A 571,353-nucleotide genomic window follows, 5' to 3' on the forward strand; every position below is an offset into this window, starting at 1 on the left:
GTGCGAGCGTGAGCGCGAGTCGGAGCCACAGCGCCAGGAGCTGCGGGCGGAGCAGGGGCCGCCCCTCGACACCCCGTCCCCGCCCCCGGCCCTCGGCCCGGCCGCCCGCCCCGCTGGCCCGCGGGGCTGCGCGTCCGTCCCGCCGTCTGTCTGGCGCGAGGGGAGCGGGGCAGAGGCGGCGGGTAAGTGGCTCCGCGGCGGCGCGGGGGCGGGGGGCTCGCCGGGAAGAGCAGGAAGCAGGTCCCCGGGACGCTCTGAGGCTCCCCAGAGGTGGGTTCGACTGCGACTGGGCGCCAGAACCCCTCCGGGGCGAGCGCGGTGCCGGGAGCTGCAGAGGGCCGGGGCTGGGGGACCCTGCTGGAAGCAAGGCCGGGGTCTCTCGGAGGCTTCTCCAGGTGCGCCCGTGGGAAGGGGTGGGTATCCGGGATGTCGGGGGCGGGAGAGTGCCCGCCCACATCCCCTACGGAGCCAGGGGCAGCCGTCGGGGGTGGGACCCGGTACTCCAACCCTCCCACCGGCGGCTCTGTGGGGCGCCGGGCGCTGAAGCCCAAAAGAACCCTTTTCCCGCCGTCTCCCCGCCCTCTTTCTCCCTCTACCCCTTTGCCCCCGCGATGCCAGCCCACTCTGGCCCCTGGAGTCTTCCTTCTACGACCTTGAGCCCCGACGGAAAACACCCCGGCCCTCCCCGGCACCCCTCCCCCACTCCGGGACTACCCCCCGCTGCTGCACAGCCTCCTACCCCGGGTCTTCCAGCTTCAGTCCCCCCAACCCCGGCCCCGCAACGGAAGTGTTGGGCACAATGTCGGTGCCAAATCTTCGCCTCTCCCTCCCTTGAACTCCGGAGTCTCCTCTCCCGCTCCAGAGGCCACAGCCTTCCCAGAGCCATGGAGTGAATGCCCAAGAACCGAAGACCTACGCCCCAAACCACCCCACGGACGCCCGGAGCACCCACTCCGGTCTCTCCCGGGGAAGAGGGGGTCGAGGACTCAGGAAAGCACAGTGCCCACGCCCAGAGGCTGCAGGAACTGCGTGCTAGGGGGTTGTAGGGAGGGCGGGGCACCGAAGAGCCAGGGCTCCTTCGACCATGGCAGAGACGTGGAGGAGCCTCCAGATGGCCCAGGAAAACCCGGCCCTCGAGGCCCGCCCGACCCTAGCGTGAGAAACTAGCTGCCCACTTTGGTCGCGGGGGCTAGACAGTGCCTCTGGGGTAGGGTGCAGGGTGAGGAGCGGGGGGTAAGAGTCTTGCACTCGCCTGACCCGAGCTCTGTCTGGGCCTCTGCCTTGTGGGTGGGTGCACTGCCGGTGCTCTCTCACCGCGAGACTGGGCGTCTTTTGGCGATAACGCCTCTTAGGAGCTCGCAGAGCTGAGCCTGCCTGATGTCCCTCAAGGCCGGGTTGGGCGACTGTCTCAGCGGCCCCTCGACAGATGTCAGTCTGAGGCTGGGACTCTCTGCCACATCTTTGAGGACTTGGATACCTCTGGGCACCGGGCTAAGTCGGCCTCCCCAAAGTTAGGTGGCCCATCGCAGCCCTTAGTGTAGTCTGGCCTCCTTGTCCTGTCCCCACGACACTTATCCATCCACAGGACAGGCGCAATCCGGATGCAGGCTCCTGGCCCGACCCTCTCCGCGCTCGGGCGGACAGCTAAGGTCTCGGGCGGAGTCTCCCGGCAGGGGCATTTGGAATGTGACCGGTCACCCACTGTCGGTCCTGCATTTGCGTGTGCATGCAAGCCCATAGGTGTAGAGGCACCCGAACCGTGTGCATCCTCCCGGCCACAGCACCCTAGGCACGCACACGCGTGCACATGCACGTGTCCACACGGCGAGGCATGCTCACGCGCTCTCACGGGCGCACTGGTATCCAGGCGTGGCCGTGCGCACACACACGCACATGCAGACAGCTACTAGCGTCTACTCGCGCTCCCCCGTAGGCACACACAAACATAACTCGCACTCGCGCTCCCGCCCACACGTTCCTCGCCGGGTGCCGGGTGGAATCCGGGCGCCCTCAACTTTCCCACCCGAGAACCCCGCGCGGAGCGGAGGGCAGCTCCAGGGCGGCGTCCCGAAGGGCCTGGAGAGGGGACCCCACGTCCCTTCCCCGGGAGGCTCTGCCTGGGGGCTCCTCTGGGTTCGCAATCGAATTGGAGTTGGGGGCAGTGGCGAACGGCGGCCGCACGGTCTAGGTCCTGAGCGGGCACCAGCGACCGACACTGCCATCTAGCGGTGCGCACAGCCCCTGCGGCGGCGGCGGCGGCTCGCTCCCTAGATCCCAGGCGCATCTGGATTCCAGGGAATCGCGCCAGAGGGGCCTGCGGTGGGAATGTCTGCGGGTGACCCCGAGGTGTCCAAAAAGACGACGGCTGGGGCGGGGCTGAGTCGGGGAGACCCTGAGCCTCGCCCCGTCAGCACCTGGCAGCTCCCTCACGCAGGCCAAGAGCAGGACTTAACCACCGCCATCCTGTGGTCCCGGCTCAACCCGGCCTCCAGGATCTGGGAAAAGACATCGCTTGTCTTCTGGGAAAGCTAAGTCGAGAAGCCAGCAGGAATGAGAGGGGACCCTACCCAAGCCTCTCATGAACAGTTCCTCAGTTGTGTGGTTTTCCAGTGGGGAGGGGAGCGGAGGCAGGAGGTCAACTCTGAGCAGTAGCATCTTGGACTTAAGAAGGAGGTTCCCGGGTTCTTCTCCTGCTCCCACCCCTACTTCCAAACCCGGTGAGTTGGGGCCAGTTGATTAACATTATCCTCATCTATAAGAGGATATTTACATCTGTAAGATGAGGAGACTAATGATACCTGCCTTTTCAGGCTGTTGAAAGGATTAAACCAGATAATCTATATTAAACACTCAGAGGGGTTCCTGACGCATAGTTAACACTCAATAAACAAGAGCTATTATGTTTTCACATTCTGCACCTCCAGCCCATTTGTTATCATCCTGCTGGCCTGTATCCTGCCCTGGGAGGCTAAAGTGAGTTTCCTTGGGGCTGGCTGACTGACTGCCCCTGCCTGCCCTCTCCCTTCCAGCTTGTGAATGCTAGGGGGAGGGCAGCCTCCTGGAGCTGGAGGGGACAGCTCAGAGAGTGACACCTGAGCTGCTATTTCAGAGGCTCTCAGAGCTGAATGGGGTTGTCAGGAACCCCAAGAGAGGGCAGTATCTGGTCTTTGCCCTTGACTCGTTGTGCGACCTTGGGGGTGACAATACCTGCACTCAGCCTCTCCTCCTACAAGGATTTAGAACAGAACTTGAACTGCCAGGCTAGGAGGCTGGGTCTGTATCTGCCATGGTGGAGTAGGAGGGCTGGGGCCAGACTTGGGGTGGTTACCCTGGCCCTTGGCCCCAGTCTGCAGTGCATTTTCGTGTTTATGTATGAAGATCAAGTTTAGGTGCTGATCCCTATAGCTGCTGGGCAGGATCTCCCAGGACAGGATCCTGTCTTCTGCAAATGAGAAAGAGGCACAGGAAGGCGAGGTGGCTTGTCTCAGGCCACACAGCCGGAGCGCAGGCTATGGGTTAGTGCTCCTTCCTCCACAGCCGGCTGCCGCGCCCTCTCTTCCTCTCACACACAGACGCACAGAACTGCGTATCCGACCATGCCTGCTGGGCTGGCGTGGCTGTGATGGGCCCGCGTGCGTCTGTGGAGCGGTGTGTGTGTTGGCGGGTGTGAAGGAGGCTGGGCTGAGCGGCTGCCCTGGCACTCGGAGCTGGCGTGGGCCTCCCTCACATGGAGGGAAGAGGAAGAGGGGGAGGAGAGCTAAGAGGAGCCTAGTGGGAGGGAGGGCAGGCTCAGGGAAGGGCCTGTGGGGGGGACTCCAGCTAGGGCGCTGCTGGTGTAGGGAGTGGACTTCAGAGGGAAGGGGAGGCCGTGGCAGCCCTGCTCTTCCCTCTGGGACAATCCGTTTGCCTCACTGGTCCCCAGTTGGGCTTCAGGGGTCTCTGATAGCCCCTAGTGACCCCTGCACTGCCCCCCTCCCAGCTGCCTGCCCTGTGGCTGGAGCTGAGGGCTCCAGGAAGGGGATGCGACAGTGACAGGTATCTCCCGAAGCCCCTTCTGCAGGGACTCTCCTCCTCTCGGGTTGCCCAGCTCCTGCACCACCTCTGGTCCCTGCAAAGCCTTCTGCCTTCTGAGCTCTTTGGCCTCCCTTAGCCAGAGCTCTCAGTTACCAGGCTGCCTTCCTCTCATCACCCCTCCCCGCACGCATCCCTACCAGCAACATGATGCGACATGACGAAAGAAGCTGTGAAACCTCAGTCAGGCTTTTAACATCTCCATGCCTCAGTTTCCCCATCTGTAAGTAGTCAAGAAAAAAATATAATGGTATCTACCTCATAGGTTTGTTGTGAGGATGAAATGAGTTAACACTATAAAAATTGTTGCCAGACATGGTGACGCCTGGAATTCCAGCTACTCAGGAGGTAGAAGGATGGCTTGATCGGGAGTTCTAGACCAGCCTGGACAACATAGCAAGACCCTGTCTCTACAAATAAATAAATAAATAGACACTTGTTTTTTTCCTTTTTTTTCCTGTTACCTCCAGTAATAAGTACAAGCAATTTTTTTTTCCTTTTTTGAGATGGAGTCTTGCTCTGTTGCCAGGCTGGAGTGCAGTGGCGGGATCTCGGCTCACTGCAACCTCCGCCTCTTGGGTTCAAGCAATTCTCCTGCCTCAGCCTCCCAAGTGGCCGGGACCACAGACACGCGCACGTGCCACCACGCCCAGCTAATTTTTTGTATTTTTTTAGTAGAGACAGGGTTTCACCGTGTCAGCCAGGACGGTCTTTATCTCCTGACCTTGCGATCTGCCTGCCTCAGCCTCCCAAAGTGCTATGATTACAGGTGTGAGCCACCATGCCGACCCCCCTTTTTTTAAGTGTCAAAGGTGCCTGACACTTAGTAGGCCGTCAGTGTTAGGTGCTCACAGACACCCCTATTATTGCCTTTGTCTCAGTGCTTTCTGCAGGGGTTAGAAAGCAGGCGTTAAGAAATGACCAAGGGGGTAAATGGATGAAGGAACACCTCTCTCCAGCACCCACATGCTGGGGGCCTCTGGGACCACTCTCCTCCTCCTCTTGCTTCCCTGGGCTCCCCTGACACCGGCCTTGGTCTAGGTCTCGCGCTGCCTCCGGGCCTCTGCTGTGGCCACTGCCCTTGGTGGGGACACTCTCCGCAGCTCCCCCTGTGGCTGCCTCCTCATCACCCAGATGACCCGGTGGGTGAGGCCTTCCCCGATCACCCAGCACGGAGTCGTGCCCGTCCTGCCTTCTGACTCACTCTCCCATCACCTGCCTTATTTTCTTTCTAGAGCTTTTTTTGTAGTTCACGTGTTTGCATGTCTCTCCCCATGAGGCAGGGGCCATGTGTGTCTTATTCACTTCTGTAGCCACAGCACCCTGAACAGTGCTTGGCACATAGTAGGTGATCAATTAATGTTGAATGAAAGGACAAATGAGGGATGGCGGAACAGAGTTCTCTTAACGTCTGCCAGATAATGTCCCTCTGTCCCCTTGATGCCAGTGTACCTCTGCACGACCCCCCCACCCCACCATCCGTTTCTGCAATTCACGCTTGTCTCTCCCCTCCCTCCCCAGACACGGGCTACCCACTCCTGCTAACCAGCATGGCCAACTTCACACCCGTCAATGCCAGCTCGGGCAATCAGTCCGTGCGCCTGGTCACGTCGTCAACCCACAACCGCTACGAGACGGTGGAAATGGTCTTCATCGCCACGGTGACAGGCTCCCTGAGCCTGGTGACTGTCGTGGGCAATATCCTGGTGATGCTGTCCATCAAGGTCAACAGGCAGCTGCAGACAGTCAACAACTACTTCCTCTTCAGCCTGGCGTGTGCCGACCTCATCATTGGCGCCTTCTCCATGAACCTCTACACCGTGTACATCATCAAGGGCTACTGGCCCCTGGGCGCCGTGGTCTGTGACCTGTGGCTGGCCCTGGACTACGTGGTGAGCAATGCCTCCGTCATGAACCTTCTCATCATCAGCTTCGACCGCTACTTCTGCGTCACCAAGCCCCTCACCTACCCCGCCCGGCGCACCACCAAGATGGCAGGCCTCATGATTGCCGCCGCCTGGGTCCTGTCCTTTGTGCTCTGGGCACCTGCCATCTTGTTCTGGCAGTTTGTGGTGGGCAAGCGGACGGTGCCCGACAACCAGTGCTTCATCCAGTTCCTGTCTAACCCGGCGGTGACCTTCGGCACAGCCATCGCTGCCTTCTACCTGCCTGTGGTCATCATGACGGTGCTGTACATCCACATCTCCCTAGCCAGTCGCAGCCGGGTCCACAAGCACCGGCCCGAAGGCCCGAAGGAGAAGAAAGCCAAGACACTGGCCTTCCTCAAGAGCCCACTGATGAAGCAGAGCGTCAAGAAGCCCCCGCCCGGGGAGGCCACGCGGGAGGAGCTGCGCAACGGCAAGCTGGAAGAGGCCCCCCCACCGGCACTGCCACCACCGCCACGCCCCGTGGCTGACAAGGACACTTCCAATGAGTCCAGCTCAGGCAGTGCCACACAGAACACCAAGGAACGCCCAGCCACAGAGCTGTCCACCACAGAGGCCACCACGCCCGCCATGCCTGCCCCTCCCCTGCAGCCTCGGGCCCTCAACCCAGCCTCCAAATGGTCCAAGATCCAGATTGTGACGAAGCAGACGGGCAATGAGTGTGTGACAGCCATCGAGATCGTGCCTGCCACGCCGGCCGGCATGCGCCCCGCGGCCAACGTGGCCCGCAAGTTCGCCAGCATTGCTCGCAACCAGGTGCGCAAGAAGCGGCAGATGGCGGCCCGGGAGCGCAAGGTGACACGGACCATCTTTGCCATTCTGCTAGCCTTCATCCTCACCTGGACGCCCTACAACGTCATGGTCCTGGTGAACACCTTCTGCCAGAGCTGCATCCCTGACACGGTGTGGTCCATCGGCTACTGGCTCTGCTACGTCAACAGCACCATCAACCCCGCCTGCTACGCTCTCTGCAATGCCACCTTTAAAAAGACCTTCCGGCACCTGCTGTTGTGCCAGTATCGGAACATTGGCACTGCCAGGTAGGCAGGCAGGAGTGCCCTAGGAGGTGCTGAGGTTGCGTGTGTGCTGGGGGCCCACACGGCTCACCTGCTGTGGGGAAGAGTTGCAGGCACCATGCCACGTTCGCGTTTGCTGAGGAGGAAGTTCAGAAGAGGCTCTGACTGCATTCAGAGATCAGATCTCTGCTCAGGCTGAGGAGGCTCACCCCAGGGAGTGTCTGTCTGAACTGGGGCTGCCTGGCCCACCTCTGTGGCCTTGGCACTGGCCTGGGTGGGCGCCTGCCCCACTGTGACCAACCATCAGCAGAGCTGGAAGAACGGACATCTGGACGGGGCCGAGGCCCAGGGCCCCCTTGGGAGGAACAAAGGAGCCAGTGCTTGGCAGGAGGCTTGGGAAGGGCGTGGAGGGGTGGGGTCCCCCATTCTGCTGTAATCGGTGCTTTCTGCCCCCCTGCACCCCGCATGTAGGCTCAGTTCCCTCTCCCCTAATCCCACTCCAGGGGCAGAAATCTCCTCTGGCTGCAGCTGCTTAGCCAGGTTCTGGGTGGGCATGATGGAGGCCAGGTCTCCCCAACCCCAGCAGCACTGCCCTTGTCACAGTAAGATGAGGCAGTGGGGAGGTCAGGGGTTCTCTCTCAGGAACTGAGGTCTGGCCTCCTGCAATCCCAGGCTGAGCCGAGAGTGGTCCACTTATTCGGAAGACAGCCCCCTGCTGCCCCAGCCTTAGAAGGCTGTACCAGGTCACACATCAAGACAGGGTGAGGCTGTGGTGGGCAGCGTTCCTGTCTGCTCTCTTCAAACCTCTCACCCTCTGGCCTCTGGAGGGTGAAGCAGGCCTGGGTCACACAGGCAAGAGGAAAGGGGTCGACCTACTCGGGTTTCCGTGACAGTGGGGGTGGGCAGTGAGGTAGGCACTCAACCCCCCATCTGCTGCCCCCCATGGGTAGAACCTTCCTGATTGGCCGTGGGTTGGATCAAAAGACCTTTGACTGGGTGAGGTTGAGATGGGCGTGGTGGTTCCAGTGAGTCAGCCAGGTTCCCTTCCCCAGCCCTGGTCCCTGGGAGAGAGGAGGACTGAAAGGCTTAGGGGACTTGATGGGGGGGCACCCTTTCAGGGGCCCTGGAAGAAATTTTCGAAATGGTTCTTTTTCCAAGAGCTCTGGGGAGCACCCACCACCAGGCGGCCCCCAATCCCCTGAAATCCACCAGTCCCTGCAGCCTGGTCTTTCTCCCCAGCTTCCCAGCCCCAGACACATTTCCACGGCAAACTCCTTGGGAAGGGGCTTTTATATATTAAAAAAGAAAAGCTTTTACTGGGGAAAAAATTCAGTTTATTTAATGTGTTTCTTAGTAATGGAATCGTGGGGAAGAACAAAGTGGGCTCTGGGACTCACACTGCTTTGGGGAAGGCTCAGGCTTCCCAGAATCCTTTGTCCCTCCTCACTTAGGGCACTTAGGGGTGGGGCTGGGGAGTGAAAGGGACAAGGCAGGGCATGATTGATTAAAGCTAACAAGCAGACAGAAGGCACTGGTGGGTCATATCTCAGGCCAGGGAGAGGGAGGGTGTGAGCCAGGCCCCAGGTAACACCGGGGCTCCTCGGCATCCAGACTTGGCCTCTAGTCCTTACCCTTCCCTTTCTTGGCTGTAAAACAAGAAAGAAATATTAATACCATATCAGCAGTTAGGGCAACCCACTGCAGACCGCCCGCTCCACAAACACGCGGCATCAGGGAAGGGGGAGATTCTGCCCTCTAGTGGTTTCCGATCAGCTGACCCGGAAGTAGGGGATGGGGCAGCCATTGTGATGTGGACATCAGACACCCTCAGCTTCCTATTTCCACTTGGGATCAGAAAAGCTTCAAGTTCCCAGTCCCAGTCCTGGTCCTGGTCACAGCAGCCCTGGAGAGCCTCAGCCTCCTCACCTGAGAAGCGGGCAGATTCACCCCTGCCCTGCCGGCCTCGCTGGGCTGAGTCAGGAGTAAGCTAAGAGAGGCCCAGGGTCCCCCCAACCTCCTCCCTACACTAGAAAGGGCAGAACTGACCGAATGCTGCCCGTGGCTGGAGAGCTGACAAAGGCCAGCCGTTCCAGGGCACTTTCTCTGGGTCCTAATCCAGATGCTCCAATGGAGTAGTTGGAGTTGGTCCCTATTTGGGCCAGGGAGGATTTACGTCCCCAGCACCACTTGCGGGCCCTCTTGTACTGCCCATCTCTAGACTTTTCCAGGCAGGATAGTCGAGTGAGGTGATGTCAGGAAGCCACTGGCCAGGAATCAAAACTTGAGGTTTAACCTGGAAGCCTCCTCACAGGTGCGGGGAAGGGGGGCAGCCCCCTGCGACAGCCCCACCCCCTTCTCCTCTCACTGACCTTTGGCCTTGGCTTTGGTCTTGGGGGTGCAGGGCTTGGTCACGCGGATGGTCTCCTGGCACTGGGCATTGTAGCGCGCCTTCTTCAGGGTGCCCTGGCGGACTTTGGTGCCAGTGCCCCCATCACACGCACCCCAGTTCTCAAATTTGTACTTGCAGTCGGCTGGCAGGAGAGCGGCCTGGGTCAGCGCTGCGCGGCCCGCGGCCTCCCTCCACGAGTCTGCCCAGCCTTCGGCGAGGCTGTGCCCCGCTCTCCTGCCCTCCGCCTGCGCCCCGCCTCACCTCCAAACTCCTTCTTCCAGTTGCAGGGGATCCTGCACCGGATGCGCTGGGTCTGGGCCCCGCAGCTGCCCTCGCGGAAACCCACGCCGCAGTCCTTGCTGCTGGGGGTGCAGGGCCCCCAGGCCCACTCCTCCGCGCACTCTATCCCCGGGCTGTCCTTCTTCACCTTGTCTACAACGCGCGGGGAACAGAGTTCAGGACCGGTGCACGGGGAGACTCCCTCGGGGGCCGCCCTCCTGGGGTTCCAGACTGGGAACCCGGGCGGCCCAGCCCGGAGGTGGCGGAGCCTCGCCTGCCCGTCCCCAGCCCTCCTTCGATCATCCCTCATCACCTTTCTTTTTGGCCACCGCGGAGGTGAGCGCCAACAGAGCAAGGAGAGAGAGGAGGAGGAAGCCTCGGTGCTGCATCCTGGGGGGGAGAGCGCGAGTCAGAGTCCCTGTCCCGTCCCTTTCCCCACCGGGGGCCGCGTGCACGGCCCTCCCACCCCCGCGTGACCCACTTTCCAGGCCTCCAGTCGGGCTACTAAGGTGGCGGCTGTGGGAGGACTTGGCGCCGGCCCCTCGCCGTTAGCCGGGACGCACCGCCGGGAGGCGACTCCCGGGGGACTCATCGAGCCCAGGACGGAGCTCGGACCCCCCCGCCTCCAGCCCCCAGCCCCCAGATCGGCCGCAGCCGGGCGGACCTGGGGCGGCTGTGCGCTCGCTCGCTCGCTGCTTGCGCTGCTTCGTTCCCTCCCGCGCCAGGCCTGTCCCGCTCCGGCCTCTGCGGCCCCTTTTGTCTCCAGAACCGGTCTGAGCCGGTCACATGGGCTCCCGCCCCCTCTCCCCACCCCCCAGGGAAGGACCCGCCCCGCCCCCCTCCCCTCAAACCCGCACCGCCCCCGACCACGGCGTCCCCGCCCCCGCTCCCGCCTGCGACCCCCGCTTCAGCTCCCGCGTCCGTGCGCCCAGCCCCGAGCCCTCGCCTCGTCTCGCCCCGCCGGTCTCCTCAGCGCTGCGACGGCGGCCCTTCCCGGACCCATCTTCCGAGCAGGGGTCTCCTAGCCCCGGACCTCGTCCCGCCCGCGCACACCCGTCCCCGGCCCACTCGGACTTCCTGCACCGCCGCCCGCTGCCCTCATCCCGCGTCGTCCCCTGCCAGACGTCAGGTCCCGGGCCGTTCTCAGGCCGCGACTTCCCTTGCCTGCGGCGGATCCTCCGCTGGGGACGAGCAGGGCAAGGAGACCCCGCGCCCATATAACCCGCCGGGCCCGCTCCTCTCCCACGGCGGGCTCAGCCCTGGCGCCCCGCTGGCGGCTGGGGAGGGGGCGCGGCCCCACCTGGGCCCGTTTCCGTGGGTGGGCAGGGAGGCGCTCTGCTGTGCTGCTGGGGGAGTCTGGGACCCGGGTCCCCAGAGAAAGCCACGAGGGCGGGCGCCCACCGCCTTTCCGGGAGCACAGGCTTGAGGGGCGGCGAGTGGGGGTCTTGGGGGAGGAGCCCGCAGGCCTGGATTTGGTGAAACTTCGCGCTGACAGGAGCCGTCTGAGAAGTTCCAGACCCAGCCACAGCGGCGGCTGCAAAAGCCCACCCCCTCTGACCCCGGGCCTGCGACATCGCCTCGCTTGGTCCCTCCAAACCAGGAGAGCCCCCGAGGCCTGGGGGAGGGGCTTGCTCAAGGTCACAGGGCACATGGGCCACAGAGCCTGGGCTCGCCCCCGCCCCACCCCTCTTTCACTTTCATTGTTGTTCCCCGCGGGAAGCGGGAAGCTGGAGGGCTCGGCCCCGCCCCCGGCCCCTGCCCCGACGAGCTCGGCCGCTGGGCAGAGGTCAGGAACCGGGGCCCCGGGAAGGTGCTGTCTACGGCGTCCAGTCCCCACCCCGAGGACAACCCGGCAGTCCCCGCTGCTTGTTAGACCTCCCCCGCAAAATAAGAAAAGCAGAAAAGAAAAAAATCCACTTTACTGAGTCACACCCAGCTGTAAACATGTCACCGAGAGAGTCCCGCCCCCCACCCCCAGGCCGCACAGTCCGCATTGAAAAGACGGGGGAGCGGGGAGGGTCGCCGGAGCGGGTGCCAAGCAGGGCAGGGCGGGCAAATGCAGCAGGCGCTGAGTTTCCGGGAGGAAGCCCAGGGGAGGGGGTGTGTGGCGGGAGTGGGGGCTGGGGGCCCAGCCAAAGACCAGGTGGCCCAGGAAGCCTCTTCCCGAAGGCCTCCCTCCCTCTCCAGACCCTCCAATCCTCGGAGGGCATCTGCTGCGGCCGGGGAGCGCCCTGCCTCAGAACCCCCAAAGGGCATGTCCAACCCAGCCGTGTCCTGTTCCCTTGTGAGCCTCCGTGTCCGGCGGGGGCCTCAAGAGGTCAGATGAGGTCCCCAGCTCCTGAGTCCAGCCCTAGGTCTGAGCAGCTCTTTAGGGAGCGGCACGGGGCTCCTTCCCTGGGGCCTGGGTCCCCCCCCCCCCCCACCGTGACCGTCCCACTGGAATGTGGCAGTGAGGTGGGCAGGGAGGGCACTCATCCCCTGGCCGCACAGTCCCTCCTGCTGCCCATGGGCAACCCGCTACACAGCCGTCTCCTGGTCCTCCCTCTGGATCATCTGATAGTGCTGCCGGTTCTCCAGGTAGGCGGCCAGCTCGGTGTCCTGAGCCTTCTCAGCCCGCTGCCGGGGAGTGTCACCCTGGAGGAGGGCAGAGCTTCAATCAGCAGGGGCCAGGGGCCAGGGGCCAGTGGCCCACCCTGAGATGGCTGAGGCCAGGCAGGAGCTCGTCCGTCCTCCGAGGGGCCTAGTCAGGGAGGGAGGCCTCTCCACCCACCAGCTCCTCCCCTGCTGGCTCAGGTTTCCCAGGGTCTGGACTATGTCTTCCCAGTGACAGCCCCCTGCCCCAGGTCCCTTCTTGGAGCTCTGGAAAGGTTTGGTTGGTGCCCAGGCATGGGCTCCCTTCTGGCCGTCTGCTCACCTGCTGGTCCGTCTTCATGAGAGAGGCCCCGGCCTCCACAATGTAGTGGCAGATGGTGCGCTGGCCCAGAGCCGCTGCCTGGTGCAGACAGGTCTCCCCGCTGGGGGAGTAGGGGCTGACTGTGGACCCCATCCCATCCTCTGACCTCTCTCCCCCAAGGGCCATCACAAAGGGTAGGAAGTTTGGGGCCCTGGGGCAATAGGGGTGGCCCAGGGGATGACAGATGTGGCCAGGAGGAGTTTATGGGCTCTGGCCTGACAACATAGGAGGGGTGGGAGGAAGATGGTGGTTTCCGGGGTCACCAGGGTCCAGCACTGCCCAGATACTCACTTTTCCTCCACAGCATCGAGGATCTCTGGGGGTGCTGGAGGAGGGGAGGGGTGGTCAGGGAGGCCTGGCAGCCCCTCCTCCTCCCGCCTTCGCCCCAGACCCTGGGCCCCACAGCCTGGCTCACCGTGGTCTAGCAGGTAGCGGACCACCTCCTTGCTGCCGGTGCTGACCGCGTGGTGCAGGAGCGTGCGGCTCCGCTCGTCTCGGTGCATGAGGTCGCCCCCAGCTCGGTGCAGCTCCTGGAGCTGAGGGCAGGAGGCATGGCAGGGCTGGGGGTCCTGGGGCCACCCCTCCTACCCCTCCCATGCTGGCCCACAGCCACGGACACCAGCACAGGCCTGACACAGGAGCACTCACACATCTTACTCCTGAGGCGCCTCTGCGGGTCTCTGGAGCACCAGAGGGGCCTCTCACAGTTCTGCTGTGGGCTCCCTCAGTGGTTCCTCTGACCTGCTCCTTTCTAAGCACTGGGCATGGGTGTACTGAGCTAGGAAGCCCCTACTAGGAGCCACCAATTGTGGCCTGGACAGAGATGGGACAAGGTGGAATGGGACGATCACTGTGGAGATCCCATAGCGGGTCAGACGATGGCAGAACAGGTCAGCTCTTGGCCCAACCCAGAGGCCTCGCCCCCCAGGGCCCGAGGGGGCTGCCAGGGGGAAGGAGCTGGAGCCCTGGAGCTAATACCTTACAGAAGTCATTCCTCTTGGCGGCCTCAATCAGCTCTTCACCTGCACGGAACACCTGCCCGTTACTCTGCAGTCGGAGGCCTGGGCTGAGGTCGGTGCCTCACTGTACAAAACTGTGCCTGCCTGGGCGGGTGTGCCCAGGGCCAGGCTGGCACATGAATGTGACCACGTGGAGTTCGACAGTTGTGTTTGTGTAAGGCTGAGTCTGGGCCCTCTCCCCACCCCACTAAGCCTCCTGTCCCCAACCAGGCAGATAGGAGGGGCCCCAGAGGGAGAGGCCTCACCTTGAGGAGGGGCAGCATCCCCTTGCAGTGACCTGCAACAGAGTGCAATGTGCTGTGGCCGGCTATGCACGGGCCAGCTGGTCGCCCTCCCCAGCCCCAACAGGGGTGTCTTCCTTCTTTCCACAGTTTATTGAGTGCCTGCTACACACCAAGCACTATTCCAGGTACTGGGGATACAGTAGGGAATGAGACAGAGGGAGGCCTTGCCCTCATGGAGCTTACATTCTAGTTCAGGGATGCAAACAAGTCAAATAAATAAGGAGTTCTGAGAGCAGGGGTGCCCTGGGGAATTGGGAACAGGTGGTGTGGCACCCCTGCAGAAGGTACTGGGAGTGGCCCCTCCAAGGAGGAAGCAGCTAAGCTAGATTCGAATGGGTGGGGGTGGGGGAGCTCTGGAAAGATGGGGGAAGAGTTCGAGGCTGAGACAACGGAAGCCCAGTGGTGGCAAACCTGGCGCCTCAGAGAACTGAGAGAAGAGAGCGGGGCTGGACCTCGGTGGGGACTTGGGGAGGGAATGGGAGCCCGATGCGATGACTGGGGCCTGGGAAGAATCTGCGTCCAAAACGCTGCTGAGAGAGAAGCTTCTAGGTGGAGGAGTGGCCTGGTATGCTCTGCGTATTTAGTTGGCCGTGGTGTGGAGTCAGGGCTTCGAGGGCACGAGTGGCCACAGGGATACAAGAGCTGGGGGCCAAGGTGTGGTGGCCGGGACAGGCTGGTGGCAGCGGGGGCGGGGAGGAGTGCTCAGGTGGTGGGGCCCATCAGAACTGGCTGGAGGATGAGGTCAAGGGGAGGGAGAAGAGAAGTCAGGGAGGGGCCGCTTTCTCAGGGAATTGCAGGGCTGAAGGCCATTAGGTGGGCTTTGGCCAGGTTCAGGTTGACGCCATTTAGTCAACTGGTGGAGGGGCTGGAGGAAGAATTGAGGAGCCATCAGCTCACAGGTGGGACTGAAAGCCAGGGGCTGGAGGGACATCAGGACTCACCGGGGCGTGGGTGAGCAGGGTGAGGTGGGGAGAGGGGAGGTGGGGGTTGGGAGGTCAGGCCGGGCCGATGCCCCCAGCAGCTCAGGGTCCAGGATATAAATCTCATCCTGTGCGATCTCAGTCACATAGTTGAGGTGCTCCTGTGGGGGAGGTCAGGGCGGGAGGTCAGGGCACCTGACAGTGGGGGCCAAGGGGCGGCAAGGCTGGCAGACCTGGAGAAGCCTCTGCTGTGAGCACCAGCACTGCAAGGGGGTGGCCAGGCCAAGGGCCCGCCTGACCTCTCTTTCCTGCCCCTCTCCCGTCTGCCCTCTCTCTCCTGCCCCCTCCCGCCTGCCCTCTCTCGCCTGCCCCTCCCGCCTGCCCCTCTCCCGCCTGCCCTCTCTCGCCTGCCCCTCTCCCGCCTGCCCTCTCTCGCCTGCCCCTCTCCTGCCTTCTCTTGCCTGCCCCTCTCCCGCCTGCCCTCTCTCTCCTGCCCTCTCCCGTCTGCCCCTCTTCTGCCTTCCCCTCTCCCGCCTGCCCTCTCCCGCCTGCCCTCTCCTGCCTGCCCTCTCTCTCCTGCCCTCTCCTGTCTGCCCCTCTCCTGCCTGCCCCTCTCCTGCCTGCCCTCTCTCTCCTGCCCTCTCCCGCCTGCCCTCTCCCATCTGCCCCTCTCCTGCCTGCCCTCTCTCTCCTGCCCTCTCCTGTCTGCCCCTCTCCCGTCTGCCCCTCTCCCGCCTGCCCCTCTCCCACCTGCCCTCTCTCTCCTGCCTGCCCTCTCCCTCCTGCCCCTCTCCTGCCTCCTTCCCATGCCTGACACTGCCTCCAGATGCTGGTGCCTGCCAGAGTGCCTTTGCTTCTATGTCTCCCTGGATGGCTCTGGGCTTCTGGACCCTCCTGCCCACCCAGCAAGCCTTTGCTAGGTACTCGGCTACCTTTCCGGCTGGCACCACCCTGTACTCTCCAGTGTGGAGGGCCGGGCTGCACAGACAAGTGTGAACGCACTCCAGGGCAAGAGGACAGAGGTAAGCCCATCAGGGAAGCCACCAGGGAAGATGTCCCAGGAGAGGCAACCCTGGGGCCCGGAACCAGCTGTGGCTGGAGCAGGCCTGCAATGGCTCACCTGGGCCCGGTCGATCCTGTAGAAGCGGCTGGCAGTGGTGGCTGTGGGAGAGGGGGCAGTTGAGGATCAGGGAGCGCTGTGTCCAGGCCTAGGTCCTCTGCTGCCCCAACCTGGGCTCCCCTAGGGAGGGGACAGGACATACAGCCTGGCACCCTGGGAGTAGACTCACCATCCAGGAAACACCACTTGGGGGACAGTTTCTGGCACGTCGGGGACCTGGCTGCAGCACCATCGGGCTCCTGTGGAAAGAAGCAAAGTCCAGGCTGGGATAGAGCGAGGGGCCAGGGATGGAAGGGAACCTGGAGCAGTGGGGACCAGCACAGAGGAGGCTCCAGAGGGCGAGCTCGCTGTGGGAGGAAGAGGCCTAGCCTTGCTTCCTGCTACCCTCTCAGTGGGTGCCTGGGGAAGCCCCTGCCCCCACCCCTTACCTGCTGGAGTCTCTCGATGTGGGCGCGGCAGAGCTCTAGGTCACTGTCTCCTGGGACCACCACAGTGCCCAGCGGCACGGCTGGAGGACAGAGCACCCATCAGCAGCTGGCTGCACCCCACGGCTCTGCCCACGGGGGACCCGGCTGCCTGGGCCCTGCCCGGCCGCCCGCCACACTCACAGGCCTCCTTGAGCTGCTCCTTGTCGTAGTGCAGGGCCTCGTAGTCGTGCATGCTGACTCGGCTCACCTGGATGCGCAGCTGCTCGGGCACCGGCTGCTGGCTGTCGGGCAGGGTGGGCACTCGGGGCTTAGCAAAGACCCGGCCTGGGTGCCACCCTCAGCCTGGCATCAAGCCACGTGCTGAGAGCAGGTCCCGCCCCATTCCCAACATCCCTGGGGGCAGAGGGACAGTCAGCCCCTTTTACAGATGGGGAAACCAAGGCCCAGAGAGGGCAGGGTCTGGCCCCGGCACACAGAGTGTGGCGGGGGAGGGACCTACTCATTGTGGAGGGGGGCGGCGCTCCGCCGCTTGGCCTTCTGCACCATGGTGGCCTGGTTGCGCAGGGCGATGCGGATGCGAGAGGCTGCGAGCTTGCAGGGTTCGCCGTCCACCTGCACGGGGATGGCCTTGGACGTGGTGAGCACCACCTCCCGGCACTGCGTCAGCCGCTCGCCGTGCCCGCCCACCTGCAGTGCCGCCTGTGGGCACGGGAAGCTCGGGTCAGATGGCACCCGGGCTGGGGGCCCCAAGCTCTGCTCCTTCCGGAGCAGACATTCTAGCCAGAGAACAAAGGTGAGTGACCCCCGGGCAGATGGCAGAGGGGAGGGTAAGACCTCAGGTGGGGAGAGGAGGGGACAGAGGCAATGAGGGTGACTTCCCAGTCAGAAAGGGCAGTGAAAGTGTCCCAAGACTTAACTAGCAGAGAGGGTGAGTGCCACTCTCAAGCCAGAGGAATGAGACATAGAAGGGAGGTGAGGGTGAGCCAGCCCACCCTGGCCCATGGAGATGGGTGTAGGGGACCCCCTTCTACCTCTGGGCTGTGCTCCCAGCACTGTGGGCCCAGGGCTCACTCACCAAGGACGTCATGGTGAAGCCGATGACCTCAAGGTAGCCGTCGTCATGCCGCTGGGGCTCAAAGTCGTGGTGTTCCCCAGGGTGGCCCCAGGGCATGGTGCCCGCACAGTACCTGCGCGGGTGGGCGGGCAAAGACGCGGACCTCAAAACACAGTCCCTGCGGGACGAGGACGGCGGAGCCCCCGGACCCCTCCTCACCTGGGGATGTTCAGGAAAACCACACACTGGGGTTTCAGGTCCTGGATCTTGGGAGTCAAGTCCGTTCCATCACACTGGCAGCAGGGGCGGGAGGGTGTTGGGTGCACGGGCGCAGTTGCACCCTCCCTCCCGGCCCACCCACCCTGTGGCAGATTGGCCCCACTCACCACCACCCGGATGTGCTTGGCCAAGTCCTTGGAGCTGCCCATGAGGAAGTCAGAGAAGGCTGTCTGTGGGAGACAGAGGGAGTCATATCTGCTGACAGATTGCTTTCCTCACCCCCACCCGGCAGGGCTCTGGGGCCCGGTGGGCACAGGTGGGCAGGGGCACGGGTGGTAGAAGGAGCGGGCACAGGAGGGGGCGCAGACCCCACTCACCCCGGCATAGAACATCTTATTCCGAAAGCGGCTGTTGAATTTCTCTGGGTTGGCCTCTGGGTAGAGACAAGCAGTGGGCGCCAGTGAGTCACCCCAGCCTGCCCAGGCGGGGTCGGGGGAGGGCTGGGATGGACACCTTCACTGGCGGGAGCAGGGTCTGACCCTCCCGGGGACGCTCCTGTGCCCACCCTGCCCTGGCCTCAGCGGGAGGCTGCCAACCTCGAGACTCATGGAACTCCAGGGTGACGTGGGCGTCAAAGCCCAGGCTGAAGTAGTTGTTGAAGACGTCCAGGGGCAACTGGAAAAAGGTCAAGGGACCAAAATGAGGGCTGGTTCTCACACATGTCCCCACTCCAGGGGCCTTTTGTGGCTGCGCCAGCTCAGCCCATCTGTTCACAGGCCTTCCCCAGTCAGCAGCGTCCACCGGGACTCAGCCCAGCTCACCCACCGTCAGGCGCAGCCCTGCTCTGCCCGGTGGCTCCTGGGGGACTTCCCTGTGTGCCTAGCGGCATCTCTTCCCTGTCGGCTCCCCTAACACTTCTTCCCAACATGTCATATGGAGTGCGAGAGCGGGAGCTTGGTTTTGCTCACTGCTTAGAGCAGTGCCTGGCAGGTAGCAGGTGCTCCGTGAATGTTTGCCAAATAGAGCAGCATCTTGTGGCTAGGTGTGATGGCTCACACCTGTAATCCCAGCGCTTTGGAAGGCTGAGGTGGGTGGATCACCTGAGGTCAGTTCAAAACCAGCCTGACCAACAAGGTGAGACTACATCTCTACTAAAAATACAAAAATTGGGTGGGTGTGGTGGCTCACGCCTGTAATCCCGGCACTTTGGGAAGCTGAGGTGGGTGGATCACTGGAAGCCAGGAGTTCGAGACCAGCCTGGCCAACATGGTGAAACCCTGACTCTACGGAAAATACAAAAATTAGCCAGGTGTGGTGGCAGCCGCCTGTAGTCCCAGCTACTTAGGAGGCTGAGGCAGGAGAATCACCTGAGCCCAGGAGGTGGAGGTTGCCATAAGCCAAGACCACACCATTGCATTCCAGCCTGGGTGACAGTGAGACTCCGTCTGAAACAAACAAAAAATCAAAAAGCAAACAACAAAAAAACCAAAAATCAGCCAGGTGTGGTGGCGTGTGCCTGTAGTTCCAGCTACTCAGCAGGCTGAAGCAGGAGAATCACTTGAACCTGGGAGGTAGAGGTTGCAGTGAGCTGAGATTGTGCCACTGCACTCCAGACTGGGAGACAGAGCGAGACTCCATCTCAAAACAAGACAAGACACAGCATCTTGTGAGGCAAGTACTATTATTCCCATCATACGAGGAATAAATTGAAGTTGAAGAAATGAAGAGACTCGCCCAAGGTCCCAGAACCAGAGAGTGGGAAAGTGGAGCTAGTCCCCTGCCTCGGCCCGGCCAACACACCCGGTCAGTGGCGCCTTCATCTCGGTCCTCAGGCCCTGCCTCCAGATTGGGCTCAACGTGGAGGTCCCAGCGGTCCAGCTGCACCACGTTCCCCTCCTCCACATGGGAGAGGATCTTGGACACAGGCTCGTCTGTGTAGCCCTGGGGGAGGAGGCAGGGACTGAGACCTCTGTGGCTGGAGAGGCCCCGGCTGTGCCCCCCTCCTATGGGTGCTTACCCCACCCCAGTTGAGGGTTCGGGCCAAGTCATTGCCAGTACCCAGAGGCAGGATGGCAACAGGGGGCGGCGGCTTCAGGCGTAGCTGGTCCAGGGTGGAGAGGATCCAGCCCACCTGGGGGAGGGACAGCAGAGGCAGGTCAGGCCCACAGGGACGCTGGCTCCAGGCCCAGCCCTCTCGCTTGGCCAGCCCGTCGGGGGAGCTCACCGTGCCGTCGCCCCCGCATGCTAGGATCCGCAGGTTGTGCACTTTGCGGTACATCTCCAGCCTGGGCTCATGGGAAGACGGCAGTGGGGTCAGGGGATGTGCGCTGCACCCCAGGAGCGAGGCAAGTGCCCCCACGTCCCCCACAAAACCTTGGCAAGTACTTACGCCTCCCTGGGCCCTCCCTGGCTCAGGTCGAAGACTTGTCGGGGATTGAGATACCAGAGGAAAGACTGGATGATCTTCGCGCCCTGGATGGGATGGGGAGCCCAGAGGTGGTGGGGAGGGGCCAGAGGCGGTCAGGCGGTGGGAGAAGCGGGAGCAGCACAGGGAGAGGGACGTGACTATGGGAACTACGGCCAATAAGGGGTGAGGGGTGGAGAAAGGACAGGATTTTCTCAGGATCCCTGGGAAAGAGGGATTGTGGCAGTAGCCAGAAATGGGCTCTGCGCAGCTGCTGGCAGATGGGCTGGACCCCAACGCCCACCCAGACCCTCAGCTGACCGGCAAGGCCGTGTTTACCTGGTTGCCCCCACTCTTGGGGTTCACAAACACCAGCAGGGGCTTCATGAGGGGGGAGGGGGTGGGCCTGATGATGAAGGGTCTCCAGCGGCCCTCCTGGGAGACAAGGCAAGCCTGTAAGCTCCTTCCTGTCTGGGACACCCTACTGCTATCCTCAGCAGGCCCCCTGGGCGACACTTCATCCCCCTTGTGTACCCTCATGTACCATCTCTGGGCCAGATCTTACCAGGCCACAGAACAGAAACTGCATCTGTTACCGCCCTCCTCAGAGCCTCCAGAGCCCACACGGACCCCGCCAGCTGGCAGCATTAGCCGGGGGTGGGGGGTCCATACCCTCAGCAACAGATCCCTCCCTCCTGCCCCCCTGCAGCCTCTGCCCAGCCAGGGGCTGACCTCAGGCCCTTTCTTGCTGGACTTCCTCTTGAATGATGCCCTTTTCTTCTTCTTGCTTGCTTTCAGGGTATTCTGCAAGGGAAGCAGGGGGTTTGGTGACAAGGTGGGCAGGCTGGGGTAGCTGGCAGACCCCAAGTGGGGGTGCATGCAGGGCGCAGGCAGCACTCACCTGGGGCCTCCGGGCACGGAGGATCCAGGTGGGCGGGATGACCACGGCCGCATGGACTCCCAGGGAGCAGGGTTCCTCGATCTGCTGCAGCATGAAGCAGGACACCTTGCTGTGGTACTGCGGAGAGCGCAGGGCCGGGGTGAGTGGGACCTGGTCGGGACTCGGGGACCCAAACCCAGCAGTGCAGGGCATGGCCCTGGGGGCAGGGGCACCACTCACTGCCTGCTTGCACCACGAGCAGCTGATGGCCACAATCTCCTTGCTGTGGAAGGTGAACTTCTGCTGGAAGCCCTGAGGGTGGACAGGATGGATGGGCACCAGGGCCAGGCCTAGAGCAGCAGACCCAGCCCCTCTCCTGTCACCAGCCTCTCTCCACCCAGAGACAGAGCCTGGCTATGTTGCCAGGGCTAGTCTCAAACTCCTGGGCTTACACAATCTGTCTCAGCCTCCCAATTAACTGGAACAACAGGCACATGCCACCATGCCGAGCTTTGAACACATTTTTTTAAATTAAAAAAATAGATAAAATAAGCCTGAAGAACAGGGCTGGGTAGCCAGGGGCCTTGACTCCCTGAAGTCACCTGCACAGCACCGCGTGCACACCCGTCTGCCGCAATGCAGGCCAACTCCTGCCTCACTCTTATTTTCCCTCCTTCCTGCCCCCAGGCCTGATTCCCAGGTCCCCATGTGCTCTTAAAGAAATTGACGCTGCTTCTGGGTACCTCTCACATTCCCTGTTTGTCCCACAGGCTGTTACGAAAGGCCTGCAGTGGGCCAGGCGGACAATCGGTGCATAAGTAAGGCTTCCATCTCTGAGCGCCTGCACTTACTGAGGGAGGCGGGCAAGCAGGAAACAAGCATGCGAAGCAAACCACTGTGGGCTGTGCTAGGTGCCTGCCTGGAGAGGCTGGCTTCAAGCCACACTGTCCTCAGGAGGGTGGGAAACCGCTGCCCAGCTTGGCGCTTGGCACACAGGTATCCTTGGAGTCACCGAATGAATAAGTCTACATGGTTCTCCAGAGGGCCACTTGCAACTTCAAAGCAGGCCAGGCATGTGGCATTGGAAGAAAACTTTCCTCCCTGCTCGCCTGCTCAGCCCAGAGACCAAGGGCAGGGGGACACGCAGCCTGGCCTCGGGCCACAGGTACAGGTGCCGATGTCCTCAGGCAGGGCCTCTCACCTTCCCACAGTGCCGACACTTGCCATCCTGGCGTCGTCTGTGTACCCAGTGGTGCCGTACAAAGGTTGGCTGGGGAAGAAGGTGATAAATTTCACCAGGGTGAGGGGTAGGCAGGGACACAGCCCTGAGAACAGCCCACACCACTCAGTACATCAACGGGTGGGGGCTGCAGGAAGCTGGAAGCTCTCTGCAGTCCAGCACAGGAGTAGAGGAGGGGCTGAAGACTCTCTCCATGGCCGTGGGGAGGCTCAGACTCAGAGGAGGGACAGAGAAGGCTGGGAGGCACCATGAAGCACAAGTTGTCCCACCCCCTCTGCAGGCAGCGCCAGCCAGGCATCCACAGGGAAGACCCCAGAGCCTCAGCGAGGAGTAGCAAGCAGGAGCTGAGCCCCCTGGTGGCACTCCAGAGGCACTGCGCAGAGGCCCAGACAGCACATACCTCACGGACGTTCCTGGAGCCTGATTCACGGAAGGATGGCTTACAGCGGAAATTTATCTGAAACATTGCAGTGACCACCAAAATGTCAGAACCTCCCTTCGGGGTCAGGTTTGTGGTCACCCCCTCCAGGAGGACACCCAGGGTCAGCCACACAAGGTAAGGAGACCCCCAAATCATCCTAAGAGTCCTTGGAACACGAGATACCTCCTCTGAGAAGACCTCCTGCCTCTCTGCCTCCTCCCCACTAGCAAGAGGGACCTTCCCTTCTGCCACCCAGTATCTCATTCTCCTTTTTTTTTTTTTTTGAGACAGAGTCTTGTTCTGTCGCCCATGCTGGAGTGCAGTGGTGTGATCTCAGTTCACTGCAACCTCCACCTCCCAAGTTGAAGCGATTCTCCTGTCCCAGCCTCCCCAGTAGCTGGGATTACAGGTGCATGCTACCATACCCAGCTAATTTTTGTAATTTTTAGTACAGATGGGGTTTCACCATGTTGGCCAGGCCAGAATGGTCTCGAACTCCTGACCCGAGGGTGATCCACCCACCCTGGCCTCCTAAAGTGTTGGGATTACAGGCGTGAGCCACCGTGCCTGGCCTCATCTTTTTCCTCCTCACCCTCTGGCACTCCCAGCCTGGCACATGCAGCCAGCCTGGTCCTCGCACGCAGACTTGTGCTGCCTGGTCCCTGGAGACCTTTAGCTAATTTGTTGAACCCTAGCTGGATTTCCACCTGAGATGATGAGTGTACAATGCTTCGGGCTGCGTTTCTACTTCCCTTCTCCTAAGTGTCCCTACTTCAGTCTTATTACAGGTATAAGGACACCTCACTTTACGATTCAGGGGCTGGGAAAAGCAGCCCGTGTGAGCCTTGCTTGAGCCACTCCTGGTCTTACAGTCTTTCCTGTATGCTGGTCTGGGTTGCTGCAGGCTGGGGAGCCCTGCCCTTCCACACAAACTCTTCTACCCCTGGCCTTGACCTGCCTGCCCAGTGCTGCCCCCACCTCCCTGTAGAAGCACAGTGCCCAGACGTGCCCCCAGCTGCAGATGCACAGTGGACAATGGCCCTTGGGAAAAGGTCTCCACAGAGGCAGGGTGCAGGGGACCCCCCCTCCGCCGCCAGCCACAGCTGAGTTATGAAGCTTCAGCAAACCAATGGCCTCTTCTAAGGTCTAGTTTGGACATGGTGAAATGGTACAAGGGCCATGCATGATTTGACAATTCATCTCATCGAGTGATATTCAATGAACCCACTCTGTGCCACGTTTCTTCTAGGCCGTGGGGATGCAGCAGCTAGTAAGTGAGGAGCCAGGATTCGATCACAGGCATTTGGCTCCAGGGGCCTTGACTCTTCACCCCTGAGTGCTGGGTTGCTCCTGGCAGGCCATGTTTATATAACGTGTGGGTGTGTGTTCACTGCAAAGGCCTCAGCACCCAAAGGGCAGGGGCAGGCAAAAGCTGAGCTACCCACCCACCTTCTCCAGCTGCTCGATGCAGGGTGTGTGCACCACGATCTTGCAGGCTGCGCACTTTCTCCGAGACACAGACTTCTGCTGCAGGACAAGAGGAGAGGGCCCCTGAGGCACCAGTAAGTCTATCTCGGAGGCTGCCTGCCCCAGCACAGCTGCCCTCTGTGTGCACTGGGAAGCCCATTCCTGGCCTCTGGAAAAAACCCCTGCACCCCTCACCATCCTGGGGCGATCCACAGCAGGGGTGCTAGGGAGAGGGCTCCATCCCACCTTCCCAGAAGGGCTGCGGGTGCTGGCTCCACCAGCAGGGGGCAGCGTGTCCCAGCGAGCACTCACCAGCATCCTGGCTACACAGTACTGCTCCCCCACGTAGCAGAAGTCCCCCGACACGTTGGTCTCAAACCAGATGTGCTCCCCATACGTTGCTGACTCCTAGCCACGGGATGGGCTTGCTCAGTGCATGCCAGCCACCCAGCCCTCCCTTCCATCAGCCCCTGCCCACCCACCTTCTCCCAAGACAAATTCGCTCTAGAGCCTGGATCAACCCTGCTCTGTCCCATCCGCCCGACTGTCCACCCTTCCAGGCTTGGCTCTCCCAGCTGCCTGCTGTGCCTCTGCCCTCCAACTGCGCCATGGCCCAGAGTCCAGCAGGGCTGGGACCCATGGTTATGTAGGCACTCACGCTCCAGTCCACCGTGCTCCGGATCTGCCGCTCTGACTCGCTGCACGGGGCCCCAGGGGCGGGTGGAGGGGGAGCCAGGTGCTGGAGGCCGGACTTGGTGATGGCTTTCCTACAGGGGAGAAGACAGCTGAGGAGGGCGCTGAGCACTTGCTGACCCAACTTCCTCCCACTCCTGGGGCCTCTGTCTTCTCCACGACCTTGGTGACAGGGAGGGTGGAGGACCTCCCAGAAGACCCAGACACTGAGAAGCTCCCTCCAGGAGACATGGCCTTTCGGGGTGCGCTGGCTTCGTGGCACTGCCCAGAGTGTTCCCAAGTGGGGAGGAACCCTCGGCCAGGCAGAGCTTCAAGGCCCTTGCCCAGGCCAGACCTGCAGGAGGTCACACCACTTGCCCTGCTAGCTGCAGCTATACCTACGCGAGCAGGGCGCTCCAGGACTGGGGTGCGGCCGCCTTGCGCCGTAGGGCTACCTGGCGCCTGCGGGAGAGTGGGCGCACACGGGTGGGTGGCATGGTGCCAGCGGTGGTGCCTGAGGCTCTTCGGCCCCCAGGGGCAGGGTGCTGGCCTGAGGGCCGCCGCTGGCTGAGGCGCCGATAGTAGCCGTGCAGGCCCCAGAGAGCGTGGTCATATACGGCATCCGCGGGGAGTAGGTGGGAGGAGGCTCGGCGCAGGCATCGGGGCAGGGGCAACAGTGGCCGGGTGCCCTGGAATAGGGGTGGCCCTCGTGTCTTGGTGCCTGGCTGGATGGCGCTCGATGCCCCAGCTGCCACATCCTCCTGGACACCCTTCTCCTCCTCCTCCTCATTCATGCCCACAAGCCCAGCCAACAGCAGGGGTGCGCCCAGAAGCTGGGCCCCCACAGTGGTAGGCTGTGGAGTGGGCGCCTTATCCACGATGAGGCGGGGGTTGCAGGAAGGGGGCACGGTGCTGGAGTGCCGGCGGCTGGAAACCCGGGCCCTCACCCCGCAGCTCAGGAGGCAGCCCTGGAGCTGGGCGCTGGAGCGGCGCCGCTGTGCCAGTGAGGAGGAGGCCTGCCCGGCGGGGGAGCGACGCCGAGCCTTGCCCGTGGGCAGCCCCACGCTGCTGGGCCGCCGCTGCCCCTCTCTAGGGCCTGGTGCCTTCCACTGGAAATGTCTCCTAAAGAAGGTCTCCATGGCAGGTGGATGGCTGTTGGGCACAGAGACCAGGGGCATCAGGAGCTGGACCAGGCCATGGTCTGTCCTGTGTCCGGGAGCTCAGTCAAAGCCTCTGCCCCAGAGGAGGGACGCAACCCCTGAGGGAGGGAGGGGTCACTGCAGCCTCTGACCTCCAGGTGTGGGGTGCTCAAGGGTCCCGGGGTGCTCGAGGGTTGCAGGGGTGCTCAGGGGAGCCCATGTTTGCAGCTGTTGGGGTGCTGATGCTCTCCCCCACTGCACCCTGGGGAGCCTTGGAGTCCTAGGTAGCTGGGTGCTTCAGGCTACCCCTTCTTCCCCTGTCCAGGCACCATTAACGACAGAGCCCCAGGCCTAAAGGCCTCCACCTGCCCCGCCTGAAGCTGATGGAAAAGAAAAAAAGAGAAGTGGGAGTCGGTCTGCCTGGATGGATGGCAGGGCCCCGGGCAGGACTGCCCACTTGCCGGGCCTTTGTTTTGCCACCAGTACGGGACAGGTTAGGTGTCCCCTCCTGGGACGTGGCGCAAACCAAGCTATGACAACAAAATGAGGCTCTGCAAAGGAACTCAGTCCTGACAGGACCCCCAGAGTCGCTCGGCCCCCAGCCTTGGGGTCAGGCTGAGGGTGACTCCTGGAAGTAGAGAGGGTCTAATGTGTGGCTCAGGGAAGACTAGGTCTCAGGGAACTGGAGAGCTGCTGTCTGGCTCACCCGGGAGAGGGACTGCTCAGACTTCTTCACCCATGGGGCCGAAACAATAGGCTTGGGCCAAAAGCAAAGGCTTCTGGATTCTGGGCGTGTGTGTGCCTGTATCTCTGAGGCGCTGATGGTAAGAACTTTCTGGTGCTTAACTTCTCTGTCTCACCTTTCTGAAGGGGCAAAGTACGGACACCCCAGGGCAAAGTGCTGGGTGATGCCGGGAAACCCTTCTGGCTCTGCTGCTGAGGGAGCCTGTGACTGCACATTCTTCTGCAGCCCTGATGCTAGAAGCCCCGATATTCTCAATTCCAAACGCTGCCCAGCCCAGAGCTCCCTCCTGCAGGGAGGCAGGAACCGTGGGCCTCGTCCTAGCTCTCACCTGGACCAGACCTCCCTGGACCCATCCTGAACTCATGCTCTGCTCCCTCTGCCAGCTCACTTCCACCCTCCCTTCCCTTCTTCACAGTAGGCATCTGGCTCCTATGCCCTCACCTCTCCTAACAGTGGTGGAAGGGCAGCCTGCCCAGCATGGTTCAGGGTGGCAATGCCTCCAGGTACCAGGGGCCACCTGTGCCCCACAGCAGGTGTTCTCCTGGGCAGAGACTGGTGAGGAATGCATCCTAGCCCCTGACAGCCACGGAGTAAAAGGTCACAGCCCTGGGACAGTGCTGCCCAGGGCTGGCCCGCTGAAGGCGGCATTAGTTAGGCATGGTGGGTGATGCCCTGGACACACGGTGGACAGGAGGGAGGATGAAGGCAGAGACGATGGGCTGGAGGAATCAGGCCCAGGCCGCACATCTAGCACCTTCTCCCATCCACCGCACTCTTGATTTGCTACTGCCCCGTGGGTCTTGCGCAGCCTCAGGCAGGTGCAGGGTGTTGAGGGAGAGATGGACAGGGCGGAGGTGCCTGGGGAAGCAGACTTCTGCATGGCTCAACTCTTGGTCTCTGCCTATTGGAGTCCCCAGCTGCCTCAGATGACAGGGAGGTCAGGGCAGTGCTCTTAGACCCCAAACAGTGCCCCACTCAAAGCAGATGACCTGGGCCGGAGGGAGCTACAGAGGCAGGACAGCAGGCATGGGCGGAGAGCGCTGGGCCTCCCCTAAATCACTAGCGTCACGGCTGACATTTACTGAGCCCCTATGTGTCAGGCACTGTGCTAAGCCCCTGGCAAACACTTAGATCATTTCAGAAACCGTAACCCCAAGAAACAGGTACTGTGTCACACTGCGTTCCTGATGAGGAAACTGATGCAGAGGTGACCTGCCTTAAGTCCACGGCAAGCCAGCGTGAGCCAGTACTGGAGCCCAAGCCTACCTAATGGCAAAGCCTGTGCCCCAGAAATGGGGTAGGCTGCAGGGTCCTTCCTCCTGGACCATGAGGCTGGGACGGGGTAGGGAAGGGAACCAGGCAGGGAATTATAATGAACACCTGCTATGTGACAGGCCCTGTGCTAAGTACTTTATCATCTCATGTGATCCTCACCACAGCCCTGTGAGTAGGCAGAACCTGAAGCTCCATTCTAGAGATGCGGAAACCGAGGCTTCGAGAGGGACAATAACATGCCACGGTCCCACGGCCAGTCAGCGGCAGAGTGGGGACCTGAACCTGGGTCTTCCCGACCTGGGGCCTGCCCTGTGTCAGGGAAAAGGAGTCTGAAGGTCCAGTTGCCCCTGCTGTCAGGGCACTAGCCTGCTAGCCCTCCCCAGGGTGTCGGCTTTCCCCGCCCGCCTGGTCAGGCCGCCCTGTGACAGCTGCCCAGCCTGGAGGAGATTAGTCACCCGGACACACCGCCTGATGCTAGTGTCACCCAGAAAACAAAAGGCCACAGTCAGTAGGGGGAGGTGCTGCTGCACCCGTGGGCAGTGGTGAGGGCTGGGCCCAACCTACGGCCCCAGACCTGTCCTGACAACAGGGGCCAGGACCCCCTCGAGAGACAAGGGTGGCAGCCAGGTGCTCCTGTGGTGCCTGGCCCCACACACCGCCAGGCAGCCCAGGTCCACATCTGTCCAGGAGTGTCCTTAGTGATCGATGGGGCCGCCCCTCCCAGCAGAGTGGGGCAGGCAGGGCTGGCAGTGCTGTGTGACTGTGTGCAGGTTGTCCCGCACAGGCCTCAGTTTCCTCGTTTGTCTGGGGAGGCTGTCAGACTGGCTGAGTTGACATTTTATAACAGGCTCTCCTGCTGGGCACCCACACCTCCTGCTCCCGTGCCCCTCCCCAAAGGCCTGTGCTTCCTGTTCCTCTGGTCTCCATAGAAACCTCTGTCCCCTGGTCAGCCAGAGCCTGACTCCTCACTTCCTATCTCTGCTGGGGCTTCTCCTGGGCCTGGGCCTCTCCTGTGGCACAGCTCTGTGTGACAGCAGCTTCTCAACTCGTACTCTTGGTCACCTCCAACTGACCACAGCACGTGTAAAGGTCACCCAGAGGGCTTCAACACCAAGAGCACAGCAAAATGGCTGTCCCTCAGTCTCCAGATGGGGGGCCTTTCACACCAACAGGGACAGGATGGGAAAGGACATAGGGGACCCCGTTAACCTCTGGCCGGCTCTGGGGCCCAACAAGGACAGGGCCTGGGAAAGGACAGAGGATGTCAGGCGACAAGACCAGCGGTGTCTGGCCACGCACCCTTGCTGAACAGCGGCTATGGGCGGCCAAGCTGCAGTAGCTGACATGGGGGTGGGCAGGCTGGAGAGCTTCATCGGCTACTGCTAGAGCGGACAGGCCACCTGCAGCCCAGGCCATCTCATGCCCTATGCTAGTTTCAAGGGCTTTGGAATCCTGAATCTGCCTTTGCCGCCCTAGGCTGATCCACTAATCTTTCTGAGGCTCAATTTTCTCATCTGCAAAATGGGGCTCACACTACCCAGTTCAGAAGGTTGGCATAAAGGAGGTCTGGATGTGATGACAGAAGGAGATTACCTGGCGATACCTGGCAGACAGCAGGGGCCTGGCAGGGCCTGTGCCCACAACAGACACCAGAGCATGTGACTGCTGCCTCCTGGGGCTTGTTTGCCCACAGGGAGGCCGGGAGCCCGGAAAGGGAAGCAGGAGTGCCCAGGGTGGCCACCAGCCCCGCATGAGGAACACAGCTGGCTGCAGGTGCCACCTGGGTATCCGCTTGTGCCATGAGGAATGTCCTCTGTACCTGGCACCAGTCCTGGCCCCCAGAGTTGCTCTCACAGGACACCCCATGGGATTCAGCCAGAGTGCCTGCTCTAAGCCGTGGGCAAGGCCTGGTCCGCCTTCTGCTCTGTGAAGACTGGGCATGGTGCATGCTGACCCCACCTCCAGCAGCCCTAGAGCAAGGACCCGCAGCTGCCTCCCCAGAACCCCCGCAGCTCTGCTCCCACAGACCCTGGGAGGGAGAGGAGGAGATGGGGAAGCTGGAAGGGAGGCCAGCCCCTCCCAGGTCAGCCTGGGGGCTGGAGAGGCAGGGTCCTGCCTTCCCAGGCTGAGACTCACCACAGGAATCTTGTCAAAAACAACAAACAAAATGACCCCAGGGAGCAGGTGGGCCAGGCTGGGTGGTAAGAAGGCCACCAGGCCAGTGAGTGTTTACCCGGCAGGGTCTGCCCTGGCTTGCAGGAGCTTGGCAGGACCCTTTTCCATCAGCTTCAGGAACCTGGCACGGCAGGCCCCTTGCCTAGGGATGGATGGTGGGGCTTGGGTCCACCCGATCCAACCCTCCCCACACCCACCCAGCCAGATATAGAGGGAGGAAGCAGAAGGCAAGGAGGGGCTGGGGGCCCCTTTTGACCTGATCTGGAAGGCAGGGCGCAGGCAGGAGTGGGGCAAGCAGGCGGGAGCTCGGGTCCCCGAGGCCGAGGCCGGGCTCTGGCTCCAGCTCCGGGCTGCCGGCCTCTGCTGAGCAAGTCCTAGTTTGGAGAGCGAGCGGCCGTGGCTGCTCCTCTGCCCCCTCCCCCTTGTCACCCTCCTCCCCACAGCCTGAGACAGCCGTTATGAAAATAACCCGATTGGTAACCGAACGCACTTCCTCTCCCAGCGGCGGCTCCGGGCCTTGCAGCAGGCGGCGGGTGGGCGGGCAGGCACACAGCGCACACGAGCAGAGCCTCCCAGCTCCTCTTCCCAGGGTCCCCAGAGCTAGACTGGGTGAAAGCCTGGTGGCCTCCCTTCCACCTGGTGCCTGGTACAGCCCAGCCCATGCCTCAGCTGGGAACGGGGTCTAAGGAGGGAGAAGTGGGAGCCAGGCCCTTATAAGGAGGGGGTCCCCCACTAATGCCCCCTATTTAGCCACCTAATGCCCCCTCACACCCCCTGGACAGGTTTTCTGAGGTCTGGGGAAGCTAATCACACCGGCTCCAGAGAAAACAACCACGAAAATAAGTATCCGTGGAGTGTCTGACACCTTAGAAAGTGCTTTTTCACCAGCATTACAGACGGGAGGCTGCTATTTCCCCTGTGCTGTGGCACTACTGCCCCACTGAACAGATGGGGCACTCGAGGCTTGTGGAAGCCTGTGACTGCCCACGACTCAGAATTGGCTGAGCTGGGACTCCAGCTTCTTGGTCTTCTGGCTTTGCCAAGGTAAAGAATGCCCAGAAGAGACCAGTCCGTGTTATACATATCCTGCCTGGAATGCCACCCCCCAGCTCGCAGTCCTGCCATTTGCCCTAGGGTATGGAGTGACAGCTGTCCAACTGCCTGATCCCAAGATCTTTTTAAACTCCTTTTTTTTTTTTTAAATGAGGGAAGAGGCAAGGAGCTTCCATGCCCTCCCCGGGCACACCATCCTCCAGGAGCTTCCATGCCCTCCCTGGGCACACCATCCTCCAGGAGCTTCCATGCCCTCCCTGGGCCCACCATCCTCCAGGAGCTTCCATGCCCTCCCTGGGCACACCATCCTCCAGGAGCTTCCATGCCCTCCCTGGGCACACCATCCTCCAGGAGCTTCCATGCCCTCCCCGGGCACACCATCCTCCAGGAGCTTGCATGTGTTCAGCTACTTGAAAGCTTGCAGAACCCTTTACACTCTCAAAATTGTTGAAGATCCCAAAAGGGTTTTGTTTTGGGGGGGTGATAGCTATTAATATATATCAGATATTAAAACTGAGAAATGTTTAAGATATTTATTGGCCTAAAAACAATAAACAATAAACAATAGCCGGGCACAGTGGCTCACTCCTGTAGTCCCAGCACTTTGGGAGGCCAAGGCAGGTGGATCACCTGAGGTTGGGAGTTCAAGACCAGTCTGACCAACATGGAGAAACCCCATCTTTACCAAAAATACAAAATTTGCCAGGCGTGGTGGCACATGCCTGCAATCCCAGCTACTCGGGAGGCTGAGGCAGGAGAATCGCTTGAACCAGGGAGGCGGAGGTTGAGGTGAGCTGGGATCATGCCATTGCACTCCAGCCTGGGCAACAACAGCAAACTCCGTCTCAAAATAAACAAATAAGTAAAAATAAAAATAAACCCATTACATGTTAATATAAACACTTTTATTAAAAAATTTTTCTTAAAAAAAGTTAGCAGGCCGGGCGTGGTGGCTCAAGCCTGTAATTCCAGCACTTTGGGAGGCCGAGGCAGGTGGATCATAAGGTCAAGAGATCGAGACCATCCTGGCCAACATGGTGAAACCCCATCTCTACTAAAAATACAAAAATTAGCTGGGTGTGGTGGTCGCACGCCTGTAGTCCCAGCTACTAGGAAAGGCTGAGACAGGAGAATTGCTTGAACCCGGGAGGCGGAGGTTGCAGTGAGCCGAGATTGTGCCACTGCACTCCAGCCTGGAGCCTGGCGACAGAGTGAGACTCTGTCTCAAAAAAAAAAAAAAAAAAAAGTTAGCAAAAAGAGTGACATCATTTTACATTTTTTGCAAATCTCTTTAACATCTTTAACGTCTGGCCTAATAGGAGGCAGCTGGATTCTCCTTCTATCCCTGTATTCGATCTGTTGTGATATGCTGTTTTGGTTGAAGTATATGAAGAAAATTCTGCCTCACTGACATGTAGTTAGAAAAGGAAGGAATATCTTTAACAGCCTTTCCAGGTAATTATAGATCTTTGCTACTACACCAAAATATGACAAATGATAGTTTCTTGGAAACTAAAACTGTATCAGGCCAGGAGCAGTGGTTCATGCCTGTAATCCCAGCACTTTGGGAGGCCAAGGTGAACGGATCACCTGAGGTCAGGAGTTCGAGATCAGCCTGGCCAATATGGCGAAACCCTGTCTTTACTAAAAATACAAAAATGATTAGTCTGGCATGGTGGCAGGTGCCTGTAATCCCAGCTACTCCAGAAGCTGAGGCTGCAGTGAGCCAAGATCACGCCACTGCACTCCAGCCTGGGCCACAGAGCAAGATTCCATCTCTAAACAAATGAATAAATACAAATAAAATCCTGTCAATAAACTTTTCACTGGACTATCTTGCATTTTGAATTTTGTAACATCAAGCACCGGTCATTGGAAAATACTGGTTTATTGAGTTATGAGGATCTTCCAAAAGGTGACACATTTTATTTATTACTTTTTTGAGACAGAGTCTCACTCTGTCACCCAGGCTGGAGTGCAATGGTGCAATCTCAGCTCACTGCAACCTCCTCCCAGGTTCAAGCAATTCTCCTGCCTCAGTCTCCTGAGTAGCTGGGATTAAAGGCATGTGCTACCGCACCCGGCTAATTTGTGTATTTTTAGTAGAGACGGGGTTTCACCATGTTGGCCAGGCTGGTCTCCAACTCCTGACCTGAAGTTGGCTTCCTAGAGTGCTGGGATTACAGGCATAAGCTTCCGCGCATGGCCCACATTTTATTATACAATACCAAGAATCATACTAACTTCACTACTGACCTCATCAGAAAAATTTAAGTCCCAGGAAGCAGTCAGGCTCTAGGAAGTGAATAAAAGGTTTCCCAAAATTCTCATTTTCGCTCAAAAGCTCAAATTTTATCATTGACAACAAATATTTTATTAATTAATTTATTTTTAAAAAATAAATGTAGAGATGAGGTCTCACTATATTGCCCGAGATGAGGTCTCACTATATTGCCCAAGCTGATCTTGAACTCCTGGGCTCAAGTGACCCTCCTGCCTTGGCCTCCCACCGTGGTAGGATTACAGGTATGAGCCATGGTGGCCTGTGCCTGGCAACAAATGGTGATACTGTTTTTGAGGTGACAAGCTCAAGTCATTCATTTTTGAGAAAATGTCTGCCAAATACCTACATCTAACTAGTTTGTCTATCAGGTGTCCAAGTACAAACGGTGTTCTTAAAAAAAGCAACTAGCACAGCTTACGACTCCACCAAGTAAGAGCTTTTCCTCATCACAGTTAGGTGTGTAGCAAAGGTGCTTCATGTATATTTCATATCCCTTCACGCAAAATATCAGAAGGGATAGGTATGCAAGGGTCTAGACTTTCTAAAATTAATGATCTTCATTACGTTTAAAGAAATGTGTGCATGGAGTAAGGACTCTGATGCTGGAGCCGCTGTTCTGATTCGTGTTGAGGGGCCAGCAGTTTCACCCACCACAGCTTTTGCACCATGGGCACGAGTGTTAGCACAGCAAAAAAAAAAAAAAAAAAAGGCAGGAAGCAGGGTAGCTCTGAAAATATGATGAAAATAGTTTAGACTTCATGAAATCCCTGAAATGGGTCAGGGCACCCCTAGGACCATGCTTTGAGACCACTGATTCGGAGTGAATCTACCTCCTCCACCCAGCAGATGTGGTTCCCGCGCTGTGGCACCAACAGCCTCCTGTGCTGTGACACAAAGCCTTGGTTCTAACCAAGCCAACCTATTCTCCATCCCCCAATCTGGCTGTGTCCGGCTCACTGCTGTGCCGCTGCACCTGGCACACCGTCTGCCCGGAATACTGGCCTCCCTCTCCACCTGATAGCAGCTGCCTGCTCACAGCCAACGACATGCCCCTCCCACTGACAGCTCCACACTGCCCATTTGGCTCCCTGCCACAGAGCCCTGGGAGGCCTGCTTCTTTCAGTTCACATGCCTTGCTCCTCCACCAGACCACAAGCTCCTGCAGGGCTGGAGCCTGGTCTAGCGCATCTGGGCACGCCCAGTATGGTGCCTGGCAGTGAGTCCAGCATTTACTGCTGATCAGCGCAGGAGGAAAGAACAGGGAATCCCCTGGGGGAGGGGCCGGCACCTTTAGGGAAGAGAAGGGCTTCTTCTACTTTGGGTAACTGCATCCAAGGGCTGACCACAGGCTCCAGCTGGCTCAGACCACTTCTCTTTGTTGGGTACAAGGGGATGTCAACCGCCTTGGTTTGGGTGGCCACCTTCCTCTCCTCTCTAGAAGACCCCAAGAGTGACACCTGGAGGCCCCTTTCTGGGCTGGATGCCACCACCCGCTCCATGTCCTCCATGGATTTCCTCATGAAACCTAGACGGTAGGTTTGATGACATGAAGTCACAAAGAGAGGGTGGTGGGCAAGGGAAGGGGAGGAGGGGCTGTCTCAGAGGCCTGGGGGCTGGGCTGGGACCCTGAGCAGGCCTGAACTCCTTGGTGAAACACCCCTGGTCTCTTCCTTCACATCCTGAGTCCCTGACTCAGCCCCTGCTAGGCCTCAGAGAGATGTCTGTGCAATGAATGACCAACTCATTCCTTCAGAGCCTCCCTCCAAGCCATACTCCTGCTACCACCAGAATGCATCCCAAAGCACCCAACCACCCTTTACTGACTGTCAGCTGAGCAAAACGCAAAGACCGGGGGCTGCCAGTCAACAGGCCTCCCAGCCTCCTCTCTGCTCTCTTTCATATTTTTGATGCTGTATCCGACATTTACATAACTCACCCCACCAGATACTGTTCTAAGTGTTTTACACATATTAAGCTATAAATCCTCCTAAGAATTGTAGGTATTGTCCCCATGACCCACATCCTCATATGACAGACGAGGAAACTGAGACATAAAGCGGTGAAGTCACTTGCTGAGGTCGCACCGCTGACGTGCGGCAGTGCTGGGCTTTGAACTCAGCAGTCCACGGCACATACCCTCAACCCCTCACACTCCACCCTGGATGCTTCTGGCAAACAAAACAACGCAGGTCCCTTTTCCACGTGGCACCAAGTGGCATCCGGTGATCTCCCTACCTGGAATGCCACTCCCCTCTCTGCTCTGTGAATTCGCCCTCATCATTTTCCTCTCAAACCCTCTGAAACCCTGGGCCATCAGCACTAATAAGCTCTGCATCCCTGGCCTGGCTGTGCGCCTCAGGGCCTCACAGTGCTTCTAATGGCATCCCCAGAGCATAGAAGTGCCTGGTGTGGTTTGAAGAGTGAGTGGAAGGAACAGTGCACGGTCCAGGCTCAGCCTCATGGATCCTGCTGGCAGCACAGGCTTAGGCGAGCCAGCTCCCAAGGCCTTCGGGCTGCGCTGGGTGGACAGGTTGCTGGTCTGGGCTGAGCTTTGGTGTCTCAAGAGGCAACACTGAAACTGATCCCTGATGGGAATGTTGATTTGTTTCCCTTCCTATCTCCCACAGGGGCCCCTTTGTTATAAACCCCTCAAGTGCCTGCTCTTCTCTGGTGACTGCTCCCTGTCCTTGCCTTCTCCTGTGTCTGCAGAGGACTCCCGTTCCCCATCTGCTGGAAGAAGCATTTCTCCTCGTCCCCTCATTCAAAATTAACACCCCCCTCAACTTCCTGACCATGATGCTCCCTCCCCCATCAACCCCCAGGGCCCCTCCCCACTCTCCAGGTTTCCACTCTACTCACACAGGGGACAGAGGTCTTTACAGTGGGTTTGGCTTCAAAGGCCCAGAGGATCTGCCTCTGATCAGCTACATGACCTCAAGATAAGCCTTTTAACCTGTCTGAGCCTCAATTTCCTGATCTACTTAATAGGGCTAACACCCACCCTTGTCTCTCTCATGGGACTGCTGCAGGCTTGAAGGAGAAAGTGTTTGTCCTGGGGACCAATTCCCCAATTTATCAAAAGTTGAAAGAAAGAAAATAACCCCAGAGGCCTAAAAATTAGAACAACTACTTTGGAGCACAATTTGGCAACATCTATCTGAGCTGAAAATACACGCACCCTGTGACCATGCATGCACTGGTGGATAGAACACAGAAGGATGGCTTGCAACAGCCAAAACCTGCAAACCACCCCAGGGTCCAGCCACAGGAGCCTGGGCAAAGAAACGCTGTTACACACAATGGAATCGGATGTGGAGGTTAAAAGGGATCCATGAGAACTCATATTTAGGATGGTTAAATCTCCAAAACAATGCCAAGAGAAAAACCCAAATGCAGAATCTGCCCGGTATACCATTTATACCAGGGTAAAACCACCCCAAGCAGCACTGGATGTTGTGAGGGATGCATACCGAGGTAGGACAATTTTTAGAACAGGCACGAGAACACCACACACCAAAATCAGAATTGTGGTTTCCTCCGGGGAGGATGACACGGGGACTTCCATCTCTATCAAAGCAAACATGGCGTCAAAGATCTAACCAAGCTAAGCAATAGGTGTCACTGTATGCTGTACACTTTTCTTTCTTTCTTTTTTTTTTTTTTTTGAGACGGAGTTTCGCTCTTGTTACCCAGGCTGGAGTGCAATGGCGCGATCTCGGCTCACCGCAACCTCCGCCTCCTGGGTTCAGGCAATTCTGCTGCCTCAGCCTCCCAAGTAGCTGGGATTACAGGCACGCGCCACCGTGCCCAGCTAATTTTTTGTATTTTTAGTAGAGACGGGGTTTCACCATGTTGACCAGGATGGTCTCGATCTCTTGACCTCGTGATCCACCCGCCTCGGCCTCCCAAAGTGCTGGGATTACAGGTGTGAGCCACCGCGCCCGGCCCTGCTGTACACTTTTCTAACGGCAAGATATTTAATGTGTTTAGAAAGATTTCAAAGTAATTTCTTAAAAAGACTCCAGAGGCTGGGCACAGTGGCTCAGGCCTGTAATCTCAACAACTCAGGAGGCCAAGGTGGGAGGATCACTTAAGGCCAGGAGTTCGAGACCAACCTGGGCAACACAGCAAGACCTCATCTCTACAAAAGAGACATAAAACATGAGCTCGGTATGGTGGCCTGCACCTATAGTCCTAGCTACTCAGGAGGCTGAGGTGAAGGACTGCTTGAGCCTAGGGGTTCGAGATTACAATGAGCTATGATTGTGCCACTGCACTCCAGCCTGGGTGACAGAGGGAGGTCCTGGGTCCTACAAAAGACCCCTTGAGGGAGACCAGCGTCCTAGAGCTCTCTGGGTCTACCAGGGATGGTTTTGGCAGCTTGTCCCTCCTGCTGCCTCCCCAGAGTCAGGCCACCTCTTCAGGGTCCTCAGGGTGGATGAAGGTCTCCCCCCAGGGGATGCCTTCCAGAGGTGGGTGGGTGGGTGGCGGCAGGCTGTGTCAGTGGAGTGTGTGTGTGGGTTGGGGAGCAAGAACCAGCCTGCCCCCTTTCACAACCGCCCCCGCCTCTCTCTCTAAAATGTCAGCAAGCTGGGGAAGGGGGGCGGAGAGACAGGCAAGCTGTTAACCCGCGAGATGCTGGGATGTGGGCGGCGCAGGCCCAGGCTCCCAGACAGCTATTCTGGCATGTGCTGAGATGGGCTCATCCCTGGCAGAGGAGAGGCCTCTACGTGGGAGCTCTGAACTGGTGCTCTTCCAGGAACAAGGGGACGAGGTCTCAGTGTGGAGGGGGAGGGTGCTGGGGCCCTCCCTCTCCCCTCTCAGATCTCTCACCATGAGGCAATGGTGAAGTGACCCCCCTCCCCCAGGCAGACCCCTGGGTGGTATGGGGGCTCCTCTGAGCATGTCCATTGGGCTTTAGGCTCCCTGCACCCTTGAAGCAAGGCAAAAGGTCAGGCTTGTCCTCTACTCCAGACCCAGCCAGGAAGCCACATGACGACAGGCTCACAGCCCCAGTCTCCTTACCAAGGGCCTCTCCCGGTCCAGCCTGCTCCCCTGACTTAAGGAATCTTGGTGGCCATTCTCCCTTGGGGTCCAGGTCAGATTACCTCATGGGTCTCACACCACGTGCACAGGGGGAAAAGACCTTTCACTAAACCTCAAGGAGCACTCAAACCTCTTCTTAGTTCTCCCAGTTTAGGGATGGAAAATAAGAGAAGAAAAGAGTACTCCTAAGTAGGGCAGCCCAGCGTGATGAGATCTTTGGGCTGGGCTCCAGCGTGAGCTGGGGGATCCTGGCCAGGCCCTGACGTTTCTGAGCCTTGGTTTTCTTATCTGCAAAATGGGCATCAAACCAACTACAAAGTTGTTGTGAAGATCACATGAAACTGACGAATTTACAACCTTCTGGCAGCTGTTAATCACCAAAGACAGAGGAGCTAGAACACCACTCCTGTCTCTGTAGCCTCTCCCTCCCCTCCCCAGCCACAGAGCCCTTCGTCTCACTGGAACCTGCTCTCCCAACCTAGCCACGTCTCTGGTGTTCAGCGAGGAAGGGGGTGAAGAGGAAAAATGGCAGGATGATAGCTCTTCAAGGGCATCTGGCTACTGCTCTGGCCTATCCTCCACACCTGTGACCCGAGTGCCAACCAAGTCCTGTGCTGAGACCCAAAGTGCAGGCCGGATGTGCGGCTGACCCCGACATGGAACAGAGGAGAGCCAAGGAGAGCAAGGAATGATTGCCTGGCACTGCCCAGGGGTGGCCCAGGAACTCGGGGAGCAGGTCCCATTTTCTGCACACGCTGCTCCCACTGCTGACTTAGAGGGCTGCTCAAGGAGGAGGCAGAGGGGGCAGGGAGGAGATGGGGGCAGGCTTCTCCTGGGTCCTGTGATGAGGCATGAATGAACATGGCCCTGGATGTCCAGCGCAGGAGTCCCAGATGACCCCCAGCTAGCTGCAAGACCCTGGCTGAGTCAAGGCCACTTGGCTGGGGCTGGGCCTCAGGGAACAGGAGAGGTGGGGCCAGGTGGCTGGAGGCACCCTCCCAGCCAGCCCTGGGCCCCACTGATTGGCTCCCCGGCAGCTGGAGCGGCAGGTAACTCCCAGCGAATGCCTGTGGGTCCCTGCCGGCCTGCAGACTGGCGGAAGGAGAAGCTCCTCGCCCACCGGACTCCCACAATGGCAGCTGTCGCCCCCTGGTGTCGCTCCAGCGGCACTGCCGGACAGTCTTCAGGGTCTGCTTCCACACCTTCCAACTCTCTCCTTAGTGTGGGTGGAAGGGCTCCGGACCCCTGCTTCTCTAAGTGGCCTGCGCGGCCCGAGACTCAGGGCTAACCTATGCTCCCACTTCCTCCTTTGCCTGGGGGGCCACTGGCAAATCTGGAGAGGCCTCCGGGGAGCCGAGGAGGGCAGGCCTGTTTCTCTCACTCTCCCCAGCCCAGCTGCCTGGAGCCTCAGCTTTCTCTCACCAGGGATCACTTAGTCCTTCCTCTGTCCTTGCCTGAGGGGACACCAAGTCTGCTCCTGTGCCAATCGAGAATTCTGGGCAGCTCCACGTCCCGGGATCTGACCTTTTTGGAGTATGGCATGGAGACAAAATAACAAGAATTGCCATTCCCTCCCCTGACAGCGTTTGGCACAGAGGGAGACAGTGAGAATTCTACCCTGGGTCCCCAGCAGGGCCAGCTCTATACTCTGGCACCTGATCTTGTGTGGGGAGCAAACATGGTGAGATGAACACAGCTCGGCCACTGAGGCCATTTTTCTTTCCCAATGGAACCCAAGGACTCGGGGTTGTCCCTGCCTCCCACAGCCACCTGGGCTGCTCCCAGCATTAACCCCGGGTGAGACAAACCACTCAAAGAGGCTTCCTTTCGCTCCCAGACACGCTGGCGCCATAGACAGGGTTCTCATCCCTGCGCAAGAGGCATCCCTCAACACATCCCTCCCCATTCATTGCAAAACCAACCCGAACAGGGGCTGCTTCTGCCCAGGCTGCCCGCTGGGCACCCTCTGCAGCACTGACTTCAGGGCCATGCTGGCTGCGGCCGTGTGGCGGTGCCTCTAAATGGGACCCATTGTCTCACCCTGGTTCTGCAGGTGTGCCTCCTGCCCTCGGGAAGCTTGTGACTTTCAGCCCCGTGAAGGGCAGGGGATGGCGGCACAGACGCTTGGCTCCCAGGGGCTCTGAGGACCAAGGCTCCTTATGTCTACATGTGTGAGGTGCCAGGTAATTTCTGATGCCCCTGGGGTGCAAAACCAGCTAATCCACAAGCCCTGTGACCTGCCAGGATGGGGCTGCTGGGACCAGGCCAGAGGATAAGCGAGTCCTCCCTCCCGGTGGGTCCTGGAGGAGGAGACAGAGTCCACTTCTCTCCCACTCCTGGCTGCCCCATCTGCCCTATCCTTAGGTCAACAGAAGCTGAAATGGAAAGGTCCTGCCTGTCCTCCCTCAAGGTAGAGGAAAAGCAACTACCCTGGGATCAGAGCAGGGCCTGTACCTCCTCCTCCTCCTCAGGGAGGAGACTGATGGTTCTGGCAAGGAGAAGCAAGGTGGGATGGAGTCGGGGTGGGAGGAATTCACAAGCTGGGGAGGATCATGGCTCACAGAGCTAAAAAAAAAAAAAAAAAAAAAGAGGGAGATGGCAAGCTGCTCCCCCGATTCTGAGAGGATGACGCCAGTCATGTGGGGCAGACGAACTTTAAGGAAAAGCCTCTTTCAGCCCCATAGGGGCTGCCATTCAGAGACTGTCCTACCCAGAGAGGCCAGGATGGCAACCATGTGGCCCAAGTGCCACCTAGACCCCCTGCCAAGCCCACAGCAGACACTGCTAATTGTTCATGGAACTCTCCCCAGGAACCAGGATCTGCATGCAGAATTCTCCGCCTGGCTTCAGCAGCCACTGCCGACCTACTTGTTATCCTTGATCTCCCCTTCTAGCCTCGGCCTGTTCATCCATCAGGCCCCTCAGCCCCAAGGCTGGATGTGTGTATGTGGGTGGGGTGGGGAGGAGGAGGGGGCGGGGTGGGAGAAATGCAGAGGGTGGAAGTCCGTCCGTCCGTCCGTCCGTCTGTCTGGGGAGAAGCAAGAGCTAGGTTAAGAGCCAGCGTGGAGCCTGGGATAAGATGAAGGCTGGTTTCAGCTGGGACATCGAGGACTTTTACCTGAGGCTGCAACAAACAAACAAAGGTAGCAGGACCAGCTAAGCAGCATTGAAGGGGGCAGAGCCCAGAGCAGGTGTACGATTTCACATTTCCACACATCTGCCCCCAACCCCCACCCCTTGGCCCCATCAAGTCAAGAGGAAGGAGGCCAGCCCCAATAAGCACCGGTTCTCCGAGCTCCCAGGCCTGGCAGGAGGAAGCATTTTCCCTTGCTGCTCTCTGCCTGATTCCTCTGGGCTCTCTAGCATTCATTTCTGAAGGCTCTACTATCTATCCAGCACAGGGCTCCCAAACAAGTGACCCATGCTTTCAGGGGTGCTGCTGAATTTTCTTTCCTCTCATCAGGCATCTGGTAAGAGCGCTTACACTCCCCAGGGTGACTGACTTCTGTGCTTCTGAAACTTAGTGGCATTATCAGAATCACCTGGGAAGCTTTAAACAATGCCTGGGCCCCACCTCCAGACCTGAAGAGTCAGACACACCAAGGCTAAGATCTAGGAATCTGTATTTCTTAAAGCTCCCTTGGCCACTGTGATGTTCCGTTTGGGATCCTGAATAGAGAAAGGGATGTGGATTTTGGAATTACACCAACTTGACTTCAAACCTGATCTCTACCTCTTCCTTGCTATGTGACTCTGGGCAAATCCCTTCTGACCGTGTTCTTTTCACCTACAAAAATGGAGAAACACACCAGGTGCGGTGGCTCACACCTGTAATCCCAGCACTTTGGGAGTCTGAGGCGGGAGGACTGCTTGAGGCCAGGCATTTGAGACCAGCTTGGGCAATGCAGTGAGATCCCATATCTACAAAAAATTGTTTTTTACAAAAGGAAGAATACCACCTACCCTGCTTATTTTAGAGAATTACATAAAGGTATCTGTGGGTTCTCTTGCTTCTTGTTCTTCCTCCCAAATGTGCTCCTTGCTACACACACAAACCCGCACGCTACAGAAGGGGCACAGCCACAGGTCAGAAGAACTCAACACTTGATGCCCTGAGGGCAGCGACAGGAAGCCTCTGATGGCGCCCCTCCCTCCCCCTGCGGAGCCTGTGAACACTGGAGGCTACATCCTGCAGAGCTGGGTGTAAACTGCTCCATCTTGCAGGCCTGTGGGTGACAAAACAGAGCTACTGGAAGTTTCACTCCCTGCTCTGTTTTATGTGACATTGAAGCCTGCGTGGTAACACAGGAGCCCACGGAGCTCCATCTGCCAATGTAAGAATCTAGATCTGTGCGTTTGCTCACAGACAAGAGTGCAGGTGCAAACAGTGGGCCCTGGCCAGGGGAAGGCAGGCGGAGGGCACAGGTCAGCATCACAGGTACGCCAGCCTGTACCGCAGGAAAAAACCGCCCATGTTATCGGTGGGTAAAGTCTACCCAGGGAAGGGGCAGGGCAAAGCTGGGGGCGGGGGGTGGTGGTGGTGAATGCCGCCAAGTCTGGGCAGCTGCAGAAAGTGAGAGGGAGGCCTTGGGCAGACTCCAAGTGTTCAGAGTTCAGTCTGAGATGGCTCTGGGGTCCTTGGCTGATTGGCTGCAAGCTCCTTGGCCACCAGGGAAGGGCAGGAACTCAGGGAGCCAGGTCAGGTACTCCTGGGGCCTCACGTCCCTTACCTTACACCAGGGCTGCGAGGGCGGGCGGCGGCTCAAGGCCAAGACCAGCACACTTGCCGTGAACTGCATGCACTCAGTCTTTCCATACCCTCCCCCCAGTTCCTCGCTGGAGTCCTGGTCAAAGCTCTGTCACAGGCAAAAGATGGTGACATTTGGAGTGCTGGGGGAGGGGGCAACATGAAGCCTGAACAGTCTGCACAGACTCCAGACTCCAGCCCACCCCATCTCTTTCCCAGCATGGGCTGGAAGAGTCATAGAGGGAAACATGCTGCTCGCCTAGCAGAGGGAGGGGCTGGGGTCTCCCTGCTACTTGAGAGCAAGGTAGGGCAGATGATCAGGCACCCTCAACCCCAAGGCGAGGCTTCACATGTTCAACAATTAAACCAGCGACCAGAGCTTGGGGACAAGCCATGTGTCGTGACGGTATCAACGGGGCTGCGTTCTACAGATGCCACGCAGTGGTGGTAGGCAACCGGGTCCCACGAAAGTCCAAAGGGCTGTATGATCCCCACCTCAGTGGTGCCAGGAGGCTCAGAGAGGCCCTGTTCTATCAGTGCCAAGAAGGCGTGGGTGACCAGTTTGGGGGCCCTACCTGCTGATGCCGGGGGCTGGGGTGATTCCATCTCCCTGCTGGAGGGTCGGGAGCCGACCCTGTCAAGGTGCTACACGAGGCGCACTAGACTGCCTGTGCCAGGGAATGACCCCCATCCGGTGACAGTGCCAAGGCGATCGATCCCGCCCGTGTCCCGGCCCTGGGGGATGACCCCCAATGGGTGCCCATGCCAAGACGGCTCGTGCCGCCAGTGCCAGCATCTCCCCGACTCGGTGTCAGTGCCGAAGTGGTCCGGACCGCCGGCGGCGGAAGACTGTCCCCCGGGCGGGCGCGGTAACCTGCCGGTGCCTCGGTGCCCGCCCCGCCGCCGCCGCCCTGCTCACCTGTGCCCGAAGAGCCGAAGCCCCGGGAAGCGCCGCTTGTTGAGTCGCCGCGGCGCCTTGTCCGGCTCAGGACCAGCGTCGCGCTCGGAGCCGCTGGACGAGGCGGAAGCCGACTCGGAGTCGCTGCTCCGGGCCTCGGGGCTGCCGTCCCGCGGCTCCATCCGGCCCTAGCCCCGGCCGGCGGCGGGCCCACGGGAGACGCCCATGCCGGGCCGGCGGCCGGGGCTCAGCACGCCCGCTCCGCGCCGCCCGCCACCACCATGGCGCGCGCTCGCTCCGCCCGCCCCGCGCCGCGCGCCCCCGCTCCCCACGCCCAGGTGCCTGGGAAGCGGCTGCCGCCGCCGCTCCAGGAAGTACAGCCAGCCGCGGCCGCAGGACCCCGCATAGCTGGCCGGGCCGCTGCCTGCCCGTCGCCGAGCACGCCCCCTCGGCCGCACGGCGGCACCGGGACCGCAGCGCCCTCTGCCGGACGCCCGCTGCGCCGCAGTCAGCCGGGGCGGCCCGAGGGGCGGGGCGGAAAATGGGCGGGGCAGCAGAAAAGCCCCGCCCCCAACCCGGCCCGGCCAGCCTGGATGGAACTGAATCTCCCCGCCTGGCACACTCGCGCTGCGCGCACCCGGACGCACGCAGTCTTTCCCCCACCATCCCTCCGCCACCAAACAACTGCAGGCTCATAAGTGTACACTCGCGAGGGCTGCTGTCACCACCTCCCCTGCGCTCTCACACACCCTGTGCCTACTCAGCCGCTCACAATCTCAACCTGTACCCCCTTGGCTCTTTCAAATCGCACCCAGGGGAACAAAAGTCACACAGTGCTCCCCAGGCAGGCAGAACAAACACAGCCCTTACACAATTATGCCCACTCATTCCTCAAACGAACACTTCCCACCCCAGCCTCACACTCAGTGACCAAAGTCACTTAATAACTCGCACGCACACCAACAAAGAACTCACGCGTTTCTCCTACAAAGTTATCCTTCCACAGCTATCCACAGTGGTTCCCAACCTCACCCATGCCCAACACATCTCATTTTCCTGACATCATATTCAACAGAACCCATAGCTCTCATATGCTACGGGAATCACCTGCGCAGCCCTTCCACACTCACAAATATTCACACAGAAGGACAATAGGTACCACACTCCCATTCACAAGCACACATGCCCACACAGAACCCACACATCTTTCTCTACATGCATATTACCCCCAGGACAATGGTTACCGGTTGCCACATCCCTCACATGTATGTATGTGTGTCATACACACATACTCGTATCCAGAAATATATCTCACATGCACGCACAAAGACACCCCCGAATGCAGCCAAGGTCATCCGCCTCCAGAAATGAGAGCAATTGGAACCCAAGCAGTCACCTGTGGGGGCGCAGCCATTACACACACCTGGGCAACCTCTGATGGCCCCCGTTGGGCTGACGAAGGGAGGCCAGGAGCGGGGGAGTATGGTCTTCCACCTCCCCAAACCCTACCACCCAGCTGCCAACACCAGCTGCCCACTATTTCTACATGCATGCCTCTCTGCCAAGCCACATCCTGTGTCACCTTCACTCTCATCCTCCCCTCTTGGGTTCTGACAGTCTGTTTTCCAACCTTCCTCAGCCACAAGCAGCCAATGCTCGGGGCTGTGACCTGAGGGCAAGCCTGTGATTTTGAGGAAGAACCAGCACCCAGAGGCCGAGAACCCTCTCCCAGTTTCCTTCAAGTTTCCTGCAAGTTGGGAGAAGGGCTGATCAGGGAGGTGGGGCTCCAGCCCTCCAGCCAGCAGCTGGTGCCAGGGTGGTCAGGAGGAGGGCAGATCAATCCCCAAGTAGGCCTGACACTGACCTCTGGGCTGCATGGGTCCTTTTGGGGAAGTTTCTCAGTGGCTTTTATTCCAAGCTCTGAGAGAAGAGATCAGAGGCAACTGAAGACCCACTGAGTCTCCACAAGGCCTCACAGGTGGGTCAGAAATCTCCAGCATCTAGTGCCACACTCCTGGCGGGGGTCCTCTTCCCAGATCCCCGGACTGCTGGCTTGCTCAACTCCTGGCCTCTCTTGAGATCGGTCCCCATATGCAGTCCAGACACCAGAGCTCCCTGCACCCTGCCAATAACTCAATAACTCCTTTGCCCTGCTCTGCTCCTCTGCAGAGTGCTGGATGACGGATGGGTGACCCTACTTTTGCCACCCCTGCATCTCAGATAAAAGGCTCATAGAGGGACAGAGTTCCCCATGCCCGCTCCTAGGCCACCCCGTGTACCTACTGTGTCTGGGTTGCCTCGGCTGGGATCTGTGGCACGTCCCAGGAGCGGTAGCGCCACATCTGCCTCAGTGCCCCTGGCCGCTCCCCTTCTTCCGTCCCCAGCGCCGCCACTGGGCCCAGAGCTGAGGCCTCATTGCAACTTTCCCCGGCACTCTGGCCAGCCCCCTCTGCGCTCATCCTGCCCAGCGACTCTCTTCCTCTTTCGGCACTTCCTGACGGGGGTGGGGTGGGGGGGCCCTGCTAGAGGCCGCTGGCCGCCCAAGCTGAGGACCACAGGCTCGAGGCTCATAGGCGCCTTCCGCTGGCTGGGGCCAGCTGCCGCGAAGAGCTGCATGGGAAGGCAAGGGGCAGGTGGGGACAAGCCCAGCCCAGCAGCCAGGAGGCAGCCATGGGGCTTGCTTGGGCTGGAATCTGCACCTGGGCTCCTGTCTGGTTTTTCTCTCCATTTAACCTCTCCGATTTCACCTCTTGGTCCTGCTGAGGTCTCCCACTTTATGACAACCACTGGGTACAGTGGCTGGGCGTACTCTCTCCCTAGCAATTCTGTGTGCAGCATACCATCTTACACAGCGCTGGGCACACAGGATGGTGCAGTGAAATGAACAACAAGGATGGAGCCTGGAGACACGGGCTTGTGTCCTGTTTCTGCCTCTTATCAGCTCTCTGTGGCCTGGATCTGGTCATAAACATATCTGAGTCCTCTAAATCACCTTTGGGACAAGGTAGGCTGTAAACAAACTTATGAATACATGTGTCAGGGAGCTTTTCTGAGCCTCAGTTTTCTCATCTGTAAAATGGAGTAATAGGCTGGGCACAGTGGCTCACACCTATAATCCCAGCACTTTGGGAGGCTGAGGTGGGAGAATCATCTGAGGTCAGGAGTTTGAGACTAGCCTGGTCAACATGGTGAAACCCTGTCTCTACAAAAAATACAAAAATTAGCTGGGCATAGTGGCGGCCGCCTGTAATCCCAGCTACTAGGGAGGCTGAGACAGGAGAATCACTTGAACCCAGGAGGTGGAGGTTGCAGTGAGCTGAGATCATGCCATTGCACTCTAGCCTAGGTGACAACAGTGAGACTCTGTCTAAAAAATAAAAAGGAGTAATAATTGAGCTAATGGTGTTATCTGAGGAATAAAGAAGAGATAGGAGGGTTTACAAATTAATTCATTCACTAAATACTTATGGAATGCCTTCTGTGCATCAGGCACCATATTGGAGAGCATAGCTCTAAGCAAGGAAGCAGGGCTGTATCCTCACAGGCCTTAGATTCTAGTGGGGAAGACATTCAGGAAACAATCTACATATGATATAATGTCAGTTAACAAGATGTGCCATAAAGATTGGGAGGCCGAGGTAGGAGGATCACTTGAGATCAGGAGTTTGAGACTAGCCTGGCCAACATGGTGAAACCCTGTGTCTACTAAAAGTACAAAAATTAGCTGGGTGTGGTGGTGGGCACCTGTAATCATAGCTACTTGGGAGGCTGAGGCAGGAGAATCGTTTGAATTCGGGAGGCGGAGGTTACAGTGAGCTGAAATCACACCACTGCATTCCAGCCTGGGCGACAAAGTGAGACTCCGTCTCAAAATAAAAAAGGCTGGGTGCGGTGGCTCACGCCTGTAATCCTAGCACTTTGGGAGGCTGAGGTGGGTGGATCACCAGGTCAGGAGTTCGAGATCAGCCTGGACGAGATGGTGAAACACCCTCTCTACTAAAAATACAAAAAATGAGCCAGATGTGGTAGCGGGTGCCTGTAATCCCAGCTACTTGGGAGGCTGAGGCAGGAGAATCGCTTGAACACAGGAGGTGGTTGCAGTGAGCTGAGATCTCGCCACTGCACTCCAGCCTGGCAACAGACCAAGATTCCGTCTCCCCAAAAAAAAAAAAAAAGTGCTAGAAAGGAAAATGAAGCCAAAAGCAACGGAGAAGAGTGATGAGAGTGATGATGGGAAGTGCTACTTAGTCAGGGAGATCATGGAGGGCCTCTCTGGGGAGACGATATTTGAGAGCGTCTGTGACTTACCTGGGAGAACGGCATTCTAGGTGGAAGTAGAGACAGAGCAAAGGCATGGAACAAGGAATGTACTTGTTTCTGGAGAATAGCAAAAAGGCCAGTGTGGCCAGAGATCAGGGAGCCAGGGGGAATAAGTTAGGAGCTGGAAAGATCTCCAGAGGCCGAACTGTGCTGGAGTTCGAGGCCATCGTGAGGATTTGGGAAATAAATGGTAGGGCATATATTCACTCTTTATTCTTAAGACTGGTTCTAGGAAGGAAATTGTACCTTCCTTAAGCATTCTTTAATCACCCTGCTCTATAACTAATTCTTTTTTTTTTTTTTTGAAACAGAGTATCGCTCTGTCGCCAGGCGCCAGACTGGAGTGCAGTGGCGTGATCTCGGCTCACTGCAACCTCTTCCTCCCAGGTTCAAGCAGTTCTCTTGCCTCAGCCTCCCTAGTAGCTGGGACCACAGGTGTGTACCACCACTCCCAGCTAATTTTTGAATTTTTAGTAGAGACTGGGTTTCACCATGTTGAACTAATTCTTTAGTTGTATGTTTATTACTGTGAATTTCTCGAGGACAGAAACAGCATCAGTTCAGTTCAATAAACATTTATGCTACAGAACCCTTCACGTTGTCATCCCGACTTTTACAAACCTCCATCTGGTGCTGTAATCACCTTTGTGTCCTTCATAACGGGAACATAATATTTTTCAATAAATATTTGTTTAATAAATGCCTGCTGCCGGGCGCAGTGGCTCACGCCTGTAATCCCAACACTTTGGGAGGCCAAGGCAGGTGGATCACCTGAGGTCAGGTGTTTAAGACCAGCTTGGTCAACATGGTGAAACCCTGTCTGTACTAAATATACAAAAATTAGCTGGGCATGGTGGCGGGTGTCTGTAATCTCAGCTACTCCGGAGGCTGAGACAGCAGAATCACTTGAACTCAGGAGGGGGAGGTTGCAGTGAGCTGAGATCGTGCCATTGCACTCCAACCTGGGTGACAGAGAGAAACCCGGTCTCAAAATAAAAATAAAAATAAATGCATGCCATGTAATGAATAATTAATACTCAGTAATCATAAGATAATGGCTAATATTTCCTGAACATTTCTGTGCCAGGAATCTTACTGAATATGTAATATAGCTCTTTGAATCCTCTTAATAACTCTAAGAGGTAGACTTTGTTATTTTCCTCCTTTTTTTTTTTTTGAGACTGAGCCTCGCTCTGTCATCGCCCAGGCTACAGTGCAGTGGTGCAATCGAGGTTTACTGCATCCTCTGCTTCCCAGGTTCAAGGGATTCTCATGCCTTAGCCTCTCCAGTAGCTGGGATTACAGGTGTACGCCACCACGCCTGGCTAATTTTTGTATTTTTAGTAGAGATGGGGTTTTACCATGTTGACCAGGCTGGTCTTGAACTCCTGACCTCATGTGATCTGCCTGACTCGGCCTCCCCAAGTGCTGGGATTACAGGCGTGAGCCACCATGCCTGGCTTTATTTTCCTCCTTTTACAGACGGGGAAATCAAAGCACAGAGCTGCTAAGCTTACCTGCTTAAGGTCACCCAGCTGGTAAGAGGTGGAAGAAAGACTCTAGCCCCAGAATCTGTGCCCTTAAATAAAACATCCTATTGCTCCTCTGAGGTAGGGGATATGGCCAAGTAATGCTCCCGAGGCTCAGTCCCCACTTTCCCACAGTTTTTCTTCCAACCCATTATCTCTGAATGCCTCAAGATGGGTCCTATATGCTGTGGCCTTAGAGGAGACTCTGCCCACCAGGCCAAGGTCTGTTCTGGAAGGAGCCTGTGCAGGGCCCTTTCTTCCTCTTGCAGGCATTTTGCAAGTAGCTTAAGCAGTTAAACAGAGGAAATGGGGCTGGGCTTGTTTTCCATCTGAGGCGTCTGGCAGCCCTGGAGCAGCAGAGAGCAGGAAATGGGGCTCCTGGAGGGGAAGCAGGCAGGCTGGAGGCTTTGAGGAGCAGGGCAGTCCTGACTGTGGGACTCGGGCTACCTCGATCTTGCACTCCTGGGCGCTGTCAGCATCATCTCTGCTTTCCAGGTGCGGTGGGGAGGACAAGGCTGGAAGGGACAGGTGCACGGGAGTAGGGAGGATGCCCTTGGCAGTTCCTAGGACAACATGTGCCAGCAGCCCTGGGAAGCTGGGGACCCCTCAGAATCCACCCAGGTACACACAGGAAGAAGAATCTGGGTAAGAAAATTATTCTGGGCTTTGTGGAGGCCCCAGAGGATGGTGTTCTACTTTCTGTGGCCTGGATGAGCAAGTGGGAGCTGGGGAAAAGAAATGTACCAGGGCACTGAACACTCAACCCACGACCTGGGCATCCTCTGCTCTCAAAACCCGCCCAGCCAACCTCCTTGGCCTGACCTTCGTGGCTCTTTATGCTCTCTGGTCCTCTTGCTTTTCTGCCTCTTTGTCCAGGCTTTCCCTGCAGAGATTTTCTCTCAGCTCATACCAAGCTGGTGCCTGCCTCATAGTAGGTGCTAAATAAACCCCCCACCTCCCCCTCTTCACATTCCCTTCACTTGTGGCCTTGACCCCTGCCGTTCCCCTTGCCTATGCTGCTCCCCTAGCCCGTCTTCCCTGAGTATCTGGCCAATCACATTCTCCATCCTTCAGACCCAGCTTAAGCAGCAAGAGTGGGAAGGCAGAAAGAGCCCCAGACACGGAGTTCATTGGTTCACACTGCTGCCCTTGCTGTGTGACTGTGGGCCACTCACTACCCTCTCTGGGTTGGATCAGAGGATTTCTAAGATCTCCTTTAGATCTGACAGTTTCATCTGAATTTTCTTTCCTGATTTCCAAGTTTTTGCTCATTCATTCCTTCATTCATTTGTACGACAAATATTTCAGAAATATCTACCAGGCGTCAAACCCTACTCCCGACTGAGCTGGCGTCTCATCCCACCTGCTCGTCCCTCACCTATGATGCTCATTTTTGTTCCCAGTGGTAATGCTGTATCATTTGTTTTTTTGTGCACATTAGTCTTGTTTCCTTATAAGATTCTTGAACCCTGGCCAGGCCCAGTGGCTCATGCCTGTAACCCCAGCACTTTGGGAGGCTAAGGCAGGCGGATCACCTGAAGTCAGGAGTTTGAGACCAGCCTAGCCAAAATGGAGAAACCCTGTCTCTACTAAAAATACAAAATTAGCTGGGTGTGGTGATGCGCACCTGTAATCCCAGCTACTCTGGAGGCTGAGGCAGGAGAATCGCTTGAACCCGGGAGGCGGAGGTTGTGCTGAGCCGAGATCACCCCATTGCACTCCAGACTGGGCGACAAAAGCGAAACTTCATCTCAAAAAAAAAAAAAAAAAAAAGAGTCCTGAACCCTGTACTGTTCCTAGCTCAGTGTTGGGTACACGAGTCTGTGCCCAGTGACTTCCTATGGAAGTTGCCATGGGTTGAATATAGGTGTTCAGAAGAGGGAGGAAGAGAGACTGGCTTCTTGTTTGCATAAGTGGCCATAGGGGTTTTTTTGTTTTTTGTTTTTTTGAGACACAGCCTTGCTGTATTGCCCTGGCTGTAGTGCAGTGGCATGATCTCAGCTCACTGCAACCTCCGCCTCTTGGGTTCAAGCGATTCTCCTGCCTCAGCCTCCTAAGTAGCTGGGATTACAAGCATGTGCCACCACGCCCAGCTAAGTTTTGTATTTTTAGTAGAGACAGGGTTTCACCATGTTGCCCAGGCTGGTCTTGATCTCTCCTGGCCTCAAGTGATCCTCCCGCCTTGGCCTTCCAACATGCTGGGATTACAGGCATGAGCCACCACGCCTGTCCTACAAGGTTTTTGAAGTCTAAGTGCCTGCCTCCCAAGCAACTATGCCTGTGATCCGGGTACCTGCTGAAGCCCTTGGGAGCAACCCAGAGCCTGGGATCACCTGCTGATCACTGGCCCCTGCCCAGGAGCTGAGCCTCTGCCCCCATAGAAGAGACTGATGTGTCTGAGCTGGGCTGCAGGTGCTGCTGGCTAGCGACAGATGGAAATTTGATTAGGTTCCTTCTGGGCAGCTTCATGAAAGTCAAGAGCAGGAGGAAACCTGGAGGAGGGGCTGGAGACCCTCTCCAGCTGAGGCAAGAGAGCTGCAGGGACAGCACTGGCAGCCCAGCAGCCAAAGGTGGTTCTTCAAACCACCATCTCTCTCTCTTTTTTTTTTTCTCCCTCTGTTGCCAAGGCTGGAATGCAATAGCATGATCTAGGCTCACTGCAACCTCTGCCTCCCAGGTTCAAGCAATTCTCCTGCCTCAGCCTCCTGAGTGGCTGGGACTACAAGTGCCTGCCACCACGCCCAGCTAACTTTTGTATTTTTAGGAGAGATGGGGTTTCACCATATTGGCAAGGCTGGTCTCAAACTCCTGACCTCCTGATCACCTGCCTCGGCCTCCCAAAGTGCTGGGATTACAGGCGTGAGTCACTGCACCTGGCCCAAACCCCCAAGTCTCTTGGAAGCTGTCCTTTGGCACCTGCAAAGTTCCTGGGTTGGAGGTGAGCAAGGAACCTGCACAGCTCTCCCTTTACTCTGGGTCAGTGGCATCTGCTCTAAAGAGTTTCCATCTGTCCCAAGCCCCCACAACAGGGTCAGTGTATCTCCTACCCTCCAAGCCTCCCACCCCCATCTGTAGGGTCATGAGCCCTGACTGCATAGCTACCTTTCAGCCCCCTTACTGCCCATCCTATGATCCCACCCAGGGATATGTGCACTTTGTACAGGGCCGAAAGCAAAGATCCTTAAGGATGAAAGTCTAGACCCTTGCAAGCCTGACAGAGTGAAAGGGCTTTGGAGAGAAACAGATGTCAGTCTGGATCCTGGCTCCACCAGCTCCTGAATGCGATCTTAACACATGCCTTAACTTCTGCAAATCTTAGCTCTTCATTTGTAAGCTGCAGCCCAGTGGCCCCCAAGGCCCTGCCTACTCTGCGATCTCTGATTAGCCTTCCTTTCTAGGCATCTGTAGGCTGAGAGCCCTGGTCAATCATGCGGGAGCCCTGCAGAAGCCTGGAGTCCAGTACCAGTTCCTTCCCCACCCTCTTTGTATGTCATTGAAGAGAGGTCTTCCCAGTTCGTACTAACCCTTGTCCCTGGCACCCTGGACCCCGGAGGGGCCTTTCTGAATACTCTGAAAGGCACAAACTGAGGTACAAATGAGACTTCACTCCAGGCTTCCCCATGCTTGGCCCACAGGCCACTAAATAACTTCTTCAAATGCCATTGATCAAACTGGCCTTGCCAGGTTCCCTCCAAAATGCCCAAGTGGCCGTGCCCCTTAGTCTGGGGACTGGGGGACATGGGCTGCTGGGGGCACATGCCAAGCTCCTTGTGCCAAAATGGGGTCGGATAAGACCCCGATCCCTGCACGTTGGCTTTCGGGACAGTGTGGCACTTTCCTTCTCTGGCCTTTGACTCACTGGTCAGCAAGAACGGCAGGTCCCGGAGGGGAGGGAAGGAGTTCCGGGCTGGGCCTGGGCCCCGCCCTTCCCAAAGGAAAGAAAAGGGATGGACCCCAGGCTTCCTCTGGCCTTGGTCCCCTCCCCCTGCTCAGCTGAGCTCTCTGCCCCTGGTTTTGCATTGTTAATTCAGGACAGAAAGTGATCTCTGGCAGCTTCTTGCTTTCTCCCGTTGCTATTTAAATTACAAATCGGCCCCATCTCCCTGTCACTCTTGGGTTATTTTTAGCTTCTGGTAAATAGCTGCAGGGAGAGTTGGATCAGGTGCCCCTCCCTCGAGGAGCTGCGGACCCGCAGCAGCGTGCCCACGGCAGGGGGCACTCTCCTCTGCCAGTTGGTGCCCAGTCCCTGCCCCCAGCCCCTCTGCAGGGGTGGAGGAGAGGGAGGACTGTCGGCCGGGACATGCGCGCATGCTCAGCCCTTTCTTTCAGTCTCCGTTAAACTTTGCCACCCCTGGGTCCCACCACCCTCTGTGGCTCAGGGCCAGCCTCCATCTCCACGCCTCACTGGGCCTCCGGAACCCACGAAGAGGTCCAGCTACACCGGACAAGCGCTCTAACTTGTTTTACCCCTACTCTGAGTCAGGAACTTGACATCTCATATCTCTTGAACCTTCCTCGCCACATTCTTGACGTGGTATTATTGTTCCCTTTCCATGTGAGGAAACAGGGTCAGAAGTGAAAGCCTCTTACCCAACTAGGAAGGGGCGGGGCTGGAATTCGAACCCAGGTCTCTCTGACCCGGAAGCCTGCGTGGGCGGGTGTTGCATGGCCTCTCTCTGAGGGATGCGGGCGCTACAGTCTCCCCCACCCCCCACCCCGGCCCTACCATGCTCAGGTCCATCCAGATGCCTCAGTTCAGGTTTCCCATGAGCTTGTTCTGTCTCATCTACTGGATCGGGACCACATCCAGCCTGCTACCTGTTTTTGTAGGGCCCAGGAACTAAGAATGCCCAGGCTGGAGTGCAGTGGCACGATCTCAGCTCACTGCAACCTCCACCTCCAGGGTTCAAGCGATTCTCCTGCCTCAGCCTCCAGAGTAGTTGGGATTACAGATGCACACCACCAAGCCCAGCTAATCTTTGTATTTTTAGTAGAGACCGGGTTTCACCATGTTGGCCAGGCTGGTCTTGAACTTCTGAGCTCAGGTGATCCACCCACCTTGGCCTCCCAAAGTACTGAGATGACAGGCCTGAGCCACCACACTCTGTAAAAATGCTTTTTACGCTTTTTCGAGGTAGGAGGCTGCTGTTGTCAGGTATGGAGCTAGGTGCGGATGCAATGTGGCTCTCGATAGCACCTTATGGTTAGTTGTGTCCCAAAGGGAAGATGAGAATAGCTGCTGAAGTCCTAAAGAGCAAGCCTAACTCAAGCTGTTGGCACACAGGCATTACACAGAAAGCTGGAAGTTGAAATGGTGGAGTCCAGCTTGGCTGGACCAGCTTTATGGGTTCTGCTGGTAACGTTTTTATCCATGGATGCTTGTTTGGGTGCAGATGTTGGAGACCTTTTAAAGGTATGGAGAGTCGGTTTGACTACACCGTGTGGAGCAATTTGTGAAGCAAGTTTTAAAGAAGCAAAGGACTCGGAATTCATACTTGAAGAAATGCAGGCAGATCTGTTTTAAATGGAATTATTTCATCTTGTAACAGGCAGACCTGCTAACCTAAAAACTAGAGTTTTTAATGACCACAGCAAGCATGCATGCAGTTTGGCCCTTAAAAGGGTCTTTCCTCACCCAGGCTGTGTAGTGCGGTGGCCCTTTGAGGCTCACCACAGCCTCAAACTCCTGGGTTCAAATGATCTCGGCCTCCCAGTGGATCTTTGTAGACAGCCTGATATAGAGTCTCAAGAAGATTAAAAAATGTCTCCAATTTCAATAAATGGCTGCAATCCAAAAAAAAAAAAAAAAAAAAAAAATGCTTTTTACATTTTTAAATGAGTGGGAAAAAGCAAAAGAATGATATTGTGTTGCTGGAAATTCTGTGAAATGTGAAGTTCAGTGTCTATGAATAAAGTTTTACCAGAACCCTGGCCACTCATTCATTTACACGTCGTCTGTGACTGCTTTTGCGCCACAATGGCAGAGTCAAGTGTCCTGCGAAGCCTTAAGTATTTACTGTCTCACCCTGCATGGGGGCGTTGTACTTTTGTTAAGGGAAGGGACTATTTCCCATATTTCCATCTCAGGCAGTGCTTGGCCCCGGCCCAGAACACCAAGTAGAGGCACTGACTCTTCTTGGAGGCCCTTCTGGGGCTAAAGCAGAACTCAGCACAGAGAAGCCATCCGCCAGCCACATCCCAATGAGTCACCTCACACTGGACACCCCCTCCCTCCATATTTTTTTTTTTTTGAGACGGAGTCTCACTCTGTTGCCAGGCTGGAGTGCAGTGGTGCAAACTCGGCTCAGTGCAACCTCCACCTCCCAGCCTCAAGTGATTCTTCTGCCTCAGCCTCCCAAGTAGCTGGGACTACAGGCATGCGCCACCACGCCCAGCTAAATTTTGTATTTTTAATAGAGAGGGGGTTTCACCATGTTGGCCAGGATGGTCTTGATCTCTTGACCTTGTGATCCGCTGCCTTGGCTTCCCAAAGTGCTGGGATTACAGGTGTGAGCCACTGTGCCCGGCCCATTTTTTTTTTCCTGCCCTGCTTCTTTCCCTTTCTTCTTCTGCTTCTTCACAGGCAACACCAGTGGTTTCCAAATCTGCTCCACTGTCAAAATTACCTGGGAGAGGTTTTTAGCGTTGAGATGTCCAGGCCCAACCTAGACAATCTGTAGCAAGATCTCTAGAGAGAGGGCTTAAGAATCCATTTTAAGGGTGGTCTCAGTGGCTCACACCTGTAATCCCAACACTTCGGAAGGCTGAGGCGGGCCTATCACCTGAGGTCAGGAGTTTGAGAACAGCCTGGCCAACATGGCGAAACCCCGTCTCTACTAAAAATACAAAAATTAGCCAAGTGTGGTGGCAGGTGCCTGCAGTCCCAGCTACTTGGGAGGCTGAGGCAGGAGAATTGCTTGAACCCGGAAGTGGTGGTTGCAAGATCATGCCACTGCACTCCAGCCTGGGTGACAGAGCTAGACTCCATCTCAAAAAAAAAAAAAAAAAAAAAAATCAATTTTAAGAGAGACCCCCAGGTGATCCAGTTTGGAAACCACAGAGTTTATTTCCGGAGTTCCAAATCCTGCATCTTTGAACTGATCCTTTCAGACCAAGCCCAGCATCTCTTGATCTCTTGCCCAACTCTGGCTTTGCCTAGCTGGAGCCCGCTCTCCCATGGTCTTTTGAGCCAACCCCGATCATTTAGAATGAGAGTCACTTTTCCTTCCCTCCAGATGGAGATGTAATATGTCAGGCGCTACTGCCCTGCCCCTTGGTTTTTTTTAGAGACAGGATCTTATTCTGTCTCCCCTCCTCCACTGCAGTGGTGCAATCGTGGCTCCCTGCAGTCTTGAATTCTAGGATTTAAGCAATCCTCCCATCTCAACCTTCTGAGTAGCTGGGACTACAGACACATGCAACCATGCCCGGCTAATTAAAAAAAAAACACCTTCTGTAGAGGCCTGGAGAAGTGGCTCATGCTTGTGACCCCAGCACTTTGGGAGGCCAAGGTGGGCGGATTGCTTGAGCCCAGGAGTTTGAGACCAGCCAGGCAACATGGGAAACCCTGTCTCTACAAAAAATACAAAAAGGTATCCAGGTATGGTAGTGTGTTCCTGTAGTCCCAGCTATTCAGGAGGCTGAGGTGGGAGGATCACCTGAGTCAAGGCTGCAGTGAGCCATGATCATGAGACTGCACTCCGGCCTGGGTGACAAAATGAGACCCTGTCTCTAAAAGAAAAAAAAAAAATTTTTTTTTTTAAAGACGAGGTCTCACTATGTCACTCAGGCTGGTCCCAAATTATATGTGTGTGTGTACATAATCCTCCTGCCTTGGCCTCCAAAAGTGCTGGGATTACAGGCATGAGTCACTGTGCCTGGACCTGCCCTGCCCTTTTATGACTTATTGGAAACCAGGACCCATTTAAACCAAACAAGGACCTACCCCATTCACGTTCTTCCCTTGCCTGCTTTCCTGCCTTCTGGCCCTTCCCCCTCCCCTGCCTTTCCAGGTGTCTCAGTTTCTGCGGGCACACACCTGCCATCTCTCCATCCACCTAATGAAGCTGCCAGGCTTGCTTCCAGCCCATGCTGGCTCTGGGAGGCAAAGGAAACCTATTTCTGAGAAACCCCCACACCCCTGGAAGCTTCTAGTGTCTTGCCAAAGCCCCCGTCCTCACTTACGTCAGAAGCAGCCAGGCCTTCAGCCTGCTTCCGCTTCCACTCCTCGCCCTCAGATTTTTTTGCCCCCGCATTTCTGTCTAAAAGCCTTTTCGCTCTGGGAAGGGCTTTCAGCTGCTTTTCTTAGCAACTCCTCACAGCAGGGTGGGAGGTTTAGCTGCCAGCCGGAGCTGCACGGAACTGTGGCACGTGGAAAAGGGCCACCATGGGCCTGAGCTCCTGCCAGCGCCCTCAGCCCCACCCCGGCCCCCCAACCAAGGCAGCCCCAGGCCACTCAGGACAGCAGCCACAAGGGAGGGCTTAGCCGGAGAGCACAGCTTGTTCCCCTGGGGTCCCCTGGGCCTGAAAGGGCCTCTGGCTCTTTCCCAGGGCTTGTCTGTGTGTCCTCTACCCGGGGGCTCTCCTTGCCTCAATGCCTTGTCCGGCTCTGAGACCGAGACTGGGTTCCTGGATTAACCCCGGGAAGTGGGGAGGTGGCCTATCCCTCTCATCTGTCCAGGGGTGACCATGGAGTCCACCCTGGTGCTATCTTCTGCTGCCTTCACACAGGTAACCTGGAGGCAGGGGTTGGGGGACCTCAGTGGGATTACCTGGTATCCTTGGTGATTACAGATTCCAAGTTGTTTGGGCTGTGGAGGGGCCTCCATTCTGGGGCCACCCTGGGGAATCCCAGTCCTGGCCGCTGTGTGTGTGTGTGTGTGTGTCTATGTGTATGTGTGTATGTGTATGTGTGTGTGCACCTGTGCAACATTTTCCATCTCATCCCTTTCATTATTTATTTATTTATTTATTTATTTTTGAGATGGAGTCTTGCACCGTCGCCCAGGCTGGAGTGCAGTGGTACAATCTCGGCTCACTGCAACCTCCTGGGTTCAAGCAATTCTCCTGCCTCAGCCTCCTGAGTAGCTGGGATTACAGGCCCGCCACCACTCCCAGCTAATTTTTTATATTTTTAGTAGAGACGGGGTTTCACCATGGTGGCTAGGCTGGTCTTGAACTCCTGACCTCGTGATTCCCCTCTCTCCCAAAGTGAGCCCCCTTGCCTGGCAGACCTTTAATTATTCTTTTCTCCCTGCCCTCAAGCCTCTACTCCACTCTGGCTTCCATTTGTGATTTGTCTCTGACCCACAGCCAAGGCAAATCTTGGGGCCATCTCCTTATGTTAAGAACTGAGGCCCAGAGAGAGATATTGTCCAGCTCAAGGACACACAGCCAATCTCTGGCAGAATTGAGAGTAGAAACCAGGTCTTCTGACTCCTAGGCCAACATTTCCCCCAGGAGTCTCCATTCTTTGCTGCACCTCCTGTGAATCCTTCTGCACTTTCTCCTGCCCCAGGGGGACTTTCAGGAGGCTCCTCTGTCTATGCCCGGAGGCATGGGATGGATGACGCACTCCCCTGGGCGTGGTGTTCTGGAAGAACTTGGTAATGGAGCTGTGTACCCACGACTTCTCGTACACCCTGGAAGGTGGAGGTAGGGCCCATGGGAACCTAGCCTGCTTCCCATTTGCTCTGAGCATCTCACTTCTTGGAAAGTCCCCTCCCCTTCTCTCCCTTCCTCCTGCAAGTGATGGAGACCTGATGGCCCCAGAGCCATTAAGAATACTGGGGCCTTTCAAGCTCCTGGGGTTGGGCAAGTTTGTTTGTTATTTGTTTTTTTGAGAGGAAGTCTTGCTCTGTGGCCCAGGCTGGAGTACAGTGGCGAGATCTTGGCTCACTGCAACCTCCACTTCCCAGGGTCAGCCAATTTTCTGCTTCAGCCTCCTGAGTAGCTGGGGTTACAGGTGCCCACCACCATACCCAGCTAATATTTGTACTTTTAGTAGAGACAGGGTTTCACCATCTTGGCCAGGCTGATCTTGAACTCCTCACCTTGTGATCCACCCACCGCGGCTTCCCAAAGTGCTGAGATTACAGGCATGAGCCACCAAGCCCAGCCGGCTGGGCAAGTTTTACGAAATGTCTTCCCAGAAGCCATTGGGAGAACCAGGGCAGCCTCAGACTCCCAAACTCCCCATGGTTGTAAGCGGACAGGGAGCTTGTCCTCTCCAACCAGGCGATGGCTGTAAGGACTGCAGCTGCCCCAGTGGTCCTGCTGGACTCTCCAGAGGAGGTCACTCTGGGCCAGGGGCTTGAGAGGGGCAGCAAGTCCAAGTTGAGGCTGTGGTTTGGGAGAGGAAGAGGAAGGTAAGATGTGTACTGGGCTGTCCGGGCTCCACCCTCTGCGTAACTTTCCCATCCTTGCTTTGAGGGACAGTCTTCCCTCATTAACTTCCTACCCGAGGTCATCAAAATGACCTCTGAGGCCCACTCCAAAATGACCTGTGGGCAGAGGTGGCAGGCTAAGGGACTCTGACACTGGCAGAAGACAGTTGAATTAAGAAGATGTTGGGTGGGGAGGTTCCCTCTGTCCCTGGAGGTTGCCAGCCAGGGCCTGCTGTGGCACGGGGTTCAGGAGGGAATTCCCTTCCCCATCACCGGCCATAGGGGCTCCCCCGTGACAAGCCTGTGCCTAGCACAGACTCAGCCCAAGGGAAAGCTCAGGGTAGACCTGTTGAATGAAGAGGGGGTTCCTCTGTCCCCCAGAAGGGCCAGGGGGCATCTCCTGGCTCTCCCCAGCAGATAGAGGTTTCTAAGAACAATGTTTGGCTATTTCGTCTCCTCAGCGCCTGGTACACAATTCCCTCGGTCACTGCATATTGAATGAATAGGGCTTTCACGGTTCCTGCAGAGAAGGAGTCCCAGAAGCTTCCTCCTTCCCGCTGGACACCAAAGGCAGAGAACCCTCAGTAGTCATCTCTAAACTCCCAGCGCCAGGCAGGCGGCGGGCGCACAATAAACGCTTTTGCAATGACGCCTGAAGAGGGGTGGTCCCAAGCGCCGCGCTCCCCTCTGCCCGTGTCCTCCTTACCTGTAAGACACCTGCTTTCGTAGGTGCAGCTGGCGGAACCGCTCCTCCACTGGGGGCACGGCGGCCGTGCCCCGGGGGCCCTCGGGACGGGACTGAGCGACCTGGGCCTCCTCCCCGCGCCGGCAGCGCCGCCGCACCACCTCCTCCTCGGCCGCCCGGCCGCCGCCAGCCCAGTCCCCGCGCTGCCCTCCGCCGCCCGGCCCCTCAGCCATCGCGCGGCCGCCCTCCGCCCGCGGCTCCCGCGGCCTTTCGGGGCGCCCAGCTCAAGTTCGAGTCTCCGGTTCGCCCGGGCCGGGGGCGCGAGCCAGGGAGGGAGGGAAGCGCCGGGTCCCGCAGGTCCCTAGCGATGCCGGCACTCAGACGACAGGAGCCGCGAGATGCTGGGCGCTCCTCCTGGGAGAGGCCGGCCGGGGTCCTCCTGAGCCCCTGGGGGGCGGGGGTCCTCGGCTGGAGTCGGGGAGCTGCGCTCTGCGCGCCGCGGCGCCCCCAGGACCGCTGGAGCGGAGCCGGAGCCCGGGCGGAGAGCGAGCCCCTGCAGCTGCCGCCGCTGCCGCGCACCGGAGTGTCACCTTAGAGACACTCGGCAGCCGGTGGGGTCCGGGGGAAAGGCGCCGCCCCGCCCAGCCCGCCTGCACTGGGCACGGAGGGAGCCAGCCCGACCCAGCCCACCATGGGCAGGAACCCAGGTCAGGGCGAAAGGCCCGCGGTGTGGGGCGCCTTCTGCGGCCACCTCTGCGCCCCAGCCCCTGTCCCCGTGCCGGCCGCTCGGCAGCTGCCAATCATCAGCCCGCCGCCTGTCACTCAGCTGCTGTGATATGTCCCCCCAACCCCCACCACTGCCTAGTCCCTCGCTTTCGGGCTTAGGCAGTGCCGCTGCAGCTGGCAGGTTTGGAGCGGGGGCGTGCAGAGGCGGTAACAGGAGCCAACTTTAACCCCGTCGGCGCCACTGGAATTTAGAGACCCAATCAGATTGGGGGAAGGGTCACAGGAGAGGGAACATGCCCAGGGATGCCTTGAATTTGGGGATGGACCCGATGGCGGGTAACACTACCTTCAGGCCTAGAGCTCTTCTGGACCTGCCTGGAGAGGGCCCCAGAGGGGGGTGGTGTCTCCTCAAGGAAGGGAGGCTTCCTGGGACCTGAATTCCTGAGGCTTCAGGGCCAGGGTCTCCCAGATTTAATCAGCCTGCTGGGTCAGAAGAGGCTGATGAGACAGGGGAGAAGCCAACTCCAAAATGAAAGACTGGAGTTCTCCCTGGGGTTCATCTTGGACTCCAGCTCTTCTTTCCCTCCAAGTCCCATGGTCCCTCCTTGCATCACCTCCTCTTGTCCTTGGAGTGTTCATCAGGTGAACCCTCCATCTGGACTACAGTGGGACCCTGGTGAACTTCTCTGATGGAACACCTCCTTTTCATAGCCCCAGACTTATCTCTGGCCATAGCATCTACTCTTCTTCCCTATGCCTATACTTTAGCCTGGCACTCAAGGTCTGCCTTGATCTTCCCCCATCTTACAGTCCAATCCCATCCGTTTTCTCCCATTCATTTATGCTCCTTATTATGGGAACTTGCATCAGACCTGTACAGCATCATTTAGGTTGTCCCCACCATCTGAAATCTTCTATTGATCTATTTCAAATTCTGAGGCTCTGCTCAAAAGCCTCCTCTTCCAGGAAGTCTCCCTGGATGGCTCCAGCGAATAGACACTCTCTTTGCTCCCAGACCCCATTGCCCTCTGCCTCAGATGATATCTAGTTTGTGTCTTTTTTTTTTTGTCCCTCACTGAAGCTGTGAATGTGAGTGTGGGAAGGTAGGAGGGACCAGACTCACAGAGGTAGAGAATGGGCTACAAAGGGAGACAGCTGTGCCATAGCTGCTCTGCCCTGTGCCTTTGCTCAGACTGTTCCCATTGCCTGGAGTATGTCCCTTTCCCTACCCTGCCCATGGAAGGCTTGTCCACCTTTCAAGGCCCATGTCATGTGCTACCTCCCCCATGAACCCCTCCCTGATACTCCAGTACAGATACCGTCTCCCTCCTTCAGCCCCATAACGATTTCCTGGGCCTCCCCTTTACCCTTGAACAATAACATCTCATTTGATCCTCGCCACAACCCTGGGCGGTAGATATTATCACTTCCTCTGTCTTATGGAGGAGGACACAGAGATATCATTCAAGTGATTTATTTGCTCAAGATGGCGCAGGCAGTGAGTGGTGGGGCCAGGATTTAAATTCAGGGCTTCTGGCCCCAGAACTCATGCCCTTTTCCACTTCACGGGCACCGCCAGCCACACAGTAGCAGCCTCCCACAGTTCGCCTTCTTCCCTCTAATCTGGAAGCTCTCAAAGGGCAGAGAATAGCTTGCTCCTTCCAATAGGTGCTCAGTTCCACCTCCCATCTCTGTCTTCGTCTAGTACTCCCTTGTTGGATGAATAGAATTGCATTCAACTTCTTGACCCCAGGGGACCTTCCTCCCTAGAGCCAAGTTTTACAGCAATCTTACCGCTGGCTGGAGTGGGTAGGGTGGTGCACTTACCCCCCACCCCCTACAACCTTCAAGTGCCCTTGGGTTTGCCCTTCTGGGAGTCTTGGCTCCTATTCCAAGTGGCCTGGGCCAGGGGAACCTCCTACACTGTGAATTATGGTAGTTCTGGCTGGGTTTGACATTCCTTCACTGGCTGCCTAGCTGCTGGGTTTCCAGGTTGATTTTTTGTTGAGCTCTTTCCTGCTGCGTTCTCCTCACTTGATTCTTTTTCAAGTGAGCTTCTTTCCTCTGTCCTCACAGCTCCCCTCTCCATTAGGACCAGCTGCTGACTACATTATCTTTTAGCTGTGGTCTGTGCTCTTCCCAAGAAGAAGGGGAAAATGAGACTCCCTCCCCAGACTGGCCCGACCTCCTTCTGCAGCCTCTCCCAGCTGCAGCTTGCTCTTCCGAACATCTCCATCCTATTCATTATCTCTGTGCTCAGAAAATAATTGCTAATGTCTGTTGAGAGTTTACTGCATAACTGACCAGCTTGCTAAGAGCTTTATGTGCAAGCTTTCATTTACCCCTCTTAGCATCTTTAAGAGAGTGGGCACCATTTAACAGATGAGGGTACTTTGGCTTTGAGAGATTAAGTGACTTGCCAAGATCACACTTAGTGCAGCATGGATATCAGAGCCCACAAAGCATCTCAGGCTGGTTTGGAGCTGAGTTGTCAGCCTGCCTCCTCCACTCTCTGGAAAGATCCCAGGGGTACCTGTTACTGACATCAGATACGTGCCCAGTTTGGCCAGATGGCTCCTGGGGTCATCCAACCCCTCTGAGATTGGAACTTTGCCTGGGATTGGGACCTTGCTTTGGCCCATACCAGCTCCAGGCATCGCCCACAGCCACTCTCTATTTCCAGAATTTTGGTTTCGGTATAACAAAAGATTTGCTGTGGCAATCAGAGCAGGATGACTGGCACTGCAAAAGCCATCCTATGCGTGTGGCAAAGCAGGCTGCCAGGGCTCACGATAGAGCGTGGGGACTGCAGCTCCATTGCTGGGGACATGCTGAGGACGGGCCCCCTTGGGACAATGACACATGGCACTGATGAGGTGGCATGTTAACAGGTGGCTTATGCATGGGGACTAACCATGCCTTGCCTCTCAACACAGGCCGGGAAGACTACTTTGGATGAATGGGCAGAGGGTGGTGATCACAGATGACCGCACTTAGACCCGATCACCAACCCTGGGCTCTCTGGGTTAGTTGCTTCAGGAAGCTCCAGTGTTCTTGGAGTTTGTACAGTGATATAAAGCTGGCAGAGGCAGGGAGCCCTAGAGGACATGGGAATCGGGGTTGGGGAGAGGTGCTGAGGGGCAACATGAACTCTGAAGCCAAACAAACCTGTGTTCAGATGCCAGCCTTGCCATTTTCCAGCTGCGTGACCTCGGCCAGGTCCGTCACCTGTCTGAACCTCACTTTCTTCCCACCCCTGAAGATCGCTTCAGTTCCTAATTGAGATATTCAGAGTCTCAGTCTAATGTCTGGCACAGGGTAACTAGTCAAAAATGGGAGATGCAGGCCGGGCATGGTGGCTCACCCTTGTAATCCTAGCAATTTGGGAGGCTGAGGTTGGTGGATCACTTGGGGTCAGGAGTTTGAAACCAGGCTAGCCAACATAGTGAAACCCTGTCTCTACTAAAAATACCAAAAAAAAATTAGCTGGATGTGGTGGCGGGTACCTGTAATCCCAGCTATTCAGGAGGCTGAGGCAGGAGAAAGCTTAAACCTGGGAGACAGAGGTTGCAGTAGTGAGCCAAGATCGTCCACTGACTCCAGCCTGGCGACAGAGCAAGATGCTGTCTCAAAAAAAAAAAAAAAAAAAAAAAAGGAGATGTGAGATTTCCAGGCTTTTTTTTTTTTTTTTTTTTTTTTTGAGACAGAGTTTTGCTCTTGTTACCCAGGCTGGAGTGCAATGGCGCCATCTCGGCTCACCGCAACCTCCGCCTCCTGGGTTCAGGCAATTCTCCTGCCTCAGCCTCCTGAGTAGCTGGGATTACAGGCACGCGCCACCATGCCCAGCTAATTTTTTGTATTTTTAGTAGAGACGGGGTTTCACCATGTTGACCAGGATGGTCTCGATCTCTTGACCTCGTTATCCACCCGCCTCGGCCTCCCAAAGTGCTGGGATTACAGGCGTGAGCCACTGCGCCCGGCCTTTTTTTTTTTTTTTGAGACGGCATCTTGCTCTGTCTCCAGGGTGGAGTGCAGTGGGTCAGTCTTGGCTCGTTGCAACCTCTGACTCCTGGGTTCAAGGGATTCTCCTGCCTCAGCCTCCCGAGTAGCTGGGACTACAAGCATGCACCACCACGCCCAGCTAATTTTTGTGTTTTTAATAGAGACAGGGTTTCACCATGTTGGCCAGGATGGTCTTGATCTCTTGACCTTGTGATCTGCCCACCTCGGCCTCCCAAAGTGCTGGGATTACAGGTGTGGGCCACTGCACCCAGCCTTTTTTTTTTTTTTTTTTGAGATGGAGCCTCACTCTGTCTCCCAGGCTGGAGTGCAGTGGCGCAATCTCGGCTCATGGCAACCTCCATCTCCCAGGTTCAAGTGATTCTTCTGCCTCAGCCTCTCCAGTAGTTGGCACGTGCCACCACTCCCGGCCAATTTTTGTACTTTTAGTAGAGACAGGGTTTCACCATGTTGGCCAGGTAGTCTAAAACTCAGGTGATCCTCCTGTCTCGGCCTCCCAAGGCAGGAGGATTACAGGCGTGAACCATCAATCCCGGCCTAGGTTTCCAGCCCTTTGCTTTAGGAGCTGTTTGTTGAGCTCCATTCTCGGCATGGTGCACTGCCCATCAGGGACACCCTGGGAATACTTGCTAAATGAATGGTGAGAGGTCACACTAAATGTCAGTTTTGTCCTTTGTTCTTCTGAGTGACTATTTCAAACTGTCCCTTTTCTTCACCTTCCACTCCCGTGCCAACCCTCCACAACGCCCTCTCCCCCACCTCAGTTATTGGAGTACTCCATCAGATTCCTATCTCCCCACATTCTGCACCCACAGACTGCTCTCCCGTTTTATCTAGTCATCTCTGTCCAAAGGCAGACCTCTCCACCTGCCCCCGGATCCCACCCCCACCCCCCACCTCTGCCACCCTCTCTGTGGCCCTCTCGGTTTTCCCTCTGTTGGCTCTGTGTTCCAGAAATAACCATGGTCAGTGATCTCTCATCTGAAAAACTGCTCCAAATCACATTTTTTTTTTTTGAGGCGAAGTCTCACTCTATCTCCCAGGCTGGAGTGAAGTGGTGTGATCTCCGCTCACTGTAACCTCCGGCCCCCAGGTTCAAGCGATTCTCCTGCCTCAGCCTCCCCAGTACCTAGAATTACAGGTGCGTGCCACCAAGCCCGGCTAATTTTTGTATTTTTAGTAGAGACAGGGTTTCACCATGTTGGTCAGGCTGGTCTCAAACTCCTGACCTCAGGTGATCCACCTGCCTCGGCCTTCTGAAGTGCTGGGATTCCAGGTGTGAGCCACGGTGCCCAGCGCAGACCACATTTGTTTTCCTTTTTCTTTTCTTTTCTTTCTTTTTTTTTTTAACCTTAAAAAACATTAAATTTACGTAAGCATGTTTTCCTTTCTCTTGAGAGGGAGTTTCTCTCTTGTTGCCCAAGCTGGAGTGCAGCGGCGCGATCTCAGCTCACTGCAACCTCTGCCTCCTGGGTTCAAGCGATTCTCCTGCCTCAGCCTCTTGAGTAACTGGGATTACAGGTGCATACCACCATGCCCAGCTAATTTTTTGTATTTTTAGTAAACATGGGGTTTCACCATGTTGCCCAGACTGGTCTTGAACTCCTCATCTCAGGTGATCCCCTCGCCTCAGCCTCCCAAAGTGCCGTGATTACAGGCACGAGCCACTGCCCCTGGCCCAAACCACATTTTTAAAAAATTTCCTTTTAGAGACTGGGTCTCGCTATGTTGCCCTGCCTGAAATGCAGTGGTGCAATCACAGCTTGCCACAGCCTCGGCCTCCTGGGCTCACATAAGCTTCCTGCTTCAGCCTCTATTCCAGTGGCTAGGACACCCCTGATCATCCTTCCTGGAAGTGTTCTCCTGGTCAGTTTCTGAGCACCCATCACTTCCTTCTCTGACCCTCTCTTCTTTGCCTTCCGGTTCACTCCTCTTCCCTCCACTCTTAGTGCCTTCTTCTCTTCTTCCCTGGACTTCTGCCCTTGTCTCAACGTCTCTTTATGCAGACCCAAGGCTTTCACCTGCCACCTGGGTGCTGACGATTTCCTCACCTCTGGCTGAGATCTTTTTCTCCTGAGCCCTACACTTACGTGTTAATGTGAACATTCTACCGGCAACTCAAATGCCAGATGTGCTAAAATGAGTTCTAATCTTTCTCTCCAAACCTGCTCTTCCTCCTGAATTCCCTGTCATGGTGAATAGCCTTATCACCTACTTGGGGCCTGCAAGCCAAACACCTAAATGTCATTGCAGGCCCCGCCCTCTCTCCTGGACCTCACAGCCAATTTGATGTGAGAGCCTGTTGATAATTCCTTCTAATTCTGTCTGGGATCATCTCATCTTCTCCATTCTGCAGAGCCTCAGGGCAGGGACATCGATTCTTTCTCTCTCTGGCTTGAAAAGATGCAGTGACTCCCATCCCCTTCAAGATGAATGAAGTGTTCTTTCTTTAGATCTCTGGAAGGGCCATGCTTTTCCTCAGGGCTAGGGCAAGGGTAAGACAAGCTGGTGCATAGGGTACTACGTTTAAGGAGGTGCCCTTTCTTTTTCTTTGCTTTGCTTTTTATTTTTATTTTTATTTTTTTGAGATGGATTATCTCTCTGTTACCCAGGCTGGAGTGCAGTGGTCTGATCTCAGATCACCGCAACCTCTACCTCCTGGGTTCAAGTGATTCTCCTGCCTCGGCCTCCTGAGTAGCTGGGGTTACAGGTGCGCACCACCATGCCTGGCTAATTTTTTGTATTTTTAGTAGAGATGGGGTTTCACCATGTTGGCCAGGCTGGTCTTGAACTCCTGATCTCAAGTGATCTGCCCACCTTGGCCTCCCAAACCTTGGGGTTACAGGTGTGAGCCACCACCCCTGGCCAGGAGGTGCCCTTTCTCAGGGCTCTCCAGGTGCCTCCTTGTATCCTACACCCTGGTTTCCAGATATAACAAAGGGTTTGTTGTGGTAATCCGAGCACGATGACTGGCACTGCAAAAGCCATCACATGTGTGTGGCAAAGCCCGCTTGCATTGGCTGGGCGCGGTGGTTCATGCCTGTATTCCCAGCACTTTGAGAGGCTGCGGTAGATGGATCACCTGAAGTTCCCTCCCCTTCTCTCACTTCCTCCCCTAAGTGATGGAAACCTGATGGCCCCAGAGCCATTAAGAATACTGGGGCCTTTCAAGCTCCCAGGGCTGGGCAAGTTGATGTTTGTTTGTTTGTTTGAGACCAGCCTGACCAACATGGTGAAACCTCATCTCTACTGAAAACGCAAAATTAGCCGGGCAGGGTGGTGCATGCCTGTAATCCCAGCTACTCGGGAGGCTGAGGCAAGAGAATTGCTTGAACCCAGGAGGCAGAGGTTGTGGTGAGCCGAGATCGTGCCATTGCACTCCAGCCTGAGCAAGAAGAGCGAAAATCTGTCTCAAAAAAAAAATCAATAAATAAAAGCCACTTGCCTCACCCCAGTCTTGCTGTTCATGGCTCCATGGCTTTGCGTTTGCCATTCTCTCCACTCCAAATGCTCTTACCCCTTCTCCATCTTACCAACTCCTCCCATCCTTTGAGCCTCGGTTCAAGGGTCACCTCCTCTCAGCTGCCTTCCTTGATTCCCTCCTCCATCTGAATTACATGATACTCTGTGTCCCTTAATATCCTGTACACACCTCCATTACAACATCCCCATGGCTGGTTTACTCCCCAGCTCCTACCATCGGCCTGGGGCCTTTGAGGTAATGATGGAGGATGCCTGTAGTCCCAGCTACTCCGGGAGCTAAGGCCGGAGATGGCTTCAGCCTGGGAAGTAGAGATTGCAATGAGCCATACGACAGAGTGAGACCCTGTCTCAAAAAAAAAAAAAAAAAAAAGTTACATTAATAATAATAACAGCAAGGTTGGGAGCAGTAGTTCATGTCTGTAATCCCAGCACTTAGGGAGGCTGAGGCAGGTGGATCACTTGAGGCCAGGAGTTTGAGACCAGCCTGGCCAACATGGCAAAACCTCGTCTGTACCAAAAATACACAAATTAGCCAAGTGTGTGGTGCACACCTGTAATCCCAGCTACTTGGGAGGCTGAGACAGCAGGGTCGCTTGAAGCCGGCAGGTGGAAGCGACTGCAGTAAGCTGAGATTGTGCCACTGCACCCCAGCCTGGGCGCCAGAGTGAGACTGTCTCAAAATAATAATAATGATAGTAATAATGGCGTGGGATCCAGAGCCCAGCCTTTAGTGGCCTTGCTATAAAGGCCTGCGTTTTCTAGCAGTTAAAACTGATGCCCAGCAGCAGTCAGCGAGGTCTCCATCACTGTCACTGGAGGTGGCCAAGCTGAAGCTTTGAAGGGGTGTGGAGGCCAGTTCTGAGTTTTCATGATTCGGCCTGGCCTCATCCCACTTTTCTCCTGGTGGCTGCCTGGTGTAGGCACTATCCCACCACCACGCCCTTACTTCTGTGTATGAAAGTATCATGCCTGCGTGATAAAGTCCAAATGCCTTAGCCAGGCATTCGACAGCCCTCTGGACGTGGCCCAGGCCCATCAGCCAAGCTCAATTCTTAGTGTCTCTGCCCTCTACCTTCTGGCTATTGTAAATTATTTGACTTTTCTTTCAATAGGATCAGGGTCTTGCTATGTTGCCCAGGCTGGTCTCCAACTCCTGGGCTCAAGTGATGCTCCCACCTCGGCCTCCCAAAGTGCTGGGGTTATAGGCGCAAGCCACCTCGCCTGGCCTATTTGACTTTTCTTCAATGTTTCCTGTTCTCTCTCACCTTGAAGTCTTTTGCCCAGGCTGCTTCTTTTTCCCGGCATGCCCCCTTTCCTCTTTTCTGCCTTTTATTATTAGTTTTAGAGTGGAGGGATCTCGCTCTGTCACCCAGGATGGAGTGTAGAAGCGTGATCATAGCTCACTGCAGCCTCGAACTCCTGGATTCAAGCCATCCTCCTGCCCCAGCCTCCTAAGTAGCTGGACAGAAGGCATGTGCCATCATTACCATGATTTAAAAAAATATTGTATAGGGACTGGGGTCTCACTATGTTGCTCAGGCTGGCCTTGAACTCCTGGGCTCAAGCAATCCTCTTGCCTTGGCCTCTGAAAGCACTGAGATTACAGGCAAGAGCCACCATGTCCAGCCATTTCCTGCTTATATCTAAGAATCTTTCCTGTCCCCTCCTCCAGAAAGCCTTGCTGCTCAGGTCTGGGTGAGGTACTCTCCTCTGTGCTTTCATAGACCCCCTTGCATGGCCCTCTGGAGCACATGGTATCAATATTGCCTTTTTTTTTTTCAGACGGAGTCTCGCTCTGTTGCCCAGGCTGGAGTACAGTGGTGTGATCTCAGCTCACTGCAACCTCTACCTCCCAGGTTCAAGCAATTCTCCCTGCCTCACGTTGAAGCTGGGATTACAGGCACCCATCACCATGCCTGGCTAATTTTTGTATTTTTAGTACAGATAGGGTTTTGCCATGTTGGCCAGGCTGGTTTTGAACTCCTGACCTCAGGCGATCCACCTGCTTCAGCCTCCCAGGGTGCTGGGATTATAGGCGTGAGCCACAGCACCCGGCCCGGACATTGCCTATTAATGCACAGCTGGTGCTTCTTGGAGCTCACTAGTTCTGGGTCCTGTTCTGAGCACTTTAGATGACTTACCATTTTGAGTCCCCAATGCAGTCTCGTTTTATAAATGGAGAAATGGGGGCTCGGAGAGATTCCAGTTACAGAGTGTCTTACTTATGTCCTACGTTGCCTAGCAAATCACTACCCCCTGGCAGCTTTAGACAACACACATTCCCGGTCTCCCTGTCCATGATTCACAGTCCAGGCAATGGCTTAACAGGGTCCTTCCCTCTGGGTGTCACCAGGCTGCAGCCAGGTGTTATCTAGGCTGTGTTTGCATCTGCAGCTCGGTGTCATCTTCTGAGCATGTTCAGGTTGTTGGCAGAATTTGGGTCCTTGCTGCTATGGCACTGGGGCCCTTGGCTCCTAGAAACCGCCCCTCCCCTCACAACATGGATTTTTGCCCCATGGCCAGCAGGAGGTGCTCTCTAGTTCAGGAAGGCCCAGTCCCCTCATTCCTGGCTTTCACCTGCTTAAGCCAGACCCACCCAGGATCATCTGCCTTTTTTTTTTTTTTTTTTCTTTAGCCCGAGTTTTGCTCTGTCACCCAGGCTGGAGTGCAGTGGCATGCTCTCAGATTACTGCAGCCTCCACCTCCCGGGTTCAAGGCATTCTCCTACCTCAGCCTCCCGAGTAGCTGGGATTACAGGTGTGCACCACCGTGCCCGACTAATTTTTTATTTTTACTAGAGACGGGGTTTCGGGGTTTCACCATGTTGGCCAGGCTGGTCTCCAGCTCCTGACCTCAAGTGATCTACCCACCTTGGCCTCCCAAAATTCCGGGATTACAGGTATGAACCACTGCATACCTAGGCTCATCTCCCTTTTTTTTATTTTTATTTTTATTTTTATTGCATTTTAGGTTTTGGGATACATGTGAAGAACATGCAAGATCGTTGCATAGGTACACACATGGCAGTGTGGTTTGCTGCCTTCCTCCCCATCACCTATATCTGGCATTTCTCCCCATGCTATCTCTCCCCAGCTCCCCACCCCCTGCTGTCCCTCCCCTATTTACCCCCTACAGACCCCAGTGTGTGATGCTCCCCTCCCTGTGTCCATGTGCTCTCACTCATCTCCCTTTTTAACGAACTTAAAATCAACTGATTTTGGATCTGAATTATATCTGCACAATCTGTTAACTTTTTCCATAAAAGGTCATCTAATTATGAGTGTGATGTCCTCTCAGCTTTGCAGGTCCCCTCCACGTTCTAGGGTAAGGATTCAACAGGGCGTTTACACCAGTGGATGGGAATCTTGATGTCCATATTAGAATTCTGCCTACCACACACAGCTAGCAAGTGGCAGCGCCAATACTCAAATGCAGCTCTTTTGACTTTGAAGTCTGTGCCTTCGATCCAGCTGAGGCAAAGGATACAAGAACTAAGAAACTAGCAGGTCTTAGGAGGACCAAACTGGGTATGGTGTGTGAAGTGCCTAGCACTGTGCCTGGCCCACGGTGGGGGCTCCATTCTTGCAGTGGCCATCTCCCAAAAAACCAAGATGGTGGCTTCAATACTCTGTCTTGATACTTGGAGTGAATTGCAGCAGACTCTCTGACTGTTTGGTTTGAATTCTGCACCTGGCTAGAAGAGAAATCCCAATAGAAATGCCTTCTTGGCCAGCTGCAGTGGCTCATGCCTGTAACCCCAGCACTTTGGAAGGATGAGGTGGACAGATTGCTTAAGCCCAAGAGTTTGAAACTGAAGTGAGCTATGATTGCACCACTAGACTCCAATTTGGGCAACAGAGTGAGACCTTGTCATTCATTCATGTACACCTACACATATATGTGGGGTTCTCCTTAAACAGGCAGATAACAAACATTTATCTCAACTATCTTCCTGATCCTCAATTAAAAGCATACACATAGAAAAGCTGTAAATGAACCAAAGACAGAAGAGGAAATGACAAATCAAAGATGTCAACAAAACATTGGAAAATAAACAGTGAACAGGTTGGCGTGGTGGCTCACGCCTGTAATCCTAGCACTTTGGGAGGCCATGGTAGGAGAATTGCTTGAGCCCAGGAGTTTGAGACCAGTCTGGGCATTATAGTGAGACCCTATCTCTACAAAAAAAAAAAAAAGAAAGAAATGCCGGCCGGGTGCGGTGGCTCACGCCTATAATCCCAGCACTTTAGGAGGCCGAGACGGGTGGATCACGAGGTCAAGAGATCGAGACCATCCTGGTCAACATGGTGAAACCCCGTCTCTACTAAAAATACAAAAAATTAGCTGGGCATGGTGGCGCGTGCCTGTAATCCCAGCTACTCGGGAGGCTGAGGCAGGAGAATTGCTTGAACCCAGGAGACGGAGGTTGCGGTGAGCCGAGATTGCGCCATTGCACTCCAGCCTGGGTAACAAGAGAGAAACTCTGTCTCAAAAAAAAAAAAAAAAAAAAAAAAAGAAATGCCTCTCACACTCCTATAACCCCACACTGCCTGCCAGGAATATAAACTCAAGATTCCCTTTCAGTCCCCTGCCCTTTGGCTCTACTTTCCCTTCCCTCCAATTAAGAAAGGCACAAAGTCAGGAGTTGATGCTGCATCTTTTTTTTTTTTTTTTTAGTTTTGCTTTCTTAAAGCGTGTGCTGAGCTGATGAAGAGAGCAGTTTGCAATTAAAAAGGCCCAGCGGCTTGGGCAGCGGCAGGGGGGTGCCAGGCGAGGAGGGGGAGTCCCTCTTTCCTGGGCCAGGAAACAGCAAAGCCCGCACTAACTTCATAAAATATAAAACAAGGGAGGGGCAAAGGGAGGAGGGAGATTTGTAAAATACAATATCTTAGGGGATCGGCAATAATAAAAAATAAGGTTCATTATTTACAAACAATTTCTGTTCTTGGTCTCTGTACAGTGGGGGTGGGGTGGGGGTGTCTGTGAGTGGGGCGAGTTGATGTGTCTGTCTGGGTGCAGGTGTGGGGGCAGGGAGGCAGTGGTCGTGTTGGGCATATGAGAGAGGAGGAGGGGTGGCCAGTGAGTGGTTTGTCTGAGAAGGACGGATGGATGGTGGTGGGAAGGAGAATGAGAACAGAGTGGTAGGCCCAAGGGAAGAGTCCAAATGTCAGGGGAAGGAAGGGCTGGGAAGTGGAGCCTTTTCTCCTGGAGGGGGAAGCTCCAGGAGGTAGGGGCACAAGGCGGATCCGGGGTAGTGAGCGAGAACTCCTCTTCTGGGTGCCGGGGGTGCGTCCTATGTCCTGGGTCTTGCCGTGGCCTAGGAGAGTTTGATGGTGGTGTTGGGGCCCAGATCCCTGGAGAGAGAAGAGAGGCCAGGGATGACTCTGTCCAGCAGGAACCCTCTGACTCTCTGCAAGCTGGATCTGGGCCCAGCAGGGATGGGGCCTTGGGAGGGTGTGGCTGTTGTGGGTACCAAGGGTGGGCAGGAGGCAGGGGGAGCTTGAGACCTCAGGAGGGCAAGGGGCCACCCACCCACCTGTCGTGGAACCACTCCTTGGAGTGGGAGAAGTCGGGGTTGGTGCCGTTTCCAGCGTCTTTGGGCCAGGCCTCACTCAGGTACTTGGTGGTCTCGTGGGTGCTGTCCAGGTGATCATGCTGCAGGTGGTCCTGGGGCCGCTGCTCCGCTGGCCCCCCGGGGTTGATTTCCCAGCCATCTGGGGGTTCCATGGGCAGCAGGGTGCTGCGGCCATCTTCCCACGAGCCCGCCCCGTCATCGTAGAACAGGAGGCTTCGGGAAGGCACTGGAGAGGGAGTGTAGGATGAGCCGTGCGCCCTAGACTCCCTCGTCATCCTGGCTATATTCATGGCCTAGGGTTAAGAATGCAGGCCCTGGATCTGAGTCCCAGCTGTGACACTTCCCGGATGTGTGACCTCAGGTAAGTCACACACTTTGCTTTAAACTTTCTGAGCCTTAGTGCACTCACCTCTAAAATAGAGATGCTAGGACCAACCTCATGCAGATGAGAGGTTGAAATGCAATAGAGAGGAAGTGATTGAAACTGTGTCCAGGAAATACTCAGAAAAGTCACCTCTTCCTAAGCAGAGGGTACTGAGTTTGGGGATCTGGGAGCTGTGTTCTAACCTCCATCACTTACTTGCTCTACCTCTTTCTATTTATTTATTTATTGAGACGAAGTTTCACTCTTGTTGCCCAGTCTGGAGTGCAGTAGCGTGATCTCGGCTCACCACAACCTCCGCCTCCTGCGTTCAAGCAATTCTCCTGCCTCAGCCTCCTGAGTAGCTGGAACTACAGGTGTGTGCCACCATACCTGGCTACTTTTTGTACTTTTTTTTTTTTTTGAGATGGAGTCTTGCTCTGACACCAGGCTGGAGTGCAGTGGCGCAATCTCGGCTCACTGCAACCTCTGCCTCCTGGTTCAAGTGATTCTTCTGCCTCAGCCTCCTGAGTAGCTGGGACTTACAAGCGCACACCACCATGCCTGGTTAATTTTTACTTTTTGTATTTTTCAGTAGAGATGAGGTTTCACCATGTTGGTCAGGATGGTCTCAATCTCTTGACCTCATGATCTGCCCACCTCGGCCTCCCAAAGTGCTGGGATTACAAGGTGAGAGCCACTGCGCGTGGCCCTACTTTTTGTATTTTTAGTAGAGATGGGGTTTCACCATGTTGACCATGTTGGTCAGGAGACCTCAAGTGATCCACCCACCTTGGCCTCCCGAAGTGCTGGGATCACAGGAGTGAGCCACTGCACCCGGCCAGTCCACCACTTACTTTCTGTGAGACTTGAAATAAGTCTCTTCCCCATTCTAAGTCCTAGTTTGCCCTTCGGAGAAGGAAGACAAACATTTGTTGGACACCCAACATTTGCTAGGCATTATGCAAGACCCATAGACCTATGTCGAGTGGTTAAAATCTGACAGAAACTCTAGGGAATGAGGTCTCTTTAGCCCCTCTTCCCCGAGCAGGCAGCTGAATTTCCAGGCACTCAGGGAAGTTGTCCTCCCTGAAGGGTGGATGCGAACCCAGGCCTGCCTGGCGCTAGGATCTGCCACCTCTGTGTCTCTGCAGCCATGTCCTCACAGTCTGTGTGAACGGTGGCCCCTGGAACTGTGCAATGCACCAGTTCTGCAAACCAGCCTGTTCCAAAGCCATCTGCCTGCTGGGATGTGTCCTCCTCTCTGCCCAGCTCAGGTGTTGGGCCTAAAACCCAGTGCCTTCCCTCCAAGGGGCTCATTCATTCCCTCCTCTAGCTGTGGCTTCCTCCATCAACCCCAGCTCTCTTTCCATTCCTTTCTCTCCAGTGGCTTCTGTGACCTTGGAAAAGCAGACACATGGCTCCCAAGACCTTGCTTCCCAGACCTTGCGTCGCTGCTGCCCACCTGCCTTTAGCAACCATCCTGTTCTCTCCTCCTCAGGCTGCACGTGTCCGGGGAGGGGCTTTCACTCTCCCCACCTCTGCTTCCTCTTCCCCTAACCCTCCCCACACCAGCTTCCTCCCCTCAAGGCCCTCGATGTCTAGCTCATTCTCCTTGCTATATCCCTCCTTCTTGAAACTCACTCCTTAATCTTTCCTCCTCTGACCTCTCATCTGTTTCCTCTTCCTCCTCCTGCCCTGCCAGATACATGATTCTTGGTAAGTGACTGGTAATTGATGAGGGACTGCCAGGAAGTTCCTCTGCTGGTCCATCTGAAGGATCCTCTCCCTCTGAAATCCACATTCTTCTTTGCTAGGCCCTACCCCAGTTCTCCCTTTGCCAGCTACTATAATGTAGCTCTTTTCTCCTCCGTGAGCTCTTCCCAAAAAGACTGAATTTGATCATTTCATAAGCACAGACACTGTGCTGTTTCATGCACTGTCTCACAGCCATGGCTCAGTAAGTGCAGAATTGCCACTCCCATTTTCTAGATGAAGAAATGAAAGCTTAGGGAGCTTAAGACATATGCCCCAGGTCACACAGTTAGCAAGTGGCAGTGCCAGTTATGACGGAATTGCTATCTCCATGCTCCTAACCACTATACTTCACTATCCCCTGTAAAAATGGTAGATATCTGAACCCACACCACCAGTACCCTTCCTCTGTCCATGGTAGACATTATCAATGGATCATGACACTCCTTCCTGTTGATTCTGAATAGTGCCTCAGAGTCTTTCTTTTTTTTGAGACAGAGTCTCACTCTATCATCCAGGCTGGAGTACAGTGGTGTGATATTGGCTCACTGCAACCTCTGCCTCCAGGGTTCAAGCGATTCTCCTGTCTCAGCCTCCCAAGTAGCCAGGACTATAGGCATGTACCACCATACCCAGCTAATTTTTGTATTTTTAGTAGAGACAGAGTTTCACCATGTTGGCCAAGCTGGTTTTGAAGTCCTGACCTCAGCTGATCCACCTGCCTTAGCCTCCCAAAGTGCTGGGATTATAGGCATGAGCCACCGTGCCTGGGTCAGGGTTCTTCTTAACACAGTGTTTCAAGCAGCTACCACCACCTTATTGGAAATGACCTTTGAGCTGAAACTCACTTGCTGTACCTATCATGAGATACTGATGGTGCTTAACAGATGCCCCATAAACACTGACCATAATGCATGGGACCTGGGGCTGGAACATTCCTGTTATCCTCTAAGCCCACCTCCTGCAAGCCACTCCTGAAGCTCTCTGGGAGCTAGGCTGGGCATCGGGAGCTCTGTATTTTAGTCCCAATTCTACCACAAACATTGAGCAAAGCATAGACTCTCTTTGGGCCTCAGTTTCCCCATCTGGAAAATGAGGAGGCAGAATGAGATAATGCTGACCCACACTTGGCTTCTCTTTTTTGTCTGGCAGGGCAGCCCCAGCCTAGGGAGCTGGTGGGACAGGAGGGCACTCACTCTGGCTGGCCGTGTAGATGCTGTCAGCGGCCATGGGGTCTTCCTTCACAGTCTGGGAGCCGGAGGAGAACTCGGGAAGGCAGGGCACGAGGGAGCCCAGCACCAGAACAAAGCACAAGGCTGCCACCTGGTAGCAAAGAGAGAGTGGCATCAGATCTGGGGCAAGGAGAGCTGTGGCCCTGACCACCCACCCCTTCTCTCCCAAACCAACAAAAGTCTCAGCATTTTCCCAAGGAAATAGCTCCTACAGCCAACCACTCTCTCCTACATGTGGGGTCTTCTATCCTCTCTGGGGAAGGGAGGGGCCGCTCAGGCCATCCCAGCCATTGTAGGGGGGTTGCCACAGGCAGTGTTAGAAGCAGGAGGGAAGTGGACAGCGTGGAGTCACCCTATGGGGTAGAGGAGTCAGGAAGGAAGGGACAGGTGCAGGTGGGGCTTGGGGCTGGGTTGAGGGAGGGGGACACACCAGCACATCACATTCTCAGCAGAATTCAGGAAAGCCTGGCTAGTGGGAGGTGCTAAGAGCCAGGGAGCCCACATACCTCTTCCCCTAGTCTGGCTCTGCCACCCGACAGCTCCAGGGTCTCGGAGGGCTGGGGCGGGCAGAGCCAGGAGGCAAGAGGCTGGCCATTTCCAGAAGAGGATGGAAGAGGGACTAGAAGAGGTCTGAAGCACACCCTGGGAGCCCTTCCAGGTTTCCAGGGGTTTCCTTGACCTTTTCACAGCCATCAGTTCCAGAAGGAACCAGGTCCATTCTTCCCTGAGTCTCCCCAAGCCCTTCCCTGCACAGTGCCTATAGAAGCCGCCTCCTCAAGGAACCTGCCCAGCTGTCCCCTAGCTGGGGCCACTGGAGTCACCTACACATCTACATTGTGTTGACGAGTCGGGGACAGGTGTGAGACAGAAGGCGCCATGGGCTTGGGGAAGGAGGCTGGGGCCGGCTAGAACCACCCACCAGGCACCAGGACGGTGCACCCTGGTGACGCCGCCCATGATGTTACCAATCCTCAGAGCTCTGCCCACCCCTGGAAAAAGCCAGCTTTGGGAAGAACGCTACTCCTGTGGGCCTGTGGTGGAGGGGGCCACACCTACCATGAGGCAGGTCCCAGTCTGGGTGGCGGCCATCTTGTAAGGTCTGGAGATCTTGTTGGTGACCAGAGTCTGGAGTTTCTGCAGCTGCTGGAGCAGGGTCCTGAGGAGGGCACAGTGGTCAGCTGGCAGGCTCTGACCCCGCAGGCATCTCTGCCTCCTGGAGCTCTCCTAGGGGGCTGGCTCGAGACTTGGCCTCCACACCAGGTGCCCGTCTCAGTCAAGATAGGAAAAGTCACCTCCTGTGTGGCTCCTCCGTGGAGTGGCCTGCCTCATGGTGACTGGCTGGGTTGCCCTGTGGAAGCTCAGGGCTGCCCTGTGATGCTCCCGGCCGAGGGAGTTGGAGGAGGGAAGACCCGTTCCCAGCTGCGCAGAGGCCAGCCTTCTATTGCTTAACTGCTCCCAGCCACAGGTACCTTGACCTTCCCTCCCTGGCACCCCCCAGCACCCTGAACTGATAAGAAGGACCTGTTTGGAACAGTGCCTGGTATGGAGTGAGTGTCTAGTAAATGGTAGCTATTGTTAGTGTTAGGTGCTTTGTTTTGTATTGAGACAGAGTCTTGCTCTGTCACCCAGGCTGGAGTGCAGGGGTGTGATCTCAGCTCACTGCAACCTCTGCCTCCCAGTTTCAAGTGATTCTCCTGCCTCAGCCTCCCAAGTAGCTGAGATTACAGGCATCTGCCACCACGCCCGGTTAACTTTTTGTACTTTTTTTTTTTTTTTTTTTAAGACAGAGTTTCGCTCTTGTCACCCAGGCTGGAGTGCAGTGGTGTGATCTCGGCTCACCGCAACCTCAGCCTCCTGGGTTCAGGCAATTCTCCTGCCTCAGCCTCCTGAGTAGCTGGGATTACAGGCACGCGCCACCATGCCCAGCTAATTTTTTGTATTTTTAGTAGAGACGGGGTTTCACCATGTTGACCAGGATGGTCTCGATCTCTTGACCTTGTGATCCACCCGCCTCAGCCTCCCAAAGTGCTGGGATGGTGGCGTGAGCCACCGCACCTGGCTGTTTTTGTTAGTTTTGTTGCTGTGTTTGCTTTTATCACAGCCCTTTGTTTATTTACAGATTTCCATGTCAGTCTCCTTCACTAACTGTGGGCTCCCTGAGGGTGAGGACTGGGTCCCACTGAGCATGGAATCTTCTGGGTGCACAGAGAACGTGTTCAGCACAGGCTTAGTGAGCAAATTAATCTCTCTCCACCCAACCTGGCACGTGGGAGTTGCAGTTCCCACAATGTACAGCAGGTGGCGAAATAGCTCCAAGGGCCTGGACCTACTCTGGGCCAGAAAGGAACCCCAGCCAGAGACAGAGGGGTGGAAGGGTGAGGCGGGATTCTCCAGGCCAATCAGGGAACAGAGGAGCGGCTGGATCCCGCTGGAGAAGCTGGGGGAGAAGGAAGGAAAGAAGGAAAAAGTCTTGTGTTGAGCACCTGCTGCATACCAGGCTGTTGTCTAGGTTATTGTAATTGATCTCAGAAAATAATTATTAAAGACCTACCAGAGGCTCATGGCTGGGCACTATCAGAAATTTGGAATAAAAAATAATGGCTCATGCCTGTAATCCCAGCACTTTGGGAGGTCGAGGCAGGAGGATTACATGAGGTCAAGAGTTCAAGACCAGCCTGGCCAACATAGCGAAACGCTGTTTCTACTAAAAATAAAAAAATTAGCCAGGCATGGTGGTACAGGTCTGTAATCCCAGCCATTTGGGAGGCTGAGGCACAAGAATCGCTTGAATCCAAGAGGCAGAGGTTGCAGTGAGCCGAGACTGTGCCACTGCAGCCTGGGTAGCAGAGCAAGACTCAAAAATAAATAAATAAATAAATAAAACAAAATAATGCAAGAAGGCCAGGTGCAGTATCTTATGCCTATAATCCCAGCACTTTGGGAGCCAAAGCAGGAGGTATGCTTGAACCTAGGAGTTTGAGACCAGCCTGGGCAATATAGCAAGACCCTGTCTCTACAAAATACTTAAAAAAAATTAGCCAGGGATGGTGGTGTGCACCTGTGGTCCCAGCTACTTAAGAGGCTAAGTGGGGAGAATCAGGAGATCAGGCTGCAGTGAGCTATGATCGCCTCATTACGCTCCAGCGTGGGCAACAGAGCCAGACCCTGTCTCAAGAAAATAAATTAAAAAATGAAGAATAAAAAAAGAAGAATAAAAGCTAACATGAATTGCGCATTCCTAAATACCAAGCATCAGGCTGGGTCCTTTACTTGCATGATCTCTTATCAATCCTATGAGATAATGTTTCTTTCTTACTTTCTTTTTTTTTTTTGAGACAGAGTCTCACTCTGCCAGCCAGGCTGGAGTGCATTGGGGTGATCTCAGCTCACTGTAACCTTCGCCTCCTGGGTTCTAGCAAGTCTCCTGCCTCAACCTCCTGAGTAGCTGATATTACAGGTGTGCACCACCACACCTGGCTAATTTTTGTATTTTTAGTAGAGATAGGGTTTTGCCATGTTGTCCAGGCTGGTCTTGAACTTCCGATCTCAAGCAATCCACCTACCCCGGTCTCCCAAAGTGCTGGGATTACAGGTGTGATCCGCTGTGCCTGTGCCTGGCCCTGTGAGATAATGTTTCTATCATCCCATTTAGACAAAGAAACAGGGGCCCAGAGATGTTTAACAATTTCTCCACAGAGTCGCAAAAATGGCAGAGCAGGGCAAGAACCCAGAGTTGTGACTTTACGTGGCTGCTACCGGCCAGACACTGCGCTGCTGTCTCTACACTCCTGTTTCTCAAACTTCGTAGTGCCCATGAATCACCTAAGGATCTTGTGAACATGCAGTTTCTAGCTCAGTAAGTCTGGAGAGAGTTCTGAAATTCTGCATTTTTTTTTTTTTTGAAACGGAGTCTGGCCCAGCCTGGAGTGCAGTGGCACAATCTCGGCTCACTGCAACCCCCACCTCCTGGTTCAAGTGATTCTCCTGCCTCAGCCTCTCGAGTAGCTGGGAGTACAGGTGCCCACCACCACGCCCAGCTAATTTTTTTTTATTTTTAGTAGAGACGGGGTTTCACCATGTTGGTCAGGCTGGTCTCGAACTCCTGACCTGAAATGATCTGCCTGCCTCATCCTCCCAAAGTGCTGGGATTACAGGCGTGAGTCACTGCGCCTGGCCTGCATTTCTAACAAGCTCCCAGGTGATGCTGATGTTGCCTGTCCCGGGCAACTGGCTTTGAGTAACAAGGATCTCCATGAGTGGTTCTCAGACTTGAGGGTGCATCTGAATTCCCTGGAGGGCTTATTAACACAGTTCTGGGCCCTGGCCCTGGAGCTTCTGACGCAGTAGACCTGGCATGGGGCCGGAGAATAAGCATTTCTAACAATTCCTGGGGATTGTTGCCGGTCTGAGGACCACACTTTGAAAACATCTGCTCACTTAAGCAACTCAGCAGCCCTGCCAGGTGTCTAGTAGGTGAAGAAAAATGGGAACACAGGGAGGGGCAGGATGTAAGTGGCCCAAGGCTATAGGGCGTGTTTCTGAGGTCCCTGTCATCCTAAACTTAGTTCTCTCTCCTCTCTCCAGTCTCCCAGAGCTATGCACAGCCAGGCGTGGGTTGCAGAGGAGCAGGAGGCCAGGTGGGATGCAGAAGGCGCCACCCACCTGTTGGCATTCTCCAGGGTCTCCACCTTCTTCCACAGTTCATTGTTCTCTGATGTAAATGTCTCCACCCTGTAGGGGCCAAGCAGGCAGAGGCTCAGGGGCAGTCCCCAGACTCACAACAGCCCCTCAGCCTAGCCCCCCACCATCATGTGCCCCCATGCCTCCTGCCTCTGCTGCCCCATCAGAGAGGGCCTGAGAGGGCAGGTCAGGCGAGGGAGTGGCACGTGGACCCCCCCACCTCTCCCAAGCCCCTTACTTCTTTTCTAGACACTCCACATACTCCTTCTTCTTACGACGGCTCTCCTGGGCTGAGATCTAGAGTGGGAGCCCCGAAAACAAGGGTTAGCACTGCCACATAGACACTTCCTGGGCCCCCACAATTTCAGAGCTGGTGTGCCAGGGAAGCCCACCCACCAAGGAAGCCCCTCAAAGCCCCGGGGCGGCCGGCTTTACCTTGTTCTTGATTTTCCTCCGGACTCTCTTCAAGGCCTTCTCCTCAGCTTTGGTGAGGGGGAGTTTTGTGGGGATGGGGTAGCCCTCAGCAATCAGGGTCCGCTTCTCCTCCTCAGTCAGGAGCAGTGGCCCTGAGGTCCCCTGTAGTTTCTGTAGGAAGTAGGACGTGGTAGTTAGGAGCCAGGCAGCCCTGGGTTCAAATTCAAGCTCTGCCATGTACTATCTATATGACCCAGGCAAGGCACACAACTCGCTGCGTCTCAGTTTCCTCATCTGAAAAGGGGGTGGATCTGGGTGAAATTCAGTAACACGTGTCAGGTGCCAGGACGGCGCTGAAAGCGCAGGTGTTAGGCACTCAGTGCATTGTTGGGGTGGGGGGGCGGTCCTGGATCCCATCCCTGAGACCACAGCCTCAAAGCTCACTTGTTTGGGGTGCTCCAAAGAGCATCTCCCTCAGACCCCTCCCTACAATCTTGGCTTGGAAGACTCCACACCCATCTCAGGGCTCAGGGCCTAGCTCCATGTTCCCTGGGGATTCTCGACCATCAGGGAACTGCTCCTCATACAGTGTTCCTTGGAGGCAGCCTGGGTCATTCCTTGGAGGTCAGGAATGTCAAGTTCTAGTCCTGGCTCTGCAACAGTCTCCTGTTCACCATGAGGCAGGGTAAAAGGATTCAAACTCCCAGCCGGGCGCGGTGAGTCACACCTGTAATCCCAGTACTTTGGGAGGCCGAGGAGGGCGGATCACAAGGTCACGAGATTGCGACTATCCTGGCCAACATCGTGAAACCTTGCCTCTACTAAAAATACAAAAATTAGCTAGGTGTCGTGGTGCACACCTGTAGTCTCAGCTACTCGGGAGGCTGAGGCAGGAGAATTGTTTGAACCCGGGAGGTGGAGGTTGCAGTAATCTGAGATGGTGCCACTGCACTTCAGCCTGGGCAACAGAGCGAGGCTCTGTCTTTGAAAAAAAAAAAAAAAAAAAGAAAGAAAAGAAAAAAATTAGCCGGGCGTGGTAGCAAGTGCCTGTAATCCCAGCTACTCAGGAGGCTGAGGCAGGAGAATTGCTTGAACCTGGGAGGCAGATGTTGCAGTGAGTCGAGATTGAGCCACTGCACTCCAGCCTGGGCAACAGAGTGAGACTAAAAAAAAAACCCCAAAAAACAACAACAACAAAAAGGGATTTGAATTCCCATCTGCAAGGCAGGCATCCCTCAGAATTGTGAGGAGGGTGGGGATCAGTCTCAGGGCTCCCAACCCTCCCCACTGGCCAGTGCGCTCAGGTGGATGTATTCAATTTCTCACTTCAGGGATCAGCCCACCCGTAGCTCCTTACGTGCGGGGCAGTGAGGAGTGGGGAGGTGGAGATGGCTGTGGAGGAGCGCGCCATAGGCCGGACAGGGCTGGAAGGGGGCAGAGAGTGGGGACTCTGGGAGCCGTCGCTGTCGCTGCCGTGGCTGCTGGGGGGCGTCGGAGGCATCTGCACCAGGTCCTCTGGGGAGAGCAGGGGAAACCGGGTTAGCAACATTGCACCCCAGCTCTGCTCCGACATCATCATGAGTTCAGCTGAGCATGGGCCTACACCAGCTCTGACATTGTGGGAAACGGACCGTCAGACCCTGGGCCTCAGCTGTGACATCAGAAGGCCCTCTGCAGTGGCAGAAAGACAGTTGACATCTGGATAGCCAATTCCTGGGTGCTGCCTCATCTGACACCACAGAGACCCAGCTCCTTTAAGGTTCACCCTTAGCATAGACATCATAGAAGCTGAATTCTTGGGAGGTCCTCCCTGACCCCTGACTTCACAGAGTTCAGAGCTTTAAGCTCAGCAACCCCAGAAGGTGACTGGGGCCTCTCTCTCATAGGGTGAGGCTGGGCAAGCAGGAGCAATGGCAGCAGTAGATTGGGCAAGAAGAGGACTGGATGAAGGCCAGGTGCAGTGGCTCATGCCTGTAGTCCCAGCACTTTGGGAGGCCAAGGTAGGTGGATCATGAGGTCAGGAGTTCGAGACCAGCCTGACCAATATGGCAAAACCCTGTCTCTACTAAAAATACAAAAATCAGCTGGACATGGTGGCAGGCGCCTGTAATCCCAGCTACTCAGGAGGCTGAGACAATTGCTTGAACCTGGGAGGCGGAGGTTGCAGGTTGCAGTGAGCCAAGATTGTGCCACTGCACTCCAGCATGGGCGAAAGAGAGAGACTTGGTCTCAAAAAAAAAAAAAGAAGAGGACTGGATATGAAGAGTGGGCATGGATGGAGGGGTGGAGGGGGAGTGGGTAGGGAAGGGTGGAGAGGATATTCTGGGGGAGGAGTTGTCAAGAGACAGGGGTGGGTTGAACCAAGGGAGTAGGGATGCTGTCTGCCCAAGACTGGAGGGGAAGAGAGCCCTTCCCCTGGACACACCTACCTGGTGTCACTTTGAGGAACTGGTTCACCTCTGGAGGCTCTGCCTTGATCACTGGCAGCTGAGTCATCTCTCCCGGGGCCTGAGGAACAGACAAACCCAGCTCCGTTAGCTGCCCCTGCGTCTGTCCCCACCATGTCATTCTAACCACATCCTCCCTAAGGCTGCTGGTCTACTCTGCACAGTTGGGGAAGTGACTGGGCTTGGAGTTCTGGGCACAGCTTCAAGGGAATAGAGGCGAGTTCTTGAGCTTAGAGAAGCCAAGTCACACCGAAGAGAAAGGATTGATGGCCAAGTAGTGTAGTTCACACCTTAAGCTCAGAGAAGGGGAGCCTCCGAGGGTAGGGCCACCTTCCACACCAGCTGTGAAGGCCACATAGGCTTTGGTATGCAGGTTGCCATGAGGACAAGAACAAGAGGTAATGTCTGGAACAGTGTAGCTGTTCAATGACTCGTAGGAATAGTACAGAAGAAGGAGGCATTGATTGGCTGGGGGCTCCGAGAAAGCTCCCTGAGAAGTCAAAGTCTGAAATGAGTCCTGGGGTATAAATAGAAGTAGAATCCAGACAAAGAAGTATGAAGCAATGAGAGCTCCTAATGGGTTTGAAGCAAGGGCCTGATAGAATCAGATGGACATTTTTTTCTTTTTTGAGATGGAGTCTCATTCTGTCACTCAGGCTGGAGGGCAGTGGTACGGTCTTGGCTCACTGCAATCTCCACCTCCTTGGTTCAAGTGATTCTCCTGCCTCAGATTCCTGAGAAGCTGGGATTACAGGTGCCTGCCACCATGCCTGGCTAATTTTTTGTATTTTTAGTAGAGACGGGGTTTCACCATGTTGGTCAGGCTGGTCTTGAACTTCTGACCTCATGATCTGCCTACCTCAGCCTCCCAAAGTGCTGGGATTACAGGCATGAGCCACCGTGCCCAGCCTCAGATGGACATTTTAAACATGCATTTCTCTTTATTTATATTCTGACTTGTTGTTCCAGAAAGGACTTTAAGAACATGCATGGCTTTGTACACGTGACTACCGACATGTATGTAAGTGGTGTTCTCTTTGAGGAAGGCATGGTGTAGGGGGCTGGATTTCAGGCCCCCCTCTCCCCCTGGGCCCTGGGCTGCAGCCCCAGAGAGAAGATCATGATATTGTGGGTGGGATGCAGAATCCAGCGTGTAGCCTGATGAGTAAGAATCTCAGAAGGTTCAAGTTGACAAGGACCTTGGAGATTCCTTGGTCTACATCCCAGCTCAGCCCTTGAGTGACAGATAGGGGACTGCAGTGCAGAGAGCTCACTGTTGACTATGCCAGCAGCTCCTGTGCCTTCCGCTAGCGATTCTGACCTCACTTGCATGGGCTTCAGGGTCTGGCAGGCCGAATTTGGGAGGCAGGTCAGTTGCTTTTAACTGCATGATTTTGGGTAAATTGCTTAACCCCTTGAACCTCAGTTTCCCTTTCTGAAGCCTCCTCGCCCCTGGCTGCTACTGCTGTGACTCAGTCCTTTCCTGCTTTGGCGAGGCCTGAGGAGTCCCAGAGCCAGTCTTGGGGATGGTCTTGAAAGATCCTTCGTATTTGCCACCAACCCCTGATCCAGTGAGTCTGTGGTGGTGCAGGGAGGGGCTGGACTTTCTTGCCTTCGGCCAGTACAGTTTGAACGAGTGAGCTGTGTGGCCAGCAGGGGGCAGGGCCAGCCATGCTCCCATCTAGGGATTTTAAGACACTGCTCATCCCGTGGAATCCTAGGGCTAGAAGCACCTTACAGGGTTCATGAGCCCATTTTACAGAGAAGGAGGACGTGCAACGGGCCCAGAACACAAATGAGGCACCGAGCTGGGACTCAGGCAGGGCCTCTGCTAGGAGCCAGGGTTCTGGGTCTCACTTTCCCAGAGGGGTGTTGGGTTTATAGCTGAATCCTGTCATCTACACATTCGTGAAGGGGGGACTTCGGCCTGAGAGTGTGGGTTAAAAATACTAATCTTGGCCGGGCGCGGTGGCTCACGCCTGTAATCCCAGCACTTTGGGAGGCCGAGGCAGGCAGATCATGAGGTCAGGAGATCCACACCATCCTGGCCAGCACGGTGAAACCCTCGTCTCTACTAAAATACAAAAAATTAGATGGGCGTGGTGGTGTGTGCTTGTAAGTCCCAGCTACTCTGGAGGGTGAGGCAGGGGAATCGCTTAAACCCAGGAGATGGAGGTTGCAGTGAGCCGAGATCGCGCCATTGCACTCCAGTCTGGGTAACAAGAGCAAAACTCCGTCTCAAAAAAAAAAAAAAAACAACATATATATATACACACACACACATACACACACACATTTATGTATATATACACACTAATCTCATAAATGTAAACGATTGAAATATAGTACACTTTTTTGTACGTCCAATTTAGTCTTTCTTTCTTTTTTTAAAATCCTGAAGCTTTGAGCAAAGTCAGTGGCCTGGGCTGTCTCCACATCTGAGACCCTGGACTGCACAACTGACGCCAGCCCTGCCTGGGGACCTGCAAGCTGTCTTCTTCTGCACAGGCGAGGGCCTCAGTTACTCCAAGGGGGCTGTGGCTTGGGCCCACTGTAGGATGCTGAAAGGGTGGCCAGCGGGGCAGGTGGAGGCCTGGGCTGGGGCTTCCCAGCCTCAGCCCTGAGACTCATGCCTTCCCATTCACAGAGTCCCAGGCTTTGAACACCTCTTCCCACAGACCCACCAGCCCTTGTCCCTCCCTCGGCCCTTACACACCATCCTCAGGCTCACCTGGTGGGGGATGGGCAGCCTGGACAGGGGGCTGAGGCCCAGCAGCGGGGTGGTGGCCATGGTGGCCGCAGCAGCCATGGCAGTGGGGGCAGCCAGAGGGTCCACGGGCAGCTCCGGGCTCTGCTCCTGCTTCACCATGATGGAGCACAGTTTGTGTCCCAGCGCCCATGCTCCATGCTCCGCATCTAGGGGAAGGGGAAAGGCTCAGGGGACTCCAGGGCAGAGGCCTCAGCCCCCTGCCTGCCCCCTGGGAGCTGCTCTAGGCTGAACTGAAGAGAGATGTTAGGGTATACCAGAGTCACAGCCCTCTTGATTGGCTGTATGACCTTAGGCTAGTTGCTTAACCTCCCTGAGCCTGAGCTTCCTCATCTGTAAAACAGGAAAAGGTACAGGAAGGACCTAATAGAGAAGTTCTGAGGCTTAAGTAGTATAATGCATATAAGACACTTAACACTGTGCATGTTAATACTTAAACGCTGGTGAGAAGTAAATGTTCAGGCTGGGCGCAGTGGTTCACTCCTGTAGTCTCAGCACTTTGGGAAGCCAAGACAGGTGGATCGCTTGAGCCCAGGAGTTTGAGACCAGCCTGGGAAATATGGTGAAATCCCATTTCTACAGAAAACACACACACACACACACACACACACACACACAATTAGCTGGATGTGGTGGTGTGTGCCTATAATCCCAGCTACTCAGGAGGCTGAGGTGGGAGAACTGCTTGAACAGCCGGGCGAAGTGGCTCACGTCTGTATTCCAGCACTGTGAGAGGCCAAGGCAGGAGGATCCCTAGAGCCCAGGAGTTCGAGACCAGCCTGGACAACGTTGTGAATGCATGTCTTTACTAAAAATATATAAATTAGCCAGGTGTGGTGGCACTGTAGTCCCAGCTACTTGGGAGGCTGAGGCAGGAGAATCGCTTGAACCCAGGGGGCAGAGGTTGCAGTGAGCCGAGATCACACCACTGCACTCCAGCCTGGGCACAGAGTGAGACTCCATCTCAAAAAAAAAGAGAGAGAGAGAGAATCACTTGGGAGGCGGAGATTGCAGTGAGTCAAGATTGTGCTACTGCACTGCAGCCTAGACAGACAGAGTGAGACCCTGTCTTGGAGAAAAAAAAAAAGGAGTAAGTGTTCAATAAATACAAGCCAGTGTTAATACAACTATTATTATTCAGTAAACGTTTGCTAAGCACCGTGCCAGGTGCTGGGGATCTAGCAAGAGTCACATGTGGTTTATTGTAGTTGGAATGCGAAGGGGAGTGGACGATGGTGTCAGAGAGGCCGGTGGAGGTGGCTTGGCCTTGGAGGCTGGGTTAGTTCAGAGATGTGACTTTATCCTAAAGCTAATGTTTTTTTTGCACGTGCTCAAATTTGTAATTAAAAAAATTTTTTTTTAAAAAATTATCAGATGAGTAAATAGAAGAAAAAGAAACAATAAATAAATAGAGACAGGATCTCTCTCGCTCAGTCACCTAGGACGGAGTGCAGTGGTGACATCATGATTCACTGCAGCCCTGGCTAAATTGATTCTCCTGCCTCAGCCTTCTAAGTAGCTGGCAGTACAGGTGCGTGCCACCATGCCCAGCTAATTTTTGTATTTTTTCTAAAGATGGGGTCTCCTGATGTTGCCCAGGCTGGTCTTGAACTCCTGAGCTCGTGATCCACCCACGTCAGCCTCCTGAAGTGTTGGGATTACAGGCGTGAGCCATTGCACCTGGCCCATGTTTGCAATTTTAAAAGAGATTATGGCTGGGCGTGGTGGCTCGTGCCTGTAATCCCAGTTTTGGGAGGCTGAGGCAGGAGGATCGCTTGAGCCCAGGATTTCAAGGCTGCAGTGAACTATGATCAGACCACTGCACTCCAGCTGGGTGACAGATCGAGACCCTATCTCTAAAATTAAATCAATTAAAAAAATAAAAGATAAAAGATCACTCTGCCCTCGTGTGGGGACTGGACTGGCTGCAGGCAAGATGGAGGCAGGGAGAACTGCAGGAGGTGTTGAAATTGGCCAGGAGGGAGAAAGGGAGCCCTGAGCAAAGGCAGTGGCAGTTGTGATGGAGAGGAGGGAGCAGATTTAGAAGGAAGCATCCACAGGACCTGGTGACTGGGGGTATGCGGGGGGTGGGGGGAGGCGGTGGTGGGGAGGAGTGAGAGGTGAAGCTTAGATTTCCTGAGGCCAGAACCCACCTCCTGCCCACCTAGTGGGCCTCCTGGTTTCGCCTGGGCAATAGGGTTGGCAAGCATCACCCCTTTTCTTGATGGGTGCCCACAGTCCCCCACCCTAAGTCAGCCCTGTTCACGGTGACCCCACTGCCTGGCCACCACTGAAGCAGCCAGTAAGACAGGGGAGAGGGGAGGGGAGTCAACAGCCGAGGGGGGGCTGGAGGGGACTCTGGACTTTGGGACCTGCTGTGGCAAGGGAGGGGGGCAGTGGCTGACTGACTACCTTGGAGGCCAAGCCCCACCCTGCTGGGAGCCTGAGTGCCCCAGCTCTGGACCACAGGCTGCCCTTGGGCTCCAGGAATACCCACAATCTTCCCCAATTACAGGGCCAGGCCACCGGCCTCCAGGAAGCTGCCCCCTGCAAAGGGCCCACAGACAGATTGCTTTAAAAATAGACTTAGGGGCTGGGAGTGGTGGCTCACGCCTGTAAACCCAGCACTTTGGGAGGCTGAGGTGGGTGAATCACCTGAGGTCAGGAGCTTGAGACCAGCCTGGCCAACATGTTGAAACTCCATCTCTACTAAAAATAAAAAAATTAGCCGGGCATGGTGGCGATCGCCTGTAATCCCAACTACTCGGGAGGCTGAGGCAGGAGAACTGCTTGAACCAGGGAGGTGGAGGTTGCAGTGAGCCAAGATCACGCCACTGCACTCCAGCCTGGGTGACAGAAAAGAGACTGTCTCAAAACAAACAAACAACAACCCAGAGGGTGTCCCTGCCCTCACGGGGTTTCAGGGGAGGTACAAAGGTTTGTCTTTGCCCCTAGGGACTCTCAAAGACCATCAGACGCAGCTCACACTTTTTGTGCCGAGCACAGCTCTAAATCCTCCACACACATGAGCTTCTTTACTTTTCCCAACAACTCTCTGGGGCAGGCCCATTGTTCTCCCCATTTACCAGGTGAGAAAGTTAAGAAACTCACTCAAGACCGTGGTTCTTTAGAGGGAAAGAGGAATAAGGTAAGAAAACACTGTTCATTGTTCCAAGCACTCATAGTCTTTTTTTTTTAAGACAGGGTCCAACCTGGAGTGCAGTGGTGCCATCATAGCTCACTGTAGCCTCAATCTCCCGGGTTCAAGGTATCCTTCTGCCTCAGGCTCTCAGGAAGCTGAGACTACAGGCATGTGCCACCATGCTTGGCTAAGTTTTAATTTTTAATTTTGTAGAGAAGGTGTTTTGTTATGTTGCCCAGGCTGGTCTCAAACTCCTCAGCTCAAGCAATCCTCCAGCCTCGGCCTCCCAAAGTGCTGGGATTATAGGTGTGACTCACCAAGGCTGGCCCACCATAGTATTCATGGGACTTTTATATGCACAATGAAAATAGTCATTAATCATTATTATTTTTTGAGACGGAGTCTCACTCTGTCACCCAGGCTGGAGTACAGTGGCGTGATCTTGGCTCACTTCAACCTCTGCTTCCCAGGTTCAAGTGATTCTCCTGTCTCAGCCTTCTGAATCACTGGGATTACAGGTGAATGCCCCAACTCCCAGCTAATTTTTGTGTTTTTAGTAGAGACAGGGTTTCACCTGTTGGCCAGGCTGGTCTTGAACTCCTGGGCTCAAGCAATCCTCCTGCCTTGGCTTCCCAAAGTGCTGGGATTACAGGCGTGAGTCATTGAACCTGACTGCCTCTAATTATCGACATACATTATGTGCTGCGGACTTAGCAGGGTACTTTGTGCACACATTTTTTAAAGCCTGACCAGAACGCTCAAGGAATATATTATTTTCATTTTATCATTGAGGAAACAGAGGCCCAGAGAGGTTAAGTAATTTGCCCAAGCTCACCCAGCAGCTGGTGGAGACACGGGGATTGTGGGAAGTAGAAAAGTTCCTTTTTCAAGTTTCCTTTATTGTTAAAGAATAAATGTGCTAATAACTTTGTTAAGCTCTATCCTATGTAGCTGTTAGACATGCCGTGCCTACAGGCACATAGTACATTCTATGTCCTTGTACTTTAACCAAGGTATCTGTGCTGGATGTGCTCACAGGCATGTCCCAGCTCTACATTGCTTTTACCTGTTTAGAAAAGTTTTAAGTTGTTAGCCAATTGGGTTTTAGTTTAAATTGTAAGATCTAACTCCAGCCAATGGAGATGAGACACAGCAGTAAGAATAACCCCAAATGTGTAAGGGATAAATTTGTGTGTTTTCCTTTATTCATTGTACTCTCGAGGCAAGATGGCTAGTGAGGATACCCTTCGGGCAGTCCAAGAAGTAAAAATTGCGTTGCTGAAAAATCCTTTGTCTCAGTGATAATTTTTTTTTGCAACACCAAGCATCTATTTCCAACATCTATTTCCAGCAGGGATGCACACCGATGCCCTTGTGCGTCCCAGCCCAATAGCCCTGGCTGCCCCTTGTGACTGGCAAATGTGGTGGCGGCAAGGGTGTGTGGTTGAGAATCAGGGCGTGCTGTTTTGTCTCCACAGGTGACCTAGACAACTGAGTTTTTGTGACGTCTCAGTTTTCTTATTGGCTCCATGGGGATTATGATAAAAGTGATTCCAACCTCACCTGTCAGTCATAAGAAATGACTGAGGTAATTAACATGAAGGCAATCTGTACACTGGAGAGTGCTATAGAAACGTTTATTGTTATTTGCATTTGTAGATCTAGATACTGAGGATTATAGAGGTTAAATGACACGTCTGTTATCACCCAGCCAAAAGGGACAGAGCCAGGACCACCTGTATTTGAGAAAAGGCCCAAAGGGACCATTTCTAAGTGGGGCACAATGTGAGTCTTAAGTGCTGATTACCTGAGTGGAAGAGCTCAGGGTGCCCTTTGCTTTAAAGGATGAAGTTAGGTGAGAGTGGAGGATTAGAGAATGCTACCTTCCAGAGTAAAAGAGGGTACCGGAATCTCTCTCAAATAACATCTCAGACGGTATCACAGTATGAGGAGGTGGTGACGTTCTAGAGTCTTGGTAACTTGTCCACAGTTTATTGTTATTATTATTTTTGAGTCAGAGTCTTACCCTGTCACCCAAGCTGGAGTGCAGTGGCGCGATCTCGGCTCACTGTAACCTCCGCCTCCTGGGTTCAAGTGATTCTCCTGCCTCGGCCTCCCGAGTAGCTAGAATTACAGGTGCCCACCATTACCCCCAGCTAATTTTTGTATTTAAGAGCGATGGGGTTTCATCATGTTGACCAGGCTGGTCTTGAACTCCTGACCTCAAATGATCTGCCTGCCTCAGACTCCCAAACTGCTGGGATTACAGGCATGAGCCACCACACCCAGCCTTTTTTTTTTTTTTTTTTTTTTGAGACGGAGTTTTGCTCTGTTGTCCAGGTTGGAATGCAATGGTGTGATCTTGGCTCACTGCAACCTCCGCCTCCAGGGTTCAAGTGATTCTCCCACCTCAGCCTTCCAAGTAGCTGGGACTACAGGCACCATGTAATGGAGGCACCATGTGATGGAGGGCATCATGCCAGGCTAACTTTTGTATTTTTGTAGAGACGTGGTTTCACCATATTGGTCAGGCTGGTCTTGAACTCCTGACCTCAGGTGGTCCGCCTGGCTCAGCCTCCCAAAGTGCTGAGATTACAGGCGTGAGCAACTGCGCCCAGCCAGTTATTATTACTGTTATTTGAGATGAAGTCTCACTCTGTTGCCCAGGCTGGAATGCAGTGATGTGATCTCGGCTCACTACAACCTCCTCCACCCAGGTTCAAGCAGTTCTCGTGCCTCAGTCTCTTAAGTAGCTGGGATTACAGTCGTGCACCACTACTCCTGGCTAATTTTTGTATTTTGTTTTTTTTTTGAGACAGAGTTTCACTCTTGTTGCCCAGGCTGGAGTACAATGGCACAATCTCGGCTCACCACAACCTCTGCCTCCCGGGTTCAAATGATTCTCCTTCCTCAGCCTCCTGAGTAGCTGGGATTACAGGTGCCTGCCACTGTGCCTGGCTAGTTTTTGTATTTTTTTAGTAGAGATGGGGTTTCACCATGTGTTGGCCGGGCTGGTCTCGAACTCCTGACCTCAGGTGATCCACCCAGCTAGGCCTCCCAAAGTGCTGGGATTATAGGCGTGAGCCAGTGTGCCCAACCTTTTGGGTTTTTTTTTTTAGTAGAGATAGGGTTTCTACTAAATGGCCAGGTTGGTCAGGCTGTTCTTGAACTCCTGACCTCAAGTGATCCACCTGCCTCGGCCTCCCAAAGTGTTGGGATTACAGGCATGCACCACCAGGCCCAGCCCCACAGTTATTATTGAATTACCCCCACTGTCTCCTCTAAGTCAGCAGTTCTAAAACCTGAGCATGCATCAGAATCACCTGGAAGGCTGGGCTTTACCCACAGGGTTGTGATTTAGCAGGTTTATGGTGGAAACTGAGAATCTGCATTTCTAACAGTTTCCCAGGTGATGCTGCTGGTCTGGGAACCACACTTTGTCAACCACTGACTTAAATCAGCAAAAAACCCTTTTGAGAAGCATTCCTGCTGGGCGCGGTGGCTCTCGCCTGTAATCTCAGCACTTTGGGAGGCTGAGGAGGTCTGATCACCTGAGGTTGGGAGTTCAAGACCACCCTGACCAACATGGAGAAACCTTGTCTCTACTAAAAATATAAAATTAGCTGGGCACAGTGTCACATGCCTATAATCCCAGCTACTCGAGAGCCTGAGGCAGGAGAATCACTTAAAACCAGGAGGCAGACATTGTGGTGAGCTGAGATCAAGCTATTGCACTCCAGTCTAGGTGACAGAGTGAGACTCCATCTCAAAATAAAAAAGTGCTCCTCTGGCTTTGAATTGAAGGAGAACAGAAAGGCAGGGAGCAGCGCCTCCTGTGGGGTTTGGAGTGGCTCATCTGGGAGCTTCTGGGAGTCTAGGCTGCAGGCACCCTCTCTTGTCACCCCAGAGCTTCCTCCCTCCTGGGCCTTCTGTGCCTGCGCTGTCCCCAGGCTGTTCCACCTCTTACCTTGGGTGGTGTCCTCCATCTTGATGGGCACCAGGGGGCTCTGGGGTGCTGAGTCTCCGCTCAGAGAGTAGCTGTGCTCCGCCTGGATGCCTGGCGTTGGGGAGTCCAGTTCCATGTCTAATAGAGGGCTCTTCTCATCCAGCACAGGGTCATCAAAGAAACTGCTGAACAGGTCGTTGGAGAAGTCCTCCATGTTCTCCGCGAAGTGGTCCAGGTGCTCAGGAAAGTGCTAGGGAAGGAGGAGGGGAAGAAGGAATTCAGCTTTGCTTGGGAAGGGGGTATAGGTGCCACTGTGGTGGTGCAGCACCCCACCACGGCCACCACTGTCACTGTGACCTCCCATTACTGTCCCCATCCCCATTAATACCAGCAACACCATCACCGCTACCAACATCGCAACACCAACTCTCATCACTTCCATCATGACTGTTAACACTCTCATCCCATTCTCTCCACCGCCAGCTCCACCCTCACCATTGCTATCTGCAAGGGTGAGCTGTGGATGGGGTCAAAACCTCCCTGGACCAGGCAACAGCACACTGGGCTCTGTGACCTTGGTCAAATTACTTGAACTGCGTGAGTCAGTTTCTCAGTCCGTCTTAGTTCCCTCACAGGCTGATGCGAAGACAAGGTCAAAGAACAAGTGTGTGTCTACGCCAAGTTTGCTTTCCAAAGACAATATTAGCGAATTTTGTATGATCTTTTGCCGGAATGTGGGAAGAGAGTGATGCAGGGTGGTGGGATTCTTGGGGCCTCCAGTCCCCTCAGTAGCACAGTTCCCACCTGTCCTCAAGCTTCAGGGTCTCTCTCCTTTCCCAAGCCATCCTTTATACGGAGAAGTTAGGCTCTGGAGCACTACTACTTAGGTTCGAATGGTGGCCTCGATCCTTCTAGCTATGACTCAGTGCTGTTTAAAGTGTGGGTGGTGACTCATTAATGGGTTGTGAAATCAACTTAGTGGGTCACGACCAGAATTTAAGTAAAAATAAAACAGAAAAAAAAAAAAGAATAGAAAATATCAGAGTGCACAGCACAAAGTGAAGTTAAATACCTGGCAATTAAAAAAAAAATCACAGTTATATCACCTGAGGCCAGGAGTTCAAGACCAGCCTGACCAACATGGGGAAACCCCATCTCTACTAAAAATACAAAATTAGCCAGGCGTGGTGGCACATGCCTGTAATCTCAGCTACTCGGGAGGCTGAGGCAGGAGAATTGCTTGAACCCGGGAGGCAGAGGTTGCAGTGTGCTGAGATCGTGACATTGCACTCCAGCCTGGGCAACAGGAGCAAAACTCCGGCTCAAAAAAAAAAAAAAAAAGAAAAAAAATCACAGTTATGTGTGTGTGCATGTACAGGTGTGTACTTGGTAATGATGTAACATATATTTCTCAGAAAGAAAAAAGTCTGAAAAATCTTGGTCTCCATTATCTTGGGAAGGTCAATTAACCCCTCGGCTTTATTTTGTCCTCTGTACAGCTGGTTATATTAATAGTTCCTACCTGCTGAGATTGTTGTGAGGATTAAACAAGTTAATCCACGTTCAGCCCTTAGAACAGTCCCTGGCACATAGTAATTACTCAGTAAACATGACCTCTTATTGTTAAGAAAGCACCTCAGTGGCTGACATATATTAGGTGCTTGTAAGTTATCTTTTGCCTCTAAAGAATTTTAAGTGTGTAAAGAAACGTTTCTTTCTTTCTTTCTTTTTTTTTTTTTTTGAGTCTCACTCTGTCGCCCAGGCTGGAGTGCAGTGGTATGATCTCAGCTCACTGCAACCTCCGCCTCCCGGGTTCAAGCGATTCGTATGTCTCAGCCTCCCAAGCAGCTGGGACTATAGGCACACACCACTGCGCCTGGCTAATTTTTTGTATTTTCAGTAAAGATGGGGTTTCACCATGTTGGCTAGGCTGTTCTCAAACTCCTGACCTCAAGTGATCCACCTGCCTCAGCCTTCTGAAGTGCTGGGATTACAGGCGTTAAGCCACTGTGCCTGGCCGAGAAATGTTTCTATTATTTGTTCCTTATTTATTGAAGGAATGAATTTGCTGGTGAGTCAGAGGAGATGGGGATGTGGGGCTGCCTTAGGTCCTGGAGCCCCACCTGCTGAGTGGTTAAGGACTTGTGCCAGGGGATCCCTTCAAGGTCTGGAGTTGTTGGCCCTTTCTGGCCTGGAATATTGGGAGGCTGTCCCAATCTGGAAGGGATGAGCAGAGAAGCCTTCCATCTGAGCATGAGGTTCAGGGCCACGTGAGTCTGTCCGCATGGAACAGGAGGTGAACACGAACTCTGGAGTTATACAGACGTGCTTTTGACTCTTATCTCCATCACTTGCTAAGTTGCTTAACTTCTCTGTGCCTCAGTTACCTCATCCATAAGGGGAAAATAATAGTTCCTACCTCATAGCGTTGCCATGAGGATCTACAATTTTGTTAGATTAGTACTCACCTCATAGGAGTGTGAGGGTAAAATGAGTAAATACTGTACATATAAAACACAGATCAGTGCCTGCTACAGAGTGAGAGCTCGATCATGGTTAGCTATGGTTATCATGAAATCTGCAGCCCCAAAACTCTGGCCCTGAGCTGAGCTTGGAACCAATAGTGGGGGTTGGGGGTTGCTGAGGGATGTTTGGCCTTCTCCAAACGAAGCCTGATGAGAGAATCCAGGACAAAATGAGCTCAGAAGCCCCATTGGCAGGGGTACTCATCCACTTCCCAGTTTGCCATCAATCAGTCATCATCCATTTCTGTTGTGATTTTTTGAGATGCAGTTTCACTCTTGTTACCCAGGCTGGAGTGCAATGGTGCAATCTCAGCTCACCGCAACTTTCACCTCCCAAGTTCAAGCGATTCTCCTGCCTCAGCCACCTGAGTAGTTGGGATTACAGGTGCCTGCCACCACACCCGGCTAATTTTTGTATTTTTAGTAGAGACAGGGTTTCACCATGTTGGTCAGGCTGGTCTTGAACTCCTGACCTTGTGATCTGCCCACCTCAGCCTCTCAAAGTGCTGCGATTACAGGCATGAGCCATCTGTTGTGCTTTTAACCTTCCAAAGTGCTCTCCTATGCATAATTTCACTTAATCTTCACAATTACCCAATGAGACAAGGAAGTTGTATATCAGCATTTGACAGAGAGGGAAACTGAGGCCCAGGGAGCTAATATAACAGGGAGGTGCCCACTATCCGTCACTGCCCCGTCCTTCCACAATGCAGCAGACCCTCCCCGGTCGGGTAATTGCCTGATCACCCGACTGTAAACTCCGAGGCAGGATCTGCGCCCTGTTCACCTGCTGGCTTCCAGCACCTGGCTCATGATACTGGTGGAGGGACAGGGCCTTCTAACCCAGATGGCAATGCCAACAGTATATCTATTGTCCATCAATACCTGGAGTGAGGCAGTACCAGGAGGTCAGAGCTGAATGAGTTTCTAAGAATCACTGTGATCCCAGACAGAGGCCATTTACAGAGTACCACCACCCCCCAACCACCCAGCCAGCCCCAGCTAGGGCTGCGCTAGCCACACCCTCCGCAGAGCCCGGGCCTGCCAGCTGGGGGCGCTTCTACCAGTTCTCTCCCTTAGGGTCTCTCAAAGGCCTGGCGTCGGGCCCAGTGGGAGGGGGCTGCGAGCAGAGGGAGCCGGTGAGTCAGCCGCTAAGGTATTTCTCCAGCAGCTGCTTCTCGGGCGATAAGGGTTTGCCAAGTCCCTTCCTGGGGCCTGGGAGAGGAGAGATGCTTCCTCGGATCTGGGCTGGGTTCCCCGAAGGCCTTGGCTCAGGCAGATGACCCATGTTCTTCCCAGAGACCCTTTTAAGGTGCCCACAGGAAAAACTGCTTAGAGAGCTCAGTTGGCCCCATTGTGTGAGCAGCCCCCACCCCACCTGCTAGAAACGGCAGCCAAAACCCAGCAGGATGGAGCTTCCAGAGCGGCGGGAGCCAAGTGGAAGGGGAGGGCGGCCAAGGGGCAGGAGGGGTGGGGGTAGAGGACACTCCGACGCCCGGGTCCTGTTTGCACAAGGCTTCTTTAGGTGCTGGGTGGACGGTGGGCGCGTCCCATCACTCCCAGGCCCACCTCACCCTCCTGGGAGCATTGCCATCAGGGACACTCCTAGAGAGCTCTGGGGTCCTAGTTCCGTCTGACGCCTGGCCTTTCACGGCGGCTCAGTCAGGGTTGGTTTCTATAGTCAAGTTAGAGGCAGAAGGGACCAGAGAAAGCTCACGATCCACCGCCTCTCCCCGCCCCCGCCTATTTCTCAGTAGAGAAAACTCGGGTCCAGAGAGGGAAACGCAGCTACTCAGAACCGCACAGTGAGAGAGCTGGGGATGTCCCGGGCCGCACAGTGAGCTGGTGCGTCCGGGGCTGCCCTGGGGTGTGCGGGACCTTCGGGTCCTCTCACTCCTTCCACCGCATCCACCTGGCCCCATCCCTGGAAAGCCCATTCTGGAGACCTCAGACCTCCTCCGCTCCAGCACGGCCCCTTGTCCCGGCTACCCCCAACCACACCCAGCCCGCCCTCCACTTCACACACAAAAGTTCGGGTTTCGCTTGTCGGATGGAAAGTGGGGAGCAGGAGGAAGGGGTCGGTGGCCAGGAGTCCACGAACGGCAGGGGAGCCATGTGTCAACGCTCTGAGGCGACAGGGTTCTGCAGGGGGTGAGCGTCCTACGGGGGTGCCTTTCCAGGCAACCGGGGTGGGAAGCCGGAGAAGGAAATATTATGATTTGTTTCCCTCCTCGTTAAAGACTTTTTCCTACAGTCATGCCAATATAAGCTCCTTCTCGGCTGCCACGCGCAGCCGGCGCCGGCTTCCCTCTCTTGGAGAAGGTTCCCGAGCTCTCCGGCTCGCAGACCCGCGTACCCCTCCTTTCGGCTGCACCCACTCCCGGAGCCCGGTCTCAGCCGCCCACCCTTTTTTTTAAGAGAAGGATCCGGGCGCCGCCGTCCTGGAGCGGCCCACAAAGGGTTAACTCGGGAGCGCCCGGAGCCGCCCCTCCCCGGAATCCGGCCCCTTCATTGGTGAGAGCCACAGAGCTCCTGGCCAATGGGGGGAGGCTGCGAGCAGCTGCCCGCGGCGGCGTGGAGGGCACGGGAGGAGTGAAAGGCTCGCGCGGAGGAGGGTCCTGGCCTGCGCCGACGGCCCGCGGCCGGGGGAAGCGCAGGGTGCACTGGCTCGGGCCTGCATGAGGCCCCTTCTGCGTCTGGGGCCGAGGCAGAAATGGCCTGGCGGTCTCACGGTGTCCTAAATCCCTCATCAGTAGCATGGCCCCGCCCCCACCTCCGCAGGGGAAGTGGAGACCGAGGGTCTCCCCTACGACCCCGACTCAAATGGCGGCCGGGCCTTAAATCCCCTTGCAGCTCCATCTCCAGCCATCCTACCGCGGGGCGCTTTGGTGGCTCTCTGATGGCGGCCGAGGGGACTCTCCCGGGGCGGTAATGGAACTGGCTCTGGTCTTGTTTTCCTCCTTCCCTAAATTCCTTCCCTAAGGTCAGTGCAGACCGAGTAAAGCTCTGGGGCGCAGCTGCCTGCTGGGGTCGGTGTAGGAGAAGGGTCTCCCGGACCAGAAGCAGCCTCAGCGCGCCCCCTTCCCTCAGGGGCCTGGCTCCCTGGCGCCTGCACCCCCATCCCTAACTTCTGCCCCTCCCTCAGCATAGGCTGTTGCAGTCTGTGCTTGGAGAAAGGAGGAGGAGACCGGAGTGGGTCCAGGCTGAGCTGTGGGATAAAGCGTGGGGGGGAATCCTGAGCCCGGACATTCCTTCCGAGAGAGTGAGTGCTAGGGAGAGATGGGAGGAGAGTCCGCTCACATTTCCCCCTTTCTTCCCCCTCCTCCCGCAGGCTGGGGCCCACAGACCCCCCACCACACCCCAACACACACTGACCCATACATTCCCGGACGGTTACTTGCCTCGTGGTCACTAGAAAATTGTCCCATTTCAAGCTGAAGGGCCTTCAGTGTGAGTCACTGCTGTGCCTGAGGGTCGCGGCGGGGGGGGCAGGGGGGGGATGGGAGTGGGAATGAGAGGAGATGGGCCCCTTGGGTCGCCAGTTGTCAGCAGACCCACCTTGTCCTTGTCCTTAAGCATTGCCATCCAGTGTCTGGGGGTCCTAGGAGACCCAGACCTGGTCTTCCCAGAGCTAAGGCCACCCTGTGAAGGAGAAAACACACTGAACTGAAACTCAGGAGGCCCTAATTCAAGACCCAGCTCTGCTCTGAGACCTGGGTAGTGGCAGGTGTCTCCTCTCCGGGCCTCAGTTTCCCCATCTGTTACAGTCTGTGTCTCTATTGAAGTGAGTTGGCAGGGGCAGAGTAAAGTGACTTAGTCTTCAGAACGTGGGCCTTTTTCCTCTGCCCTGGCCTCTTGGGGACTGAATGGAGTGAAACCAGTTCTCCTGGTCCCTGGAGCCAGCCCTTCCCAGAGTCTTCCTGGCAGAGCATGGGGGTAAGGGAGCACGCTGTTCCAACCTCCAACCTCACTCTCAGCCCCCAGTCCCCGCAGGCCGAGGGAAGGCGGCTGCCGAAGTTTCATATTTTCCCCTACTGAACTGTTCACCACAGAACCCAAGTCCAAATATGTAGAAATACTTCTGTGTGTGTGTGTGCACGCATGCGTGTGCACATGCCACGCAGATGTGGGCTGAGGGGTTCCTTTGTACACAGGGGAACACCACCTCTCTGACACCACATAATGAAAGGTATACACACCCATCGACACATTCAGACGGTTCCATCTACAGCCTCGTACAGGCGCTATCACACATCCAGACACCCCCACAGAGTCACATAGGCTGACACTGTCAGGTGTGAATGCAAACTCAACAAGACACACTCATCAGATGTGATCAGACACTGATTCACACCCTTAAGCTCACACACATGCGAAGTCACCCCAGACATAGCATCACACAGATATGGTCACGCACACTCGCTGTCACACATACACCATCTCACATGACCACGGAACTAAATGTTAGCAGCACCAAGCCAACATCTTAGTGCCCGAGATGACTGAGTCATGTGAACACCAGTGAGGGAGATTAATGGGGCTGGGACAGTGAGGGTTGGAGGAAGCGTCAACACGGGGACTGAGCTTTTCTTTGCCAATGTGTGCTGGAGAAAGGAAGGAGAGAGGAATCAGCAGGCTGATGCCGGCCGCAGGCTACTTCAAGGCAGAGCAGAGTCCTGGGGAGGGTGTGTATTCTCTGTATCCCCCTGGCCCTGTTAGTCTGGCCCTCTCATTGCCCCTCCTGACACTGGTAACCTTGCCCTGGTCAGGCCACGGCTTCCTCAGTTTCCCAGCCAGCCCCTGGCATCTTCTGACCAGGCAGCCCATGTGCTGTGGCCCAACCCTGGGGCAGGCACCAGGCACTGTCTGGGCAGGAGGAAGCGATGGCAGCGGGTGCCGGCGCCCAGGGCTGGGATTAGCTGTATCTGGCACCTCTGAGGGCACAGCAGCCCACAGTCTGGCTGCTGGAGATGCTGGTCTATAGGCAGTGGCCAGGGGATCTCTGCAGGACAGCTTAGGACACTGGAAACCAAGTGGTGGGGTTGGTGCCAGAGGCCTCTGGAGAATTAGGGCATCTAGTCACATTCATTTATTCATCATTCATGCATTCACTCAATATTTACTCAGCATCTACTGGGTGCTCAGCTCTGTGGACACAGAGATGAACAAGACCCAATTCCTGCTTTCAAAAGGCTTTCTAACCAATGATGTGACTACAAAGGTCGGTCCAGGTCTTGAACTCTGATCCCTCTCCAGAGCATCCTCCACCTTACATCAAGAGAGGTCTTCTAGGCCAGTCAGGGGAGCTCACAGCTGTAATCCTACCACTTTGGAAGGCCAAGGTGGGAAGAATGATTGAGGCCAGGAGTTTGAGACCAGCCCTGGGCAACATAGTGAGACCCCATGTCTAAAAAAAAAAAAATTAAAAACTATTAGCCAGGTGTGGTGGGGCGCACCTGTAATTCCAGTCACTCAGGAGGCTGAAGTAGGAGGATTGCTTGAGCCCAGGAGTTTGAGCCTGCAGTGAGCTATGATTACACCACTACAATCTTGCCAGGGCAACAGAGAGAAACCATGTCTCTAAAAACAGGAATCTTCTAAAACTTAGGAGTCACTATGTCATTTCTCTGCTCCATTGATGAGGAACTTGTACTCTCTCCCAAGGGTACTCTGCCCTAAGGGTCATAGGGAACTATATTCATTGATGGCTGCCTACTGCCTTTAGGATCGAGTACAACCTCCTTGGTGTCGCTTCACATGACCCACCCGTATTGCCTATATGTCTTGCTGTGTACAATTCTTGTCCAAATCTGCAAAGCCTAGCATTGGTCCTGGCACACAGTGGGTGCTCAGATGTTTGCTGAGTGAGTGACTGACTGACTGACTGGATGAGTGTGTGAATGAAGGACTGTGTCAGAGCTCATGGACTCAGGCCCTTTTTTCTGTAGCAGAGAGCCTCCAGGAATGACCATCCTGAATCTTGTTCTGATGCCAGCTTGCTCCTGCTCCAGGCAGAGTTTCCATGTGCTTGGACTCCTTCCCTCGGCTCCTCCCTAGTGGGGCCGCTGTACCCATTCTCCGGGTTGTTCTTCCCCAAGCCTTTCTGTTCTTAAGCCCCAGCCAGATCAGGTAACTGGGAAGCACAGACACCACTTATGCTGGAATTGCTGTCCCCCTAGACCCAGCCAGGCCTAAGGGTATAAACAGAACACAGTGGCCAACCCACCAGGGCTGCTCTCCCGGCCCCTGGCCAGCTGGAAGGCCCTCCTCGCCTGGAGCCTACTGCCTCGCTCTGGCTGGAATTCCCTTGGCCTCTTCCCTCTCCTCATTGCACTCAGCATTTGGCCTCTGACTTCCTCAGCAGTCCCGGCCTGTCTTGAGTTGTCCTCAGGTTTTATTTTTGGAAAGAGTGGTATTCTCTCTCCTTATTTACTCCCTTCTTTCAGGGAAGGTGTGGGACCCCTGGGCTCAGCTGGGGATTAGGCTATTGCCTCCAATCCCTGGGGTCTGGACCTCTCTGGGCCTCCATGGGAGGGGACCGCCAAAGACTCTTGACCCACCCGATGCTTTAAAGCCAGCTGTCTCTGCCTTCCTTCCCCCACCCAGTAGGTGACTAATGCCTGCCCTTGCCCTTCTTGAAGAGCCCCACAATGGCCAAAAGAAATCATTACAATTTAGGAGCTGAAAGGAATTTTGGCATCATTAGGTCCACCCCCTCTTATTTGCAGAGGCAAAGCAGTTCAATGGTTATAAGCAAGGGAGGCAGACAGACCTGGCTCTAATCCTGGTTCTGCTACTCACTGTGCAGGCTTTAGGCAAGTTACTTAACCTTTCTGAGCCTCAGTCCTGAATATAAAATGGGAACATTCATATCCACCCCAGCAGGTTGCTGTGAGGATGAAATGAGCTAACATTTGTAAATTGCTTTATATAATGCAGGACACATAGGAGGAAGGCTCTCATTAAATGTAGCTGTTATTATTACAGATGAGGAAAATCCAGAGCTGGGGATGGGAGTGCACGTGCCCAGGGTCACATAGCCCAAGGTAAGCAGCCATTTCCAGAGTCATTCATTCGTCTCTATCTCCCTTCCAAGGAGAAGAGGACGGGCACCAGCCCAAAGGCACACTTTCCTTGAGTCAGTCGGATGGACAAACCCCTGGGTCTTCAGTGCCTACCTCCTGCCACCATGCCCAGGCCCACCTCTGTGGCAGGCATTTCCTCCATTGCCCCAGGGCCCTCTTTCTTGCTCACTGAGGGTCAGGGGTATGGGGAAGAGACCCTAGCACTCAGCCCCAAGTGGCCCCCAGGCCAGTGGGACTCTGAGGGGAGAGGGGAGTGCTGGGTGCTGACATCACAGAGCAGAGAAGCTAGAGCCACAGGCATGCAGGCCAGCTGGGGCCCTTCCAGTTCGTCCAGATGTCTCAGGAATGTGCTGAGCTGGGAACTACCACCTTCCTTCCCTCCCCACCCCCAGCCCCTCGTCCCTTTGCTTGCTCAAGCTCTGCTTCTGCCCACCCCCTTGGCTCCTCCTCTTTCATCTCTCCCTGGGAGGCCTCCTGTCCATTGTCCCTCTGGCACGGTGCCACTGTCAGGCTCCCTCTCAGTCCTCTGAAGGGATTGCCAGAGGCAGGAGCCCTTCCCCTCCTGCAGACTCCAGGGGCTGAACTTGTGGGGTGGAGGGAGATGGGAGCTAACAGGGAGGAGAGAGTTCTGAGCAGACAGTGCATGCCAGATCCCAAATGTGGAACTGATTTGCAGCCCTGGAGAGAAAGGGGTGAAGGCTTCAGGGCGGCAGAGGGCAGGGCTGGAAGGATGGTGAGTGGGGCTTTGGGCATCTTGTCCCAGCCAATGGGTGGGAGGGTCAAGGAGCTGGGGTGCCAGGCTGGGCTGGGCTCAGGAGGAGGGTTCGGATTCTTCTAAGACCCCTGGGGTTCATAGGGACGTGCTTTGTCTGATAGTGGAGGGTCCTGATCTATTGGAGGGGATGTGGGAGACTGGTTAGGGTCCTGGTATTGGACCAGGAGCCAGCACATGGTTCAGGCTGGAGCTTCCAGCCCCAAAGAGGAACAGCCTGTCCCTCTGCAAGGGCGGAGTTGCCTTGGGCCTCCCCAGGCCAGCCTGGCTCTGAGTGCTGGGGATGAAGGAACCAGAAGGGAACTGGTGCTCCTGGCCCAGTGTGAGAGTCACATCAGGGCATGGGCAGAAGTCAGAGGAGATGAGCGACCTGAAGTCAGCTTCGAGAGTCACATCAGGGCACGGGCAGAAGTCAGAGGAGAGAGGGAACCTGGAATCAGCTGCTGCCCTGAGTGCCCTAGGCTCAGAGAGGGCCCACAATTCTGTCTCCCCGAGGGAGAGTCCCTGATCACCCAGACAGGCGGACAGCTGAGAGCCCCTGATGGACCGCAGACTTCCTAGCACTGAGACCGTTCAGAGGAGCTGATGACCATCACCTGGTGCAACTCGGAACTATCATTGGCTCCCTCCTGCCTGCTGAAAAACTCCCAGCTCCCCAGCATGGTATTCAAGGGCTGTCAGAAACTGATCCTAACTTACCACTAGAGCTGGAGCCCCCTCATTTTCTCTTCTCTCCAGCCCAGCTGGATGGACCACTCCCAGCTCCTTAAACCTGCTGTGATCCCCATGGCTGCAGGACCTTTGCTTATACTTCTCCTGGTACCTGCAGTGTTTTGTCCTTTATCTCCTCATTCTAACTCTTCCTGTCCTTTAAGGATCAACTCAAATGCTGCTTCCTCCAAGAAGCCTTCCCTGATCACCAAGCTTGAAGAGTCATCTCCCTCTCTGTTCTACTGTAGCATTTACAGACTGTTAGGTCATTGGTTAATATCATGCCCTGAACTCTAATTATGCACAATGGGATCCTGCTGTCCTTCTAAACATTAACCTTCTTGAGGGTAGGATCAAGGACAGATTTCATCCTTTTTTTTTTTTTTTTTTTTTTTTGAGACAGGGTCTCACTCTGTTGCCCAGGCTGGAGTTCAGTGACGCGATCTTGGCTCACTACAACCTCTGCCTCCTGGGTTCAAGTGATTCTCCTGCCTCAGCCTCTCAAGTAGCTGGGACTACAGGAATGGATCACCATGCTCAGCTAATTTCTGCACTTTTTGGTAGAGACAGGGTTTCACTGTGTTGGCCAGGCTGGTCTCAAACTCCTGACCTCAAGTGATCTGCCCACCTCAGCCTCCCAAAGTGCTGGGATTACAGGCGTGAGCCACCACACCCAGCCAAATTTCATCCTTGAACCCTCTGCAGAGCTTCAAACAGGGTCCAGCATATACTCTGCCTAATAGTAAGGATCATAATATAATAAGAGTGAATATTTATGTACCAGGCGCTGCTCTAATTCCTTGCACGTAGTATCTCATTTTAGCTTCAAAAGATAAAGTGGGTATTCTTAGTACCCTCACTTTATGGATGAGATGCTGAGGCTCAGAGTAGTTAAGTAGCTTGCCCAGGTTCCTTCAGTTAGCAAGTGGCCAAGCTGGGATTTCAACCCAAGCTCTGACTGCAGAGCCCATGCTCTTCAGCACCCACAACAACACTGGTTGCTGAAGGAATGATCCCGCTGCCCCATTGCAGCACCTAGTACAGGACCAGATACAAAATATGGGCCCCCACTCCACGCACTGGGTTCATGCCCAGGGACCTGGTTTTGCTCCTTCCCTGGCCATCCCTCTCCTGATGCCCAGAAAGAGCCCCAAGAAGGGGACTGGGGCTTTTTGACTTTACCCAGAGGAAAGAGCCTTCCATCTCCAGACAGTTGAGGCAGATAGAAAAATAAAATCCATGCTGGGCGCAGTAGCTCACGCCTGTAATCCCAGCACTTTGGGAGGCCAAGGCGGGCAGATCACCTGAGGTTGGGAGTTCGAGACCAGCCTGACCAACATGGAGAGACTGTCTCTATTAAAAAAAAAAAAAAAATATATATATATATATATATATATAAAATAACCCGGGCATGGTGGCACATGCCTGTAATCCCAGCTACTCGGGAGGCTGAGGCAGGAGAATACCTTGAACCTGGGAGACGGAGGTTGTGGTGAGCCGAGATCAGGCCATTGCACTCCAGCCTGGGCAACAAGAGTGAAACTCTGTCTCAAAAAAAAAAAAAAAGAAAAAGAAAATTCCTGTGATCAGTGCTCTGCAGGGCTGGACAGGTAGGACACTTCTGCAAGGGCTGTCCAATACCGTGAGGCTTCCTTTTAGTCAATGACAATGACAATCACAATTAAAACGGCAAGGGAGATCATATTTAATAATAATTTAATTACATTTAAACATAACTAAGAGGCCTGGGTGCGGTGGCTCATGCCTTTCATCCCAACACTGGGAGGCTGAGGCAGGCAGATCATTTGAGGCCAGGAGTTTGAGACCAGCCTGGCCAACATGACCAAAGCCCATCTCTGCTAAAGATACAAAAAATTAGCCGGGCATCGTGAGGCACACCTGTAATCCCAGCTACTCGGGAGGCTAAGGCAGAGAATCACTTGAACCCGGGAGGCAGAGGCTGCAGTGAGCCACTGCACTCCAGCCTGGGCAACAGAGTGAGACTCCATCTCAAATAAATAAATAAATAAAATAACTAAGAGTATAATTGGATTATTTGTAACACAAAGGACAAATACCTGAGGGGATGGATACCCCATTTTCCACGATGTGAGTTTTTTTGTTTTGTTTTTGAGACAGAGTCTCTCTCTGGAGTGCAGTGGTGCAATCTCGGCTCACTGCAACCTCTGCCTCCCAGATTCAAGTGATTCTCCTGCCTCAGCCTCCTGAGTAGCTGGGATTACAGGCGTGTAACACCGTGGCTGGCTAATTTTTGTATTTTTAGTAGAGATGGGGTTTCACTATGTCGGTCAGGCTGGTCTCAAACTCCTCACCTCATGATCTGCCCGTCTTGTCCTCCCAAAGTACTGGGATTACAGGCCTGACCACCACACCCAGTCCATGAGGTGATTATTGTTACATGCCTGTACCAAAATATCTCATGTACCCCAGAAATATCTAACCTACTATGTACCCACAAAAATTAAAAATTGGCTAGGTGTGGTGACTCACGCCTGTAATCCCAGCACTTTGGGATCCAAGGAGGGAAGATCGCTTGAGCTCAGGAGTTCGAAATCAGCCTGGGCAACATGGCAAAAACCATCTTTACAAAAAATTAGCCCGGCATGGTGGAGTGTGCCTGTAGTCCCAGCTACTTGTGGGGCTGAGGTGGGAGGTTCACTTGAGTCTGGGAGGCTGCGGCTGCAGTGAGCTGTGTTTGTACCACTGCACTCCAGGCTGGGCAACAGAGTGAGACCTTGTCTCAAAAAAAAAAAATAAAATAAAAACCAAAAGAATAAAACAGCAGTGGCAACTATTGTTTATAAAGGGTTTACAGTGTGCCAAGCCCTCTACCATAATTTATAATGGAATCCTCTTAAGAAGCCTATGTTTTACCATGAACCCTACTTTTGGATGAGAAAAGTAAGTTTGGAGAGGTTAAACACCTGCCCAAGCTCACACAGGTGACAAATGAGAGTCCCCAGGTCTTAGCAGCGCTGAAGACGTCCCACCTTAAGCAAGGATCACCTCCCCAGCACTTGCCCCATCGTCTGCCATCTGACCTACGGACCGATGTCTGCTCAGGTTGAGCCTGGGAGTAGCACCTGGTCTTGGAATTTTCCTGTTTAAAATCTCCCCACAATGGGGTGGATTTGGGATCTACAGCTCATCTCTGTTCCAAACTCATGCAGCTTTGAGAGACCAAGATATTCAGAACTGAGTTTATTTCTTTTCTTTTTGTTTTTTTTTGAGACGGAGTCTTGTTCTGTTGCCCAGCCTAGAGTGCAGTGGTGTGATCTTGGCTCACTGCAACCTCCACCTCCCAGGTTCAAGCAATTCTCCTGCCTCAGCCTCCTGAGTAGCTGGGATTACAGGTGCCCACCACCACTCCCAGCTAATTTTTGTATTTTTAGTAGAGACAGGGTTTCGCCATGTTGGCCCGGACAGTCTCAAACTCCTGACCTCAAGTGACCTGCCCACCTCGGGCTCTCGAAGTGCTGGGATTACAGGCATGAGCTACCATGCCTGGCCCTGAGTCTGATTCTTAAGCTAGGTAAGTTTCCACGTATTAATTTTATTATACTTTATAATCGATAGATACACATTATATATATTCTTTCAGTGCACAATATGTTTCATAATAGAAAAGGCCATGATGATAAAGTGAAAGGGAGAGGTGGCATTTAGGCTAAGAGTCACGATTTTAATAATAGAATGAATGAATGAATGAATCTACTTTAAAAAAGAGGCCCCATCAAGGCTGGATGTGTAGAAGTGTCCTTTCTTTTACTATCTATCCATTTACCTATTCATTCCTCTGTCATCCCCACCCTACTCGATCCTGCCTTCCTTTCATCCATCCAATACATAAACATTTCCTGGCTGGGCGTGGTGGCTCACACCTGTAATCCCAGCACTTTGGGAGGCCGAGGTGGGCAGATCACCTGAGGTCGAGAGTTTGAGACCACCCTGACCAGCATGGAGAAACCCTGTCTCTACTAAAAATAAAAAAATTGGCTCATGCCTGTAATCCCAATTACTCCAAAGGCTGAGGCAGGAGAATCACTTGTACCTGGGAGGTGGAGGTTGCGGTGAGCTGAGTTGCATCATTGCACTCCAGCCTGGGCAACAAGAGCGAGTCTCCATCTCAAACAATAACAACAACAACAAAACAAAAAACATTTCCTGAGCACTCAGTCATTATATCATTATAGCTGTACCTAGGGAATAGCCAAAAATAATTGACTGACACTCCCTGCTCTCAAGAAACTCTCAGTTTAGTTCAGAAATGAGGAGGCCAAGGCCCAGAAAGGGTAAGTGATTTGCCTAAGGTCACACAGCAAGCGAGGGAAATGAGGTGAGGAGGGAAATAGGCAAAGGCTCAGACCTGCCTTCCTCCAAAGCGAGCCCCACTCAATCACTGCTTGAAACCCGCCTCCCGGCTCTCCGTGAAGGCCTGAAGAGCCTGCCTCACTGCATTGCTACTTTCATTTTTGTTATTCTTTTGGAAGGGGAGGAGGGGCCGGTGGCTGCTGCTGTCCAGCTGTTATGTCGGACCACACATCCCAGTCCAGATGTGTCAGCCTCTCTGTAATGGGTGAAGTGGCTGCCGGGCCATGAGCCAAGGGCCAAGGAAGCCACAGTGAAGCTCTGTCCCAGGGGAACCGAGGGAGGAGGCATGCTGAACCCGGCGGCCGGGAAGCCCATGGTTGCTCTACTGTCAAACTGGCCCTGTAGACAATATGGTGTGTCTAGGTGGTGGGGATCAAGATCTTTGACACTCCAAGGAAATCAATACCTTTGACATATTTCCTCTGAGGGTCAGAGTTCTGGGCCACTTCCTGTCTCTCCCAGCTTCTCCTGAACCTGACACTCCCACCTCCACATATTCTCCAATCCTGGTCCGGGGTCCTGCCATTTACTCTGGCTTCCTCAGGGCTGCTCAAGAGGGTTACACGGAGTTCCAGCCAGAGCCACGCTCATGGTCTTGACTTAACTCCACCCAAATCTTTCTTCTTCATCCTGTCCCATGGAGTGCTGAGATTTCCAGAGGAACAGCCTGTTCTCCAGCATCTGGAGCTGGTTTCTTGAGGGAGGTTCAAGGGCAAGCCAGGTCCCAGAGAGAGATGCTCCGGGAGGGCCTCAGTACCAGGACTCGCACGAGACACACGGTATGGGGAGAAGACACAAGCAGGGATGTCCTTTATGCTCCCCTCTCCTGATGCAGTAGCCAGGCCAGGCCAGGGCAGACAGAAACAGCCTCCTGAGGAGTCCCAGGAGCTTCAGAGAGCAAAGGTCCAAGTCCCCAGAAGGGCTGGGGAACAGCATCCTGGGGTGAATCTGAGGATAGGGTATGAAACGGGGTGTGGGAGTTTGTCCAGAGCATCTGGCTTTGCCCATAAAGTTCTAGGCATCCAAGATGCCCTAAAGATGGGAGTGGGTGAGGATGAAGGCAGGGACCCTCTGATATCCAAGATCCTGAATTTTCCTTGCTCTAGAGGGCAAAGCTCAAACCAGACCAAGAGAACTTGCTTGTAGTTGCTTTTTATTCTCCTCCTTGACTCTCTCTGTAGGACCCCTGCCTTTAAGCAGAGTTAATATGTTCCCCTCTCTCAGTTTTCTCATCTGCACAATGGATAATAATGCCTATACATGCTCAGTAAAACGAACACGGCCCCAGTCCCTGCAAAAATGCATTTTTTTTTTTTGAGATGGAGTTCTGTTCTTGTTGCCCAGGCTGGAGTGCAATGGCATGATCTAGGCTCACTGCAATCTCCGCCTCTTGAGTTCAAGCGATTCTCCTGCCTCAGCCTCCCAAGTAGCTGGGATTACAGGCATGTGTCAACATGCCTGGCTAATTTGTTTGTATTTTTAGTAGAGATGGCGTTTCACCATGTTGGCCAGGCTGGTCTCAAACTCCTGACCTCAGGTGATCCACTTGCCTTGGCCTCCCAAAGTGTTGGGATTACAGGCATGAGCCACTGCTCCTGGCCAGAAATGCCTTCTAATAATTCATTTGCCACTAAGGATGCAGGAAATTGGGGCACCATGTGCAGAGATCACCTTCTGAGAAACCTTTCATGACCTGTAGCCTGGCTCAGCCACCTGCCACGTTCTGCTCCATCATGGCGCCCACCATGGTGTTGATACTGCCTACTTCCCTCTCTGTCTCTCTCATTCACCTGTGAGTGACTGAAGGGCCAAGTGTGTCTTCTTCATGCAGGTTACCCTGGCACCAGCATAGATGTTCCCTCAGTGCCCAGTTGCTGAAGGAATGGACGTGTGTTTTAATGAATGAGCAAGTGAATTTCCGGCTGGTCCAGGGAAGCCGGAGGGTCCTCACAACATATCCGGGTACAGATAGCACTTCTGTGGGACCCAGCATCCCCACCACCCTAAGGACTGGCCAGGCCAGGACCCTGAAAACCCCAGGACCCCTTCAAGAATTGTAAGTACACCTCTTGAACACTTAAATCTGATTTTTTGGGGTCTTGCTGTGTTCCCAGGCTGGAGTGCAGTGGCATGGTCATAGTTCACTGCAGCCTTGAACTCCTGGGCTCAAGTGATACTCCCACCTCAGCCTCCCAAGCAGCCAGGACTACAGGTACATGCCACCACGCCTGGATAATTTATTTTTTATAGAGATGGAGTCTTTCTGTGTTGCCCAGCTGGTCTCAAACTCTTGGCCTCAAGTGGTTCCCCTGCCTCAGCCTCCCAAAGTGCTGGGATTACAGGTGTGAGCCACCACATCCAGCCTGGGATTTTTTAAAAACATTTTTTCCCTTCCCTTACAAGGATTGCCCAGGCCTAAAGTAATTTTCTCTACAAATACAGTAAATCCTTGAAATACAGCAAAGTCCACTACAATGTAACCCAAACTTGACTTCTGTTCTATGCCCAGGCCCCTTGTCAAATAAAAGTGAGCAAAACTCCATTCTCCGTGGGGTTGGTGAAAAAAAGTGACTGCCTCATGCTCCTGCGGGACTCTCTCTGTCCGGTCTGCTGCGTGCAGTCAGCTGTCACAATTTTTACTTTCTTGCTTTTTGTGATAGTACAGACCATTTGAAAAATAGTTTCTCATTAATTCTACAAAAATATAACTCCATATTTTATACAATTGGAAATCTTATTTTTAAATTTGTATTATTATTATTACTTTTAGAGACAGGATCTGGCTCTGTCACCCAGGCTGGAGTACAGTGGCACCATCATGGCTCACTGCAGCCTCAACCTCCCCAGCCCAAGTGATCCTCCCTCTCCTGCCTCCCACAGGTGTATGCCACCATGCCCGGCTATTTTTTTTTTTTTTTGGTAGAGACTAGGTCTCCCTATGCTGCCCAGACTGGTCATGAACCCCTGGGCTCAAGCAATCCTCCTGCCTTGGCCTCCCAAACATTGAGATTAAAGGTGTGAGCCACCACAAATGAACACAATTGGGAATTTTTGACTCAGTGAATTTACTGCATTATTGTAGCGTTTTACTATATTGAGCATCTATTTTGCCCTATGTTACTGTGCTAGGTTTATGTCAATGCACAAAACTGATATGGACTCTTCTCTTATGGAACTTACTTTCTCATGGAGGAAACAGACAGTAAGCCATTAAAATAATTGCAAACTGGGTTAAGGGCTAGAAGAAATCAAAAGACTAAAACAGAAAAGAAGAGGGGGGTTCCACTTTAGGTGGTCAGGGAACCTTCCCTAAGGAGGCGAGATTTGAGCTGAGATCAGAAGGCTGAGATGGAGAGACTGGGGGAAAAGCAGTTCAGATGTTAGGAACAGCATGTGCAAAGGCCCTGAGGCAGGGCTGGAAAAGGCTTAGTCCTAAGTTGGATGAGTATGGATCCAGGAGTCCTAGAGCAATCTGAAGAAGAACCTGGGGAAGATGGAAGCTCTAGAGCCAGTGCTCAAGGGTGAGATCTGAGCCACAAGTTCAAATCCCCTGTGAGTCAGCCAGCTGTAGACTATTCCAGACCAGGGACTGCAAAAAGGCCTGTGTCACAGTATGGGGATGGCTCCAGGTAATGAGAACTCATTGAAAACCATGGAGAGAGCCCTTCCTGAACCTCGGAAACAGTGTGGGCTCTGCGGGACCTTGATGGCTGCAAATAGATGGGCTTAAGGACACTTTTCTCTCTTCTCTCAGAATACGGGGTCTGGCTTGGGCCCCATTTTCTCCATCCGTCCATCCGTCCATCCATCCATCCATCCATCCATCCATCCATCCATCCACCCACCCATCCATCCAACAGTTGGTTGCTAGGCACTGGGATATAGCAGTGAACAAGACAGACCAAGCTCCTGGCTCAAGGAACTGTTCCCTCAACACTGGCGGAAGCAAAACCCAAACTAAGCCTCACCTACTCCTGAGGAGTAGGTAGCAGAGGTCTCCTTTCTGACTAGGCACCCTGTGATTTGGGCTCTTCCAGTAGGTTTTTCATTAGTTGTTTTCTAGCAGATTCCACTCTGAGACCAGAGCGCCTTGGCCCTCCTGTCCTTTTCCCTGTTGGTGAGAACTTAAACAGAAACACACACATACATCTCCCCTTTTAAGGGCTGGTAAAGGCCCACCCACAGACATAGGAACACCCAAACACACATACTTCTCTAATCTCCCTAAATCTCCCAGAGGCTGGAGGTGGGGGGGGGGCCTCTCTGCTTCCCAGTTAGCTCAGGAGAAGCCAGGGTAGGGGACTGGGGAGTAGCGATCAGCCTTAGCCCCCACCGCCTCCCCCTACGCTGGGCTGGTCCCTGGGTCCCCGTCACTCCCACACCTGGCCTCCCCAGCTGCAGGGAGTGAACGGGTGTGCTGGGCAAACATCCTTGCAGCTTCCTGCTGCTCCCCTCTGAGAAAACAGACCTCTTCTTCCTGCTCCTTCTTCTCCCCACACCCTCCCAGCTGGGGCTTCTCTGGGATCCCAAGCCAGTTCTCTCTAGAGAAGCCAGACATCCTTTCCCCTTAGCCAGAGGAAGGAGGGAACAGCACACAGACCCAGTGTTTCCATCTAGAGAAACGACCTGCTCTCCCTCTGGTCCTTTATCCCAGTTCTTGGAGCCTAGACCTTCTCTATCCTAAGTGCCAAGGGGCTAAAGGACCACAGAGTACAGTGGCTCAAGAGTGGCCCCATCAGAAACTGTGGGAGAGTGGGAGGGGCAGGGAGGAGATGCCCCCACATGGGACAGGAAGGGCAGCCCCCTTCTAAGGAGCCTCTCTGAGAATCATATAAACAGAACTGCGGCATCATCAAGATATCCTCATAGACAGAAAAATAAAGCAGCCCAGCCACCTTAAAACATACTTGTCTAGACTTTGTGCACTCCCTCTCCTGTCTGTCCAAGTACATGCGTATTTCTTGCATAGTTGTTTTCAAGAGTTGAGCATATATTTTGCTTTTTGCACAGAGCAACAGAGCCCACACGTTTTCCACGTGATTTACGGCCCATATCTGGGTTTTTAAGGAGGATAGTGAATATCCTGCTCTCCATTTTCCAGACCGAGAGGCACACAGACACCATCCCTACCCATTCTTAACCCTGGAAACATTTTCCTATCCCCATGCAGAATGAAGAAGTTGGGGGAAGGGTTGGTATGGGATCTCAGCTGGAAGGGACCTCAACTATGGAACTGGAGTCCCCAGAGAAGGAAAGTGACTTGCTTACAGTCACACAGCAACTCCTAGCTGAGCAATTCTCACTATCTCCCCCATCCAGTCTCTATGGATCAAGCCAACAATGAACTTTACACAACAGGCATTGTGCTACGTTAACCTTCACTTTAATTTTCTCTTGAAATGCCTACAGTAATGCTATGGGGACGGTTCTAATATTCCCATTTTTCAGATGAGGAAGACAAGGCCCAGAAGAAGAAAAGTCACTATTCTAAATTGCCCCTCTGACTGATGGCAGAAACACAGAATTAAATCTCCTGTTTCTTAGCCCAAGAGTCCTTTCTTTCCTTAGGCATCCCACCTTCTCCCGCTGCCTCTCCTGGGTCTGCCCAGGTGCAAGATCAGGAGCCTCCCCAGCAGGGCTTTTCCTCCCCAGTGTCCCAGTGCTGGATCCCACTATCTGATCGTGCCTCCTTTCCTGTGCTGGACCAAGGCCCAGATGAGCAGCTGGGGATGCAGGACTGAATGGAGCAGCAGGAAGAGGCTGCCTGCGGCCGAGTTCATTCAGAAGAAAGCCCAACTCAGAGCTGCCAAGGGCCGAGGGAAGCTTACGGCAGGGGTCTACCGTCCCTCTTGACTTCAAGGCTCCGAGTTCTGACAAACCTTCTTCCCTGTGACAAGTGTCTTTTACCAACATCAAGAGGAGGTCTGGATCCCCCGGATCCTGCTGCTTTACTCCTGAGATCTGTGCCAGAGCCATCCTTAGGAAGACCTGCTCCAATCTCTCCCCCATTTTACAGACAAAGAAACTGAGGTCCAGGGAGGAGAGCCGGTGGCATGGACCAAGCTCAGGGGAAGCAGAGCCAGGACTAGAATCCAAGTCTCTGCTGCCAATGCAAGCCCTCTCCCCTCATGCCCTTGTCCTGTCTGCTGATACTCCCTCTGACTGGGACAAGGGGCCTTCCTTAGAGTGTAGGGTGACCGGGATGTGCTTGCTGCCTAATGAGGAACAGGGAGATCTCAGCCCCATGCCCCCTTGACTCCAGCTCCTGTCGGTTGGCTTGGTTCCTCACCATCAATCTAGTGGCCTGGGACAGTTTAGGTGGAAGTCCAAGATGCTGAAGTACTCTAAGGTTTGGCTCTTGCCTGGCCCAGTTTATGTTAGTCCTGGGAGGTAGAGGTCAGGTAAAGATTTTCGTGCTTGATCACAGGGTGAGTGAAAGAGAGAGAGAGAGAGAGAGTGTGTGTGTGTATACAGGCATGCACAAGCAACTGGTGGTTCACTGAAGAGGGGGCTCCCACTAGATTCCCCAAACAATCCACATTTCATCTGGGCAGGCCCTTCTGAACCCAAATATTTTCTCCCATTCTAAGCCCATGCCCCTCCCCCATCAAGGCCTTAGGGCTGAGCCTGAGAGAGGGAGGGAGGGAAGAAGAGAGAGAAGCCACGTTTCCTTAGGGAGGGAGGGGAAGAGTGAGAAGAGAAAGGCAAGCCCACAGTCGGACCTAGTCAAGAAGACAGGGAGAGGGAGACAGAAAGTCAGCCAGACTCCAGGAACAGAGGGACAGAGCAGAGGTCTACAGGCAGATGGAGAGAAAGGGCTCCCTCCTCCTGAGCCATCTCCCTTGCTGCCCTGACCGCCTCCTCCCAACCCCCAGCCTCAGGTCCCTCCCTGGGGGGTCTCTGGGCCTGATTCCCTGGGGCGGCCAGGGCAGCACCCTGAAGTTTCCGGGCTTGGCTGAGAACCCAGGTCTGGCTCTCATCCCCAGGGGCGTCAGGTCTCAGGCACTCTGAACCCTCCCCGGTGCGCCCCCCAGCGGAGATTCAGCTTAAGAGCCACCTAAGCCCCAAGGGGGACGCAGGAAAGGGCGCTGCCACTTTGCGCCTAGTCTGGTCCTGGAACCTGGGGTGGGTTGGGGTCGGCTAGAAGACATGGGAAGGGGGCAGGATTGGTGTCTCTTGAGCTCAGATCCGAGGATCGGACGGCCCCCGATGCCTTGATGACCCCTTTCCCCTAGAAGGTGGAGGCCAATGTATGCAAGGATTGAGCCCCAGGAGGGTCGCGCACTGGCCCAAGCTCCGAGGCTCAGGTCAGGCGGGGGTCCAAGGGAGGTGTCGAGGGACCTACTCGCCAAATCTCGGAGCTTCCAAGCACAGGTCGCTCCGGGAGATCCTGCGCTGAACTCCCTCCCCCGCTCTTGCCCAGTAATGTGTAGTCGGCCCTTCTAGGGGTCCACGCGCGTAGCGAAGAGGGGTGCCGAGGGGTGGAACTGGAACGGAGACCCTTCATCTTACCGCATTGTTGAGGAAGTCCGACTCATTCAGATCCCCCAAGTCCAGGAAGCTGGATCCGGGGAACAGCCTGTCGGCCGGGAAGGGTTCCAAGACAGCGTCCATCGTGGCCGGCTCCCGGGACCCCCTTCGACTGGGCTTCCCTCACTCCAGGGCGGCGGCGCGCCCAGTCCAGAGCTCCTGCCTGAGCGCTGGCAAGCGGGAGAGGGGACGGTCCGGGGCGAAACCCCGGGGGAGGGGCGGGCGGAGGCGGCGCGGCCCCGGGTGGGGGGCGCGGGGGGCGTGGGGGCCTTAGGCGGCGGCTAGGAGCGGGCTGGGCTCAGGGGCCCCGGGCGCACCGTGGGCATTTAGCCGACTCCACCTCCTCCTGCTCCTCCCGGGGCACAGCTGGCTTCCATGGGGAGCCCAGGGGTGGGGCTGAGGGCTTGAGGAGCCCCCCGGACAGGGTGGGAGCCGGGGCGGGGGAGCTAAGCGCTCCCCCGAGAGTGGGTGGCTGCCGGCCGCTCCGCTGTCTCTGCGTCTTCCTCTGCACGGCTTCTGTCACTTTCCTCTCTGTGAAACCGGGAACCCCTGGCTGGCTAGCCCAGCTGGCCAAGGCGCCACGCCCCCACATCAATATTCACAATAATTTAATATTAATGAGAAGAGGGCGTGGCTCGGGGAATCCTCGCTCCCTTTTTAAAGAGACATCTGCAACTTCGTCTTAGCAATCTCTCTCCTCTGAATGCTCAAGGTGGGAGCTTAAAGCAACAATAGTCCTGGAACATTGGCATTTTGTTAAGGCCTCACCAACCACTGTCTCATAAATTGCTGAGGGAGCTATTTCCAACCTTCCAGCCTTATGCTAAAGTCTGCACCAAACCCAGTCAGGGAATTCCGTTTCGCGGTCCCCTCAACAGATCTCCCCTCAACGGGGGAGTTTTTTTTTTTTTTTAAATACAGAATTTCTCTCTTTTTGCCCAGGCTGGAGTGCAATGGTACCATCTCGGCTCACTGCAACCTCCGCCTCCCAGGTTCAAGCGATTCTCGTGCCTCAGCCTCCCAAGTACCTGGGATTACAGGCGCGCTCCACCACGCCCAGCTAATTTTTGTATTTTTAGTAGAGACGGGGTTTCACCATGTTATCCAGGCTGGTCTCGAACTCCTGACCTCAGGTGATCCACCTGCCTCGGCCTCCCAAAGTGAAGGGATTACAGGTGTGAGCCACTGTGCCCAGCCGATTTTCAGCTTTTAACTCTCATTTCTCATCTCACATGTTTCTTACTCCAGGAAGCCTTCCTTGAACCCCCAGGCTGGAGCAGTTACCATCAGTATACACCCACAGGACATCATGTGCTCACCTTCACTGTTTCCAGTCTAATGTGGTATTGCGTTTGTTTGCTCACACTATGTCTGTGACCGCACTGAGCTGTGAGACTCCTCAGGGCAAGGACTGTCCCCAGCTTCCCTGTGTATGAAAGGGCTGAGTGAACAGCCAGAGAGATAGGCGAGGAGAAGCTCCTCGATTGTCAAGTCCCGCCCCCCTCAATGGTTCTGAAGAGCAGGAAGTTGGAGAACAGTGGTTCTGGAATCTGAATGAGCCAAGGTGCTGTCTGGCTGCACACTCCACAGTCACCAGACACTCCCAGGGCCCCTGGATCCTTCACCTAAGTGGCTTGCTCCTGCCTACAAACTTAATCTCTTGAAAGGGCTGATAACAACTGCCAAGCACCTGAACAAATGGAGGAGGTTCAGGAAGGCGCTCCCTCAGAGGGCTGGGCACACTGTTTCCTGCCCAGAAGTCATTATTAGGATTAAGTGTGTCCTCCCTGTCTGGGGTGTTTAATTAGCTCAGGAACCAAAAGGCCTTTAAGAAGTAGAGATGTCATTGCAGCTAAGCCATGGATGTCACCAAAATTACTCTCAGTGCCAGGTGGGAGAAGGGTTTATACCGAGGCTGAAACAGCAGTTGTTTGCTCGCCTGGCAGGCGGGCAGGCACGTGGCTTTTCTCCACCTTATGATCTAGTTGACATAGTTCTGGAGAGTGAAGTTCTGACCTTCCAGGCTGTCATATGACTGTTAGTTGCTAGGCCTCCTGGAGAATTTGCTCCTGAGAAGGTAGGATTATAATCCATGCCCTGGGGAGCAGTTCACCAGCCATGCAACTCCGAGAAGGAAGGCTGGGCCAAAAAGAAATCAATTCACTTTCACAACAGTGGCGGGTAGGATTGGGGTGCTGGGACCATGGGTGTTTTCCCCAAATGTGTCACGTCTGGCCAAATGGGCACCATTCAAACACTGAGATGTGGTGGGTCCTTCTCAGGGCGAGGGGAGGGGTCTCTGGCGGGGTGAACAAGCCATGGTCGTGAGTGAGCTCCAGCAGCAGGTGTCCGGAGTCCTGGCTACTGAGCTAGAGTCTCTGCAGGCCCACAGGAGGAGCAAAAGTGCCCCCCTGCCTGAGGTTGGTTGGAAATTGTGCCTGCGTTCCTCCCAGTCTGCTCTGTAATTAGAGACACAGGTACCACTTAAGTGATTGGGGAAGATTATACAGTTTTAGATAAGTAGGATTAGAGTGTCCTCTCTTTCCTTATTCTTACCCAGGTGAACATCCCAGGAAACCATTGAAAATAATCTTGGGGAGACATTCTGGTTCCGGCAGCTTCTACAGAGTCTGAGAGGCAGGATCTCCCAAGATAAATCCTGGGGAAAGGGGCGGCAGAGGGAGGAGGGAGACCAGGCAGGGTAGAGCCGGGCACACAGAGGAGTGTGATCATTTTCCTTCTGGAATGAAGAGGATGGCAAAGTCCAGCAGAGAGGAGGATGACAGCAGATTTATTCACATGTTCTGCAAGCATTATTGAGTACCTACTGTGAATGGTTCCCAGACCAGGCACTGGAGACATGGCGGTGATTAAGAACTTAGATCCCAGAGTAAATGTGGGTGCACAGGGGTGGGTGGGTGGGTGGAGGAAAGCATGGGTAAAAAAAATGTTAAGAAAATGATTAACAATCAAATAGTGTGATGTGACCCTGTGGGTATGGAAGGCCTGTCTGAACAGGCCATGTGAGAACTGAGAACTGAATCAAGAACTGGGGTCATTTATGGGGCAAAATGCAGGGAAAAGCATTCTAGGCAGAGGGAACAGCAAGTAGAAGAGAAGGAGGAGGAAAGCCTGACTGGGCAGAGCAGGCAGTGGTGCGGGAGTGAGATGATGAACGTGAAACCCTAATGCCCTACACACACCCTGCACTTATGGCCACACTGGAGCCCAGGCTCTATTTTGTGCCAGGACTGGAAAGAACTGTGCCCACCTGATGCCTTCTGTGGGGTGTGTCTATTAAAGATTTTCCAGGAGAGGAAATGAGGTGGCTTACTGGGTCGTAAGTCTGCGTTCTGACCCAGCAGGGAGGGTTTGCTCCCTCCCTCCCCGTTCCTGGGTCTGGTGCCACCCAGGAAGGCATTTGAGAAAGAAACCAGCCCCCCCACCCAGCCCCCTCCTGTACATCTGAAGGAGTCAGGGGATGAAGGCCAAGGCTGGCTCTGCAAACACCACCTCCACAGGCCCAAATGCTGCAGGTCACATGAAGCAGTCACAGCAGCCCCTTCTGAGAGGGGCTCAGGAACACCTGGCTGCTGCTCTCCAGGAGCTGTTCCAACTGCGAAGCAAAAGCTTCACGCATAAAGACATCCCAACGCAGTCAATGACGCACAAAAGAAAGAGGACAGAGGAAAGCTTCTTGCCCGTTCCAGATACTGAAGATCAGGCAGAGAGAGAGACTCCTGCCAGGCTGAGCTGTGAGCAGAATGTGTGCATGTGTGCGTGTGTGTGTGTGTGTGTAGAATCACTGCCCTTCACTATGTCTCAGTTTCCATAGCTATAAAATGGGCGAGGTGTTGATGCCCTCTAGGGTTTCATCCTCTCCAAGGATCTTCCAATGTGCCCTTTCCAGGACAGGGCCTGGGGAACAGGGGTAGGGGTCGGGGGAGAGTGAAGGGCCTCCCTGCTCAGGAGGCCTGGCACTTTGATTTTCCAGGCTTCTGCCCGGAGCCTCCCAGAGGGTACAAGGCGGGTGTTTACACTCGGCAGGCAGGCCCTGGGTGGCGGTAATAAGGTCACCCAAAGTAAACCTGTCTTATTTGCTGGTTGTAAAGGGAAAAATGCTTTGGCACACTCTAACAGGAACTTCTGAGAAATGAAAACACATTCATCCTGGAGATTAGACTGACTTCCGGGGTGCAGACGGGGGCCCTTTGTTCTCTTGCAGCTCCCTAAAATGGGCTGCCTGGCTGCTTTCCCTGTGCCCCCCACTGGGGCTGGACGTGGAGCCTGGGGTGGCACTCTGCCAGGAGGCAGGGTGGGCTTCAGGCCCCCAGCTTTCACTCAGCTTAAGGCTCTCCTTTCCACCCCTTTGGCCTGTGAGCCCTTCCCACCCCACCCTGAACCATAAAAATACCGGACGTTTATTAGTACTTGCTTTATGCCAGGCACTAAATACTTTATATTATCTTGTTTAATTCTTGGAACAAGCTTGTGAGATAAGTATTGTCTTTCACTGATTCTGAGATGCACATTTCTTCCCACGCTTTTAACATCTCGGAAGTCAGAATGTATCTTACGATTGATGTTATGTTGCAGTTTAATGGATGATGCTTTTTTCCTTCCTAATGTACATAACATAATGGTGCATCATGTAATTGATGACACCTTAGAATCGACATGATACTATCATCTCCAATCTGCAGATGAGAAAACCAAGGCTCAGAGAGTTTATATGACTTGCCTGTTCTTTGTTTTACAGAAAACCCAGGCCTGGGGCCATTGGAGGCTTGCCTTAGGTTGCCCAGCCTTACGAGGCAGAGATAGGACTGAAACCAGGGCCTCCCAGCTCCGCACCCAAGGCCCTTTCCACTCACCCCAGATGAACTGAATTTACTCACTGGGGAGAGGCAGGAGCTGAGGGGAGGGCCTTCCTCCAGGGCCTTCCATAGCAGCGAGTGAATCACTAACCACCCTGCCTTGGAGAAAGGCCTTAAGATAGATTTTTTTTCCTCTTTAAATTCTCTGAAGACTGAAGTTCCTTAAGGACTAAGAAAACACTTGCCTCCCTTCCAGCTCCTTTTCCTGGTAATTATTTTTGCTTCTTTTTCCCTGAATTTCTGCTCCGCCGTCCCATCTTTGGACTGGAAGCAGGCCCGCCCCTTGGCCCTCTGTCTGCCTGCCATCTGGGAAACAGCTCCACCCGCTTCCTGCTTTGCTCTCCTCCTGGTCTCATGTCACCCTTCTCCCCTCCAGCCTGAATCACCTGCTCCAGCTTCACTTCTAGACATCTCTAGAACGCAGCCACCTGGCTCCCTAACCGGAAGACATGCTCTCAGGCGTGCCACCACGCCCTCCATCTCCCTCGCTCTCGAAGTCTAGAGTAATGGGACAGAAACCAGCAAAGCTGCTTATCTCCCCTCTTGAGTCCTCATATTGCTGGGGACACTCCCCTGCAAATCCTGCCCCACCTAGGGCTGGCAGAGCTGGAACTATGGGGCTAAGAGAAAGGGCAGGGGCACGGAAAGTTGGAGGCCTGATTCTGCCTACCACCTCGTGCTCTTGCCAAGCCCTTATCCCCCCAGTGCCCCGCCCCCTACCCAAGGCTGAAGTAGCTTGTCCCCAGGAGGCAGGGAGGCAGCATCAGGCGTTTAAATCAAAGGCTTTGCTAAATGCATCCAGTCACCCTGCAGTTCACTGGGGACAGGTAACTGTCAAGGTTAAGCCAGGGCCTCAGATTCTTCCCTGAAAAATGAGGGTCTTAGCTTGGTGTCTGCAATTCCATCCTCCCAGCTCTGAAATGCGAAGATTCTGACTCCCTCTGCCCAGAAAGCAAATATGGCCTTTGTGTGTGAGGAGTCTGAGTGTCCCCTGGGCAGCGATTGGCTGCGAGCTAGGTGTGCATACCACCCCCTCCCTCCCTGAGGGTGTCTGGAGGTGTGAATTGAAGTGTGGGACTTCCACCATTTGCACAAGTGTATGCCGGCGCTCACACCTAGGGGCGGGCCTCTGCCTCTCTGTGCGCGTCCATGCCAGCGCGTGCGGCTGCAAATCTGGTTTCCATCTTCTCCCAGTAGGCAGCAAGGCTGGGGGAGACTGAGTGGAATATTAATTGTGCTCTTGCACGTGGCCCAGCTCCATGAATGTGGTGGTCGAAGGGAGCAGCCTGCAGCTATGCGGGGAATGAGGGAGAAGCCACAGGAGCGGGGCTCCCTGGGGTTTAAAGCCATGCTGGGAGGAGGCAGAGGCTGAGACCCAGAAGAGTGGGTGGCAGTGGGAGGGGGAGAGCTTCTGAGGACAAGGATCTGGGGACAGCAGGGAAGATGCCAGCTAGGTTGAGGGGGATTCCCACGTTTGCCTAACTCAGGTGTTTGATAAATATTTGCTGAATGATTGAAGAGCTGAATCCTCATATGCCTGTAAGATCTACAGATACCCCTTCCGTGAGCACAGACAGAGTAGGAGGAGGGATGGAAATGTGCACATATTAAGCACCTACTGTATGCCAGCCACTCTAGGTGGCACTGTCAAGCATTTCATTTTATTTCAGACTCACAAAGACCCTGGGAGATAGTATTACCCCCACATGGGGAGGGGCCCGCTACACACATATCCTCTACCTCCACCTGCCATCTGGCCCCTTTAGGAAGACCCGGGGAAGCAAACCTGGCTGCTTCTGAGCGGCAGGCCTATTTTTAACTTAACGGACACTCTAGGTTTTGTAAGTCGTTGCTTTACCTTCTTTGCTTGGGCTGTGAGGAAGCTCAGAGATGGATTTGCTGAGGTCCTCTTGCAGTAGAGTCTTGTGGAGGTTTCTTTCACATGCTGCGTGCTGCCTTCATCTTCCGTTTGTCCCCCTTCCTCCGTATCTCTTTCCTCTATTAGCAACATCGAATTCCATGGTCTGTAGCTTTCTCAAATGCCTTTAGAAGGGAGACAGAAATACATACATAGTTTTGCCTTTATAGGTGAAGCGAGGGAGATTCAGAGAGGTTATGTTATTTGTCCAAGGTTACACAGCTATTAAACCAGAGTATTGGAAATTAGATCTGGCCTCTGACTTCATCTTTCTGCTGCGTCAGACTCTGGGATTGGATAAATTGCATAGTAACCAGGGGGTTTTCCAGAGAGTTAGGAGGAGGCCGAGGCCTTTGCAGACTCAGCCTTTACCTCCCACTGGCCCTTCACCCAGGCTCCTCTTTTTGAGGAGCAAGTCCAGGTGGGGGCTTCCATCCTTTATCATGCACAGAGTGGGGGCCATCCTCAGGGACCAGCCCCAGCCTCTGTGGCTGAGCAGAACAAACAGAAACCCAGCAGGCTCGGCCTTGGCAATCACTGGTTAAAGCAAACATATATTGCAGGTGCTCTGAGGAACATTTCGGGAGCCTCCAGAACTGAAGGGTGAACCAACAACTCTCTGGAGAAAAATGAATGGATTCAGGCCCAGAGGAGCCACATTTTTTCCTCGGCTCTATGGCAAGCAAGCACCAAGTATCCACAGATCAGAGTGAGGGGCCCCAAGGGTGTGTATTCTGCAACCCAATCCCTCCAGCTGTCCCTTCAGACCAGCCCGGCAGGATTCTCCCTCTTCTGGAATGAAGACTTAGGGTTTCCTGGGGAGGCTTTACTTGTACTCCTTGGAGAATTTTTTGAGAGACGTAATCTCGCTCTGTCGCCCATGCTGGAGGCAGTAGTGAGATCTCAGCTCACTGCAACCTCCACCTTCCGGGTTCAAGTGATTCTCCTGCCTCAGCCTCCTGAGTAGCTGGGATTACAGGGGTGCACTACCACGTCTGACTAATTTTTATATTTTTAGTAGAGACGAGGTTTTACTATGTTGGCCAGGCTGGTTTTGAACTTCTGGCCTCAAGTGATCTGCGTGCCTTGGCCTCCCAAAGTGCTGGGATTACAGGTGTGAGCCACCATGCTCAGTTGAATTTATCTCTTATAGGAGCTGGTATCACACACATACCCCACAAGCCTGGGGACTTCCAGGGAAGACACAGAGAATGAGTCTCATCTAGAGTAAAAGGGAGGGCTGCAGCTGGAAGCAGCTCCGAGAATGACAATCTCTGATGACCCAGGGGAGACTGCTTGAGAGACATAGAGCCAGTGACAAAAGATTCTGCCCCTTGGGGGCTGTCCAGATGTGCCCGAGAGTCTTCAATGTGGGATGTCTTCAAATACCAGCATGCATGGCTTGGGAAAGAAACAATCATAGAAACATACAGTGATTTTCACAAACTGCCATTTATTGGGTCTTGTTGCTTTTCAATGCTCTGCCAGTTTGCAATGCATATCTCAATCTTCTGAATCATAGATCTCCTCTAAACCAAAACAACAAAGACCAACAATCCAATTAAAGCAGTGGCAAAGAATATGAACAGCAAACCTTGTATATTTATGTAATATGGCATTGATCAAGTCCCAGGATCTATGCTAAACACATCCTATGAGTTTTCTCTCTCTCTCGGTGCCAAGATGAGTTTTCTCATTTACACCTTACCATAGCCCTTGGAGACAGGTACTAGGATTACTCTGTTTTAAAGCCCAGAGAGATGAAGTAAGTTGCCTGAGATCACGCAGTGACTTGGTCTGACTTCATAGTCCATGATCTGGAGGCATGAGTTGAGATGGCAGCACTGCTTACTGGAATCCAGGGTCTCAGGAAAACCTGGTGGGAATGAGGGAGGGAAAATGACAGAGGGATAGCTGGCTGAGGCAGAATCACATTACCCAGCAACTTGCGAAGAATCCAAGAATCCTCAGTCCTAGGTAGAAGTGTGTGTGTGTGTGTTTTTCAATTTCTTGAACAGATACTGTATTCAGATGAGTTAAAACATGAAAAAAGAATGCAAAAAAAAGTAATCCTTTCATCTCTGCACCCTATATGCTAACCACTAAGTTCCCACCCTTTAACCAACATATAATCAATGTTATTACTTTCTTGGGCATCCTTCTATGGGTGTGTGTGTGTGTGTGTGTGTGTGTGTGTGTGTGTGTGTATGCATATAGCTTTTTTTCACTCTCTCTCTCTGTTTTGTTTTTGTTTTTTAAGAGACAAGGTATTTCTCCGTCGTCCAGGCTAGAGTGCAGGATGCAATCACAGTTTACGGCAGCCTCAGGGACTCAAGCAATCCTTCTGCCTCAGCCTCTTGAGCACTACAGGTGTGCCCAGCTAATTTTCAAATTTTTTGTAGAGACAGGGTCTCGATATGCTCTGGCAACAGAGCAAGACTCCATCCCCCCACAAAATAAAAAAAATTAAAAAAATAAACAACCGAAGAGCATTCGGCAAAGGCTGGTTGGATGATGGATTGGCTGGTGTGGAGGAAGTCTGAAACCATGGCTCACCTGTACTGGTGTTTGTGGTGGAGGTGAGAATGGCGCACTTTAGGCACAGAACTGGATGCTATGCCCAGCTGAAACCCTGGCATTCGGGCCCAACCAGGAAAGGGTTAAGTTTGCTGGAGTTTTGTATATGAAACGGCACCAGGACAAAAAAATAAAAAAGTGCAGACTAGCAATTGAGCCCAGGCTGGTCTCGAGCCCCTGGCCCCAACTGATTCTCCTGCCTTGCCTCCCGAAGTGCTGGGATTATCACGCATGCGCCACAATACCAGGACTCTCTCTCTTTTTAAATCGAAAAGTATACACACTGTTCTGCATCTTTTTCCCCCCACTTAATCTATTTTGAAGATCTTCCTGTATTAGCACATAGAGAACTTCCTCATTCTTTTTCTTTTAAATAGCTGCATAGCCACCCATTGTATGAATGTACCATCATTTATTTACCTGTCCCCGAGAATGGACAATTGGATTGTTTCTAGTTTTTTGCTATAACAAACAGTGCTGCAAGGATAGACTTGTTCAAGCGCTGCATGGAGGATAAATTCTCAGAAGTAGGATTGCTGGGTCCAAGAGAACGTGCATTTATAATGTTGGCAGGTATTCTCAAATATCTTGTACCAATGTACACTCCCATCAGGAATATACGACACTGCTGATTGTTCTATAGTCTCTCAAAGAAAGGATATTATCAAACTTATGGAATTTTCTAATCTGATCAATAAGAAATGGTTTCCAGTGTATTTTATTTATTTATTTTTTGGAGACAAGGTCTTGCTCTGTTGCCCAGGCTGGAGTGCAGCAGCACAGTTATGGCTCACTGTAGCCTCGACCTCCTGGGCTCAAGCAATCCTCCCACATCAGCTATATGAGTAGCTGGGACCACAGGCATGTGCCACCATGCCTAGATAATTTGTTATTATTATTTGTAGAGATGGGGTCTCACTATGTTGCTCAGGCTGGTCTCAACTTCTGGCCTCAAGTGATCCTCCCGCCTCAGCCTCCTAAAGTGTTGGGATTACAGGTGTGAGCCACTCAGCTCAGCCTCCAGTAAATTTTAGATTTGCATTTATCTTGAGTAGGATTGAGGATCTTTTTAGATGTGTTAGGACAATTTATGTGTCCTTTTCTGTAGACTATGCACATCCCTTGACCTTTAAAAATTGGTAGTTGGTCTTATTGATTTCTAGAAACTAAACTTTATATGTTAGAAATACTGCTTTATGATTTGCAAGGGAAGTGGGGCCACAGTTTGCATCCTCCCTGGGAAAGTCTGTAGAGGTGGATTCTTCCTCACTTCTCTCACCATCTCATGCAAGCCTTATCGTCTATTTAAAGAGCATTTATTGGCCAGGAGTGGTGGCTCACGCCTGTAATTCCAGCACTTTGGTAGGCCAAGGCATGTGGGTCACCTGAGGTTAGGAGTTCCAGACCAGCCTGACCAATATGGTAAAACCCTATCTCTACTAAAAATACAAAAATTAGCCAGGTGTGGTGGTGTGCACTGTAATTCCAGCTACTCAGGAGGCTGAGACAGGAGAACTGCTTGAACCCAGGAGGTGGAGGGTGCAGTGAGCCAAGATTGCACCACTGCACTCCAGCCTGGGCAACAGAGCAAGACTCCATTCCCCCCAAAAATAAAAAAAAAAAATTAAAAAATAAACAATCAAGAGCATTTATCGAGCACCTCGTGTGCCAGGATCAGTGCTGAGGCCCCCCGAGACCAGAGGTGAATAGACAAAGCCCTCTGGCTGCTTGCAATCTAGTGGAGGAGGCATATCTGTAATCAGGCAGGTGTAGTCCAGTGTGAGATAAACTGGTAGTTCACGGATTCAGAATGGATGTTCCAGGAGCACTGGGGAGGAGGCAATAGCCTCTGCCTGTCGCAATAGCTCTGACATCCATCTCCACCTGGGGGCTGCCTTTGCCCACCTCCCTTGTGTCTGTGGGTTCAGCCCTCAGGCCCTGATTGCAGAAAAGCTCTGTTCCAGGAAGATATCTCCCTTGGAACATATTTACTGAGCGCTTACCACACGCCCATTCTCCCTGCCCCCATCGTGTGTACTCTGCCTCCATCCGGCTTCCTTCCCTGCGCTGTGCTGGTCCTCAGAAGCATCCACTTTCCCTTCCATTGCCTGCCACCTGTTTCGAGTGTGTGTTCCCCCCACTGCTCAGAGGGATCGTCAGCTCCTTGTTAACAGGAAGGGAGACTTTCCCTTGGGTCCCCTCCCCTTGGTGCTTGGCATCTGGTGGCATTTGGCAAAGGCTGGTTGGATGATGGATTGGCTAGTGTTGAGGAAGTCTGAAACCATGGCTCACCTGTACTGGGGTGTTTGTGGTGGAGGTGAGAGTGGCGTACTTTAGGCACAGTAATGGATGCTATGCCCAGCTGAAACCCTGGCATCTGGGCCCAACCAGGAAAGGGTTAAGTTTGCTGGAGTTTTGTATATGAAATGGCACCAGGAAAATAAAAAAGTGCAGACTAGCAATTGAGCCCTGTCTCATCCTGGTTCAAATGACATTGTCTGCGCTTCCCCAGCCTTGCCTCCTGCACTAATTACAGACCTTCCCTGGGGAGGAAGACTGGGGCCAGGAGGTCCTCATTACAGGCTCCCTTGCTGGAGAGAGCAAACCCCAATGACCAAACCAAGTCTCCTGAAGAGAGGCCCAGGGCTTCCTGTCCTGAGCTCCCTGCTGCCTCCTGGTTGGGAAAGGGTTAAGAAGCTGGCATGGAAAGGAGCCCTGCATCCAGATTTAATCACAAGGAGCACCCCCTATGCTAAGGTCTCCTCCTGGCTCCCCTTGCCAAGGACCGGGCCCCCTTCTCTCCTCTTACCCCCCAAGATGGCCACTGCCAGAGCTGTGTCAGGGCCTCCCTGCTGTGGTCGCCTGCTGGCCGCCTCTCCCTGTGGCCTTGTGGAGATCGAGCCTTCTTTAATCTTCCATTTATCCTGAGGCCTCGCCCCTCTGAGATTGTCTTTGATGTGTGGCCTGCTCTGGGGGGAAATCACGGGTTTCTGAGGCCTGGGCTGGGCTCTGCCCACTACCCCTAGCCCAGGCAGGCCCCAGAGAGAGAGGTCTCCCACCATCAGGGCCAGACCCAGAGGGTGACCTTGGCAGTCCAGATAAAAGTTTCAGGCCCTGCTGTTCAGGCAGATGGAGGGGCTGCTGCCCACACCCCAAAGTGGAGCAGAAGGCTCAGGAATAAGATTATTATTATTTTTATTTTTTTTTGAGACAGAGTCTCGCTGTGTTGCCCAGGCTAGAGTGCAGTGGTGTTAGCTCACTGCAATCTCCACTTCCCAGGTTCAAGTGATTCCCTTGCCTCAGCCTCCCAAGTAGCTGGGACTACAGGCATGCACTACCACACCTGGCTAATTTTTTGTATTTAGTAGAGATGGGGTTTCACCATGCTGGCCAGGATGGTCTCGATCTCCTGACCTCGTGATCCACTCGCCTCAGCCTCCCAAAGTGCTGGGATTACAGGTGTGAGCCACTGCGCCCGGCCCAAGAGCTTTATTATTATCACAAATTACACCCGTCTCCCCCATGAGCTGGCGAGCACCAAAACAACAGCAAGAACAATGACAATAACAGCAGCAACCATTACTGTGTGCCAACGAAGCTCCTGCACCAGGCAAGGCATCCTCCATGTATGACATCATTTAATTCTCTTTTTTATAAGTTTTTCTTTTTCTTTTTCTTTTTTTTTTTAGAATGGAGCCTCACTCTGTTGCCCAGGCTGGAGTGCACCACAGTGGTGCTACCTTTTTTTTTTGAGACGGAGTTTCACTCTTGTTACCCAGGCTGGAGTGCAATGGCACGATCTCGGCTCACTGCAACCTCCGCCTCCTGGGTTCAGGCAATTCTCCTGCCTCAGCCTCCTGAGTAGCTGGGATTACAGGCACGCACCACCATGCCCAGCTAATTTTTTTGTATTTTTATTAGAGACGGGGTTTCACCATGTTGACCAGGATGGTCTCGATCTCTTGACCTCGTGATCCACCCACCTCAGCCTCCCAAAGTGCTGGGATTACAGGTGTGAGCCACCGCGCCCGGCCTAGTGGTGCGATCTTGGCTCACTATAACCTCCGCCTCCCAGGTTCAAGTGATTCTCCTGCCTCAGCCTCCCAAGTAGCCGGGATTACAGGGCCTGCCGCCGCGTCTGGTTAATTTTTGTATTTTTAGTAGAGACAGGGTTTTGCCATGTTGGCCAGGCTAGTCTCGAACTCCTGATCTCAAGTGATTCGCCTGCCTCGGCCTCCCAAAGTGCTGTGGTTTCAGGGATGAGCCACTGTTTCGAGCCAACATCATTTAATTCTACATAGCTATATGTATCATTTCAAAGGAGAGGAAAGTGAGGGTCATTGACTTATTTGTGTAACAAAACTTTATTGAGCTCCCACTATGTGCCAGGCACTGTTCTAGGCACAGAGGAGTAAACAAAATGGTGTATCTGTACCCTTAGGTACTAGTGGGAGAGACGGGTCATTAACAAATGTCAAATAGAGGTAGTATCGGGTTGTATAATATAGAGACAGTGCTTTGAAGAAAAGTACAGTTGACAGTGACAGGGCTACTGTTTTGGACACTATGGTCAGGGATGGGCTTTTTTTTATCTTTCCTGAGGCAGGGTCTCACTCTGTTGCCCAGGCTGGAGTATAGTAACACGATCACAGCTCACTGCGGCCTCAACCTCCTGGGCTCAAGCATTTCTCACACCTCAACCTCCTGAATAGCTGGGACTATAGGCATGTGCTACCGTGCCTGGGTTTTTGTTTTTTTGTTTTTTTGAGAGGGAGTTTCTTGCTCTGTTGCCCAGGCTGCAGTGCAGTGGTGCAGTCTTGGCTCACTGCAACCTCTGCCTTCTGGCTTTAAGTGATTCTCATGCCTCAGCCTCCCAAGTAGCTGGGACTACAGGCATGGGCCACCATGCCCAGCTAATTTTTGTATTTTTAGTAGAGACAGGGTTTTGCCATGTTGGCCAGGCTGGTGTCAAACTTCTGACCTCAAGTGATCTGCCTGTCTTGGCTTCTAAAGTGCTGACATTACAGGTGTGAGCCACCATCCCTGGCCCATGCCTGGCTAATTTTTGTATTTTTTGTAGAGACGGGGTTTCACCATATTGCCCAGGCTGGTCTCGAACTCCTGGGCTCAAGCCATCTGCCCACCTCGGTCTCCCAAGTGCTGGGACTACTCCCAAGTGCATGAGCCACTGCATCTGGCCAGGGATGGCCTCTGTGAGAAGCTGGAGACCTGAGCGACAGGAATAAGTTAGCCATGTGTCCATCTGGAGAAAGTACATCCAGGAGAGGGAAAAGAAGGGCAAAGGTCAGAGACTGGAGGTGCCTGTCTTGCTCCAGGTCTAGCTAGGAGCCAGTGCATCCGAGGATGGGAAAAGAGGTGAACAGAAATAGGAAATGAGCTGGATACAGGAGCAGTGACTGGGTCACAGATGGATTTTACTCCAAGCTGATGCCTTTGGAGGGTTTGAGCATGAGGCTGGTTTGATCTAGGTTATATTTTGAATCTGAGACTCAAGACATGAGGTGTGGAGGTTAGGAACCAGCTCAGGCTCCCAAGGCTAGTCAGTGGGAAAGTCGAGATTCAAACACAGATTCTGTCTGACTTGAGAAACTGTACTTTTGCCATTATGCAGTTGGCCACCTAGAGGGGCAGGGACTGTGTTCCGTCTGCCTCAGTATCCCCTGTGCCCAGCAGAGAGCCTGGCAGAGGCTACACGCCCAATGCTTGGGAAGTAATGGATTCAGTTCTGGTTCTTCTACCGACCTGGGGAGTCATTTAAATCTGAGTCTCAGTTTGTTCATCCAAAAGTGGGGAGAACACAACACGTGTCTTGTTTGTAGGGCCCTGCCTGGTGAGGATCACATGAGCCCTAGTGTGTAGCGGGCTTGTGTGGTGTGAAGCGTCAGAAAACGCTCTGCTCTCAGATTTCTTTTTTTTTACATTTCACCCCTTTTTTATTGAATTTATATTAAAGGAGGTAGTGAGACAGAGGAAGCACTTAAGAGTCAGAATCCATATTAGACTATGGGGAGTGAAAAATTAAATTAAATCGGTAAGATGGGAGTGGGGGAGAGTCAGAGGGAGCCTTGCCCACCTTTCAAGATCAAATCAAGAAATCAGAGAAAGCAAAGACTCAGAAGAGGAAAAAGACAGTCTCTCAGTCCATCCTCCTCCCCCAGGGCAGAGAATTACAATATTATTGAGTGAGCCTCTGAGCAGAAGACTCTCACATCCTATGTTAAGACGTCCTACAGAATGGCCAGGGCTGGCCTTAGCCAACAGAAATAGAGGGGTCAAGGGGGTCCAGGAGTAAGGAAGGGTCAGCAGGGACCCCCAATACTGATTCTCCTCTGGCTGGAGGTGGGCAGGAAGGAGTCATAGCTCAAATACTGAGCAGCCAAAAATAGAAGAAGATGGCGAGAAACCGGAAGAAGGAATCCTGCCAGCTGGAGGCCGGGTGACCCTGTCCCAGATCCACACCTGTACCCCGGCGGAAAGGCTCATGGGTATTGAAGACGGTGGTGAAAAAGCCAAAGGGAAAAGCAGCACCAAATGAGAAGTGGAAGCCCCCGGTGTCACCAAATGGCTGGAACCCCCCTCTGCTCTCTGGAGCTGGTCTCTGGCCCTGGGGACGGCGTGGAATTTTTAATCTGGGATCCTAGGGCTTCTGGCTCCCTTGCCCATAAAGCGGGACAACCTTCTCTCTGCTGATCCCAGCTTTACACACTGGACACTCTTGCCGTTCTGGCCGTGTCTCCAGCCACTGATGAAGACATGGCCAACAGTACAGGTGGCCACACACACTGACCACAGCTTCCAGGGCAGTCTCCAAACATATATTACATTCAAAGGTCGCGCCCGCCCCGCCTCGCTCCACTCGCGATTTGGCCCTTCGGGGCGCCTCCCCCTGTACTCCTCCTCCGCTGCTGCCATTGCGGATTTTGCTTCGCCCCAGGTACCCTTCAGTCCCCCTAAATCAGCTCTAAGATTTCATCTGTCCTTACTCCCATGCAGGGCTCTTAACCCGGCTGCTTAGAAGCTCAGTCATTTCTCTCCCTTCCCTCCCTCCCTCCCTCCTTCCTTCCTTCTCTCCCTCCCTCCCTCCCTCCCTTCCTCCCATCCTTCCTTCCTTCTTTCCTGAGTTTCACTCTTCTCACCAAGGCTGGAGTGCAGTGGAGCAATCTTGGCTCACTGCAACCTCCGTCTCCCAAGTTCAAGTCATTCTCCTGCCTCAGCTTCCCAAGTAGCTGGGATTACAGGCATGCGCCACCATGCCTGACCCTCCTATCTGGGCCTCAGTTTCCTCTTCTATAAATGGCTATAAATGGAGTTTTTGTTTTCATTCATTAATTCACTGAGTCACAGTCATCTCTCGTGAATGTGATGGCACACATGTATGTTCTAGGGGTACAGACATTTGAATCAATGCTACCCTCAAGAAGCTGAAAGTGTCACAGGCACGGACGGTAATTTATTTTTATTTTTATTTTTTAGAGACAGGGTCCTGCTCTGTCACCCAGGCCAGGATGCAGTGGTACAGTCATGGCTCACTTGAACTCCTGGGTTCAAGCAATCCTCCTACCTCAGCCTCCTGAGCAACTGGGACTATAGACCTGCACCACCATGCCTGGCTAATTTTTAAATTTTTTTGTATTAAAATTTTTCAATATTTGCTATGTGGTTCAGGCTTATCTTGAACTCCTGGCCTCAGGCAATTCTGCAGACTCCGAAAGTGTTGAGATGACAGGTGTGAGCCACTGCACCCGGCCATAAATCTTTATAGAAAGTACCAAAGTGGCTCTGAGGGGGCAGTGATCTACTCTGCTCTCAAGGAGGGGACAAGAACATTTCACAGTATAGAGGGATCTTGATGTGGTCTTGAAGGATGAGCAGGTGTTTTCTAGCTGGACAAAAAGAAAAAGGCATTCTGGGTAAAGGGAAGAACATGGCAAAAATCCTGGAGGTATGGCAGAGCCTGGCACCTTGGAGATGCTGCTAATGGTTGGATGTGGCTGAAACTTAACAAGGATGGGAGGGCGTAGGGAGATACAGGGCTGGAGAGGGTAGCCAGGGGCTAGATGGTCAGGGCCCTAGGCACTCTAAGAAATCCTACAAGTTATCCTGAAAGCAAATGGGAGCCACTGTTCGATTTTTTTTTTTTTTTGAAACAGAGTCTTACTCTGTTGCCCAGGCTGGAGTGCAGTGGTGCAATCTCAGCTCAATGCAACTTCACCTCCCAGGTTCAATCCATTCTGCTTCAGCCTCCCAAGTAGCTGGGATTACAGGCTCATGCCACCACGCCTAGCTCATTTTTGTATTTTTAGTTTCATTATGTTGGCCACGCTGGTCTCGAACTCCTGGCCTCCAGTGATTCACCTGCCTTGGCCTCCCAAAGTGCTGGGATTACAGGTGTGAGCCACCGTGCCTGGCCCCACTGTTTGAATTTAAGGAGGATAATGACATGATCAGATGCATTTTAGATCAACCACTCTGCTGTGGTGTGGACAGCAGATTAGGGGTGAGCAAGACCAGCCTGTGGAGTTCTGAGGCTGTTGCTGTTCTCCAGGCGGGATATGATGAAGCCTGAACTGAAGTTAACAATGGTAAACAGTTATCCGGCACTGACCACGGGCCGTCAGGCTCTGCACTAAACACTTGCAGATATTATCACATTTCATCCTCAGAACTACTCAGTGAGTGGTGCTGTCATTATTATCACACCTGTATTACAGACAGGGGAATGGAGACTCAGCCACATAGCAGATAAGCGGCAGGAGGACTTAAATCCATCTGCCCTGCCTTCGGCACCCACTGGCCTACGCACTATAATATTCTGCCAAATAATGAAGGCAGTGGGTGGAGACAAGGGCCTGGAGTCCTGTACTGGTTAGGAAGTGGGCCCACCAGGATACTGGAGCCAGGAAGGGGAAGAAATCAGAGGCTTTAGCTCAGTCAGTGGGATCAACAGTGAATCCAGGCAAACCAGTAGTTTTTTTTTTTTTTTTTTTTTTGAGACGGAGCTTCACTCTTGTTACCCAGGCTGGAGTGCAATGGCGCGATCTCGGCTCATCGCAACCTCCGCCTCCTGGGTTCAAGCAATTCCCCTGTCTCAGCCTCCTGAGTAGCTGTGATTACAGGCACGCACCACCATGCCCAGCTAATTTTTTGTATTTTCAGTAGAGACGGGGTTTCACCATGTTGACCAGGATGGTCTCGATCTCTTGACCTCGTGATCCACCCGCCTCGGCCTCCCAAAGTGCTGTTTTATGGCCCCTATACCTAAAGTCTAGGATTCTGGGACAGTGTCCAAGCCCTGAAAGAGGATTCCAGTGTGTCACTGTCACTGTTACTGTGGGCCTCCCCATGGGGGGATGACACAGGCCAGGCTCCATCAGAAGTCTCTACCCACTCCCCGGCACGAGATTTGGAAAAAGGGGCATGACTATAAGTTTAGGCCATGTGAGAACATTTTTGTGGCCTTCCTTGTCTTTCCAGGACCCTCCTGCTCTCAGAGGGCTGACTGATTTCCCCAAGGACATCGGGGAGGGCACTCCTATTGTGTCACATTGCTAGGTGGTCAGCTCAGCATGGGCCATCTCACTGCCAGAGCTTGACCTTCACTTGCTGAGGTTGGGCTGGGGGTACCCCATTTCCTTGGGCTCTGAAGACTCTCATAGAGGCAGAGTCCTCTGAGTCTGTCCTTTGAGCCAAAGCTGAGAAAATGGAACCTGCTCCCTATTAAGTGGCTTCCACCCAGCAGTGTGGATTCTGTTTGTGTGTTCCCGCCTGGGTGACAGTTTGCGATACTGGCTTCCCCGGCTGGCCCTGTGGGTTTTTCCAGGCTCTGTGGTGGGCTGGGCTCGCTGACGTCAGGAGGCCCAGGGGCTGTGCGTCTCACTGCCGACGCACCTGCTGATTCACACCGTGGCCTCCACCTGCAGCTTTGCGTTGCCCTCCGCAGGTTGGGGCATTGGTTTTCTTTCTTAATAAATAAAGCTGAACCTGATTCACAACTCAAGAGAGGCTGCAGCTTGTTCAGAGCCATCAGCATTACCATGGTAACCACACCGTCCATGAGCACTTGAAAATATCATTATCAACAGTGACCCTGCATCCTCCCGCTTGCCTCACAGCAGCCTCAGGCCTCCATAGCTCCCTGGCTCTTGGAGTTCAGCCCAGGCATAGGCTCTCCCAAAAGCAGGGGGTTGGAAGCATAAACCTGAAGTTCTTACTCATCCTCATCTTACCCGCCTGCCACCTGCACATCCTTCTGGAAGTTGCTGAGAAAATCCCTTTCATTTTGGGGCAGGCACTGGGAATAGACATTAAGCTGACATTTTGGAGCTTTTTTTTTTTTTTTGCCTTTTTTTTTTTTTGACATTTGGAGCTCCACCTTTTTTTTTGAGCTGGATCTGACTCTATTTCCCAGGCTGGAGTGCAGTGGCATGATCTTGGCTCACTGCAACCTCTGCCTCCTGGTTCAAGTGATTCTCCTGCCTCAGCCTCTTGAGTAGCTGGGAGTACAGGTGTGTGCCATCATGCCCGGCTAATTTTTATATTTTTAGTAGAGATGGGGGGGGGGGGCCTCACCGTATTGCCCAGGCTGGTCTCAAACTCCTGACCTCAAGTGATCTGCTTGCCTAGGCCTCCCAAAATGCTGGGATTATAGGCGTGAGCCACCGTGCCTGGCCAGAGCCCCCAAATTAACAATTGCATATTTATTTATTTATTTAGAGACTTGGCTCTGTTGCCAAGGCTGGAGTGCAGTGTCACAATCACAACTCACTGTAGCCTTGACCTCCTGGGCTCAAGCAATCCTCCTACCTCAGCCTCCTGAGAAGCTGGAACTACAGTTGCATGCCACCACGCTCAGCTAATTTAAAAAATTTTTTTTTGGTAGAGACAGGGTTTTGTCACATTGCCCAGGCTGTCACAAACCCCTGGGCTCAAGTGATCCTCCTGCCTCAGCCTCCTAGAGTGTTGGGATTACAGGCGTAAACCACCACACCCAGCCATGATTTCTTTCTTTCTTTTCTTTTTTTTTTTTGAGACAGAATCTGGCACTGTTGCTCAGGCTGGAGTGCAGTGGCCCCATCTCAGCTCTCTGCCACCCAGGATCTGTAACCTCTACCACCAGGGTTCAAGCAATTCTTCTGCCTCAGACCCCCGAGTAACTGGGACTACAGGTGTGAGCCACCACAATCGGCTAATTTTTGTATTTTTAGTAGAGATGAGAGTTCACCACGTTGGCCAGGCTGGTCTCGAACTCCTGACCTCAAGTGATCTGCCTGCCTCCACCTTCCAAAGTGCTAGGATTACAGGCATAAGCCACCTCGCCTGGCCATGATTTCTACAGGGAGGATAAAATTGTGTGTTAGATACAGATGCAGAGATAATAAGGCCTAGAGTTAAAATGTATGTGAGGGTGCTCATAATAATAAAATAATAATAAGCATTTATTGAATACCCACCACCATAAGTTAGGCAGTGTACAAGCTGCTTCACATTCCTTGTTTCCAGTCCTCTGCTGTAATTACTCACCTAGAGGCAAACTTAATTAACACATAAATTTTAATTAATTTAATAATAATATCTGGCATATATTGAGTGCCAGAACTCTGCTATGCTTTTTAACATTTAATTTCACATGTGAAGCCCTATGATTATCTTCATTTTACAGATGAGGAGACTGAGGTTTACAGAGGAGAACTAATGTGCCTGAGGTCGTTCAGTTACCGAAGGATGGAGTTATGATTTGGGGTCAGGTCTGTCTGACAGGTGTCCCCATTATTCCATAATAGCCTAAGGGTTTTTGTTTGTTTGTTTGTTTTTCAGACAAAGTCTTACTCTGTTGCCCAGGCTGGAGTGCAGTGGCACGATCTCAGCTCACTGCAATCTCTGCCTCCCGGGTTCAAGCGATTCTCCTGCTTCAGCTTCATGAGTAGATAAGACTACAGGTGTGTGCCACCACACCTAGCTAATTTTTTGTATTTTTAGTAGAGATGGTGTTTTACCATGTTAGCCAGGATAGTCTCGAGCTCCTGACCTCGTGATCCATCCGCCTCGGCCTCCTGAGGCTGAGGGATTACAGGTGTGAGCCACAGTGCCTGGCTCTAGCCTAAGGTTTAATTGAGGTTCAAATTATCTACCGGGCAGATGGAGACTCCAGGTTTGCCTAGTTTAGGAGGTTTCTTCCAAGGGCTTTGAGTGATATTTCTCCCCCAGAATGGTCCGTCCCTGATCACCCTCATCAGGGTCACCTTGGGAGAGTGACAGAGTCTAGGCGCACCATCACCTATTGTATCAGATTTTTGGATGTGGGCCCCGGGATTCTTCATTTCAGGCAACTCACCAGGTTGAACTCTAATGTTTGAGAATTTAGAGTTAGCTGCCCTCCAGAAGAGCAGGGACCACGTAAGAGCAGGGACCACGACTTCTCTGAGACTTCCCCAGGGTCAGGCACATAGGCTACAGGCTCAAAAGTATTTGTTGAACCTGAATAAAGAATCAATGGGGCCAGGTGCGGTGGCTTAGCTTATAATCCCAGCACTTTGGGAGGCCAAGGTGGGCGGATCACGAGGTCAGGTGATGGAGACCATCTTGGCCAACATGATGAAACCCGGTCTCTACTAGAGATACAAAAATTAGCTGGGTGTGGTGGTGCATGCCTGTAATCCCAGCTACTTGGGAGGCTGAGGCAGGAGAATCACTTGATCCCAGGAGGTGGAGGTTGCAGTGAGCCTAGATTGCACCACTGTACTCCAGCCTGGGCAACAGAGCAAGTCTCCATCTCAAAAAAAAAAAAAAAAAAAAAGAGGCAAGAAAAAAAAGAATGAATGGGTCCCATTGAGTCCACCGAGTCTTTCCAGGGACAGGCCCTCCCTTGGTCCTGAGAGTTTGTAATTTCTTCTTACTCCCCCACTCCCCACTACTCCCTGAGGCCCCTCCACCCCCCACCCCCCCGCCACGACCTATGGTGGAACTGCCCACCGGGCCCTGCCACTCCTGTGACTTCCCCTGCGACAGGAGCAGCAGGATGTATCAGTTGCTAAAAAAATTCGTTTGTTAACAGGAACAAAATCAGCCCCTTCAGCCAGCTTTCTAAGCAGATACCACCCTGACTCCCCAGCAAAATATCTGAGGTTGGCACCCACAGAGCGGAGAGGAAAGCTTGGCATCTCTTTCTCTGATGAGTTTTAAAGATAAAAGAGGCTTATTTAGAATAATAATAATAATAATAATAATAATGGTATCTCTTGACACCAGATATCAAGTAATAAGACCCATAAGTGATGCTACGTACATATAACAGAATATTAAGCAGCTATTAAAAATTAAGAATTTACATATTCTTAATTAATAATTAAGTATTATTCTTAGTTAAGAAAAATTAGGAATTTAAATATTCAGCTGTGCATGATGGCTCATGCCTATAATCCTTGCATTTTGGGAGGCCAAGGTGGGTGGATTTCTTGAACCCGGGAGTTTCAGGCCAGTCTGGGCAACATGACAAAACCCTGTTTCTACAAAAAATACAAAAATTAGTGAGGCTCGGTGGTATGTGCCTGTAGTCCCAAGTACACTGGAAGGTGAGGAGGGAGAATTGCTTGGGCCCAGGAGGTCAAAGCTGCAGTGAGCCATGATCATGCCACTGCACGCCAGCCTGGGTGACAGAGCAAGACCCTGTCTCATTAAAAACAAAAGAAAAAATAATAATTTCAAAGAATATTTAATGATATGGGGAAATGTTCACCAAAATGTAAGAAAGCAGGATACAAAACTACGTATGCTGGAAAGATGTTTGTGATGTATGGTAGAGATACCAGTTGCTCCCCATATCCATTCTCCCCTTTTGCCATAGTAACAGAACCCGTTTAGATAAATAGCCTATTTCCCAGTGGCCATGGACTACATGCTGGCAAACAGGATATAAGCAGAAGAGATGCATGTGAATTCCGGGAACCGGGAAGTATCTCTCTTAGTCCGTTCTTGTTGCTATAACAAAATTACCTTCGACTGGGTAATTTACAAACGACGAAAATTTATTGCTCACAGTTCTGGAGACTGGAAAGTCCAAAATCAAGGTCCCAGCAGATTCAGTATCTGGTGAGGGCCTGCTCGCAGTGCTTCCAAGATGGTGCCTTCTTGCTGCGTCCTCACGTGGTGAAAGAGAAAACAGCTCCCTTGAGCCTTTTTGATAAGGGCACTAGTCTCATTCATGAAGGCTCTGCCCTCATGACTTAATCACCTGCTAAAAGTGCCACCTACTCAACATATGAATCCGAGGGGGATGTATTCAGATGATAGCAGTGTCCTTGGAGAGGAAAGCTGCTCTCTTCTTTGTTTCTTCCTTCTTCAGTTTCTGGAGTGAGGATGTGAACAGCAGTCTTCGGTCCTGAGGTGGAAGCCATGCGTGGGGGATGGAGAGCGTCGATTAGAAGGAGTCTGGTCCCTGATGGTCACGGAGCTGCAGAGCCAACCTGGGCTGCTTGCTGCAGGACGTCACTTACTAGAGAGAGAAATTAATAAGCTTCAGCTACTGTTACTTTGGGTTTTCTGTTATTTGTAGCTGAAATAATCCTAATCAATATAAAATATATTAAGTAAACAAAAATGCAAATTAAAAAGAGTATGAATTGTATGATTCCAATTTTATTTATTTGTTTATTTGAGATGGAGTCTCGCTGTTGTTGCCCAGGCTGGGGTGCAATGGTGCTATCTCGGCTCACTGCAACCTCTGCCTCCCGGGTTCAAGCGATTCTCCTGCCTCAGCCTCCTAAGTAGTTGGGATTACAGGCACGTGTCACCACGCCTGGCCAATTTTTGTATTTTCAGTAGAGACGGGGTTTCTCCATGTTGGTCAGGTTGGTCTCCAACTCTTGACCTCAGGTGATCCGCCCGCCTCGGCCTCCCAAGGTGCTGGGATTACAGGCGTGAGCCACCTCACCTAGCCCCAATTTTATTTTATTTTATTTATTTATTTTTTTTGAGACGGTGTTTCGCTGTTGTTACTCAGACTGGAGTGCAATGGCACGATCTTGGCTCACCACAACCTCCACCTCCTGGGTTCAAGCAATTCTCCTGCCTCAACCTCCCGAGTAGCTGGGATTACAGACGCGCACCACCATGCCCAGCTAATTTTTTTGTATTTTTAGTAGAGACGGGGTTTCACCTTGTCCCAATTTTATTTTATCTTATTTTATTTGATTTAAGTCTTTAACTCTTAACCCACACAATTTTATTTTAAAATATGTGTTTATATACATCCATATGTACGTAGAAAAAAAGGAAGGTTAAAAGCTAAAATGTTAGAAGAGATTATTTCAGGGTGCTGGGCTATAAGGATTTTATTTGCTTATTTATTTATCTTTTGTTTGCTTATCTGTATCTGCTAATTTTTCTATTTTTAAATTTTTACTTTTTGAGACAGGATCTCACTCTGTCACCCAGGCTGGAGTACAGTGGCACAATCACAGCTCACCACAGCCTAGACCTTCTGGGCTCAGGTGTTCCTCCTACCTCAGCCTCCTGAGTAGCTAGGACTTGGCGCCTGCCACCGTGCCTGGATAATTTTTGTATTTTTTGCGGAGATGGGGTTTCACCATGTTGCCCAGGCTGGTCTCGCACTCCTGTGAGCAAGCGATCCACCTACCTCAGCCTCGCAAAGTGCTAGGCTTACAAGGCTGAGCCATCATGCCCGGCCTCTAATTTTTCTTCAACTAAAGTGTATTACTTCTAAAATAAGAAAATATAATAAAAGGTATAAAGAATATGATCTTAATGAGATCCATATATACTGTAGTAATAAAAAATACCTGAGGCTGAGGCAGGTGGATCATTTGAGATCAGGAGTTCAAGACCAGCCTGATCAACATAGTGAAACCCTGTCTCTACTAAAAATACAAAAATTAGCCAGGAGTGGTGGTGTGTGACTGTGATCCCAGATACTTGGGAGGCTGAGGCAGGAGAATCACTTGAACCTGGGAGGTGGAGGTTACAGTGCCACTCCACTCCAGCCTGGGCGACAGAGTGAGATTCTGTCTCAAAAACAAAAACCAAAAAACCTTATTCTCAGAGTGAAGGTCTGAAATAAGAAACAAACAAACAAACAAATGTCTAAAAAAGGAAATAGAAAAAAATATGTTATTCATGATTCCATGGAAAAAAAGACTAAAAAGAAGTGTTCTAAAGTAAATAGGGCATGAGAAATTGTTTAAAACATATTGTTAAGGGGAATAAAGGTTATTCGACAATGTGATTCCATGTGTTTGGTAAAAAGAATTTTAAAAAAATACGCTAAAAAAAAGAACCAGAAGGAAATAAGCTGATATATTGGCGGTCTGGTTCCAGAGGAGAGATTTTAGTGATTCTTATCTTCCCCTTTATACTTTTGGTATTTTCTAAATTTTTCTCTAATAAACCTGTACTAATCTTATTTATTTAAAAATGTGTTTACTTAGAGAAGTTTTAATAATACAGAGAAGGATGTTACAAAGAATAATAAAAACACACATAACCCCAGCGCTCAAAATGAAAACGATTAATTTTTGTTATATTCAATTTCTGTCTTTAATAAGCAGTAACAGTAAAGTATGTCATCAAGATCATTAGAAATATTTAAATTAGGCCAGGCGCAGTGGCTCATGCCTGTAATCCCAGCACTTTGGGAGGCTGAGGAGGGAGGATTGCTTGAGCCCAGGAATTTGAGACCAGCCTGGGCAACATAGCAAGACTGCGTCTCTACAAATAATACTTTAAAAATTAAATTAAATTAGATCTTGCCCTGTCTAGGACGGGCCAGGGTGATATTTTCGAGGGTAGGGGGGACATGCTCAGGGATTTTTAACTGCCTTCCGCCTTCAGCCAGAGGTTTGGCTCTGAGTGACTATTTCCAGGACGGGGGTGGCCTGGGTGCCAGGATGCCAGATTTGTCTGGCACTTCCCCTGGAACATACAGAGGCCGGCAGGGCTGGAAGGGGAGGGTCTCAGTGGAACACTTCCCTCCTGAGGTCAGTTGGTGCCCAACTGGTGTTTACGAAGAGGGTGGGGCCTGAGCCTCCCAGCTCTGTGGCCTTTGCTCTTGGGGGTGCTGGCCCACGGCAGGCCACAAGTGAAGGACGGTGAAACCGCTGTCTCCTAAAAGGCTCAGAGGCCGGGCCGCAGCCTGGGAAGATTCTGGGAAGTGGGGGCCCTGCAGCTAAGTGATAAAGTCGTCAGTGGAGGCTCTGGGGTTCCAGAAAAAAGAAGGAAGAAAGGGAAGAGGCAGGAACACTTACATTTACTAGGCACCTACTGATAGGTAGGTATTATGGTCATTTCACAGACGAGGAAATCAAGGCTCAAAGGCCTAATGATGTCACTCGCCTAAGGTCTCACAGCTCCTGTGAGTCCAGCAACCTCCTGGTAATTCCACCCTTTCTAAGACTGCTCCTTGCTTCCAACACCTGGCACACATCCCAAAGGAGGAACAGGTCTGGAGGCCTGGGCTGGGCCACAGACTGGTTTTGAGAGTGATCTATCTATATGTGGGGCCCCCCACCTTCTCGACTCAAACACCAGGACAAGCGCCTGCTCATGCCAGAGCCATGGGCAGAGAAAGACCCATGAACCCCTCCTGGGGAGGCTGGAGGTTTTTTTTTTTGAGATGGAGTCTCACTTCCGTCACATAGGCTGGAATGCAGTGGCACCATCTTGGCTCACTGCAACCTCCACCTCCCAGGTTCAAGCAATTCTCCTTCCTCAGCCTCCCAAGTAGTTGGGATTAAAGATGTGTGTCACCATGCCTGGCTAATTTTTGGGCTTTTAGTAGAGACAGGGTTTCAACAAGTTGGCCAGACTGGTCTCAAGCTCCTGACCTCAGGTGATCCACTCAACTTGGCCTCCCAAAGGGCTAGGATTACAAGCCTGAGCCACCTTGCCTCGCCTGGAGTTTTTAATAAGATAGGGTTGGCTGGCATTCTGGCTCTGCACCATTCTGGCTATGTGACCTTAGGCAGATTCCTGAATCTTTCTGAGGCTCAACAGCTTTATAAAATGGGGATATCGGCCAGGCGCAGTGGCTCACACCTGTAATCCCAGCACTTTGAGAGGCCAAGGTGGGTGGATCACCTGAGGTCAGGAGTTCGAGACCAGCCTGGCCAACATGGAGAAACCTACTAAAAACACAAAAATTAGCTGGGCATGGTGGCAGGTACCTATAATCTCAGCTACTTGGGAGGCTGAGACAGAATTGCTTGAACCTGGGGAGTGGAAGTTGCAGTGAGCCGAGGTCCCACCACGGCACTCCAGCCTGGAGTGAAACTTTGTCTCAAAAAAAGAAAAAAAATGGGAATGTCGTCGTTGATGGTAACAGACACATACCTCTTTCAGCAGTTGGAGGATTAAACGCAACACTGCACAGGACACGATTCCCTGTTTTGCACACAACCAGGCACAGAATGAACACTCAGGAGCAGCGCCTGGTGCTTGTGTAGCCCTGGTGACCTCTACCACCCCAGCCCCGGCCCTGGATCCAGTCTTCACTCTAAAGTGGCAGGAGAGACTGTAAAACCTCCCTCCCCTTCTCAGGTGCCCCTGCTCTCCAAAGGTCCTCTGGCACTGCACTGCCCAGGCATTATTATTGTTAACAATGACCGCTGTTCTGATTTATTGACCACTGACTCTGTGCCAGGCGTTGTGCCAAGTTTTCCTTTCTTTCATCGTCACTGCACTCGAGGTGGCACTATTAGTCTCTGTGTAATCCAGGCAAGGACACTGAGGTACAGCAAGGTTAAGTGACTTGCTGGGGTCACAGAGGTAGGGATTGGCCCAGCTGGGAATCTCTGGAGGCTGGGAGAACATGAGTGACAGAATGAAGTCATTCTACAGACTTAGCTGCACCAATTGCCAGGGCTCCTGGTCTGGGATCCAGTGAGGAGGTTAGGAGGCTGCTAAGTTCTGTTCATGGTCACCTAAAGGGCACCCTGGTGGCCTGGCCACAGGATAGGGCTTCTGCCCACACTTGGTGCCCCTTCCTGCCACTCTGCCCAGTAAGACTGCCTCGATCCGCAGCTGCCATAGGAGATGAGGACCGTGACTGTCTCCTTCCAGCTGGGGTGCCAGGCGGGGCCCAGGCAGAAGACCAGGACCCAGGATCAGCATAGAAGAAATGGTTGGAAATGTTGAAAGGGCACCTGGGGATGGAGAGGCAAACAAGAGATGAGCAGCAGCAGGAAACTGCCACCCACCACCAAGGGGGTTGCTCTCAAGGCTGGGGCAACAAAGGGAAGGGGAGGAGGTTCAGGAGCCCAGGAGCTGGGCTGCCCAAGGGAGCTGGAGCCACGAAGGCATGAACTCACAGCCAGAGTCGCCACCCAGATCTGGGGATCAGGAGGAATACCCAGACTTCTCTTCTTCCCCTGCCCCTCCCCATCTTCCTCCAGAACCTTTCATTGGGTAAAACTAATCAGAAGCCAGCTGGCAAAGCGGGTCTGGGGCATGCGATTTGCTCTCCAAGATACTGAGCAGAACATAGGCAAGGAACAGATGTGACAACAAACCAAACAAATGACCAGGGCACAGACCTCTCCAGGGCTGCCTCCTGCTCCTGTGGCTGCCCCTCGCCTGCTTCAGGGCTCCTGCCGAGTAAGGGACGGTGGACTCTCGATGCTGGTGATCACATTCCCCCCTGAAGTCCACCTGGGGCTGTGTCTCTTCTCATCCCCCTTGTTGGTGTCAGGAGACCCCAACCGACCGAGCTGGCCACTCCCTTTGCATACTTGACCTGGATTGCCTGGTGGTCTTCACTGGCCTGTGCTTCACTTCGGTGACTGTGTTTCAATCTAGTCCTAACTTCCTCCCTGTCACTACTGACCTTATGGGGCTGGGGCCTCACCATATTCTTCCCCATGCCTGCTTAAGTTATAAGACCACAGAAGATGCCACCACATTCCAAAGCTCTCCCACCAAGCACTCTGGTTAAGAGTTCAGGCTGGAGCTCTCAGACCTGAGGTCAAAGCCAGCTCGGTCACCTAACTCTGAACAAGTGATTTTACCTCTCTAAGCCTGAATTTGCTCATATGAAAAAAAGGGGAGGAACAGCAATAATACATACTTGCAGGGCAGAGGAAAGAGAAGGGATTACAGCTTATCTGTGAGGTAGTCGTTGCAGGCACAACAAGAAAAATAGCAATCGAGCGTTCATTCCACAAATACTGATTGATACTTTCTGTGCATTGGGGTCTGTCCAAGAACAGGAGGGATAGGAAGAGGAGTGAAATATTGGAAGGTAAGGTGTGAGGAAAACCAACTTGAGCTGGCCTCAATGGAAGGACATTTGTTGGCTCACTTAGATGGAGGTCCAGAGGTAGGTTGATGTTATGAACTGAATTATGTCTCCTCCACATTCATGTGTTAAAGCCAGCAAATGTCTTTCTGTGAACTGCATTTGGAGATAGGGCCTTTATGGCAGTTATTAATGTTAGATAAGGTCGTAAGGATAAGGTCCTAATCCAATAGGACTGGTGTTCTTATAAGAAGAGACAGAGATTTGTGGTATCTCTTCCTCTTCTTCAAAGGATAGCAGTCCTATCTGGAAGAGATATCAGAGAGCTCTGTCTTTCTCTATGCATACACAGAGAAGAGGCCACGTGAGGTCCCAATGAGAAGGCGGCTATCTGCAAGCCAGAAGACAGGCCTCACCAGAAACCAACTTTGATGGCACCTTGATCTTGGACTTTTAGCTTCCAGAACTGTGGCAAAATAAATTTCTGTTGTTGAAGCCACTCAGTTCATGGTATTTTGTTATAGCAGCCCAAGCAGACTAACACCGTAGGGGCTTCTGATTTGATGAGTCCAGAAAAACCAATTCTAGTTCCCTGCGATGCCCTGGACTCCGCCCTCCTCTGTGTGTGGCACCATCCTTAGGCTGGTAGCAGGAGACTGCCCTGGTTCCAGGCTCTGCAATGTCCAGGGAAAGAGAGAGAGAGAAGATTGTCTTGAACTCCTGGCCTCAGGTGATCCGCCCGCCTTGGCCTCCAAAGTGCTTGGATTACAGGCATGAGCCGCCATGCCTGGCCAAGAGAGAGAAGATTGTCCATGAAGCTGCCTGATAAAAACAAGTGTACTCTTTCCTAGAAACCCAAGTCAAACCTTCCTGGCATCTATTGGCCCTAACTAGGTCACAGGCTCATCTCAGAACCAATTCTCAAGATTTGGGAAAGCCAGTCACGTGTATTTTGTACAGCATGGGAAAAGCTGTAACACAGAGACAACTCATACAAGTGTAAGCAAAATAGAATGTTTGTCTCTTTCATATGAGTTCAGCAAAAAAAAAAAAAAAAGCAGTCAAAGACTGAGAGGAGGGCTTGGCCATCCTCCAAATGTGGTTTCCCTCTCTAGGTCCAAGAAGATGGCTTCAAATTTCTATCATCTCCCAGGGAGGGAGAAGGGCAGAAGGGTCAGGGAAGCACATGCACAATGCTTTTGAGGGCCCAGCTTAGAAGTGGTCTGATTATTTCTGCTCATTGTTCGTTGGGGGAGAACTTAGACTCCTGGCCACATTGAGCAGCAAGGGAGGTTGGGAAATGTAGTCTTTAATGAGGCAGCCATCTGCTCAGACAAAAATCAGTTCTGTTATTTAAAAAGGGGATCGTGTATGTGAGTGAACCAGCAAGGACTCTGCTGCACACTGATTAGTTAGGGCCAGGTTCCGGGTCAGCTTCCACGGAGACCCATGGGCTTGCTTCTTCAGTCTCTGTACTCTGGGTCTGTCACAGCAGCTTAGCTCATATTCTAAATAATGAACTATGCCTTGCATTGCATTAGTTTCTCTTAAGAAGCTGGAAGGGGGAGAATGGATGTTGGGCAGCCAGCCAGCAGTATCCACTACATTATCTGCCCTTGAGGTCCTGAGATGCTGGGGGAAGAGCTGGGTTTAAATAGATAACTATGGTCAACATGACCACTGGTAAACTCATGACAATATATAAAGCCCAGTGAAAAAAGGGGGAAGAATGAAGAGGAGGCTTTTTAGAGGGAATGGCAGAGTATCATGAGTTCATTTTGGCTGGGTTTTAAAATAGGTGTGGGAATTTCCCAATGGTTTTAATTGAGAAAGGGCATTTCAGACAAAGAGACCGGCAAAAGTATGGAGGTCTATGGGGTGTGGCTGGTGATCTGAGAGTGGGGAGGCGGCGGTACTTTGGGATCAGGTACTGAAGAGCATCTGAAGGCCATGGGAGGGAAGCAGGCTGTCCCACAGGCCTCTGGAAGCCATGGAGGGTTTTTAAGCCTGGGAAGACATGATCAAATCTGTGTCTTTCTCGAGGGAGGGACTGGAGGATGACTCGTTAGGAAGCTATTTCACAAATTCAGCTGAGTAATAAAGAGAGCCTGCATCAGATCAGGGCTTTGGTGGCGGGAACAGAGACAAGGAGACAGTTTGCAGAGAGATTTTGGTGGGAGAATGACGGAACTTGGTAACTGGGTGACTAAGGGGGGTTGAGTGAGAATAGAGGGGGTGGTGGTTTAAATACAGTTAAATACGATCCTGAGTGTACATGCTTGTGCTAGAAACCTATACAAGGAGTACAGGAAATGCAAGTTTGGGGGTGAGAGGAGAAAATGCCTTCCCACTGTCCTGAGCCTGGTCCATGACAGACTTCTTTGGGTTTCTGAAATATTTAACAGTCTCTCTTAACTCAAGGCATCTGAACACTCTGCCCCTCCTCTACAGAATACTCCCTTACCCCCAAATCTCCAACTGGCTAATTCCTTATTTCCTCCAAGAGCCTTTCTTGACTCCCTCACCAAGGTCGGAAACCCTCTCCTGTAGCCTTATAGCTTCCCATTTCTTTTATTTCCCCACCTCTCACTGGTGGTTATTGAATGCCTGTCTTTCTCCAATACACCTGTAATTTCCATGAGGCAGAAACCATGTCTGTATTTTCCACTGCTTCATCGTCAGCAATGAAGTATAGTGCCTGGCACATGGTAGGCGCTCGTGCTGAGTTTGAGGCATCTAACAGTGGCCTTTGGAAACAGGTGTTGGCCAATGTTTGGATCTAGGCCCATTTGGATGGAATGCAAGGTAATGGCGCCACCATGGGGACAGGTGATGTGACTCTTGAGTAGGCCTGGATCACTCTAGCCTAGTGGTTTTCAACAAGGGCTGATTTTTGCCTTCCCAGGGACGTTTCTGACTCTCACAACTGGACGTGAATGTAAATGTGTATCCTATTAGCATTGAGAGGGTAGAGGTCAGGGATATTGACAAACATCCTACGACACCCAGGACAGCTCCCCACAACAAAGAATCACCCAGCCCAGACTGCCAATAGTGCCAAAGTGGAGAAACGCTGCAGAGATGGGCGAGCCAACTGGCACGGCTGAGTTCCAGTTTGGCCTACTGGCTCCTATGGTCCAACTGAGTAAGAGCAAGAGAAGCTTAGCGGCTGTCACAAGAATTATGGACTTGTGATGTGCAGCCAGGAACCATCCTGGATCAGGCTTCAGTCAGAGGCCCCAACACCTTGGGCAGTTTCCCCTTAACTGAACTCCCAGCCGTAAGCCCAGCTGGCTCAGCCTGGCGCTCGCCTCTCTGACTCATCCTGTTGGGTTTCTCTCACTCTTTGGTGGAAGGGCACCACACTCTCTTCCCGCCCCATCTGCCTTGCTGATTATTTTCAGCTTGGCTTGCAGAGGCCCAACACTGCAATTACTCCCCAACCTCAATGGCTCCTTCTGAAAATAACATTTGGGTCGAAGAAAACCTCAGTCTGGTGGGCTGGATTTTATACTAAACAGTTAAAGAATGGGTGTGGGCAAGCGGGGGTGGGGTGGGGGCAAGGGAGTGGTACGATGGTACAATTAAGAGAAGAATCTGGAAGAAGGGGAAAGGAAAGGAAATGGAGAGAGGGAAGAGGTGGTGGTGGTGGTAAGGGCTGTTGCAGAAAGAAAATAGACGGGCAGGGGTCATCCATCTTCTAAAAGTCTTATGCCAAGTCTTTATTTCTGCCTCTAATTGAAGGTTTTGTTTGCTGTAATAACCCATCCCAACCCCCAATCTTTGAGGCCTGGGAAATTCATGTCTGCCTGGGGCCAGAAGAATTAGTCTATGGGCATAGCAATCTTTATCCAAGTTAGTGACCAGATTTTCCAACCCTAAAATAGAAGACACATGGTCTGACATAGGCTTTTTGTTCTCTTTCCAGATGAGAATGGCAGTCTGGGAAATGTAGTTTTAATATGGAAGGGGGAATTTCTAGGTGTTTCCATGGTCAATGGAGGAGCGTAGACACGATGTTCAAAATAGGGAGTGTTACGTACATCAGAGATGCATGTATGGGTTATTTTATTTCAAAGAAGAAAATGATATTATTCTGAGTGATGTAACTCGGGAATGGAAAACCAGACATCGTATGTTCTCACTCATAAGTGGGAGCTAAGCTATGAGGATGCAAAGGCAGAAGAATGACACAGTGGACTTTGGGGACTCAAGGGGAAGGGATGGGAAGGGGGTGAGGGATAAAAGATGACAAATTGAGTGCAGTGTATACTGCTTGGGTGATGAGTGCACCAGAATTTCACAAATCACCACTACAGAACTTAGTCATGTAACCAAACACCACGTGTTCCCCAATAACCTATGGAAATAAAAAATTAAAAAAAAGAAGAAAACGAAACATGGGAAATGAGAAATTTTGTCCCATCCAGGTAGAGGGGACGGGGGCGGATCTAGGGAGTATGAAAAGAAATGCCTGGAGGCACCCTTTGGATCCCAAAGGTGCTTTTTAAAAAAGGTGCTTTAAAGGGTGCTTTACAAAATTGTTCCACAAAATTTAAAGGCTGATTGACCTACCTTCTATGACCGCTGTGAGAAAGAGCTGAAGTTTGCAAAACATAGACCCTTGCACTTAGCCTAAGTAACCAGTAGTTTCTCAGTGCTGAGAGATTCCTGAATGCAGTCCCTTAACGCTCGTTGGCATTTCTGTCACTAACTCAACCAGCCCTGTGGGGACCTCTCAGGGTCAGCCCATTGGCTTCCTTGGGTAGTGATGCCAGTGCTGCCCGCTGTTACAGAGTGTGTCCTTGGGAGGCCAGTGGGTCCTTTGGCCCTCTGTGCGGATGGCTCCATCAGTCTGGAGGGGAAAGGGAAGGCCTTCTTCTACTCAGGGCCCACTTTGCTCACTCTCTCAATACTATTTTAACGGGTGGCCACCATGCGCCAGGCACTGGGCTAGGTACTGGATACGCAGCAGTGACCAAGGCAAGGCTTTGTGCTCAAGGAGCTTCCGGTCTAGTGAGGGAAGCAGGTACTTAACAGTATGGTGCTATTAAGTGCCACCATCCAGGTAAGTACCCAATGCCAGGAGAGCACGTGGGAGGAGCCCAAACTGAGCCTTAGAAAGAAAAGAATTCTAAACTGGGAGAGATGTCCTGAGTTGGTCGGATCAAGGGTGTGTGAAGAAATTATGATTCTGCTGATTGTACAGATGAAGAAACTAAAAGCTTCAGATCATACAATTAGTAACAGCAAAACCTATAGCTGAACCCTGGCTGAGAAGATTCTTCTCCCCCTATGCCTGTACCCTGTGCTGCCCAGCTCCCAGGTGGCCTCATCCAGACCCTGACATTTGAACTTGGCCTTGAAAAGGGGGTAAGATTTTGAGAAATTGCGGGTCCTCCGTGGATAGGGCAGCTATGTAGGCTCTGGAGACAGCCAAGTGGAGTTTGCATCCTGGTTAGGCAAGTTACCTAACCTCTCTGTGCCTCATTTTTCTCCTTAAAAATGTAAACACCCACCTTCTATGGTGTCATAAGGAGTAAGAATGTGTAAAGTGCTTAGAACAGTGCCAGATTATTGACAGTCACTCAATATGTTAGGTAGTATTACCTCCAGAGTTTTTGTTTGTTTGTTTGTTTTTGAGACAGGGTCTCACTGTCGCCCAGGCTGGAGTGCAGTGGCGCCATCATAGCTCACTGCAGCCTCAACCTCCCTGGCTCAACCAATCCTCCCACCTCAGCCTCCTAGGTAGTTGGGACTACAGGCGCAGGCCACTATACCGCTAATTTTTGTGTTTTTAGTAGAGATGGGGTTTTACCATGTTGCCCAGGATCGTCTCAAACTCTTGGGTTCAAGTGATTCTCCAGTCTTGACCTCCCAAAGTGCTGGGGTTACAAGCATGAGCCCTGGTGTCCAGCAATTACGAGTTTTTCGCCACATGTGATAGACAAGACAATTTAGCTAACAAACACACTTTTTTTTTTTTTTTTTTTTTTTTTTTTTTTTTTGAGATGGAGTCTCCCTCTGTCGTCCAAGCTGGAGTGCAGTGGAATGATCTTGGTTCACTGCAACCTCTGCCTTCCAGGTTCAAGCGATTCTCCTGCCTTAGCCTCCCAACTAGCTGCGACTATAGGCACCTGCCACCATGCCCGGCTAATTTTTGTATTTTTAGTAGAGATGGGGCCTCATCATATTTGCCAGGTTGGTCTCGAACTCCTCACCTTGTGATCGGCCTGTCTCAGCCTCCCAAAATGCTGGGATTACAGGCGTGAGCCACCACATCCGGCCTTTTTTATTTATTTATTTATTTTTTATTTTTTTGTAAATAAGAGTCAAGTGAAGCAGTGTGAGTGGAGAAGGAAAGAATAAAGAAAAGAAAGAAAGAAATCGGTAACTGGATTAGTGATCGATTAGTTGTAAACACCATTGCACTCGGACCAGCCCACATGTACATTTTTCATTTTAATAGTTTTGAATTTATTTTCAGCCTGTAACTTTGCCAATGTTATTGCTTAGGGCAAAGCTATCTAAAAAAGGGAAACTATTTAATTTAAATAAAAAGTTAATAAAATAAAAGTCGATTAAAATATATAATAGAGGTGGAATGTGGATATAGAAGCAAACCGTGAAGGCTGAATGGCTGAAAATACCCGAATGGCTGAAAATTTTGGAAAATAATCGGTGACGCCTCCTGCTCATAAAACCTAAAGCAGATGAGCAAGGCAGGGGAGCTACTGACCAAGGCGGTATCAAAACCTTGCCTCCTTCCCGCCCCGTAGCCGCTATCCTTCCCTTCTTAAGAAATCGGGTGTGGGGGCCCAGGCCCGCGAGGCTTCACTGAGCTTTCGAGCTGTGGATCCTGGACAGCGCCGCGGATCGGGGGGCGCAGGGGAGGGAGGCTGAATCCAAAGGCCCAAGTCTGGAAACCGAAAGCCAACTTCCCAACTTCGCTCTGCCGGGGCGTTTGGGGAGATCTGGGCCTCTCTGATTTTTTTTGGATCACTGGGTCAATCAGTCAGCCAAGGCCTCGGGAGAAGTTTAATTAAGCTCAGATCGCGAGCGCGAGCTGCCAGAGGTCTCCCCAGCAGGCCGGCCCCGCCCCTCGCACATCTGGTGAAAGCACCCCCTCCGCCCTGTGGGGCGGAGCCGCAGCCCGCGCATGCGCGTCGGCCCGGCGCCCGGCGCGCCGCTGCAGAACTCAACTCCCAGAACAGCGTTGCAAACTGTTGCATCAGACAGTAAGCAGCCGGCCGCGCCGCCAGGGTTTCTAGGAAGATAGGAAGGGTTTGAGATCGTCTGTGGTCGCCTGGGAGCTTTGGCTGTCACTCACGGTGTTTACATACTGGCAACACGGGCCCCTAAAATATCAAGCTTGCATCGGTCAGAGAAGGGCCGTAGCCACAGGTGAAATTCCTTGAACTCTATTGCTCCTGTCCCCACTCCACGCCCTGACCCAGGTGGGACTAACTGAACTGGATTCGATCTGCCTTATTAGCGGCAAGGGCCCTGAAGGAATGAGCTGGGTTCGATTTCTCTTCCCAAGTACAAGAATGCCCCTTGAGGAATTTCTCACTCTGTGAAAGTGCAAAACTAATTTCCCCAGACTAGCGCTATTGCCGGTTCCCAAAAGGGTTTGGAAAGATCCCAGAAGAAATGTTCAGTGGTGTCCAAATCTCTTTACCCCAGCAGCTGGACACGCAGACCCTAAGCTAGGAGCCCCTCTGGCCACCCAGAACTTCTTGGTGGGTGGACACACGTCCTTGACACAGAGGTCTTCTTTTTGTCGTATTTCAGGCCCTTGTGTTCTGAAGACTGGATATTAGCCAGAAAATGCACAACCACAAATTCATGCAGACGCAGCACACATATATAACGAGTTCTCTGAGTCCAAATGGCTTAGCAACTCAGGTCAGTGGAAAAGTTGTCCTGATGTTCCTTCACTCTTCTGGTCTCTGGGCCGTTCTTCCTCAAAGAGAGAAAATAATGCTGTATCTGGAAGGGAGAGGACAAGCTGAGGCAGGTGGGTGGGACATTCAAGGAGAATAAGAGCGCTGATTTGGAATCTAGTTTTTAAAGGGATTTTCAAGGACATAATCTGAATCCTATGGCTCAATCCTCTTTTTTTTTTTTTTTTTTGGAATGAGTCAAGACCAAGATCATTCAGTATTAATGGATTTCCCAGAAAGACAAAAAGTGGCCATTTACCTTGGGCATTCTGCTCTTTTATGGTGGTGATGGTGAAAGTCTGTTCCATGTGAATAATTTTGAGATCTGAAACAGGCCTAGTATCTTCCTTCCCTTTCATTATTATGAATCGCTCAATCCCAAAGTTCAATTAAAAAAAAAGACCCAAAAGACTCATAAGCCTTATTCAATGTGTCCCATGCCAGACAGTTGCTGTTGTTTGTTTTAGCCAGCGTTTTCCTGTGACGTATTATGTCACTATGGGATTTTCATTGTAATAGATGTTTCATAAATATGACCTGAGTGATTTCAGTCGTCAGAAACAGTGTTCTTATGAACTGAAGGAAAGACAACTAGGAAAGGATGGGAAGGCATTGGCAGGTCCTGGAGCTAGAACAGTCCCAAGTTCTGCTCCTGAAGGTCTATTAGGATCCACGCCTGCCAAATGGATATCCCCAAGGTGGGGTTCTAAGGTCAGCAGGTATGGCCTCAGGAAGCTGCCAGAAGCTGATAGAATATCAAATGTGTCTCAGCAGTCGTTCCCACATGGAGAAGCAAGTCAGTTACTCTGGTGGAGCCAAGTCTGAAAGTTGGAACCACAAGGAAAGGAGCCAGGTGGGAGCAGGAGAAGGTGAGTCCATGAGCTCAAGCCAGGTTCTCTGCTGTATCCCCAGCACCTACACATAATGGCTCTATATGTTTGTGGAGTGAATGTGCTGAAAGGAGGAGGGAAGGAGAAGCAGACTGAGGAAAAGGCAAAGAAGCCCAAGAATTTTGCAGGAGGCTGCCTGGTATGGCCAGGGTATTGGGGGAAGAGGGGAATTCTTCCAGTTTAAAGACACAGGGCAATAGAGTCAGAACTATTAAGTGACGAGTCCCATGAGGTTCTTTCTGCCTTGGCTTTCCTCATTTGGAAAAACCTCCAGTTGGTGGTTCCATAGCCAAGCAGTCATTCTACTTAACTAAGCCTAGTGACATCATCACCTATTGCCTCACCTTGACTGAATTTCCAGAGGAAATTTCTGGAAAAGTGAAGGGTCTGAGGAGTGACTGAGATCTAGAGGACAGGAATCACCCCAGAAACCACACTTCAAAACCATAAGCAGACCGGGCCTGTTGGTTCACACCTGTAATCCCAGCACTCCGGAGGCCGACACAGGTTGATCACATGAAGTCAGGAGTTCGATACCAGCCTGGCCAACATGGGGAGACTCCATCTCTACTAAAAATACAAAAATCAGCCAGGCATGGTTGTGGGTGCCTGTAACCCCAGCTACTCGAGAGGCTGAGGCAGGAGAATCACTTGAACCCAAGAGGCGGAGGTTGTAGTGAGTTAAGATCGCGCCATTACACTCCAGCCTGGGCTACAAGAGCAAGACTCCATCTCAAAAAATTAATAATAATAATAATAAATAAAACCATAAGCAACGTGGTAGGCCAGGTAGTCAGATGAAACAAGCGTGTACTGAAAGGGTGATTTGCTTTACACATTCATGGAGCACTCATAGATTCTAGACACTATACCAAGCCCAGACCCAGACAAAGCTGTCCTCAGGGCTTATGATCTAAATTCCGTGTGGAAAGTCTGTTTTTGAAATGTTTAAGGCACCTCATTTAATCCTCATTTCCATTTCACGTCATGTACCTCCTTCCTGAGAAACCCACCACATTTTAAGTTTGTAGCTGGCTTTCCTTCTGTTTTTGCTATTTATGTGCCAATTTAAAGGGTGGGGAGAGCCACATTAATTTTAAAATAAAACACAAATAGCAAAATGAGGCTTGGTTAGAGGAAAAACCACAAAAGGGATTTTTTTTTTTCTTTCTCCCATACTTTTCAGATTTTCCTAGAACCACCTTTATTTTCTCAGAGCCCAGACATAGAAAGTGAGTGGGCCTCTCCGGATGCTCTTCCAAGCTAAAGCCAAAAGCCTCATTCCTATTCTGTCCTTGCACCTTTAGGTTTTGTTTTTCTGCTAGACATCTGAGTCCCACATTGGGGACTCAAGCTGGTCAAGCCTCCCCTTCACATGTGGTATTTCTATGCACTCTCAGCATAGATTTTGATTTGTTTTTCATGATTTGCATCTTACCTCTTCTGTTCAGTTGTTTCAGCGTGTACATTCTGGGGGATGAGGACATAGCTTTAAAGTCAGACACTCCTGGGAAGAATCCCACCTTTGCCACTTACCAGCCTTGTGACCTCATCCATCAAACAGCAATCATCATCCACACCTCTTAGGGCTGTAGTGAGGATTAATGAGTCAATGCACATAAAGGGCTCAGCGCAAAAGAAGCACTCTGTACTCGGTAGCTATTATGAAAATAGATCCTTTCATCTATCTGCGCCTACTTAACCAACTCTGCCCCTACCCACCGTATTTTGGAGAAGAAGAGAAAAATTAGTCATTTATTCCAAGTAGATGATTTATCCCTATTTTAAATCGCCAGAAGGCGAGAAGGGGAGGCAAGGCTAAATTTGACTTGCAAACACCTAAGCCTTTAGTGGGATGGGAATCCGTGTCCGCGCCTCTCAGCAGGAGATGACAAAACCCGCTGCGCAGGAGCTGGGGAAGCCTTGAAAGTCGGTGATGGGATGGCAGGAGCACAGAAGATGGGGAAGAGCGGTTAGGGAAAGCAGGTCCAGGGCTGAAATGGTGGGCCGGAGGGATGGCAGCCACCAGGAAGGGAAGCTTCTTGCTTCGGGGTTCTGAGTCCAGGCGTCTGCAGGCCGACGTCAGCCCGCCCCGAGGTCCTGGTGACAGTGAGATCCAAGGCGTGTGCGGCAGCGCCCTCTGCCGGTCGCGCGGGGCAGGCGCCCAGCCCAGAGCCCGACCCAGCTGCTCTGCAGTCGGGACTCCAGATCCCTCCTGCTGCCTCCGCCCCCGCTCCATCCCTACTGAGGACCGCGGCCCCATCCCCGACTAGATTCCTGGAGACGCCTCCCTATGCAACGCCTGCGGGCTGAGCAGAGACGAGGCTCAGAAACACCGGATTCACCAGGGGATCGGAGGCCGCGGGGGCTGCGCCTCTGCGACTCCGGGCCATACCCTGCTGGGCTGTCGGAAGGGGCATCGCCTATGGCCAAGACCGCGGGTTCTGCGCACAGAGAGGAGCCCTGGGTTCGCTTTCTGCCTCGTCCATTTTCCAGCTAGGTGACCTTGGGCAAGGTATTATACTTAAATTTCCATGTGCCTTAGTTTCCTCATCTTTAAGATGGAGAGAAGGATCCCGTCCTTAGTGGGCTGACATGAAAATGACATGGGATCCGACAGCCGGGTTTGGAATTCTGGCACTGACATAAGCTAGCTGTGTGCCCTGGGGCAAGTTACTTAACCTCTCTGTGCCCAGGTTTCCTGCAAAATAGGGATAATAATGGTACTTACCTCCGAGGGTTGTTGCCGGCAAAGCGCTTAACACCGTGCCTGGCACGGAGTAAGCGCTCAATAAATGGTGGCTATTATGGCTGTGGTCGTTATTATTGTTCCTAAGAGCGCTGAGCACACGAGTGGAGCTCTAGCTGGAGGCTATGATTAGTCTCTTTCTTAGGTCCGGCTATTTCTTTCCGGAAATCTTTTACCCAGCGCTCACGTCCTTATCAGTATTCGAAGGACAGCCGGCCCCACCGAATTTGGAAAGATCGAGGTTCCCCTGGAGGAGGGTCAAGGATGCGGCCGCGGGCTGCCGGGACTGAGACCTCTCGGAGGAAGCCCGCGCCGCGCGGCCTCCGCCCGGGCCTCCATGAGCGCGCGTCAGAGCTGCAGTGACGTCGCCGGGCTCGCGGGCCGGTGGGAGGCGCGGCCTGCACGTGCGGGGAGCCTGGCGGGAGCCGGGAGGGCAGGGGGTCGGGCCGCTCGGGGACCCTGCACTCCAAGGTGGCCGGAAAAACTGCGGGAAGGCCCGGTCGGGGTCCGCTGTTCCGCGCCTGCTCGCGCCGGGTGCGATGCCGCAGCCCGCTCCCGGCCCCAGGGCCCGCCCAGTCCTGCCCAGGGGAGCTGCCCTCCCGGCGGCCGCGCGGCGTCGGCGCGGTCTTGCGCGCCCGGTCCTTCTCGACCCCCCACCCACCACAATCCCGCTCCTTGCCGCCCCCCAGCGATCCCTCTGTTTCTTCCCCTTCTGTCCTCCGTCCGGACCAAGTGGTTTGCTGTCAGCGGTGGAGAGTCACTGGCAAGAGGCACCTCCCACCTCCGGCTCCCCGCCTGCAGCCCGGGCGCGCCCAACCCAACGCTGGCCCGACAGCTCTGCTCAAACGGTTGGCTCCGCGCGCACCTCCGCTCGCCGCGTGTTGACCCGATTACTGTCCATCGCGGAGAAGGCGCGCCCGCCCACCCCCTAGTCCCGACGCCTTGCCTTCCCTCCGGAACACTTCTCCAGGCACTCTGCACTCCATCCTCATTCCCACTCCAGCCAGACCCGCCCGGCGCCCCGCCCCCCTTGGCTGCTGACAAATCCCCCTCAAAGGTCTCGCCTGCACGCCGGTCTCCTTCAAATCCATCCTCCTCGCTCTGCCAGAACAGCCACCTGCAACCCCTGTTTGGCCCTGACTCCTCCCCGTCTAATAGACCCCCTCGCCTGCTATTTTCTACGCCACGCCTCCCGAGCTCGCCTCGGAGGCCGGAGCCCGCTGGGGCCACACTCTTGAAGGTCCTCAGGTCTTTGCGGCGCTTAGGCCCTATCCAGGGAATTTCCCCCTCCCTCCCTTCTCCCCCTCCCCCCACCGGCTTCCTCTTACTCATCCTCCAGAATCAAATGTGAGTCACCTTTTCAAGAACGCCCTCCCCGTTCTGCTATCTGGCCGAGTGCAGTGTCTCTGGGCCGCCTGCTGGTTTTGTCATATTTAGGGGAGAGACTTGACCCTTCAGGATGGCCTGTGGGGTCCTCCATGCTCTGTGCACACCCCCTTCGCCTCCCGCTCCCCTCAACTCCAGCTCCTGTCTTCCTCTGCTCTGGCTACACAGGGGGTCTCAGTCCTTGGTCCCTACCTCACATTCCCAGTCCAGCCTCTCAGCACTGCCTGAAACACCTTCCCGCCCTTCCTCTTCTACTCAATTTTCAGCTGTCATCCTAAGCAAGACTCAATTCATCTGAGAAGCCTTCCCTGACCCACCCCTCCAACTCAGTGGAATTCTCTTTTAGTAGGTCAAAGAGCAATTCAAAAAAAATTTAAAGCATACGGAAAAACTACAGCGAATAATATAATTAATCACTATTCTGTGTGCCTTCCCCTGCCTCCTCCACGTCTTTGTCAAAGCTTAACATTTGCTCTGTTTTCTTCAGATCTTTTTTAAAGGACATAAAACCTCACAGATCTAGTCCTCTGAACTCATTTCTGTCCCTCCGTTATGGTAACCACTTTTCTGCCTTTGAGTTTTATCATTTCTATGCATGCTTTTGTATTTTTGCTACATATATTTGTGCCTGTAAGCACTTTATAGAATTGTTTGGTATGTTTTTAAACTCTGAAGAAACAGCATTATACTGAGTATATAATTGTGCAACTTGCTCTTTTCACCTAGCAGTATGATCTTGAAATGTGCTCACACTGAGACATGTAGTTCTAGATTATGCAATTTTCACTGCCTATTCAGGTTGCATGATATGAGTTCACTATACTTAATTTACCAATGTCCTTCTGAAGGACATTCAACTTATTTTTAATTTTTTTTCTGTTAAAAACAGTATTGTGATTAGCATTTTTTATACCCATCTCCTTGTGTGAATGTAAGTCTTTCAGTAGCCACTTGGGTGCAGAATTGCTGGGTTCAAGGCATGGGAACTGGCAGCTTTACTTGGCATGGCTAACTGGTTTTTCAAAGTGGTTGTACCATTCACAGTTTGATAGCAGTATATTAGAGTTCCCATGGTTGGCATCCTCAACAACTTTTGGTATTGTAAGATGTCAAAATTTTTGCCAAGCTGATGGGTATGAAATGGCCTTTTAGTGTTTTAATTTTGCAATTCCCTGTTAACAAGTGAGACTGGGCACACTTTCATTTGTTTGTTGGCCATTTCCTCATTTTTAAGTCGCTAATTGGTTTATTTGACAGATTATCTCTTACTCTGAGTAGGAGTTCTTTGTATATTCTGCGTACTAATCCTTTGTCAAGCTGTGGCCCATCTGTTGTCTTTTATTGTGCTCAATTGCAATTTTAAGCACGTATAATTATTTGATGAATGTCTGACTTTCCTATTAGATGATAAATACCAAGAGAAGAGGAACTATCCCCTGCAACTAGTGCAGTGTCTAACACATACTGGGAACTCGATAAATACTTCTGGACTGAATTGTATTGACATCATCATCATTATTATTATATGTTTGCCTTCTCGGCTGTCACCCTCAATGTCGCACAAGGTATCAACTTCTTGAGAGAGATATTTTATTCATCTTTGTATCTCCAATACCTATCGTAACACAACACATATGGCACATTATATCTACCCAATAATTTTAAATTAATTTCCTTTGAACTTTCTCTTCCTTCCCTCACCTTTCTCCTCACCCCGTCTTTTATCTCTGAGCCCGCTTATATTACCTATACAATGAATGATAAAGACCTCCTAGGGTGTTGTTGAGAATCACCCCATACAGTGTGCGCATAAATAGAGCAGTGTTTGGTACATAGTTGGTGCTCAATAAGTGGTGACTTTCAGTATTCCTACAACAATCATTTTGGTGACTAAAGATACACTCTGCTTAATTTTAACAGACAAAGTTCTTTCAGAGAGAGAATAAAAGTGAACCTTCTAAAGATCTGGTGACCGTTTTTTCCCCGTTATTGGCATTTGACCCACAATATAAGGCTGAGTCCCAACGTGATCTCTGAAAAGCATCAAATATCATTCTTCTCCTTTTCTTTTATAAATTCCAGAAATATCAAAGGCATATGAACCATACATAGAATTCAAACCTTTAAGTAGAAACACATAAAGGCCAATTCCAAGTCTTTGGCCAGAAGTCGGAGAGCAGAAAGGAGGTCTGTCAGGGATAGCAGAGGTGGGATTTAGTGGCTGCCGCTGAGGACAAAAGCAGAATTCTTACCTCCGTTTCCGACATCTGTCATTGATTGTGTGACTTTTGACCTATTTATAAAATGAAGATAATAATTCTTGCTTTTGCTAGAGGTCGAAATTCATTAATGACTCATTTGAAAATGCTTTGAGACCCTCAACGTGAAAGGCAGTTTGGGTATATTTAAACATAGCTCCTTCAAGGTAAATGGGCCAGCAACATCTGTCCCTGCCACGCAGGAACATGATCTCTATTCTGCCAGACAGGGAGGCCCAGGAAGGTGAATTTTGTTCGCCCAGAGTTGTAAGTTACCGACAGGCAGGGGAAAAGCCCAAGAGGAAGGTCCTAGTTCTGTGCACGAACCCCCTTCATCTGCGGCCTGATTTTTGCAGGAATGATAAATCTCAGGGCAGCCGTATTTGATCAAGATGTAATACCAGGCAGAGGCCTGTCATCTCTAGGGTTTCAGCTCCGAGGGAGGAAAGCAGGTGGCTGCACTTGGTCTGCTGCAACGTGAGCCCACCAGAGAGAACAATTAGCGCAGTGACCGCTGGCAGCCGCCTCTCCCCAGAAGGGCCGAAAGGAGCTTTGCTAGAGATGTAACAGGAGAAGGTGGGCTGAACCCAGAAAGCCCGTCTGGAGGCTGACCTTCTCCTCAACTCGGAGACTTACAAAAAGGTCAGGAAAAGCCATAGAGATGGCTGTTTGACAACTCCATGTCTTAGCGTCCTAAGGTTAAGCTGACCCCTACTGCCGTGGGAACCAGCAACAACCCTGGAGCTAGAAGACCAAGCTTTAAAATCCAGCTGTGAAACTTACTAGCTGTGCAATTTGGTCACTAACCCTCTGTGACTCAGCGCCTCAACTGTGGGTATTATAAGAACACCAACCCATCAAGGTTGTCAAGGAAGATGAAACGAGAAAAGGTAGGTGACAGCGTGCCATACTTGGAAGGGGCTCCGTCATTACTTATTAAACCAATTCAAACACTAAAAACTCATTTAAGACTGAGCACCTCCCTCCCTTAAACATTTTTTTTGGTCTCTTTTTCTTCTTCTTTTTTTTTTTTTGGACAGAGTCTTCCTCTGTCTCCCAGGCTTGAGTGCAACAGCTTGATCTTTGCTCATCACAACCTCCACCTCCTGGGTTCAAGCGATTCTCCTGCCTCAGCCTCCAGAGTAGCTGGGATTACAGGTGCATGCCACCACGCTGAGCTAATTTTTTGTATTTTTAGTAGAGACAGCGTTTCACCATGTTGGTCTTGAACTCCTAACCTCGTGATCCGCCTGCAGCAGCCTCCCAAAGTGCTGGGATTACAGACATGAGCCACCATGCCTTGCCACCTTTTTTTTTTTTATTCTTAAAGCAATGCTTGAATATGATAAAACAAAAACAGAAACAAAAGCTACAACAGCATGAAGTGGGATACAGTGAAAAACAAACATCTCTCCCATGGGAAACCCCTGTCATCCATTTCTCTTCCCCTGGTGGCAATGAATGTTACTAGGTTCTAGTGGATCTTCCTGAAGATATTCCGTGGATATACATAAAGGATCTATGTGGGTTTTAAACTGTGCCTCTTTTTATGCAGGTAACATGGTATGTACATTCTTCTTATACTTCACATTTTTTCTCCCACTTAATGTAGCTTGGAACCAGTTACATGTAAGTTTGTATAGAGCTACCTTATTCTTTTTGAGACCACGTCGTGTTATACTGTGTTTATTTACCAGTCCTCTACCAGTGGACAGTTAGGTTTTTATTAGTTTTCTGTGTCAGCTGTAACAAATTGCCATGAATTTAGTGTCTTAAAACAATACAAATCTATGATCTTACAGTTCTGTAGTTCAAAAGTCTGAAGTAAGGCTTGCTGGGCTAAAATCAAGTTACTGGAAGGACTGTGTTCCCTCCTGGAGACTCTAGGAGAGAATCTGTCGTTGTGTGCTTTGCAGCTTCTGGAACACCTACATTCCTTGGCTTGTGGCCCCTTCCTCTGTCTTCAAAGCCAGCAACAATAGGTTGAGTTATTCCTCCAATCACATCACTCCAACTCTCCTTTTCTGCCTCACTCTTCTACTTTAAAAAAATTTTTTTTTGAGATAGAGTCACACTTTGTTCCCCAGGCTGGAGTGTAGTGGGGCAATCTTGGCTCACTGCAACCTCCATCTCCCGGGTTCAAACAGTTCTGCCTCAGCCTCCCAAGTGGCTGGGATTACAGGTGTGTGCTACCATACCCAGCTAATTTTTGTATTTTTAGTAGAGGTGGGGTTTCACCATGTTGGCCAGGCTGGTCTTGAACTCCTGACCTCAGGTGATCTGCCTGCCTCAGCCTCCAAACTGCTGGGATTATAGGTGTGAGCCATTGCACCTGGTCTCTCACTCTTCCACTTTTAAGGATCTCAATCTTCCACTTTTAATGATTGCATTGGGCTCACCCTGATAACTCACAACAATCTCCCTATTTTAAAGTCGTCCGTTTAGCAACCATAATTCCATCTGCAACTTTAAATCCCTTTCCCATGAAGCATAGCATATTCACAGGTTCTACGGATTAGGATGTGGACATTTTTGGGGGATATTACCATGTCTACCACAAGACATTTGAGACAGAGTCTCATTCTGTTTCCAGACTGGAGTGCAGTGGCGTGATCTTGGCTCACTGCAACCTCCGCCTCCTGGGTTCAAGCGATTCTCCTACCTCAGCCTCCTGAGTAGCTGAAATCGCAGACTCGTGCCACCATGCCCAGCTAATTTTTGTCTATTTTTAGTAGAGATGGGGTTTCACCATCTTGGCCAGGCTGATCTCAAACTCCTGACCTCATGATCCACCCACCTCGGCCCCACAAAGTGCTGGGATTACAGGCGTGCACCACCGTGCCTGGCCCATATTTTTATAATTTTTTTTCCATTTTGCTATTTGTCTTCTGTTTCTTTTCCATGTAGAAATTTGAAACATCTATAAGTCAAATTTATGCATTTTTTTTTCTTTGGGGTTCTTTATGATTTGGCTTTCCCACTTTGAGATTTTATAAAATTCATCTGTTTTATCCTAGCGTTTTTATAGTTTTACTTTGTACATTTAAGTCTTTCATTCATCTGAAAGGACAGGGTAAGGTTCCAAATGCCACTTTCCCCCATGGGTAACTTATCAAGGAATGTTTCGATATAATTTTCAGAATAATCCATCTTGCCTCTTGAAATGCCACCTTTATTATATACAAAATTCTGGTCAGTAATTGCATCTATGCTGGTCTTTTGTGCTGTTTTGCTCACCAAAGTTTTATATTATGTCTTAAAAAATAACAGCTTTATTGAGCTATAACTCACATATTCTAAAATTCACCCCTTTAAGTATAGAATTCAGTGTTTTTTTAGTATATTCACAAAGTTGTGTAATCATTGCCATGCTCTAATTTCACAACATTATCATCATGTCACAGAAAAACCCGGTGCCAGCCAGCAGTCACTTCCCGTTCTGTCCACAGCCCCTGGCACCTACCATTCCACTTTCAGTTTCTATAGATTTGCCTTTTCTGGACGTTTTGTAAAAGGGGAATCGTACCACGTGGCTTTTGTGACTGGCTTCTTTCACTTAGTGTAACATTTTCAGGGCTCAAACATGTGGTAGCACGTGTCAGTTCTTCATTCCTTCTTATCGCTACATTATATTCCCTTGTATAGATTATACGATGTTAGACCACATTTTGCCTCTTCATTCATCAAGTGATGGACATTGGGGTTGTTTCCACCTTTTGGCTAATGTGACTCATGCTGCTGCTGAACATTAAAGTACATTTTTTGTGTCAACTGTATGTTTTCAGTCTCTTGGAGAATATTTATCTGTTTACAAGCACATACATATTTACATATATACATATAATACATGTATACATATATACATACAAAATTACTGGGTTATATAACTCTATGCTTAGCTTTTTTTTTTTTTTGAGACAGAGTCTCACTCTGTCACCCAGGCTGGAGTGCAGTGGTGCAATCTCTGCTCACTGCAACCTCTGCCTCCTGGGTTCAAGCAATTTTCATGCCTCAGCCTCCCGAGTAGCTGGGATTACAACTGTGCACCACCACGCCCAAGTAATCTTTGTATTTTTGGTAGAGATGGGGTTTCACCATGTTGACCAGGCTGCTCTTGAACTCCTGACCTCGTGATCCACCCACCTCGACTTCCCAAAGTGCTGGGATTATAGGTGGGAGCCATGGCACCCATCCTTTACGTTTAACATTTTGAAGAATCAATGACTGCCAGACTGTTTTCCAAAGTAATGCATGCACTGTTTTACATTCTTTTTTTCTTTTGAGACAAGGTCTTGTTCTGTTGCCCAGGCTGGAGTGCAGTGGTGTGATCATGGCTCACTGCTGTGAGCCTCCCACCTCAGCCTCCTAGGTAGCTGGGACTGTAGGCACCTGCCATCACGCCAGGCTAATTACAAAAACTTTTTTGGTAGATATGGTTTTTGGTCATGTGGCCCAAGGTGGTCTCAAACTCCTTGGCTCAAGCAATCTGCCTACTTCAGCCTCCCAAATTGTTGGGATTACAAGAATGAAGCACTGTGCTTGGCTGTTTTTGTTAGTGTGTGTGTGTGTGTGTGTGTGTATGTGTGTGTGTGAGATGGAGTCTCGCCCTGTAGCCCAGGCTGGAGTGCAATGGCACGGTCTTGCTTCACCGAAACCTCCACCTCCCGGGTTCAAGCAATTCTTCTGTCTCAGCCTCCCAAGTAGCTACCACGCCAGGCTAATTTTTGTATTTTTAGTAGAGACAGAGTTTCTCCATGTTGGCCAGGGTGGTCTCAAACACCTGACCTCAGGTGACCCACCTGCCTCGGCATCCCAAAGTGCTGGGATTATAGGTGAGAGCCACTGCACCTGGCCTCTTTTTCCTTTTTTCCTTTTTTTTTTTTGAGACAGTCTCACTTTGTTGCCCAGGCTGAAGTGTAGTAGTGTGATCATGGCTCACTGCAACCTCCACCTCCCAGGTTCAAGTGATTCTCGTTCCTCAGCCTCTCGAGTAGCTGGGATTACAGGCACGTGCCACCATGCCTGGCTAATTTTTGCATTTTTAGTAGAGACAGGGTTTCACCATGTTGCCCAGGCTAGTCTCCAACTCCTGACCTCAGGTGATCCACCCACCTCAGCGTCCCAAAGCGCTGGGATTACATGTGTGAGCCACTATACCCCTGACTGTTCTACATTTTTAACAGCAATGCATGAGGGTTTCAGTTTCTCCATATCCTCCCCAACACTTGTGAAAGTTTGTCCCTTTGATTCTAGCCAACCTCGTAGGTGTGAAGTGATATCTCATTGCAGTTTTGATTGACATTTCCCTAATGACTAATGATGTGGGGCATTTTTTTCGTGTGCTTATTGGCCATTTGTATATCTTACTTGGATAAAAATCTATTCAAACTCTTTGCCCATTTTAAAAGTGGGTTATTTGTCTTTTTATGGCTAATTGCTAAGAGTTCTTTGTATATTCTGAACAGTAGCTCCTTATCAGATATATGACTTGCAAATATTTTCTCCCATTTTATGAGTATGTGTTTTTACTTTCTTGATGGTGTCCTTTGATGCACAAGACTTTTTAAGTTTGATGAAATTCAATTTTATCTATGTTTTTCTTTTGTTGTTTATGGTTTTGGTGTCATATCTAAGAAACTACAGTATGTTTGAATGTTCTGTAGGGAGTCTGACCTCACTGTCTTTTCCCCCACCCCCATATTTTTTTCCTGGCTATTCTTGCATGCTTATTTTTCCATGTGAACTTTAGAATCAGCCTATCTGGTTCCAAAAGCAATTCTTTTAGGATGTTTTAAAAATTGGAATCACTGTTAAATACCATGATTTGTGAAACTGAAATGTTTACAATAGTACATCTTCCTATTCAAAAGCAGGATATGTCTTTCCATTTATTCAGATTATCAAGTCCCTCAGCAGCATTCTAAGGCATTCTTCTTCCTCTTTTTTTTTTTTTAGAGACAGGGTCTTGCTCTGTCACCCAGGCTGGAGTGTGGTGTGGTGATCACAGCTCACTGCAGCCTCCAACTCCTGGGCTCAAGCAATCCTCCTGCTATACGGTTAGCATCCTTTTTTTTTTTTTTTTTTTTTTGAGATGGAGTCTGTCACCCAGGCTGGAGTGCAGTGGCGTGGGCATGATCTTGGCTCACTGCAACCTTTGCCTCCCGGGTTCAAGCAATTGATTCTTCTGCCTCAGCCTCCTACAGATGCTGGCTACCATGCCCAGCTAATTTTTGTATTTTTAGTAGAGATGGGGTTTCACCATGTTGATCAGGCTGATCTTGAACTCCTGACCTCAGGTGATCCATCTGCCTCAGTCTCCCAAAGTGCTGGGATTACAGGTGTGAGCCACTACGCCCGGCCCATTTACCACATTTGTATTGGTTGTGTTTTGTGTCATCACTCACATGAATGGAGATGTCTAAAATGTTTTCTAACTAGTTGACTGCATGTGAGAAAACCACTAACTTTTGTATATCAGTCATATAACCAGCCGTCTTATTTTATTGATAATTGACATCTAATTATTTTATTGTAAATTCCTGGATTACCTTGAGTTAGAGATTTACAGTCATGTCATCTAAAGATGATAATGTCTTTCTCCTTTTCTGTTTTCCTATATCTTGTTTCTTTCTGTTGTCTAACTGTATAGTACAGGCCAGCACTCCCAGAATAATGTGACGTTTAACATTGCTAGTGGTGTTAGTAGAAATCCTCATTTTGCTCTTGACTCTGGGAAATGCTTCCAGTATTTACACATTTTCTGAGCCTTTTTTTTTCCCCATACGGTGCTCTCTTTGTCAGGTTTCATACAGCATTGTGCTGGCTTCATAAAAAGAATTTGGAAATTTTCCTGCTTTCTCTTTGCTCTGGAACAATTTAAATAGCAGGTAGAATTCACCCATGAAACCATCTGGACCTGACACTTTTTTTGCATATTACTCTTTGAAAATATTCTCAATTTATTCTACAGTATTTGGTAGGTTTCTTTTTTCATGTGTGTGTTTGAAAAAAAAAAAACTCTTCTGGAATTAGTTGTAATATTTTCTATTTTCCTAGAAAATCATCTATTCTATCCAGAGTTTTAAACATTTTTGCTAGGTGGATCAAGGTAAATGTTTACAATTGTATTAATTAGTTTGGTATGTATGGTTATTTTCCAACTGCCTTTTCTTATTTTGTGTATTTGATCTTTAAAAAGCTGCTGGTGGTAGGGGTGGGAGTGGAGTCTTCTGCTGCAGGACAGATGTTTCTGTGACCAATCTGAGGCTGAGGGCTCTGGATCACGAAATCCCCCAATGCCCAGACAGTTTGGTTTTGTCTGTGATGGCAGAAGGCAAACATTTCTCCTCTACCTGGCTTTAGCTGTGATTGAGTGCCATGTGCCAAGTTCTTAGCTTTCACTTTCTTGTTTAATTCTCACAGTCCCATGAGATAGGGAGTTCTGCATCATCCACAGTTTACCAGCAGGAAACAGAGACTCAGAGTTATAATACTCCTCTGAAGTCACATAGCTAGTAGCTGGCCAGGCTGGGATTAAATACACGGCCCATTCTGCACTTACCGTTACTTCCCCTGGTGTCAGCAACATGGAAACATCCACAGTTGGTGACTTTTTTTTTTTTAAATGGAAATGGAGTCTCGATCTGTCTCCCAGGCTGGAGTGCAGTGGTGCGATCTCAGCTCACTGCAACCTCCACTTCCCAAGTTCAAGCGATTCTCCTGCTTCAGTCTCGCAAGTAGCTGGGGATACAAGCGTGTGCCACCACTCCCAGCTAATTTTTTTGTATTTTTAGTGGAGACGGGGTTTCGCCATGTTGGCCAGGCTGGTCTTGAACTCCTGACCTCAGGTGATCTGCCCACCTTGGCCTCCCAAAGTGCTGGGATTATGGGCGTGAGCCACCGTGCTGGGCCCACAGTCGGTGACTTCTAACTCAGGCCCATGTTTTTCGGACCTACGAGGTGCCTGGTAGTGTGACCTCCCACTGCTTCTTGTATATCTCTTAGACATTTTTTGAGGCTTGCTCTGTGCCTGTCACTGTGCAAGGTAGTGGGAAAACGGCTGTGAAGTGGAGACCACCAGCCCTGCTCTCAGACATGCTGTTTATCATCCTGTAGGATGATCATTTAAGAAACATAACAGGGACCAGGTATGGTGACTCACGCCTGTAATCCCAGCACTTTGCGAAGTCAAGGCGGGAGGATCACAAGGTCAGGAGTTTGAGACCAGCCTGGCCAGCATGGTGAAACCCCATCTCTACTAAAAATACAAAAGTTAGCCAGGCATGGTGGCAGGTGCCTGTAATCCCAGCTACTCAGGAGGCTGAGGCAGGAGAATCGCTTGCAGTGAGCCGAGACAGTGTCGTTGCACTCAAGCAAGACTCTGTCTCAAAAAAAAAAAAAAAAAAAAAAAAGGCAGCAAAACAGGGCTGGGTGTGGTGGCTCACACCTGTAATTCCAGCACTTTGAGAGGCTGAGGTGGGCAGATCACAAGGTCAGGAGTTGGAGACCAGCTTGGCCAACATAGTGAAACCCTGTCTCTACTAAGAATACAAAAATTAGCTGGGCATGGTGGCACACAGCTGTAATCCCAGCTACTCAGGAGGCTGAGGCAGGAAAATTGCTTGAACCCAGGAGGTGGAGGTTGCAGTGAGCCGAGATCAGGCCACTGCATTCCAGCCTGGGTGACAGAGTGAGAATCTGTCTCAAAAAAAAAAAAAAGAAGTAGAAAAATAATTTTTTTTTTTTTTGAGGCAGGATTTCACTCTGTCACCCAGGCTGGAGTGCCATGGTGCAATCTTCACTCACTGTACCACACCCAGTCAATAATTTTTTAAAAGAGGAAACCATCAAGCCAGGAGCAGTGGTTCATGTCTGTAATCCCAGCACTTTGGGAGGCTGAGGTGGCAGATTGCTTGAGGTCAGGAGTTTGAGACCAGCCTGGGGAACATGGCGAGACCCCATCTATACCAAAAATACAAAAATTAGCCGAGCATGGTGGTGCACGCCTGTAGTCACAGCTACTCAGGAGGCTGAGGTAAGAGGATCGCTTGAGCCTGGGAGGTTGAGGCTGCAGTGAGCCATGATAGCACCCCTGCACTGCAGCCTGGGTGACAGAGCAAGACCCTGTCTCAAACAGCAACAACAAAAAGCCATCAGATTGCAGTGCCTTAAAGTACAGTTTTAGAGAAAGCCCAGGACTAGCTTGAGTCATACACGTCTGACTCTTAATTGTTTTATGTCTGGGACATGCCACTTCATTTCTGTGAGCCTTTGTGGATAACACCACACATTTTTTCCACCTGGTAGGGATGCATCTTACAATTGATGACGTCTCCCAAGGATATCTGGCGGTGTTTTTCTCTTTCCTGTTGTTGAGGAAAACAGTAGTATGTCCCATTGATGGTCTTAGGTTGGATGACGTATGGCAGTGATCATGTGGTTGTTAGGAGAATGAAATTAGATAATGCAAGGTGAAAAGCCTGGTGCAAATTCAGGTGAAACAAGCATTGGCCTGGATTCTAGAGTCTGTCATTGCTACCTTGTTGATGACCTCAAGCAAGTTACCCTCGGTGTGTGATCCCCAAATATCCTTCTCTGGCCTTCCTTCTCAGCAAAATGAGAGATTTATTTAATTCATTAATTCAGCAAACATCTACTGAGCACATTTCTGGGCCAGGCACAGTGGCCCTGGGGGATGTAAGGATGAGACAGGGTGGAAGTGCCTTGTTCAGCAGGATGCAGGCAGGGAATAAAGTTCTTCCTGTGAGCCTGCTACAGTTAAGGTAGAGACTGAGAGCTGATGTCCAAGGTCTCTTCCAGCTTTAAATTCTGTTATTCTAGCCAGGTGTGGTGGCAGGCACCTGTTGTCCCAGCTACTCAGGAGGCTGAGGCATGAGAATTGCTTGAACCCAGGAGGCGGAGGTTGCAGTGAGCTGAGATCGCGCCACTGCACTCCAGCCTGGTGACAGAGGGAGACTCCGTCTCAAAACAAACAAAAATACTATTATTTTGGGACTAGGAGCCGGGACAGACAGAGCAAGCATGTTTGGGGAGGCCGCGTGTTATAGGGGTTAATGCAGCAGCTCTGGGGTTGGACAGCCTTGGACCAGCTCTGTCACTTTCTTCTTCATCTTCTTTTTTTATTTTGAGACAGAGTCTCGCTCCATCACCCAAGCTGGAGTGCAGTGGCGCAATCACACCTCACTGCAACCTCCACCTCCTGGGTTCAAGCAATTCTCCTGCTTCAGCCTCCTGAGTAACTAGGATTACAAGCATGCGCCAACATGCCCAGCTATTTTTTGTATTTTTAGTAGAGACGGGGTTTCACCATGTTGGCCAGGCTGGTCTCAAACTCCTGACCTCGTGATCCGCCTGCCTCGGCCTCCCAAAGTGCTGGGATTACAGGCGTGAGCCACTTTGTCCAACCCAGCTCTGTCACTTTCACCCTAAACCAATGACTTAACCTTTCTGATCCTCTGGAGCCTTATCTGTAAAATAGGAGTGACAATAGTCTCCTCTCATAGGGTTGTAGTGAGTGCTGAATGAGACACAATGTGAAAAGCTCTTAGCTTAGTGCCTAGTATATAATAAGCAACTAATGAATGGTGGCTTCCCTACTTCCTTTCCTTCCTTCCTTCTCTCTCCTTTTCTCCCCTTTCTCCTTTCTGTTTTTCCTTCTCTGCCTCTCCCTCCTTCTCCTCCTCCTTCTCCCCAGTTTTACTTACTGTACTTGAGAAGCAAAAACTATCTGGAGCAGGAATTCCCTGTCCAAACCTTCCCACTTTTTATTTGGAGGTTGGCACAGAAAAACTCTACTGAATAAATTGGCTTTCCTTATGGCTGGCCTTTGAAGTGGCTCCCACCTCTGCTGGAAGTTGCTGGTGTTTTCTGCCATGGCTGCCCTGTAGCCAAAGGGACTCAAGCAGGATGCTCCCTCTAGAAATCAGGGGAGACCCAGAACCCAAGTCCTAGGTACTTTTCAAGGGCCTAGGAAAAAGTTTGAGATCTGAAAAGTCACTGGTTCCAAACTATGAAAACTGTAAAAATCAAAAATATTTAATTAAAAATCTGTACAATGTAACATTGTGTTGATTTCATTAATTGTTAAATTTTGTGTTTCTTTATATTTGAAAACAATTTGTAGGTTGGATTTTTCTCAATTTTCCCGAGTTCCCAATAGGCACAATAATTACTGAGAAATTATAGCCAATTGTAAATTCAGTGAGTTGTTTGCCAGTTGTAAATTAAATGAGTATGTTTAGCCAAATTCAATAGCAAAATTATGAAAAGCCCTTTCAAAAAATTTACCATTAAAATTGCTAATATGGAATATTTTAAAGTGTTTTATACAATAGAAGACCTCTCTAGGGCTAGGAAAGACTTTAAAATACCTTGTGCTGCATTTGGGAGGCCATGAACCCTCTTTTCAATTCTTCTATTTTTTTCTCCCCAGGATGGCTGGTTTTTCTAGTCTTTTATGAGACATCTAATATTTAGAATTTGTCATAGCTTTGGAAAAAATTCACAATGTAATAAAAAATTGCAGGATATTAAGCTATAGACCAGTTTGATCTCAAGTAGTTTAAAAAGTTCATATATGCATTTAAAAAAAATAGACTAGAAAGAATTATACTAAAATGTTAACAGACTCTCTAGGTAGAACAACATGCATAATTATCTTTTATTTTTTATAGTTTTCATAGTTTTCAAATTTTCTACAATGAAAATGCATTACAATCAGAAAAACAATTTTTGGTAGTTGAAAAATTTTTTTCTTACTACAAAAGTAATTTATGCTCATTATAGAAAAATCACAAAATACATAAAAGCATAAGGAAGGAAAAGAAACATGCAAATTCCACCCACCCAGAGACAACCACTGGGTCCTTCCAGACCTTTTTATGCATACATAAACATTTATATTTTTATCACAAAACAGGATCATTCTGTACATAGTACTGCGTTGAAACCTGCTTCTTTCCTTCATGATGTATATTGAGAAATGCCAACAGCACATTTCTACAACATGATTTTCATGGCAGCATACACTACATTATGAGGATAAACCATAATTTACTTAACCCCTAATTATTAGATATTTATGTTGCTTCCAAAGTTTCTCTGTTATAAATGATGTTGTAATAAAAAACATTTTAAAGCACTTAAGAATCCTTTATTTTCACATGAAAATCATAAAACACTACCCAACAGATATTTATTTTTCTTTTTTTAAAAAAATTTTAAATTAAATAATTTTTAATTGTTTTATTTATTTTTTTTTGAGATGGAATCTCTTTCTGTTGCCTAAGCTGGAATGCAGTGGTGTGATCTTGACTCACTGCAACCTCTGCCTCCTGGGTTAAGCAATTCTCCTGCCTCAGCCACCTGAGTAGCTGGGATTACAGGCACATGCCACCACATCCAGCTAATTTTGTATTTTTAGTAGAGACGGGGTTTCGACATGTTGGCCAGTCTGATCTCGAACTCCTGACCTCAAGTGATCTATCTGTCTGGGCCTCCCAGAGTGCTGGGATTACAAGTGTGAGCCACCATACCCGGCCCATGTATTTATTTTAGAGACAGGGTCTCACTATGTTACCCAGGCTGGTCTTGGAACTCCTGGCCTCAAGTGATCCTCCTGCCTCAGCCTCCCAAAGTGTGGTATTATAGGCGTGAGCCACTGTGCCCAGCCCAGATAATTATTTTTGAATGAAGCTAGGCTCTGAGGATGCAAAGGTTGTTTCAGTTGTGATTCCTGCTCTGCAGGAGTTCCCAGTCCAGGGGGAGACAGTGGCAGGAATGACAAACTATGCCTGTGAAAGCAGGAAAGCCTCCTCTGGCATGTGACATTGAACTGGGACTTGAAGATCATGTAAGAGTTCACCAGGCAGACAGGGTAGGGTGAGCTGGGAGACTTCCCCAGCACGGATAACAGTGCATGGGAAAATGGGATGGTGTTGTTTTATCTGGAACCTGTGGTGTGCTGTGTACACTTCACATACATTTTCTCATCCAGTTCTCACATCAACTCGACAAAGTAACTATTCTTAGTCCCATTTTCTAGCCAAAGAAACTGAGGGTACAGTGCTTGTTTAGCTCGAAGTAGAGCCAGGATTTGGACACAGGTCTCACTTACTCAGAAGCCCAAGCTCTTTCTTCGTTTCCTGTCTTCCCCTGGGGCAGTTCTTTGCTCCCAGGCAATATTAAGGTCAGCCAGGTGTGGTGGCTCAAGCCTGTAATCCCAGCACTTTAGGAGGCCTAGATGTGTGGATCACCTGAGGTCGAGTGTTCAAGACCAGCCTGACCAACATGGAGAAACCCCGTTTCTACTAAAAATACAAAATTAGCTGGGCATGGTGGCGCAGTCCTGTAATCCCATCTACTCTGGAGGTTGAGGCAGGGGAATCACTTGAACCTAGGAGGCAGAGGTTGCAGTGAGCCAAGATCACGCCACTGACCTCCAACCTGGGCAACAAGAGTGAAACTCCATCTCAAAAAGAAAAGATAAGAGCAAGGTCTAATTCTATTTCCTGGTTGCAAACATTTCCGCCACTTTATGACCTGTGCTACCCACTGCCATGGAGTAGTGAAGTCCCAGCCTGTTTTGTCTCTTGCAATAGCCACTCCTTACAGAGCCTGAAAGAGACGAGAGCTTGCAGCGCCATCTTGGGTTCTGTCTTATGCCCTGAACAAGTCTATGTTCTCTTTGCTGTGCCTCATTTGCCTTGGCACAAAGACACAGGATTAGGCTCAGAGTGGCATGTTTTAGCAAGGGTGAGACACATTCAGAGGTGTGTCGGGGAAAGGGTGGGGTTAGGGTGGAGGCTGAGGGCCAGAGAGGTGGGTCAGAGACAGATAGGCCATGCTAAGGCATATGTTAGTGACGTTTGTTAAGGAAATAACACAGCCGCTCTGGAAGGGATGGCTTGGCCTACAGAGAGAAAACAGGTTATGGTACAAAAATAGCAATGGCTAACATTTTTTGATTGCCAGACACTATTCTAAGCATTTTAAAATATTTTAACTCTCAATCCTTGTGACAAGAGTACTTTTTTTTTTTGAGATGGAGTCTTGCTCTGTCACCCAGGTTGGAGTGCAGTGGTGCTATCTCGGCTCACTGCAACCTCTGCCTCCTGGGTTCAAGCGATTCTCCTGCCTCAGCCTCCCAAGTAGCTGGGATTACGGGTGGCCGCCAACATGCCCAGCTAATTTTTGTGTTTTAGTAGAGATGGGGGTTTCACCATGTTGGCCAGGCTGGTTTCGAACTCCTGACTTCAGGTGATCTGCCCACCTCGGCCTCCCAAAGCGTTGGGATTACAAGGATGAGCCACCCCACCGCACCCAGCCCCTACAGAGGTACTGTTATTATCCCTGTTTTGCAAGTGAGAAAACTGAAGCACAGAAAGGTTAAGTCACTTGTCCAAGGACACACAGTAAGTGGAAAGGCCAAGACCTAGCCCAAGGCAGCCTACTCATAACTCCCAGTCTAGTTCAGCTGAATTTTGCGAAACTGAATGAGGAACCGTGTTCCTTGAAGACAGGGGGCCTGATCAACGACTGTATTGCCATGAGCTCAACTTCTGAGGCACCACGCACTGTTGATAGATATTTGATTAATGATTAAATTCGAAGGCAATTAGTCTGAACTAAAACAGTGGCAGGGTGGTGGCAGGGAAAGAATGTCCCCAAATTAGAATTGCAGGATTTGATGACAAGAGTAGGGGTAAAGAGTGGAAGGAGAAGGTTCTGGGGGACGGCTTTGTTGTTCCCAGGTTGGTGGAGCAGGAGGAGGGCGGTGTTATGAGGCTCAGGCTTCACGAGTAGGGGCTTATTAGGGGCTTATCAGAGACAATCGTGCTTAACTTGAGGGTCCTGTGGGCCTCAGCCCTGGCTCCTCATGTGAGAATCATATGAAGGTTATTCTTCTGATTTTGATAGCAAACCTAACAGGTTTGCAAACTTCTCACATGCTAATTAAGAAACTAATTAAAACCCATTGGTTCTTAAAGACATATGGTTTATTTAAAGTTGATCCAAGATTGATGTTTGGTTAAACAATATTTTAATAAATCATAGAATGAATTGGCTCTAAGAATACTAGCATGGTGTTCCAAATTACTAGACACTTTCCATGTATTTTTTTCCTTTGAAATATGAAAAGAAATGAGATAATGTAGATAAAAATATCTAATGTCTAATGATCATTTAAAGCTAGTTTCCTTCTTGAACCCCATGGAATTCTGTTAGGTATGGTTATTATCCCCATTTTACAGATGAGAAAACAGGAGTAATTAAGAGAGGTTAAGGTCCTGGGCACGGTGGTTCACACTTGTAATCCCAGCACTTTGGGAGGCTGAGGCTGGCAGATCACCTGAGGTCAGGGGTTCAAGACCAGCCTGACCAACATGGTGAAACCCCATCTCTATTAAAATTACAAAAATTAGCTGGGCGTGGTGGCGGGTGCCTGTAATCCCAGCTACTTGGGAGGCTGAGGCAGGAGAATCTCTTGAACCCAGGAGGCGGAGGTTGCAGTGAGCCAAGATTGTACCATTGTACTCCAGCCTGGGTGGCAGAGCGATCGAGACCCTGTCTCAAATAAACAAACGAACAAATAATTAAGAGCGGTGAAGGGACTCATACAAAGTGATTATGTAGGAAGTAGAAAAGTCAGGACTCATACCCAGATCTCCCCACAATTGCTGTATACTAAATTACCCCCAAACACAGAAGCTTAAAGCAATGTGTATTTATGATTACATCACAGAGTTGATGAAGGTCAGCAGTTCTGGGTGGCCTAGCTGGGACTGCAGTCTCTGGAGGCTTGACTAGGGCAGGAGGTTCTTTTCCAAGTGTACTCATGTGGCTTTGAGCTGGAAACTTCAGTTCCTTTGCATGTGGGCTTCTCTCTAGGGCTGCTCCAGACATAGTTTTACCCAGACTGAATGATCTGAGAGAGAAAAAGAGAGCGAAAGGGGGGCGGTGGGGAGACAGGGGAAAGTGAGAGCGTGAGCAAGAGCAGTTAGTCTGGAAATCTTTTTATGACCAATTTTGGAGGTAACATCCCGTCAATTTTTCTGTATATTACTCATTAATTTTTAAAAACTTTTTATTATTTTATTTTATTTTATTATTTTTTGAGACGTAGTCTTGCTCTGTCACCCACTGGAGTGCAGTGGCGCAATCACAGCTCACTGAAGCCTTGACTTCCCTGGGCTCAGGTGATCCTCCCGCCTCAGCCTCCCAAGTAGCTGGGACTACAGGTATACACCATCACGCCTGGCCAATTTTTTGTATTTTTTGTAGAGATGAGGTTTCACTATGTTGCTCAGGCTGGTCTCAACCTCCTGAGCTCAAGCGATCTGCCAGCCTCAGCCTCCCAAAGTGCTGGGATTACAGGCGTGAGCCACTGTACCCTAGTCTGTATGTTATTTTTTGTAGAGATGGGGTCTCGCCATGTTGTCAAGAACTCCTAGGCCCAAGCAATCCTCCCTCCTTGGCCTCCCAAAGTGCTTGGATACAGGCATGCGCCACCGGGCCCAGTCCTAGCTTGTATTTTACACCTTAAAGGGAGGTCATTAGGTCCAGGCCCCACTTAAGGGGAAGGAGCTTCACCAGGGTGTGAATGTCAGGAGGCGGGGACCACTGGGAACCATCTTAGAGGCTGCCTACCTACCTCAAGCACCCTTTCTACTCTGCCATTCCACAAATTGTCATTTTCATCTTTGTGGCTTCTCCCCATCTCCCATCCTCCAAATAGAAGTATTTTATGAACTTCATAAAGTGGCAATGTGGCCAGTTTGGGGCAATTTATATCTTCTATAGACAACAGCATTGAACTACTTAGCAAACCAGGAAGTGGAAAATGGTTATAAAGGGATCCAATTACTTTCATTGCCAAGGCAGTGTAAAACGCAACATGTAAAAATGGACTTAATTGGTGAAAAATTAATTAGACAATTAAACTTATTTCTGCTTAAATACACTTAGGTGTTAATTGGTAATCAGACTGCAGGTTTATTAAGTTGGATTTGTTATCTTGACTCTGTCCTTTAAGAAATGATCTCTGTTTAATATGCCATGAACACTCTTGATCTTGCCGAGAAACAATGTCTAGTTCATTGTCATGGCTCTTCTCCAGATAGGACTGATTGGGGTCAGACTGGCCCAGAGGGCAAAAAAGCATTTGCTTCGAAAGCCCCATCAAGAGGAAAATCTCTACTGCCAGAGGGGCTCTTCTGGGAAGGCCGAGTGAACATGGGAAACGTACAGGATTCCAAGTGGAACTGCGGACTCGTTAGTCTGCCACTCACTGGCTCTGTGACTCTGGGCAAGTTACTTCTGCAGTCTGGGTTTCAGTTTCTCTATCTGTAAAATGAGCTAGTGGGCGCAGATGATGTCTGAGTTCACTTCACCCATAAAATTCCATGATTATCCAGTACAGGAGGGATAGGTTACAAGGGTTTTCTTTTTCTTAAAAAAAAAAAGTCTTGGCCTCATCTGTTTGCTAGAATTTGTTTTACAGAATATTTCCCGTGCTGGTTAAACATAGTGGGTTGGATACATTTTAACATGCGTGCTGTCTTTAAATCCCATTGAAATCATGAGGACGGAGAGAATGGGCAAGGGGCCATCGACAGACAAGAGATGGGATGGTAGAAACAGAAACTGCAGGTCCACAGAGGGAAGTGCTCATTGGAAGCCAACAAGCTTGCCCTGTGGAATCCCAGAAAGGCCCAGCAACTTTGGGATGTCACTGAAGGCAGAGTGAGGAGAGCTAAGTGTAAGTCCGGATGAATGAGTGATGATGTTCCCACTCTCTCCAGAGTTGCACTCTCCCTCACCTCCCCCAGGTGGGAGATTGGGAGATTCCTCCCTGGGAAAAGGAAGCAATCCCACAGGAACGAGTTCCCCAGTGAAAAAGACAATATGCCAATATGCATGGTGGTCACATGCTGGTGGTCCCAGCTACTGGGGAGGCTGAGGCAGGAGGATTGCCTGAGTCCGGGAGTTTGAGGCTACAATGAACCATGTTAGTGCATCTGCACTGCTGCCTGGGTGGGAGTGAGACTAATGCAGGACAAGCAAGCCCCCAAATTGGGCCTTAGCATGGGAGGGTTCTTGGTTTCATCCAGGAAAGAATTCAAGGGCAAGCTGGTGGTGTTAGACAACAACTTTTTTTTTTTTGAGTTTCGCTCTTGTCGCCCAGCCTGGAGTGCAATGATGCATTCTTGGCTCACTGCAACCTCCGCCTCCCGTGTTTAAGTGATTCTCCTGCCTCAGCCTCCTGAGTAGCTGGGATTACAGGCACATGCCGCCACTCTCGGCTAATTTTTGTAATTTTAGTAGAGATGGGGTTTTGCCATATTGGCCAGGCTGGTCTCGAACTCCTGACCTCGGGCGATCTGCCTGCCTTGGCCTCCCAAAGTACTGGGATTACAGGTGTGAGCCACCGCACCCGGCCTAGACAACAACTTTTATTGACGTGGCCGTGCACAGCAGCGGCAGAGGTACCACTGCTGGCAGAGCCCTGTGCCCAGAGTAGCAGCTCGGAGGCAGTGCTGCACTCATGTTTATACTCACTTTTAATTACATGCAAATTAAGGGGTGGTTTATGCAGAAATTTCAGGGTAAGGGTGGTCATTTCAGGGTCAGGGTTATTGTCCTGGAAAAGGATGGTAACATCTGGATGTTGCCATGGCAACAATAAGCTGACTAGCACCCTGGTGGTTGTGTCTTATGGAAAGCTGCCTCTGCCTTAGACCTGTTTTAGTTAGTCCTCAATTTGGTCCGGTATGTGAGCCCCACCTCCAGAGCCGAGTCCCATCTCCCACCTCAAAACCCTTTTTTTTTCTCTAAAAAAAAGGAAAAAACTCCAGGTGACAAACTGCACCCACACAGAGCTTCCCATCAACTTTCAGTGCCTCTCTTTTTGCTGTTGCTCAAGTTAAAAAAAAAGTTTAGGCCGGGGTCGGTGGCTCATGCCTGTAATCCCAGCACTTTGGGAGGCCGAGGCGGGTGGATCACGAGGTCAGGCATTTGAGACCAGCCTGGCCAACATGGTGAAACCCCGTCTCTATAAAAAAATAAAAAAGAAAAAAAAGTTTAAATTGGCAAATAATAACTGCGTATATGTTTGGCGTACAGTGTGGGGTTTCACCTCCCTCTGAATGTGCACACTCAGCCAAGGATCACTAGACACACAAGGGAAGCCTCTCGACAGGAGAGAGACCACAAAAGATGGATAAAAGAAATGGAAAAGAAAAAGAATCCGAGCAAGGAACAAAAGAAAAAGTCTAACAATTTTTCTCAGAGATGAGAGAATACTCATTCAGGTTTTTGCTCAGATATCACCTCATCAGAGAGACTTCTCCTGGCTACTCTGTCTAAAATAGTATATCGCCTCTTACTCCCTTCCCCCTTACTCTGCCTTATTTCAGAAAGAGAGAACAGAAATGGAGGAGAGAAAACTATTAAAATAAGTAATATGAAAACTTTCCCCAGAAGTGCAGAATCTGAATTTCCAGTATGAAAAGGTCCATTGAGCGCCAGGAACAATGAGGTCCCACTCAGGCCTATGCCTCATTGTGAAATTTCAGAACTCCAGGGATAAAGAAAAGATCCTAAAAGCTTCCCCAGAGATAAAAAAGAAGATTTTTTTTTTTTTTTTTTACAAAGGATCAGCAATCAGAATTGCCTCAGACTGCTAGCTAAAAACATCAGAAGCTAGAAGAAAATAGAATGAGGCATCAAAATCCTGAGGAAAAGTGATTCCCACCTATAATTTCATATTCTGGTCAATTACCAATTAAGTACTGAAGGGAAATAAAGACGTTTAGGTATGCAGTTTCTCCACTTGATCTTAGCCAAAAGGCCAAGAAGCGATGACATGCAGATTCTCGAAAGATATGCTTCCCACTTTGTTGGAATAAACCAAGAAAGAGGGGGCCGGGGAACCAGGGGATCCCAAAACAGGAGAGTGGCAGAGGAAACTCCCAGGATGATGGAAAATGGAGGAAACCAGCCCAGAGCTGTGACTGGGCCTCAGTGATCGTGTGCTCTTCAAGTCTGCTGGCCTTTCAGGCAGCAAGAACAAATTAGTAGAACTGGAGGATGTAAAATTCCACCAGCACCAGCGCATGAGGCTCTCATGCTTTGACAACGACCGCCCCGTCTCCTTCATCCTGCCTGATGGTGACTTTGAGCTCATGTCATCTGGATGGAGTCTGTCATTGAGAAGTTCCCCCACAGCCACATGGGGATCATGGTGAAGGCCAAGGGGCAGTTTAAGAAACAGCTATACTGTTTATTAAATCATGAGAAACATCGTGATTTGGAGTATTAAGTCTTTCCTATGGGGCAAGAAGTACTTGACGCAAGCCCACTTCGGCCTCCCCAGCATGGCGAAGGAGGAGGTGGAGGGCCGGCTCCACATTGGGTTCAGTTTGAGATCCCCTACTTCACTGTCTCAGGGAACCAGGTCCGATACATGAAGATCATTGAGAAAAGTGGTTACTAGGCCCTGCCCTGGGTTTGCTACATCACCTAGAGTGGTGATTATCAACTTCAGAAATAAATAAGTTTTTTATGAAAGCAAGCTAGAAGGGAGAAGAGATGGGGGCTTGAACACGGGGCTACCCTACAGCCCCAGTGCAGATTTTAGAGGGAGGGAAGGTGCAGGCTTTGTGTGTCTGTGTGAGGGCAGGCCCTGGACTTGGTAGTTTCTTGCTCCCAGCACCCACCCCTTCCTCACCTCTTCCTTATTCCCTAGGCTGGGAGGGAAACTCTCTCTGCTTCCCTCATCCTTGGAGCTCTCCTTGTCCCCCTGATTTTATATGAAGAAATAGAAGAGGGGCTTGAAGTCCCCCCTGAGAGTGTCTTCTTGCAATGACCTGCCTTAGTGGGTGTTGCAGGTCCCTCCTCCTTCACAGCTGCTGAGTCCAGAGGCCCCGCTGGCCCTTCCTCTGATTTTTAGAATGTCATTAAAAAGATGAATCTTAAAAAAAATAATACAAATATTAGCCGGGCGTGGTGGCAAGTGCCTATAATCCCAGCTATTCGGGAGGCTAAGACAGGAAAAGGGGCAGAGATTGCAGCAATCTGAGATTTTGCCACTGCACTCCAGCCTGGGTGACAGAGCGAGACTCTGTCTCAAAAATAAATAACTAAGTAAAAATTTAAAAAATAAAATAAAAATAAACTTTGTATCTAATTATAATAATAAGTGATGGTAGAAAATTTGGAAAATATAGAAAATGGCAAAGAAGAAAATTAAAATCATTCATAATCCTACTAGTTAAAACATCTACTGACATTTTAGTGTATTTTTTCTATGAGCAAACGTCATTTTTAATCCTTGTAAGAGGCTATCCAATATCATAAATCAAGGATCCCCAACTGGTCTGTGACCTGTTAGGAACTGGGCTGCACAGCACGAGGCAAGCTGTGGGCAGGCAAGCGAGAAAAGCTTTATCTGGTTTTTTTTTGTTTTCTTGTTGTTGTTTTTGAGATGGAGTCTCTGTCACCCAGGCTGGAGTGCAGTGGCACAATCTCGGCTCACTTCGACCTCCGCCTCCTGGGTTCAAGCAATTCTCTGCCTCAGCCTCACGAGTAGCTGGGATTACAGGCACCCACCACCATACCCGGCTAATTTTTTTGTATTTTTAATAGAGATGGGGTTTCCCATCTTGGCCAGGCTTGTCTTGAACTCCTGACCTCATGATCCAACTCCCGAAGTGTTGGGATTACAGGGGTGAGCCACCACGCCCAGCCACCTTGCCTTCATTCTTGATGCCATCATGCCATGACCCCCGCTGCACTCTACATTAGCTATGGAGTCCCATACAGACCTCATCATAATCACATCACCTCTGAAGCTTCCATTTCAGTTATCGTGTTAGACCGTAGCCACGGATCTTCCTCACTCAGTTGTCTTAGAACTTCCGGCCGGGCGTGGCGGCTCACGCCTGTAATCCCAGCACTTTGGGAGGCCCAGGTGGGTGGATCACGAGGTCAGGAGTTTGAGACCAGCCTGGCTAACATGGTGAAACCCCGTCTCTACTAAAAACACAAAAATTAGTAATCCTAGCACTTTGGGAGGCCGAGGTGGGTGGACCACGAGGTCAGGAGTTTGAGACCAGCCTGATCAACATGGTGAAACGTCGTCTCTACTAAAAATACAAAAAATTAGCTGGGCGTGGTGGCACCCGCCTGTAATCTCAGCTACTCAGGAGGCTGAGGCAGGATAATTGCCTGAACCTGGGAGGCAGAGGTTGTAGTGAGCCAAGATCGTCCCACTGTACTCCAGCCTGGGCAACAGAGTGAGACTTCGTCTCAAAAAAAGAAAAAAAAGAACTTCAATTTCAGCAATTTCCTACCCCTGTTGGGGTCTTCAGTCCACTGACCCTCCACCGCTTTTTCACGGTCCTTCACCACCTATGACCCAGGCCCTCTGTTTCCTCATTATGCCCCGGTGTCCTCATCGCTCTGTAATTGCTCTGCAATACCCTTTTAATATCCTTGCCCTGCTGCATTCATCTGCCACACCCCAACCCTGCTTCAACCCAAGGGAGCACTCAGCTTTTTGTACCTTTGTCTGGGCACTGGAACGTGGCTTGAAGAAAATACCCACAGCTGCCCAGACAGGCCTCATTTTACACTGAAGTCTGCAAATAGGCGGCCGTTTTCGCATTGTCCAACAATCCTGCTTAGTTTCCCAGGCACTCTCTCTCTCCAAGCCGTTTTATACCTTCTCTTTCTTTCTCCAACTCTCCTTCTCCTGCCCGATTCTCTGCTGATGATCTCATCTTCCTATTCACTGAGAAAGTAGAGACCCTCAGAATGCCCATTACCCACTGTTAAACTTACCACTTCCAGCCGCTATATGTGCAGGCCCTGCCCTCCCCTGTTTGCAAATTGCAAACCAACCCTATGCCTGTATAATGCCCCCTCCTCCCCTGGGGTCCTGAATCCCATTTGCTCTCACCTACTCAAGGACTTGGATGCAATGACCCCTCTCATGAATCACTGATGTCTCCCTCTCTGTGGGCGCTTTACCTTTCAGCACACAGATATGCTGTAATACTTCTCATCTTCAAACAAAACACAAAACAAAACAGAAACACCTTCCATAGAGCTCAGTGCTCCCCCAGCTCTTGCACTAACTCCGTGCTCCTTAACGGTAGCAACATTTCTCAAAGGAGTTGTCTACGTGTCCTCCAGCCCCATTTGGTGATTTCCTAATTTGCTCCCTCAGTGCCAGCCATACCAGTTCATTCTTTGGACTTGCCAAGTTCATTCCTGCCCCGGGGCCTTTGCACTTACCAAGTTCATTTCTCTGCCCTTGCTGTTCCTCTGTCTGAAATAGTCTTCCCATGCATCTTTGCATGATTTGCTCCTTCATTTCACTGGGGTTTCTGTTTCAACGTCACCTGCTCAGAAAAACCTTTTCTGCTGCCCCTCCCCCTGCCACCACACTTGTCCTTATCCAGCTTTGTCTCTACAGCGCTTATCAGATGTGTATGTGTCTATTTGCTCATACAAATGTCTAACAGTCTATCAGACGTGTATGTCTCTATTTGCTCATTGCCTCTTCTTCTGTTAAATGGAAGTTCCCTGGGGGCAGGGCTTTCTTTTGTGCATGGTCGTGTTCTCTGGCCCCAGAATTCTGTCTAACATATTCTAGGCACTGAGTAAGCATGAATTTATCAACAGATGGATGGTTTTTCATGATTCGATGAATGCAGCAGGGCAAGGGTATTCGGAGCAATTACAGAGCGATGATGACACTGTGGCATGGTGAGGAAGAAACTAAGGGCCCAGGTCATGATTCTGTGAGGACGTATAAGGGAGAGAAACACAGAGAAAGCTTCCCTGGGGAGGTGTGATCACTCTGACTCCCTTCCTCCCTCCCCCCCAAAAAAGAGGGGGTCTGCCAGGTGAGGCAGAGAGAGACAAGTGTTCCAGACCAAAGGAGCGTGCAGAGGTTCTGAGGCTGGAAGAAGTGTTTTGGATTTGACCAGTGAGAGAAGGCCAACGTCGGGAAGAGGGAATGAGAGGGAGCTGCTGCTTGGCGGGCGGGGAGGAACCAAGCCATGCAGAGCTTGGAGGGCCACGGCAAGGCTCTTGCCTCTGTCCTAAGGGCAGTAGGAAGCCTTGGACACAAGGCTCTGCGTAATTAGATTTACATTCGAAAAGATCCCTGCCAGACATGATGACTCATACCATTAATCCCAGTGCTTTGGGAGGCTGAGGTGGGAGGATCACTTGAGCCCAGGAGTTTGAGACCAGCCTGGGCAACATGGCAAAACCCCGTTTCTACAAGAAAACACCAAAATTAGCCGGAGGAAATGGCATGTGCTTGTAGCCCCAGCTACTTGGGAGGCTGAGGTGGCAGGATTGCTTGAGCCCGGGAGATCAAGGCTGCAGTGAACCAAGATAGCACCACTGCACCCCAGCCTGGGTGACAGAGCCAGACCCTGTATCAAAGAAAAAAATATATAATAAAATAAAGTCAATCAAAGTTACTCTCCCTTCCTCTCTCAATAAAAGAGCAATGCTCCTGTGAGTCCCAGGTTTTTTTTTTCATTTTTTTTGAAACAGAGTCTTATTCTGTTACCCAGGCTGGAGTGCAGTGATGCAATCTCGGCTCACTGCAACCACCACCTCCCAGGTTCAAGCAATTCTTGTGCCTCAGCCTCCCGAGTAGCTGGGATTACAGGTGTGTACTACCACGCTTGGCTAATTTTGTATTTTTAGTAGAGATGAGTTTTCACCGTGTTGGCCAGGCTGGTCTCACACTCCTGATCTCAGATGACCCACCTGCCTTGGCCTCCCAAAGTGCTGGGATTACAGGCGTGAGCCACTGCGCCCGGCCTAGTTCTCATTTTGGAGGGTGGGAAGGAGGGCAGAACGAAGGCTGAGGCCTCGGTCTTCCAGGAACCGAGGGCTCAGGGCCAGTTCTCTCTGAGTAGAATGTTCCTTAGAGAGGCAGCCCAGGGTGGGCTGCGTCTTGCTATTATGTCCTCTGAATCATGAGGAAAGAGCAGGGAAACCTGCCGAGTATATGACTGGGAAATACAACCTGGGGAAGGCAAGAGACCAGGGACAGACAAGGGCAGGCGAAGATTCTCTGTTTAATGGATGATAGGTGGAAACGTGCTTGTGCATGCACGCACACACACACACGCACGCACGAGGGCGTTACCATCAAGTCCTCCTCTGAGTCCGATCGGGATGTGGGCAAAGGGACTTGGCGTGACCTTGCCAATGGACCTACAGGCCTTGGGAAATACTTCTATAACTCTCCTGGATGAAAGCAAGAAGAGAGGGTGACTTTCTAGCGACAATTGTGGAGAACAGTCAGAAAGGAGACAGTGGAGTGAACTCTAGGGACCAGGGAATTGATGACAGTCAGCCGTCAGGACTGGGAACATCAGTGAGTCACGTTCTCTCTCTTTGGTATTAGTAATTGGCATCATTTGGCTGGGAAACAAAAGGCTGAGGCATGATTTTATAACTGCTTTCAAGTAGGGAGGGTTTTCCTGTGGAAGATGGTCATGAGCTGTTTTCAACCCTTGCAGGGGAGAACAGCTCATTCCCATGCTGGCTAGAGATGCCAAGAGCTTTTCAGCTTAAGTATAAGAACGGTCTGACCCTGGGGCTGGCTCTTGTTGATGACCCAGGAAGGCCGCAGAGTGTCTTGAGGCCCGAGTACGAGGCTTTGGAGGTGGGAATCCCACTGGAAGTGTGTGGTCCTGCTCCACAAACCCCCTCCTCCAGGTCTTAGGGCAGCAATGGTGCTACCCTGGCACCTGCCTCCGCTCCTCAGCACTCTGGGAAGATCCTTAGATGGTGACTTGCAACCCCTACACCCCCAAGAGGATGGAAAATTCGCCTTTATGGCAAGTGCTCGTTCTGCTCTTTTCCTCCTAATGAGGTACCTTCTAGAAATCTCTCAGTTGTCTTTGTAGTCCTCCAACAATTTTAGGGGGTGGGGGAGGGAGGAAAGGGAGGCAGTCGGCATTTTAAGCCTCTTGCTGTTTGAGGCTCTGGGTCTCCATCATTCCTTCATTCATCATGTAATTCCCAAACACCTGCTCTGTGCTGGTCACTCGGCTGGAGACTGTGAGAGAGACAAAGCCATCCAGTTAGGACCGCAGTAGCTGCCACCCCATTCCAGGAAGGAGTGGATTCGAGTTTTGTGAGGCCTGAAACTTCTGCCGTTTCAGAGGAGCCTCTTTAAGAAGATTACAACATTATGAAAAGAAAGACTTGTGTCCTCTCTGTGCCATCCTGGCATGCAAAGGAAAGTCAAAGCAGGATGAGACAGTAGTCTTAACTGATTGTTGTTGACATATTTTGCAAGATAGGTCAATTCATTGCTAGGGCCCCTCCAAGGGCCTTGGAAGGGGCTCACTCAAGTGTGTGTGTGCGGGTGGGTGGGGGTGTCCCTGAAGCTTCATTAGCTTCAGTGAATCCACCTTTGGTGCTGAAAACTGTCCATTCATGATTTTATTAAATCTTTACAATATGACCATGAGATCAATGCTGTTCTTTCTCCACTTTCCAGAAGAAGAGATTGAGACTCAGGAAGTTAGGAACTTGTCACACAGCTAGGGTGTGGAGGGGCAGAGATTTCAACCAGGTCATCCGGGTTCCAGAGCTTTTGTCATTAACCACTGCTCTCCACTGCCTCTTCTTACCGTCTGGGAGCTTCCAGTTTCCCCGAGAAGACAAGCACACACAAACCATCCCCATATAGAACAGCCACTCCCTACCCTCCAAACCTGCTCCAGTTTCCTCCCTCGCACTTTTGATCAACTGACCTAGTATATTTATTTTCTGTTTCCTCTCTCCCACTAGAACTTCATGAGGGCGGGATCGCGTCTGTTTTGTTCACTGCCATATATGGCCAGTGCCTAGGATGCTGCCTGGCAGTGTACAAGGCATTCAACAGATAGTTATTGAATTAATGAATTCATTCAATAAATAGTTCCAGTACCGACCTGTTTTTGGTAAATGCCTGAAGCGTGTTACAGCCAACAGGTGTTACAGCGGTTGAGAATCAAAAACATACTAAACCAGGGGAATGATCAGAGAGGGTTTCCAAGAAGAGGTTGGCCCAGGAAGGATGGCTAAGCTGATGTATATATTTAGGAGGCAATGGCGGGGGAAGGTATAGCATGGGGAGCAGTCCAGCAAGCTGCTTGGCATCCCTCCCAGCCTGCGTCAGGCTCCTTGGATGTGGGCCTCTGTGCTATATTCACACATCATCTAAGTGGGTTGTTAAACACACGCAGTAGCTACCAAGGGATGCTATGGTTTCTCCTTCCTTGGAGATCTTTAAAAATAGGCCTAAGCGATCAACTGTCCTAAATTGTTTAGGAAGGGAAGTACTGGGATTGTTGGCTCCTACAGTGTCTCAAGGAGTTTACCTGTCATCTGATACAATCATCTCAAGAACACTGTGAGATGGGCACTATTATTATCCCCATTTTACAGATGAGGAGACCGAGGCTCAGAGAAGGTAAGTAATTGTCCGAAGTCACACAGCTGGGATGAGATGTGTCTTTTTGGCTGCAGAGACTGTGGTCTTCCCTCTACCCTCAAAGGCTGCTGAGGATCTCTCTTACAGTCTTTTTTTAGGACTTAGCACATTCTGTATTAGAATAGCACATGGTGCTCTGTAAGGCTGACATTAGTTAGCAGACTTGTAATCATGATGATAGCAAAAGTGACTCCAGTCACGTGACTGAATCCTATTGATTTTAGGGCAGCATTTATTTGAGGCAGGAAGTTGGACCAGATGACCTGTTCATGCCTCTCTGTCAATGTTGTTCTGTTTACAAAGAGATGGTGAAAGTAGCAGTAAATCGTATCATCCATAGCTTGATATTCCGGGGGAATATGGATTAAAACAATCACTGAATTGAACACTGGGTATCCAAAGTTCTGGTAGTGCAGTGATGCAGTTTTTCATTTTTTTTTTTTTGAAACGGAATCTCCCTCTGTTGCCCAGGCTGGAGTGCAGTGGTGCCATCTTGGCTTACTGCAACCTCTGCCTCCCGGATTCAAGCAATTCTCTGCCTCAACCTTCCGAGTAGCTGGGATTACAGGCGCCCACCACCATGCCTGGATACATTTTTCATATTTTTAGTAGAGATGGGTTTTTGTCATCTTGGCCAGGCTGATCTTGAACTCCTGACCTCATGATCCACCCACCTCAGCCTCCCAAAGTGCTGGGATTACAGGCATGAACCACTGTGCCTGGCACAGTGATGCATTATTACATACCTGTGTGTAGAGAGACGTGGAAGTGTGTAAGAATTCTATAAGGAAGATGCAGAAGGCATGAAAAGTGAAAGTCAAAACTTGGAAGTTACATGAACTTGACCCCTTAGGCATATTGCTTGAGAAGCAGCATGGGGCTTTGACATCAGACAGCCCTACTTTCAAATCCTCACTCTGCCACTTACTAGCTGGGCTGTCTGGCAGCAGTCAGGTAACATTTCTCTCTGGGTCAGTGTGCTTCAGTTACATGTAACAGAAACCAATGTGGCTGCCTCGAGCAGACACCTCAAGCTCTGGACCTCTGGACCTCACAAAGGGCCGACGGATGAGGTTGTCAGAGTTTCCACCATCTCTGCTCTGAATATTAGTCATGTAGATTGTGGATTACATGAGAGGCCCACGTCCTACACCACAGTCTGGGCAGGAGGGCTGGGTACATCAACTGTTATTGATGAGACAGTATCATGACTGTCCCATCGTGATAGTGTCCAGTGGAAGGGAGAGGGGTTCCCTGAAGCAGAATTGGGACAGAAACATTGCATAGTCACTACTGCCTCTGAGGCTCAGCTCACTCACCTGTAAAACGGGGATAGTGACACCTGCCTCAGAGAGGTTTGTTTAGGATTCAAATTAAGTAACTAAACTGGTTTGCACCAAAAAAATGGCAGTAAATGGTACTTATTGCTACAATATAGTCAAATCTTTAGCGACCCTTTTGAAGATGGTCCATGGTAACTTTTTTTTGTTAATTCCAATATGTATTTTTAAAAGAAAAAAGGAGCATATTCCCTACATAGTGAAAATAACATCCATATCACACTTAATGTGACTAATAATAATTTCTTAATACCAGCCAGTACGTTCAAATCCAAATTTCCTTGGTGACTTTTAAATCGGGCTGGTCGACTGCCTCATGCAGTGGGTTTTCTCCGTGAACTCATGGAGGATAAGCTTATTGTGATATTCACCCAAGCCCAGCAGAATTGGAAAGGTACATTTGTAACAAGAAAAAAAAAAAAATCATGGACTGTATTTCAAGACTAAATAGAGTTGATCTGGGATTTCCCTCTGTTTTGGTGTATCCAGGTCACCACTCCGCCTCATTAGTGCCGTCTGTATTTAACACTGCCACAGTTAATGAAAGCTTCAGTAGTTAAACACGTATGCGACATCCTCTGTTCCTCCAGGGTGCGTGTCCAAGGCTTCCAGTGCAATTTAGCATTTATTGAGTGCCTACTATATGCAGGAGATTTCTCCTTATAACCATTCTGGTAGACAAGCCACACTTACGTTTTTCTCCTGTTAATTTTATATATCGAGAGCCAGATTTGGCTGTCTAAAGTAGGAGAGAAGAGACAGTCACATTACAGGATTGCTTGTCTATGAATTTTAAGATCTAGTAAAGAGAATCCTTCCAGTTCTTATGGGGACAAACATTTCATAATATAAATTTTAAAATTAACAAAGATTAAAAAGAAAAGATCAGCCTGTTTGCTTCTTCGCACCCAGTGATGCTTCTCCTACAAGGACAAAGAGATCTGTAAAGAAAAATCTTATGCTAAGTCTAGGAAACCAGTCTTTGGGGCGTCATTGAAGTAGGGAAAGACAGCAATTCCCAATCTGGAGTCTTCCCCAGAGACTGCTGTTTCTAGTTCCTTGAGCCAGAAATCACTGCCTTTAAGACAGCAAAAAGAGAAAGAAAAGTTCTAAGCCAGGATTAAAAGGTACAAAATCAAATATTTAATTAATTTATTTTTTGAGACAGAGTCTTGCTCTGTGCCCAGGCTGTAGTGCAATGGCATAATCTGGGCTCACTGAAACCTCCACCTCCTGGGTTCAAGCGATTCTCCTGCCTCAGCCTCCCGAGTAGCTGGGACTACAGGTACGTGCCACCACGCCCGGCTAATTTTTTGTATTTTTAGTAGAGACGAGTTTTCACCATGTTGGCCAGGCTGGTCTCGAACTCTTGACCTCAGGTGATCTGCCTTCCAAAGTGCTGGGATTACAGGCATGAGCCACCGCCCCCAGCCCCAAATTGAGTATTTTATAAGATCCAATGTGAGAAATGAAGTGGAGAAAAAGGCTCTCTTAGGTGTTGCCAGAGGGAGTGTAATTGGAAACACCCTTTCTGGAGGGCAATTTGGAAATGCTATCAAGTCTTTAAAATGTTCATACTCTTGGAATGAATCCCAAGGAAATAAATAGGCTATACCAAAGATTTATCCATAGGAATAGATTCATCCATAGGAATAGTCATTGCAACATTGTTTACAATAGTGGAAAATTGGACATAATCTTAACATCCAGCCACAGGAGACTTGGCAAATCTACTGATTTAGATTGGTTCAATAATTGACAGGACATCTGTCCATGATGGAATATTATTCAGGCATTACAAAGGATGTCGCAGGAATGAGGTTCTCAGTTAGAGTTCACGGTTCAGGGAATCTCTGAAATTATACGCAGAATTGTGTGTGTGTGTGTGTGTACACACTTCTCAGAGAGAGGATTCTTATGGGTTCTCAAATAGGTACATGACCCAAGAGAGTAAAAAATCACCACTATAGAAAATATTTAAAGCAGAAAGATGTGGACAACATATTATTACGTGAGAGAGAGGGAAGAGTAGGTTAAAGGCAGGTATAATACAATCTCATTTTTATACAAAATGTGCATGTATGTATGTGTGTAGGAAAAAGATTAAAAGGTTACCCACCAAAATGATAATCATGGTTATCTCAGAGTGACAGGATTATAGATAATTATTTTCTTTTTTCTTTGTTGTATTTTCTGATCTTATTACCATGACTATGTATTACTATTATGTTTAAAAAGACACTTTTTTTTTTGAGACGGAGGTTCGCTCTTGTTGCTCAGGCTAGAGTGCAATGGCACAGTCTTGACTCACTGCAGCCTCCGCCTCCTGGGTTCAAGCAATTCTCCTGCCTCAGCCTCCCATGTAGCTGGGATTACAGGTGTGTGACACCATGCCTGGCTAATTTTTTGCATTTTGTAGAGACAGGGTTTTACTATGTTAGTCAGGCTGGTCTCAAACTCCTGACCTCAGGTGATTCACTGCCTTGGCCTCCCAAAGTGCTGGGATTACAAGCATGAACCACCGCCTTGCCTACTTTTTTTTTTTGAGATGGTCTTGCTCTATCTCCCAGGCTCCCAGGCTAGAGTGCAATGGCGCCATCTGGGCTCACTGCAACCTTTGCTTCCCAGGTTCAAGTGATTCTCCTGCTTCAGCCTCCTGAGTAGCTGGGATTACAGATGCGCGCTCATGCCTGGCTAATTTTTGTATTTTTAGTAGAGAGGGGGTTTCACCATGTTGGCCAGGCTGGTCTCGAACTCCTGATCTCATGATCCACCCACCTCAGCCTCCCAAAGTGCTGGGATTACAGGTGTGAGCCACTGGGCCCAGCCAAGAAGTACTTTTTGAAAAAACATAAGATCATGGACCTTGGAACCTGGAACCATGTTACATGGGTCCCAACTTAACAGCAAAGGAATCTACAGTGCATTTCTTAACTTCTCCGGGCCTTAATTTCCCCATCTGTAAAATGGGAATAATAATCATTTGTATTAACAGCTATAATAAGATACCAGGGCCTAATACGAGGTAAGTACTCAGTGAAGTCTGGCTATTGTTAACAATAAGGCGAGGCAGTGTGGTTATGGACATTCATTATGTTTGGTTTTCATCCTGGATTTGTGACTCCTTAGCTAGTGATCACTTTGTTTTGTTTTATTTTGTTTCATTTTGTTTTTTGAGACAGAGTCTTGCTCTGTTGCTCAGGTAGGAGCACAGTGGCGCCATCTCGGCTCACTGCAACCTACGCCACCCAGGTTCAAGTGATTCTTGTGCCTCAGCCTCCCGAGTAGCTGGGATTAAAAGTGTGTGCCACCATGCCCGGCTAATTTTTTTTATTTTTAGTAGAGATGGGGTTTCACCGTATTGGCAAGGCTGGTCTTGAACTCCTGACCTCAAACGATCAGCCAGCCTTGGCCTCCCAAAGTGCTGGGATTACAGGCGTGAGCCATGGCACTCTGCCATCCCTTTGTATAAGCCTTACTTTTCTCATCTGTAAAATGGACACCATAATCTCTAACTTGCTGGGTTTTAGCACTAGAGAAAATAATGTGTCTTGTGCATAGTAGGGGCTTTAAAAATGATAGAAATGGCCCACATGGAGTAAAATTATTTCCTTTGTAAATTGACAATAAATGCTTAGAAAACTAAACCGTTTGCTTTTTTTCTTCACACTGTAACAGAAATCTCATTTACTTCCAGCTAAAAGCGGTGCAGTGAACAGGGTGACCTATGAAAAGACTTTGAAAAATGCCACATTCTATGTCTAGCCAATTTTGTCACTGTAATTGCTAAGTGTTACCTATGGCTTTATTATTATGTACCGGTCCTGGGATTAATCATTCTTACATGTTTCTGTATCAACTTCAATTTTTCTCCCCTTTCCAGAACTGGGCAGCTGACAACAAAAAAATATAGCACATAAAGACTTACCACGCTGGGCGCGGTGGCTCACACCTGTAATCCTAGCACTTTGGGAGGCTGAGGTGGGAGGATCACAAGGTCAGGAGTTCAAGACCAGCCTGGCCAATATAGCGAAACTCCATCTCTACTAAAAATACAAAAATTAGCTGGGCATGGTGGCGTATGCCTGTAGTCCCAGCTACTCTGGAGGCTGAGGCAGGAGAATTGCTTGAACCTAGGAGGCAGAGGTGGCAGTGAGCCGAGATCATGCCACTGCACTCCAGCTTGGGTAACAGAGTGAGACTGTCTCAAAAGAAAAATATATATATATATATATATATATATATATATATATAACTTAACAGAATTGGCCATCCTCTCCCCGTGCGACTCATCTCCAACCCCCATGAATTATCTGATTAGCATATTACCTTGATGAGAATAATCATCTCTTCTGAAATTTTAGGAAGTTTTGGTGTTTACTGGGTATCTGTGATGTGCTTGGTCCTGTGTAAAGTCTTTTTCACATGTTGTCTGATCTAGGCTGTAGGCTGAATCTTCCACTGCCCTCATACTGCATATCTAACCTACTGGCAACTTCTGTTGGCTCTTACTTCAAAATGTATCCTGAATCCAACCACTTCTCCCCACTTCCACAGCTACCACGCTTGCCTAAGGCATTATCATCTCTCACCTAGATTTTTTAAAAAACAATTTTTTTTTTTTGAGATGGAGTCTCACTCTGTCTCCCAGGCTGGAGTGCAGTGACACAATCTCCGTTCACTGCAACCTCTGCCTCCGGGTTCAAGTGATTCTCGTGCCTCAGAGGCTGGGATTAGAGATGTGTGCTACTAACTAGCTGGGATTAGAGGCGAACGCGACCACGCCCAGCTAATGTTTGTAGTTTTAATGGAGACAGGGTTTCACCATGTTGGCCAGACTGGTCTCAAACTCCTGACCTTGTCAAGTGATCAGCCTGCCTCAGCCTTCCAAAGTGCTGGGATGACAGGCATGAGCCACCGCACCCGGCCAAAAACAGATTATTTTTAAGAGCAATTCTAGGTTCACAGCAAAATTTAGTAAAAGGTATAGAGATTTCCCATAAACCCCTTTCCCCAACACGTGCACAGCCTCTCTCATTGTTAACATCCCACACCAGAGTGGTACATTTGTCACAATCATTGAGCCTACATTGACACATCATTATCACCCAAAGCCTGTAGTTTACACTAAGGTCATTCTTGGTATTGTACATTCCATGGGTTGTGACAAATGTGTAATAACATGAATCCACTATTATAGTATCATATAAAATAGTTTCACTGCCTATTTCACTAAACTATTCATAAAATAGTCTAATCCTCTTCTTCTGCCAATTCCTCGCTCCCTCCCCCCAGCTCCTGGCAATAACTGACCTTTTTACTGTCTCTATAGTTTTGCCTTTTCCAGAATGTCATATAGTTGGAATCACACAATACATAGCCTTTCAGGTTGGCTTCATTCTCTTAGTAATAAAGCATTTAAGATTCCTCCATGTCTTCATGGTTTGATAGTTCGTTGCTTTCTTTCTTTCTTTCTTTCTTTTTTCTTTTAAGAGACAGAGTCTCACTCTGTTGCCTAGGCTGGAGTGCAGTGGTGTGATTATAGCTTACTGCAGCCTCAAACTCCTGGGCTCAAGTGATCCTCCCACCTCAGCCTCCCAAGTAGCTGAACTACAGACATGTGCCACCACTTGGGGGTAATATTTTTACTTTTTAAAGGTAAGATCCTCCGGCCTCAGCCTCACAAAGTGCTGGCATTATGGTGTAAGCCACTGTGCCCTGCCAGGTCATTTCTTGTTAGCATTAAATAACATTCCATTGCCTGGATATACCGCAATTTATTTATTCATTTGTATACCGAAGGACATCATGGTGGCTTCCAAGATTTGGCAATTATAAATAAAGCTGCTATAAACATCTCTGTGCAAGTTTTTGTGTGGACATAAGTTTTCAACTCCTTTGGGTAAATACTAAGGAGTGAAATTGCTATACAGTATGGTAAGAATATGTTTAGTTTTGTAAGAAACTGCAAACCGGTCTTTCAAAGTGGCTGTACCATTTTACATTTCCACTTGGAATGAATGAGAGTTTCTGTTGCTCCACACCTTTGTCAGCATTTGATGTTGTCAATGATCTGAATTTTGGGCATTCTCATTAGTGAGCTGTGATATCTCTCTGTTTTAATTTTCTTTTCCCTAATGACATAAGATGGGGACCGTTTTTCATATGAAGTTGGCCAGTGGTATGTCTTCTTTGGTATGATGCTTGTTAAGGACTTCGGGCCATTTTTTAATAGGGCTGTTTGTTTTATTATGGCTACGTTTTTTGTATATTTTGTATATCTTTGTATATTTTAGATAACAGCCCTTTTATCAGATATCTTTTGCAAATAATTTCTCCCAGTGTGTGATTGTCTTCTCATTCTCTTGACACATCTTTTAAATAGCAGATGTTTTCAATTTTCATAAAGTTCAGCTTACCAATTATTTCTTTCACAGATCATGTCTTTGGTGTTATATGTCAAAAGTCCTTGCCAAACCCAAGATTGTCTAAGTTTTCTCCTACATTATCTTCTAGGAGTTTTATAGTTTTGCATTTTACATTTAGGTCTATAATTACATTTTGTCAGAGGTAAAGGTCTGTGTCTAGGTTAATTGTTTTGCCTGTGGATGTCCGTCACCATTTGTTGAAAAGACTGTCATTTCTCTATTGAATTGCCTTTGCTTCATTGTCAAAGATCAGTTGACTGTATTTATGGGGGTCTGTTTCTGGCTCTCTATTCTGTTTCATTTATCTAGTTGTCTATTCTTTCACCAATACTTCATTATCTTGTTTACTCCAGCATTACAGCAAGTGTTGAAGTCTGGTAGTGTCGGCCTCCAACTTTGTTCTTCTTTGATATTGTGTTGACTATTATGAGTCTTTTGCCTCAGAATGAATGTGTTGTTATCCACAAAATAACTTACTTGGATTCTGATAGGGATTCTTTTGAATCTTAAAATAAAGTTGGGAAGAACTGAGTCTTCCTATTCATGAACATGGAATATCGCTACATTTATTTAGTTCCTCTTTGATTTCTTTCCTTAGAGTTTTCTAGTTTTCCTCATATTGGCTTTGGACATATTCTGTTAGATTTATATCTAAGTATTTCATTTTGGGGAGTGCTAATGTAAATAGTATCATATTTTAAATTCCACTCGTTCATTGCTAATATATAGGAAAGTGATTGACTTTTGTATATTAACCTTATGTCCTGAAACTTTGTTATAATTGCTCATTAGTTTCAGGAGTTGTTGCTGTTGTTGTTGAGTCTTTTGGATTCTCTGCATAGACAGTCATGTTTTCTATGAACAAAGATAGTTTTAGTCCTTCCTTCTTAATATATATTTTAATTTTCCTTTTCTTGTCTTATTGCATCAGCTAAGACTTAAGTATAATATTGAAAAGGAGTAGTGAGAGGGAACATTCTTGCCCTGTTCCTGACTTAGCAAGAGGGCTTCTAGTTTCTCACCATTAAGTATAATGCTAGCTGTAGATTTTTCGTAGATATTCTTTATCAAGTTGAGGAAGTTTCTAGTTTGCTGAGAATTTCCCTTTCTTAATTATGAATGAGTGTTGTTTTGTCAAATGCTTTTTCTGCATCTGTATGATCATGTGCTTTTCAAATCAAGGCCTTGCATACCTGGGATAAATTCCACTTGGTTATGGTGTATTGTTGTTTTTATGCATTGTTGGATTCACTTTGATAATATTTTGTTCAGAATTTTTGCATCTATGCTTATAAGACTTATTGGTGTTTAGTTTGGTTTTGGGACAAAGTTTTGCTCTTGTCGCCCAGGCTGGAGTGCAGTGGCATGATCTTGGTTCACTGCGACCTCTGCCTCCCGGGTTCAAGCGATTCTCCTGCCCCAGCCTCCTGAGTAGCTGGGATTACAAGCACATGCTACCATGCCTGGCTAATTTTTTATTTTTAGTAGAGATGAGGTTTCACCCTGTTGGATATGCTGGTCTTGAACTCCTGACCTCAAGTGATCCACCCACCTTGGCCTCCCAAAGTGCTTGGATTACAGGTGTGAACCACCACACCTGGCCATGGTTTGTAGTTTTCTTACAATGTTTTTGTCTGATTAGGGGATTGGCATAATGCTGGCCTCATTAGAGTGAGTTAGGAAGTGCTCCCCCTGCTTCTAGCTTTGAAAGTTTAATTCCATTGAGGTCTGAGAGCAGATGTTGTATGATTTCTCGTGTGTGTGTGTGTGTGTGTGTGTGTGTGTGTATGTAAGTATACATAAATTTAAATTTGTTGGATATGTTTTATGGCCCAGAATATGGACCATCTTGGTGAATGCTCCATGTAAGCTTGAGAAGCATGCATATGCTGCTATTGTTGATGAAGGAGTCAACATATATCAATTACAGTCATACATTGTATGACAACAGATCACATATACAATGGTGGTCCCATAAGACTATAATACCATATTTTCACTGTGCCTTTTCCATATTTATATATGCTTAGATACACAAATACTTACCATGGTGTTATAATTGCCTAAAATAACTTGCTATACAGGTTTGTAACCTAGGAGCAATAGGCTATACCATATAGCCTAGATGTACAGTAGGCTATACCATCTAAGTACATTCTGAGATGTTTACACAATGACAAAATTACCTAACAACACATTTCTCAGAACATATCTCTGTTCTTAAGTGGCACATGACTGTATATACAGGAGGTTGACGGTACTGTTGAGTTCAACTATGTCCTTTCTGATTTTCTGCCTGCTGGATCTGTCCATTTCTGATAGAGGGGTGTTGAAGTCTCCACTTATAATAGCAGATTCATCTATTTGTCCTTGCAGCTTTGTCAGTTTTTGCCTCATGCATTCAGACACTCAGTGTTAGGTGTGTAGACCTTAAGGATTTTTGTGTTGTCTTGGAAAATCTATCTCCTTATCATTATTTAATGATCCTCCTTACCCCTGATAACTTTGTTTTTTTTTGTTTTTTGCTCTGAAGTCTTCTCTGTTTGGAATTATATAGCTACTCCTGCTTTCTTTTGATTAGTGTTAGCATGGTATATGTTTTTTCATCAATTTACTTTTAGTGTATATGTGTCTTTACACTTAAAGCCAGTTTCTTATAGACAACATATAGTTGGGTCTTATTTTTTGATCTGTTCTAAAAATTTCTGTCTTTCAATTGGTATATTTAGACTATTGATGCTTAAAGTGATTATTGATATCACTGATTAATATCTACCATATTTGTTACTGTTTTCTGTTCATTGCCTTTGTTGTTACTATTTCATCTTCCATTGTTTTTCTGCGTTTTGTGGTTTTAATTGAGCATTTTATATTATTTCATTTTTTCTCCTTTATTAGCACATCAGTTATACTTCTTTTTCAGTGCCTCCTGTTTTCTATATACTTCTTTTTTTTCACTTTTAGTGGCTGTACTTGAGATTGCAATGTACATTTATCACTAATCCAAGTCCACTTTTGTATAATGCTACACCACTTAACAGTTAGTGCAAATTTGTTGAAATAACAAAATAGTCCCAATTCCTCCCTCCTATCCCTTACATCATTGCTATCTGTATTAGTCCATTTCCATACTTTTATAAAGAACTGCCTAAGACTGAGTAATTTATAAAGGAAAGAGATTTAATTGACTCACAATTGAGCATGGCTGCAGAGGCCTCAGAAAATTTACGATCCTGGCAGAAGGCGAAGGGGAAGCAAGGCACCTTTTTCACCTTTCTTCTTTGGCAGAAAGAAGTGCCAAGCAAAGGGAAAAGAGCCCCTTATAAAACCATCAGATCTTGTGAGAACTCACTCACTATCATGAGAACAGCATGGGGGAAACCACCCCGTGATTCAATTATCTCCACCTGGTCTCTTCCTTGACATATGGAGATGATTGGGATTATAGGAGTTAAGATGAGATTTGGTTGGGGACGCAAAGGCTAACCACATTGCTATCACAGCTTTCACTTACACAGAAGCATACGTAAGTATATATCAAATACATAGATGCTATAATTATTTTGAACCAACTATTATCTGTTAGGTGAATTATGAATAAGAAAAATAAGTTTTTATTTTGCCCTCACTGATTCCTTCTCTGATATTCTTCCTTTCTTTATGAAGACCCAAGTTTCTGACTTACATAATTTTCTGTTCTCTAAAGAACTTCTTTTAACATTTCTTGCAAGGTCTACCGGTGACAAACTCCTTTGATTTTAGTTTGTCTAAGAAAGTATTTTTCCTTCAGTTTCAAAGGATAATTTCATAGGGTACAGAATTCTTGGTAGTTTTTTTCTCTTAACACTAAATATTTCATTCCACTCTCTTCTTGCTTATGTAGCTTCTGAGGAGAAGTTGGATGTAATTCTTATCTTTAATCCTCTATAGGTAAGAGTTTTTTTTTCTTCTCTGATGTCTTTCAAGATTTTTTATCTTTGATTTTCTGTAGTTTGAATATAATGTGCCTAGGTGCCTTTGTTTGTTTGTGGCTTTAGGGTTTTTTGTTTATTTGTTTGCATTTATCCTGCTTAGTGTTCTGTGTGCTTCCTAGGTCTGTGGTTTGGTGTATGACATTAATTTGGGGAAATCCTTGGTCATTATTGGTTTAAATATTTCTTCTGTTCTATTCTGTCCTTCTTCTCCTTCTGGTACTCCCATTATGCACATGTTGCAGCTTGTGTAATTGTCCCACAGCTCTTGGATATTCCATTCTTCCTTTTTCAGTCTTTTCTCTCTTTGCTTTTCAATTTTGGAAAGTTCTATTGTGATATCCTCAAATTCAGTGATTCTTTCCTCAGTCATGTCCAGTCTGCTAATGAGCCCATCAAAGGCATTCTTCATGTCTGTTACAGTGTTTTTGACCTCTAGCATTTCTTGGACTCTTTCTTAGAATGTTCATCTCTCTACTTACATTGCCATCTGCTCCTGAATGTTGCCTACTTTGTCCACTGAGTCCTTAGCATCTTTATCACAGTTGTTTCCATTCTTGGTCTGATAAGCCAATATCCCTGCCATATTTGAGTTTAGTTTTGATGCTTGCTCTTTCTCTTCAAGCTGTGTTTTCTGCCTTTTAGTATGCCCTGTAACTTTTTCTTCATAGTCAGACGTGATGTACCAGGTAAAAGGAAAAGTGGAAAATAGGTCATTGTTTTGTTTTGTTTTTGAGACAGAGTTTCAGTCTCATTACCTAGGCTGGAGTACAGTACTGCAATTTTGGCTCACTGCAACCTCCGCCTCCTGGGTTCAACTGATTCTCCTGCCTCAGCCTCCTGAGTAGCTAGGATTACAGGCATGCGCCACCATGCCTGGCTAATTTTGTATTTTTAGTAGAGGTGGGGTTTCTCCATGTTTGTCAGGCTGCTCTTGAACTCCTGACCGCAGGTGATCTGCCCGCCTTAGCCTCCCAAAGTGCTGAGATTACAGGCATGAGCCACCATGCCTGGCTGTAAATAGGTCTTTACTAATGTAATGGTAAAGTGTTGTGGGAGGGAAGCACTCTATGGCCCTATGCTTAGGTCTCACTCTTTTCTGGTCTGTGCCTCATGCTTCTCAGTCTCCACCCGTAGCCCCACCTGCCAACATTAGGTGGAAGAGGATGGCTACAGTGGGTTAGAGCTGGGTATTTATTTTTCTTCCTCCAAGTAAGTTAGGCTCTGAAAAACCCCTACTAGTTCAAGCTCTGGTAACATAGTTCCTCTTGAGGGCAGGCTTTGTTAGAAGAACAGGGCACCTTGGAGGATTTCAAAATGGTTACTTCCCCCTCACCTTTCCAGATGCATGAGGGGACTTTTCTGCAGCATTCACTATGGGAAGCTGGTAGAGCTCTTGGAAGTAAGGCTCAAAAAATTGTGGGTACCTTCCTGTGACTGGGTTCCCTGGAGTGTTTAACTCTCAGACTTGTCCACATTGAGCCTGTAGTAATTCATCAATTACACTCTAGGTTTTCCTTTCCTGGCACTGGCTCCTGCTGAGGCTTCAGCTCTAGTAAGTTGTGATTCTCTATATTTGCCTATTTGTCTCTCTGAATTTTAGGACTAGCAGCTTTCCCCGTGACTTTGCTTTTCTAATAGATCTAAGAAGGGTTGTTGATTTTTCAGTTTGTTCAGCTTTTTGCTTGTTAGGACACGGTGGCGACTTCCAAATTCCTTACATGCTGCTTCGGAAACCAGAAGTCCCACCTGTATTTTTACTGTAGCCTCCTAACTGGTTTCTGTCTTCTAACTATGCCCACAGCAAAGCAGTTCAAATATGCCTTTAAAATATAAATTAGATGATGTTACTTTCCTGCTCAAAAGCATCCAGTGGCTCCCCAGGTCACTCAGAGCAAAAGTTGGAGTACTGGGCCTGCCAGCCCCTACAACCTGCCCCATCTCCAACACTCTGCCGGGAATTCCTTCTCCCCAGTGACAGGCTCTCCTCCAGCCACGTGGTCTGCCTTGCCGATCCTTGAAGCAGATACGCTGTCATCGCCGGGCCTTTGCACTTGCTTTTCCTTCTGCCTGGAATGATCTTCCCCCAGGCTCCTGCGTGGTCCGGGTCTTCCCTTCTCTCAGCTCTTGATTCAAATGTCATCGCAGTGAGATTTTCCCCAACTCCCCTACAGATTCTAGTAACTCCTTCCCAATCACCCCATGGGCTTCTTCCCCTGCTTTTTCTCCATAGTATTTATCACTCTCTGATTCACCATATAGTTTACCTTAAAAAGAACTTACCTTTTTCCCCCACCAGAATGTAAGGCTCACGAGGACCAGGGTTTTTAATCTCTATTATTCCCTGTTGTGACCTCAGTGAATATGATAAGTCCCCAATAACTATTTCCTTTATGGATTATTATTGTACTTATCTAGATGAGTCAAGGGATGGTTGTGGCCATGGTTCAAACTCAGGTCTTCCTGACTCAGAGCCCATGTTCTGAATGACTATGCGACATTGCCACTCAATTCCGTGTTGAATATTGAATATCTGATGCGTTCTTCCAAATGGCTATTACCTACACCCTGACAGTTTTCTATTTCTTGGCTCTCACTGGAGTTGATTTTTCTGAGTTAGAAAGAACTCTCTATGAGCTGCATCCTAATATTTCCTGAAGACAATTGCATTGCAAAATAGGCTGAAATAAGACTGCTCACTGCATTACCTGCAAGGCTCTCTCCTCCATCTTGCTTCACTGCAGCCTGTCTGCTAGCTAAGGTCAGAGCTGCACTGCTTCTGGCCAAACATAATCTCAGGTTAAGCTGTCAATATCATGTGAGCTTAAAAAAAAATTATAAAAACCCAAACAGACTGATAAGATTCCTCAAGATTGCATATTTTATAGCCTTCAAAGTGCCTTTAAGTGCATAATCTATTTTGATGCTTATAATGACTGGCTGGGCAGGTCACTGCTTACCTAGTTGCTTGGATGAAGAAAGGGAGGTTGGCCGGGTACTGTGGCTCACACCTGTAATCCCAGCACTTTGGGAGGCCGAGGCGGATGGATCACCTGAGGTGAGGAGTTCGAGACCAGCCTAATCAACAAGGAGAAACCCTGTCTCTACGAAAATACAAAATTAGCCGGGCATGATGGCACATGCCTGTAATCCCAGCTACTTGGGAGGTTGAGGCAGGAGAATTGCTTGAACCTGGGAGGCGGAAATTGCAGTGAGCCGAGATTGCGCCATTGCACTCCAGCCTGGGCAACCAGAGCAAAACTCTGTCTCAAAAAAAAAAAAAAAAAGAAAAGAAAAGAAAGGAAGGTCACAGTTAGTGGCAGTGCTGGAACTGGAAGACCTCAGGTCTTCTGACCCAAGAAGCCCAATTCCTCTTCAAACTGAGTGGCCTCCAGTTGATGTCTGTACTATTTATCACCAGCTTAAGTTCACAGTGCTGATAACTTTTATTCCTACATAGCATCTGGAGTCCTGATGGTTAAAATGCATTGTGTAAGCGGGGACAGACTGGGTGAGTTTGGACTTGTGTAGTTTTTGGCTGCCCGACATCCTTGCTACCTTCTTTTGGTCACAATCCCAGCATCGGTTTTGGACAATTACTTCCGCCCTATTGGTTGCAGTTTTAGTTGGGCTGTCAGTCAACGTGGTGAAGGAGAGGGTGTTTTACCCAAGCCAAACAAATCAGATTCAAGGAGTTGGGATTTGAATTCAAATGGTAGAGGGATACAAGAAGGTTGTGTAAGAAACAGTTTCCTACCAAGATGGTTGATTAGCTCCTATTCCGGGATGTCTCTGGAGTGGGAGCCAAGTGTTCCCAGCTCTTCTAGCCTCATTCTCAGCTGTCTCTGAATTCTGTGAGTTGGCCCTTCTCCCAGTACATCCTCTTGCTTAAGTTAGTGAAGATTTGCTTCTGTTGCTTGCAACCAAAGAGTCCTGCCTGGAGTAGGGAAGCATTATGGGAAGCCTGGCCTCCTTCAGCAAGACTGGACCCTCTTCTGTGAAGGTAGGCTGGGCTCATCAGTGTGCTGTGGTGTTCTCTGTGGTCAGTGGGTCAGTGTGTCACCTTGTTGGCTTCTTGCCTGGGACCTCATGGCCTGTCATGGATGTGGGACCTGGCAAGGCCCCTCAGCAAATCAGAGGAAGGTTCAGGTTGAGGAAGATACTAGTAGAATGGGGCTTTCAAGGTGCTCCTCAAGGACTTGAGGAGGGGAGAACAAGGAGGCTGAGGTGTCTTAATGGAGCTGTAGGGGGTGCCCCGGTGGGAAGAACGAGACCCAAGTTTGGAAAACAGCTTTCTGCTTTGCTCAGAAAGTTTGGTGGTGGTCAAGGCTTCCATGTTGTTTCAGGCCTCCCAATTCTCATATTTTAGATAAACGGTAAGGCCATTTGACAATGATGAGGACACAGGGAATGGCATGGGTAGATGAAAGGGCAAGTCATTGCTGCCCCAACCCCCAACACACAGAGAACACAGACTTTCTCTTGGGTGCCTCTTGCCCACTTTTGCTTTTTTACTCTGTGGCCTTGCCTGCTGGTTCCAGTGCCAACCACACACCTTCTCTGCCATAGACAAAATTTGTTGAGTTTCCCTTTGCTCGCTCTCATGGGCCGGGTTTGCAGCACTGAACTCGCCCCTCTGGGCACTCGATATTTGTCAGGAAATTAGTGTGCTCTGAGAGCCCGTTCTGTGCTAGGCATGGCGGCAAGCCCTTTCCCATTGAATGGATGAACCCATTTAATTTGCACAGTAACTTTGTGAGGTAGTAATAGTATCCCTGTTTGCAGATGAGGAAATCGAGCAACGGAGAGGTTAAATAATGTATCTAAGCTAGATCAGATAGCTGAAAAGTGGCAGAGCCAGGTCTTGAACCAGACTTGACAAATTCCAAAGCTCTTCAGGAGTCCTGAGATTTAATCCTAACTTTATTGCTTGCTAGCTCTGTGACTGTCTCTGCAAATAAACCTCTTAAGTCTGGGTTCATTCATTGGTAAAAATAAGGGCAGAGATTGGAGGTGAAGATTGGTACCACATTCTTTGCCAACCTAGCTAATTGATCAATGTCTGTCAGGAAGGCTGTGCAGATAAGGATTCAAAAGCTACGCTGAGTTCAGTAGGAAAGAGCTCTGTGATCACTTAGTGATGTCTGCATGGGCCCAGAAGAGAGGATAGGCTGCATTTAGGTCATATGTTAGCCATCCTGTGATCATGAAGTATTTCAAGATGTTAAATGTCATGATTCTTTGATTTAAACGTCCTGACCTTTTAATAATAAATAAGCCCATCCTGACTGTATTTTTTTCTGTCCTCTTTTTATTTTTCCTCTGGTTAGGTCCTCTTAGTTTTTTACTCCTATCCAAAATCCATCATCATGGATGAATTAATCAAATTGCTAAAGGATCTCCTTCTCTTAGCCAAGGCAGCATAAGTATATCTGTTATCTATTGCTATGTAACCAACCATGCCAGAACTTAATAGCTTAAAACAAAAATGATTGATTTCTCATGGCTGACTGGGGAGCTCTGCTCCACATGCTGTTGGCTGGGGTCTCTCATGAGCTTACATTCAGTTGAGAACTTGACTGGGGTCCTTGGTTCTCCACTGCATGGCCTCTCTCGCCTGTAGTGTCTATAGTGCGTCTCCATGTGGCCTCTCTCTCTCCATCAGGATAGTCTGTACTTTTTTTTTTTTGAGACAGAATCTCACTCTATTGCCCAGGCTGGAGTGCAGTAGTGTAATTTTGGCTCACTGCAACCTCCAACTCCCGGGTTCAAGCGATTCTCCTGCCTCAGCCTCCTGCGTAGTTGGGATTACGGGTGCCTGCCACCATGCTCAGCTAATTTTTGTACTTTTAGTAGAGAAAGGCTTTCACCATGTTGGTCAAGGCTGGTCTCGAACTCCTCACCTGATCTACCTGCCTCGGCCTCCCAAAGTGCTGGGATTACAGGCATGAACCACTGTGCCCGACCGATAGTCTCGACTTTCTATCCACATGACACTGGGTTCCAGGAAGGAGCATGCAAGAGGATGTACAAACAATAAGCCTTGGTCTCTATCACACTTGCTACTGTCCAGGACTCTGGATAATTCTAGAGTCAGGATAGGAAGGTATTCCACAAGGGCTTGACTACCAGGAGTCATGGTTCACTCAGGGCTGCCAATGTAGCAATCTATCATCATAAGCAATTTCGAATATTCTCAGGGATTCCTACCACACATGGAAGTATCATGAAACACTTATTGATGTGTTAGTTGCTGAGTTATAAGAGGTATAAGACAGGATGCCTGTTTTTGTGGCATTTCCAGTTCAATAGATAATATAGAACGTACTCTAAAAGAATAAAGCAACACAAGTTAGTGGGAGAAGCTTTCAAAATACAAATATACATTTCCGCAAATTTCACTGTGGATCAATTGTTTGGAATATTTTTACATAAACAAAATGGTTGGCCCAAATACCCTGTGGCTGGGCCACAAATTTAACTCATACTCTGGGTACACCGTGGGAGCGTTTCCCAAACATCACACGTTAATGCACTGAGTTCGCGATGGTTTTTGCCATCAACATGTACAATGAAACTTTTACTTACTTAATATTCTCCTTTGATTCAACTTATTTTTAACACTTAAATAATTTTATTTTAAAATAAAGTTTTATATCATTGCTATAAAAACAAAACCAGTATTATTTGCCATAAATGTAAGATAGCCATATGAGTAAATTCAGCTAAAATGGAAAATAGTGATAACATTAAATCCTGGTAAGATGTAGAGAAACTGGATCTCTCATATGCTGCTGGTAGGAATGTAAAGTGATAGTGCCATTTGGGAAAATAGTTTGGCAGTTTCTTTCCAAAACTAAAAATAGACTTATCATACAACACACCAATTACACGCTTGGGCATTTATTCCAGAAAAAAGAGGACATTTTCTTGTAGGAACTTATACGTGAATATGCATAGCAGCATTCAGAATAACCAGAAAACTGGAAATTAACCCAAATGTCCTTCAGTATGTGAATGGTTAACTGTGGTACATCTATACGGTGGAATACTACTCAGCAATAAAAAGGAATGAACTATTAATACATGCAACAATGTGGAAGAACCTGAAGGAAATTAAGCGCAGTGAAAAAAAGCCAGTTTCAAAAGGCTACAGACTATATTATGCCATTGATATATTTCTGAGAGGATAAAACTTTAGAAAAGGAGAGCAGAGTTTAGGGATGAGGGAGAGAGGATGGGTGTGATTATGAAAGGGTAGCACGAAGGAGTGTTGAAGTGACGGCATCGTTGGGTATCTCCGTTTCAGTGGTGGTTGTGAAAGCCTGTATATATTGATAAAAATCACATAGAACTACACATACACACACAAATGAGTGCATGTAAAACTGGTGAAATCCAGCCTGTTTCCCAGGCTGGAGTGCAGTGGCATGATCTCAGCTCACTGCAACCTCTGCCTCCCAGGTTCAAGCAATTCTCCTGCCTCAACCTCCTGAGTAGCTGGGACTAGGCATGCACCACCACGCCCAGCTAATATTTGTATTTTTAGTAGAGATGGGGTTTCACCATGTTGACCAGGCTGGTCTTGAACTCCTGACCTCAGGTGATCCACCTGCCCCTGCCTCCCAAAGTGCTGGGATTACAGGCATGAGCCACCACATGCGGCCAAATCCAAGTAAGGTCTATGGATTGTACCAGTACCAGTCTCTTTGTTTTGATAGACTACAACTCTTGTAAGATGTTAACATTGGAGGAGATTGGAAGTAGGGTGCACAGAACTTCCTTGCACATTTCCTTGCAACTATTGTAAATCTCAAATCATTTTTTAACTTAAAAAAATTAAAACAATTAAAAAATGTCGGGTCAGCATACGTCTTTTTTTTTTTTTTTTTTTTTGAGACAGAGTTTCACTCCTGTTGGCTGGAGTGCAATGGCATGATCTCAGCTCACTGCAACCTCCCTGCCCTGGTTCAAGTGATTCTCCTGCTTCAGCCTCCCAAGTAGCTGTGATGACAGGCATGTGCCACACTCCCAGCTGATTTTGTATTTTTAGTAGAGATGGGATTTCTCCATGTTGGTCAGGCTGGTCTCGAACTCCTGACCTCAGGTGATCTGCCTGCCTTGGATTCCCAAAGTGCTGGGATTACAGGCGTGAGCCACCACACCTGGCCAAAAAATGTCAGCGTACTTCTTAAATTACCTAAAATCTCTCAGTAATCAGCAGTGTGGCATGAACCACGCAGTGGAAGATTGATGTATGGCTGTAAGAGAACTAATCTAGGTTTAAGGAATGAGAGCAGGGCACAGCAGTGTACTGGGGAGGGTAATAACAGTAAACACTTATGCAGTGCTTACTGTGTGCCAGGCACTGTTCCAAATCTTTTCCAGACACTCATTCATTTAATTCTTATAACGACCCTGTGTGGGAAGTGTTGAGTTGTATGGAAAACAGATATTTAGGCAGAGATTTGCATGCAGGCAGTGGGGATATTCTCAGAAACAAAACCTGTGAAGGGCGAAGGACACCAGATTAAGCAGAGGGAGCTGAACTGTCATGCAGTTACACTAGAGATCTCACATGTAAAGATCTTCACACTTTGTGCACAGTTCCATAGATTCATCCACCTACCTCTTTCCCAGATCACCCTGTCCCTAATTTTCCAATGTTTCTCTTTCCAGACACTTGACCAACAAATCAAGTCAATAACTCCTGCTCATAATTCTGGATATATTCTCACCTCAGGCCACTTTTCTTTGCCCACAAAGTAGATGACCCAAGTCTTTTTCCACCATAGATGCCACAGAGCCCCTTGCACCACAGTTTATGCCTGCTGCAGAGCCCTTTCTTGCCCTGGGCCCCATTAAAAGACAACTTTCCCTGTCACTAAGTAAATGGGTTGGAATAATATTCTCAAGTGTGACGCATGCTGTCTCCAGAACCTGAAAAGGTCTATGACATTGTAGAAGGCAGCCTCTAAGATGATCCCCAGTGATCTCTGCTTGTTGACATTCACTCCCTGAGTGTTCTCCCTTCGAGTGACTAGACTTGGTGGCTCCTTTTTTTTTTCTTTTTTTCCTTTTTTTTGAGAAGGAGTCTTGCTCTGTCACCAGGCTGGAGTGCAGTGGAGGGATCTCTGCTTACTGCAACCTCCACGTCCCGGGTTCAAGTGATTCTCCTGCTTCAGCCTCCTGAGTAGCTGCGACTACAGGCGTGCGCCAACATGCGCAGCTAATTTTTGTAGTTTAATGGAGATGGGGTTTCACCACGATGGCCAGGATGGTTTCAATCTCTTGACCTTGTGATCCGCCTGCCTCGGCCTCCCAAAGTGCTGAGATTAAAGGCATGAGCCACCGTGCCCAGTAGTGGCTCCTTTTTAATGAATAGAAAATGGCAGATGTGATGAAATGGCGCTTCCAAGACTAGGGTACAAAAAGACTATGGCTTCCATTTTGGGTCTCTCTCTCTTCCTCTCTCTCTGTCTGTCTGTCTCTCATCACTACCTGCTATGTTGCCAGGACACTCAGAACACATGGTGACTTACCAAGGTCTATCAGCAACTGCAGGAAGGAGCTTGGAAGCTCTAAGATCTAAGGCCTGCAGCAGCCATGAATGAGCTTAGAAGCAGATGCGTTCAACCGATACCTTGACTGCAGCCTCATGAGAGTCTCAGGCTCCCATTCTTTCCGATCAGGTCCCTGACCTTGGCATAGAAGATCTGCTGCACTTGAGAATTCAATCTTCTTTGGAGTCTTGTCCCTTTTATAATTTGAGTTCTGGGCCTGATCCTTAGTTTTCTCTGCCCTTGAGTACGGGAGATGAGTCTCTCTATACACTGCCAAAGATATCCCCAAGCACTTGCACTTTGCCTTCTATTGGTAATTAATCATTCTGGGTCTTTCACTGTCTTTCTCCAATGAATCTAAGCACCCACCACCCCCAGCAATGGCCATCTCATTCTACAGTCTTTACAAATGCTATTTATCCAGAACCTCTCAAGTGCTTGATGTGCTGCAGCCTCTAGAATATTAACAGCTACCTGTGTCCCATGCCAGCTCATCACCAGCGCAAGTGTTAGCAATAGCACCCTAACTGCATGCTGAGGGCCTCCAGGATTTTATCTACTATTCATAATGGGGTCCTCAGAACCAATCAGCCAGCTAGCAACATAGCTCCCAAATTCCATTTTTGAGATGGCTGTCTTAGGCCAACTAACTGCTGTTGTAGGTCAGGTTTCCTGGGAAACAGACTCAGAGGCAGAGATTTGCATGTAAGCAGTTTATTGAGTTTTAGGAACAACACCTGTGAGAAGGAAAGGAGACTGGATTGGGTGGAACGAGAAGTCAGGCTCTGATGCAGTCACAACAGAGACTTCAGGATATTCTATGGGGAGATCAGAAACTGGGCTGGCCCTTTAGAGTTGTCCAATGAAGGTGAGGAGGCCAGGCCTTCATACACTCCACTGAGTCATCTTTGGATGCAGGCTGCCCCAGCGAGGAGACCTCATCTTGGGCAATACAACTTCCTGCAGTTGAGGACAATTCCTATAAGAGACTCAGCTGTGAGCAGTCCGCAGCTAACACTCCTTGCAGCCAGGGAATTAAGTAACCTGGTCCTGAAGGAGAGGCTGGGAGGCATGACAACGCATCTACTCCGGTGGATACTGTTACTCTACCCCTTTAAGACATAAGTAAAACAGACACAGAGTAGGTAAGTAACTTCCCCAGCCAGGAAGTAACACAGCCAAAGCTCGTGCTCTGATGCCTCTCTAGGAGAAGGAGGAGAAGGAAGATCCTTCCTCCATGCCTGGGATCGTGGCCAAGTCAAGAAACAAGTTAGACAGACTAAGTCTGCTTTTTATATTCTAAGGTCTCCATATTGGTGCCCTTTTCTCTCTTCTTAGAGTCTTCTTCCCAGACCTTAACCTCAAAGGCATGGGAGGAGCATTTCAGGCTTGGGAGTGGAGACGATGTTGTCTAGGTGGGAGGAGGTATGACTGGTGTTGAGGTGACGATTAGACTGCAAACAAAAAGTTTTGAAAGACAAGTGGAGGCCAGGTGTGGTGGCTCACATCTATAGTCCCAGTGCTTTGGGAGGCTGAGGCGGGCGGATTACAAGGTCAGGAGTTCAAGACCAGCCTGGGCAACATGGTGAAACCCCCGTCTCTACTAAAAATACAAAAAATTAGCTGGGTGTGGTGGCAGGCCCCTGTAATCCCAGCTACTTAGGAGGCTGAGGCAGGAGGATCACTTGAACCCAAGAGGCGGAGGTTTTGGTGAGCCGAGACTGTGTCACTGCACTCCAGCCTGGGCAACAAAGCAAGACTTGTTTCAAAAAAAAAAAAAAAAGACAAGTCAAGGGAGGTAAAGTGAGATCGGGAGGCTAAGGTTTAACTGTGGGGGTTCTGAATAGTCAAGCTAAGGAATTTGAACACTGCTCTGTACACAGTGATGAGGGAGTGGAGGGTGCTGAGTAGAAGGAGGTGGGTGAGAATGATGTCAACAGCATTGCTGGAGGAAGATTTCATGTGTCCTAGAGCCATGGATGAACTGGTGGCAGAGACTGTTAGGAGGCTGCCGCGACAGTCCGAAAGCAGAGAGGGGAGAGGAAGCAGAGACGGTGAGAACAGCAAAGAGAGAATGCTGGGCTAGGCATGCCGAGGGAAGAATGTCGGGAATCCAAGCACGTTGAAGGCGATCATCTTAGGAGATACCAACAGGACTTCAAGTGTGCCCCACAAAGGATCCTGCAGCAAAGCTCCATAGAGATGAAAGCATTCAGGGCTTACTATGGAAAAGGCAGCAGAAATTGCTTTCCCCCAGTGGAAGTCTAAGCACCCGTGTGACAACTAATACATGAGTACAGTAGGGCACATGGGTACACGGGTGAGTATTTGTCAATCTCGGTAAGGATTTTATTTAAGAACACCGATATGGTAGTGCTGTGTGCCAGGTACTGTTCTCTATGCGAAGATCACCTCTGACAATCATTTACTTTCACTGCAACTCTGTTGGGTAGGTGCTATGGGGAAGCTGAGGTTCAGAGAGGTTAAGTAATTTGCCCAAGCTTACCCAGTATTTTAGTCAGCTTAAACTGTTATAACAAAATACCATGCACACGTATGTTTATTGTGGCACTGTTCACAATAGCAAAGACTTGGAACCAACTCAAATGCCCATCAGTGATAGACTGGATAAAGAAAATGTGGCACATATACACCATGAAATACTATGCAGCCATAAAAAAGGATGAGTTCATGTTCTTTGCAAGGATGTGGATGAAGCTGGAAACAACTATCATTCTCAGCAAACTGACACAGGAACAGAAAACCAAACACCGCATGTTCTCATTCATAAGTGGGAGTTGAACAATGAGAATACATGGACACAGGGAAGGGAACATCACACACCAGGGCCTGTCAGGGGGTGAGGGGCTAGGGTAGGGATAGCAGGGGGTGGGGGATTGAGGAGGGATAACATTAGGAGAAATACCTAATGTAAATGATGGGGTGATAGATGCAGCAAACCACCATGGCAAGTGTATACCTATGTAACAAACCTGCACGTTCTGCACATGTACCCCAGAACTTAAAGTATAATAAATAAATTTTAAAAACACACAAAATACTGTAAGGTGGATGGCATATAAATAGACATTGATTTCTCCAAGTTCTGGGGGCTGGAAATCTGAGATCAGGCTGCTGGCATGGGCAAGGGCTGGTAGGGGCCTCTCCTGGGCTGCAGATTGCCCACTTCTTCTTGTATCCTTTCGTGGTGGAAATCCAGCAAGGGAGCTCTCTGGGTTGCTTTCATAAAGTCACCAATCCAATCACGAGGGCTCCACCCTCCTGACCTAATTATCACCCACAGGCTCCACCTCTTAACACCATCACATTGAGGGCTAGGATTTCAACATAGGAATTTTTTGGGGATGCACACGTTCATTCCATAACATCCAGTAAGTGGAAGAAGTAGGATTCAAACCCAGACGGTGTCTCCATATTTCACACTGCTAACCACTGTGCTGTGCCTCAGGACACTCTGTGATGCACTATGATAAAAACGAAAGTGGGAGCCAGTGTAGTGACTTATGACTATAATCTCAGCAGTTTGGCAGGGCCAGGTGGGAGGATCATTTGGGTTCCAGAAGTTGGAGACCAGCCTAGGCAACATAGTGAGATCCCGTCTCTACAAAAATTTAAAAATAAAAAAAATGAGCTGGGCATGGGGGCCTGTGCCTGTGGTCCCAGCTATTTTGGAAGGCCAAGGTGGGAGGATCACTTGAGCCTTGGAGGTGGAGGCTACAGTGAGCAGTGATCGTGCCGCTGCACTCCAACTTGGGTGACAGAGTGACCCCCCAAAAAAAAGTGGGAAAAAAGATAATAATCGCCAATTTACTGGTAAGTCCAGTTGGACTTTAAAAATTGTCAAGATTTCTGATTTTTTTTTTGAGCCTATTGCTTCCACACTTTAACTTGTGACTTCATCTTACCTTCTCCCTCACATTTTTGATTCATAAACACCTTTTGGGAAGCCACGCCCATCACTCTGTCTCAGGCTTGATCATGAGTCAGAACAGCCTGAAATAATCCCGTACATCCGCAATGAGCAGCGGTGTCCCATCTTTAGCATTAGGGGGTTATCACTTATTCTTTCCTTCAGTGCTTCCTTCTTCATATGGAAAACAACTACAGAACACCTGCCCTGTCCTGGCACTGGGCTGGAGATCAGAAATCAGAGAAGAATAAGGCTGGGCCCCTGCACTTGAAGGGTTTGTAGTCTGGGGGATTCTGGTCACCCCAGGTCCGCAACCCAGAATTCTAAAAGCAATTGGCAATCAGGGAGGCAGAGGAACATTTCTATGGCTGTTGGAAGCAGTTGGGGGTTGGGGGAGAGTTGATGGTACGGGTGTGAGGAGGGGCTGGGTAGTTATGTTGTAAGGGGAAAGGTGAAACCTTGTCTTGACACACTTCTCAACCGGACCCTCAAATGCTTATCAGCTATTTTCTCGAAGTCTTAGAAGAAGCTCGGGGCGGTGGGGGGGTACCTATTTTATTGACATTTTGATATATCCATGAGTTAGATGGCTTGCTCAATGTGTGTAGAATTCTCGGTCCTCCAATTTCATCAACTACATTTCTATCTTTAAAAAATGCTTCATAGAGAAAAGAGTATATACAACATATATCTAAGTACAAAACGTACATAATAAAATGAACATTTGTAAACTGCCCAACTGAATAACATTTCCAATTCTGTTGGCTGCCTGTGAACTCCTGCCTAATTCCACCCCCTGCCTACCTCCCAGAAGTAACTGCTGTCCTGAATTTTGTGTTTATCATTTCCCTGCTTTTTAGGATAGTTTTATTACACATATGTGACCCTAAACAATAGAATATTTAGTTTGGCTTACTTTTTTAGATTTATGAAAATGGTTTCCTTCAGTATAGAGTCGGCTGTGACTTGCTTTTTGCATTTCACATTGTATTTCTAATATTCTTCCAAATTGCTCGGTGTAGCTGTACTTCATTTTCACAGCTGTTTACTAATTCATTCAATATACATTGATTGGGCCCCTGTAATATTCTATTCAGTAAATATATCACAATTTATTTATATAGTCTCCTATCAATGAATGCTTAGGTTGTGTGCACACCTGTGTGTGTATGTGTGTGTGTGTTTGCCTTTATCAGTAATGCTACTGGGAACATTCTTGTACATGGATCCTGAAACATATGTGCAAGATTTTTTCAAGAGTACTGGTTTTCCAATTGGGATTCATGGTCTTTACTGGGTCATAAAATCGATTTGATAGATTCAATCAAGGCTTTAAAAAAAGAAAGAAAGAAACAGAGCAGAAACTGAGTTCCTTGCTAAGTATTGCTCCATGAAACTTTTGTTTCAGTTATGTTTGTGTATCCTGGGTTGTGATGTGAAGGGACTTCCTTTTTTTCTTTTCTTTTTTGTTTTTCTGAGACGGAGTCTTGCTCTGTCACCCAGAGCTGAAGTGCAATGGTGCAGTCTCAGCTCACTGCAACCTCCGCCTCCTGGGTTCAAGCAATTGTCCTGCCTCAGCCTTCCAAGTAGCTGGTATTACAGGCTCATGCCACCATGCCCGGCTAATGAGATTGTCTTACTACAGTTCATAGAAAAGTTTGAAAGCCTTTGCTCTAGGGTGGTACTTCTTAAACTCTCTATGCTGAGTTTTGAAATTTTTTCCAATCTGTCACAGACTGATACTTTTGTCAAATACAATAAAAATTAACTACTTGGAAAATGAAATTTTAAGAATTCAAAGACATACAAAATATAAACCTGAATTTTTAATTATTATATTCAACAGACACAAATTATAATCCAATAAGTACAGGGTGACAGTTTTTCACAACAGACAACATATGGAAGCAACCTGAGCATCCACTGATGGATGAATGGATAAGCAAAGTGTGGTCAAAACATACAATAGAATATTACTCACCCTTGGAAAGGAAGTCAATTCTGACACACGCTACAGTGCGGATGAAACTTGAGGATATGATGCCAAGTGAAATCAACCAGTCACAAAGGAACAAATGCTAAATGATTCCACTTATATGAATACTTAGAGTAGTCAAAATCATAGAGACAGAAAGTAGAATGCTGGCTGATATGAACTGGGGGAAGGGGAAGTTGTTGGTATGTGTATTAGTCTGTTCTCATGCTGCTAATAATGACATACCCTAGACTGGGAGATTTACAAAGGAAAAGAGGATTAACTGACTCACAGTTGAGCATGGCTGGGGAGGCCTCAGGAAACTTACAGTCATGGTGAAGGAGAACCAAACACATCCTTCTTCCCATGGCAGCAGCAAGGAGAAGTTCCCAGCGAAGCAGGGGAAAGCCCCTTATAAAACCATCAGATCTAGTGAGAACTCACTCACTCTTTTGAGAGCAGCATGGAGGTAAACACCCCCATGATTCAATCACCTCCCACAGGGTCCCTCCTACAACATGTGGGGATTACGGGAATTACGGTTCAAGATGAGATTTGGGTGGGGACACAGCCAAACCGTATTAGTATGTAATTTCAGTTTGGGAAGATAAATGAAGTTCTAGCGATGTATGGTGGTGATGGTTGTGTGTCAATGTGAATGTATAATGCCACCAAACTGTATGCTTAAAATGGTTAAAACGGTCAATTTTATGTTATGGATATTTCACTATGATTTTTAAAATGTCTAAACAAATAAATAGAATGTGTCAGTGTCAAGTTGCTATAAACTTTTTTACATGCTTACTCTAAATTTTTGTATTTCTAAGAGATTATTCACATATCAGCACTAGGACCACACAGCATTGCTTCAGGTTTTAAGTCTAACAATACATCAACTGGTGTGTAGGCTAGGCACATGTTTACCTTTACAAGACAATCCCAAATTATTTTCCAAAGAGTCTCTTTAAATTTATACTCCCAATAGCAGGTGTATTAAGAATTTCCTCTGCTCCTCATCCTTGCCAATACTTAGAACTGTCAGAATTCTTAATGTTTGCCAATCTGGTGGGTGTAAAATAGTATCTAGTTTTGGTCTTATTTGCATTTCCCTGATTATTAATAAACTTGCACATCTTTTTATATGTTTATTGACTAGTTGTGTTTTTTATTCTTTGAAAAGCCTGTTTAAATCTTTTGCTCATTTTTCTATTGGGCTGTTGGTATTTTTATTATTGATTTGTAAGAGTTTGTTTAATCAACAAATATTTACTGAGCACCTGCTGTGTGCCAGGCACGCTTGTGTATTACGTATGCAGTGAACAAAATACACCAAAATTCCTGATGTGATTACCTGTCTCCTGCTCTCCCCAGTAGACATCATTTAGTTAAATAGATAGTATGTATGGCAATGATAAATGCTGAAGTTAAAAATAAGGCAGGGGCTAGGCATGGTGTTTATGCCTGTGATCCCAGCACTTTGGGAGGCTGAGGCAGATACCTTCTCCCACTTTGTGGCTTGCCTTCTCATTTTCTTGAAAATGGATTTTGAAAGAAATTCTTATTTTTACTGTAGTATATCAGTCTTTTATTTTATGGTTAGTACATTTTATACCTTGTATAGAAAATCGTTCCCTGTCCCGACATCATAAAGGAATTCTATATTTTCTCTAAAAGTTTTAAAGTTTTGCCTTGTACAATTTGCTTTTAATTTACACAGAATTTACTTTTGGAGATGGTATGATATAGGGATCTATCTTTCCCCCCATATGAATAACAAATTGTGGGCACCACTTATTAGATAATCTATCCTTTTCCTGTGGTCTGTGATACCATCTCTGTCATAAATCAGGTTTCCATATATGTGCAGGTTCGCTTTAGGGGATTCTGTTCAATTCCATTTGTCAATGTGTTTGTCCCTGTACCTATACCACACTCTATTACTTACTGTAACTTTATATTATGTTTTTATACATGAAGACTTGGTTACTCTTAGCATGCCATACTTCCATATACATTTTAGAATTAGCTGCTTGCCAAGTTCCTTGAAACCCCTATTGAGATGTTAACTAGAGTTCAGTTGACTTTGTAGATCAATTTGAAGAGAATTGACATCATTTTCTTTCTTGTCTTCCTTCCTTCCCTCCCTCCCTCCTTTCTTTCCTTCCTTCCTTCTTTCTTTCTTTCTTTTTCTTTCTTTCCTTCTTTCTTTCTCTTTCTTTTTTTCTTTTCCTTCCTTCCTTCTTTCTTTTTCTCTCTTTCTTCTTCTTTCCTTTTGACAGGATCTTGCTCTGACCTCCAGGCTGCAGTGCAGTGGCATAATTACGGCTCACTCCAACCTCTGCCTCCTGGGCTCAAGTGATCCTCCCACCTCAGCCTCCTGAGTAGCTTGGACTACAGGCATGCACCACCATACCCAGCTAATTTTTGTGATTTTTGTAGAGGTGGAGTTTAACAATGTTGCCCAGGCTGGTCTCAAATTCCTGGGCTCAAGAGATCCTCTTTCCTTGGCCTCGCAAAGTGCTGGGATTATGGGCATGAGCCACTGTACCTGTCAACGTTATTTTCATACTATGACATTTTATCCATTGATGTGGCTCATCTGTCCGTTTACTTAAATTTTGTTTCATGTCTTTCAATAAAGTTAATGTTTTTTTCTTTATAAAGTTCTTCCATGTCTTACATCATGTTTATTCCTTAATTTTAGTTGCTTTTATAACTGGCATCTTTTTAAATTATGCATTCTAAGTGTTTATCCCTGGAGTATAGAAATGTAGTTGATTCATATTAGCCATCCTCTTCATTAAACCTTTAAAAATTATCATCACTCCAGCACTTTATAAAGTCTTTTGTGTTTTCTAAGTAAACAATTATATTCTCTGTAATAATATCAGTCTTGTTTCTTCCTTTCCAAAACTTACACATTTTACTTTTCTTCTCATATTGCACTGGATAGGACCTCAAGTACAATGTTGGAAAGAAGTGTTGATGTAGACATTTTTGTCTTGTTTCTGATTTTAAAAGGGATGCTTCTAACATTTCACCTTGAAGAATGATGTTTGATGTAATGTTTTTTGGTAAAAACTATGAGATAGGAAGTTTCATTATGAATTGGTGGTAAATTTTAGCAAATGCTTTTTTCTGCATCTTTTTAATGATATGTTTTTTCTCCTTGATCTGTAAATATGGTGAATTATATTAATAGCTTTTCTATTGTTACAGACCTAAGTAACAGGTCTATTGTTAAGACCTTCTATTGTTACAGACCCTTGGAGACCTAAGATTAACCCAACTTGGTTATGATATATTATCTTTTAAAATATGCTCCTGAATTCAATTTCTAAGATTTTGGGTTTTTTTTTTAAGACAAAGTCTCACTCTGTCACCCAGATGGGGTCCAGTGGCGAGATCATGGCTCACTGCAACCTTTGCCTCCCAAGTTCAAGCAATTCTCCTGCCTCAGCCTCCTGAGTAGCTGGGATTACAAGCACCGGCCACCATGCTCAGCTAATTTTTGTATTTTTAGTAGAGATGGGGTTTCACCATATTGGCCAGGCTGGTCTCGAACTCCTGACCTCAAGTGATCTGCCCTCCTTGGCCTCCCAAAGTGCTAGGATGACAGGCATGAGCCACCACGCCCAGCCCAGGTTTCTAGGATTTTTGTGTTAATGTGAATGAATGAGATTAACCTCTCAATTTCTTGACCAGTTTTATTTCTTTACATGCCTCTAATGGATTTATCACTGTTGCTAAGCACAGGTTAATTATCCATAACTCAGAAGGCCCTTTTCCCTATCCTGGTCACCTAGTAGCCTTTCCATTCTGGTCTTTCCTTCTAACATCACTGCTCTGATGTCTGAGTACCAACCACAGTGGAGGCCAAACACAGCCCCACAGTTCAATGGTAGGCTTGAAGAGGCCAAGCCCGTGGAGGCCTGGCTGATTGTCAATCACCTCCCTCTTCTCTTGCTCAAAACTCACTTTGTCTGGGAAGCTCTTCCTGATTGCCAGCCTATGATCTACCCCAAGGACAGGAGCCACATCTTTTTGTCCCTCTGTTCCTAGGGCCCAGCACAATGTTTGCACAGGGCAGCTGCTCCTAAACATCGGTGGAGCTGAGTTTACCCAACCCTTCTTGGCTTACTTGACACTGATTTAAATTTTTTTTTCAAAATATTCTTCAGCCTTTTTTTTTTTTTTTTTTACATGCATGTCGTGCACATGCAAAAGATAGACAGTGGTGGTTTTGCAGATAAGAATTGTGTGTATGAGGAATTTCTTTCCATCTTTCCAGTGCCAAGCCTTGCCTCACACAAAGCCTAAGTCCCTTCGAAGTCTTGTCCCGTTGGTGTTTTGATCACATTCCTCCTCACACATTGAAAATTCTAGGTGGGCCCGACTCTAGTGTTTCCCGGCCAGCCCTGCCCCTTCCTGCTTTTACCTCTGGGCCGTACCTTTGCTCTCATTGTGATTTTTTTCTGTCTTCAATCCCTCTTCTCATGAACTCCTTTGTCTTTTATGTTTTACTGAAATAAAATCCTTGGTGAGATTGTCCTCTCTTCCTCTCCTTTCCTCCTTCAACCACTTGTAATCAGTCTTTCATCCTCTGTGCTCTACAGATATTGCATACACGCCTTTAAAAAGGAATCGAAATTAAAAAAAAAAACTCTGAACTAGTTCAGTGTATATTTCCTTTTTTTATTTTTTATTTTTTTCCTAAAAATTTAATTAAAACTTTTTTCCTTTTTATTTTTTAAAAATATTTTTTACCTGTTTTTAGCCTTTCACTTCCTCATCTATAATATATTTCCTAAAATCAGAAAATTCTCTTAATAGAAGTATGCTACAGACCGGGTGTGGTGGCTCACACCTGTAATCCCAGCACTTTTGGAGGCTGAGGTGGGTGGATCACCTGAGGTCGGGAGTTCGAGACCAGCCTGGTCAACATGGTGAAACTGTGTCTCTACTAAAAATACAAAAATTAGTTGGGTGTGGTGGTGGGTGTCTGTAATCCCATCTACTCTGGAGGCTGAGGCAGGAGACTTGCTTGAACCTGGGAGGTGGAGATTGTGGTGAGCCAAGATTGTGCCACTGCTCTCTAGCCTAGGCAACAAGAGCAAAACTCCATCACACACACGAAAAAAGTACACTACAGTTGTCAAAATCAGGAAACTTAACATGAACACAAATACACAAATACCACCATCTAATCCACAGTTCATTCTCAAAATCATCTGTGATCCTTCTCGTTACCATTATTGTTAATAACCCCATTGCTATAGATATGTGTTTACAATTTTCTGTGCCCTGTGTGCACATAATGACCCCAGGAGTCTGGGATTATATCTTTTATCCTTGGTTCTAGGAAGGTGCCTTATAAGTTGTGTCTTCTGTGGATGTGCACATGTGTGTGGGGGTGATTAATGAGTGAAATAATGTGGCTTGTCTTGGGTTCCTTAGTCCTTCCTGTATGGCCTTCCCCTTCCTGCCCTGGGGTGTGCTCCCTCATTCTGTGGATTGGTGCCATCTTTCTCTCTCTCTCTCTGAACCCTAACACTTCATTTCTAAGCCTTCATTTAGACTAAGTAAGATAACTTAGGCCAGGTGTGGTGGCTCATGCCTGTAATCCCAGCACTTTGGGAGGCCAAGGCGGGCAGATCACAAGGTCAAGAGTTCCAGATCAGCCTGACCAACATGGTGAAACCCCAGCTCTACTAAAAATACAAAAATCAGTCGGGCGTGGTGGCACGCGCCTGTAATCCCAGCTACTTAGGAGGTTGAGGCAGGAGAATCGCTTGAACCCAGGAGGCAGAGGTTGCAGTGAGCTGCGATCCTGCCACTGCACTCCAGCCTGGGTGACAGAGCAAGCAAGACTCCGTCTAAAAAAAAAAAAAGATGACTTAGTCTAAATGGTAGCTTGTAATCCTTCTCTTCCGGAGTAGTAGGCAAAAATGAACACCGCAGCCCTCCTGTCCTCAAGGGCCTCTGTTTCTAGTGTCCTGTGGCCTCCTTCAAAAGTCAGCACTGTGCCTTGCTCAGAGTCTGTGCTGGATGTCTACAAGTGTGAGAAGGTGGCCCCGAGACAAAGAGCCCAGGGTTCAAGCACTCTCCAGTCAGGCCACTTGGCTGCATCGTCAATGGCTGGACATAATGTTCCAAACTGGCAGTATTATATTACCTCCCTGTAGCTCATTTAAAGCCAACAGGCAGTTCTGAGAAGCATGTCAGACTAAAAACTTGGACTGCCTGTTTTATGAGGGGAAAAAATATCACTAGGAGACCAAGGAGAGAAATTGAAAAAGGGCTGAAACACACCTCATGGGGGTTGTCACAATTTTAAAATGCTTGACTTTTTAGCTGGTGTCACTTATCCCTTAAATGCTTGGAGCTCCAAGGACAGAAAACTCTGCAGAATTTGCAGAGAGGTTCCCTGCCCTCAATAAGCTTATAATTTATGCCGCGCGGTTGATTTAGCTCTTTGCTTTCACTTTGTCTCCCGTTCTTTATCGAGCCTTTCTATTTCCCACGTTATTCTTGTTTATTTCATTGCATGATTGATGATGAACCTTTGTGGAGCGCCAATAATATGCATGACAATGTGAGAAACTTGGAACTAGGTCCCGGTGGGCTTATAATACAAGACGGACTCTAATACGAGCTTGTGGTTTTCCACCTACCTGCGGCATTTCGGTTTTTTCCTTGGGGTTCAGTGCCTTCACAAGAAGCAGCTACCATTCACCTGCTCCATTCAAATCCCCTTCTAAGCACTACGATATTCCTAAATCTACATTTGAAACTTTGTACTCTTGTCTCCCTTTCCTGTGAGGTGTTCAGGACAAGAATCTGTTCTTCACAGATTGGGCAGTGTTTTGATCCCAGTGGAAGGCTGACAGAAACCCCGGTCTTCTCTCCTGGGCAACGGAGCTCAGAGGGCATCTTCAGGGGTTCTCAAAAAAGCACTGTGGGAGCACAGGCAGATGATTCCAGTGGCTGAAGAGGCCAAAACTCTGCCCCCCATCTTGCCTGCAGTGAAGGGGAGCCATGCTCAGCCCAGCAGTTCATCCTCTTACAGCTGGTTATGGAAAAATAAGCTTGGGCCACCCGATCCCTCGCAGGGTTCTTGGGGAGAAGCAGTGAGGGGCTGCTCTGTCCTCAGGATGGTTCTGTCGTGGACTGGTTTCTTGGGGATAATTAGCGCTCCTCTCCTACGGCCCCAAATCAAACCCAGCTGGACTTATGTTATGACACCCTGCAATATTTGTTGACACAGTTTTCCTGCTCAAATTGCCATCCTGTCTTCATGAAGTGAAGGGGAGGAGGGAGAGGGAGGTGAGGAAGCTGTAAGAAGAACGCAGGTCACGTCTCATCCACCCACGGGGTCCAGAGCCGGCCTCCTCCCCACTGCGCCTTTTCTGATGTTTTGTCCAATCTCACTGGCGTCTCCAGCCCCTCGGGGGTTCTGGCCCCTTCCCCTAGGGAGGCGATTTTTCACAGTGAATCCACTCGTCCTACTCCCCGCTTTTAGCATTCTCTTAATTCCAGCCATTGTTTTACCTCTAAACGCACATTAAATAGCTCATCTTCCTCTTTGATTCTTTTCACCTTGCTGGTGTTTGTAGATGGAATGATCGTCCTTGATTTATGAGTTAGCCAAGCTGTGCCTAATTATTTCTTCATCTTCACTCATGGATCCTTCCATCCCTTAATCATTCTTGTTTTCCCCCGGCTGCCACTTTCTGTGTATTTGTCTGGTGACAAGGCAGCTAGTGCGGGGCCCAGTTCCTGTTCCTGGGACTCAGTGTCTAAAGAGGGCAGCTAATGTGCCCAGGACCCGCCTCTCCACATCGTGAATCAGCTTGTCTCTGAGTTTTTCAGCACTTAACACCTTCATCATTTGAGCCATTGTGTCTATTGAAAGTGTGTGGACCGTAAAATACAGTGATTCATCCCTCTGTCTCTCTGTCTGTTTGTCGCTGCCTCTCTCTGTGTGTCTCTGTCTCTAGTGTTTGTGATGGAAGGATTGTTCTTCATCTATAGTAGTATTTATTCCTGGTGACTTGTGAATAAGGCGCTTCACCTACTTCAATGTAGATGTTTTCCTGAATCTCCCGTTGTGTAGGGAATTTAGGAAGAGGCATTGCAGGGTGGTGGAGGGGTAGTGTGTCTAGTTTCAGGCAGCCTAGGTTTAAATCCCAGCCTCTTCACTGCCCCTTCCTTGCTGAGTGACCTTGGGCAAGTCTCTTAACCTCCAGAAACCTCACTGTCCATACCTATCAAACAGAAATCTGATTGCTGGAACAGAAAGTGGCTGTAAGGATGAAATGAAACGGCTTGCACGGGCATGGCATGGGGACAGACACACAGCAGGTCTCAGTGTGTATGCGTTTCCTTCAGTTCTTGCACTCAGCTGCTTTGATGGGTGGTTCTCAGACTTTTGGAATTTGTAGACTACGAAAATCTCAAAATACGTTTCGGGGAGTCTAAGTTTGCCAACTTTTTATTTTGCCAAGTAGGAACAGTAAAAAAAAAATAATAACACAACTAATCTCAGTCTATTTTCACTGAATTTCCCACAAAAGGAACAAAAAATAAAGAGGACATCATTTGAGTTAAAAATGAAATACATTTATTTAGCTGTACAGAAAACTATATTGTTCTGATTTGGCTTATGTCACCAGGGATGGGTGGAAACTTGGTTCACAGGTCAGCATTTGGGGATCCTTGCTCTCACTGACAACTCAGACCGGCTTTCCAGACAAGCGTGTCCTCACTCTATTTGCCTGGCCCGGACGTGGGAGGGGTAGATAGGAGCATCAGGGGGTGGCACATTTTTCAGTGTTAAATGTAAAGTTTAAAGATCTGCCAGGTGTGACTGCTGGGTCTGGGGGTCTTGGGACTGCCAGAAATAAGAGTAGATGTGAGAAGTTGACGTGTACAATGTGGAGTATGTGTAGAGCGCAGTGGCAGAATATTTCGTGTCTAAGTGTCAGGTAAAAGAAAGGCTTTATGCATTTTAGTTTTTAAAAGGTTGCAAGTGAAAAATCAAAACTTGCCACACATCACAGGAGTTCAAGACCAGCCTGGACAACCAAGTGAGATGTGGTCTCTACAAAAAATTAGCCCAGTGGGGAGGCTCATGCCTGTAGATCCAGCTACATGAGAGGCTGCAGTGGGAGGATTGCTTGAGCCCCGGGGATTGAGGCTGCAGTGAGCCACGATCATGCCACTGTACCCCAGCATGGGCAATAGAGTGAGATCCTGTCTCCAAAAAAACCCAAACAAACCCCAGAACTGAAAAGCAAAGCAAAACTTGCCACATCTGTAGCTGAAATGTGTTTAGGCTCATGATGGTTTCACTCTGACTGTGTTCCGAATCCCTTGTGACTTTTCAGACACATACACACAGGTATACTTTGGGGCTGAAATATTCAAGATCTGGTCTAAGTATAGAGTTGAATTGTTTTTGAGAAGTTTGAGCCAACTCTGCTCAGTTGGTTTCACTTAGGGAAGGGCAGAAAAATCCTTGTTCCTTCCTGAGAGAAAATAAATTTACATACATATGTATTTACTGGTCTATATGTGTACTTCCTTTTATTGAGACGGAGTCTTGCTCAGGCTGGAGTGCAGTGGCGCGATCTCAGCTCACTGCAACCTCCACCTCCTGGGTTCGAACGATTCTCCTGCCTCAGCCTCCGGAGTAGCTGGGATGACAGATACCCACCACCATACTGGACTAATTTTTATATTTCTAGTGAAGACAGCGTTTCACCATGTTGGCCAGGCTGGTCTTGAACTCCTGACCTCAAGTGATTTGCCTGCCTCGTCCTTGCAAAGTGCTGGGATTATAGGCATGAACCACCACACCGGCCTTATTTTTATTTATTTATTTATTTTTAAAGGCAGGGTCTCACTCTGTTACCCAGGCTGGAGTACAGTGGTGCAGTTATAGCTCACTGTAGCCTCAACCTCCTGGGCTCAAGCAGTCCTCCCACCTCGGCCTCCCAAGTAGCTGGGACTACAGGTGTGCAGAAAGCCCACATACATTATATATATACACACACACACACATTATATATACATACATATATATAGTATATAATATATATTTATTGTATAAATATTATATGTATACATAAAATAAATATATATGCTTTTTTTTTTTTTTAGACAGAGTCTCGCTATTTCGCCCAGGCTGGTGCAATCTCAGCTCACTGCAACCTCCGCTTCCTGGGTTCAAGCAATTCTCAAGCCTCAGCCCCTGGAGTAGCTGGAAACACCATACCCATCTAGTTTTTATATTTTTAGTAGAGATGGAGTTTCACCATGTTGCCCAGCCTGGTCTCAAACTCCCAGCCTCAAGTGATCTGCTCATCCCAGCCTCTCAAAGTACTGGAATTATAGGCCTGAGCCACCGCACCGGGCCTAAATATGTTTATTATACACGCACATGCACACACACACACACACACATGCACACACACATTTGGGATCCTTTAACTTTGGTGTCTTTAAACGTCTGGTTCACTCCTACTTGGGTAGGGAACCTTGGCCAGGTAGAAGATCTTAGCGGCAACTCTTGAGCTGCAGGGATTGAAGTCTGGAAGCAGGCACGGAGCAAGCCTCTCCCTCTCTGTGTCCACGTGGGAGCACACAGCTCCTGTACTGGGAGCTGCTTCTGAGTCCCAAGTACTGCTGACTTTGCAGAAGAAAAATCATAGCACTTACTGTGTGCTGAGTGCTCTGCGAAGCACCTCACATATATTATCTTGTTTAATCCTCATACAACCTTCTGAGCTAAGCATTATTAGAAGGCCTATTTTAGGCTCATGCCTGTAATCTCAGCACTTTGGGAGGCCGAGGTGGGTGGATCACCTGAGGTTGGGAGTTTGAGACCAGCCTGACCAACATGGAAAAACCCCATCTCTACTAAAAATACAAAATTAGCTGGGCGTGGTGACGCGTATCTGTAATCCCAGCTACTTCAGAGGCTGAGGCAGGATAATTGCTTGAACCTGGGAGGCGGAGCTTGCAGTGAGCTGAGATCGCACCATTGCACTTTAGACTGGATGAAAAGAGCAAAACCCTGTCTCAAAAAAAAAAAGGCCCATTTTGTAGGTGAGAAAACCGAGGCTTGCAGAGCCTTAGGCCAGGTTGTCCAAAATGGCATACAGCTGATGAGCTTCTGACTCGTGTTTCAGCTACTAGAATGTCTAGCTAAAATCTTAGGCCTGAAATGAGTGGGAAGTGGACTTCAGCTATCCCTTCAGACATGGCACTTGGAAAAGGAGATGCCCCTCCCCACATTTACTTTTATTTACTTTTTAAACTCTCTGGAGCACCCCTAAAACATGGCATTTCTCCCTGTTTTTTAAATAGGCAATCTAGGAAACTTTCTGGAGAAAGATTTAGCAATATTTATCAAAAGCCTTAAAATATTTATGCTCTTTGACCCAGAAATTGCACTGCTAGGAATTTATCCCATATGTGCCAGGCTCCCCCAACCCAGGGGTACAAAGGACTGCGCTCAGGTGTTACCTCGCAGAGGAGCCCTGACCACCCCAGCTACAGGGCTGCTACCCTCCCTTTTTTTGTCTTTCTTCAAAGTACTTGCCTCCAGGTGAAACGATAGGCTGTAACTGTCATAGAAGGTGAATCCCCTGTGATCGCAGGGACTTTTCTGTTTTGCCCCTGCTTTATGTCCAGTGACTAAAATAGCACCCGGCACATTGTAAGCCGGCAACAAAGATTCGTCAAAGGACGAATGAGCTTATGTTACATAAATACCTCAACTCCCAAGACTCCGAACCCTCATTGGCTTGACTGGCAGCAGGTCTAGTCTTTTACAAATTTCCCACGCTCTCACACCACTAAGGTTCTTCTAGAAGTTTCCATAAGTTTGTCCCCGTCATTGTTCTGCACTGCTGCCAGCAGGTGGAGGGAGACATTCAGTCATGTCCCTTGAGACCAGATTCCACATCCCCTGGTCTCGCCGGCAGCCTTCGAGGAGCCTCTCCTGCCATGCCACTGCACCTGCTGGCCTCCACAGCCACGAGTGGTGCTGCTGCCTCTTTGAGCTATCATGTTGCTGCTTCTCGTGCCAGGAGCTTAGCTCACCTCTTGCAGAGGCAGTTTCAAGCCAGCAGCGCGCCACAATCAGGCAGAGGTTGGCCTTGGTTTCAACCTCTGCCCGTTTGTACAGGCAGCAAGGATCCCCACCCCCACCTCACCAACTTTTGTCAGGTTCTGCCAGGGAGGGTTCTGTAACAAAGTTTCCTGGATCTCAACATGTTACAGCTTTTTCCATGCACCCCAACAAGCAGACATGTCCACAAGGCACCTCCAGACTCAGGGCTGCCGGGTAGATGGGGGTACGCCAGGTGTGTCTGGAATCTGCCTTCTCTCCCAGCCTCGGGCTCTGCACCTGGGTCTGATTCAGCCTGAGGGAGCTTGTCTCTTCTTCAGCAGTGAGTTGAGGACTGGGGAGTGGCACATATCAGAATCAGATTCTCTGGGTAGAGAAGGGTAGGGAAGGGAGACAGAAGAACCCCGCCCCCACCCTTCCTTGAAAACACCTGCCGAGGGTGAGTGCATTCCTCCCCGCTTACTCCTCTGTCCTCAGGGTTCTTCTTTTGCAATCTGGACTCTGTTTTGTTGTTGTTGCTGCTTTCTTTTAATCAACTTTATTGAGCTGTAATTTACACACAATAAAATTCACCCATTTTATCTGTACAGTTCCAAGAGTTTTAACCAATGTATAAATCCATTTAACCGCTACTGCATTCAAGATACAGAACATTCCCATCTTCCCCCAAAGTTCCCTTAAGCCCTTTGTAGTTAGTCTCCCCCACCAACCTCACCCCATCCCAGGCACTGATTTGTTTTCTGTCTCCATAGATTAGTTTTGCCAGTTCTAGAATTTTCTAGAAATGACATTGTACTGAATGTTCTCTTTCGTGTCTGGCTTTTCTTCACTCAGCATGTTTTTTGAGATTTTTCTGTGTTGTTGCACATATTGATAGTTCATTCCTTTTTCATTGCTGAGTAGTATTCTATTGGCTGGATATAATGAAATTTGTTCACCCATTCTCCTTTTGATGGACAGTTGAGTGGTTCCAGTTTTGGGGCCATCGTTAATAAAACTGCCATGAATATTTGTGTACTCACGTTTTGGTGGACATGTTTTTGTGGGGTTTTTTGCCTTAAATAAATATCTGAGACTTGAATTGCCAATTATATGAAAAATGTATATATTTTACTTTATAGAAATTGACAAACTGTTTTCCAAAGTGGCTTTACCGTTTTGCATTCCTGCCAGCAATATGTGAGCATTTGTTTGCTCTACGTCCTCACCGGTATTTGATATGGTCAGCTAAAACCTGTTTTTATATTCAGACCTTCAAAGTCTCATTTAGATGCAAATAGATTTATGAAGAGGGTGATATCACCCCATTTCACTCACACCATGAATCCCAGTCTTTTTCTTTTTAAAAAAAATTGGGACAGAGTCTTGCTCTGTCACCCAGGCTGGAGTGCAGTGGTGCAATCTCAGTTCACTGCAACCTCCACTTCCTGAGTTCATGTGATTCTTGTGCCTCAGCCTCCAGAGTAGCTGGGACTATAGGCATGTGCCACCTCAGCTAATTTTTGTATTTTTAGTAGAGACGGAGTTTCACCATATTGGACAGGTTGATCTCGAACTCCTGACCTCAAGTGATCCTTCCGCCTCAGTTTCTCAAAGTGCTGGAATTACAGATGTAAACCACCGTGCCCCGCCCACGAATCCCGGTCTTAAATGCAAATGGACCTGCTAGACAGGGGGAGGTTTGGTCTAAATCCTATCATCAGCCTTGTCTAAGTTCCAGTTTCTGCCCATTTATAGCTCAAATGAAATCATCAGATAAATACATTCATCTATATGTTCTCAAGGATGTTCATTGAAGCCTTGTCTAGACACAGTGAAAAAAACCTAGAAATGATCCAAGTGTCAAAAACTAATAGACGCTGATTCTAGGACTAGGGTAGGTAATATACAAGATAAGCCTGTAGCATCTTGTAGTGCCAGAAGGGGACGAAGGCACAAACAAACTAACTTCCAATTCACAGTGATGGGAGTATGTCAAAGGGATACAGGAGCCAAATTAAAGAGCTCCCACTGGCTAAAACTAGACCAGTTTGGATAACCAGATAAAGTAGTATTAGATGGTCCTGATATTAATGATTGAATAGATAAATAAGTCAGGAGAAGAGACAAATCTCCCGTGCAGTAGAAGTTAAAATGATGTATGTAGATACCCTGTCCTCAAGAAGGGAAGCAAAACTCCCCACTGTTTAGATGTGAGCCTAAAAAGTTACCTAGTGACTTTCTTCCAAAGCAGTCAGTGTGGAAAGGGAATAAGAAGAGTCACTTAGAAGAATTGCTTGCACCGAGGAGGCAGAGGTTGGAGTGAGCTGAAATCACGCCACCGCACTCTTGCCTGGGGGACAGAACAGACTCCATCTCAAAAAAAAAAGAGTCATTTTACAGTGGAGAAATATGCAAACACTATTGTAGCCCCTAGCCTGGTGATCAAGGTTAACATCAATCGTGGTAAGTCATGTGTGGGCCCTTTGATATGATGTAATGAAAATGGCAGTTTACCTCTGTTGGTCTTCCTCCTAAAACATACAACTCCAATCTAATCATGAGAAAAACATCAGACAAATCCTAACTGAGAAACATTCTACAAAATACATGATGAATACTCCTCAAAATTGTCAAGGTTATCAAAAACAAGAAAAGTCTGAGAAACCGTCCCAGTCAGGAGGAGTGTAAAGATACATGACAGCTAAATGTAAAATGTTCCTGGAAGGGATCTTGGAACAGAAAAAGGACAGTAGGTAAAAACTTAGGAAATCTGAATACAGTATGGGCTTTAGTTCATAACAATGTATCAATATATGTTCATTGATTATGGATTTCAGGCACCCGCCACCATGCCCAGCTAATTATTGTACTTTTAGTAGAGATGGGGTTTCATAAGAAATGTACCATGCTAACATAAGATGTTAGTAGCAGAGGAAACTGGGTATGAGGTCTATAGGAACTCTGTGTACTATATTCATATTTTTCTGTAAATCCAAAACTCTTCAAAAATAAAAAGTTTATTTAACCCTCCTTCCCCAATAGTGGAATTCCTAAATAAATTACAGTAGCTTCATTAAATGGAGTATACTACAGCCTTGAAAATGGATGCAATAGATATTTACATGTGCATCAAAACATATTCTTGGCTGGGCACGGTGGCTCACACCTGTAATCCCAGCACTTTGGAAGGCTGAGGCGGGTGGATCATCTGAGGTCAAGAGTTTGAGACCAGCCTGGCCAACATGGTGAAACCCCATCTCTACTAAAAATACAATAATTAGCTGGGTATGGTGGTGGGCACCTGTAATCCCAGCTACTCCGGAGACTGAGACAGAATCGGTTGAACTCAGGAGGTGGAGGTTGCAGTGAGCTGAGATGGCGCCATTGCACTCCAGCCTAGGCGACAAGAGTAAACTCAGTCTCAAAAAAAAAAAAAAATTCTTAAAACATTGCTAGGCTGGACACAGTGGCTCACGCCTGTAATCCCAGCACTTTGTGATCCGCTGAGGTGGGCGGATCATCTGAGGTCGGGACCAACATGACAAACATGAAGAAACCGCATCTCTACTGAAAATACAAAAATCAGCTGGGTGTGGTGGCACATGCCTGTAATCCCAGCTACTCGGGAGGCTGAGGCAGGAGAATCACTTGAATCTGGGAGGCAGAGGTTGCTGTGAGCTGAGATTGTGCCATTGCACTCCAGCCTGAGCAACAAGAGCACAAGAGCAAATCTCCATCTCAAAAACAAAAAAACAAAGAAGGAAAACCATTGTTAAAGTCAGTAACAGAATAATACATATGCCACACCTATTCATATGGGAAAAGTGTAGAAGGCCAAATCAACATGGTAAGAGAAATTGTCTATAGGTGAGATAATTTCAAATTGTTGATTTATTTTTCCTTTTACTTACCTCTATCCAACCCCCCCACCCTCACTCTCTTAGATAGGTCTTTTTTTTTTTTTTTTTTTTTTTTGAGACAGAGTTTCGCTCTTGTTACCCAGGCTGGAGTGCAATGGCACGATCTGGGCTCACTGCAACCTCCCCCTCCCAGAGTTTTGCTCTTGTTGCCTGGGCTGGAGTGCAATGGCACAATCTGGGCTCACTGCGACCTCCCCCTCCCAGAGTTTTGCTCTTGTTACCCAGGCTGGAGTGCAATGGCACAATCTGAGCTCACTGCAACCTCCACCTTCCAGGATCAAGCAATTCTCCTGCCTCAGCCTCCCGAGTAGCTACAATTATAGGCATGTGCCACCAATCCCAGCTAATTTTGTATTTTTAGTAGAGATGGGGTTTCTCCATGTTGGTCAGGCTGATCTCGAACTCCCGATCTCAGCTGATTCGCCTGCCTCGGCCTCCCTAAGTGCTGGGATTACAGGCATGAGCCACCACGCCTGGCCTATTTTATCATTTTTAAATAATGGCTCAGCTCTAAAACAAAGCCACAGCCAACATCATACTGAATGGGCAAAAGCTGAAAGCATTCCCTTGAGAACTAGAACAAGACAAGGATGCCTACTCATACCACTCCTATTCAACATAGTACTGGAAGTCCTAGCCAGAGCAATCAGGCAAGAGAAAGACATAAAGAGCATCCAAATAGGAAAAGTCAAACTATCTCTCTTTGCTGATGATATGATTCTATACCTAGAGGAAGACTCTGCCTAAAGGCTCCTGGAAATGATAAGTGACATCAGTAAAGTTTCAGGATATAAATCAATGTACCAAAATCAGTAGCATTTCTATACACCAATAATGTTCAAGCTGAGAACCAAAGCAAGAATACAATCTCATTTTCAATAGCCACACACTCATACACACAAACCTACGAATATATCTAACAAAGGAGGTGAAAGAGTTCTACAAGGAGAACTACAAAATACTGCTGAAAGGCATCATAGATGACACAAACAAATGGACAAACATTCATACTCATAGACCGAAAGAATCAATATTGTTAAAATGGCCAGACTGCCCAAAGCACTCTACAGATTCAGCACTATTCCTGCCAAACTACCAATGTCATTTTTCACAGAATTAGAACAAACTATTCTAAAATTCATATGGAACCAAAAAGGAGCCCAAATAGCCAAAGCAATTCTAAGCAAGAAGAACAAAGCCAAAGGTATCACATTTCCCGACTTCAAACTATACTACAGGGCTACAGTAACCAAAACAGCATGGTACTGATACAAAAACAGACACATAGACCAACGAAACAGAATAGAGAACCCAGAAATAAGGCTGCACACCTACAGCCATCTGACCTTTGACAAAGTTGACAAAAATAAGCAATGAGGAAAGGACTCCCTATTCAATAAATGGTGCTGGGATAGCTGGTTAGCCATATGCAGTATAACTTAGAAGTGGGAGCTAAACACTGGGTACTCATGGACATAAACATGGCAACGATAGACACTGGAGACTCCTAGGGAAGGAGGGAGAGGAACAAGAGTTGAAAAACTGTTGGGTACTACGCTCACTACCTGGGTGATGTGATCAGTCATACCCCAAACCTCAGCATCATGCAATATACACATATAACAGACCTGTGCATGTACCCTCTGAATCTAAAATAAAAGTTGAAATTATAAAATAAATAAATATAAACAAAAATAAATGAAATAAATGATGGCTCGGTGTACCACGTATGATGTGTTAAGCAGCATTTTCAGGTGGCCTCCAATGAGCCTAGTATAATCAATCTCCTTCCCTTGAGTGTGCGGGAAACGTGCATATGAGGGCTGTCACTCCTTCGATGGGCGACATTATATGACAAAGGGGAGAGGATTTTTGCAGATGAAATTCAAGTCCCTTGCCTGGGATTGGAGAAGATGCTGCCATGAGTCTACAGCTACGAAAAATGAATTCTGTCAACAACCGCCTGAGACCCCAGCCCTAGCCAGTATCTGCATTGCAGATTTGTGAAACTCACTGAGGACCCACCTAAGGCACGCCCAGACGCATGACCCAAGGAAACAGCAAGGTAATAAATAGGTGTTGTTTAAGCCAAAAGGTTTGTGACAATGTGTCATGCAGTAGTAGAAAACTAGTACATATAATAAAAAATAATAACAAAGGAAAGAAAAGTCAATTTAGGACAAATAGAATGAGATCGTGGCCAGGCGTAGGCAGCTCACGCCTGTAATCCCAGGACTTTGGGAGGTCGAGGCAGGCAGATTGCCTGAGCTCAGGAGTTCGTGACCAGTAACACAGTGAAACCTGGTATCTACTAAAATACAAAAAAAAAAATTTAGCCAGGCATGGCAGCGTGAGCCTGTAATCCCAGCTACTCAGGAGCTGAAGCAGGAGGATTGTTGAACCCAGGAGGTGGAGGTTGCAGTGAGCTGAGATCATACCACTGCACTCCAGCCTGAACAACAGAGCAAGACTCTGTCTCAAAAAAAAAAAAAAAAAAGTAGAATGAGATCCTTTCATTTCCAAACACAAAAATGCGATTTTTGTCCAGTCCCGTGGGCCTGTTTGCTGGACTTCTGTCATTCAAAGTATTCATGACTTCTGGTTCCAAAGTTCCAAACTACACAGGTAAAGCTGTTTGTATTCTATGCCAATGGATTAATCAAACCAAATGTGGCTGGGCGTGGTGGCTCATGCCTGTAATTCCAGCACTTTGGGAGGCCAAGGTGGGTGAATCACCTGAGGTCACGAGTTTGTGACCAGCCTGGCCAACATGGCAAAACATTTTTAGTCTCTACTAAAAATACAAAAATTAGCTGGGTGTGGTGGCAGGCACCTGTAACCTCAGCTACTCAGGAGGCTGAGGCAGGAGAATTGCTTGAGCCTGGGAGGTGGAGGTTGCAGTGAGCCGAGATTACACCACTGCACTCCAGCCTGGGAGACAGAGTGAGACTCCATCTCAAAAAAAGAAAAAGAAAGATCAAACCAAATGCTGTGAATAAAAGTACAAATACTCTTAAATTATATGTAGCTGTCATGCAGTAAACTCAAGAAAATAAGAAATAACTTAGCTGTAAAAGAAGAAGACAGAGAAAGCTGTTAGAAAGCCCGTTCTTTTTCCCCTCCAAAATGGAAAAATCTCTCCTTTTAAAAAATAATACATGATCGTTATTTTAAAACTCTAGCAATACAGACAGAACGAAGGAACATCCTTCTAGGAAAGTCAATTTCAAGATTAGGAAACCGTTGAGAGGGTGAACTATTTTATGTATGTGAAAGAGAGAGGAAAGGAAACGGTTTGAGATCCTGCGCAGGGACTGGGCCCTGCGTCCCAGGTGGGCCCCATAAAAGCTGCCATTCCCCAAACGCCTTCTTGTTTGTTAAGGCCTGGAGGGAAGAGATGTACTTTGTGAGAAGAATAAACTGAGAACCTGGTTGTCCCCAGAAAAAGGAGCGAGGGCCAGACTTGCTGGGGCTGTCTGACCTCCATCTGGGTTTCCCCCACTCATCCCCCACCCTCCCTGAACTGTCACCTGGGTAGGCAGTGTGGCTACCCTAGGCTGGGAGGGGTGCCCTTCTAGGACTCATCAAACTGCGCCTTTGAAACCTCAGAGTATCATTTTGACTTTAAAAGGAGCAGAAATAGAAGGGCTCTCTGAAGTGTGATTGAAGAATTAAGGATAAAGCTCTCGACCCAAAAATATTTCAATGACTACCTTTCACTGTGCTCTAATTCCACCATTAAAGAGTCATTTTGGGGGGGATTTTGAAGGCTTTTCTGTTTTTAAGAAACCCTTAATAAATGTAAACATCCCTAGGAGACATAATAGGGAGTTTGTCACCTCAGAAAGGATTAGATACAACCCGTTGATAGTAAGAGGACGAGTGGAAGATAGAAAGAAAGCGAGATAAAGGGCCAATTTCCTGGGAGGGGTGGTGGAGGGACAGCCTCTGCCTCTCTCGCTGCCTTGTGTAAATAGGAGGCACGTGCATGGCCAGGCACCTGCCCCTTCTGCCTCCACTTCAGACATCGCCCAGGGTTTGTGATGTGTTTGCCGACTGGCCTCCAGCATCCTTCTCAACACAGCTCCTAGCAGTCAGCTGGGGCAGGCTGTGGGTTCAAAGCTGCCCTGTCTTGCAGACCAGGTCCTGGGCAAGCCTTTGTTACTTGGATTGGGCACTTGAAATAGTCATTTCAAGATGCAGGGCAATAATTGAGGTTTTGTGGTCCAGGATCCAGTGGTATGATAACGTTAGCAATCACCTAAGCATGGTTTATAACATGATATCATCTCATTTAATTCTCATACCTGCCCACCGCACCCCCCCCACCACCATGAATACTTTTGTGAAATAGACAGATAAGAAAAGGCTCAGCTAGCTCATGGTGGTTCCGGGATCTCCATCTGAGTCCTCTAATACCAAACTCGTATTCCTTCCTGGCCATCTCCCCACCCCCCACCATCCCGCAGATCCTGACCCAGGCACAGCTGTTGCAGATCTAATGCAGGTAATAGGAGAATAGCACATATGTAAATAGGCAAACCTTCCCAGTGTGGGTCCCACCCCATCACTCATCACCGAGACAACTTGGTTAACTCACCTCACTGCCAATAATGCCTTTGTTCCAGAATCCCATGGACATCAAAACACAAAAACTTAAAAAATTCATAAATAACTTTTTGTTTTAAAAATGTAAACCATTCTAAAGTACACAGAGTAAAAGTAAGTCTTCCTTCACCCATCCTTACCACTCCAAGCCACCTTCTAGGCTAATCATTGTTAAGAGTTTGCTAGACATCCTTCCAGCAGACATTTTTCTATGCATTTATATGCATATAAATATAAATATTTGGGCCGGGCAGGGTGGCTCACGCCTGTAATCCCAGCACTTTGGGAGGTCAAGGCGGGAGGATCACAAGGTCAAGAGATTGAGACTATCCTGGCCAACATGGTGAAACCCCATCTCTACTAAAAATACAAAAAAATTAGCTGGGCGTGGTGGCACACACCTGTAGTCCTAGCTACTCGGGAGGCTGAGGCAGGAAAATTGCTTGAACCCAGGAGGCGGAGATCACAGTGAGCCAAGATTGCACCACTGCACTATAGCCAGGGCGACAGTGCTAGACTCTGCCTCAAAAAAAAAAAAAAAAATTAACTGGGTGTGGTGATGCACACCTGTAGTTCCCCCTACTTGGGAGACTTAGGCAGGACAATTGCTTGAATCTGGGAGGCGGAGGTTGTAGTGAGCTGAGATCATTTCACTGCACTCCAGCCTGGGTGACAGAGTAAGACACTGTCTCAAAATAAATAAATAAATAAATAAATAAATAAATAAATAAATAAATGTGTGTGCATATATATATTCAAACATACAGGTTTTAAAATGTATACCAACAGGATTTTCCTGTGCACATTGGTCTGCCACTTTTTCACTTCATGGTGTCATGGGGAGCTTTACATTTAAGTGTATATAAATTTGCATCATTCTTTTAAACTACTGCCCAGTCTTCAATAGTATGTACATAGTTTTCTTTCTACCAAAGGACATTTATGTTATTAGCAGTGTTTGAGTTTTACAAACAATGCTGCAGTGAACGGTATTGTAATTGCAATCTCTTGCTCATGAGCCAGTATTTCTCTAGGATAAATAAACTAGAAGAGAAATTGCTGGGTTAAAGAGTATACATATCAGTTCTAGTAGCTGGGAAGTTTAAAAAGAGAAAAAAAGAGTATATGTAGTTTCTATGTTGATATTTGCTGCCAAGACCATCCCCAAAGCTGGTACCATTACATTTCTACCAACAGGGTCTAAGACTACCCCTTCCCCATCTTTGCCTACACTGGATATTATCATTTTATTTTATTTTATTTTTTATTTTATTATTATTATTTGAGACAAAATCTCGCTCTGTCATCAGGCTGGAGTCCAGTGGCACAATCTCGGCTCACTGCAACCTCCACCTCCCGGGTTCAAGCGATTCTCCTGCCTCAGCCTCCCGAGTAGCTGGAAGTACAGGTGCACACAACCATGCCAGGCTAATTTTTGTAATTTTTAGTAGAGATGGGATTTCACCATGTTGGCCAGACTGGTCTCGAACTCCTGACCTCAGGGTGATCTGCTTACCTCGGCCTCCCAAAGGGCTGTGATTATAGGTGTGAGCCACCGTGCCCGGCACCACACTGGATATTATTAATCTTGAAAATCTTTATCATTGAATAGGTGAACGCTAATATCTTATTGTTTTAATTTGCATGTCACTGATTATTAGTGAGACTGAACAATAGGCATTTTTAAAGTTTCTCATCTCACTTAACCTCCCAGCATTTTTATTGACACCCTCCTTAAAATACTCACCTTTTCTTGGCTTCTGTGAGGCCCACACCACACTCTTGGCTTCGTTTCTATACCTCTGGCCTCTCTCAAGCAGTCTCCAGTCCTGACTCCTTCCCTGGCTTTAAATATTGACGCTGCTCAATGCTTGGTCTTAGCTACTTCCTCCCTCTCCCACAACCACCGAGGTCTCTCCATCTACATTCTCTCCTCTGATAACCTCATTCAGGCCTGTTGAGGCTTTAAATATTGTCTGTGCACCAGTGACTTCCAAATTTTATCTCTATCCTTGCCTCCCCTCTTGCTCTACACCTGGCTTTTCCACATCTCTACTTGGGCGATCTCAGCTCACTGCAACCTCTGCCTTCTACGTTCAAGCGATTCTCCTGCCTCAGCCTCCCAAGTAGCTGGGACTACAGGCATGCGCCACCATGCCCAGCTAATTTTTGTATTTTTAGTAGATACAGGGTTTCACCATGTTGGTCAGGCTGGTCTCAAACTCCTGACCTCAGGTGATCCACCCACCTCAGCCTCCCAAAGTGCTGGGATTACAGGCGTGAGCCACTGCGCCCGAAAAAAAGCACTTTTTAAGGGACTTTGGAGTTTTTCCTCAAACAGCTAAACCCTGCAAGCCAGGCTGGTCTCAGCATCCCTGCCAGACAACTACATTCAGTGCTAGGGTCCAAGTGCCCCCGGCAGACTCCCCCCAGCTTTCCCCTGGAAGTGGGGTGGGGCCAGCAAGGAATTCTGGGGGCAACTCTCATGGTCCAGGAACCTTCTGGTGCCCAGAGGATAGAGGAGGAGTGGAGGGTCAGAGGACGCTCAGCCCTGCTGTGTCCTAGACAGGCTGGGCCGACTTGCAGGCTGGTCCCCAGTGTGCAAGAGCAGGTCAGGAAGGGAAATCAAGTCAGGGAAGGACCCCCCCAGGTGGGGCTAGTGGTCCGCTCACTGCCCGACACCCCGCGGGCACTCTCCGCAGCACCCCGCAGCATTCCGCTTCACGTGGCACGGCTTGCAGAAGAGACGGTTGTTTCGGGGGTAGCAGCCTTGGTCGGTGGGCTCCATAGACAGGAGGGTCCTGCAGTCCTCACACCTCTAGCAATTTTCATGGACGTTTCTTCCAATGCAGTCAATTTTGAAGGCATCTTTCCCATCCCAAGGAACGATGGGATTCTCACAGATGCTGCCGACAGGGGCGAATTTCCTGTGGAAGTCGTCCAGGCAGTGCACCTTGTTCTGACTGCCCAGGGCAAAGCTCTCAGCCCCGATGCACCGGGCGCAGCTCACACACGTGAGGGGAGGAAGGCCTGGCCCTAATGATGTGCTCCTGGACCGCCTCGCCACCCTTACCGCACTTCTCCAGCGTGTCCTGGTAGCAGGGTTCGCAGAGGGGTCGCGCATCCATCCAGTGAAGCTCTGCTCAGCCAGCTGGCAGCGGCAGGTAGGGCATGTGAAGCCCTGGGCATGGTACTGCCTCTTCCTGGCCTCCACAGCCAGCTCTCGGGGGGACACATTCTTATGGCAGAAGGGACAGATGTCTGTGGACGCCTCTCTCTCAACAGGCTCTGCTGGGGGGGAACTGCATGCAGCGCTTCCTCCACCGGCCTCAGAGGATCCGGCCTAGGCTAGACTGAAGGTCTCTCCACCCGGGCCAGAGGTGGGGGTGGGGACAGGGACAGGTGCAGCTTCTTTAAGTCCACAATGAGTGAGGCCCGCATTGGAGCAGGAGCCTCCTCTTGAGAAGGCAGGAGCATCCGAGGGGGCTATGAAGCAGGTGAGAGGAGGTCCAGGTCGGGAAGCTCGTCCTAACCTCGGGAGGAGGGGATCGGACACCCTGGGCTGCCCGCGCCCTGGAGGCTCGGATCCGATGCCCAAGCCCAAGTGTATTTTATACTTACAGTATATCTCAATTTAGACATTAAATTTTCATCAGAAATACTTATCTCTGAAGATTTAGATTTTATAAGGTAAATTTACAGTTGAAAAGCAGATTCACATACCTACATTGTTCTAAAATACTTAAAAATTTTCCAGTAACTAAGTCAAACATCAGTTTTTACATTTAAATGCTAGTAAATTAAATTAAATTTACTAGCAGTGTTAAATTAAATTAAATTAAATTGTCCAGGCAGTGTGGCTGATGCCTGTAATCTTAGCACTTTGAGAGGCCAAGGCAGGAGGGTCACTGGAGGCCAGGAGTTTGAGACCAGCCTGAGCAACATAGCAAGACTCCATCCCTACAAAAAGAAAAAATAAAAATTAGCCATGCATGGTCATGTGTGATTTATAATTCCAGCAACTTGAGAGGCTGAGATGGGAGGATCACTTGAGTCCAGGAGTTGGAGGCTGCAGTGAGCAATGAATGCACCACTGCACTCCAGCCTGGGTGACACAGTGAGACCCTGATCTCAAAATAATAATAAAAATAAACAAATTTAGTTATTCAGTTACAGTAGCCATCCTCCTCCCCTCCTCCTCCTCCTCCTCATCTCTCCTCCTCCTTCTTCTTGTTCCTCTTCCTCCTCCTTCTCTTCCTCTTCCTCCCCTTCCTCCCCTTCCTCCTCCTCCTCCTCTTCCTCTTTCTCCTCTTCTTCTTCTTCCTCTTCCTCTTCCTCGTCCTCTTCTTCTTCCAATACAGGGTCTCACTCTATCGCCCAGGTTGAAGTGCAGTGGCACAATCACAGCTGGCTACAGCCTCAATCTCCTGGGCTCTGGTGATTCTGCCACCTCAGCCTCATGGGTAGCCATGACTACAGGCACTCATCACCATGCTCAGTTAATTTTTTGTATTTTTAGTAGAGACAGGGTTTCACCATGTTGCCCAGGCTGGTCTCAGACTCCCAGACTCAAGGGATCCACAGGCCTCGGCCTCCGAAAGTGCTGAGATTACAGGAGTGGGCCGCTGTAGCCACATTTCAGGTACTCATTTGCTACACATGGCTGGTGGCTACTGTATTTGTTGGATGATACATTTCTAGAGTAATGTTAAGACTGAAAGTTCCCTGATTCATTTATAAACTTTGTAAACATTATTATAAAAGCCCTTCAAAGGATAAAAATATTACATCCTTACCTTTCTTGGAAATAAATGACAAATAAATATTAGCAAATAAAATCAAGGAATATTTTCAAATAATCATAGCCAAATAGAATTTTTTCTTTTTTGAGATGGAGTCTTTCTCTGTCACCCAAGCTAGAGTGCAGTGGCACAATCTCAGCTCACTACAACCTCTGCCTCTCAGGTTCAAGCGATTCTTATGCCTCTGCCTCCCAAGTAGCTGGGATTATAGGCGCCTGCCACTACACCTGGCTAATTTTTGTATTTTTGGTCAAGACAGGGTTTTGCCATATTGGCCAGGCTGGTTTCGAACTCCTGACCTCAGGTGATCTGCCTGCCTTAGCCTCTCAAAGTGTTGAAATTACAGGCATCAGCCACTTTGCCTGGCCAAATAGAATGTATTTAAGGAATGGACAAATGATCCTTCCTGGGTTTTCCAATTGGGATAAGATATCCCATTTACAATCAGCATAAAAAATAAAATACATATAATTAAGCTTAACAAAAATGTACAAGATATTTATAAAGAAATGATAAAGATAAAGAAATGCTAAAGGGTATAAAAGAAGATGAAAAATGGAGAGGCATGTTCCAAGATCCTGGGAGGAAAAGACTAAATATTGGTAGAGGTGAAATAGTCTAATGTTAACCCATAAGTTTAAAGTAAGTCAAATCAAAATGCTAAAGAAAATGTTTGTTGGTGGATGGGGGGAACTAGTTAATCTAATCCTAATGTTTATCTAGAAGAATAAATAAATGAAGAATAGCCAAGAAAATAACAAAGAAAAAATAACTTGTGACCGACGTGGTGGCTCATGCCTGTAATCCCAGCACTTTGGGAGGCCCAGGCGTGAGGATCAACAGGTCAAGAGATGGAGACCACTGGGCCAGGTGCATCTGTAATCCCAGCACTTTGGGAGGCCAAAGCCAGCGGATCATGAGGTCAAGAGTTTAAGACCAGCCTGGCCAATGTGGTGAAACCCTGTCTCTACTGAAAATACAAAAATTAGCCAGGTGTGGTGGCACAAGCCTGTAGTCCCAGCTACTTGGGAGGCTGAGGCAGGAGAATCGCTTGAACTCGGGAGGTGGAGGTTGCAGTGAGCTGAGATCACGCCACTGCACTCCAGCCTGGTGACAGAGCAAGACTCTGTCTCAAAAAAAAAAAAAAAAAAAAAAAAAAGATAGAGACCATCCAGGGCAACATGGTGAAATCCCATCTCTACTAAAAATACAAAAATTAGCTGGGCAGGGTAACATGCGCCTGTAGTCCAAGCTCCTTGGGAGGCTGAGGTGGGAGAATCGCTTGAACCTGGGAGGTGGAGGTTTCAGTGAGCCAAGCTTGCCCCACTGCACTCCAGCCTGGTGACAGAGTAAGACAACGTCTCAAAAAAATAAAAATAAAAAGAAAGAATAACTTGTGCTACCTGATACGAAACTGTAGTGATTAAAAACATTGTGGTACTGGGGCAAGAAAAGACAGATCCATGGAGCTAGACCCATGAATATAGGATAATTTGCTAAATAATGAAGATGGCATTCAACTTGATGAGGAAAATATTGATTATTTAATAAAAGTTATCCATACATCAGATATCTTTTGGAAAAAATGTAAAGTTATCTCACACAATACTCCCAAATAAATTCCCGATAGTTTAAGGATTTGGAAATAAAACAAAGAAACAAAATCTCAAAAGTTCTAAGAGATAGTAGTGGAGTACATTTTAAAAGAATTTGTCTGGGCAGGGTGGCTTTCGCCTGTAATCCTAGCACTTTGGTAGGCTGAGGCAGGCGGATCACAAAATCAAGAGATTGAGACCATCCTGGCCAACATGGTGAAACCCTATCTTTACTAAAAATACAAAAATTAGCTGGGTGTGGTGGTGTGCACCTGTAGTGCCAGCTACTCAGGAGGCTGAGGCAAGAGAATTGATTGAACCTGGGAGGCGGAGGTTGCAATGAGCCGAAATCGTGCCACTGCACTCCAGCCTGGGTGACAGAGCGAGACTCTGTCTCGAAAAAAAAAAAAATTATTTGGGGATAGGGAGGTCTTTTGGTAATGTGGCGCAAAGCCACAAGTCATAGAGGAAGTGGTTGGCAGGTTTGATTATTTCAGCACACTACTGGTTACCAGCGAGATGTAAGTAAAAATCTACTGGGAACTTCTGGGAAAGAATTTCCTCCTCAGTGAAAGATAGTAGATCTGTGAGATGGCAAAAAAAATTCTTTGTCCTTATTTTCTTCTTTTTTCACACTGGTTCTTCCTAATCAGAGGACGAGGAGGTCATATTCAAAGGTGTAGCAGGCACTTTGTCTCACTGAGTGGAGACATTGTCAACACACAGTGAATGGCAAATCTGAAGGTCATACAGAGACTGATGACATCTCTAAACCATCGGACCAATCCTGTGACCGCCTACCTCTGAATTTCAGGTTAATTAAACAGTTAATATTGCATGGTTTAAGGCCATTACTTGGCTTTTTGTTGTCTCAGGCTGATACAAATACATAAAAATACACTTTGGGAGGCCAAGGTGGGTGGATCACTTGAAGTCAGGAGTTTGAGACCAGCCTGGCCAACATGATGAAACTCCATCTCAACTAAAAATACAAAAATTAGCTGGGCGTGGTGGTGCACATCTGTAGTCCCAACTACTCAGGGTCAGGCAGGAGAATAGCTTGAACCCAGCAGGTGGATCTTGCAGTTAGCTGAGATTGTGCCACTGCCCTCCAGCCTGGGTGACAGAATGAGACCCCATCTCAAAAGAAAACCCACCAAATATATAAACGTAAAAACTTTCTATGGCAAAAGATACAATGAACTAAGTGAGAAAAAATAATTTCAACATAAATATCAAGGTTAATAGCCTTGCTATATAAAGGACTTTTAATCAACAAGAAAAGCAGAATGCTTTTATACAATTAAATAGGCAAAACACATGAATAGATAATTCATAAACTAAGTTGGACAAATAAAGATATAAAAGTGTGCTTCAACCTCACTGATAATCAGACTTACAGATTGAAACCAAAATGAAATATCATTTTCAGCCATCTTACTGGCAAAGATAAAAAAGAGTGATAATGGCCAATGTTGGAGGTGGTGTGGAGAGTCAGTTTGTCTCATACATATTGGTGAAATGCAAATCGGTGTAACTTTCTAGAGGACTGCTTGTTAATGTGATCAAATTTTAAAAGATGTGTCTTTTTTTCTCAGCAATTTTCCTTCTAGGAATTTTTTTTCTAAAGGAGTAATCAGATATGTGACTAAGATGCATACACAATGATGCTTAGTACCGCATTTCTTATAATAGTGAAAAATTGAAAAAATAATAATTCCTTATAATAGTGAAAAATTAGAATATGTTTCCAACAAGAGGTGATTGGTTAAAGAAATTGTGGCCCATTTATTCAATGGAACAGAATTCAATGTAGCCATCAAGAAGGATGATGCATTCTATGTATCGATGTGGGAAGATTCTCATGATCTTGTGTTAAGAAGGAAAAAGCAGTTTAACAAACAGTATCTAACAATGTGTTAGGATCCTGCCTACATAAATGTATGTTTATACATACATAAAACCTTGAAGGATTTAGAAAACTAATAGTGATGATTTTTAGGAAGTGGGATTATGAGGGACTCTATTTCTATGTATTGGTTAAATATTTTAAATATCAGAAAAACAAAGTCTGACATTCCAACCCGGGTCTGAGAGCTGGCTTCAGTCTGGCTGGCCACTTGGGGTGGCTACACAAAGCCAAGCGCACCTCTTAGTTGGGGCCTTAGAGGCCATTTTCCATGAAGAAATAAAGAAACATGGTTGCAAAAATGATGGTATATTTTTAATGTTTATATTGAACAAATTAATGCTTTTAACATCAAAAACCACAGTGCCACAAAAATGTTCTGTTCACAAGATAATTACAGGATTTATTAAAAATATTAATTCATGATGCACTACAGGCGGTGTGCTGCAGAGCCAAGGGGCCGTGCCAACCTCCTCCCGTCCCGCCACAGGGGCCCCTGAAGCTGGGAGAGCAGGCTAAGGAGGAAACTCGGGTGTAGCTGGCAGCAGCCAAACGGCGGGTAGGGGAGGGGGGTCGCTCTCCCTGAGGATACCTGGGGAGTCCAGTTTCCAGGGTTTGGTACCCAGTCCTTCTGAGCCCACTGCCCCCGCCCCACGACATACCCTGATCTCTTTTCAACAAGGTCCCTCCTTCACTAATTCCACTTGACATGGATTTCTACCATGGCAAGCAAAAGAACTTTGCCTGAAAGAACCTGCAGTCGCCGGGCGCGGTGGCTCATGCCTGTAATCCTAGCACTTTGGGAGGCCGAGGTGGGTGGATCACCTGAGGTCAGGAGTTCAAGACCAGCCTGGCCATCATGGAGAAACCCCATCTTTAAAAAAAAAAAAAAAAAAAAGAACCTGCAGTCATCTCAGATTCTTTTTTTTTTTCTTTTTTGGCGACGAAGTCTTGCTCTGTCACCCAAGCTGGAGTGCAGTGGTGCGATCTTGGCTCACTGCAACCTCCACCTCCTGAGTTCAAGCAATTCTCCTGCCTCAGCCTCCCAAGTTGCTGGGACTACAGGCGTGTGTCACCACACCTGGCTAAGTTTTGTATTTTTGGGAGAGATGGAGTTTCACCATGTTGGCCAGGCTGGTCTTGAACTCCTGACCTCAGGTGATCCACCTGCCTCGGCCTCCCAAAGTGCCAGGATTACAGGCATGAGCCACCACATCTGACCCCCGATTCTTATTTTTCAGGAGAGGTGTGTTTTTCCCCTTGTGACCAATTCCCCTCCCAGGGAGAAAGACAATTTTCATCTTCTCTGGTCCCAGACTGCGGTGAGTTCATGCATATTCTCCCAAGGTGGAGGAAGATTGTTTAAAAGATGCTGAGTGGCAGGGAGAAGAATGTCACCTCAACATCCCTCCACCACAGGAGAGGTTTGGCTGAGCCTCAAGGACCATAGGTTCAGACAAGGGCAGGCCTGGCTGTCTTACTGTGAGGTAGAATCATCTTGTTGGAGCTGGGGAATGTCACGGAGCTTTGGGGTCCTCTTCATCCTTCAGAGTGTCTCCTAGAGTGGGTTTGTCTTAAAACTAGCATCAGAGGTGAGAGAAAAAAGGTGCCATGAGGAATGTGTCCCTAAGCGGTTTCTTGGCTGACTCTGCTCCCTGGAGAACTGGAATGGTAGTAGCTAGTTATGCTTATGATCTTATTTCTCCGTGGTTTCCAAGGTGCCTAGAATGAGCCTTAAATAAAGTGGATGCCCATTAAGCCTTTTGTGGTCCCCCTTGCTGCTGGCAATACAAGGCCTTTGTCTCTTTGTTCAGGCAGCTCCAGAGCATTGTTTTGGGGCCCTCTTACCCTCTCATTCCTGAATTCATTCATTTAGTCAACAAATAATTCCTGAGCACCTATTTTGTGCTAGGCTCAGTGTAGGTGCTGGGACTACAAGGGTGATAAATAAGATAGACATGATCGTTTCTTTCTTGGAACTTAGATCTTTCTATCCACTTTTCACCCCCTCCCCTAAATATATATATATCAAATAAAAACACGGAAACTTAAGACAGAATTTCTCCTGCTACGTGACAGAATATCAAGCATATCATTTCAGAGAGAGAGAAAGAGAGAAAAGGAGAGAGAAACTAGAAAGAAAACCCCCAGCTTTCTGGATGTCTCCCAGAACAAGGGTCCCATTTTTGTCATTCCTTGTTCAAAAATCTCATGTCTCCCATTCATTGCACACACACACACACACACACGTTACTTGCACTGTTTACATTCATAACATGTATAGCTGGAGAGCAGCGAAGTCTGCCTCCCACATTATACAGAACGGATTGGCAGCTGGGACTGAAGGCGATAGAAATAAGCTATTGATCAAGGGTTAGGAAAGTACTGCCACTGGGATCCTGTGATGCTTGCAAGCTGAGGGCAGCAGTAAAGTGCTACACAAATGCAATAACATTTATAACCCGAGGGCAAGTGCTTTGTACATGAAAATAAAAAGCTGATCCTCTGTCTAATTCTTTCCTCCTCCTTGGGCTGGGCTGGCCTTTGACAAGTGCATGACCAGGAGCCTAAGCGGGGTCACCTGGATGGGCTGATCTCTGACTCTCTGGGCCAGGGACTGGGTCTCTTTTTCCCACGTTGGTGCCTTCCGGTGGTCTGGGGAGTTACCTGCACATTTAAAGCTTCTCTGGGAGAAGCAGGGAAGCAGCCACGTTCCACCATCCTGAGAAACCACTTAATGCCTTGGCCCCATGGATCTTGTTTGGTTTGCTTTGTGGACGTAGTCTGCTCCTGTTGAGAGCTGAACTTTTCACTTGTATGGATGCTGGAAATCACTTTTTAGAGCTTCCTTCTGTGACATTTGTAAAGAAGAGAAATCCTATTTTCAGGAGAAATAGATAGAAAAGAGAGACAGTGCTGGAGGTACTGCAAAACAGTAAATGCACCATGATGACAGGACCCGAGCAAGCCAGCGTTTTCCTCCGAAGGTCACCAGACCAGTGCTTCCTGATGCGTGTCCCTAGAAACACCAGTCCTGTAACAGACACCATTAAAATGGGCCAAAATAAATTGAGACTCAAAATAAATTGAGAAAAAGCTTCCTCTTGGAGATTCCTATTGCATCTCTGCAATTTAAAGGCTCTGAGAAGTCCTGCAGTAAAGGAGTTTAACTTTGCTTAACAGCATCTCAAGTAATGACTGCCAAACTGTCCCCTCCCTTAAAACTTCTTTCATCCTTTCTCTTTTTATTAGCTAATGCCTACTAACAACATACTTTAGGAAAGCACTTACAGAAGGATTCAATATTTTGCCTGTCATGTATTGTATGTCTTCATGTGCCTTCAAGACGCTTTGCATGAATTATTTCTAACCACTGAAACAGCTCTGCAAGTATTATTATTCTATTCTCATTTCACCTCCTATCCCATCCTATTTCCTAGATAAGACATACAAGGCTAAGAGTGGATAAGTCACTTGTCCAAGGCCCCTCAACTAAGTACTAACTTAGTGAAGATTCTTTTTTTTTTTTGAGATGGAGTCTTGCTCCATTGCCCAGGCTGGAGTGTAGTGGCGTGATCTTGGCTCACTGCAACCTCTGCTTCCCAGGTTCAAGTAATTCTCCTGCCTCAGCCTCCCAAGTAGCTGGGATTACAGGCATCTGCCACCATACTCGGTTACTTTTTTTGTATTTTTAGTAGAGATGGGGTTTTACCATGTTGGCTGATCTCGAACTCCTGACCTCAAGTGATCTACCCGCCTCGGCGTCCCAAAGTGCCGGGACTATAGGTGTGAGCCACTGATCCTGGCCAAACTTAGTGAAGATTCTAACCCAGGCCTTTCCAACTCCAAAACCCACATTTTCCATCATACCACGCATCTTGTTATGTAGGATGAAGACTGACTTCTCTTTTTGCCAAAGAGAAAATGAGACCTTTGTCTCAGAAGCCATCCATTCTCCTCAAGGTCTTGCCTGGTTCATCTCAACCTAGCACTGCCCCACACTTCCTTCCTTGTGGCTCATGGGAATTCCCATTAGAAAGCAGAAGCTGAATCTAAGTAGCTGTGGGCAGGCATCCCAGTTTTGCCATGTACTATTTATGCGACCTTAGGCAATTTACTTAACCCCTCAGTGCCTCAGTTTTCTTATCTATAAAAATTTAAATATGTACAAAACATCTGGCCCAGAATGCTTAGTAAATGGCAGTTGTTTTTATCGTTAATGATTAACAATAAGACTTCATGAGAAAAAAAATATTCATTAGGAAAATTTTAGGGATCCCTACTTTAAATCCACCAACTAACCTGGTGTGATAAGATACAGATATTTAAAGATGAAAAAACGGAAGCCTGTTAAGTCAATGACTTTTTCAAGTGCATAACTAGCTAATAGTGGAACTGAGACCTGGATTCCCAGAGCACAGAAATTTCAGACACTCTGATGTGTCAAAAAGCTAAATGCACCTGAGAAAACAGAGAAACTTCAATTTAAAGCTTTGGGAGCTATTTCCATGAAATCCAATCAGCAATGAAGATACAATTTCCCTGAAATTATAAGTTTGGTAAAACAAAAAATGAAAACTTTAATGGAAAATATTAGATCTGAACACACCTTCATCTATTTATTTATTTATTTATTTTTGAGATGGAGTCTCACTCTGTCACCAGGTTGGAGTGCAGTGGCATGATCTCGGCTCACTGCAACCTCTGCCTCCCGGGTTCAAGCGATTCATCTGCCTCAGCCTCCCAAGTAGCTGGGACTACAGGTGTGTACCACCACACCCGGCTAAGTTTTTGTATTTTAGTAGAGATGATGTTTCACCATGTTGGCCAGGATGGTCTCGATCTCCTGACCTCGTGATCCACCCTCTTCGGCCTCCCAAGGTGCTGGGATTACAGGCGTGAGCCACCATGCCTGGCCCTGAACACACCTTCATTTCGACAGTTCATTTTAAAAAATTGGAAACAGGGCCCACTTGTGTTGCCTACTGTAATATTTTATGTGTTTGATTTTTCTGGTTATTCACAATTACTCAGGACAAAACGTTTCTTTAAAACAACATTTTCGTAAATTGATTTAGGTTCCAATAATGTGTGAACATAAAATTTCTGTGTTAATGTTGTCATACTCTCTGTTGGTTTTGCTCTGTGATCTTTTTGGTTTTGCCTAAGCTGCTGAGGCGAGGACACTCCAGTATGAAATGAGCTGTCTTTAGGCACAGTTAGTCACAAAGCTTAGGTTTGAGCATTTCCACTTGGAATGAATCCGTCCCCATCAACCCACTGACGTTTATCAAAGGAAATATAATATCCATCCAGATTGGAATTGGAATGAGTTTTTCTTTTCTATTAGATGAACAGTGACAACACAATGTACTTGGAAAAATAATGTTTATGCTTATGCTAATTGAGGAATTAGTATTAAAATAAAGTGTTGTGCCTCTGAAACTCATAATACCTGTACCTTCAGGGAGCCAAAACTCCCCAAATGGCTATTGGAAAATGCTTCTTGTTTTTTTTTGTTGTTGTTTTTTTTCTTGAGATAGAGTCTTGCTCTGTCACCCAGGCTGAAGTACAATGACGTGATCTTGGCTCATCGCAACCTCTGCCTCCCAGGTTCAAGCAATTCTCCTGCCTCAGCCTCCTGTGTAGCTGGGATTACAGGACCACACCACCACACCCAGCTAATTTTTGTATCTTTAGTTTCACCACGTTGGCCAGGCTGGTCTCGAACTCCTGACCTTGTGATCTGCCCACCTCAGCCTCCCAAAGTGCTGGGATTACAGGCATGAGCCATAGCAGCTCGCCTGTTTTTTAATTCTGACTCTCACTAAGTTAGGAGAATATAGTGTTTCAGGTCCCTACTTCTCTGTGTTATCTCCATATCCACCAATACAATTCTTAGCCCCAAGCCCCCAAGCTACTATTACCTCTGGTTTTGTCCACCAACCCAGATGCTGAGATGGCTGAAGTAGTGTTATTTTAAATTAAATTTTAAATTTAAACCATTCCTCTTTCTTTCTCTCACAGCACCTGTTTTCAGTAAACTTAGTCATTTGCAACTTCTATCTCATCAGTTCTCTGTAAGCAAAGAGAGGGAAATGAATGGTATGGCACGTCCATTTTACAGATGGGAACAATGTGGACTGTACCCCTCCCATCTCATCATTATTACAGTGCTGAAGAGATTTGGGTTTTTTTTGCATAATGAAGTGTAAAACACAAATGATCACCCTCTAGCACTAAGGTAATATGGCTTTCATCAGAGAAGAATATGGCTACAGAAATGATGCTTTTTGTCTTAAGTTTTCGAGTTCTGAGAACCTTAAAGACTTTAAAAAAATTTTTTTGAGACAGAGTCACGCTTTGCAGTCCAGGCTGGAGTGGAGTGGCGCAATCTCGGCTCACTGCAACCTCCGACTCCTGGGTTCAAGTGATTCTTCTGTCTCAGTCTCCCAAGTAGCTGGGATTACAGGTGTGTGCCACCATGCCCAGCTAATATTTTGCATTTTTAATAGAGATGGGGTTTTGCCATGTTGGCCAGGATGGTCTCAAAATCCTGGCCTCAATTGATCCACCCGCCTTGGCCTCCCAAAGTGGTGGGATTACAGGGTGACCCACCAAGCCCAGCCTGTTTATTATTTAAATAGTTCTCCTAACATTGCCACCTATGAGGAAATGAAATCCTATTTTAGAGAGAAAAAAAAAATGGGGCAGAAAAGAAAGTAATTGGCTGGACTTAAAACGAGAGAGTAAAATCCACACCTTCTGCTTCACCATCCCCATCGCTTTGGGGTACGGTTCTCCATACGTTCTAGTTTGGATGTGCACGGCTGTTTAGTTTAACACTAATGGGTGTCAGGTTCATTCAAAGAGCATGACCTCAGTATGTAAATTATTCAGCAATGAGGTTGATGTGACTATTTATAGGTCATAAATCAGTTATAAACTCAGAAATATGAGAAGAGTTCCCTAAATAGGTAATGGTTACCTATCCAGGGCTTCATTTAAATATGCAGGACTGAAACTGGGAATGATTTCCTATCTGACACCCTTTCCATTGGGCTTGGGAGAAGTGGATAGGAAAGGTGCATTAATTATAGCAAGACATCAGGGCTGAGTCCAGGTATGCCAAAATAGATTTGTATCTTGGGCAAGCTCCAAACAGTTGCTAATGGTTGCCTGATGCACTGTGTTGAGAAGAATTCTGAGGTCAAGTTCAGGCCCTGGGAAACCCACAGATCTGCCATCCCCGGTTTGCTTATTTCATATCCTTTACCTATCAGCAAGAGAGGTTTCACGAAAGTAAGAACACTGGGTCACACTTATTCACCATGCTTGTCCTGCTGGATTGTGTATGCTGATAGAGCTCCTGCAACCAATCAAGGAACGAGAAACCAAATCGCCTCCTATCAAAGATGATAAGCCATTTACAGCATTGAGACAATGAGAAAGAAATAAGAGAGACCCAAAGGTCCAGCTGTGGCAAATCAGGTTACTGGCTGGATTTGGGGGAATTCCTTGTTGTCATCATGCAAAGGGGGAGACTTCCGTGCTACGTCTCTATTCCGAGACCCAGTCTGCTCCATTCTTTTCCTCTTTGGTACCATAGTATCTCTTTCTCTCATTCAGTATTCAGGTTGACTTACATCTTGTTGCAGTGTGAGGGAATGCGGGGCCTAAAGATACACATTTGAGGTCATTCATAAGCTGTCAGGTGCTCCAGTAACTTGGCCTTGGATAAAGCCCTAAACGAGTCCCCCTCCTTTAGTGCACAGGCCTTTCAAGACTCTGACCTCTGGGATTATGATTCCTGTGGCTGCAGATTCTCTCGTTCCTCTCTCTAGACCCACATCAAACAAGCAATCACTCTTAGACCTTACTCTGGTCTCTAAAAAAAATCAGGTCGTGTCCTGTTTGGATGCCAGGCACACCCCTGTGGCTTTCTGTTCAGAACTGAGCTATCTTCACAGCTTTTTGGTTCATCACCCTGCCTGCTGCCTCCAGATATCCTGCTTTCTCTCATTCTGCAGGCTTTCCCACAAACCTACTCTCCTTGCTGGTGTGAGTCCTGGGGCTCTGTGAAAGCGTCCCTTAGCTATTCTAATCCATCTCCCTTGCTGGGCAAAATTTCCTTTTTTTTTTCCTAAAAGAATTCTTGAGATCTCCATAACTTCTTCTCATCCCTTGGGGAATCATCCCAAACGAAAAATGATTTACTTCTATTGAGACCTTATGTGCCAGACTCACCCAAACCTTTAAAAGTGTTATTTTGTTGAATCCAAACAACAATCCTACTATTCTCCCCATTTAACATATGAGAAGACTGAGGTGCTTGAAGTAAATTGTTCAAGATCATACATCCAGTGGCTTGGCACTGGCAATCCGATTCCAATTCATCATTTTGCAATATCAACATTTGAGAATTCAAAATCACATTTGCATATCAAAGGCACTTGCTATTTTGTCTTCTCCACTGTATTCTTTCAGATTCGTGAAACCCCTTTCTATCCACCCACCCCAATGACAAAAAACATGTTTATTACAGAATTATCTAACCTTCGAAAACACCTACCTATAGGTGTGCTTTGTGAAAGTCTACAAAAATGTACAGCTTGTGATTTGTTCACTTCTCTTTATGAATGTTATACTTCAATTAAAGCGTTTATATAAAAGACACGGTCAGATCCCTGAGTATCTCACCACCTGCACTCAATTTTAGGACTGCAATGCAATTCGCCAGTGCTTTGGGGGAAGGTGAATTTTGGGATAACACCTAGTCATATTTAAATGTTCATGACTGGACAAACTGTGCTAGCTGGGCATGCTATGTCTGACCCCATGTGCTTTATGTGATACAGAGGTTGTAAAAAACTTAGTAGAACATGATTTCAATGCGAGGAGAACCTTATGTTATTGTAAGAAACGTGTGCCCTAACTGATTTCACTTGGAAGACGGAAAGTTTTATACTCCAGTTTAAAGCTGCTTTTACTTAGTTGGAATTGGGATATAATATATTTCAAAGAGGGTTTCACTCATATGGGTGTACTAATTAGTTGTTCCAGTTTCAAGGTTTCAATGCTCACAGGAAAGAAATAATAAAAATAAAATACATAATTGTGCAATGTGATACAAATCACCAAGGAACCAAAATAATAATATTTATCAAGCACGTATGACACACATTATCTCATTTAACCTCCATAACAACTCTATAAAGATGATGATTTCTGCATTTTGCACGTAAGGAAACTGCAGCTTACAATAGTACATCATTTGTCCAAGGTCAACCTGGGACTGTTTGATTCTAGTTTTACTAATTCCTCAAGAATAAGCCCTGCTAATTTCCTGTTAACTGCTTGGACCCTCAAAGCAATCCAGTGAGGCTGGGTGTGGTGGCTCGCGCCTGTAATCTCAGCACTTTGGGAGGCTGAGGAGGGTGGATCACCTAAGGTCAGGAGTTCTAGATCAGCCTGGCCAATATGGTGAAACCCTGTCTCTACTAAAAATACAAAAAATTAACCAAGTGTGGTGGTGGGTGCCTGTAATCCCAGCTACTAGGGAGGCTGAGGCTGGAGGACTGCCTGAACCCGGGAGGCAGAGGTTGCAGTGACCCAAGACCGTGCCATTGCACTCCAGCCTGGGCAACAAGAGCAAAACTCTGTGTCAAAAAAACAAAAACAAAAACAATCCAGTGGATTAAGTATTATTATTTTCCCCATTTTGGGCAAGGAAATAGGTCCAGAAAGATGAAGTGTTTAGTTGGATATTTGCAGAACCCAGACTCACTCGCAGTTTCTCAGAAATCTGGTAACACCTTACACTAGATAACACCATTGCTCAGGCCCACAATGTAATTTATTTATGTTGATAACAGATATCAAAGACTAGACATTCAAGGTGGAAATAACAAGATGATAAAATTCTTTCAAATCCCTAGTCTTGGAAACATCCCCCTGTGATACATTTAGCAGTTCAGCAGCTTTAAGGCAGACATTTCTACAGCTCTAATTGCAGCCATTTTAGTTTCTAACAAACAGGTCCAGCCCAGGCTCCCTAATCTGCATCAATTACTTTTGGAAAAGGAATCAGAATCTGCTTCTTGGAGGGTAGAGTCACACACATACAAATGCACATGTGAATCTCTCCGTGGTGTTTAGTCTAGTTCTGTGGTTCTCAACCATCCCCTCCCAACAAACCTAACCCCAGTGCAGTCTGATGCTCCTCCCCCTTGACTCCACCCTCACCCTATACACATCGGATATTTGGCAATGCCTGGAAATACTTTTGGTTGTCACAACTGTTGGGGAGCTGCTACTGGCCTCTAGAGGCCAAGGATGCTGCTAAAAGTCCTATGATGCCCGCTACAACAAAAAATCATGTGGCCCAAAATGTCAATAGTGCTGAGGTTGAGGAGTCCTGGTCTAGCGAATGCTATTAAACACACACACAACTGAAATGACTTAGGATTGAACTGACCTTGCAGATTATGGCAAAGTAATGAAACTGAAGGCATTCTCTAGAGTGGACTGTTTATCCACCAATATATATTTACAAGCTATATCTAACCCATGTCCAATGATGATTTTGGCCTACCATAAATACACGCACAAGACAGTTACAGTGAAGATTTTTCAAAAAGATCAGAAGCCATCGAGACAGTGGGGAGAAAGAAAGTACATTCAACTTCTGCTAGTCACTGGGGATTTTCTGTCATAATTCTTTAAAAATCACACTGATATGTCTTCTCTACTTATTTAAGCACTTTGTTGGTACAAGCCAGGTTTTCATTTATTCCAGTCCAATAAGAATTAGAAAAAGAAGACTTGATGAATTCCAATATTTACCTTCCTGCCTCAGTGAAGATATAGAACTCTCAGGTTTTCAGACAGAGTTCAAATCTTCTTTGGGCTGACCTTTTAAGAGATAATGGGGTTACTTTTCAGCCTGGAGCAGAAAACAGGAGAGCGGTTGAGTGAAGAGGGAAGGGAGGCCGGGTTAGATGAGAAAGCCATAGATTAGTCCTTTCCAGGGAAGTTTCATTACTTTATGTGAAATACTGTCAAGTTCCAGAACATCAGAGACAATCATATACATGTACAAAAATATGTTAATATCCATGGGTGTGGTTATGTGCTGTGCTAGCATAAAACTGTAAATTAAGAAAATTCAGAAAAAACTTATTTATACATTCTCCATTATAGTACAAAAGGCCTCCATTATAGTATAAAAATAAAATACATAATTGTGCAATGTGATACAAATCACCAAGGAACCAAAATAATAATATTTATCAAGCACGTATGACACACATTATCTCTTTTTTCTGTTATCTTTTTTCTATATTTACAGTGTATCTGCATTAGACTAATAGTGCAAATAGGAAGGAAGCTGTTTTATGATTTTGACATTTTACATTTGTTCCTTAGAATCCCAATATTAATTACTTTCTATTGAACAAAGGTTATTTAGAGTCCTACCTCATATTTCACACCAAAAACATTTTAAAGATAAATATAGTAAAGTAAATGTAAAAAATAGAAACCATAAAAATGCCAGAAGAAAATTGTAAGTAGTTTTCTAATCTTGGAGTTAGGAGAACTTCTTGAAGCACAGAACAGGAGGCAGGAATATGTAAGGAAATACTGATTGGAATACTTTTACAAAAACTTAAAACTGCACATTTGATATTTGATAACATTCAAGATTTGAGTTTTAACCTTTGTTCAACAGTTTTTGTTTTTTTATTTTGAGACAGGGTCTTGTTCTGTTGTCCAGGCTGGAGTGTAGTGGTTCAATTGTGGCTCACTGCAGTAGCCTTGAACACTTCGGCTCAAGTGATCCTTCCCACTTGTAGCTTGGATGGGGTCTTGCTATGTTGTCAAGACTGGTCTTGAACTCCCAGCCTCAGGTGATCTTCCTGCCTTAGTCTCCCAAAGTACTAGGATTATAGGCTTGAGCAACTATGTCTGGCCTGCTCAACAGGGTTTTGATGGCAATTAAATGGTTTGGAGGGGTAACTAGGTGGCAACAGAGCAAATTTAAGTTATTGTGCACCTGTTATGATTGTCATTCATGTCTAAAAGCTGAATGATTTACGTCAAAGCAGCTTTTGATAGTGAACTTTCAATTTCTAGCTTATTTCTGGAATTTCCGCTAGCATACTAATTGTTACCTTTTTTTTTCCCTTTAACCCTTATGCCATTTAGCCCTTACAACAATCTCACAAGGTATTGTCTTTACGTATAAGGAACACCAGGGTTCGGAAAGCCTAGGTATTTTGTCTAAAGCCACACAGCTAGTGTGTGCCCAATGAGTGCCTGTGTCAGGCACACAGAGATTCTGAGAGCTTGAGAAAGACCCACCAAAACTTATGATGCCAACCTCACAATCTTCAATCAACCGGAGAGTCCCTGAACCCCACATGCACATCTGTGCCATCAAAATACGCAGATGCCACCTGTTCACCTTCTTGAGTTATGTTAACTAAGAAAATGAATTTAAGGGCACAGTGAAAATGCATCATACAGTTCTATGTGCCAGGACTGTGCTAAGCACTTTACACAAATTATTTTATTCAGTCTTCTCAAGAGCCCTACAAAGTAGGGTTTTTGTTGTTGTTTTTGAGACAGGGTCTCACTCTGTCACACAGGCTAGAGTGCAGCGGGGCAATCTCAGTTTACTGCAGCCTCAACCTCCTGGGCTCAAGTGATCCTCCGATGTCAGTCTCCAGAGTAGCAGGGACTACAGGCGTGTGCCACCATGCCTGGCTAATTTGTGCATATTTTGTAGAGATGGGATTTCACCATGTTGACCATGCTGGTCTCGAACACCTGAGCTCAAGGGACCTGCCAGCCTCGGTCTCCCAAAGTGCTGGGATTACAGACATGCGCTACCTTGCCTGGGGCCGGAAGTAGGTATTCTAAGCTGCAATTTACAAGATAGGAAAACTGAGGCTGTCAGAGGTTAAGCAGACTGCCCCAAGTGCCTTAGTTGAAGGAGCAATACTGCTAGAGTATTTTTCCATTAAGTTTGGTAGTTATAGGAGTGTTAGACATTCCCATATTCAGTTAAATATTTTAATTAAATATCTAGACAGGCCAGCCTGTAATCCAAGCACTTTGGAGGCCAAGGCGGGCAGATCACCTGAGGTCGGGAGTTCAAGACCAGCCTGACCAACATGGTGAAACCCCGTCTTTAAAAAAATAAAAAGAAAAAAAAAGAAAAAAAAATCTAGACAATGACTTTGCATATTGATTTTTGGTTGCTATACACACATCTTAATAACCAAACACCCTTTGGTACAATTTCAGTGGCTAGTCCACCTTAAGTCATTTTTATAGCAGGGATTGGCAAATGACAGTCAGAGGGCCCAATCCAGCTCACTGCCTGGTTTTCTGAAGTTCACAAACTGGGAATGTGGTGTTTTTGTTTTTTTAAATGATTGAAAAAAATCAAAAGAGTAATAGTTCATGACATGTGAAAAGTACATTAAATCCAAATGTCAAGGCCTAAAAATAAAAATTTTATTAGAACATAACCAGACTCATTCATTTACATGTCATCTTATAGACGCTTTTGTGTTATAACAGCATAGAGTGGAGAAGTTGTGTCAGGGACTGTATGGTATGCAAAATCTACGATATTTACTCTCTGGGCTTTTACAGAAAAAGTTTGCTGACCCCAGTTCTACAGCATGATACAACTGGAGGTTCTGGATTTTTTTTTCTACTAAATTCCAGAAAAAAAATTACCTTCTTTTTCCAGAAAGAACATGAAACCAGTCTTCCTATGAAAAAACGCTGACAGCCTAGGATGATTTGAAATGACACCATTAGGTTCTAGTTCCAGTGACTGGCTAGTGGGTCCAGCTTGAAAGACCCCCTCCCTCCCTCATTTTAAATACACTAGAGTTAGCTCTAGATGGTAAAGCTGGGTCTTAGTACCCAACCTGTCCTCCCGTTATTCATCTTGACCGCGTTATGGGTTTAGTTTCACAACATTATGAGTTCATCCAGGCTTCTTGAATCATTTATAGGAATTTTCATTTTCACTCTCAAACTCTTACACTTTCTCTGCTGTGAAATTTTTTTTTAACATAAAGCTCATTCTACTAAATGGCCTACACAAGTACCATAAAGTTTATACTTTATTTTTTAAGCAATCAGAATTTTTTAAAAATTGCTTTTTCTTGAGAAACTAAACTTAATTTTGCAGATCACAGAAGAAAATACCTTTATATCCAATGATCTCAAAGCACCTCTGGTGAAAATACATAACAAGGTAAAGAACGTCTATTTTTAAATACTACTTCTTGGAGGAAATATTATTTAATGGAAAAGATGTGACTAGTAACAAAGTCCAAGGCTATTTCTGGTTCTGCAAGTGACTCATTTTGACTTTGGGCAAATCATCTCACCACTGTTGCTCTTTATCTGCAAAAACTGGACTTCATGCCTATGGGAGTTGCATGGCTAATCAATGCCTGGAAAATGCGTAGTGGCAGATGCTACAAAAGTGCTGAGCCTTAAAAAAAAAAAACCCACCCCCACCCCCCAATTTGTATTCAGTTGAGGCTGGGGTTTATTGTTATTTAACATTCGAAGGCCAACACTATGTTAAGTCCAGCGTGCTGCACAGAACAGATAATATCACTGTCCAGTAGGGATTTTTTAATCTAGGATTTTTGACTTTTAAAAAAATTTACTGTGGTTGGGGGTTATTTTCGAATCCGGTAATACACCCATGCAAAAACGTTAACCTTTAAGTTGCAAACTATCGATTGGAAAACCTAAATAAACCCCCTCCAAAAAAAAAAAAAAAAAAAAAAAAAAAGCCCTCCCCCGCCCCGCCAAGAAATCTCTTAAAAACAAGAATTCTTCTGATGTTTTTCTCCTCCCTGCAGTTCTCCATGTTACAGTCCTTGGAGGTAGAACAGGCATAAAATACTTTCACTAATAAAATATGACAAACCGCCGGATTATACGTGGCCGATTCCCAGTGATTGCCCTGCTACACAAAGCAGAAAAGTAAATGCCATCATCCCCCTTAGAACAAAAGAACTTAGGAATAAAAAACATGGAGAGGGGGGAGAAAGCAGCAATAAATAAAGGTGAGCCAAGGCCCCCGTCCCCCGCCCCTCCCGGGAGCGAGTGCGGGACTAAGTACTGCTAATAAAGTGGTTCAAGGGTAGTTATTTGGAAAGGGGGCGGGGTGGCGAGGGGAGGGAGCGGGCGAGCGGTTGCCGGGGATTGCATGTTGCATTCGACTTGAGGTTGCATCTCTCCTGTTGCCTGGACCACGCTCTCCCATTGCAGTGCTTCCCCAACGCTTCTCCTCGCTCCTGCCCATCGCGGCTTTTTTCCCCCCCTTCAAACTGCTGTTGCACTGGAGGGAGTTGGGGCCGCTCCGGAGCCCCTTTGCAGCTCCCGCGGGCGGGAGGGGGGAGTTGGGCTCGGGCCGCGGAGTTGGGGGGGCCGCCGCGGGCTCCGGCCTCGCCTCGGCTGCGGCTGCACGGGAGCCGAGCTGCGGCGCTGCACGGACCAGGGATTGCGGCGGCCCCGGAGTTTGGCCGCCTTCGCGGCCGCTAGGTGCTCGGCCCCATCACCGCCGTCGCCGCCGCTGCACTGGAGTTTGGCTGCCGCTGCCCTACTTCACTCTAGTTTAGTTTCACTCACTTTACATCCGGGTTTTTTCCCTAGGCAATGGGTGCCGCAGCACACCCCGTTCCTTAGGCAAAGTGAAATAAATTCGCCGCACCGACACGTCAAGTAGTCCGCCCGCCCGAGCGCCGCCGCGGGCCCTCGCTGTCCCCCCCGCCGCCGCCCCGCCGCCCCCCCCGCCGCCCCCGGTGGGGAGACCCGCACGTCCCGGTAGCTGCGGGCCGAGGCGCGGGGGCCCGGGCCGGCCGCCGTACCACTCCGCCCGGCGGCCCCCTCCCTGCCCGCCGCGGCCCGCTCTCCCCCGGCGCCTCCTCTCCCCTCGCCCTCGTCCCCGCTTTTCCAGCCCCAGTCCCTCTCGCCCGGCTCTCGGGAGCGGCGGGGGCGCGCACGGCGGCGGCGGCGGCGGCGGGCCGGCGGGGCCGCGCGGCGGGCTCCCGCGCGGGCGAGTGTGTCTGGGCCTGGGCGGAGGGATCCCCGGGCTGAGGCGGCGGAGGTGCTGCGGCCCGGGGCCGGGTGGTGAATGGGCTGGTGGTGCTCGCTGCTGCTGCTGAGAGGAGGAGGAGGATGAAGAGTTGGGCTTGTTTGTCTCCCACAGTTTCTCTCCTGCTGCTCTGATTCCCCCCTCCCGATTCCGGCCCGGGGCCTGTGTGTGTCCCTCCTGGAGGAGGAGGAGGATCCAGTTCCTCCCCCCAACCCCCTCCTCCCCACCCCCCCTTGCCTGGGGAAGAGGAGGAAAGAAACAGCCCAGAGAGAGAGAGTGAGTGAGAGAGAGAGAGAGGGAGAGAGAGAGAGGAGAGGAGAGGAGGAGGAGGAGGAGGGAGAAGGGAACAACCTACCATCTTAACACACTAATATCTAAAAAGTGCGAGAGGCCCAGAGCAGCAGCAGAAGCAGCAGCAGCAGCTCCAGCTTCTTCCCTCCCTCCCCATGAAGAAGAGTTCCCTCCTCCTCCTCCTCCTGCTTCTCCTGCTCAGAGTTCCTGCCTCCAGCTGCCAGGGGGGACAGCCAGCCAGCAGCAGGAGGGTGCAGTATCCCAGCTTTTCCATTCTCTCTTCTCCTCACTCTCTCTCTTTTTTTCTGGAGTAGCTCTATTTCCCCTCCCTCCCCCTTCCCCCTCTGCCTCTCTCCTCTCTCCCTCTGTCTTGTCGCTGGTGTTTGTCTCTGGGAGGATCAGGGGCTGCCTGCTTGGAGTTTGTTGTGGGGGGAGGTAGGGGGAGGGGAGGGGTGTGTGGGAGGGAGGAGGGAAAGGGGGGTGTTCTCGTCAGGACCCCTCAGTCAACTTGAGATTTGAGCAATAACTTCCCCTTCGGGGCGCCCCCCTGCGTGCCCTTCCCATACCTCCCCCCGAAAAAAAAGACAATGGGAAAACCTTGGCTCCCCCCCTCCTCCCCTCTGCCCTCCACCCCTCCCCAGGATAAATTGGAAGTAAGTTTAGGAGCAGCTTCGGGATCCTGGGCGCAGAGTGCAGGGCCGGAGCGGGTGACAGAGGCGGCATGCCGGGGGCGGCGGGGAGGGGGCGTCACATTGTCCCGGCGGGGGGCCGGCCGGGGGCCGCGGGCGGGGGCGGGGGGCGCGGAGCCTCGCCCGCCCCCCTCTGCTGTCCCTTGGCCCGGGGAGGGTAGCCGGGGCTCCTCCACCCCGCCACCCCACCCTGGGATGCTGTCGGGGGGAAGTTTTTATTATGGTTATTTAATTTAAAAAAATTTTTTTTTTTTGGAAAACCATCTTGTTTGGTGACTGAGGGATCTGGCTAAAAAAAAAAAAAGCTGCGGCTGCTGACGCTGCCGGGCCCGAGTGTGTGTGTGTGTGTGTATGTGTGTGTGAGTGTGTGTTGGTGCATTTGTCTTGGGTGGCCGGAGCAGCGTTGGGGAAATTCCGCTTATTCTTCTTCTTCTGCAACTTGTTATTCCGGAGAGTCTGCCTGCACCCCTCACCCCGGGGCCGGCCCTCCCGCATTCGCCCCCGCCGGCGGCGGCCGCGGGGCGCCCCCGGGACCCCAAGCGGGCCGGGGCGGACAGGCTGTTCCGAGAGGGGCCGCGGCCGCCCCTCCCCCGCCCGCGCCCCCGCCGGGGGGAGGGGCGCGCGGAGTGGGACTCTTTCCGTTTGGTCCAGCCCCGTCGTGCACGCAGTTCCCAACACTTCTCGTCATCCTCTCTTTGGTCTCTTTATTCTGCTGAGCGGTGCTGTTAGGATTTCTTTTTTTTTTTCTTCCCCTGACCACGTTCGCGATGGTGGGTAGCAGCAAGGTGGCCCTGGTAGGGGAGGGGTTGGTATCGAGATTGGGCACCGGGGGAGAACGTCTCCTTTCAACTTTGTCTGTGGCTTGCACCCCCGGAGAAGGCCACAGGCTGGTTGTGGGGTGCAGATGTGCCGAGAGTGATTTCTAAGTAGTTGAGTTGTTGTGATGAGGGTACAACTGCTAATGGTCGGCAGGTTTTGTTTTCATTGGTGAATCTGGTGTCATCATATTCCGGTCATATGTTGAAATATTCTTTGTTTAGGTCTGGAAGTAGAGGATCTCACTCTGCACGTCCACATTGTGTTGTTTTTAAAATGATGTCTCTGGGAGTATGGATTTCTAGAATTTCAAATCTGAGTGAAGGTCCGGACTTGTGTGGGCCCTGTTACCTGGCCTTGACAGTGAACTTTGTGGCTGTTTCGGATTTCAAAGATTTGCCCCATAGCTGGGGAACGAGTTGTGCATTTTTGTTAATTGTCGGTGTCAGGAATGTAGATGCTTGAGCTGGAGAAGTTAGAGAGGGAAGAACATTTATATATAAATAATGGGTAGTTGAATATTAGAATCAGATTAATTTGGGCTGATGAAAGTTTGTTTGTTTGTTTTAAAGCAGTTGTGCACTCTGGGAAGGAAGCCTTTTCACAGGGTCACTTGATAGGGATTCTTTAAGGCGAGGGGTTGGAATTATCTCCTTTTTGAGAGGATTCTCATCAACATCTATAGCTTTATTGAGGGCCTGATAAGGGTACTGAAATTGGGGTAAACCATGTTAGCATACTTTTCAGTATTTATGATATTTGTTTACATCGGGTGTTCACTCTAATTTGGGCAATAGAAATAAATAGGTCAGTTTTGCTTTTTGTCTTTGAAGTCTGGCCCCCTCCTTCCTTCTTTAAGTTTCACAATTTACTTGGTTTACAGCATTGTTGGAAACTGTTACTACATTTTTACTGGAAATACTATTATTCATTTTAATTTTGGTAAGTTCCTTCTTATTCTCTTCTTCTGTCTTCACTTGTTTATGGAATCTGTGTTGTGGGCTTAAGCTAGTTTATTTTAGAAGGTCATTAAAAATGTCTGAAAAATACATTTTCAAATCTGGGGACCTATCTTTTGATGGCAAAGAGGAAATTTTGTGTGCAGTTATACTAATGTTTATTTTAAAAATTTCTGTACTTAAAACGTTTGTAGATGTACAACTATCCTTAAGTGAAGAGCATAGTAATAGTGCACAGAGTTCTCAAAGCACAAACATCTGGCTAACATGTTAAAAATCTTCCAGGTGCTTTTTTTTTTTTTTTAACATCAGACTTTTACTTTTGGTAACATAATAGTATTTGCAGTTTGACTGGCATTGCTTGGCTGCCCGTAATAAAGTTTCTTGCTTGGGTGCTATTGAAGACTTTTTAACTTAGTTTTTAGATAATTTTGCAGGCTTCATTTAAGCATGTTGTATTTTGAACTCAGGCAAGTTGTTATGGAACTGGAGTAATAATAGATGAAAAAGACACCTACCTGGGCTAATTGTATTTTTAGAAGGTGTAAGTGATGGATGGGGCCTATTTCTTTTAGCCTTGAAGGTTCCATCCTTTTTCCTATTCAGTCGTCTGGAAGGACCTGCCTCTGAAATATTCTTCTTCTGCTTACATGAAGATCTCTAAATGCTATCCAGCAGGAGGTGCTACAGCAAGATAAAGGATATTTTTGAATTTTGAGGGTCTTGCTACTTATTACAGCTCTACTTAGCTTCAGCTAAGCAACAGGATTAACACCTTAAAGTTCCAGAAAGATTTTGAGTAAGTCCATTTAAAACTTTCAATCATAAATTATGTTTGCTATATGAAACTCAAGTCTTTGACTATACAAAGTAGGTGTGTGATTGTGGATAGCTTAAGGATTCTGGGCCTAGGTACCAAGCACTGTTTAGAATTATTTTATTTGGAAGGGGAGTTCGTCTTCTGTTGATGAGTGGGATGTTGAGCATGTATTTTTAAAAAATTATTTATAGTTTTTATAAACAAAAGTCGTTGCTATGATTTAGGACTTTAAGCCTTGTTATCATCCCTATAATATTAATCATATGAATACAAATAGTTTATAGTGTAGTTGAGATTTTGGAAAGGGGGATAGTGTGTGGAAAAAATTTTAGACTTCTTCTGGTTTTATTCCCCCATCAGATTTACAGACAATGATTCTAATGTAGATCAATTTTTACTCACTCAGCATCATAAATACATATGGTAGATATACTTAAGTTAGCCTGCAAAGACTGAGATTCTTGAACTGTAAGTAAAGTTCTATCAGTGACAGGTCATTGCTGATGTAACAATAACTGCATAAAGATGCTATAGCTACTTTCACAGTTTCATAGCATTTACAGCACATGGTCCTCTGAAACTCTGTTAGTGTTAGGTGAATTGATTATCACTGGAAATATCATGCCACGTGGTTGCTTGTAAAGTTTTGTGTCAAAGTTTTAACAACTTGAGGATGCTAGAAAGTTTGACAAATCTGCTTTGAATTTTGTCTATTTTGTAGGCATAATACTATTTTCTCAGTAAGACCAAATGAGGTAATACATGTAAAAGTTCTTCATAAATGGTAAGAAACCATGCAGATATTAAATTGTTGAGATAGGTAACTAATTAATACATGGACAGAAGCTTCTGTCTTAAAATGCTAAGTTTTTCCATATCAGTAGAGAAATGCATTTAAAGTGCACCCTGGACACTATAATTTTTGAGATGGAGTCTCACTCTGTTGCCTAGGCTGAAGTACAATGGTGCTATCTCAGCTTACTGTAACCTCCGCCTCCCGGGTTCAAGTGATTCTCCTGCCTCTCAGCCTCCTTAGTGACTGTGATTTCAGGTACCTGCCACCACGCCCGGCTAATTTTTGTATTTTTAGTGGATACGGGGTTTCACCATGTTGGCCAGACTGGTCTTGAACTCCTGACCTCAGGTGATCCACCTGCCTGGGCCTCCCAAAGTCCTGGGATTATGGGCATGAGCCACTACGCCCAGCCTAAATTTTTGCTTTTTAAATACTGCTGTGGTTACCAAAAATCTCTTTGTTATAGATATGAAGCTTGTAAAAAATGCTGCCTAGTCAGTTTCCCATAATTAAAAAAAAAAGGTCATTTTTCCTTTTGAAGATCTTGTGAATTGTATGTCCCCTATTACAGTTTTTCTTCATTTCTGCATTGATGTGATATGATAGTAGTTGATTTTAGTGAGTGTTTAAGTTCATGGATTCTTCTGTAGACTCTTATTAACACAGAGTAACAGATGTCATGGTTAAAGTTTTGAATGTTTTGACTGACTCTGCTAACTTTCTGAAAGAGTCTCACTGACTAAAGCTTTCAAGTTTGTTTCACAGTGAAAAAGATGTATATCTGTATGTGTTAGTATTAGGTATATGTGGATATATCATTTTTGTTTTTCTATTTTAGAAGGATGCATGAGGAAATGACTACTCAAATGTAGAGGAGTGCACTGAAATATTTTTGTGTAAAAATAACCCAAAAGTTTAAGCCTTAAGTTTCAGCTTTCTTATAAACTCTGCTCACAAATTTGGAATAGAAACATTTTAAAGTAAAATATAGATAATTAGGGACCCTGTGTTTATGAGCCTATCAAAAGGTATAGTATCTTAAATTTTAGAAGTGACTGTTGTTTTGAAATTGCCCCCGTTAGAAAGTAAATATAGAAACTTGCTTCTGTGAAGGGTGAGAAAAACATTTAACTGTTTAGATAAAAATGAAACCTCTTTCAGGGTGTTATTAACTTTTTCATCCTACAGACAGTGAATATTAAAGCTTTCTGTGAAGACATACTGAAGTTAAGATTATATTAATGTACTTTTAAATTTTGTATCCTTAATATTTTATTGCTGAAGGCTTTTGTATTTAGTTACTATTCAAAGAGAGAAAGGAAGGAATTAAAGTTTTAGGTCTCTGACCTTTGACAGAATTCTTTTATGTCTATATCTGGAACTGATTTCTTGAAACATGTTTGAATTTTCATATTATTTTGTGCTGGGAAATATTAATGATTTGTAGTGACTTCTCAGGAGTTTTTGTACATGGGCTTTTTTGTAGGCCTAAGAATTCTTTAGGAGCATAGTAATACATTTTGGTCACGTTAATTTTACCAGGTATATGTTTTTGCTGCTTTGGGATTTTTTAAAAAAGAAATAATATGTTAACACTGCACTGAATTTATTTTAGATAATTATTTCTTAAATAGCATATATTTTGTACTTTGTGTGTATATGTGGCCATACTATTTTGTAGGCTTTTATGTAATTCTTATATGTGTATTAAATTTTTGAATAGTTATCTTTTGTGAAAATGTTGAAATAGACTTTTAGGAATAACTTTTCTATTACTTGTCCATCAATTCAGTCTTAAAATTACAGTGAACTCTTCCCTTTTAGAAATTATACGTGAGGTTCAGTCATCCTTTGGACCTTTCTAAAGCAGCTTTCTTACACTAGACTTGTGTGGCAGTTGGAATACTCCTTCCCTTGTCCCTTCTAGTACCCTGCAAGTCTTCCCCTCTCCCTGCCTTAAAAAAAAAGTTGAATAAAAAAGCATTTGGTCAAAATATCTCAGTTGAAGGCAACTATTATTTTCTATATTTTGGAATCAGTTACAGAAATGTTTTCTGCTTTTTTAAGTTGTCAAGAAAGTGAACCAGTATGGAAGGGATAGGAAGGGGATGAGGCCTAACAGGTTGATGATCTAGGCTTTATTTTGACTCTGTTTGTGGGCCTAGGGGGAAAAAATAACTTAAACACAGAAGCCAAAAAGATGGGTTTTGTTTTATTGTTTTGGCTGCATTGAGAATACAAACTGTCAGTACTTGAGGAGAAGGAGCAGCAGAAAGGAATTGATTTTTTTTCTGCTGCAGATCCAAGTATTGTTAACCATGTGCATCTCCAAAGCTACATACTTGCAAATCAAACTGTAGTTGATTCTTTCATTCAATTAACAGTCAGAACCCTAAATTGTTTTTTTTTTTAATTTTAAATGAGTACCCAAAACTTTGGGGTAATGACAATAATTTCCTGATAAAAGTGGGTGATAGTAACCATGGCAACTGCTATCTCTGGCCTTATGGACAGTATGTTGTATTGATGAAGCTTCAAATCCTTTATAGTAGCCTGTCACTTTTATGGTGAAATGTAGTAGCATGTGTTGCAGATGATTTTTAGCTGGATTGAGTTAAATTTGTGTGCCAGCTTATCTTTCCTTGTTAGGAATTTCTTGGACTTTATTCCAAAACATGTTTGTGAAGGTGCTGTTGCCTGAAAATAACCCACCACCTGTGTTAGGCCTCCTGATGCAGATTGCAGTTAGTTCTTTCCCAGCCTCCTTCCACAGTCTTGCAGAAATAGGAGGGTGTGTAGCAACTGTATATATGTAAATTCTAGCTCAAACTTATCAGCTTGTGTTTGGACATGTTATTGATAGCTTAAAATTTTTTTTTATATTTTCAGAAGAGGTCAGTGGATAAGAGAAGTGGGCCTGTAGTTGGAATACTGTTTTTCTAAGTGTTCTTTCTTTAAGTGTGTGTGTGTGTGTGTGTGTGTGTGTGTGTGTGTAATTAGAGATGAGGAATGAAGGCATAAATGTTGAGTAAGGACTTTACAAAAGCAGAACTTCAGTATTTTTGGTTTGTTTTTGTGATGGTGTGTGTATGTATTACTATAAAAATTATTTACTAGTGGGCAGTGTTAGAATATGGGGAATGTTTGCTTTTGATAATTTTCTTCAAGAAAAATTATTTATAAAATATATCTTGAATAATTGTTAAAAGGCAACCTGTTAAAACAATTAAACTTTTTTTCTTTTTTCTTTTTTTTCCTTTTCTTTTTTTTTTTGATATGGAGTCTTGTTCTGTGGCCAGGCTGGAGTGCAGTGGTGCAATCTTGGCTCACTGCAACATCCACCTCCCAGGTTCAAGCAATTTCTCCTGCCTCAGCCTCCTGAGTATCTGGGACTATAGGCATGTGCTACCACACTCAGCTAATTTTTGTATTTTTAGTAGAGATGTGGTTTCACAGTGTTGGCCAGGATGCTCTCAATCTCTTGACCTTGTCATCTGCCCATGTCAGCCTCCTAAAGTGCTGGATTACAGGTGTAAGCCACCGTGCCCGGCCAAAACAATTAAATTTTTTGAGGGAGAGGATTAGAGGGTGTTGAAATGGATCCATTCAAAGTTCCAAAAATTATATTTTTTATTACATTGTCTTTTTGATTTTTAATCATTTTTTTCTGTGCTTCTCCTATGTAAGATTTTTCTAATGCGAAAATGTTGATCTAAATATTGATACTTTTTCCAGTATGTGCTGGAAAAACTGTGTGCCAGAGCAGAGAACATACAAATTTGATCTAAATTTGATTAGACTCTGATAATAAGATACAGTCAAATTGTGCTAGATAGTTCAGACTTTCTTGAAACTTACTGTGATAAAGTGGTTTACTTACTACAAGTCCCAGTATGCATTGCAGTTTTTGCTTAACTTCAGATTAGAGCACTGCATGCTGGGACCTGTAGTTGATTTAAACAGTACGGAAAACCCTTCCCTCTTGTCTACTCCATTTTATACACAGCTTTCCAGGCTTCTAAGAACTTTCTGCTAAGTAGTTTGATTACTAATATTATTATGATTATACTGCTGAAATTCTAAAGTGAGTCTTCAGAAACAGCCTGATGTTTTAGTTTACATTAGATTAGTTTATTGTATTTTTTTATAAGCTACTATAAGATTTACACAGAAAATGATATATTGAAAACTTGACTTAGCAGACATAAATATTTTTATGCATGTGGTGATGCTCTTTATAATCAGGGCATCATCGATTGCTAGTGTGGATATGAGAAGCCTTTTATTCTCAAGCCTGATATATATGCTGTTCCTTTTTTTTTTTTTTAAATGGGGATAGTTATTCTCTAAGGTTGGATGGAAGATTTTTTTGTGCCAGTATTTAATTTCATAGTTCGTGATTCTTCTGTAATAATTGTCAACATCTTGAATATCAGTACCCTTTAACTGGAATTCCTGAAAATAAAGGTGGTTTTAGTGTAATTTTAATCCTTGAAGATGTAGTCTGAGGCAGAGAAAGAGGTGACACTTGTTTAATAATTTATTTTTTTATTTGTAAAGTTTAAATTTCTTTTTTGTTTTTGAGGATTCTACTTTAATTTTATTAACTAATATCAGAGAGTTGTTGCAGGGATTAATTGTTAAAATCTATGACAGTGCCTAGCACAGTGTTTGCCACATAATAAGGGCTCAGTAAATGTGTAGAATTATCAGCAGCAGCAGTAGTAGTGGTTACTGTTATCTTAAAAAATAGCACGCTTCACATTTTTTTCTCTCTTTTTACAGTATAATTTGATCAGAAGCCCAGGCTGTTCTAAAAAGACCTTGAGATTTTTAGCTTATGGCAATGATGTGGCAAACTCCTTAGAATGTTTCTGCTGTGTGTAAAATGTCCTTGCACCTCAGTTTCTCCCTAAGAAATATATGCCCCCAAAAGGACTATCATGCCAGTAGCTGAATTTTGAATAGTATTCAGCCCTGCTTGTCTAGTACTCCTTGCATCTATACCACAAGCCTTTGGTTGACTTCAGAAAGTTCAAAAGATAATGAAAATTTTTTTGTTTACAATGTTTGCAGTGGTAGAATATCCAAACTAGTTGATTAAAAAAAAGAAGATGCTGCAAAAATGCCCCTTGCGTTACAGTGTATGTACCCTTGGAAAAGTTCTGTTGTATTTAGAAGTATGTACCGATATATCACTGTAGTTCCCAATGTTACAGGATTGATGTATGAGAGCCCAGTAAGCAGCCCCAGAAAGGTGTTGTTTCCAAATATCTTATGTCTTTACATTAATTTTCTCTTTTAGGACACTGACTTCTTTTAGGTTCTTGAATTTGTAGGATATGTTTATTTGTATGGCTTGTCCCTTTTGGCTAAGGAAAGGGATGCCTGGGGATATTGGAAAATGTAAACATAAGTTACAATATGTATGTCTTAGTTTGAATGTATGCAGGAGCAGGGTAGTGCCTTTCTTACTTGCTTAGCCAGAATCTTATTCCAGCTTTTTCTCTTGTGAGGAGTTTTACAATATTGTTGTTGAGGGCTGCCATGATTATTTAAGAAAATTCTGCCTTTAGTTTTATTTGTTTATTTATTTAGAGACAGAGTCTTGCTCTGTTGCCCAGGCTGGAGTGCAGTGGCTCAGCTCACTGCAGCCTCCGTCTCCCAGGTTCAAGCAATTCTCATGCCTCAGCCTCTTGAGCAGCTGGAATTACAGGCATACACCACCATGCCTGGCTAATTTTTGTATTTTTAGTAGACATGGGGTTTCACCATGTTGGCCAGGCTGGTCTCTAACTCCTGGCTTCAAGTAATCTGCCCGCTTTGACCTCCCAAAGTGCTGGGATTACAGATGTGAGCCACCATACCTGGCCCAGGTAATATTTTTTAAAGTACTTTATATAGCAAACCAATCCACTGTAATAGTACTAGCCTGCTCCCCCCACATAGTTGTGATTTAAAATTTGTTAATATGTATATTAGACATTAAATAGATTCTTTAGATGTGTCCAAAATGTATGGAATCTGGTCTGATATGCTTCCACTTTATAAACTGTTTTATTTACATCAGTTTGTCTTTTCAAGACCTAATATATTGAAATAAATTCAGCAGTTACAAAGGAGTTAATACAAAGAGCTAAATATAAGGAGGAAAATAGTCCCTGGTATTAATGGGCCAATGCAGAAAATATCAGGTTTGGAGGAACTCTCATTCCATATTTTTATCATTGTATGTACCCATGTGCTTACTGAAATACTAAAGTTGGAAATTGGGAGAGGAAATAAGGAGAGTAAAACTGGGCAGCCATGTGTATTCAGTGTAGAGACCTCTGACACACCTACATTATTGAACAGTTTTCTTTTGTAATGAAATGTCCCAGGTCAGAATAAAGGAAACAGTTGTGATGATGTTAGAAGACTTGGCCTTAAGTATACTCCTGTCACTTAGCTGTACACTCATGGGAAATTCATCCCTGCTGGGCTTTAGTTTACCCAGTGGTAAAATGGGGATAATAATAAGGGCCTGCTTCACTATGATATTAAAAGGATTAGATAAGAATATTGATGAATGTACTTTATATAACCAAATGGTATATATAAATTGAATTTTTAATCAACAATAAGGGCCCGGGTTTTAAGATATTTGTCTATGTCATGTTAATAATATTAATATAAAATTTTAAATAATGAGTTAGAATCAAAAGGAACCAAAAAATTAGTGATCTACCCTGCTCCCAATACACTAGTTCTTTTTTTTTTCTCTTTTTTGAGATGGAGTCTTGCCCTGTTGCCCTTTCACCATCTCAGCTTACTGCAACCTCCACCTCCTAGGTTCAAGTGAGATTCTCCTTCCTCAGCCTTCCCGTGTAGCTGGGACTATAGACGTGTGCCACCATGCCTGGCTGATTTTTGTATTTTCAGTAGAGACAGGGTTTCACTATGTTGGCCAGACTAGTCTCGAACTCCTGACCTCAAGTGATCCACCTGCCTCAGCCGCCCAAAGTGCTGGGATTACAGGTGTGAAACACCATGCCTGGTCCAACAGACAAGTTCTTGCCATGTGTTTACATGTGTGTTTATGGTATAGTTTTTAACAATATATACCCTGATACATTTGCGTGTATATTATAAATATCATAAATGTACTGATGTGTTATCATGGGAATGAAAAATTTTAATTATGAGCTTTTGTGTTAAAATTTTTTTTAAATTTTATTAACTATACAAATTTTATGTGTTAATATACAAACATATAAATAAATATATTTGTGTTTGGAGAAGTGACATAGTCACATTTTGGTGAAATGACATAGATTTAAATGTTTGACAAGTTGTGAACAGTTTTTGTACCTTAGGTTTATCTGTTGTCATCAATAATACTGTGTTTATTATGTATACTGCTAAGCCTTTTTGTACATAGGATCTCATTTAGTTTTAATCCTCACAGCAATATTCTGAGGATTTACTATTATTTTCCTACCTCCATTTTACAAATGAGGAAGTAGAGGTTTCCCTGGGATCTCATAGGTAACAAAATGATACAACCTGGATTCAAGCCCAGGTTTGATTCCTGAGCCCTTGCTCTTAAATGTCCAAAATGCTGTACTAAATTATGTAATTCCCATAGAAACCTAGAAATGAATTACTAAAGAAGTTTTCAATTTACTGAAATGGCCACAGCTACGATGTATCATTTTGAGGTTGTTTCATGTTGATTTTGGTTAGGTTACGTTGAATAGTTTGAAAATAGTCAACATTGCAATGGGATGGAAATGAAGATATTTGGGACAGTGCCTGCTTTGTTCATCCTTGTATATCCGTTGCTGAGCATAGTGCATAGCATGGGGTGGGGTCTAATAACTATTTATTAAAGTTTGGAAGTTGGGCACTCTAGCATGGTTTAAGTTATTTTAATACATTTTTTTAGTAGGTGCAAATCGTTTACATTCACTATTTCAGTCAGTCCTTATATAACTATCAACGTTTTAGAGTGTTAGATAAGTGTCCTTTCAAGAAATATTACAAAAGCTGTGCATCTAAGTTAGAAAATCATTCTAACAATATAGATATGTATAAAGTAGAAAATTAGTCATTCCGTTCCCATCCTACTTTTAAACTTTTCCTGTGCATTTACATATGTATTTTACACACACACTTTTTAAAAGAATTTTAATTATACCATAATACTCTCTCAAAGTTTACTTTTTTCCAGGTGACTATTTTAAAAACTTGTTTATTTTTTAAAATAGGGCTCATGTGGGAAGTGGGAGTAAGGTTGGAGGAAGAGAGGTAGGTAAGATTTATACATTAAGATTCCAAACCTAGTGCCCTAGATTGATTATACTTCACGCTTTAGGAAATGGTCACTGTTATTTTTAAAACTTAGAAAAAAAATCAATTTAAAATGACAACATTGTTTTCTGTCCTATATAAGTAATTTAGGAGACAACATTTCTGAATTAAATTATTCTAGTTTATTCTGGTAGCTGCTTATAAAGAGGGCAGTTGTGTTTTCAGATAACTTTTTTAAAAACTGGTAGTCTCTCTTCTTTGTTGTTAGGACACATTTCACATTTACAAAGTAAAGTAGGCAAGAATTGGGGCAAAACTATAAAAAAGAAAAATAAAAAAAGTAAAGTAGGATTTTAAAACCAAGATAATATAATATTTTAATTAATAGAAACTCAAACTAGTACTACTTAATCAGCATAAAGAAACTCTGTGTAGGAATGAGTCCTGGTCCTCACAACTTCATGTGAGTAGTGTTGGCTCCACCATTACCTATCCCTACTCACTCAACCACTACCAAATGCTATGCTGATAACCCAGTATTTTTTAAAGCTTCATGTGAGTAGTGTTGGCTCCACCATTACCTATCCCTACTCACTCAACCACTACCAAATGCTATGCTGATAACCCAGTATTTTTTAAAGCTTCATGTGAGTAGTGTTGGCTCCACCATTACCTATCCCTACTCACTCAACCACTACCAAATGCTATGCTGATAACCCAGTATTTTTTAAAGCAGTTTTAAAAAAAGTAAGTTATTTGAGTGTTGTTTATTTTTTCTGGCACTATATTTAGAAAGACATACTAAAGGCCTTATAATCTACATTAAATAGAAATCTTTTGATTCCAGCTTTTAGAGTTTTAACTTGCTGCTAAGATTATTAGTTATAATTCACCTTTGTAATTTTTAAATTAAAATTTTTTATTACACAGGTAATAAAAAGATTTTCATTATAGAAGATTTTTAAAAAAGCCTTTCTAATCCTAGAATATACTCCTTGCATCTAAGGTGCTTTATGCTTCTTTAGATCCACGAAGGTGCTGAAGCCTTGCCTTAAAATTCTAAGAATTGGATCTGATAAAATGTAGCAGTTTATTTAAACTATAGTATAGTCTATTTTTTTTACAAACCAAGTTTAGTTTTTCTCATTGGTAGCATTCATAAATGTGCTTTTCCTTTTGAGTGGCTCAGACCATGCCCTACACAGTATTTTATTCTTGTTCGTTATAGTCTAATAAGTGTACAGAGAGCTCAATTAATGCTATGGATGGTGAAACTGAGAGACAAGAATTTGACTAAGTTAGTGTTAGCGCCTAGTTTCCTTTTAAATTCTAGACTCAGTCATCTTGACCAATAGTCTTTAAAGTTTTAAAAATTATGACTACCAGTTAAATGTATGGTAGTCTGAACTAGTGTTTTATGTTTGTTACCAAACAAACAGGAAAGTTGAAATTTTTAAAAGGATGAGATTTTAAAATATAAGTTGTAGTGGCTCCCTTCCTCAGGGTACCCACACACACATGGAGACAAGTGCTCAAGATAGGCCATTCTTCCTGCAGAAGAGGCAGCCATGGGGACAGCTGGAGGACAGTTGGTAAAAGGTATGGGACTTTTAAGTTGGAGTGATCTTTTGTAGCTTTTTAATTTTAAAGAAACAGCCTTTCTTTCTGTGAAAGGCTGAAAGATTGAAAGTATAGGCCTGGAGAGAGGTGAGCTTTAAAAGACAGAAATATAAACCTTATTTGTTTTCCTCAGAGTTGACCAAAAGGGAAAGGCCTGCCTGCCCTGATAGCTTCTACTCCCATTGAGATGGCAGTGCCTTTTTCTGTTGTTAGGCAGTTTATAGAACGCAGGATAGCTTGGTAAGCGTCTTCTCTGTGCCTGATGTGACGTAACATCGTGGAGTATGCAGCATGCATGTTAAGTACAAGTGATTGTATTTGGCTTGTTGCTGCAGCATTTTTGAAGATGTCTTAAAAAGCAATTATCAGTGGATGGAGTTGGATATGTGCAAATTATTGAAATCATCATTTCTTGAAGACCAAACTTTGTAACTTGAATTATTCTATTTAGTATTTATTTACTTCCCCCAACCCCCAACACCTCAGAGCAGAATTCTTTTCCTGAAAGGAACAGATGCTGTTAACTTATCAGGACTTGATACTAAAAAGCCTACCAAAATCTTCGTGCTGTTTATTTTCTTTATTTAATCTATATGCAAAACATATTGTAATTATTGCTGTGAGAGAGTTTTAAGCTGATGGTTCCCCCCTGCCCCCAACCCTTTTGTGCTCAGGGGAGATAGATTGGGAATGCCAAATTGACAACTTGGTATAAAGAAATAATGACCATTGAAATAAAACAGGAGTTCAAATAAAAAGCAAATCAGATACAAATGTAGAATGAAAATATCTTTTAGTAAAATGTTAGCATGCTGTACTTGGAACAGATGCCACATTAATTCAAAAGAGAGCCCAGAAAATGTGGCAACTTTACGATGTCAATGGAGGGAGCTGCAATAGTTCCTGTTTTCATTGTGTCAGGTTCTCGGTACCTTTAGGTCCAGTCCTGTTCCTTATATTTATTTTCTGTATATTACATGTTAATATACACATATTAAATCCATGCCTAATATTTTTATTCGTGTCATTAAATACATTGTCATGCTATTAGATATTTGGTTAAAAAGCCCAATAACTTATACTGCAACAGTGATGTTTTTTGTTTTAAATATGCCTATCAAGATATTCAGAATCTGAAGCAAAAATTCTCTGCACCCTTCAAGGCACATTTATGATAAGAAGGTAGTCTAAGAATTGAGTCTTTCAAAGAGGCCTAGTGCTTTTTAAATGTAGAACTTGGACAAGTTACAAATTATGAGAATTTCGCTTTTTTCTCATTTAAATTTGTAGTTATCATTGGACATTTGTTACGATTTTTAAGTAGCTTAGACTCATTCATTCCTTTTGTGTTTTTTTTCTTTTATGGTGTTTGGGAAGAAGAAAGGGTGAAGGAAGGGTACTGTACACACAGGGATATTTTCAGAGTGACATTCATTTTATAGAAGATTGCACAGAGACATCTCTGAATTGCCCGTTTCTTGCAGTTCCTGGTTAGTGTGGGTCTGAGTGCAGAGAAAGGTGGGCTGGGGGCTCTTAACCAAATTTACAGTGTGCTACTTCCTGAGCCGTGCAGTGATCTAATCATCAGGGGCATATCCTGTGTGCCTGTAAAGAAGTCTGGCACGCATGCTTAGAAAAGCACTACTAGTTTTCTCTCAGTTAAGCTTACAATTTACTAATTTGGAGAAAAGGTTAAAAGTTTTGTTTCCATGTAATTCAAGTGAAGGGGAGTTTGCAGTGTGTCAGTAGACCAAAGAGGTTAGGAATGTTGGTGCAGGAGCCACTCTGCATGGGCCCAAATCCTAGCTTTGCCACCTAGATGCATGGGACCAAATCCTAGCTTTGCCACTTAGCTCTGACTGTGGCCAAAGCACTTCCCACTCTGTGCCTCTGCCTCAGTTTCTTCACCTGAAAATGTGAATAAAATGAAGTGGTTATGAGGAATAAATGAGTTAACGTATAAACTAGTAGAAATGCCTGACACACAGTAAGTACTAAATAAATGGTACTTAAGCTTAGTTTTCTGCTCCTTTTCTTCTCTTCTCAAGGATTGAGACAAGTGTTGGGATAAAAGCCTGAGCTTTGGTGTCTGACCCCAGTATTGGAATCTCAGTATAACCACTTAAAGTTTAATGTGTGACTTTGGACTAATTATTTAAGCTTGCACCAATAGAGATGTATCACATACATGCTGCATACCACTGTGCTGGTCACTGGCACTTCAGTTTCTTCATCTGTGATGTAGAGATGATAATACCAACTTCCTAGGGTTCGTGTGAAGATAAAATGAGGAAATCTTGAGACACTCAATCGTGACAGCTGCTATTATCGTTATTATTGTTATAATTACAGTCCCACTAGAAGTTTTTGGGAAAAGAGTAAATTTGAAACAATTTCGCTGGAGAAGTTTTTTTCCCCCTTAAAATGCATGGTAAGAAAGAGTATGGATGATAAAAGGGTTATCTAATGAGTTCTTATTTATGATACCTCTGGGAAAAATAAAAAATACATGGGAATATGTCAGTTTTAACAGAGCCTGCTAAATATTTTAGGGCATTTTATGTTTATTAAAACCCATAGTGATATAAGCTTTTCTTTTTTTTCAACAGCTGATGAGACCAGCACCAAGATATTGATGCAGTTTATAATAGGTCACTTAGAATCAAGTCAGTAGTAGACTAGGCATTGTAACTCTAAAGTCTTAAATACTCATCAGCTGGTCAGTCCATTGGGTCTGACAAATTATGTGTATTTAACCCTTGAGAACTCATGCTTGGGTGTAACAACTACTGGAAATAATTGTAGAACCCCAGAGATATAAAAGTGGCATTCAAATGCTTTCTAATGATGATGGGCACAGTTTATTCAGTTTATTTGCTTTGTGATTTTGGGCATTTTGCCTTTGTGAAATTGCCTGATGTTTTCTTATGGTAATAGTTATTATTTTCTTTCTATATTTAATTGTCATAAGCTACCTATATTGAGCCTAGAAACTGAGTCTGAGAACAAGTTGATGATGAGAAAAAGTACAGTGATCTCAGATTTGAGGGGTTTTGGGGTAAAGAAATGAGTTAATATATCCCTTAGAATATATGTATGTATCTTTCTTATGTATATAAGTGAAACCACTAAATGACGTAAGGGGAAAGATCATTAAGTGTAAAATACAATTAACTTTGTTCATTCACTCCTGATCAGGATCTGAACTTTTTGGTCTTTTATCCTTGATATGTTTTTTCTGTGATTCAACAAATGTATTTGTAATAGCTTACCAAAGCATTCTGTATACGGTATATGTTACCCTTAGCAAGAATTTAAGTTTAATGGCTGCTATTAACTTTTTGTTCTCACTAACCCAACTGTACCGTTTGATAAAGGTCTAGTAGGTGAATAGGTGTATTTACTATAGGTGAATCAGTGTATATTTTATTTTGTCCCTGTTCCTAAAACATTGTATCTGCTTTCTGGGCAGAAATTCCAACCAGTTTTTAAAAGAATAAAGTGTTATACTTTGGCTCAACAAATATTTTTAAAATTAAGGAATTTTATAGCAGGTTGTATAGTTTTCTTTTGATTAAATAATAGTAATCTTACTTTGCAATAGAGTGGCCAGTAAGTAAAGCTTTATAGTTTTAAAATTAGCATAGCAAATACATAGTATTAAGTTTACTTTTGCTGTGCGCAGAATCTGTAAAAGTTGCTTCAGTTGGTTGAATGGAATTGTGGAAAGTTTAGAAGTGTATTTCATTTTAATAAATATGTGTTAGAAATAGATTTTACAAGCGTTTCGAGTTGAAAAACTATACAGTTTTGAAATCCAGTTTGTCCCTGCTTAATTTGTGAAAAGTGGTGCCGTATGTGACAGGGTGCACTCCTGTTTCAGCTCTGCAGGACCCTGTCCAGCTGGTGGTGCTCCTGTGTAGAGATGCCGCTGGTGATTGCCCAGACTCCCTCTGTTGCCTCTCCTCTCCCGCTTCTCTGCTTTCTCTGCTTACTCTCTCTTGATGGTCTCTTCTCCATCCCCTGCCTGCTGTTCATCCTTCCCTTCCAGCTACAACTGTTTTATTTCTATTTCTCTTAAAAACAAAGCACCACTGTGATTATTAGTTTTTAAACAGGGAGGTACTGAGCTATTATCAGAACTTTAAGCTTTAGCAGTTTGTGGGGACGCCCCTGACTTTGGGCCCTCAGCTGGAATTTGGAGAATAGATAGCTTGAAATCATTTGCACAGTAACTGAATATTTGTGAAATACTTTATATCTGGACTAAGGGAGATAATAGAAAAGACCTTTTTACCTCAGAAATTGCTGTATTTTCTGGTTGAGAGTGACAGAGAGGCAAAGTTGAGGAAGAGGCAGGCATGTTACTTAACTAAGATAAGCATTAATTTATTAGATTTCCCTCTAGTCTCATGGACCTAATTGGAGAAGAAAATGGAAATTTCGGTGGTGTGAATTGCTGAAATATTTTGATTTATTAATTGAGAAGACTAGGCTTTTTTTCCTTGGTTTGTAAATACAAAATTTGGTTATGATGCCTTATTGATCTTTTACATTTCATTGATTGATAGTTGCAACATAGCAGACCCTTTCCTGTCTAGATTTCTCCTAGTGGTTTTAAATTGTTAACGTAATTGTTTGGTAAGAAAGGTAAAACTTGGAAATTAATTACGGTTACATGTTAAGTTAATGTCTATGCTGTATTTAAAATCAGTAGCTTCTGGCTGGGTGCAGTGGCCCATGCCTGTAATCCCAGCATCTTGGGAGGCTGAGGCTGGTGGATCACTTGAGCTCAGGAGTTTGAGACCAGGCAACATGGTAAAACCCTGTCTCTACAAAAATTACAAAAATTAGCCAGGTGTGGTGGCATGCGCCTGTAGTCCCGTTTATTAGGGAGGCTAAGCTGGGTGGATTGATTGAGCTTGGTAGGTCGAGGCTGCAGTGAGCCGTGATTGTGCCATGCCACTGCTCTCCAGCCTGGGCAACGGAGCCAGACACTGTCTCAGTCAGTCAGTTCAGTAGCTTCTAAGATCTATACCAGGCATTTCACTTATTATTTAATTATACATAGAGAAAAACATTTGAGACAAGAGCCTTAACTTTATAGAGTTTTAAATAACTTCTTATGGAAATTTAAAAACATTTATAAAAATAGAGTGAATAATATAACAAACCCCATGTACCTATTACCTGACTTTAGCAATTACCAGCATTTTGCCAATCTTTATCTATAGTGTGTAAAACATAACAGGAAAGTAACTTTGTATTTTCAAAACATGCACTACAATTAGATACATTGGTATACTCAAAGGAAAAATGTGTATAAGAATGTTCTTTTCATACATTGTTAGTTTAATACTGGTGATCCCTTTTAAGATAATATTTCATTTGTCTTTTAACTTACTGGAGAAGTCTAAGCCACCACTAACTTAATGAAGAACCACATCTGCTGGAAAAATTTTAGCTGTTCTTACCTCTTCTGCTTTTAGAAGTTCTGAGATTATTAGTTTTGAGCTTATGTTCTTAGGAGTTGCATTTTATTTTATGTATACTTGCCTGTCTGTGACGGTTGTATGGGCCACCATTTCTTAGTATAAGCAAGACAATATATAAGTCAGCTTAAAGTTGCAGGTCACTAAGTCTTGTTCCAAACTTCTTTCTTGTGCATATTCTGTTTTTGTTTAATCTGAATGTATGTATTGGTTAAGGAGTACTTGTTTAACTTAAAAAATGGTTTGTTGAGAAGGGAATTTTGACTACTAGCTATCTTTAAGATGTGGTAACAGTGGTTAGAAACTTGCTACGTGCTCCCTTGTTTGCTCTTCTTTGCACTGGTAAGTTGTACATATGCCTGCAGTTGTGGGGCATGTTCATTAGTAGTCACTACAAGGTAATGGTAGCCTTATTTCTGAATTTATTTGGTTGCATTAGTTTAAATTAGACCCATAGGTGTAATTATTCCACCCCACTGCATGGGGAAGCATAGTCAGTGGAAGTTGTGCATCTAAACCCCTGTGCATTGAAAATGTATCTTTAATGTTAGGATGTTATTTGGCATATATCATTTAGTGCGAGGAATGTACTTATTTAACAGGACCTTTAATAAGTTCCCTCTACACCAGAGATATATTTTTAAAAATTATACTTAAGAAGACTTTGTAGTATTCCCCAGAAGAGTTCATCTATAGCAGCAAAACCTTTCTAAAATAAAACTTATTCTTTTAACCGGTATTCATTTAAGTGGGTTTCTCTGTACTTGGTTTCCATGGAAATAGCGAATAGCTAACGTTATTTATAAGGTGGAAGTAAAATAGGGTGCCTAATGGGACCCCATGCTGCTCTGATGAAGAGACTTAGGAAAAAAATCCATGCTCATGGGATTTTTTTTTTTTTTAAACAAGGTTAATGGAAGCCCTGATTTCAGTCTTCTGTAACAGAACATATTTTTGGTTTTAAAGGCTAGCATTAATATCAAGCAAACAACTTATTTTTGAGGTCTGTATTGCTTTCACTTTCAAGTTTTAGGACCACTTACTCATCAGTGTGATTGAGGCTTTATGCTTCAGACCCCTGTTTCTTCGCGGTTTTTGTTTCAAAAGTTAAAATTCCCAGTGTATTGTAGCTGTTTCTGTTTCTCATTGACATTTCAAAGTACTGATAAAAAGATAAATGTTCATTAAGAATAGCATTGGTGAGAAAGGATCAATATGTTGGACTACATAGATTTTTTTTTTTTGATGTAAATTGTATGGAACCATTTTTAGTTTTTAGGCCTGAAGTCAGGGTTCTTTTTTATTTGTGTTGTGGAGCTAAACCTGTATAGTCAGAGAGAAGAGATTCTAATTTTCTTTCAGGCTGGAAACAGGGAAAATCTTAATTTCTCTTTCCTTTTTAAAAAATGGATTGTTGCCAAAACCTTTTAACTGAAATAAATGTTAATTCGTTTAGTGCTTGAAATATGGATTTGGAATAAACCTTGGCTTTTTTTCTCACTTCTTCGGTAAGGCCTACTCTGAGTTTTCTAGGCCTGCAGCAAAGCCTTGCGTTTTTTAAGCCCCTTCAAGTGAAAGAGTATCATTCCCTTTGTGTTTATGTTTGTGTTTGTGTTTGGGGTGTGTGTGTCTAATTTTTCTATAGCCTGAAAGGCACCTGCTCATTTTCCAGCCTAGTGAGTACAGCAGTGCTATATTGAGAAGTAAGGCAGGATGGAACACAATAAGGTGCTATAATTTTTATTTAGTTAGTTTTGCTTATCCTTGGCAGCTTGTGATCACTGTCCATTTGTCTGGAAGTATTCTGATTATTCTTGGCTATCAGTGCAGCAGGAGTTTTTTCTGTGTTTAAAGCAAGGATTATACTATACCAAGGGCTCCATCAGGGGAGGAGTTGAGTTTTTGTGTGTATGTGTTTCTCTGGATAAGCTTCTGGCTATAGTTGGGTTTACTGTGCTTTAATTTGTAAAAATTTGGTTGTTTTAATCTTGTTGAATTTATTTTTGTGTGAGGTATTTTGTCTCTAGCCATTCACTAGTTTCTTCTGTGTATGTTGATGCTATTTTATAAAATTTTCTTAATGTGTTAATTGTTCTTTTAGCTTAGGTTTTTCTTGTCTATTTTTAAAATCTGGTATCTACCACTGACCTTTCTTAGTGACTTTTATTTGAATTATCTTTGTGCTTTAGAAACATAGGAATTTGGGTCTATTATCCTGTTTCTGAGCAAACAACTCCCAGTAGTTACAGTTAGGGCAGTAGAAAGGGCTCTTACAGATGCAGAGCTGGGCGTTGAGCCTCCTCCTTGGTGCTTACAGTTTACACCCAGAACTCCCATTAGTGTTAATAGGAGGCACTTCCTTAAATCCCTGCACACCAAAATAAACCCAGACTCTTTTATAATGCCTTATAGACACCAGAGTTGTTTTTTTGTTGTTAATGACAAGAGTTTTAGTCTTGAGGTTAACTGATTATTAAGATGGAGTTTGAGTTGTCTTGGGATATGGAGTGATTTACTAAGTCTGATCTATAATTAAGTTTTCGTTATGATGATTAGACTCAGAAAACATAGCTTTGTGAGAGCTGTGGAAGGTTGTGAATAAGGATTTTTGTACTTTTATAGAGTGAGGAAGCAATATTTCTTCTTTTCATTTATTTCTGCTATTACTTCTCAACCATAAAAAATGATTCCAACAGTTTTTGTATTTATTGTAAGAGGATTTAGAAGAATTGTTTTGTTTTTTATTTTACTTAAAAAGCCTTCCTATAATTACCTTCTAGCCTCAAAGTCTTTTATTAGCTAGGGTGGCTCACATTTTTCAAGCATATGGAAGTTAATATGCACTATTGTAGAACTTAGACACTACAACCACTGGTCAAGTAATAGATAATCAGTGTTTACTACACCCATCTGTGAATTGTGGATTTTTATCACTTTAATTTATTTATATACAGTCTAATGGAAAGATTCCTAGATTGAGAGCAGTGAATCTGGGTTTTAGGCTGAGCTTTTCCTCTTATTATCTTTGTAGATTTTAGCTAGTCATCTGAACTTCTTGGACCTCTCTTTCCCCGTGAAATGAAGGTATGGATCTGGCCCTCTGAGGTCTCCATTCTAGTTTTAGGCTGTTTGAGGGCCTACTTTCCTAGGTACTGAAGGAAATAGAGTACTGTAAGGCAGGCAGTGGTTTCTAATCCCAGCTCCCTATCAGAATCTTTTGGGGAAACTTAAATACAGATTTATGGGTTCTAAATAAGACATAATATATTCAGTATCTTTAAGGAGTAGGGCCTGTGAATCTGTATTTTGTTAACTTTTATGTGTTATCCTGATCTAGGATTGAGACAATATTCTGTTCGTGTGTGTGTGTGTGTGTGTGTGTGTGTGTGTGTGTGTGTCTTCATTCTAGTTAGGGAGATGTCATATAGGTTAGATTAAAATGTGAAGCAGTATGTGGTTAAATTTGAAAATGAATGAGAAAGATGATAAACACTTCAGGAGTTTAAACAAAGGAAGAATTGGAAATTAGGATGGTTTGGGCAGATCTCTGTTAATCAGTAAGTCTTTATCTAGTGTGTGGGTGAGATTTGGATAGTTAGAGAGAAGGTAAAAAGGTATTATTCTTGGTATAAGGAAGAGCATAAGTAAAAGTTGGGGAGTGGAACAATTCTGATCATAATTTTAGTTTTTATTTTAGTATTCTTCTGCTCCTGAAACTGCTATAGATTTCCTCTATAATTTGAGGGAGTGAGCCATGAAGATATTTGGAGGAAAAGAGTGTCCCAGCCAGAGTGCAAGGAAATAAAGAGCCCCAAGAAGGGAACTTGCCTGGAGGGTCTGCAGTGCAGAAAGGAGGCCAGTGTTGCTGGAGTGATTGAGCAATGGGGAGATGGGGTGGCTGAGAGTGGCAGAGGCCCACATCACTTAGTGCCTTGTGGGCCATTGAAAGGAACTTCATCTTTTTTCAGAGTATGGTGGGAAGCCATTGGAGGGTTTTTAGCAGAGGAGTAACAAGATCTGTCTTGGGTTTTGAAAAGCTCAGTCTGGCTCATGAGAGAATATACCTTAGCGGGTCTAGGGTGGAAGTGGGGAGGCCTGTTAGGAGGCTGTTGCAATTATCTAGGTAAAAGGTGAAGGTGACTTGGACCAGGGAGGTGATAGGAGAGTTGAGACAAGTGGTCATGGTGAATATATTTTGAAGGTAGAGGCACACGGTTAACTGTTGGAGTAGATGTGGGGTGTGGAGAAAGAGGAGTCTTAAGATGACTTTTAGGATTTTTTTTTTTTTTTTTTTTTTTTGAGACGGAGTTTCGCTCGTTACCCAGGCTGGAGTGCAATGGCACGATCTCGGCTCACCGCAACTTCCGCCTCCTGGGTTCAGGCAATTCCCTGCCTCAGCCTCCTGAGTAGCTGGGATTACAGGCACGCGCCACCATGCCCAGCTAATTTTTTTTTTTTTTTTGTATTAGTAGAGACGGGGTTTCACCATGTTGACCAGGATGGTCTCGATCTGTTCACCTCGTGATCCACCCGCCTCGGCCTCCCAAAGTGCTGGGATTACAGGCTTGAGCCACCGCGCCCGGCCCTAGGATTTTTTTCTTCTGAAGGGGTGGAGATTTATTGAGATGAGCATGACTCTGAGGAGGAAGTTAGGGGAGAAGTAGTCAGGAGTTTAGTTTTGGATGTGTTGAGCTTGAGATACCTATTTGACCAGTGTTGAGTGGGCAGTTGGGTATATGAGTTTGGAATTCAAGGGAAGGATCTGTGCTGGAGATAAAAATTAGAAATTGCCAGGGTGTAGATCCTTTTATAGCCATGAGACTGTGTGAGATCACCTAAGGGGAAGAGTTCCAAGAAATGAGTCCTGGGACAATTTCACATTTTGAGGTGTTGGAGGTAAGGAGGAACCAGCAAAAGAAACCAGGGAGAGTAGCCAGAGAGATGAGGAAGAAAATCAAGAGAGGATGGTTTCCTGGAAGTCAAGAGAAAAAAAATTTCAAGGAGGAAGAAATGATCAGTGGGTCAAAAAATACTGGTCAAGGAAGTGAAGACTGTTTTCTATTGGATTAAACAACTGCTAAATCTCTGGTGATCTTGACAAGAATGGAGGGAGGCAAAGGGCCTAATGGGTTGTGTTCGATAGAGAATAGGAGGAGAGGAATTAGAGACAGGGAGTATGATTAACTCTTTCAGGGAGTTTTGCTATAAACATGAATCTAGACAGGGACAATAACTAGAGAAGGATATGGAGTCAAGGGAGGTTTTTAAAAATTTTGTTTTAAATTATTATTATTTAAGATAGAAGGAACAAAATGATCCAGTAATGATAAGGGGAAAATTGATGCTCCATGAGAGTAAAGGGAGAAGCTAGAGGTATGTCCAGGAGAGGGTAAAAGAGGTGGGGACAAGAGGGATGGTTATTAAGATGTTGGGGCCCCAGAGACTAAACACATCAAGTGGGATTCTGCTTTTTCTTCTAACCTCTTATCTGCATTTAAATTTATTTCAAACTTACTTGCTTTCTGTTGGAAGTTAGGAAGGGCAGATAAAAAGCACTAAAACTGTGGTATATAAAGCTCAGTTTTGGGGCCTCTTACAGTAGGGGAAGAGAAGAGATTGAATCTTCTGGGTAAGGTGACATTTTAAAGTGTCTTTGAATGACAATTATCTGTGCTATTCTAGTCCCTTATCAAAATTTATGATTGAGCACAGGCTATAAACTTAATCATTTGAAATTTGTAGTAGGGTGAATTAAATTTTAGCCTAATTTAAAACATTATCTAGTATTAAACTTTTTCTCTGCAAATTTTGTTTGTTTAATACAGATTCTTCATATACAAGGGTTTCAGATATTTTATAAAAGGTACTTAAATATTAATCACATTAGATTTATTTATAATAGTTAAAATATTATAACCATATCGGAAATCTAGATGATTTGTTTCTTTACCAGCTCTAATTAGAGCAGTTACCTGTGAAGTTCTAGAGAGGTGAACAGTCTTCTGTTTATGAAAAATTGTATGACTTTATATTAGCAAGAGAATATAACACCTCTAAAAGCAAAAATAATTTCATTTACTCTAATTTAGGTGTTTTGGATATATTTTCCAAGAACAAATTTATCTTTTAAAAATTTCAGCAAATATGGTTAAAATTTTGAACTACCTTAGTTAGAAGTGTGAAATGTATGTGAGAAACAAACTAAGTGGCTTTTAACCAGCTTAACATGAAGAACTCAAACTTTCTTTCAGACTTAAATATGTTTTACATATGGATAGTGTAAAAGCACAAATGTGTGTATAGATCTTGCTTTTTTGCTGCTCAGTCTTCTTAAATTATAGAAATAAAATATTTGCTTTTCTTTTTTTTTTTTTTCAATTTCCAAATGGTAGTCAATTAATATTCAATCTTCAGAAGAAACACTTTGGGATTTCTGATGTGCACAGTATTTAAGAATCATTAGTCTAAAAATAATTTCGTCTTTTGGGGTATGTGAACCTCATTGTGAAACCAATTAAAGCTGTGGACCCTCTTTCAAGAAAATTGTACCTATGCTGATATGTATAGAATTTAGCATATAGTATGAAGCAGTTGACCCCTCTGAAGCACATTCATGGGATCCCTTAGGTTTAAGAGATTTCATATTTTGTTTTGTTTTTGTTTGTTTGTTTTGTTTTTGAGACAGAGACTCGCTCTGTCACCAAGCTGGAGTGCAGTGGCACAATCTCGGCTCACTGCAGTGTCCCCCTCCTGGGTTCAAGCGATTCTCCTGCCTCAGCCTCCCGAGTAGCTGGGATTGCAGGCGTGTGCACCACACCCAGCTAAATTTTTTTTGTATTTTTAGTAGAGATGGGGTTTCACCATGTTGGCCAGGATGATCTCGATCTCCTGACCTTGTGATCTGCCTGGCTTAGCCTTTCAAAGTGCTGGGATTACAGGCTTGAGCCACCATGCCCGGCCAGGATTTCATGTTTTAAGAATTTTCCTAGATGGCTTACTCATGTGATTTTTCTTTAAAACTTTATATACAAACTTTTCCAAAAATATTTCGCTAGTGTTTGTTGTAGTTTGTTTTTTATAAGAGTAACTGCTGCAGTGGGTTAAGAGAAAGTTAGGTCTGGTGGAAAATGAACTCAGTTAAAGGAATCTTGGGCCAGTAAGCTCTTCTTCAGCTTCACGACCAGCTAGCTGAGTGACCTTTGGGGAAATCACTTAACTTCTCGGGCTTTGATTTCCTATGCGATTTCTGCAGTCCCTACAAGTAGTCTTATGAGTGGTTTCATAACATCAGGATTTCAGGATATCATAGCAAAATTCTTTATCCATTTAGGATTGGCCTTGCTAGTCGTTTTTGGAGAAAATGCTTTTGGAGATAAGGTATATGTACAGTGTGCTGCCTTTTATTAAATATGACTTTTCAGCAGCATTTAGTAATACTTTTTCAAATGCTGCATAAGTTAAAATCCCAGTTCCATCCTCATTATTTTGAATTTCAACATATTTTATATATTCTGGGTATAAGGCTGTATTGATTATACATATTGCAATTATCACCTCCAATTCTGTGGCTTGTTTTTTCACTTTCTTAATGGTGTTTTTTTGATGAACAGAAGTTTTTAATTTTGTCCAATTTATCAGTCTTTTCCTTTTTATTATATTTTAAAATGGTAATATTTTACTTCCTAATCAACAACTTGGAAGAAAACAGTTCCAGAAAGTCATTCGTTTAACAAATAATGCTGCTGGAAATCGATGCATAAGAAATTATCCCCAGCCTGAAAGAGCTAACGTGAAAGCCCTAATAGGGAAGATAAGCCCGCAACAGACAGCTTAAGTGTCTATTTAGTCAATTCATTGATTTAACAAGTATTTATTGAACATTTACTATGTGCCTGGTACTGTCTCAGGCAGCCTTTTGAGTGGTACAGAGTCCTATAGATATCAGTAGTGTTAAGAATCCACTTTTTAATAACTGCATTGTTCTGTGATTGTTGCATGCTTTTTCTTTTGGTTGGGAGTCATCCTAACCTTGGTGATTAAAACTGTTATTTGCATGGGCCTGAGGACTTTATAAAGGACTGCTGCTAAAGAAAGGCAGCATAGAACAACACATTAAATTTCTTTTGGAAATGAATGCTAACTGCATGAACTGGGGCCCTTTTAAATAATTTTATTGTATGTTTGGTATAACTGTACATGATTAAACAAAGATTTACAATCTGGGAGACACGAAGCTCTTCTGAAATATTCCCTGAGGAAATGAGACACTATTGGAGTAATATCAGTCAACAAACACCATATTTAATGGAAAGAAAGACATGTAGTTCTAGAGCATAACATAGTGGAGTTTAAATAATTTAATACTAAAATATTAAGGGAAAAGTTTTAATTTTCTTCTAATATTAGATCGGGATCCCCAAACCTTAATTTTCGTTCTGGCTTTATCACTGATTAGATATGTGGCATAGAAACAAATAGCTTTTGTGTATGTGGTTTATAATCTGATAAGACATGGACAGGCATGGTGGCTCACACCTGTGATTCCAGCACTTTGGGAGGTTGAGGCGGGGAGGATTGCTTGAGCCCAGGGGTTCGATACCAGCTTGGGCAACAGTGAGGCCTGTCTCTACAAAAAAATAAAATAATAGCAAGGCATGATGGCATACTTGTGGTCCTAGCTATTCAGGAGGCTGAGGTGGGAGGATCACTTAAGCCTGGGAGGTTGAGGCTGCAGTGAGCTGTGACTGTGCCACTGCACTGCGGCCTGGGAAACAGAATGAGACTCTGTCTCAAAAAAAAAAAAAAAAAAAAAAAAAAATGGTGAGACACATCTAAGAATGTGAGGAAAGGTTAATTAAAATTCTGACTATACATTATTATAAAATGCTATGATTTTAAAACCTTGCATAAGGCAAATGCATTTCAAGATTAATTGAAGAGAATGCCTTTTACGAGGACCAAACTAAGGACCAGTGATGTTAGCTTAATTTGTTACTATAAAGCAACCGACAGTAGAGGTCACTTGTTGGGTTTGAAGGAGTAGTTATATGTTATTTAAATAAGGTGCATTTTATTTCTATGTGCTCTTAGGAAAGGAAAATTGTCAACTGCTTACTTTCCCTTGTCTTGAAAAACTATGGAAAAGTAGTGATTTAACTGCTCTTGAGTTCCTTCTTTGCTGTAAAAATTACCTATTGTTTCTTTTTTTTCTTTTGGGTTTTAAAACTTTGGAAATTTTTGTGTGTTTTGGTTTTTTCTTCTTAAAATCAGATACAAATCTTTGAGTCTTCAGCTTTTGATGACATGTTATAAATATGTGTGTGTTGTCTAATTCCATTTTCCCGTTCTTCTGTTACAGGGGGCTAGAGAGCTGAAGAAGAGCCAGTTTCCCCAAAATTGGTAAGTACTTTCACTAAGTAGACATAGTATGCCTGATGCTAGCTGGATAATAATTCAAATACTGTGATTTTTTTTTTTTTCCAAAAAAGCTGTCTCTCAGAAATGGGGCTTTGCTGTTTTCCCTGAGTGGAAATGAATTGTCTAATGTCACATAGCTATATTTCAAACCCATTTGTATTTCTGCTAATACAGCTAGGCCTGCATGTTCCTCCATTCCGATAACCTGTTAAGATGTAAAAGTCCCCTTTTCCAAAAATGTCCTTAATGCAGTGGTTCGAGTTGAGAATTCAAAAGTCAAGAAATTCAAAAGTTCAGATTCCCAGCCAGGCCCAGTGGTATGTGCCTGTAGTCCCAGTTACTCAGGAAGCTGAGGCAGCAGGATGGCTTGAGCCAGTTCAAGTCCAGCCTGGGCAACAAAGCAAGACCCACATCTCTTAAAAAAAGAAGATTAAGATTCCTGTAGTGTTTTGTGTTACTTAATATGCTGTTATATTTGATGACTTTAGTATATGTGCAAAATGGCTTAGGTTAATGTAACTGTGGAAACTTGACTTTGAAATTTGGGACTCGTGTTTATTTATATTCTTAAACTTAATATTGGACTAGCCTCATGTCTGATTAGTACATTTTTTAGTGTGTGTTGTTTTATATAATTCTTAAAAAGGAAAAAGAGAGAAAGAGAGAGAGAGAAAAATGTAATCATGTGGGACATATAGGCAAACTTTTTTCCTGATATCTACTTTGATAGATTTTTTTTATATGGCTTATAAATCCTCACTCTTAATCATTTCTTTGAATGCACAGGGCAATCTAATGACTAGCCGTCAAACAAATATTAACTTTATTAGAAGAGTGTGTATTATTTAAAAAATTAAACTCAAATAAGATAACTGGAATAGGGTAGTTGCCTAGTGCAAGACTATTCCTTTTTAAAAATATTTTTAAATCCTCTCTCTCAAATAGTAATTAACTTAGTGGATGGAGTAGATGTAGTAGATATTTGGCCAAAGTTTCCTTTTGATAGCTTATGATGCTTGTGGTGTCTCTCTTCCTTTTAGGGAACGGGGTTTGATCGTGATTCATGGAGGCACTTGAACTAAATTAACCCTTGCATTTTACTACCTTTTGATTCTACTTGCCTTTCTCTCATGAAACCTTTTAAAATAGATAATCAAGATCCTATAACTCTTACTTTGACATGGGACAGAATCTTAGAGAAGGGACCTTAACCCATTTATACCAGAGGTTGCAAATTTTTTGTGTGTGAAAAATCAGACCTTGGCGATGATCTTGAGCAGTAGGATATAAATAATTCCCACAAGCTTAGTGTTCCAATAATGGAACACTAGGTATGGGTTAAGGACCTTCTCCTCCAATATTTTACCCTGTGTGACAGTTTCTTCTAGATCCCTGACAGGTTGTTATTCAGGTACATATTGAATACTACATGTTTAAAAAATGTAGCTTATTTTCTATAATGTATTCTGAGGAATTCTACTTCCACAGAAACTGAATAAGTATTATTGAAGGGGGCGGGGGTGGGAAAGGGTTCTTTGGTCAAATAATTTGGGAAATGCTGCATTAAACAAAGTTAAACAGGTTTCTTTACTGCAGGACTTCTCAGAACCTTTAATATGCTAATGTGCATTGTGAATCTCCAAGAGGGGGATATGATATGCAGCATTCTTGAATACTTCTAATGACAGGGAGCCCACTACCTCATAAGGTAACCCATTCCTTTTTTGTACAACTCTAATCCTTAGTTCTTCCTTTTCCTTATATTGATCTGAAATATATCTCCCATAACTTCCACTTCTATTAAGTATTTATTGGTTATGTTGAAACTACCACACCCACTTGTGTTATCCTTTGTGTGGTATATATTTGTAAGATTCTGGACAGGCATGTCTGGACAGTTTTTTCAAAAAAATGATCATTAAATATTAATAGGATTCTGGTAAATGTGATAACCAGTTCTAAAATCTTGGCCTCATTGTCACTATGCTCTTAAACCCTACTTCTCAACCTCCATTTTCAATTTCTGTGTATTTAAAAATTTACTCAGTTTTCTTTTTGTTGGATACGGTTGGGATAATTTAGTAGACATGCTTGATTTTTGTAAAGAAAAGAAATAGAAGACTGTATGTAGACAGCCTGGACCCCAGAAAGCAGAGGTATAAACTGTACATTGGGCTGAGCACTGATGATGGTGGGGAGGGGTCCAGGACTCTATGCAGACCTGTGAAGGAAGGTGCTATGGGTAACCCTGGCCTGGCCCAAGGCACCATAAAAGCCTGCACGTTGCAGCAGAGGTATGAACTGCATGGAGATTCCTTTTTAAAAAAATGAGAACTTGCCCCCTACCCCTTCCAAAACAAATAGAGATGAGAAAGATATTTTATACTCACATACATTCAGACATTTAGATATCATAAATGTAATGATATGTATGCATATGTATTTTTAATTTAATTTAATAATTAGGAAACAACATTATTAAATGTAATTTACTAACATGGAAACATCCAACTAGCTAAGGAGGTATTTGTCAAGAGCTATCATACCAGGATTTGAATATAGTAACCTTACCAGATTCAGAGGGTTAGCCTCTAAAATCAGGATTGCGAAGCTCTTTGTGCAGTAGTATTTTCTGTTCACCTGTGGAGTGTCATAAAAGAAATACTGTGATGAAAATAAATCAAGACGTGTTGAAAATGTGCTAAATGATAAGAAAATAAACATTACATTATGTTTTTTAATGTTGTCATTTGTGTTGATTCATGTTAATAAATGTTAAAGTTTTTAATAAATAATATTAAAAGAATTTTATTATTTTTGGCATTCATGGTAATTTTAGCACTAACGTTAATGAAGATATTTTATCTCTCTATATGTTAGATACATAGTAAGAAGTAAGTATTTTGTACAAATTGAAACCTGAAATTTGAGTATTAATCATGGGACAAGAAATAAAAATACGTAGATCTGTCAAGACTTACTACTTTTTCCTATTTAAAAAAATGAATTTAACCTACTTTAAACATTGTGTCTGAGAATATGGATCAGAAGCAGAGAAGTTTCACATCAAATAAATGCATGGTACAGAGAACATGGAGTTGTCCTTTTTAGAGACAGTTTGGGGCACACTGTGTCATGGACTTATTGTTAAAGATGTTGGTTGATGAGTCAAGTTTTGATTGGAAAAAGGTTTCTGTCAATTCAGTAACAGCAAAATATTTCTTAGCAGTAAAATCAGAGTTACAGCTTTCCTACGAGTTATTAGAATCATAATAAAAGACCTACAGGTCACATACCTTCAAGCAGACGTATACCCAGAGAAATAGTTAGAAGAATCTCCATAGAGAGTTTGAGAACAGAAAAGCTTACAGTCCTCTAGCTATATACTGTGCAGAGAAGTTTTATTAAAAAGTCTGTATAGAGAAAATAATTAAATGTATTAAAACTATCATAAAACTTTACAGTTTGCAAAGGGCTTTTCATATAATTTTGCCTTATTTAAACTGCAACAGTCTTATGAAGTAGGTGATATTGTTTCCATTTTCCTGATTTACAAGCAAACAAACCCTGAGGATGAGAGTAGTCACACTGTGAGTAAGTAGAAGTAGAATTAGTGTTTTTTGGTTTTTGGGATGATGAATGTGCTTTCCAGATATCATGGCTGACCTTTTTAGTGGGATTTGATAATTGTTTCTGTTTGTTTGATTTGTGTGTTTGGTTTTATGTTTTTTTGTTATTGTTGTTATTGGAAGGTGAGAAGCCATTAGGTATTGGAATGGTTTGATGTGTACAGTTTGGAAGATTGCAAATGCTAGTATTTTGGGCTAGGGAAGTGCCCTCGTTGATGGTGACTTGTAGAGCTATTGGATGGTGAGAGGTATTATGCTGGAATACAGTGTGTTACCATCTTGTGAGTCTGATGATATCCACCTTGCAGTAACTAATTGGTTCTTTATAACTTAGTAGAATTTGTCAAAATATGTTAAATTATCTTTTAAAAGTGTAGCAAATAATTTTTTTGATGCTATAACTGCCTCCCAGTGGTATTCAGATGATGACTGCCTGATTATGTCCAAGATCTCAAAATATTTTTTCAGCTGGGTGCAGTGGCTAATATCCCACATTTTGGGAGGCTGAAGGTGGATGGATCACTTTAGCCCAGGAGCTCAAGACCAGCCCGAACAACATGGCAAAACCCTGTCACTACAAAAAAATACAAAAATTAGCCATTGCTACAGGTAGTGCACACCTGTAGTCACAGCTACTCAAGAGGCTGAGGCAGGAGGATTGCTTGAGCCCAGAAGTCGAGGCTGCAGTAAACCGTGATTGCACCACTGCATTCCAGCCTGGGTGACACAACGAGACCTTGTCTCAGGAAAAAAAAATTTTTTCTTTTTTTTTTTTTAATTTGAGGCAGTTTCTTGCTCTGTTGCCCAGGCTGTAGTGCAGTGGCGTGATCTTGGCTCACCACATCCTCCACCTCCAGGTTCAGGCGATTCTCCTGCCTCAGCTTCTCAAGTAGCCGGGACTACAGGCGTGTGCCACCACGTCCAGCTAATTTTTGTATTTTTCGAAGAAATGGAGTTTCAGCATGTTGGCCAGGATGGTCTCGATCTCTTGACCTTGTGATCCGCCCACCTCAGCCTCCCAAAGAGCTGGGATTACAGGTGTGAGCCACCATACCCTGCCAAAAAAATTTTGTTCAAAAGATTCAGCATGTATTCATGACCAGCCTGGGCAACATAGTGAGACCCCTTCTGTACAAGAAAAGATAAAATTAAAAAAGCATAATTCAATATGTACCTGCCTTGTTTTTGTAAACTATAAATATATGTATATAATTTGTTTCTTTATGCACAGACCAGTCTCTTAAAATTACTATCCAGAAGGAGACCTTTCTGAAGAAAAGAAAAATAATTTCAAGTGAATCTTCTAATCCTTCATATATTTTTCTACAATTAGTCCTACCTTTTTTTTAACCCTTCAGTTTTATTTTGAAATAAATGAGTAGTTGGCATTTAGAGTCCTTGCCAAGTAAAACTTCATGCCTTTGTGTATCTCTAAGAAGCAGACAGCAATCTGATGGAGAAAGTAAAAGCCATCAGCTCCTCATTAGCTTGAGTTGCAGGCTTATTATTGTGCGAGGCACTCTTTGACATTTACAGTCTTCGGGTTAAACCCTGGTTTTAACTTTTTCTTTTCCTGAGCATTTTGTTTGATAGTATAACGTTTTCTGATGCTTTATCCACTAATCCTTGGTTAATGTTTTCTTGTTTAAAAAGAAGTGCATTTTTAAATGGAAAATTTCGAAAATATCAGTACACCCAAAAGAAGAAAGTAAATAACTGTCAGTGCTACCACCTAGAGATAACCATCAGCAAATTATGAAGTGGCACCTGACAGATATTCTACACAGCTCAGAGTGTTATTATTTTTACAGGTCTTCAGTTTGATAGACAGAGCATATCATCTTAATTATATTTCTGTGTCTTAAATGCAGATGGAAGTTTTTTATGTTTGTTGGTCATTCTTATTTCTTCTGTAAATTGTTTTTTCATAGATTTTTGTTATCAATTTTTGAGAGCCCTAAATATATAAACTATATTAGCCCTTTGTCATGTATAATGTAAATTCTTGGTGTTTTAACCTGCCGTTCATTTCCAGAGTTTATCTGAGTTGAGTTGAACTATGGTTTTATATGTTACTATCAGTAGAATAAAGTATGAATATTTGAAAAATACCCCTTCAACTTCAGAGTGATTCTTGACTTGACAAAAATTATAAGGAATCATTTTGGACACATTTTCTGGTAGAGCCTTGTAAAAATTAAAACCAAGTGTTGTTTTCAAGAACTGTAATACATAAGAATTTGAGTAGGGAGCTTATTTTAGTATTTAAAATTAAACTGGCTCTGTAGTTTTAATTTTAGTGTTACAGGTAGAGTAAGCTTACATGATAATAAAAATCCTAGTCTTAGTAACTTTATGATTCTGATATTTATTTATTGATTGGTTGTTGTTCCAAATATTTTAAAAGATAGTAAGTAGGTAAAACTACCGAGATTTGTTTACCACGGTATGTCTCCCTTTCTAAGTTATTAATATCTCCACTAAATATACTGCCTTTTAAAATGTTTTGGTTGACATTATCATTATACAGTAAACCTTTCCTACCCTTTACAAAAGTGAATTTAAAGGAATTTTGCACTTTTGAAATTTATTCTTTTTTACATTTGAGTATTTTGATGATATATATATATATATATAATATAGTATATAAGCCCTAAGAAAGATTGCTGCTACTGTTTTATGCCTAATGAGAATAAGCAAATATAATGAAAACTCACATTCACAAAAATACGTTACCTAGTTAATGATTCCATTATAACTCTATTAAACCAGTTTTCAGAGGACTTTTAGAAAACTTAGGTTAAATATAGACTTTACCCATAGTTAAATAATATTTAGAAATATGAAGATCATGAATCTTACTGTATTGATTTAAGGTGTAGTGGTTCCTCTAACTTTCTGATTTTTCCTTTTCCCAATTTATATGAATGCTAAAAAGCTGCTCTAGCTACAAGTTTTATAGGTGCAAAGAAGAGAAGAAATTTGAAGTAAAATTTAAATTTATTCAGACAAAAACAGACTTTTGCTTTGGCAGAGTACCTAAAATCATGTCTAAGGCCACATTCACGAAATGAAAAAAGTAATAAAGGATAAATTAGCCACTGAATTAATTTAAATTAGAGTAGTGATAATTGGAGGAGGATAGGAAGGTCAAGCTGGGTGTCACATTCACAGATTTAGATTTTTGACATTATTTCCACATGCCATTATATGTATAGTCGAAGAGATGACTGGCAAGCTTGAAAGAAGATGATTTTCATTGTAAAGCTGGAAATGTGTTCCATTACTAGACCACCTCATATGTTACACACAATAGATACCTTTTAAAATATCCACATCATAACTTTGTGGATAGCACAGTTATATTGCATTGTATTTATCTGTGTTCAGTATTTATTTGTTAAATGTAAATGCTTAAGTTATACCAGAATTTTCCCATTTTGAGTTTCTCTATTTTTTATATAGAGTAAGAACTCATGCAAATGAAAGTACCCTGGCATTCGTTAACTTCCAAGAAACCCTGAACTCTCCAGTTCACTCTGTGTGAAGTTTAAAAATGTACGATTCTGTTGTTATATGTCTCTTTCTGAGGACAGCGTGTCCTGGATGGTTATAATCTCATTGAGGGCAGAAGTGGTCTTGTTCACCTCTATATCCTCAGTATGTAGTAATTAACGCAGTGCTGAGCGTGTAGTGGGTGCTTAGATGTTTCCATGACCAGATTAAACCCTTTTTTTGGTTTTTCATTTCTTAGTTATTTGAAATGTTCTTTGGAGGAATACTTGAAGAATTATTTTGGGGAAAAAAATATCTTTGAGAAATTTCTTGCCCTGTGTTAGAGAAACAAATATTTTTTGACAAAATTTATTTGACATAAATATTTTGTTTATTCCAAATGTAATGATCCAAAACATTTTATGATCTTTACAGCTGCAGTGAGAAGAGGAGTTTGTTACTTTAAACAGAGGCTGAAGAGACTATAGAATCAGCAGAGAAAGTGGAGAAGGTAGAGGATGGAGTTGCAGACTCTACAGGAAGCTCTTAAAGTGGAAATTCAGGTTCACCAGGTACGTTGTAGTATTGGCTTCTCCCACACTGTTGTTAAGTGATGGTCAAGATTAGTAAACAAGCCCATCTCTGGTGTTTAGTACAGTCTTTAATCATCTTTAAGACAGTTACCCAAGAGTCATGTCATTTGCCTTTTATCACTACTCAACAAAGTCATAGAAACTACTTTTAAGAAATTAAAGAAAATATTCCTGACTTCGTTTCTAAAGAAGAGAACTGAAAAGATTATTTTTTTTATATATACCAAAGGTGTTAACAAAAAAGAAAGAAATCTCTTTTCTGCTTTTTGGTTCATCTGAAGGGCTTTATTCATGTGATTTAACTTGCATGTTTTAAATAACAACATGTCTAACTCAACTACCATATGTACCAAAATTTTTACAGATCATATGACTCAGCTTTATGTGTTGATTCCAGTCTTTCGTAAAGAAAATGTGATTATCTTCACAGATGTTTAAATTTCAGATATCACAATTCTTGTATTTTACCTCAGATACCTAGACTAAACAAACATTTAAAGTAATTATAAAAATGTATATATAAATAAATTTTAAATATGTTTGTAAAACAATATATTTTATGTATGTAATAATAAAATATTAAAATATTAAATGTAATTTATATGTGAATATATGAAAGTAAATATATACATAACTATAATCAAAACAAAAAGCTATCTTTAAATAATTACATAATTAAAATTTGTTATGTAAACAGAGTACCACTGTTATATCTTTCTAGACTTTAGCTGGACATCAGACTGAAGACATACATATGTATGCATGTATATAGTCCTTGGTACTCAAAAGTGATTAAGGATGATGCATTGACTGCTTCTGAATTTGTAACAATTGGGGATATGGGAGTGGAGAGAAGGAGAAGTAAAACTACTTTTTAAAGTTGTTTGTTCTTAGGGTATAGTTTCCTTTGTTTTTTCTGAGTAGTCTAAGATAACATTAGCTTTTGAAATCACTAGGAGAATATCTTGGGCCTTTGATAACTACTAGATTTGCATGTTGCCCAGAATTAGTGTGGGTGAGAACTTAAAGGAAGCTTCAGAAGCACCTGTTCAGAAATCCCTGCTGCCGCTCCGGATCTCGTTAAACCCTTGTTCCGCTGCAGAGTTGGCCCTGTGCACGTGGGCTTCTTTAAGTAGGTAATAAGCAGCATACTTTTTTTAAAAAAAAAACCTTGCTTCTGGTACTGAGGAGAGTAGAAATTTGTTAACAAGCTCATTTTTTTCTGAGTGAAAGTAGTTTAACATAGAGGTGTGTTGAATACCCAGTTTGGCTGAATGGCAAGTGATAAAAATTAAATTCACATTTTGTTCAAAGCTGACATCATCATAGAATGAATTTTGGGAGTACAGGAATCAATCTGAAATTAGTGTGGATAAAGGATAATTTTATGATGTTGTGTGTGATTTTTGGAGTTTTTTCTCTTCTGAAGTATTGAGATGGTAAAGTTAACATTCTGCTTTAGTTCCTCCTCACAAGATATGAGCAAGTCCCAAATAATCCTTTCTTGAAAGGCTCATGACCTAAATTAATTGAAGTTAATTACTAAATATTTTGTTTCATATTCCAAATTCAAGCATACCAATTTTATAAACATCACAATTATGAAAAAACAATATTTATTATTCTGTTTGAAATCTAATTAAAATTTTAAATTTACTTTTGTTGACTCAAAAGAGATACAGTATTCTTCCTAAAGTTATTCTAAACACTCTCTTAATATTCATATTAACTGTCAGTTTTGAGCATACAATAAGTAGCTTTTATATGTTTTTGTGATAGTAAACATTTATATGTCAATAATATTTTAACAGAGAACACATAAGATAATTTCACTCTAGTTATATCTTTAATACTTTACTGTTTTTGAAAAAATAATTTCTATGGTGTCACCTACACAATCGTTGATTATGAGAAATTGAGGCATGCCAGAAATGACATTGAGGTAGGGGGATTGGTTACTAGTCTGAGACCAAAGCCAGAACATACATTTGACTAAATATTGGGGCCAAAGCCACCCTTTGTTGCATTTCCAGCTAGGGTATGAGATTAGGGATGAAACTGAGCTTACTGGATAGAAAATGTTTTCTGCAACTACTTGGTATTGCTGTAGTGAAAACAATTTTTGTTCTTTATGTTTTCTTTATTAATGGGAAGATAGTTATGAAAATAGCAATGTACACATAGTTGATGCTCAATAAATATTTAAATAATAATGTCCTGTGATGGACGTCTCATCTTTTTGGGAAAATCGCCTTTTTTCCTCTTCCCTTCTTTGATCTTACTTAGATTTGATGGAAGTCACATTTAAATTTTCAGAGTTATTTACTCTATATGTAATGGAGAATAGTATAAAGCAGAGGTTAGCAAATTTTTTTGTAAAGGGATACATAGTAAATTATTTCCACCTTTACAGGTAATTTATGGTCTCTGTCACAACTACTCTGCTCTACTATTGCACAGACAAAACAGCTATGGACAATATTATGAGTATGGCTTTTTTCCATAAAACTTTATTTGCAAAAACAGGTGGCGGGCCAGATTTGGCCTACAGGTTGTTTTGCTTACCTTTGGCATAAAATATATCCTCAAGAAATATTACCACATTCTTGCAATAGAAAGTAACTTAACTTTGTTAACATGATGTCAGCTTAAAGTTACTAGGGATTTGGATGATCCAGTAAGTTGTCCAGCTTGTCCTGTTCTACCCTTGATTGTTTAAAATGCAGTTTAACTGCTTATAGACAGAAAAATTGGCTTGTTTATTTCCTCTAGAGGTGAAGACTTCATGTGGTTATCAGTGTATTTTTAAATTCCAGTATCTGGAAGAAAACCTTTTTCAGCTTCTAAAAGGTAACAGCGTAGTAGCCAGTCCTCTGGTAACCAAATCAAAAAGGAAAATCAAGAGGTTTTTTCATTGAAGAGTGTGGCTAGCGTTAATGTAAAAATGTATATGTATAAAACCTTGTGTTTCAATTCCTTTAAACTTTTGGAATGTGTATTGTTACTATTTTGTAGTTTAAGTCTAGGATATAGAAGAGCTACTGCCATTAAATATGAAGTAGAATATAGTGACACATACCTTATGTATTTGGAGGTTGCATGGTTGGCAACCTCAGTTATCTAAAATGTGTCTTAGCACCAGTGATAAAGACTTTTGACCAATTAGAATAAATGTCTGAAGTGATACACCAAAGATTGTACATTTTACTAAAGGAGGATTTCTTAGATTATTACATCCTATTCACTTGTCTTAAAATGAGTCCAGTGAGTATACCACACAGCAGGTCTGAAGCAGCAAATTTGAGCTGGATTTCAAGGTTTTTAGAATAGTAGCAAGAGCTGGGCATGGTGGCTCACGCCTGTAATCTCAGCTACTCAGGAGGCTAAGGTGGGAGGATCGCTTGAGGTCAGGATTTCGAGATCAGCGTGGATAACATAGTGAGACCTCATCTCTTAAAAATATTAAAAAAATAAGAATCAGTCAGGCCTGGCAGTTCAAGCCTGTAATCCAAGCTATTTGTGAGGCTGAGGCAGGAGGATGGCTTGAAGTCAGGATTTCGAGACCAGCCTGGATGCATAGTGAGACCTCATCCCTTAAAAATATTAAAAAAAAACAACAACAAATCACACTGCCACATATGCACCTATGCAACAATCTTGCATGTTCTTCACATGTGCCCAAAAACCTAAAATGCAATAAAAAATAAAAATAAAATGAAATAAAAAAAAGTTAGGCAGCCTGGTAGTTTAACCCTGTAATCCAAGCTGCTTGTGAGGCTGAGGCAGGAGGATCACTCGAGGTCAGGATTTTGAGATCAGCCTGGCTAATATAGGGAGATGTCATCTTTACCAAAAAAGGGGGGGAAAAAAAGGCCAGATATGGTGGTGTATACCTGTATTCCCAACTACTTAGGAGGCTAAGGTGGGAAGATTTGCTGGAGCCCAGAAATTGGAGGCTGCAGTGAGCTATGATTGTGCCACCGCACTGCAGCCTGGGTGACAGAACAAGACCCTATCTTTAAAAAAACAAAAAAAGAATAGTAGCAAGATATGTTGGGTGACTACTTGATGTTAAGGACTGGACTGAAAAACTACAACATGGATTTAAGAACTGTAAAACATAGTACTTTGAGACCTTTTTTGTAAGGACCCTATTGTTTGTAGTTTAATATGATCATTCTTCTAAGTATCCATAAAGGCTTGATTTTTTTATTTTATTTTTTTCTTCTTTTTAAGAAGTTAGGCTGGGTGGGTGGCTGACACCTTCATCTCAGCACTCTGGGAGTCTAAGGTGGGAGGATTCCTTGAGCCTAGGAGTTTAAGACCAGCCTGGGCAACGTAACAAGACCCTGTCTCTACAAAAAATAAAAAAATTAGCCAGGCATGCGAGTTTGCACCTGGAGTCCTAGCTACTCTGGAGGCTAAGTCGGGAGGATCACTTAAGCCCAGGAGCTCAAGGCTGCAGTGAGCCGTGATCACACCACTGTACTCCAGCCTAGGTGACAGCAAGACCCTATCTCAAAAAAACAAAAAGTGTAGTTAGATAAATATATAGTATATTTTAGAAAGGTTTTACTTCACAACTAAACACTTTAAAAGTGCCTTGTCACCGAAAGAGAGTGACATATTTTTCCATTACATGAAAAATTGACTTGGGTAATAGCTTATTCCCAGATACTTTAGGACTTCTGATGCTCCTTTATCCTTCAAATTTTTCTCTCTATGGTTATTGTTACTTTTGGGCAGTGATGTTTTTAAAAGTTGGCTTAGGTCAAAAGACATTCATTTTTCTCTCTTTGTTATTTGTTTTGGTTTCTGTTTTTCCCTAGTAAATATCTTTTCCATTCAGTATTGGGGTATCACTCTCTTTCCCAGAGGAACCGAGTTAGGTAGAGTTTCGTATTGTTCCTACACTTCCTTGTTCCCAAATACCAAGCATCACTGCTCCATTGAACTTATCCTTCCCTCCACCCACCTCTGTCTTGAGAGAAGACAGTGGCAAAGTCACATGTGACACTAAGCTCCTTCTGTGGTAAGAACCAGACCAATAGAACTGCCAAATCTGTACTTTGCTCTATGTATAAACAGGCTAGTTTTGTGTAGGGCCAGCTTCTTTCCAGGCCTTGTTTGGACTCTAGACATTGATGACATTTGAAAGGGATATTTGGCTTTTGGAACATCCAGCTTGTTTTAATTCCTTTCAAAAGCCACTGTCTCTCATCTCTGTGTCCAGATTTAAAAATCAGGCACTTTTTCATTTCAAATATAAAGTGGTAGTTTGATTTTCTTTTTTTTTTTTAAATTAAAGAAAGTGCCTCCTGAGCCTTTTACATGGATCACAGGTTTTAGTCTGTTCTGATTGTGGTGTTGCTCATTTCTTTTGTGTTAACTTAAAATCCTAGATTTTTTTGGTCCAAACCTGATTAGCCATAGGGAGTTAGTATGTAAGACTGATGGCTCTTTTTCTCTCTTTATTACCAGAAACTGGTTGCTCAAATGAAGCAGGATCCACAGGTAAACTACTATTGTTATTCATTTAATTTTTAAATTAAAAAATAATTTAAAGTCAAGTCATCATAAAATACTGAAATATGGATGATGCTTAACTTTTAAGAATTCTTTCATTTCTAATAGCAGTTATTTTTAATACATTGATCTTCAGGTTTTAAGGGTTTAGAAAAATTCAGTCATTCTAATTTAATATAGCTGTTATTTCATCTTTGTTACTATCATTTTGGTTTTATATGAATTGGTTTGAGTATTTTGGAGGAAAATATTGAGTTAATACTCTTCATATAGCTTAAATTCATTTCCATAAACCCACTTATTCAAAATCAGTTTTTGAGGCTTTCTGCCATCTCAATATTATGAAAAGTGACCCCAAACCATTTCTATTTACTTGGAGTTTATATTACAGAACATTTGAATAGTTCTGAATTACCTACTTTCAGGGTAAGAATTTAAGAGTAATTTTTAAAAGAAGCATTTTAGAAAATTTTATTTTTGAAAGAACCTTTAAAGGAGGTTTAAAAAGTACCTTATGTTACTTTTTAACAGAAAAGTTAACAGAGAATTTTAACTTTTCTTTAAATTCTCATAGGCATTTTTCACTAAGCCATTTTATTCTCTATTCCTGAAGAGACATTTTTCTAAAACGTTATCTTGTCTTCTGATGATTATATTTATTAGTGGGTAGTGTCTCTTTTTTAACCATTAGATACTGCGTCATAAGTATGGAGAGTGTTTATCAGATATATCTCTGTATATATCTGGGTTGATAAACATTCCACACAGGCTTCATTGTAAAGTAAAATTAAGTTTTTGGTTCAAGAATGGTACTGAGGCACACTGATTTTTGGAAGTGAAAAATAATACTTATCTCCACAGATTGAGATCTCAGGTCTGACTATTATGTTTTGACTCTGAGAGCTGGCATACTTATTCCTATTAAATGGTCCCACTTCCATGAGAAACTCCTTTTTTTCCTTCAATTTTTTGGCATATTCACAATTTGAATTGAATTTAGTTACAAAAATTAGCTGGGTGTGGTGGCGGGCACCTGTAATCCCAGCTGCTCAGGAGGCTGAGGCAGGAGAATCGCTTGAACCCTGGAGGATCGTGCCGTTGCATTCCAGTCTGGGCAACAGAGCGAGACTGCATCTCAAAATAAATAAATAATAAATTGGATTTAGAAAACCAAGAAGTGGTAGACTTAGATTAACAGCTCCTTTCCTATTTAATGTGGTAACCTACATTATCAGCAACTGTGAGGTGTTACTAGAAACTATCATTTCTATTATACTTGTGGTCATGTAACGGAATTGTCTTAACCTGAAAAATCTGAGGTGGGCAGGGCAGTAACTTGTTGGACAGCATTGTGGGTGATCTCATTGGTGAAACCTTATGTCAAATACACTAATAAAAAAGTCGACATGGAGTAAACAAAATTCAATAGATGGGGAGGATGTGTTCCCTAAACCTGACAAAAGATCAAGCAGGGTAAATTGAAAAAATTGTATGTGAGACAAATCAAGTAAAAATGGTCTCTCATTAGGGTGGTGTTCAGTCTGCTAGTAGGCTGTCCTGCTACATTAAGCATTTGAAAACTTTAATTTTGGAATTTTTCTGCCTACTTTAGTAAAAGGCAGTCATGCTCAGTGTATCTCATCTAAAATAGTATTCTTTTTTTGATTCCTAGAATTTTAGAACTGAGAAAATGCCCTGGTAGTCACTGTGTTAATTTGAATGATGTAGTGTTAAGGCAGTTGCAGTACTGACAGCTTTTCAGATCTAGGCTAAAATAACAAATGTACTTTGCTAAATAAGGGAGAGGGCAAGTGGAGAAAAACCTATCTTTGTTGATAATGCTGTAAAGTATGTAGTGTATGTATACTTATAACCCCCCATTTACCTACTTCTGTGTGATTAGTGGAACTTTGGGTTTTCTGTCAACAGATACTTTCTATAAAGAATAAGAGTATTTAAAAAAAAAAAGAAAAAAAGAATAAGAGTATTTTAGTGGACAGGTGCTCTTACAGCGCAGGATGCTCAAATATGAAACTTCATGTAATTTAAAACAATTGCAGAGAAGCTGCTCCAGCTTTCGTGCTAGGAGCCTGTATTTAGGATCTATGCATTAGATGATGGTATTATGGCCACAGTGTAATAATACACGACAGATTTGGTTGGCTGTATGCTTCAGGTTGCTTCATCATTTGTGATACAGTATGCAGAGTCTTCCTGCTAGTATTCTGTTAACAAATGAAATATCTTTCTCACAGATATTTTTTCTTTCCAATCAGAATGCTGACTTAAAGAAACAGCTTCATGAACTTCAAGCCAAAATCACAGCTTTGAGTGAGAAACAGGTAGGGGAAAAGGGGAGGGGGGCATATTTTTAACATTGTGTTCTAAAGATATGTCTGCTAGAGGCTTCTAAGAGAACTGCTATTTTTCCTCATGTGTGAAAATAAGTGTGGGCAGCCAGACTCGGTTTTAATTTTGTTTGAGCTCTGTTTATCTATTTTTATTTTTGGTTGAAATCAGTCTCTAGAGTATCCCATGGGTATATGTTACTGGCAAATACCTAAAAGCAATGTGGCAGGCTGCCGTTAACTGTGTTAATTAAACTCTATAGTTTACCCATAGGGGATAGGGTAAAGACAGTGAGAGTAGGTGATAGAGAATCTTGTAGGTGCTGCGTGTACCTTGTTACCTGTCTTAAAACCTTGAGATAACATTTAACTTACTGTGGAGAAAATCTTGTTGTAAGTAGATTGCTCTAAATGTAGGTCTCCCATTCTAAGTATGGTCGTGTCTTTATGTTAATCTCTATTAGATATTGACCTACTATTATGTGAAAAAACTTTGGTGAAATCTTGTTAGACTTATTCCATATAGGGCAGGAGAATAAAATCTTGCTTTTTTCCAAGGACACCTGGAAAGTATTCTTTGGAATTTTTTTGTATGCTGACCTGCACTTTACCAATTCAAGCAGTGCCTGCCACCAGGTGGAGTGTGGCAATTGATAGAGCTTTAAGTAAATGTTTATGGTAATCTCATAAAGCATTTATTTTCTTGTTTCTTCCCCACCACTCTCCCTCTGATTAGAAAGGGTGGTTTTCTGTTTTGGAGTAGGTGAATGTATTAATGAAAAGAATAAGATGATTTGCAGTTGATATTTCATGCCAGTGACATTTTATTGAAGATTTTTGATGAAACAGTTCTCAATAACTGATTTTTATGTTGTTATTTAATGTTGTTATTTAGTGAAATAATAACAATGAGAATAATTTATTCCTGGAGACTTTTTATTGTGTTTCTATTGTGTTTTCATTTAACTGAGGGGAGAAATAAACTTTGAGAACTATGTGGAAGAGATATGAATCATTAATGTTTCAGAATAGAATCATCTTCCAAGCTGAGTGAACAACTGCTTTATATTCTTCCCTCCTATTCTTATGTGTCCCCACCTTGTCTTCTCCACAGACAGGAGGTATTTTAGATTAGGGAATTGCCAAACTAAAATTGGGAGGAGGTGGGATGGTGCAGAACAATTTGTAAGAAAAAATATAAACAGAGTTGGTTAGTATGTATTTGGCTCTGAATGTGATTCAGTTCTCTAAAGTCAGCATGATGTGTGTTAGTGAAAGTGTTCTAGCTTTAGAATTCTGTTAGCGCTGAGTCTCCTTATAGTTTCAGGGTTAGTTTGACAAGATGCCAATGAATGAGTCACATTTGCTGAAAAATTCACGTGTTCCAGCAGGGAAAGAAGGTGAGAACTGATTAGTGGAATAGGGGTTGGGGAATGCTGTTGCAAAGTTAAGATAACTTAAGACTACATTTGGGGAAAGTGGGACAATTTTTAGAATTTCACATTTACTCGAAATTTTTGTTTGTGAGAACTAACATAGATTTGGTTTATTCTGTAACTTTTTATTCTTTAATCTTTTTCTGCTATGGACCTTACAGAATAGAAAATTGCAGCTATCTATCTAAGACATTTCATCAAGTGGCAAGCTCTAATTGTCCTCTGAACTAAGTTTGGATATCAGAAACCAGAATTTTTAAAAATGTCTAACATCAGGAAAACTTTAGGTATGCAAAGTAAATAAAACTAGAGTCAGAAACTAGAATTCAGTCCTACATTTTTTATAATATTTCCTTAACTATTAAAACAACTTTCTTGATGGAACAGAAAAATATCATTTTTAGGTAGGCTAATAGTTGAAGGAAGCACAGCTGTAATGTTCAAAGGTTCATCCCTCCTCAAACTTATTTTCAACATGTGACATTATTTAGTTTAAAATAATTTTATTGGCTAGGCACGGTGGCTCACGCCTGTAATCCCAGCACTTTGGGAGGCCAAGGCTGGCAGATCACCTGAGATCAAGGGTTTGAGACCAGCCTGGCCTACATGGCGAAACCCCGTCTCTACTAAAAATAAAAAATTAGCTGGGCATAATGGCACCTGCCTACTCAGCTACTCAGGAGGCTGAGGCAGAAGAATCACTTGAACCCGGGAGGCAGAGGTTGCAGTGAGCCAAGATGGCACCACTGCACTCTAGCCTGGGTGACAGAGCGAGACTTTGTCTCAAAAAAATAAAATAGTTTTTTTTTAAAACAGCTTCCTGATGCTATGCCCATTTTTTTTTCTCAAAAGAACCACTTATCCTCTGGCAGAACCTAACCAATCGTCTTTCCACTTTAATAACTAAAATCTGGATTACCTTATTCATATGACTAATATTTTAATTTAACATTAATTTTTTGTTAGAAAAATTTAAAATACAGAAAAGTTTGGAGAATAATTGCATATTTCACACTTAAACCTTTGTCATATTTACTTCCACTCTGTGCATTTTTCTGTAATCATTTTTTTCATTATTTATTAGAAAATTTTAATTATACAAATAATGGTTTCATACATTCTCTTTTGTTTTATTAAAAATATTGTATCAGACCTCTACATCAAAAAAAAAAAAAGAGAAAAAACCATTGCAGATAGTCACTATTTCTTGCAGTAGACACTAGTTCTTATTTACTGTTGCCACTTCAATCTTTGATACTTACTCAGTTTCTCCCTTAAAACTATGTAATCGTATACTCCATTTGGGAAAATACAGCCTTTAGTAAGCAACCTTCCTGGCTAAAACTCAGTGAATTTCATCAAATTCTTGATTGAAAAGTTCTAGTGCTTTTAAAGTGTAACTTGAGATTTCTGAAGAGAAACTGGCAGATTTCAGTCAGCTTCTTGATCTGCAGGGCTTCAATTTGGGGCTGACAGTTTTAACTCAGAAAATCCCTGACTTGATTGGCTCAATAAATTATATCCTATATAGCCATTAAGATCATGGTTCTGGGAAGTATTTTAATGATATAGGAATGTGCTCTGAAATAATAAGTGAGAGAGTACACACAACTTTATGTGCATTAAAGTTCCATTTTTATGTTTATTTTGGGTATATATGTATGTGGGTGTGAAAATGTATGTAGAAACAATGTCAGCATAAAATATTGGAAGGTGGTAAGTTTACAGGTGGTTTATTTTTTCCATATACTCTTATGTATATTTTCTAAATGCTCCACAATAAATGTTTCCCTTTTAGAATCAGAAATAAACAAGAAATATTATTTAAAAAAAAATTTTAACATCAAGCTCTTGTCTGTTTCAGGCATAGTTCACATTTAGAAATCTAATGACATTCTTCTCATGGTATTAAATATATGAACCACTCTAATCAGAGAATCCAACTATTTTAAACAGTAGTAATGCTGAAGTGCGGAAGCAACTATTAATTTCTTTAACAGGATTCACTCTCATTCTCACTCCACACCCCCTTATTTTTTGATAAGCATATGTAGTCTTTTATGGAGATATTCTGATGTGGAGCTAAAGCATTTAGTTGCTTTAGTTCTCTGCTTTCTTTCTAATTTCTTGTAGAGGCAATCTTAACATCCCAGAGTTTGTTGCTTCTTACTGTGGTGCTTCAGGGTTAGCCCATCGTGGTTGCGTCTTTGGTTTCCCCAGCCTGAACAGTTTGCTGCCCTATCTCCCCTTACCTAGTGGCCTCCTGCTGAGGTTTTATGTCATAGCTTAAATGTCACTTCCTGAGAGGAGCTATCCCTGACACTCCTTCCTCTAGTCAAAATCAGCTGTTTCTGTTATAATCTGTCATTGAACCCTTCAATTTTCCTTCATAGTTATACAATTTAGGATTATGTTCAGTTGTGGATAACTGAAAATCCAAAATGAAAATGACATAAACAGGGAAAATTTAATTTCTCTCTCATCTAAAAGTTCTGTAGGGGGACTAGGGCTGCTGAGAGTTGTTCCATGGTGTCAGGGAACCCAGGTTCCTCCTATTCTGTTGCTCTGCCATTCTCAGCATGCAGCTTTCACATCATAGTCCAAAATAGCTGCTCCATCTGGTAAGAAGGGGGAGAAGCAACAAAGAACAAGCCCTTTATTTTTTAAGAATGTTTACTAGAAGTTGCATGCAGCACTTCCAGTTAGATCCCATGGGTCTGAACTTACTCATATGTCCCCTGCTAGGAGCAAGGAATTCTGGAAAATGTAGTTAGTTTATTGCTGGTGATCATGGCCAGATAAAATTCAAGGACTATTACTGAGTAAGAATTGAGAAATTTGAGACTTAAGAATTCTCTAATATATATATAAAAAAAAAATTGGAAAATAAATACTAGGAATGATTAGCATTTTCTACTATCATAGCATATCTGTATCTGTAGGATTACTATTTTTAAAATATCTGTCTTTCTCATTAGATTGTTAGTTTCAAGAAGGCAGGGAACATGTTTGTTTTATTTGCTTCTTTATTCATAGTATAATATTTAGTATAATATTTAACATAGAATGATATTAACACAGAAGAAGCACTTACATTTTTTAAATGAATTATTTTATCCACCTCATCTTTCGCTCTGTTTATATCATAAATTTTTTACAGAACAGTATGCTTTTTTATGCTTTTTAAACCTAACTTATGAAAATCTTCTTAGATTTTTGAGTGTTCTTTGATATTATTTTTAACAGCTTTAAATATTAATGTAATTGTCTATATCATGATTTTTAAAAACTCTTCTTCTCTTACTTGATAATGGGGTATTTCCAGGGTTATTTGCTATTATCAATATTGCTGCGATAGATAAACCCTTCTATATGAATGTGTGTTTCTCTCTGATTGCTTTAGGATAAATTCTTAGATGAGTGATGAGTGGGTTTGTTGGTCACGTATTACCCTAACAATTTTGCGTCAGAAACCAGTGTTTTATTGAGTGGCTTTCAACACTGCCAGTAGTTGTACCTAAGTGGTCAAAGATTTGATTATCTCTTTAAGAAAAATAAGCTTGACAAAGTAACTTACACTTCAATAATGTGCCATATTATTATAGGGCATTTTCCCTAAGTGTTTATTTTTACACTGGGCCTGTAGGTCATCTGGGGTTCTCCTGATATAAGCTGTACTTGGCCAAGTGCCTCTACTTCAGTTTGTGGGCTGGTTGAGCTTGCCTTCGGGCTGAAGGTTTGGTTCAATCTACTCTAAATGTGTTCATTCTGAGGCCTTGGATGAAGGGACAGGAGCTACCTGGGGCATATTCATTTCCTAGTTTACTTAAGAGCACAAGAAGCAGGCCAAACTATTGAAATATGTTTGAAGACTCTGCTGGCATCAGGTTTGTTAACATCTCATTAGCCAAAAGAAGTTACATGGCCAAACCTTGCAAAGTTATATGACAAAGAGTATGAATGTATAATTTTAAAACAGAGAGGATATGGAGATTGAAAACAATAATTCTTCTACCGCACTTGGTCTAAAGGTATAAAAAAACTTTTGCTACATGAAAAATATTTTAACCACATATTTCCAAATAATCACCAGAAAAGGCAGTATCACATTAATAGCATATATTGAGAATACATGATTTTCCCCAGGAGATACCCTGTCACAAGGGCAAAAAAGCACTCTGCTAATTTGGAAGATGTATTAATATGTATTTGATGCTTATCAGGAAGTATATTTTTCATAGAATTTGCCATTTGTCCATGGCACAAATCTGTTGTAGTATTCCATAGAATTCTCTTTTGGTTTTAAATTTTGTTATTCTTTAACACCTTATTCTATTTCTTTTTGCTCCTTTTTAGAGAGATAGACCCTTCTGTAGTCTTTGATTTTTTCTACAAGTTTGCTTCTCTGACTCTGTTTAAAAATTATAGTCACCCAGCCAGGTGCAGTGGCTCTTGCCTATAATCCCAGCACTTTGGGAGGCCAAGGCAGGTGGATCACCTGAGGTCAGGAATTGGAGACCAGCCTGGCCAACATGGCGAAACCCTGTCTCTACTGAAAATACAAAAATTAGCCGGGCGTGGTGGTGGGCGCCTGCAGTCCTAGCTACTTGGGAGGCTGAGGCAGGAGAATTGTTTGAACCTGGGAGGCAGAGGCTGCAGGGAGCCAAGATGGTGCCACTGTACTCCATCCTGGGTGACAGAGTGAGACTCTGTCTCAAAAAAAAAAAAAAATTATAGTCACCATTTCTTACAAATCTCTTTAACCTAATACTAGATGAAATACTTTTCTGGGTTTAATAAGTCCATCTTCTCATTTATGGAACTATTTTCAGTTTTAAATTTGGATATTTTAATACAAGATTCTTAAGCTTTTAGGAAGCAAGTTTCTGTCCCTCCTATAACTAGTTATGTTTCTGATGCATAGAACAACATAATTTAAGCTAATTAGGTAACTGGAACAAAGGACTGGGTAGGGATGGGGGCACCAGAAGTTTGATTCTGTTCCCGACTCTGTAATAGACTTGTTGATAGATTTTTGTTACTGAATACTTAATTCTTTTTCCATATTTGTGGAATGTTTGGATTATTCATTGAGGAGTTAATGCATGTGTATCCATTGAGTGCATGGAATTCTTTTGTAGGTGAGTTCTGTTTAAATGGAAATTGTTGGCTGTAGTCATGGTGGTTAACTTCATCTCATATGTAACACTTTCATCTTACATGTAAAGTACTACTCTTCTAAGAAGCTTAGAACATTTCACATTTAACTCAGTCACAAGTGCGTCATTGTGATACATAAACTGAGACGTGGACTTTGTGACTTAGCCATGATTGTATAACTTATTAGTATCAGATTCAGTAGCAGAATCCAGATCTCTGTACTCTTCATTCAGTTTTATTTAGTAACTCTGTAGACCTTTATCTATCGAATATTTTTTGAAATAAGACATTAGGCCAAATAATTACATTGCTTTAGGCCTCATTACCTTGGAGTCAAATAAGTAAGTTAGATCCTATAGTCCTTGTATTGGTAACATGAGTATGACTATCTCCAGCCTCTAATACCAGTTACCATAAAATGTTACCCTCCATGGTTCACAGCCAAGCTAGTATGATTGGCGCATCACATTGGAATTTAAAATTGTTTTCTTAGAAATCTTTTCATTGTGATGGAAACCTGACTTCATCCAGAGCTTAGGAATTTCCTAAGATTTAGTCTAGTTCATCCCTCCTGTGTAATATTTATGTGGAAACCATTGGTCCAACTATTGAGGTTATTGCCACTTTGTGTACATAGGACATCAGCTCCTCTTTTTCATCAAATACAGGAAATGTAATATTTCAAATTTCTCCTGGTGAAATCCTGTTGGCTTGCATTCAGCCGAGATGAGATGAAGGAAAGGGTCAGAAATAACTGGCTACAAGTATGAAAGTTCTGAAGATTGAGAGGTTGTATATATGTAATGTGACTATGGTTCCCAGTGCTGTATTATCTGCTGTCCTTTTTACCTGTCTTCTTCCAGTGTGATTGTCTCTGTTGCTGCTAGTTGTACCTAAGTGGTCAAAGATTTGACTGTCTCTTTAAGAAAGAGATGATTGAGTAACTTATACTTTAATAACGTGCCACATTATTATAGGGCATTTCACCTGAGTATGGCAGAGGAAATCAAGTCAGTTGGTGACTTGTACCAGATCCATCAATCTGTTTGCTGAGTTAAGGCAGAGCAATCTTCTTGTGAGTTTTTCTTAGTACCTTATTTTTGGTGCTGGCAAATGGAATGCATATTAAAATTCAAACTGAAATTCTTAACTCTTGTTATCAGGTGTTATATATCTTGACACTGGGCTACTGGAATCTACTGTATTCTATTTTTTCCACTTTGCTCATCTAGTGCTTAGCTGAGAGCAGTTGCTTCATGCTATGAAAATCAAATCAAAGCCCAAGCTGGTGGAATGTTTTTCCAGCCTGTGGTATCTGTCTTTTTTTTTTTTCTTTTGCATAGAGCATATCTGTATTTCAAAATGTTTGGGGACTCTTCCACTCTTTGGGGAACATTATTTTGAGTGATAGGCAGTGTGAATGACAAATGCTTTTTAGGAGCCAATAATAACTGATACCACCTCTCCATTGTATCAGTAATTTAATTTGTGCTTTCACATAATCCATTCCCCTCATTTATTCCTTTTTCTCTAGGATCTGTGCTTTTCAGACTTCTTTATCATTCTGAGTTTGATTCATCTGTTTTATTCCACATATATTTATTGGAAATTTTCTCTGGCGAAAGGGATGATACTAAGCCCAAGGAGGATGCAGAGGATGAAAATCTTGCACTGTTACTTCCATGTGACTGGTTATGACCTACAAGGCACTCAAGCTTATTAGCATTGTTACCTTTAACAACTCATTCTCATTCATACCCCTTAAAATTCTTGCTGTCACCTTTACTCCCTGGGCTCTCTCAAGACTGTGCCTTTTTCACACATCCTCTTCTCTACACCTAGAATTTTTTTTACCTCTTTACCTAGTTAATTCCTACTTATTTTTTGAAGACTCAGCTTAAGCAAGGTCCTCTAGAAGCTTTTCTTGACTTCTTTCTACCTTCCGGGCAGAGTTAGACACCCCTCTTCTGTGTACTCATGGTACTTGGTACTTACTTGTGCCTACTTTATTTGGCACTCATTGTGGTACTTATTTGCACTCATCGAGGTGTAATTATTTGTAAGACCCTCAAAGGCAAGGACTGTGTCTTACATTTTTACCCCTCAAATCTAGAATGGTAGATGAGCAGCAAGTGTTTTTGAATGCTGTTAATTCATTATACTCTCAGAAAGCTGGTAAGGTGGTCAAGGATGTCCATACCAAGGGTTCATCATCCAAATTCCCATTTAAATTGTTCAGTTCAGTTTTGCGGGGGAAAATACTCTCATTATTATTTCCTACTTCAGTGTTTCAAGAAACTTCAGTGCCATTATTAACTCTCTTCCAATTTAGAGCAGCTTTATCTTAGTTTCAGAAAAGAACAGTTTTCATTAAGTGAAGTTATATCAACTAGTAAATGAGTCTGAGGCCACCAGTTTGAAAACTAGATACATCTAGAAACAAGTCTCTTCTGCAATGTTGCTACATCACTTACCTCAGAAAACCCTTCATTTTCTCCCCCATGCCTGCCTTCCCTAGAGGATACATACCTTATCCTCTAGACTTTTCAGACACTTTTTATGCTTTGTCTTTTCTTCAACCTGGGATGCTTTTCCTGTCTTCTTTGCATAATGCAAACCTAGGGTCACCTTATACCTTTCTTCTGGCAGACCCACTTACAGAACAACATAATACAGAAATCACCATAAAAGAAAATCTGAAAACAAATGTGATTGAATCAAGGTGCATCAGTAAGTAATGTGTAAGCGTTAGCTATATATGCATATTATGGAATAGTATGTAGCTGCTAAAAAAGAATGAGGTGGCTTAGCTGAATGGAAAAATGAATAGAAAGTAAAAGCAAATTGTAAAACAGACATGCAATATGATTCAATATTAGTTTAAAATACAAAATACTAAAAAACTGTGTTTGTATTTATGCATTCATGGTCATTTATACTTGAAAATGCATGGGAAAAAGTCTAGATTGTCTAGAATTATTTGCACAGTACCATTCACAGTGATTGCCTCTAAGAAGTGAGATTCAAGAGAGGTGGCCAGGAAAGCTGGCACTTTTAACTTTATATATACTTTTACTACTTAAATTTATTTAGTTTGTTCTTTTATTATTTTTAGAGGCAAGGTCTTGCTCTGTCACCCAAGCTGAAGTGTGGTGGTACAATCATAGTTCACTGCAGTCTTGAACTCCTGGGCTCAAGTAATCCTACCACTTGAGCCTCCTGAGTGGTTGGTGCTACAGGCATGCACTGTCATGCCTGGCTAGTTTATTTTAATTTTATTTTTTTGGAAACAGGTTCTCATTTTGTTGCCCAGGCTGGTCTTGAACTCCTGGCAAGTGATCCTTCTGACTCAGCCTCCCAAGTAACTGAGATTATAGGTTCAAGCCACAATGGCTGGCTGAATTTATTTTTTATAAGGGACACATATTAATTTTTTAAAACTGTTAAGGTATAACATAAATATAGATAAACATCTAATATATATTTATATGTATGTATGTATGTATGGCTCAAATGTATTTTTACAAACTGAAACCGCTAGGTAACTGATACTTACAATAGTAATCAGAATATCACTATCACCACATAAACCGCTTTTTCCTTCCCCAGTTCACTACCTCCTCTACCAGAGAAACCACCTTTGTTACTTCTAACAGCATACATTAATTTTGCCTATGTATGAAATAAAATAGAGCATACTATTTTCTGTCTGGCTTATTTTGTTCAACATGTTTATGAGACTACATCCCTTTCTTTTGAAGTTAAAAAAAACTATTTTGAAATAATTATAGATTCACAGGAAGTTGTCTTTTGAAATTTTAAATCATTAAAGAAAAAAAATTGTCATCCTTTGGATGTGCCTACCCTAACATCTCATGGATGTGCCTACCCTAACATCTCTTGGCATAGTCAGGTGCTTTCTCTTCTGTGAGCCAGTAGCTCCTTGCTCTGTGACTTTTGTGTAGCTCTTACCACTTACCTTCAACTGTTTGTGTGTCATTTCTTCCTTTCTAGATTGTGAGCCTCTGTGAACTGTATTCCCTTCACCCTTATACACCTGCTTTATACCCTAGTGGTTCACACATAGTGGTACTTAAACATTTGTTAAAGAAAAGGAGTAAGTTCTAGTCCTGGTTGTGCTATTCACTGAAAGGCTTTGTGTCCATTGAATTTCTCTGAGCTGGTTTCCTCAACTGTTATAGGGACATTATAATTGTATCAGTACAGATGCTTTTAACTGTATGTAACAGAAAGCCCAACTAAAAATGGCTAAGATAGTAAGTGTATTTATTAATTCAAATAAGGAGAAGTTGCTAGAGTTGTTCAGTTCAGCAGCTCAGCAATACTATCAGGACCCATATTCTGGTCATCTTTCTGCACTGCCACACTTAGCATGTCAGCAAGCACTGCTCCTTGTTATGGGATGGCTGCAGCGGCTCCAGGCTTTACATCTTCACACATCAACATCCTGGGGCAATAAAAGGACCATTTCTTATTAAATATCTTTTCTTTGAGTACGGAAAACTTTAATTAGAAGCTTTTCAGCAGACTTTGCGTCTCATTGGCCACAGTTCTGTTACATGCCAATGCCTAGTTCCTGGCAGGAAGAAGGAGTCCAAGACTGATTTACCTCCTGGAGCTGGAGATTTTCTTCTCAAGCATTTGTAAGCTAGATACCTGAACAAAATTGTTTTTTGTTATCAGGGAAGAGAAGGGTTGGAGAAGAATGGATATTGAAAAAAGTTAACAATGTCTCTGTAACACTTTCCTCTACTAATGTAATTAAGGATAGTGTATATCTAAAGATGTATGCATGCTGAAATACCATGAAGTTACAATATATCATTAGTGCTTGTTACTGGCTCTGTGGATTATTTTAGAAAAGTCTCCCTTTGCTACCATAGCTAGCAACCTGCTTTAGGGCAAGGAATGCAAAAATAATTTTACTCTTTGCCAAAACAATACGTTATTAGAAGGGTAAATCTATTACAGAAAATAATGTAATTTATTTCAAACATGAATTATAAATGTTTTTAAATTTTTTGATATTTAGAAGTTGTCTATAAACTATGATTATTATCATTGTTGATATTAATATTCCATGCCTTTGAAACAAAGCAGCCATGATGTCCGTTGGTTAACCTTTATGTATGTACCTTAATACCTGCATTATTCTAAAAAGCTAGAGTTAATCAAAACTTAAATGGTGTTTTGGATTTCTCCTTTTTAAAATGTTGAATATGTTAAATGACAAGCCAAATCACAAATTCCTTCACTTGTTTTTTCCCCAACAGAATACGGTGTAAGAATCAGACAGGAAAAATAAGTTTACTCTTTAGTATCTTTTTATGGTAGCTGGTTAGATGAGAGGCTGCCCTGCAAAATTGTGTTTTCAGAAGATATGTTTCCCAAAGTTGATTTACTCCAAGTTTAGTAAGAAAGTGTTGGTGTGAATCAGCAGGGTTTGGCTAACCTCTCTCATCCTAGCTCTATCTGAAAAGGACAGAGGGATTCTTAGTTTCTGTTAGTGAAGCACCAAACATTCCTTTGCTCTGAAAAATGAAGCCGTAGAAATTTTCAACTAATGTGTTCAGTTGTTGCCTTTTCTCCTACTCCCATCTCCATCGCCTTTCAAAAAACCTTTCCCACTTTGCCTAAACAAATTATATCGTTTTGACCAAGAAGAATACTAAAGAAAGAGATCAGTTCTGAACTTAATTTTCCCTGTGAGCAGTGAATGATTATTATTCATCTGGTTTTATCTAGTGCTTCTGTCATCTAATATAGGAATTGGGGAAAAAATTAACAGTTCCTTTCCTGTGGAGTCAAGAAGCACAAATGAACTTATCCTGAAAAGTTCTGTTACCTGAAGGAAAATAATTAAGTAAAATTGGGGTAGTGTGTTAATCGGCAGAACTTGAAACTTGTTTTTCTGATTGTGTGATTTTATTTACTAGAGATTCTAGAAGTTTGTCTTGAATTTCAGATAAATTCACATACGATTTTCAGTTAATCTACTAGTGCCTTTTAATTGTAACATTTATAAACATCTGTCATAAAAACTGATTTTTGCTTATCCTATGATGTGCATTCATCAGATGAAACAGTATTTGCAGGTTATCAAAAGTGCTGCCCCTAAGCCTCATTAGCTCCTGCTAATAGCTGGTAAAATTATATATAACTCTTTAAATTTCTAGTATTCCTTTTTACAGCTTCCTTTCTCCTAGCTCTTACTTGCTTAATTATGTAAATTATATACTTTATGGGTAAAGTGGTTTTAGCCATTACTTCAGGGTATCCTTCTGAAGAGAAATTGATTAGTTCTTCAAAAATGGGAAGTCTAGTATGATTCTCTAGGGCAAGGATTGGTAAAACTATGGCCTGCACCTGGGCCAAATCTGGCCTGCCACCTGTTTTTGTAAAGTGATTAGAACACAAGCACACTCTTCCATTTACATATTCTCTATAACTGACTGCTTTTGTACCACAATGGCAGAGTTAAGTAGTCGTGACAAAGACAGTATGGCCTTACAGTAGTTACTATCTGGTTATTTTTAGAGAGTTTGCTAGTCTTAAGAGAAATTTAACCAGAGAGGCACTCAACTCAGAGATACTAGACACCGTGTAACAGCCTTGGGAAGGAGTGAGTGCCATGTAATACATAGACTGTATGTACACTGAAAACAGAGTATATGGTGTATACAGAATAATAAGAGCCTCTCCTCTTATAAACATGCCAGCCCCTCAGAGAATTCAGTTCATTTTTAACACATTTTTTTAGCCGCTTTTATTTTTAGTTCTCTTTGTCTCTATTCCTCTCCCTACCTCTCTCTTATAGGCTTATTGAGACATAATTAATGTAAAATAAATGATATACCTTGAAAGAGTGTAATTTTTGATGGTGTGAAACCATCATCACGATCAAGATAATGAGCATATGCATCACCTCTGAAGTGTTCTTGGTTCTCTCTCTCATCCTTCCCTCAATCCAGGCCCCAAGCAAACACTGGTCTGCTTTTGTAACCCAGTTTTTAGCTGTTACAAATAACATTACTTTGTTGAACATTCACGTTCAAGTCTTTATGTGGAGATCTGCTTTCATTTCTCTTCGTATATGCCTTAGTATGTCTGGATTGTATAGTAGGTGTATTTTTAACTTTTTAAGAAACTGCCAAAATGTTTTCCACAGTGGTTGTACCATTTTACATTCCTTCCAGCAGTGTATGAGAGTTCTAGTGGCTCCACATTCTTAGCGCTTCAATCTTAAATATGAACTAGCCAAGAATCATCGTATATTTAAAGGAAGCCGTTAATGTGCAAGTCAGAACAGGCCAAGAGAATTGGAAGGGACCATTCAAAATAACTATAAATTTAGATCCCTAGATCAGTAAAAGAAGATATTGCATCAATGAAACAAGGAGAGGATGCTAGGAATAAAGGAACAATTAGAAAACAAAAACAATTCTTGGTTTAAAAAAAAAGGTTGGAAAACGAAATTGGAGCTGTCTCTCAATAAATAGATGGAAGAGACGAAAGTAGGGGAGAGACAGTGGAATAGAGTAAAATTTTAGGAGGGTCACCCAGAAAGTTTCATGCCTGGCTAATAAAAGTTCTGAGACAAGGGAACAGAGAAAATGGAAAAGAGAAAACCATCCAATAACTAATATAATGAAATTTCCCACAACTGAAAGGCATATAATTCCAGATTAATAGAATCCACTGAGTGCCTAAAACTGTGAACCCCACACCCTCATATCAAGGCACAACATGGTGAAACTTAAGCAGAACAAGAACGAAAGATCTTAAAAGCTTCCTCAGAGGAAAAAAAAAAGCAGTTGTAAACAGGGATTGGGGATCAGATAGCATTAGACTTCTCAGCAGCAACAGAGAAAGCTAGAAGTACTGGAATGATGTTTTACAAATTCTGAAAAACAGTGATTTTCAGTGTAGAATTCTATACCCAACTCATCTCTTGATCAAGTCTAGGGATAGAATAGAGACATTAAGACATGCAAGGTCACAAAACTTACCTCCCATACATCTTTTTTGAGGAAGCTATTGGAGGAAGTTCTCCATCAAAACAAGAAAGTAAACCAATAAAGATGAAGGCACTGGTTCAGAAAACAGGAAATTCAATTTTTTAAAAAATCCCATTTAATGAAGGGAAGAACCTAGATAATTGTTGTACAACAGGTTTAGAAGACAGCCAGTTTAGGTTGAACAGGAGGATGGAGGACTTAGGAGAGACGAAGCTAAGAAAGTGGACCAATATATCATACAATGTGTTTTGAGCCATTATTGAGAGAATTTTATAGTTTCTTTGGAAAGTATGGGAAAGAATTACTTATAGGAATGTAGAAAACAAAGCAAATGACAAAGCAAGTCAATATTTAGATCCAGGAATAGCAAAATGTTATACAAGAAAGTAAGTATAGTTGTCTCACCAACAAATTAGTGTTATTTATATAATAATGCAAGCCTTAAATATGGATTTAATCATTAAAATGACCATACTCTCCAAAGCAGTTTACAGATTCAATGCTATTCCTATTAAACTACCATTAAGGTTCTTCACAGAACTAGAGAAAACTATCGTAAAATTAATATGGAATCAAAAAAGAGCCTGAATAGCCAAGGCAGTTCTAAGCAAAAAGAATAAAGCTGGAAGCATCACGCTAAACAACTTCAAACTATACTACAGGGTCACGGTGACCAAAACAGCATGATACTGGTACAGAAACAGACACACAGACTAATGGAATAGAATACAGAACCCGGAAATAAGGCCACACACCTACAGCTACCCCTGACAAAAACAAGCAATGGAGAAAGGATTACCAATTCAGTAAGTGGTGCTGGGATAACTGGCTAGCCATATGCAGAAGATTAAAACTGTAGCCCTTCCTTACACCATATACAAAAATGAACTCAAGGTGGACTAAAGACTTAAATGTAAAACCTAAAACTGATAGAAAACCTAAGCAATACTATTCAGGATATAAGTATGGAAAAAGATTTCACGATGAAGATGCCAAAATCAGTTGAACAAAAATTGACAAATGGGATCCAATTAAATTAAAGAGCTTCTGCTCAGCAAAAGAAATTATCAACAGAGTAAACAGCCACAGTTTGTTTGCAAACTGTGCATCTGACAAGGTCTGATATCCAGCATTTTTAAGGACTTTAAATAAATTTATAAGAAAAAAAAAACAGCCCCATTACAAAGTGAGCAAAGGACATAAACAGATGCTTTTCAAAAGAAGACAATATGACCGGGCGCAGTGGCTCACCCCTGCAATTCCAGCACTTTGGGAGGCCAAGGTGGGCAAATTGCCTGAGCTCAGGAGTTCGTGACCAGCCCGGGCAACACAGTGAAACCCTGTCTCTACTAAAACACACAAAAAATTAGCCAAGTGTGGCAGCATGCGCCTGTAGTCCCAGCTACTCGGGAGGCTGAGGCAGGAAAATTACTTGAACCTGGGAGGTCGAAGTTGCAGTGAGCTGAGAAGCCTGGGCAACAAAGCAGGACTTTGACTCAAAAAAAAAAAAAAAAAAAAAAAAAGGAAGGCATACATTTGGCCAACAATCATATGAAAAAAAGCTCAGCATCACTGATCTTTAGAGAAATGCACATCAGAACCACAATGAGTGGTTCCATCTACTCAAAAATACTCTCTTTTCTTTAATATCAATGAATTCTTAAGTAAAATATATTATTTTATATGAGTATGTGCTAAGATTACAGCTTACTGTTTCTTGCCTTTTTTTTTTTTCTTAGAGCTATAGGAGGAGACTAGTATATTGACAGTAGGAATTGAAGTCCATTATTTCTTTAAACATTTGGTTTTTCAAAAGTTTATAAAAGTAAATCATGGTCCAGGTGTAGTGACTTATGCCTGTAATCTCAGCATTTTGGGAGGCTGAGATGGAGGATTGCTTGAGGCCAGGAGTTTGAGACCAGCCAGGCCATCTCTGTTTTTAAAAAGTCATGCATGTTTATTTGGCAAATTCAGCAAAGAGATAAATCAAATTTAACTGTGATCCTACTTCCGTGTTTTAGATCCTTTGAGCCTTTTTTTCTGTGCCATAAATTTGTATTAAAAAATAAAATGGGCTGGGCATGGTGGCTTATGCCTGTAATCCCAGCACTTTGGGAGGCCAAGGTGGGTAGATCACCTGAGATCAGGAGTTCAAGACCAGGCTGGTCAACGTGGTGAAACCCCATCTCTACTAAAAATAATAATTTAAAAAAATTAGCTGGCGTAGTGGTGGGCACCTGTAATCCCAGCTAACTTGGGAGGCTGAGGTAGGATAATTACTTGAATATGGGAGGCAGAAGTTGCAGTGAGTCAAGATCTCACCACTGTACTCCAGCCTGGTCGACAGACTGAGACTCTGTCTCGAATGAATGAATGAATGAATGAATGAATGAATGAATGAATGGAGGCCAGGTACAATGGCTTATGCCTGTAATCCCTGCACTGTGCTCTAGGCAGCATAGCAACATCCATTTCTACACAAAATTAAAAAAAGTTAGCTGGGTATGGTCGCATGTGTGTAGTTCCAGCTACTTGGGAGGTTGAGGGAGGAGAATTGCTTGAACCCAGGAAGTTTAGGTTACAGTAAGCTATGATTATACCACTGCACTACAGTCTGGGCAACAGTTAAATAAAAATAAATAAATAAATAAAATTGAGATTGATATTGTGCTTATTATTTTAGAAAAACTTATTTTGTCTGTATCTTGAGCATTTCTTTACATTCTTGGTTTTTGTTTTTGATGTTGTTTTTGTTTGAGACGGAGTTTTGCTCTTGTTGCTCAGGCTGGAGTGCAATGGCGTGATCTTGGCTCACCGCAACCTCCACCTCCCAGGTTCAAGTGATTCTCCTGCCTCAGCCTCTGGAGTTGCTGGAATTACAGGCATGCACCACCACTAATTCTGTATTTTTAGTAGAGACGAGGTTTCACTGTGTTGGTCAGACTGGTCTCAAACTCCCAACCTCAGGAGATCCACCTGCCTTGACTTCCCAAAGTGCTGAAATTACAGGTGTGAGCCACCACACCCAACCTCTTCTTTACATTCTTAATTATACTTCAGAAATAATAGTTTTTAGTAGCTTGATAGTATCCTATCATTTGGGTAGGGTATCATATCATACAGGGTTTATTTAATCAGCTCACTATTTTTAGACATTTAAATTATTCCCAGTGTTTTACTGATTTATGCCTCACTCTGCAGTGTGCCTCCGTGGACATAAATATTTGTACATAATTTTAATTATTTCCTAGAAGTAAAAAAAAAATCAGATAAGGAATAAATAAATAGATGGTTTTACATATCTTTTTGAAGACTTGTTTGATATATATAGTAGAATCTTACTCCAACTAGCTTATTCATGAAGGGGAATTATTGGAACTGTATTAGGGCATCTTGGGCAACCCGGGGGCAGTTTTAGGGGCTGAAACTGGAGTCTCTTGTCTTTTGCGTCTCTTTGTCTTTCTCTGCATCTGCTTCATTTCCCCTCTCTAGAGATTGACTTTCTCAGCTTCTTGTGTATTCATAGCGGGCAGAAGGCTGGTCACTGTGAAGTTGCCATGTTTGTATCTTCTTCTTTCTAGATACCATCCCAGACTCACTGGCTTGATTCTAGATTTTTGGAAGGAGACTGTTTTGAGCCTACTTTGAGCCAGGGGACCACATTACTAGTGCAGACATGGCTACATCAGAGAGCCCCTCTCAGAGAAAAGAGTTCTGAGTTAGGACAGATATCCTAAAAAGTTTCTGAAGCCTTTTATGTTACCTAATTGCTCTCTAGAAAGACTGTACATTTTTAGGGTCATTTTATTAAAGGAGAAGTTATTTAATATGTTGGATGGAATTCCTACCTTGAATCTAATGAAAAGTTTTAACCCTCAATTCATTTGGCAAATAATTATTGGGCACTTTCTATGTGCCAGATACCTTTCTAGATGCTGAGAATATATCAGTCCTGCAAGACTAAGTTCCTGCCCTTTTTAGTCATCTGTTACAAGTTGAATTTCCTTTAAACTGCCTTTAAAATATCCTTTCAAAGTCTTAATCAGATTTCATTTTACCAACAATATGACACAGTTAAGCCTAGTGTAAAAAGGAAACACCTATAATGTTTCCTCTGTTGGATGTTTCCATCCATTTTTTCTAAGTAAATGATTGGAAGTTTTGAGGTTATGATGCTTGACATCTAAGAATATTAACAGTTTAACCTTTCTCCTCCTCTCACCTCTATAGTAGGACAGCAGTAGAGTATAGGGAGGTGTTCAGGCTATGACTTTCTAGTTTCTGTTTTCTGCAGGTTTAAGTGAGATCCTTCACATTTAACAAGGCTTTCTTAGAGGTAATTATGTTAGGGGACTGGAGTTCTCCAGGTTGGAAGCTTAACTGACAGAGAAACCTTTGCAAAGTAGGAAAATGGGTATGTTTTGAATATCCAAGAAAAGAGATTGGACTTTTTTCTTGATTTGTGCCTGTCAATCAGGTTAGTAGTTAAGTCACCCAGTGACAAACTTGAAAATATTCTGTGTGGGACTGGAGTTTTAGAGGAAAATTCCCTTAAGCACCATATTTTTACACTTTGCTCCTCTGAGTCGGCTCTCATCTAGAAAATTTATGATGCATTTAAGCCAAGGTTAGTGTGGAGTGCCTTCTAACGAGACCTGATCTCAGTTTGGTAGGTCCTCCTTCAAGTGAGCTAGGGTAAGTTCTTGAACAGCCTAGTGCCTTTTGCACTTGTGAGACCTCTTGCTGCTGGAGTTAGGGTTTTAGATGATTTTACTTATTTCAGCTTGAGTCATATTATAGATGATATTTTAAAAGAGATACCAGTTCTCTCTCTTTTTTCCTCTATTTGAAAAGCGAAACATGGAGAACAGAAAGTACAATTTTTCCTTTTTAAGTCAAGAAATTTCATTCTGTTTTGCAGTTTCTAAACTAGCCTGGGTTCATTGGGAAAATTAAGCCCTAATGCTCTTGGCATCTGTTGTATGTATTGAGTTAACACTCCTATGCATCTAGATTGATAATCGAGAAAATAGTCACTGAAATATTTGTGTTTTTTGGTTTAAATGAGGAATTCTGGTTGAGGAAGCCTCATGGGAAACCTTCTCCCATAAAACTTATAGACATGCAAAGATAGCTGAGTTGAGTGTACATTGATATGTAACTGTTTTTTGTTTTTTTTTTTTTGAGGCGGAGTTTTGCTCGTTACCCAGGCTGGAGTGCAATGGCGTGATCTTGGCTCACCGCAACCTCCGCCTCCTGGGTTCAGGCAATTCTCCTGCCTCAGCCTCCTGAGTAGTTGGGATTACAGGCACGCGCCACCGTGACCAGCTAATTTTTTGTATTTTTAGTAGAGACGGGGTTTCACCGTGTTGACCAGGATGGTCTCGATCTCTTGACCTCGTGATCCACCTGCCTCGGCCTCCCAAAGTGCTGGGATTACAGGCGTGAGCCACCGCGCCCGGCCCGATATGGTAACTGTTTATGTAGTTCAAAGATGGAAAATAAAAAGGTCTTAAGCATTAATAGCCCACTGGACATGACCCAGTAAGAAGAACTGTTCTGCTCTTTGTTTCCTTAGGCACAAAATGAACTTGGGAAAAGACTGTCAGTTGTAGTTTTTATATAAACCAAAAGAGACTAATGCCAATAATATTTTTTTGTGTGCTAACATTTTAATTTTTTCAGCACTTAACTATAACCATCTTTTTCTTTCTTTCTTTCTTTCTTTTTTTACTATATTTAAAGCAAATAAAATCAGTTACCTTTAAGCTGTGGTACTTGATTAGATTTTTAAATAGATAAGCAAAAAGCACCTCAGCCCACTATTAGTGCTTGTAAATGTAATTGTTTTATGGAACTGAGTCTTGGGAAGAAGGACAGCATAAGGATTGTTGACTAAAAGTATTGGGGTTTTCACGAAGCGTAAGGATTCTATAGCTAATCTTAAAGTTTCCCTCTCTAAGTGTCTTTTAAGCACCAGCAAATGTGAAATAAATTTATGTTGTATTTCTGCAACTAAATCCTGATTCATTGATTGGGGAGAGCCATTATTGGTAAATTAAACATGCAGGTGAAACAGTGTTTCATGGACAATAAAAATGACATTGTCTATGTCAAACAAGTTTAGATTCCTTGATATTAACAGAAGCTGTTAATTTCTCCTGTCTCCCTTCTCCCTTTTAGAAAGACATTTACAAGGACCTGTTTTTTAGAAGTTTTAGTTTCTTGTTTTAAAATCTTGACTGTGATATTAGCTCATACTAATTTGAGAACTATCAGGATTTACAGGTTCTTAAAGTAAAAGTTTTCCTTTTGTCATCACCACCATATTTAACCTAGACATAATTTGAGTTATCTTTGTCATAAAAACTGACCCACACAGCCCAACCCAGTGAAAACGCAGTCTGTTTTGCTCTCTGAATCTCCTGCCCGGTGTCCCGTGGAATAAGGTTGGAGTTACCGACTCTCTTGAGAAAGACTTGAATGAAAACAAAATTGCTAAATTGCTACCTAACTTAAAAAAATTTAAATAGTTCTGTTTTCTCCTTATAAGATGAAATTGAAAACTGGAGGCATTAAATTACATAAAGGGTATCTCGTTACTTCAAGATAGGAAATAGAGAAGCAATAACTTTATTTAAAAAAACAATTTACCTTTTGGCTCTCTGAGCAGCACCATGGCGGTTGGCAAGAACAAGCGCCTTACGAAAGGCGGCAAAAAGGGAGCCAAGAAGAAAGTGGTTGATCCATTTTCTAAGAAAGATTGGTATGATGTGAAAGCACCCGCTATGTTCAATATAAGAAACATTGGAAAGACGCTAGTCACCAGGACCCAAGGAACCAAAATTGCATCTGATGGCCTCAAGGGTCGAGTGTTTGAAGTTAGTCTTGCTGATTTGCAGAATGATGAAGTTGCATTTAGGAAATTCAAGCTGATTACTGAAGATGTTCAGGGCAAAAACTGCCTGACTAACTTCCATGGCATGGATCTTACCCGTGACAAAATGTGTTCCATGGTCAAAAAATGGCAGACAATGATTGAAGCTCATGTTGATGTCAAGACTACCGATGGTTACTTGCTTCGTCTGTTCTGTGTTGGTTTTACTAAAAAACGCAACAATCAGATACAGAAGACCTCTTATGCTCAGCACCAACAGGTCCGCCAAATCCAGAAGAAGATGATGGAAATCATGACGCGAGAGGTGCAGACAAATGACTTGAAAGAAGTGGTCAATAAATTGATTCCAGACAGCATTGGAAAAGACATAGAAAAGGCTTGCCAGTCTATTTATCCTCTCCATGATGGCTTCGTTAGAAAAGTAAAAATGCTGAAAAAGCCCAAGTTTGAATTGGGAAAACTCATGGAGCTTCATGGTGAAGGCAGTAGTTCTGGAAAAGCCACTGGGGATGAGACAGGTGCTAAAGTTGAACGAGCTGATGGATATGAACCACCAGTCCAAGAATCTGTTTAAAGTTCAGACTTATAATAGTGGCAAATAAAAAGTCTTTGTGATGGTTAAAAAAAAAAAAAAAAAAAAAAAAAAACAATTTACATGGAAAACTTGTCATTGAGAAGGTATTGCATGAGTTGTAAAGAAGCAAAAATATTTTAAATTTCAAGACTGTCAATAAAAGGTGCATTAAGGAGCCTCCTGGTGGCAGCAGTTCTTTGCCACCAGTGTCCTCATTTGAGACACCTGCCAAATGGGAACTGATTCTGAATTAGCAAAACAAAACTATTAAATTTGCCATATCCTTTTAACTCAAGGTAAAATAATCTGTTGAGCATTTAAAAATTCTGATTTCAGGCTTAGATCATATTATATTTTCAATGAATGCCCTGCTATGTAACTTATAAATGCCTTAAAGGTAAATCAGGGAGTCTGGATGTAAATTGTTGGGGTGTTTGTATTAAGAGATTCCATGACTCCTGCTTCCTCTGTGCCTGACAGTCTTTTGATGATGTAATGTATAGACTTGGTAATTTTGTTGGATTTCAGTTCAGATGACCTACTAGTGAAGGGATGAATTGACTGCCCTAGGGAATTGGAAAGGTCAATGGAAAGAAACCTGTGGCTAGCATTTGTATAATAGTAAAAGCTCTGTGGAGAGCAGAGTCTCAACTGACTCACTGGTTTAATTGTCACTCCTCACTCTGAGTGCCTGTTCCAGTGAGTTACTGTGTAGTCCACACTTTTCCCATCAGTTGTAGAACAGTTATCAAGAGTGAGTTGTGTTTGTTTCCCAACCTGTTTCTGCCATTTGTTCTTGTTATTGTAATTTAACTATTATTAAACCAAAGAGTTTTAAAAAACCAAGTTGTTTTAATGAAATCTATACTTTAATGCTTTCAAAATGATAAAAAATTACCAAGAATTTACTGCTCAGTTATATTTGGGTAAGACAACTGTAACAGAATGGGTTAAAGTATTATTGTCCAGAAGGATTCACTTTCAGATTGTTTCAAAGTATCTTAAGTTCTCACCATAATTTAAAAGTCAAAAATGGAAATGGTAGAAGATGCATTATAGTTATGGTTTATGAAAGAAAGATATTTTGGCACTCTAACCTGTAGATCCAAATAAACAGAAAGCCTGGTCCTATATTACAAGATTAGCAAATGAAGGTTCATTTAAACTAGAATAAAATGCTTAGGTATGCTTATCAAATTTTCATGATTTCCTGCTTTTATATGACTTTTTTTCCCCCTTTTTCCTTATCTGATCAACTGCTGGTCCTAATCACTACTGGTTAAGAGAGCTTCTACTGTATTGCTTCAGGGTACTAGAGCTGAAAGGTAATCTTTCAGCATTTAATTCATTCATTCACAAATATTTATGGAGTGTCTATTATTTGGAGGCATTCTACTTAGCCTCAGTGAATAACAAGGCTGATAAAGTTTCTCTTCTTAAGGAACTTACCTTCTAGTGGCATATTAGTGAAGGTATAATGATTTGAATAGGAATGATTTTTCTCAACAGTTGTAGAGTAATGAGATCTAGTCTTTGATTTGAAGACCATTGCCACATCTACTTGCAAACTGCTGGTTCTCAACCCTAGCTTGTACCCCAATAAAATGAAAAGCTTTTGAAAAATCCTGCTAACAGGGCTGCACCTTAGACCAATTGAATTAGAATCTTTGAGAATGGGGCCCAGGCATACAAAGATGTGTAGAGGTAGGTAAGTGGATTTTAGTTAAAGTTGTTTGATATTGCCCAAACTAAACTGGATAACCCTGAGCCAATTTGGCATAGTATTTTTATTCCTGAATCATATGAGGACAAATCTGTATGTTGGTAGTTTGTCAGAGTTAATGATTTGTTTGACTCTTGTTAGAGAAGAAACTTTATATAATATAATTTTCAAGGGTTACTATCATATTAATGCTCTAACTTTCAGCTTTTCCTTTTAGAAAAAAATTTTTTTAATGAGTTGATTGAAATTCTTCTTTGACTATAGTTAGAGGAGTGCAACTTTTACCAGTGTATTTTAGTTTTCAGAAACATTTTAGTGGATCAGAAGCCTCAAGAAAAGCATCATATATTTTATTTGCTTAAAACATTAATGTTCAACTTCCTTCCTCCACTGCCGTGAGGATGCTTGTGAAACAGCTGTGGCGAAGGGGGGCAAAAGAAGCAAGGTTTGAATGGAATCCTGGATGCTGCCTATTTTTAGCTGGTTCTCCAAGAGAAAGTGAATGGAAAAGCTGGAAATCTCATTGAAAGGGTTGTAACCATTGAATGCAGCAAGAGCAAGATCACTGTAACTTTTGAAGTGCCTTTTTCCAAAAGGTTTTTGAAATATATCACAAAAAAATACTTGAAGAATAATTTATGTGATTGGTTGCACATACTTGCTAACAGCAAAGAGAGTTGCAAATTATGTTACTTCCAAATTAACCAGGAAGAAGAACAGGAGAAGATGAGGATTGAATCTCATTTATCTGGAATATTTTGTATGAGTTCTTGAATAAGATGGGAAACAAAAGAAAAATTAATGTTCAGCTTATGTGAAACATTGATTAAGGTTAGAACCCCATGCTGAGCCATGGGATTCTTTTTACCAGTCATGGCATTATATATATATATAAAATACATATTTAAGATATATATATAATTATATATATATATAATACATATATATATAATTATATATATAATATATATAAGATATATATAATTATATATAATGTAAATACATAATTATAGATGTATTATATACATCTGTAATTATATATATATAATGAAGAAAGGCTAATTATTGACAAAGATATTGATAATATCTTAAAATAGAATCTCCTCTTAAGAACGATTTTATTTATACTTAATCTTTTAGGTCCAGGAACTTTGGAGGTTGAAAGTATAGCACATTTATGATTTTTCTTCCTAGCTCTTGCAAAATATTAGTTGTGCTTTTCTTGCTTTTATTTACACACTTATATCACAAGAAGCCTAGAAGTTAGTACTTTTGCTTTTAGGTATTTGTTTCACTAATAATCCTTTTTGTATTGATATTTTGTAAATCAGATACATATATTATGAAAAGTGTTTTATTTCATTATCCATGAGAGATATAATCTAGTGTTCTGTGAAACCAAACATTTATCAGGACACTAAATCAACTTCCAAAATACACATTACATTTAATTATGAATTTTGAGTTGAAAATGTAATCTTAATAGTTCAGTTCTGCCTTTAGAATAATAATGCTTTGGGAGGGGACACATTACTCGAGGCCCTTAGATTTTCACCTTGTTGTGTAGAGGTAGCTTCTTTTTCTCCCTGATTTGCCTTCATCTGAGAATTATTCTTCTGCCTCATCTTGTAGCACATGTGTACCTGCATGGATACTCTCTCTCTCTCTCTCCCCCCCTCACGCGCGCGTGCGCGCACACACACACACACACACACACACATATGCACGCTCCTTGAAGATGGAACTGTTAATTTTCCTTTTCTGTGACCCCTTTGCATATTCATCATGGTAAGCCTGGTAAGATGGCTTAGTCAGAGATGTCCAAGAAGGTGGAAAAGCCTTGTTAAATGGAAGTAAAAAGGAAAATAGTTAAAGATTTACTAGGCAATTAATTGCTTTGATAAAGATTTCAGAGGCTCCACCAGGGCAGAAGGTGAAAAAATGGTAGAAATAGAATGTTATCTTACCAGCACTAGCAGCTAGGAGCAATTTAGCCCCATGAGTATCTTATTTCTTCTATCCTTACCTTCTGTTTTAGTTAAAATGTTGTTGCCTGTTGTGTAGTTGTTAGCAGTTCTCAACTCTTTAAACATGTTTTTCTTTGTTTTTTGTTTTTTCTTCTCAGAGTTAAGAAACCTGATAGGTAGTGAGGTTGAGTGGCTAGTGCAAAGGTATTCGGTAGGTGTATGAGTGAAGACTGTTCTGGTTTCCAGTGATAGAAACTTAATTCAGCGTTGTTGAAGGAAAAGAGATTTATTAGCATATATTACTAGTAAGTTCAGGGATGTAATTGCTTTCAGGCATGGATGGATTTAGGGGCTTTAGGACACTTTCTCCCTCTTTTGGCTTCATTTGCTTATAGGCCGTCCTGTACTGGCAGATGTTGTCTCTGGCAGCTCTAGGTTTACAACCTGCCATTTTATCAACTCCAATGAAGAGGGAAAGTTTGTTTATTTGTTTGTTTGTTTTTTCCTGGAAGTACCAGCATAGAGCATGGGCAAGATTTTTAGGTTCATTCTCAAATCAGTCATTCTTCTTTTATGGCTGGGGAACTAAAGTCTCCTCATTGTTTAGGCCTGGGTCACATGCTGCTCCTGGATCATCTGAACCTTGACTATTGACTATTCCATTGAGTATTTTCATAGGAGTAAACTTTGGAAGGCCACCTTATATTTGGAATTCTACTAGTACTTTGAAACACATACAGGGGAAAGGTGGCTTGATAGAAAAGCTGTTGTTGGATATTTTAAATGTTAACATCGCAAGACGCTCCTGGTTTCTGTACAGAATTTTTCTCCCAGTTTACCTTCTCTTCCTCTGCATGTTTCCCTACCCTGTATCGCCTTTCTTTCTGCTTCATAGCTTAAGTTCATTCCTTCATTCAATCCTTTCTCTTCTAATACCTTCGTCCATGGGAGCAGAGACCAGACAGTTTCCCCCTTGCGTTGAGGCATGATGACCATTCTCTTCCTTCAAGGAAAGTACTACAGAATGGAATTGCACACTGGCATGCTTAAAAACAGCTGGTTAATGAGAACTCAGTTTTTCTTATGTAGACAAGAAGCTTTGTGTTTCTCAAGACCAAAGTCAGAGTACTCTGTTTCAGATTTCCTTGGGCAGCTAGGCCCCAGAAGGAGTCTAGACACTGCAAATTAAGGCTTAGTAAACTCCTTTGTGCCCAAGATGGCTACGAGAATGGAGGTGGGAGGTAATGCTAAATGCTCTGGTTTTCATTCCGGCTGTCACAAGAATAAAAATGACCTAACTGTATTTTGGGCCCCCAGGCAGCACTGAAATGACATGCCACCTGCTGACCTAATCCATTTCATTTCTGGTACTAGGATAGCCAGAGCAATTTGCTCAATTTGCAATTGACTATTTACTCTTTAAAGCAGCAATGATTAGATCTAGTGTAAGAAATCACATACTTTATTTATCAAGAATTAAAAGTTGAAAGGTAGAAAGTTATCCTTTTTGGAAGAAGCCATTTAAATGTGGTGTATTTTACCTCAGAGAGACTAACTATGCTTTTAGAAAGCTACTTTTTGCTGCTGTTTCCCAGGAAGGAGTACAATCTGCTGATGAAATTTAAGATAACAGAAGTGTTTCTCAGCAGCAGCTGAATGGGACAGAGAACTTGGAGACTGCTATATTTATCTTTAGGTAAATTTTTGCAATTTACTAGAAAAAAATCTGTATAGCATGCAAGTAGATTAACTCATGTTAATCCAGCAGCTGCTTTTCTGGCAAATAGAAGAGAGAGTGTATGCCATAGCTGTAGTCCTGCACACATACTCAGGTGCTGGACATACTTCCTTTGTTTCAAATGATGCCAAGAGCCACATAGGCTGATGAGTTCCTGTTTCCTCAATTTTAATTTTTAAAAATCTTATTAATTCCCATTCTTTCTCTTCTCCATCAAATTGAAGTAATTAAAAATTGTAAATTATAGTTTCAGGAGCTTGGCTCCTGAAACTATAAGAGCAGAGGCTCTTATACATTGTGCTTAATAGTTTTGTATAGTACTGCAATTGATGAATTAAAATTACAGAAGTGCCTACTTCATTCCACTCCTAGAGATGCTTATATCAGTAAGTAACATGCTGGCAGAATTAAGGTGTCTGCTTCCAGTTCAGCCCTCTTTTATTTCTTGTTGCTTTCTGTGATTCGGCAGCTATGGAATTTGCTTCCCTGCATGGGCCTCTCAGAAGCCAGCTCTCCTGCTCTCCCCAACACGCTCACAGTCAGCAGAACAGGGAAATCACACTGATCAGCACACCACTCAGTTGATCAAAGTAAGCCGGCCACTTTTCTTCAACAAGACCCAGCGGTATTAGTTCCTCCGCCTTCTCCTGCCGTGAGCAAGGCCACTGGAACGCTGCTGGCAACATTAGTCTGTGTGTAAAAAAGCTGCTTATGTTCCCTTTACTGTGGCTTTGACCTAGGCCAAGTTAAGGGGGGAGAAAAGGAAGCAAGTGTCCTAACAGCTAGTATCTCTCCTTCCTAAAACTTGGCATCAAGCATTTCCTTTTAGTGGCAATCCCTAGTGGCAATTGCTAACTCTGCTGGGGAAAGACTTGCTAATTTTCTTTTAATTGCATAAGAGCAGAGCCCTACAGCAAATTGAACATGTGGTGACTACATGAAATATATGATAGAATATGGTCTTACTTTGATTGAGTTAATCACAGGTCTGACAAATATACAAAATTAAAATAAGCCACATTTTTTAGTACTTAATCTCTTTATTCTGTTGCTTTTTACTGTTTGCTGGATAGTCTTATGTTGTTTTGTAGGGAACCTATGGTTCTCATTGCTAATTTGTTGGATATAGACAGCAGTTTGCTATTCGTGACTCTAATGGGTGTATAATTCCCTTTCTTGTATGCAGTTGGCATTTCAGTGCAGTTTACAATATGGAACGTGGAGGGGACCCCCTGAGTAGGACAGTGGCTGCTCTTTGTCACTTGCAGTTGTGTTTGCAAGGGAGCATGCTGGCAACCAGCAAGGAGAGTGCAGTGACAGGTGGGAAGAGCAAAACCAGAAATATGCTTCTCCTCTCTCCTATCCTCTTTCTATCCCTCCTTCTCTCTCCCCCCACCCTCTTCTACCTGACCTTCTGTTTTTCTTCTCTTCCCCTTTTAGAAGCCATCTGTTTCCCTCTACCAGTTCTATTTGGCTTGCAGATGCCTCTATACAGGAATACACTGTGTTGAAGCTAGCCTGTGCTTGACCTACTGAACGTATGTATTTGGACTGGGTTCAACCTAATGCATCAGAGGGAATGGTGAGGGCATAAAAAATTTCTTAACTTTTACACAGCAATTATAGAGACTCAAAAGGACAACGTATCTTACTACCAGGATTTGAGAAATGATAGAGGGCTTTTTAAAGCCTGGCTCTGACAGTTCTGTATTACTTTCACTTAGAGATGGGAACAGCATTAGTTTGTACGTAAAAGCTGCTTATATTTCCTTGGCCTGGATCAGGCCTAGGCAAGTGGGGAGAAAAGGAGGAAAATGCCCCAACAACCATTGTCTCTCCTTCTAAAACTTGGTGTAAAGCATTGTCATCCCTGTTGTCAGTAACACAAATCGTCATTCTGCAGAGCTAGTTTAGCTATTCCCTAACAGCTGGTTAGTTAATGGTCTCTCTTCTATGGTCTACCTTCAATTATCTATTCCTTAGACATTACTGGTAGGAATGTAAAACAAGACAGCCACTTGGAAAACAGTCTGGTAGTATCTCAAAATATTAAACTTAGACTTACCATGTGGCTGAGCAGTTATTTCTAAGTGTGAGGTATATATATTTCCAGGTATATAGCCTAAAGAAATGAAAGCATATGTTCAAACAAAAATTCTTTGTTTTTTTTTTTTTTTTTTGAGGTGGAGTCTTGCTCTGTCGCCCAGGCTGGAGTGCAGTGGTGTAATCTCAGCTCACTGCCCCCTCTGCCTCCCGGGTTCAAGTGATTCTCCTGCCTCAGCCTCCCAAGTAACTGGGATTATAGTTGTATGCCACCACACTCGGCTAATTTTTGTATTTTTAGTAGAGACAGGGTTTCACTATGTTGGCCAGGCTGGTGTTGAACTCCTGATCTCAGGTGATCCGCCTGCCTTGGCCTCCCAAAGTGCTGGGATTATAGGCATGAGCCACCATGCCCAGCCCTCAAACAAAAATTTCTACCTGAATGTTCATAGCATTATACATGGTAGCCACAAAGTGGAAACAACCCAACAACCAATGGATAGTTAAATAAAATGTGATATGTCCATGCAGTGGAATATTATTTGACAATAAAAAGGAATGAAGTACTACATGTAGAATGATACATGCTACAACATGGATGAATCTTGAAAACATTATGCTAAGTAAAAGAAGCCATCACAAAAGACCTCATGTTGTATGATTCTGTTTATAAGAAATGTTTAGAATATGTATCTCATAGAGACAGAAAGTCAATTAATGGTTGCCTAGGGCTGGGGGAATTGTGGATATGTGTGGGTGGTGGAGAATGGGGAGTGACTGCTAATGTCACAGGGTTCCTTTTTGGGGCAGTAACAATGTTCTGAAATTAATTCTGGGATTGTGCAACTGTGAATATGTTAAAAACCATTGAATTCTACACTTCAAATAGATGAATTGTGTGGTAGGTGAATTGTACCTCAATAAATCTATTTTTAGAAGTATTACATATTTCATTTGGTCTCAGGGCACTGAATTGTCTTTTAATTCAAAGTTGTACTGGCTAGGAGAACCCGTATTTTCAATAAGAATACCAGCCTAATAATGGTTATAACTTATTTGCATAGCGTGCCATTGTTTACCCAGAGTTTTCACATGCTTTATGTAATTTGATCCCCACTGGACCCTCCCATGCAGATGAAATTGACACAAAGAAAAAGTGACTTCTCTTAATCTTACACAACGAAGAAATGGTAGAGCAAGTATTTAATCTCAGGCTCTCTGGTTGTTAGTCACTGCCTTCTTGTCAGAACAATGTCAGAAAATTGCAAAGAAATAGTAATAGCCTCCAAACTCCTAATTATGCTTTAACCCTTTCAATTCTTGAATGTGACTAGAAAAGTCATTCACTTTCTGTCTTGCTTTCCTTACCTGGAAAATGGAGATAATAATGCTTTCTACCTAAATAAAAGTGATTTACCTTCTTGTCTTGGTTTCTTTATGCAGAAGAATAAGCCAGGTATATTTCTTATCTCTTGGGCATATAATAAGGACTAACTAATAAAAAAAAATTATAAAACACCTTACCAGCCTATAAAAATGCTTCATAATAAACCATCAAGGAGTATTGTTTTTCCCTTTCTTTCATGTTTTCAACTCCAGCAGTGTGTAATAGTAACCACTTATATCACTTTTCTCTCAGGAGTTCAAAGCGCTTTACAGACATTATTAAATTAATCCTCCCTACATTCCTATGAGTTACATAGGGAACTGATATCAGAAGAGCTAGAGCAAAGTATCTTGCCTTAAGCCTTTATCTCAGGTTGGGTCTATACTGTACCAATTGCTCATTAATTTGCATCTAGTGATATTTATTTGGTCAACTACATTGATTTTCTGTGAGTTTCTCACTTGTTAAACATGAGGAAAATGTTTGAATAGCTTTCCTGAACCACTTTAAATTAGCTTAAACTTCATCAAAGGTAAAGTTGTTTATTTTGACCTGTCCATGTCATCCTCAATCTAGACTAGCAAACAACTCAAACTTCTGAATATACACTTTTGACTCGAACTTTCATCATGAGAAGCAGTGCCAACTATGTGGTCTTACTGCGTGGATGGGAGAAATCCTTGATGAGTGTTTGGAAACTCTTCTCATTTGTCCAGATACTCTTCACAGAGTGAAGGCAGACTTCCTTCTCTGTTGTTGGGTTTTATAGTGTGTTTACATGTAGCTCATTTACCATCTGCATTACCACCTAGATCTTCACCACTGCCATCATCATTTAATATTATTTTTGTCTTGTGGCTTAATACCATTACCACCCTTTTGACAAAGAATATATGATTAGAAAGGTCTCTGTGAGACTTCCTTAGAATGGCTTCTAATAACCGTTAGAAAAGCAGAATGAAGCCTGACCCAAACAATGGAAAACATGAAATCCTGGCTTTTCTCTTGCCCTATGTGAAGAGAAGTTCTGATTTCTTGTTGAGGCTATTCAGCAAGGTTTTTTTGGTTTGTTTTGGTTTTTGGTTTCTCTTTGGCCATATTGATCTCTCATTTTGCTTGATGGGGAAATACTTTTTTCACAAGTGGATTTCCCTTGCATGTTAGCCTTGTTGGTGTGCTGCCCCATAGAAGGATGGCCCCAGTGCTATTGGCACTGTCCTGTGTACAGTTAATTAAACCTTCTGCTGTGGACCTGGATTTCTGCTGCTGCTGTTCACTGATGTGTGTGAATTGAGTGAAGCACATGTGCATAAGCTCAGGGACACTCCTGAAAACAAACCCTGAAAATAGCAAAAGATGGAGTCAGGGCAAAGCCTTCAGCTTTCAAATAAGCTTGGTAATCTGGCTAGCTGAATGCCAGAGCTCACAAAGCTGAGAATTGCATTTCTGAAGATAAGACAGACTCTTTTTGTGTTTTTATCTTTTCTTCGCAAAATATATTGAGTTTTAATATGGTACTTTATCTCTGTAAGCAAGAAAACAGAGCCAATGGTGAACTCTTGGGCTATTGAGTCCAACCCAATGAGGAGTTTCTTCTCATTTTTCTGGTGACCACATCTCAAGGTAAACCATGAGCAGAGTCTTACTAAGACACCTGGCTGCCGTGGTCTCATAAAGGGGTCTTGCAGCAGAAAGGGGTTAAGAAACTCACAGGAGGTGAGAGTAGGGCTTCCTAAAAGTCTAGTAACCTACAGGTAGTGATTTCCATTGAAGTTAGGCCCCTGCCCTTTTTCATTTAACTAAATATTCAGAGAGAGAATCTTGATTTTTAACCTTTTTTTTTTTTTTTTGAATACTTTGTAGTGCTTTGAGTCCTTGTGATTCTGTTTACTAGGACATAAAATGCTTATTTTAGAAGCTCTAAATAAATTTTTTCCAATTCCTAGCTTGCTTACTTGGGTAAAATATAGCAAGTAATTAGTTTGGAGTAATAGTAGTATCCTAAAAACATATCAGCTGCTGAATCAGACATCCTCTCTGTACTTTCTCTACCTATCACAACTCCCCTAAGCAAGTTTTGACTATGTATTTTTATATACATATATTTTTATGTATATTTGACCATGTATTTGGAATTCTTCAGCCAGGAAGTATATTTTTAGCCTCTCTTTTGTGTTAATACCTAGTGAAATAATGTGTGCTAATGCTTATGATCTTTCATAGGGAAAAAGAAATAAACACACATAGTAGACCAGGACAGTGCATAATGAGAGTTAGCATGTGGTATAGATAATGGGAAGACAGAAAGCAGGAACGGCTTGGGAACCCAATTGGGACTTTGCTCCAGAAACAGAAAGAATGGAGACATTCTAAGTCAGAGGAATCATACAAGCTAAGGCAGGGATATAGGAATGAACACAAAATAGAATAAAGATAAGAACTTTGCTGTATGCTTAACACTTTTCGTAAAAAGTGTTGGGCCACAATCAAATATAGGATTAAGTAATTATGATAGGACCTGGTACTAGAAGACCTTAAATGACCATACTATCATTGCCTAGAACTAGATTTGCTTTGGAAGCTTTGATCAGTACCTATCTTTTGAATGGAAAGGGTAAAATGAGTTTATATTGGAGGAAATAAAGTTTCGTTGTCCTGTCTGCTCTTTGTGTGTATTTGTTTTGCTAAGGCAATATATTCAGAGAATTAAATCAGTTCTTTATCTTGTAGAAGGGAGTCAGGTATATAGTTAAGAAAGCAAAATTTTTTTCCTTAAAAGGAATTTCATTTCCTAATTATGAAATTTTGGCCTGTTTGCTTAGAAATGAGAATGTTTGTGAGTGAAAGCACAGGTTTAATGTTTAAGAGTTTAGATAGCTGTTGCAGAAGCAAGATGGATTGATAACATTGCTTCCTAATCTGGGTTGCCTGAAAGAATAAGAGAAGTCCTGTACGTCCCTGTGTGAAGGTTACACAGGTTGTTACCTGAAATGCTGTTTGTTTGGAAAATAAGATATGAAATCCAAATGGGGGTGGACAGAGGAGGGGAAGAAGTAGTACTGGGGCCTCTGGAAGTGGAAAGATTGGGAGTTTCTGTTATAAGTTTTCATATAAGATTTGAGTAGGTCAGATGACCCTCAAACTTCTAATTAGTTCTTTTATATTGTGTGAATTTTCTATGTTTTTTCCTGCTCATTTAAGGTACATTTTGGTTTAACAATGTATTCTCAATAAAGCCAAAACGTACCTCTAGCTGTACTATAGGACAGCTTTTGAACAGTAGTTTGATTTATTTTCCAGTTTGTTTTCCTGTATCTTGTGTTAATAGTTGCTATTATTTATCTCATTTAAACAGTAATGCTTAGGTTGAAACTTGATTCTAGTCAATTTTATTATGATAAGTTTACCATCTTCTCAAATGTAGTACTCCTCTAATGCATTGTTACTCTATGATGAAGGTAAAAACAAATTTATAGCTGTTAACCACAATCTTAACCTTTCCTCAGTTTGCTTGATTTACTACAAATTAAATTCTACTATGCTTGATACAAATCATTAAGTATATAATTTAAAGCAGTTGCTGTGATCCATCTTTTGCTGTTTTCTGCACTCACATCCAAACGTGGAACTCCAAGTCTGAAAAACAGTGAAATGATTAGAAAACTGCCCTTCTGGAGTCCTAAGTGAGCATTCACTTCAGTGTGGGTATATGACAGCAGGGTCCTCTCAGCTCTGAGTGGGAGATGCAGACATTGCATTCAGGATGGAATGTTTGCTTCTTGACTTGTCTGCCTGATTTAAATATTCATACTTCACCAGAAGGAAGAAGCTGCTGACTTCTAAAAGTGGGTCAGTTTTTTTTTTTTTAATGGCCCTTTTGGCACTTTGTAACGTGTTAATACTGCCTTAGAGATGGAGAACAGTTTGGCAGAGCTCATCTTTATCACTTCAGGGGCCAAAGCTTCACTAGGCCAGTGGAAGGAGAGGCATTGCCGATATTAATAACTAATAGACTGTGATATGGGCTTTATTTGCCATTCTGCTTGCTTTTCTAGAGATAGAATGTAGTATGTTAACCAGAAAGGATTAATTTGAGAAAAACCTTGTATTGATAAAGGTGATGATGTTTTTAAACAGCAGTAACCTGTATCTTCAGATGCATTGTGTTTCTGAACAGATTCCACAATTGCATAAATTTGTTTTATTTTTCTATTTGGACATGATAACTTTCAAAAGAAGTCCTTGGATAGAATGGGATCATTGTTAGGTTGTCCGTCTTATTCCCACATCATTTATTTCTGCTTAATTATTATTTAAAGTGTACTTTACATTGATTGAATTTCTTACATCTAAGGGACCCAAATGGCATTTAAACATAAATGCCATCTTTTCATCCTCACAAAATTAAAATTTTAAATATCTTTTAGGAAAGGAGGAGTAGGACAGTAGGATGAGAAAGGAGGGAGAGTTAGAGTAATATTTGGAAGTGTAGATGCAGAGAGATCTGGAGATCCTGATTACCACATGTATTAGTTCATTCAGGCTGCTATAACAAAATACCTTAGACTGGACCATTTATAAATAGCAGAAAGGTATTGCTTACAACTCTGGAGGCTGAGCTGTTCACATTCAAGGCATCAGCAGATTTTGTGAAGGCCTGCTCTCTGCTTTATAGATAGCACCTTCTTGCTGTGAGGGCAGAGAAAGCAGGTGCTATTTATGGCACAAGGGGAAAAGCAAGCTTCCATAGGCCTCTTTTATAAGGGCACTAATCCCATTCATGAAGGAGGGCCCTCATGACCTAATGTCCTCCTAAAGACCTCACTTCTTCATATGATTGCTCTGGGGATTAGATTTCAACATAAGCATTTTGAGTGGACACAAACATTCAGATCATGGCACTGTGCCCTAGTCATAGGACATAGATGAGATTGAGAGAGTTCAGGTTGCTTGTTCAGGAAAAATGCTATACATTTCACCAATCTCTTTCTTTAGTTTTCTAGGATTTATAAAAAACATTCAGTGATTTTAATCCAGTCTCATGATTTGTCCATGGCCTGTCCTTTACCTCAGCATAGACCAGCCCAAGTGGTGATGAACTTTTTGGAACATTACTGTCACACATACTAATATGGCTTCTTCTGGGATCTTCTTGGTTATTGTCAAATTCTAGCTACCAGTTTAAAATAGCCAAAGACCTGTCCAGCAATCTTAAAGTTTGCTTCAAGTATTATTCATAAAAGTCTGGAGCCCTATTGAGAATATGTGTGTCATGTGGCTTTCCCACAGGCCCAAGATGTCCTTGCTTTTCTCAAAATGATATTTATTAAGTTGCCTGGCACCCTAAAAAATAACCAAGATATTATTGAACTGGTGCTTCTGAGGAATTACTTATTCAACTTCCTATAGACAATGATTGTGTTCCAAAAGATGTTTTGTGAATTTCAATCATATTAAGTATAGAAGGGAAATTGCCTTTTTTTTTTGGGAGATGGAGTCTCACCCTGTTGCCATCTTGGCTCACTGCAACTTCCACCTCCCAGGCTCAAAGACTTCTCCTGCCTCAGTCTCCTGAATAGCTGCGATTACAGGTGCCCGCCACCATGCCCACCTAAATTTTGTATTTTTAGTAGAGACGGGGTTTCACCATGCTGGCCAGGCTGGTCTCGAACTCCTGACCTCATGATCTGCCTGCCTTAGCCTCCCAAAGTGCTGGGATTATAGGCATGAGCTACCATGCCTGGCCATTTTTAACAGTTAAGCAGACATACAGGATTTTAAAAATATAGGAGATCAGTCCTCTCCCCAGGATCTCTGTAGTGTAAAATTTTGAGGAATTCTGAGCTCTGTCTTTAATATGAAGCACAGAATCCATTTGTAAAAATGCCTACTAGTCTATTATTTAAGGGTTAAATGTAATAACGTCATCTGGAGTACTTTCAGATGGTTTATGGGAGAAAAAAGATGTATGATGGTTCAGGGAGTGTGGAAGGATATATAGGTATCTGATTTTATCAAAGAGATCACTGTAATATTCTTTGAACTTTTATGTATGTTTGAAATTTTACAAAATAAAAAGTTTTAAATGTTTTCTTTATTTTAAATCTGGGTATTCATGTATGGGGTATGCTTATAAAGCAAAAATTTGGGTAGGACCTGTACCTTTGGAATCCTGATATGCATACATCACTTAATAAATCAGACTACCCCAGAAAGAATCAGGTTATTTTGGCCTGGCTATAATTGAAACCAAGGTGAAGAGACTTCTGACTTTCAGATTACCCCTTGGTTTCCCAATATAAATTTGACTCAGATGGCTAAAAAATAATCAGTTTTCATTGTCTTTAGTAGTGTGCAACAAAAAATGTTATTACTTGAAAGAAGTATGCAGAACGCCCAAATCATGGTTGACGTAGTAATTTCCTTGAACATCCTAAATGTTTCTGAGATCTCATTTGTTAATGACTTATCTTTTCCATATTCCTTACTTTTTATTTTTTCTAGTGACATATTACTGTATATTCTAAAAGGCATTTATGTGTATTGAGAAAATTCAGTTATAAAAAAATGTGACTATTTCTGCTGTATTTGAAACTGTGGTGGTGGGCTATAGGGAAGAGAAAATAAGAAGGTGGATTTTTATACATATTTAAAAAAAGAGAAAGAAGTCCGTGTATCTAGTGCTTGCCTTATTATTTTCACCATGAAAAGTCAGTGAGGGCGACCTATTTACTGTACAAGCATGTTCAAATCTAGTGCATTGACAAAGGATGGAGGCAACCTGGGAAACTTACTCTGGCTAGTTCTAGAACCTTAATTGTGTGTGTGTGTGTGTGTGACCTGGGAAACTAACTCTGGCTAGATCAAGAACCTTAACTGTATGTGTGTGCGGGCGGGGGGCGGGGGGTCCTCCTGTCAGCGTAGTTCTAAGGGTAAAATAGATTTATATTTAACCAAAGAGGAAAGGGGGAGCTATTCCTGGGTTTTTGCTATTTAAATAATCAATTAATGAGAAAGAATCAGCGCTATGAGAAAAAATTGCAGTGTTGTTTAAATTTGAACATATTCAGACTCCTCTGCTCTCCAACATAGTATGCAATTTCATGTGAGATGCTTCAGGATGGAATTGTGAGCAAGGGTTTGTTACCAGCAGGACCTTTTAATACAGTCCTTCAGCACATACTTTTATTTTTAGTGCACTAGATTGTATTAGTTGCTAAACCCTAATTTTCTAATGTACCGCAATAATGAGTAATCCATTATTTTACTCTGAGTCATTTTAGATTGTACAAGGGCTACAGAGCTCCAAGCCCTCACCCCTCCCCACTTTTTAAATATCACTATTCAGACATTTTCTCTTCCACTTATAATTAGATTGCTAAGTTATTTTGGAATTAAAGAATACTAAAAAAACTTTTATTGTATGTGCCAAATAGTATTTTTCTTTGTTTATAACTACCAGTAGTATCATCACTGTAGTGTAGGTATTTCTTTCCACCACTGCCCCACCCTGCCACCATCCTTCCTCTATTCTCCACTGAGGTGGGCCCATTATGTTTAATGAAACTCTACTTCCTCTGTGACTTGTATTATGTTCTAACCACTAAAGTATAAGAGTAGAGTGAAAAGTCACTTGGGATTACTGCCAGAGGTTGTTCAGAAGAAACCACATCTAGTAACCCTGTTATATCTGGCATAGTTCATACTCAGAAGCCAGCACAAAAAGACTTGAAAGGTTACATTCTTCTACTGGAACATTTTCGGTTACATGTGCTTTAGTCTTATAAAAGGCCTAATCTCTTTTTCCCAAAAATGCTGTTTGTATCAAATAAGAATAAACTCATTTGAGAGTTTTAAAAATAGATGTATTACTTGGAAGTCTTGGGAAGATGCAGAAAGCTAAACAGATTGATAAGTACTCAGTATTTTTCATTCATGCAGATATTTTTAATCTTAGGGAAATTTTAAAATTATTTCCTCTGACTTTAGTCAAGGACTCTAGAAAGCTGCAGATTGTGCAGTTTTGACTAAGATCCTGATAGTGATCTGTAATTTTAGTTTGTTCTTTATAATATTGACCTTTTGTCTTTACTACCAAGAAGGGTGGAGTGTAATATCAAACTTAATTCAGTCTTTGTAGATCTAAAATTGAGCCTATGCCTCTCCTGATTTTTAAGATATTATTGATTCATAGGAGGAATATGACTGTTAGGGTATAGAACTCTAGGTTTAAGGTAGAATTCTCCATGCTGATACCTACATGCTTCCTGAGATTTAATATTATAATAAAGATCATGGTAAACTACTTCAAGGTGGACCCTGTACTTACCTGACTATTCTCGGGCTTCCCCATATATTTACTATGCTTGGGACAAAGACTTATATACTTTTTACAGTCACGCATATATTGATTTAGCTAAACCCTTATTTGTAACTATAAGCAGACAAGAAAAAATAGCCAGTTCTATGAAGAGAATCAGCAGACTGAAAGTGGGGAATGAAGCTGAGTAATTGAAACAAATTCTCCACCCCACCTATACTAAAATAGCAAATGCAGGAAAACAGGAGATAACTTTTAAATGTTTCATTAGTATTCTCAGTAAGATTTGGAAGCATATTATTTCATCAGTAAAACAAAAATAGGCTATTCTCATTACCTTCAGAATAAAAGTCAAGTCTTCAGAGTTGTCTGTCAGACCCCACAACCCATCCTTCTTCCCTACTTTTATCCAGCCCACTCATTCTGCTCCAGTAATTTAGGACTCATTGCTGTTCTCTGTTCATGTCAAGCCTGCTCCCACCTTAGGTCTTTATAACACTGTTTTCTCTGCTTGGAAAGCTCTTTGATAGTGCTATGGTTTGAATGTGTCCCCCAGGTTTCATGTGTTGGAAATTTAATCGCCAATGTGGCAGCATTGAAAGAGGGGAGAGCCCTTATGATTCAATCATCTCTTAAAGGCCCCATTTAAGAGGTGATAGAATCACCTCGGGAATGGATTCATCAATGCATGGATTCATGGGTTATCATGGAAGTGGAACTAGTGGCTTTATAAGAAGAGGAAGAGAGACCTGAGCAAGTATGCTAGCATGCTTAGCCACCTCACCATGTGGTACCCTGTGCTGCCTTGGGACTTTACACAGAGTCCTCACAAGCAACAAGGCTCTCACCAGATATGACCCCTCCCCCTTGGACTTCTCAGCCTCCATACCTGTAAGAAATAAATTCCTTTTCTTTATAAATTACCTAGTTTCAGGTATTATGTCATAAACAATAATAAACTAATAAAGATAATCACACAGCTGATTGCTTTACCTCCTTCAAGAGCCTAGAACAGTATAGTATGTAGCACATGGAGGTGCTCAATAAATAGTTATTGAAAGAATGAAATAGGCCAAGCCTGGTGGCTCACGCCTATAATCCCAGCACTTTGGGAGGCCAAGTTGGACGGATCACCTAAGCTCAGGAGTTCAAGACCAGCGTGGCCAACATGGTGAAACCCTGTATCTACTAAAAATACAAAAATTGGCCAGGTGTGGTGGCACACACCTATAATTCCAGCTACTTGAGGCAGGAGAATTGCTTGAACCTGGGAGGCGGAGGTTGCGGTGAGCTGAGATTGCACCTCTGTACTCCAGCCTGGGTGACAAACAAAACTCTGTCTCAAAACAAAAAAGAAAAAGAGAGAGAGAGAGAAAGAAGGAAAGAAAGAAAAGAATTTACAAGTAAAGTCAATAGAGGAGGTGGATAACAAAATGGACTCCGCAAGAAGGTGAATTAGAAGAAACTTAAATTCTCCTATAATACAGCAAGTGTCAAAGAGTTGGAAAATATGGTGGAGAAAATAAACATGGAGACTACATTTAAGATATTTAATATTTGTATAATAGGCGCTTCAAAAGAAAAGTGATCATGAAAGAAATTTCAGAAGAAAAAATTTCTGAGCTGAAAAAGCCTCAGATCTTGAGATAAAGCTCTTACTAAGCATCTAGCAAGATAATCTGGAGGAAAAAAGATTCATCCTGTTGCTAAAATTTTCACATATTGTTCAAGTTCTCAGGTAAAGAGAAAAATTCCACAAACTTCTCAATAATAAACAGCAGCCACCAAAAAAGTTACTTATAAAAGGATAAGAATCAGATAAGCACTCCTTTTTTTTTTTTCTTTTCTTTTTGAGAATGAGTTTCATTCTTGTCGCCCTGGCTGGAGTGCGGTGGAGTGATCTCCGCTCACTGCATCCTTCGCCTCCTGGGTTCAAGCAATTCTGCCTCAGCCTCCCGAGTAGCTGGGAGTGCAGGCATGTGCTACCATGCCCGGCTAATTTTGTGTTTTTAGTAGAGACGGAGTTTCTCCGTGTTGATCAGGCTGATCTCAAACTCCTGACCTCAGACAATCTGCCCGCCTTGGCCTCCCAAAATGCTAGGATAACAGGCATGAGCCATTGCGCCTGACCAAGCACTCCATTTTTTTTTATCAATAGGTCTGAATGCTAGAAGATAATGGAATTTCATAGACTTCTGAGGGCACAGGATTGTGACACCAGAATTTTATACTTAGAAAAGGCAAAGAAAGATATATGTGGACTCACAAAATATACTATAAACATAGCCTTTCTGAAAAATTTTTGGTAGGGATGTGTACTGAATTAGTCAGAATTAAAAAATCAGTAAAACAAAACCAAAAAATGATTCTTTGAAAAGAAGATTAATAAAATTAACAAACTATTAGCTATGCTGATCAAGGGAAAAAAGATTATTATTCTGGATATTCTAGTTAGTACAATAACATAGGGAAAGAAAATGAAAAATAGTGGCCAGGTGCAGTGACTTTTGCCTGTAATCCCAACACTTTGGGAAGCTGAGGTGAGAGGATTGCTTGAGGCCAGGAGTTCAAGACCAGCCTGGACAACATGGCAAGACCCCTATCTCTACAAAAAAATTTTTCAAAACATGAAAAACGCTATTGGAATAACAGATGTATATCATCATTATTTGCAGATGACCTGATTGTCTACCTAGAGAAACCAGGAAAATCAGTGACTTATTACAAATAATAATAGTAAGGTATCCATATACAAGGTAAAATCAAAACCAGGAACTTCCCTTTATGTCAGTAGTACTTCATGAGGAAATAACAATGGGAAAAATTGTCTAGTCACAAAAGCAAGAAACCTTTTAAAAGCTAGAAATAAACTTGACAAGAAATGTATACCTGTACCTTTACTTTTACTTAGGGACATAAAAAGTTTAAATAAATGAAGATCATTCATACCTTCTTTCTAGGTGGGGAGAGATTGAACATTTTAAGGAAGTTAATTCTCCTGAAATCTATACATTTACTGTAATTCTCTTCAAAATTCCAGTGAATATTTTGGGGAATTTGACAGATTGAGTCTAAAGTTTACCCAGATGTAGCCAAGGAAACTTTGAAAAAGACTTAAGGAGAATGCTACATTTCTGGCCCAGCTGCCCACCGAACAACTTCACTTCAGTGTCCTACCAGCATACTGGGCATCTTAAACTCTCTGTCCCAAACTGTACTCGTTATTTTCTCTCCAGTGTTTCCAGTGATGTTCCTTATGACTGTACATTTTATCACAGTCTACTACAATAATAAAGCTAGAATCTTAAACATCGTTGTTGACTCTGAAAGCCTTCCTTGATTCTTCCCTTTCACTCATCTCTGAAATTCAGTCGCCATGTTCCTCCAGTCTTCTTAGGTATCTTTTAAAATCTGTCTTCTTTCCATAGGCACTACTTTAGCCATGCCATTTTTATCTCTTGCCTGGCTTATTTAAAGAGTTTCTTTTGAATCTCCTTGCTTCCATTCCAGCCTTCTTCTTCCCTTCTCTTTACTGTAGCTAGAGAGTGAATCTTCAAAAATGCAAATTTAAATGGTTGCTTAAAACCTCTCATTGTCTTCTCTTTGCTCTTAGGGCCAAGGCCAAAATCTTAACAGGGCTTGCAAACCTGTATGATACATACCTACTTTCTCCAACCAGTCTTTTCTCTCTTTCTTCAAACTCTAGACATTTTTTAACTTCTCTCACTAACTAAATGGACACTGTCTTTCTGTGTCTTTAAGCTTACTGATCTCCCTTCTGAGACACTGTTTTCTTCTCCATCTTGGTGAGCTCATACACATCCTTCAAGTCTCAATGTAAACACCGCTTATTCCTAGAGGCCTTCTCTGACCTATAGATCAGGTTAGGTCTACCCATTGGATATTTACCCTAGTGCACCCTATTCCCTTTAACCTAACATTCGTTGTATTTTATCATAATGGTTTGTCTTTCTTTGCTTCTCGGTTTTAAACTCAATGAGAGTCAAGACTCCACCTGCTTATTCTAGAGGGTATTCTCTGTGGCTAACACAATGTAGTGTACTCAATAACGACATTAAGTGAATGAAGTAACTGACAGAATCAAAACATACTAGGAGTTTATAGTCAGGAAACGGTATAATGCTGGCAAGGAACAAAGAGATTAGCAGAGCAAAACAACTCAAAAATCAAAGTTTCATATAAATTGGAATTTAATATATAATAGAGATAATAGTTCAGATCAGTAGAGAAAGATGGATGTTTTTCAGGAATTGGTATAAGAACAATTGGCTATCCACTTCAGGAAAAAATATCAAGTGAGGCTCCTAGGCAGGACTGTTTTGATTGCACATTACAAATTCAACTCAAACTAGCTGAAGCCAAAGAGAGAGATGTATTGGGAGGATGTTAAGGTATCATAGAAAGGAGGGAATAGGTGAACAGTATTAACTAGATGTTCTTTCATTTATATCTTATGTTTTCCACTTCAGTTTTACCTATGGTAAACTAACTTTGTGTGGCAGAGAATGTAGCCTTCAGAAGCTTCCAGGTTTTGTCACCTTTTGAAGAAAAGTGTTCTCTGGCATGTTGAAAATACTTGAGGAAGTACTTTGATTTCTGTGGCCAGGGTCACATGTCCACCATCCCCTTGTAGGCTCAGACCAATCACTATATCCAGGGAAACTGGGTCATGTAAAACTTCTTACACATATGACATGTTGGTTTCTGCTGGTGCATGTATCTAAGTGTGTGGATTGGGGGAAGGATGATGGTGAAAAGAAAGCCTCCTCAGGAAAGGAGGTGGGTAGCATAGCCATAGATAGCCACTGGAGGACTTGTCGATGAGCTGGATATCACCCTAATTTTTGATTGCTGTTATCTCTATTTTACATCATACTAAAAAATAAATTTAAAGTAGATTAGAGATTTAATATATAAAGTTATAAAAATACTAAAAGAAAACACTTTTTTTGTTTTTATCTTGGAGTGTGGAAGACCTTCCTTAGCATGATAAGAAGACCAGAAACCATACAGGAAAAGACCTAATAACATAAGAGGATAAAAGAAAGAAGAGAAACCTTATTTAAGGCAAAGGCAGCAAAAAGAAAATTTCAAAAGCAGCAATAAAAAATTCCAGAAATATTTTTAACATATGTATGACAAAGGGCTATTAGTTTTACATATGAAGAGTTCTTATGAATCTCTAAGAAAAGTATGAGGCTCCCAAGGGAAATGTATGCAATGGGGGGCACTAATATTAAGGCAACTCACAGAAGAAATAAAAATGTTAGTATATGTCACAGAGAAGGAAACATCAGTGGCCAGTAAGTATGTGAAAAATGAGATTTAAACCACGGTAAGATATCATTTTCCTTCTGAGAGATTGACAAAAATTAAAATATCCAACAGCAATTATTGGCAAGGATGGAGCAGCAAGAAATCTTATACACTGCTGAAGGGAATATAAAATCATTCAACCAATTTGGAAAACAATTTAGTATTTTCTAGCAAATTTGAAGATGTGCATACTTTATGACCCACCAGTTCTCTTCCTAGGTATATACTCTAGAGCAGCATTGTCCAATAGAAATAGAATAGAAAACACGTAATTAAAAAATTTCTAGTAGCCACATTATAAAAAAGTAAACAGTTTAAATTAATTGTAAGTCTTTGAAATCTGGTGTTTATATTTTACACTTACAGCACATCTCAATTTGGGGTAGCCATATTTCAAGTGTTCAATAGTCATATATGGCTAGTAGATAGATAGTATATTGGACAATGCAGCTCTAAAGACACTCTTATAGATGTACGGAAGGACTTGCATGAGAATGTTTGTAGCAGCCTTGTTAGTAATAACAGAAAATGGGCTGAGCACTGTGGCTCATGCCTGTAATCCCAAGACTTTGGGAGGCTGAGGTGGGTGGATTGCTTGAGCCCAGAAGTTCAAGACCAGCCTGGGCAACATGGTGAAAACTATCTCTACCAAAAATACAAAAATTAGCCAGATGTGGCAGTGCACACGTGTGGACCCAGCTACTTGAGAGGCTGAGGTGGGAGGATCGCTTGAACCTGGGAGGCAGAGGGCGCAATGAGCTATGATTGCACCACTGCACTCCAATCTAGGCAACAGAGTGAGACTGTGTCTCAACAACAACAACAATAATAATAATAACAACAACAGAAAATGATATTATTCCAAATATCCTGTGATAGGATAGATAAATTATGGCAAGCTCCTACAGTGGAATGCCATACCACAGTTTTTAAAAACTGAGTGAACTGCAGGTATATATATCAACATGGAGAATTTTATAAGACTTGGAGAAAAAATACGAGTCACAGAATACATAAAAACTAATAAAACATTATATATGGATAATTATGTAAGTGGTAAAGTTAGAAAAAAATGAGAAAAAAATTCAGAATAGTAACTACTTTTTGGGCAGAAGGAGAGGGATGCAATTAGAAATTCCTAGGGATTCAGAGATAACTAGCCTGTTTATTAGAGATTATATGTACATGTATATATACATACTTATACGTTCATACATACATTCACACATGCACTTATACTCTTGTATGAATCATTAACCATATTAAAATCATTAATGGCCAGTATGAAGAGATGCTCAGTTTTGTTAATCAGAATTATAAGTTAGAACAATAATGAAAGTTTTTTGCTCATGAAACTGATACATTTTAAGGGTATCAAGTCTGTGTACTTGTAAGAGATAGACAAACAGACAGTCCTTACTCTATTGATGAAAGCATACAACAGCCTTTTTAGACAGCAGCTTTGGAATAGGAATCTACATTTTAAATTAGGCTACTCTTTAACTCAGCAGCATGATTTCTAAGTATTTATTCTCAGGAAGGATTCAGATAAGTGAATAAAGATACATTTACAAGGATGTTTATTACAGCTTTTTTTTTTTTAATAATAGTGGAGAATTGAAAAAAACATTCACTTGTGTATTTGTGAGTGTACTTGTTAAGAAAAGGAAGTAGATCATACTGATATTCACATGGAAATGTATTCATGACATATTATTAAATAAACAAAGGACATGGTTGAACACTATGCAGTATATGATCCCAAATTGTTATATAAAATCAGAAAAACATTAGAAAGAAACAAATAACAGAGCTTATTTCTGGGGTGGAGAGGGGATTACATGGTATTTTAATTTCTTGAAAAAAAATTAAATGAAATTGTATTATACATTTATAAATAGGAAAATATAAGACATTTTTGCTTTTTTATGAGATTAGCATCATTTTGTGTAGCAGGGTGATTCTAAGGACACTGGATATTGCTCTAGACTTATCTAAATCAAACTCTGGTGCATGTCCTTTTGAGAAATTTATAGAGATTCAAACAGTTTTCTTTTTAAAGCAGCACTTAAGAGTTGAGCTTTGACTGTGGTTTAAGTTATCAGCTAATAAAGCTATGGTTTTCATGTTAGTGTGGAAGAGAACAAAAAGATGTGCATTGGGGAAAATTGGGTAACTGTGTGACCCAATCCAGTCCAGTTCCTTGTACTTGATAATGCTTCTGCTAACTTTAATCAAGCATTTATGTTTCACCCCATTTCTGTAGTCTCTGAGTTAGTGTCACTCCTGAGTACTTAGCTTTTGAGTATAGTGTTAGTAAAGTCTCTGGAAAAAATAAAATTATTGCATTCTTTTCCAGACACTATTAGACCTAACAGAAAAAGCCAGAGGAAAAAAGAGTCTCAGCCAAAGCTTTTGATTTGACCTGCCTTGGAGCGCCTATTAATCTAAAGAGAAAAGAACACACTAACTAAACAATGTAAAATACATAACTGCCTTATTATGCATGTTTGTTATGAGCTTTTAAGAAAAATAATGAATTTGTTTGGGCTGCATGAACAATGAGGTTAAATCCTGCCAGACCTTCACCTCAGTGGGTCCTGTGTACTATCTTTGGGTTTCTGTTTCCAGACTCCAGCTCCCATTACCTTCCCATCCTACTCTGAGCCCCTCCAACAGTAACAGTCTATAATTCTTTGTTGTTGTTGTTGTTTATCCAAGGAAGTGACATAATCAGAGCTACGTTTTCTTGCTATTAATCTGGCAGTTCTATATGGAAAGGAAGAAACAGGATGTGAGAGTATAGTTAGAATTATATTATTGTGGCTAAAGGCTAAGGAAACAATTTCTGACCCTGGTAAGGGACAAGAGGGCAGGAGAAGTTGGAAGGGACATTATTGCAGAAGAATCAACAGGATTAGGCATTATTTGGAACTGGGCCACAAGGTAGAGGAAGAAAGAATGAGAGGTAATTCTGAGGCTTTGAGCTTGGGTGGCGAAAAATGTATAGCACTGGAACACAGCTTTACTACGTGATCACTTTTACATGAATTTCCTGTAGAACTTCATTCACCAGTATAGGCTCTACTAGCTCCTTATGGCTCTGCATTATTTGCATTTTAAAACATATATTTATTTGTGAGCAAATATTGATAGATGCTACTGTTTTAAAATCAGCAGTTTCTCTGGTCAGTCCCCTCCACTTCCCCCGAAAAGTAGAAATTGCTTTTGGAAACACACACACACGGATACACACATACAATGCACACACACACTATTGTTTAGAAGAAATGATCTTCACCTTCTTAAAATTGCACATTAAAAAAACTGAAGTAGGGTTGGGCACAGTGGCTTGTACCTGTAATCCTAGCACTTTGGGAGGCTGAGGTGGGTGGATCACCTGAGTCAGGAGTTCGAGACCAGCCTAGCCAACGTGGTGAAACCTGTCTCTACTAAAAATACAAAAATTAGCTGGGCGTGGTGGCACGCGCCTGTGATCCCAGCTACTCAGGAGGCTGAGGCCAGAGACTTGCTTGAACCCAGGAAGTGGAGGTTGCAGTGAATCGAGACTGCACTGTTACACTCCAGCCTGGGCGACAGAGTGAGACTCTATCTCAAAAAAAAAAAAAAAAAAAAAAAAAAAAAAGAAGTAAATATAGTTGAATGGGAACAAAAAATATTTGAACACAAATTTGAGATTTAGTGAAAATTGGTTTTATTATGTTTTTGATGCAGTTGTTTAAAAGATACGTGTTTTAGGATTAAAGGCTCTTTTTGAATTTTGTGTTCAAGGTGGTGTGAAAGTTAAATTTTAGTAACATTCAGAGAGCAGACTAATGAAAAGTAGCTTATTTATATACTGTAGTCTGAAAAAGAATACTTTCCTTGTTGTCTCTTTTCAGATTTTTTTTTAGTGCTAGTTTTGAAATCTGATATTAACTCCCATTGGTTCAAAGAAGAATCTCTTGATCATAATATTAGAAGACAAATGGTAAAAACCTGGGCAAATCATTTGGTAAGAATAAAAGATCGTGCAGGATCGTCTTGTTATGAAAGAAGCATTCTTGATTGGAGCAAGAGAGCTTATGGAGAGAAAAAATAATTTTTTATTGTTTTGACACCCATTTAAAGAAATCAGAATAGAAACCAAAAATATACCTTGATTTATTCTCTGGATAAGCTCTTTTCAGAGGCTGGGATTCTAAACCTGCAGTAGCTTTAAATGTATTAGCAAGATATTCTCCAGATAGAGTCAGCAGTTTGCTCTATTGTTTAGTGTTGATTCTTTGTCCAAAGACTGTAATGAGTAACAACTTACTATATTCGTTGTATGTGTCAGGGCTGTCTTCTTGTACAGAGGGTAGTACATTTTAGTTTTGAAAATTAATTTGAGTGAGGAGGATATTTATCAAATCAAATTATAAAGACTATCCAAAGAATGTCTTTAATTTTAAAACACTTTCATGAGTATAAAAGTTTTTTATCTACCAATTAGGGATTCACATTTTTATTTTCTTCTATGCCTTTGTTATTTTTACTGTGTAACTGCAGGATAGGTAAGGTGGAGTAATGTTGAAATACTTTTAACTAAAAGCACTCTAATGGACATTTGTTGTTTTTAAGCTAGGTGTACTATAGGAAATGATATGGAATTTATTGCTAGGTTTTTAGGTTATAGATATTTAAGAAAATATAGTTGAACTAAGAAGACAGTGAAGATTTTTTTTTTTTTTTTGAGACGGAGACTGGAGTGCAGTGGCACAATCTTGGCTCACCACAACCTCTGCCTCCTGGGTTCAAGCAGTTCTCCTGCCTCAGCCTCCCAAGTAGCTAGGATTACAGGAATGCACTACCATGCCTGGCTAATTTTTGTATTTTTTGTAGAGACAGGGTTTCACCATGTTGCCCAGGCTGGTCTTGAACTCCTGGCCTCAAGTTATCTGCCCGTCTTGGCCTCCCAAATTGCTAGGATTACAGGAGTGAGCCACTGTGCCTGGCCAGTAAAGAATTTCTAACCCTTAAACTCAAAGGGAATATAGGATAAGAACAAGTCTGTTTTCAGAACAGTTATTTAGTTGGGCCTCCAGAATAAAATAAAATACTGTTTTGGGAACCTATTATGTGAGGACAAATTCAACAAGTAATCGTTAGACTTTGTCAAAGTAAATATCAAGTAGAATTAATCTGTGAAAGAGCATTTTCACAACACTAAATGCAAAAAATTGACCAAAGATGATGAGACAAGAAGTTATCGTTGACTTCTTGAGTTAACCCCTTCATTTCCCAAAGCTTTAGCTTATCATGACTGATACTACTCTTTTACAAGCTCCATTTTGTTTTGAAAAAGTAATGGTTAGATTAATAAACCATGGTTGCATCAGTATTATACTTCTTGTACAATTTCTCGTACAATTTGTAGATCCAATAGGAATTAAAGTGAGTCTGACAGTCTGTAGTCAGCTTGTGTTCATATAGTCTTTTGGGGCGTAGTAATACACACTGAAGCAAATAAAAAATTCGGAACACCGTAAAAGCCAGCCTTTTAAAATATAAAGTAGTATTTTAGCATATAAACTTAAAAGTGAGAATTATAACAGAATCAGGAAATCTTAGAGTTTCAGGAGGGAAAAAGTTTTTTTCCCTCAAAATGCAGTAGATTGTGTAATTATTATACTAATTATGAAAGTCATATGTGTTGATCATAAAACCTTCAGCCAGTTCAGCAAAGCGAGAATTTTGCCTGTAAGCTTAACACTCAACTGTTAACATTTCGACATATAGTATTATTATTATTTTTATAGAAATTAATGTGAGATTGTTTTAAAAGAACCATGACTTTAAAAGTTCAGAGACAGCCTGTACTTGAAAATTGAAATAATTTTGCATACTGACACCAAACTCTTTGGAATGCTGAAGTTTTCAGGATAAGTGTACTTGTTGTACGCCCTCAAGGCCATCCTTCAAAAAAAAAAAATTGACCCCAGAGATTTCCAACTCAAGCATTTAGAGAATTAGCTACCAGCCTCTTAAATTTCAACTGTAGTAAATGTTACCCTGTTTGTATTATTAGGCTGAAGTGAAATGAATTCCTACTGACAAAGAAAATGGTAGGTGCTGGCTGCTTCCCCTTGGCATGAGATAGTCTGTATCATGGATAGGGAGTGACAGTTCTGAGATGTTCTATGTACTTACTACAAATAAAGTAAAATATTGGCTTAAGTATTTTTCCAGTGTGAATTATATGCTGAAAACGGGATAAAAAGAAGATAGGAATCATTCTCTAACAGATACCTCCTGAATACTGATTCCTGGGACAGTAGCTTTTCCATATGGGAACAATAGGTGTCTTCTCATAGCTCTGTGTATTAGTCCTCATGTGGTGGAAGGTGAATAGGGAGAATGTCTTTAGCACTTGGGTATTTAAAAAATCTTAAGCAGTACATTTAGTTGATTGGCTTGCTTCATTCTTGAAAGAGTTGTGTGCATTAAAGACTTAATCAAACTGCATTGTATTTTGTGTGTTTCCTATGCAGGCATCTGCATTCAGGTGTAGGTTGTACTGTATTCCCAGCTCAGAAAGGGCAGGGTGCTCAGTTGCCTTTATAAAGGCAATTTCTTGGTTGACTGCGATTGACTGCAGAATTATAATACTGAGGGCTTAATTTATAACAGAAAGAATGCAGGAGTGCAAACCTGTTAAACCTCTTATACATGTATAAATAAGGTAAACAATGGCAGATTAGCATGGAATATTGTTTGATGTGAATAATTTTAAAAACAAATTTCCTTGGCCTGTGCATGTTGTACCTGTTAGCATGCAGAAAACTTGTAGAAATCAGTGCATCATCTTTGAAATATAATACAATCAGGGAGAAAAAGCAGAGTGATGTGAGACAGCTGCTGCTTGGATTGGCAGCCTATTTATAATCTGGGAGGCTCGTTGCTAGATTGCTGTGCTGTGTGCTGTGCTCTCACACATCAGATAGGAATGATGATTTGCGTGCATGTGTGCGTGTGTGTTCCTGCTCTCAGACTTTTAATTTTTCAGAAAAGGATTCCTTTTCCTACATAAAAATGGAGCATGCTAGCAAAAGCAGATTTTCTGTGTTCCAAACACTCAACATTCTCTCCAGTGGACCTCTGGGCATTTTTCAATGCTGGGAGAAGACCTTTGGTGGGCCAGGCATTTAAAGATGTAAGGCCTTCTCAGCATTCTTCCTGATGCTGGCTGTGCTGAGTGAGTGAGTCATGTGGGACAGAATGTCGCATTTCAGTACCTTTTGGCTATCTGCGCACGTTAGACAATAACGATTGCCAAGCCAACGTGTCTCAGGTTTTTTAATTATGGATTTAAATGCCCACAGGAGCTCTGCTCATATGTTAATTCCACCGTTTGACTTTAAAGGATTTTTTTTTTTTTGCATTTTCTAATTCAGGTTATAAAAGGCAGTCAGCCATTCAATATGGAAACAGTTTACCACATAAACTTGTTTGAGGGGCAAACAGGGTAGCGAAGAGGTAGCTAAAGCTTTTCTACATTTTTATTCTGAGAAGAGAAACAGCCTCAATACTCTCCCTTAGGTTTATTTTAAAGAGCCGAAAAGAGATATGTTAATAAAAATAACCTTGACACCTGTTTATGCAAAGGATCATAAAGCATTGGAATGATATTCTAAGTCCTATGCATTGTCAGCTTTCATGTACCTTATGCATGATACCTACATCTTGCAGGCCAGGCTTGGTGGCTCACGCCTATAATCCCAGCACTTTGGGAGGCCAAGGTGGGCAGATCACCCGAGGTCAGGAGTTTGAGACCAGCCTGACCAACATGAAGAAACCCCGTCTCTACTAAAAATACAAAATTAGCTGGGTGTGGTGGTGCATGCCTGTAATTCCAGCTACTCAGGAGGCTGAGGCAGGAGTATTGCTTGAACCTGGGAAGCAGAGGTGGTGGTGAGCTGAGATCATGCCATTGCATTCCAGCCTAGGCAACAGAGTGAAACTCCGTCTTAAAATAAATAAATAAATAAAATCATGGATTGTTTGCAATTCAGCGTTCACCTCTGGCAGTTTCCCACTAAGGCACGTTTTACTATAAAACATGTCCCATGCCACTGAGCTGGGGTGTTTTTAGAGTACTCTAATGGAATTTTAATTTTAAAACTTAATCAAAACATGGTTTTATAGATATAAATATCTATAAATATAAATAACCATAAATATCTATATAATCTATATAGATATAAATATCCCCAAAGGACTGAAAATTTTAAAGCCAAATGTAACGAAGTTTTGGATATTTTGGTATTTTGGTTTAATCTTAGCCCAGGTCTCTCACCTAATTATGAATAATCAGAAAGCCAGCTTCCTCTGATGCCCCATCAGAGAAATAGAGAAAACAGGATATATTTAGATAACTTGGCATGATCTGAGACTTTCTTTTACTTAAAGGACATTCTTGGGACATTGTCAAAATCTGCATAAGGTCTGGAGATAATAGTATTGTATCAGTGTTGATTTTCTGATTTTTTTCCCCCTCAACATTTTATTTTGAAATATTTTCACCTACAATAAAAGTTGAAAGCGTTTTACAATGAACACTTGAGCAGTCAAAGCCCATCACCTGTACTTGCTCCATCACACATCACACATCTGCCCATGAATCTTTCTTATGTAAAGCAATGTTATTTCTATAACTTGCAAATGATTCCAGAGAAACATTGTGTATTGTGGAGAGAGAGAAAGAGAAGAGAATAAAACAAATGTGGTAAAGGTAACATTTGGAAAATTTGGGTGAAAGGTATATAGGAATTTTCTGTGCCATTACAACTTTTCTGTAAGCCTGAAATTGTGTCCATGTGAGATTTTAAAAAATGAGATTATAAGACCATATTTTCTTAGGATACCAGAGACTCATTCCTTCTCAGGTAAAGGAATTTTTTTTGTAGTCCAGAACTATATATGATAAGGAAAATGAGATGGAGAAAAGTTGTTTTTTTAAAATCCTTATTCATGTGCCCCAGAGAAAATTCTTTTTCTTCAGCATATTCTTGTCACTGTTACCTCTTTCAGAGAAAACTCCTTGTGAATAGGCGATGTGTATTTATTTTCATAAAGTTTCTAGAACACCATTACGTAGCTGACAAATACTGTTAATAATGACAAGATTAAGAAGCAAGATGGAACAGCATAGCATAATACTGATCTTGAGTAGCTTCCTGTGAGAAATTATTTATTGGAAAGGATGTTTAATAATAAGGGATGATGGCTTTATAGACTAGTCTAGAACTAGGAGTCACTATGGTAGAGAAAAGAGATATTAAGGGATCATCAGGATGGCAGGTTCATTCTTAAAAAAAGTCCCTAAATCTTTTTTTTTTTTTTGAGACGAAGTCTCACTTTGTCGCCCAGTCTGGAGTGCAGTGGCACAATCTAGGCTCACTGCAACCTTTGCCTCCTGGGTTAAAGCTATTCTCCTGTCTCAGCCTCCTAAGTAACTGGAATTACAAGCGTGTGCCACCACACCTGGGTAATTTTTTGTATTTTTAGTAGAAATGGGGTTTTACCATTTTTTGCCAGGCTAGTCTTGAACTCCTGACCTCAAGTGAGCCACCTTCCTTGGCCTCCCAAAGTCCTGGAATTACAGGCATGAGCCACCGCACCAGGCCCAAAAGTCCCTAAGTCTGAAACAAGTAATTGAAGTATAGAGGAAAAAATAGAAGAGAATCTAAACTAGTATGGTTACATCAGAGAGAAACTTAATATTACATGAAAAGCAATGACAAGCATTGTTTTAATGGAAGAAAAGTGATGTTACTTCATAACAAGCAGAAAGCATTTTCATGGGAGAAAATAATAATTTAATGGAAGGTAGACTTATGCATGGATCAGGTCGTGATGGGAAGGAGAAGAAAGAAAGGACCAGCAACTCAAGTTAGCCCAATATATAAAATTATTAAGCTGGGAGACACCTCAGTCACCACCCGTCCTTTTTTTGCTTGTGTAATCAATTACAACTAATCCAGTATTTCCGAAACTGTGTTCCCTAGAATATCAGTGTTCCCACATGCTCTATGCCATTCAGTGATTCTTTTTTTTTTTTGAGGCACTATCTTGCTCTGTTATCCAGCATGTCATCCAGTGGTGTGATCTTGGCTCACTGCAACCTCCGCCTCCTGGGTTCAAGCAATTTTCCTGCCTCAGCCTCCTGAGTAGCTGGGGTTATAGGCACCCACCACCACGCCTGGCTAATTTTTGTATTTTTAATAGAAACAAGGTTTCACCACATTGGTTAGGCTGGCTTCGAACTCCTGACCTCAGGTGATCTGCCCCCCTCTGTCTCTGAAAGTGCTGGGATTACAGGTGTGAGCCACGGAGCCTGGCCACCATTCAGTGATTTTTAACACACATTAGCAACTGAGGACAAAAATTCTCTAGTGAAAAAATCTATTTCAGTGTGTTTAGCTTGGTATTTGGTAAACTAACTAACCTCTTTTTCAGGAACACACATTTTCATATCTCACGGGATACCAATATTCCATATGACACAATTTAGGAATGCTGACCTAAATTTCTAGAAAATGAGGAGTCTTCTTTCTTAATTTCTTCACTTGGTTTTGGAAATGGGTTTTGGCATTTCCCAAATGTTAGTCTAGTTCTGACATGTTACCTAAATCCCTTCTGCTCATGACCTCTTTGCTCTGGACAAAATAGCCCTGTGCAGGACAGACTCACAAAATCTTCAAAATAGAAAGGACCTGAGTAATTAGCTATCAACTGTCTCTCTGCCAGACACCGGCCTGCCTTATAGAAGGCTAAGAAACCATTGCTTACACTTAAACTGCATCCTTTCATAAATCCCTGGCTTCTTTCACAGACCAAATAATACAAATTCCTTTAACTTTTCCTCTCTTTTTTTTTTCTAATTATTTTTGTTCCTTTCCCAAATTGTCCACATATCACTCAAGGTCTGAAACCTTAGCCTAAATATACTATAATAGAAAATAAGGGGCCGGGCGCAGTGGCTACACCTGTAGTCCCAGCATTTTGGGAGGCCGAGGCGAGCGGATAACCTGAGGTCGGGAGTTCGAGATCAGCCTGACCAACATGGGGAAATCCCATCTCTACTAAAAATACAAAAGAATTAGCCAGGCATGGTGGTACATGCCTGTAATCCCAGCCACTTGGGACGCTGAGGCAGGAGAATCGCTTGAACCCGGGAGGCGGAGGTTGCAGTGAGCTTAGATTGCCCCATTGCACTCCAGCCTGGGCAGCAAGAGTGAAACTCCATCTCAAAAGAAAAGAAAAGAAGGCTGGGCGCAGTGGCTCATGCTGGTATCTCAGCACTTTGGGAGACCAAGGTGGGCAGATCACCTGAGATCAGGAGTTTGAGACCACCCTGGCCAAGATGGTGAAACCTATCTCCACTAAAAATATAAATATTAGCCAAGTGTGGTGGCGCAAACCTGTAATCCCAGCTACTCAGGCGGAGGTTGCAGTGAGCCAAGATTGCACCACTCCACTCCAACCTGGGTGACAGAGCCAGACTCCATCTCAAAAAAGAAAGAAAAGAAACTAATAGTGTGTGGGCCAGGCGCAGTGGCTCATGCCTGTAATCCCAACTACTTGACTACTTGGGAGACTGAGGCAGGAGAATTGCTTGAGGCTAGGAGTTAGAGACCAGCCTGGGCAACATAATGAGACCTTGTCTGTAAAAAAAAAATGTTAAACTAGACTAGCATGGTGGCATGTGCCTGTAGTCCCAGCTGCTTGGGAAACTGGGGCCAGAGGATTGCTTGAGCCCAGGAGTTTGAGGCTGTAGTTAGCCTTGATCATGCCACTGCACCCTAGCCTAGATGACAAAGGGAGACCTTGTCTTTTTTTTTTCTTACTATTTTAAAGACAGGCTCTCACTCTGTTGCCCAGGCTGGAGTGAGATGATGGGATCTCAACTCACTGCAGCCTCAACCTCCTGGGCTAAAGTGATCCTCCCACCTCAGCCTCCCAACTGGGTTTACAGGTGTGAGCCATTATGCCTGGCTAATTAAAAAAATTTTTTTTAGAGATAGGAGATCTCGCTATGTTGCCCAGGCTGGTCTTGAACTCATGGTCTCAAGTGATCCTCCCACCTTTGCCTTCCAAAGTGCTGGGATTGCAGGGATGAGCCACCACAACCAGCTCCTGTCTCTTAAAGAAAAACAAACAGTACATGGTTTTGTTCTAAAATAGAAAAATAATCATATGATTAATTTTTAGTTCTTTTATGTCATTCTCTTGTTTCTCTCATTACAGCATTTGTGTCTCATTAAAGAAAATATTGCCAACTTAGTTATCTCTGCTTCACTAGAACACTGCACGCACACAGATCTTTTCCTTTTCTATTAGTGTGATGCCTGCGTTTTCTATTCCATGGTGGTTTTTTTCCTTTCCAAAGTGAATTATTCTGCCTCTCCTCAGGAATTCCTGAAATGTGAATTCAAAGTAGATAAGTGACCAGGCATGGTGGCTCATACCTATAATCCCAACACTTTAGGATGCTGAGGTGGAAGGATCGCCTAAAGCCAGGAGTTCAAGACCAGCCTCAGCAACAAAAGAGACCTCGTCTCTACAAAAAAAATAAAATAACATAAAAATTAGCTGGGCATTGTGGTGTGTGCCTATAGTATAGTCCCAGCTACTTGAGAGGCTGGGGCAGGAGGATCGCTTGAGCCTAAGAGTTCAAGGCAGCAAGCTATAATCATGCCACTGCACTCCAGACTGGATGACAGAGCAAGACCCTGTCTCTGAAAACACACACACACACACACACACACACACACACACAAAGATAAGGGTCTCTGATTGCTTTCTGTAGCACCTTCTAGATCGACAATACTGATGGAGGTATGGTATATACTGTTAATAGTTTAAAATGTGGTGAGGTTATTTTAAAAGTCTGTCTAATAGCCAGGTGCAGTGGCTCATCCCTGTAATCCCAGCACTTTGGAAGGCCAAGGCAGGAGGATCGCTTGAGACCATGAGTTCAAGACCAGCCTGAGCAACAGAGCAAGACCCCTATCTCTACAAAAAAATTAAAAAACTAGCCAGACATGGTGGCTTGCACTTGTAGTTTCTGCTGTTCAGGAAGCTGAGGTGGGAAGATCACTTGAGCTCAGAAGGTCAAGGCTGCAGTGAGCCATGATCCTGCCACTGCACTCCCACCTGGGTGGTAGAGCAAGACCTTGTCTTTTTTCTTTTTTTTTAAAGAATCTATCTAATGATCCCTTCCATATTCAGATACTCCTCAGTGTATGATGAAGTTATTTTCCAATAAACCTGTCATACATTGAAACAATTGTAAGTGAAAAATACCCTTTTGACAGGTGTATTTATCACTTATGATAGTGAAAAATATTAAACTGAATATTTTCAGTGCACCATGAATTTTTCAGATGGAATTATCTGGACATAACCCCATCATAAGTAAGTCGAGAAGCATACTGAATACTGAATGCATATCACTTTAGTACCACTGTAAATCCAACCATTGTAAGTTGAGGACTGTCTGTATTTGAAATGCTTAGTTTAAGAATAATATTTTTCAACTATAACTATCATGGCTTTAGGATATCAGCATTCAAAACAGGTTGCTTTTGAATTTGGAGTCGGTATAGTTGGTGCAGGCCCCAAAAGATAACTTAAAATGTAGAGAACTCTAGGTCATGTTCATATTTGAGAAATTTCATAACTTATAGAGCTAAATAGGACCGAAGAGGATAATATTTTATATTCTAGATCATCAGATGGTGTTAGACACAAGGGAAGCAGCAAAAGTGAAGTGGGAGCTAGTTTTATCCAGGGCCTACTTTAAAAGATACAGCAGTAATACACAAGCCTGGTAAGCACCTCAACCCTCTGCATATGTACATGGTGTTTCCCTCCTGCTGCTGCGTGAAGACCAATCGACCAGTGTCAGAGCAGGTGCTCCTGGTCCTTGGTGGCAGTTCTGATGAAAAATTGGTTTGCTGCAGGATACTAGCAGCTACTTTAGGGAATTCTAGTGTTGTCCCCAAACATGTCATAGGATCTTACTCTGCAGATGTGTGAATGAAATGCCGTATCTGAGAATGTCAACAGGGAACAAAAAAAGACTTTGGGAAATGACACCACTGATGCCACAGAGTAGGGATCAAATCCAAGAAAAAGTGATCATATTCCCAGTGTGATTATTTTTGAGTGGCAGAGTTGCGCATTTACTGGTGGTCATTAACCAGGATAAATAAAACGGAGTGGTGAAAAACCCACCTTTACAATAGTATCTTTGTTTTTCGTAGTTGGCCTAAGTTCCCATCATTCAGGTCTCTTCGTAATGATGACTAAAAAAAGGAGTCAAAATGTAGAGAAGAGCAAAATGTCGTTAAAGGAACATAATTTGAAAGGAGATGACATGATGGTTAAGATTATTAGGAACCCTGAAAGTCAAGCACATTGGCTTTCCTGCTTCTTAGGGTTATGTGGTCCTTTTCTACCTAGGAGATGTAAGTCACAGATGTAATGTGTTTTACTTGCTTCTCTATGTCAATGTTGTGTTATCATTTTTAGAGCAGAGTTGCTGTTAAACTGTCAAGCAGATGTATAAAAACAAAGGAGCCAGTCAAATCTAACCAGAGACTAATGGGACTAAATTTCATTGCTGAGATTGGAATGTCATCTGATTGCTTAAGTTAACACAAAAGTAAGGCATTAGGATCTTGGAAAAATTGGTTACAGGTGAATAGAGTGCAATTTATAGCATCAGAAAGAATATAGTACTCCATAATATCAACTCCAGAACTTGTTCAGGAGTATGGTAGAATGTGTTTAACTCAGTTCCTCTGATCCCTGCTTTTAGCCAGCTTTGCCTGGATTGGCCATATCCTAGGGCTGTGTGGACTTGACTCATTCCCACTTAGTTCATAAAAGGCCATCTTATATTTTGTCATGGTGTGCATGCTTACCAATGCAAAGTTAGCTTCTGGGTTAGTTCTCAAGCAAAAAAAATTAAGATGATTCATTTGATGTGGTACTTAATTTTGATATGACTTTATTTGGAACTCAGATCCCAAGATCACCAAAAAGGAACATTAAAAACAACATTCTTTTCCCCTGCCTTCTAGAAAGCATTAAAAAGCAGTTTCTTCTTTTCCTCTTTAGAGAAGATAAAGCAAAAAACCAATAACTGAGAAATTAACAGCCGCAAAAGTTTGCAAATGGAGTCTATGAGTTTCAAAGGCTCCAAATTAAAAAAAAAAAAGATTTAGATTAGGCTTCCAGAATGAGAAAGGCTTATTTTCTTCCCCCTTTCTTTTTCTTGCCTTATTTTCACCAAATGAGTTTGTCTTTAAACACAGTTTTAGCTTCTTACATGAAGTGTATGTTCTTGCTGCTTACAGTATGATACATTGATTTTGTCATAAAAAGTCTTGCACTGGATTGCATTACTCTGAGGTGTTATTTTGGAAATTGGTGATGTGCATCTGTGAGAGCGTGCCATGGTATGCAGTAAGCAGTGCCATTAAGTGAGTTATCACCATCTGCTCCTATCTACAGTTATTCTCAGTACAGCATCATCATTTTTTCTACAGCCATCAATTGCTGTCTCTGTTTTCTTAACTTTAAAAAAAAATGTGTTGTCCATGTCAGGATTTTGTTCATATTTACCAAATTATCTTTTGCCAAGTCATGTGACATACATACTTGTATGGAATCCCTTCCATATGAAACTGAGTCAAATAGGTTAGTGGGATTTAAAAGGCAATTAAACATAGGTGAAGGGGAGGAAGGCAGCGAATCACACTGCCACGTATGCACCTATGCAACAATCTTGCATGTTCTTCACATGTACCCCAAAACCTAAAATGCAATAAAAAAAAATAAAAATAAAAAAATAAAATAAAAAGGCAACTAAATGGACACATAAATTATGGCTATTTCACGATAGCTGTTTCCTCTGAATTGATAAGATGAAGTCTTTAGACAAATTTCTTTCGGTTTTAAGAAGATTCTCGTATTTTTCCCCTATAGATTTTCCCCAACTGGCCAAATACACCAGAGGCTAAATGTTAATATTATACTGTAGATTCTACTGAAGATGGTGCTGAGCTTGAGCCCAGACCTTCACGATGCGCAGCTAACAGATCATTGGGCATTCTGGGGAGTTACATTTTGATGCTTTTATAAGGAAGCTTTTGAAGCATAGGACACATTTTTTAACCCCTACAGCTAGTTAGAGTAATAAATTTAACCAAAATAATAAATTTTCATTTTGTGTACCAATTGAGATTACCAAGTTGAAAAGGCAAAGTAATAAGAGGAATTTGGGCAGCTAATTACAGTGTGCTTTGCTATTTGATAGCCTTTTCTGTGGAACCTTATTTTATTTCTATGGGAAAGATTAGTTTTTCCTATCAGTCTATATATTTATAAAGAACAGCTTTTAGGGACAAAACCATTTGCACGTGATTTATATAATCTTTGTTAATTTTGTAGAAATTAGGAAGAAAATAGTATAATGAGTAAAAACAATAATTTCTTTTCCAGTTTGGTTTTTTTAAGGGGCTAGGAGAAGGTGTTTTTTGGGGGTTTCTTGTTTGTTTGTTTTCCTTAAGGGCAATCCTGAAGTGTTGCTTATAAATGCGGAGCTCTTGCTTGTCAGGAGTTTCAGCTTACCAAACAGCTTCCTGGAATACCACCAGAGAGAGACAGAGTGTTATCAGTCTGTATACCCAAAGCAAGAAAAGAATACATCCAAGTACTGTTTGCAAAGAGTAGTTTACAGTCTTGTTAGCTTTCAATATACTTTAATATCTCCTACTTCTTTAGTCATTCTGAGTGCTAAAAAACAAATCTCATTTTTTTCTTTGCTAGAACTATGAGAAGATAGCAAATATGCCCTTTAAAAATTAATAGATGTAGGCTGGGCGCCGTGCCTCACGCCTGTTCCCAGCACTTTGGAAAGCCAAGGCGGGCAGATCACCTGAGATCAGGAGTTCGAGATCATCCTGACCAACACCAACATGGAGAAACCCTGTCTCTACTAAAAATACAAAAAATTAGTTGGGCTTGGCGGCCTGTGTCTGTAGTCCTGCTACTTGGGAGGCTGAGGCAAGAGAATTGCTTGAACCCCGGAGGCAGAGGTTGTGGTGAGCTGAGATCACACCATTGCACTCCAGCCTGGGCAACAAGAGTAAAACTCTGTCTCGAAAAAAAAACCCACAAAAATTAATAGATGTAAATTTTATGACCTTAAAAGTCCCATTAATTTTTTCTATATATACATATTTATTTATTATTGTTGTAGGTATTATGATACTTAACCCCTGAAAATTTCAGTTTATCTCTAAGATAACCACAGTACAAGTGTCACACTCAGTAAATTTAAGAGTGATTCAGCCAGGTGTGGTGGTTCACGCCTGTAATCCTAGCACTTTGGGAGGCTGAGGTGGGTGGATCACCTGAGGTCAGGAGTTCAAGACCAGACTGGCCATCGTGGTGAAACCCCATCTTTAAAAAAAAAAAAAAAAAAAAAGAGTGATTCAATACTGTTCTCTAAGAGTACTTTTCAAACTTTCTGTGGTAAAGTATCCAGCAGTTTCTTGGCATTATTTTGAAGGGAGGGGCAGCTGTTCATTTGTTGAAGAGACCAGACTAGTTTCAGTGCTGAATGCCTTGCAGTTTTTATTTATCTGGTTGTTTCTTCGTGATTAAGTCTAGATTAGGCTGGGTGTGGTCGCTCATACCTGTAATCCCAGCACCTTGAGAGGCCGAGACAGGCAGATCACCTGAAGTCTGTCCAACATGGCGAAACCCCATCTCTACTAAAAATAAAAAAATTAACCAGGCGTGTTGGGGTGCTCCTGTAGTCCCAGCTACTCAGGAGGCTGAGGCAGGAGAATTGCTCGAACATGGGAGATGGAGGTTGCAGTGAGCCAAAATTGCGCCACAGCATTCCAGCCTGGGTGACAGAGTGAGACTCTATCTCAAATAAAAAATTTAAAAATCCGGATTAGGCTGGGCGTGGTGGCTCATGCCTGTAATCCAAGCACTTTGGAGGCCAAGGCGAGCGGATCACCTGAGGTCGGGAGTTCAAGACCAGCCTGACCAACATGGTGAAACCCTGTCTTTATAAAAAAAAAAAAAAAAAAATCCAGATTAAACATTTTTAGTAAGAACACTACTTTGTGACTTCATCACATCAGGGCATATCATGTTGATTTGACCCAGTAATGCTGATATAAATTTTGATCATTGGTTGAGGTTGTGTCTGTTTAGTTAATTTTTAAGTGCTGTGGGTCTCCATTCCAGATGATAGAATGATATAATTATTCAGTTCAGTTTAACAAACATTTGTAAGGGCTGCCAAGTTCCAGGTAATGGGCTATAAAATCAGTATGACCTAGTCTCCCCATGTTCTCAAGGTGCTGGCAGTATAGTAGAGGAGAAAGACATATAAACTACAAATTGCAGTATAAAATAGATTATATCATGTGACATTTTAGAGTTATAGACAGGTGCTCTTTGAACATAGAGAAGGGGTTTATTAATCCTGAGTAGGGGATTAGGGAAGGGCTTGTGTAAGAAATGGTATTTGATTTGGGTTTTCTAGAATGGGTAAGGTTTGGACAGGTAGGAAAGGTATTGGATAAGAGAGGGAATAATTTAAGCAAAGTTATAGAGGGAGAAAAAAGCATTTTGTGTTCTGGAAATAGCAGATAATTCAGTGATTGAAGGAATGGATCTAATGGGAGGTAAAGTATAGTTGTTAAGGACCTTAAATGCCTTACCTAGGAGTTTAGGGAGAAGACACTGGCAAATTTGAGAAAGATTGTTCTGCTGGCAAAAGGATCTACAGTCATATAAAGACATTTAGGTCAACAACAGACCACATGTATGGTGGTGGTCCCATAAGATTATAGTGGACCTAAAAATTTTCTGTTGCCTAGTAGCCATCGTAACCTGGTAGCATAATACATTACTCATGTTTGTGGTGACACTGGTGTAAACAAACCTGTGCTGCCAGTCATATAATACTATAGCACTACATACATGTATGGTACATATTTGTTAATAGTAAATGACTATGCTGCCAGTTTATGTTTTTACTTTTTATTGTTACTTTAGAATATACTCCTTCTGCATAGATAGATAGACAGACAGATAGATTACTGTAAGACAGCCTAGGGCAGGTCCTTCAGGAGGTATTTCAGACGAAGGCATTGTTATCATAGAAGATGATAGCTCCATGCATGTCACTGCCCCTGAAGATCTTCCAGTGGGATAAGGTATAGTGGTAAAATACAGTAATATTGATGATCATGACCCTGTGTAGGCCTAGGCTAATGTGTGTGTTTGTATCTTTGTTTTTAATTAAAACGTTTAAAAAATTAAGTATTTAAATATAGAAAACTTATAAGCATAAAAAATTATTTTTATACAACTGTACAATGTGTTTTAAGCTGTATTACAAAGAGTCAAAAAGTTTAAAAATTAAACTTTATAAAGCAAAACATTACACTAAGCTAAGGTTAATTTATTATTGAAGAAATAAATTTTTTAAATCTCAAACTATAAGAATCCTAGAAGAAAACCTTGTACAGCCAGGTGTGGTGGCTCATGCTTGTAATCCCAGCACTTTGGGAGGCCAAGGTGGGCGGATCATGAGGTCAGGAGTTCGAGACCAGCCTGACCAACATAGTGAAACCCCATCTCTACTAAAATACAAAAAATTAGCCGGGCATGGCGACCTGTGCCTGTAGTCCTAGCTACTTGGGAGGCTGAGGCAGGAGAATGGCTTGAATCCGGGAGGTGGAGGTTGCAGTGAGCTGAGATCACAGCACTGCACTGCAGCCTGGGCAACAAGAGCTAAACTCCATCTGAAGAAAGAAAGAGAGAGGGAGGGAGGGAGGAAGGAAGGAAGGAAACCTTGTAAATACTTCTCTAGACATTGGCCTAGGCAAAGAATTTATGGCTAAGTCCTCAAAAGCAATTGTAACAAAAACAAAAAGTGACACTTGGGACCTAATTAAACTAAAGAGCTTCTGCATAGCAAAAGAAACTATCAACAGAGCAAACAACCTACAGAATGGGAGAATCTATTTGCAGACTGTGTAGCCAACAAAAGACTAATATCCAAAATCTATAAGGAACTTAAATCAACCATAACAAAAACAACCCCATTAAAAAGTGGGCAAAGGGGCTGGGCGCCGTGGCTCAAGCCTATAATCCCAGCACTTTGGGAGGCCGAGGCGGGCGGATCATGAGGTCAAGAGATCGAGACCATCCTGGCCAACATGGTGAAACCCTGTCTCTATTAAAAAATACAAAAATTAGCTAGGCGTGGTGGCGTGCGCCTGTAGTCCCAGTTACTCAGGAGGCCAAGGCAGGAGAATTGCTTGAACCTGGGAGGCGGAGGTTGCAGTGAGCTGAGATTGTGCCAGTACACTCCAGCCTGGCGCCTGGCAACAAGGTGAGACTCTGTCTCAAAAAAAAAAAAAAAAAGTGGGCAAAGGACATGAACAGACGCTTCTCAAAAGAAAACATACAAGCAGCGAACAAATATATAAAAAAATGTTCAACGTCACTAATCATCAGAGAAATGCAAATCAAAACCACAATGATACCACTTTACACCAGTCAGAATAGCTATGATTAAAAAGTCAAAAAGTACAGATGTTGCAGAGGCTGTGGAGAAGAGAGAACATATATACTGTTGGTGGGAATATAAATTAGTTCAGGCTTAGCCATTTCGAGATCTCTGAAAGAACTAAAAATAAAACTACCATTTGAACGAGCAATCCCATTAATGGGTGTATATCCAAAGGAAAATACCTCATTCTACCAAAAAGACACTTGCACTTGTATGTTCATTGCCATACTAGTCACGATAGCAAAGACATGGAATCGATGTAGGTGTCCATCAGCAGTGGATTGGATAAAGAAAATGTGGTGCATATATACTGGAATATTACACAGCCATAAAAAAGAACAACATAATATCCTTTGCAGCAACATGGCTGCAGCTGGAGGCCATTATCCTGAGGGAATTAATGCAGAAACAGGAAACGAATATTGTATGTTCTCATTTATAAGTGGAAGTTAAACATTGGGTACACATGGACATAAAGATGGGAACAGTAAACACTAGGGACTCAAAAGTGAGTAGGAAAGGATGGGGGCAAGGACTGAAAAGTTTCATGTTGGGTACTATATGTTCACCATGGGGGCGACAGGATCAATAGAAGCCCAAACCTCAGCATTATGAAATATACTGCTCTAAGAAACCTGTGCATGTACTCCTGAATCTAAAATAAATAAATAATAGTAATATTTTTCAAAGAAATTTAAATTAGCAGAGCCTAGATATACAATGTTTATAAAGTCTACAGTAGTGTCTAGTAATGTGCTAGGTTTTCACATTCATTAACCACTCACTCACTGACTCACCCAGTACAACTTCCAGTCCTGCAAGTTGCTTTACCATTTTTTTTATCTTTCACTGTGTATTTTTACTTTTTTTTTTTTTCTATTTTTAGATATATTTAGATACACAGATACTTACCGTTTTGCCTATGGTATTCATTACAATAACATGCTCCTAGGTTTGTAGCCCATGAGCAATAGACTATTACCATACAGCCTAGGTATAGTAGACTATACCATCTAAGTTTGTTTAAGTACATTTTATGATATTCACACAGCAATGAAATGACATAAGGATACATATCTCTCAGGATGTATCCCAGTTGTTAAGCAACACATGACCATATCTGCTTAGATGGAGAGAAATCAGTTAGGAAGGCATTACGCAGTACTCCCCCACTTACCTGCAGTTTACACTTCTGTGGCTTCAGTTACTCATGGTCAGCTGAGGCCCAAAAATACTACATCACTACTCTTTCGCTTTGGGGCCATTATTAAGTAAAATAAAGGTTACTTGAACACAGCAGTGTGATACTGCCACAGTTGATCTGACAACCGAGATAGCTACTAAGTAACCAATGGCAATCTGGGTGGGAAGGGGTGGGACAGGGAGAGATTTCATCAGGTTACTCTAGGCGTGCAATTTAAAACTTAAGGATTATTTTTTCTGGAATTTTCTATTCACAGTGCCTATACCATTCATCTCACATTATTACAGTATATTCTTATAAATCTGTATTATGAATTATTATTAATCTCTTACCCATCAATCCCATTACTGGGTATATACTAATACCCAGTTTAACCAGATCTAAATAAGTTTAACTTACAGATTACACTTTATCATAGGTGTGAATATATAGGAAAAAGCATAGTATATATAGGGTTTGGTACTATCTGCGGTTTCAAGCATCCACTGGGGGGTCTTGGAACATATCCCCCAAGGATAAGGGGGACTGACAGTAAATTTTCCCACTATGAGGCCTGAGGTATAGTAGCAGGACAGAAGTACAAGACGGTGCAAAGACTAATTTTTATAAAGAGTTGGGGGATGTGATGAAGTGAACATGCTTAGAAATCCCAGCATGAGCTCTTAGGGTATCATTAAGATGGGAAACTGCAAGAGAGGGAAGACAATGATGAGTTTGGTCTTAAGCAGGCCAGATTTGAGTTGTTGGGGGATATGAAGATAGAAATGTTTATCGTACAATTAGAAACATGGGTGTAGGGTTGCAGGAGAGGCCAGCGCTAGAGATACCGAGTTACCTCTACTGTGTTCTAGGCACCATGCTAGGTACTTTATATTGATATATGTTACCTCATTTAATCTTCACAGCCCTTTGAGGTGGCTACTTTTATCTCCATTTAAGAGATAAGTCAACAGAGACTGCAGTGAATTAACTTACAGAAGACCAAAATAGCTAGTGATGAGGGCCAGAATTATGTCCAAGGTGTGTGGTCCTTTACTGTTATTGCTTCATTGAGACTGAATGTTGTTATCGGGCCGGGCGCGGTGGCTCACGCCTGTAATCCCAGCACTTTGGGAGGCCGAGGCGGGTGGATCACGAGGTCAAGAGATCGAGACCATCCTGGTCAACACGGTGAAACCCCGTCTCTACTAAAAATACAAAAAAAAATTAGCTGGGCACGGTGGTGCGTGCCTGTAATCCCAGCTACTCAGAAGGCTGAGGCAGGAGAATTGCCTGAATCCAGGAGGCGGAGGTTGTAGTGAGCCGAGATCACGCCATTGCACTCCAGCCTGGGTAACAAGAGCGAAACTCCATCTCAAAAAAAAAAAAAAAAAAGAATGTTGTTATCCAGGAAATGAGAATAGAGAGGAAACAAAGAAGGCCTGGACAGAAACTTGAAAAGCATCTGAATATAAAAGAGTCTGAGAAGGAGCTTTCAAGACCAAGAGAAAGAGAATGAAGCAGATGGTGACAGGAAAGCAGAGAAGTCTAAGAAGAGCATGGTCAGTAGTAGTGCAGTTGCACAAAGAGGTCAAGAAGGACAGAGATTTGAATAGCTTCTGAGGGAAATAGGTAGATGATCATGCATGAATGATTAGAAAGTTAGGGTAAAGATGCATGAACTTCAGGCAGAGCCTTTGGCCTGGTGGAAGGATTCTTTCCAGTAGTAATGAGCAGCTCAGGACTAGGGATTATGAGGGTCAAAAGGAAAAGGGGGCTAGTGAAAGAGAGAACATAGTAGAAGCGGTTTATTGTGGGTCCCAGGATGGACCGGAAGTAATGAAGGTGATAGTCATTTGGAAATCTAGACAGAGTGAAGGACCTAGAGTGTGCAGCATGCTTCTAATTTTTGTGCCTAATGTTTTACCCTTTTTGTTTTGTTGTGTTGCATAGACAGAATAAAAATAAGGCAAGAGTTAAGAGTGATCTTTGCAATCAAGCAGTAAATAAAAATTGCTCTAAAATTCCCCTCTGCCAAGCTCATGGACATCCACTATTTTGCTTTAGGGAACTTTTGTTAGCTAAATACATTGCTTGAAAGAACATCTGTATTTTGCAGGAATCAGAAAAGAGAAAGGACCTAAACCAGAACTCTTTCTTGAATTTAGAGATGAACAGCGATGCTTAGTACCACCAAGTAGATGTCTTGAAATCCTAGATTTCCAGAGCTAGAAGTTATCTTAGAAATTGCCAATCTTCTTTCTTCAACAATTGGTTCATCAAACACTTTTTTTTTTTTTTTCCTTAAGACTGAGTCTCACTCTGTTCCTCAGGCTGGAGTGCAGTGGCGCCATCTTGGCTCACTGCTGCAACCTCTGCCTTCTGGGCTCAGACTATTCTGCCTCAGCCTCCTGAGTAGCTGGAATTACAGGCATGTACCACCACACCCAGCTAATTTTTGTATTTTTAAGAGAGGCAGGGTTTTGCCATGTTGGCCAGACTGACCTTGAACTCCTGGCCTCAGGTGATCCGCCCATCTCTGCCTCCCAAAGTGCTGGGATTATAGGTGTGAGCCACTATGCCCAACCTCATTGAACACTTTTAAACACCCTATCACTAGCCAGGCTAAAAAGCGAAGTTACAAAATAAAAGTTAATTCTTTTTCCCAAGGAGCTCATGATCTAGTGTCAAGATCGGAGAGTCCAGTAACTCCTTTAAGAAGTTTTGTGGTAAAGGGGAAAGGGAACTATAATTTAGCAGATGCCTGTTTTCTGTTGGGCACCCTGTTGATCACTTTATTGAGAGGTGCATGTGTGTGTATGTGTGCGCACGCATACACGAATGTGTGAGAGAAAGTTTTTTATACAGAGAAGACTTGATCATGCTTATTATAGTAGGAGAGAAAGGAGCTGGTAAGATGCTGTTCACTCTCTGGTTACTTTAATTGCCCCCAACAATTCAGACTTATGAATGAACTATCATTATTATCCCCAGTCCACTGGATAGAGGTGTAGAGTTAGTCAGGGAGAGGCACAGTGAATTTCCAAGATAAAGGGGAAAGAGAGGTACAGAAATACATTTATTTTGATTTCTTGTTCTTCTCTAACTTCTGTGGGCCAAGGCTTTGCATGCTGGCTTAGAAAACATGTTATTTCTTCCACAGCCAAGATTTTTTTGTTTTGTGATTGTTGACTTGTAGTATTATGAATTACCAAAAGACAAGACCCCAAAAAGCATATTCCAGTGCCAAATATAATTTAATTTTGAGTTATTCATACCACTATTCCCAAACAATGTTGTAAAGCAGAAAGGAACTCAGGCATTAGAATTAGGAAACAAAGATTTGGTTCCTGGGGTTGCCACTTATCTGTCTAATTTTAGACAAATCACTAAATCTCCCTGAGTTTCACATTATTCTTCTGTAAATTGTTGTGAGGTATAAATAACAACTTGTATTTAAGAGAAAAGCCTTTATTAACTGTAATGTCAGTTATATTTATAAAATGCTGACATTTTAAAAATAGTTGTATATCTTGGACTGTTCCTGGTCCCAGGTGACTTAATCATTGAATTCTTAAATCTCCATTATTAATTTCCTTTAGAAATGCTTAGGAGGCTGCTTCATGAGTGTAAATCAGGAGAGAGCTTTAGTTTTTGTCTTTAAATTATTATTGTCATTCCTGCAATGACTTTCAAACTTTATATATTCTTCTCCTCTTTCTTTTAGTGTGGTATTGTTAAGTGACTAAATGAATGTTCCTCAGACTTCCCCACAATTTTTTGATTTTGGGCTAGAAGCAGGAATAATCTTCTGTTAGAAGCTGAACAAATTAGGATACTTATTTAATGAAAATACTATAAAGTGACTGATGGCCCATTTATCTGTTTCAAGGAAATACTGAAACAGAAAATGCAGTGTAAGCCAGAAAAATGCAAGGTGATGAAAGAGTTATACCAGATGAAATGACTGTTATCCTGAGTGACCATACATTCTAGGCCAAAAGACAAAAGCAGAACACACAAAACAGTGAACAAGAAGAATTATATTGCTAAGCGGATGGGCTCTGTAGTCAGACTGCCCAAGTTGAAGCCTGCTCTGGCTCTGCCATTTACTGCTTTTGGAATGTTGGAAAGTTACTTTTCTGTGCTTTAGTTTCTCCATCTGTAAAATGGCATATTACAGTACCTATCTCCTAGGATTGCTGCGAAGATTAAAGTATGTAATACATAGTCAGAGTACTTAGAACTGTGCCTGCCTTATAGTAAGTGCTATAATAAATGTGTACAGCTGCTATTATCATTATATGTTTAGATGTTAAATTGTATGATTCAGATACTTGGTATAATAGGGTTTCACAGATCATTCTAAGCAGGTAGAGTCAAGAAAAGTTTTATAAAGAAAATGGAACTTATCAGAACCCTCAAAGGCAGATGGATAAACAGAATTGGGTGAAAGAAAAAGGTACTCCAGGACCAGGTAACATCATCAACAGAAAGTTAGAAATGTGAACGAGTTGAGTTCACTGAGCAGGGAAAGAGTCCATTCTGATTGAAGGATCTGATTAAGATGGAAGGTGAATACTGGTCAAATAAATAGTGGAATGGGAGTGGATAGAGTTGATAAAATTATTTTGTAGTTGCATTCACATTTTACAGTTGCAAGCATAGCATTTTGCAGTTGCATTCACATTTACTTAAATCTAGCAAAAATTATATTTGGATTTACTTATATGAGATAGATAAACATGCATTATATTATTTTCATTTTTATTTTACAAATGAATATACTAGAACTCAGAGAGTGTGACTTGTCCAGCAGCACCAGGTTTTCATACTCAAAATCGAGTCGCATTTCCACCACATCTTGCTGTTTCTCTTCCTTTGCTAGATACACAGGTAGATCTGACAGCCAGTCAAAGCAGTCTCTTTTCCCGTCTTCTACTTTTGACCCATGGAGTAGCTTTCAAGACATTGGCACTTCTCTACTGAAGCAAATCTGGGTCAAGATGAGATGTATGCCGTCTATTTCCTGAGTCCTTCAGGAAAGCAAGAGGAATTTTGATTAAGTTTAGCTAATCTTTTCAGAACCCAGGCCATATATGGTCCATAATGGCCTAGATATGCTTCACAGTATTTTCTTTAATAAGGACATACGCAGAGGAAAATTTCCATTGAAGACCCCACAAATGTTTTGAGATTTTATTGAGTTATCAGCTAAACATTATATATTATCATCTGAACATTATATATTAGTCTAATATTTTACCTAATGGAATGTATGGGCATATGTGAGTAAACAAATACACATTGTAGGGGAAGGTGCTGAAATATTAAAGTTAACATTCCCAAAAAGAAAATGGGATAGTTTGCAGGTTACTTTCTGAACTTCACTTCATGTTAATTTTCACCTACCAGTCAGTGGTTAGAAAAACATTAAACAGACTGGGTTCGATGGCTCACACCTGTAATCCCAGCACTTTAGGAGGCCGAGGCGGGCAAATCATGAGGTCAGGAGTTCACGATCAGCCTGGCCAATAGGTGAAACCCTGTCTCTACTAAAAATACAAAAATTAGCCAGACATGGTGGCTCACATCTGTAATCTCAGCTACTCAGGAGGCTGAGGCAGGAGAATTTCTTGAACACTGGGGGCAGAGTTTGCTGTGAGCCGAGATCGCGCCACTGCACTCCAACCTGAGCAACAGAGCAAGACTCTGTCTCAAAAAAAAAAAAAAGAAAAACATTAAACACATTTTATTTTAGTTCCCTTCTGTTCTTACTTGGAGCATGGTAAGCTTGGTAATCCCAAGTTCATAGAGAAAAAGTAGAAGCAGGTATGCTATTAGAAATGTAAATAACATAATAACACAGATTGTTCTGATAGATCCTGTACCTTTTTTAAGACTCTGACATTCCACTGAGGAGTAAGATGGAAAAGTCCTTTGTCCTAAGATTTGAAAATGATAAAAATAAGTCATATTAATGGAAATTAAAGGCAGAATGTCCATTGTTAGGTTATGTGAAGGGTACACATCTCACTTCTTTCTCATCAATTTTTTATTTAAATTAATGTAACTAAATTTTAAAATTATGGATTTAATATTCATGCTAGCAGTTTATTTTTAATGTGAATAAAATTAACAGTAAAACTATGATAAAAGATAGATGGGACCTGTAATCCCAGCATTTTGGGAAGCTGAGGTGGGCGGATCACCTGGAGTTCAGGTGTTCAAGACTAGCCTGGCCAATGTGGTGAAACCCCATCTTTACTAAAAATACAAAAATTAGCTGGGCATTTTTGTAATCGCAGCTACTCAGGAGACTGAGGCAGGAGAATTGCTTGAACCTTGGAGGTGGAGGTTGCAGTGAGCCGAGATCGTGCCATTGCACTCCAGCCTAGGCAACAAGAGTGAAACTTCGTCTCAGAAGAAAAAAAAAAAAAAACAGATATTTGTAAAGTGACACAGATCAGCACTATCTAGATTCCTTGAAAAGCCAGGGCCCTTTTCATCTCTTTGAACCTATTACTTTGCATGTTTTTGAACACATGGTAGATGTGCAGTGAGCTAGTGTTGCTAGATGAGACATTCATTATGGTTGGAGGGAAGAAAGATCACTTTTTAAATTAGTCACTCTATATTTAAGTGTTTTCGTAATGGGAAATCACCTGTAAAATGAGCTTGCAGGAAAGCTCTAAAGATTAAAACTGTGACGTATATGGCACATGCTATGCACTTAATAAGTAAATAATAGCAATCGCTATTATTATCTTTAAATTTTACTTACTGTTTTTCTGACTTTGCATTTTCTGAGATCTTTGAAAATGTATATTGTTAATACCTGTTGATTTATATTTTGTGCCTTTGAAGGAAAGAATAGAAATATTATTCCAAGGGAGGGTTGTTGGTCTTAAAGTATTTTTGTGCCATTTTTATTGTAGGCAAGTATATCACATTCTAATAAGCATTTAAGACAGTTCAATAGTTAATACAAGTGTATATTTTTAAGTAAGACTTTTGGCCAGTTGAATAGATTGTAGTAACCTGTTGTAAACTAGTTTCAGCTGAAATCTCACTGATCCCACTAGATGGCGTTAATTCATTAAGGGATAACTTCATCCTCTAGCTTAGGCAGACAGAGCTGCCTGTGTAGTTGAACTGATTTTTAGTATCTTTATAGAGAGTAAGTGTGGCAGTAAACTTTTAGACTCCTTGTTATTTATATAGCATGATTTGTAGAGGTTATTCAGAAAGTTTGGAAAGATAGAACACTGAGGGAAGATTTATTCAAACTAAAGAACTGTAACAAGTTGCAGAATTTCGTTAGGTGCTTGTTAATTCTGGATTTGACTTAGCCTTTGCCCTAATTGTATATACAACTGAAAGATTATGAATTTACTAATTCTTCATGATTTTTTGCCCTATTAAAATAATTATTGTTTCCAATGCTTCTAGAAGCAGTGGAAGACAGAGGAAAATGGAGAGCAGACTTTTTTTAAAGCACGAAGCTTATAACATTTAATTTTAAAATCATTTGGTTCTTATTTATAGGAACTATGTCAACGGTGATCCACTTGTCAGTTATTCTGGTTCTTTAATCATAAATGTAAAATAACAATGAACATCCCAATTCTTTAATTCTCTCTTGTCTGATTTTGAATTATTTATTATCTACAAAGACTTTTATATTAGACCAGTCCATTTTCAAAGTTTAAAAATTGTGCTTTTCCACAGGCATTTGTAGACACCAAATAATTAAGCTTTTTTACTTATTTATTTCCTTACTGTTCTTAAGGGTTCTGAAGTTGAAGCTTTTTGAAGAAATGAATACATTTCACATGCAAAAAAAGCATTTCCACATTTCATTAGAACTGTTTCTTTTTTCTTTATGATCAGATTCATACAGCTAGAGTAAATTGTTTCAGAATTGATGGGATGATCTATCTTGAGCTATGGAGGCTTAATTGTGCTACAAATATTATTCTTTTATTCATTGCTCATGGGGAGTAAGTGGTTGGTGCTGATGTTTCCCCTAATGTTTATTTAACTATTCTAGTATAAGGCAGTTCAAATGTCTTAAGGTCATTGATACAGTTTCATTTACCTAGTATGTAATAAAAAGCTGAGAATAATCAGGCATTTGCCAGTGGAGTCAACATAACCTGTTTTATAAGTCGGAACAGGAAGGTCTGAACATTTGGTGTCCATTAATTAAATTAATATTGCAAATGAGGATTTTGCTTTTCTAATGATCTTAGAAACCTTCAACCAAAAAAAGCAACTGCCTGAGATTATTTGGTATATACAAAGTGTAACTATATTGTGCAAATATTCCACAATCTGAAAAATTTCAAAATCTGAAACACTTCTGGTCCCAAGCATAAATTTGTATAACTTTTTTTTACAATATTTTACATTGTTTTGTACATGAAACAAAGTTTTGACTGCATTTTGACTGTGACCCATTACTTGAGGTCAGGTGTGAAATTTTCCAGTTGTGGCACCATATCAGTGCCCAAAAAGTTTTGGATTTTGGAGCATTTTGGATTTCAGATTTTTCAGATTAAAGATGCTCAACCTGAATTTTTGGACTGCAGTTGATCTTGGTAACTGAGCCTGCAGAAAGTGAAATTACCGATAAGGGGGGACTGTTATATTAGTTGAGTGTATACATACATATGTTAAAATTTAACTGCATAGTCTCATTTTCCATATTCAGAGACATTTGCGGTAAGAGATAATGTTATTATCGCAAAGGGAAAAAGTAAACTTTGTTGTGTAGTGCTTGAGCTTATCTGTTTCCCTGTGTTTATTCTTGAGTGTGGCCATGATAAAGAAGGGAAATAAATTTTGAGTGTATGTAGGTATGTGTGTAGTGAATGGAAGAGAGGGAGAGATGGTTTCTTCAGGAGGCATAAGCTCTATTTTACAAAGACATCTTTTTGTTGATGAGCCCTTTAGTCTTGAGGAGACAGTTCAGTGGAAAGCAATCCGGGCCTGGCAGATACAGCCCTCATCCACAGTAAAATTTAAGTACTATGAAAAAGTAAATAGTCTGTGCTATGCAAACCAATATGAAGAAAATTGAGTTTTTGTTTGATAAGAGGTCAAATGAGCACAGTTCTTTAAAACTGTTATGTTGAAGAAAAGGATAGAGAGTATTCTGTCATAGCTACTGATAAAATAGTTAATGAAGTATTGTCACTTACATGTTTTAAGTAGCTTTAAATATAATCTTAGAACAAGGACTTCCTTCTCTCCTCTACGCCTTCCCCCTCCCCAGTGTCTCATTTCTTATCTATTAAAAGTGAAATCCATTTCCTTTGGTCAAAAGTACAAGTTTTTTACAGTGTCCAAGACATCTCAAATTGATTCACTTTGTTATATAGAAAACACCATCTGTGATGTCAGACCATTTCTTAGAAAATTGACTGTTAAGAGCTCTTTTGCATTGAGTTACTTGGTTTTTATGAAGATGAATATTGGATGAAATTTCTTACCAGTGTGCACAATTTGATGATTTTAAGAATCTATGGAAAATAAATTTAAACATTTTAAAATGAAATGGGATAAGGAAAAGGGGAGACAGGATTTTATTCATTGGTATATCTTTTTAATTTTCTACTTTGTGACTCCATTTAAAAAAAACACAACTCTGTAATTTTGAAGTAGAGATTCTGAAATTACCACTTTTCTAAAAATATCACTTACAGCTGAAACTTAATATATTGAAGCATTTTTGTTCTGAGGATGATACATATTTTCATAAAGATGTATTTCCAAATGGAAACAGCACTGAGGCTTCTGAAATAGGGAACTGTTCCAAAATAGGCTGTGGTTGCCCGGGTGAAGAATATTAGGTTGCAACACTCAAAAAGGAAATCCTGGCATAGGAAGCAATTGATGAAGGGCAAATGTCTGCGGAGTGTAATGAAGCTTTTAAAGGCACTTGTGTGGGCCTGCGTGCAAGGCCTTGCCAGTACTTTTCAAATTAAAATTCATGTGCTCTGTAGTGTGCTGAGCCATACTCATACTTCCATCTTTACTTCTCTTCTACATAATATATCATTCTTATTTTTAATCTTCTATAAGTACTAGTCATCATCCTAGTGAGAATTGTAGCGTTTTCTCACTCTGCCCTTTGTGGAAATGTCATCATCATAATGGGCAGCAGGGCAGCTTTATAGTGTTTTAAAAATCAAGTTCATCAGCATTTTTAAGCTATCAATTTCTTATTTGGTGTCATTATCAGTACTATGAATATTGAACATTTTATAACTCTTCAGTTTTATAAAATACTTTTTTTCTTTTAGCAGTGGGGGAGAAGATAGGTATTATCCTCATTTTGTAATAGTATTTAACACCAAAGAGAGGCTGAGTGATGACTAGACACATAGATAGTGTGAAAAGAAAATTTAGCATTCTTTTTTTAAAAAAAAGTGTTAGCCTTTAGCCCAAGCTCTTTCCTCCGCACTGTATATGTACAAAGTTTTAGGACTATTTTTTAGTGGAACTCTCATATACAGATTTTCTTTTCAAAGCAAAAAATAACTGAGTTTTAAAAAGATTCTGTCAGCTGGGCGTAGTGGCTCACTCACGTAATCCCAGCACTTTGGGAGACTGAGGCAGGTGGATCATGAGGTCAGGAGTTCGAGATCAGCCTAACCAACATGGAGAAACCCCATCTCTACTAGAAATACAAAAATTAGCCAGGCGTGGTGGCAGGCGCCTGTAATCCCAGCTACTTGAAAGGCTAAGCTAGGAGAATCGCTTGAACTCTGGAGGTTGTGGTTGCAGTGAGCAGAGATCACGCCACTGCATTCCACCCTGGGTGACAGAATGAGGCTCCATTGGGGAGAGGGGGAAGATTCTTTTGAGGAAATTATTCTACTCCTGCTTTTACAGTCTCAGAATGTCTCAAAATAATTTTAAATGGGTTTATGCTGTTTGGGGGAAAAGAGAAAGTCACAGAAACTTATCTGATTTTGCAAATCCAAAACAGTTAGAAATCATAGCATTCAATCTGTAGTAAAATTTCTGCAGCAGTTATTTATCCAATTAATTCATTTTATTTCAATTCATTTAATTTGAGCTGTGTTTTAAGTAAAAAGGTACCAACGATCCACTTAATGTTGAATACATTGAGTGTTTTTTTGTTTTGCTTTGTTCCAGAGGCTGACTTTTTTTCATTACAAATAGGAATTTTGGCTTTGGATAAGAAGGGACTTTTGAATAAAGATAAAACTAGTTCTATGGGGGGGTTTGGGGGGTGCCTCTAAATTCCCTGAAATGTGTGCAGAATTGTTGTGTATATGTTTGCACACATAGGACGTTTTATGGGGACAGAGCCTAAAGTTTTTCATTATATCCCTTAAAGATGTATATGGCATCCCCTTTGTCTAATGGTAATATCTGTGACCTAAATAAATTCCCTTATGAAGTTTGAATATAAAGGATTTTCTGCCCTTGAATGAAGAGGGCCATGTGTGAATTCTTTTTTATTTTTCCCAAAAATAGTGCTTTCAAAAACTAGAAGTATTCACTGAGGGTTGTTCTCAAATAAATCATCATTTATAAATGGAAAGAGATATGGTAGGTTATTATTGGAAAGTTAATAAATTTTTACAAGTTGTAGTAAAGTACAAGTTACAAATTAATTTATTTCTGAAGGATTAGCCATTCCACAATTATTTTGAGGACTATGCATTCTAGTTATGAAGGCCAAATATAGAAACAAATTGTGAGGATGGAGCAAAAGAAAAAGTTGCCTAAAGGAGCTCAACTCACCGTTAAAACCTAGCCCAGTGTGCCAGATTGTAATGATTTAAATCACTAATGAATTTCATGTTATTTGAAAGGGAGTTTTTTAAAACATTAAGTGAAGTAGTAATTTTTCAGTAGTCTAAATTTTAATGAAAGCATTTACTCATGTAAATTGGAGCTTTATTTTTATATATTAGTCTGACTGTTTGGTTTTCACTAAAAATAGTCACTCTTTTCTTTATATTTTCTCATGAAATCCTTCCGAACCACTTCTAGAAATGGCATCGTCTTGCCATAAGTATTTTGTTTTCTCCCCCATCTAGTTTTTATGAAGTAGTGCTAACTCTGCCTTAATTTGATTTGGCATCCCTGCAATTGAACATTTGTAAGTATCTTGTATTATGGCCCATCTGGGTTGTCATAGAAACCAAAGACCTCCATCCTCTTCCCTCTAGTTAAAAATGGAATGCAAACAGGGCTTCAAAGTGACGTTTTGCTAGTATGAGTGACAGCCCTGTGAAGTGCAGAACAGAAAGGTTTCTTATTGGTTTTATTCTCCCATGGCCTATCATACCAGTTAACTCTGATGCACACAGCATTTCTCTTGAAAATCTGGCAAGATACTAATGGAATTTTAAAAATGTAAGCATGGGGGAAAAGAATGTAGCTAATCCTTTTCCTGTTCTTTTCTTACCCAAAAATGCAGTGTTAGCTAGCAGTGTTTTTGTTTTCCTCCCTGTGTTATTAGGTGGTCTGTTGAAGCTGTGGTTCACGTGGCGGAAACACCAATTAGTCAATACAACTCGAGCTTCCATTGTTAGTCTTGTTATTTATTTTCCAGGTTATATGAATGTGGTCTTACCTCATTAGAATCTACAGGCCCATTTGCTAAGTACATGACAATACTTTACCAGAATAGAAATTTGTTGATATGGCGATATCTAGTGTGCTGTCATTGGACCTGGTGACAGAACATCTTAAAGCCCCATTTCCAGCCCCCCTAGTGGTCACAGGACCTTTGATTTAACCTTGATGGTTTTTCAGTTTCCACATTCCCTGCAGATTCTCTACCAGAACCATACATGGCTTTAAGTTTTTCTTCTTAGACTTTTGTGATGTTTCTGCTTCTGAAGCAGCTATATTAAAAAGTTCCAGTGAATTATTTCAGTTATGTTAGCACAATGTCTGATTTTATGGTTAAGATATGTTGAGCTATTGCTGTGGCATTACTTAGAGTTTAGAGTGTTACATTCTTATTTTAACATAAATTTTGAATATAGAAAATGACACAGTGACCTCTGAACGTGAAATAATTGAAAACTGACATAAATTTATATCATTTTTTTTTTTTTGAGACAGAGTTTCGCTCATGTCACCCAGGCTGGAGTGCAATGGTGCAATCTTGGCTCACTGCAACCTCCACCTCCTGGGTTCAAGTGATCCTCCTGCCTCAGCCTCCCAAGTTGCTGGGATTACAGGCACCCGCCACCACGCCTAGCTAATTTTTGTATTTTTAGTAGAGACGGGGTTTTACCCTGTTGGCCAGGCTGGTCTCTAACTCCAAACCTCAGGTGATTGGCCCACCTCAGCCTCCCAAAGTACTGGGATTACAGACATGAAACACAATGCCCGGCCACAAATTTTTATCTTAATAGGAATGTTTCAGAGGGATTGGATTAAAATCATTAGACAATTGAATTTGATGGGTTATTGGTCAATTTTAAGTGTCTTTACAACTTTTCAAAAGAAAAACTTTATAAAGTCTTTAAAAAAAATTATTCACCATTTGACTGTTACCTAGTTTCTGGTAATTGTGTACTTTATCTTTAGTCCCATATCTCAGCTAATGGTTGTTTTAAGCAGCGAATTCAGAAGTGCTCTGAGTACTATCATAACTTGATGAGAGAGATCCTGCAACTCTCAGTAGAGTATGAAGAAGAGGTAGTGCTTAGCTGCTATTACAGCTAGAGGTGAGATAATATATTTTCTAAATAACACTGTATTCCTTAGCATGTAATGTAGAAGTGAATAATTTGTTTGCATAGCATAGTGTGGGAAATAGTGTAGCAGTTTCTTCATGCTGAATATGTTGGTTTCTTCTCTATAGTTTGCTGCCTTCACTTACAATTTGACTGATACTATTGTGTTGCCTTGTTTTATTTACAACTATCAAGCAGTTAAAAGGACTAACATACTATCCTCAACTTTCTAGTCAATCAAAACATTAGAATCTCCCCTAGATCATTATTTTTATTTATTAATGTCTGTTTTTTAAAGACTAGAAATGTTGCTGGTTGTTTGGTAAATGTCATGTTGCAGTCTTGTAGAAGATTGCGACTTTCTCTTAGCACAAAGGTTAAGACAAGCCTTCCTATTCACCACTTCTGTGCCTCATCCTCAAGAGAGAAGTTAAGATATACACTGGAGACAATAGGGGCTTGAATCAAGTGAAACATGATGAATTTCTCACCCACTGAGATACAGAAATTCTCATGTAGGTATCAGTCCCTCATCATCTCTGTGTTTTGTCATCACTAAATAAGTAACATAATATTTGATCCTTTCAAATCTGTGTTTTTAGATGTATTTCTGCATGTTATCAACATTGTTCTTCCTCTTCTAACCCACTAATTCATTAAATATTCAGCTCCTTCTAAATTATATGTTTTTGTCCTCTATAGATATATTTTTAAATTTTCCTTCTCAAAATAAGCTTTCATTTTGAAGTGCATTTGTTAGAAAGAAGGTTGATTAATTCTACATTCTAGTCTCAAGGAATAGTCTTCTTAAAAGTAAAGAATAGAAGCCAGTGGAAATATATGCTATGCGCCATTTCACTGGATACATATTAGTTTATCTGTTTAGAGGCCTATTATCAACCACTAGCAGGAAAACTTGCCTTACTCCATTTCTCCAAAGTAATAATTTTTAATTATTATTGATAGACCAAATTTTATTTTTTAATCTCAAAAAGTTTCCTTGAGTTAGCATTGCTCAAAATACATAGTCTCCCAAGTTTGATCTTGTCTTCTGTTTGTGGCCATTTTCTCTATTTACTGCTCTCTTCTCTGTTTACATAGTCTTTAAAATTTTCTAATAATTTCCTTTGTTGATACCCTGTAAGAAATGGTAGAGTTCTGGCCAGGCACAGTGGCTTACACCTGTAATCCCAGCACTTTGGGAGGATGAGGCAGGTGGATCACTTGAGCTCAGGAGTTTGAGACCAGCTTGGCCAACATGGTGAAACCCTGTCTCTACAAAAAATTTAAAAAAATTAGCCAGATATGGTGGCGGGTGCCTGTAATCTCAGCTGCTTGGGCTGAGGCAGGAGAATCACTTGAACCTGGGAGGTGGAAGTTGCGGTGAGATGAGATTGTGCCATTGCAGTCCAGCCTGGGCAACAAGAGTGAAACTCCGTCTCAAAAAAAAAGAAAAGAAAAGAAAAAGAAATAGTAGAGTTATTTTGCATATACATCTTCTGTCTCCTAAAAATAGATATAGAAACTTCTTAAATAATTTAACTTTTTAATATACTACATCTATTATAATGCTGTATACTCAATAGGCATATTCATTTAATATTATCTTCAAACCTTATACTGCCTAGCACTCTAACCATGGCCCTAACGTCCTTTCATATGTAAGATGAGAGAGTGATTAGCACAGTGCTTGCAAAGCAGCAGGCAAATTGATATTTGTGGATGACTCAAAGGATATTCTGAGAAACTTTTCTAAACTGCTTTAAATTTGTGTGCTAATAACACAAATGGAAACCTAGCTGTGAATAAGTTACCAATCTTTAAAACAAAGAAGACTAGAATGGTTTATATTTGTAGTTTATATTCTTGTCCTCTGGGATCAGTAATCTTTTTAGCCTCTCTCCACAGTAGTACATGTATATTCCTGGGTAGCAGGCTGATTGCTGCTGATGGTACTAAACTGTTTTGATAGGAGCAAAACTGTGCTGCCACCTTCCTTACGAGCCCAGTGTTCAGAGATGACCTGTTTGCACATGGGCCTGTGGTGTATCATTTTTTTATACCAGAGCAGTAGAATAAGGTCTAACTCGAGTTGATTGAAGTGGTAGTTTTAGGTTCTGATAAGAGGACCTATTGCTGGTGAGGTAGGTTGAAATTGCAGAATGAGTTTGCAGCATGAGACAAGTCTGCCCAGCAGCAGGTTGATTTGCACCATGAGACAAGCAGCTCACATAAACAGATGGCCCAAGAATGAGTCAGAACAACAGATCCTGAACAGGTAGATTGGCTTTTGTCTGATTCTTAACGTAGTTTTAGAGAGTGGAATTTTAATTTGTCTGCCACTCTTTTTTTTTTTTTTTTTGAGATGGAGTCTTGCTCTGTAGCCCAGGCTGAAGTGCAGCGGCGCAATCTTGGCTCACTGTGACCTCCGCCTCCTTGGTCCTGGTTCAAGCAATTGTCCTGCCTCAGCCTCCTGAGTAGTTGGGATTATAGGAATGTGCCACCATGCTCAGCTAATTTTTGTATTTTTAGTAGAGACAGGGTTTCACCCATGTTGGCTTGGCTGGTCTTGAACTCCTGACCTCATGATCTGCCGACCTCGGCTTCCCAAAGTGCTGGGATTACAGGCATGAGCCACCACACTCGGCCTTGTCTGCCACTCTTAAGGCTACAAAACAAGCATTTAGTGCAAGAAATTATAATCATAGGGAAATGAAAAATGTGTTATTAGGCAGAGGAGAACTCTGATTGTCACTGGATCTAGACATTGAGAAACCAACATTTTCAGGAGCTGTTTCACATAGGCATGGGTTGGCTTCATCTTTTGGCATACAGTTATTCAACATAATTCTGCTGAATGCTGTAACATATAACGTGCAGCAAAAAAATAGTAAAATTATGTCTTTTATATTAGTTTTTAAGAAATATCGTCCTGGCTGGGCGTGGTGGCTCACGCCTGTAATCCCAGCATTTTGGGAGGCCAAGGTGGGCGGATCAAAAGGTCGAGAGATTGAGACCATCCTGGCCAACATGGTGAGTTGGCCAAACCCTGTCTCTACTAAAATACAAAAATTAGCTGGTCGTGGTGGTGCATGCCTGTAGTCCCAGCTACTTTGGGAGACTGAGGCAGGAGAATTGCTTGAACCCAGGAGGTGGAGGTTGCAGTGAGCCAAGATCTCGCCACTGCACTTCAGCAACAGAACAACACTCTGTCTCAAAAAAAAAAAAGTATAGTCCTATTAGTTGCAAGTACACATCTGATATTTGGGTTAAGAAAAGCATTTTTTAAAAGGATACACTAGTGATAAGTGTCATAAAAACATACATATAGCAATGTAAGTTTGTAATGGTATTAAGCAAAGGAAAAACATGCATGGAAAAATCCCTTGGTTTCATACATCAAGCATAGGAAAAAGGAAGAATGTAGTAGAATTCCTGGATCTAATCATCCACCTTCAAATTGTAAATGTAAAAAAACATGTATTTCTCTGCCAAATACTTTCAGAAGTAACAAGTATCTCATTAATTTTCAAAACCAAGATTTTGTGATAGTTTTATATCTCTAGAAAAGTGTTTTAAATATGGCATTTGATGAATGAATTGGTGTACCACTTGAGTTTTCCTATACTTTAATTTTGTGATTATCATATTATGCTGTACCATACACTAACATCCTCAATGCATACATTTGTGCCCAAAGAAAGTAAGTTAGTAGTAAGCAGTATTGTTAGGATAACTATTAACCTTCTTTAGGTTACTGTGGTTAGGGATATAGTCAGAAACACAAACTGCTATAATGGAAACTTTATTCTGAGATGCAGTGAAGGCTGTGAATGCCATTGGTTAAGGCAGAGTTATAAATATAGTTACCTTTTGTTTCCCAAATAATTGGGATCCTATTCAAGATTAATTGTGCCAACACCTACTTTCAAAATTGCCTTTCATTTTATCTGCTCAAGCATGTACACCTAGCCTTTGCTCAGGGTAGAAAAAGCACTAATCTACCTTTGTGCATATGGAAAGTAGTATTCCTGGCACTGCATTAAAAACTCCAGGAGAATGCATTATTAATGCAATAGGTTTCTCTCTCTCACTCTCAAAAAGGGAAATCATTTATGTGGCCACTGTCAAGAAGGATAGAGACAGACTTAGTGCTAGTTCTTAACCAGTGTATTTTTTAAGTGAGTTACTGAGCAATACATAAAGAGAAATGCTTTAGCAAGTAAATTACCACATGTAGCTTGTAGGCACCAATTTGATCTAATTGTAATATAGATCACCCTGTAAGTGTGTCATCCTGTAAGCTTTAGTACATTGCGTACTAGATCCTATGTTTTTAATAGGATGCCACATTATCAAACGTTAGAAAAATAATAATGGCTAGGTATGGTGGCTCATGCCTGCAATCCTAGCACTTTGGGAGGCAGAGGCAGGGGGGTGGCTTGAAGCCAGGGGTTTGTGACCGGCCTGGGTGACTCAGCAAGACCTCATCTTTACAGAAAACTTTAAAAACTAAATTTGGTGGTGTATGCCTGTAGTTCTAGCTACTTAGGAGACTAAGGTGGGAGTATCACTTGATCCCAGGAGTTTGAGATTATAGTGAGCTATGATCACACCACTGCATTCCAGACTGGGTGACAGAGTGGAGACCCTGTCTCTAAAAAAATAAATAAATAAATAAATAAAAATCATCTTTTTTAAAAAGACATACACTGAAAAATAATAATAAATTTAGGGTTTGAATATTATGAAGATTACCAGAAGGTTTTTGAATCACTTTTGATTTAAATAAGCTCCCATCATTTGTTTGCTGGTTTCCAGCTTTATGTTTTTGGTTTGTTTTTGTCTACACATGTATAATTGAGCTGAATATGTGTGCCAATAAGTAACAGAGCTGCGTTCAGCTTCTGCTTAAGTCTGCAGTATTAAAGCCTTCCTTTTGTTACATGTGCTGGTCTTGCAGACTCTGTAGAGCCTTATCAAATGCAGCCAGTTGGTGCTGCTGGTATGAAAGCACAGGGGAGCTCTCATGTGGAAGGTTAATGGAGTGTAATTATAAAGAAAAATGAACTGCTCAACCACTCTATCTCACTCTACCTGCACCAAGAGTGACAAGTGCTCTGATCTTTTATAAACCCTGGAGCAGAGGTTTAACCATCTAAAATTATGACAGTATAACTGTCATACAAACAAACACGCTGTGAAGTATCGGTATGCACCCCTGTGTAGGATTGATTCCTTCCACAGGAGTCTCTGTTAGGACAGGAGCACCCTCAACCACCAAGAGCAGCTGCTTGTTAAACATTGTACTTTTGTGTCACTTCTTCTTTACCACTCAATTTGTTCCATTTTATTTTCCTAAAAGTGCTTTCTCCCCTCTGATTAGTGGCAAAGCTGAACGCCTGCCGATGAGTGGGTTCGTTCCTCTGTATCCCATCAGACAACAAATGTCCCTGCTTTCTCCAAGCAAGTCTATCATACTTGCCTTAGCAGCCAACCTTAAATCAACTGTATGCTTATAAAGGGGATGGAAATAATTGTCTCTTCTCATTCTCAGCATCTAAGCAGAGTAGAGTGTAGGATGCTCAGGTACAGTCTGACAATTAGGCCTTTCTCCCAGAATCTGCATGTAACACAGAGATTATACATTATTTCTGTGGGCTTAAGATGGAGTTAGATTCTTATTTCCTTTGGTTGAAAATATTATCAGAAATATTTAGTAAGGAAAATGCAGCACAGATGGACAAGGACAGAGAAAGACCAGGGAGACATTCAAAGTGTGTGATGACTAGACAAACTGTTACTAGCATGTCACATTACCAGTGAATATTGCAAAGTCGTCCTACTACTGGAACATCTGAAGGGTAAGCCAAGCAGAGCTGGGTTGCTGGGTTGCAGAGCCGGGTTGATTTAGTGCTTTTGCCAACTCAGCACAGAGTTGAAATAAGGTGTTGCAGAATGATGCAACAACAAAATCCCTGACATCTTGTTCTTACAAAGCCTAAAACATAACCACTCTTGGTGAGGTTGTGCTGCCTACTGAGATAAATAAATTCAGCGTCACATACATTAGGCCTGTGGAGACTAAGCAGAAGTGATGGCTGCGTCACTTGCACAGCAGTCTTGTTGACTGAGCCTTGATCTTTCCTGACAGGTGGAGGAGGGGCAGCCAAGATTCCTAGTAACAGCTCTGAAAGCAGGGAGGCTGGTTTTAAAACCTCTCTGTGTAGTTTGTAATGGTATTTCTGCAGCCCCTTTGCATATGGATTTTGATGATCTGAACTCTATTTCAAAAGAAAAATAGCTACATAATTTTTATAGCAGTAAGGAAAATCTATTAGCGAATCAAAATTTTAAATCCAGCTTTATATTAGTGGCTGGTAAGTAATGTTAGCTATGATTTACTCCTTTAAAAACCCACTGGAGCCCAACACTTTACTCAGTCTAAATGTTGCCAGTGTCCATTCCATTTTTTAAATTGAAGACATTATTCTAGAATTGAAGTTTTTGGCTTGAGGCTGGAAGGTTAGCAACAGAATCTTAAAATTGTCCACCATACTCCATAGCTGAGGAAGTGTATCATTCTTGTTGGGTTGGCTCCAGCATTTATCCCTGCTCAGCTGTCCTGCCAAAGAGACCGTCTTGGATGACGGAAGTACAGTCTCCCTGGCACTTTGGAGTAAGTTATCTAGCTCTGCCCCGTCCCTTTGAGAACGTTCCCATCCCTTCCAAGTACTTAGAGCAATTTCTAGGAAATTCGCCTCAGATGGGCACTGTCGGTGTAGCAGGCTGCAGAACCATCTCTCCAGCTGCCCGATCCTCCTCCCTGACTGTCTCGTTTCCCAGTGTCACTGCACCCATTGGCTCCTCTTCTGCTTGGCCCCTTCAGTTTATTGTACAGGTTACTCTGCTTCCTTGGATCTCAACAGCCTGACTGTTTCCTGGCAGTTGACTGTATATAGAGACTATGACCAGGAAGGGACATCTCTCCCTGTTGGCCCAGCTCCCCACACTAGTGTACTCTGCATTCAGTCAGTCTGCTTGGATGCCACCCAACCTCCTGTCAGCCCCAGAAAGTTGGCTCAGAAAAATGAGCTCCAGCTTTTTGTTAGTGAACAGAGCTTCATTCAAACTACTTTTCCAGAGGGTAGGGATTCCATATTCTAGTCCCAGTTTTACTATCACAGAACTGTGTAACTTTTGATTGGTCACCCTTCACCATGTGTCTCACTCTTCCCATCTGAATCAGTGACAGTTATCATAGTTAGCCCCACACAGTTCTGAGAGTCTTATTTGATAAAAGGGTTCAAAAATTTTCAATCATAAAGTGCTGCATAAATATGTCATTACTTACACAAGCACACACAAAAAATCACACCATTACAGAAATATTTATAAAAAATAGTACTATCATTTTTCATTTAGGGTTTACTCACAAAGTAAGACTCTTGAAAAATTATTAAATAGTCTGTATGTTTATAACATGAATTATTTTTTCTTAATCATGTAAATTAAATCATTTTGAAAACTCAGAGTACTCAGAAATGAGAACCAGTTGAGTGTAGAAGATGTTAGTTTCAGTGTTCTGGTTGGATTCCAAATCAGATTATTACATTTTGCTTACTGTAATTCTCTAGATAGCTTCAGCAAGGTAGTTTTCAGTTTTCTGACCTCTGCTGTACAGCTCTTTAAAAAACTGCTCATTCTCCAACCCTTGAGGTAGCTGAGGTTCAGTGGTAGAGGAACAGATTCCAGTTTACCCTTTTATCAGTCTTATGTGACAGGGGTTAAATTATCTGTAAGGTACTTTAGGCTGTTTTGATAAAGTAGGCACCTTTATGAAGCATATTACTACCATTTTCATTTCCACTTTTATATTTTGTATATAGTTCTGTGTCTCCTTGTGTCGTCAGATATTTTATCTTACCATATTCTTCTCAGAACTCATCCATAACTTGCTTTTTGTCTGTGCATTTTCCCACTGAAGTCACATTCCAGCCCTTTTGTTATGATAAAATTTTGATTAGTCAGAAGGCCATTTGAATTTTCTGGTGATCTAAAATCATTTTTGATTCACCTTGTGTTGCTGAAAAATTTTCTAAGTAATGTCTAATTCCACTTTCCTTAGTAGTTACAGTTCAGTTACAGTTCATCTGAAGGTTGAAAACTGGTAGCCCATGGGCTCTATCTATCAGCAAAGATATTTTGTTTGACTCAGAATATTAAAAGCAATTCATTGATTAGTGTTATTAGGGCACTGCCTCTCCAGTTGATGTTAGTTAGTCCCCGTCGTGCCTAGTATCTTAAACCTGGCCTGCTTCATTCTCTTGTATTAATATTACCTGCCTGGCAACAGGTAATCTTCCTATTACATGTTCATGCAAAATGTAATCATGAGTTTACATGTTCATGTGAGTGAGATTTCAACCCCTGAATGAAACTATTCTTTAATGATTTAGCTTCTTCCGTTGTGTCAGAATCATCTTTGTGAGCATTTGTTTTCTCTCTGCAGTGCTATAGAGGTAAAGATATACATCAGGAAGTTGTATTCTTGCCATTCGGAGATGCATAGAATTTTAACAGAAGATAATTTAGAGATTGAGCGTAGAAGCTGAGACTAACATTGGGTAAATAACTGACCAAAGGTCACAAACCTTGTTTAGTTACAGATAATAGACTAGAACCTAGATTCCTCGACCCACTGTATTACTTCTAAAACAAATACTGCCTCTCTACTTATTTGTTCTAAAAGCGGAGTGGAGGGGAAAAAACTGTGTGTGTGTGTGTGTGTGTAATTTTAAGGTTTTAACTATATATTTTTGTGGCTTACTGCAGCTATATTACAGATGTGAGGGCTCCAGATCCTTACCAGGAAGCCAGATACTGGTGTTGGAGGTTGAGGTGGGAATACGGAATTGGTTATCAGGAGCTGGAACTGAAACTCTTTTTTTTTTTTTTTTTTTTTTTGAGATGGAATTTTGCTTCTGTTGCCCAGGCTGGAGTGCAACAGGCACGATCTTGGTTCACTGCAACTTCCACCTCCCAGGTTCAAGCGATTCTCCTGCCTCAGCCTCCTGAGTAGCTGGGATTACAGGCGCCTGCCACCACACCCAGCTGATCTTTGTATTTTTAGTAGAGACAGTTTTCACCACGTTGGCCAAGCTGGTCTTGAACTCCTGAGCTCAGGTGATCCACCCGCCTCGGCCTCCCAAAATGCTGGGATTATAGGCGTGAGCCACCACGTCCTGCCTAGAACTCTTTAAGTCTGACTCTTTCCCTGATTTGTGACCTAGGTTTAGTCACTTACCTACTCAAAGCCTCATTGTTCTACCTGGCAAGTAATATCTATCTCATATTATTACTTTGTTTTTATTGTAACCATTATAGAATTCACCAGCTACTACATTAGACCATATGGAAAAAATCAAGGTACTACTGTGATAACATTCAGACAATGCAGTATTATTCAGAGCTGAAAAGAAATGAACTATCAAACCATGAAAAACATAGAAGAACCTTACATGCATATTACTAAGTGAAAGAAGCCCATTTGGAAAGGTTGCATACTGTATGATTCCAACCCTATGACCTTCCGGAAAAGGTAAAACTATGGAGGCAGTAAAAAGAGGAGTGGTTGCCAATGGTTGCCAGGGGTGAGGGAAGGGAGTGCTGAGTAGACAGAGTATAGACGAATTTCAGGGCAGTGAAACTCTTCTGTGTGATAGTATAGTGATGACTATATGTCATTATACGTTCGTCTAAATCCATGGAATGTACAGCACCAGGAGTGAACACTAATGTAAACTGTGGACTTCGACGGTATTGAGGTGTCAGTATAGGTTCATCAATTGTAACAAATGTTCCGCTATGTGTAGCGTGTTGATAGTGGGGAGATGTGGGGTGGGGAGGCCAGGAGTATGTGGAAGCTCTCCTTTCTGTTCAGTTTTGCTCTGAACCTAAAACGGCTCTAAAAATAAAGTCTTCTTTAAAAAAAAAAAATCAAGGGACTGACTTTATGTTCAGTATAGTGTCCTCTTTTGACCCTGCATGTCAATACTTTTGTTGTATGTAGAAACTGGAGAACAATATAGTAAAAGCATGAACTACAACTTCAGTACTTGGAAGTATTCTGGAAGAAGATGAAAATGAGCCAGGTACAGTGGCACACACCTGTAATCCCAGCACTTTGGGAGACTGAGGTGGGCAGATCGCTTGAGTCCAGAATTTTGAGACCAGCCTAGGCAATATGGCGAAACCTTGTCTCTACTAAAAATACAAAAAATTAGCCAGGCATGGTGCATTCCTGTAGTCCCAGCTCCTCAGGAAACTGAGGTGGGAGGATCACTTGAGCCTAGGAAGTCAAGGCTGCAGTGAGCCCTGATCATGCCTCTGTACTCCACCAGCCTGGGCAACAGAGTGAGATCCTGTCTCAAAAAAAAGTCGGTGGGTGGGGTGGGTGGGTAACTGTGGCCATTCCATCCTTCCTAAAACGTGGGAGGGGTGTGTGTATGTTTGTGGTAGTGGGTGCATACATGTGTGTGTTCAGGTATGAAGACTGTAAATACTTGTGTAGAAATTTGTGGATTAGATTTTGTAATTTTCATCACCTGTGAAAAATGTTTTTCTTCATGCTTAAGATTTAATGAAGTACTTAAATTCTTTTTCTTTTAATTTAATTAATTTATTTTTTGAGTCAGGGTCTCACTCTGTTGCCCAGGCTGAAGTGCAATGGCATGATCATGGCTCAACTTCCTGGACTCAAGCCTGCCTCAGCTCCTGAGGGGCTGAGACTACAGGTGTGTGCCACCATGCCTGACTAATTTTTGTATTTTTTGTAGAGACAGAGTCTCACTTTGTTGCTCAGGCTGGTCTTGAACTCCTGGGCCCAAGCAATCTCCTGCGTTGGCCTCCCAGAGTGCTGGAATTACAGGCATGAGCCACTGTGCCCAGCTAAATTTTTAACCAAATTCATTTTATTCATTAAGAGATTATTCATGCTTTTCTTCTACATTGCTGAACCTCTGTCTTTAATAAAATTTCTAGTACTAATGATTTGAAACAAACAAAAAAAAGGCAAATGTGTTCTGAAATTCTGAAACATGAGTTCAGGTTTCTTGTGTCTCTCATGAAGTAAACTCAGACTAAATACAGAGTAGTGCAAATTATCCTTGCCACACGTCTTTGAAGAGCCAATCCCATGAAGTTAATCAATCATCATTTTGGCAGGCTACACTTGTGACAAACTTGCACCCTCCCTGTTGTTTGATGAGGGGTCTTGTCAGAAAGTAAATTTGTAAAATTGTTCATTTTTCTTTTTAAGTGATTGTAACAAAGATTTGGTGGTAAATTCAACTACTGAAATTGGGAATACTTTGTTAAATTAAGAGAGTAGCATTCAGCAACTTTAGAATATATATATTTTTAAAGATGAAGTCTAGCTCTGTCACCCAGGCTGAAGTGCAGTGGCAGGATCTTGGCTCACTGCAACCTCCACCTCCTGGGTTCAAGCGGTTCTCATGCCTCAGCCTCTCGAGTAGCTGGGACTACAAGTGTGCGCCACCAAGTAGAGACAGGATTTTGCCATGTTGGCCAGGCTGGTCTCGAACTCCTGGCCTCAAGTGATCTTCTGGCCTCGGCTTCCCAAAGTGCTGGGATTACAGGCGTGAGCCACTATATCCAGCCTAGCAGCTTTAGAATCTTTTAAAATTTATGTGTATATGCTATTAATGAAGATGATTTTAAAAGTATGATTTTAACCATCAAGAGTATGTTCAGAATGTACTTTTATTAAAATACTTCCCAATTAAAAATGCCAGTGTTTAGTTATTTATAAGAGTTACTTTTGTTTAAATGTAAGGCAAATATTACATTTCATCTTAGAATATTTTCCACGTGATGTATACTGCTTGCTACAGTATGTTTTTCTAATACTGTTGTCTTTTTCTCTCTTTTAAGAAAATATATAGAATTGAGGATTCTTAAAAGGTGTCCTCATCTTTGAAAATAATGAATCTATTTCTTAGTGGATGTATTCTGCATAGAATTTGGTTAAATAATCTATTATATTTACCTCTTCTGGCATCTGATTCTATCTTGTGTTTCTGTGAAAATGGGACTTCTTACATTATCTTAAATGGTACCCAGGGCTTGGAGTAGGTAAAACAATTTGTTTTGTCTGAGCAGTGTTCCATAAAATGATAGGGGCTTTGGTTTTGTTCCTCCCTTCCCCTCCTCCCATTTAGCATCATCACAATACTTAAATTGTATTTTCATATCCAGCTTGTCAGGAACAGCTCCTGTGCAGCCATCTCTAGTCAGCATTCTTTTGTGAGGAAAACCACAGCAGCTTCAGCACAGAGGAATGAGAGAATTTCTGTAGTGTCCAAGACAATTCTGATATTAACAAGGCAGTACTGCCTTTCAGGTTGTGGGGTACAGCCATGTCATGATGAATGACAAGCTGGTGGTATGTGCAGTGGCGTTCTGTAAACAGATAGTTACAGAGGGACAGGCATTTTGTTCTACTGGAGCTTAATTTACAAATTAATAGCCTCTATGTCATATCTTATTGTGGTACAAACGCAGTGATTCAGGTGCTTTTTTATGCTAACAAACAGCTAAATTGTGCAGATTATAAATGGTTCTTATGTTTTTTTTCTGTAGTCCTCATTACTCTGTCTAGGGTCTTTAATGGGTCAGGTTACATACATACATACATTTATTTATTTAAGATATAGTCTTACTCTGTTTGTTTGTTTGTTTAAGATACAGTCTTGCTCTGTTGCCCAGGCTGGAGTGTAGTGGCATGATTCTAGCTCACTGAAGCCTCAAAACTCCAGGGCTTAAGGGATCCTCCTGCCTCAGCCTCCCAAGTAGCTTGGACTACAGGCATAAGCCACTGTGCTTGGCCCAGGTTACATTTAAATTGGGCATCTATTTTATGCATTCATAATTATGGCCCTGAACTGCCATAGAGGTATAAGAAATCTTGGATATACCTAGATTTACATAGGGATACACACCCTAATATGTTTGATTTCTGAGATTAAAAGGCAACAGGTAGCATTTGCTTTGATACTGTACTTTCTTTTTGACAGTTCTCATTTTTAAAAAAAGCCAAACATAGTTTGAACTAACATTAGAGTGATTAGATGTTAAAAATCAAGTGATTGAAATCTAATTGACATTTGGAAATAAAAGTCACATTTAATTAGCTGTTTCTCTGAGTTAAAAATTCATACTAGACAAATTGTATTATTCATTGGTTACTATCCCTTTTTTTCACATTGTCCTCGACAGTTTCCTAAGCATTCCCCACAATTAATTCATTTGATCTCCAACATTTTTCTGAAGGATGGAGGATGGTATAGTTTAATATTTCAAAGAAATGTAGAAAAGTTGAATGTAAGCTATCTGGACTTTTTGGTCTCTTATCACACAGAAATATATTACAACTACCACTCCTAGTATGCATTTATGCATTGTTCCATTTTAGTCTATGTGTTTATACTGTTTTGCCCCAGCATTGCCATAGGTTACATATTGGAATATGTAGTTCTCCAGGTGTCACCTCTCTATTGTACAACAGCCCCACTCTTTCTTGTTTGACACAAATTAAAGGCAGTCCTAGGTTTTTAGAAGGATCCCTAAATTTAGGCAAAGTCTGAGTATATCAATATTAGTATTTTATAGTTACACATACCAAGTTGGGGGGAAGGTGCGGTTGAGTTTACCTATTAGAGTGTGAGTGAATTAAATAAGAAAAGTGCATTTTAATCAGGCTAGCAAATAAAAGATCTAAAGTCAAAATTCTTAGAGAGATGGACTGTAAATCCTAATGATATTAATAAAGGGTCTCATCTCCTGTGGAGATGGGATATAAAATACATTGATGTAAATACATCTGTGTGTGTGTGTGTGTGTGTGTGTGTGTGTGTGTGTGTGTGTGTTTTGAAGGAAGAATAAACCCCAAAAAATATAGATTTTTTTTTTTTTGAGATGAAGTTTCACTCTTTTTGCCCAGGTTGGAGTGCAATGGCACAATCTCAGTCCCCGACAACCTCCGCCTCCCAGGTGCAAGCGATCCTCCTGCCTCAGACTCCCAAGTAGCTGGGATTACAGGCATGCACCACCACGCCTAACTAATTTTGTATTTTAAGTAGAGACGGAGTTTCTCCATATTGGTCAGACTGGTCTTGAATTCCCAACCTCAGGTTATCCACCCGTCTTGGCCTCCCAAAGTGCTGGGATTATAGGCGTGAGCAACCACGCCCAGCCACTTTTTAAAAAAGGTTTAAAAAGGAAAGAAGCTATTTGTCTAATTCTGTGTCTAAACTTGAGTCTCAGAGAGTTTGGGGAAAACTTTCTAGTATCTTACAAAATGAAGAAAGTGCAATTTTTTTAGCTAAGTATATTTTTATAGCTTCTGCTACCAGTGTTCCTCCCCGTCCTCCTCTGTTAGAATTCTATCCTGCATCTCCCCTGGACTATCCCCTCCAAAAACTCCAGTGCAGATTCTCTTATTGAGTTTTACTTGCATTAAGGAAGGAGTTTATCTTGAGTTTCTCTTCTGTGTGTTTGTCCACATAACGGCATTCCATGTTTTTGTTCATAAAATGGTGAAATCATCACTTAATTTGTTTCATTAAACAATACATACCTTTTACTCTGAATTGTAATTTTGTCTCTAACGTTATCACTGTAACACGTCGCCTCTTCTTTAGAGGATAATTGCGTGGCACATTCTGAAGACTGCCATATGTCCTTCCTGCATCCTCAGTGTTGATGAATATTGCTGTGACTTATCAATGCAGTGGCTGAGTTTTAGTTAGACAGTAGAAACTCTTTTTTTCCCTCTTTGAGTAAGTTCTGATCTCACCAGCAAATAAACATTTTTCCAGGCTAGTTTTTCCATATGCATAAAATTTAGTATACTTGGTTTCATTTTGAGCAATTGGTGAGTCTGGATTTTGAGTAAGATTTGATAACTTTTTGGATTTGTGAAACGGTTACACGTCTCTATCAGCCTCTCATATGAAGAATGAAGGTTGTGTTTTTAGATTGCATGTTGATTCATGGAAGGAATAAAAGGATGCATTTTTAAGGACATACTGTGTAAGAAGATGTCTTGAGTGGGTGTGGCCCTCTAATAATTGATATGCAACAGACACTGCCATATAGAACACAAACCAGTTGAGTGACTGAATGTGTGAAAAAGCAGAGACTTAAAGCACCGACATCCAGTTGTGGAGGGCAGGGTCTTGAAGTTCCTTTTGAGAGAAGCTTTCTAAAATTAGTGGGAGCAATTTTTGATAGAAATAAAGTGGTGGGTTGATTGGAGTGGGGGCAGTCCTTCCATCTCTCTGTCTCCCTTCTATGTTGACAAAAGCCATGGAACATGGAACGATTGACGTAGATGGTGGAAAATGAACTTGATTTTCTGTTGTATTAGACCTATAAGATTCCGTATTTTTCTTCAGGACCTGTCTTGCTGTCGTGTGAACACGTTGATAGTATCGCTGAATGTCACAATATTGATCACTGTGACTACCTGTCTTGGAAACTGTGACTTGAAGTGTCAGAGGCTCTGTGAACTCTTCTGCCTGAACAAGCCCTGATGAAACCCAGTGATGCGAATGTCAAGGAAATCTAAGGCTCTGTGTTTCATGCTGGGTTTATGGAGCAGTTCTTGACAGATGGATTGAAGGGGGCGGTACTAGCAGTTCTGGAGGCCTGGCATATTGGCTTATTGTTTATAGAAATATATTAAGAAGAAAAGATGAGTTGATAAGTTATTAATTTTTTCTCCCTCTCTCCCTTCCGCCTTTGTTCTTTCCAGCTTTCTTTTTTCATTTCCCAGATTTTTTTCCCTCTCTTTTAACTCTCATTAACTTATCAGTGAATGATGAATGGCCAATTTGTGAAATTTAGCCCTTTCTCAAAGCTTCAGGATAATGTTCCAATATAGTTAGCTACACTTAAAGATCTCCATTATATGTGAATACCTTTGAAAATATCAAATCATGTATGCCATTATAACCTTCATCAATGACCAGCAGAAGTCATGACTTCTTTGTTTAAAACACATAGTAGTAAAAATATAGGCTAATCTCCTGTGGAGATGAGAGGATATCCTTTGTATAGTTTGACATTGAGAACTTTGCATGATACCACACAGCTAGGATTTTTGAAATGTTTTCAACAGATTCCCTTGGTGCCACCCAGAAGTCATACTAACCTAGATCCGGGGTCCCACCGAAGTCATGTGAGTTCTGTGTTTGCCAGAGCTGTAAGACTCAACTAGAACGAGACTGGATGGTGAGACTTAGAAAAACCAACTAATGTTCACAGCAGCTCTCCTTTATTAGCCAGTCCATGGTAGAGCCTGCAGGGCCTTCACACCTAAGGAGCACCTCTGCTGCAGAGCCCACCTGGCTTTCAGTTACTGGTTTCTAAGTTAAGTCATCTATGTTTAAGGGACAGAGGCATCAGTGCTTCCTCCAAACCTTGATGTAAAAAATTTTTTTCACAGATAGCCGCAGACATGTCTAACTCCACACATGTGGCATTCTAATCTGGTGAACACAGCAAGGAGTAAGGGACAATTCATTTCTGAGTGGCAGTTTGACATAACAAAGCTGTCTTTTTTTTTTTTTTTTTTTTTTTTGGGACAGAGTCTTGCTCTGTCGCCAGGCGCCAGGCTGGAGTGCAGTGGCGCAATCTCCGCCTCCTAGGTTCAAGCAATTCTCCTGCCTCAGCCTCCTGAGTAGGGACTACAGGCGCACGCCAACATGTCCAGCTAATTTTTTTTTTTTTGAGACAGAGTTTTGCTCTTGTTACCCAGGCTGGAGTGCAATGGCGCGATCTCGGCTCACCGCAACCTCCGCCTCCTGGGTTCAGGCAACTCTCCTGCCTCAGCCTCCTGAGTGGCTGGGATTACAGGCACGTGCCACCATGCCCAGCTAATTTTTTGTCTTTTTAGTAGAGACGGGGTTTCACCATGTTGGCCAGGATGGTCTCGATCATTTGACCTCGTGATCCGCCCGCCTCGGCCTCCCAAAGTGCTGGGATTACACAAAGCTGTCTTTTAAAGAAAACTTTACCCAGCTCATATGATCTGACCTGTAATGCAGAGCTCTTTCTCTTTCTTTTTGCTTTTTTCCCCCTCCTCTCAAGGACTGATGTAAGTGTGCAAGTATTTTGATCATGTTCTCCCCGCCAACCTCCACCCTGAGCTTCCACTGCTTTGTTTCAGGCCCTGGGGGAGGAGCAGTTGTGAATGCAGTGTGACTCACTTGACTCCCACGCTGCTGACTCTGGTTCTGATTGGTCGTCACCTTGCTCTAGCCATATGGCTGAAGAGTAGTACTCTAGTCCACATCCCTTGCTCCAACTTTCCCCTACTGTTCCCTTCGGTTGTACACAACGTTGGGAGTGGGTTCTGGGCTTTGTTTCTTGCTTCTAGTTTACTTTAGTCAGGCAGTGTGTAGGAGAGCACACTGTATTTCCTAAGGATGGCTGTAGAGGAGAAAAAACACCCTTTCCTTTTGTAACGGGTAGAGTAATTAGTTTCCTGTGCTGTTTTTGTTCAAAGTTTGTTTTTTGGCAGTTGTCACGTTTGTGTTGTATTACTCCCTGCTGATTTTTCTCCTTCCTCTGTTTTGATCTGTTTTGGGTTTTTCGTTTTTGTTTTTGTTTTATAAGAGCTCTTGGGGTTTCTTTCTCTGGCTACTGATGCTGCACGTTAGCTAGTTCATTAATATGCTTGATGTCTGATAGGGAGGAGGACTGAAAGCAACTCTAAATAATTATTTAATTTTTAAATGTCTAAATGTTCTGGCAGTCACCAAGCAATAAAATCTACATGAGATTCTCAACATTATCTGCAGCACCACTGCTATTACTTTGCCTTCTCCTAAACTACAGCAGTTCAATTATTCTGCCTTTTATATTTGAGAAATAGAATTTTGAAGACTTGAAAGTTAATTTTTATAAGCATTTGATATTTTATTAATTTGCATTTTTATTATTTTGTAGATGGTTTCTGCAAAGACTTCAAACTCTACATCATTTTTAAAAAAATATTTACTCAGAGAGGCAGTGCTAGCAGAGTATAATGTATAACAGAATTTTTTCCCCCCAAAAATTGGCCTTTATATAATATTTTAGTTGTCTAAAAAGAATCAATAATAAAAATATTTTTTTAAAAACCTCTCGCCCAAGCATGGTGGCTTACATCTGTAATCCTAGCACTTTGGGAGGCTGGGGTGGGCAGGAGTTTGAGACCAGCCTAGGCAACATGACGAAACCCTGTCTCTACAAAAAATTAGCCGGGTGTGGTGGCACGCACTTGTAGTCCCAGCCACTTGGTAGGTTGAAGTGGGAGGATCGCTTGAGCCTGGGACATGGATGTGGCAGTGAGCCAAGATCATGCTGCTGCACTTCAGCCTGCGTGACAGAGCCAGACCCTGTTTCAAAAAAAATAATAAAAATAGAAAAACTCAAAAAATAAACAAAAACAACTCTCAAGAAAACATTTTTTTTTTTACTTAAAGGTTTTAGAAATTTATTATATAAATATTTTAATGTTCAAATATGTTAAATGAGTAATCCACAGATTTAGATTCTTTGGAGAATATGGGAGGAAAAGTTGTTTAGAGCCATAGCAGGCATTTGAATATTAACCTGGCTCTGATGGTTTCACCTAATTATTTAAAGCTCTTTGTTTGTTTGTTTTTCTTCATTCATAATCTATATTAGAGAGAGCCAAGATCGTGCCACTGCACTCCAGTCTGGGTGACAGAGCAAGACTCTGTCTCAAAAAAAAAAAGAAAAAAGAAAATCACAATCTATTTTTATCAGGAATAGCATACCTCCACTAATGAACTAACTGGAAAGTGTATGAGATAGGAGAGGAATGCTGCTTATGCCTTCTTCCTGCCATTAGGACAGGAGAGTCATAGCCCAAATATGGCCCCAAATAGTTATTATATACTTTATGAGCCATTTGCTGGTCTTTGGCCCCACCACTTTATACATCATGTAAAGAGAACAAGGACATTTACTCAGCAATATAGTTCTAAGTGCAGACCATAGTTGTGAACAAAATAAGCCCCTGCCCTCATGGGGCTTACATTCTATTGAAATGTATTATCGTAATGAAGTTATCCAGAAACATGTTTCTCTTGGATTTGAGCAAGGCCTAGAAAATGTGAAGAACTTTGACTTAAATTTCCACTCCATGCAGTTAAATCCCTACTCTGCCTAAACAAATGTGTGTACTTCCCACAGATCCTGTTCCAGCAAAGAAGTCCTGCTCATGAATTGCACATTTCAGTAACTTAGAATGTCTGTTGTTTATATGACGTATTACTGGGATCAAGGTTTCTTTGTTTAACAATCTGTTTAATGTTTTTAACTGGGACAGATATATGATGTTTGCTTAATAAAAATTACTATGGATAGTCTCTGTGTTATCATATGTAGAAAATACTAAGCGGGGCACAGTGGTGTGTGCTTGTAGTCCCAGCTACTTGGGAGGCTGAAGTGAGAAGATTGCTTGATCCCAGGAGTTCTGGAGACTGGGGAAGGAGCAGTAGTGCACTATGCACTGCAAGGCTGTAGTACATTATGACTACATCTATGAATAGCTACTGCACTCCAACCTGGGCAATATAGAGAGAACCTATCTCTAAAAATAAAAATAATAATAATAATGACCAACAATATGCCAATCACAGTTCTGAGTACTTTCCATAAAACAAGTCATTTGGTGCACATAAGAACCCCAAAGATACTGTTAACCACCTCATTTTAAAGAACAAGACAGTGAGACACAGATAGGTTCATAAACTTACCCAACATCTTATAGCTGTGAGTAGCAAAACTGAAATTGGAGTTGAAGTAGGATGACTCCAGAGCCCTGCTTTTTACTGCTACATTCTATACTGCCATCAGCATGCTGAGTTAATAATGGTCAGGAAATGTGAGCTCTGCTATGTGATCTCCTTCAGGTTTTTTATTTATGTGCCTCAGTTACCCTTTATATATAAAACATTTCTTATACCATCAGTTTCATATTAGCAATAATGTATATTAATTGCTTTAAGCTCTTCATATGTAGAATCTGTGTAAATTTAGATGTAATAAGTTTTAGATGAAGCTAGTTATAGGAAAGATGTCAGAGAAATATAATTGCTGCATATTTTCTATTTAGCTGATAGAGCAGTATTCTAATATATTTTATTTCTTTTTGTCTTCATTTGGTAGAAAAGAGTAGTTGAACAGCTACGGAAGAACCTGATAGTAAAGCAAGAACAACCAGACAAGTTCCAAATACAGCCATTGCCACAATCTGAAAACAAACTACAAACAGCACAGCAGCAACCACTACAGCAATTACAACAGCAGCAGCAGTACCACCACCACCACGCCCAGCAGTCAGCTGCAGCCTCTCCCAACCTGACTGCTTCACAGGTAAACGTGTGGATGGAGTGTTGCAGGCTGCAGGTTGTAGACTGATTTGTTATTGGTCATGTAGAACTGAGTCCTATCTCAGACTATACTAAGCTCAACTAAAACTAAACGAAATTTATTTTCGTTGCTTTTTTGTAGTATAACCCAGATAAGTATCACTTGAAATCATTGGCAGAAGGAAATAACATTACTAAGACGCAAAAATTAATGATCTCCCACCTGTCTGAAGAAGGGGAGAAAGATAGTCAATAACAAAGAAAAATCACTTCTCTGCATTACAGCAGAATTAAAATCTTATTTTGAATTTTTGGAGGTATTGACACTTGTTCTTAAAGTTTGTGACTTGACCTCTTCTGGAATTGCTTTTCTGGAATTCTTAGCAAGTAGGCATAGAGCTATTCCAGGATCAGTGCTCTTGGGACCAGATAGAAAGAAGCATTCAGAAGGCTGTTACGGCTGGGCGCAGTGGCTCAGATCTGTAATCCCAACACTTTGGGAGGCCGAGGCAGGCAGATCACTTGAGGTCAGGAGTTTGAGACCAGCCTGGCCAACATGGCAAAACCTCATCTCTACTAAAAATACAAAAATACTAGGCAGGCGTGGTGGCATGCGCTTATAATCCCAGCTACTTGGCAGGCTGAGGCAGGAGAATCACTTGAACCCAGGAGGCAGAGGCTGCAGTGGGCTGAGATCACACCACTGCAGTCCAATCTGGGCAACAGAGCGAAACTCAGTCTCAAAAAAAAAAAAAAGAGTGCTATATTTGCACTATTCATAGAAACATTCATTTTTAAGCCGATATTCATGAGAAAATGAATTTTGTTCTAATACGTTGATGGGAACCTGAAATGAAAGCTACAGGTCAAAACTAAAGAAGTGGGAGCTTAATAAAATTCTAAGTTGGTGTAGTTGTGCAAATGTTTTTACTGAAAAGGGCATTTAAGCATATAATGTAAGAATAGTGGAGGCCGGGCACGGTGGCTCATGCCTGTAATCCCAGCACTTTGGGAGGCCGAGGCGGGTGGATCACAAAGTCAGGAGATCGAGACCATCCTGGTCAACATGGTGAAACCCCGTCTCTACTAAAAATACAAAAAATTAGGTGGTCACGGTGGCGCGTGCCTGTAATCCCAACTACTCAGGAGGCTGAGGCAGGAGAATCGCCTGAACCCAGGAGGCGGAGGTTGCGGTGAGCCGAGATCGCGCCATTGCACTCCAGCCTGGGTAACAAGAGCGAAACTCCGTCTCAAAAAAAAAAAAAAATAGTGAGGCAATCAAGACACACAAAAAGGGTATATTTGGAAATGATATTCCAAATGATGCTTGGATCCTTGATGGTCGCAGATCCCTTTTTGACTGTTGAAAGCTCTAGATCCCTCTCCAGAAGAATGTACATTCACTCTTACTACACTCATTTTTGTACACTTCAAGGATTTTGGGATCCTCTGAAACCTAAGCATGGCTGTCTCTTAAAACCAACACCAGGTCTCTGCTGTGTTTTTATATGTAGAGAAAAAGAGTATCGTTCACTTGGCCGTTCACTGTTTATGGATATTGAATTGGTTCATGTGCAACATTTTGCAAATAAAGAATGAATTTTTTGTGAGAACACTAAAGATAAGTTAACATTTAAGAGAGGTTACTGTATCCTGGCAGTCTCCTAAGTGCTTATGTATATAATAGACATACTCCTTACCCTAATCCTAAGAGGAAGGTATTATTATTACCATCTCTGCTTTTTTTTTTTTTTAGACTGAGCCTCACTCTGTCACCCAGGCTGGAGTGCAGTGGCATGAGCTTGGCTTGGCTCACTGTAATCTCTGCCTCCCAGGTTCAAGCGATTCTTTTTCCCCATTCTCCTGAGTAGCTGGGACTACAGGCACGCGCCACCATGCCAAGCTAATTTTTGTATTTTTAGTAGAGACAGAGTTTCACCATATTGGCCAGGCTGGTCTCAAACTCCTGACCTTGTGATCTGCTGGCCTTGTCCTCCCAAAGTGCTGGGATTGCAGGTGTGAGCCACTGCGCCTGGCTCACCATCTCTGTTTTTTAGAAGGGAAAACTAAGGCACAGAGAGTTTACATAATTTACCTCAGACCATGGAGGGTGGTATGTGGTGGAGCTAAGATTTGAACCTGGAGGTTCTGGCTGAAAAATATGTCCATTCAACTACTCTTCTATACTGCCATTCAATCAAAAAAAAAAGCAATGCCAATACTGCATAAAACCAAAGAAGGAAAAAGAAAAATCCCTGTTATAAATCAGATCACTAGGACAGCCTATGTAATTTTTACCTTAATCACCACCCCAAGGCTATTTGGAAATTAGGCATTCAAAACTGACTTTAAAAATCTCCTTACCAGCACTTGTATTCGTTCTGAAAGAATGCTTAGAGGATAATTTTTAAGTTTTAAACAGAATTGGGTTAGGTTGTTCTCTTACCAAAGTACAGTTTGATCAGAAAATGTTCACCTGGAAGGAGTGTGGTAGAATTCATTGTTTCCTGTTACACAGGAGTTTTCTGTCTTAACCCATGGAAACATTCTGTGTAAGTAATATTTTATGTTATCAAAATCAAAGGAGGCTGGGCATGGTGGCTCACACCTGTAATCCCAACACTTTGGGAGGACAAGGCTAGTGAATCACGAGGTCAGGAGTTTGAGACCAGCCTGGCCAACGTGGCAAAACTCCATCTCTACTAAAAATACAAAAATTATCCAGGCGTGGTAACCTACACCTGTAATCCCAGCTCCACAGGAGGCTGAGGCATGAGAATCACTTGAACTTGGGTGACAGAGGTTGCAGTGAGTCAAGATCATGTCACTGCACTCCACGCTGGGGGACAGAGTGAGACTCCATCTCAAAAAAAAATTTTTAAAAATCAAAGGAAGCATTTCCAAAATACTTGTAATAGCTTTTCCTTTCCCTGGTAGTCTGTGTTGCTTTGGGATGGTGGATGGTGAGAGGTCTAGGGTTACCTCCAAAACAGTGTTGTGTAGCACCTAAGGGCACCTCTCCCTCCAGTAGCCCACCTGATATATTTAATTGATATTTAATTTGCCAACCTTTTAAAAATATTGTTTTATTTAATGCAGATGTTTAATGTCAAAAACCAAAAGGATCTTCTAAGCTTTTGGGTTTTGAGTTTACAGTAAACTACCAATCTGATTTATTTATTTTTTTTTTTTGAGACAGGATCTGGCTCTTTCTTCTAGGTTGGAGTGTAGTGGCACAATCTCAGTTCACTGAAACCCCTGCCTCAAGCCATCCTCCCACCTCAGCCTCCCAGATAGCTGGGACTACAGGCACAGGCCACCATGCCAAGCTAATTTTTGTGTTTTTTGTAGAAATAGGGTTTCACCATGTTTCCCCATCTCAAACTCCTGAGTTCAATTGATCCACCTACCTTGGTCTCCCACAGTGTTGGGATTTAAGATATGAGCCACTGTGCTTGGCAGTACCAATCTATTTACTGAACATACTCTATGTGCTCGATTCTGATATACAAAGAGCAGTGGTCCCTGCCAGAAATCTGGTATATCGTGATTAGTAATTTTTATTTGTTCTGTAAATATTTATGAAGTTCCTACTGTGTGCAAGCACTGTTTTAGGTAATGTGGAGGCTAAATGCACAAATTAGAGAGTTTGTTTTCAAGAATTTAAAAAATTTAAGATGTAGAGGAAGTTTGAGGATACAGTGATTTTGACTAGAGGGATCAGAAAGAACTTTTCAAGGAGGGTTGCATCTGAGCAGGGCCCTGACAGATGAATGGAATTTTAGTGATAGAGCAAAGTGGAAAGAGTTTCACAGGTATAGAGAATAGTATGAACAAAAGGATGGAGTCAAAAAGGTAAATACATGCCCTGGGAATCGCAAGTAGGCTGGTGTGGTTGGAATGTGGGATCCCTGAAACGATGGAGAGGAGATAAGGCCAACCCTCCAAAGCATGCCAAAACTTCTGGGTTTCTTAACAGTCACAGGGAAGTGAGGGCAAGGACAAATGGGAGGTTACATATGGCATATATTAAATACACAGTTTCAGAAAGAATTAAATATTAAGTAGCAATCAATAAGTTTTTTATTCTAAGTTGGGTGATTGGCATATACCAAGGCATAGAGGAAGCAATGAGGAATTCTTTTTGGAAGGAGGAATGGGGACAGTGCTTTACTTAGTTAACAGCAACTCATACTTGTATGCATATTTTGAAAGTCTCCAATCTACAGAAAAAGTGAAAGAATAGAACAGTTAAATACAGGTATACGCTCCAACCTATATTCATAGCCCTCTCATTTTTAATGGCATAATGCAAATGTAAAGAAGAGAGCAGTTAATAAAACCAAATAGAAAAGAAACCTTTGTAAACACAAAAGAGAGAGGGGTTCTTTTTGTGGTTGTTTGAGTATACAACAGTGACTGCATTCAAAATTAAACAAGCAAAATAATCTAAAATAGATGTGGAAGTAAGATTCCATAGTAATAATCCCTTAAATTCTGATTTGGATTTCATCTGTTTTACATTATGTCTTTTCTTTGAGACAGAGTCTTACTGTATTACCTAGGCTGGAGTGCAATGGTGCAATTACAGCTCACCTCAGCCTTGACATCCCAGGCTTAGGTGATCCTCCCACCTCAGCCTCTCAAGTAGCTGGGACTATGGGTGTGTGTCACCATGCCCAGCTAATTTTTGTATTCTTTGTAGAGGCGGGGTTTCACTATATTGCCAACTGGTCTCAAACTCCTAGGCTTAAGTGATCCACCCACCTTGGCCTCCCAAAGTGCTGGGATTACAGGCATGACCTACTGTGTCCAGCCTTAGTCCATCTGTTCTAAATCAATACTTCATACTTGACAGGTAAACAACAAGAGCAAATAAATAAGTAAAAAGGATTTTGCTGTTAGCACTGTTTGCTATGCCATGCATTTCTGCATTAACTTCTAGCTCATGCAGTTTGGGTTTTGTCAAAATAAAGAACCCCTTCATGAAACTGTGGAGAAACAGCTACCTTCTCTACAAGGTAATCATACTTAGCCACTGTTAACTAGCTAAAAACAAATCACAACTTTCATAAAAATAAATCTCTTGGCTGGATGTGGTGACTCATGCCTGTAATCCCAACACTTTGGGAGGCCAAGTCGGGAGAATTACTTGAGGCCAGGAGTTCTAGACCAGCCTGGGCAACATAGTGAGACCACGTCTCTACTAAAAATAAAAAAACATTACAGGTGTGGTTGCACCCACCTGTAGTCCCAGCTACTCAGGAGACTGAGGTGGGAGGATTACTTGAGCCCAGGAGGTCAAGACTGAAGGAGCCATGATTGCACCACTGCACTCTAGCCTGGGTGACAGAGCGAGACCTGTCTCAAAAATAAATAAATAATAATAATAATTTGTTGTTGGACACCTTTCTTCTCTATGTCACTTCTTTCTCCTTTTAGAACAGTTCAGACATTTTCATTAGACTTATTTCAAAGTTCTAAATTCCCTTTGTCATCTGAACTATAACACCCCAGAAGTTTGGTTTGCATTCCCTAATACTAGGAAAAGAAGCACCAGACTAGGGGTAAAGATCTAAGCACTTCCTGTGTCTTGGTGTCAGTAAATGGTAAATACATTCTTCAAAAAGTTTTCACTGAAGCATACAATACTGAGTCCTCTGCCTAACTATAAACAGTTATATAGATGCTGGAAATCGTGTAGTGAAATAAGCCATAACCATACTTGTAAAAGAAAACTGCTAACCTAAGATGTGAACAAACTTATTAGGTTTCAGTGTTTTTAAAGTGTTTGGTTAATGGTAAGTATATAACTCAAGTGAGTTTGAGGCTTTAGTCAGTATTTTGTAGAATAATCAGTTTAGAGTTATTCAAAATATTGATGGTTTACTTGAAACAAAAGTACATTGACTTTTTTTAAAGCAATTACAACATACGTCTTTAAAATCCATGTCAGTGAGTTCTTTTGACTAGAGCTTTACTCCCACAATCCATGGTAGCGCTGGATTCAACGCCATCTGGTGTGACTGGATCACCACTTCAAATTCTTTATATTGACATGTTTAAAATTGAAAACTAAAGCTAATACACTGTGGTAAAAACACTTATTACAAATTGCTGAAAATACAGTCAGTCCTTGCTGTTATACTACTATTAATATACCATTTCTAATGATAAACAGCATTTGGCTTTTATTTGGTTTTCATCACTGATAGAAGATAGATGATCCACTGTACCCCAAAATAAATGTCAGTGTTCCCCCTTTCATTTCACAGTTAAGAGGGCAGTGGCAAAGAGAATAAGCCACTCCTATGTTGTTGTCTTGGAGAAGAGGAAACAAAGATTTAGATGATGATCTTAAAAGATTAGATAACACGTGTATATGGCTTTCTTCATGTCGGTGAGGTTATAGCAGTTAGGATAGAGATGATATGTACCTTTTCTACGTGTAAGACAGAAAAATTGAGATAAATAACTACCTAGAAGCAAAGTAGAAGACCATAGACACTGAAATAGAAATTAATAAGGGAAGTTGTCCAGATGTGTTTCTGGGAGAATGGAGATACTTTTCATGGTCCTGGCACAGTGGTGTTGGAAATGCTATCTCCACTGTCCAGTTTGGTTGGTCACCATTAACCACATATGACTTTGGACATTTGAAATTGTGGCCAGTGCAACTGAGGAGGTGATTTTTTGTTTTGTTTTGTTGTAATTAATTTACTTTTCAATTTTTTTTTTTTTTTTTTTGAGACGAAGTCTCGTTCTTGTTGCCCAGGCTGGAGTGCAATGGTGAAATCTTGGCTCACTGCAACCTCTGCCTCAGCTTCCTGAGTAGCTGGAATTACAGGCACTTGCCATCACGCCCGACTAATTTTTGTATTTTTAGTAGAGATAGGGTTTTGCCATGGTGGCCAGGCTGATCTCAAACTCCCGACCTCAGGTCATCTGCCCGCCACGGCCTCCCAGAGTGCTGGGATTACAGGTGTGAGCCACCACGCCCAGCCAGTTAATTTTTAAATAGCAACTTGTGGCTAGTAGCTGCCAAATCAGACAGTGCAAATATATGGTAAAGGTGGAGTAGTATCAAAATCAGAACCAGTGAGTTTGACCAGATAAATTTTCATGTTCCTGAAATATCTATCTCCAGATAGATGTGTAGACCATACAATGAATGTGTTTATGTTTTTTTTTTTTTGTTTTTTAACTGATTCTTTTAATTATTCCAGTAAAAAGTCTAGAAAAGTACAGCTTCAAAGCTGCAATAGCACTAAGGAGCATCAGTCAAGTCCTGTTACCTCAGTTCATCCTCTGATCTCCAAGGCTTTTGAAACTTAGATGTTTGTTTCCACCTCGTCATGTTTCATTGCATCTTTGATCACTTGTTCAGCTGTTCTCCAGAGAAAAGATTATAGGTAGTAACTCATAATATCCCTTTGGTATCAAAACTGGTATTTACTATATACTAGTTGGTTAATATGTTTCATTATCTGGAGCTTGGGATTCATTGCCTCTGAGGTAACTGCCACTGAGGCAACATGCTAATCCTCCTGTGAGTTCCCCTTCCTTCTCTCCAGGGTGACACTACTAGAAAAAAAAAAGAAAAGGAAAGAAAGAAAAGAAAAGGCACTGCCTTTTTACCCCAGCTTTTGTGTCTCAGGAAACAGATATCCAGAATTATTTGGTGGCTTTCTTCATATCAGTGAGGTTGTAGCAGTTAGGAGAGAGATGATGCGTACCTCATTGATTTGCAACTAATACAAAGTTTGTTTTTTTTTTTTTTTTTGAGACGGAGTTTCGCTCGTTACCCAGGCTGGAGTGCAATGGCACAATCTCGGCTCACCGCAACCTTCGCCTCCTGGGTTCAGGCAATTCTCCTGCCTCAGCCTCCTGAGTAGCTGGGATTACAGGCATGTGCCACCACACCCAGCTAATTTTTTGTATTTTTAGTAGAGACGGGGTTTCACCATGTTGACCAGGATGGTCTCGATCTCTCGACCTCGTGATCCACCCGCCTCGGCCTCCCGAAGTGCTGGGATTACAGGCGTGAGCCACCGCACCCGGCACACAAAGTTTAAATTAATTAAGAGCAAGCAAAGAATTAAAAACACTAAAACAAATAAGTACACTCACATTCTGTATCTGTACCCCTACCCCATTCATTGTTGAAAACTCTGTGCCTGAATTAGTGTGCAGTTACTACTATGAACTTACCCATGTACATGTGACACCAATATCAGAATTCTTGAAAACTAGAGATTGCCTTTCCCTTTAGTAAGGAGTGTGCTCTATGTCCACAAAAGAAATGTTGTTCTACAGAGAAATTGATTATGGGAATTGTTTTGTTTACTTCTAAGGTTTAGCAGCATATTGTTTAGTGGGATTTAGTTTATTATTTAGCTTAGATTTAGTGTCCTAATACCTGTTTTCCCTGTCTCCTAGAAGACTGTAACTACAGCTTCTATGATTACCACAAAGACACTACCTCTCGTCTTGAAAGCAGCAACTGCGACCATGCCTGCCTCCGTGGTGGGCCAGAGACCCACCATTGCTATGGTGACCGCCATCAACAGTCAGAAGGCTGTGCTCAGCACTGATGTGCAGAACACACCAGTCAACCTCCAGACGTCTAGTAAGGTCACTGGGCCTGGGGCAGAGGCTGTCCAAATTGTGGCAAAAAACACAGTCACTCTGGTAAGCCAGCAGCTGCTCCTCATGTGTGATCACATGAGAAGGTTAGGATATGCATTTGTATAGTAAATCCTTCTTAGGCTCCTGCTGGATTTCTCAGTTTCCATCATTCTTCTAGCATACTAAATTCCCCTTTGGGGCTGAGAAGGGAATATGGGGCTGGGAATTGAATATGGAATATCAAATCTGTAGTGATTTGATATCTGCTCAAATCACTACAGAAGTGTCCTGACGCCAAGGACCAAACTCAGTGCATTATCTGAGGTCAAAGTATTACTTGATTTTAGGGGGAAAGTCTCCTTCACAGAGGTATACACACTGTTTAATTTATCTCTCCCTTTGCCTTCACCCTGTCTACAGTGTTTTCCTGTGAAACTTGAGTGCTTAAACTCTCTTGTGCTGTATTACTGCCTTGGTGAAAACTCTCTGATAATTCTTTTAGTTTAATATCCCTTTAAATTGATTGTACCTAGAAAGTACTGAAGTCAGTTGGGGCACTTTAAAAATATTCAAGAAACTCAAAAATTAACAGTGTCAGTGCCCAGTCTTGTCAGGGAAAAAAAAAATCCCTTTACGGAGGAAGTACTTGAACAAGAATTTTCATGAGAGTTCCAGGATCAAGCCATTTAGAAAACTGATATTCTCAGAAGCTTGAGAGAAATAGATCTAAATTTTGATATAAAATTCCCTTAAAATGGCACCTAAGAGCTCTTGATGGCTTTTGAATGATACCAGTGGTGAGTGAAACTAGAGAGCAACAAAGTGAAGCTTCACCACTTACCCAGGAATCCTTAGAGAAGCAACCAGATCATTCAGCCAGATACTGAGAGTTAGAAAATTTTCTATTCACTGTTAGGTAAAGCTCTATCAGGAAAAAGCCTATTTGGCTAAGTAGAAAGTTTGATTTTACTTTGGATCCAGTCTTGACTTTTAAAATATGTAAATGCAAAAGTTCTTAAGTGTCAAAGGAAATTGTTTAAGATTTACTGAGCCTGCTATGTTCTACATTAGATGTGGGAGGAAACAGAAGTGTGGTTGGTTCACTTTATAGGGCAAAGCACGCAGGTGGGAAAGTGAAAAAGTTTCCTAATGCGGCGTTAATTCAGATGATTAACTTACGATGAAAGCTTGTAGAAAATATTGTCTGATCCAAAGAAGAGTGATGCTAAAAATACTAGCTTTGAGTTAGAAGAGTGATTGTTCTCTCTGGCTTATTTATCTTCCTCATTTTTTAGCAGGTTCAGGCAACACCTCCTCAGCCCATCAAAGTACCACAGTTTATCCCCCCTCCTAGACTCACTCCACGTCCAAACTTTCTTCCACAGGTAAGTAAAACAATGACAAGCCCAGTGATAGGTTAGATGGGACAAAAATCCTCATGGGCTCTTCCTAGGTATCCTGTAATGGGGCTTGTCAGCCCAGCTGTCTATCCCACTTAGCTAAAAATTCTGACTGTTGATTTCTGTACCATGAAGAAGCTTATTTTGTCATCATGGTTTATTAGCAATGACCAAAGGCAGTAGTAAGGGGAAGTAAAGGAAAAGAAACATTTTCTAAATTTAAAGTAATTAAAACCATTATAAACCTTAAACTTACTAGAAGAATTTAGCCAAAGTCTGCCTGGCAGTGGGGGAAGAATGTAATTAACACTTCTTATTTCTTTCCTGCATGTCAAAAAGAGTAGGGAAGGAAACGACAGCTAAACCAACTAGTAGAAACCATTCAGTTCTGCCCTGGAAAGTGATGGTTTTGAACATCATGCTTAAAGGCAACGTCTTGCTTCTAAAGGCTTAGGTTAGGGGTCTGTACAGGGGACTTTCTCCCTAGGCCCAAGCAGCTCTGTATGACCATATTCTCCTGAGAGTGTTCTTCCAGCAATTAGGCTAACTTTCACCATTCTCAAGGCAAAATGCCAAGATTTCCCCCTTCTGGACCTTGAGGAGTGTTGACTTGCTTAGTAGAAAGTCTGAGATTTCCTATCTGAGGCCCTAGTTTTCAGACAAAGAGAAAAGAAGGAGTTTTGTGGTCAGTGGTGTAAATGATTTCCAAATAGCCTCTGGAGAGAGGATGGGCAGTGCTAATATGAGATAAGATAATTTCAGTTATATATCAGATAAATCCTTAATAAATACCTTCGGTAGTAAACATTGTCCTAAGCACTGTGGATATTGCCAGTTTTCAAGACAGACAGTTCTCTGCCCTCAGACTGCTTCAGGCACATGCACAGCCAATTACTGTGCCCAATATGGGAAGTAGAGGGCAGTCTGAGAGCCCATGAGAGAGATATCTGCCTATTATTTCTTTTTTTTTTTTTTGAGATGGGGTCTTACTCCCGTTGCACAGGCTGGAGTGCAGTGGCGTGATCTCGGCTCACTGCAACCTCTACTTCCAGGTTCAAGTGATTCTTTCCTCAGTCTCCTGAGGAGCTGGGATTACAGGTGTGTACCTCCGTGCCTGGCTAATTTTTGTATTTTTAGTAGAGACGGGGTTTCACCATGTTGGCCAGGCTGTTCTCGAACCCCTGACCTCAGGTGATCCACCCGCCTTGGGCTCCCAAAGTGCTAGGATTACAGGCATGAGCCACCGCACCCGGCCTAATTGCCTATTTTTAACAGTATTAGAGAAGGTTTCTTCAAGCTTTCTTTGATGAGTTGACATTCAGTATGACCTAAAATCCTAGTTGAGTTAGCCTGCTAAAACTTTGGAAGAAGAATAAAAATGTCCTTGACAGGCTGAGTGTGGTGGCTCACACCTGTAATCCCAGCATTTTGGGAGGCTAAGGCAGGTAGATCATGAGGTCAGGAGTTTGAGACCAGCCTGGCCAACATGGTGAAACCCCATCTCTACGAAAAATACAAAAATTAGCTGGGCCATAGTGGGGTGCGCCTGTAATCCCAGCTACTTGGGAGGCTGTGGCAGGAGAATTGCTTGAACCCAGCAGGGAGCAGAGGTTGCAGTGAGCCGAGATTGTGCCACTGCACTCCGGCCTGGGTGACAGAGCGAGATTCCGTCTAAAAAAAAAAAAAATGTTCCAGGCAGAGGATGGAACATATATATGTAGGTCCAGGATAGAAAGATGCATTAAGTTTAACGAACCAAAGGAGGTTTGCTATGCCTGAGCACAGAGGGTCATGTGGCTATTGCAGGCTAGAGTTAGTTAGAGTCGAGGCTGGAGAAGTCCACTAGGGCCAGAGCTGGTGGAACCTTGTAGGCTATTTAGGAATCTAGGCCTTATCATAGGAGCAGCAGACATTCATTAAAGCATTTTCAAGCAAGTACTTGATGTGGTCAGATTTATGGTTTAGAAAATTCCCTCTTGCCTCTGTGCAGAGAGTAATTTGGGGATAATCAAGACTGTGGGCAGCAAGAAGAGTTAGGACATCGTCAATGATAATAACCAATGTTTAGAGAATCTTGCTATGTACTAGGTACTATGCTAGGTGCTTTATATGGGGTGTCTATTTTAATTGTTACAACAACCCTGTGCAAATAGGTATTACTCTTTTTAAGGTAAGGAATCTAAGGTTTAGTCCATGTTTTTCAAACAGTAGATCATGACTCATTTGTTATGAAAGCAATTTAGTGGATTGTAACCAGGGTGTTTAAATAAAATGAAAAGAATAGAGTAGGAACTATTAAGAGTACATAGGACATACTGTGTTCCCCCATTTCAGGAAGTTTTTGTTTTTAGAAATATATGTCTATAGGTGCATACTAATTACAGAGTAAAATATATTTCTTACTGTTAGTTAGTGGCACCCACCACAGGGTCATTTTAAGTTCAGCCAAACATTCATACCGACTAGACTTTCATGGGCCACACTTGGCACCAGTCTGCTTGGAATGATATAGGACAGAAACCACAGCTTGGCAGCAAGATAGCACCAGATATTTGTCTTCTATGTGAGTCCATACAGTTGTCCCTACAGCTGTCCAAGGATAGCTCAGGTGCAAGGAAATAAGCTCCTTCTTTAGGATGGTGGGAAAGCCAACTTGGCATAGAAGCCTTATGCCCACAAGACCCAGTATATCTTGTGTCAACTACATAGGCATAGCTTTCAAGGTCCCCACAGTGGATATGAGAGACACCCCACTTAGGGAAGCCAAATCATAGTGTCCCTTCAAGCCCATTCAGATTTGATTTAGCAGTAAGGGATTTTTTTTTTTTCGAGGGGGAATTTCGCTGCTGTTACCCACACTGGAGTGCAATGGTGTGATCTCGGCTCACCGCAACCTCCGCCTCCTGGGTTCAAGCAATTCTCCTGCCTCAGCCTCCCGAGTAGCTGGGATTACAGGCACGCACCACTATGCCCAGTTAATTTTTGTATTTTTAGTAGAGACGGGGTTTCACCTTGTTGACCAGGATGGTCTCGATCTCTTGACCTCGTGATCCACCCGCCTCGGCCTCCCAAAGTGCTGGGATTATAGGCGTGAGCCACTGCGCCCGGCCTGCAGTAAGGGATATTTTTTTGAGATGGGTCTCACTCTGTCACCCAGGCTGGAGTGCAGTGGCGCTCTCTCAGCTCACTGCAACCTCCACCTCCCGGGTTCAAGCTAACTTCCTGTCTCGGCCTCTCAAGTAGCTGGGATTTCAAGCCACCATGCCTGGCTAATTTTTGTATTTTTAGTAGAGACAGGATTTCACTATGTTGGCCAGACTGGTTTCAAACTCCTGGCCTCAAGTGATCCACCAGCCTCAGTTTCCCAAAATGTTGGGATTACAGGCGTGAGCCACTGTGTCTGGCCAGTGAGGGGTCATTTTTATCATAAGCAGTGTCTCCTGGTAATATGGTTGACATTCTTACCCTTAGACCAGGTTGCCAGGAGAGCAGAGCTAAAGAGTTAATTGAAGATCAAACCTCATGCATAAGGGGAAAGGGTTTTGCCTACAGGGTCACAGTTTGAAAAGTTTGAAAAATACTGGCTTATGGCCAGACGCAGTGGCTCACACCTGTAATCCCAGCACTTTGGGAGGCCGAGGCAGGCAGATGACAAGGTCAGGAGATCGAGACCATCCTGGCCAACATGGTGAAACTCTGTCTCTACTAAAAATACAAAAATTAGCTGGGCATGGTGGCGCACACCTGTGGTCCTAGCTACTCAGGAGGCTGAGGCAAGTGAATCACTTGAACCCAAGACACGGAGGTTGCAGTGAGCCGAGATTGCACCACTGTACTCCAGCCTGGTAACAGAGGGAGACTCCGTCTCAAAAAAAAAAAAAAAAAAAACTGTCTTATAAAGATAAGGTATGTTGCCTGAGGTTACACAGCTAGTGAGTAGTAGAACCAGGATTTGAACCCAGGCAAGGCTGACCTCATGTTTTTAACTGCAACTTTTTAATCATTGTTTTTAGTAAGCCAAACATAAACTAGGATAGTGGATAGTGGAGTGAGGATAGAAAGAAATAGACAGATTTGAGAAGTATTTAGAGAGTAGAGGATAGAATAGGAATCAAGAATGATTCTGAAGTTTATCAAGAAAAGGGCATTTACTGAGGCAATTATAGGAAGAAGAGAGGATTGGAAGAAGAAATTAATGAGTCTTAGACATGTATTCAAGTTGAATATATTTCTGAAGTTCAAGAAATGTCTCAGATTCTGAGACAAAAGTGTGAAAATCTTCAGTACATAGATGGTAATTGAAGCCATGAGATGGGTGAGAGCTCCTAGGAATAATGAGAACATTGGGAAGAAAAGGGGTTCCCCGGAAAAAACAATCCTAAGAAATAACTCACATTTAGGATGAGGCCGAGGAAGAGTAAGCCCACAAAGGAGACTGAGAGGAGTGGCCAAGAACAGGGAGTTAGAGGGCCAGAAATGGAGGTAATCTGAAGCTGTGGATATGAAGAAATTTCAAATGTGAGTTAAGGCCATTGGCAATGTTATTACTATACCATGTACAAGTTTTGGGTAGGACCAGTTTCTGGATTAGGCCTTTGACCTTGGTCAGAAGAGGTGGCATGGTGTAGAAGACAGAGCTCAGGATTTAGAATCAAAAGCTGTGTTCTAGGGTGAGGTTTGGACCTCAAGAACTGATAAGTCTTGTATAAGGTTAAATGCCCTGAGATCTGTAGAATTAATATACCAAAGTGAACATTAATAAGTATATTAAATACCATTTCATACATAGAGTGTGGAAGATATGCTTTTATAGGACTTGAGCAGCTTAAGTAATACAATAATTATTCTCTCTTTCCCCTATAGGTTCGACCCAAGCCTGTGGCCCAGAATAACATTCCTATTGCCCCAGCACCACCTCCCATGCTCGCAGCTCCTCAGCTTATCCAGAGGCCCGTCATGCTGACCAAGTTCACCCCCACAACCCTTCCCACATCCCAGAATTCCATCCACCCCGTCCGTGTCGTCAATGGGCAGACTGCAACCATAGCCAAAACGTTTCCCATGGCCCAGCTCACCAGCATTGTGATAGCTACTCCAGGGACCAGACTCGCTGGACCTCAAACTGTACAGCTTAGCAAGCCAAGTCTTGAAAAACAGGTACAGGCAGAGTATGTACCTGCTCTGGGCGGTAGCCTTGCCATTGAGGCATATGGCTGCTGGGCTGTCTCTAAATACATTTTCTTGAGGGCTCTTCATCTCACCACCATTATCAGTAACTTGTCGCTTATCGTGCGATAATTCATCCACGTGCAGAAGGGTCATTTTTACTGAAGAAAGTTGGGTTGCTTTTCCCACCATCCCCTCGTAGTTGGGCTCAGATTCCTGTGTGAGTGAGCTCCCCCTGCTGGTTTTGCTGTGGAAATTCACAGACAGTCTCTGCTGCCCTCAGTCAGGAAGCACAGATGAGGTAGTAAACAGAAAACGCCATGTTAGTTTTGGCCCAATAAGAATCCAGATGAAGATATGACTGGAAAGTCAGGAAGAGTAAACAAAACAGGGAAAGCGATTTCATTTCAAAGACTTTGATTGTTACAGATAATGGGGAGCCAAACAAAAAAAATTAAAATTTCTAAAAAACATTCTTTTAACTTTAGAAGATGCAGACATTTTAGCTCAAATACTGAAACATTTCATTTATATTTCCTGAAGTCAGATTTTATCTTTAAAAAACGAGGCTAGAGACATGCAAGTAACCTGTAAAAACATTTGAAGTTTCTGTAGCAGAAAGATCTCTGAAAACAGCAAAAAGGATAGGCAGTCACTGTATCCTATTTGAAAAAACGACTAGTGATGAGAAAGAAGAATTTGGCAAGCAAAGGCATTCTCTCTCGCCGGGTGCGGTGGCTCACGCCTGTAATCCCAGCAGCTTTGGGAGGCTGAGGCGGGTGGATCACGAGGTCAAGAGATCGAGACCATCCTGGTCAACATGGTGAAACCCCGTCTCTACTAAAAATACAAAAAATTAGCTGGGCTTGGTGGCGCGTGCCTGTAATCCCAGCTACTCAGGAGGCTGAGGCAGGAGAATTGCCTGAAACCAGGAGGCAGAGGTTGCGGTGAGCCGAGATCGTGCCATTGCACTCCAGCCTGGGTAACAAGAGCGAAATTCCTTCTCAAAAACAAAAAAAAAAAAAAAAAAAAAAAAAGGCATTCTCTCTCAAGAAAGTTGCTTTAAAAAGTCATCAACCTATTTTTAATTGTTCAGGCTTGACTTCTCATTTATCTGAAAATAGTCTGTGGTGATCCTGAATCTTCTGCTTCTGGATGGCAGACCATAATTCAGAGAGGCTGTTCAGATGATGGGGAATGAAAGAGCTGCCTTCTGCCTTAGTCTCCTTGAGCAGAGGAACCTATGCATAGAGCACTAGGCCTTAAACCCAGGCAGCTCACAAATACAGCAGACCTTGCACTCAAGAAGCCAGGTATCAAAATCTGTGCTTAGGAAATACAAGAACACATCTCTATTCCCGGGGAACCTATTCAAACCCCAGCAAGTCCTTTGAGAAACATTCAGAAATGAATTATTATTATTATTATTTTGAGATGGTGTCTCGCTCTTGTTGCCAGGCTAGAGTGCAATGGCTCAATCTCGGCTCACCACAACCTCCACCTCCTGGGTTCAATCGATTCTCCTGCCTCAGCCTCCTGAGTAGCTGGGATTACAGGCATGTGCCACTACACCCAGCTAATTTTGTATTTTTAGTAGAGATGGGATTTCTCCGTGTTGGTCAAGCTGGTCTCGAACTCCCTACCTAAGGTGATCTGCCCGCCTTGGCCTCCCAAAATGCTGGGATTATAGCCATGAGCCACCATGCCTGGCCCAGAAATAAATTATTTACATTATTTTAAAACAGAACATTTCAAACTTACTAACAGCGGAACTTTGGTATTAAACTACTGAGAGACAGATGCTCAAGCTTAGGAGTTTGAGTGGAGACATGCTGTCTTGTGCTAACCCTCAAAGAACCTCTGAGGAGCCTCAGTGTTCCACAGAACCTGGCTTCACAACACTATTTTAGGTTACTAAATATTATTCTCTTTTACCTCTTTTTTTGATGAAGATATTTTTAGGAGACAAATTATTTTGGTTTCATTTTATTTTTAAATTTCTGATTACAAAGATAATACAAGTTCATTTTTAAAACAAATTCAAACATTACAAAAATATAAATTGTAGAAAGTACCTTTCCCATAATCTAAAGAGAGAGTAAACTTTTATTATGATTTTATCATAATATTACCCCCAAGAGATAATTACTATTAACAGTTTAAATTATATTCTTACAGATTTTTTTTTTTTTTTTTTTTTTTTTTGAGACGGAGTTTCACTGTTGTCACCCCAGGCTGGAGTGCAATGGCACAATTTCGACTCACTGAAACCTCCACCTCCCAGGTTCAAATGATTCTCCCGCCTCAGCCTCCCGAGTAGCTGGGATTACAGGCGCCTGCCACCTCACCTGGACAATTTTTGTATTTTTAGTAGAGGTAGGGTTTCACCATGTTGGCCAGGGTGGTCTTGAACTCCTGAACTCAGGTGATCTGCCCACCTTGGCCTCCCAAAGTGCTGGAATTACAGGAATGAGCCACTGTCCCCAGCCCCCAGATATTTTCTGTGTACATGTAAAACATTTTTAAAGCAAAAACCAAAATCAAGCTATGTATTTTGCAATTTGGGTTTTTTTTTCCCACTTTAATAGATCTTAAACATCTTTTCATGTCCTGGCCTTCATGTTGATAGAGCTTTTTATTTTAATTATTACAAAAAGATATCCATGAATTCTTAAGAATTAAAATAATTTCCATTGTAGCAGTATATGTCATGGTTTCTCTTTTTGGTCTAATAAAGAAATTCAGGGCTGGGCGTGGTGGCTCACGCCTGTAATCCTAGCACTTTGGGAGGCCGAGGTGGGTGGATCACCTGAGATCAGGAGTTCAAGACCAGCCTGGCCATCATAGTGAAACCCTATCTTAAAAAAAAAAAAGAAAGAAATTCAGTCATTGTTATTTTAACTTGCTGGGCAGCCTGGCATAATAGTCTTAGAAGTTACCAAGCTCAATCAGCAGAGACTCTCTTCAGACTAAATTGCATTCTCAGGATTCTCTTACTTCATATCTTTCAACTATCCTTTTCTATTTATATTTCATTTTCAGTATCACATTTATAGCCATTGAGAGATCTCATAGATCATAGAGCTAAGAGGAAAGCAATGTAATATTTGTAACCATGGAAGAACCTGTTTACACTTGTTCACAGAGTTATCAAACCTGTATCCAGCATTCTCTATATGACCAGGCTAAATGGGTTCCCTTATGCTTTCTGCTGTTCCCTTTAGATGATAACATCATTCATTTAATAAAAATGTGTTAAGTGCCAGTTGCTATGCTGCATGTGGTTTCTATAATATATAAGGTGGATAAACTAAAGCCTATACCCTCACGGAACTCAGTTTCTAGTGTGTTTGGAGCAGGCACTGAGGCTGTGTCTCCAGGGAAGGAATCATGGCTTCCCACATTGGCATAGGAATGGGAGAAGGCAATGCCGGCTATAACAACAGTGGTCTCACTTGTCCTTCCCCTGTCAGACATAACCAACTTCCATATCCACCCAGATAAGAGATGTTATCCCTCATTAGAAACCACATTACATTGTGGCTCTGAGAAAACAAGTGGTAGGGTTTAAAATCTTTGAAGCTGAAGACTTGTTTTAGACAGAAAAGTAGATGAAGCCAAAAGACTTAGGATATAACCTCCACATTGCCTGCCTTTGTGTCCTTGTCCTCTCCAGCACTCTAAAATGGGGCTAACACCTGTTGGTGATGAAATGAGATAAAGTATTTAATGTTTATTAGACTATGCCTGATGGAGTTCTCAGAAATTACGTTTCTTTCTTATTCACCGCACTGCACACCCTGCAACAAAGACTTCTATGTATGTCTCCAAGGCTGAGCTACTGAAAAAAATCCAGGGTCCTGTGGGGGAGAAAATTGCCACATTACCCCTACTTCCATATATGTTTTTCATAGGAACCTGCACAATATACCCTAAAGAGGAGTACTTAACAAAGTAAGAATATTATCCAATGTATTATCTTTAAATTTCTGTTTTCCCTGTTAGTAAGCCTGAGCTGATACCCCCCGATCCCATTTTAATACTGGTGCTATAGTAGGGATAGTAGATCCAAGTGACCAAACGTGGATTTTGCTTTGCCTTCAATCCCAATCTGTTTAACCTTGACTAACAAAATTATTTGGACATTTTTTGCACCTGCCTAACTTTGGTTTTTCATGCAGACAAGTATATAGGGTATACTTGATTAACTTAATTCTAGATTTATGCAGAGTTTTTGGATTCTTTTATGATACCAAAAAGAACAGGAATTGCAAATTGAAATAATCGTGGGTTCGAAGAAGAGATGTAAGTGAGTAAAACAGGCTAAGAGTAAACAACCGGACTTTTTATTTATTTTTCCACTTTCAGTGGGAACATGAGTACAAGAGATATCCCACTTTTATTCTTAATTCCCCTTTAAAATAATAGGTAAAACAAGCATGATAATAATCGACAATAGAAAATGGAAGAAGCTCTGGCAAACTGCACAGTAATGTGCTTCATCTCAAGGAAGCAACTGCTTCTTGGCAATAACAAATTTTTATCACATGGAGACTTTTTCAAGAAAAGCCTGAAATCCAGATGTTGTTAAAAGTTGCCTAGTTGTTAACATACTGGTAACTGTTTAAACACCATAGGCAAAAAATAACATCTGCAAGACAACTTCAACTCTGGATAATGGTTTATACTCTCTGATAGAGAACAAACTTTTAGATTCATTGAAGAGATATTCATGAATTCGTTTTGTTTTCTAATCCAATTTTTTTTAACTGAGGTGAAATCACATAAAATTAATCATTTTAAAGTGAACAGTTCAGTAGCATTTAGTATACTTACAGTATTGTGCAACCACCACTTCTATTAAGTTCCACAACATTTTCATTACACCAAAATAAACCCAGTATCCATTAAGCAATTATTTAACTTCTGCCTTTTGCCCTCCACCCTGCCCCTGGCAATCACCAATCTGTTTTCTGTCTCTATATAGATTTACCTGTTCCGGATATTTCATATACATAGAATCATACGACATGTGACCTCGTATGTCTGGCTGCTTTCACTTAGCATGTTTTTGAGATTGATCCATATGGTAACACGATCAGTGCCCCTTCTATTTTAAGTGGCTGACTAATATTCCATGACATGAATGTACCACAATTTGTTTGTTTATTTATTCATCTCTTGATAGACTTAGGAAATCATAAGACATTGGTTGGTTCCACTTTTTGGCTATTGTGAATAGTACTGCTGTGAACATTCATGTGCAAGCATTTGTATGAGTACTTGTTTTCAGTTCTTTGGGGTACATACCTAGAAGTAGAAAATTGCTAGGTCGTAACAGTAATTCTGCTCAACTATTTGAAGAACTGCCAAACTGTTTTCCACAGCAGCCAAATCATTTTTCATTTCCAACAGCAATACACGAGCATTCCATTCTCTCCATATCCTTACCACACTTACTATTTCCTTTTTTGTTTTACTTATAGCCATCTCAGTGGGTACGAAGTAGTGTTGATGTGCATTTCCCTAATGACTAATGATGCTGAGCATCTTTTCATGTGCTTGTTGGCCATTTGTACATCCTTGGGAAAAGGTCTATTCAAATCCTTTGCCAATTTTTAAATTGGGTTGTTTTTCTGTTGTTGAGTTGTAGGAGTTATTATATAATCTGGATACTAGGCCCTTACCAAATACATGATTGGCAGATATTTTCTCCCATTCCATAGTTTGTCTTTTTGCTTTCTTGATACGATCCTTTGATACACAGCTGATTTTTTTCTTGATCTTGTACCCTACAACTTTGCTGAATTTGTGTATTAGCTCTAGTATTTGTTTTATGACTTGTTTGAGTTTTTTTCTATGTAGGATCATGTCATGTGCAAATAGAGATTTACCTCTTCCTTTCCAATTTGGGTGCCTTTTTTTTCTTTTTCTAGCCTAATTGCTCTGACCTGAACTTCCAGTACAGTATTAAATAGCAATGGTGAAAGCAAACATTCTTGTCTTGTTGCTGATCTCAAGTGGAAAGCTTTCACCATTGAGTATGATGATAGCTGTGTTTTCATAAATGTTTTTTATAGAGTCAAGGAAATCCCCTTTCATTCCAAGCTTTCTGAGCATTTTTATCATGAATAGATATTGGAATTTTTAAGATAAAAACTGTACATGTATATGGTGTACAATATGATGGTTTGTTATACATAGTGAAATAATTAGTATAATCAAGCTAATTCATATGTCTGTCTCCTCACATAGTTATCTTTTGTGTGTGTGTAGTGGGGTACCTGATTTTGACAAATGCTTTTTCTACACCAGTTGAGATGTCATGTTTTTTTCCCTTGGTTCTGTTAATGTGGTATATTATATTGATTTTCTTATGTTGAATCACCCTTTCATTCTTAGGATAAATCTGGCTTTGTCATGGTGTATCATCCTTTTAATATGCTCTTGGATTCAGTTTGCTGGTATTTTGTTGAGGATTTTTTGTTGTTGTTAAGGGTTTTTGCATCTATAGTCATAAGGGATATTGCTCTATAATTTTCTGTTCTTTTGGTTTTTGCTTTTTTGGAGGCAGGGTCTCACTCTGTCACCCAGGCTGGAGTGTAGTGGTGCAATTACAGCTCACTACAGCTTCATCTTCCCAGGCTCAAGTGATCCTCCCATTTCAGCCTCCCCTTCACCCTACCCTGGGACTACAGGCATGTACCACCATCCCTGGGTAATTTTAAAAAAATTTTTTCTGGAGATGGGGTCTCACTTTGTTACCCAGTCTGGTCTCAAACTCCTGGTCTCAAGTGATCCCCCCACCTTGGCCTCCCAAAGTATTGGAACTGTAGGCATGAGCCACCCAGCCTGGCCTATAATTTAATTTTCTTTTTCTTTTCTTTCTTTCTTTTTTTTAGAAACAGGGCAGGATATTACTCTGTCACCCAGACTGGGGTGCAGTGGCACAATTTCAACTCAAGTGATCCTCCTGCCTCAACTTCCGAAGTAGCTGAGACTACAGATGCACACCACCGTGCCTGGCTAATTTTTGTATATATATATATATATATACATTTTTTGCACCTGCCTAACTTTGGTTTTTCATGCAGACAAGTATATAGGGTATACTTGATTAACTTAACTCTAGATTTATGCAGAGTTTTTGGATTCTTTTATGATACCAAAAAGAACAGGAATTGCAAATTGAAATAATCGTGGGTTCGAAGAAGAGATGTAAGTGAGTAAAACAGGCTAAGAGTAAACAACCGGACTTTTTATTTATTTTTCCACTTTCAGTGGGAACATGAGTACAAGAGATATCCCACTTTTATTCTTAATTCCCCTTTAAAATAATAGGTAAAACAAGCATGATAATAATCGACAATAGAAAATGGAAGAAGCTCTGGCAAACTGCACAGTAATGTGCTTCATCTCAAGGAAGCAACTGCTTCTTGGCAATAACAAATTTTTATCACATGGAGACTTTTTCAAGAAAAGCCTGAAATCCAGATGTTGTTAAAAGTTGCCTAGTTGTTTTTTTCTCTAAAAAAAAAAAAAAATATATATATATATATATATATATTTTTTTTTTTTTTAGAGACCAGGTTTTGCCATGTTGCCCAGGCTGGGTTTGAACCCCTGAGCTCAAGCTATCCAGCTGCCTTGGCCTCCCAGAGTGCTGGGATCACAGGCATGAGCCACTACGCCTGGCCCATTTTCTATTCCTGGGTGTCTTTCGCTTTGGTATCAAAGTAGTGCTGACCTCATAGAATGAATTAAGAGCGTATTTTTTGAAATTTGAGACAGATTGATGCTAATTCTTTAAGTGTTTGGTAGAATTCACTAATAAAACCATCTGATCCAGTCCTTTTTCTTTTTGGGGAGAATTTTGATTACCGTTTCAATCTCTTTAGTTGTCACGGGTCTGTTAAGATTTTCTATTATCTTCAGTCAGTTTTGGTTATGTATATGTTTCTAGGAATTTTCCATTGCATCTATGTTGTCTAGTTGGTGTACGGTTGTTCAGTGTATTCTCCTATAATCCTTTTTAATTCTGTGAGATGTAATATCCTCAATTTCATTTTTGGTTTTAGTTATTTGTATCTTCTTTTTTTCTTAGTCTAAACCACAGGTTTGTCAATTTTGTTATTCTTTTCAAAGAATCACCTTTTGGTTTTGTTGATTCTGTTGTTGTTCTCTATTTCATTTTTCTTCATCCTAGTCTTTATTTTCTTTCTTTTGCTTTGAATTTAGTTATTTTTCTGTTTCTTAAAGTTTAAAGTTAGGTTATTGATTTGAGCTTTCTTCTTTTTTAATATAGACTGTTAGCAGCTATAACTTTCCCTCTGAGTACTGCTTTCACAGCATTGCATAAGTTTTGGTATGTTGTGGCCTTGTTTTCATTTCTCTCAAAGTATTTTCTAATTTCTCTAGTGATTTCTTCTTTTTCCCATTGGTTATTTAAGAGTGTGTTGTTTAATTTCCATACATTTGTGAGTTTTCCAGCTTTTCTGATGTCATTAATTTCTAGCTTCTTTCCATTGTGGTTGGTGAAAATATTTTATGTGATTCTAGTCTTTCTAAATTTATTAAGATTTGTTTTGTGGCCTAACATATAATCTGTCCTGGAGAATGTTTCATGTACACTTGATAAAAATATGCATGCTGCTCTTGTGGAATGGAGTATTCTTCATATGCCTGACAGCTCTAATTAGTGTATAGTGTTGTTCAAGTTCCCTATGTCCTTTTTAATCTCTGCACAAGTTTTATCCATTACTTAAAGTGGGATATTGAAGTCTCCATTTATTATTGTAGGACTGTTTATTTCTGTCCTCAATTCTTTCAGTATTTTCTTTATATATTTTGGGGCTCTGTTGTCTGGTACATATATTATTATAAATGTTATATCATCTTTTTGAATTGACCCTTTTGTCAATATATTATAAAATGAGCTTCTTTATCTCTTGTAACAGTTGTTGACTGTAAGTCACTTTTGTCTGATGGTAGTATAGCTATTCATTACAAACATCCTTTTACTTTCAACCTTTTTGTGTCTTTCGCTCTAAAATGAGTCTCTCTTACAGACAGTATATAGTTAGATCATGTTTTGCTCATTCTGCCAGTCTGTCTTTTAATTGGTGAGTTTAATCCAATTATATTTAAGTGATTACTGATAAACAAGGACTTATGCCATTTTGCTGTTTGTTTTCTCTACCTATGTCTTACATCTTTTGTTCTTCATCTCCTCTAATACTGCCTTTGTGATTTTTTTTCCTAGTGTGCCATTTTCATGCTTTCCTCATTTCTGTTTCTGTATACAATTATTTTCTTAGTGGTTACCATGGGGATGATAGTTAACATTCATACATTTTTAACAGTCTAGTTTGAGTTAACCCCAGCTTAAATTTTAAAAACTCTGCTTATATGGTTTCAGTTGAGGCCCCAATCTCAGCATCATGCAACATATCCCTGTAACGAAACTGCACTGTACCCTCAAATCTAAAATAAAAATAAATAAATAAATAATAAAAGCTTTGCTAATGACAATAAAGGAAAAAGAAGCTCTGCTTCTACACAGCTCTGCCCCCCCTTTATGCTGTTATGGTCACAAATTATATCTGTACATTGTGTGCTCACTAATATAGATATATAATTACTTTATGCATTTGTCTTTTAAGTCATATAGGAAGCAAAAAGAGAAGTTAAAAATAAAAAATACAATAACACTGGCTTTTACATTTATTCATGTAGTTAGCTTTATTGGAGTTCTTATTTCTTTATATGGCTTTGAGTTACTGTCTAGTTTCCTTTCATTTCAGCCTGAAGGGACTCCCTTTAACATTTATTTTAGGACTGGTATACTAGCAGGGAATGTCCTCTGCTTTTGTTTACCTGGGAATGCCTTATTTCTCCACTTTTGAAGAATGGTTTTGCAGGATATAGAATTCTTGGTTGATAGGGGGTTTTTTGCTCAGCACTCTAAATATATTAACCCATTTCCTTCTGGTCTGCAACTTAGCTGGGTGGTTTTGGCTGATAGTCCCTCACAAGTTTGCAGTCAAACTAGTTGGCTAGAGCTGCAGTAATTTTAAGGTTGCGCTACAGCTCAATAATCCACGTCTGAGCTCAGCACATGGTTGTTGGCAGGCCTCACTTCTTCACTGGCTATTGGCTGGAGGTTCCATTCCTCACACCTGGGCCTCTCCATAGTGCTGCTCACAACATGGCAACTGACTTCCTACAGAGCAAGAGATCCACGAAGGAAAGACACCCTCCCTTACCACCAATGTTGTGATTGTTTTGTTTGTATTTTTGTTTTTGGATACTTTTGATATTATTTATATAACACTGAGATAATCATACTTTTTCTTGTATGAGAGAGAGAAATTTGAATGGGTAATTCTTTAGTGGAGTGGAATTGATTTGCCTTTCCCTAAAAGCATTGCCACTAATTGCTTTACTCAGCCTTAGAAATAGAAGTAAGAGACTTCAAGAAACTTCACACAGCCTTGTAATGGAACAGCACACCCTTATAGATGACCTTCTCTTCTCCCTCCTCCTGCATACATCTGTCCTTCCTGTTCAAAGAGACATGAAAATAAGCTTTCTGGGCATCCAGGACTTTTAAAATGTCACTGTAAACTACTTTCCCATTGGTGGTTTGTTTTTATGGAGGAAATGTGTCCTTTTTGATTAAAAACTCTCGTGTGTGTGTGTGTGTGTGTGTGTGTTAGAGATGAGAGAGACACTTGAGTGATTCTTCCTTAGGTCATATTCTTCACTCAGAAGACCAATCAGCTCTTTACTGTACACCTGGGCTGCCTGAAGTACCATAATAGGTTCAAAGGGGGGCGAAATCAAGAGATGCATGAAACAATTCCCACTCTCAAGTAGCTTTTAGTATAAAGGGGGAAATATGAGAGAACCCCAGTGGGGGGAAAATACAAGACAGCATTTATGCCCCAGAGCAGTGGTCGCCACAGTATTGATAAGGCAGATGCTTACATTTTCCTTATGTAATCGTATAAAAAGGAGAAGGAAAACATGGAAGTGGCCAGGAAAGAAAATGAAAAATCTTTATGCTTGTGTTAGTTTTTCAGCTCTGGTAAAGTATTTCCAGCATAATTATGTTTGAGAACTTTAGATGTCCATTTGTAGGGCCAAAGTCTCACTTAGCCCCTCATTAAATAAGAATAAAACTTCCCATCAATAATCAGACAGTTTTATTCTCCCTTATTTAATTATCGTTCCCATATGAAAGGACCATTATGTCCACATTTTTTCTAATTTTGAAAAAGTAAGTTAGGTTTGTGTTTACAGTTTTATATCTGCTGTTTTAAAATTATTTCAGTATTTATAGAGAGCTTCATAAAATGAATTAGCCATTGGCTTATGGTAAGAATAGTAATGCAAGCCGGTCTACCAGTATGCTAGCTACCTTTTGTGTTTGAAGACGGTAATACAACTGGTGTTTCTTCTGCTTGAGTAGACGCTTCTGGAAGAAGAGGCTTGGAATAATTAGGAAGTCAGCCTCTTGCAAGATGGTCCGCCCTTAGCAATTGCATCTCTCCTCTGATGGACTATATAGGCAGGTTTTTAATATTCCATGTGAGGGTAGTTCTGCAGTCTCTCTGGATTATGTTTGTAATTGTTCTGAAATAGAAGACTGTGTATGCAAGACGTTTTCAACATCATTCTGGTCTTAAGCAGATTGTGGGCTGGAGCTTGACCTATAATATAAAAACAGTGGGCCAGGCATGATGGATCACGCCTGTAATCCCAGCACTTTGGGAGGCTGAGGTGGGCAGATCACCTGAGGTCAGGAGTTCCAAACCAGCCTGGCCAACATAGTGAAACCCTGTGTCTTCTAAAAACACAAAAATTAGCCAGGCCTGGTAGCGGGCACCTGTAATTCCAGCTACTAGGAAGGCTGAGGCAAGAGAATTATTTGAACCTCGGAGACAGAGGTTGCAGTGAACTGAGATTGTGCCACTGCATCCAGCCTGGGCAGCGAGAACAAAACTACATCTCAAAAACAGCAACAACAGTGGGCTTGCCTCTGGGAAACTACCCCCACATCCTAAAATACATGGAAATCAGAAAGGGCAACCTGTACCACATTTTTATACTTAGGAATTAAGTCATATTTTTCTTTTTGTATACATTATTTAGACTTATATTTATAGATTCATATTTACTCCATGCAATTTAATAACCTCAACTAGGGCTTTACATTTTATTTCCCCTCTCCCAGTGAAATCTATAATACTAACTCCTTTATTACTAATGTTCCATGTTTGAATATGTTGTCTGCTTTCTTCTTGACTACTACTATTAAACTTCTGGTTGTTTCATCCTTTTAATAAAAAATGAATTCTGAATTTTTATTTAATTTTTCTCTCCTAGACAGTTAAATCTCACACAGAAACAGATGAGAAACAAACAGAAAGCCGCACCATCACCCCACCTGCTGCACCCAAACCAAAACGGGAGGAGAACCCTCAGGTAGGCCTATGTCTCCAAAGGCAAGACCCCGGCTACAGTGTGTAGTTTATTCTCATGTACCAGCAGGGGCACCTGCTCTCTGAATGAGGAAATGAACCTGATGTTCATTTTCTTAGGCTCTTTTATTATTCAACAACATGATTGCCAAGTCAGATTGGTCTAGAGTGGAATTCTTAAGACTGTGATCTTGAGGGTCCATGCACTGGCACATAGGCATTTTGATTGTATCAAAGAAAATGTTTTTTTTTTAAAGCGTTATTATTCTTCATATGCATGTTACAAATTCAGAATGTTAAGATGAATGATGATTTTCCCAGCTGTCCCATTACATTCCTAATCATTACTGTGTTCTGTTTGTCTCAGCCAACATTTTTAAGATGTCCAGTTCACTCAGCTAATGTGTATTTATATTATCGATTACAGTTATTAAATGTACATTTTTGGTATAACCATTATATTGCATTAGAACCCCAAATCCCAAATGAATCAGTAGCTCAAAAGTAATCCGTTGAAGCATAAAAGTAGGGATGAAAATAGTAACATCTATACTACAATTTAGGATAGAGTTATAAACATAAATAGCAAAGAAGACCCTGATACAAATATAGAATGTGAATCTGTATGTCCTTAGACAAGCAAATTTTTTTAGTTTGATGTTTTGGCATAAGCAGCTATAAATGGAAAACGTAGACAGGTAATATGATGATGAATATCTGACAGTTAGATTTCATTTGACCAGTAATTCACTTGCCTCTGTCCTCAGTGCATTCTTTATAATGAAACCATGTGAAATGGTGGCATGAAGCCATCAAAGCTTCATGTCATTTTTTTGAAGCAGTAATTTATTGAGCCATTCCAGGTTTCCTAAAACAAGTACAAAATATAATTCTTTCTGATATGAAATGAATGAATTTTTAATTTTATCTTTAAAAAGAGGACTAAAATCCCTTGAGCCAAAAAGAAGTACTAGTCACAAAAACTGCTGAGGAACTTGTGAAATCATCAAAGAATTAATGACAAGTATTATGCTTTGAGGAGGAAAAATTGAGCAAAATTTCCCTGTCAAAGGAAACTGAAGAATCCAGCCTGGGCAACACAGTGAGACTTTGTCTCTCCAAAAAATAAACAAAACCAGACGTGGTAGCGCACACCTGTAGGCCTAGCTACTCAGGAGGCTGAGGTAGGAGGATCACTTGAGCCCGGGAGGTCTAGGCTGCAGCGAGCTGAGATGATGCCACTGCACTCCAACCTAGGTGACGGAGCGAGACCCAGTGTGGGCAAGCGAGTACCATCATGTGTAGTAGGAGATATTTCACCTTCTAGTTGGATAGAATCATAGTCATAAACAAAGTAAATTAGCTCTTAGCATATATGGGATACATATATGAGGTAAAATTTCTTGACAGCTTTTTAGTCTATCATCAAAAACTTTTCCACAAGAGAGGAAATATTTTTTCACTTAATAATTATTTTGTGAGCTTGATCTAAACTGGCAAAGATGATTTGGGTGTGAGTGGCTAAGAAGGGTGCTGTTACTTGCTTAAAAGAGGGTGAACCTGAATGTCAGTCTATACACTGCTTTATCAAGAGAACAGCTTGGGGAAAGCCTCTTGATCTTGATTATATTTCTAAGGATTAGTGAAAATTAGGAATGTAGTCAGTTGGCAGCCATAAAATGTATCTGATTTCAACATAGTTTAGAAAACAGGAAAGTCAGGCTGGGCATGGTGGCTCACACCTGTAATCCAAGCACTTTGGAGGCTAAGGCAGGCAGATCACCTGAAGTTGGGAGTTCAAGATCAGCCTGACCAACATGGTGAAACCCATGTTAAAAAAAAGAAAAAGAAAAACAGGGAAGTCCAAGACTGCTTTTTCTTACCAGACTAATCTGGCTGTCAAGGGGATAGGTGCCCATTTAAGTTTTTTTGAAATAAGAAATAATATAAAAACATTTCTTCAGGACTCTGAAGATACCAGTAAAGGACATTTCTGTGTTCTCAAGTGGCTTGCTCAAGAAGTTTATCTTCAAATAGGCTGAACCTATCACTTCAGGCCAAAGTAGTGTAATATCAAGAATAAGATGTCAGGATTTTTAAAGATCAATCTGTGGTATAAATAACTCTACAGGAGTATGTCTTTTACAATTGAAGGTGTTCTTTATTCATCAGAGAAAGAAATTGATAATGTATTATTTGGCATATTTAGAAACTGCATGCAGTAGTACAACAGAAAATGAAGACACACTTTTCAGAACACATGCAAACAAAGAAAAGAGTAGAAGTCAATCGGTTGCCCTCTCTGGCTTGAAGAATCTTAGCATTGCCTCTTTGGGGCCCAGCATTTTCACCAGCTTAGCTTCTGAAGGAGCCCTAAGAGTGGTCTTCAGAGAGAAATTGCTCCATAATTTTTAGGCTCATGTGTGATTGAAAAATCATAGTATTCAGCAGAACCACCTGCCGTCATTCCTAAAAATCATTTAGCTGTAAGTTAGCATTGTGGCAGTATAAATGTGAGAAGCTGTGGCCTAGTCATGACAAGTGAAACACTCAGAACTTGGAGCTTGTTAAATGGGAAGCTCTTTAAAACCCTCTGCATGTTTTGTGAGTATGAAATCCTGTTCTTTTTAAGAGGATTTTTCTGCAGGGTGGGGAACTCAGATCACACCGATACTGATTTCTGTCATTGAGAAAGGAGATGTAGGCCCCAGTCCTTCTCTTTTGACCCTGTTAAACCAGGCCGGGCGTGGTGGCTCACGCCTGTAATCCAAACACTTTGGAGGCCAAAGCTGACGGATCACCTGAGGTCGGGAGTTCAAGACCAGCCTGACCAACGTCGTGAAACCCCGTCTTAAAAAAAAAAAAAAACACCAGAGAGCCTCGAGAGCAAGGTTTCTAACCTATGGCCCATAGGCCATATGCGGCCCAAGATGGCTTCAAATGCGGCCCCGCACAAATTCATAAACTTTCTTAAAACATCATGAGATTTTTATTTGTGATTTTGTTTTTAAAGTTCATCAGCTATCATTAGTATTAGTATATTTTATGTGTGGCTCAAGACAGTCTTTCTTCCAATGTGGCCCGCACTGAAGGAAGCCAAGAGCTTGGACACCCCGCTATAGAGGATCTCCATGGCTCCTTAGAGAATGCCTGCTCTTTGTGCATTCAAGTGACTCACCCCCCTGGCTGGCTTTCCCTGGTGTCTTAGTGGGAACTGGCAGTTGGCTTTGTGAGAACCCGGACTGAAGTATATTCTTCTTTTGTTTCTCTGGCACAGAAACTTGCCTTCATGGTGTCTCTAGGGTTGGTAACACATGACCATCTAGAAGGTAAGAGAAGATATTCTTGGCACTGTCTTTTTTTCTGGCGCACAGCTTTGTTCCTGAAAATGGTGTCTGATTGAATTCCTAGAATAGAAAATTGGAACACAAATAGAGGATGATTCAGCCAGTGTAGACTTTATTTCCTTTAGTGGGAAAATTGCCTGCCCTCTGTCTGATATTCTTGTCATTATCCATACAACTGTCCTGGAAAAACCTCCCCAGTTGCCTAAATTAAGGTGACTTCTGTTCATTTAGGGGAGCTCTTCTTTTTCTGAACAGCAGAAAGTAGGAAGTGCTCTTCTGGCAAGTCTATATATTCTGGTCACTCTGGGTTATCAGAATATTGAGAACAGGGCCGGGCGCGGTGGCTCAAGCCTGTAATCCCAGCACTTTGGGAGGCTGAGACGGGTGGATCACGAGGTCAAGAGATCGAGACCATCCTGGTCAACATAGTGAAACCTCGTCTCTACTAAAAATACAAAAAATTAGCTGGTCACGGTGGCACGTGCCTGTAATCCCAGCTACTCGAGAGGCTGAGGCAGGAGAATTGCCTGAACCCAGGAGGCGGAGGTTGCGGTGAGCCGAGATCGCGCCATTGCACTCCAGCCTGGGTAACAAGAGCGAAACTCCGTCTCAAAAAAAAAAAGAATATTGAGAACAGTTACAAAGCTGTACCTGTCCTGGTTGTTTAATTAAAGAATGATGAACTTTGATTACTCAGTTTAAGTCTTACGAATAAAGCTCATTCAGACCTATATATACAGCAATCTAAAAATAAATCAGGATAACTTGTTTACAAATGTTGTCTATCATTAAACTCTTAACAGAGAGCCACGTGTGGGACAGCGTGGTCTTGCAGGGGAGAGTAGATGGTTCTACATATTTGCTTCCAATAGTGTGCTTGCCTCTGTTGAGGCTTTGGTGAGACAGAGAGGTGTCCCTATTTCTGATTTCTTATGGGAAAACCAATAGATAAAACAATGAAGTCAAGTTTTTTAGGTTCTCCATGCCTCTCTTCTAATCAAAACCTTTTCTTTCAAGAAATCCAAAGCAAGAGACAAGAGCGAAAAAGAAGAACAACAGCAAATCCGGTCTACAGCGGAGCAGTCTTTGAGCCAGAGGTATTACTGGCCAGTACCTGGCCCTTCCCTCACTGTTTTAGTTTTCTTTATGACTTGTTCAGTGCCTTCCCTCTGAAAACGTGCTGAAGAGCGGCACCCTGATTGTACTTGTTCAGCTCTGTGAAGTGGTGGATTTTTTTTTTTTGACTTACCATTTTTATTAGTCACTGCTTCCCCTTAGGTTTTTTTCCCTAAGTTTCAGCAGATACATTCCTACCTTAAAATTTTAATTCATCCTGACTTCAATACAATTGCATTGGCAACAGAGGCAGACTCCTCTGAAATAGTCTCTGAGAGCGAAGTACATGTGATAAAACCCTTGAGCACTGAGACCTTAGGATGATTAGCACTAACTAGTCGGCATGTTGACGGTCATGCTGTGCTTGGTCTTTAGCTTGTGCCAGTATTAGTAATTACCACACTATTCAACCAGTCACCTTTCCTTCTTCAATCCTCAAAGCGTAAGAAGAGTGCAGTCACATACCTAAACAGCACAATGCACCCTGGGACCCGGAAGAGAGGTGAGGACCTTTTTGTATCTCTCCGTTGCTGCACTTTTGCTTTCTGTGTGTGTTTCTTCTCCTTCCCTCCTCCCATCATTATGGGACCTAACTCCTCTATCCCTTGAAAATAGTTTTGTTGTTGTCCTCTGAGAATGGGAGAGGAAAGAGAATGAGATTTCTTATTAGAGTTCTGTATGCTGAGTCAAAAGCTGACTTTCCTAGGATTCTGGCAAAGCTGACTCAGGGGAATGGCTTAATGTAGCATTTCTACCCCAAGCCTGCCAGGCCATCCATGAATAGCACAGTGAACAGAACACCATGTAAAAGGAAGCATTTGAGCGTCATTAAGCAGAAGAGAGCACTGCCGTTGCCAGGGTGTTCCTAATAGTGTCTTGGTCGTCCTGCCGCCAGCGAGGCCAGAGTGACTCTGAGTTTCTTGGAGCTGCAAACTTTCCAAGAAGGAAAGAGGTAGCCACACTTGAGAACTTAGAATCTTTGAGAAGAGGACATCTCCAACTAAGAAAGAAAAGATCACTGTCAAAACAGGCTCCCTAAAGAACAAATTCCTAAAGAGCTCCAATGCCATATTTCAGATCTTCCCATGGGCATTCCAGAAACTTACTCTTAGGCAGAGCAGAAAAAATAGCAGCAGCAGCATCTCTCACCATGCAGGTCTAAATAGGTCTTAACAGCTCAGGGTTTGAGCTCATAAACAAGGTACTGAAATTGTTCTTTGATGTCAGTAATACATCCCAAGGTCCTTTTCACCACATGATAATGTGTCCCTGAATTATAGTTCCAGGCTAGAAAGGTTGCAGAGTGAGTGGAGTAGCATACTAATTTTTGCGTATGCACACACAGTCTCAGAGCTATTGGAAGCTCAGGAGGTCATCCTGACCCTTTGTCTGCCTTAGGCAGGACTACACTATTACCATTCCCTACCCACAAAAGAGATTCATACCCACCATTAGCAACCCTTCCTGTTGTTTCATCAGTCCTGTCCTTCAAGTCAAAAATATTTAGATGGGAAACCCTAAGTCATTGCGTTATATTGATTCCTGGGCCACAGTAACCAGTACTGTAAGTTATTTTTGTTTTGTCTTGTGTTTGGTAATTTTTTTTTTAGTGACCCCTGATGCAGTTCTTGGAAAGGAGCCCCCCAGCCAGAGGCCACAATAATTGGTCTGTGATAGTGGGCAGTATCTGCTAAGAGGACAGGGGTTAAATGAGCCAGAAAGACCTTAGCATCTCTTGGCAAGGTCAGAGGATAAAAGCCTGTATCCACAGTGCCTGGGATATGCCTTTCGTGGGTAAACAAGAGCGCCTTCATCTTGTTCTTCCCCTTCCAGCAGCACTGAACTCCCTAGAAAAGACAAACCAGTAATATCTGGCTTTGTACTATAGGCATCACCAGTTGAACACAAAGAGGTAATATTTTTGTAACATCTGACAGAATCATGATTCTTGTACATAATCCTGATATAAATTATAACTGTTGGCAAAGTCATGATCCTACATACCATTTACCAGTGCTTATCAGCAGTTTTGTACCTCTCTGGCTCTTTTTTTCCCTTTGGTGTGTTGTGCATATACTTTTGATCACTCACAGCCTAGAAGCTATGACCTTGGCCCTTAGAAGACAAGGGCCCTGACTTAGTTATATGGTAAGACAAGAGTGGCTGACCTAGACTTTCTGTACCCACGCGGCTCATTTAAGATCCTTTGTAGCCTTAAGGTTTGAGTCACAATGCTTTTATACCAATCCGGTCTCTCAGTTGTGCTGATGGCAGGGCCTTTCCTGAGACTTTTGAACAGCCCTGATTTTTAGACATGTAGTCCATCAGAATGCTTGTAATGTAAAATGGGGGGACAACTGCCAGTCAAGTGGGGAGAATATCCAGGAACAGAAATACTTAAATTCATTGCCAAGCCCAGAGCATCTTTCAAGCTCTTAGGTTTCAGCTACTCCCAGGACATACCTCTCAATAGCTCTGACAGCAAGGGGTAAGAATAGTTAACTTGAATTTTGCCTCCTCACTTTGCCTGTCTACAACCTTATAAAATGCAGACAGAAGATAGAATGAAAAGCAGAAATCCTAAATAAATCAGTTTGTGGGAACTGAGAATCATTAATAGTATTGTGAGAATGCTGATTGCAGAGAAACCTTAAAGAACAGTATCCAAAAGATATGAAAAATTAAAATAAACTCATTCCTGGCCCTGGCTCTCACTGGGCTTTGACATCTTGGTTCTTACACTAGAAATCTCAGATTGCAATAGTCCAGGAACTTCTCCACAATCTGCCCAAGGTGAGGTCTTTCTACATAAGCCAGCACCTTCTGTCATTCTCCAGAGCTCTCTTATCCTCCCTTCTCTTGAGAGTCATGTAGTTGTTTCTAATGACATTTAAATCTTTGCTTCTCTTCCTTCCTTTGGGACTGTTGTATTAACCTTCTGTCTGCTACCTCACTTCCTTTTCCATGCTAGCCAATGAGGAACACTGGCCAAAGGTATGTAAGATCATTTTCCCCCTCTCTTTCCCTCCCCCTTTTTCCCTTTTGTTCCCTTCTCTTGGTATATAGGTCGTCCTCCAAAATACAATGCAGTGCTGGGGTTTGGAGCCCTTACCCCAACATCCCCCCAATCCAGTCATCCTGACTCCCCTGAAAATGAAAAGACAGAGACCACATTCACTTTCCCTGCACCTGTTCAGCCTGTGTCCCTGCCCAGCCCCACCTCCACAGACGTAAGTAACTTGGGAAAAGCACACTTTCTTTCTGAGAGCTTAAATTGGGAAAAGCGTTATCATATGTTGTCTCCTTATCAACTTGCACCTTCTTGACTAACCTGGAACAGCAATAAACCCTATAGAATGCTTTTTATGCCATGTAAGGCAGCTTTCCTCTGAGGTTCCAGGCTTTCCATGTCCTTGAGAATCATGTTAAATATAACCTCATGGAGCTCAGCCAGCCGTCAGAGTCTGAATTTGATCTATTGTGAATGAGTTCTTAGAAAACAGATGGGGGCCGGGCGCAGTGGCTCACGCCTATAATCCCAGCACTTTGGGAGGCCGAGGCGGGTGGATCACGAGGTCAAGAGATCGAGACCATCCTGGTCAACAAGGTGAAACCTCGTCTCTACTAAAAATACAAAAATTAGCTGGGCATGGTGATGCATGCCTGTAATCCCAGCTACTCGGGAGGCTGAGGCAGGAGAATTGCCTGAACCCAGGAGGCGGAGGTTGCGGTGAGCTGAGATCGTGCCATTGCGCTCCAGCCTGGGTAACAAGAGCGAAACTCCGTCTCAAAAAAAAAAAGAAAACAGATGAGGCGGGGAAATCAGCTCATACAATTGAGAGTTGTACAGGTTTCTGTCATCAATGTTTTGGGAGCGGGGAAAATGAACAAGGCATACAGTCCCCCAGCAGCCCTTGTTTGCTGCTTCAAATACAATTCTAGAAGTGGAAAGTTTTCTTTAGAGCAACTGTATTCAGCAGAATTGATTAGAAACAGGTTCCTGGAAAACTGTCAAATACTTAGTAGGCCTTTACCCACAAACTGCAGGAATGTGGACTAGTGCTCTAAGTGTTTAAATGAGCCTCAGCAAAGCTCAGAATTCACTCAGCAGATACTCACTGAGCACTACTCTGCTTGAGTAAGTGCTATTCTTGAGGCTGGGGACACGGCAGGGAACAAAACCAACTCCCTGTCCTCAAGGGGCTCATCTGAAGAGGCAGATGATAAGAAAGTGAATATATAATATGTCAGGTAATGATAAGTGCTCTGAAGAAAAACAAGGCCAGGCGTGGTGGCTCACGCCTGTAATCCTAACACTTTGGAAGGCCGAGGAGACGGATCATCTGAAGTCAGGAGTTTAAGACCAGCCTGGCCAACATGGCAAAACCCCGTCTCTAAAAACACACAAAAATTAGCTGAATGTGGTGGTGCGCTCCTGTAATCGCAGCTACTCAGGAGGCTGAGGCAGGAGAATCACTGGAACCTAGGAGGCAGAGGTTGCAGTGAGCCAATATTGCACCACTGCACTCCAGCCTGGGTGACGAGAGTGAGACTCCATCTGAAAAAAAAAAAAAAGAAAAATGGAATAGATTAAGGGCATACAGCATACTGGCAGGAGGCTGATGTTTATGAAGACTGGTAAAGCCTCTCTGATAGAAAGTGAAGGAGTGAACCATGGGAGGATCTAGGGGAAGAGCCTTCTAGACAGAGGGACCAGCACTGCAAAGCCCTGAGGTAGGAGTGTGCATGGCATCTGGAAAGAAAAGCAAGAAGGCCAGGATAGCCAGGGCAGTACTAGATGGTGGGAGATGAGGCCTCAGAGGTGACTGGGACAGTTGTGCAGGGCTTTGGGGCTTTCGTTCTCAGTAAAATGGGAGATCATTAGAAAGTTTTGGGGAGAGGAGTGATGTAATTCTTCAATATTTATTTTGAAAATTTTCCAACCTGCAGAAAAATTTCAATAGTGGTACAGAGAACCAGTGTCCTTCACATTGATTCATCAGTTGTTGACATTTTGCCACATACGCTTCTCACCTACCATACACACTTATTTTGGGGGAACCAGATAACAAGAAGCTACAGACCTCCTGAATCTTCACCCTAAAATATTTCACTATCTATCTCTTAGGAGTAAAGATGCTCTCTTATATAGCTACAATGCATTTATCAAATTGAGGAAGTTTAACACTGATACAATATTAGTATATAAAATATGCAGTCCATACTCAGATTGCTCCAATTGTCCATACTTGCTTTTGTGACACTTTGTTTTTTCTGCTCCAGGGTGCAATTCAAGATTACTCTTGACATTTATTGTCATGATATTGTCTGTTTGGTAATCCTTTATTCTAGAACAGTTTCTCAGCCTTTGTCTTTCATAACATTGATGTTTTTAAAAAGCCAGTTCCTCTGTAAAGTGCCTCTCCGTTTGGATTGTCTGATTTTTTTTTTCTCAGCGTAGATTCAGGGTATGCATTTTTAGAGGAACACTAATACATGACGACGGGTCATTATCAGTGCATCACAGCAGGAGGCACATGATGTCAATCTCCGCTGTTGTTGATGATGTTAACTTTCGTCTCCTAAGATAGGTTCTATCAGATTTTTCCACCTTTAAATGTGCCTTTTTCCTGGGGTGGAGATAGCTTTGAGTCTGTATACATATTCAGTCCCAACAAACTGTTACCCAATGTTTTTAGCATCCTTTCATGATTCCTGCCTGCATTTATTATTTTTAAGGTGTATGCAAAATCAACTTGGATTTTAAAAGGATCACTGTGTCTAAAATATGGAGAAGAAAAGGGCCTATAGGGAAAATAGGATGGAAGCAGGAAGACCGGTTAGAAGGCTGTTGTAATTGTCCAGGCAAGAGATGATGACAGGCAGGCACAGTGGCTCACGCCCATAAATCCTAACACTTTGGGAGGCCAAGGTGGGCAGATTGCTTAAGCCCAGGAGTTCAAGATCAGCCTGAGCAACATGGCAAGACCCCTGTCTCTACAAAACTTTTAAAAATTAGCTGGAGGCCAGGTGCAGTGGCTCACACCTATAATCCCAGCACTTTGGGACACCAAGGCAGGTGGATCACAAGGTCAGGAGTTCAAGACCAGCCTGACTAACATGGTGAAACCCCGTCTCTACTTAAAAATACAAAAATTAGCTGGGCATAGTGGCGTGTGCCTGTAATCCCAGTTACTCAGGAGGCTAAGGCAGTAGAATCACTTGAACCCAGGAGGCAGAGGTTGCAGTGTGCTGAGATTGTGCCGTTGCACTACAGTCAGGGCAACAGAGTGAGACTCCGTCTTAAAAGAAAAAATAGGTGTGGTGGCAACATAGTGAAACCCTGTCTCTACTAAATATACAAAAATTAGTTGGGCATACTGATGTGCACCTATAGTCCCAGCTGCTTGTGAGGCTGAGGTGGGAGGATCACTTGAGCATGGGAGGTTGAGGCTGCAGTGAGCCATGATTGCGCCGCTACACTCCAGCCTGGGTGACAGAACAAGACCATCTCAAAAAAATAAAAAACAGGAAAGAAAGATAATGATGATAGCTTAGCCTAATTTGATGGAAGAAGCAGAGATGGAGAAAAGTGATTACGTCTGCATATATTTTGAAGAACCATCAGGATTGAATATGGGTTATGAGAAAAAGAATGGTCAAGGATAAGGATAAATCCAAAGTTTTTGGCCTAAATGACTAGAAAGATGAAGCTTCCATTTACTAAAGAGTAAGAGAGGAGCAGATCTGAGGAGGGAAACCAAGAGTTTCATTTCACACACATCCCAGTTCTTTGGTAAATTACAGAGCTTGTCATTGACCGTTGTAAGATAAAATGTCTCTTGAACTTGAAGGTTCCCAGAACCTACTAATGGCACACCCCCTCCAAGGAGCAGCAGAATACCATATGAATGTTCCGAGTTAAAATTCCAGAGGCAGCAAAGAAAGTGTTATTTTTGGAGGACTCGGGTCATAGAAGAATTCTGTTCTCTGAGAGGTTTCCTTGTTTCCTTCGTTAGACATTGCTGTGGTTACAGATTCATCATTGCTCTAGAGGTTCAGCATTTTGTCCAGCCTTCCTGACTTTTGGCATTAATAATTGACACAGTTTTTCTAATTGTCCTGTTAATGAGCAGCAGGGTCTGTATGAGAAATCTTGTTTGCTGGCGCCAAAGATTGTCCCAGCTTCTTCTCCGTTGAAATATTGCCAAAGGATCGCCAGCTCCTTGGCCTCTTGGTAGAGCTCTCCCTCTAGGGTGGTACACAAATGCTGGGGGACAGATGAGTTTGTGGTTCTGCATGTGAGTCTCTCTCCTAAACAATGTTGTTTTTTTGTGTGTTTTTTTGATCAAATGGGATTATGGTTCTCTTTGAGAGACTGAACCCAAAGGATCCACTCATCAAATAAAATAAGCTTCTGCCAGGTTTTGTCTTAAAATGCAAACATTTTTCTTTTCAGAAATCTGAAGGTAAAAGAACGCTTTCCTAAAACTACTAAATATGTCCAGAACTCCCTAAGTTAAACTTGACAGAATGTATTTTTAAGATAATTGACTTCTCTTTTTACAGTATCCCAGTAGTGGTAGTGATTAAAATTAACACACAGGGCTCTGTATGTTTGCTGCTGGGTAGCATACGTTCCAACAACATTAATTAAACAATAACACTTGAGAGGCAGGCATTTCTAGGGATCAGAAACCATTGTGAGGGACTTGGTGTAATACAAGACCTAGCCAGACACTAATCCTCTGGATGTACCTTGTTGCCATTATCATCATTTTTATGATAAAAGGAAAGATACATGGGAAGATACACTGACATAAATTTTTTTTTAGCACATGATGAAATTGTAGTTGATATAGCCAGAGTGCTTCCTAAAAACTTATGTCCTCAGCTCATAGCAAAGAATCATGGGCCAGCTGTCTTTCAACTTACCTCCTGTTTGGTTTATAGTAATAATTTGGTCAGTCATCAAAGCCTAAGCCTTTTGACCTGGCATGGTGCCTCTGTAGGACTTCCTCTGCTCTTTTTAGACAAAGAACCAGTTCTGTATGGATAAAATGGTTTGGCATTTTATATTCATTTCTATGGGCAGCAGTTCTCAAAGCGTAGTCTGGGAATCCCCAAGACTCTTTCAGAGGGCATAAAGTCAAAACTATTTTCATAATGATACTAAACCATTATTTGCCAATTTCATTCTCATTCTCTCAAGACTGAACAGTGGAGTTTACCAGATAACTGCATGATGTGTGATGATGTCATCACTCTGGCCGCTAATGAAATGTGTACCTATGTGTTTTGGAGTTTAAAAATGTTTCAGTATACTATTTTTATAACTTTTCATGGTTCTGTAATTCAGAATTAAAAGTTTTTACCAGCCTGGGTAATAAAGTGAGACCCGTCTCTACAAAAAATTAAAAAATTAGCCGGGCCTAGTAGTGTGTGCTTGTAGTCGCAGCTGCTTGGGAGGCTGAGGTGGGAGGATTACCTGAGCCTGGGAGGTCGAGGCTGCAGTGAGCCAAGATCACAGCACTATACTCCAGCCTGGGTGACAGAGACAGACCCTGTCTCAAAAAACATTGTTTTTTAACTGTTATTACAGTAAATATTAATAGATATAACTCATATAAAAGCTCTCTGGGATCCTCAGTAACTTTAAGAGTAGAAAGGGATCTTAACACCAAAACACCGAAAATTATAGGATATATAAATAAGATAGAAAGTTTCCTTTGAGAACTTAAATAAATTATTTAACCTTTATTTTCTCTTTCTGCCTTGTATTTCTTTTTTTTTTAATTTCTTTTTTTTTTTAATTACTCTTAGTAAAAGCTAGATTACTGGGGCTTTAGCTACATCTGCAAGGTACAGCTACAGTGTAAAACCCTTTCAAAGCAACTGCCTTCTATTTCTTGATGGTCTCCTTGCTCAGGAGCAACACGTCTTCGTCTATCCCAAGTCCCTCTAAATAAGATGTCCAGTTTGTCTCATTCACTCCATCACTGATAATTTTTTCTGTGGTTCATGTAAACAGTCTCTAAAGTCACACATTTTAAATGAACTTTATAAAGATGCAGACTCACCACTTAGAACTAAGGTTCAAGAAAGGCTGACCCTCTAGAGGAGAAGAGTAGCCCTCAGCCTGATTTTAATAATGAGAGAAGAAAGTCATAGTTAATCTAGGGATGAAACCTTACATCTGTTGGTGCCTGGAAGTTAAACTATTAGGCTACATTCACATGTAATATTTTTCAACATATGTTAAGCATCTTTTTTACTGTCCAGGGGTCACATTTTCCTCTTAAGAAAGATTAAAATCCATCCACACTATAATGTATCTTAAAATTTTTGCAGCCTCTTTTCTGGGCTGCCAGATACCCTAGTGGATTACAGAGGAAGTTTCCCTTGGAGTGAAATCGTAGGTCCATGACGATGTGTTCCTTCAGTGGTGGTGGAGGGATCACATCATAGAAAGGAGGGACTCACATGCTCTCTACCATTGCTTCCTGTGCACAGTTTCTGTGTTAGACCTTCCAGCAAAATAGCCAAGAAATCCACAGCAGCACATTGGGTTGACTTGCTGGGTCACCTCTGGTACTTCCCTTCAGTCTTGCCATCCCTGGTATCCTTATTGGTGGATTTAATCCCATCCAGAGAATGAGCTAGTAGAGATTGACGCTGGAAAAGACCTCTTTAATGGCCCTTTTTTTTTTTTTTTGGCTATGTTCTTCTCTTCCAATTTTAAGTAGATCTGCTTTATTCTGATGGTGCCTTCTGTTCAGAGGCTCCAGCATACTTACCTGAGTCCTAAAACTATCGCTGTGGCGGGGGAGGTAGAGAGACAGGACAGGCAGAACAGACTGGGGCTGCTAGTCTTTTCCCAGCTAGTAAAGTTTTTATAGGGATAAAGCCTCCCAGAATAGAATAGCCCATTGAACAGCAAACACAAAATACTGGTTTTAGGAGAATATTGTCAGCTGTTGCTTTGGCTTTTTAAATTCTTCATGTTAGAAAGAACACGCAAATGAATTTAATTTGTTTCTGACTTAATATTTTCCCATTTGAGCTTTCACTATGTTTTTATCTTCTTGAGCATGCAGGTTCAGGAAAACCCCAATTTTTGTCTGTCTTCTTTCCCAATCCTTCTAAACTCTGCCCAAAATTGATAGGTAATGAGAATTGTTGGTATCATATTATGAAACACTTTGTTGAATGGATTTCAGTGCCTATAAGATTGGTGATATGTGGGTTGTCCTCTGCCAGAACAGAGGTATCACCTATAAGTTTAATTTTAGCCTAGGCGACTACAGACCTTTCCTGTAAACTCTAATTTAAATTTAAGAATACAGTAGTCCCTGATAATCTGAGGTTTTACTTCTTACTGTCTCAGTTACCCACAGTCAACTGCAGTCTGAAAATATTAAGATGTTTTGAGAGAGAAAAAAGATCTCATTCACATAGCTTTTATTACAGTAGATTGTTATAATTGTTCTGTTTTCTTAGTCATTGTTGTTAATCTCTTATTGTGCCTAATTTATAAATTAAACTATCATGGGTCTGCATGTATAGAAAAACATATATATATATATATATATATATGGTTCAGGACTGTCTGAGGTTTCAGACATCCACTGTGGGTCTTGGAACATATCCCCCATGGATAAGGGCAGCCTTCTGCACTGTGCCTACACAGGGAGCCTTAGCTATATGGAGTGAGTAGGGGCCTGTGCTATTGGTGATCCCTGCTTCTCTTGAATACTCCTGGAACGAGGCAGCTGATTGTCCTAAAATATTTATATGCATCCAGAATGCACGTGTTAACATTAAAATTTTACCTTTTTTGTCCTTTTTCTTACCTTTCCTCTCAACTTTATAGGGTGATATTCATGAGGATTTTTGCAGCGTTTGCAGAAAAAGTGGCCAGTTACTGATGTGTGACACGTGTTCCCGTGTGTATCATCTGGACTGCCTAGACCCCCCTCTGAAAACAATTCCCAAGGGCATGTGGATCTGTCCCAGATGTCAGGACCAGGTACTGTGGGTGGGTCCGATGGGTGAGGGGCCAAGGAGGACAAAGACACAGCCATCAGGAGAAATTCCTTTCTCTGGGAATGGCAGTCTCCTCTCTCCGTCAGTCTTCAGGCTACATCTTCCCTGTTCACGGCACAGCACTCAGGCACACAGCCTTCATTCCCTCAGAAGTTCTCTGCCATATTACTGAGGTGGATAGACTCTTCCTTGTATTTGAAATGACTTAGCTTCTCTTTAAAAGTCAAGACCCTTAAAAGACCATTGTGCCTCATTCTCTAGGAATGGTCCAGACCAAGTATATGGTTTTAAAACTCTTCTTCGGGAATAAAATCCTTAAGAGAAAGTACCCAGTTGATTAATTAAAATAACATCCTGAGCCAGGCACAATGGCTCATACCTGTAATCCCAGCACTGTGGGAAGCCGAGGCAGGTCGGTCACCTAAGGTCAGGAGTTCGAGACCAGCCTGGCCAACATGGTGAAACCCTGTCTCTACTAAAAATACAAAAATTAGCTGGGCGTGGTGGCAGGTGCCTGTAATCTCAGATACTTGGGAAGCTGAGGCAGGAGAATCGCTTGAAACCAGGAGGCGGAGGCTGCAGTGAGCAGAGGTTACACCACTGAATTCCAGTCTGGGTGACAAGAGCGAGACTCCTTCTCAATAAAAATAACACCCATTTCCCTTTTTTTTTTTTGAGACGGAGTCTTGCTTTGTCACCCAGCCTGGAGTGCAGTGGCACGATTTTGGCTCACTGTAATCTCTGCCTCCCGGGTTCAAGCAAGTCTCTGCCTCAGCCTCCTGAGTAGCTAGGATTACAGGTGTGCACCAACACACCCAGCTAATTTTTGTATTTTAGTAGAGATGGGGTTTCACCATGTTGGTCAGGCTGGTGACCTGAACTCCTGACCTCGTGATCTGCCTGCCTTGGCCTTCCAAAGTGCTGGGATTATAGGCGTGAGCCACCGCACCCAGCCCACCCATTTCACTTTTAACCTATTTTGTTATATCACGCTCAGAGAACTAACTGTAAAGTACTGTTGATATTTTATAGACTTAAAAGGCAAACATATTACTATCCTAGCCTCCCTCCTTCTCTGTTTAGTTTCTGATTGCCTTTTCTCAATTATCCATGTATATGTATGTCTTTATGATCTTATTATAAGCTGTCTCAAGTCTTTTTTAGAGTTAAAGTATAAATAATAAATAAGCAAGCCCAATAGCTCAGCAAGCACTGGGATCCTGCTCAGTCTTTGGAATCCTGCTTTGAACAAATTCTGGTTTTCCCTTGTAAGCTTGTCCTCATCCTGCATCCTGTTTGGTGCAGCGAACCTTCTCTCACTGTCTTCCTCCTGATGCTCCTTTGTGACCTTCTGATGACTTTTGACATAGGGTCTAGATTATACTTTTGTATTTGGAACTAATATTTAATTTCCTTGGTCAGGCTGTCTTTGAGAGGCATATAAATCTAAAATTGAGACAGACAGCCCATGTCAGGTCAAGGACGAAACTGCCAGTGGCTGCCGCCATCATGCTAATGTGCAGCTTTTGTGTTGGTGGTTCTAGCTGTGGGGAGTGGTTGGGTGTTATGTGGCGTGTACAAAAAGATAGGAATGCTCAGCCAAGTCCCAGCTCCTTCTAAGCCTGGGCTCAAGTGTCCTGGCTCTTCCTGCCTTGAACTTCATTCTCCTAAGCTGATATTTGGAACTTTTAATCCAGAAACTAGAGACCAGGGTTTTGCAACACTGCTACCATAAATCCTTCCTGGATTTTATCTGCCAGTAGCCACAGACCCCATTGCTAGCTGTTACATAGAGGCTATGTGTTTAAACCTCCTTCTCAAGGTAAAATTCTAAAAATCTTTTCAGATGCTGAAGAAGGAAGAAGCAATTCCATGGCCTGGAACTTTAGCAATTGTTCATTCCTATATTGCCTACAAAGCAGGTAAGGAGTTATCCATACTCACTGTTTTGTAAGCTTCCCCTTGTTAAAAAAAAAAAAAAAAAGGTACTGGCAGTATTTGTTTTATTCTCAAAAGGAAATTTAAAGTTAAAAATGAAAACCTTGGCCAGGCGCAGTGGCTTACCCCTGTAATCTCAGCACTTTGGGAGGCCAAGGTGGGCGGATCACAGAACAGGAGTTCGAGACCAGCCTGGCCAACATGGTGAAAACCCGTCTCTACTAAAGATACAAAAATTAGCGGAGTGTGGTGGTGGGCACCTGTAATCCCACCTACTCGGGAGACTGAGACAGGAAAATGCTTGAACCCGGGAGGCAGAGGTTGTAGTGAGCTGAGATGGAGCCATTGCACTCCAGCCTGGGTGACAAAGCACCTGGGCTTTTTTTGTTTGTTTATTGGAGGAAACAAACAAAAAATGAAAACCTTTTATTGGATGAAGTGGAAATATTGTGTAGCATCTTCTTTTTATTTATTTATTTTTTGAGACAAGGTCTCAATCTGTCGCCCAGGCTAGGGTGTAGTGGCATGATCACAGCGCACTGCAGCTTTCACCTCCTGGGCTCAGTTGATCCTCCTACCTCAGCCTCACAAGTAGCTGAGACTATAGGTGTGTACTACCATGCCCAGCTAACTTCAGTATTTTTTGGTAGAGACGAGTTTCGCCTTGTTGCCCAAGCTTGTCTCAAACTCCTGGGCTCAAGGGATTCACCTGCCTTGTCCTCCCAAAGTCCTAGGATTACAGGCATGAGCCACCATGCCTGGTCTGTAGCACTTCTTGGGGGGAAAAAATGAGATGTGGTATCTCATTTATATAAAGCCAGACCCAAGCCACTGACAGTTTTCTTAGCATACTGTACACAGAAGAAGGAAAAGTCCAGGTGAGCACTGTGTACTGGCTGTGGGACTTTGGGGAAAATGCCTTTGGAAGCCATTCTGAGCACAGTGTCCTTTTCAAGGAACTAATTGTCCAAAAACTGTTCCTTTTTTTTTTTTTTTTTTAGCAAAAGAAGAAGAGAAACAGAAGTTACTTAAATGGAGTTCAGATTTAAAACAAGAACGAGAACAACTAGAGCAAAAGGTGAAACAGCTCAGCAATTCCATAAGTGTAAGTAAAGCTCATGCCTTCAGCAGTCCTTACATAGATGCAGAGACCTGGGCCTTTCCACATACATAACAGTACGTGTGGACCCCAGGCTGCTTCGGGTCCTTCTGTTTATTATCATGAGTAATTTGGGCAAATGCAGTTTGCTGTCCAGTTAGAGTTCAGCCCCCGCGTACAGGTGGCCAGTTGGTAGGTGGTGCCTTACCTAAGCTCTGGAACATCCTCTTGGCTTTCGTCTGAAAGAGGGTTCTCAGTCATCAGGCTGCATAAGTAACAGCTACAACAGTGTAGCCACAGCCCTGCCTATTCCTGACAGTGTGTAGGGGGAGCGTAGTGCCTCACCTGACACTGAGCAGACACAGACCAGGTCCCCTCGTGTGATTCTTCCTAGTCACCTGAGCAAGCGGGCCCATCCACACGGCCCTCCCTTGCTCTTGCTTCCACACCATGCTGATTGCATTTCCCGGTTTTCCTGACCAGTGTGAGGAAGTGGGCTTTCTAGAGACAAGTATTGGAAGTAAGTACTGCCCAGCCCGGCCTGTCCAGGTGGGAAAGAGGGTTGTATTTGCAGCAGGGGGACAGAGACTCATCCCAGGCAAGGAGCCAGCCTTCTTTTCCACAGAGTAGGTCACCCTTATTGAAGTGAAGTGGCCTCAGCCCTCACAGATGCCAGCTGGTGCTTGTACTTGGTGGTGGTTGAACTGTCCCGCTTACCTGCTTTCTCCTCCTCACCATTCCTACCCATGGCATGCAGATTTAACACCTCTTTCATCTCTTTCCCTGCCTAAAACAGAAGCCAGCAGGTATGGGAGGCTGAGGGCAAAAGGGCAAAAGACTACAAGTCCCTGACTGAGCAGAAGGTGTTCTATTGGTTGCAGGCCTTTGTCCTTTGGGCTTAGATCCTCCTAAATGTTGCCGGCCCACCCTCACACTTCCTGCTGCCCTAGGATGGAATCCAGATAGCACCCTGGAGAGCTCAGTTCAGTCCTGAAGGCCCCCATTAGCATGACAGAAGCATATCAAAACCTGCCTGAACAGGCTGCAGGGCAGCTGTGGGAATTTTTTTTTTTTTAACCTTTGTTTGGAAGTCTGATGGCAGCTCTGCCGGTTTGCTTTTAAGTGTTAGCACTCTCGCGTGTTCGTGCCCGCATGCTCTCTCCCTCTGTTGCCTCTTGGACTCCCCCAGCCTACCCACTCCACTTGCCCTGTTCCTTAGGTGGTAGCGCCCACTCCGCTGGGGAGCACAGCAAGGCCTAGGGGCTGCACAGCAGCCAGCAGGGGTTCTTCTCCCTGGGCAGAGAGAAGGTGCTCCACTCTCAGGGGCTGCTAGGCCTGTTAGAATGAGGCGGCTCAGTGCCACTGCCCTTGTCATTTGCTGCAGAAATGCATGGAAATGAAGAACACCATCCTGGCCCGGCAGAAGGAGATGCACAGCTCCTTGGAGAAGGTAAAACAGCTGATTCGCCTCATCCACGGCATCGACCTCTCCAAACCTGTAGACTCTGAGGCCACTGTGGGGGCCATCTCCAACGGCCCGGACTGCACCCCCCCTGCCAATGCCGCCACCTCCACGCCGGCCCCTTCCCCCTCCTCCCAGAGCTGCACAGCGAACTGTAACCAAGGGGAAGAGACTAAATAACAGAGCCCCTCTAGGAGAAGCCACGGGATCCCGGCGGCAAGGAGAGCAGAACACTGAAGACTCTAGAAAAGCAAAGCCGGATTTCTGGAAAGTGCAGAATTCTTTTGGTTCTTTGGTTCCAGAGAGAGAGAAGATGCTTGTGCCAGGTGGCACCAGAGTTTGCCAATTGATCCTTCTTATTCTGTGTGTACATGCAAAGATTGGACCATGTTACATGAAATAGTGCCAGCTGGAGGTTCTTTGCCAGCACCATGCCAAGTGAAATAATATATTTACTCTCTCTATTCTACACCAGTGTGTGCCTGCAGCAGCCTCCACAGCCACGATGGGTTTGTTTCTGTTTTCTTGGGTGGGGAGCAGGGACGGGCGGAGGGAGGAGAGCAGGTTTCAGATCCTTACTTGCCGAGCCGTTTGTTTAGGTAGAGAAGACAAGTCCAAAGAGTGTGTGGGCTTTCCTGTTTCTAAACTTTCGCTACTATAAAACCAAAAAAAGGAATTGAGATTCAACCAACCCCAGTGCCCAGAAGAGGGAATGGGAGTGGCTGGAGGGAGCCGGGGGTGGGACAGTATATCACATAAGCAGTATTTAATCACGTCTGGCGGGGGCCTCGCAGGGGAGACCGACACCAAGGACAGCCAGTAGGTTCTTCTCCCCCGTGCTCTGCTCCCTCCCCGTGGGAACTCCCCATCCTGAAGCCTGCCCAGCCTCCTTCCTTCCCTGCTTGGTGAATCGCGCATCTCCGTGTTATCCCACTGTCTCCTCTCCAAGAACAAGCAGAGCCCAGGCCGCTGGCCCTTGCCTGGGGCGGGGAAGAAGGATGTGTATGTCCAGGAAGGAAAAAAGTGGATCAGTGATTTTACTTGAAAACAAGCTCCATCCCTTTTCTATATTCATAAGAAGATCTTGAGTGAAGCAGCACGCGACCCAGGTGTGTGTGAATTGAATGGAGACATTTCTTTTCTCTCTTTTTTTTAAATTTTTGTTTTTCTTCCTTTTTTCTTTAAGGAAAGTTTTATTTTATTGTTCATTTTACTTTCTTGGTAACAAAAACTAAAATAAGGAATAGAAAAGCTGTTTTTCAGGCTGACAGTCCAATTAAGGGTAGCCGAGACCTTGCATGGTAGAGTAGGAATCATAGTGTCAGTGAGGTCCCGTGAGTCTTTGTGAGTCCTTGTGTCATCGTTCGGGCACTGGTTTTTTATGCAAGGGCAAAAATCTTTGTATCTGGGGAAAAAAACAACTTTTTTTTAAATTAAAAAGGAAAATAAAAGATATTGAGGTCTTCCTAGTGTTACTTAAATTAAGATCAAGGTAAGAAACATTGTAAAAAAAATTACAAAAGTGCTATTTGTTTCCTAAAAACAGTGATTTCTATTAAAAAGGTGTCAGAACTGGAGAAAATGCCGTGTAGTTATAATTTTTTAGCACAGACCCTGCTGATGACGATGACATTTTGCCGTGTGTGTCTCTAGACTGTGGGCCAGTCTCCTTGACGGACAGGGTGGAGTTCCCCACCCTTCTCTCTCCTCAGAAAAGACCGTGCTCTCTTCTTGGTGCAGGGATCTTGTCTCCTGTTGTGAAGCCCAAATGGAAGTCTGGACGGTGTCAGGACCCTCCCCATGGTCTTCTTAGATTCTGCTAGAGCAAAAGGCTGGTGCCTAAATAAGATCCCTTCCTTTGGTGCTGCTTTTGGTCTTTCAGCCACCAGCATTATGAGTGCCTGGGGGACACCTCCAAGGGAACTGGCCAGTGGAGCTCAGTGGTGCCCACGCACCCTGGCTGTGGCAGGAGGGTACGGGAGTGCAGGCTGGCTGCATCAGCCCTTGGTGCTTAGAAAGAACAGAGGAGTGACATGTCTCGAGGGTATGTCTCTGAGACAGAGCCCCAGGGTGGCCTTCGCTCTGACTTGCTTTTGGGGAGAGGTCTGAAGCTCTCTCTCCTTTCTCTGCCTGTTGGCTCCAGGCACCAGAAATGGAATTCATTCCACTCCTCCCACCCACAAGTCTCCTGGGTGACCCTTGGCTAGAATTGCTTCGCTTGCCTTGGCTTGGCCTGTTGTGGCCTCTCCTTGAGAAAACCAGGGTTCTGAAAGGCTCACACCATTCTCTCATCTTGCCTTGTGGGAAGTAAACGGTGTCAGATGTGTGCTCTGGCTGGAGACCTTTGCCTCTTGCGTGACCCTGGCTGATGGGAGGGCAGTGGAGGCTCCGTACCTGGGCCCTGCTGGAGCATCTCCCCGAAGCCCACTCTAGGCCCTGATAACAGCTAGAGTCTAGAAGGGGTAGAAACGGTCCCATTAGCTTCTCTCCCACCCATTTAGGCCCAGAGAGACAAAGACAGATCTGAAAGCAAATTCAACAGAGAAGAGATGCTTCTTAGAGGAAAATGTGTCTCATCCAAATCAGCTGTCGCCATTCATCTTCCCAAGGACCTCAGAAGAGGGAGTTAAGTTTGGCTGAACAGGCCTCAGTTAGGCCCTGGCTGCTTGATTGGCTGATGGGGAAAGAGTTCCCTTTTCACAGAAACCAAGGTGCTGTGCCTGTTCAGGGAGCCTTGGAGATGCCTGGACTAGTTGGAGGAATCGTGGCAGAGGATCAGAGACCAGCAGCAGGCTGCCTGCCCTGTCTAGAGCTCTTCCCCTCAACTTGTCTGGGCCCATCTGGGGGTTGCCGCAACAGTTAACTCTCCTTTTCCTGAAAGAAGTTGGGAAGCCATCATCACTAGAGGCCTTTTCTCGGAGAGGAGCTGCCTGAGGAGTCTCAAGGGTGGGAGGATGAGGCTAGGAATTGACCGGGGCTTTGCCTGCCGCCCTGAGCAGCGTGAGTACATTCTGACCTCGCCTGCAGCAGGGCTGTGGACTCTTCCTGACATTCAGATGTGAGCTGTTTTGGGAGTCAGCTAGTATGGAGTGCAAGATGCAATCCTGCCCACAAACCTACATTCTGGACTCAAATTCCAAAACACTGCTTTACTGTAAAGAAGAGGCCCCCGGCACTCAATCTCCCTGTCCTTCACTGTCCCCCAGACTGCCAGACACTCGCTCGTGACACTGCCCCACCCAGCCACCTCCACTTGCTTCCTCCTCCTTCGTTTCGCTGCTCTTTCCCCACGGGCCAGAATTTAGCTGCTCTGACAGCTACTTATCTGAGACCAGCTGGCTTTGCAGTCACTTCAGAGCTGGAGTGGCTGCCCACTGGGCCCTGCCTGGGAGTCCCCTGCCAGCTCCTGATCAGGCGCTGCACGCTGGTGGCAGTGAGGTCATGTTGCTGTCATCTCCACCTCTGCATTCTTGCTGCCTGCGGGTCCTTTTTCTTTCATGGAGCCTGCTGGGTCTTGTCTCACCTGTGCTGAGCTCATCGGGATTTTGATTTCTTCCTTCCTTATTAGGCCCTTTGTGGTAAGCCTGCTGGTTGTACCTGACAGGGGTAGACAGCTACGGGCAGTCCCTGGTGGGGCCACCCTGGCAGCCTCCAGCTGGCACCATCGTGTGCCTGGTTTCCCTGCAAGGCCTGTCTCTCTGTCCCTGCTGCTGCTTGGCTCAGGCCCAGCAGGCAGCGTGCGTGGGGGCAGGTGCACGCAGCTGTGTCTGTGCGGGTGGCCGTGTCTGCAGCACACTTCTGTCTCCGCATGCACGCTGCCTCTCCAGCCACCTCTGATACTTCTCTCTTGGGGCTAGCAGAGCCCTTGGGCTCTCCCCTCCCAGCTCACACACTCTCTTCAGAGGTTTCTTCCCTTCATTCCCTTGTAAGGCGTGGTCCTTCTTATTTATCTAAAGGGCTGAATTTAGGAGACTACCCAGAGGCAAAAGGCTCTCAAGGTAATGATGGGATGGAGTGTGGCCCTGAGCATTTTCCAGGGCCTGGGTCTCCAGATCCCACGGCGTCTGTTGAGTGGAGGCAATTTTGCTCTGTGTGGACCTCGCCCCTGCCCTCAGCCGGGCACCCCTGGCAGGAAGCAGGACTCCCATCCTCACCCTGACTTAGACTGTCCTCTGAGTTAGCTCCTCTGGGCAGTCTTCTGGCCCCCTTGCTAAAGTGAGGGGCAGGAAGCTGGGGCTGCCCTTCAGAAAGCCGGGGTAGGAACTCTGAAAAGTAGCTCCTATAAACGGAAGCAGGGCCCCCCAGTTCCACTTGGCGCCCCCTCCCACAAGGCCCTTCCTCCCTGAGGACCCAGCCTCCCCCACCCCCGCCCGTCCCCAGCAGCCTTTGGGCCCTCACCTCTCCCCGGTCTCCATGGGTCCTCAGTCCAGGTGAGCTGCAGCCAGGCGGTGGGGATGGGCAGGACAGAGGTCAGCCAGCTCCTAGCAGAGAAGAGCCAGCCAGACCCCAACCCTGTCTCTTGTCCATGCCCTTTGTGATTTCAGTCTTGGTAGACTTGTATTTGGAGTTTTGTGCTTCAAAGTTTTTGTTTCTGTTTGGTTTTTGTTTTGAGGGGGTGGGGGGGATACAGAGCAGCTGATCAATTTGTATTTATTTATTTTAACATTTTACTAAATAAAGCCAAATAAAGCCTCTTAGCCTCATGGTGTTGGGTTTGGGGCAGGGGAGGGTGGGCAAGACACGTTCCAGCCCCAGCCTCTGCCCTCCCTGACTGGCTGTCTGGTATGGGAGGCCTTCCCTTAAGGGCCCAGGCCCTCCTGTGACCCCAGCTGCTGGATGTAGCACCTCCCTTGTGCACTGACGCCCTAGCCCCAGAGCACTCTTGCTCCCCCAAACTAGGAGGAACACAAAAAGGATTTTTTAAAACTTTAATTATGAAAAAGGAATGAACAATTGAAGATGCGGGAACCAGCCCCAAACCGGCTGGGGCAGAGGGAGGCCAGACCCCAGCCATACAATAGCAGCAAAGGGAAGACCCCACCCCACAGATGCTCCTCCCCAGCCCTTCCCAGAAACCTTAAATAATTTAAATAGCAGGGATAGCGGAGAGCAGGCCGGGTTGCCCTGGTGTCTGCCCAGTGCTAAAAGGGGCAGCCTCAGGAGCCTCGGGCCGGGCTCCAGGGCTGCTGCAGGGCTGGGAGGTATTTGAGGGCAGCAGCCCCATAGTGGCGGGACAAGTCCTGGTGGAATTCGTCCTTGAGGGCCTGGAGGCAGCCACGATAGGTGGGGCTGGAGCGGAAGTGAGAGATGTCTAGGCTTGGAGCATGGGGCAGATGGATGGTGAAGGCCTCGGGCAGCACCAGGAACTCATATTCCTGCAGGGTGGGGCAGAGGAGCAGTGGCTGCCTGGCTTGCCTGGCCTTCGGGGAAGTTGCAGCTCCAGGCTTACCCTGTATCCCCAAGAGCTAAAGCAAGGGCCAAAGGGCACATGATTTTAGTTCTGCAGAAGGGGGTCGTTTCTAACAGTGCTGCCTAGTGACGTGGTCCCCCAGGCAGAGGTGTCCTGAGTTCCCCAGACCTGGAGGTGCTCGAATCAAAGGTGGTGGCAACAAGGCACCCTCCTCACCTGGGCATCCAGCTCCACGATGTGGGCCACCTTGTTCCAGCCGAAGCCCACAAATCGAGGGTCATAGCGGGGACAGTCACGTGGCACCACCACATAGGGTTCATAGTCGGCCACCCACTGCACACCGTATGGGGCCTGAGCCTCCCGCCAGCGGGCATAGTCTGTGGGTGCGTGGCCCCGGGGCCACTCGTGGTACCTGTGCGGCAGAGTCGGATGGGAGCCAGGCTGAGGCTAGGAGCTCGTGGACAGCAGGGGCCAGTGTGGGCCAGGGAGTGGCATGGCCAGAGAAGCCCCACCTACCTGAAGGTGTAGAGAGCGCCTGCATCCAGCAAGGCCAGCAGCTCCACCTTGGAACGGGGGAAGCTGAAGCGGTAGTGCAGGGTCTCGAATGCTGGCACCACCAGCGCTGCCTTCCGCCGGCTGCCCAGCCCCAGCTGCTCAATGGAGGCCCTGAGGAGGAGCACCCATGAGCAGGGGAGAAGACCAGGGCCTCCAGGACTGGGCCAGTGACCCTCATCGGGGCATTAGCCATAGGACCTGACCCCCACGGGCCATCTTGCCTGATGTGATGGGTGGACACAAGTGCAGGTGGAGCTGCTGCTGAAGCAGGTCTTGCCCTCCCCTGTTGGCAGCCCAGAGAAACAGCCTACCTAATACAAACCCCACTTGACAGAGGCCACTGTGGCCCAGAAAGGAGCAGAGACTTAGAAGCCCGGGGTCCCGCGCATGCCCTGTCTACATTCACCCCGTGCACTGTTCCTCTCCCTGCCTGCAGGCCCACCTGAGGTAGTCGTAGAGAGAATAGGCAGGCAGGAAGTCAATGTCGCTGAGGAAGACATAAGGCGTGAGGGCCTGGGCTAAGGCCACATTGCGGAGCTGGTTGACAGGGTACAGGGGCCCCTCACGGTACACCACGTGGTAGGCCACGTCCTGCCGGGCGGCGAGCACTGGAGAGGCCTCAACGAAACGCAGGAACTGCTGGGCTTCTGCGTCTGTCAGGTACAAGGCCAGGCTCATGGGGCCAGGCCAGTGCCTGCACAGGGCTTCCAACATCTGCAGCCTAGGGGGACAGGGAGGTCAGCACAGCTGACACAGCTCAGGGAGGCCTGGACAACCTCCCCAGTTAGCTGCTGCCATGTCCTCAAGTGACTTACTGAGCACCCTTCAAGCACTTTTAGAGCCAGTCTGATTGAATCTTCACAACTACCCCACTAGGTGGGTACCTTCTCCTTGGAGAGAGAAAACTAAGGGCCAGAGATATGAAGACTTGCCCATGGTCCCACAGTGACCGAGGGGCAGTTCTGGGCATCTGGATGACTCCAGTGCCCAAGCTCTTTGCACCACATCCAATGTCTCCAACTTCTGGAACTCCTTGAGGGCCAGGCAGCTCACTGCCACAGCATCAGGCTGCCAGATGGAACCTCCGCTCAGAAGTGTCCAACCCCAGCCCGTGCCGTACTCCCTGGGCTGCCCTCTGCACACTCACCGGTCCATGGACAACTGGGCCACAAGGGTGACATCGTGAGGCCGGGAGGGTGACGGCTCATGAGGCAGGAAAGTGATGTGCACGCGGTGCACAGTGAGCTGCTGCTGCCGGAACTCAAAGCAGGGGTCTTCCTCATCGAGCTGTTCCAGGGCCTGCTGCAACTGAGGGGGCACAAGGACTGGGGGTAGGGCAGAAGGACATGTCCCCCAGACAAGGCTGGGTCCCAGCAGAGCAGAGAAGGGTAGGGGAAGGTGGCTCACTCTCACCTGCTCAGCACCAGACGCGGGCTGGCTGGGGCACCCGAAGAGCCCTCTCCGCAGCAGGTTCCCATCGTACTCCAGGAAGGTCAGGTAGAAATTGCGGAAGAATTCCACGTGCTTGTTCTTCACCCGAAGCTTCTTTGGCGAGTTCCAGTGGATCACCTGGGACCCGGGAGAGTGTTGGAGCTATGGGAGTAGGGAGCAGGAGTCCCCATCCGTGGCCCCCCACCACCATGCAGCCTCCTGTCCCACTCACCTTGAGGTCAGATGCCTCGGAGTAGCAGCGCTCAGCCAGTGTGTGGTCGGACAGCTGCACATTCCAGACACAGGGCAGAGGGTGCACCAGCCCCGGGTGCTCCTTGATCACAGCGTTAAAGATGTCCTGAGCAGAGACACCCATCACATACCAGCCCCCAGCCTGCCACCCCCAACCCAGTAAGGCTTCCCCAGACCTGGTCGGCCAGTGAGGTGGCAGGTAGGGTAAGGAGCTCCCGCCTGGCCATCAGCCTCCACATCTGCTCCCAGCCAGCCTGCCGGAGCCGGTCCAGCCGCAGCAGAATCACACCTGCCAATGGGGAGATGCTGTCATGCCCGCTTGAGACAACCAGCTCCTGGGGGACATGGGTCATGAAGGTGTCTTGTTTTTTGACTTCTTGGTATCTTCTGACTGTTCACACATGGTTATGGACTACTATTTTTTTTTTGAGATGGAGTTTCACTCTGTCACCCAGGCTGGAGTGCAGTGGCGTGATCTTGGCTCACTGCAACCTCCACTTCCTGGGTTCAAGCAATTCTCCTGCCTCAGCCTCACAAGTAGCTGGGACTTCAGGTGTGTGCCACCACACCTGGCTAATTTTTATTATATTTAGTAGAGACGGGTTTTCACCATGTTAGCTAGGATGGTTTCAATCTCCTGACCTCATGATCCACCTGCCTTGGCCTCCCAAAGTGCTGGGATTACAGGCATGAGCCACCGTGCCCTGACTTTTTTTTTTTTTTTTTTTTTTAAAGAGACAGGGTCTTGCTTTGTCACCCAGGCTGGAGTGGTATAGTGGCACAATCAAGGCTCACTGCAGCCTCGATCTCCCAGGCTAAAGCAAACCTCCCACCTCAGCTCCCCACCCCCACTCCTGAGTAGCTGGGGCTGCAGGCATGCTACCACACCTATTCTTTTTATTTATGTATTTATGTACTTATTTATTTTTGAGACAGAGTCTTGCGCTCTTGCCAAGGCTGGAATGCAGTAGTGTGACCTTGACCCACTGCAACCTCTGCCTCCCGGGTTCAAAGTGACTCTCCCACCTCAGCCTCTCAAGTACGTGACACCATGCCTGGCTAATTTTTATATTTTTATTAGAGACAGGGTTTCACCATGTTAGCCGGACTGGTCTCAAACTCCTGAATTCAAGTGATCTGCCCTGCTCGGCTTCCCAAAGTGCTGGGATTACAGGCGTGAGCCACTGCGCCGGGCCAATTTTTTAATGTTTGTGGAGACAGGGGTCTTACTATGTTGCCAAGGCTGTTCTCCAACTCTTGGGCTCAAGCGATTCTCCCACCTTAGCCTCCCAAAGTGCTGGGATTACAGGCATGAGCCACTGTACCCAGCTTACTCATGGACTACTTCTGTCAACAGTCAATCCTCTTGGGGGTGAAGGGGAGGTGCTGCACGCTGCCCAGCTTACAGAGCACCTCCACGGGTTGCTTCTCACACTTGGTAATCCCAGGACTGTTAAAATTATCCCCATTTAGTGGATGAGAAAACTGAGGCTCAGAGGGAGCACCAGAGCTGGCCAGTCATCCAGCACACACAGGACTGTTGGAAGTGCTGTCTGACTCTTCATCCAGGGTTCTTTCCACAGCACTGTTCTTCCTGAGGGGATTCCTAGCATTCTTTACCCCTTCTGCCCTAGGGGCCTAAGGACCAGCAGACCACCCCACCTGCCTCCCCTCACCACTGTTCCCACCTGTGTTAAATCCCCGGCCCAAGGCAGGCCAGGGTCTGTGGTTCTTCCAGAGGTTGCCCAGGTACCAGTCACTCTGGTTCTCCACGAGACCGATCGCCTGTGTGTCTGGGAGGGGAGGGCATGACGGACCTGTCTGAGGTTGCCACAGGACCTGGGCTCAGGGCTAGATGCAGGGGTCCTGGGAAGGCCAGGCAGGCTCCCAGGCCTCTCACCAGAAAAGTGAGTAAAGAGTGCCCAGAGCTCCGCGATGTCAGAGGCGAAGGTGATGTCCGTGTCCAGGACAATGACGCGGGCCAGCTCAGCGGGCAGGGTGCCGGGCAGCACCAGCTTCATTAGCCCATAGAGGCCGGAGTAGTGCTTGTTGGGGATCCAGGAGACCTGGGACTGTGTGGGGGAAGGGCAGGGGATGAGATGGCAGAGAGAGGCCTAGGAGCACCAGAACGCATGCTGGGAGTGACAGAGGAGAGGGTGTAGACTCCAAAAAGAGAGGGGTTTGCGCTTCAGTAGGCTGATGGGACTGAGGATTCTCTTCCCCAGCCCCACCATGCCCTGGGAGAAAAGACACAGCTGGGCAGGGGTGCAGAAGGGCTGGGCCCCTGCCTTGAGCTCATCGGCATCGTAAAAGCTGACACGGACAGCAGGCACCATCCATGTACGGAAGAGCATCTCCAGGATGTTTCTGGCCACGGCGTCAGTCACCAAGTGGAGGTGCAGTGGATTCTTCCTTTTGGGTGGGCAAAGAGAAAGCCTGAGAGGCCCCAGCAGGAGCAACCTGGATCAGCCCCCACCCTGAGGTGCGCAGAGGCAAAAGCGCCATCTGCAAAGAGCTTTTCCATGCCAGCTCAGGATGTTCTTACAATCGCCCTTAAAGGAGGAAGGGGACACTGTCCCCGTGTCACAGATGAGGAAGCTAAAGCTCTTAGGCCAGCCTATCCAGGACTTTATCCCTTCCCCACTCCTGACCCTCCTCCACGGACACCTGACTGTACCTGTAGAAGAGCATAGACTTCACCAGGGTGATGACGTCTCGGCTGGAGTTATGCCCCGCACACACGATGGCCACGTGCAAGAGCTGGGGAAGGACGCCCAGGTCGGCAGCAGGCCCCCGTCCCTCCGCGAGGCGGCGAGGACCCATGGTTGAGCTGCCCCACCAAAAGCCAACCCTTCATTTCAAATGGGGAAACTGAGGTCGGAGCAGAGGAGGTGCACTTCCGAGGCGCGCCCCAGCCGGCTGGCCAGTGCCGGACAGACGCCAGGTGCTGTGATTCCCGAAGATTTTCCAAGAGGCTGGGCTGAGGGGAGCACCCGCGGGACTCCCGCCGCAGGGGCCGCGCGTACCTACCTCGCACTTGGGCGGCGGCGGCGGCGGCGGCGGCGGCGGTCGCGGGCCGCAGTCGGAGGGGTTGCGGTCCCTGGGGCCTGCCAGCGGGTCTCCGTCGAGGGCGGCGGCTCCCCGCAGCCTCCAGTCTGGGGGGACACGTGGCACTAGCTGGCTGGGGAAGCATCCCGGGGCCCCCGCTCTACCGCCCAGCTCGTGGCGCTCACACCCCAGGTCCCCACCGAACAGGAGGAATCCGAGCAGAAGCAGCAGCAGCAACAGTGCGGCGGCCCCCAGCGCCCGGGAGCGCCCTCGGGGAAGCATGGCCGCCGACGGGGGCGCTCAGGGCGGGGCGCGACCCGGGGCTGCGGCCTCCATTGCGGGCCTGCGGACCGAGGGGCGAGAGGGGAGGCTCAGCCCTGGGCGGCGGGGCCCGACGGCGGTGTCGTCCGGCCCGCGCGGAGCCGCCTCCCTCACCTGCTCCAGAGGCTCCCGGGCCGGGCCCTGCGCTCGCAGCCGCCGGCCAGGGTGCGGGGACCCAGGGAGAGGCGCGGGCCAGCCCCGCCCCCGACCTGGGCTCAGGTTTCACCTCGGCGGGGCTGAGCTCGAAGGGGCGGGGAGACCCCCCCGGGGTCCTGGCCCCGCCCCCTGCGCCGGCATCCGACGGTTCCCCAGCCCGCGAGGAGTCCCCAAAACCCCCTCCTGGGCTAATTTTCCCACCAGGAGGCGGGGAGGGCTGGGGGAGCTGGAGCAACCACGCGCGAAAGCCCGGGCCCCGCTACCTGCCCTGAGCCCCGGTCCTGCCCCCACTCCAGGGCCGCGCCTCCTCCCCTCTCTCCCCGCGGGGAGGGGCCCGTGTCCCGGGGCCCGGGATCAAAGGCACGGCCGGAGCTCCACCCGAGGGAGAAGGAGGGGGCCGGAATGCAGGCCGCTGGGGTCGGCGACACCTGCTCTGGGGATAGGGGCGGAGCCGGCCGACACCTGCCCCGGAGCAGCGGAGCACCTGGAGCCTCAGCCTTCCTCCCCCACCCTCAGTCCAGGTGGCCTGGCCGGGTCCTGCCGGCGCCGCCAGGACAAAGCGCCCTTGTGAAGGCCGCCTCCCGCCCGGGAGCTGGCGAGGGGCCCCAGACGCGGGTGGCCTAGGCCGCCTGGGCAGGGCCGGGGATCCCCACTCTTGTCCAGATTGTCGTGATTGTGCCGGGGTGCCCTGGCCTGGAGCTCTTCTTCCCTCCCTCTCCCCGGTTCACCCCATAGGAGGCCAGGGAAGGGGTGGGGGGCGCTCTAGATGCTAAACCCGAACAGCAAACCAGGCCCTCCATTAATCCTATGATGCGGGCTGATTCTCCCCTAGAGAGTTTAAGTGATCTGTTAGACAGGAACACCCTCCAGCCCCTCCCGTCTCCAGCAGCCGCACTCATCCCCCTGCCCCAGGCTGTGCGCTGCAGAAGCAGCTTTCTTGCTCCTCCTCCGGAAGGGTCTCCCGCCCAGGACTTGCCCTTGACGTTCCTTCTGGCAGCAGAGCCTCCCAGGGCTGGCTAGCACTCATGGAAAGTTGAAGTCGTTTGCTTGTTTATTGCCAATCTCCGTCCCGGAACGTAAGCTGCTCACGGGACTGGAACCTTGTCTGTCCTGTACCCAGTGCCCAACCAGGGCCTGCAAATACCAAGTGCTCAATACGTGTTGAATGTGGATTGGAGTGAGAACCTGTCCTCCTATGACCTGGAAAGGGGGGCTCAGGCTGTGTCCTTTGCCCAACTTCTGGCTGCAAAAAGTGAGGCAAACTCAGAAGCAGCTGTGGAAAGCAGCCCAGCCTGACACCCCACAGTCTCCTCCTCTGTGAGGCCAGGAGGCCTTTCTTTGGGAGATGGGGAAGGTCAGGCTTTGGGTCTTTGGAGGGCAGGGATAATGGTTGCCATGGAGACTGACAGCGGCTCCTTGTACACCCGGGAATTGAGAAAGGCCATGTAGGGGCTGCTGAGGCGTCTGGAGCGTGAGCCTACAGCCTCCCTGATCTTCATCTCTAGGCTGAAGCTGGGGTGGGGGAACGTAATTCCCTCCCCAGGACCCTCAACAGAGACCGTTTGTGGGGGTTAAACATGTGGGACCAGGCCAGGGATGGTCGCTCATGCCTGTAATCCCAGCACTTTGGGAGGCCAAGGCTGGTGGCTTGCTTGAACCCAGGAATTCAAGACTAGCCTGGTCAACATGGCAAAACCCTGTATCTACAAAAATTACCTGGGTGTGGTGGCATGCACCTACTACTTGGGAGGCTGAGGTAGAAGGATTACCTGAACCCAGGAGGTCAAGGCTGCTGTGAGCCGTAATCACACCACTGCACTCCAGTCTGGGTGACAGAGTAAGACCTAGTCTCTAAAAACAAACAAGTCCGGGCGTGGTGGCTCACGCCTGTAATCCCAGCACTTTGGGAGGCCGAGGCGGGTGGATCACAAGGTTGTGAGTTTGAGACCAGCCTGACCAACATGGTGAAACCCCGTCTCTGCTAAAAATACAAAAATTAGCCAGGCATGGTGGCACACACCTGTAATCCCAGCTACTCAGAAGGCTGAGGGAGGAGAATCGCTTGAACCTGGTAGGTGGAGGTTGCAGTGAGCCAAGATTACACCACTGCACTCCAGGCTGGGTGACAGAGTAAAACTCTGTCTCAAAAAAAAAAAAAAAAAAAAGACAAACAAACAAACACCTTGTGGGACTGGGTAGGGCACACACACAGTTGGGGGCTGGCCCAGGATGAGTCTTCAGTTAAGGGGCTAGGGGAGTTCGTGCAGGAAGCTGGGTCTGCAGATCTCACTGTGGTCACTCACAATGCTCGCCCCTCTTCTGGGTCAACCTCACCACTCAGGGAAACTGAAGTGCTGAGATGCCCGCTAGGCCCCAAGGGGCTGTTCTGGGGGCATGTAAACTGCTCACAGGACTGGAACCTTGTCTGTTCTGTGAGGGAGTAAGAGAGACAAGTACGGGCATATAGACGGTGCTGTTCCTCTGGGCCTAAGACCTGCTTTGACTCAGCTCTGCCCAGGACTTTATTGTGTGACTTTAGACCAGTGAGGCCCCCTCTCTCGGCCTCTGATACTGTCATCTGTACCTGCTGGACTGGTCTACCTCTCTTCCCCTGTGACTTGGGACAGCTCAATCTGCCACTTAAAAGTCCTTCCAGCCCAACGAGACGGCCAAGTCCAGGCAGGGGGCCAGGGAGCAGGGGAGGGGCCCCCCTAGGAGCCTCCTGCACACACGGCAACTCTTTGTCTATGGGCCTAATCAGGCCTGGGATCTAGAGAGGAAATTCAGGCAGCCCTGCTGCTGCCAGCCTGGCTGGACCCATGCTCCAGTTCTGCAGGGAGGGAGGAGAAACTGGTTCCAGCCCCAGTCCCTTTGTATTTTGTCCTGGAAAGTCTGCTCCTCGCCCTTCCACACTTTGCTCTCCTCTTCAGAAATACAGGACCTCCAGCCCAAGGACTGCTGAACCTCACACTCTCCCTCCTCACTCCATAGCTGCAGAGGGAAGGCTGGAGGAGTGGCCAACCTGGAGGTTTGGGGAACAAGTTCATTAAGATGGTGGGGCACGGCAGGGCCCAGCAGAACAAGGTGGCTCACACCTATAATCCCAGCACTTTTGGAGGCTGAGGCAGGTAGATCACCTGAGGTTAGAAGTTCAAGATCAGCCTGGCCAACATGGCGAAACCTCGTCTCTACTAAAAATACAGGAATTAGTCGGGCATGGTGGTGTTTACCTGTAATCCCAGCTACTCAGGAGGCTGAGGCAGGAGAATCGCTTGAACCCAGGAGGCAGAGGTTGCAGTGAGCTGAGATTGCACCACTGCACTCCAGCCTGGTGACACAGTGTGTCTCCATCTCAAAAACAAACAAAATAAATAAATAAATAAGAAAAAAGTCTGGGCGTGGTGGCTCATGCTTGTAATCCAAGCACTTTGGAGGCCAAGACAGGCGGATCATCTGAGGTCGGGAGTTCAAGACCAGCCTGACCAACAGGGTGAAACCCCGTCTTTATTAAAAAAATAAATAAAATAAAATAATAATAAAAATAAAAAAGAAAAACAAACAAGACAGTGGAGCAGAGCAAGAGAGAAGGAGCCTCACCTCGAGGACCCTGAGCCCAGGTCCTAATCCCAGTTGCTAACTTGCCTTATGACCAAGGAGCCTCAATATGTCACAGCTCTTGTGGGCTGTGGGCCATAGGAGAGAGGGCACTGCCACCAGAGACCCGCAAGGTGGCCCGTTTGGCCAGTGCCTTGTTGTGCCATGTGGAACAAATCCTTTCCTCCTCCTTATTGGGCCTCTAATTTCCCATCTGTCAACAGTTCTTAGCAACCTGATGGGGTTCCTGGGAGGAGGGCGAGCAAGCCTGGCACCCAGAGGTGGCCAGAAATGATGTCGATGATGCCCATGACCACCTCCTCTGTTCTTCAAGACCTCTGCCTCTCCTCAGGCCCCTGGTCACCTTTCCCTGGGTCTTCATTCTTTGATGTGAGTGGGCAGCTCTAGTCTCCCACCTGATAGAGAAGAAAACTAAGCTGTAGTGTAGGGTGGGGTGAGGGAGTGGAGGAAAGGTTGTGGATTCCTGGTGAGCTGTGATGCTTAGACCTGCTCTCTAAAAATAAAAGTTAAAAAAATGAATAAATAAATAAAAAGAAACTGCCTAATCTCTGAGGTCAGAAAAGATCAGCACTCAAATTTTAGCTGGGCGTTCTTTTTTTTTTTTCTTTTTTTTTTTTTTTTTTTTTGAGACGGAGTTTCGCTCTTGTTACCCAGGCTGGAGTGCAATGGCGCGATCTCGGCTCACCGCAACCTCCGCCTCCTGGGGTCAGGCAATCCTCCTGCCTCAGCCTCCTGAGTAGCTGGGATTACAGGCACGCGCCACCATGCCCAGCTAATTTTTTGTATTTTTAGTAGAGACGGGGTTTCACCATGTTGACCAGGATGATCTCGATCTCTTGACCTCGTGATCCACCCGCCTCGGCCTCCCAAAGTGCTGGGATTACAGGCTTGAGCCACCGCGCCCGGCCTTTTTTTTCTTTTTTTAAGACGGGGTTTCACCATGTTGCTCAGGCTGGTCTTGAACTCCCGACCTCAGGTGATCCGCCCGCCTTGGCTTCCAAAGTGCTTGGATTACAGGTGTGAGTCACTGCGCCCGGCCTAGCTGGGCGTTCTTAAGCGGATGCTTTCTTCATCTGGAGATATCTAGTGAAGAGGATTAGATAAAATAATGTATTACTATTCTCAGGGTACCATAAATCCGCTGTGCCGCTCCCGCCAGAGCACTGGCCCACGGTTCCACCCATGCCACGCCCCTTTCACCGCAGCCAATCAGCGGCTGCCTCCCCGGGCCTGTACCCTCCACCACTCGCCGCAGCTCTCCCGGCCCACCCTTTCCAGGAGGAGGCTCCATTTAGGAAGGGATTTCCCCAGGGGTCGCTCGCTTCCTTGGGGCAAAGCTGAGGACTGCGAGGTGCGTCCGAGGGCCGGAAAGCTATCTGAGATCGATTCTGAGTTCAAGGATCAAGTCTGCCCTCAAACCATTTTACAGATAGGGAAATCCGAGACCCAGAGAAAGGACACTCCCGCCCAAGGAGCCGAGAGAAGCCCGGGCCAGGGCTTCGCGTAGGTGGGAGTGCAGGCGCGCGCCCTTGGGGAGCACAGTCCCTAAGGGAGCTGAGGCCAAAGCCGGAACTGTGCTGTCTAGGGGTTCGAGACGGCACTGGAGAGCTGGACTCCTTACTGCCTCAATTTCTCCAGCACTACCTTTGTTGGGGGAACGGAGATGGGGATACTGGCCGAACGCCTGTCTGCTGAGACACAGTCCGACTGTATTTAGACGCCCCGCACCTCCCCAAATCCGATCGAGACCCCTTTTTTCAAGAACCTGCAATCTCCCAGTCCTTTAAAATTCGGCCCTGCCGTTCGAGTCTCTCTGCGTTCCATTGGAAAGACTCGGGGCTCTAGCTCCCTACTCTAGAATGAACTGCTCTGACTGCCGCCCAGCTTTCCTAGAGCGTTAACTGCGCAGGCGCAAGGGCCGCCAACCCGGTCAACGGAAGAGCTGGGTCCCCACGGCGCTAGGTGGATCAGGGGCGGAGAGCGTGCTAACTAACCAATGACTTGAGGGAGTAGGGGGTGGGTTTGGGCCCTCAGTTGCTAAGCGCTAACCGAGTGGAAAGTGGTTCAAGAGATGGGGTGAAGAGTGGTTCACTGGCTCTTCAAGTCACCAGCCTTCTGGCCCGCGGAAGTTAAGCAACCGAGAGGCGGGCCTAAGACCGGAAGAAGGAAGGAGGGCGCAGGAAGCAGGGCGCCGCAGCCAGTCGTACGGTCCTTCCGTGGGTCTGTCGGTGCCGAGGGCAGGATGGAGAAGCTGCGGCTCCTGGGCCTTCGCTACCAGGAGTACGTGACTCATCACCCGGCCGCCACGGCCCAGCTGGAGACGGCAGTGCGGGGCCTCAGTTACCTGCTGGCAGGTGCCACCCTGACCTTTGATCCGTTCCTTCTGGGCCCTGACCTATGACCCCAGTGGCCCCCTTCCCTGCGGAGTCAGGCTAGTGATCGCTGTGCTTGAGAAGACTCGTCCAGGTTCCCAAAGGGCGTAGGGAGGGGACGTCCGGGAGCTGAAGACGAAAGGTGAGGCAAATGCTCACTCACACCTCCTTCTGTACCCTCTCTCCAGGTCGATTCGCCGATTCGCACGAGCTGTCAGAGCTGGGTGAGCAGGGCTCTGTGGGTGGGGAATGGGGAATCGGCTGCCTGGGCCCAGTGAACACCCCAGCTCGAGGTCCTGGGCTGCCCGCTAGACACCTTGTGCTGTGACTGAATCAGACAAAGGTCTGTTGTCCACTGTCCTGGGCCCTCCATGTCCCTAAGTCGAGAAACGTCTGGGGACCTTATCTGAGTATTCACTACTGGCTAGGCGCTGGGCTAAGTGCCTTTCCTACCTTTGCTAGTTAGTCCTTTCTACAGTCATATTAAGTGGTACTGTTATTTTTCTTACTGTCCATTTAAGGGAATAGAAGTTCAGTGAGGTTAGAGAACAATCACAGATGATCCCAGAACCAAGATTCAAGTCTAAATCTCCCAGATTCCAGGATTCTCAGATTGTAACTACCTCAAGAGTGTTGTAACTACCTCTCAGATTGTAACTACCTCAAGATTGTAACTACTCCAGTGACTGCTGTTACAGTCCTCAAAGAATGAGCTGGGTTTTGAAAAGCAGAGGTGAGGCCAGTTTCAGTGGTTCATGCCTGTAATCCCAGCACTTTGGGAGGCCAAGGCGGGTGGATCACCTGAGGTCAGGAGTTCAAGACCAGCCTGGCCAACATGGTGAAACCCCATTTCTACTAAAAATACAAAAATTAGCCAGGCATGGTGGCAGGTGTCTGTAGTACTCGAGAGGCTGAGGCAGGAGAATCGGTTGAACCCGGGAGGCGGAGGTTGCAGTGAGCCAAGATTGTGCCATTGCACTCCAGCCTGGGCAACAAGAGCGAAACTCCAACTCAAAAAAAAGAAAAAAGAAAAGTAGTGGTGGAATAGACCCTCAGGGACAGGCTGCTGAGAGAGAAAAGGCCAGGAGGTGGGAATGGGTATCTGTGGCTGTTCGGAGAACGATGGGTAGTTGTGAGCTGCTGGGTGACCAGTACTATTCAGCTGGGCAACAGCTGGCTTGTCACTGAGATTGACCCATCCTGTCTTGTTCCAACCATCCTTGGGAGATCATGTTGGGGAGAGTGGAGTGCTGAGAAATAGGTGGAGAGACAGGTTGGTTTCCACATAGTCTGTGGGTGTCTGAGCAGAGCAGGTGACAGGTGATCCCTGCAGCTCTGGGGAGAAGATGAGAGGTGTGGAGGCTGCAGAGCCAGCCTCTCAAGGCCACATTCTACCCCTTAGTGTACTCCGCCTCTAACCTGCTTGTGCTGCTCAATGACGGGATCCTACGGAAGGAGCTTCGGAAAAAGTTGCCTGTGGTGAGAATTCTACCAGGAACAGGGTGGGAAGCACGGAGACTCAGGAATGAAATAGTAGCAACTAGCGTGCAGCACATGTCTCCTGGAGAATGAGACACGCCTATGCCCATCTGAGCCTCAAACCATCTCATTAGGTGAGCTGTAAAGTGTTAGTATTCCCATCTCAGGTGAAGAGACTGAGCTTCAGAGAGGCAGTCAGCTGTTTCAGATCCCCCAGCCTGTTAATGCTGTTAATGGAGTTGGTGTTTGAACTCACGCCGACACCCTTAGGCTTGGAAAGGGGAAGGTCCACATCTCTTGTCAGAGGAGCTCCTTACTAGAGAAGGGCCTGGGACTAGCGGGAAACCCCTGACTTCTTGGCCTGGGGTTCTTGCAGTCACTGTCCCAGCAGAAGCTGCTGACATGGCTGAGCGTGCTGGAGTGCGTGGAGGTGTTCATGGAGATGGGAGCTGCCAAGGTGTGGGGTGAAGTGGGCCGCTGGCTTGTCATCGCCCTCATCCAGCTGGCCAAGTAGGTCGGGACTGTGGCAGGGATGACCTGGGTGACCTGGGTGGGGGTGACGCAGGCCAGCTACACAGATGGTGCTCAGCAGAGCAACCCCGACCTCCTGCCGGTAGCTGCCTCCCCACAACCATGACATCCTCCTCGACCCAGGGCTGTACTGCGGATGCTTCTGCTGCTTTGGTTCAAGGCTGGCCTCCAGACCTCACCCCCAATCGTTCCACTGGACAGAGAGACCCAGGCACAGCCCCCGGGTGAGCTACTTCCCCAAGCCCTGGAGCAGAATGGGCTGTGGGACTAGCTTGAGGATTTAGATCCGATCAGCATGAATACAGTAGTATCTGTTTATGGAGCACACCTGTCCCCATCAACTCTGTGTTCTCGTTGCCTGTATTCAACAGAGAGGACAAAGCTGTGGCTAGGGACAAAATCAGAATACAAACTCAGGACTTGTGCTGGTCAGAGTCATTCATTTTTGTAGTCTGCAGGAAGAGGGAACAGATGAGATCCTGCCAACCTCGCCTCTGGGCCTGGTTCTGTATCCAGAGCCACAGCCTCTAGAGGCAGGACACCTGGCACATCTGTCCCTTCAGGGCTTGGGGCTCATCCCGTCAGCCTCTGGGCCTCACTCTCTGAACACTGAGTAGGGGCGGTTCATTGCTTCTCATCATGATTGTTTTGAAAGCAAAGGATTGAGAGAAGACAGCCCCTCTGGTGCTGTGTTCCCCATAGATGTGGTCAGACTGGGCCCTCCCTACCTTGCCTGTCCATGGGTTCCGGGAGGCTGGCTCTAGCCATAGCTATGCTGAGCTTTCTTCAGGCCAGGGCGGGCTGCAGGCTGCTTCCCTCTGTGGACGGGCCTCGTGCTGAGCTACCGCCCGGGTGTAGTTCCCTTCACTCAGCTGCTGCCACAGTACTAGGGGATCCATTCTCCCCTTAGCTCCTGAGCATTCACTGCATGCGTGTTCCTTGCAGGGTCCACTGGAAGCATGTCCCTCTGACGGTATGGCCTTCTGTCTATCCCTGCTAGATGGTGACCACAGCCCTGGCAGCCACGAGCACTCCTACGTGGGGAAGCGGTCAAACCGGGTGGTACGAACCCTCCAGAACAGTAAGTGGAGGATGTGGCTGGCCTGGGCACCTAGGTGCTGTGTCTGCCTGGGCCTGTTGGACTGGCTTTGGTCAGCGGCCACCTTCCCCTACCCCAGCCAGGGCCTGGCTCGCTCATCTGCGTCCCTTGTGTTCTAGCACCGTCCCTGCACTCCAGGCACTGGGGAGCCCCCCAGCAGCGGGAGGGATGGCAGCAGCAGCACCCTGAGGAGCTGAGTGCGACCCCCACCCCCCTGGGGCTGCAGGAGACCATCGCAGAGTCCTTGTACATTGCCCGGCCACTGTTGCACTGTATCCTTAGCGCGGGGCAGGATAGGGCTGGCACCGCGGGCTGGGGATTGAGTGGGGAGTGCGCTGAGCCGGGCCCCTGTGCCAGAGACATCCTTGACGCCTTGGCCGTCAGTGCTCAGCCTGGGCCTGTGGGGTCAGAGGTCATGGAAACCTTGGCTCCTGGCTGGTGTTGTGGACGTGACCAGGTGAGCCTGGGCCTGCCCGGGGCTCCACTCTCCACTGGGCTTTCTGCTACAATCCTGGCATCACCTAGGCGGGGCGGCAGCAGCCCTTGCCCCTCCTGTTGCTGCCCCTCTGCACACCCAGCCTGTGGCTTCTCCCCTTCTGTGGGCCCAGATCATGCCCCTGGCCCTGACCGTGTCCTCCCTGCCCCCCAGCCTGAGCCTCCTGAGTGATAGGAAGGGCCTGACCCGGAGGGAGCGGCGGGAGCTGCGGCGCCGGACCATCCTGCTGCTGTACTACATGCTCCGCTCTCCGTTCTATGACCGCTTCTCTGAGTAAGCACCCAGCCCCTCCCAGAATGGCCAGGCCCACCCTCAGCCAGGGATAGGGCCGCCAAATGGGCACTGGTGCTCCGGTCCCTGTTGGCACCTTCCCTCCCCAGTGCCTTGTCCAGGGTTCACTGAGCACCCGCTGTGTGCTGTCTGGGTGGCAGCCACCAGATGCCAGCCCAGCCCCGCCCGCAGAGCTCTCCGGGCCATCAGTCCACACGAGCATGAGCTTAAACACGGTTGGCAGGAGAGGCACTGAGGGCCGGTGAGGGCATTGCAGGGCGGCCCACAGGGATGGCAGCAAGTGCGGGTGCCCCATGGCCTCTAGTTCATCTCCTCTTCTTCCTGCCAAATAGTTTGGCTTATCCTCACTTCTCAGAGGAGGCACTGGAGGTTCAAGGAGGTTGGGCATCTTAAACAAAGCTACCCAGTTAGCCAGCGGTAGAGCTAGATCCCAGCCGCATGGTCTCCCCTGGCCTTCCCTGCCTGGCCCAGCCTCCAGTCGCCTGTGAGGGTCCAGAGCTCCCAGACTCGGAGAGGCCTGCTAGGTTGAGCAAGGGGCAGCTTGGGACCAGTTCTTCCACAGGCCTGCCACTGTGACTGTGTGAGGTTAGACTGCAGTCTGATGGAACCCTGCGCAGCGGCTGGGACTGTGAGACGGACAAGGCTCCCGGGACCCCCTTTGTCTAGGACCTAGTAACTGCTTGAAAGCTGGCATAGACTGGGCAGCAGTGGCTCACACCTATAATCCTAGCACTTTGGGAGGCCAAGGCAGGAGGTTTGCTTGAGGCCAGGAGTTTGAAACCAGCCTGGGCAGCCCATCCCTACAAAAAAATAAAAATAAAATAATAATAATAAATTAGCCAGACATGGTGATGTGCACCAGTAGTTCCAGCTACTCAGGAGGCTGAGGCATGAGGATCAGTCCAGGAGGTTGAGACTGCAGTGAGTTATGATCACTCCGTCACACGGAGTGTGACAGAGTGCCTGGGTGACCGAGTAAGTCCCTGTCTCAAAAAAAACAAAACAAAAACTGGTGTAGTTTAGCCAGGCGTGATGCCTCACACCTGTAATCCCAACACTTTGGGAGGCTGAGGTGGGAGGATTGCTTGAGGCAAGAAGTTTGAGACCAGCCTGGGTAATATAGTGAGACTCAGTCTCTACTCAAAATACAAAAATTAGCCAAGCGCGTTGGCGGGTGCCTGTAGTCCCAGCTACTCAGGAGGCTGAGGCAGAAGAATTGCTTGAACCTAGGAGGCGGAGGTTGCAGTAAGCTGAGATCACGCCACTGCACTCCAGTCTGGGTGACAGAGGGAGACACCATCTTTTTTTAAAAGAAAAAAGAGAGGCCGGGTGTGGTGGCTCACGCCTATAATCCCAGCACTTTGGGAGGCCGAGGCGGGCAGATCACAAGGTCAGGAGTTTGAGACCAGCCTGGCCAGTATGGTGAAACCCCGTCTCTACTAAAATTACAAAAATTAGCTGGCTCTGGTGGCGGGTGTCTGTAGTCCCAGCTACTGGGAGGCTGAGGCAGGAGAATCACTTGAACCCAGGAGGCGGAGATTGCAGTGAGCCGAGATCACGCCGTTGCACTCTAGCCTGGGTAACAGAGCAAGACTCTGTCTCAAAAAAAAGAAAGAGAAAAGTGGAAGGCTGCTCCATCTGGACTCTGCCCTGGCACCTCTCTGGACCCTGCCTCCTGTCATTTGGGAAAACAGAGGCCTGCCTTGGTCTCCTAAAGTGCTGGGATTACAGGCATGAGCTACCACACCCTGCCAGCCTTCCTCTTACTGCCCAGACAGACGCATAAAGAGCCAGGCCGCATAAGGAGCCAGGCCGCCCTCCAGATGTGTGGCCTTGGGCAAGTTATTTGATACCCCTGTGCCTCGTTTCCTCACCTGTAAGAGGGGGTGGTGACAGTTCCCACTTTGTAGGGATTCAATGACTAATGCGTCCAGCAGTGCATGGGGCGTAGTAAGCACGTGGTGCTATGTGTCGTCATCAGCATCCTCATCTCACCCGAGTTTCCCTGTGGAAAACCCTCGGCTATTCAAAATCAAGGCCTTGGCCCTTGCCCCTTCCCCTGAACCAAAATGTGCCCTCCTCAGCACTGTGTTCCCTCCCGGGGCCCTGACTGCTCTCATTGGTGGCTTGTGAGGTTTCTCTGCAGGCCAGCGCTTCTGCCAGACTAGGGGCTTCCTGAGGGCAGGGTGAGGTTGTCCTCTCTGAACCCTCCACTGTACCGGCTAGGTACGGCTCTACATGAGATCCTCTAGAGGCCTTTGGTGTTGGATGTCGGTGGAAGGGGAAAGAGGAATGGGAGGAGGTATTGTGGGTTAGTGCCACCCCAAAGCTGAGCTGGTGGAGGGTGGAGGCAGAGCCAACCCCAGAGGTCTCGTCTTGTGTACTGGGCTCTGCCCTAGCTCCCGAGAAAGTCACCTTTGTCTTCTGGAATGCACTGAGTTCAGCATGGTTGTCAGCGAAGGCCTCTGGGCCTCCTGGTTTGCAGGGACCCCCCTAATCATCATGCTCCCCATTTATTGCCTCTCCCAGGGCCAGGATTCTCTTCCTGCTCCAGCTGCTGGCCGACCACGTCCCTGGCCTTGGCCTGGTCACAAGTAAGCAGGGACGGGGACGTGATGACTGTCGCGTTGGGAGTCACATGCGTGCCGCATCTCCCTGACTTCTCTCTCCTTGCAGTTTGATTCTTGGCACAGTCGGGAGAGGAGGTCGGGAAGTCAGGACTGGGTGGGACTGCCCCTGGGCGTAGACCAGGGTAACCAGAGGAGCCAGGGTGGCTGGAAAGAGGGTGTCCCGTGGTGGGGGGACTGTTCGACCACACCGGCTACCAGCCTTTTTCTGGTCACAGTTTCCTGGAGCAATAAGGGTCCATCTCATCTGGGGGGGTTTCAATGGTGGAGAAAGGGCCCACCAGGCTGCTGAGATCCTCCCTCAGCAGAAGGCCACTGGGCTTGAGTTGGGTGACTTGGACCTGACTCAGACCCCTCAGTGCCTCCCCTGGATGAGCTTCTTTGGGCCTGAGGGTCCTCGTCTATAAATGGGGCCAGAGTCCCTTGTGATGCTGCCTCCCTAGGGGTGGGGCAGGGGGGCCAGTGGGGCTCCTGGGCCGCAGGTGTGAGGTGCTGTATGTGGCGCCACAGCACAGATTGGGGTCTGGCCCGCCCTGATGTGTCCCTCTCCCACTGCAGGGCCGCTCATGGATTACTTGCCCACCTGGCAGAAAATCTACTTCTACAATTGGGGCTGACAGACCTCCCTGAAGCAGGGTGTGGGGAGGAGCGAGGCAGGGGGCCCCCCTTCCCTAATAAAACTGACTCTGGCAGCATCCCAGCATGCGTGTGGCCTCTCTGTGCCCACTGGCCAGGCCTGGCACACAGCCTTGGTCGCCACCAACACTCCTCCCAAGACCCCCTTGACTGCGCCCTCCTGTGACGACACCACTGCAGCCCACACCTTGTCACTGCTGGGCCAAGAAGCCTCCACTAGGAGTGGGATCCAGTCTCCTCTCCCACAGAAAGCGGTGACTTCACTTCATGGCACACGGGAAGCCGCTGGCTCTGGCGGCGCGGCCCAAGGAGTGAACACTGCTGTGCTCTCGCTGCCCCTGGTGGGACAGGAAGGCTGAACCTGGGCGAGGGCTGACCGCTGCCCAGCGTGTCTTCTGGCCAGGGCCCCCGTATGCCCCTTCTCTGCAGGGCTCTGGCACCCCAGGCCATGGTATCGCCAGCCTCCCCACGACAGAGCCTGGTGAACAGTGAGCCCGGCTCCCACACAAAGTGGCACCTTAAGCCCTCATTCTTGGTTGAGCGTAAAAGGCTTTTCTCCCATAGGAGGAGGATGTCCAGCACCGGCCGACACTAGGGAGGGAGTGGGAGCCGGACAGGCTCGGGGAGAAAGCCAGGCCAGTTCACCAGGTATAAGCTGCGGTTCCCCACACTCGCCCTGCCGGCTTCAGAGCCCCTGTCCACCTGGAGCCGTGCAGGCTGCTATGGTGGGAGGGCCTGGACAGAGTGGGCCGAGGGCTAGACTTTCTCTCCCTGACCTTAACCTGTCAGCCACTGGCCCTGTGAAGAGCCAGCCACTCCTGCCAGAGTTTAAAACCCATAGAGAGGGCTCCATCTACACCTGGGTCCTCCATGCCTCAGACACTCCCAGATACCGCTTTCCCCAGGGGCCTCTGAGGAGCACCCCCCAGGTCCTCGCCCACAGGCAGGGGAAGGGGCTGCCCTGCCTTCCCCAGACTTCAGCTTAGTGTATCAGGTGTTTCTGGGTGCATGCCCCATAGCAGGCTTGTAGCATATGTCCGTCAGAAACCTGCAGGGAAGCACAGTTCCCCGACGGCCACCTCCCACTCACTCACAGAGGAGACAGGCTTGTGGATGCAGGTGCCACACTGGGGGTGTGGTAGGAGGGGGTGTGTCCAGAATGGGGCCTAGTTTGGGCGTGGCCCGGTAGTGGTGACTGTCTGCCAGAGGTGAGGGGTTTCATTAGGCTTCACCGGCGAAGCCTTGACTCATGCAGGCTTGAAACCGGTAGAACTGTTCGGTTTTTCCATAGGCAGCCTGCCCGGGGTCACAGCTGTGTGGAGCCATGGGAGGTGGGGCTGGAGGCTGGAGGGGAAGGTCAGGGCCACACTGAACACAGCATCACATACCCAGGGGAGAAACTCGGACCTGGTTTGGCATGTGGGGAGGGGCCTGTGTTTGTAAATGCTCCAGCAGCCTTGGGGAGGATGCTTTGCGGGGCAGAGGTGGAAAGATGGGGCGGTGACATTGGAGGCAGGGCTCTGTAGCAGTGGGAGGGGCAATGGCAGTGGCAGCAGAGATTAGGGGTAACCCTTGCTAATCTTGGGGACTGGTGTGGAGGAAGAGGGTGGTGTCTAGGAGTCGAGGAGCGGGAAGGACAAGGGGCTTTGGGGTCAGGCAGAGCAGACAGAATTCCAGGTTCCTGGCAGGGCGAGCCTTGGTGGACACAGGGTGCTGAGGCAGGCTTGTGGGGGACATGTTGTCTCCAGGACTTAGAAAGGGACATGACTGACCACTGGGAAGTGAGTGCAGGTGTAACACACGGGGTGACAGGGCTGAAAGAACCCCCAGAACTTGTCAGCCTCTAGGGTAGTTAGGACCAGGAGCATGAATGAGGCCACTGGAGGAGCCAGGGTTGGAAACAAGGGGCTTTCCCCCGGGCCCCTCAGCAGTCATAGGAGAGCGGCTGGGCCAGTCAGCAGTTGGCCATCTCAAGCAACTGGGTTAGCAAAGCTTCAGAGCCCTGGGCTCGGACCTCAGGTTCTGATACGACAGATCTGGCTGGGGCCGGGGTTTTGTTTTGAAGGCTTTTGGTCATTCTGGTGAACGAGGTTTGTACTGCATGTGTAAGTGGGCTGGGCCTGGCTGCTGAGCGGAGAACCAGGAACCAGCCAGAGGCCTTCCAGTGGCGCCTGCAGCTGAGCCCAGGCCTGTGAGGGGAGGGTGTCTGGCGCAGGGTCGAGCTGCACTTGGTCACTGAGCACCGTCCAGGCTGCAGAGTCCAGTGAACCAAGCCCTCCCTGCCTTTCCAAAGCCTGCACTCGAGGGGCAGCTCCAGAGCTCTGCCACCATGCCTGGAAGCCCTCCATCCTGCCTGAGGCTGTTTTAAGCTGCAGGAAGTGGAGAGGGAGAGGCCCTGAGACAGTGGGACACGTGGACCCTGAGCTGGGCAGGGTTGAAAGACCCACTCTGGGTTTCTCAGCTGCCAGGACCTGCCCTGGGCTCCTGCCATGCCAGCAGGGGTGGGGTGGGGTGGGGAGGCTGTGAGAATGGCTGGGGCTCTGGGTGGTGAGGATCCTCTGCCCTCTTCAGAGGGCCTACCATAAGCCAGACGGTTGGGTGTATTACGGACTTTACTTCCCAGATGAGCGAGCTTAGGCACACACAGATGAAGTGACTTGTGCCACTAGCAAGAGGCAAGGTCAGGACCTGAGCTGAGATCTGACTCCACAGCGTGTGCCCTTATTCCCTGGGCAGAGACATTAGAACAAGATCTGGTTTAGCACCTATTAGCCAACAGCATCAATAAGAACAAAAGCCTGGAATGAAGGCCCTTTGTGAGGTAGCCCTGGGAGCTGGCAGCAGGTTCCGTCCTGCCAGGAGAGGAGCCAGGACCTGTGTAGAAGATGGTTCTCGCCATGCTGGGGGCTCTGCACCCCCGGGCTGGGCTCAGCCTCTTCCTCCTCCACCTGCTCCTGGCAGCAGCACTGCTTCGCTCCCAGCCTCTGAGGTGCCTCCTGGGGCAGAAGGGTGGGGCACCGGGGACTGGGCAGCAGAGGTGCTGCTCTTCCCTCCCTGGAGGGGGGCTGGCCCTATTACCCTGGATGTGGGAGGGCTTACCAAGTGCCCCCACACTGGGCCATCTCCCCATTCACAAGGAGGTGCCAGTGGCTTTCAGGGCCAGGGCTGAGCACCCCAACATCTCCCACAGGTCTCAGCGGTCTGTTCCCGAGGCGTTCTCTGCCCCCCTGGAACTCTCGCAGCCATTTTCTGGCCTGGTGGATGGTAGTATCTCTCTCATCCCCTTCCTCTGACCCTCCCTGACAGTGGAGACCCCCTAAGAGTGCCCAGGCCCAGCCTGCAGGGGCTTGTCATCCATCCCAAACCACATCTGTTCAAGGGTGACTTCAGTCCCATCAGAGCCGGCGGCCACCCTTGCCCTCTTTTCTCTCTTTAGACTATGGCATCCGCCCCAAGCACCCATGGCCGAGAGGGCCTCGACCCCTCCTGTCCCGGGCCCAGCAGCGCAAGCGGGATGGGCCCAACATGGCCGAATATTACTACAATGCCCACCTGTGACCCCAGGCCCTTATAAAGCTATTCTATGTGGCAAAAGCTTGGCTTTCCTGGGCTGGGGGCGAGACGGGCATGGGACAGGTCTGCGCAGATACAGCCACTGCAGTCCAGACAGGAAATGGCACTTTAATAGTTGGGGCCAGGGTGACAGGACCAAGATGGGGCTGGCCTGGATCAGTCAGGAAGCCTCCCTCTCCTGCCAGGACAGGGCCTTGCGGCAGCTCCCCCTCCCCACTGAGTTCCTAGACCTGCCACAGGCCAGCATGCCGGTGAGGTCAGTGGCAGGAGCCACCCAGAGGTCCCACAGATGACGGAGCTAAGAACAAGACTTCACCTCCACGTGTTGCCATTTCCTCACTGGAAAGTCCTTGGGAGGCAGCTGGGCTCAGCCTGAGCTCAGGGCTCTCCAGTGGGGGTTAGGGCATGGGCTTCATCAAGGCAGGAGCCAGAGCGCCTGAGCCCTGGCAGGGGAGGTAAGGCCCAGGATGGGGCAGGGCCATGTGCTCCTGGAACGGACATCCTTCTCTGTCAGAGGTCTGTCCCCCAGCCCTGCCCCCTCCCAATCCCCAGCCCACTCTGCCCTCCATAGATGAATCTAATCCCATATATTACAATAAACTGCATTTGTCTCTCCCCATCGCCCCCGCCCTCCCCCACCCTGGGCCAGTGGTCCCCACATCCTCTTCCCCTGGTGGTGGCAGGTGCCCCTCCTCAAGCAGTGCCACATCCTGTCAGCAGCCAGCTGTCCTGGCACTGGCCTGAGGGCCGGGAGACGCAGAGGGCGGGGCTGTGTGGCTACTCCAGGTAGATATCTTCTGTGGGGCACGTGTACTCCACAAACTGCTTGTAGAACTGCTGGAATGCTCTCCTAGAAGCCAGGGACACACAGGTGGCTCAGACCACCACTGGCCAGGGAGGAACGGGATCCCCAACCAGAGTTTTCCCATTGGAGCCTTGGGGCTGGAGTGCGGCTCTGGTTCCTTTGGCCGGGGCCACTTGGCTCCGTTCTCTATGGAATTGCCATTGCATTTCCCAGTAAGATGCCAGTTGAAAAAATGGCCCAGCAGTTACCAAGCTTAGAAGCTGCTCCTCAGGCCCGCCCTGCCACCCTCCCTCCAGGCCTCTCTGCACTGGGAGCTGGCGATGGTTCTCTAGAGCTGCGGGGGAAACCGAGGAAGCAGCCCTAGGGCCTGGGATTGGGCATGCTCCCTTGGGCTGCATGCTCGGCGGGATGTACACATACCCCACAGACTCTGCCAGGGCTTTGGTGGAATCCTCAGACACAAAGACATGGCAGGCAAACCGGTGGTCGGCAGGGTGCTTGGTGATGAACCCAAAGTACCTGCGGGGACAGGTCTGTGCTGGGATGTGGGGCGGGGCTTGCCCACAGCCACCTGATGGCTGCAGACTACCCGTGCAGCCTCCACTACTGTCCTAACCCCACTTACTTGTTGTTCTTTGGATGATATCCGCAGAAAGAGATGTTTTTTAACTGGAAAAAGTGGCTACATTTATTCCCCTGCAGGAGGGAGAAAAGAAGCAAGAGGGTGGTCACCTGGCCTGCGGTGAGGGTGAGAGGAGATGGCCTCTTCATGGCAAGTCTTGGGGGAGAGCTGGGGGCCGTGGAAGGAAGGGGCTGGGTTGGGAGAAGTCACCTTGGCCTCCTGGGAGTCATCGGCCTTGACACCTATCTTCACGCCCCGCACGCTGATCTCCAGGACGCAGCTGGAGGGCGGGTTAAAGTGCACGGTGAGCCGGCGGGTGGTGGCAATCTGTAGGTGACAAACGGAGCCACATCAGCTGCCGTCTGTTCTTCTGCTGATCCCTCCTGTGCCAGGGCCTGAGGCCTGAGGCCTGAGGCCTTTACTGCCTCTAGACACCTGTGTCCTGCCCCAGGGACCCATCCAAGGGAAGGGAGATGGCTCAGGTACCTTTTGCATAGCGGCACAGAGGACGTCATTGCCTTTGTGATAGGGAACCTGGACCGAGCCCAGGAATTTCACCCGGAACTGGTCCACCCAGTCGCTGTTTTTGGCCAGGGCTGGAAAGCAAGCATAAAGTGAGGAGGAGCAGAACCAGCAGGAGGGGGCTGAGCAGCCAAGCCCAGGAGGGTGGGTGAGGCACGGGGAACAGCAGAGCCACAGAGGCTGCCATAATCCCCAGCTGCCCAGCTTGGCTGGGCCTCACTTTGCTCGATCGTGAAAAGGACCTGAAATCACCTCCACTCAGCCCCCTGCCTGGCTGGCTGAGATCTGGAGCACACGTTCACCCGCAGCGAGTCGGGGCAAGCAGATGTGGGGGCTGGGGCACAGGCCAGGGAGGGAACGCTACCTGCCATGTGCTCGGGCTCCTTGGTGACCTCGATGGCGTAGTAGGCGGGAAAGACGCCCCGGGCACCAGTGCGCATGTTGTAGGCCTCGTACCAGTAGTCTTCGGCCTGGAGCTCCACCAGCAGAGGGTCATCCACTTCTAGCTCAAGTTCGTCTTCGTGTCGAGGCACAAACCTGTCCCCAGCAAGGACATATGAGAAAGTCGGCAGCAGGGCCTTTCCAGACAGGCCTGCTCTGGGGTCTGGGAGCCACAGCGGCAGCATTATTTCAGTAAACATTTGCAAAAGCATCCTGTGTGCCTGTCCCAGTAATCACCCCAGGGGAGAGCAAGGTCAAGCAGAGATGCATCTGCCATCAAGGAAAGCACAGGCCAAGGGAGGGTGCGGGGAGACCCCACTAAAATGGAGAGGTTGTGGGAAGCGCAGGCTTTCGTCCGGAGAAGGGTCACGTGGGGTGGGGGCAGACAGCCTCCTGGGCACCCCGGCCAGACTAGGTGCGCAGTCCTGGGATCCCTCACTCTAGCCATCTACTTTGTCACCATACTCTGAGTCCCTAGAAAGTGGACACTATCCCCCCAAGGCTGAGTGGATCGGTGCTGCTCATGGACCAGTTAGGCTGAGGCCACATGGGGTGAAAAGCGGAGGGTGCTGTGTGGCCCAAACTGCTGCCTGGCCAGGCCCAGGCAGTCCATGGCTCTCACCTGAATATGGCCCGGTGGGTCTGCTCCTGCTCCTCCCCGTTGATGACGCAGGAGAACAGCCCAAAGGACTCGGCACCTGCAGGTGAGGGGGTGTGGCTGGAGAAGGGGGTCGCAGCTCTGATCCAGTATATTGGGGCAGGTAGAAGCCTCAGTCCTAACCAGATGGGGCCTGGGGCCACCTCCCAGAACACTCTGCATTTTGGCTCTGTCCCCCTCCCCAGAGACCCCCCAACTGCTTTCTCCTGCTGACTCACTGGAGGAGCGGGAGCGGCCACTCATGAAGACGTTCAGGAACTTCTTGGAGAAATGGACGTCGGGTTCGTCAGGCGTGGAGTCCTCGGAGAGGCAGGCAGGGGGCTGGGGCCGGGGGGCCTCCTCATATTCCTCTCCGATGGCCGACTCATAGGGCGAGGAGGCGGAGGCACAGTTGTCGTAGACGGTGGCCGAGTCACTCTCGTCGCTGTAGTCTCCGAAGCACGGCCGCAGGCTCACCAGCTCCAGCTGCGCGTGCTCATCCACCACCAGCGTGTACTTGACCGAGTCATAGGACAGGGCGCTGGTGTCTGAGCTCAGAGAGGCCCGTGGAGGTGGCGGCGGCTCCCCCAGGCTCCCCCGCCACCCTCCGCCTGGGGGCTCAGCCTGCTCTGGGGATGACAGGCAGTCGAAGCCCTCCTCCTCTTCACTGATGGAGGGGTGTGGCTGCCCTGCTGTGGAGGGGTAGGCGGCAGGGTCTGGATCGGAGCTGACCGACATCCGGCTCTCAGTGGGCGGCAGGAAGGCGGAGGTGGGCTCTGCAGGGTCTGGGGGTCTCTGCACTGGGGTCAAGTAGATCTCCTCAGTGGCCTCTAGTCGCACATCAGCCTGGTAGTGGATTCGGTCTCGATGCGAGTGGCCCCGACCCCCAGGTGGGGCAGCAGGAGGACCACCCGGAGGTGCCATCTGGGTGGCTGTGCTGCGGCGGCAAGGGCTGTCGGTGGAGGTGCCTCGATCCGTGGTGGGAGCGGGGCTGCTCTGTGGGGGCAGCTCATCGCTCAGGCAAATGTGTTCATGCGGTGGTGTCTGCTCCCCTGGAGAGCAAGCAGGTCATGAAGGAGTGGGCCCTCACCCAACTCCCGGCTACCTGCGCCTGCCACTCTCAGCTTGGTGACACAGAAACCAAGACAAAGCCTCCCTGCGCAACAGGCCCTTCGCAGGCTCTGGGGCTGGTCAACTCACTCATGCCACCACTGATCTAGCCCCCAATGGGCTTGTGCAGGGATGTGGGATGGGCAGTTTACCTCTTCTTTGCCCATTGGAGACTGTGGGGTTTGTTCTCTGCAGTGGGGACTGAGTCAGGGCAGGATGAGGTCCAGGTAAGGAAGAGGGCCCTGACTTACCTGTCTTCAGGGGTGAGGATGATCGAGACACCCGATCCTGCCAACTGTGCTTTTTGCCCAGAGAATTATTATTCAGTGTGTCCTGTACGGGGAACAAAAGGCTCTTGTGATGGAAGTGGTCAGTACTGCCCGGCACAGGGAGGCCCCGGCCCTGCCCCCTCAGGCCATCCCTAGGGCATCTGCTATGCCCACCCCGCCTCCACTGTCAAAGGCCTCACTCCCAACTCTCCTCTGGAGCAGGCAGGAGGGGTGGCAAGTCACAGCCAGGCCTGCTGGCTCCGGATGGCCCTCCGCCTTGCTCAGGGAAGCTGGCCAACCCTCAGGGAGATGCTTTTATCAGCCTTAACAAAGGTGACGATGGCCAGTGTGTGTGGTGGCAAGAGAGGGAGACTGTGGGGGAGAAAAGAAGTGGGAGCTCTCTGAAGACACAGTCAGTCTCCCCCAGTCCCAGACACTGAGGGTTACTTGGCAAATGCTCGAATCCAGACCAAGTCAGAGACAGGTAATTCTCTGCTCTGGAGCTTTTGAAGTTATGGCCTAGAAGGGGTGGGGACCTGGAAAAAGCACAAGGAAGGGTCTTCCCAGCAGCTACCCTGGGGGACCGGGGTGAATCATCCCAGTAACAAATCCATGAAAGAGTTTTCCTGCACCCTCCGCCACAGTGGCACATGACTGAGGAGTGACAGAGGCAGTTGTCAGCAGCCCTCCTTCCTGGATCTCCTGGGCTGCCCATTCCACATTCTAAGCCCCAGGACCCCTCCCCACAATGCCCACACAGGGCTTCCTCCACTCCACTGAGGCTCCCTCCCCTGGGAGCGCTCTCGAAAGCCCTGATGTTACTGAACTGGGCTGCCAGAAGCCATTCACAGGATCCTGGGAAAGGGACCAAGCCTTTCCCTGCAGCCCCAGCAGCCCCTGTCACCCCACTTCCCAGGAGCAACTTCCCTGCACTGCTCCCAATGGTCCTGGAAGACAAAAGGCCACAGCCAGCTCCCCCAACCCTATTCAACTCTCCTTGGCATCCGGCCACCCTCCCAGGGGCCCTAGGCCCCCAACTCAGCCAAACAGCTCCATCCCCCATTCCTCTCCCCTGCCTTCTGGGAATTCCCAGCTGCCCAGATCTCAAACTGGCTGCGGCTCCTGAGTTCCCTGTCCCCACCTCGCCACAATCTCCCATGGCCTCCCCGTTGCTGACCATTTCAGATGCTCTTTTCTCCAGGCCCTGCTCCTGGCCCATTTTCACCAGGAACCCCATACCCTAAAGGAGAAACCCTGTCACAGCCTGAGGTCCCACGCTCCAAACCCAACCCTTCAAAGCTCTGTTCTCTTAATTCCCTACTCCTAACTCCAGTCCTTCCCTCCTCCAATCCCTCCTCAAGGTTCCAAGCCCAGCATGAACTCAGCCCTCTTCCTAAGGACGGATCTGCCTGCTCCTCAGAGCCCACCCCTGGGAGGGAGCCACCGCGGCCTCTATGCAGGCGCTGTCCTCAGGCACCGGACCCGCGGGTGCCCCTCCCGCTGCAGCCCCTCCGCGCTCCCCCTCACATCTCCTGCGGCCTAGGGTACCGCCCCCTCCGTTTTGGCGCCTCACCTGAGACCGTGGCACCTGCGGAAAGAGGTTGAGCGTAGTGGGCCGCTTGGGCCGGTACGTGTCCCCGCTGCCTGGTCCCAGGCCCTGGCCCTGGCCCTGGCTCTGGCTCTGGCCGCGGGACGCCGGCTCCTGGCTGGACTCGGCCTTGGGCAGCCCCGCTCCCGGCCTCCGGGCTGCGCGCTCCTCGTCGTCGTCCTCCTCGTCATCTTCGGCCCCGGGAGTATCCCCTGCCGCGTCGATCAGGTCCATCTGCAGCATCTCGGCCTGCAGCCGGCTCCCCACACTGCCGCCGCCTGCAGACAGCAGCCCGGCACGCGGGGGCTGCGCAGCGCACGGAGGGGCGTCAGGGGGCGGGGCCTGGGCGGGGCCGAGGCCGCTTGCACCGGCCCCCGCCCAGACGAGTCCATTCCGCCGCGCGAAGGGGGAACGAAGGGAGCGGAGCGGGGGCCGCCAGAAACAGGGGCGCTCCCGCCCGCCCCCAACGAGGAAGCTCGAGGCCGCCGCCTCCCCACTCCAGCCATGCCTCAGACGGCCTGCACCTCCACTACTGTCCCCACTCCGACTCCTTGCACCCTCCCGTTCCCTTGGCAACGGCCGGTGACCTCACCGGGGTTGTAAGCCGAGCCCAGAGTGAAGTCACCGCTGTTGCTATGGGGACTCAGTGGTCGCCAAGGAGTTCCAGGCCCCCCAAGGGATGGAGGCAGGAGAAATAGTATTTGAAGGGGCGGTGAGGAAAAGTGGTTAAACTGAGGCTCAACCAGGCAAGGAACGGCGGAGACCTGAGAGGGCCGGGAAGAGGACGCCGAGAGGAAGGGGTGAGCAGGGCCCCGGAACCAAAGTGGTGGCAGTCCCGCCCTCAGCCCTCCGGCCCAAGCCTCTCCAGCCCGAGATCGGCCCTCCACGAGCCTGCCTTGAGGGTGCGAAGCCGCATCCTAGCTCCAGTTCTGCCGCCAACTCCCTGGCACCTTGGACAGATCCCCTGGCCCTTCAGACCCCCTCATCAGTTGAGTGGAGACAACACTACTGCCTCCCAGCCTCCCAAGAGAGTGGAGGACTCACTGGAACGCGTGTGAAGCCCGCTGGAGCTCGTCTGCGGCCCCTCAGGGGCACACCTCTGGCCAGTAGTGCCTGGGGGCCCTGCCTAGCTAGGGGGCCGCCCTCTCCAAGGCTCTGCTAGTGCAGTTGGGGGAGAGGGCAGGGTGAGAGTCCAGAACAGGTGCCTGACCTTTGAGAAGCTAAGTCAGGGCCCTGAGACCATTCCCCAAATCTAGAGGCCTCTGGCCTCTAGATTCCTCACCTGGCCGGAGGGTGGAAGGTTGGGGTACTGGGGACCAGAGGTTATCCTCACTCCTTGGTTTCCTCTTGCCTGGCAGAGCTTACTGAGTCTCTGGGGGTAGCAGGAGGTCAACACAGAGAGAGGCACCCTCTCCCCAAGGCACACTGCATGCTCCTACGGTAACCACTCTCCTGACACCATATCTAGCTACCTGCCCTCTTAGGGGCTGAGAGAAGCTCTGGGCTCTAAAACCTAGCCCTGTGTTCTGTCTTCCATTTCCTGGCTAGCCACTCTTTCTTCCTGTTCTAAAAAGACATAGCGGGGATCCCCATCTGACCCCAGCTCCCCAGGTGCCAGAAACCTCCTGGCAGCATTCAGATCTTTAGGGACAGGAGAGAGCCATCTTCCCTATGACAAAGCCAAGGGGCCCAACCAGCAGCAACGCTGGGTAAACCCCTCAGTGGGGGTCTTTAGGACTCAGGGGCCAAGGAGGGTCTGAGAGGCGGTGTGGTGCCATCTATCTGCTGTATTAGCAGCCGGCAGCCACGGGAGTTATTCCAGGGGTGCCTTGGCTGTTTCTTTCTGCCCCAAAGCTCTGCAGATTCCACCAGACTCTACCCTGTCTGCCTCAGGCCCTCTGCCAGGGCTGCTCCCAAAAGGATTTAGGGTAGCCCTGAGTCTCCCTTAAGTCTGGCCCTAATTGTTACTGCCCTAGGTCTCAAGAGCTCCTGGCTTCTCTCGTCTTGTGGGCAGTTGAAGGAGCTATTTCCTGCCTTAGTCTCTGGCAGCAGTAATAATAATAAATAAAATTCTGATTGTACACCCGAGACATGCCAAGCAGTATACCTATGTTTCTTGTGCATCATTTCATGAAGGTGCCAGCACAGACCTGAAACCCCCTTTGCAGATACGGGGATGCCCTTACCCCCATCCCTAGCCATCCTGCCACCCTATTCAGGAGCTCCTGGGAGCCCACCCTTACCCGTAAGGACAGGGTGTCTTTGCATTGCAAGCTGATGCCACACTCATCAGTGATCTCTGAGAGGTCTTCATCTTCAAACTCCTCCAGGCTGATGTCGTGGGTGAGCCTGGTGGGGACAGGAAGCCAAAGTTACAACTCAGGGGCACTGCAATGCCTGCTCACATCTCCTGTTACCTCTTCCAGGGGGCAGCCTCTGGCAGGCCAAGCACAGCCCCCAAAGGACAGGATTTGGGGTCCATCTGCATCAATGCAGTGGGTAGCCAGCAGGCAGGGAAAGAGTGTGGGGCTCATGCCAAAAGGCAGTCCTCCTAGAGTGGCAGTGGAAGAGGAGGCTCCAGGTTACTCCAGCTCCTCCCTGGGAGTTGTCATTCTGTTGCCAACCAGCAGGCAGTGCTTAGAAGGCCCAACTGGTCAGAGCCTCCTCCCAGGGTCAAGGCAGGTGCCAAGGCCAGTTCACCATGGAGAATGCAGAGTTGAGAAAAGCCTCTAAGCAAGCCTGGAGTAGGGGAGCTCCTGGTGCAATCCCTACAGTAGCAAGACCTGAGGTGCCGGCAGCAGCCTCAAAGGAGTGCCCCACGCCCCATTCCAGGAAGACCCATGCCCCTTGAGCCTAGGGAGCAAGCAAAGGACTATCTGGTGTCAATGTGGGTAGTTTCAGCCTATTCCAGGAAGAACTACAGCCTCATGCTGTGCACTTGGTCCCATCTCTTCAACCACAAAATCTTCTCCTTATCCAACGTAAGGCCCCTGAACCAGGAGGCTGCACAGATAGGGTCAGGAAAAGCCCCAGATGGGACCAGAGGTTGTTGTAAGCTCAAGAGACAGCTCAGAGCACCAGGGCACCAGAACACCAACCAGCTCCACCAGAACCCTCTCCCCAGGCCAGCCCTGAGTCCCCACCGCATAATGCAGGGCTGGAGCAGCCACTTCGAGGCAGCCTCCCTCTTGCTCACCCCTAATCCTGGGTACTCTGCCAGGCTTGCTGGGGGTGGAACATTTGGGAAGTTGGGGAGAATGTATGAGCCTCTCCCCAAATAAGACCAAGAAATTGAGGCAGAGCAAGGGAAACCCATTAGTCCAAGGTCACCCAGGAGAGGAAGTAGCTTAGCCCCCAGGGGAACCTAGGAGGCCCAGACTCCCTGCCGCTCACCTCCATCAGACCAAACAGAGACCCTGAGCTCGATGGAGCTCACCCCAACTCGGTCCCCACCCCCGCCAGCCCCGGCAGCCCCTACCAGCGCTCCCACTGATCCTCCAACCAGCTGTCATTGTCTGGGCTCGAATCCATCTTCAGCACCAGCTGCATGGAGAGCCCTGCCCGGCTGGGGGGCTACAGGGCCCCAGGGCTGCCCTCTCATGCCCGGAAGGGTGGGGGGGCCAGGGCTCAAGGCAGGGCTGGGGTCTCTGGCTTCCACCGCCTGGGCCTGTCTGTCTGCGTCCTGCCCGCTGCAGAAGCCTGGGGAGCTCATTAAAAATAGATAGGCCGGGAGAGGAGGCTGCAGCTGCCGACCCAGGTCCCAGCCCCAGCTCTTCCCAGCGCAGCCCTCAGCTGCAGGCAGCTTCCTCGTTGCGCTGCTGCCACTGTGGCCACCTCCCTCTCGGGATCAGGTTACTGCAATCAATGCCACCGGCTCCACCTGCCCTTCCAATGCCCTGTCAGGGACTGAGGCGGCCCCCCTCCCTAGCCCAGGCTTGTAAGTAGATGGCAGAAATCTAGGATGTTTACCCCAAAAAGCCAGCCCTTGATTGGCTTTAAAGGGCCAGTGCCCCAGTCAGGGTGCCAGGTGGGAGATGAGGGGGGCTTCCAAAACACACCAAGAACGAACGCTTCTGTTCGTACTGCCAGAGGCTCGGCCCTCCGACCTCATCAGGGAGGCTTCTGCGGGCCCAGGCTGCATCCAGACTGGGTTTGATCTGGGCTGTGTCCTTCTGCAGCCAGGGCTCAAGCCTTCAGGACCCAGGAAGGCAGGGCCTATTGATGTGGGAGGCGCCAGAGTCACAGCTAAGGGCAGGCTGGTGTTTTGCCCTCTGAGCAGAGCTGGAAGGGCTGCTGGGTGGTCATGAGCTTCCTGTCCCTTTAGAGTAACATAAACAGAACCTGGAGGCCCCTGGAGGGTGCTGCACAGAGGGGTGGGGAATGGGGGCTGGATGGACAACGTGCCCTTTAGGGTCGCTTCTGACCTGCAGCCCAAGGGTGGTGGTTCCCTGGGCCATGGGGAGGGTGTGGCCAGCCAGCTGAGGTGGAAGTGGAGAGGAGGGCCTGGCCCAGAACCAGAGTAGCCCTCCTCAGTCCGGCCAGGGTGGGGCAGCATCTGTGGCTCAGGGACAAGAACTCAGTGGCCGGCACCAAGTAAGTGTTCGATTCACACTGGCTGCCTGGATGGTCACTGAGAAGGCCAGTGGTGCAAAGGGGAGCCCCTGGGACTCAGATGGCATGGGAGAGCTGCAGGACCACTGACCCAGAGGTGACCTCAAATGCCCCCTGCTCTGCCAGTGGCCTCTGCACACATCTTTTTTTTTTTTTTTTGAGATGGAGTTTTGTTCTTTTGCCCAGGCTGGAGTGCAATGGCACGGTCTTGGCTCACCACAACCTCTGCCACCCAGGTTCAAGCGATTCTCCTGCCTCAGCCTCCTGAGTAGCTGGGATTACAGGCATGCGCCACCATGCCCAGCTAATTTTTGTATTTTTAGTAGAGATGGGGTTTCACCACATTGGCCAGGCTGGTCTTGAACTCCTGACCTCAGGTGATCTGCCTGCCTTGGCCTCCCAAAGTGCTGGGATTGCAGGTGTGAGTCACCTCGCCCGCCCCCCTCCCTCGCACACATCTGTGTCTCCTCACACATGGCTCCTCTTCCTCATTGCCTAGCCCTCAGCCAGCTCCTGCCTCTGCCTTCCCAAATGTCCTCACTGGCCTGTCTGCCTTAGTCTTCCCATGCCTGCATCATCCCACTCCACCTGCTACTATCAGGCAAAGCTGCTAGAAACACCGTCATCCCTCCCGCCCCACTTGGAACCCTCAAGGCTCTCCACTAGCAGCAGGCTCCTGTGCCCGCATGCAGGGCCTCCAGCTCCATGTGGAGTCCGCGTGGGCACTGTGTCTCCCCAGTGCCAGACCCAGTGCTCAGACGGAGCACACAGCACTCTCAAACCATGCTTGCTGGAAGAGTGCTCCGCTAAGTCCATTCCTCCAGGAAGCCCTCCCAGCCCTTGCATGCGGCTGGTGTCACCATCTGCCTGGATGTACAGTAGTGTGGGCAGCAGACAGGGCCAGTCCTCCCTCAGAAACACCCACTTCCCCAATCCTGGCTGCTCCAAAGGTGGATGGAGCCTGTGCCCAGCACCCTGACTGATGACCCTAACCTGTACCCAGCAGGTGATCAAGACAGTCCCCTTCCTCCCCTTGTCCTGGAGGGCAGAGCTGGCGAGGAGTTCATCCTGCACGCACTGGGTCCTCAGCACGAGTCTGCTAGATGTCTGTCAAAAGACAGCCTCCACCTCCACCTGCTCCTCTCGAACTGCAGGCTGGAGCAAGGCCTGCGGGGTCTGGCCTGGACCTGGGTTAGAGGCTTCGCAGTTCACCTCCACACCCTCAACATCACCTGATATTCCCACTTCTTTGGACAATAGGTCTGGGTGGGGCAAGGACAGCAGCATCTTCCTGTACAGCCGAGGGCACTGGGATTTCACTGGACAATGCTGGAAAGAATTCTGGGCTGGGGGTCGGAGAACCTACACCTCATCCCTGGCTCTCTGGGGCGGGTGATGGGGAATGCCTTGTCTAACTTTTTGGGTGCCTCTCATAAGCCAGGCAGGATGGAAGAATGATCACCATATCAGGCTGGGAAGCAGGAGGCCTGTGATAAATTCTGACTCTCACACTGAAGCTGCCCCATCGTGGCCCCAACCTTTAGGCCACGCAGCTCTCTTAATCCTTATTGCAACAACCTTGGGAGAGGGTTCGTTCCATTTTTCCCATTTTACAGATGAGGAACACTAAGGCTCAGATAGAAGGTGCCTTATGCCTCAGTTTCCCATACACAGAATGAAGCCACTAATCCCTGCCCACCCACCTCAGACGGCTGGTGAGGGTTAGCCAATGGAGTTTGTGTGAGTAGGAGGTCACTACCAAAGACCAAGGGGGACTGACTGGTCAAAGAGTCCCCTTTGCAAGTCACCCCCCATCCAAGACCCTGCCCTTTCCTCCCTCTTTTCCAGGCACCAGGTATTTTGGCCTCCTAGCCAAAACCCGAGGGGGTCCCTTTATGGAGAGAAGGCTAAACACATGCTTGGTCCCTGCAGGCTCATGGAAGGCCAATGTGGGGAAGGAAGGAGGGAAAGAAGGAGGGTGGAAAGGATGGAGGGGAGGTGGGAGGGGAGGAAGGGAAAAAGAGGACGGTTCCCTCCTGTCCCACCTGACCCACCATGCCCATGGCAGCCTTAGCACCAGGAGGCCCCCAGACTGAATCCTACAGCTCTCCGCAGGCTGGCCTCCCTCGCCTCCGGGTCTGGAGGTTTCAGCAGCCTCCTAGAGAAGCAGCCCTGCCCACCCATCAGACCTGCTCATTCATCCTAGGTGCTGGGATCCCCGAGACCTCATTCATATTAGCATTTGGTGGCTCTGAACCGTGAGTTTGGTCTCTGGAGACTGCCCTGATCTTTCTTTTTTCTTCTTTTTTTTTGAGACAGAGTCTCGCTCTGTTGCCAGGCTGGAGTGCAGTGGCGCAATCTCGGCTCACCTGGTTTAAGGGATTTTCCTGCCTCAGCCTCCTGAGTAGCTGGGACTACAGGCGCACACCACCAAGCCCAGCTAATTTTTGTATTTTTAGTAGAGACAGGGTTTCACCATGTTGTCCAAAATGGTCTTGATCTCTTGACCTCGTGATTCACCCACCTCGGCCTCCCAAAGTGCTGGGATTACAGGCGTGAGCCACCGCGCCCGGCCGACTGCCCTGACCTTTCTACGTGGGGCCCCTGTTCCTGCATTACCTGATCCCTCCTACCCTGTGGCCTCAGTCCTTTCTTTCGGCCCCACCGGCTCCTCCCTGTTCTGGCCACGTGAGCCCCTGCTCCCACCCCAGCCTGAGGTGCGCTTTCCTAAATGACCCTGAACAAAATGCCTTTTGTGTTATGATGTTGATTTCAGGACCTTTTCCCCTGTCTTGCCGGGTCGAATTTCCACTGACCCGCAGTCCTGCCCTTCCTAATGGACTGTTTCAGCTCAGCAGTAGGCTGAGTTAGAAGCGTTTGCAAAGGAAGGGTTAAGTGGCAAAGTGCTGAGGCTTTAGCTGAGCAAGGCCGAATCAGAGCCAGGCGTTGGCTGTTCGGATGCCATTCTTGGGCTTTTGCATTCCTGGCTGTGTGTGGTGAGGTAAGGATGCCAGCTGATTGACCTTGGGTCCTGGCCATGATGCCCCACAGGCCTCTCTTGTGACAGAGGGCATGAGTGGTCCAGGGGTCCAGCCTGCCTCTCAGCAGCCCTCTAAGTGCTGAGAATGAAGCGAGCTCCCCGTGGGTTCTGAGGACACCTGTTGATTGGCTGCTCAACCCTAAGTGGGTTCCCCATTGTCCTCTGGTTTCCCTACCAGCCCCTGTCCACCAGCAATGACAGCAAAGCTGACCTCTGAAATACAAATCTGGTCTGGCCACTCTTCCCCAGCTCAGAGCCCTTTCATAGCTACCCCTGGCCCTTAGGGGAAGGGCCCAGATTCTCATGCGTGGCCTGAAGGCTCTGTAAAGTCTCCTTTCCCTCCAGCCAGTACCATTTCCCCTAGTTCCCCCGCCTCCCCATTTATCTCCTCCCCCAATAGCACAGCTCCCCAAGCAGTAGCACGGTCTCCTCCGCAAGCCTGCTCTGACCTCTGGGACCAAGTCAGACCGCCCTGCCTTGGGCTCTCGGAGTCCCTCCTGGCAGTGGTTCCCTATCACTGGAATTTTACCTTTGGGTGATGCGGCCCATGGTGGTCTCCCCTTGGAGTCAGTGAATCCATATGGGTGGGATCACATCTGTTTTGATCAACATGTGTGGTGCCAGTTTACAATAGCAAAGACCTGGAACCAACCCAAATGCCCATTGATGACAGACTGGACAGGGAAAATGTGGCACATATATACCATGGAATATTATGCAGCCATCAAAAACGATGAGTTCGCGTCGTTTGTAGGGACATGGATGAACCTGGAAACCATCATTCTCAGCAAACTGACACAAGAACACAAAATCGAACACCGCATGTTCTCACTCATAGGCGGGTGTTGAACAATGAGAACACATGGACACAGGGAGGGGAGCACTATACACTGGGGTCTGTTGGGGGGGAGTAGGGGGACAGCGGGGGGTGGGGAGTTGGGGAGAGAGAGCATGGGGAGAAATGCCAGACATAGGTGAAGGGGAGGAAGGCAGAAAATCACACTGCCACGTGTGTACCTATGCAACAATCTTGCATGTTCTTCACATGTACCCCAAAAACCTAAAATGCAATAAAAAATTAAAAAAAAAAACGTGTGGTGCCTAACAGGCACTTAACAAACGCTGAATGAATTAACCACCGGTGTCCTGGGGCTCACTGGATTTCTGCCTTGGAAATCTCTAAGTCAGTCCACTTTTCAAATCAACGTCCTGTGTCCCCACCTACACCGGAGTCTCGGCTAGGATGTCAGGTCCTCCGGGAAGACGGCGCTGGCTGAAATGGTGGGGTGGGTATGAGCCAGGCCTGGCATCCCTCTCAGGCCCTTTCTCTATCCCCACCACCTGGCTCTGGGTGAACACAGGGATGGGCTGGGTTTGTTTCTTGGGTCGGAATTCCCTTCCTGACCACCTCCACAGAGGGCCATTTCCAATGAAAACTGAATCCAACCAAAGAAATGAGCCCTGAGGGACAACCCCACTTGGGGTAATAACGTGTTTGATTGTGTAAACATCTCTGTGCCAATATGTTGCAAGAACTCTGGAATCCAGTGATTCAACTTTTGGGAAACAATCTCGAGGAAACCATCCCACATCGTTTGGAGAAGCAGCGTTATACACAGGATGCTCGCTCCTCATCACAGCATGCAGCAGAAAGCACCTGAGTGGTCCAGCACCAGGGGGCTGTTTCCACCGTGGCCATCCAGAGGATGGAATGTGATGCAGTCTTTCGGAATCAACATGATAAAGTCTGTGTATTAAGGTGAAAAATGGCAACTAATAAAATGAGCAAAAAGAGTATACGATCCAATGGTCTCCCCAGGATGAATCGCACACAGGAAGAAACACTCACGTGGACACAGAGTTGTGAGATGGGGTAAAATCTGGGGCGCTCTTTTCTCCTTTCTTCTCCTTCACAGACTTTTATCCTGGGTCATGCCAACCTAGCAGGGGCTCCCTGTCTGCTGCCGGGCTGCCTGCCCTCCCCGGAGCTGCATTTCTTGAGGGCGGGGCCCTCATTCTCACCTGGGCACTGACTCCCTGCCTTTGCTCCAATCTATGCGCAGAGCCCAAGACCCTGCACCCCGTAGGTGCTAAATCTGTGCCTATTAAAGGAAGCACTGCAAGCACCATGACAGCAGGAGCCACCAGCCCTCCCCTGGCATCTCCAGTGGCGGAACAAGGCAAAGCACCAGAAATGCTCCTGCTATTTTGGAATGAATACGAGAGTGGGGCCAGGGAACAAAGATGGTATCATAGAATGGTGAAGAACTACGTGTGGATGGTGGCAGTGACCCAATTTGTGGGAACCATGGGGGCCTCAAGCTAGAAGTCGGTTGTGGTCCATTTCCAGCAATCCAGAGATGAACTTGAAGGCTCTGCCTCAGGGAGCTGGGGTTGAAATTCTGCCCTGGCTGCTGCCAGGCTGTGTGAGGCAAATCAACACTCTCTGCCACCACATCCAAGGTTCATCAGGAGCCAGGCCAGGGTGGCCCTGGGTGTGAGGCAGCTCTGGCAGCACCTCCCCACCTCCACCGAAACATGGCTGGTTGAACAGGCCACCAGCCGGCCATCTCCCTGCCCACTGCCCAGCCTCCTTGGGCAGTGATGTTCTCTCTGAGGCTTCAGTAGCCTTCCCTCCACACTCAGACTCCCAGGGTCTTTGGCCCCAGCCCTATCCTCTCCCCTAAGCTCCAGACCCAAAACCAACTGACTGCCTGAATCTTCCAATTGGGTCCCCCAATGACTCCCAATCTCAAAATCAGCAGGTCCCCATATGATTTTCATTTTCACACCCTGCCCACCATCCCTCTGGTCTCCCACTGGACACACCACCCCCAAGGAGCCCCAGAATCATCTTAGACTCCTGCCTCTCCACGCCTTATTCCGTATCCCTCACCAAGCGGGTTAATCTGCCCCCTAACTCTTCCTCACACCCTGAACCTATCCCTTCTTCTCACCGGCAGGATGGCTAGTCCTCGGCCGCTCTCCACCCAGCAGCCAGGTGATCCTCCTATAGCAAGCTTGTCCAACCCATGGCCCACGGGTGCACGAGGCCCAGGATGGCTTTGAACGCAGCCCGATACAAATCGTAAACTTTCTTGAAACACATTTTTGCGATTTTTTTTTTTTTTTTTTTGAGATGGAGTCTTACTCTGTCACCCAGGCTGGAGTGCAGTGGCACGATCTCAGCTCACTGCAACCTCTGCCTCGCAGGTTCAAGCAATTCTCTGCCTCAGCCTCCTGAGTAGCTGGGATTACAGGCGCCCACCACCACACCTGGCTATTTTTGGTAGATACAGGGTTTCACCATCTTGATCAGGCTGGTCTTGAACTCCTGACCTTGTGATCCACCTGCCTCAGCCTCCCAAAGTGTTAGGATTACAGGTGGGAGCCACTGCGCCTGGCTCGATTTTTTTTTTTTTTAGCTCATCAGTTAGTGTTAGCGTATTTTGTGTGTGGCCCAAGACAATTCTTCTTCTTCCAATGTGGCCCGGGGAGCCAAAAGATTGGACACCCTGTCCTTCCTAGAGGATCCGTCTGACCCTGTCGTTCCCCGCCTAACTCCCTACTGGCTCCTCTGGCTGTGGGTGAAGAGGTCAGCGTCCTCACATGGCTACAAGTTCCTGCACATCCTGCTTTCCAGCCTCCAGCCAGACTGGGTGCCAGGCACCCTGCTCACTGGCTCTGGTCTCCATCCTTCGCTCCAGCGACACCCTTGGGTGATACTTATACATCCACCAGGCCTAAGCTGAAATGTCCCTGCCTCTGGGGGTCCTGTCCTGACCTGCTGAGCCTGGGTCCCTTGACCCAAGTCATCATCACACCCAACAGCCCATCTGTAAAGCTGTCTGTCTGCCTCCCTCCCTCTACAACCCCACGGCATGGTGGCCAGCCCTACGTCTGGGCCTTTGCAGTGTTTCCCTGGTGACCTAGGCAAACTGCAAACATTTGTTGAGTGAATGAAGGAATAAGCCTCTCAGTGGTCTCATCTCTCATCCCTGGGGCAGGGTGGTGGCTCAGACGGAAACCATCCATGCAGCTAGGGGGCCTGGCTCTGTCCCAGCTCTGCCACTAACTTGCTGTGTCTCTTGGAGGAGACCCTCGCCCTGTCTTTCCTCATGAGGGGAGGGGTTACCTAATAGGGGGCGGGGTTACTTCCTAGGGGGCGGGGTTTCCTCCTAGGGGAGGGGATTCCTCATAAGGAGATGGGGCTGGTTGGATGAGCTGGTCTCTAAGGTCTCTCTGATCCACAGTTCCCCTTCTAGGCAACCCAGACAGGCCGCTCCCTCCCTTCCTTCCCATGAAGCCCCGTTTATCTCTGCTGTTCCTCCCACGTGAACTGTCCCTCTGTCCCTCCCTTTTGTCCCACCTACCCAGTGCCAATGTCTCCGCTGTATAAATTTAGAAATTCTCTTTTCTAGAGTTTTCTTTACAATGAACATGTATCACTTTAATTTTGAATTTCCTTTTATTATTTTTAAGGTACAGAAGTAACTGATAACCATTATAAAATAAGAAGCTAAATACATGTGAGCAGCCCTAATCTGAAAACCTTGCTCCAAAATCCTAAATGTTTGAGCAGCAACATATCAGCACAGGTGGAAAATGCCACACCTGACCCCATGTGACAGGCTGCAGTCAAGACTTTGTTTCATGTACAAAATGATTTAAACTATTGTCTAAAGTTACCTTTAGGCTATGTGTAAGGCATACAAGAAAAAATCAATTTTATGCTTAGACTTGGGCTCCACCCCCAAGCTATCTCATTATGCATATGCAAATATTCCAAAATCCAAGAGAATTAGAAATCTGAAACACTTCTGGTCCAAAGCATGTCAGATAAGGCATACTCAACCTGTAATATAAAAGTATGTGAAATAAGAAGCGAAAATCCCTCACCCCATATCATACCCAAAGGTCACTAACCACTGTAACCAGCTGGAGCATTTCTATAATCAGAACAAAAATCAACGCGTATTTATTTCGACCAACTACTAACAAACTAATGCTCCCCCTGCCCCTTCAGGTCCACATGCTCACCCCTCCACACCGGCTCCTCCAATACTCCAGGGCTCTTCCTTATTGGGGTGGCTCTGACATCAGACTGCCTGCCACTTACCTAACCTCCCTCTGCCTCAGTTTCTTCATGCAAGTGTGGATAATAACAATGCTCTGTTGATATAGTTATTGTGAGGAGTAAATACTCTTGCACACAGGAAACTCTTAGAATGGTGCCTGGGCGAACTGAGTGCCTTCCAAATGTCAGCGCTTACCACCGTTGAGTACCTATCCTGTGCTGAGCAATGGGGATACCACGGTTTGGGTACAGACCCCCTGTGTCTTCTGGGAGCTGACAGTGGCACTGGGGGTCAAGGTGCACACACACACACACACACAGCCCTGCCTACATGTGGCTCTCCTCAGCCCTTGAAACACTCAACACGTGTTATCTCATCTGATTCATAGGACCATCCTGAGCAGGGGCCAGTGCTGGCATCTTGGAGGCTCAGAGAGCTTAAGCGTCCAGTGTAAAGGCACACAGCTAAGAAGGCCCAGCCAGGATTCAAGCCCAGGCCAGTTGGATCCATGACGCCACCAAAGAGCCACAGGAAAGTACTACCCACCCACCCAGGGTTAAGTGGAGCTGGGCCAAGCACAGTGAGAGGCGGGCCAGGAGAAAGGGCAGCGGGGGCTGCAGGAACAGCAGGGCAGGCCAGCAGGGCCTGAGACACTGACCCGTATTATTCCCACACGCTGCTGGCCTTGTCTCTGCAGCCAGGCCGCGATGTCCTGGAGGGCTGACCCATGCCTCAACCTCCTGGCCTGCTGCCACCCTTGTCCCATGTGGTGAGAGCTGGCCACACACTCACTGGCTGGTGTCTGTTTCCTCAGCTCCTCTCACTAAAGCATTCATGACACCTGGGGAAGCAGGTCAGGGAGGAAAAGCTGCCCTCTAGGCCAGAGGCAGGGCGGGGAGGCAGAGTGGACTGAACATGCACAGACCTGGGTCCCACTGTGGCCTCAGCCTCTTACTATTTTGGAGTCCCTAGACAAGCCACTCTGCCTTTGTTAATCTCAATCACCTCCTCTATAAGATGGGCGGACCATTACCTTCTCTCGGGGTGGTTATGACGGTCAAGAGAGTAGTCTTGGGAAGACACTCTGGATAGCAGCAAGCCGTTAGCAGTCTGCTAGTGTCGGGGCTGGCACTTGTTGAACACTGACCTGCTGTGCTTTTTCTCCTTTCCAGGCAGGAATCAATATTAATTGGCCCACTTAACAGATGGCACCCAGAGAGGACAAAAACCTGCCTGGGTCATGCAGTTGGATAGTGGAGCTAGGATTTGAACCCAGGTCCTTGTAAGCCCTATGTGCTTCCACTGCAGAGAGGCCTCCAGGTGGGGAGGCAGTGTTTGCATGGAGGCCTCAAGCGCCGTGCCAGGTGGAGTCTCAGACCTTGGCCTGTGAGTCGAATGCATTATCAGAGAGCTGCAGCCCTGGAGCCTTCAGGTCTGGCCTCCTCCATCTGGCCCCCTCTGGTCCTCCCGGTTCAGTTTAGGGTCTTGGGGGAGGTTTCTGGGTTTGATGATGCCATTAGAGATCCCCAGGGGTCTCTGCCCACCTGAGGACCTGGGAGCCAGTGACCCCTTGCTCCCAGGAGGGGCTGGCGCCACAGCCCAGCTGGAGCCTGGCTGGGGTGGGGCCCCAGGAGAGGGGAAGGCGCCAGCTCTTGAGATGGGGAAACAATGGGGTATGTCTAAGCATCCCTCTCTAGGCGGGGAGCAGTGACATCTGCCTCTTCCTCCCCACCAACTAGGGGTCAGAATTATGGGGGAGGTATATCTTATTCCTCCTCCACACACTCACCCTTCACTTCTCTGAAACGAATCAGACCTAACACCAGACTGGTGGGGGGCTGTGGGAGGGGTGGAATGGGAGCTTAGGTCAGGGTTCTGGGTATTTACTCCAGCAGGGACCCCTGACACCCCCGCTGGCCCTGGCTACTCCCTGGCCGACTTCCCTTCCCACAGCCGGGCCTAGGATTCCCCAGGTTGAGGCTGAGCCTTCAGCGCCTGCCCTGAGACACACCTGCCCAGGTCGGTGCTGCCCAATCCATAGAGGGGCCTGGCCATGGCGGACATGACAGGTAGGCCCATCTGGGCAGGCAGGGGTCGGGAGGGGCACAAGACGCCGTCCTCCCAGCACCAACAACATCATTGCCCCCAGGAAACTGCGACCTGCGCCCCCCCGCCCCCAGGCTGTTCCCAGCCCTATTCAAGAAATTTTCAGACTGGGCAAAGGCTAAGATGCAGCCCGCCTGCCCGCTCGGGGATCACAACCCCGATCCCAGACCCTGCCGCAGCCCAGCCCGGAGGTGGGGGAGAAGGCAGCCTCCGAGCCCCCTCCTCCAATTCCAGCGCAGACCTCCCGGCCTAGGACCAGGAATGGCGGAGGGAGCGGCCCCGTGAACATGCAGCGACCAGTCCGGGCATGAGGCTGGCGGGGCTTCTGGGGGGACTCTGTCCAGGGAAGAGACCCCATCCCCACGCCGTCCTATCGTTCCCTGGTTCCCGAGGTTCTGGGGTAGGGGGTGGGCAGGGACAGCCCAGGCGGATCAGTCCCGCTGAAGGGCGAGGCGCGCGGCGGCCGGGGCCTCTCACCTGAAATTGGGAGGCGACGCGATGTGCAGCCCCAGGAACGGGGAGGCGGCGGGCGGGGACGCAGCCCCCCCGCCCAGGCCGCCGCTTTCTCGCTCCGCCATTCTCGGGCACAGCCCTGGCCATCCGGGCGGAGCGCGGCGCGGAGGAGGCGACGGCGGCGAAGGAGGCGGAGGCGCGGCGATGGGGCAGCCACCGCCGCCGCGGGGCTCGGGCTGGGCGGGCTGGGCGGGCGCACCTGTGTCTGGCAGGGCGCGGCTCCGCGCCGCGCACGGCTCGCGGGACTGGCTAGAGCGTCCGGCGCGCGCCCCTGGTCCCCGGTCGGGGTCTCGAGCGCCCCGCCCTTGCCCCGCCCCCGTCCCGCCAGCCCCGCCCCCGGAGTTGGCGCTCTCCGCGGTGCTGAAGCCACGGACCCGCGGCCTTGGGCTTGGCTCAGCCCCGCCCTAAATCCGACACTGACTCTCCTCTACCCCTCAAGGTCCCCAGTGGCCAGTGTGGGCTTTGTCCCTCCGGGTGAGCTTAGCTCTCGGGTATCAGATAACTAATAGCAGGACCCTGGACCCCAAGGTCCAGGTTTGGCCCCCGCAGCAGAGACCAAGAAGGCAGACGGAAAAGGAGGGTCGTGGAGAAAGGCAGAGAAAGGAGAGGAGTGGGTTCTTAGAGTGTACAGGTTTGGAGTCGGGTGGTGTGAATTCACTGGCTCCACAAGTGACTGGGCATTGGGGCCTTGCATTAGTGACTAAAGAGGACTAAGGTATGGTCTTCTTACCTGTGAAATGGGACAATAACGGTCCCTCTCATGGTTGTTGTGAGGATGTAATGTAACACAAATGTGTTGCTACTGAGACCCGGAAACACTCCACCTCCTGCACTGGGATCCAGGCCTCACCCCAGTCCTGTCCCTTTACCTTGAGGGGACCCTGCCAAAGACTCTCCCTAGAGGCTGCCCTCTCTAAAGATTGATGCAAGCCTCTCTTCAGCCCCAAACAGCTACTTGTGGTGAATTGAGCCCTCCGGGCTTCTCAGTTTCTCAGCACCTCCTCCTTCACCCCAGGACCTTCCCAGCATTCTCCTTCTTAGCGCCTCAACTGCATTTCCTGCAGAGCACCCCTCCTCTGCACCCACAGACTCACATTCTAAGACTTGGGGCTTTTCCCTCTGCTCCCACTGTTGACTTCTTGGGATCATTTTGGTTCTTTCTGTTCCCTTCAGCACCTCCGTCCCTGCTAGGCTTTGGCCATGGTTTCTTTCTCATTGTCTCTCCCCTAAAAGGGTGTGAAGCCTGGGCTTCCAGGCCTTCAAGGCCCTGTGTTCCCTGATTGAGTCATTTCACAGAGTATGGACTAGGCCCCCAGCTTTGGTGGGTCATGGAGCCTCTGGGCAAACCTCTTTGGCTTCTCTGGTCCCTGAAGAGAACCCTAGAGACCCTGTCCACACGGCAGGACAGGACAGAAAACCTGCATACTGTGCCACAACTCGTGGAGTCCTATTTGCATACCTGGAAGGCTGACGGGTCATGCTGGCCCCTTTCCCTTGGTGTAGCACCCAGCAAGGAGCAGGAGGCACCTGCCTTGCAGAAGGCAACCCCCCCAGCTCCAGACTTAATATCCCAATAACTAAAGCCAAAGGTCGTGGCTGCTTCTCTTTTCCCTGCCCTTGGGGCCCAGAGGGGTGGCCACTACTTTCTTAGCTTTTCGTGCTCAGGCCCCTTTCCCTGGGCCCTCACATCTGCTGCCATGGTGCCTGGCTTTTCCTCCCAGGAAAGCAGTCTTGCCATCATGGCTACTAATTGTTCCTTAGAATGTGGACTAGTCTCAGCTAGGGAACATCCTCAGCAGGTCATCCTCAGCAGCAGTGTATGCACAGGACAACTCCCTCTTCCAGAATCTTTTGCTCAAGAGTAAAGGTATCTTAGCTCCAAAGGCCAATCCAAAGCCATATTAAGAGAGAGCCAGGAGAAGGGCAAGAGGGAAAGGCAGGCCCAGGTCTTGGTAGGAAGGAGGCCAGCAGGAGCTTCAGAGCAGAGCCAAGAATGAGAGAAGTCCCCAAGGCAAGTTCCTCCCCTTTCCTCCTTTCTCACTCTGTGGAGGCCAGACTGTGATATTCTTGGGCCTTGCCTTAACCCCTTCCCACAGGAGCTCATAAAGCTCTCAGTCCAAGGCTAGCATCCCCTAGCATGGAAGCAGGGCACGCTGCACAGAGAGGGGCCATTCTCTGGCCGGGGGGCAGGAAACAAAGCCAGAATCCAGTCCCTAGGCTTTGCTGTGGGCAGATTTCAACTACCTAGTCCCAGCCAGAGAGCCTGCATCCCCTCCTCACCACGGGCTGCAGCTTAAGTGGCTGCATTGAATTAAAGGATGAATTGAGGGCCTGGAGCAGGCCCTGCACTAACTGACCTGCAGCCTGGAGTTTTAAGTGGGCTGCGAGGTTGGGTGGCACTGCAGGATGGCACTCAGAACCCTCACTCTGGGCCCAGAGTGCTCTGTACTGTTCTGGTCAATTGACCTCCAACTCTTGACCAAGCTCTGGACCAACTTTTGACCAAGCTATCCTAGTCTGCAATGGTTGCTCCCTTTCTAAGGAGAAACAGGAGGCTCCTGACTCCCACAGAACCAAGATGGGTTGGCCAATAGCTTCATTCAGGCTCAGCCTTACCAAAACTCTGGTTCCCAGACCTCCCACAAGAATGACAACAGCACAACCTTACTCAGACAGGTCATTTATAAAACAAGTGAATATTCACAAACAAACTGTGGGAGAAACACGCCTTCCCAGCAATACAAAATCTCTATAAAGTGCATTTTCCCTGCAACCATCTCTTCCTTATGCTGGCCCTTGAATCAGGATCTGCGGCATTGTTTCGAGGGAGCCCTCAGGGCCACCTGAGCTGGGAGAAGGGAAGCATGAAGCCACTGTGGAGCTCTAGGCCACTGGACACACCCTCTGCCACCCTGCCCCTCCTGGCTCCAGAAGTGCACTGCCTGACTCCACTGGCAGGTTGATCTAGGAATGGGCTGGCATGCCAGGGATGGTGAAGTAGGGGTAAGTGGTCCTGCCAACCTGTACCTTAGAGAAGACAGTCAGCATCAGACAAACAGGAAGAGGAATCATCCTGCTGTCTGAAGGCGCTGCTAGTGAATACTGAATCTGCCCTCAGCCTTTGGTCTTCCCACTGTCTCAGATTTGCCCTTGCAGGTTCATTCGACTCTTTTTGGCAATGGCCCCTGATTCTCTTTCCTCTTGGCTGGAGCTGAGGGAACAGGAAAGCCCCCAACCTAACGCTCTGAATGCACACCATCACCTGTGCCCTGCTCCCCTCCCACGATGACGGGACATTTCTAGTGAGGGTGACATACATACAACAGTTGGACTCTAAAGGCAGCTCTCTGACTGAGAAAACCTGAGGATATCTCAGGAAGAAGCCTGTCAATGTGGTGGACAGCTATAGGAGATGGGTCTGGCCCCAGGGTTCTGGTCCAAGGACAGAGGACAGTGAGGGACAGGGCTGGGGCCAAAGGAATTAACAGATCTGAGGCTAGGAAAGGTCACAGGGGAGGTAGAAAGGAAAGGCCCGAAGGCCAGCTTAATGATACATGTGAGGACAAAAATCCAGACAGGAATCAGCCTCATAGCTACACGCACACACATACCCCCTCACACACACACATACACACACAGTCTTTGTGGCTCAAGTGCAGGCCACAGGGTAGAAGGAAGACTTGCTCTAGGTGACCACAGTTGTCCTTTCCATTATATCTTTCTCAACACAGGCCGTTGGCAGTGGGAAGGAAGAGGTGGGAAGCACAGGCCACTCCTGGAATGCAAGGCTTGGCTTCTCTGGGTCAAACCTCCCACCTACTGCTCCTGGAAGGGATGGTGTGCTGGGTGTGGTCTCTACTTGGTCTTCTGCCAACTGCCCCAGCAGTCCCCATCCCTGAGTCCCTCTGCCTGAGTCCTTGGCGCTCAGTTGCTGGGATCGCTGACATGGCATGCTGGATGCTGACAAGTCCAGGGCAGGCCCTGGAAGCCAACAGAACAAAGACTAGAATGGTTTCCCTGGCTGGGTGTCAGCTGTCCTCACTGGCAGCACTGTGGTGCTTTGGAGTGTGGCCAGAGAAGCCAGGGGGCCTTATGCCACTGGAACCTGGTCTCCTCCTGGTACAGTGACTGAGTCTGACCCTGGCCCCTCCACAGCTCCCGGGAAAGCTCTGAGACTGGCTCTCAGCTTCTGGGGAAGGAACAATGACAGCTGGGATTCTCTTTCTAACTTTAGGTTCTACAGCCTGAAAAGGTAGATGTGCCGTCTTAGGCTCCTATTACAGTACCAGGCATACCCCACACCCAGTCAGGTGTCGCTGTGTACCTCTGTAGGGTGGTGGAAACTTTTTAGATCTATGGCCTCATGCTCAGTCCCAGATGCCCAAGGAAGGCCCTGGGACTGAGCCCAGTAGCAGAGAATTTTAAAATAAGAAAGAGAGGCCAGGTGGCTACGTCTGGACAGCATCTATCCAATCCAGCCTGCCCAGCCTCCAGGTCAGAAAGCAGGAACTCGGCAGGGCTCCGGCTGCCTCCAGAATACCATGCTTTGGACAACAGCCAGAACTGCTGCCCTCCTGCTCCACAGTCTGATGTGAGGAGGGAGGGAAGGACGCCTAGGGAGGCAGATGCCAGAATCCTAGCTAGGGTCCTACCACTACGATCTGTTCAGACAAGGCAGCTGGCTTGCAGGAACAGGTCTTGGCTGAAAGTCACTGCCATAACCTCTAGCCTTGTGTCTAGAGGCCGGGAAACAGCACTGGCGTGCTACAGGTACTCCTCCAGCCCAGGCAACATTCAGAATCACGAGTGTAACAGATGCATGCACACGCAAACAGGCACACCACTCCCTCCTCTGCACACGCGCACACACACGCACACATGCTCGCTCTATCTCTGTCCGGTGATCAGCTTCTCTCCAGGTTGTACTCTGCTGCCGCGGTGGCTGCTTGGGCACCCAGGCTTTGCTCACGGAGCAAGGGCTCTGCAGCTGGAAGAGAAAAACAAGTGCAAAAAGAGCGTTCAGGAGGCTGCTCAGTTGCCCAGGGACACAAGCTCCTCTGGCTGCTTCTCTGGGGACACTCAGAATGGGAACTGGGAAGAGCTGAAAGAGTGAGCTGAACTGTCCACGGTACCTGGGGACAGGTTGTTGCTGGGATGCCACTGGGATGACTGAACACTGCCCCTCTGAAGTGCTGATGCAGGACAAGCTCCCCACTGCAGGCCGTTCACCAAGGGCTGCACATAGCAGAGGAGGAGGAGGAGGAGGAGGAGGAGGAGGAGAAGGCTATGTGAGAGTCACGTGAAGCCTTGGAGGATACTTACTCAGATATGACAAGTGCAGCTTCTGAATCAAGGCATAGCAGCAGCTGCCAGAGATGGAGAATCAGGAAAAAATGGCTGGAAGAGAGGCCCGCAGGGACCGGTAATTTTGAAGAGTAAGGCAATGACTGAGTTTAGAATCGGCAGGTGAACACATTTCCACAGATAGATGAAAGCACCCTGGCACAGTGCTGAAGATTGTAGGGGCAGGAGGGAGAGAGGAGACACAAGGATGACTCATTTTAAAGATTTATGACATCCGGAATCTGGGGCAAAGGGAAGAAACAGCTTCATCCCTGATAACAAAGGAAGGACAGGGTGAGCCTGCCACAAAGCTGGGTTGTCTGTTTAAATAGTGTGTCTGAAAGTCTACAGAGACACGCAGCATCCCACTAAAAGTTTGTGCAGTTTAAATGGTGGTGAGGTAGATAACAAGTAGGCTTACTAAGCCTGCCGTGAGTCAGGTACTACACACTTGTGCTGTGGCTGAATTCTGTCCCCTACAAAATTCTTATGTTGAAGTCCTAACCCCAGAAGGTGACTGTATTTGGATACAGGGTCATTAAAGAGGTAATTAAGTTAAATGAAGTCATTGGTATGGGCCCTAATCCAATATAACTGGTGTCCTTATAGGAAGAGAAAATTTAGACCCAGACAGTACAGAGGGAAGAGCATGTGAAGATACAGGGAGAAGACGGCTGTTTGTAAGCCACAGAGAGGGGCCTCAGAAGAAAAGAAGCCAACCCTGGCAACATTTTGATCTCAGACTGGTAGCCTCTAGAATAGTGAGAGGACACATTTCTGTTGATTAAGCCACCAGTCTGTGGTACTCTGTCATGGCAGCCTGAGCAGACTAACACAACTTGAGATCCCAGTAACCTTGAAGCTTGCCCTCCGTTTTTGTAGACGAGAAAACAGAAACCAGAGAGGAGAAGAAACTTGTCCAGGACAACAGCATTCATAAGTGGCAGAGCCAAGAAAGGAAATCCACATCTGTCTGATTCTCAAATCTGTATTTTTACCAGCAAGTAATCTCTATATGATAGTACTGCTCATTAAGACTTTTAAAGACTTCAAAGAAATTCAACATGGCGGCATAAAGGCTAATATCCAGAAGATATGTATGTGAATTAAGCTGTTATTAGAAAAGGGAAAATACTCTTAAAGTCAAAGACATTGGAGACAAAGATTCAGTATCAGTCTTCTGACACATGTGATGCTTTTAAAGCCACATGCTAAATGTTTTTATTGAAATATGCTGATTGTGAGCATATACTCCACACAGGGCTCTCTCTGGCCCCTGTTGTCAAACTAAAGAGATGGCTATTTTTCTGAAATAGAAAACTTTCAGGATTGCAGGATATATCATAAAAGGTCCTCCTTACCCAATATGTGCATTTTTTTGTGTATGTTTTATCCACCTTCAGGGATGGGGGAAGATAAAGGGTCCATAAAGATTCCTTAGAAAAAGTGCTCTTAATCTGGGGTTCCTGGGCCTTAAGGAGTTCAAGGATGGGCTTCAGGGGCCGTCCATGGGGCCTCTGGAGTGATGTGCACATTCCTCTCTGTGTGTGAACATGTGCAGTTTTCTGGATATGGGTTCCATTCTCCATCAGTCTCTTCAAAGTGGGGAGTAACCCAAACAGGATTTAAGAACCAATGCCTAAGCTTAGAACATACAGGGATAGAAGGATAAGGTGGATAGAATGATAGCAATTCAGACCTCTGTTGACTTTAGCACCAGTTAGTTTTGGGCAGGCTCATGAAGGGAGCTGGCAGTGTCCTGGGTTCAGAGGCCCTACTCACCCAAGTCCCTCTATGATGGTTTCAAAGCTACCAGCACAGAAAATCAAGGTTTGGAAGAACCAGCTTAGCCTTGCCTACAAAGCTAGTCAAAGGCCTGTTCAACTAGTTACTCAAGCTACTTGATCAGCAGATAAGCAGTTGGTGCTGTGCGCTTGTCCTCGAGCTAGGGCATATGTCTGTAGAAAAAGGGGTCTGGGGAAATCAAATGAGGTCTTGCAGAAAAATGATGACAGTGGCACTAAAGGGAAGGGAAGAACAGCCAAAAGGAGCCACCAAGGGAAAAATCAAGTCATAAAACATTCACTGAAAAATCAATCTCTTAGTTGGCCAACTCTTTCAACCTGTCATTAATACAAGAAACACCGAGGCAGCTAGAACATAAAGTAGCATAATGACTGCCTCCCTCCGCACCCCAATGTTGGTTAGCATGGCCTCCTGGGTACCTTTGCCCTCACACCCCTTACCATCCTTTAGATGCTATCAAGAACCCAAGTGTATAAATCCACCCGTCTCTAAGCTCCTGGCCCTGGAGGGGTGTAAACACGCCTGTAGGCATGAGATTATGCTGGCAGAGTCCACAACAGCTGAAGGTTTGGAGGAAACTTTGTTTGCAGACTGTCATCAAGGCTCAGTGTTTCCCTCCCTCCCCACATCATATTGGGCAAGGCACAGTGCCCAAGAGCTTGAGAAAGGCAGAGGGTTTGCTACCTGCTTCTAAGTGAGGGCCAGGGAAGTACAGCTGGGCCTGGATTGGGGAGAGGGCTGAAGCTCTTAGCTCAGTCTCACTCCTCAGGTCAACCACACCTTTACCCTCTTTACCCTTCCCACAGCATGCAGATTACGCAAGAAAGTGGAAGGGACAGCCATCAGTCAACACCTACTTATGAAGTGCCAGGGAAAGCGCTAGGGGGTATGAGTCTAAACTCATTTTCAGGGCAGGAACTGAGAGTTAGAGCGGTGAGACTACTTCGGTGGAGTCTCGCAAGAGGCAAGTGGCAGGTATGGGACATAGACACTGGTCTGAGTGTAATGCAGGGCTCTTTGGCCAATGCCACACTGCCTCCACTTCCACTGTTCAGCATTTTACCAATTGCTAGTGCCTTTCACCTTACAAGGACAGAGTATACAACTAAACTAGTGTCAAAAAGACATTAGGGAGAATCCAGAAGACAGGTTTTACTCAATGATTTACCCAGTCAGGCTTACCGCAGGGCCAACAAAAGCCGGCGGGGGAGGGGAAGAGGTGATCCTTGGCTGGGAACCTTTTGTATTCAATGGGGCTTTTCTTCACAGATCACTCTGTACCAGCAGAAGGGCAAATGGAACACGTGAGCTGTTTTCCTCATGGCAAAATAATTGCACCAATGAGAGAAATCTGTACACAATTCGAGGCTAATGGAATCCGGAGCCGTCAGCAGCTTTGGAGATTATGGGGAACCATTTGAAACAATAGCTATTTGGGGGCTGGCTTGTTTTTCAGTTTAGTGAATGCCGTAAAATAAAACTTAATGCAGAACAGACAGCTGGTGTGAATTTGAGGTAAGTGTGGAACCTACTGATTGGAGGCCATGTTTTCCTACCAGATCAGTTTAAATTGTAAGTGACTGTCCACCCTGTACACTGCCACAGGCCTGAGGTATTAGAAAAACAATCCAGAACTATAGAGCTCAGACCTAAAGGAGACCTCAAAAGGCCCAGGATGGGCCAACATGGTGAAATCCTGTCTCTACTAAAAAATACAAAAATTAGCTGGGCATGGTGTCATGTGCCTGTAGTCCCAGCTACTCGGGAGGCTGAGGCAGGAGAATTGCTTGAACCCAGGAGGTGGAGATTGCAGCGAGCCGAGATTGTGCCACTGCACTCCAGCCTGACGCCTGGCAACAGAGCAAGACTGTCTCAGAAAAAAAAAAAAAAAAGGCCCAGGATGTAGCCTTCAGGCTGGAAAAGAATGGCTATTCACATCTTACACCTACAGCATGGCAGAAAAGCTATGGATCCAGCCCAAAGTCACATAGTTAAAAATGACAGAGGAAATGGGGGGAAAAGGGACAAATCTCCCCCCCTCACCGCCCACAGGGATACAACTCGACACCAATTTGGGCTACAAAGCCACAGCTCTGTGGTCCACTCAGCTTAGAGTGCTGGCTCTGACTGAAGTAACACCAACATAATCAAAGACACCCGGAGAAGCAGGTGCAAGATGATAATGTGATTCCAACTGCATGGTGCATTTTACATATTCAAAGACTTTTCACATGTGGTTTTTCAATTTCTTTCCCTGACATGTATGCTCAATGGGTAGGGCAGGTGACAAGACGCTGTTATCACCTTTTTACAGATAAGGATGCGAAGCATCTTTAGGCCCAGGTGCCTCTGGCAGCACATGGTGAGACATGCTGTCCTCTCTTCTCTCAGGATTTCCAAAGAGCACAGGTGCTCCCTGCAGTCTGTCTTGGAGGCAAGTCTGAACCTGACCACGCCCTCTGACCTCTGGACTCCAACTTTAACCTTCATAGTCTAGCCTGGCCCAAATGCCCAATGAGCCACTGTGGAGGGCAAAGTAAACCTTATGAATCAGTCCTTAAAATCCCAGCAGGCTGACAATTTTCTGGACACCAGGGCAAGAGATGGGTGCTTACCTCTGCATCCTTGTCATGTCTTCCCTTGGAGTCACTGTCAAGCCTCTCAACTGGCTTTCTCTCCCCCACCTGTTCCTCTGCAGGTCCCAGCCCAATGCCTAATCTATCCTCCCAAAATACCAATTTGATCATTCCTGTTCCAAAATGCTTCTTCACTCTCAGATAGTACACCAGCAGACTCAGTGACTGCCATTTACAACCCCCCACGATCAGACCCAGCTGTAACCTTGTGTTCTTCTATGATGATAATCATAACAATACCTAAAATAATAACTGCTGCTTACCAAGGACTTAGGAGCCACGCACTTGGATAAGTGTCTTGCCTATCATGCAGTCACTGTTAGCTGTCTACCAGTATCCACACTTTCTGGTTAACAGAACCTAAAATTTGTTCAGGAGGCAATGGACCTGGCCCAGAAAATGGATTATGATTGGTCTAAGTCAGTGATTCTCCAAGTGTGGTCCCTGGACTAGCAACCCTGATAACACAGAACTGCAACCTCTTCTGTGCCCCGACCTTACTTTCTTACTCTATTTTATTGTTTTTTTCATAGCACTTATGGCCTCTTGAAATTTTAAATATTTATTTGTTTACTGTCTGTCTCCTTCCACCAATACGCACCCAAGGGGAAAGGGACATTGCCAGTCTTGTACACACCATACCCCCAATGCCTGGAATGGCATCTGGCAAACCGTGAGCTCTGGATATGTGTACAGAAGGAGTGCTGCTGCCCTTGCTGTCCCCTCTCTTTCCTCTTTGAATCAGGAATAAATGGCTGTAGCTGGGGCTGCCACCTAAGCCCAAACCAGCAACATTATTTCTGGGCCCCTTGTTAGGGAAGAAAAATAAACCCTATTTGTTTTAGCTACAGTAATTGAGCTTTCTATTATTAGCAGACTCCCCCACTTCTAGCTGACACATACAGATTTAATCACTTAATCGCTCCAACAGCAACCTAATTTATAGGTGAGGAAACTGAGTCTCATAGCGGTTAAGTCATTTGTACAAGATCATGTGAACCTTCAGCATTTTTCTGTCCTGAGTGCCCTGCTCACCGCCTGAATCCAATTCACTTTTCAGGCCCCCTAGTGCAAACGTCTGTGATGTGTTCCCTGCTTGTTCCCCTTCTGATAAGTTTGTACTGTCTGTATCATTTGTCCAGGAATTATAGGTTATTGCTCCTTTTTATCTAAGCAGACTGTTAAATCCTTGTGGCTGGACATCATATCACATTTTATATGTTTAATGCTCCCCCTTCCTCACCCACCTGCTGGCAACAATTTCACGTTGAATTGGACACCATGAACTTACTGAACAACCTTGACCCAGACATTTAACCTCTCTGTTCTTTGGTCTTCTCATCCGAAAATCAGAGTGTCAGCCAGGCAAGTTCCAGATTTGTAATGCAGGATGAACTTTGCTTAGTATCACAGAGCTAAGAGATAACAGAGGGTAGTAGGTTGCCAGTACTCCCAGGAACAAGACAGCACAGACCTGTCCATCAGCAATGTCTATGTCAAAGAGCCCAGGAAAGGTGAAGGGTGAAGGCATCAAATGCCCATCTCAGTGAGCACACAAATCCAGACACTCAAACCAGATGGCCCCAGCCTGGCCCTGAAGTAAGAAGGATCTGGAAAAAAGAACCTATCAGCTCCACAGAGAAAAATCACCCTCTAATCTAATGACGAAGACATAGCACATAAGGAACAGCTTGATGATGACTCAGAGGGGACAGGAATTTACATTTCCCCAAGAATGGCATAAAAGGCCCTTCCTGCTTTGGGAAAGGAGAAGCCAGTGTTCTGACGACATTCAGGAGGCTTCCAAGATGAGCGCTGCCAGGGAGGTACAGAGCTGCCAGGGAGGTGCACGCAAAGGTGATGACAGACTGGGTCTACTGGTCCTCAGGCAGGGCTGGGCCGAGTGAGACACAGCACAGCTTTCTGTCCAGGCTTCTCAAGGTCAGTGCTGCCCTCCACTGGCTGGCCTACAGAACATAGCCTGTGGGAGAGGGGGGTTGCAGGGAGCCTGGAACAGCCTCGGACTCTGCAATGGGCCTTTTCCCCACTGTTTCACACACAGGTCTCAGCTTTCTTTTTGTTGAGTATGAATCACTTTAATAGGTAGAAGTGCCACCTCCTACCCCCCTATGTCTCCTATTTTCCCTGAGCTAGCAAAAAAAAAAAAAAAAGGGCTTGACTTTTAAATCTCTGATAAAAGTCAGAATGGTGTGATTTTTGAGCTAAAATCATAAAAGTCATGCAGTCCCACCAGATTATTATTATTTTTAGAGATGGAGTCTCATTATGTTGGCCAGGTTAGTCTTCAACTCCTGGCCTTAAGTGATCCTCCCACCTTGGCTTCCCAAAGCACTGGGATTACAGGCATGAGCCACCACACCAGGCCCGGTGGTAAAGGTCACACAGGTATCAACCAGAAAGTACTCATTTCTTAAGCCAGGGTTGAACCCGGGCTACCATTGTAAAATGGTAAAGTTACAGATGCTGAGCTACAGCATTTCGTCTAGTTTGCTGTGTTTTTAACCTTTGGCTGGCAGGGCAGTTGCCCTGCCCCCTCCCCTCCTTCCTAAGGTTGACTCTAGGCTGCTGTCACTCACTCTCAGACATCCTTGCTTGGCAGCTCTGGGGTAGGCAACTCTGCCACCCTGGCCCGTTTGCTGAGTTCTTCACCAGGTGGTTCCTCGGCTGCTTCCAACTTGCGTTTGGGGGATGCTGGGCCACTGGGTAGTGGTCTTGGGCCTGTAGGGAAGTGTGTCAAGGGTCACATAGACTGTGTTTACAGAGGTGTTCCCTGACTGCTCCAATCTCAAGTGACGCAGCAAAATGATTCTACACTGTGCAGCGGCAGCTCTTTAGGGGACAGGGAGCACACTCATCAATGGAATGCCAGTATGCTGCGCCCCTGGCCTTGCTTTCAGCAGAGTTTTCCTGGAAATGTCTAAGGAGAACATGACCAACCAGGCTTGCTGGTAGCAGGGCCAGCTTTTGGGCCCCAAATGCCATGGGCTGCGGCCAGAGACTGATTTGGCCTGCCTGCTGTCCTTGCTTTGAAGGTGAGGCATTCCCTCGGCAACCCTGAATCAGCCTCCCTTAGCAGCAAAGAGCAGGGGCCCCGAGGAGGAGGCATGCTGCCCATGGAGGCAGCCTAGCTGGAAAACTAGAAAAACCCTTGTTCTGCCATCTCACATTCCTCATCTTCAGCCCCAAGAAGGGAGGAGGCTCAGAATGCAGTGAATCTGTCTAGTCTCTCTCTTCGCGGCCACCACCGTCTGTGCTGCCTCCTCCCTGGGCTCCCCATGCCTGCTCCAGCCTACACTGTCCAATCTCCACCCAGCAGGCTGGGGAGCTTTTTCAGGCCTAAGTTCAATCATGCCCTGCCCTACTGACTATCCTTCAGTGCACTGAAGGCTGAATCCTAGTCCTCGTCTTGGACATCAGGCCTGCCACATGCTGCTGATGCTTTATCTTCTCATCTCATTCCAGCTCTGCACTGGGACATAGCCGCCACACTGACCTCCCTTTGGTTCCTTGAATTGGCTAAGCTCGGTACTGTTTTTGAGCTTTTCCCTGCTATTCCCTGTGTCTGGAATGTTATTTTCTCAGTGTGTGGCAGGGCTGGCTCCTGCTCATGACGTGGGTCTCTGCTTACACAGGTGTTCCCTGACTGCTCCAATCGCAAATGATGCAGAGGAAGCTCTCCTTCCCCAGTCCCTCTATCATGGTTTTCCTCCAAAGCACTTGCTATCTGAAATGATCTGACTTGGTTCCTTCACTATCTGACTGCTGCAAGTGGAATGTAAGCTCCATCAGGCAAGGCCTCCTTCTGGCCTCAGTCCTGAATGACTGAAGTGGTGGCACAGGCCATGGAAGGCCACAGGGGCCAGCTGCTTCTCACCTGCACTGCTCATGCTCCCAGCCTGGCTTGAGCTGGGCTCTGCCACAGGGTGACTGAGGTCTTCTACACAGGAAGGGACAGATGCCAGGAGACCTGGGAGAGAGGCACGGAGTAATCAGAGTGCCGTCTTGCAGGACTGCAGAGGGTTACAGGGCAGGATGAAGCAAGCCGGGGTGGGGAGGGTAGGACCAAGACACTGAGGTTCCATTTCTTCCCACTGCCCCACAACTGCTCAGGGAGGCCCAGTCCATCCCGGCCTGCAGCGTCCCACACCCCAGGAAGGTAGGTCAACTTAGCCCGAAAGACAGCACTAGCCTCCCTTTGCAAGTAACTGGACATCCCCATCTGGCCCTGCTGAGCCTACAGGTGCTGTCCTTCCCTTCAGTGAGCCAAGTGTTTGTCTCCTTACAGAGTCCCCGGTAGCGTGAGAGCTGCTGGTAAATCTGCTTCATTCGTTCAATGTTGAGTCGGCTGGTCTCGGCATGGTTGACGATGGGCCGTGGGTAGTCCACACCAATGATGCACTTGGCTGCCTTCTGAATGGACTCTGGGGCATTCCAGGGCTCATAGATGTATCGAGAGGGGAACCCTTTCAATTTGGGCAGGTATCGCCTGAAATAAGATGCACCAGTTGACTTGTCAGCATACCTAGACCCTCCTTCAAAGGGCCCGGAGTATCCCATCCTAGGAGGAGGACACAGTGGTCAGAAGCCAGAGTGCCTGGTCTGCATCCTCACCTGATGTAGTCTCCACTGGGGTCCGTGCGACGGCCGAAGCCCACAGGGCAGTAGCAGTGGAAGAACTGCTGGAAGAAAGCACTGCAGGACAGCCACATCCAGCTGCCTGCGTTCACGCTGAAATCTGCATCCAGGAGCAGCTCATCAAATACCTAAATAGGGGAGGGGATGATCAGCCTCCTTGGGGACCTGCTGCCATGTTCCTTCCCAAGTCACCACAGTGCCCCCAGGAGCCAAAGCCCTTCTGCTGAAGGCAAGCCACAGAAGATCTGGAGGGGATCTCCTGGACCCAGAAATCCCAACCCATCCCTCAGCCCAGAAGGGGGCTGCCCTTTGCTGCGCCTGACCAGAAGGTATAGGCCAGCTTTTTGCTGAGAGAGCACTCACCCGGACCCCGCTCTCCCAGCTGACCCAGAGGTCCCCGCGGGTCAGGAAGCAGGCCACGGCGTGCCGGGCCAGGTGGTGGATCCAGCCCTCCTGCCTCAGTTGGGTCATGATGGCATCAATCCAAGGGAAGCCTGTCTTGCCCTCAGCCCACTTGGCCAGGGCCTCAGGATTGCGGTCCCAGGGGATCTGGATGCAGATGGGGTTCCCCTCCATGCGGTCAAACCTGGGGTTGTTGGTAGCTGCCGTGTAGAAGAACTCTCGCCATAGGAGTTGCCCAAATAGGGAGAGGGGAGGTGTGCTGTTCCGCTTCACCTGAGGGTAGGGTGGCACATGAGTACAAACACTCGCCCAGCTCTCAGCATGACGCCTCTCAGGTGTCTTCTACAAAGGAATCTGGGCCCTCCACAGACCCGGTGGCTCAACCCCAGATGTGGAGGAACTATCCCCTAGAAGCGGCACAGCGTGCCTGCAGGTGCAACACCCAGGCCCTGCCTGCACTGTGCCACTGCTCTGAGCAAGAAGAAAGCTACAGAGGGCCGGGCAGTGGGAAGGAACCTCACCACAGGACTCTGCACTAGGAATCAAATTTCCCAAGGCTGGTCATGTTCCTTGTCCTCAGAGTTCCCTGTTTGGCTCCACCTTTTAGACAGTCAAAAGGAGTTTTCCTATCAGCACACATGAAAAATGCTGTCTAGATTCTGGTTGAATAAGTTATACACACAGCCTGGATCTGTGACCATAAAGTAATTAAGAAATCAGACCTCCAAGCAAATAATGACTTCCCTAAAGCCACAAGATTACTCACCAGACTGGCAAAGCTACCCCATGCCACAAAATCTAAAAAATGGCAAGGATGGGGAGATAACACTAAAAAAATGTAGATATGGCCAGGTGTGGTGGCTTGCCCCTGTAATCCCAGAACTTTGAGAGGCTGAGGTGGGTAGACTGCTTGAACCCAGGAGTTTGAGAACAGCCTGGGCAACATGGCGAAACCCAGTTTCTACAAAAAATACAAAAAAATCAGCCAGGTGTGGTGGCATGAGCCTGTAGCCCCAGCTACCTGGGAAGCTGAGGTAGGAGGATCTTCTGAGCCCGAAAGTTTGTGGCTGCAGTAAGCTATGATCATACGACTACACTCCAGCCTCAGTGACAGAATGAGATCCTGTCTCAAAAACAAACAAACAAAAACAAACGCAGACACAACAGCTAGGCATGGTGGCTCACACCTGTAATCCCAGCACTATGGGAGGCTGAGGCAGGAGAATTGCTTGTGCCCAGGAGTTCAAGACCAGCCTGGGCAACATAGCAAGACCCCATCTCCACAAAAAATTTTAGAAATTAGCTTGGCATGGTGGCACACACCTTTGGTTCCAGCTGCTTGAGAGGCTGAGGCAGGGGGACTGCTTGAGCCCAGGAGTCTGAGGTTGCAGTGAGCTGTGATCAGGCCACACTAAACTCCAGCCTGGGTAACAGAGCTAGACTCTGTCTCTTAAAAAAACAACAGAAACAAAAAAATCATAGGCACAAGATGATGTGATCACTCTGAATGTTGACTGTGTTGCCCTCTCTCCTTCTGGGGACACTTAACACAGGCTTATTTGCTTCTTGTCTGTATAGCACAGCTCTGTGTGCAGTCTCTCCAGACCACTCCCCCCATCACTGATGGACAACTGCTGCTCCTAGACTCCACTTCTGAACGCTGTGGACATAGCCCAGAGGGGGAAGCTGCGCTCTTCAGCTGCAGACTGGCTCCAGCCTCACCCTCTCCATGCCTCTCACCTGGGGACCTCACCCCCATCCACCAGCTGCCAGAGGATCTGCCACCTCTAGAGTCACACCTGAGGCCTGCTTTCTGCCTGCCCTTCTGCTCTACATGATGGCCTGGGCTTCATTCTGGTGGGCAGTTCACTCTGTGCTTGCCCCTGCCCTGTGGGATATTGACTCTTCTCTCCTCTGGACTATCTGCACACTTAGGCCCTTCCAGGGGCCACAGCCCAACCCCCTCCCACCAATGCCTTTTTTTTAACGGCAACTGACAAGCCCAAAAGGCCTGGCTGCAGGCCTTAGCTACGACTTGGGCAGGTATGTCCCTCTTACCTTTTTATAAAGGTCCCACAGGCGGTAGTAGAAAAGGCGGCAGGAGAGACAACCAAAGCGCAGGTAGGGGCTGAGGCCTGTGGGGCTGGCCAGGAGGGAGTTGGCGTTCATTCGGGGTCTCTCATAGTTGGCAACCCAGGCCTACAGCAGAAAGAGAAGGTGGCAAAAGGGAAGGCCTAGATGTTACAGATGAAAAAATGGAGGCATTGGATGGTTAAGGAATCTGCCTAAGGTCACAGAACAGCCAGCCATGGGGCCAGCACTTGAACACTGTGCTCGTCCAGCTGATTCTGAGACGGAATCAGCAGACCAAACAGCGACTTCCCTGACTTGCTCTTTAATTTGTGGGGTGATTGTGAACATGTTTTTATATCCCTCAGCTACTTATCTATTAAATAAGAACAAAATTTCCAATCTCCTGTGGATTAAAATGATATGAAAGAATTGTGAAAGCACTGAATAAACTCTCTAATTATACAGCAGGAAAAACAGCTTCCATTTTACAGAAAACAAAATACTTTTCTCAGTCCCTTCTCTAGTCACTAGGGGCCCTGAGGTTGTATCACGGACACCAGGGACTTCCACTATTGTTCAACAGCAGCTGGGAAAGAGGAAATTTCCAATCCATTCCTGGGGACCAACAGAGTCATTCACTTCTGGAGCCATGTGTCATATAATATTACTGGTCGTGTTTTTATCATCACTGGTTGCTGGCATAGGACTTTACTTTCCTAACTTGCTATTTCATGCAGTCTCTCATTATCGTTGCCCAGGCTGGAGTGTAGTGGCATGATCTCAGCTCACTGACACCTCCACCTCCCGGGTTTAAGTAATTCTCCTACCTCAGCCTCCCAAGTAGCTGGGATTACAGGCACATGCCGCCACACCTGGCTAATTTTTGTACTTTTAGTAGAGATGGGGTTTCGCCATGTTGGCCAGGCTGGCGTCGAACTCCTGACCTCAGGTGATCCACCCACTTCAGCCTCCTAAAGTGTTGGGATTACAGACGTAAACCACTGTGCCTGGTCTCACTCTCTTAACAATCATCCGAGGCATCATTTGTCACTACCTCCTTTTGAAAACAAGGAAGCTAAGTTCAAAAGGTTCTGTGACTCTCCTGGGGGTTACTGAGACGGTAAGAGACAAGGCTAGGGGTGAACTTGGCTTCTGACTCCAGGTTCCATTCTCTTTCCATTACATCTAATAACTACACATTCTTAACTCCCGACATCCTCTCCTCTCTCCATGATGACTGTTTCACAATCTTGATTCTCCTCAGGCCTCCTGCTCCACACTTCCCTAGAAGTGGAAGCCATCAGGTGGGAAACACCTCTGCTTTCAGCCACTAAATCTATCAACTCACCTGCACCCACAACGACCCCCCTTCTGTGACCCTGCACAAGGCCAAGGCCTCCACCTGCTCTGGAGCCCCACTCTTCCTTATCTTGCATATTCAACATATTTCTACAGTCTTCACTCCCAAAACACTGAGAAAATCATCTCATTTCTCCCCTTTGCACAGACAACAAAATAAAAACAAATGGCTTCCGGCAACCCTGTAGACTTGGGTCCTTCTTCCTCCTTCACAGCCGGCTTCTCTGCATTTCCCCTCCCCCACCTCCAATTTCTGGCCCACTCCATCCTGACTTCTGCCTTGGCCACCTCCCTCAAGAGTCTCCTGTGACTTCTGTGCCACTGAATCCTGCAGGCACTTTCTGTCCTTGTATTTTGGGATCTCTCGGCAGCGCTGTACCTGCTGACTGTGCTGTCTTATCCCCTCAATTCCTTGGCCTCTGTGACTTCACATCTCCTGGTATCTCCCAGCCACCTGGTGCTCTTGGTCTTTCACCAGCTCCACCTCCTCTACCTCTCCTTAAATGTGGGCCCAGGGCTCTGCCCTAGGTTCTCTACACAATTGTGTGCCTCAGCAAGCTCATCCAGGCCCATGGCTCCCAGTTCAATCCCATCCACAGCTCTAGCCCAGGTTGCTCCACCTGGCTGCCTGCTAGAAACCTCTACTTGGCTGCCTCTGAGGCACCTCGAGGGGGATGTGCCCTTTTTTTTAAACCCACCCTTCCACTGGCCTCCCTACCTCAGATAATACACTGCTATCTACCTCACTGCCCAAGGCACAATCCTAGTCTTCACCTTTGTCCCCTCACCAAGTCCTGTCATTCTACTGCCCAAATATTTCCCAAATCTGCCCTTTTCTTTCCATTCCCTGCTGCCACCAACCTGGTTCAGGCTAAGATCATTATCTAGACTGGACAACTGTGACAGCCTCCTGCCTGGCCTCCCTGTGTCCACTCCCATTCCCTGCTAACTCATTCTCCATACTAAGACTAGAGTGATGTAAAGATGCCTGTTGCTCAGGATAATGTGTACAGTGGGCTTCCTGTTGCTCTCAGGACAGAGCCCAAATCTTCATGAAGGCTTCTGTGGCTCCCCAGCACCCAGGCCTTTCCAGCTCCGTCTCTTGTCCCTACTCTTTTTTTTTTTTTTTTTTTTTTTCGAGACAGGGTCAGGCTGGAGTGCAGTGGTGCGATCTTGGCTCACTGCAACCTCTGCTTCTCGCTGCCCCTCCTCTTTATACATCTGCTCTCACTGGCCTTTGCCTCTGCACAAACTGCTGCCTCTGGTCCGTGGCCTGCCTGTCCCCTCACCTTCACCTGGTTAACTGAGACTTCCTTTAAGTTGAAACCTCAAGGCCTCCTCCTCGGCAGGTAACCCCTGTGGTTAAGCACCTCTAACAGACACTAGGTATTTTTGCCTGCATACATCCTTGCTAACCCCCCACCAACCTTTTAAAATATTTTTATTTTAAATGAAACATGGATACAGAAAATCACACAAATGTGTGACTTAATGAATTATTCTAAGGCAAATACTCATGCAATGGCCACCAAAGTTCGGGAAACAGAGCTTTGACAGTCACTCCAAGAGTCTATGTGTTCATCCCAGGAATAGTCCCTTCCAGCCCCCCACATAGTAGCCCCTACCTCAGCTTTTATAATAAACACTTTCTGAATTTCTGAAATGTTTACATTTTTCTATTTTGGCAAAACATGTTTGAAAGGAAGGACTTTAACTTTTCACAGTTATTTAATGTGCTTAAGTAGCTTCTTTTTTCACCCAAATGTGCATTCCTAGGTGTTACAATTTAGTCTTGGCCATTTAACAAACTTATTTCTGTCCCGGTGCAGTGGCTCACACCTGTAATTCCAGCACTTTGGGAGACAAAGGTGCGAGAATCACCTGAGGTCAGGAGTTCGAGACCAACCAGGCCAACACGGTGAAACCCCGTCTCTAAAAAGACAAAAATTAGCCAGGCATGGTGGTGTGCACCTGTAATCCCAGCAACTCAGTTTTCTATTTTTTTGAGACGGAGTCTCACTCTGTCACCCAGGCTGGAGTGCAGTGGCATCATCTCATTTCACTGCAAACTCCACCTCCCAGGTTCAAGCAATTCTTGTGCCTCAGCCTCCCGAATAGCTGGGATTACAGGCATGTGCCACCATGCCCGACCAATTTTTGTATTTTTAGTAGAGATGGGGTTTCACTATGTTGGCCAAGCTGATCTCGAACTCCTGACTTCAAGTGTTCCACCTGTCTTGGCCTCCCAAAGTGCTGGGATTCTTTTACTTTCTCTTTTTTCTTTTTTTTTGAGACTCCCCTCTCTGTCACCCAGGCAGGAGTGCAGTGGCACGACCTCCTAGGCTTAAGCAATTCTCTCACCTCAGCCTCCCAAGTAGTTGGGACTATAGGCACACACAACCACACCTAGCTAATCTGTTTTTATTTAGAGATGGGAGCTCGCCATGTTGCCCAGGCTGGTCTTGAACTCCTGGGTTCAAGAGATCCTCCTGTCTTGGCCTCCCAAAAAGTGCTGAGATTACAGGTGTGAGCCACCATGCCTGGCCTTTTTTGCTGACTGTATACTCATGGTGCTGTTCCACAAGTCCTCTGTCCTGTATATTACCTGCACATTGGTGGCTGGTACCAGAAACTGGACTGGACTTAGGTCTGGTCCCTTTGGCAAGACTATAGGGGGCACATAATGCTTGCCTCCTTGTATGGTGTCAGCAGTCACCAATACATAATGGATCATCACTGAGGGTTACAAAATGGTGGTATTCCAAGTCTATCATTCCTTTTTAATAATCAGAATATTTTCATAGAGAGAGAATTGCCCTCATCTACTATTGGGTAACCCAGTGGTAAAGCTCATGTAGCTTCCTCCCCTTTTCAGCAATAGCATCTCATGTTCCTGTGGAGAACCAGACTTCCCTAATCCTAGTCTGAGTGGGTAAATCAGAGCTAAACCTCCCTTCCAACTCTGGGTGTGGGCTCATGATGCAAGTCTGGCCAGGGAAAGCACCCACTCCTACACCTGGCCACAGTCACTGAGTCAGGGGCAGTCACATGACCCAAGCCAGGCCAATGAAAACACACCTACACCTGGCCATAGTCACTGAGTCAGGGCCAGTCACATGACCCAAGCTAGGCCAATGAAAACACGCCTTGGGACTTTTCCTGAAGCTTTTGGAAAAGAGGCACATACCTTCCTCTATCTAGTATTACTAAACAGACTGAAAATAAGCTGGTGGTGACTGGCTTTGCCACTGATTAAGGAAAGCCTGTCTGAGGATGAAATAACAGAGAGGAAAGAAGAGCTGAAAGATGGAGATTGCATTCCTCATAGCATTCTTTGGAATCTGGAGCTGTGCCTGAAGGTTACTGTTGGTTATGTTGCCTAAAAAAACCCTTGCCTTTTTCAAAAGCCAGCTTGCAAACAAGAACTGAATAATGTAATCCTCATGTTCTTTGCTCCCATAACCCTCTGAACCTCTCCCTTTCTAATCCTTAGAACATCTATAATTCCTTGTTTAATGTCCATCATTTCCAGAAGACTGTGTTTCTGGAGACAGACTCCATGCCTAACTTGCTCAGTCTTTCTAGAAGCTAGAACATCCTGGCATGAGTAGATATTCCCTTCAGATTTGATTTGGAGAACTAAAGGAAGCTAAACATCCTGAAATCAGGATCAACTCCTGTACCTCTAGCACCTTCTGTTCTCCCAGATGTGCAGGACACAGTATTTCCTCTGGCTACCACTGAGTCTGAACCCATCCATGGCATAAGGGCCCTTGAGAGAAGGGGCCCACTGGGGGTTTGTGGAAAAGGAACTCCTGTTGGTGACTTAAGGGGCATCCCTCTACAAAATGTTCTCCAGTTGATAAAAACCACAGGCCATAGCTCTTTTTTGTTCTTTGTGTTACCCACTTCCTGTTGATTTGCACAGGCCATAGCTCTTTACAGGTTTAAGCCTTAGTCTACTCCTGCAATCCCATTTGTCATCTCCACCCTTCTGCCCCTTGGCCCAACCTTTGTCTTCAAACTGGGCCCAAGAATCTCTAGGTAAAGCTTCTGATGTGGACAGAGATAGCTAGTCTCATCCTTTCAAGTCTGTGGAGCTTGCTTTTGGCCCAGGCTGATGGTAACGCCCAGGTGGAAACATAGAGGCTGTGGGCCTTCACTGTTGACTGGACACCTCCAGGACTGGAGAACGTTCTTCCCAAGTAGACTTGCCTTGGCCTCCTTGTTCTATTATCATCTATTCCATTATCATCATCTGGCTTCTGGGCAAAATACCTAGCCATCTTAGTAGGTATAGAAAAAGCCGTGATTGGCTGGGCACAGTGGCTCATGCTTGTAATCTCAGCACTTTGGGACGCCAAGGCGGGCTGAGGTTGGGAGTTCGAGACCAGCCTGACCAACATGGAGAAACCATGTCTCTACTAAGGATACAAAATTAGCTGGGCGTGGTGGCGTATGCCTGTTAATCCCAGCTACTTGGGATGCTGAGGCAGGAGAATCACTTGAATCCGGGAGGTGGAGGTTGCAGTGAGCCAAGATCATTGCACTCCAGCCTGAGCAACAAGAGTGAAACTCAGTCTCAAAAAGAAAAAAAAAAGCTGTCATTTTATAAACCAGCTGCAGGGGGCAGGGAACTAGAAGAGGACTGTTCTCAAATATGAGAACCTTCTCTGCTCCTCTAGGTGCAAGGGGGTGAGGGCCATGTGACACTGTAGGCCTGGGCTTCTTTCCTCCCCAATTCCCACTGCACTGGGAGCTGGGCCATCTGCTCTGTGTCCAAGCAAATGGAAATCAACATGCTGAAAGAGTTCCAGCAAAAGGTGAGGAGACACATCAACACAAAATAATCTTAGAGACTTTACTGACCAGATGTCCTCTTAGAAGGGGGAGCCTGCCCACAGATGAAAGACAAGCAATCCAGCATAGCTTTAGAATGACACAGAACAAGGTTTTACTGTAGTATAAGGTGAGCATCCCTAATTCAAGAATCTAAAATCTGAAACACTTTTGGTCCCAAGCACTTTGGATAAGGGATACTCAACCTGGAATTACTAACTCTGTGACCTTAGGCAAGTTACTTAATCTCTCTAAGCCTCAATTTTGCAATCTGTAGAATGAACAGCTTAATACCTACCTTGTAGGGCTGTCGGAAAGATTAAAAGAAATGCCAGTGGTGCTTAACCCAGAAATGCTGAGCCTAGTGACCAGCACATGGTAAGTACTCGCTAAATGGTAGCTGCTATTAGCGTTGCTGTTGTTAATGGCCATCAGGAAGAGTGGAGGATTTTTCATTTTCCAACCAGTGTGAGCCAAGAGGCATTAAAGGACATGAACATGACCTGTATCCACCACTGTGTGGATATCCGTATCTGCAGCACTGTGTCTCAGAAATGGCCCATACCTTCCGTTCCAAGTGCTTATCAAGGCGGGCCAGAGCTTCTGTCTCTCCTCCCTGCCAGACAGCTGGACCAAGTCCTTCAGTGGGGAATCCTGAAGAGAAGGAAGAGTCACAGACAGGAGGTTAGATCATTTCAGGGATAGCCTGGCAAGTCTTGACACACTGATCTGTTATTTGAACTTTATGAGAACTGAACCATAGCATCTTGGTACTACTGGGGATGAGATAATCCTTAAAGTTTTAGCTTTTTCTAGGTCAACTTGGTTCTCTTCCCACAGTCAGTGTTTTTTCTGCTTTCCCCTGCCTGCCCCATGTCAGCCCCTCATCACTCCAGGCAGGTGAGAACAATCCTGGACCTCCTGCCTTTTCAGATTAGCTGGTAACAACTGTGGTTTTCAGGTGAAAAAGGCTAATAGCTTTGTTCAGATCAAAAGATGGGAGGGGTGGCCAGGTGCAGTGGCTTATGTCTGTAATCTCAGCACTTTGGGAGGCTGAGGTGTGTAGATCACTTGAGGTCACGAGTTCAAAACCAGCCTGGCCAACATGGTGAAACCCTGTCTCTACTAAAAACACAAATATTAGCTGGGCGTGGTGGCGGGCACCTGTAATCCCAGCTACTTGGGAGGCTGAGGCAGGAGAATTGCTTGAACCCAGGAGGCAGAGGTTGCAGTGAGCCAAGACTGTGCCACTGCACTCCAGCCTGGGCAACAGAGCAAGACTCCGTCTCAAAAAGAAAAAAAAAAAAAAAGAGGGAGGGGTGAAAGAGTATAGTTAGTAATCCAAGAGGCTGACAGACTCCCCACTTTCAACGGAAGCAATACTAGTTATCCTGTTACTGAGAAGCCCACAGACACCAGTGCCAGTCAGTACCTATATTGTCTGCTAGAGGGAAGTACAAAAAGAGAGGCACAATCTAGAACCAGAAACAGAAGATTACATGTATGAGTATGAACAGAACAAATACTGGAAGGACATAGTTTAAAATTAATTGTGGTTACCTCTGGGTGGTGGAGTAATAGTGACTGCCATTTCCATCTTTGTTTTCCTGTGCTTTCTAACCTTTCTATAATAACATACATTACTTTGACAAAGAATTTATTTATACAAAAGGAAGCACCAGCACAAGCAGCTCTGGGCAGGAAGTACACACCCAGCTCCTCCAGGGAGGGCACGCCGTAGGTCTCATCGTGGTTCTCCTGGATCTCGGCCCTGCAGCTCTCCATCTGCTGGCTGGTCACCGAGCCCACTGGCTTCTTGGGCAGCTCCATGCGGCTGATGATGGCCTGAAAGCGCTTGTATGTAAGGGGTGGCTTCTGCCCATTCAGCTCAATGATCCTAGGGAGCCCAAAGCACAGCTAGTGTTACCCACAAGGCCCTCTGATTTGGGTCCCTACCCACCCAAAAAGGAGCCCAGACTCTGAAGGCTTTGAGGGTGGCTTTCCTCATCCACTCACAGGTCCCATGCCTGAATGGAAAGGAGGGGGTAAGGGAGGCTGGATCTCCATTTTACCAAGAGGGAAAATAAAGGCCAGAAAGCTGGAGCAGGTGCCTCAGGTAATGGAGCAAGGCATGGCCAGAGCTTGGACTCGATTCCAGGCTCCCTGGTGTTGATGCAGAGCCGCCTAAAGACAGGACTGATCACATCTTTTTAATCACAGAAAAATCCCTACTAGCCTGCTTGGCACTTGACCTATCTGTTCAAGCTACGGGAATTCCCACAGGCCACTTTGATAAGAGGAGGTCCTTTGATAAGAGCTAAACACATCTTCTCTCTTTTTTTTTTTCCACTCTAACATCATAAGAGATAGCAGACATGTTCCCTTTTTTGGACAATCATCCCCTTCTTAGCCACCATTTGTTAGAACATAAAGTCCACAGACACAACTAATACTTAAAGAGTGTCTTGTAGTTTACAACATATTTTTCAAGAGCAGGGGAAATATAACTGCACTCATGCAAGAAGGAAAGATGATTAGAGGGTGAAGAAGAGAACGGAGGCTGTTTTATCTAAGGATGAATTGGGATGGTACGGAGCCACATTCCCCAGGCTCTTGTTGGCCAAGAAGTATCTTACGCAAGGCCCATCTGGCTGGGTGAGTTCATTTCTCAGTTTGTTCTGCCTCGCTGTCCCCATGTTAGTGGAGATATAAGGTTGGCTGCTGCCTCTGCTGTGCCTCCCCCTCCTCTGGCACGCAGCAGGAGGAGGATCTCCACACCCAGCCTCTCCTCCTGAGGGCCTGGCTCACGTGCACAGCTGTGTGACCTGGCTTCTTGGCAACCAGCACTGGGTTGGGGAGTGGGGGTGGGGAGCGGTGGCGGCTGCTGGCTTGGCAGCAGCAGCAACAGCAGCAGCAGCAGCAGGAGGGTGACAGTTCTGGCAGGGAAGGGGAGGAGAGGATTTCCTCCTAGAATCTCTGAAAGCACAGAGGCTGTCACCAGGGGAAGAGGCTCCTCTGTAGTTAGCAGCTCCCTGCAGGGATCTCTAGAGCCCTCCCCACCACCAAGCAACATGGCCTGAAAACCCAGATAGTCACAGAACCGGGGAACTCATCTTTTTTTTTTTTTTTGATACAAGGTCTTGCTCTGTCACTTAGGCTGAAGTGATGTGGCATGTCACAGCTCATGGCAGCCTCAACCCCCTGGGCTCAAGCGAGCCTCCCACATGAGCCTCCTGAGTAACTGGGACTACAGGCATGTGCCACCGTGCCTGGCCAATATATTTCTTTATTTTTTGTAGAGACGGGGGTCTCACTATGTTGCCCAGGCTGATCTTGAACTCCTGGACTCATGTGATCCTCTTGCTTTGGCCTCTCAAAGTGCTGGGATTCCAGGCATGAGCCACTATGCCCAGCCTAGGAACTCATCTTAGGTACAAAAACTGGACCTTTGTGAACAGAGGTCTGTTGGAGAGGGTAACAGACAGGGTCCACTGAGGTCAAAGGGCAGCCGTCGAGCAGGATGGAAGTGGGTGTATGAGGCACAGGTGGGACTCAGGCATACTAGGAGCAGATCTGTGAAGACCCTGAGTGTGGATCCTCATTACTTCCATGCCTTGGGCCTAACAAGCCTCTCTGCCACCCAAATCGAGTAATGCTCTTCGTGACCTGTTCTACAGGCCCTGACTCTGACCTATTCTCCTCCAGCTTCTAGAAGATGCCACGCCTCCTGGGTCAGGTGGCCCTATTGCAGAACCTCCCTGAGTTCTGCTCAGCAGGGGCCCAAATCACGAATTCTCACAATTGGTAACCTGACTCCTGGGCCCCATCTCTTACCTGTCCAGGTCATAGAGGGTATGAGAGTTCTCAGTCACCACTTCCACACCAGCCTCTTTGGCCATCTTCATGATGGCTGCATCCCGTTCTTTCCCAAAGGGTTCAGAGTCATATTCGAAGGTCAAGCGGGTCACTCCCCATTCCTGTGGGGAGAGGATCTGTTATGTTTAACACTGTGTTTGGGGAGAAAGGGGAAGCTGGACTCTCAGTTCCTTCCTGGGAGAGAACAGAGCTAGTCCCGAGACTTGTCTGAGAGCAGCAGAACAAACTAGGAACAGGGATTTGACGTGGAAAGCAAACAAGCTGAGGAGGGCAGGCAGTGAGGCGAGGCCAACAGCACAGCAACAGTGGAGTCAGGAGAGAGGCCGGCAGCCTTGTGCACTTGCTGTGTCCTTGAGGCAGGAGAATGCAGCAGGAGGCTATAAATACAATACTCCTGGGAGACCTCCGGTACCAGGGAGAGGCACTGACTCATGGGTGGGACAGGACCACAGCCTTCCGCCTACTCAGCAAGCTTTTCCCAGAGCTCCTCACAGCGCTGCAGACTTGTGGCCTAGTTTTCTTGGCAGAGTTGTGCTACGTGAAGTGTCTTAATTGTTTCCACAGCAACACTCCTGAGGCCAACAGCAAACAGAGCTAATAGGTTCCAGCCCTGAGAGAGTCAGGGAGGGGGAAGCGATCCTTAGTCTGGAGGTCAGAGGAAACTGACCAGAGGGTGCCTGTTGAAAAGGAGGAAATTCCTTCTGGTAGGAATTTCTAGATCTCATAGCAAGCTGGCCCAGTGAATGGTTGTACAGACAACCCATAGAAAGTCCTGGAGCATGCAACTTGCAAGAAGAAAAACGCATTCTAACCAAAGCCTCTGGGCAGGGTCTCTGAAAGTTCTGAACCACAGGGGCAAATGTCCTGGCTATGCCCAGGCAAGGCTGGTCCTGACCCAGTCCTGCCTGCAGGTGGGTCCTTAGCAGGAGCAGTTATCCCTCATTCAAGGATAAATAGCACTAAATATTTATTGAGCCCTTGCTATAAGCCAGGACTTATCTATATGATAAGCCCTATATGATACCATGCTTAGTAGTTCATATAGATTCCATCATTGAATACCCATTGTAACCTGTGAACAATAATAACAATATTATTAAATGACATTTTCTCCAAGAAGCCTTCTTAACCTCCTCCTTGAATATACCTCTTCTGCACCTTGTCTTTTTTCCACTGCAGGATGTATTACATGACAATGAAGCTGCCTATCACTTGCCTGTTTCCCCCATTAATGTGAACTCTCAGAGCAGAAACCAAGCTGTCTCACTCATCATCATTACCCTTATACCTAGTATGGGGCCTAGTACCTAGCAAAAGCTCAATCAAAATACATGAAATGACTGAATGGATGACTTAGCTATATCTCTGGGCTATAACTGGGTTGGCCTCTGAGTTGCTGGGGGAAAGAAAGGGTAATGTCACCGGGAGAAGGGAGGCAAATGTATTTATATGGCATGGTGGGTAAGGATACAGCTCTCGAGTCAGAGAATCCACTGGTCAGAGAAGACCACCGCTTATTAACTTCACAACCAATCATTTCCTCACCTGTGAATCAGGATGGCAGTAGCTACCTCTCAGGCCTGCTGTGAGGAATAAGTGAGTTGATGTAAACAAGCACTGGGAACAGGCTTGACTCACATGCAGCCCGTAATGAATGTGGGCAATTACTAGCACAGTGTGATTTGTGCATGTATGCGCAATTATGTGTAGGGGTGTGGGGAGGGGAACTGAAGGATGATGTATTTACTAAGCTGTCTGCCCTGACATGACTTTTGTCTCGAAGTTAGGGTGGAGGGGGCATGAAAATCATGGTGTGCTGCTGAGGAGGAAGGCAGACTGTCCCAGAGCCCTCTGTCCATGAGTTTCTTTGTGGGACTTAGAATATGCTTTTTAAAGGAATTGAGGGAAAAGTGGACTGGCCCCCTGATACCACAAACAGAAACCTATGTGGCACCAAAATGAAGATTTCTATCAATCATTTACCCCATGGGAAACAAGGAACCTTCCTCAGAAAGGCTGACTTTTCCCAATAAGCAGAGCAAAGCAAGATAGGAAATGCACCTTGCTAGACATGAAACCCCACTCTCAGTCTTGGCCTAGAAGGAACCCTAATAAATCTTGCTGGCTTCAGCCAAGAAAACATTGAAGGAAGTCAGTGGCATCTGGGATGGAATGACTTACCACATCCTATGTCTGGACTGAACTGGGAGCCTTCCAGCAAGACACTGGTTTCACAGAATTATTTTCCTTAACACAGTTTCCATTCCAAGAGCAAGCTAACTGGCTGCCTTTGCTCCCAACTTCTTTAGCAGCAAGAGCCAGACCAGCCCTGATGTTTCCATTCCCTCAGTCGGAATATCATCTTATTCAGGCTGTGGGGAACCCTCAGAGATAGAATCTCACTGTCTTTTCTGGGGGCTCTACACGCTTACCTTGAACAGCCTTGGGAACACGTCGGCTGGCTGTCCCCGGACTACAAACAGGCGGGAGTTCAGTTTCCTTAAACTTGTGTCCAAATCTTCCAGAGACTGAAGTAGGAACCTGCAGAGTCCACACAGGCCTTGTTAGCGAGAACATCACAAAGAGGGGCTCTCTTTCCTAACAAAGCAGGGAGAAACTGGTTCACTGTTTATGCCCAACAGGCAGCCTCGTGATCACTAGGGCTGGAGAGGCCTGGGTTCCAGCCCAGGAGTGGATCAGCACTGTTCTGCTTCAAATCCTGGCCTTGCCACTTACTAGCTGTGTGACTTTAGGTGATAACCTAACCTCTTTGCCTGTTTTCTCATTGGCAATGTGAAGCTAATGTTAGTACCCATCTCATAAAATTGCTAAGAAAAGAAAATAGAATAATGTGTGAAAAAAATTTAGCACCGTGCCTGGCACACAGACAGCATGAGATAAATGTGAGCTGTTCCTAGTGTGGTGTTTCTATGTGATCAGAGGCAAGTCACTTACTCCCTCGCAGTCTCCGGGGCTGGATTAAGTATCTGCCCAGCACAAGGTTGTTGTGAGACTCACTTGGGAACTGTCTGAAAAGCCAGTGCAATGCTGTGGTATGGAAGCACTAGGTCCTCTTAGCAGAGGACCAGACTGCCATAGCTGGGAAAATCCTACTTACTCTGGTAGAAAAGACTCCTTGCCTTTCTGCATGCATGCTCTAGGCCATGCGTATTTCTGCTGCCACAGCCTCACAGCCTGAAATGTGTCCCCAGTCCCCAGAGCTTTGTTTGGCAGGTGGCTCACTCTCCAGGCCTCTCCAGTCTCTGGTAATCAGGTTCTCATCCCAAGAGGGAGAAGGTCTTAGAAGGTACTTCTCAATAGATATCCTCACAATTTTGTGGGGGTGGGAGTGGGGAAGACTACAGATAGGCAAGAACTTCAGCAGGAGACCTGGATCACTAGGGGAAAGGGAAAGAAAATTAACATTTGCTGAGTGCCTTCGTTGTTTTATATTTAAATTAAATTAAAATTATAACCAGATAAACTATTCATGTGGCTCAAAATTCCAGTGACAAAGCAGTGCACAGTAAAAAGGGTCTTCCCCCTCTCCCTCCCCAGAGGCAAACAAGGTTATTAATGGGATTTTGGTTTTGTCATGCTTTTTAAGTGCATTCTTTCAACTATTTTGAAGGGAAATAGTACCAGCCTTATTTTGCAGATGAGGAAACTGAGACACTGAGAGGTGAATTAATTTGCCTAAGACCATAGCTGTTAAGTGACAAAGCTGGAATTCAGGAAACTAGGGTGGTCACTCCGAAACCCACATTTTCCTCTCTGTGCCGTTTTTTTTTTTTGAGTTGGAGTCTCATTCTGTCACCCAGGCTGGAGTACAGTGGTGTGATCTCGGCAACCTCCACATCCCAGGTTCAAGCGATTCTCCTGCCTCAGCCTCCTCAGTAGCTGGGATTACAGATATGTGCACCACATCCAATTAATTTAAAAAAAAATATTTTTGGTAGAGACAGGGTTTCACTATGTTGGCTGGGCTGGTCTTGAACTCCTGACCTCAAATGATCCACCCACCTCAGACTTCCAAAGTGCTGGGATTACAGGGATGAGCCACCATGCCAGGCTCTGTGCTCCATTTCTAAAGATTTCTAGTTGCATGCCAACTCTGCTCCAGGGGATGAGATTCTGCAGGCCCTCAGGAGTTTGGAATCCCTTTCTCTAACAGTAATCTGACTACAGGTAATCCACTGACATTCTTATCTTCTTCTTCAGGAACCCACAGGTCAGCTGCATATTTCAGACTCCTCTGAGGCACCTGCTATCTACCCCTTGGGTCTCCACCCATCCCCAGCATTCTTCTTCTCTGTCAACAATCGGAATGGCCAGATTTTATCTTGAGCACAATGAAGCCCTGTACCTCCTCTGCAGCATGTCACAATCACATTCCCTGACTACTGGAGGCTTACAGAGGCAGTGACTGTTCCTAGGCTGCCAACTAGAACCAGCCTCCACTGCTGCCTCTGACGTACACAACTTGACACACTCCCACAGCCAATGCCACAGACCCACATTCTAGCATGGGTGAGCCCTGGGCTCGGCTCAAAGCATCACGTTTGCAAAAGAGCATGCAGAAGACTCTCTGAGGGGTTGGGGTGGAAGACTAATAGGTTGAATGCCGCTTTATGCAAATCAAAAGCTCCACCTCTATGAATTTCTGGTTTTGAAAAATTGACACCTTCAAAAAAGGAACAGGGAGCTGCAAGTGCATCACTTGTGTTGGGCTCCCCCAAGCCTCACCACTCTTCTAGAAGGAAAAGAAGGGAAATCCATGCAAATGTTCTCAGGCCACCTGAAACCTGGACCCTGCCAGGTAGAATGCCTAGAGATAGAGGCGGTGATTTAAATTCCAGGACACAGTGTCTTCCATCAGCAGCTCCGTGTCCTTGCCATACACTTCAGGGGCCTTTTCCCTCACAGTCCACCAGGCTGCATAGGACTTTGATTTGAAGCTATAAATAAGGTTGAAATGCACATGAAATCTGGGTTCCAGAACATGTAGCAATCTGCCTTCTATAGAACTTTATTTTTAGATCTCATTTACTAAAAGGAGAGATTCCTTGCAGCATCTCTAAAGCACAGCTAATCCTATGAGAGCCCTTTTCTTCTTTCACAAGAGATGTTTATAGCAGGAAGCAGAGATGAGAGGCAGATAGAAGGCCTGCCTTTTATTTAGTTGCTGAACCCAGCAACTAAATAAAAATAATGATAACAATGGCAATGACTAACATTTAATAAACATTTACAACGACAGGCACTATTCTACTTGTTTCACATACATTACCTCATTTATTCTCAAACAGCCCAATCCAGTAGATACTATTATCATTCCCATTTTGCAGATGAAGGAACTGAGGCATACAGAGATTAGGAACTTGTCCAACATCATATACCTAATAAGTGGCCAGAATTCAAACCCAGGCAATCTGTCAGGCTTAACATGTTCGTTTTCAGCCAGCCACTGCCTCTCAACAGAGCACTGAGGCTGTGCTGCCCTTGGCTCAGCCATCAGGGAGCACCACAGGCCAACTCAAAGGCCAACAACACCTCTGCTGCCAGATCTTTCCTCCTCTGAGTGTGGTCTGACAATCAGCAGCATTGGCTGTGAAACACCCAGGAGTTGGTTGAAATGCAGAATCTCAGGCTCTAACCCAGACCTCCAAAATTAGAATCTGTATTTTAGCAAGATTCCCTGGCGATTCATTTGACATTAAAGTTTCACAGGCACTGCTCTAGAAAACTTAACTTTACTTCTAGCCTCTGTTTACAAGTTGCCTTTCTTTGATTCTAATTTGTTTCTACTAAACTTTTTCTCTTGGGAAAGAAATATTTCTATCTCCTCTTTGGGCCGCTAGAAATGCTCTGCTTCTTCCAACTTCCCTCTGGAAGGGAGGGCTCAGAACAGTGGCCATACAGGATGCGATAGGTGGAGATGTGGGGAGGGTCCCCAGTATCCCCAGACTCTAGGCAGCCAGAGAATGCAGGGAATGGGAAGCCACCATTAAGGTACCACCTTTGAGGCCTGCCAGGTGACAGCTTTGCATCACATTTGGAGCAGTGCTGCGACTGGGCAAAGGCTCACTGGACAGGTACATGCATCCTTTTACCAGAGAGAACCTTGGGGCTTCTGTGGTTCCTTAGAACCCTCCTCTTTACTCCAATTCCTCTTTACTCCAATGAGGGGACCCTGAAGGAAACTGGCCTGGGCATTGGAGGTGGTGGTGTTGGGGCTGGCACTTCACCCTTGGCAGCTCCTAGCCTAGCTCACATGGCCAAAATTCAGAGCACATGGTCCTGGGAGAGCAAAGCTCACCCTTTGGATTAGACAACATGTGCAACTGAATTACATTATTACGTAAGTGCTCTGGAGCCAGAGGCGGGCAGAACGGGAGAAAACCAGACTGGGATTTCCAAAAATAGAGAGGACACTACATTTTAGGAACTCTATTAGGCTAGTCTTTTAGAATAAAACAATCAGATCTTTGATGAATTACTCATATTTAGGAAGGCCTTCTCTAGGGATGGCCAATCCTGTGTTGAGGAATATTTTATTTATTTGTTGTTAATGGGGGAGGGAGGATAATAGTGAATTCTTTTGGGTCCAGACTGTCCTTGACCAAATTCCTCTGCTTCAAGCCAGAGTTATCTAACAATAAAGATGATATCATTGGCTGGCACAGATTGGCTACATAGGATATTAATAGAAATTAAGTTTTCCTAATTAAGAGAGCTTAAGCCCCATGGAAAAGGACAATCTAAGCTCATAATCTATGGCGAGGATTTATTTCTAAGTATCTGAGTGACACTTAGAAATACTTAAATATTAAATACTTATTATTTTAAAAATATATATATTCTTTCCTAATTTCAAAGAGAAAGATAAAGAATGTTTTTAGCCCCTTTGGGCAAACAGAAACATTTCCTTGGCAGCAGAAGGGTAAAGTGCCTCTCTCAGGTACCAACGTGAATAGCTCAGAGAAGCTCCTACTTCCCAGCCAGTAGACCATAGTTCTCAACCCGCTTTCCAGTCCAGCAGTGTTCAGCTCTCAGCATCCAGGAAGACAGGCACACTTGTTCTCCTGGGGCATCCTGGGAAGTTCCCAGTTTACCTCATTTACCAATTCTGAGAGAAATGGGCTGAGAGGGAACATTTTTTATTTCTATAAATTCCCTCCGTCCCGGAAGCTCCTGAAAGAGGTGCAGCACAGAGCCAGGAACAAGATAACTTAAATAAAGTAGAAGGGGAATTGTTTCTAACACCTACCCAAGTTGCAGTAAGGAGAGAAAGGTAATAAAAAACCACAGAGGCCATTTTAAAATCTAGAAGCTGCTCACATCTTCCTTTCGTTTATGTTCGTGCTGCAGTACCTCCTTCCAGATGTAGCAAATTTGGGGGAGGTGAGGCTGGGGAAAATGTGAAAGGGCTTAGCCAAGTAGCACTTGGAAAAAAAAATCCTGAGGCTCATATAGCTACAATTAGCCCATAAACTTCCCACCACCACCAAGGCAAGGAGTTTGCCAGCCGCCTTCTTGCTAATCAGTATGTGTATTTCTTGGTTGCATTTTTCTGTCCTTTTTTACTCTTAGTGCCATTCATGGTTATTTTAATCTGATTGCATCTGCAGAAGAACACTGTGTGGGAGTCAGAGTAGGAGGAGCAGGAGGGTAATAGAGTCACAGATTTTGGGGCCTCCCCTCCTTGCAGATGGTCCCTTCCTAGGGAGGCTTCTCAGAGGCAACTTAAACAGCTGCAGAGCTAGGATGTCATGCTGCAGCACAATTCTCTCAGACCACTCTCAGAATCCAGAAACAGCCATGGGACGATTACACATACTACAATTATGTCAATATATGGCTGGCTCCAGTCCTCCCCTCTGTCCCCAACTTTGTACACTAAAGAGAATGCAGCTCTGCCATCAACTGATCCAGGGAGCAAGCAGAATGGTGGAGGTGGTGGGAGTGTATCTGTTTCCAGGCCCAAGAGCACTTATCATATTCAATCTGTTTGTGTTAGTTCATCTCTTTCTTTCTGAAGGCCAACATGAATTAGACTTCCTGCCAATGCACTGCAACACCCTTCCTAGGTTGCCTGGCTCAGGTTCTAAAAAACTGAACTAGAAGTTCTCTAGTCCAGTGTTTCTCAAGCTTTGCTGCAATAAGAGCTTTAAAAACCTTAATGGCCAAGGCTGGGTCCCAGTGGCTCATGCCTGCAATCACAGCACTTTGGGAAGCTGAGGCGGGTGACTGCTTGAGCCCATGAGTTCGAGACCAGCCTGGAGACATGGTGAAACCCCATCTCTACAAAAAATACAAAAATTAGCCAGGCATGGTGGTACATGCCTGGAATCCTAGCTACTCAGGAGACTGAGGAAGGAGGATCGCTGGAGCCCGGGAGGTGGAGGCTACAGAGAGCTATGATCATGCCACTGCATTTCAGCTTGGGTTGTCACCTGAGCAGGGCCTGTCTCAAAAAAACAAAACAAAACAGAAAAACTCAAAACCTTAATGCCCAGGCCATAACCCAGAACAATTCAAACAGAACTGGGGGAAAGGGGCTGGGCACACTGGCTCATGCCCTGTAATCCCAGCACTTTGGGAGACCGAGGTAGGCAGATCACCTGAGGTCAGGAGTTTGAGACCAGTCTAGCCAACATGATGAAACCCTGTCTCCACTAAAAATACTAAAAAAAAAAAAAAACATTAGCCAGGCATGGTGGCGGGCACCTGTAATCCCGGCTAATTGGGAGGCTGAGGCAGCAGAATCGCTTGAACCTCGGAGGTGAGGTTGCAGTGAGCCCAGACTGCGCCATTGCACTTCAGCATGGGCAACAAGAACAAAACTCCATCTCAAAAAAAAAAAAAAAATGCGGGGAAAGGGGCCCAGGCATCTTTTAAAGATCCTTCTGTTGATTCCAATGCAGAGCAGCCAAGATTGAGAACCACCACTCTAGCCTGTCCCCTTATCTTAGTTTTTCATGGTACTTTGTTTTTCTAAATTACGGTTGTTTGCTGGTCTTCCTTCAATAAAATGTAGGTTCCAGGCATTTTGGGAGCACATACACATCTGCTTGTTCACTGCTGTATACCTAGCAACATCTAGAGCAGTACCTGGCAGATATTAGGCATTTATTAAGTAATCAATTAATATCTGCATTCCTACACAGCTTCTGACTTCAGGATTTGACTCAGGCATCTGAGCCACATTCCTTTTCTCCTTCACTAAACTGATAGCAGGATCACAAAACGGTGACCCACAAAAATCCATAAACACCTGGTTCCTAGCCAACTGGAGTTTAATCAACAGGAATTTTATTGTTGATTTTTAAGCTCCGCTATCAAAAAAGAGGAGGCAGTACTATGCAATGTGTCCCAAAAATAAAAGTCTATGACATTATAACAAAGGTAGCTGGATTCCATTTGCTTGGCTCTGACTGGTACAGGGCAAAGTCTGAGGCTTGGCTTAGCGTCCACACTAGGGATGGTCATTTGATGATGCTTGTCAAACCCAACCTCCTATCTGTAGAAACTGGAGCAGAGACAGAGCAACAAGGCAGCCCGAAAACTGTGGGCAGGCTCTCCACAGGACTATCTTTAGTTGTTCCCTCTATATAAACTGGGCAGGAGGGGACACTGAACAGACCCACCGCTAGGAGCACTCACTCTCTTAGCAGGGCACACACCTTGGAGAGAAAAGAATGGTGTGCCAAGAGCCACGGTATCCTGGAAATAACCCTGTCTATCGATGCAACAAGGCCACAAGCAAACATTCCCCGAACAATGCAAACAAACCCAGCAACTGCCGCTAGGTGTTCTGAAGAGCGATGAGTACATGATGTCTCGAAACTCTTCAGTCTGAATACTGTTCACAGAGAAAATACACTAAGGACCTGTTCATCTTTTTCCATGATCATGTCGACTCCATCTCCTGGGGGCTATCAGAGGGGCCCTTGATATCACAGCTTTCCTGCTCCCTAACCTTAGCACGACAGTTCATAAAAGTCTCACCGCTAATGGCTCAAATGTCCTTTAAAATCATGACAAGAGGATGAAGGGGTGACACTTTAGATCCTTTTACATTTTTCTATCGAGGTCAAAGCTCCAGAGCAGCGCTTAACCCATTTTGGAGAATCCCCTGGATTCTCTGGAGCTTTGAACACAAAGTGACTCCATGTGAAGATGCCTTTGGCTTCTTTATTTATAATATAGGGGAGAAGGCCTTATTTAATGCTAAGCCAGGGTCTCTTGACACCCCCAGAGGCAGGACGGTCTGCGTGCAGGGAAGCCAGGATGGGCAGTAGGGCGGATTCAAACAAGCCGGAGGCTTAGGAGTGATCTCCCCAGCCCAGCAATGGGCTCTTTACTTGAAGAATGCGAGCAGAAACCCGTCCCGCCTTCACACTACAGTATCTCCCTTCCGCCCCTCCCTGAGTAGACCTTAAGAGCCCTAGATCAGGAGACCCTATTCTGCCACTCACTGGGTGCAAGTCCTTGGGCGGGTCGACTTTGGGTCTCCAGGGCTCAAGGGTTTCATCTGTACAACGGGGATCACGATCTCCGTTCCACAGGCAGTTGTGAGGCTCAGAGGGGTAACAGTGCGAACGCGCTTTGTCAGCGGCTGAGCCCTGACCACCGGCGCGTTAGGACCATAACGAATTACTTCCCCGGTCTCAGCTTCTTTCCTCTGGCCTTCTGGCCATGGAGGGGTTAGGGGGGATCGTGCTATTCGTCGGTCACCCCAGGGTCCTGGCTGCGTCCCCGCCACCCCGCCCCAGGTCCCCTCACCTCCATCGGTTGATCCCGACTGAGGAGGAGGCCGCGAACCACGGGTCGAGGATGTAAACGCAGCGCACGCAGCGCGCCCCGCGCACGGCTGCCAGCAGCGCCGGGTTGTCGTGGAGCCGCAGCCCTTTGCGGAACCAGTGCACGGAAGAGGCGCCGTCAGTGCCGGGCGCTGGCGCAGGGACCGCAGCTGCCGCCATCACCACAGTCGCCGCCATGACTGTCCAGACTGCTCCGGCCACCCCCGCTCCGCCCCGGTAGGCGCCGCGGACCCCGCCCACAGCCCGCCCAGTGACCTATGACGCCTCAGCTCCTCTCTATGTCCCCGCCCCTAGAGCGTCTGGAGCCCCTCTACCATTGGCTGAGTGCCTCCCGCCCGGCGATTGGCCCAGAGGCGCAGGAACAGGCTCCGCCCTCTCACGTTCCCACCATGTGTGGGTCCGCCCGGGTGGAGCTGGCAGGCCAGACAAGTGACGCAGGCTGGCGCTCTCTGCGGAGGGCTGGGAGTGGGTCGAGTCTCCAGGGACAGCGGATCTCTTACCCACGTCCTATTCAGGGCCTGCTTCTGGAAGAAGCTGCCTAGGCTGGCCGGGGTTGCTGTGACTACAACCAGTGATTTGGAAGACTGACAACTGACCTCTTCCTGTTACCACCAGCATCCTCCTCATCACCATCTACATCATTCTACTACAGCTGCCATTTACTGAGTGCACTTTATATGGCAAGAGACGTGATCATCTCCTTACGTAGACGGTCTCATTTACTATTCTCAACTCAGCCCAGTTACATTCATTTAACGAACCCCAGTGAAAGAGCTGCTATTGTCGTTTTACAGATGAAGAAAATGAAGGGTGCCGCAGGTTGAGCGACTTGCCCACTATTAGAAAGCTAATAAGAGGATTCCATCCAGATTTTTCTGATTTCGAGACTTCTGCTTTTATCCGCGAAGCCATACTTCTCTTTGTGCTAAGATCCTTGGTAATTGCAAGCGGCAGAGCCTAAGGATGGGGAAGGAGTGCCCTGATATGCAGCAGGAGAGGATTTGGGAGTAGGGACTGGGGATGTGGAGGACTTGAGTTAAGATAGTAATTATACCATCAGATGAAATTCTTTTCTTTTTTTGAGACGGAATTTCGATCTTGTTGCCCAGGCTGGAGTGCAATGGCGCAATCTCGAGTCATCGCAACCTCCATCTCCCGGATTCAAGCGATTTTCCTGCCTTAGTCTCCCAAGTAGCTGGGATTACAGGCATGCGCCACAATGCCGGGCTAATTTTGTATTTTTAGTAGAGACAGGGTTTCTCATGTTGGTCCGGCTGGTCTCGAACTCCCGACCTCAGGTGATCTGCCTGCCTCAGCCTCCCAAAGTGCTGGGATTACAGGCATTTTCTTTTAGAGTGTTTAGCATAACCAGTGGTACTACTGTGTGCAAAGCACTGTACTGGATTCCAGGTGGGGTTCAGAGATGTGGAGGACATTGTCCCCATTCTTCTGGAGTGCCAGGTGGAACCTTCTTATTCCTCTGGAGTCTAGCACAGGGCTTGCTGGTTGACTGACCAAATGGTAAGAGAAGCTATAAACACCAACAACAGGGTGTTGGGTGGGCTGAGATGCCTTAGTCAAGCTGCAGCTTTGGGATTATCTGGTAGAGAACAGTCTGTTTCAATGTGGCCCTAGATTGAGCCCATGCTTGGAACCCTTCCTGGACCTGGGGCAGAGCAATGAAAGAATTTAGCAATTTAGTCTGCAGTTTAGTGGCACTGATTGACACTACTCTGTAAACCAGTGTCACTGCAATCCCAGGCATTCTCTCTCATTTCCAGGGCTTTTCACAAGCTGTTCCCATAGCCTAGGTCACACTCCCTCTTCCTTCTTTGTTTCTAACTCCAGTTTGCTCTGTGTCATTGTTCAGTATAGATGTCACCTTCTTGCTCTCTGGTCCCAGCCTGCATAGTGCCCCATCTCATTCTGTGCTTCTTTTTGGTCACTCGTCTTGGCACATGGTACTGGAATTTCTTGCTTAAATATCTTTCTGCCCCATGAGACCATGAACTCCTGGAGGGCAGGGGGTGTGGCTTATTTACAGTTGTATGTCCAAGGTCTAGCTCAGTGCTTGACACTTAATACTCAAGGATTATTTGAGTAAAAGTTGAACAGGGACTAGAGTCTCACATTGGCAGGATCTCTCTCTCTTTTTTTTTTTTTAAATTGAGATGAGGAGTCTTGCTCTGTCACTCAGGCTGGAGTGCAATTGCACGATCTTAGCTCACTTCAACCTCCACCTCCTGGCTTCAAGCGATTCTCCTGCCTTAGCCTACCGAGTAGCTGGGGTTACAGGCGCGTGCCACCATGCCCAGCTAATTTTTGTATTTTTAGTAGAGATGGGGTTTCACCATATTGGCCAGGCTGGTCTTGAACTCCTGACCTCATGGTCTGCCCGCCTCAGCCTCCCAAAGTGCTGGGATTACAGGCATGAGCCACTGCTCCCAGCCTAGGATCTTAAAGGTTTATCCTGGTTCCCTTACCTGACCCCGTCCTTATTTTTGAATTTCCTCTCCAAATGCTTGCTGATTAAATTGATGCCACCTCTCATTACTTTTAAGGCTTTGTGTTCTCCCTCTCCTATCCCCTCATCTCTCTACAAGGCTGGTGCTTTACTACGAATGGAACAGAAAGTGTAAGGAGGTGGTTCTCCCATAAACAACCTCAGAGATGGGCCCTCTTCCCTTTTTCTTCTCTGAATTATCATAATGCTATATCTGTATACTTTGAGCCCTGTGAGGCAGGGACTGTGCTTGTCCTACTTATCAGTGTCTTTCCAGAACCCACTCTGGTACCTGACATATAGTGGGTGCTTAAAAAACATTTGCTGAATGATTAAAAGTCATTTCTCCTTCCTTCCTTTCCTCCCTCCCTCCCTTTCTTTTCCTTTCCTTTCTTTTCTTTCGGCTGTCATGAGAGGCAGTGTGGTGTAATGATTGAACTTGAGGCTTCACACACTGAAGTGGCTGAGTTCAAATTCTAGTTCTGCTTTTATTCTCTGTGACCTTGGGTAAACTAGTTAACCACTCTATTCCTCACTTTCTTTTTTTCTTTTCTTTTCTTTTTTTTTTTTGAAACAGAGTTTCACTCTTGTCACCCAGGCTGGAGTGCAATGGCGCGATCTCGGCTTACTGATACCTCCGCCTCTCGGGTTCAAGCGAGTCTCCTGTCAGCCTCCCAAGTAACTGGGATTACAGGCGCCTGCCACCATGCCCAGCTAATTTTTTTTTTTTTTTTTTGTATTTTTAGTAGAGACGGGGTTTCACCATGTTGGCTAGGCTGGTCTTGAACTCCTGACCTCAGGTGATCCTCCCATCTCAGCCTCCCAAAGTGCTGTGATTACAGGTGTGAGCCACTGCACCTAGCCTTTCCTCACTTTCTTAATCTTTACAAGAGAGTGATAGTAGTACTTAGGATAGAGTAAGCATTTGTACTGTGTCAGCCACTATTATCCTGAACAGCAGGACCTGTGTCTGGTTTTGTCTTCCTTGCAATGCTCAGCCCCGGGTCTTACATGTAATGTGGCTCCATAAATTGCTGAGTAAATAAAATATTTTGCTCATTTAAAAAAAAATTTTAAATTTTTTCTTTTTTGTGTGTTTGATCAGTGGTAATATTTTACTCATTTTTTAAAAGTCTTCAAAATTTTACCAATAATGAAAAAACAAGTAACCACCATCAGTTCCCAAAACCTAACAAATCAATTATTTCTTATCTTCATGTTGCCTTCTAGACTTTTTCCATGAACATCTAAGTTTTAAAACTTTAACAAAGCAGAGGTTCAGTGCTCCATGGCTTGTTTATTCTTTTTTGTTATTATTATTATTTGAGATGGAGTCTCGCTCTGTCACCCAGGCTGGAGTACAGTGGCACGATCTCGGCTCACCTCAATCTCTGCCTCCTGGGCTTAAGCAATTCTTGTGCCTCAGCCTCCCAAGTAGCTTGGGACCACAGGCACCTGCCAGCATGCCTGGCTAAATTTTGTATTTTTAGTAGACTCAGGGTTTCACCATATTTGTCAGGCTGGTCTTGAACTCCTGACCTCAGATGATCCACCTGCCTCAGCCTCCCAAAGTGCTGGGATTATAGGTGTGAGCCACCGACTGTGCCTGACCTGTTTTTTTTTTTTTTTTTTGAGACAGGGTCTTGTTCTATTATCACCCAAGCTGGAGTGCAGTGCTGTGACCATAGCTCACTTCAGTCTCAAACTCATGGGCTCAGGGGATCCTCCTACCTTAGCCTCCTGAGTAGCTAGGACTACAGGCACACATCACCACACCTGGCTAATTTAAAACACAATTTTTCTTTTTTTTGGGTAAAAACAGGGGGTCTTGCTGTGTTGCCCAGGCTGGTCTTGAAGCAATCAACTCCTGGCCTCAATCATTCCTCCCTCTTTGGCCTCCCAAAGTACTGGGATTACAGGCATGAGCCATTGCACCCGGCTCTACTTTTTAAAAACTTAAAAATATTAAGCATGTTGTATATTGCTGCATCATTACTTTTGTGTGTGTGTGTTTTTTGTGATTGTGTTGTCAGGTTGATAAAGATGAACTAGTAATACTTTATTGAATAACTGCATGTTGTTTTGGTTTATTAACAGTGTGACATTCAAGAATTGAGAAGTAGGCCAGGTAAGGTGGCTCACGCCTCTAATCCCAGCACTTTTGGAGGCTGAGGCAGGCAGATCATTTGGGGTCAGGAGTTGATCTGGCCAATATGGGGTAACCCCATCTCTACAAAAAATACAAAAATTAGCCGAGTGTGGTGACATGCCCCTGTAATCTCAGCTACTCAGGAGACTGAGCCAGGAGAATGGCTTGAACCCGGGAGGAGAAGGGTACAGTGAACCAAGATCATGCCACTGCACTGTAGTCTTGGTGATGAAGTAAATCTGACACTAGATAGAATACTAGAGTGCAAAGTCCACTTTGGGTTTTTACACTTTAAAAGGGACACAGAGAAACTGGAGAGAGACCAAAGAAACTTGTACATTGCTGAGCAAGTGAAATGTAACGGAGTACTATTGTCTCTTTGAGAGAAATAGGAGCTGAGTTTTGGCTGGGCGCGGTGACTCATGCCTGTAATCTCAGCACTTTGGTAGGCCGAGGAGGGCGGATCACCTGAGGTCAGGAGTTCGAGCACAGCCTGGTCAACATGGTGAAACCCGTCTCTACTAAAAATACAAAAATTAGCCTGGCATGGAGGCGCATGTCTATAATCCCAGCTGCTCGGGAGGCTGAGGCAGGAGAATCGCTTGAACCTGGGTGGCAGAGGTTGCAGAGAGCCGAGATTATGCCATTGCACTCCAGCCTGGGTGACAGGGCAAGACTCCGTCTAAAAAAAAAAAAAAGAAGCTGATTTTTGACCTCATAATAACGCACTCTAGTGTACACCTCGTAAAAAGTACTTCCAAAGAGTGGTTGTCATGAGGATACCAAACAACCTAGTTTCCACTAGGAAGAGTAAAAGATTGGAGAGACTTCTCAGGATAAGGTGCTTTAAGGATGAGCTTAATTAGCCAGAAACTGAGGGGCGTCTTTCTTCCCTGAAGATACTTAAGCAGATCAGTCCTGTTTCGTCTCTTTTTGTTAATTTTCTGCGTGGAGACTGGATTAAACAACTTTCTGCTTTGGCTTTATACTGCGCTTTGGGTAAATATTTGATGATTGGCTGAAGGGTAACCAGGCGCGGCGGGAGGGACGTCCCCGGCGAGTTTTAGTTACCCGCGCCCTCTAGTGGTAGGACTGGGACAGTGGCGGTTCGGTTTGCGGCTGTGCGGAGAACACCAGGACCTACCCGCGGTGCAGCGGCGGTATCCCTGTTGCCAAGGCTTCACGTAAAGCGCACTTTGATGTGGTGACGCAAGATGTTTGTTCTTGGAACTGTTCCGCTTGAGAAGCAGTAAAGCTTATTGAGAGCATAGACCGTAAAACTAAACTACCTGGGTTCCATTTCCAGGTCTGACATTAACTAGCAAATTACTTCATTGGGCGAACTACTTAACCTCTCTGTGCCTTAGTTTCTTCATTTGTAAAATGGGGATGATGATACTGATAATAAAAGTGCAGTATGGAATTAGGGAAAGGTGAATAGACTAATGAGGCAGAATTGAGAATCTAGAAACAGGTCTACATTGAATCCTGACATTTTATTTATGACAGTTGTCTCCATAAAGAAGTGGGGAAAAGATGATTTTTCCCATAACAGTAATGGGTCAATTAGATATTCCTTTGTAAAAAAGTGAAACTTGACTCCATCTCACAACATACAAATCAGTTCCAGGTAGATTATTTGCTTAATGTGAAAGGTAAAACAATACAGCTTTAAGATTGTATAGCAGAATGTCTTCACAACCTTGAAGACAAACATTTCATGAAAAATACATGAAAACCACTAACCATTAAAGAAAATATTGATGGGCTGTGTGTGGTGGCTCATGCCTGTAATCCCAGAACTTTGGGAGGCTGAGGCAGGTGAATCACCTATGATCAGGGGTTCGAGACAAGCCTGGCCAACCTGGTGAAACCCGGTCTCTACTAAAAATAAAAAAAAAATAGCTGGGCATGGTGGCAGTCGCTTGTAATCCCAGCTACTCAGGAGGCTGAGGCAGGAGAATCACTGGAACCCGGGAAGCAGAGGTTGCAGTGAGCTGAGATCACACCATTGTACTCCAGCCTGGGTGACAGAGTGAGACCTCGTCTCAAAAAAAAAAAAAAAAAAAAAAAAAAATTGATGGTTGCACTATGTTAAAATTAGGAACTGCTTATCGAAAAACATTACCCAAAGAGTGAAAAAGCATAGAATGAGTAAAGATACTTACATAATATTTATAATTCTTAAAGAGCTCAAATTCTGAATATGTAAACAGCTTTAGGGGGGGAAAAAAAAAAAAGATAGGCAACCCAATTTGAAACTAAGCCAGAGATTTAAACAGGCACTTTCTGTGGAGTCCTAATTAGGCAAAAGGAGTCAGACTGGCAGGATTGAGGGAAGGCAAGAAGAAAAAGCAGATAAACTGAGTCCGCCTTTCTTCGTGGTCCAGGACACATAGCCTTCCTGCGCAAATAACTCACAATCTTCCTGTGCCCAGCCACCACCAGTGCCCTGACTGACAGAAAAATGCAAGTTAGCTCACTGCAACCTCGGCATTATCAGCACTGCACTAAGCCGTCTTCAGTACACAGCACAAGCACCATCCTATAAAATCCCCAGCAAGCCTTTGTCTCTTCGTAGTCGGCTTCTCTCTTGCTGACCTGCCCATTGTACCCTTGCAATATATTTTCATACTGTCTCTGCTAAATCTGCCTTTCTTTACCTACAACTGTCCTGGTAAATTCTTTTTACTGCCTGCACAACACTGGCCCCAGATAATGGCTACTGTGACACTTTTCATGCACCCCCACCCCAAAAGATGGATATTTAAGTGGCCAGTGAACACGAAAAGGCACTCACCTTCATTAGTTCATTTGGGAGCTACAAATTAAAACCACAGTGAGGTACCACTGTAGGCCCGCAAGAATGAATAAAGTTAATTGATAAAACCAAGTGTTTGGGAGGATGTGGACAATTAAAATACACTGCTGTTGGGAGTATAAATTGGTACAACCACTTTAAAGAACTGTCTGGTATTATATATTAAATTTGAAAAGCCAAATACCTTACAAATCATGAATGATATCTTCTATGACCCAGCAGTTTCACTCCTAGCATATACCTAACAGAAATCCGTGCACATGTGCACCAAAAGACATGTGCAGGAATGTTCATAGCAGTATTATTAGTAATAATAAATCAGGGATAACTCAAATGTCCATAACCAAAGAAGAGATTAAAAAATTGTGCTGTATTCAAACATAGGAATACTGCACAAAAAAACCTATGGCTATAGGCAGCAGTTAACATGGGTGATTCTCGCAAACTTAATATTGAGTGACAGAAGCCAGAAACCAAAGAAAATACTTAAATATGTGATATGGCTTGGCTCTGAGTCCCCACCCAAATTTCACGTTGAATTATGATCTTCAGTGTTGGAAGGACCTGGTGGGAGGTGATTGGACCCTGGGGGCAGATTTCCCCCTTGCTGTTCTTGTGATAGTGAGTTCTCACGAGATCTGGTTGTTTAAAAGTGTGTAGCACTTCCCCCTTTGTTCTGTCTCTCTTCTGCCCCCTGCGAAAATGTACTTGCTTCTCATGCGCCTTTCCACCATGATTGTAAGTTTCCTGAGGCTTCCTCAGCCCTGCCTCCTGTACAGCATGGGGAACCGTGAGTCAATTAAAGCTCTTTTCTTTATAAATTACCCAGTCCCAGGTAGTTATTTATAGTGGTGTGAGAAGGGACAAACACAATATGTTTGTATCCACTACATAAAGTTTGCAAGCAGACAGAACCGATGTGTTAATAGCCAAAGAAGTAGAAACCACCCAAATGTCTATCATCTGATGAATGGGTAAATAAAATGTTGTCTATCCATACAATGGAATATCATTTGGCAATAAAGAGGAAGTGTTGATACACATAACAATGTTGATGAACTTTGAAAACATTATGTTAAGTGACAGAAGCCAGTTACAAAATACCACATATTGTATTATAGAATTTCATGTATATGAAATGTCCAGAATAGGCAAATCCATAGAGACAGAATTGGTTTTCTAGGGCTAGGAGGGCTGAGGGGTGAGGAAAATGAGGAGTAAACACTAATGGGATGATGAAAATGTTCTAAAGTTAATTGTGATGATGGTTGTACAATCCTGTGAATATATTAAAAACCACTGAAGTGTAGTTACTTTAAGTGGGTGAATTGTATCATATGTGAATAATTTCAGCAGAGATATTATTTAAAAACGTATAGACTGTTATTAATGTAAATAAAAAGTAAAATAAGGCCAGGCACAGTGGCTCACACCTATAATCCCAGCACTTTGGGAAGCTGAGGTGGGCAGACTGCAAGGTCAGGAGTTCGAGACCAGCCCGGCCAACATGGTGAAATCCTGTCGCTACTAAAAATACAAAAAATGAACTGGACATGGTGGTGTGCACCTGTAATCCCAGTCACTCGGGAGGCTGAGGCAGAAGAATTGCTTGAACCTGGGAGGCAGAGGTTGCAGTGAGCCGAGATCGTGCCACTGCACTCCAGCTTGGGTGACAGAGGGAGACTCCATCTCAAATAAAATAAAATAAAATAAGTCTCAGAACCAAAACATAACTTTTATTATTATTTTTTAAGACAAGGTCTCAGGCCAGGTGCAGTGGCTCACGCCTGTAATTCTAGCACTTTGGGAGGCTGAGGCGGGTGGATCACCTGAGGTCAGGAGTTCAAGACCAGCCTGGCCAACATGGTGAAACCCAGTCTCTACAAAAATACAAAAATTAACCAGGCATGGTGGCTCGCGCCTGTAATCCCAGCCACTTGGGAGGCTGAGGCATGAGAATCACTTGCACCCGGGAGGCGGAGGTTGCAGTGAGCTGAGATCACACCACTGCATTCCAGCCTGGGTGACAAAGTGAGACTCGGTCTCAAAACAAAAACAAAAACAAAAAGACGAGGTCTTGCTCTGTCATCCAGGCTGGAGTATACACGTCACATCATGGCTCACTGCAGCCTCAACCTCCCATGCTCAAACCATCCACCCACCTCAGCCTTTCAAGTAGCTGGGCCTGCAGACACGTGCCACCACACTCTGCTAGCTTTTGTATTTTTTTGTAGAGATGAGGCTTCTCCGTGTTGTCCAGGCTGTTCTCAAACTCCTGAGCTCAAGTGATATACCTGCTTAAGCCTCCCAAAGTGCTGGGATTACAGGCGTGAGCCACCATGCTCAGCTAGGACTTTTAAAATACAAGTATTCCACCCAGAAATTCTAAAGTCTAAATACATTATTTACATCAACTTTGAATATATAATGCTAGTTTTTCATTGATGTTATGGGGTCTTTTATTTACTTGAATTATGTACCTTGGTTTATTGTGTACATTGTGTGTTTTTTTTTTTTTTGAGACAAAGTTTCACTCTTGTTGTCCAGCCTGGAGTGCAGTGGTGCAATCTTGGCTCACTGCAACCTCTGCCTCCTAGGTTCAAGCGATTCTCCTGCCTCAACCTCCCGAGTAGCTGGGATTACAGAAATGCGCCACCCCATGCCAGGCTAATTTTGTATTAGTAAAAACTGGGTTTCTCCATGTTGGTCAGTCTGGTCTTGAACTCCCAACCTTAGGTGTTCCACCTGCCTTGGCCTCCCAAAGTGCTGGGATTACAGGCGTGAGCCACTGTGCCCGGCCAGTGCGTACAATGTTTTAAATAAATTAACCTGGCTGGGGGCAGTGACTCACATCTGTAATCCTAGCACTTTGGGAGGCCGAGGTGGGCGGATCACCTGAGGTCAGGAGTTTGAGACCAGCCTGGCCAACATAGTGAAACCCCATCTCTACTAAAAATACAAAAATTAGCTGGGCATGGTGGCACGCACCTGTAATCCCAGCTACTCAGGAGGCTGAGGCAGGAGAATTGCTTGAACCTGGGGGTGGGTGGAGGTTGCAGTGAGCCAAGCTGTGCCACTTCACTCCAGCCTGAATGAATGAGCGGGACTCCATTTCAAAAAATAAAAATTAAAAAAAAATCTATTGGTGTCCGTATTTAAAAGATCCCAAGCTCATAAATTAAAACAAAAAACAAACAACAAAAACTAATGTTACCATGGACTAGAGAGGATGGGATATTGTGGGGTTTTCTAGGGGAGTTTCCAAGGTGCCGAGAATGTTCTGTGTGATGTGTTCATTTTACGGTAACCCATTGAGCTGTATTCTTTTATGATTCATTCTTTTGTTTGTATATCTGCTACATTTTAATTTAGACGTTTGAGAAGAAAAGGTGGTGGCTCTGGGTGGGTCTGGCATGGTAAGCTCAGAATCCCCCAATTCGTTGCTGCCCTCTCTGGCTGTGTTAGCCCCAGAGAGTGGCCCCTGAGGATTTCCCTTGTAGTGCCCCGGGTTCTGCACAGAGACATCCCCTGGCTACCCAGCTCCTGTGAAGAATGGCGATTCTCTGGAGGTTTGCCCTAGAAGCCTTCTGAGAATGTTCTGCTGGTTCTAGGAATTGAGGAAGCTGGACCTGAGGGACCTGAGCTCTTAAGGCACACACAGGTTTTCGTTGGAGGCAGGAAGTAGCTGGGAGCATCCTTTTGTTAAATCTTACTGGGGCTTGCACTGTTTGTCTGACAGCACGGGAGGAGGAGACGCTGAGTGAAGTTGGGCCTGGCCTCCTGCCTGGCGCCCTGACCTGGTAACTTCGAATAGAGACCCAAATAAGTGGGAAAGCGAGTGCTTTCTTATCTTTGCTACGGCCGACTGTGAGTAGATGGGGTGATCTTTACAGCCAAGGTGTGGCCGTTATAGCATGGGGTCAAGGGCTGGTGGGAGGGAACAGGAGGTGTGAAAGAAAGAAAAATACCTTGGGCCCCCCAAATCACTAAAGAAAACTCAAATTGGGGGCCGGGCGCCGTGGCTCACACCGGTAATCCCAGCACTTTGGGAAGCCAAGGTGAGTGGATCACCTGAGGTCGCGATGGGAGTTCGAGACCAGCCTGACCAATATGCAGAAACCCCGTCTCTGCTAAAAAATACAAAATTAGCCAGGTGTGGTGGCACATGCCTGTAATCCCAGCTACTCAGGAGGTTGAGGCAGAAGAATGGCTTGATCCCAGGAGGCGGAGGTTGCAGTGAGCTGAGATCGTGCCATTGCACTCCAGTATGGGCAACAAGAGTGAAACTCTGGCTCAACAACAACAACAACAACAACAACAACAACAACAACAACAAAATCCCAATCACTCGGATTAGGCTAGAAACTGTTTAGGGCAAACCTGCCTCCGATTCTTTTCAAAGTCACCCTTCTGCTCACTGAGATAGATGCATATCTGATTGCCTCCTTTGGAAAGGCTGATCAGAAACTCCAAAGAATGTACCCGTTTGTGCATCGCCTATCTATGACCTGGAAGCCCCTCCCAGCTTGAGTCTTCTGCCTTTGCTTCGAGTTGTCCTGCCTTTCTGGATTGCACCAATGTACGTCTTACATAAATTGATTGATGTCTCATGTCTCACTAAATTGTATAAAACCAGCTGTGTCCTGAACACCTTGGGCACCCGTTGTCAGGACTTCGTGAGGCTGTGTCACGGGTGCATCTTTGACCTTGGCAAAATAAACTTTCTAAATTGACTGAGACCTGTCTCAGATTTTCTGGGTTCACAGGAGGGTATGCTCAGATCAACAGGGACTGAGCCCTCGCTCACTTCCACCACTCAGAAAAGCTGCCCTTAGTTTCTCCCTGAGAGACAAGGTGAAAGCCTAGAGAGTGGACTCTATATTAATAAAGTGCAAATAGGCTGTGGTGTCTTGTGCCTGCAATCCTAGCACTTTGGGAGGCTGACGCAGGAGGATCACTTGATGCCGGGAGTTCGAGGCTGCAATGAACTTTGATGGTGCCACTGCACTCCAACCTGGATGACAGAGCAAGACCCTGTCTCAAATAAATAAATAAAGCAAGCAAACACAAGAAAGCAAAACCAAGAGGAGGGGCTCCAGCCAAGACAACAGGGGCACGTAACCTTGTTTAATTTCTTTTTTTTCTTTTTGAGGCAGAGTTTCGCTCTTGTTGCCCAGGCTGGAGTGCAAAGGTGTGATCTCTGCTCACCGCAACTTCCGCCTCCTGGGTTCAAGTAATTTTCCTGCCTCAGCTTCCCGAGTAGCTGGGATTACAGGCATGTGCCACGACACCTGGCTAATCTTGTATTTTTAGTAGAGATGGGGTTTCTCCGTGTTGGTCAGGCTGGTCTTGAACTCCCGACCTCAGATGATCTGTCTGCTTTGGCCTCTCAAAGTGCTGGGATTACAGGTGTGAGCCACCAAGCCTGGCCCCCTTGTTTAATTTCAAAACAGAAATTTCACAGGTTGTTGCTCAAGAAAACAGTAACCATTCTTAAAGCTCAAGGGAAGGAAGAGTGGTGTGTGTGTTTGTGGGTCCCTTAGGCGCTTTTAATGGGATTCGGAGTCAGATAGTCCTGGATTCAAATGCCAGCTCTGATAATTTGCTGTGTGACCTTGGGCAAGTCACTTAACTTCTCTGGGCTGTAGTTTCCTTAGCTATAAAATGAAGATAGTAATCTTACCTCCCTCTCAAGGCTGTTGCAAGGATTCTGACTACTAAATTGTGTAATGCAAACTGCACAGCGCCTTGCACGAAGGCTGTTGTTGAATGGCGGTCAGGATGATCATGTTATTATCATTACTGGCTCAGGCATATGTATTTCTCAACCTTGTTATTTTGGACCAGACAGTCCTTTGCTATGGTGGCTGTCCTGAGCTCTGGAGGAAGTTTAGCAGCATTCCTGGCCCCCACCCGCTGGATGACATAGCAACTGTCCACTTCTAACAGCCACACGTCTCCAGACATTGCCAAATCACCCTAGTTAAGAACTACTGAGCTGGAGGTAAATGCCTGGGAGACTGAAGGAGTGATCGTGTGGATCGATACAAAAAATCTGACCCAGATAGGAGGACCTGATGTGGTGGGGGTTGGGAGTGGAGGAACAGGATGGGCCAAGGGTTAAGGAGCCAAGCCAAGCCAGCAGATCCCAAATGAGCAGAGACGGGGGTAGGCTCTGAGCAGAAACAGGACCGAAAATCCTGGAGAGGGTAGGTCCAACAGTTTCATCTGGGTTTCTATTTCTTTGTGTAATGGAATTTGTTTTTCCAGTTGTAAAAAAGTAGTGTAAGTTCATTTTAGACAAGCTGGCAAGTCCACGAAAAAGCCAATCAGAAAATAAAAATCTTGGCCAGATGTGGTGGCTCATGCCTGTAGTCTCAGCACTTTGGAGGCTGAGGTGAGTGGATCACCTGAGGTCAGGAGTTCGAGACCAGCCTGGTCAACATGATGAAACCTTGTCTCTACTAAAAATACAAAATTAGCTGGGCATGGTGGCACATGCCTGGTATCCCAGCTACTCTGGAGGCTGAGACAAGAGAATCACTTGAACATGGGAGGTGGAGATTGCAGTAAGCCAAGATCGTGCCACTGCCCTCCAGCCTGGGCAACAAGAATGAAACTCTGTCTCAAAAAAAAAAAAAAAAAAGAGAAGAAAAATCTTAAGTAATCCCAGCACAATTCAAAATGGAATGCTCATTTGTTCTTTTTGTTCTTGTTGCTTAAGAAGCAAACATTTCTTAGTGCTCACTGTGTGCAGGCCCTGCTGGGTGCTGAGGTGTCTGTGTGGGTAGGTGGGGACCGTTCACCTGCTCTGGACAAGATCTCATAGGGGACAGCCTTAACTGCAGGTGGGCACAGTAGGGGTGGTGTGGGGAGAGCGGGACCTGTTCCTAGGGCTGCTGCTGGTCATTTTTGTCCTCTTCTACCAGCCTTCTCCTTTGAGGGTCCATGCATGTCCTGGTCCTGGCACCCTGATTTGGATCTTTTTGGAATCTGCCCATTCCTTTCCATACACGCGGCCCTGCATGAGCTGCCCCATCCACCTTGTTAGTTTCCTCCTGCCACACCCACTTTGCTTTTCGTATACATCAGTCACCCTGGCGTTCTGTTCCTGCCTCACCTCCATCCTGTTTGATTTTCCTCAGTTTTTAAAAAATGTGGTAATATACACATAGCACACATAGCATGAAATTTATCATTTTAATCTTTTTTTTTACTTGCTCTGTCACACAGGCTGGAGTACGGTAGTATGATCATGGCTCATTGCAGCCTCGACCTCTTGGGGCCAAGCTATCCTCCTGCCTCAGCCTCCTGTGTAGCTGCAACCACAAGCATGTGCCACCATACCTGTCTATTTTTTTTTTCTTTTGGAGAGATGGGGCTTCACTATGTTGCTCAGTCTGGTCTTTAACTCCTGGGCTCAAGCAATTCTCCCACCTCAGCCTTCCAAAGTGTTGGGATTACAGGTGTGAGCCACCGCATCCGGCCTAACCATTGTTAAGTACACAGTTCAGAGGCAGCAAGCACATTCCATGTTGTGCAACAATCACCTCTACCCATTTCCAGAACTTGTACCTTGTCCCAAATAGAAACTCTGTACCTAAGAAACAATAACGCCCATTCTCCTGCCCCAAGATCTCAGTTACCTCTATTCTATTTTCATCTGTATCGACTGCCTATTCTGGGAACCTCACGTAAGTGGAATCACACATCAGTTCTTCTGCGTCTAGCCTCTTTCACTTTAATCCACGTTTTCAAGGATCATCCATGGTGTAGCAGGTATCGGTACCTCGTTCCGCTCTGTGCTCAATAATATTCCATTGTATGTCTCATCACATTTGTTTATCCATTCATCCATTGACAAATACTTATTTCCACCTTTTGGCTGTTGTGAATAGGGCTGCTATGAACATCAGTGTACTCTTCTGTTTAAACGTCTTTATTGAGATATAATTTACATACCAGAAAAAGGCACCCAGTTAAGTGTACAATTCAATGCTTTTTATTATAGTCATGGAGTTGTGCAACCACCACCGCCACCATCTAATTTTAGAACATTTTCCCTCACCTCCCACCCCCAGCTCTAGGCAGCCAGGGATCTATTTTCTGTCTCCAGAGATTTGCCAATTCTGGACATTTCCTATAAATGGAATCAGACGGTATGAGGTCTTTTGAATTTGCCTTCGTTCAGCATAATGCTTACAAGTTTCATCCATCGTCCCCTGTTTCGTAAATGAAGTTGTATTAGGACGCAGCCCTGCTCGTTTGTTTCCATCTGATCTACAGCTTTGAGCTTCAAGGACACAGTTGCAACTTCATAGAGTTGCATGGCTCACAGAATCAAAAGCAGCTACTACCTACCCTTTTACAGAAAAAGTTTGCTGACTCCTGTTTATGCCCTTCAAGTTGAGTTTTCTGGAATCTAAATTGATAAAGCACCAAAAGAGAAAGAGCAGAAAGAGGCGAAATTGATGCCAAGAACCCCAGGTCTTTAAAAGCTACCATGATTGGGCCCAAACCATAGTTTAAGCATCCTCCCAGCCAGCCAGGCAAAGAAACACAGCAGACAGAGGCAGAGCCTGCCTTACCTGGGAGCAGGAAGGAGACCTGATCAACACCAGAAACAACTTTTTCTAGCAGGCTGTGATCACTCAGGGCACCCTATAGAAAGTGCATTGTTTGGCCAGGCGCAGTGGCTCATGCCTGTAATCCCAGCACTTTGGGAGGCCAAGGTGGGCGGATCACGAGGTCAAGTGATTGAGACCATCCTGGCCAACATGGTGAAACCCCGCCTCTACTAAAAAAAATACAAAAATTAGCTGGGTGTGGTGAGGCACGTATGTAGTCCCAACTACTCAGGAGGCTGAGGCAGAAGAATCGCTTGAACTTGAGAGGCGGAGGTTGCAGTGAGCTGAGATCATGCCACTGCACTCCAGCCTGGTGACAGAGCAAGACTCTGTCTAAAAAAAAAAAAAAGAAAAAAAAAAAGAAGTGCATTGACCTTTCCCAGGAAGAGCAAATGAAGACGCCATTAGAGGAAGGGAGTTCGGCAGGCTGGATGCATGGCCCATGATGACTCTGGCAAGCTGGTTCAACATGCAGCAAAGCTTGGCAGATCCTGAGGTATTAAAGAATTCCCCAAGGCTCTCACCAAACTGTTGCAGGCCAAAATGTAAAGAAGAGGAAATGGAGGCACAGAGAGGTTAAGGAGTCTGTCCAGCATCTCACAGCAAGTAGGTGGCCATGCTGGGATTTGAACCCAAGCAGTCTAGCTCTGTAGTCCAAGTTGGGTGGATGAAGGAAGGTTTCTCTGAGGAACTGATATTAACCTACAGTTTACAGTTGCCCATTTCTTACCTCCTGCTTGCTTTTGACCACATTTTACTCAGGCTTCTCTCTTTCCTACAGGCCCCTGGACTCTACTTGCCCCAAGCCTGAGCAATGCAAAGAAGAGTGGGGTCCCGGCCCTCATCAGCTTTTCCTGGGCATCGGCTGATCACAGCGAGACGCTTTTCCCGTTGGATTCCACTGGTCCTTTCCCTGTTGGGCTTCCCCTCCAAAGATTGCTAATCTCTACTTGCCTTCCCTTAGAAAAATTTTTTTTCAGACAGGGTCTTGCTCTGGTCAGCCAGGCTGGAATGCAGTGGCGCGATCACCACTCATGGTAGTCTCGACCTCCTAGGCCACGCCATCCTCCCACTTGGCCTCCAGAGTAGCTGGGACTATAGGTGTGTGCCACCACACCCAGCTAATTTTTGTATTTTTTTTGTAGAGACAGGGTTTTGCCATGTTGCTAAGGTTGGTCTCAAACTCCTGAACTCAAGCAATCAGCCTGCCTCAACCTCCCAGGGGGCTAGAATTACAGATGTGGGCCACTGTGCCTGGGGTGCTTACATTTTTTTTTTTTTTTTTTTTTTGAGAAGGAGTCTTGCTCTGTCGCCCGGCTGGAGTGCAGTGGTGCAATCTCGGTTCACTGCAACCTGTGCCTCTTGGGTTCAAGTGATTCTTCTGCCTCAGCCTCCCAAGTAGCTGGGACTACAGGCGTGTGCCACCACGCCCAGCTCATTTTTGTATTTTTAGTAGAAATGGAGTTTCACCATGTTGGACAGGATGGTCTCGATCTCTTGACCTCATGATTCACTCACCTTGGACTCCCAAAGTCCTGGGATTACAGGTGTGAGCCACCGTGCCTGGCCACATTCTTTACCCTGTAAAAGAAAAACTTTTTCTGCTTGATTTTGAGATGCTCGCAGATTTCTGAGCATTCTCTCTGTTGCAACCTATTCTCTCTCTTTCTCTCCCAGCTTTATTGAGTGTATTGACAAATAAAATTATATTTAAGGTGTATAACAGGATATTGACATACATGCATATATGTTGTGAGATGATTATGACAATCAAGCTAATTAACATATACCTCATCTTACATAGTTACCTTTTTTGTGACAAGAATATTTAAAATCTACTTTCTTAACAAATTTCAAGTACACCATGGAATATTTTTAACTATAGTCACCATGCAATACTCTATCTTTCTAATAAAAGTCTTTGCCTATCTAAGTTCAGATTTGTCTTTGTTTGATAATGTTTGAGTTGAGATTTGAAGGGGTGGCAGGTGCTAAGTATATGAAGAAGGGAAGAATCGTGTTGCAGGTAGAAGAAACAGCACGTGCAGAAACCAGGCATGGCAGCTCACGCCTGTAATCCCAGCACTTTGGGAGGCTGAGCCAGGCCAGCAACTGAGGTCAGGCGTTCGAGATCAGCCTGGGCAACATGGTGAAACCCTGTCTCTACTAAAAATACAAAAATTAGCTGGGTGAGGTGGCATGTGCCTGTAGTCTCAGCTATTCATGAGGCTGAGGCAGGAGAATTGCTTGAGCCCGGGAGGTGGAGGTTGCAGAGCCAAGAACACATCATTGCACTCCAGCCTGGGTGACAGAGCAAGATCCAGTCTCAAAAAAAAAAAAAGAAGGAACAGCAGGTACAAAGGTCCTAGGGTGGCTGGGAGTATTGAGCACTTGAGGAACTATAAGAAGACAGGTGTTGACAGAAAGAGTTAAACTCTGTAAAATATTTGAAGAGATTTATTCTGAGCCAAATAGGAGTGACCATGGCCCGTGACCTAGCCCTCAGGAGGTCCTGAGAACATGTGCCCAAGGTGGTCGGGGTACAGCTTGGTTTTATATATTTTAGGAAGGCATGAGACATCAATTAAATGCATTTGAGAAATACATTGGTTTGGTTCAGAAAGGTTGGAAAATTCAAAGTGGCGGGGGAGGGGGCTTCTAGGCTATAGGTAAATTTAAACATTTTCTGATTGACAATTGGTTGAGTTTATCTGAAGACCTGGAATCAATGGAAAGGAATGTTCAGGTTAAGGTAAAGAACTGTGGAGACCAAGTTTTATTGTGCAGAGGAAGCTCTCAAATAGCAGACTTCAGAGAGCAGGTTGCAAAATGTTTCTTATTAGACCTAGAAGGGTGCCTGGATCTTAGTTGATTATTTCTTGTATCTGAGAAGGAAGGAAAACAAGGTGGCTCACTCCTGTAATCCTGGCACTTTGGGAGACCGAGGAGGGCAGATCACTTGAGGTCAGGAGTTCAAGACCAGACTGGCCAACATGGTGAAACTACATCTCTACTAAAAATACAAAATTAGCTGGGCGTGGTGGCACGCACTTGTAATCCCAGCTACTCAGGAGGCTGAGGCAGGAGAATCACTTGAACCCAGGAGGTGGAAGTTGCAGTGAGCCCAGATCGCGCCACTACACTCCAGCCTGGACAAAAAGAGCAAAACTCTGTCTCAAAAAACAAACAAACAAACAAATAAACAAACAGGTAAAGGGGATTCTCTGTAGAATGTGTATTTTTCCCACAAGAGACTTTGCAGGGCAATTTCAAGGTATGGCAAGGAGATATATTTTGGGGTAAAACATTTTGATTTTCTTCCTTGTTATGCCAGAGTCAGATTTGAAAGTAAGTCACGACATACAGGGTCAAATAAAACCTATCTGATGAAAATTTATGGTTTGTGGGGCATGACTTCCTTTAGATCAGAATTTTGGCAAGATAAAAAAATCAAAGCTTAGTCCTCACAAGGATGTTCAGTGAAATAAACCTCTGGTCAAGCACCCAGTTTTCCTCTATCTTTCCATTCATCTGTCCTCAGGTGTTGTTCACTGATTTCCTTCTGGTGGCAAAATGGAAAAAGAAAAAGAGACCCTTTCACCTGATCCTTTTTAAGAGAGAGGAAGAAGTCCAGCGATGCCCTTCATCAGACCTCCCTTCCTGTTTAACCGGCCAGAATTGTAATCATGTTCTTACCCTGACCACTCCCTAGGATTGCTGATACGATTTAGGCCAATCACAACTCACACCTGGGGCTGGAGCAGGGCCTGGCCTTGAGGAGTCAAGAAGTCTCCTGACCCCTGAAGAAAATGAGGAATCTTTGGCCAGGGAGAAAGGGTTGTCTGTAAATAGTAATGGCTGCCGCAGGCTGGTACCAATTGGCTGTGCCTTGTGCACCAGCTAGTAACAGGATTGATGGGATAGAATTCACTCTCATTTTTTCAAGATAAATCATGATGCTGGGCGTGGTGGCTCATGCCTGTAATGCCAGCACTTTGGGAGGGCGAGGTGGGCCGATCACTTGAGACCAGGAGCTCGAGACCATCCTGGCCAACATGGTGAAACCCCGTCTCAATTAACAATATAAAAACTGGCCAGGCTGGGTGGTGGCGCCTGTAGTCCCAGCTACTTGGAAGACCGAGGAGGGGGAATCACTTGAGCCCGGGAGGCAGAGGTTGGAATTAGCTGAGATCATGCTACTGCACTCTAGCCTGGGCAACAGAATGAGACTCCATCTCAAAGAAAAAACAAAAACAGTGAAGTCCTATGCAAAGACTCATTATAATAACAGAAGGCTTTGTGATTATTATTACAGAAGGCTTTGTTATTATTATTATTATTTTTGAGATAGAGTCTCTCTGTTGTCCAGGCTGGAGTGCAGTGGTGTAATCTTGGCTCACTGAAACCTCTGCCTCCGGATTCAAGTCATTCTCCTGCCTCAGCCTCTTAACTAGCTGGGACTACAGGCGTGCACCACCACGTGTGGCTAACTTTTGTATTATTAGTAGAGATGGGGTTTCACCATGTTGGCCAGGCTGGTCTTGAACTCTTGACCTCAAGTGATCCGCTGGCCTCCGTCTCCCAAAGTGCTGGGATTACAGGCATGAGCCATTGTGTCTGGCCTGTTGTTATTATTATTAATTATTATCGTAACAGAAGGCTTATTATAACTGTTATTATCAGCACTAGCAAAAGCAACCACACAACTCCTCTAGTTCTCTGCTGCTTCCCTGCCTTGCTCATTAGTAAGGACACAGCAGAGAAGGGCAGTAAAACCTTTCACACACTCAGAGAGCCTGTAAATGTTTTTGATTATACTAATTGCTGCTGGAAAATGGTAGAAGCGGCCAGACTGATCCCCTATGGGAAGCTTCTCTTCCACGGAGGTGGAAAAAGAAGGGAAAGAAGGGCGCTTAAACTGGGACAGGAAACAGTGACAATCCCATTAGCTCTGATTGGTAGAGGTGCTGCCGCCTTTGCCCCATGGGTTCTGTGTCCTACTGGACCTCTCACTGATGTGATTAGCCTCCAAAGAATTTATCCTCCAAGAGGCTGTGAAATGGTGGCCTGATGCTGAATTTGGTCTGCATATGTGCCACACAGCCCACATGCACAGTCTTTTATAAATTTGAATCTTCTTTTAAACTCAGGAAATTGCACATAAACTTTCAGATTTCCGGCTTCTCTTGCAAAATTAGAAATTCCAGACTTTGAGGCCCACATCCCAAATGGCAAAAGATGATGAGAGCCGAGGAGTGGCTCCCCCATGCAGAACTGTCTAGTTTACCAGCTCTCCATCCAGCTAGCTTGCTTTCCTCCTTTACGTAACTGGTTGTCCCCATTAGGGTTTCCATCAGGAATTCACTCCTGTGATAAGTAAGTTTCATCTCCCCGGTGATTTCAGCAGCAGGGAGGGCGTGGAGATCCATTTAGCACACGAGGGCATCAGGGATGGGTGCAGCACTAAGATCCAGGCCTCTCTTGTTCCTGCCAGCACAGCCCTCTGACCCACCCCGCAGGCTAGAAGGCTGTTTTGGCAGGCCTCAGAGCTGAATCCACTAGCCCACATAGCAGAGGGGAAAAAGCTCCGCCGTTCTTTCTCCTGGAAGCTTCCATCTAATAATCACACTGGCTGTTTGTGTGCCAATGTGCTAAGCAATGCATTATCTCATCCAATCATTGCACTGCCCTCTAGAACAGAAATTATTATGATCCTCACTCTACAGATGAGGCAACCTCGGCTTAGAGACATCAAGTCATTTGCTATGGTCACACAGCTAGGAAGTGGCTGGGAAACTGAGGCTGCAGAGACGTTACCTTGCTATTGCAAAGTCACTCAGCCAACAGATGGCAGAGTGGGGATTCCATTTCAGGGCCAACTGACTCCAAAGCCTAGAAGCTTGAAAACTGGTGGCCAGTGGGGCAAACTAGTTTAGCTGGTGATATTTTTGAAAATTTGAACTTTTGGCTTTTTGCTGGTCTCACTGGTCCCCACTTCGTCGCAGCTCCCACCAATACTGTTGCCTCACACCCTGGCTTCTTTCCCCATGCGTGTTGCCTGCCTGGCCTTGGGAAGGGCGACAATCTTCGCATCTTCTGCACGTCCTCTTACCTCCCAGAGTTCAACTCTGAGGGGCTTGAGCTCTCAGTTCTAGGACAGAGATGAAGGTCTGTGTTTGTCTCTGTTGATCCCACCCCACCAGGTCTGGGAGTTGAGAGCAGAGACAAATGGAATATGGTTTGATTCTGTTCAGTTCCATGACTATGATGCCGTTCCGGGGCCCGAGCTTTAGAGAATTGATCGGGTTGGTTCCAGGACCCACTGGTTCACTGGGGCAGTCTTTAAATTGATTTTATTGTTTTAAATCATTTCTCTCCATTTGAGATTAAATCCAAAGTGATCGTGCTTTAAATCAGGGGTTTTCAAATACACATTGTTTGTTTCAGGTGTGTCTCATTGACTTTTCTGGGAGGAGGTAGGCAGGAAAACCCATGTGCAGGCATTATGGCAGGAGTTTGGGATCAGGCTGAATGGGGCTGAACGTTTACCCAGATTAACCAGAAAGTCCAGGGACAGGGGTGGATGAAAGTCCAGGAGCGGAGCACAGGTTGGTTCAAGGGGAAGCAGGGAAGTCACAGGACCAGTGAAAGGCTGGGAATAGGTTGAGAAGCACAGTACAGGGTAAAAGGAAAAGAAGGGGATTGGTTGGAGGTTGAGAACCCAGGCAGATGCTGGGAGCTTGCTCTGACAGATGCTGTTGGGTGAACAGGTTCAGTTCATGCCCCACTGGGCTGTACCATCCCATTGTTCTAGTCATGGGTTCTTAAGGCTTAGAACAGGACCTTGTTAACCGAGGAACAGAAATGCTGAGCTAAGCCAGCTAAGAGGCTTTAGCTGCATGGGAGCGAAAACCTATTAAAAGAAGCATAAATGGTGCCTAAGTTGGCTAGTTCCAAAGTTCAGTGATGTCACCGAAAAGACTCAGGTGTCCTAAAGTGATTGCCCTCAAATGGCTGCCACAGCTCCAGCCATCACGCTGAGCATCCCTCAAGAGACCAGAGAGGGAACATTCCTGTTTTGTGTCTCTTTTGAAGAGTTACAAAACCTTTCCATAAGCCAGTAGTAGACTTCTCATGCCTCATTGGTCAATCCTGCTTACACGAATAACTGACAAGGAGGCTGGGATAATCAGATTCATTCTCACAAATCAAGATTTAGTGCCACTTCTCCCTTCTCCAGGTCTTTTTAGAAGAGAAAGGAACAAAACTGTGGCTATGTCAGCAAGGAAGAAGGAACAGAGATTGGTATTGGGTGCCACAGGGACTCCTACTCACTCCCCTTGCTGAAATCCTATGGCCAATGTGTTCAAGTCTCCCTCTGCCCCTGCTAGTCTAACTACGTCTAAAGCACATCCTCCATGTGTGAAGGGACACACCCGAAGCTGCCCTGCTTGAAGCAGGAGTGAAGGCCAGGAGCCCACGTGGCTCCCTGAGGTTCACGGAGACACTTCTCATCCAGCATCTTTCTCTCTATTTATTTTTTTTGGGATGGAGTCTCACTCTGTCACCCAGGCTGGAGTGCAATGGCTCAATCTCTGCTCACTGCAACCTCAACACAGGAAACCTCACCCAGCCTGGACATGGACAGGATTGACAGATCGATAGCTCTTTCTTGATTAGGTGGGTGGTGGTGCATGGCCATTCTTAGTTGGTGGAGCAATTTGTCTGGTTAATTCTGATAATAAATGAGACTCTGAAATGCTAACTAGTAGAGATGGGGTTTCACCATGTTGGCCAGGCTAGTCTCAAACTTCTGCCCTCAAGTGATCTGCCCACCTCGGCCTCCCAATGTGCTGGGATTACAGGCATGAGCCACCATGCCTGGCTCCTCCCTTTCTTTTATAGACATGGACACAGAGGCATGGGGGAAGTTAAGTGACTTTGGATACGCTGCTAAAAATCAGTGTATCTCAAATGCAGTGGAAACACAGCCTTGCCTCAGCGGGTTAGGACTAAATGAGACGAGCTCATTTAGTAAAGAGGCTAGCTCAGGCCCAGCACATACTGGGCACTCAAGAGGGCAGGTCCTCCCTCCTGGCATAGGGGAATGAAAGATGAGGTGAGGCAGGGACCTAAGGTACAGTGATCTGGGGAGGCAGCAGGGCAGGACTCATGGGCTGGCTGGAAAATCAGGTAACCCTTCTGTGGCTACAGAGCAAGGTGTGTGGGCGCCAGACCTCTGGCCTGATAGAAATGACAGCTGGCCTTAGCCCCAGCCCACAGGCACCCTCCATCTGCCTGAGAATCTTCTGAGAATGAATTATCTCCTCCTCCCAAGTCGGTCTGTACCTGGACAGAAAGCTGATGGGCAGTGGAGGGTGTAGAAATAAACAATGACCTGGTAGGGTGTGGTGGCTTATGCCTGTAATTCCAGCACTTTGGGAAACTGAGGCAGGTGGAGCTCCTGAGGTCAGGAGTTCAAGACCAGCCTGGCCAACATGATGAAACCCCGTCTCTTCTAAAAATCCAAAAAAAAAAAAAAAAAAAACCTGGGTGTATTGGTGCACGCCAGTAATCCCAGCTACTCGGGAGACTGAAGTAGGAGAATCCTTGAACCCGGGAGGCAGAGGTTACAGCGAGCTGAGATCACACCACTGTACTCCAGCCTAGGTGTCAGAATGAGATTCCATCTCAAAAAAAAAAAAAAAAAAAAAAGAAATAAACAATGACCACACAAGTAAGAACACACAGAGGCTTTTTATTCAGAGTCATAGCAAGGGAGCTGGCCACCACCACTTACATTTGGCAAAGACTCACAGTCAGGCAGAGTGAGAAAGATTTGCAGTGAGAAAAAGGGAAGGCTTCAGGTGTGCCCTCACTGGAGGCTGCTGGCATGAGGGTGCTGGAGGCAGCTAACTAGAAGCCCGACATCCTTCCAAGTTCTGACCCTTCTGGGCCAATCGCTGCAGAGGTGGTGGTTCAGCTTCCAGGGCTGATCATGTTGGAGGTTGTAGGGCACAGCTCTGTTATCATATACGGTTTGGCCATTGTCCATTCGGTCTCTCAGTGTGCAGAGGGGAGCCTTTCTGTGTGATCTGGGGCATGTTGCTAACCTCTCTGTGCTGTGGTTTCCTTACCTGTGAATGGGATGTTAATAGTACCTCTTTCAGATATGAATATGTATCAAGTTCTTAGAATAGCACCTGACATGTGGTGAGTACCCAATACAATATTAGTTATTATTCAAAAAATTATGGGCATGCATGGTGTGGCTCACACCTGTGTAATCCCAGCACTTTGGGGGGCTGAGACAGAAGGATCGCTTAAGGCCAGGAGCTCGAGACCAGCCTGAGCAACATAGCAAGAGCTCATCTCTTCAAAAAATAAAAGAAATTAGCTGGGCATAGTGGCAGGCATCTGTAGTCCCAGCAACTCAGGAAGCTGAGGCAGGAGGATTGCTTGAGCCCAGGAGTTCAAGGTTACAGTGAGCCATGATTGTGCCACTGCACTCTAGCTTGGGCAACAGAGCAATTTTTAAAAAAGTATTAGTATTATTACACTCAGTGGAAAGGGCACTGGCCTGGGAGGAAGGCTCTGGGCAGCTCTAGTCCTGGTTCCGTCCCATCACACTGTGACCTCAGGCTTGTCAGCAGAGCAGGAGGCTGGGTTCTGACTTCCAATCCGGTTCCTGGCTCTAATGCTATCAATTTCCCACTGGGCGTGCAGCGACAGCCTGCCACGGCCCCTCCCTCCCCCACACCGGCACTCCATCTACGCACCCAGCACACCTGGATGGGCAGCTGCAGCACACAGCAGGCTCTGCTGTCCCAATTTCAGTTGGTTTCAGGTCCTAAATTTAGTCCTTTCACAGAAGCCACGGTGTGTGGGAGGAGGGTTCTGGGTAGGTCTGGTCCTGGTTCTGCCCGTCACACGGTGAGTGAGGGCAGTATGGGTGGGGCAGCTCCTCCCCCCATGTGCAGCACTCCAAAGTCAATCAGGCAGGAGGCCAGTAGTGTGTGCACTACATTCGATTTTGTCATCAATGCCCTGGGCGAGTCCTTTGACCCTTTGGGGTCCTCAGTTTTTCATCTGGCAACTCTTTTTTTTTTTTTTTTTTGAGACAGAGTCTTGCTCTGACACCTAGGCTGGAGTGCAGTGGTGCAATCTCAACTCACTACAACCTCCGCCTCCCAGATTCAAGTGATTCTCCTGCCTCAGTCTCCTGAGTACCAGGGACTACAGACGTGTACCACCAGGCCCAGTTAATTTTTGTATATTTTGTATGTTTTGTAGGGATGGGGTCTTGCCATGTTGCCCAGGCTGGGGTTGAACTCCTGACCTCATGTGATCTGCTCGCCTTGGCCTCTCAAAGTGCTGTGATTACAGGCGTGAGCCACTGCCCCGGGTCTGGCAATTAAATTTCATATATGTTGACGCCTTAAGCCACCATGTTATCTCTTAAAGTAGGGCAACTTTCCTTTCTTTCAGAGGAGGAAAAAAATCAGACAGAGGTTAAGTGAGTTGGCTAAGCCCCATGGCTAGCCCGTGGTTTGAGTCTAGATCTTTAGACCCTCAGACTTAGTCGTTTTTACCTTTAGATAATCTCACCTTTACTTCCATTATGGGATTGTTATGGCGATAATATGAAAATAATTCATTTTTATACTAGGGAAGCAACATGGTTTTATGGTTGAAAGTCAAACTGCCTAGGTTCGATTCCTAGTTCTATTACTTGTTAGCTGTGTGACCTCAGACAAATTACTTAACCTCTCTGTACCTCAGTTCTTATCTGTGAGTTGGAAGATAATAATTGTACCCACATAGGGTTGTTATGAGGATTAAGTGAATTAATATTTATGAAACACTTTCAACTGTGCCTGACATCCAGTAAAGTTTAAGTGTTTGCTTAATTTAAAAAAAGCTCCCTAGCCGGTGGGGTGACTCACGCCTGTAATCCCAGCACTTTCGGAGGCTGGTGCAGGTGGATCACGAGGTCGAGATCGAGAACATCCTGGCCAATATGGTGAAACCTTGTCTCTACTAAAAATATAAAACTTAGCTGGGTGTGGTAGCACGTGCCTGTAGTCCCAGCTACTTGGGAGGCTGAGGCAGGAAAATTGCTTGAACCCGGGAGGCGGAGGTTGCAGTGAGCTGAGATCGCACCAGTGCACTCCATCCTGGGCCACAGAGTGAGACTTTGTCTCAAAAAAAAGCTCCCTTGCCAATCAGCTATGTGACCTTAAGCAAGAAGAAAGCGTGTGCAATTAGGATCAGGAGACTCACCGTCTTCTCTGGGTTCAGTCACTACTTTGCTCTGTGGCCTCAGAAACTTTTTAAAATTTTTTTGTGCCTTCGTTTCCTCAACTGCAAAGTAAGGAGCTTGGGCAACAGTGATGAGCAGCATTTTATGAACAAAGATCAAGTCAGAAAAAAAAATCAAAGCTTTTTTTGCCATATTAATTTTACCCATTAGAGTCCATTGCGGGGAATATTCCAGCACAGTGGGTGCAGCCTCGGCTATTGTCCCAGCATGCTGTGGGGCTTACCCATGAACCCCCTAGCAATGGTCTGGGTGACCTACATGTCCTTGCCTGGGGGTGAGGGTGTCTGACCCAATCACACCCTCCTCCCAGGAAATGGAGAGTCGGATCTGAGCGTGAGACTGGGGCGCATTATCGGGTGCTCTGGCTGGAAAGTTGTAAACGCCTGCTGCTGATG

General features: G+C 46.3%; 11 protein-coding genes, 2 long non-coding RNA genes and 2 pseudogenes across 43 annotated transcripts; 6 read left to right on the forward strand and 9 right to left on the reverse strand.

The window, feature by feature from the left end:
• Positions 1-5,008: 5,008 nt before the first annotated feature.
• On the forward strand, positions 5,009-8,355 carry CHRM4 (cholinergic receptor muscarinic 4). Its single transcript, XM_012452477.2, has one exon. It carries the CDS (start codon positions 5,457-5,459, stop codon positions 7,059-7,061), a length of 1,605 nt encoding a protein of 534 aa, XP_012307900.1. The 5' UTR covers positions 5,009-5,456; the 3' UTR covers positions 7,062-8,355.
• MDK (midkine) lies at positions 8,345-10,475 on the reverse strand. The gene is made up of 5 exons (XM_012452478.3): positions 10,366-10,475; positions 10,015-10,091; positions 9,684-9,854; positions 9,403-9,564; positions 8,345-8,679 (listed from the first exon to the last, which is right to left on the reverse strand). Exons 2-5 carry the CDS (start codon positions 10,088-10,090, stop codon positions 8,654-8,656), a joined length of 435 nt encoding a protein of 144 aa, XP_012307901.1. The 5' UTR covers position 10,091; positions 10,366-10,475; the 3' UTR covers positions 8,345-8,653.
• Positions 10,476-11,579: 1,104 nt separating this feature from the next.
• Positions 11,580-61,648, reverse strand: DGKZ (diacylglycerol kinase zeta). 5 transcript variants are annotated; one of them, XM_012452475.3, is made up of 31 exons: positions 25,185-30,303; positions 24,769-24,877; positions 24,423-24,518; positions 24,093-24,167; positions 22,623-22,679; positions 22,184-22,252; positions 21,223-21,294; positions 21,004-21,120; positions 20,835-20,906; positions 20,442-20,537; positions 20,088-20,170; positions 19,923-19,983; positions 19,716-19,829; positions 19,499-19,639; positions 18,295-18,373; positions 18,076-18,131; positions 17,866-17,928; positions 17,699-17,772; positions 17,501-17,612; positions 16,925-17,124; positions 16,606-16,706; positions 16,426-16,505; positions 16,167-16,236; positions 15,998-16,038; positions 14,899-15,038; positions 13,919-13,950; positions 13,633-13,676; positions 13,070-13,190; positions 12,946-12,979; positions 12,616-12,715; positions 11,580-12,335 (listed from the first exon to the last, which is right to left on the reverse strand). In XM_012452475.3, exons 1-31 carry the CDS (start codon positions 25,958-25,960, stop codon positions 12,219-12,221), a joined length of 3,402 nt encoding a protein of 1,133 aa, XP_012307898.2. In that variant the 5' UTR covers positions 25,961-30,303; the 3' UTR covers positions 11,580-12,218. The 5 variants fall into 5 exon arrangements, with proteins under 5 accessions (XP_012307898.2, XP_012307894.1, XP_012307895.1 ...); XM_012452471.2 differs by lacking the exon at positions 25,185-30,303 and adding an exon at positions 61,085-61,648 and having other exon boundaries at positions 11,581-12,335; XM_012452472.2 differs by lacking the exon at positions 25,185-30,303 and adding an exon at positions 46,428-46,603 and having other exon boundaries at positions 11,582-12,335; positions 24,093-24,170.
• Positions 61,649-73,968: 12,320 nt separating this feature from the next.
• On the reverse strand, positions 73,969-119,159 carry CREB3L1 (cAMP responsive element binding protein 3 like 1). Of its 2 annotated transcripts, none has more exons than XM_012452465.3 (12): positions 118,609-119,159; positions 95,633-95,861; positions 88,488-88,672; positions 85,739-85,817; positions 84,667-84,824; positions 83,331-83,480; positions 83,134-83,192; positions 82,878-82,946; positions 79,272-79,371; positions 78,180-78,306; positions 74,829-75,093; positions 73,969-74,609 (listed from the first exon to the last, which is right to left on the reverse strand). In XM_012452465.3, the coding sequence occupies exons 1-12, from the start codon at positions 118,708-118,710 to the stop codon at positions 74,219-74,221; spliced, it is 1,914 nt and encodes a 637-aa protein (XP_012307888.1). In that variant the 5' UTR covers positions 118,711-119,159; the 3' UTR covers positions 73,969-74,218. The 2 variants fall into 2 exon arrangements, with proteins under 2 accessions (XP_012307888.1, XP_012307889.1); XM_012452466.3 differs by having other exon boundaries at positions 73,969-74,646.
• Positions 119,160-134,291: 15,132 nt separating this feature from the next.
• LOC105717438 (E3 ubiquitin-protein ligase RNF5-like) lies at positions 134,292-134,931 on the reverse strand (annotated as a pseudogene).
• A 20,552-nt stretch (positions 134,932-155,483) lies between these two features.
• LOC135270092 (uncharacterized) lies at positions 155,484-157,755 on the forward strand. The gene is made up of 3 exons (XR_010338316.1): positions 155,484-155,665; positions 156,056-156,169; positions 156,979-157,755. It is a non-coding gene; the product is annotated as an uncharacterized LOC135270092 (long non-coding RNA).
• Positions 157,756-213,034: 55,279 nt separating this feature from the next.
• Positions 213,035-218,603, reverse strand: LOC105717437 (uncharacterized). The gene is made up of 3 exons (XR_001107527.2): positions 218,535-218,603; positions 216,246-216,350; positions 213,035-213,790 (listed from the first exon to the last, which is right to left on the reverse strand). It is a non-coding gene; the product is annotated as an uncharacterized LOC105717437 (long non-coding RNA).
• Positions 218,604-241,559: 22,956 nt separating this feature from the next.
• Positions 241,560-262,546, reverse strand: LOC105717412 (filamin-binding LIM protein 1-like; annotated as a pseudogene).
• Positions 262,547-263,371: 825 nt separating this feature from the next.
• Positions 263,372-458,067, forward strand: PHF21A (PHD finger protein 21A). Of its 23 annotated transcripts, none has more exons than XM_021665682.2 (21): positions 263,372-263,880; positions 266,018-266,076; positions 266,669-266,892; positions 292,472-292,512; positions 294,127-294,238; positions 300,090-300,226; positions 305,729-305,761; positions 308,050-308,115; positions 408,596-408,802; positions 417,238-417,489; positions 418,722-418,811; positions 423,690-423,983; positions 436,383-436,481; positions 439,755-439,806; positions 440,842-440,921; positions 441,382-441,442; positions 444,007-444,170; positions 451,814-451,969; positions 453,833-453,908; positions 454,926-455,029; positions 456,408-458,067. In XM_021665682.2, exons 6-21 carry the CDS (start codon positions 300,173-300,175, stop codon positions 456,663-456,665), a joined length of 2,046 nt encoding a protein of 681 aa, XP_021521357.1. In that variant the 5' UTR covers positions 263,372-263,880; positions 266,018-266,076; positions 266,669-266,892; positions 292,472-292,512; positions 294,127-294,238; positions 300,090-300,172; the 3' UTR covers positions 456,666-458,067. The 23 variants fall into 23 exon arrangements, with proteins under 23 accessions (XP_021521357.1, XP_021521360.1, XP_021521365.1 ...); XM_021665685.2 differs by having other exon boundaries at positions 266,750-266,892; XM_012452444.3 differs by lacking the exon at positions 263,372-263,880 and adding an exon at positions 264,999-265,088.
• LOC105717379 (small ribosomal subunit protein eS1-like) lies at positions 329,393-330,304 on the forward strand. The gene has a single exon (XM_064364983.1). It carries the CDS (start codon positions 329,434-329,436, stop codon positions 330,226-330,228), a length of 795 nt encoding a protein of 264 aa, XP_064221053.1. The 5' UTR covers positions 329,393-329,433; the 3' UTR covers positions 330,229-330,304.
• Positions 458,068-461,399: 3,332 nt separating the features above from the next.
• LARGE2 (LARGE xylosyl- and glucuronyltransferase 2) lies at positions 461,400-467,463 on the reverse strand. The gene is made up of 13 exons (XM_012452440.3): positions 467,164-467,463; positions 466,811-466,893; positions 466,422-466,545; positions 466,034-466,205; positions 465,822-465,926; positions 464,310-464,422; positions 464,114-464,239; positions 463,864-464,019; positions 463,598-463,758; positions 462,893-463,171; positions 462,412-462,561; positions 462,112-462,307; positions 461,400-461,860 (listed from the first exon to the last, which is right to left on the reverse strand). The coding sequence occupies exons 1-13, from the start codon at positions 467,461-467,463 to the stop codon at positions 461,642-461,644; spliced, it is 2,184 nt and encodes a 727-aa protein (XP_012307863.3). The 3' UTR covers positions 461,400-461,641.
• A 5,744-nt stretch (positions 467,464-473,207) lies between these two features.
• On the forward strand, positions 473,208-480,978 carry PEX16 (peroxisomal biogenesis factor 16). Of its 2 annotated transcripts, none has more exons than XM_012452438.3 (11): positions 473,208-473,627; positions 473,834-473,869; positions 475,048-475,124; positions 475,501-475,634; positions 475,779-475,879; positions 476,656-476,736; positions 476,874-477,026; positions 477,139-477,211; positions 477,404-477,523; positions 480,071-480,139; positions 480,870-480,978. In XM_012452438.3, the coding sequence occupies exons 1-11, from the start codon at positions 473,516-473,518 to the stop codon at positions 480,952-480,954; spliced, it is 1,041 nt and encodes a 346-aa protein (XP_012307861.2). In that variant the 5' UTR covers positions 473,208-473,515; the 3' UTR covers positions 480,955-480,978. The 2 variants fall into 2 exon arrangements, with proteins under 2 accessions (XP_012307861.2, XP_012307858.2); XM_012452435.3 differs by lacking the exon at positions 480,870-480,978 and adding an exon at positions 480,727-480,863 and having other exon boundaries at positions 473,209-473,627; positions 480,071-480,135.
• Positions 480,979-483,327: 2,349 nt separating this feature from the next.
• On the forward strand, positions 483,328-484,687 carry FREY1 (Frey regulator of sperm-oocyte fusion 1). The gene is made up of 3 exons (XM_012452439.3): positions 483,328-483,793; positions 483,995-484,068; positions 484,241-484,687. The coding sequence occupies exons 1-3, from the start codon at positions 483,690-483,692 to the stop codon at positions 484,360-484,362; spliced, it is 300 nt and encodes a 99-aa protein (XP_012307862.1). The 5' UTR covers positions 483,328-483,689; the 3' UTR covers positions 484,363-484,687.
• On the reverse strand, positions 484,470-505,784 carry MAPK8IP1 (mitogen-activated protein kinase 8 interacting protein 1). Of its 2 annotated transcripts, none has more exons than XM_012452433.3 (12): positions 505,684-505,784; positions 492,615-492,720; positions 490,357-490,677; positions 488,766-488,847; positions 487,644-488,456; positions 487,390-487,465; positions 486,691-486,863; positions 486,291-486,400; positions 486,015-486,131; positions 485,808-485,878; positions 485,603-485,701; positions 484,470-485,227 (listed from the first exon to the last, which is right to left on the reverse strand). In XM_012452433.3, exons 1-12 carry the CDS (start codon positions 505,782-505,784, stop codon positions 485,155-485,157), a joined length of 2,142 nt encoding a protein of 713 aa, XP_012307856.2. In that variant the 3' UTR covers positions 484,470-485,154. The 2 variants fall into 2 exon arrangements, with proteins under 2 accessions (XP_012307856.2, XP_012307857.2); XM_012452434.2 differs by lacking the exon at positions 505,684-505,784 and adding an exon at positions 493,850-493,935.
• A 2,603-nt stretch (positions 505,785-508,387) lies between these two features.
• CRY2 (cryptochrome circadian regulator 2) lies at positions 508,388-543,729 on the reverse strand. Of its 2 annotated transcripts, none has more exons than XM_012452432.2 (12): positions 543,498-543,729; positions 535,142-535,250; positions 532,668-532,810; positions 530,546-530,730; positions 529,399-529,487; positions 522,621-522,761; positions 520,524-520,835; positions 520,137-520,288; positions 519,809-520,011; positions 519,400-519,492; positions 518,102-518,243; positions 508,388-510,706 (listed from the first exon to the last, which is right to left on the reverse strand). In XM_012452432.2, exons 1-11 carry the CDS (start codon positions 543,710-543,712, stop codon positions 518,104-518,106), a joined length of 1,782 nt encoding a protein of 593 aa, XP_012307855.1. In that variant the 5' UTR covers positions 543,713-543,729; the 3' UTR covers positions 508,388-510,706; positions 518,102-518,103. The 2 variants fall into 2 exon arrangements, with proteins under 2 accessions (XP_012307855.1, XP_064221061.1); XM_064364991.1 differs by lacking the exon at positions 543,498-543,729 and adding an exon at positions 543,191-543,212.
• Positions 543,730-571,353: the final 27,624 nt, after the last annotated feature.

This window comes from Aotus nancymaae, unplaced genomic scaffold (genome assembly GCF_030222135.1).
Source record: "Aotus nancymaae isolate 86718 unplaced genomic scaffold, 86718_ANA_hifiasm-v0.15.2.pri h1tg000059l, whole genome shotgun sequence".
In the NCBI taxonomy this organism is placed as follows: domain Eukaryota; kingdom Metazoa; phylum Chordata; class Mammalia; order Primates; family Aotidae; genus Aotus; species Aotus nancymaae.

What these genes read in the sequence shown, in the direction of transcription:
- LARGE2 (XM_012452440.3), bottom strand. Translation starts at nt 467,463, where the DNA reads ATGCTTCCCCGAGGGCGCTCCCGGGCGCTGGGGGCCGCCGCACTGTTG. An exon ending in GGCGCTCTCTACACCTTCAG is followed by an intron (nt 462,308 to 462,411) that starts GTAGGTGGGGCT and finishes TCTGCCGCACAG; the next exon opens with GTACCACGAGTGGCCCCGGG. An exon ending in TCGTGGAGCTGGATGCCCAG is followed by an intron (nt 461,861 to 462,111) that starts GTGAGGAGGGTG and finishes CCCACCCTGCAG; the next exon opens with GAATATGAGTTCCTGGTGCT.
- CHRM4 (XM_012452477.2), top strand. Translation starts at nt 5,457, where the DNA reads ATGGCGGAACAGAGTTCTCTTAACGTCTGCCAGATAATGTCCCTCTGT.
- MAPK8IP1 (XM_012452433.3), bottom strand. Translation starts at nt 505,784, where the DNA reads ATGGCGGAGCGAGAAAGCGGCGGCCTGGGCGGGGGGGCTGCGTCCCCG. An exon ending in GCGTCGCCTCCCAATTTCAG is followed by an intron (nt 492,721 to 505,683) that starts GTGAGAGGCCCC and finishes TGTCCCCACCAG; the next exon opens with GCTCACCCACGACATCAGCC. An exon ending in TGGCCGCTCCCGCTCCTCCA is followed by an intron (nt 487,466 to 487,643) that starts GTGAGTCAGCAG and finishes CCTCACCTGCAG; the next exon opens with GTGCCGAGTCCTTTGGGCTG.
- CRY2 (XM_012452432.2), bottom strand. Translation starts at nt 543,712, where the DNA reads ATGGCGGCGACTGTGGTGATGGCGGCAGCTGCGGTCCCTGCGCCAGCG. An exon ending in GTCGGGATCAACCGATGGAG is followed by an intron (nt 535,251 to 543,497) that starts GTGAGGGGACCT and finishes TGGACTCTGCAG; the next exon opens with GTTCCTACTTCAGTCTCTGG. An exon ending in GCTGGGAGAGCGGGGTCCGG is followed by an intron (nt 520,289 to 520,523) that starts GTGAGTGCTCTC and finishes TCCCCTATTTAG; the next exon opens with GTATTTGATGAGCTGCTCCT.
- LOC105717379 (XM_064364983.1), top strand. Translation starts at nt 329,434, where the DNA reads ATGGCGGTTGGCAAGAACAAGCGCCTTACGAAAGGCGGCAAAAAGGGA.
- FREY1 (XM_012452439.3), top strand. Translation starts at nt 483,690, where the DNA reads ATGGTTCTCGCCATGCTGGGGGCTCTGCACCCCCGGGCTGGGCTCAGC. An exon ending in CTTCGCTCCCAGCCTCTGAG is followed by an intron (nt 483,794 to 483,994) that starts GTGCCTCCTGGG and finishes CATCTCCCACAG; the next exon opens with GTCTCAGCGGTCTGTTCCCG. An exon ending in ATTTTCTGGCCTGGTGGATG is followed by an intron (nt 484,069 to 484,240) that starts GTAGTATCTCTC and finishes TTCTCTCTTTAG; the next exon opens with ACTATGGCATCCGCCCCAAG.
- PHF21A (XM_021665682.2), top strand. Translation starts at nt 300,173, where the DNA reads ATGGAGTTGCAGACTCTACAGGAAGCTCTTAAAGTGGAAATTCAGGTT. An exon ending in CCCTGGGACCCGGAAGAGAG is followed by an intron (nt 441,443 to 444,006) that starts GTGAGGACCTTT and finishes CTTGGTATATAG; the next exon opens with GTCGTCCTCCAAAATACAAT. An exon ending in CCAGCCCCACCTCCACAGAC is followed by an intron (nt 444,171 to 451,813) that starts GTAAGTAACTTG and finishes TCAACTTTATAG; the next exon opens with GGTGATATTCATGAGGATTT.
- CREB3L1 (XM_012452465.3), bottom strand. Translation starts at nt 118,710, where the DNA reads ATGGACGCTGTCTTGGAACCCTTCCCGGCCGACAGGCTGTTCCCCGGA. An exon ending in GTTCCTCAAAGTGACACCAG is followed by an intron (nt 84,825 to 85,738) that starts GTAGGTGTGTCC and finishes TGCTCTCCCCAG; the next exon opens with AGGACCTGGTGCAGATGCCT. An exon ending in ACCCTGGAGAATGCCAACAG is followed by an intron (nt 79,372 to 82,877) that starts GTGGGTGGCGCC and finishes TGCCCTCCTCAG; the next exon opens with GACCCTGCTCCAGCAGCTGC.
- PEX16 (XM_012452438.3), top strand. Translation starts at nt 473,516, where the DNA reads ATGGAGAAGCTGCGGCTCCTGGGCCTTCGCTACCAGGAGTACGTGACT. An exon ending in GACCCAGGCACAGCCCCCGG is followed by an intron (nt 475,880 to 476,655) that starts GTGAGCTACTTC and finishes TATCCCTGCTAG; the next exon opens with ATGGTGACCACAGCCCTGGC. An exon ending in TGCCCGGCCACTGTTGCACT is followed by an intron (nt 477,027 to 477,138) that starts GTATCCTTAGCG and finishes CTTGGCCGTCAG; the next exon opens with TGCTCAGCCTGGGCCTGTGG.
- MDK (XM_012452478.3), bottom strand. Translation starts at nt 10,090, where the DNA reads ATGCAGCACCGAGGCTTCCTCCTCCTCTCTCTCCTTGCTCTGTTGGCG. An exon ending in CGCGGTGGCCAAAAAGAAAG is followed by an intron (nt 9,855 to 10,014) that starts GTGATGAGGGAT and finishes CGCGCGTTGTAG; the next exon opens with ACAAGGTGAAGAAGGACAGC. An exon ending in CTGGAAGAAGGAGTTTGGAG is followed by an intron (nt 9,565 to 9,683) that starts GTGAGGCGGGGC and finishes CTCTCCTGCCAG; the next exon opens with CCGACTGCAAGTACAAATTT.
- DGKZ (XM_012452475.3), bottom strand. Translation starts at nt 25,960, where the DNA reads ATGCCCCTGGTCTCTGTGCCCAACAGCCATCCACCTGCCATGGAGACC. An exon ending in ACTGTGTAGCCAGGATGCTG is followed by an intron (nt 24,168 to 24,422) that starts GTGAGTGCTCGC and finishes GTCCTGCAGCAG; the next exon opens with AAGTCTGTGTCTCGGAGAAA. An exon ending in GCTCGTGGTGCAAGCAGGCA is followed by an intron (nt 21,121 to 21,222) that starts GTGAGTGGTGCC and finishes CGCTCTCCGCAG; the next exon opens with TACCACAGCAAGGTGTCCTG.